The sequence below is a fragment of the Dromaius novaehollandiae genome, chromosome 12, assembly GCF_036370855.1.
Source record: "Dromaius novaehollandiae isolate bDroNov1 chromosome 12, bDroNov1.hap1, whole genome shotgun sequence".
Lineage (NCBI taxonomy): Eukaryota > Metazoa > Chordata > Aves > Casuariiformes > Dromaiidae > Dromaius > Dromaius novaehollandiae.
The window spans coordinates 2,739,859-3,303,530 of NC_088109.1; the positions used below are offsets into that span (position 1 = coordinate 2,739,859).

Here is a 563,672-nt window from a genome sequence, read left to right on the forward strand (position 1 = left end):
GCCAGCGCTCACTGAAGCCCTAGTCCCATTCAGTGCACGGACAATGGAAAACAATTTAGCTCTTGCAGCTACAGCAGAGTGATGCAGCTGATAAGAGAACTTCAAGGTTAAATAAACTGTTCTGTGGGCAGAAAATCGGGAAAGGATCTCCGTAGAGCCAAGGTGCAAGATGGGGAAGCACAGGCAATGGGGAATGGGCAAGCACTTCCCCGAACCCAGGGAGGCTTGCCCAAGGCCACTGCAAACAGAAGACTCAGAGAGCTGATCCACAAATAATACACTTATTTTGGGTTTGCTATTGTTCTTCATATATGTGGAAACACAGTTAGATTTTTGGCTAGAAAGTAATATAGTAAGTGCAAGCTAAATCAAATAATGCTGATGATAAAAGGAATTTTTTGTACCTTTATAGCATCATCCAGCCAAAAAGCTTGCTGTGCTTTAGTCTTATTATCTCAGTGATTTACTTGTAAAATAAGGAAGAAGCCAAAAGAAGAAAAAAAATAAGAATCAAACTTCCAAATGAGGGGATGTCTTCTCTGTAACATATTGCACAAGCTCTGTTACACAAAATGACATTCTCCCTGCAGGCAGGCAAACAAACTCTTTTAATGAAAGGGTACAAATGCAATGGCATTACATATTTTAACTATTTGCATGGCACATCTCCTACAACTTTTTATCATCCAGTTCTATGTTACTGCACGGGAAAGCAAGCTTATTATCCTCACATCACACACAAGCAAACTGAGGTCCTGAGGGAGTAAGCATATTGCTTATGGTCTACTATAAAGAATCTGGGAATGGATCTCAGGGTTTTGCTGCCCAGTTCCCACCTCTAACTGTTAGAGATATTCCTCCATTATAAACACTACTTATCTATGCTTAACAGACCCAGATCCTATAGGAAGGCAAAACCCAGTTTTAACTGCATTATAAATCATGTGACTTCAGCTGGACTGTAAAGATGAAAGACATACCGTGTAGCTGGTGCTTTTGCATTTCACTGTGGTTGCAAGTCATCGATAGGGACTGCGTGAGCATGCATTTTCGTATATCCCGTAATCCTGCTACTGCTGTTTCTCATTTAATAATTACTTGCTGTTTGTTCCTAAGAAAGAGTAAAACTCATAAGGGACATCCATCCCACAGGAAGCTGGGATGGAGTCTTGCAGTTTAGGCCTCTCTCTCTCTAGCAGAAATAATCTCCAGTGATGAAGAACCTGGGCCTGATAGTAGATCATCATTCAGATGACCTCTAGAGTCCCTGAGCCAGCTTCCTGTTTCCTTTGATTTTCTGATATCCTTATTTTTTCTTTCAGAGGCTCTAATGTAAGAATTTAGTCTTTGAGACTGTCAGTTTGCTAGGTTACTCTGGCACTACATTCCCTAATAAAATTGTCAGTACATTACATGAAGTGACTATACAGTAACTCTTGAAATAAATGAGTCAGAATGGTCACTGGCACTGTCCTCACAAGATGATGGGAGAACCAAGAGATTGCAACCTACTCACAGGAGATGTTGCAAATTGCCATAATTGTGTATAAATAGAAACAAACGCAGAGGCAACTGTCATCCAAGGTCCTGCTGACTCAGTGCCACCTCGTGTTTCTAAATGGAAGCACAGAAGCACAAGGAAGTTGATGAGCGAGGGACAGAAAGGCTTTCTAAGAAAGAACTTTCATCCATGATATTCTGGTTTCACTTAGAAGAGCCACGCAGGGAACCTGAGATGCCCTCTTCCCCCAGGGATGCTATGGCTCTCAGTCCTCCACACATTCATGAAGGAGAGCTGGCATCACTGGGGGCAGAAGAAGGCCCAAAGGGAGAGAAGTTAGTTGCCAAACGTGATACTGCCAGTCAGTGGAAAGCTCTGGAGCACGGTTTAGGTTTTTATGGGTGACCTACAAATTCTAACCTCTACTTCAGACTCCGCTGAGACAGAAATACGTGGGCAACATTAGTAAATGTCATCATACAGCCTTGCAGGATGCCATCCAAGGAGTGTAAACTTGTCCAGCTGCCTTCTTCCCTCATTTTCTTCCTTTTCTTCTTAGTGGCCAGCTGCCCAGCAGGGCCGTTATGCTGTCAGTCCTCAGAAGCCCTCGTGTGAGTGCCTGAATTCCTGTTTTGTCTACCTCCGCTGAGGTAGGAACGTGCTAACTCAAATGAGATAGATAGACAGAAGTATATCCATCTCTGCTCTTGTCTTCCCTGAGGAGAGGACGGCTTGTGTAGTCTTACAGTACTGCCGCTCTGAGAGCTGAATGCCTATAGGAGGGTGGTGGAGGGCACCTATGCAACTCAACAACACATGGTGCAAGCTCCGCACTGGATAGCATTGCTGGGAGGCCGTTAGCCCTGGCAGCCTCCTGCTACTCCTCAGACCTTCATAAGCACAGAGGAAGAAAAAGAAGCTGGATGTCAGCTTTCATTTCAGTTTCTCCAGTTCTTTTAAAAATTATGAATAGTTTGCACTCCAGCACTGAAATCGCTCCCTTAGGTTCATTTCACTGTTTCCGAAAAAAAGGATGTGACGACTTTGCTTGGAACTACTCAGTGCAGACAGGCACCAGCATGTTCTGCCAGTGCTGCACAGTCCCAGCCTGCACCATCCCATCACTGGGCCTGCCTTGACCTCCCAAACGCTCTGCCAGTGTCCTGCAGTCAATGATGTCCTAACCCAGAATTGCTCCTGCTGTTCCAGCCCTGCAGATCTCCACCCAGCCTTCCCATGCTTCTTCTCCTTCAAAATCTAAATACAAGCCTGTTGTGTACGAGTAAACAGCCTGCAGACTAATTATGTCAGGAACTAAGGCCACTCCTCATCATCTAATATTTTAATTTTACAAATATATAAATATAAGTTCTTGTTTCACTGGAAAAACAGGGCTACAGTCTATCATTCCAGCCTAGCCATACTGGAGAACATTCGCAGAAAACCTTACTTTTCCATTTAGTACACATCAAGTACACAGGACCAAATATCTCCCTCAAATAAGCTTGCTTAAGTCAAATAGGACTTACATCAGATATGAATTTGGCATGTTGCTTTAACTGAGCTTTATAGCAGAAACTCAGACACATTCTAAGGCATATTTCCACTGTACATCCGAAAACAGGAGGCCATGATCACGAGAGGAGTGAAATCAAGGTTCTGTGACCCTTTCATGACTATGTCTTTTGGATCAGCCCATGTATCTGCTATGCCCTTAACACATCCTCTTTTCAAGAGAATGGAGAACGTTAAGAATTGTCTGCAGAGGAGGATGAGGACACATCTTTGTCACTGTAAGGCAAGGAATCAGTGTCTTCACAAGAAATTTGAGAGAACACAGGATGAAAAACAGTCTACACGAGAAAAGTACCTCCTGATCACTGCTGTTTTTCACAGGCAGATACACTGTTAGAGCCCAGCTTGCTGAAACTCAGCACATCCTTAAGCTAAACTCCCAGAGACAAACCTTGGCTCTACTAAAGTCAGTAGGAGCTTTGCTATCAGTCCCAATGAAGCCAGAATTTCATGCCTCCCATGACGTTTCTATTCCTCACTGTTACTTACTCACTCACAAGGTGCATGGGATGGGAAGCTTTTCACTGAATAATGGTTGCAAATAACTTGAACCCATAAGAGCAGTCCTTTGTGACTGCAAAAGGAGCATTGAGACATCAACATAACCCTCTCTGATCTCTGTTTTTCTTCTAGTATTAACCTGAACTCAACAAACTTCAAATTGGTGAAATGGATCAGAACACTTCATAATTTCTTTTCTTATTTACTTTCTTTTAAATGTTTTTTTCTTAATCCAGAGGCTAAAAGTGAACCTTCCTGCCATGAAACACTGATTTCATATAGAACCTTCTGTCCATGAGAAGAGGGAAGCTCATTATAATCACTTGAAAAAATCTCTCTTATGAATTTTGATTACTTGTGATCACTTCATTTAGTCAATGCTAGTTAATTAATTTACCAAATATATATAGTTCAAAATTGCATTTTGTCAAACTTTATATTTTGTCACACTGCAAAACAAATTCCTCAGAGAGCATTCGGCGAAAGGGCTGGCAATGGAGTAAAAGCCTATTTCACTCTGGACCATGTGTCAGTGGGACCTCAGCTTGACTTAATCAAATATAATGGCTGCAGAATGGTCTATGTGCAACGAGCATGTAATCCTCACCTAGCTCTTCGTAGACAAGAATCTATACCACAAAAAGCCACTGTCAAAACTATTACTAATTGGCAGTCAAGGCAGAGAGCAGAGAGACTGACCAGACCTTTAAGACATTCCTATCAATTCTTCCCTACAGCGGATACCTGTAGTTCAGGAGCAAGTCACGTTGGAAGGAGAGGTGGTGACAGGGAAATGTCTCCTACTGCTGTCCATGATGCACCTCTTCTGTCACTAAATGAAGAACCTCATTCCCCAGAACCCTTCAAGCCAGGACCTTTCACCCAAAGTCAATCCATTTTTAAAGTTGAAAGCCCAACTTTGAGATGGAAACGAGAGTTTAAAATACTATCTCATTCTTTCAGCCTGTGCTACAAATGGCCAACACCTAGGGGGGAACATTAACTCCCAGGCCCAGTGAAAAGACATATAAATCACATAGGGAAACATCTTGGCCTAACGGCTACTAACCCATTGGAGATAAATCTAGGAAAAACCTTCCTGAGGTTTTGAAGATTTTATTTTTAAGAGAGAAGAGGGGAAAGCAGTTTATTTGGTGCTTTTTCTTCAAATTCAGCAGCAATTACCATAGACAATATTATACTAACTATACAGTGCTTGTTTCCCTACATCACTAAACCACAAATAAATTATCGTATCCCTTATGTTAAACCGAGAAGCTGTTAGAGAGTTCTGTCATTTCAGTAGTGACCTAGCACTGTCTGGGTTTGCATTCCCATACCCTCGGGGTGTGAGCCTGGCAAAGTTAAAGATAGAGGAAGCAGATAAACCGGAGAGAACAGGACACCTAAGACCACCTGGGGAGAACAGGCAGAAAAGCCTGTGTTCAGTATCATAAATTCCCCCTCAGAACTCAGAATATAACCCAGGATTCAGGAGTCTCACTACTTTCTGCTGTTAGAAAACATCTGTAAAACCCTCATGCATTCCCCTCTGTATCCTGATCTACAAGGAGGATACCAATGTACTTCTATCCCTTCCTCCCTTAACCCAGACCTCTAGGTCTATACAGTGTACCTAAATGTTCCCATGGTACTGATGAATCACCCAGGAATGGATCTGAAGTCACATGATGAAATTTCTGAAGCTTCAATTTTCTTTTCTGTTTGAAAGCTATGAAGATACACGCATGTGTGTGTGTGCACGTGCACACACACACACACACACACAGAACCATGGTACGGAAACAATTACTGATACTGAAATTGAAAAGTCAAGTATTCAGAAGACAGGAAATAACAAGTACAAAGTTAACATGAAGACCTAGCAAATCCAGCTTCTTTCTGCATATTTCTGGTGATCTGGTCCTTTCTTCTGCTATCACGTACTATTTGTCCATAACAGCCTGACACGCATATTGCATAAGACAGACCTACTTTTGGGAAGAACCCGAGGTTATAGCAAAAGAGGATGTTGTCTGTGGGGTCTCTACTCACTTACTGCAGAGGTGAGAAGGTTACAGTAAATGAGGCAGGGAACTGAAAGGGAGGAGGAGGGTTCTCAAGATTAACGCACTTGAGTGTCTAGAGGGGTGGATTTTCCTCCTGTTGATACAAATGTCCTGATGATAAGCAGGTCATTTAAACCACACTTACCATGGGAGGTCACTTGCTAATTAAGTATGCCCTATTTTCTTGATTCCCGATTTGAGGCCTGGACTGTGATTTACAGATATCCTGAACATACCTAGCCACAACTAAACGTAATGGGAGCTATGGTTTGAATGTGTGAAGTGCTCCACAATGCTAAGATAGTCTGAAAGTATACCTAAAAATTAGCCATAGGTGATTCAAACTGAGTACCCCAAAACTAGTGAAAACTTCCTACTGCAGTATCTCTGCCTCAGTTTCCCAAACAGCAATCTGAGACAATAGTATGGCCTCACCAACCAGAGATGCTGTGGTATTAAGTTAATTAATGTTTGTACAGCAGCTAGCAATTATAGTGATGTATGCCACAAAAAAGTCCATGAGAAAATTAATAATTTTCTCTCCAGAGTAGGATTTGAATGGTGTCCAGCAAATAATGCCTGAAGCTACATGCCAAACAATGAGAAGGAAATAAAATATTGACTAGTTGCTTATTCAGAGAGCTCCGTCTATTCTATGCACTGTCCTGAGACAGAGCTGCTGGGTAAAAAGTAGTATGGGAGATATATTTAAAGACTTTTTGGTATACCCAAGAGAAGACTCAAGCTTGGGTTTGCTAACTTTGCATTTGGCATTTCCTAGGTTTTGAAATGTCTGCTGCAATTTTTAAAATGTTCTTCCACTATGGTTTCTGTGCATGTTTGTAGGTGAGTATGTGTCTATGTACAGGAGAGTTGCTGTGTTATTCTGAGCAGAATTATAGTCAGAATTGGGCCTCTAATTCCTTTAGATTTCAGCTGTACTGGAAACTATTAACAGTAGTAAACTGTCAAAGCAATGGTGAGAGGCAAACAGATAACTCACTTTAAAACCACAGGTGGCTTCTGCAGTCAGGGGAAAATACTCCCCTCCCTCTGGACCCCTGGCAAGATTTGCTGACAAGGCAGATAAAAGCCTCAGACAGTTATCTGTGCTTCATTGCCTCCTTCCTCTCCCCAGCACAGCTACTTCTGTTTTCCATAGGTAGGGAGAACACCACCTACGCCACAGAGTCCGAAGTCTGAGCACAGGGGTTTCAACTAAGCAACTGCGTAATCTGAAGGACGAGAGGTTAAGGTCTCGGAAGGCAACACCGAGCAAACCTGAGCATCTCCGGGGAAAGTTATAGCAAGGCCTGCACTCCATTTCAGAGCTCCCAACTTTAACGAGCTCTGCCAGCCTTTGTGCTTCCACTCCACTGCCCCTTGGACATAGACAAAGGAGCACAGTTAAAGAAATTTAGCTGCTGCCTCTATGAGAGAAGCAGACAAACAAAAACTACAACCTCGAAACTGAGAGAGGAAGAAACAATTGGTTGTCAGCTTCTAATTAATAAATTCTCCTTGGATTGTTTCTAGTTCACCTGAGCCTGATCAATATCCATTGGGGAACCTTCCAATGGGGCCAACTTTTAATTTATCTCCCAATTTCCTCTCCAGAGCCTAGGCATCAGATCTAATTACCATGCCTGTTTACTGGTTTTGCTTTTCTTCCTCTCCTGAACACAGAGAGGATATTATGCTTCCTGATGGGGAAACAAAGATGTAACAACGCAAAGGAAGTGCTCAGTGCAAGTCAGATGCCACATGCAGAGTTACATTTCCAGCCTTCTTAAGTAAAGGTGAGGGTGCAGGGGCAGGGACAGACAAAATTATTCACTGGAGACACTACACCAAGCATGGGGAGATAAATGTGACCAGAAAGAAGGAAGATGTACACAGGTGTATGGAAGGACATACAGAGAGCTAGGACACAGAATTCAATCCATGAGACTGGTGCACTCCGAGACAAGAAAGCAAACAAGAATGAATCATATTAAATATGATTATATGATGAATCCACCAGTCCTTCCTCAGTGGCTTTGTCTTGAGCTTTTAAAAGTGCCTAAGCCACTGAAATTCAAGGGTATTTAAGTACCTAATGCCCTTAGTTTCTTTTGAAAATCCCAGCTATAAATCTTTACTACCCCTTATCTCCATGTGACATATAATGGGGACATTTTCACTGTGAATGCCAACAAAAGGACTAACCCATTGAAACATAATGAAGAAAATGAATAGCTGACCAGGTTCTCTTGTACTGGCAGTGATTATTAATGACGTGGCATACCCAAACGCCATATTGATTGGTGCTTTAGAAAGGCAGACAGATACTGGTTACAGGACTTGGATAAATCTGGGACACACCAATTTATAGCAGAGCTAAACAATAACACCTTTTTTTGTCTGGCGGAACTGAAGCCCTTATCAGAAGGCTGAAGCTGCCACAGACATCAGATTTACTGGAATGCTGCATCTTGCCTGTGTTATGTGGGGAAACCCCAGCCAGAGAAATCAGAAAAGAGGGATTATAGACTAGGTGGCAAGCAGCACAGGGAAATGAAGCAGAGCATCCACAGCACTACAGAGGGCCTTAGATGCCTTAGTGCTTTAGCCTTAGTAATGCTAAGGGCTTGCTATCTGCAGCGCTGTAACCTTTCACTTAAGCTCTTGAGATAGCGCTTTTCCAAAGCATCTGTAGCAGTATCTTCCCTTTCTTCTTCTCATGCTGCTGTTCCTGTACTTCTTCCCTTGTTCTCATGCTCTTACTCTTGTACTGCTGTTCTCATGGCCTTGCACCTGCCATGAGACTCCGGGACCCTGTTGCTGCTCTTCCTGGTAGGCCACTGGGGACAATTTTCCCTTTCCCTTTTCTCCCTCTGTTTTTCTTCTTAAGTACCTTCATTAGAGTCAATGTATGCCATCAACTATGGATCCTGCTAATACAACTCTGTGCATGTAAGCTTAACGCGACATCCTTTGTGCAGCAACAGCAGTGACTGAAGTGCGACTATCATCAAAGGTGGCTACTGTGTCAGCTAAGAGACCAGAAAAGCAAAGAGCAGCTACAAATAACACCTAAGTCACTAGTCAGTTGGAAAGAATAAAAGAGTGTAAATCAGAGTTGTACACGTATTCTTTCTTAACTCATGTGCAACCCTAATAATGTTTTCCTAGAGTAGCTAAAGTCCAAGGTACAAGAAAAAACACACTGCTGTCCTTCTGGACCTGGCAGTATGGAAACTCAAAGCCTCGGGAGAGTGTGGTGACTAAGGATGCAGCTGGTGAGGATCAGACACAGCAATAAACAGAGATTAAAGAGCAGGCAGACAAAAGCTTACCTGACAAACAGCAGACTAAAAAACTGGGAATATAAAAGACAAGAGGTTCATTTTCAGCTATGAGAGGTAGAGCTTTTTGAGAGGGGTGATATTTGGTGATGTGGCTAAACACAGGTGCTGCAGAATGCAACATGGTTGTCCCACGAATGACAAAATCCATATGAAAACTCAGGGAGAGAGATGTTGAGGAGACAGAGGAGGAGAGAAATAAGGAAAAAAAACCCCAGAGATTACTGAAAACAAAAGATCTCTTCTAAGTCTCACTGAATTTGATAGGAGTGGCTTTCATCTGAATGTAAATATGGACTGAAGATAGCATTACTCTTGACATGGAGTCTAGAGAACTAGCTTGGTCTCAGTACGAGTTACTGGCACCAAGAGTCTTGAACTGGAGAGAATAAGAACCTACAGTGCAATACAATCAAGAATCCTGGCCCATTTTCTTCCTCTTGGACTGTTTCTCTCACTGCTGATATTGTCTGCATTTTAAGTCCCCGTGGAAAAATACCTTAAATGTCTGAACATCAAGCAGAGCAAGACAGAGTCTAGGATAAAGGAGCCTTGGATAAAGCCTCCTACTTATCCACTTTGATTTGCAGTGTTTCCTACCCTGATCATACAACTTTTACTGCTCCATCTCTATGTGTATGAGTTACAGAAGATGTCAACGGTGCCACGCAGGAAAAATAAAAAGGAAACAGAAAGAGGCATGATTCTTTGGCTGGAAGAGAAATACAGTGTAGAAGCTCCTTGCAGAACTCCATGCATCACCAACAGCAGAAGAAGCCCTTCTCATACTCACTACTACTGTTGAGCTTACTGAAAAGTGCTTCTTTACATTTATGCATGAAAAAGAGGGTGAGAGAAAGAACCCAAAGGAGGGAGTTGGGAAGCTGGCAGAGAGGATCTAGAGGTACTGTTCTACCCAAACAATTCTTAATAGTAACAGCTGGGTTTGCTCAGCACTTTTATCTAAGTCACCTGAATAATTCATTTCAGTAAATATCATATTCAATTTCTATAGCACCTGTCAAGAATCTGAGAGAATTTCATAAGCACCAGTTAATTAAGACTCACAGCCCTCTCATGTGAGATAGGCAAGTACTACTATTCTTAATCTGCAAATAGGATTGGAGGATTTTCCAAAGCATTGCTGGGGATACTGCCAACTTTTTCCATCGATTTTAACAAAAAACCCATCCAGCTGACTGGGGGTCTTAAAAAGTGTAGTTTGCCCAAATGCATACAGCTAATCTATGGCATACAAAACAAGATAAAAAACTGAGACTGCCCTACTCTCCTACCTGCTTCTTCAGCTTCAGAATGATCTCTCTTCCTAATACGCATGTTAGGGCTGAGGAGGTAATGGTATTTGCCTCCCACAGGGAATTTCCAAATAATTCTTATTTCAAATTTGAACAGAAAGTTAAAATTCTGGGAAAAAGTATAAATGTTAAAATGCAGACATTTTATATCAAAACAGAATGATCTAACATGTCATTCAGCTAAGGCATTTTTAATTTTGAATCAACATTTCAAAACAAAAAAGTCATTTTATTTTGAAATGTCAGCCCCAAACAAAATATTTTGTTATGTTTCTCCCAGCTGGAAAGCCTTTTTGTGTGTGTGTGTGTCAGAACTGACATTTTCTCGTTGCAAATTTCAGTTTAGGTGAAACCACGTTGTCTGATGGGAAAACATTTCTGTGAAAAATGTTAATCAGCTCTGAAGCTACTATGTTTTCTGTCAAGAAAAGGAAGATGTAGAATGCTGACTTTAAAAACTCCAAGGAATGGAAGGGTTGTGCTCAAAGAGGGACTGGGAGGCCTTCTGAACCTGGCTGAAGTGCTGACTGAGAAGAACAAGTAAATTATCCTAACAATGAAGTTTTGAATGAAGCAAAATTAAGCAGCCAAGTATTTGAATGGAGAATTTAGACTGTCCTTTTTACTTAGCCATACATAAGTAACTTTTCTTACGCCCTGAAACCAAGGTGCCTTGTGTAACTAGATAACATAAGCATGGGAAGGGGTGCAGAAATTATTTCATGGCTCAGAGTGTCTTATCTGAGAGGCCATTTTGCTCACAGAGTACGAGCTACTTCAGGAAAATGTTCAACAATCCCATAATAGGCATTTATGAGAAAATTTGCACAAAGTAAATCTACCAGCTCCTCTTGATCTTGAACAAGTAGGGTAGCCTCATGTTTTGAAGCATGCAGGTTTATACCTCTTATGTATCATTTATATATAACATAGTTCTTATCCAATGGAATTTTGAGGTTTTAATAATCCAGGTTTACAGACTGTGTTACATACTGTGTTGTATACAATAATATCTAAGAGTAGCTTAATCATTCTCTCCAGCATTCACTACCTGGAAACATCTGTTCTGCTAAATTCCAGCTGCTGTTGGGCTGCTTATGCATTTGTTTGCTTAGATATCTTTAACGTTCCTCTTCATCTTCAATGGTCTTCATGACTCTGAATCGCTTTCTGCAGATTTGGGCTCTCTATTGATCACCCTGCAGCTCACCAAAAAACACACGGAACAACACTCTTCCTATTATGCAACCTAGCAGCACACTGCTTCTGAAAACCTCTTTCTATGTCAAAAATTAATAATGTATTTTATGTTGACCCCTCCGTTCTCTATGCCTTACTTTTTTGAATATACAAGTAAAATATGTTACCCGGTTTTCCTTTGCCTCCCTGTCTGCAGACAGGAAGACCACAATTTTGTTGATTAGTGAAGCACAGTTTCTCTTTGCTTGGGAAGTTGCTTTGTCTTTGTCAATCTGCTTTCCTCTGCAAAATTTATAATGCTGTTTTTATGTGTCATTTCAGACAATTTACTTGGTTCTCAACTAAGGCAGAACCCAAAAATACAGAGTTACACAGAGAATAATTCTGGACGCTCTTATCATGCAATTCACTGACTTTGTGTTCTCTCCCTATGTAAGTAGGACACAAGACAGGAATTGAATCCAGTTCCCACTACTGCCCACAACCAGAACAAATCTCCCTTTCATAAACTTCCTTTTAATAAGTACCACCTTAAATCTAGTTAGGTTGTTTGTTTCTGTTACTTACACAGCTATTCCCCAGCTCTTCTCTCATGATTAGAAATCTTTTAATTTCCAGCTTAAAAAAATCTATAGCCAGGTTACCCCATTTCTTCTGGTGTTTCCATAGGTCTTCTCCCTCAAGTGCTTACCACCATGTATTTAAAACAGGTTTTCTGTCTTCTTTACTATTATTAGTATCACAGAAACATCTAGAGATTCCAAATAAGATCAAGGATCCTCTGGGCTAGGAATAATCACTGTTCTGAAAGATTTACAAACTAAGCAGATAAGACAATGAGTGGCAGTTGAAGTGAAGCAGAAGAAGGTCAAATAAATCATGTAATAGATCAGTAGCAGTGCCAGGAATATCTGGTTTTCCAGCAGGTCCCCAGCATCCACTGCATATACACTGCAAGTGTATAGTCCAAATGTCAACAAATTCCTATCTGCATTTCCTTAACTTATCCACCACAAAACACACAAGCATATATGCATCTATACGTCACTGTCTTGTCTACACACACAAAACACTTGCTTTAGGCTTGCACAGACAAAAAGTGCCCTACCACTTTCAAGGATTACTTCAGCTTGATACAGAAAATTTCTGCACTTCCATACTTGTGCATTCCTCCACTGGAGACACATAAATACAGAATTCATCAAGTGGAAATGCATGCGATCAGGTAGAGACAAGCAGTTTCTGTTTGTCACACAACATCCAGATCCAGCCTGAGGCTGTGAAACCCTCTTGGGCACAGTCTTGGTTGCCTTCTGCCCTAAAGGACCGGGACAGGGGTGCGTTCTGTATGATGTTCATCTGCCACCCCTTCCATCTATACCACAGGAGATCCCCTCACTGCCTCCTTGGAAAGCATCGCACGATACCCAAATCATTCTAGCAAAACTGGCAAAGCACCTATGACTGAGCCCTTGATCCCTTACTGCTGCAAAAATACAACGAAGTGCATGGACACATATGTACACTATGTTACAACCTTAACTTACCTCCTTCTTGTGTGGTCTGCCTTGCTTGTTAAACTCATGGAAATGTATGTCTCCTGAACGGCCCTGGGTATTTCCTCTGCTGGTTCCTACTCTTAGTTCCCTCTCTTGCCCCTTTTAACTAGAGAGAGAGAAAAAAAAAAAAGCTTACAATTTTAAACTTAGGCCTATCTACTAGCAAAATGGTTGGCTCAACAGAAGGAACATACCTCCCTCTTCAGAGGCACAGATTGTATCTCCTCGTACAGATCACAACAGATAACCCTGCAGAAGGGTTTGCTTTCTAAGGCTCTCTTTTACTTGTCTAAAAATTTAATATAATTTGTGCTTATTGAGTGCTTGTCTCCAAAATCAATCATTTTCAAAATATTGATAAATACAGAATTAATTATTTTATAACTTTATCAATGTCTTCTGAATGATAAAAAGATTCTATTGGTTTTGGTCAGAAAAAAGGAAAACATACCATTTTAAAATTCTTATTCTTTTTAGTTTCTGAGTTTTTATTTAACAGCTATACTAAAATGGGAATATAGAGCTTGTAGCTGAGCCACCACTAAGGAACCCTGAGTTCACCTTTGACAATCTTATAAACGACTGTTTTGGACTTGAAAAATTTTGAAATCTTTTTAAAAAAGGCACACTCTGTGCTTACCAAGTTTAATCTCTCTTAATTTTTTGTCAATGTTCAAAATGTGGATAGGTCACACCTATCTGGGCTAGTCCTGACTGAGCAAATCCCTTTGGCACACATACAGGCTGAACAAAGACTGCAATAGCAAACTTGGTTTCTTAGTGAAAAATTTAAAAAAGCATTGCCCTGGTCTAATACCATTCATTATCTACTGGTCAGATGAAATCAAGAAGTCTCTTCAAAAGCACAAGAAAAGTACAAGAAAAGAAGCAATTTAAATAGGTGGTAGTATTTTATGGGAAAGAGTGTTCCAGCAGTGTCTGACCAAATAGTTCATGTTATAGCATTTTTGCTCCTTTCTTACGTTATGCATCTCCCAACCTCCAAATGGAATGGTAGGAAATGTCATTAAAAGATATACGCTAGAAAATTATTAAGAATGCACAGCTGAGCACTTGAAGCTTTCAGATTAAGTTTGAATTCTGTGTGTTAACGGTGACTCAAGTGCATAAAGCATGATATGGCCTTACTGCTTTTTTACAGCACATATGATAACACCATGTCATTTTTCTCTACAAGTCCTGGGTGCATACATAGAGTTTTGTGCTATACCACATAGTCTAGTCCACTGAAGTAATTGATTTGAAAAGTATGAGAAGTATATTGCCATCCTTACTCAGATCACATTCTATCCTATCCTGTGAGAAACCCCGAGAGGAATTGATACGATTATTCAGTGAGTAAGGTACTATTCATGGTGAGTAAAGGTGGCAGAATCAACTTGCTCCTGATTATGAGCCGCTTTTCCTCGCTTACACTGCTGTAAATTTAAATTAACTCCACTCCATCAATGGTGAATAATTGATATAAAATCAGAGTAAGAGGAGAATTAGCCCCTAAGTATGTCTAGAATGAATAAACAGTGAAAATTTGCTAGCATATATAACTCCCCCTTGAAGCTCTGCTGCAAGGTTACGTTTATAACTGATTGTTTCATTCTCAGAAGTGCTGTGCTGCTGCTTGAAAATAAAATATATACTGAGCATCTGCATGCTAAAAAACCTCATGCAAGGTGTCATATTTTCCTGTGAGGCATGAAAATCCCCCAAACCCCACTGAGCTTAGTTCAGTCTTTGGGCACATCCTAGCTAGCAAAAGCAAATAGGTCTTCTGGTAGCCTGTGAGGTATTTTACAGTGCCCCACAGTCTTGTGGCTGGATCTTGGTTTTCCACCACAGAAGACTGGACTACTAGAGGAGAGCAGTGATTTGAACATCAGATCCCCTTTCCTCTCAGTCTATTCACCAGACATCTGTAACAGCAAAAGAGCAATCGCTGACTGCCCTTTGCATGTTCCTAACTACCACCGAAGCCCTGTTAGGCTTCCATTACCCTTCCCATCTCCAGCTAGGAGGCTTCTGATACTTCCTCACTCCCCTTTACTTTATAGACTTCTTGGAGTAAGAATTATTCTTAATTATAGTTGTATAGCAATTCCTATAGTGGGGGTTGGATCTGGTCAATGCCTCTGGGTACTACTGCAGCGCTCTTATGATTTAATCTAGGGAGACCTTCTGCTCCCTTTTGGGTGGCATATTTTTTTAGTGCTCATGACTATATTCCCTGGATATAGTTTAATTCTAGCTCTGCACATAAAATTTGGGGGATGCTAAAATGGTGCTTTTTCCTCCTCAGTGGTGCTGGCCCATCCCCTGCCCTCACCTAAACCCCTGGCATTGCCTTCTCTGCCCCACCTTCTCCTCTCTCTCCTCCCATCCCCAAGCAGTGGGTCGGGGAGGGTGCCATCGCCTCTGGAACTTGCAGATTAAAAGGCAAAAAATTGACAGTAAACTGCCAATGGCTCATTTACTGTTGACGGTGAGTCAATCAAAATCCTTCTTTCCCACTGCTTCCTGGCTTTCCCATCTGTGTGAATTCATGACCCGATTTCTGATGTGTTCCACACTGTTACTTTTTTCCCTCAGAGTTTAATTGCTTCTGTTTCACATTTGGGTGCTGAAAAATTGACAGAAGCCGCACAATTCCCTCCAGCAATGGATCCTATTTATTATATTGCTGTAAACTACGTTTTGCAGTGATATGATTAGTAATAAAAGGGAGAAAATTAAACAGGAATTAGCATCTCTATATAAAATCTGGTTATCAACCAAGTTTTACTCTAAGGGTCACAAGAAATGTTAATGTTGTTAAAGCCCACCACACCGTAAGGGAGACATCCAGTCCTCACATACAGGACGTATCTGATAGCAGAATAATAGCGACTTGCTTAAAGCCAGCAGCAGCATTTACCCAAATAGGTGTCTGTCTCAGGACTGAGCATCCTCGGCCACAGCAAGCAGAGGAGGAGGGCGAGCAGGGGGACCAAAGCCCACCCCCAGAAAAGTCATCCTGCGCATTTCGTACGTTCTCACAGAGGGTATTTTTCCCCTTTCTCCACAGCATAAGTGCAAAGGTAACAATATATGCAAGGAAGCTGTGGGAAGGACTGAGGAAGAATTGTGAATCCATGGTACATGGGGAGATGCGCTCACCTGCTGCTCGGGTGCTACGGAGGAAGCAGGGCTGGGCTCCAGACTCCCGGGCAGCCACCCTGAGGACACGGCATTGACTGGAGATGGGCCATCCAGGTGCACTCAGCACCCGCCGGTTGAAATTCAGAGAGAAGATTGTGGTAGCAAAGTTGTGATTACCTAAGGCTGTGAATAGGCCTTGTGGGGATAGTTAATATCTTTTAAAAGACCAATCAGTATAGCTGGAGAAAAGAGAAAAGCTTTTGGGCACGCAAGCCTTTCTGAATATGACATTTCAATTCTCTTTCCTTTTCACAGGGTTTGAAATAGACCCATTTCGTCCTTGGCAGGAGAGTGCCCATGACATTTTTGTCAATATTTTTCTATCATTTTTGTTTTGAAAGCACATCTGAATTTTTATCTGTTGACTACTATATATTCAAAAAATAAAAACTGATGCTTGAAATTGTTATCAAATATTTTTGTTTCCTAAGCATATTCTCAGTGCATTAAAATATCTGACAAGCATTTTCATATTATTTTTGTAAGTATTTTGATACAAAACAGCTAACTGAAATGCCATGGAAACATTCAAAAGAAACAAGAACCTCAGAAAATTTGATGGCCTCTTTTTTGTGGAAAGGTCTATTTTTTTGTTCATACGCCATTTTGAGTGGGAGACCTTTGCACAAAACACTCTCGACCCCCTCTACTGAGATAAAGTTGTTGCACTAATGGTTGTCAGAGCTTGAGTTACCCCCTCCCACGGCCAACCCTGACTGACACTTCTAGTGCTTACAAGGTCGCTGTGAAATGCTGGGCTGCACTGCAGGGCTGGAGCAAAGCAAAACCTCTGATAGAAACTCAGGCCTGTCGGTACTCCAGCCTATTGAATGTCTTCAGACTTTCCTGATGTAGGTGGGGACTTTTATAAGAGGGGCAAATGGCCTTTTTTGCCATCAGAAAACTTATTTTGTCCTGAAGAAGACCATTATATGCAGCTGGATATTAGGCACTATGTCATGAGCTAGCAAGACTTGTTGCTCATTCAGTGTGGTGTAGGGACTTGGGCTGGAGCGAGGATGCCCTTATCGTGGCAAAATCAGACAAAAGTTCTTTGAAGTGGAAATAGGAGGGCTTGAAGCAGCGGTGAAGATCGTGGAGGCAGGGCTGTGCTGCGCACAGTCCGCATGACTGCCAGCTTTAGCCTAATTATACCATAGGGATGCTAGCAAATTCTGTACAGGCTTAGATACATCTCAGCAAGTGACCAGTGGAGTGGTCTGCCCCATCTTCTCAGAAGTTGCAATACAGTCAAAGAAAATAATGAAAAACCGTTTTCCAGAAAATAACAATCCTCTTCCCATGAGCAATTAATGTTCATCAGGAATCAATTAGCACGCAACTCCCTATCCTTTCTCTTCCCACAGCTAAGGAGAATCTCTTGGCTGCTTCCCCTTCTACCAAGTCACCATGAATCGGGAACTGTTCAGCAGCTCCTCTCCTTCCAGCACTGGAATGGCTGCTTTATCGCTCTGATCAGCTTAGTAAGAAACATCATTGCCCAGAATCCCTCTGCTAATGAACTGCAATGAAATGCTAATAGACTGCCCTAGCTCTCTCCAGCAGGCAGCTGTTCCCAGAGGGGAAGAAGTAGACTTTTTCTCCCACCCACGACACATCCCAGTGGGAAATCGGGATACTGTTAGCTCTCTGTCATCAGCCTTTTTTAGATTTCTCTTCTGTGCATACAATATTTGCTGTGTCCCAATGTTCGTGTATGATTGTATGATGTGCATGTGCCTGTAACATGCAGACACCATGACATGCCTAGGAGCTGCACGTTTTGATGGGGACATTTGAAAGCACATTTGCCTCGCCTAGAGCAGTTTTGTTCCTCCCTCTTTCAGCCACAGGGATCTTAACACATTGAAGCATATGACAGTCTCCTCACTTGATTGCCCAGTAATACTACATGTCTCCCCAACATCCAGAGTATAATTTAACTCACAAATGTAAAGGTGGACATTCTCATTTACCTTTGACTGATGACACCTGAGCTGCCTGTGAAGACTTTTTTTTCCTCCAGAAAAGAAGCAAAATTACCCATACTGACCTAATCAGAGATGGATGAGATAGGAATGGAAATGGGATGAAGTATTGCACTATTTGGTACAAAAACCAAAAACCACACAGATCCAACATAACTCTGTAAACATTGATACCTGTTTCATGAGTCAAAGGACTGTATATAAGGAACTGACAGTATCAGTCCAGTTCCTAGTAGACATATATTTCCATTAAATTTACATTAAATATTCTGTGAATGACAGTGAAGTCAGGTGCATTACAGGAACATGAGTCTGCTAGTACATCACCTGGTCTTTCATCCAAATACAGTGTTTCGTTTTTAAATCAAAGGTTCTGATTTCATTCTTCCCAGATGATGACTTGACCAGGGATGTCATTACAAATGGACCATTGAGGGTGAATTCTTGCTAAAGGTGACTCCTCTAGGACAGTTAGAAGATATGTTGCAGTAAACTGAGGAAAGCTTGCAGCGATATTACCCAAGCAATTCCAGCTCAAGGCATGAAGGCAGGACTTCAGTCTTCACTGCTTTCATCCTGGTGCCATCTCTACTGAGAAAAGGGTATTTTGTCTATCAGCTTTTGTGACAGGACTCGTGGAAATTGGATTGAAAACCAGCAATTCAGGCAGCTTATAGTTATAGTACAGCAAAGGAAAAAACAGAGGTTCAGAGGATTTAGAAATGAAGGGTAGGAAAGAAGGTCTAATGCTGACTTTCCTGAGTTATGGAATACTACTCCCTCTCCCCTTCTAAAAGCAAACTCCTTCAGCTAAGACAAAGGCAATTAAATGGTGGTACATCTGGTTGCATACAATTTTTTGCCCTTATGCATACTAATCTTAGAAGCTTCTCTAGAAACTTAGGTATGCTGGTGCAAATTTTTGTGTTATCATATTAACTCTCCTTTCTGATATATTCTGATGAACAGTTATATGGGCAGCACAGTGTTGACTTTTCAAAGACTACAGTGGCACTGGGCATAGTCTTCAGTGAGCTGTGAAAAGGTAATGTCACTTCCCAAAGGGTTAGTTTCAGATTGGTAGCATCTGGCATTTCTTAAGTTTCTACCATAATTCTAGAAAATTTTTTTAAATTCAAGGCTGAGATCCTGGAAGCTACTGATTCATCTGGAAACTCCACCCATATTTTCATGGCCCACCAGGGATGAATACTCTCAACTCTGAAAATAATGCAGTCTAATAGAAAAGAAACTTTCTTTGTGAAAAAAAGGAAGCTGTCAGTAAAATTGGTAAGTGTGTCAGAGATTCCCTCCCTGACTTCGGGCAACTAACTTAATCCACTCTGCTTCTGCTTCCCTAGCTGCAAAACGGAGATGAGACTTCTCACAAGACTGTCTTAAAGGTAAAATTTGTGGATGATTGTGATGTGCTCAATATAGGATGACTGAGTCATAGAAAAGTGACTGAGGACCCAGCGTAAGTAAGGTGACTAATTAATCTGACCCAGATTCTGCCAGGGCAAGACTTTCCCCTATACTGTGCTTGTTTTTTTCAGTCCTGTATAAAAAAGGGCAATGATAGCCTTTAAACATCTGATACCCCAGCATGTACTGGAAGTTGAGACTGCTTGTTAGAGACAAAGAGAAGAAACTTGGACTCCTGGGTTTTATTTTCAGCTCTGCCACTTACTCACTATTTGACTATGGACAGAGCACCCTCCCCATACTTCATTTCATTAAAAACAGATCAAGAGGGTATTGCAAGGTTATTATTTTTCTAATTACCCCAGAGTCCTTGCATGAAAGGCCTTTCAGGAAAGAGAAGATTTTTAAAGAAAATAGTAATCCATCACATAGTTGCCAAGAAATTGCAAAACTCTGCAGATTGAACCATGAATGAGCTGTGTCACTGAAGCTTATTTCTGCTTTTATGTGACAAACACCTGAGCAAATCAGCTGTGGGAGTACACATAATCAAAGGTTATTAGTTAATAAGTACTAATCTCCCACAAACACTCGTATATTAAAGCAGGCTCCTTCAAAACACAGTCTCCATTGCAAAAGGAATTTTGCTACACCAAAGTTTGTTTTTTCTTGCCCACTTCCCAGTAACTTTCAGTTAGTGTTGGAGTATGTGCTAGAAAATGTATACCAGGACTTTCCGTCAAATCAAAATTCCTTTTATGTCAAATGCTTCATCACAGTTCAGAAGGAATAGTGGGTTTTGATCCGCTTGGATGACATCACTCCTGTGGTTAGTATTATTCTCCAGCCCCAAAAGAGTTTGCTGTCATGCACCCACGACAGGCTGGGTGCATTTTCTCTACAACACAGGCTTTGGCAGAGAACCCAGCTTGAGAAGCTCTTGTACAAGTATGCCCCATGCTGTGAGTCTCTCATACCTGTCCCACACACCACACTTCATCATATCCTCATTTGTGGAACTGTGTGGTAAACTGGACCACATTAAAAATGAACCTCTTAAAATACACTGTAACCTGTGTCTTTTCTGTGGTATGTTTTACAGTGTGGACCTTTGAAAAACTGTACTGACAAAATTGAGGGGATGGTGAACTGCAGCGGACGGGAGCTGACAAAACCATCATGTTCTGGAGTCACATGCATGCAGGGTGTAGGAAAGAGCATGATGGCTTCTGCTCCTTCAGAGAAGTTGTGGACCTAATAACAGGGACAAAGAATGTACCCCACTTAACGTAAGATGCACAGAGGTCTACAGAGGAAGAGCACTGAACGTTATTTATGATTGACTGTAACTGCTGTTCTTCATCTGCGGGCCCACGCCAACACTGAGCTTCATTGAGGGCAGTTTCCTCCTTACTGCAGCCTTCAAAATGCCCATTTGGAGAACAGACTTTGAAGAAGAGGCCTCCAAGGAAAGCCTTCTGTGTACTCACCAGGCTGCTAAACGGACACCTCTACAGGAAAGGCTAAGCTCAAGCAAAGGCTTTAGCTCTGGCAGGTGGATTAGCTACTTTCTGCTCCAGGAGGTTAGCCAGGGAAGTGGATCCCTTTGTCCTGCATGGCTTTGACTTGAGCAATTGTAGCTACTCACACAATAAAAGTGTGTTTATTTAAGTGCTATCTGATTGCTCAGGATTTAATACTCTCTTCAGGTTGTCTGCTTGGAGGCATGTTACCAAGCGGTGCTGCATATTGAGTACAGGTCAGAACATCTCCCGGGGGAAAAGACAGAGAAGCATTTATGCTGCCCTAGCATAAAAGGGGAACTTGTACCCAAGAGAACTTGAACCCTGAATTCGGAACAAGGCAGGAAGCTGTGCAAATGAATCCATCCTGGAATACAGTGGTTCCAGGAATGAACAGCATTTATTTTTTCCAGCACTGAAAAGCAGTGGGAATTGGAGTAGAAAATTCTCAGCACTTGGGACAGTCCACTTAGGTGACAACTTCCCTCATACATGTGTCCTTTCCTTCCCTAGGTCCCAGCAACAACGACTCCATGAGCCAATCATTCATAATGTCCCCGCAGTCTGCGGCATGTTGTCAGTACGCCAAACTTGGTGACATACTTGCACGTTTGTGTGTGAGTGGCAAGGATGCAACTGTTAAAACCTTTAAGCTAGTTGCTTTGTTCGATATTGTGCTCCACCTTGTACTGGGCTGCCTTCAACTAGGAAAGCCACGCAAAGTCCTTTAGGATGTAAGACACTATACAGAAAAATGCTACAGTCACTACCCACCACACTTTCGTTCACTTCTAAGAAACTACAATACCAAAGACCTCTACTATCAAACCCAAGAAGAGCAAATGGGCAATTAAATGCCAAAGGGCTGTGAAGGCTCTGGGCAGACGTTATGAAATCTATGCTGAAATTTTCAAAGTAATTCGTGGAACAGCAATGCACGATGAAATCTCATTCCTTTGTGTCTCCGCTCACTCTTCTACTGATGCTGTGTGATTCTGGGATATTTAACATCTAGAGAGAGTATTTGTTCACCTTTGTTTGCTACTTTAAGAACTACTTGTATAAATAGGATTTTACAAATTACTACTGGAAGGGAAGGCTGAAGAAGCACTGAAACACCTGCCTTTCTTATGGTGTCTGTAGTCTCACTGAAGTTGACAGGACTACTCACATGCTTCAAGTCAAACACATGTTTAAGTACCTATTATATGAAGTCCCACCACAACTGAAGACTGTATAAGTGATGAAGTCACCTCTGGCCTCTGTGTCTCAGACTGAAACACTCGCCTGCCAACAAATTAGGGTATTTGGGGAATTAACTCATCTAGCATCAAACGGATTTCATTATCTTTCTATAAAATGAGGTGATGCTAGTGAGCAGTGATTCTGATGCCATTTACCAGCGTTAGTTTGTGCCCATGTGAAAATCTCCTTTCTTGTGGATTACAGTAAAGCAGAATTTGTCAGAATTGCAGAGAAGCTGGAGACCTCTGCTTTTGATTTCTGATCACAGCTCTACCTTCCTCCACCAAGAAAACAGAAAATGATTAGTCATGTAGTGCCTATTGATTTAGTAGTCTTCATTTTAAAAATTATGTTTCCCAGTATTGTTCTTTTTTTATTATTATTACTGAAGCAAATTGTAACACACTGAATTGGAAATTGGTTAACTCCTTCCTATCTCTGCTTTTATAGCTCATTTTCTCTCTGATTGAACAAAAGCCATAAACTGAGAACTGTATTCTCTAAACATAGGAAATAAAAGAAACGCTTCAAAAGAACATGTCAGGCTCAGGTTACTTATGCTTCTTTCATTCTCACCACCCACTGTAATTCCTCCCCCTCCTTCCCAAATCATTTATCATAACCTTTCTATGAGAGTATCTATTAACAGAAACATACAGTAGGTAAGTGCTTATAGCGAGGTGATTTGGATAAACTGCCACTTCTCTATTCCTGTGACAAGGAGTGAGACAATGGCCTGGCTTGTCCCCTGAATCAGAGAGGTACTAGCTCATCTCACAGCCTTGCTTCCCCTTCTCTACAGGGACCCTCTCGCTTTCCTCAGAGTAGCCGGATAAAGTGCAAAAGGAAGTCCCAGTCTGCCTTCCATAAATGTATAATGATTTCCAGTTATGCGTACCGTCGAAAAGGAGAGAACATCACTGAAACAGAATAGATAAAGTCTCTGGCCTACTTCTCTCCACCAAAAAAAAAAAGAAAAAAAAAAAAAAACAGGTGATATGAACACAGAAAGAGGACACAGAGGGACCTCCTATGTCATCAATCGTCAGCACTATGTCTTATAAATCCTCTTAAAATCCCTTGAATACCATGCTAGAAGCCCCCTTGAAAGACCTCTAGTGCCCCTTTCCTGAAGTATCAACAACAATCAGGTAGCTAAGAAGATGCGGATGGGAAAAAATTCAGAGCAATAGGATGGGTTATCTGGGCTTTGTAATGGGACAGCAGGACTTGGAAAAGTAAAAGGGATACAATCTTCATGGAATAAATATATGCTTGGGGCATAAAACATAGGGGAAGAAACAGAGACTTATTCATGGATTCTCAAGGCAAGAGGAGGCAAGTGCCAACCGATCTTGGACTGAAGTAGTGGAAGATGCTGCACAGAAAAAGAGAAGTGCTATCCTGCCAGAAGTGCACATAACAATTTTGGATAATTACTACAGAGTCAAAGTGAGTCGTTTCGGATGGAAAAGTGCTTCCAGCCCAGCTTTGGAAGAGTGGAAAGACTGTTGCTTTGATCAGAGATCTAGAACTGTGGGAATCCTAGAAGTAAACTCTAAGAACGCAAGATTTGGGAGAGGAAGAATAAGATGACGTTTTGGTTGTGTTTATGTGCTGAGCTTCCAATAAAACCAGACCTCAAGGATGAGGGAGCAGATACCCTCTTAATGAGCCCTGTACTAAAGAAGGAGATGAAACAGTCCACCAACAAGATATTAAATTACTGTCATTGTCAAGGATACTTGTTCAAAGCTTTGCTAAGCAATTTTTCTCCTTTTCTGTTTCAGTCTTTACCTAGAGACCTTCATTTAGCCTCTTTAATAGGCAAGGCTGGGATGGCTAGGCATATATCCCCTAACCAGTAAAGACAAATAGATCCATAGAATTGTTAGGTCTGAACTGCATCCACAGCAGGTATGCTCTAAAGATACATGCTTTAGCTCAGCCAGAAGTTACTTGCTTGAAACAGGAATTTCTGGGTGAAATTCTCTGGCCTATGCCATGCAACAAGCCAAACTCAATGATCTCACATACACTTCTGGCTTTAAAATCTATGAATCTATGAAAAAAGCCATCTGTTCTATGCTTTGCTTTTTCTGCAAGCCCATTATCTCTCCAGGCTATCTATATTCAGCTTTCAGCAGCCTCAGGCTCGAACAGTTCTAGCAATTATAATTCTACCACCATTTTGCACCTCCAAAGCTTTAGCAGGGAGTCCTCCAGAGACTGGAGTGAGACAAAATCCAGCTGCAATTCCAGTTCACCACTTAAATTGTAGGCTAGCTGATTGCAGTGGTATCTCTCATCAGTGTAAAACAATGGACAGAGCTGACTCCTGAGAACAAGCTGAGATCTGGAAACTTGTGTCACTAGTAGGTAGAAATGGCATCAGGAATCTGAGCAGTCTTAAGAGCAATCTCAAACTGTAGCTTCTTCCTTTTTTTAATTATATATTGTGCTTTAATTAAATAGGCTTCCAGTTCACAAGCACCTTAATTGCAATCCTGTTATCCATGCCCTGTATCTCCTCCTTGGCATCTCAAGCCTGATTCTTACATAAACCGGAGATGTTTCACTGCCTGCAATGGAACTACCTGAAATTTGCATGGGAAGGAAGGGAGAAATCAGGACTCTCTTTTCCTAGTCCCTATTTCACCCTCACAAACGTTCGTTTGTTATTATTTTTTAAGGTTCTAATTTAACCAAGCCATAGTTTCCACTACCTCTGGAATCAGTATTTTCTCTGTCTTCTGACAATTCTTTTTATTTTATTTTTACATGTGGTCTCCAAAAGGGTATAATTTACAGTTAATACCATGCAATCAAAGACAATGGCAGGATTCCTGTGAGCAGAGCAATCCTGGCTTCCTAATCATGGCTCTCATGCTCTACAGAAGAATTATGATCCTGCTCAAGGAACAGTGAATACCTGTTCCCACGAGCACATGCAGCTTAGTATTTTAAAGATGTATTGAAAGAGGAAAATCTATGCCTCTCTTTGCCCAGAAGGACATGTCTACTTAAGTCAATCTGCCACTTGTGAAAGGCACCATGAGAAAAGAAGATTCCCTAGCTGGGCATAGCATAGCCCATACTGTACTTCTGTGTGTCATTTGTGTGCAGAACGGATACCTTTGGATGTGGAAGGTCATTTTCAGGACCATTTGGTGACTTTCAGGAGCCATGTGGTGACTTAAGTGGGGCCCTGCCCTGCTAAGAACTGATGCGAGATCACTAAATTGATGTCTCATAGTCTGCTCAGCAATCATTATGCCCAGTAAAGTAGTAATACCAAGTATACTTCCTGCTCTGTTTCCACACTCAGGTGATCAGTAGCAAGTAACACCTCTGAATTATAGAAAAAAAAGAGGAGAAATAAGGTTAGGGCTACTTTGGTTTGAGGTGATTCTGGAGGACTCGAATAAAAGATCAGCACTGTCACCTTTGGTGGAAGTGACTGGAACCTAGAGGAATCTGCCTTAAGACCCAGATCAACAGAACACATTCATAACTTCAAACTCATGCATTAAGACATCCCTAAAACACACAGGTACGTTACCCCTTACTAATGGGGTATCTCAGTGCTGCTGCAGAAAGATGAGAGGGATGAGCTTTCAGTTTTGGTGAAAGCAATCTGAGTACATCATGGCATTAATGCACTTTGTTTTGCATTGTTCTTTCTTGAGCACTTTCTTTCCCTACTCATGGTGGCTTTGTTGGAGGACATTTACCTACATGAAATGAAAAGGACTAGAATGCTCACCTGTGCCAAGTAAAAAGCAATATGCACAGCAGCCAGAAATAAAGCAGTATGGGGGGGAAAGGTAGGAAGCAGTCAAATTCCTCATTTCTCACAAGGACAAAGCCATGTAATCTTCTGCTGTAGCAACAACTATTCTACTAGTTGTGGAGCACATCAGTGTTCTTATTCTTGCAGAGGATCAGACCAAATGAAACGTCAGGGCACAGCATTATGGTGGTTTGCTCCATGTGTAAGGGCTTACATACATGCTCAGTTAGCAAATGGCTATAGTAGTATAATAGGCTTCTCTATAATAGGCTTCTCAAGCTATTTGTCACCATCTCCACCAAAGGAGACAACATTTGTAGCAGAACTGATGGAACGACAGGTGGGAACTACTCAGCCCATTTCAGAGCAAAGCCAGTGGCTTTGTGCACCTTTTGCAGTTCTTGGGCTGAACTGTGGCACTTCGCACTGAAGCAGCAGTGGGATGCTCACAATGTTCCTTTCAGCCAGCTGTGCTGCAGCGGCTGTAATCCTTGGAAGAGGAATGATAAAGACCAGCTTGAGCAGCTTTAACGTCTAACTTTGCTCCAGTCATCTGCTAAGTCAACTTGTGTCAAAATGTGGTCCTAGAACTTTATTTGGAGTTTCTACTAACAAACTTCCTGAACTCTCTTGCTGTAACAATTTTTTTCGTGATGAAAACAAGGTTTTTGAATCCACATTTCCAGTTCTCCAAAACTAGAAAGGAGATGCCAAGCCTCTTCATCAGCCTCGTATTAGAAGCAGCAGCTTATTTATCAGGTCTCCCACTTTTAGCCAAATTTAACATGACCTAAAATCAAGCTGCTCCTTGGATTTTCCTTTGTATTTTCTAACAGGAATTTATAGAGAAAACAGAGTTCTACATATTAGAATACACCGTTCTCCTGCAACATCTCATCAAATGATTCTCAGGAAAAAAATCGCTGTCCCACCCTGGAAGTGGCTGCAAAGCAATGAAAAGCTGCTCGTTATTTTGCTCAGTCTTACTGCTCACATTCCAACCTCTGCCTCAAGAAGTACTTACATCACTAATTGCTGAGAACTGGGAGAGCACACGGTGAGAAACATCGCTCAGTACCTGCCCTGTTTCCTATATCCTTCCCTAGGATTTTGCTATACGCTACGGTCAGAGAAGAACCAGTGTCAAATGCATAAATAAGTGGCATTAGGTAACACAGGGGAGATGTAAATAAAATGCAGAGCACACAGAAAAGGTGCGGCAAAGCCGTTGCAAAGATTCAGAGCTATGGGCTTTGAGTTTAAGAGAGTGGAATAGCCTGTCTTTGAGAAGGACAATCCAGGGAGAGAGGGTAACGGTTAGCACACAGTGCATTCAAGAGGAACTGAAGGGGAACGAAGGCATGGCCAACAGTGTATCCATGTGCTGCAGACAGGTGATTACTATATAAATCACAGTTAAAGGAGACCTTCACTAGCTGGCACTAACCACAGTCCCTTACCTTTTTGGAGGATCAGCCGACCTGATCAGAGGCAAAGCCAGAACTTAGGCAGGACAAAAATGGGTGTACTAAGTAGAGAGACAGATGAGGCTGCCATAAGCACTGAACCCCAAGACCACAGGTCCCTGCAAAGGTAGGGGTATCTCCCCTCGCCAAAGTGGCTTGGGGACACAAGTTCTAAAAGCGATGCAGATTAGTTGATAGGATACCTGACCCGAAGGGGGGTGGCCACAAGGACATGATGAGCTGTTCATGAGGAGCCTGGCTAAACCACTTATCATGATGGTTTCATTGCTGGGAAGTCATGCGCTATTAGTGCTGAAAGATTTCCCAGCCCTAACAGCTAGGATTTTAAGAATCTATTTAACTTTGATAGTCTATAGCCCATCACTGGGAGTCTGCTTAAAGGTGTGATTGCTCTTCTTTGTATTGGAATTGCTGACAGATCCTTAACTATTATGGCGCTTACCAGCAGTAACCCATTTAAATAGAAAGAAGGAGGAGAGCGTAAATGGCTTGTGCTGTTTGAATTTGATTTACCCAGCAGCAGAAAAAAGTTCTATGTATAGATCCTTGCTACACTGTCCAGACCATGAGCCTGTTCTGCTCTTTGTATACCAATATACCATGAAGCTAGAAAATGCATTATCCTGGAGGAAGGATGGTAGGCTGAAGGGAATTTTGGTGCTGGTTGTTTTTGAACTGCAATATATGGCATTGTTATTCTGTTCAGTGATTTAAATGCACTGATAGAGTTGGTGACAGCTTAAATGGCTCCAGCCCCCCGCCTTCCCTCACCCCTCCTCCCTGCCTGCAGTTCGTCTCTCTTACAGATGGAAGGCTGACAAGTTCTGTTCAGCAACAATGGAGAGTGGGAGAGTAGGTGGAGAGACCTGTAATTGTTTAGGGTGGGGTTTTTCTAGTGTTGTTTTAAAATATGAGCAAATATGGAGACATTCCACCTTCTTTTCTTGTGCCGAAGCCAGGTCCACAGCAACCAGCTGTGAATCCCGTGAGAGGCTGACTGCATGGCCACACACCCTATACCCTGCCCTCCAAGCGGGAGGAATGAAGAGGAAGAGAGAGAAGGTGACAGAGTAGCCCTAAAGGCTGCTTTCATCACCCGGTACCTGCTCTGCGGTGACAGGCTTCTGACAGCACACAGCCATCGCCCTAAATCAATCATCTGCTTGCTTATTCCTTACTCCCCTCCCACCTCCCGCTCGCCCGCAGCAGTGCCCAGCACACGGTGTGACACAAGAGCTCTCCAGAGGCTGGCTCTCCCCTCCTGCGCTGCCGAGGGTTAGCCAGGCGTGCAGCTTCGTCTGCTCGTTCAGCGCCGTTCAAAGGGATGTGATGGGTCACCACCTGGACCCCGAGGAAGACTGAAAGGCAAAGCGGGCAACGCTAAGTGCAGGTGATGAAAATGATCATCACCTCTGAAGATGCTTACCATGAAGGCTGTCACTCACACACCAGACAGGCAGGAAGACAAGTCAAGGCTGGAAAAATACAGACACAGAACACACACACACTGCGCAGCACAGAACCCCACTGGGAAATAAGCATCAAAGCATCTTGCTATCACTTCCACCCCTACTAATAACATAAGCGACTGCAGGTACAACCTCAGCAACTCTGGAATGGTCTAAATATACCGAGTGATGGATGGTGCAGTACTACGCTCCTGATTTACATTTGTTAGAAGCAAACATCCACAACTCACTGAGAGTAAATATGCGATGCTGTCATCCCTAACTGGTGGGAATAAAAAATGTATTACCCTGCTCTTTATCATGTGTCCTGACTCTATCTACACTTTCTCTCTCTCATGCATGCTGATATAGATATAATGGAAGTGGAAAGGGTGTGGAAAGGATATCCATCAGAGAGAAAGGAAAAGTCAGTGACTTGGGTTAATCTAGTATCGTGAAAGGGTCAGTGGTAGGTCTGCTTACTTTGGATGTTTAGGCCTTGGCTCTTCCTGAGGTCACTGCTGTCCACTCCTAGCACTGGTTATGTACTCAACTTCTTCGTAGTAGACACAGGTGCTATGCTGTAGGAAAGTAAGACATCTTCTGTAAGACAGATGTAGGAGACCCACATGTCTGCCCTGGTAAGCAGTGGCAGATTTCCAAAGTCCACATTCATCACACCCAACTTCAGGCACTTAAATGAGGGATCTGAGATGGATACTTTATCATGCTAGATTCCCTGTATAGTAAGTGGAGAAATAAACACTTCTAGAGTATAAAGCAAATCTTTACTAGCCTCTTACTCTCCATGGACCATACAAGGAACCTAGGATATTTACAATCCTAGCTTAATCACCCCACGTAAGTGTCTAAAGTTAGGTGATCCTAATATTGATCCAACATCGAATACTGATTCAAGCCAATATTCTCTGATTTTACCCTGCAGGCTGTCATCTCCCCCTCGCTTTTGACAGGCAGATTCCCCTTTCTGGTTAGCCTACAGTGCCAAAGCCCACTGATCACTTGTTACATTTTCAAGCAAGCACTTCCATGTTCCTCAAGCTTAGAAGGAATTCCTCATTAACGTTCAAAAAGCCACATCATCATTCTCCGTCAAATTCCTTCTTTTTCAAAATCCAGGTTGCCAGGCAGGTCAGGTTGCTGGAAAGGCGTGACTGTTGTTGACTAGCTCTGCATGGGAAGAGCGGGTAGGTTAAGGGTGTGCGCCTTCAGGAGAGGGACAGCAGTGACTGCCAAAGGAAGGAGGAAGGGCTCAGAAGCTCAGCAGAACATCCATAGCAGTGGGAACAATTTTCACCAGAGGAAAATGTGGGGAGGCTCTGGGGTGTTGAAGGAAGGGAGCACACAGCTGACATTGGATGCTTTTGCAGTGCGGGCAGGTCATATAAATTCCTGCAGACTGAGGGTTTGGCACCTGGCAGGTGGAGCAGGGTTTGATTCTGGCCAACTCCTGCCAGCCATAGTTCTGGGGCAAGAAGAGCTGTATGGAGGAAACTCTGCCAAACCACCTTACTGAAAGCACTGAAATTAGTGACACTCCCAGCTGCTTGTTTAAAATGACAATGTTTTTATTACTGCTAAAATAGAATGGGAAAGAGAAGGAGTGTTGTGTAAAGTGTGTGCTGGCCTTTGTGCCTGCTGCTGGGGGTGTGATCAACAACACCAGCTGGCAGCTCTTCGGTTAAGAAAAAAAAATAATACAGTCCTGGAGAATGCAATGTGAACAAGAGCAAGCAGAGCACTCAATGCAGGAAAAACAGCTGGCGAGGGACCCAGGCTGTCAAGGCACAAATTACAGTCAAAGCCAATAAGAATTTCCTCCTAATTCGCAGGAAGTTCTTTCCATCACTCCAGCTTCCCCCCACACTCCTCCTTAGCCTCCCACCATCCTGCTCACTGTAGTGCAAAAGTGTAGGGCAAAACCTCTGGCACTGAAAATCTCGCGAGACGCTGCCCAGGCACACCGTGCCCTGGAATACAGCTGCGGGGGGAGGAGTGGGGAGGGGGCTCGGGCACGCGCTGCAGGCTTGCGGGTTTGGTGACTCATGCAAGGTTTGGGAACGAGCATCCTAGGAAAGCAGCTCGTAGATCAGAAAACTGTAGATGGTCCTGTCCTGCAGTTCCCACTACTGTGGCAGCCTCAGGCTCCTGTCCAGCTCTGTCAATATATTTTAACGCAGTCACAGCCGCCTGCCATTCTCGGCCTGTGATCCAGTGGAGCTCAGCCGATTCCACTCAGTCCTGCCCTGAAGCTCCCCATTTTCCAGTCCTGCCCCACACAGACGATGCAAACCCAGTTCTTCCCTGCAACATCCTCAGGTGCTCTACAGTAGATGTCATTTTATTTCAATCAAAGTCAGTCAGCTATGGCCAAACTATGTTGTTTGCAGTACACCTGTATTGATGCATTTGCAGCATATTTATCACCAGAGGAGATGAGCAATTTTTTCTCCCTTTGATTTGAGATACTAATTAAACCTATTTTTTAGAGAGAGTGAAGGCATTCAGAGCCTGACATCTTTCTCTCCTAAAAGTAATCTTTGTTTCCCAAAGCCAACAAGGTGAGACAGAAGCTGGCTGCAGAAGGAGATCACTAGCCTGGGAATGAATCCTTACTCTGACACTGACCTACTCTATGACTTTGAGCATCTCATTTTACCATGCATGACAAATACCAATTAAGTTGCTGCATACGCCACCAAGAACTTGTTAGCATATACTATGATGAGAAATGCAATGTGAGAACATACAAAAAATAAGCTGAGAGGTCAGATCTGGGCTTCAAGTGCCAACATATAGCTATAGGAATATCTTTAACTGAGACTTTAAAAGAAAAAAAGGTGAATTAAAAAAAAATAAATGAAGAAATAGTCATGCAGCCTTTAGCTCTAGATAATGGCAGCGTGAGAAGTGGGATAATTAAATGATTGATATGATTTCAGAAAGAAAACACACTTTCTCTGGGCATGCACAAGGTTATCTGTCATTTAATTAACCTGCATGCAGGAGAGGAATTCTCTGCCGTTATCTCTTGATCCCAGTCCTGTGATGTCTGCTGGGTGTTATTTTTCGTTTTTGTTTTTAGAGCTAGGGTTTTTTTTTTCCCTAGGCATCAGCAAGAGCTGAGGAGTTTGTTACAGAACAGAAGACAAATATCTTTTAAAGATTCTTTAGAATGGTAGTAACTGGGGAGTGTTTTGTATCAGCTGTTTTGGGTGGTATATATTGATGAAGTTGCTGCCTCAGTTCCCTTTCCTGTTGTGGGGAAACAGCTGTTGTTTTGCTAGTTCAGCATTGCCAGTAAGGGGGAAGAGAGAGCAGTGCACATTCCCTCTAACCTTCCCGAGATAAGTGAGCACAGCTTCCCTCACTGCCTCCTACCTATTAGCAGTAAGGCTTCCCTCATCACCAGCAATCTGCTTCAGCAATTGCTATGCTCCTTGCACTTTCCCGGGCATCTCCAGTGTTTTGCATTACCCATCCACCTCTGTGGTTTCAGCCTTCTGCCTATTCTTCAGCCTTCTGCCTATTCTTCAGCTTTCGCCTTCCTGTAGCCCTTCCTTTTGTCCAGCACTGCCCCTGAACAGAGATCCATGCTTCTCTCTGGAAACAAGCTCTGCTCTTCCCCTGCAGACTGCACATCTCCTTTCCAGGGGCTCCTCTATCAGCTTGTAGTTCTACTTGCTCCTCACCCCTCATCTGCAGGCAGAACTGTGCCTATCTACAAAGAGAGATATGGGAATCTCTGGAGAGGGAAGCAGCCAGCAGGCAGCTGAGGAAAGGACTCTGACACACAGGTCTGGGACACCGGCCAAGGCAGCAGCCTTCCAGTGAAGTATGTCAAAATTGGGAATAGTCCCAGCCAAACCAGCATGGCTTCTTTGCTGTCAGCCTTAGCAGAGATGCCAAAGAGCACCTGAGCCATGCAGGCTCAGCTCCCTTCGATCTCCCCTGAGCATGATGGAGGCTCAGCTGCAAGGTGGCACTGGGTGGCAGAAACCTGCCTCCATCGTATTTGCTCTGTTCAAAACTCTCACCAGCCCAATATTCACATGCAAGAAGGACAGGGAGCTCAGGAAGAGCTGCAAGTTTGGGAGATTCTGCTCCTGCCTTGCTTTCTTTGTCAGCATTTGTTTTTTTCTAAAAAACACCCCAAGCAGTGCATGCTACAAGCCTGCACTTCTATTGAAGGTGTCAAGTAGCAATATAAATCATGAGAGCGATGAGTCTATATATAGTAGGCAGGCATGTATAGGTGAAAAGGGAGAAAAGAAAGGGAGAAGATAGACAGATAGACGTGTGCTGTAGAAATGTTTCTTGGAAGCTTCTGATGGTACTCTTCTATCTTTGTCAGGAAAAATAGGAATATGTCTGAAACCTTGTATATAAAAGACTCCCTCTCCTGCTTAGAAATCATCTTTGTGCCCTCCCATTAATTCTTTACCTACAGACTCAATGGCGTAGTTTATTTTTTTACCACCTGACATGGGCACATCAGACCCCTAAGCAAGCCACAGAAACCAAAGTTTGCTTTAGCAAAGACTCACTCACAGTAAAGGGAACATACGGTGCGACTAGCAGGAGATCCGCTCAGAAGAAGTGATTCTGCCGATCTGGTCTGCATCCCAAGGGAGCTTTGGACTGAGAAGTGGCAGGGCAGAGGGTTGTTCAGCTCAAAGAATGGTTTGTGAACTTCTGTTCTTATTTTGAGAGTTATGCAATGTCTAACCTTGCTGATACTTGTTTTGTGCCAGTATAACAGCAGCTGTGGAATCCTACTGGCACTGGTCACCAAGGCTTTGAGAAATGGCAGTGCAAGAAGTAGTTTTGAATGTTTAAAAAATAAATGTTGATGCTACATAATATGCGCTCCTTCTGGCAACCTTTCCTTTCTTCGCCAAATGACCATTTTTGGCAGAGAATTAAAATCAGATGACTGAAATGGTTACCATCCCCAGCTGAAATCGGCACCATTTTACTTTAATATGCTAGGCTGCAAACCACAGTGGTTCAGGAGCTAATTCACAAGCAGATCGAGTATCCATATCTTGGAGGCAGTAATATCTGTCAGGGGAGTAGGGCAGAAAGCTAGGGGAAGTAACCACTTAAAGCTGTTTGATCTTAATCTAGCATCGCAGCTCTGTCATATCCTTTAGGAACCTCCTTGCTGAACCCCCTCCGGCCTGAGACAACCTCCCAGAGGCCAGAAGGTAGCTCTGATATCTCAACAGAGCAGGAGCTTGTGGAGCTACCAGGCAGTTTTCAGCTGTGAGTGGGGCAGCCCCACTATGCTGGATTTTGTATCCGCAAGAAGACGAGGCTTTTTTTCAGAAAGGCTTATGAACTTAAAAGCTGGATAACGGAAGGGAAGCAGCCATGCAGGGATTTTCCCAAAGGCATGTAGCAAACCAGTAGCAGAGGTGGAGTTAAAATTCAAGTCTCCTAAATCCCATTCCCATCCATTAGAACACACTGCCTGTAACCTAAGTGTAGCGCAAACATCCAATTGATAAGCTTTTTACAACAGCGTTGACAAAGTGGAAAATATTATCTCTTGGACATGCTGCTTTGTGGTCAGGAGAGGATTCGGTTGAAATTTTTTTTTAAACTACGAAGATTAGGCTGCCTCCCATGGAATAATAAAATAGAAAAAGAGAACAACTTCTATTTATGTGAGCTCTGTCCACACACCAGACAGAGCATTTGACCTCCTTGCCCCTCTCCTGGTCCACGAGAACAGCAGCACTTATGTGGGCGGCACGGTGAGACGCAGGCAACAAGCGTTGCCAGCAGCGAACAGTGAACATGTCGTGGCTGGCATTCATCACAGCTGTCAGCAGTGACTTGGTCCTCCTGGGATAGACTCCTGATGGAGAATGGAGCAAGCCTGAGGGGTGGTGACATTGTCATACCAGGCACAGTGTAAATATGACAGAAAGTCATATATGCCTATAACAGAAAGGTCCTTAAGGAGTCTTCCTCCATCCTGGCAATCCTGAAGAGAGGCTAGTGGTTCCCCTTTCTCTTTCCACTTTGAGAAAGGTGCAGGAAGACTGTCCAAAATCATGAAATGAGAGACCAAGGTCAAGGACTTTGCAGAGCCAAATGAGACCGTGTGATTATTTTGAAAACTCATCTCAGAATATAACTTAAGGACATTTTAGGAGTGATTTCTTCAGATAAAATCATTCCTGTCCTGGAGAACAGCCATCAAGAAAAGGATTTTCGAAGAAGTGTATAGGAGGTACACAGACACACTTCTCTGCAATGAGATCTTGGTTTCCAGTTCCCATGTTCCCAAAGCCTATTTATGCTCTTTAAAAGAACAATTAGTCAAAACTGGGAGCCTGCAGAAAGGAAGAAGAATTAGAGATACAATCAACTGTCTCTTCCGCAGTTCCTTGTATTTATAAGAATAATCAAAGTCCTGAATGCTAAAGGATGGGAGGATCCAGAAAAACAGAGCGTGTGAGCAGTCATCACCTGAGACTTAGCTGAGAAGGGGGGTTTTCAGCAGAGTTCCCTGAATAAGGGCATCGCATTAGACTGTTCAGGGGTGTTTGGGGGTGTACTGCACCCCAAAAACGGTACAACACCTGGTCCTCCCTTCTGTTGTGAGACCTCATTCAAGAACTGCAACTGTATGGCAGGTCAGAGACCTGTCCCAGAGATATACAACAGTGTTATGCTGAAAATGCAGAAGATGTGGATTCAATGGCAACAGCATATGAGGCTGAGCAAGTGGCCCATGTACTGTGTGCAACCTGACATTTGTGCAGTGCAGCTACGGGTTCTGGAGAAACTAAAAGCAGATCGGTTAAGCCTACTGAGGCCCAACGGGAACAGCCTGTTACAGACAAAGAAATCATCCGAGCATTTAGCAGCAGAACTACAAGCAAGATCTTTCAGGGGCCTTGTTCAGGTTGAGGCTTGCAATATAGAGTGCCACTGAGAGAAAAGGCCAGAGCCCAGCTGTTTCACAGCATATTTCTGAGTCACTGAAATGCTAAAGAAAGAAATAGCAAAGTGTTTTGCACAAATTTGGGATGAAGAGGTAGTAAACATTTCTCAGTTCTAGTCCTGCTCTTTCTCTTTTGTTCGATGGCTTGCCTATGACACAGAATTTTGTGCCATCAACAGCTGAAGGAGGCTGCAACCACCCTCCCAAGCACCAGCACTTCGTCACTCCAGCTTGCAGAGTCAGCAGTGTTAAGAAAGCAGCTACAGAAAAGCATGTGATAATGAAATGAAAGTTAATTTGCTGCAATGGGATATTTTATCAGAAAAAAGTAACTGAGCAAGTCCCTAGCTCTTGGACTACTAGCCACAATCCCTTGCATGTGAAAGCAGTGACAGTGTCAGCTTCCATATGCTATATTAAAGTGACACTTGCCATGCTAAACGCTGGTTAGAATTAAAATGGAAATGACATTGATGTGCATTACTCTGTCATTAATTTTGATGCCCTAAGTTCTCCATTGTCAGTGGGCTTTTGCAGGGGGAGCCTGAAGAGCCACGAGGTTATGGGGTTATCAGTTCTTTTAGCTATTGTTATTATAGAAGCAAAAGTGGTTCTGAACATAAGTATAACACAGTGAAGTACAGGCCTCAGTATTTGGGACAGAAGACAAGATCTTTGTACTGCCACTTGTTGGACATCAAGACCCGCGTTTTACAAAGCATTGGCATGACTGTGCAGTAAATCTTTGCCTGTGGAGGGGAAACTTGAACTGACATTATCATGCATTCATTCAAATATTTGATGCAGGTGCCTGCAGATCATATAACTAGTTTATGCTCTTACAGACTGTACCCTACCTGTGTACTGAAGTGATGTTCACAGTCAGAGCCTGGTTGATTAGAAAACAAGACCTATGAGATGAGATTCTCCCTAACCTGACTGGAGTGGTTGAGTGAAGTTCACCTTCTGGAGAATGTAAGCTCTCAACAGAGCATTGCTCCAAAACCTACAGGAGGGTTAACGCATTTCAAACACCCTGGGGTCTCTGAGGAATGTTACAGCAATGACACCACCCCTACTGACTAACTTTGTCAGTGTCCACCCACTTGTCGAAAGCTAATACCCAAAGGCAGGCCAGAGAAGATGCTTTCCTCTCTGACATCAGACGTCTACTTCTTTACTGAGTTCTGTTGACAAACCCTTTCCCAGGAGACCACCATAAAAGCCCTTTTTGGGAGCAGCAGATATTCGAAAAGCTCAATAATCCTCGAGTGAGGGAAGTTATATATCACCCACTATGGAACTGGAGTAGCCAGAACTCACCCTGGTTTAGATTAAGTGCTGTGCCTGACCTGTATCTAGAGTCAAGCATCCTCTGCCCTCCCACATCACCAAGTTCAGAATGGGGGGCAGAAAAGTATTTAAACTATTTCTGATTTTCCTGAAATCACCATCCCTTCCAACTCTTACACTTTCTTTTTCTTTTAAAAGGATCACAGGAAAACTGCAAGGCAGTTTGGGCTAAAACAAAAGTAAATTCAACCACTCCCCCATTCTTTTCCCCTTTCTCCAGTACAAAAGCTGCTTACATACAGCAAAAGGCAACAACAAGCCAAATGCACTGCTATTGCAGGGAGGAGAAATATAAAGGTAAGTGTTGAGTGCTGTGCCCTCCTTTCCAAGGCACCTTGCAGAGATGTCCCATCCCACGTAGAGAAGCCAGCTGGGATGGTTACCTTGCATCAGTGACCAGGTGCTAGCTCAGGCTCTGACAGCTCTCCTGCACTCCATCAGGAAGTGGTCAGATGGTTACAGTATCTGAGCCATCCTCCAATCTCCCTGCTTGCCCTTTTCAGCAGATAAGATCCAGGAAAATACCTAGACCCACGCTTCACTGTGCTTATGCCTGCACTCTCATGTCTTCAGTACAATGACTTAGGTGCTCAGGTGTAAGCACACACTTAAGCCATTTGCTACATCATGGTAGAATTCCAGAATTAAGTATAAAAATAATCTTCAGGAAATTTTCCATTAAAATTTCCAGGACCCACCTTAACTCTGTCCCAAGCCCCTGGTCTCTCTCTTTTCTACAGAAGTATTCCCACCCAGGCTCCAGGCATGATGGATAGCTTCCTGCTCCCTTATCTCATCCTACAACACGAAGGCATAACGAGCGGCTTGGAGGGGAGGGAAGAAGATGCCTATAGTGCCTGTAAAGTTGAAGATAACGTTTAAGCTTTGTTACACCGACGAGGCTGCGTTAAGCTCCCGCGACCTTGAGCAAGAGCTGCAGCTTGGGTTCCTCTCCTAAAGACTTTAATAAAGTGAAAAATTGTTTCAATACAAAACGTGATATTGGAACATTGTTCGTGCATATATTGAGCTTAAGTCAAATACTCTGTGTCCTCAAATCCGACTGATTAATAATTAGAACCAGAAATTCTGTCTTTACTCTAATGTGTTTAGGAAAACTGATGGATTTAATTTTTTTTATCAGCTAAAAGTAAGAAAATGTAATCTTTCTTAAAGTATCTAATACAACAATGCAGAATAATTAGTTTCTATGAAAACAGGCATAACGGGACAGAATAATAAATCGCTTTCTGTTTTGTATCTGTCTGTCTGATGGAGGAGAGATTTACTACACAGTATAGTGCCTGATGCTGTAGGAAGTATCAGGCAATAGAAGAAATCTGTAAGGGGATGAGGTGTTTCCAGCTGTGCATTATCAAGGACTGTTTCATCTCATGACAAAGCTTCAGGGATAGGTCCCAGGTACTACCAGGGAAAAAGCAGCCCCACTTAGGATTACAACTAGACAAACTGTTGGCCCCTAAAGCTCTGATTCTGCATCCTCCATGGCAGTACTTCCATTTACTTCAATAGAACATGTGCATTTAGGAAGAGTTGCACTTTATCCCTCTGTTCCACTCCTCTTGGTGCATTAGAAGCATTAATGGAACCAAGAGGGGCTATTCCATACCTGTTTCACTTGGGCGGTGTAATCCATTTTTTGCATCCAGATACACCAAGGAGAGATATATTGGCATAACCAAGGCCATGTGACAGGCAGCTGCCTGAGCTTGGACCAGAATCAAGTTCATTGCCAACAGACTTAACCCAGTGCCCCCCCTAATTGAATAACACAGATCTCAGGAGGAAGAGGGGGTTCTCCAGCTGCAACAGCTCTGATTTTCTAAGTTGTGGTTTTGCTTACTTTTTTTCAGCCTTCTCTGAAAGAAATCAGAATGAAAGTAAGGAGGTTAATGTCTTAACTTCTCTCCAGGTAGATTCATGAGGTGTCCAAAACAGGCAGGTGGCTGGGCATCATCATCCTTTGTTCACTGTCTGCTTCTAGAAGCAGCTCTCTGTGCTGGTTACATTCTGACTCAGCTCTGAGTGCATGCTTTAGTTTGACTCCCTTGAATGCAGGGGAACTCCTTCTGATTTACCTTGCCAAACCAAAAAAGAATCTGTCCCTGTGGGGTTAGGCAACACTCCTGCAAAGAAGAGCTTTTTTCTTAGATCCTGGCTTGTCCTCCCTTTTTGGGGAACTCTTCTGAGACTGAAAAGATGGTGGGAAAGACAGGGAACTGTACAAGAAAACGTACCATTGATTAGGTGCTGTTTGGAGGCATTCCCACAGAGCGGGTGACCTGAAATAAAGTCACATGAAGAAAGCTGAGCTGTTAGGTTCAAACATATAACCTTCCTGAGCCAATTTGACTCAATTCATATGGAAAGTCCATGGCTCCAATAATTCTTGCAGACTTCTCTGGAGCAAAAGTCAATGTACATTTATTTTTTGCTTGGTGATGGTAAAGAGTCTCCAGTTCTTTCTCCTTACATCGGTTGTCAAGCTGCTATACACAGTTAGCAGTGAACCTCAGGAATCTCCAAAACCAAAGAAGAACAGCAACAGCAATACTTTGCTTCTAGAGCACAAGTCTTTAGATTGTTTTAGGAGCAATATGCATGCAAGCATGGCTTTACCTAGAACTGATAGGCAACTTGCTCTGTAGCAGAACACCTGTTTAGCTGTACATAGTAGCAAGACACATTAATAGGACTAGAAAGAGGAAGAAAAGAGCCATATGACCAAAATCAAAGTATGACTTTAAGTAGACAAATATAAATATTCGCAGCACATTCAAGTCTCCACTGCTACAAAAAAGACTACAGCTGTTTTATTTCTTAGTGGTAAGACATCCCTCCAATAATAGATTGTCCTGACAGAACTGGATTGGTTCCTATTCGATACAGAACACAGGTTTCTATTCAATACCATTAGGAACATTAGGCAGGTTCCTAATCCTGTATTATCACCCCCCAATTGCACTGTCACATAGTTTTTTTCCTGCAGCCTTGCTGTGTTCCTGACCAAACCTCTCCAGTTTGCAAGGTCATCTAGGATTTACAGTTTAAAGTGATACAACCACTACAAACAGCACTAGTCACGTCAACAACAAAGTGTTTCCTTTGCAAATAGCCAGCACAGTAATCAAATCACCAGACCTCTGTCATATAACTACCATTGCTTAAAAACGCCACAAAAAGAAAGGAGCAGGGTCACCGTGCAACAGGCATACCACCTAGAAACAACCACCATCTCCAGGCTGGCATACAACACCCCCCTCTGCTGGATAAAGCCCAGACAGATGAATTGTGCGACTACAGCCCGGACGCCTGTGCTTCTGCCTCTCTGGGATTCTCGGTATACAGCGTCGTCGTAGCTCGAAGTACCGAAGTGAGCGGAGATTTACTTCTACCTGGTTTTATGATATTACACACGCCCAGTGTAAAATGTAGTGGTTGGAAACAGGTTTTTCACACTGTCTCTTTCACTCTGAAAGACCCTCAGCTTAGTTTTTCTTTCTCACTCCCCACGGGCCACGCTTCTGGCCTTGTCTCGGACTTGTTTACCCTTTCAGCTGTTCCCAGCTCTTGGGAGCTATTCATAAGCTGTCAAAATCAGTGTCACAGGAAAATTACCACATAACATATGTGACAAGTCACACCTACACTGCGCAAAAGGCAAAATTATGCAGTAATGTGTCAAATGGATCACATTCGTATATCACCCAACACGTATAGTTCATAAAAACTGACATCTCTTCAGAAGCCAAAGGAAACGCTAAGTTGCAGAGCAGGCAGGCTGAGGAGCTGCCAGGCCTGTCGCAGAGGCTAGCCTGTTCTCGAGCCCCAGACCAGTGCCTCCTTTCCTCCACAAAATCAATCTGCTTGGGTAAAAGTCTTGATACGGGTGAAGACAGCACTGCAACAAGCAAATACCAGAAAAATGGATTCTTCTATCCATAGGTTGTCCCAGGTTATAAACATCCCAGAGAACACATCCAGGCAGCCAAATCTGCAGGTTTTCCCTCCGTTTTTATATAACGCCCAGCTCTCCTGTCTCTGAGCAGTTCCCCCACTGAAGTGCAACTATTAGAAGAGTCAAACGCGCAGGCTCAGGAGGATGATTCAGGTATGAGCTGGGACTTCAGAGCTCCAGATCCAACTCTCCTCTCTTCCACTGGCTTTTTGTGTAATTTGGGACAAGCTATTTAGTCTCTCTGTGCCTCAGTTCTCCCTCTGTTAAATGAGGACAGCAAACTGTTCTGCCAAATGAAATACTGTGACAGTAAATACGTTAAACAATGCAATATGCAATATCCTACACTGATGGGTTATAGGTTAAATCTTAGCCCATAAGTGCTTTACGAAGCATCTAATGAAGTCAGTAAATAGATTTCCATGTATTTTAACAGGCAGCAGTTAAACTCCTGCCAGAGGACTGGTGGTGTCAAAATTGCCTTTATGGCCAAGGAATGGCTGCTGTTAAGACTTCTCCCTTGCAGGCTGCCTTCCCAAAATGTAACTTCAAATGTAACAAGGATCTCTGTCACTGACAGCTTTGAACCTAAACTAAGTAGTTATATCAAGAAAGCAAAATAAGAGACTGGAAGTGGCAAATAAAGGAAAGAGAACACTAGGCTGGGACAAGGGAGGTCTGAGTTCAGTTCTCAGCTCATTCACAGATTCCCTGCATGATCTTACACAAGACATTTAGTTTCTGTGTGCCCCAGCTACTCATCTGCAAACTGAGGATGAATAATCCTTCCTTTGCCCTTGCTTTCTATTTAAAGTATAAGCTCTTGGGGGCTGAGGCTTCCACTTATTGTTGACAACACTGCATCAGCCATGAAATGCTACTCTGATTTGCAGATAAACTGTATTATAGATGCAGAATATCTCTGCCGATTATAAGCAGTCGAGCCCGGGTCCAGGGTAGCCACATGCACTGAGCAAACCCAGTAAGCTCTACTGGACCCAGATGTCATGGTACTGCTGTTCACACTTCCTGGAAGGCTCAGTAGCTGAGGCACAGCATTGTATTAAGGAAGCAAAACTGTTTGAGCACCAGATTGTTCTTGTATATTTATACAGAGCTGCGCCCTACTAAATGAGATCCCCTTGATAAAGACGTACTTGAGAGGGCAGTGGAGCCATGCTGGAGCCAGCTCTGTGAAAAGTCAGCTCACATCTGGAAGCAAGAGTATTATTTAAGAGTTCCAAATGTCTGGAGTGTTTTATCCCTCTCTTGCTCCTGATGAGGGAGATGTGATTACACATATGCAGCATGCTAGCTCTCATCTCAACCAGGACAGCCAGGGAATGCCAAAGGAAGGATAACAATGATGAGAGAGAAACTCCCCCGCACAGGGTTAATCCCAGCCTGACGACAGTGTGGAGCCAGACATCACCCAAATGTTCTGTTCTCACTCTGCTTCTGTCTCTAAACACTCCTTTCCCGACTCCTCTCTTCTGCCAGGAAGAGGTACCAGAGCTCAAGGAAGATGTGTTTGAGACAGAAGACGCACAAAGAGCCACGTCTGCACACTGTATTTCTACATTCAAGATTTGGCCCATCTACTTCCTTAGATAGGATGAATGAAGAGAAAGCAACTGGAGCTTGAAAGATGTCCTGGGTGAACACAGAGCTGATCAGGAGTAACGTATGCATCAGGCCATTTCTATTCCTCTACCATGGGAGATACAAGAACAAAGAAATGGCTCCTGTGAGTGGGTTTAATTTTTTAACAAGTTACCCATGTAGTTCTTGTTCCAAATTTTAGGTGTTTATCTTTGCAATGTCTAATGCAAACACTGTAATTTTCCAGCAACCAGGTACACTGAAGGCAAAAGTACTAATAATGTGACATCATTATTTTTGTTCCATAGCAACATCCCCCCACACCCCTTACACAACAGGTTATAAGTCTGTAAAACTCTGCATTTTACGGCGCTGTAGAACTCCTCCAGCTGTTATAAATATATCGTTTTAAGCGCTTGCATTTAAAAAAATGAAACAGAAAAACACCACTGAAAAGTTCAATGCTTTTTCTTCTCTGCATTCAATTGCATTAACTTTTTGCCTGCTGGTCTCTCAGACCCACTGCTGGGCTGGCCGATTTCCACGGAAACCAGGGGAATATTCAGGATGTATGTAGGCTGTTTGTCGGCACAAAAGCATCTATTTTACCACGAGAGATGTCCAGTGGGGGTGAGCTTTTGCTAAAAGGATGCATCTGGCTTGTTTGCCAACGTGGCAGGTGCATGCTATCTAGTTGGATCCAGGACCATTAGCGATGGATTTGTAGAGATGGAATCCATCCTGGTGCAGCAAGATGGGACAATATAGTCACTCCATAGCTGCTTCCTAACTGCAGGTGTAGGGACTGGTGCTGGGGCTATTGGTTATAACTCCATCACACGCCCCATTAACTTCTCAGTGAAGCACTTTATCCCACTGGGAATCCTTAATTTAATCAACTGGTGGGGCATCTGCAGCTAACGCAAGTCTTTAGTGAAGCACCAGCTAAGGTCAGGAGAAGAGGCAGAGGCTATGCAAGTGCCCAAGTCCAGGTCCTCTCTAAGGACTGCACAAGCAGTAGAATGGTATGGAACTGGGGAGGTCCCTCCCTGGGCCAGTGTCCTCACTTGCCATTTGGCAGTCCCCATGTTTTCAGTGATGCTCACATTATGAGAGCTCTCTGCATTTCTTTTTTGGCTGTGCTGGTTCTGGCAGTGTATGTAAAATAGTGAATTAAATCTGCTCTATCTGAAACCAGTAAATGTATTGCCATCAATTTAAATTTGGGAAAAGTGCTTCAAGTCCAGCAGGCATCTATGAATTCTCTCTTCTGAGCCCAAACAGAGGAAAATCTCAGCCTGAGCTTGTGCAGTCAGCAGAAGCAGATGCTAAGTGTAGTCCTTAATCATCAGTGCCTCCCATAGTGGAAAAAAAAATAGTCCCTGGAAGAATACTTGCCATTGTGTCTACTTAAGTTGAAACACTCCAAGCAGGGATTGTCTCTTAGTCTGTACAATGAGGAACCTACTGGGAGTCCTGATCTCAGCCGAGACCTAAAGGTGCTGCTAGAACGTAGGAAAAACAATATTGAATAATCGTAGGTGACTTCTGCCTATCACCTCAGACATGCTCCAAGCTGAGAGCCCTCTTTTAGTGGGCTATGTATTTTGCAGGCACTCATGAGGCTTCTAATTTTTTCCTTCCTATATATGTTATTATTATTTATATTTTCCTTGCCAGTGCTTGAAGCCATCATGACAGTGCATTGGGTAATGACAGGATAATTGTTTGTTTTATTGATCATTATAAACCATTCTGCATCTCTGCGTGATTTATAACATTCAAAATACTCTCCTTTCCTCTCCATTCCCCTGCCGTGGGGGCAGCTAAGCAGATCAAAAGCCCACTGGCTATGAGCAATCCAATTAGCAGTGACAGAAAAGAAAAAAAAGTTTGGAAATGAGCAAGTCCTTACACCATTTCTTTGACGATTCCCTATTGACCCTTTCAAGCCACAAAGAATGTCAAAAACGTGAAGCGGTTAGAGAGACTTGTGAAGAAATGAAAATGTAAGGACAGGGAAGAACAGCAAGGAAGGAATGGTGCTGAAGGGCTTTTTTTATCCAAGTTCAGACTTTGCCATCAAGATGTTGTGCTAACATACCAGGATGCCAATGTTACACTGTGTCAGAAAAAAGGCAACTGCAGCTTGCTGGTACTTGGGTTTCAGTCTAGTGGCAGGCTAGTGCCCTACGGCGGGCAACGTCCTCGGGCAGGTACACCGGACGGAGCATAGATCCGCCTTGCAGCAGCCCACTGGGACACAGGCTCTGCGTCCCGTGACAGGGAAAAGGCCGAGGAGGCCATCCATTACAAGTGCAGCTTTATCCAGCCATTCACAGTCTGCCTGCTATACTGCGATACTTTTATTTGTGCATACAGCCAATGCTCTAAATGCTTTATCTGCAGTTTACCCAATGGGCACTTACCCAACCAGCAAATAAGGCCCCTAACTCCCTGCTTACACATTTTTACCCTGCCCCTCCAGAAAAAGCATCAGTCATCATTATAAAGACAGTACTGGCACCAAGAATTTTCATGCATTTATACCTGAAATTACAGCAATTTTCTCTTTTGAACCAGGATTCTCAGCGGCAAGATGTAAGTAGATGTCAGCATGTCATAAGCACCCTGCTATTCACACTCTGCTAAACAGTATGAGGTGTCCCAGTGGGATGAAGAAGGGGATCACAGTACAGAATAGGCATATAATCATTGGAATAGGAGGCGCTCGCCTGATACTCACTTAGAAATACCTGAAGAGACAGGGATTGGCTCAGTTATGTTCTTAAAAAATCCCAAGGATGTTCTGGGGCTGTTGAGGAAACCACTGAGAAATGAACTGGGAGCCAAAAGAAGCTTCTTATCTAGTTTAATCTTCATCTGTCTCTCTATGTGTTTATGAGGAGTTACTCACTAGAATACATCTACCCGTCCTCTCAGGAAAGGTTATGAGAGAACAGGTGAGGGAAGGGAGGTAAGTTGCCCCTTGGCCATCTTTTGCAGGTTGCAGAATCACCAGATAGAAATCCAATTATGCAGAAAAGTGAGGCAGGAGAGAGCTCCTGGGAAGAACTCTTTCTCCATTTGATGTTGCCATGTGAACGATGGGGTTGGGACCCTCTTGAGCTGGTTCCTCTGGGGGTATGTCTACAGCGCAATCAGGAATGTGATTGCAGCACATACAGGCACACTTCAGCCAGCTCAAATTTAGACAGCATACGTAGCAAAGGCAACGAAGAGATGGAAGCACAGCATGGCTTTATCCTATGCAGGATCTTTGTAATTTATGAAAGAGAAGAGCTTTCAGTGAAATGCCTGCATTGTGCCCTCATTTCTACTGCTGCCTTGTTATAGGTGGCTTGCTTATGCCTATGTACCACTGTCAAAATGCAAGGAAAGGATTCTGGATGGAACCTATATATTCACAACACAGACAGAAAAAAAAACATTATCATACTCATCTGGCATTCCAGGATGTGCCATCATGGCATGCCAATATATACATACTGGCTCATTCTGAGAGTAGCTTATAGCTCCCAATCACCCTTAAGTTCAGGATGAACATCTCAGATGAGTTTACTTGACAGCTCTTAGTGAAACCTTTATTCCCATTTAGTGCACATGAGTAAGATCAGTCTTGATTTATCTTGTTCTTTTACATTCAAAATCAGCTTTTCTCTTTCTCACGGTTTACTTTTTCTGCCACAAGACACAAGCATGACATAAAGAAGAAATCCAAACTAAGCGCCTGACAGAAGATTTTCTCTGAAATACAGAACTACTTTATAGCAATCAATAAAGCACCAAACTAAACCTGAGGCAGCAGTGGAAATTCCCTTAGCTAAAATCGAGCTTACCATCAGCTCAGATGCCATCACTGGAGGACTGCAAAATATACATGAGAGAAGAAGGCACTCAGTTATCATCACGCCAATCGCATCATTCTCTTGTTGTCTTTGAAAATTCCAACCTGTTAAGTATTTCCTGTCTACAATCTGTTTCCCTCTCATTGCCCATGAATTAAAGGAAGAGAAAGGACAACAAATGTTTTGGAAATTTTACAAAGCGGACATATTTTGCAAAATCTGCCTGTTGAGTAGACATAACACTTCCTAGCAAAGTGAGCTGATGCCACCAGACTGGAAGAAGCTTTTGAGGGAAAGGTCCCAAGCACAGAAGAATCTTCCGATTTATTCAGTTGGGCTACTTCACACAATACCAGAGTCAGAATGAAGTCTCCGGAAACAGGATGAATCAAGCCCTGTTGGTTTGAACTCAGTGGAAGGGAAATTCAGTCCCTTGAATGGTTTCATAATGCATCAGGGCACATCAGAAGCGAAGGAAACAGTCTGGCAGAATTGCATTAATTTTCATGAACCCAGCAGCCCTGGAAAATCATGAAAACTGCAACATAATGAAAGCCTGGAAGGGAAAAACCTGCCCTCTTCTTCACTGCTAGTGAATCTGAATGCGGATTCCATCAAAGCAGAGAGTCTGAGAAACCACAGTAGGAATAAAAATTAACCCTTTGGCTCATAAGACTGCAGGGTTGAGGAGTCACCGTTCTCCCAGTTACTAGTCTGCCAAACGAGATAAACTCCTGTATGAGGGCTGGCCATCTCTATGCAATTAAACCTTAGCACTCTGCATGACACAATGAACTGCTGCCAGCAGGAATTAAGGAAGACATTTTCTTCTACCTTCACAGTATTCAGCTTCTGCCCTCATTTCTCAGGGTCTGTCTCACCGATATTAACGGGAACAGGATGTGTGTGTTGGATGGATAATGTGCTAGATGGAGAGAGATGCTCCCAACAAAACAAAACAAAGCAAAACCAAACAAAACAACACACTGCTCCTTGCTCTGATGTGATGTGACAAAATCAAGCCCAAGTGCAAACTGCTGCAGGACTGAACAATCTAAAAGGACATGCCCATTTACACAATCTCATACATTTCATTCAAAAGTTGCATCCGTAAACACGGAAAGCAGGAACTGTCTGCATACTACTATTACGGTTACTGAACAGAAGAATAACTTACAATTCTGAAGACTACCTTAACATGTGGGGATTATATATTAACTACTTCATGCTACTGTACTGCGATGAAAAGTTATGTCACTAAATGCAATCACAGATTGCAATCTACAGGACCTGCAGAAGCAGCTTGGTTTCATTCCCGCCTTTGCTGGTTGTGAAGCAGCCAGCAATTAACTAACAGCAGTTGCTCTTCCGGGAGCTTTGCTGACATCATCTCCAATGCCAGGGAACAAACAAAGCTCTTTTTCCAGGATAAAAGCACAACATGCATTGAGGTTGTTGTTGTTAAACAAAAATAACCAAGCTAATTTCAGCTTCATTTAAAAGCATGGGAAATAATCATTGCTCAGTGAATGGGAAAAGGACAAAATCAGTACAGAGAGAAATCATTTGCAGGGTTGTGAGAGACTTTTACAGACGAGTACTGAAACTATTTTTAAAATTACTCAACAGTGCCTTTTAAAGATATCCTGCTCCCTAGTACAAGGTTTGGGGAATCTTTCAGTTTAAAGAATCTCTCTATATGAGTATTTTTTTCACTTTCTCCCCTTCATCTCTTACATGCAAAACATTCATACTTAAACATGATCATTATTTATAAAGTCTCCTTTAGTCAGGGGACTTACTCTCCTCAAGAAATTCTGGCGCCCTTGGAAGCCTGTTCAGAACGGCAGATCGTCACCGAGCCAGATGCTGTAAATTTACGTGGTAAGAAACATCCCTGACGTCCCTGGCATGGTAAGAGCTCTGCAGATGTGCAAGTGAGACAGAGAAATGAATAGCCTTGCTCTAGCTTGCCCAGTGCGCCAAGCAGGCAGAAGGGGATCGAAGCCACAGTCTCCTGAGCCACTGCCCAACGCCTTAACCGCAAAACCACTGCTTTTATGAGACCGTGAACTTAATCACGCTGGAACAAGCCCAAAACTAATTACTGGTTTCGGTGCAGTGTTTGTGCAGATACCAGTGCAGCCCTACAGATCGTTTTGACCAGAACGATGTGTGTCCTGCTGGCCACAGCCTACCTCATCCGTTTCCACCCGGGTCGTGGCGTTTCCCGCCTGCTGCTCTCCGGATCTGCTTTCCGAGGAGCGGCGTGCCGCGGCTTCCCGCTCTCCCCGCGTTTCGAACAGGCGCACCTCTCGCCAAGGGCACCTGCAGGCCGAACGCCTGGCACGGCAGAGCATCCCTCCGCGGAGGCCGCTGCCCCCTGCTCTCCCCGAAAGCCCTGGGAGCCCCCGGCCCGAGCTCTGCCCCTCTCCTCAGCGGGGATCGCCTCTCCGCGGCCCACCCCGGCCCCCGGGGCTGCCCTTCCTCGCTCCTGCGGCCCCGGCCCCTCTTCCCCCAGCACAGCGGCCAACTCGCCCTGCGCCCGCCGGCTCCCCGTCGCCGCAGGGCTCCCTGCGCCTCCCCGCCCTCCTCGGGCGGCTCCATGTTCTGCCGCTCCGCTCCGCTCCGCAGGACGCTGCGGCCCCACCAAGGGAAGGGCAGGCAGGGCCGGCCCTCGCCCCGCCGCTGCCTCCCACTGCCGCCGCCGCCGGGGGACGCTCTCGGCGCTGGCGGCCCTCGGAGGGGCCGTGGCGCCGGCGGCGCGGGTGCGGCCTCCCCGGGGCCGCCGTTCCCTCGGTGCTGCCTGTGGGGCGGCCGGGCCGCGCCCCGCCCCGGGGCCCCTCTCTCTGCGGACCCTTGCCCTGGCGGCCCCGGGGTGCTCCGTGGAGGAGCCCCCGGCCCGTGTCTCCCCCGGCCCCGCTGCCCCCCGGCAGGGCTGTGCTCGCAGCCTCGCTGCTTTTTGTGGGGTCCCCGAGCACCGCTCGCCTGTGAGGGCCCGCGGGGGCTGGGGCTGCTGCCCTGAGGTGACAGCCCCCCACACGCACCCAGTCCTGGCCCGGTGCTGCAGGCCGTCCCCGCAGGAGGCAGAGGTTTCCTGGTGCAGGGTCGCATGCCCGGACAAACCTGCTAGTTTTCAAATTCTGAGGGGCAAAACTGCCTGTCCTGTGCTGGCCTTCAAGGTGCTTCTGGCTCAGCCACTGGCATGGTCCCTCTGAGGGAGCCAAGGCCCTGGCAGCACCCGTCCCGGATCCCACGGCTGCATCCCAAGGTCCTGGCAGCACCCATCCTGGATCCCAAAGCACTCCCACGAGGCCCAGAGGCAGTAACCCAACATGGAGCCATTGGGAAGAGCCAAAAAACTGCCTTCGGTAAGGAGGTTGGGGGCTGCCAGTGGGGCGAGGGTGGAAAGGGGGGCTCTGTAGCATTTTGGAGGCAGCTGGTTTAGTGAAGGAGGGTGAGGATGCTGGAGGCTCCCTCCCAGCTCACGTCTTGCCCTTACGCTCAGAGCTCTGCGCAGTGACGGAAGTAAGGTCACCATCTTCAGCCCAGTATCGGGCGTCAGAAGTGGGGTGCAAGGGCTTGGGAAGCGGGGGGCAACTGCTCACGCCTCAGAAGCTGGGGAGCTGCCCTCCTCCCCATGCAAGAGCGGGTCCTCCCCGAACCCGTGCAGCTCCCCTGGAGCTGTTCCTCTCCGGGACTCGGGGAGAAACCCACCCCCGGCTGGGCCTTTCTCACCGGCAGATGAGCCTGGCAGCTGGGAAGCCGGGGCCCACACCGAGAGGTGCAGGTCTGCGGGGCGGCACAGCGGTGCCGGGTGGATGTGCGGCTGGAGTTGCCCCGTGTCTTGGAAATGGGCCTGTGTGTTGGCGTGCACGCAGCAGCCTGCAGAATGGATGGCTGAACACGTGTAAAATAAAGCGGTGTAGGTGAAGAATGAGTGGCATTAGGAAACGAGGGGGTGGATGGGAAGTCTGGGAGTGAGGAGAGATCCATGGAAAGGGACTGGGTGTGCAGTGTAAGCCCTAACTGCATGGAGTGGGTGTCGGGGGAAAATTGACCATGTGTTTATATAATCTTATGCAAATTGATGTAGATTTATGCAAATTTGTGGTAAGTAGATGCTACTGATGCTCTGGTTTCAAATATTGGTAGGTATACGCTAACACACATAATACAGACTTCAAACTCTCACGCAAGCTACTGTGACACAACCAGTGTATTATTTCACATAGACAACGCACCATCTTTTGAGTACGACAGAGAGCTCAAGCAGCCCCGACCGCTCGCAGTTCTAACATGGCTGTTAGAAATCTTTGATCTAGTGTTCTGGCCAAGTTCCAGCGAGTATAATTATACCTCATCTACCCACTCCAGCTCTCCCACTGGCTTTACCTGGTAAAATGTTTTTCTGTTTTCTTCTGGTATACAGGGTTAAATGTCTACAATTACCCCGAGACTAATACATGGGTTAGCTGTTCCCCATGTCTGGAACATGGGTAAGTACTTGAGCTGGGAAAGTTTCAGGGAGCATATGTTTTATGTGTCTCTCTTTACGATTCAAAGGAAAAGAGAAGGGTCAAGTAGATTCTAGCCATTTTAACTTGTGTAATAAATATCTCTTGCTTCAGCGTTGTCTTGTCGAGATGCCTGAAGTTGTATTTAGTTTGCAGGGGGTTTTATGTGCTGATCCTGGAAATGTTTGTTAAATTGATTTTGTAACTAAACATATAAAATAATGCCTGCATATATGGATGCATGGAAAGTGACTCTGTAACCAAATAATCAATGGATATTGTTAAATTGTTGAATTAAGGTTGAGATAGAATTAAGATAAGATAAAATCTCTGAAATTCTCATTCAGAGTGAGCGCTAACTACATGTCTTGAAACATGCAGTGGAATTGAGTCAAGTTTCCCTTCAGATTTGACACCAACAGGTATCAATATGCAGAGAGTATCAGGAGCTATGTTGGCAGAGGACCACAAAAGACCAGGTCAAGTGTTGTTACAGGTGACATCAGTACAGGACAGCCAGTTATGCACTGAAGAGAACTTCTGAGTTGTCTCCCTGGTTGAAACTGGAATAAATTGTAAACAATACTGAGTTGAGGGGATTGATTTGATTCAGAGTTTCAGACAAAATATTAAACAGCCTAGAAAGTGGAGTATATACCATATTTTATATACATAAGAGGATGTCTTTCTATGTGTATTAATTTAGTTACTTAATGAGTGACTAAAATCTTCTTTTCCCCAAAAGCACTTTTAAAAATTGCTACTAAATTTCCGGATATTCCTATATGCTCTCTAAGAGAAAATAAAAATGCAGTTAAGGGGTATGGCAATTTCCTCAGGACTAGAACACATAGGAGGATGGATGGTAGCTCTGTATGTGCTCCTGGTCTGCTTGGTGGTCTGAGCAAATCAGCTCTCCATGCTTGTTTCCCTTTCTGTAAAATGGGGATGATGTCTCTAACCTTTGTAAAGCATTTTACAAGTGCTTTACAGCACTTGAGAAGTGCTCTAGAAGTGTTAGATAAAGGTGTTCAGGTTCGTCATTTAAAGTTTTAAAAGGAATAAGAGTTTAGACATTAGAAACTAAAGTTGTACTGATAACTTCAGATACTGGGTCTAAAACTTCTTTTTGTTTTTCAAAATGACTTACAAGTAAAGCATTCTGACTATATCTGCAGTGCATGAATCAGAGTGACGTTTTTCAACAAAAAATTGGGAAATTAGTCTTAGCTTCTCTGAATTTCTTTGCTGTTTTAGGGAGACATTCTTTGGGAATGGGGAGCAATTGGGGAGCAATCTTAAATTACTTTTTTCTTCCTTATAGATTGCCTCTACATTTTTTCCATTGTATATGACATTCTTTTAATTCAGAGATTTGCACAATCAGCACCTTATTTAGTATTTTAGAGAATCACTTTCTGCAGCTTTTGAACTTTTATTCTCTAAAAATGAAGCCAGAGTCCACATATTCTGTCTGAACAACTCTCTTCTGTATGATGGAGTACAAATGCAGGAACCCAGAGAATGCTATAGATTACCACAGGAGAAAAAAGGCTAATTTTCCTGGTTTCACTAGTGGAAATTTCTTATTAGGTCTATAGTACTTTCTTGGCAACTGAGGCAGAATTTTGGATAAGTTATTTAATAAACAGTGATTTGTAGTGATACTTCTCATAATTTTATTATATGTCTGGAAATATTTAATATTTTTCCTAAATTGGCATAGCGTGGAGTCATTTAAACCTCAGCTTTTATTTTTTTTAAAGGGTGCTGATAGGCAGCTTGAATGCTGCTAAGATCATTTTGCCGTTTCTTCACTAGAATAATTTTCACAGTGATTCAAATATTCCTGCAAAAGTCAAATTCCTTCCTGAGATTTGTCTTGGATTACTGAAGTGATATGCCGTATATTAAAAGGATTTGCCTCCTGTTGTGATTAGCTTCCCATCTTGACCAACACAGCAGAATTTGAGCTTGGTACTCCAGAATTAATGACTGTGAGCTACTATTGTGTGAGCTTCAGGCTCTAACAAGCCCATATCCTCTATGGTTTGGCACAAAGGGGTCTTGTAACAAATGCTCACCCCTAGGTTACACCAGGACATTTCCTTCTTCCCCCATAGGTTTGTTCCTTAGACTTTCCCAGGTGGTTACTCATCGAATGGTGCTGTTCTGAGATGTCATCTTTGACATTTTAGTTTGTTGGAACAGAGAAATGGTTAGTTTCACCCGTTTGTCCTTTCAACAGTTTGATTTTAAGCACATGCATGTATTAAATGTGAATCTGTCCGTCTGTGTAGCAGACAGTGATACCACTTGAGATAATCCAGTGCTCGGTTGCACTTGGAGCTGAGATCCAGAGTCTCCAGGATTCTCATTCTTTGCCTTGTTCTGTTGCATTACTTTGGGCAATTCGCTACAGCTAAATCTTTCCTTAATATGGTTGTACATTCAGTGTGGGCCACAAAGAAAGGCAATCATCTCCATCAATCTTTGGAGATATCTGCTTTCTAAAGGCATATCCCTCAGTGGGGTAAAGCTAGAAAATGATCATCGTGTCTGCACGATGCTAAGCCTTCGCTTCGCATCTGGCTTGCATCCAAAGTTCATTGCAGAGAGCACAGTTTCATAGCGTGCCGGGGTGTGGGTTCTCGGCGCACGTTTCTGCTACAATGAACACATGCTGATTTCTCTGGGTCGTGCTCTTCCTTGTCCTAGTACAGTTCACTCCTTGCTCTCCCAGCCTCATTTTGCCTGTTTATAAAATACGGCATGTCCCTCCTCTGCTACTGGATACACTGGAAAGACCTAGATACAGAGGCTAATAACACTCTTTCTTTTACTTACCTCCCGGGGAGCTAGGAGAGTTAATGTCTGCACAGTGCCTTGGCAAGTGTAAAAGTGCATAGCTTCATTATATATTGATTTATGTGCAAGAAAACTACACAAAACAATAAAACATGCAATGCAATTAAAATGGACTGTGGGCAGAAGGAGAGAAACATCTTGAATCTAACCTAAAAACATGGAGCAAGTCATCTGAATGAACTACAGTTAGGTGGGCTTCCCACCAAATAAGGCACTGATGGGAAAAGGTCCTATATTTGGAAATAGCACAAGGCCCAGAGGGGGCTGTGTCTAGATCAGAATTCCCACATGGAGCCAGAGACATGAATTAAATTAGAACAGATATTAGAGCTCTGGGCCAGATTCATATCCCCTTTGCAGCAAAGTAAACTAGAGAAACACCAGCAAATCAACTGATGTAACAACAGCAGAAGTGAGAGGAGAATCAATCCACAGGTAATAAGGCCAGCACAAGTGCCTGCATAGGCATTCGTCTTGTGCTTTGTCCTAATTATGAGTAGATTAATGGCATGCTAAAATACAATGCAAATTTATGACCCGTTCCCATCTCCCCCTGCATTGTTTGTTCTACAGCTGACTCAACAGTACTCTTACTCCTTGGCCAGAAGGTCAACTTAGGTTTAAGTACTATGCCAAGACTGGCTTAGACTCAAAGACATGCTTCCTCATTGCACTTATAGTGTTGCTATTAGGATGAATGTTAAACTGAAGTCTCATCTGCTCTCGCGATGTCCTTTCCAGGTGGACATTTAAGATCCCCCACATACATTGAATATAGTAGAGGATAATCCTATATGTCTAGCTAGCAGTTCTTCTTTCATTACAAAAGGCTTAGATCAGCTGGTATTTGAAGTCAGCAGAATTGCTTCTATGTTTTCTTGCAAGAGCAATGTATTAAATAACTCTAAACTGTGGAAGTACTGACCCCGGAATGGGAAAGGAGCAATACGTAAATCCAAAGAGGCTATATGATATGTTGATCATTCAAGAAAATAAGGAAATAAGGAAAAACGCTATAGTGAAATTACTGTGTGCTAATGCTTGAATAATATTGACTGGATGTAATATACTTTTAACAGTGCATTGCCTATTGAGGAAAGAAAATGGGATGATGCATAAAGCAGATGATTCGCCACAAGATTTCCTGGGTTCTTTTCTCAGTATTGCCACTAATGGACTGTAGGCAAGTTCTTTCATCTCTCTGTGTCTCCATTTCATGACCTGTAAATAGCAATAGTAATAATTTGCTGTTTTTCAACCTGGCTGTGAAACTTGACCCATCACTGTTAACAGAATGTTTTGACATTCTCAGGTGGGAGGGGGGTGGGTTCAGCTGCATCTTCACTCTGAATCACTGATTGCCAGAAAGTGGAAGGAGGTCTCAGGAGAAAGATCACAGGATACTTCCCTTGTTTCTTTTATTTTTCCCCCTAAGTAACCAATTCTATTCTAGACTTTTTCTTCCACACTTGGCAAAAATCGCAATCACATCCTGGTTCCAGTGAAATCCTGTTGTCCGCCTTTCTTCCTCAACCTGTGCAGCTCTTTCCTCACTAGACATTTATCTAGTCTTCTGGAGGCATGCTGAAATCTTTTAGAGGATTTGCTTTGCTCTCTGCCCTCATTGCAGCAGCCTTTCTTGGGCAAAATTCTCACTGCCTTAAGCAAGAATTTTGCCTGAAAAGCTGAGTCAGGACTCCAGCACTGACCCTTCTGTGGGGAAATGGCACACACTCTGTATTAGGATTTAGTACCTTGGGACTTGGATCCATTTGTTTACTGCTGAATTTCTCAGCAGCTACAAACTTGCCTCCACCAGAGAAGATACAGGTTGGGTAGAAACTATGAAAATAACTTTTCTCCCAAGTATAATCTATATATTATCACACAGAGACTTCAGGTGATGACAGCAGAACAACTGTGTGATAAGGTTTTCTCGGTTTCTTTGCTCTGCTGGGTTGCAACTGTGAAATCAGTGAGCAAGTTGAAGGGTAAAACAGTCATACAGCCTTACTCTTTCTTGTCATGGGATATCAAATGTGCACCACAGTGTTTGGTACCCCTGAAGGAGTTCTAGCCACATCACCTACCTCAGCATATTTGCTTCTGGGTTTAAGGCTTGCTCAAAATATGCTGTTATTTTAGGCACAATGTAGGGAAGGTAGATATGGGCATGGCGTCCACACTCCCCTAGATCTAACACCTGAGATCTCACATGTCTGCTGGCCCCTGATCCAGCTGATAGGCTACAGAAAGGCAGCTTCTGCTGGCATGGGTATACCCCTCCTCGCTGCCAAAGCTGGAGTTCTGTAAACAGAGCCCTTCGCGGCATATGTTATATTGCCATTCAGGCAACACTGTTCCAACTGATTAATAACAAGCAGCTTGATAGGATTTGGGGAGGCACTGGAGTAATTAGTAAGATAAGGCCAGGTTTCTTTGTGCAGCACTTTCACGGATGACAAAAGCTTTCCCCCTGAAGAGTTTCACTGATAAATCTTTATATAATAATAATAATATTAATATTAACAATAATAAAAGCTTTCAGCTAAAATGTAAGTTAAATAATCCTTCAGGGAATAAGAGGAAAGAAAGCCTTGGTACTGATGGCCTCTGGCTTTTTGTCACAGGCTAGACCAGAAAAATGGAAGAGGAAGAAGAAATGTCAAAGCTGCTGCTAGGAGGAGATGGCCTGCTTTTCTCTCTCTGCTGATATCAAGGTTTGAGATTTAATCTAACAACATGTTCATCTAGGCATCGGCAGGGCTGACCATTCAGTGCTCACAGCTTGGGCTGTCATGCATCACCAGTGCATGGATGCTGATGTCCTAGCAAGGCAGTGAGGTGAACTGTCGTTCCAACGTGGGCCCATTGCTGCCTTTCCACAGTCGTTCCCATTTACACTGATCCATGGATCACAGAATCTGTGGGGCGAGCTGCAGCTTTCACATAACTGGCTGTTTAGCTGCTGACTGCAGTGGGATCATAAATACTGAGTATTTCTTATGCATCTTCTCAACAGGCATAGTTTCTGTTACCTGTAGTGAGAAATTATGAGTGTGGGTTTGACTCATACAGAATAAGTGACCAGGTATCAAAATTAAAAAATAAAAGAGTAAAAGGCTGCAAATGTTGCCAAAGTGACAGCTGTTCATTTACTAAAAATATCTTATAATATTGCTAGAGCTTTTAAAACAATCTAATTTATATGGAATATTCTTCACTAATTGAAGCTGTCTCTTTTTTATTAAATAGAAAGGTTACAAAAAAAGTATATTGACGTTTTGAGAGTGATTCCTCTTAGGAGCACATTGACTGTTATGAATAGCATTTTACATGATGCAAGCCCGTAAATGCCAACAGTGATATGAGGAAACCTGCAGATCTTTGTAATTGTAAATGCAATAGGCAAGGCTTTGGGCTATTGCTTCCCCTTTTTGGAGATCATTGTTGTAAAGCTCAAAGTGTTGTTTAGCCCTCGGTGTTCTCATTTATTTGCACAGCTTTTTCTAAAAGCAGAAGTTTGAAAAATGAAAGTCTTTCAAGAATAATCACTCTCTAAACACTTAATGCTGCTGTGACAGCACTGTCTATCACTCAAAATTTAACTTTGGAAATCCACATAACATAGAGAAAAAAACCTTTTTCCAATTAGCCGAGACCGGAGGCAGATTAGTTCTTGAATGCAGCATTGAGAGATGCCAGGGTGTATATTAATGGATGACAGGAGCTGGCTTCTGACCACACTTCTGACTGCATTGGGTGGTGCGTAAAATGGAAACAGCTCTCCCACCTAGAGATGCAGGACTAGCTGGTTAATGTGAAGCTGCCTTTGGGTGTATCTCATAGGTCTTAGTGATCTACAAACCTGTCAAGTACAAAATATGTCATCCTCATTCTTTTATATAGATGGAGAAGTTGAGCTGTGGAGAGGTTAATGGATTGCCCAAGGTCATACAGTTCTTTTGGCAGTCCTGAGAATAGCACCCATGATTTTCATCTCTAGTTTTATGGACACATGCACACATTCAAGTCCTAACTGCAAAATCTGTTGAACAAACTTTTTTCCTTTCTGTATCTTTGAGACCTGATTGGTACATAATTTCTTGATCACTGGTGTTGCAATATTGCCAGTCTTTAAAATATTTTATAATGTAATTCTCTTCATTCTTAAAGGAAAGAGATTTTTTCCCCAGTCGCCAAGATCTTGATGTTTAGATCCACGATGGAGCAAGGCTGGTAGCAATTCTTGCATCAAGAGTTTAACATTGCTTTTTTCAGATCTATAGTGCAGACTTCAATCACCTGAGCTACTGTTATGTGTTGTATGATCCTGACATTAAAGGATGCAGAATAAAGAAATAATCAGATGCATACTATCAGGAAATTCCACAACCCTGGATGACAGTAGATGAAGCAGGAGGAACATGTTCAGTTTCAGATCTGTGGTGCATTTCCTCCCCCTGCTCTCAGCCTCTTCCATCTCCTCTGCTCTCTGCTCTCACCTAGCTCCTTTTCTCCTGTTCTTTTCCACTCATTCCATCAACAAGTAAAATTTCATCAATTCCATCTCACTTTCTGGATTTGTTTCCCTTCCTTTTAGTCTGTAGTTACCCTATGCTTGCTTTCCCTCTGAACCTTCTTTTGATCCTACTCAACTCACCTTCTGCCATCTACTTGCCCCATAACCTGACTTCCTCCCTGTTCTCCCAGCTGGTTCTGAAGCTCTTCCTCCCACCCTCTTTGTACCTTTGTAGCTCCCATTCTAACTCTTCTCCCTCCTCTTACCTTCTACAGTACTGCTTTGTGGTGCCTCCAGCTCCAGGTCCCCTGTGCTGCTCCCCACCTGCCTGCTCTTGACACCTCTTTCTCCATCTCACCGTGTTTTTCCTCCTTCCACATAACTAGATGTTTTCTCCTGGAGACAGCAGAGGGCAGATTCCCAATCGCAGTGCAACTCCTTTGCCAGTTTTACAAAAAACGGGTGTTTTTCCACATAGTTGTAGTTTTGCATGTCTTGTCAGATTTTTGCCAAATTCAGCTGAAAAGCAAAAATCTGAAAGATATTCATTTCCTAGAAGTAGTGTAAAAATTGAGAATCGAGTAGACAGAGAGAGACCTAAACTGTTGTGGCCACTGAAAGTCTCCAGTGTGAGCTGAAATTTTTATTAGGCAACAGAGAATTCACATGCGTAAGGAGCCAAAAAGCTGTGAGCAGCATTTTTATTTTATAAGATATGGGATAATAAGGCATATCTGTTTGATAAAGCTTTCAGAATAATTCAGCCTGAGGCAGCCTGAAAATTCACCTAAATGGCTGGAATTTGACAAAGTTACAAGCAATGAAAAGACTGTCATATATGAGAAAAAGCTGAGCCATATTACCTGGAGGTGTTACTACCAGCAATATTTATTTATATTTTATTTAGACACACAATTTTCTTTCAGAAGTAGTAGATCTAAAGGTTAAAGGACATTAAATGACCAAAGTAATTTAATCTGATCATAAGAAAATAGAAGATGGATTGTATGAGAGGCAAAGGCTATAACCAAGCCAGAGCACAGTATAGGCAGGTTGAATGCCATTCTTGGGCAGTCTGGACCAAACCCCTCTAAAGTGCCATATTCTTGGGCCCTTCTCAATGAGCAGGCAGATATTACTTGGTTTCTTCAGGTAATGCTTTGCCTTGCTCTTCATATTTGTGTTTTCTGTTCTCGGAGTTTTGAGGGTTTTTTCCTAAATATTTTGTGGCAGAGGGACAAGAAGAATGAGATGTGGGCTGACCAAAGGACCAGGTTCTGGGAACTGTCTTATTCAGACTCAGCTCTGAAACTGGCTCACTGCATCCTGGGCTAATCACCTACCTTCTTTCCTCAGCCTCTTCAGTTTTCTAAGACAGAGATAGCAGTGCTGATCAATCTACTGCACAAAGATATTGCACCAGGCCTCACTCCCATTAAGTAGGATGATACAATGGCTTTGGCTTCTCCTGCTGATTTTGATAGGAAAGGTAGTTAGTTATATTTTGCACCTCTGCTTGCTTCCAAGAAGCTATCACTCTGCTGAGCAAAGTAAGATGAGCCTGCAGTCCCTGTACCTTCTGTGCTGCTCTTATTAGGACTACTACATTAGACTCCAGTTGACCAATCCGTATAAAATAGGGCACAACTGAAATGGTTCCAGGGAAAGGAAATGTGACAAAGAAGACGAGCAGTGAAACAGTGTCGATTCAGATTTCCTTACCTCTCAGTCTAATGTAGCTACTGGGCCAGATTCCAGAGCTCTCTGAAGTCTGTTGGTCTTAGGAATACAGCAACAAGGACTGAGTTTAAAGCTGGCTGTTAGAGGGAGAATACAAGCCATTAGGCCAGTGATATTTTGGAGGTGGAGGGGTTTGACTGAATTTATAACTGATTTTGTCCTAATGAAAGACAAGGGCAGCTTGCATGTAAATAACGTAAATGTCGCAAGTCTGGCTTGTAGAAAGTTGAAGAGATGATCTTACTCAGAGCAGGGACCAATTTGGTCTGTGTGCTCTACTTAATTTTCTGTAGGCAATGTCAGTAAGAATACCAAATCAAAGAGGATTTTTGGATGCGAATTTACTTACTGCAGACTGAGGTTACTGCAGACTGAACTTCTATATAGGGGACACACACAACTGCCGCATGAAACTGTACAAACGCAGTAACTTCTAGTTTTCACTAAGTTGTTTGCAGGTTGGTCTGGTGAGTGGACAGAGACATTCAAGTGTTTTTACTAATCTCTGAGGTAGGAGCAACCCACTTTCAAAGTGCTTATTTTACATATTTAGCAATATTTATACTGGCTTCTACTTTTGCAGTTTCTCACACCGCTCATCCAACATGCTTCCTTATTTCTTTTTGCTTCAAAGAACTATTTGAGATCTAACTGGAAAAGTAGTTTACAGGCAGAGTACAGTAGCAGGTATCAGGGTATATTCAGGTTTGTTCTGATTAGAACAAGGAACAGACTCCTCCCCAGTTTCAGGAAAGCACACAGAACTGACTATCCTCCTAGAGAATGTATTAGCCAAAAAGAGAAACTCTAATAAATACTAAAGAGATAAAGTATAGTCCACTATACTTTAGGTGAGGTCAGGACATCAACTGTTGTGCAATGTGGATCATATTAAACATTGAACATTTTATAGAAGATATTAAGCATGTCAAAACTGTCAGCTGATTACAAATACTGACTTCTTTTACCCAGGAAAACTGCTTTCTAAAACTACTATCTTCAGGTCATCCCTACATAAGTCCCAGTTAGAGCTAGAGGGTAGAGGTTTAGGTTTAGAAATAACTATTCCTGCTTTGAGTGCAGGCAGCACACTAGATGCTTTCTCGAGGTCTCTTCCAGACTTATTTTCCAAGACTCTGTGATATCAGTGTCTTTACAGTGGGATCTTTCTTCCTGAGTTTCTACAATAGTGGAGCAGGCATAGTAATATTTGTGTTTCCCAGGGGTATAACATGAAGCTAAGTGTGATATCATCAAGCCTCACATTCAAAAAATGTTAAAACTCTGAATTTCATCAGGTTGGCTTAAAAATGATAAATTGCTAATTCTCCAGGTTTGCCTTCTGGGTTCCAAATGTGTAAAGTTCATTTGGTTGCACAGGAATCCTGAGGACTAAACATTTCCTCTTTTTGCTAAAGGAATCTCCAAAAAATACTTCAGATATAACAAAAATTGCCATTGCTGCTTGTGCGTAAAGCAAATCTGTTGGGATGCCTGTAAGTGTGTTAGTAAAGAGACATAAGTCATTGCACCTGTCTACTACCAAGGGACTGTGAAATTTTTGGCACGTCAGACTCTATTAGACAGTTAATTGAATGGTCTGAATGCTGAGAGTCTGAGTGATAGCAGAGATGCTCTGAGCACTCACTTCCACCACTTGCAGCAGTCTTTCTCAGGCCAGTATTCCCCTGGTTTGGGAAACCAAAACTAGAGAGGTTTGAATCTCCAAAGCTGAAGAATGTTAACTATCACTGAAGTAATATCTCAGCAGTTCTTAATATGGGCAGGAGGGATGGTCCAAAACAGGGACATGAAGGTGGCACTCCAGTTGAGATCGTTTTCATGTTCTTCTTCTGTTCATGTGTGTTTTCTTCAGACTTCCAAATTACAGGCTGCAATCTACATCCTCCTGTAGGCACTACTGCTCTCCTCCACTGCTGACTGCCAAGCTTTGTCCCATAGCCAGCTCCCAGGGGGTTGCCTCCATCCAGCTGTTTTCAGTGCAGTCCCTTTTCCCGTATGAAGCCCTTGAAAGGCTAATACAATGACTGCCAAAGAGCAAATCATTTTCCAACAGTTCAGGAGAGAGTGACCAGTAATGAGAAAACCTGTTAATTACTGCATGAGTGGAATTTTGACAGAGAAGTAGGAGAGCAGGAAATCTGAGCTGATTTGCAGGGATGGGCCAACTCTTCTCTATGGGCTACATACAGTTCACAGAGCTCTAGCGCGTGATGCCTTCGTGCCTTGGAGGACAACACTGGTATGAACTTTTTACCTTAACCGCAGCCTGGCAGGTCCCTTCCAGGCACGGTGTTGCACACTGGGAATTGTGCTCTTTTCATAATCATCTTCCCTGCCCAGCTTGGAGCAGATCTCTCCATTCATCTCCAGCCTTGCTCACTAGGCAACTGCAATGGAGCAGTATATAAGCTAGTCTTTTCAGCCATTCAGAAATGTAAAATTGTGAAGGTACAGTTAATGGATGAAAGCACAGTAACTGAGAATACAAGGAAAGATATATCCATATTGGAGGGAAACTTTCTGTGAAGTTTATTGGTACAAAAAAGATCAATATGTGAGAGACAGGAACTGAGTAAAGGCTTCTTAAGGAGGGTGGCGATGGTAACTAAATAAACAAACTACCAGCATGCACAAGGATGAAGGTGTCATTGCCTTTTCATTATTGCTACTTGGTGACACCAGCTGGGATCAGGATCCCCTGAACTCAGCTCTGCAGGCTGTCCTTGCCCTGATGAGTTTACAAGCTGAGAAATAAGGTTCGTGCTGACTATGTTTAAAAAACGTAGACCTAATAAATCACCAGGTTCAAATAATTTGCATTCCAAAGTACTAAGGGCGGTTCCAAGTCGCTGGATGCGGGCACCAAGTTCTTCCTTTCTGCAGTTGTCGGTAATGCCCAGTCTGTCCGTGACATCTGCAATGTAGTTGCATTTCTTGAGTGGCACCAGAATTTCTTTTCCTTGTCATCAGGCCTTTTAACAGCATTCTGCTCGTTCTCCCTAACGGCTTCTAACTGTGCTAATAAGCATATTATGCGCAATGTGGCATGTCTGCCTTGGGATATTTTAGGGACATTCTAAACAAGGGGCAACGGACTGGCCAGTGTTAGTGTAATGTTTCACGTTGCTAGGAATTTCTTCACATTAACTGATATCTCATATTAACCCAGCTTTAAAAGAGTTATCAACTATGTAACCATCTCTCATTTAGTTCAGCTTCAATCTTTGACAAAACTTGCAAAGTCCCTCAACAGTTAGACCTAGCATAGTTCCACAGTTCACTTGCCAGTGACTGTAAGCGAGGCTGCATCTGCAAAATAACAGTGCTTTTTATGCCACATCAGAAATATGGTTAATTTCTAAGAATCCGCTAGTGAGTTCCTTCGAAAAGCTCAAAATATACCAGGGGAATGGGCTGGAGAGCAGTTGATGGGAGGTAACATGGGAAAACGTGCAATGAAGCACTTGAAAATCCCAAGATCACACAGCTGGCGGTGCGGAGTGAAGAAGTGGAGTGCTCTAGTACTCTCCAGGGCTTTGGGATCCTTGTTGGTAGTAACTAGAGCAGGGCAAAGAAAGAGGAAAACATATTTCTATAAATGTTCATCCAGTTGTAAACACTAATCTTAACCCTATATGCAACCTTTCGTACACACTTCTGTTAAATATTTGAGCGAGCTTGCGCACAGATGCAGGAAAGGGCAATTCCCCCGTGGTAAGAGGGTGTGTGCAAACACTTAGATGCCTCTTGAGCCCATGACAACAGATTTTCTCCTGGTGGTTTACGCTGGCATATTTTACCTTGCAGCTGGGGGCAGAGGATAGGAATGTGCACACAGCTCAGCTGACATGAAGGGATTTGTTCAATCTCCATAAATTTAATTTGGGCTACGGGTGTGCAGGCAGAGCCTTGCTCAGGAATGCCTGCCTCCTAAACAGCTCCATGCTTATACAAGCCACAGGCCCCTGTAGGATTTAGGAGCAGATCAGTCTCCCTGATACATCGGCATCTCTGTAGAGGCCGCCAGTTGGGATTGGGATGTAGTAGACCACCAGTTCGTTTCCAGCTGGCTACAGAATCCTCTCAGATGGAAATGACTTTCATACCAAAATTAACCTGGGCTGGTTTCAGACCAATATCTTAAAGGCATACAGATTTTCTGCTACCCTTGGAATCATCTGGTCCCCCAACAGGGAACTTTAATGCCAGTGCAGCATCTGCTGTAGAATATTTATATTCAGGGCTTCCTGTGTGAAGCTCTGGATGGATGGGATTACTGAATGTGTTGGGAAAGGGACAGTTTACTGCCTGGCTTTTATTTCCAGCTATTTTGTATTTCTGTGCAAGGAGCTTATATGCCATGTTGTAAACGGCTGGTTTTCTTGCATGATGTCTCTTTTTTTCTCATTCTCCTAATGGGCTTCTTGCTAAAACTGACGTTTCAGCAGCATTCCCCTTATTAGTTATGATGCCAGTAAATGGAGGTCTCAGTAGTGGGTGAAATTTAAATAGGGTTTGAAGAGCATTCAAATAATTCAGCGCTTTACTTTCATTTGGTGGTTCAGTTTGCACAGTGTATGATTTAGTTATTCACATTTTAGTTACTGTGTTGATGTTGTTTAGCAAAGACCTTCTTTTGCCTGGGACCTGACTACAGCTCTCAGCTAGTCTAATGTTGTTTACTGTAGCTAGCGTGAAACTAATGTTTTGTTCTCTGGGTTCCTGTTTGATGTTATAAGTCGAGTCACACTAGCTAGTGCAGGAATCATTTCCATTTTGCTTCATACTGCTCACATGAAAAACAGCTAGCAGTGGAAAAGGACCTATTTTTGAGCATAAATGTTAGGCATGCTTTGTTCTGTTGGGAGTCTGTAGTAGTATAGTGTCTTGGATAGGGCTTTACTTTTCATTCCAAAGAGCTATCCTAAACTGCAGTGACTGATTTAAAACAGGATATAAGAGACTACGCAATCCAAGTCAATGTTGTGAAAGAAGTCTGCAAAGTTAACACCTTTCCCTTGGACATCTTCAATCATCCTATGAAAAGTCCTGGCTGGGAAGAAGTTTTCGTAACTGAGGCTTATAAGAGCCACTGTAAATATCTCCCAGAGAAGAATAAGCTTGGCAGTAAATATTAGTCAGCATTGTCTGGAGGTGCTAGAATACTTAGGTTGTATTCCCAGATGTTGACAATAATTCTGTGCATTTATTTTTTCAGCTGTAAAATAGAAACATATATTATCATTATCGCAGGCCAGCATGGGAAAAGCTCCACTCAGATGCTGGTTTTGTCAAACTGAGTCAGCTCCCATCAGTTCCGCATCTGCCTCACGTGAATTCCAGCAAGAAACAATTCAAGGCTACTGCTCAATGGCACTGCAGTTTGTGAAACTAGAGTCCCTCACGTCAGCCCCTCTGGCAAAAAACACCCTCCCGCTCACATAATAACAGCCCCTGTAGCCCGCACCACTGTTATCCATCCAGCTCAAGGTCTCTACGATTGTGACTTTATTTGCTAGGCTAAGAAATTCACCTCTCAGTTAGGTAATGTTTGCACCAGCGTAAGCAAAGTGGACTTGGCTTGAGCTGACATTGGGGTTTGATCCGAGAACATACATAGCTAAGCAAGCTGACGCAGTAGCGATGTCAACTGGGAGCTGCAGCAGGCTCTGTTCCTCTGACTGGTAACCTGAGTAGGTGAGTAGGGTAGTTTCTCTTAGTGAGGGCATACCACCATGTCACTGTGTAATGCCGTCATATCACTTGGAGCTGTCATGGCTTTGTGACATGAAGTCGTCGTGTCATGGAGCAATGCTTGTTTATCATGATGGAGGAGTATCTCCGGAGAATGTCGAAGTATTTCCGTAAATACTTTGGGTCCTCCCATCAGGACTGAGACTCATCTGCTTATGGGTGTTAGATTATACCCTATGATGTACATAAGGGAAGTACAGAAAAAATAATCCAGCCCAAATGTTCTGGTCACTCAGTTTGGCATTCAGGCCCATGTATCTGTTTCTCTTATCTGAATGAAAGCTAGCAATAGAAAAATTAAATGCTGTGGGCCTGATTACTCTTTCATTTCTGTTCAGCAATGGGTAAAGCTTCTGTCTGCAAGACCAGAATCATACTCCTGAAATGCTAATAAAAGATACATGTTTTAACCTTTACATTAACACAAAGGATATCCCAAGCTATTAATAGGATGCATTTCATTTTAAGTGGAAATTTTGCCCAATAGCCTAATTAAGAACTAATTCATACTTGAGGAGAAAAGGAAGCAATTTGATTTACAGTATCTTATGTGATTAAATCACCAGGGAAGAGAAAGGAGGATTTGAAATGGAAGGGGAGGACTTTTCAACCTCACTGTGTGTGAAGAATAGAATCTCTTTCTTCTTACAACCCTTTTGCCCCTGTCTTCACAATTTAAAGAGGATTCACTGACTTTTATTTATTTGCCTAAACTACTGATTTTTCGTCTTGCAGGGTGGCTTCAAAATTCAATGTGAACTTTTTAAGGCACCTAATGATCCATTCTGTTATCCCCCAGGACAACGCTAGTTCCAGCGATTTCATGGGGAACTGATTCAGAAAATACCCTTTTTCTCTCTTGCGGCTTCCTAGGCCCTTGAATCATGTTGATGTCTGGATAACTCTTTTCTTTGCAACAGTATGGTGGAGTCAGTAGCCAGAGTCAGCAAACAAACCTGGGGTGAAGGTTGATTGAGGGAAAAGATTCACACTGTCTGTAGCCCAAACAGTGTATCTATGGAACAGCTCAATTTCTATGCCAAGATTAGGTCTTATTGTCAGGTAGCTTTAAAAGCAGTACAGATGCACAGGATTCCTTGCCCTTCTATCTGAACAGATAATGCTGTTTTTTTTTTAAAGCCTTCCTTATCGATTTTCATTTTGCAATAAACATAGCTACAAAATTAGATAGACTTGAGAAAGTATAAGCCCATACCAACGGAAGGTATCACAGGGCTTATAAAATACCGTGTTCACAGATATTGTTGAACTAATAATGAGACAATTCAAAATCTAATAAAACATTGCAAACTTTGTTTGTCCGTCTGCTTTGGTCACAACTTTAGCATGCATGAGTCTCCATGAATGAATCAGGCCACATGACCACAGTGATGTCTTTCTTCTGTGGATCTCAGTGTATAAACATTTTACTGACTGGAGAACTGTGGCACTATATAATCAAGGAATTTGCCTAAGGAAACATAGATAATTTCTGATATAATTAGAGCTAGAAATAAGGTCTCCTGATACTCTTGGCCTAACCATTAGACCTCTCTCATTAGAATCTCTCATAGCCTAATGTAACCTAATGTAGAGAAAATAATCATGGCAGCACTGCTACACCCTTTCTTCCTAAAACAGCACTGCCAGAGCCTGATCCCATTATGCACCTATCTGAAGTACCTCTTCCAGTTCCTCCTCTGCAGGATCAAAGACAGGATAGAACTTGAAATCTCTACTTCTTTTCTTTCCCTTTGCACAACACAAAAAGGGGAGCTCAGACCAGTTGTGCACTTTGAGAGCAAAAATATGTAAATCACACTGAAAACTCCACTCTGCTTTCCTGAATCTCAGCTAGCACAGGATATTGCTGTCCAGTTGCAGTAAAAAGGGTCTGGATTCTGTAAAAAAAAAACTGAAGCTTTCAGTAAAATAAGAATCTGGCAGACTTCAAGAACGCTACAAAGCAAGTGGCTATCTCTGCAGGGAAGTGTAAGGAGGCATTTTGGCAAGGTGGAAGATACCAAGAAAGAAAATAGATACCTATCTAGAGGAAAGTGGCAAATATATTCTCACTTGAATGTTTATTTGTTCCCAATTTTTCGTGGTTATGACCTTCACTTTCGTCACTAGCACTATTACTTAATTTTGCCTGTTTCCTACATGCAAGCACACTCATCCTTTTGATGCGCAGAATGTTTTAGGACATGATTGCTGGTGGCACGAGCACTGTAGAGGGAAGGCATGACTGGACTGTGCTTTTGTTCAGTGAGTATCATTTCCCGAGTGCTTCGGTTACAACGATAGGATAGTACTCAATGAAAGGTGAAATGTGTTTAGAGGGACAAGACAAGCGACTGGGATGGTTAAATACAGAATACATGGACCCCTTTGTGTTGATAACATGTATTTGGCTTTGTCTTTTCATGCCCCCATTACATCCACAGACAGGGAATGGCATGACCCACTGCTATTCTCACTGGTCTTTTTGCTACATTTGACACTTTAGCCGTGCCAAACGCTTCCTACATTAAGCCCCTGGGCATGCATGAATCATGAGCTACCTTGGCCATAATTCAGGGAGCTGTGGCATATGTCTGTCTTCTGGAGAAATGCCACAGCCGCCCACAGCTCATAGAAGAATTAACCTTGGGCGATGCTTGCAGTTGCACCAGAGACATGTACAATGTCTTCTCCACCTGTACTGAAGTCCAGTGTATGCTTGGGAGGCTATACCTCCTGGGAAACACCTCGTTGTGGGCTCCTTAGTTACATTATAAGGGGTGTCTGGGGAGTGATCTGACCAGCTTTCAGCGTTCCCCATGGATTATTAACTTGCAGCATCATGACAACACATTATCGCTGCCTGGTGAACTGCACACACTGTGATTCAACATCCTTTGGCTTGGAAGCTGGGTGCACCTTGCACACGTTCTTCCCTCTTTGCTTTGTCAACAGTTGCTGCAGCAGCTTGCTTTTGCTATAATGCTAACTGGGATGAACAGATTGGAGATATTTTTTGTCATTTTAGAAATGCCTGATCGTTAGTATTGAGAAGATCAAATGACACAAGGAGACAGAGACTCTTGCTTTAAAGGAGTATTTCAGATGTGGGGAGAGAGAAAAATGGAGATAGACTACTGGGAGGAGACAAAAAGGGAGGGAGAGTTTGGGTTGGTAGAGCCAGGAGACCAGGGAAAGAGCCAGAGGGTTTGAGGAAAGACAGCACTGTCACATCAGCTTTGGACTAAAAAGTTCAATAGAACAGATAAGAAAGAGGAAAAAAAGATGAGTGATGGAAGGGAGGATGCAGAAGATAGGATACAGTTTTAGAAAGAAAAGAAGAATAAAAAAGTGTCTTAAAACAGCAAGAATTCACAAAGTTTAGCTTATAGCATAAAATCAGGAGGATTATACAGCTTTCAATTCTCTAAAACAAGTAGCATGATAGATGTGGATCTTTCAAATACTAGGGGTGTAGGGGCCACCTTTATACGGCCAGAAAAAAGGTCATAGTCAAATGAGAAGACGCCAATGGTAGTGAAATACATATGGTAGGAAAGAAAGGAAGCTGGCTTGTATATAGGGAGCACCTGTGCGGGAACTGTGTTTGTAGCACTGTACAGAAGCGCCAGGACCTCTGGCTGGGAATGCAAAGGGTCTGGTTTGTAAACCCAGAAGCAGGCGAATATTCTGATTTAGGGCTGCTGCAGTTCTGCCTTGACGCTTACCACTTCCACCTCGAGGGGGAAAAACAAGTGCCAGAATGATTTAAAGACAGAATATCAACCCACACTGCTTCAGGCCTGCTTTCCACATTTTCTTGCTTTTATAGTTTTAGCTCTTGTTCCAAGAGAAGGACTTCTGTGTGTGTGTCTGTGTGTGTTTCCTTCCAAAATTCACATGCGAAATCAGTGACTCAAATTCTTAAGAAAGACATTTGTGGTGATTTTTAGAAACTCATGAAGCATAGTATCCCCCCCCCCCCCCCCCATCAAAAAGGCAGCACTTCATAGGGAACAATTTGCTTGTGTAACCTGATTTTTTATGTCTCCGTTCCTTCTGTCATTTGCATTATAGCCAAATAGAGAAGGAGAAAGACAGTCTAGAGTATAAGTCATTCCTTTAAGAATCAGAAGACCTTCGTTCAGTCCCCTGCTGTATTACAAATGTCTAGTTTGATGTTAGGAAGATCCCTTCATTTATCCCATGTCTCGGTTTCCTAACTGTAATGTAGGAACTACACTTGTTTCCTCAGAGGTGGTGGGAAGATAAATCTGTGGAAGATAAGACTGAGAGGTGCTCAAATGCTGTGATGTGGAGAGGAATGTTAGACAAATCTGCAAACAGAGGGCTTAACAGATCCCTTTCCATGGATTGTGTTCAGACCCCGTATCAGGCAAAAGAGTATCACATTTGCCACTCCAAGAGAGGCCCCACAGGTCCTGATTTTTGGTAGACCTTCAAACCCAAATGGAAGTTTAAGATCGAGACTGTAGCATGACAGTAAGAGAGTTTTACTTTATGGGCAGAGAAATACAAAACAATGCGAACGTTTTTATTTGAAAAATCCCCTAAGATATTTCTAAAATAGGTTTTCTGTAAAATCTGTTGCAGTCACAACTACAGGATGTTATGATGTGGCACAAAAGTTTTTATAGCTGCTCAAATGTAATGTAGAAATCCCAGGCTCAGGCCTATAAAACCCTTTTATGGAACCCCACTCCATTAGATATTGCCTATATATAATTCCTCCAAATCAGTAGCTATTTCTATATCATTTGGGCTTTTAAACCTGGTACAGAAATATTGATAATGCTGTTCTGGGTGCGGTAGTACCTATCTGATTCATGGATTATTATTTTTTTGCCCTGTAATTTGAAGCCTAATTAAAATAATCTTTTGGGGAAGGATTTTGAGACATGGATGGAGTTTAAATAATTACCACTCACATGTTCAGTTCCAGAGCAAAGCTCTTTTTTTTATAATGTGCTTTATTCTGTCTCCCAGCTATGTAGCAGTGCTCTTTGCTGTTTTAGAAACTGAAACTTACAGCGATGATCATTATTATTCATAGAATTTAAGATTATAAAGGACCATTAGATGATCTAATCCAACCTCCTGCTTAGCAGAGGCCAGAGCATTTCATCCAGTTACCTCTATATTGAGGGGGTAACTTATGTCTGACGAAATTGGATCTTCTGGAGAGGCATCTACTCTGGATTTGAGGAATTCAAAAGGCGAATAATCCCTGGATAGTTCTTCCAATAGTTAATCATCCTTACTGTTAAAAAAACCCCCTCAGTTCTGAACCTTGTTTCTAATTTTGAATTCTCTGCTTTAAATTCCAGCCATTGGTTCTTGTAATATGCCTTTTTCCACTAGATTAAGGAGCCCTTTAAAAACTGCTGTGTTCTCATGATAAAGGCACTTATGCGATCTAATCAAATCACCTCTAGGTCTTTTCAATTTAGTAACAAGAAAAAAAACTATGTATTTTGTAGAAGCGCCTAAAAGGCCCCAGTGGCTAAGCAGGGCCCCTTGAGGAACTGGCTGTTTTAGGGCTCAGTTTTTAGGAGACGGAAGTTCACTTGTCTTCTCTGTCACAGATTTCTGGTGCGTCCTTAGGCATGTTACTCAGTGCTGGGGGACCGACGTTAGGCACTGTGCTGGGCACGGTAGAAGCGCTTGCTAAGACAGCAATCCTAAGCATTTGTTTAACTCACCGAAAAAAATACCGTCTACATGTTAGATGTAGGCTGAGACTGCGCATCTCCTGTATTGAGCTCTAAGAAAAGTGCTGATTACTGCTGTGAAGTAACCATGTTTTAAATTAAGGCAATAGTGAGGCATGACTACATTAAGTAACTGAGTGCAGTGCTGTGTGACTCGATCTGCTGCTGACCTCAGCTGTTTCATCCTCACATCATGCAGAAATATTGTTTGGATCCCAAAGATAGAATAGCTGTTACAGTGCAGAGCTCATAACCCCGTCTGTTCATGATTAAGGGACTTGCTTAAATGATTAAATGACAGATGACTTTGGTTTGAGCTAAACTGACTGACTGAGTAATTGCTTCTGTAATTTTTTTGCCAGACCAGATCCATACCTTGAGCACAGGTACAGATGGAAAAGCTGGAGGAAAATATTTTCTTCAGCTGTCCCAGCTGCCTCCAAAGCAATTGGGGCACTGTACTCAATTCTGCATACCAGCCCATCAATCCTTTGGCAACTAGGCTAGGTCTTTACAGAGCTGTAAAGTTTATAGTCATGGAGAGGGCTTAGCATCCCCCTGCTGAAAGTCCTCCCCCCCCCACCCCAAGAAAGGCTTAGCCAACAGTCAAATCACTCAAATCCCAAGTACACTTCCAAAGTAGGTTTCCAGTCATGCTCAAGGCTTCTGTATATACTCCAGAATATGACCCAGAAAGATCTTGAGATCTGCCACTTTGAGACGGACCCTGTGTATTTCATAGACTGTCTAGAAAGCTTATGCATCAGTGTTAGAGGAATCAGTTCTAATTACAGAGTCAAACCAGGCCTTGGTGTTGGCATGTCATCATTTTGGACAAAGAACCTGTGTGTTTCTCAAAATTTATAGTCTATGAGCTGTGTAATGAAAGGCCAGCAAAGACCTGGAAACCTGCAGGTAGGTCCACTTGGAGATACATGGATAACATGGATCTTGGAATACCTTTTGTCTTGTTCCTGGATTGTTTCTTTTTTCCATCCATGCTGGTATCCTCAGGACACTTCTTTGTTTTTATTTGCAGGTTCTTATTCTCTCCTGCTTAGAAACTGCAAACATCTATGCTGCTCTTTCCTTTCCTCTTGAATGTTAAACACAGCACGGCTTCCCATGACTTGTAAGTGCCCCAGTTACTATGTTTCTGTTAACACTGGGTGCATTCTTTTCTCCACTTTCTGAAACAGGGATGTCTGGCTCCAGGGTACCCCCTACATCATCAGCTGAGGAGCTCTGGTTGAAGAATACTGGATAAAAAGAACAAACCCCCAAAGTGAGGATTTGTATTAGTTATTATCATTTGTTTACTCTTAATGACCTCTTCCCCTTGTTTCTCTCCCTTTAATGGTATGTCAGCCAACATTTTCTAACCTCTCACTCAGCAACTGGTTTGTCAAGAACGTAGGTACACATTTGCTCCAGTTACAGGTATATGTTTAGCCACAGAGGGCAAAACTGTGCTGCACTGTACTCAAGTGTAAACCTGGACTAACTCCATGGAAGTGCTTCAGGTTTATCTGATACGTTTGTATACTAAACTACCTTTAATGTACCAAGCCAGGTGCTTGTTCCAGTCTGCTTAAAGTTGAAGCCCCTGTGCTGGGCCAGCTGGATCACCTTCAGGGGAGGATACGGGCGGTGAGTTGTGCTACCCCTAGACACACTGGAATCACCCCTACTGGTGGTGCCAATCCAAAATGCGTGAGCAGCGTTGTTTCACGGTATATTGCTGAGAGTGGGAAAGAAGTAGCCTCCTGCTCGCTGTCTAATTCCTCAGAGTTGTTTGGTCTGCATGAAGGGGATATGTTTTGTGGGGATGGTGTGGATGACTCTTGCTTCTCACACAGGTACTGCATGAAAGCACAGTCGGGGGAATGCCAGGACCTCTTCTTCTAGGCCTCCTTTCCATACTTATTTGAAGGAATAAGGAAAGAAGCATGTCCCTGCAGCAATTATTGACTGCAAATGCTCACATTTTTCATGTGAAAGGATCCATCAGGGTAGAGTTAAACTCCTACCTTCTCTAGCGTTCACCTGCATTTGGAAATAAATCAGCCATAAGAACAGCTTCAGCAGCCTCCTCCTACGTGTTTTCTTTCCATTAAAAGAAGCAGGAGAATGGCCATGGTGCTGCCTGTTTTGCTGCAACTCTGTCATGATACTTCAGGTATCACGCTGAATTTTGCAGGGTCCAGTACGGATTACAGCGCTTTCATTGCAACCTTCAGCTGACTGGGGGAAGAGTCTGCTCACGCTTGCTCGGAGAAGCCACACCGATGTATTAGAAGTTGCTGAAGAGACTGTGGCTCCGAGCTGCCTGGTGGCCACTGCAGACCAGGGTTGTGGAGCTTGGCGGTACTTGGTGCTGCACATCGGGCAGAGTTGCACAGAGGCCACAGTTCAGTGCAGCCCCAGCTGCAGAAAGTGGAAGGGATGATGAAGCAATGCTGTCTTGCCTGTCAGTCTGAAGAGGATGCACAGTAGAAGATGATCTGCTTGCCTCCCGTTTAGGGCAACATTGATTTAGAAGGCTGTTGGTATTAGGTTTTCATAATGCATAGGGTTTTATGCAAGTCCTGGGTGTTCCTCTCTGCTGTGCACAGTTTGGAAAATAAACTTCCAACGTTTGTTCGATGTCTTAACATCCTATGTAGGAATGATAGTAAAAGGAGCCACCCTGATAAAGTCGTACACCTTGGTGTCCTGAGCAATGGGCTTTGGTTTTTGGACATCAGGATTAATCTAGTAGCATGCAGGGGTAAACCACCACTTCTCCTTCCAGGTTTCTTGGCTTATTCCATCATTTTGCCCCTTTACATTTAAGACTGCTTCCAAGTGGCTTGCTGCTAACCAGCCTGTCCCTTTATGGATGGCAGAGTTCACAGCAACAGGTATGCCACTGTCAAAAGCGTTTACATTTGCAAAGAAAACAACCACAACAGAACTAAAACAAAATATCCCTAGGGAAATTTCAGGCAAAGCTTTATTGTTAACAAACCTAGACAGCAACATTTGAAAGTAGTTACTAGATATCTAAGGGCCCGTTCCTGCTTTAAGATTACAAGGTCAAATTTTCCTTTGTGGTGTATTGATACCTGGATTAAAACAGAACAGTCTTAAGGATTTTGGAGAGCCCAGTCCCAAAGAAATGAATCGCTCCACACTTCTGAACTTGTTGGATTACTGTGCGTGCATTGTAGAGTTACTCTGTATGTATGCAGGGTATAAGCAAAATAGATTAGAGCATCCAGCACTGGGTCTACTGCATAGCATCCATGCAGTGCAGTTGCAGTTGCAGTTGCAGAACAGCCAGTTGCTGGGCGTTTGGGAAAGCAGCTGATAGCCATGACAACACACGAACAGTCTTGTCGCTGTGCTTTTCGTACAAAGGATCGGATTTCATAATACAGAAAATTCCATAGTATAAAGGATGTCTGGCAATTGCAGTGTTGCCGCATAGGTCTTGGGTACCCTTCTGGAAAAGGAGCCTGAAATATGGACCCTGTGGGCCCGTATCTTGGGTTAAATTTTGTGTGTTAGACAGGTACTAACCCATCTCTTCTAGGAACGGAAATACTGACATGGCAGACAACAGACTTTGGCCTTCAAAGCACTGGAAAGCCAAACTCTACACAGTGAAGAGCGTTTACTCTGCTCGCAGCTCTGCCAGCAATGGACAAACTGTGTATCGTGTTGTAGCTCTGTTTCCCGCGTATACACTGGAGATTACTCACTTACCATGGCCGAAGCATACTTTGAGGTTATAAATTGAAAAGTTCTGTATGACAGATCAGCGACTGTGGTTCGGACTGTAATGGCATTCGCTGACATAGCTTAAACTGTGTGCAGTAGGTTCAGTACCAGTCAAATGTAAAAATGTACAAATTGACGATGTAAAACCAGACCATGTCCCGAAGATTGTGCAAAGAATAGTTACAGTCTGCAGATAGTACAAGGGCTAGAGAGGGAGCAGAAAGTAGCAACAAGACTAAAGCATTTGTTAATATTTTATTGAAGCATTAGGTTATTATGCATATCTCTCTCTGTGTTCAACGCCTCAGGTCAGCATCTGATATTTTTCCAAGTCCAGTCTTCTGGATTATAGCATGGGGCTCACTGCTGACTTCCAAAATGACTTGGGAAAAGAATAGCGTTTCTGAAGCTCATTAAAAAGAGTGGCTTTGTGAATCAGCTCTAGCCTGGAGTCAGTGCATCAAATCCTTAATGTTTCCATTTATATAGCAGTGCTCGTCCCTGCATGGAATTCATAGAGTATGGTATGGATGTGACCACATGAATTTAGCCAGCACTCTCAGTGTTCGAGGGAGTCTGAGTGTGGGGCTGGCTCACGGAGAGTCAGTGCTCTGGCTCCCCGAGTGGAAGACGTCGATGTCTCCCACTAGCCAATTCAGTAAGTGCTGAACTCTTAAGATTCCAGAATGTTTCTTTTTCCCATCAGAACCAAAGGATGGAGGCGATTCCATCCATCAGCAGAACATTTCGCCTGCAAACTGGGGAACGGAGCACTTCAGAGAGGCAGCCTCTCCCCATAAAGATCCACTGCCCATTGAAATCCACCCCCCTTCCCAACCTGGAAGGCTTTTAAATCTGTGTGCTGGGAATCTGCTTGGGGAGCTGCCAGGGGCTCCAGTCCTGCCACCCCTGCCTGGTCGTTTTGGCAGGCAGCACCAAGAAGCCTCTGGGTCTTTGAAGTGTCCGTGTGCCAGGGCAGCATCCGTGAGGTTCTTGCTCCAGAGATGTGTCCAGCTACTGGTGATGTTGCCAACATTACACCTTTTCTGAAGTTAAAGAGGGCAAAACCGTCTTGGCTATGCATTGCTTGGCCCGTGATTATCCAGATTTAGGCTCTCGGGGGAGGAAATGGGATAATATGTGGGCAGCACTCCTTCCTACACCTTTTCTCCTGGATGGAGAGTTTGCCAGTTGTCCCAGTGACTTGCTGGGGATCGGTTTCAGTGAAGCTGAGCGGCTTGGGTTTCAGTTCAGAGAGAACAAAATTACACTGCAGTTAATCGAAAACTGGTGTTGCAAAATCCAGGCGTTCAAAAAGCTGGCTTAAAAATCACTAGGACCTCAGACTGCGTTGATGAATTTTGTTATTTTGAATTTTTAGGCTGCTGAAATGTTTCCCCAAATCATAGTGTGTAAAAAATTGCCGTTGCTGTTATTATTATTTAACATAATTGGAGATTCCCATACGATGACTGGTCTGCAGGAGATGGCCCTGAAGAAAACCAGTCTCTCCTGCAAGAACCGTGATGGTGCATCCGCAGGAGTTAGCAGCACCGTGCAAGGTGGGAAGGAGGCAACATGAGGTCCCTTCCCTGCGGCACGGAGCTCGCCGCCCCGGGACCCCGCGGAATCGCGTCCACCACGGCGCGGCCCGGGCCGGGGGTTGGCGGGGGGGGGGGTTCGGCCGTGGGCGCCCCGCCGGGACGGCGCGGCCGCGTATTGCCGCGGGGGAAACTTTGCCCCGGGGACAGGCGCCTCCCGAGCGGGTCTCCGCGGCCGCTGGAGCGGGCTCGGGCTCGGGCTCGGGCGCGGCGGGCACCGGGCGCCGAGCGGGCCGCGGCACCGGGGCCGCCGCCGCCGCCGCCGCCGCCGCCGCCGGGCCGCGGTCCCCCCGCGCCGGGGCCGGGGCAGGGGCAGGGGCAGGGGCCGGGGCCGGGGGCGGCGGGGCCGGGGGCCGGGGCGCGGGGCCGGCGAGCATGCGCGGCGGCGGCGCACGGGGCTGGAGCGGCGCCGGGGGGATGGAGGGAGGCGGGCGGGGCGGAGGGATGCGGGGAGGGGCGGAGGCTGGGCCGGGCCGGGCCGGGCGGCCGCCCGCCCGCCCGCCTATTTGAGGGAAAGTATCAGTTTGTCGGCGCTCAGTGCCGGCCGCCGCGCAGAGGCAGCGGGCGAGCGGCCGCCGGTCGGGGCGAGCAGCCGGCGCGGCGCTGCCCCCCTGCCGAGGACCGCCGCGCTCGTCGCACGAGTGGCGGCGGGGGGTGCCGCCCGCCCGCGCCCCTTCCCCGCCGCGTTTTTAATGGAAACATGGCGATGGCGGCTCCGACCGGCAGCGCGGCGCCCGTCGCCCCGGCCCTCTGCGGCCACCTCGCCCTGCTGCTGCTGCTCGCCGCCCCCGCCGCCCACGGCTACAGCTTCCCCCAGCAGCACACGTAAGTGCCGCCGCCCGCCGCGGGGCTCCCCGCGCCGCCGCGGCTCCCGGCGCCGGGCCCGGCCCGGTGGCGCATCGCCGGGTGGTGGCGGGGCCGCCCCGGGGCCTGCGGGGCCGCCGCTGCCCCCGGCCGCCGCGCCGCGCCGAGGGGAGCCACCGCGCCGGGGATGCGGCGGCGCCGCGGCCGCTCGCTCGCTCGCCCTCCTCGGGCTGCCGGCGGTGCGCGGGTCCGCGGTGGCTCCGCGGTGCTTTATTGAATCTATCCAGGATGTGCCGGAGCCTCGGATGTGGGATTTCTCTGCCCTCCCTCCTCCCCGCTCCCCTCGGTGCCGAGGAAAAGGCGAAGAGAGGAATGGACCGAAAGTTGCCGGGGCACGCAAACTTCACCCGGCAGTGCCGGTTCTTAAGGCAGCTATTTAAGCAAGAGGGGGAAAACGACAGGTTACTTTTTTTCCCTTTCAAGTACACAATATGGTACCTGCGGCTGGCTGTGCCCACTGGAGTTTTCCTGTAAACTAATAATAGACGGATAGAGCCACAGGCTCTCCAAGCCGGGCTTTTCCCCCCCGAACTGACAGAAATAGCTTTGAACCTATTGAAACAGAAAGCCAGAAAGCAAATTATTTGGGGGAGGGGGTGGGGGACTGGAGAGTCGGTGCGGCAAGGATGTAAATAGATTTTGGGAGACGATTAGTATTTTTGAAGTTAATGTTGGGGAATATTCGCTGGCAGGTTTGGGTTTTTTTATGCTGTGATAACCCTGAAGCCTTGTTCCCCTCCGCAAATCCGTGCTAAATCTTGCCGAGATGTATTTTAAGAGGCTGTCACCTACGTTATGAAATGCTGAGGTTTGTTGACACAAAACTGAAAAAAATCCAGACAATTCAGAGTATGGGCTGACACAGTGTCCTTACAGGCTGCCTTTCTGAAGGTGGGGAAAGATTTCAATGACATGGAGTTAATAATAGCAGTGTCGCCCTTAACTTTGTGCTGCCCCAGTGGATATGGGCTGCTTTATGTCACAATTTTCTTGTCATCTTTGATTTCCTCAAGAATAGAAACATGCTTATCTTTATATAGATATGAAGTATTTTTGAAATCTTTTTAGCTTTTTGATCTCTAAGTACATTTTTAGAGGCATATATTTGGCCTCCTGAAAAGAAGGAGGAGAAATAGCGTTGTTTACTTGGAAAAGCTGTGGTTTACCGTGTTAATATCCGGCTTCACTGAGGGCATGCTTGTTTGCACTCTTCATTTATTCAGAAATACCTCTGATGCGTAGAGATTCTTTCTGAATTCTTTTGGGTCTGGTATCTGTATTTTTAATATCTTTGACCTTTGCGAACTGATGGGATTTTTTTTTCTTGCTGTCAAGTAAATACAGAAATTCTTCAGCCTAGGACCGTGAGAAATGTCTACCTACAGGGGGAGGAAAAGAAAGGGAATGTACGAGTACTTGTCCAAGTAGCACATCCTTATGGCCTGATCTTCTAGCTTTACTCACAGGAATAATCTTTACTAATATGAGAATTCCTATAGGAGTAAATGGGATTATGAGTGTGGTGAAGAACTAATAGCACAGATTAAGTTTGGGATGTTTTTGATGTTTCAACAGCTTTTTTGGAGGCTGTAAGTTGTTGCTTTTTCCTCTTTGATTCTGAGCACAAAATCATATTATAGAATAAATCCTGTCTAGATACAAGTATAGAAATCAGAATTGTTTTCTTTCTGACTGTAGGAAGTTTTTAAAGAAGGCTTTTATACCAGGAGCATATTTTAAGAGACATGTAACTGATGAATTGACTTTCCCTTCACCCACACTGATTATTTTCCATATTGTTCTCATTAACAGTGCCAACTTCTTAGCCAAAGCAGTTTTATTCCAGATAACATACATTTCTTGCAAAGCGGTTTGTTATGATAGATTTTGTTAGCTCTTTGCTCTCCTGAGGTCTGTGGCGTTACCAGAATGGGCCTGATCCTGAACTGAGAGAGGCAGGATGCATAAAGCTGAGCCCAATGGCAAAGATGTGCTGTTTGTAATGTCTTAAAAATATGAAGGAATGGCCCTAAAAAGGACACAAATTTTGTGTGGATGCTTCTGGTGACAGAGGACAGGCAGTAAAGCTGGCTGGCTTTGCGTGTGAAGAGACGTGGAAGGGACACAAGACCTCAGCCTGGCCCCGTATCTTTTGGCTTGTTTTATTCCCATTATGACCTGTTTTGTGAACCCAGAAAAAAAGAAGAGTCATGAATGGGTATTTGATGATGATGCACAGCTGCTGGGCAGTAGGTTAATGCCTGTAACATGTGGGCTGCAATGCCCTGCGCAGCGTCCCCCGGGGCTTCGCCGAGTGTTTCTCAGGAAAAAAATATTTGATGGGCGTAGAAAGTGCGATGGTAGCTGGCACCCACACCTGAACAACATCCTTTCGTTGACTGTTCCCCTCTGAGCAGCTTCCTAGTTGCACCCTTCTTGCTTCCTAAAGATACTGGATAAACCTGAAATCCTTTTGGAGGGTTTGTTGGTCAGAAGCTGAGTTGAGCTGATGAAATGGGCTGCTAAATTCGTCTCGTTAGGAGCCAATTTTCTTCTACTTTGGACAACGCGTCCTTGTTATCAACAGGGAATAATACGGCGTTTTGATTAGAAACCTTGTTTATCTTTGGAGGTTTTTGCTGTGAGTCACTTAAGTCGTTTTTCACTATAGGACTCTCCAAAATGAGGCTGCTTTTTTAAGCAGCCCCAGACCTGTTTCGTTCTGACAGGCAGCAGACTGAATGATTAGGATATTTTGCTCGAGGAAGGGGAAGGGAAAAAAGAAAAAAGAAAAGAACAACCCCCCCTTTTTTTTTTTTTTTTTTTTTCCTTCCCCAGTGATATTAATTGTCAGCAGTGGCTGTATGTGTTGATTCTTGGTTCTGTCCCCGATAAATCACTGGTGCTCCACATTATCTCTCTTTCCTCCCGGGTAGCATGGTTTTAATCATCTTACGCTGAGCTAAGGAAGGCTTGGCTCAGCCAGTTGTCCAAAGGGGAATTTCTCGTTGCGATTTAATAAGCAAAATCCCAGACTGGAGTGAACCCATTTGGGCGGGCATGTTAGGTGGTGGCCATCGACTGACGAGGCTGTTTTTGGGAATGGTTGTGTATGAGAACATGCACCTGTGGTTGATGGGATTAATGGCTCTGGGGGAAAAAGACTGTTGGTCGCTGTTAATTTTTCTTGTAAATACTCTGCGGAAGGATTCCTGTGGCAGCATAGTGACAACCTCTGCTTGAATCTCTGCGAGATTAGGTATTAGATGATTGAAAGTGTGGTCCATCAGCGGAGCCCTGCACCTGTATTGCCGTTGCCTCCCGCTGATGGGAATTGCGGGCACGTGAGTGCCGGCAGCGCTGCCGCCTGGGAGCACAGCAGCCCCCCTCCTCACTTTGCAGAAAGGCTTTTTGTCACTTGGACTTGAAAGGGAATTGCCATCTGCTAGAGGGTGGCCAGCCATTTGCTTTGTGTGAGGAGGCAGGTGTGCGCAGGGTCGCTGCGTGTGCCGCGGTGAGGCCTGGCTCCCGCGCCGCTCCGCGATGCGTCTCCGGCCGGCGAGAGGAGAAGGGGCTGTGTCGGGTGGAGCACCGGCCTGGGGACCAGCGTCTGGTCCCGGCTCTCCGACGTGAGCTTTAGCAACCATCAGATGCAGACGGTCGTCTTTGGCAGCAGGCTTGAGGCGTTGCCAGTGCTCCCAGCAGAGATACTGGGTGGCGAAGGCTGCCGCCAAGAGCAGTTAGGCCTAATGGGGCCCATCGCCACTGAAGGGTGGGCTTGAGGTTGTCACTACCGAAATAACTGCTTCCTTTCAGTACGTTTTGATTTCTGCTTCAGTCATTTCACCCCCACATGAGGTTAATGATGCTGGCAGCGATGGCACATCAGCTGGGCTACCAGGGCTTTGAAATAAATAACTGTATTAGGACTGGACATTGTTAGGTTTGCGGGATACCGTGTAGAGGAAGCCTCTTCTCCTCTTCTACTGCTGTGCAGTTAGAAACTCTCCCGTAATTATGGCTTTGATGCTTGGCAGAGAAACTTGCCTGGGAAGGAGCAGAGGGGGAGTTGGGAGATGGCCCTGCTTGCGCTCAGCTACACTCCAGGGAGCAGAGAGACGGCTTGCTGGGAGGGGATCTGCCCCGTGAGTGACCGATGTACAACATCGCGCCTTCTCTGCGAGAGCTAAGCAGCCTCTGCAAGCGGTTGTACCCCGCGGAGGCACGGACACCCAGCGTCCCTGCCGCACGAGCTGCGTCCTGGTGCTCGGGGCCCCCAAACTGCCCAGAGGCAGCTGAACTGCAGCAGGCTTGGGACCAAATGCTTTTACAAGTGGTTTGTAGTATTTCTTTGGCATTTAAAACTTTTTCTCTTTTCCTCTTCCTGTTATCGTTCCTGAATGTTTCCTGCTCAGGTCTCCCATCAGGGCAGTTGTATATGAGCACCTGGTTGAAAGCAGGGAAGGGAGCATGACCGTAGGTTGAACATCTTCTGCAAGGGTCTGCAGAGCAGGGACAGGGACAGCTTCCGGGGGGGGCAGTGGACAGCTACAGCACAGTGTGTCAGGGTGCACATTGTCACTAACCTGGCATGACTATTAAGCTTATTCCTTGGCATCACTGGTTAATAAGGCCTGATAACTTATTTCAATAGTCTTCAAGGTTCTCCTGCATTTTCCCTGTTTCTGTTCTTCCCACTTTTGTGCTCAGTGCCTTATCACAATAACTTCTTCTCTGGGGCAGGAGAGCAGGAAACTTGTTTCCTCTATACTGCTAAGCATTACAGAGAGAGGGGTTTTGCTTTGAGAGAGATTTCTTGCCTATCTTTGTAACACATCAAGCCTATTCCGTGTCTGCAATGATCTCCTTCAGGACTGTGGCTGCAGGAGTTTGAGTGTTTCAACTGTATGCATTGAAAAATTGTTAATTTAAATTCTGTTAGGAGAGCCTGGGGGTTCCCACCAAAATCAGTAAGGCTTCTGCATGAAGACCTGAGTGAAAATGGGCTCATGCCTGGTGTTGAACAGGCCTAGTTGAGAAGTTTCATTCCAAATAAACTGTGTGTGTGTGTGTGGTATGTGCATGTGTGCAACAGCCCCTTAAAAGCTGAAGGTGGTTACACAGTCTAAATGGAAATGTAGGAGTTTATCCTTGGGCAAGCTTCCTGGTGTTTGGCTTCAAAAGCCAGCAGGAAAGCTCTTGAGGGCTTAAGTGCTGGGGCATCTGCACACCATAACATTGTACATGTGCAATAAACTGTGAAATTTAGACAATACTTTTTTCAGTTGATGAAATATTCAAGTGGGGTGAAATAAAAGAAAAAGTCATTACCAAGCAAAATACTTGAGTGAAATATTCAGCAAGAAAGGACACTATCTGAACATTTGGATATTTACTTTTCCAGGAGCCTCTTGAAAGCAAAGTGTGTTTCGTTAGCAAAATTATTATTTTTTCCTCTCTTGGGTGTTGGTAGCACTTTGTTTAAGAGCTGTTCCTGTAATCCAGTCTTTATTCTGAAGTTTATTATTGCATGGGGAATGCGGTTGCACAGACTGTTGTTACTGGAGAGTTGGTTTGTATCAACAAGCTGTTGGCACGGTTTTCTCTAGGCTCAATCATTTGATCTTTCAGAGCATGCACGTGAGTTTTCTTCAGCACGTTGACAGCAGTCCTACAAATCTGTCAGTTCTCTCACATCATCTTTTGGTCATAAATATCATTTGAGACTGGAAATTACATAAAAATAAAGGGTGTTTACCCAGAGCAAAGGATTGATTCTTTGGCTGTAAAGCAGAGTGTTTCTCACGTTGACTCATGCCCGAGTGATCAGTATGTTTAGCCAGATCAGCTTGTTACGGGTGAAGGGGCTGCAGGGCAGGAGACGCGAGGATCTGAATGGAAGTCAGGTCAGATGAAGGTTGCACGGTCTGTGGTTTCCGTATCTATTCATTAACTCTATGCAAAGTCGTTATTCCTGCCGGTGGTGAGGCTGCCATGCCGCCTTTTCAGAGGCTGCTTCTCAGTCGGGCTGTGATGGCACGAGAGCAGCTGTGTAGCACGTCTTCTCCCAGGATCACCCGAGACCCCCACTCAGGGGAGCCAGGATCAGGTCTCATCCTCTCACTGTCCCCACTTCTGGTTGAGGCTGGGAGCCCCAGCAGAGGTAGCTGCTGATAGCAAGCAGATTGTCAGATCGGGTGCTAAGCAGGGATATCAAACACTTAGTGCAATAGCTCTGATGATGATAAAGCCTTGGGCACAGTTGCCAAAGCAGGAGTTGAGTTTGTGTATATGTAATGAGCCAAGTGCCTTTGTGCAGGAACACCAGCGAAGCGAATGGAGTTAAACCCAAGAAGTAGGGGATGCAACATGATTTTTAGCTCTCATTTGTGTAAAGGTCTCTGAAATCCTTACAGTGAAAGGGGGAAGGTATTTCATGAAAATAACCCCCGCACACGCCAATGCCATGATCTTTCTTTCACTGCCCATTAAGGGTGGGAATGGAGCTGCTCTTCCCATGGACGAGGCTGCAGTTGCGTTTGCAACACCGGGTTACGAATCCGCTGAAGCCAGCGGGCTGCTTCTTGGATCCCCATGGGTACTGCTGGGGTCAGAGGCTGTTCTGCTGTGCCCTCCCTTGCTGACACCTGGGGAATTCATGAATCGATACTAATTGTGCCAACTAGTGAGTATGTGTATCACTGTAATAGAAAACTCCGAGTGATGGATTACAAAAGGCACGTTCATTTACCTGACAAAGGTTGTCTATCTTGAATTATTTATGAGGCTTTGCAGCGTGCTGGTAAATTTTGTAAAAGCAATGAAGTCCCGGTAATATGAGCCTCTTCACTGCAGCTTCCTGCTAGTAGAGTTTTTGCTAAGAAGGGTAGGAGGTGGGGGATGGAGGAGGAGGAGGAAAAAATGGGGAGAGACTGGAGGGACGGAGAGAGGCTGCTGTTTTCACGTGCAAGTGATGAGGTGTGCAGAGCAATGAAGTGCGAATTAGTTAGATCATGCTGTGCACTGGAGCAAAAATCTCTGTAGTGTTAGGAAGCAACTTGTGCTTGGGGGAAGGGTGAGGAGAAGGCTGGAGAGTACAGATGCAAGGACAGAGAAGGGTGCAAATCTAATGCCCGTAATACTGGCAGTCTCCTACCCATGTGATGATTATTTTCAGGGAGAGTTTCCTTAAGGTCAAAGTATATACTCATTTCCGTGAGGTTTACTCATCTGAGTGCCGTCAAATGGGGAGTCAAGGCTTGGGTTTGCTTTAGAAATGATTGGGTTTTTTCTGTGTGTGGCTTTTAGCGGCTGAAAGGCTTGCAAGCATGCCGTTCCTGAGTGGTTAGAGCAGGGATGCTGCTGTCTCCAGCAATATGCACTGGTCCAGCTGCCATGAAAGCTCATTCATCCATGAGCTGAAGGCATTTGGGGACACTAGTGTGGTCAGTGGCTTCCTTGCCCTCTGGAGGGGGCTGGTACCCCGTGAGCACAGCGTTTGGCCGTGGACCACAGGTGTCTGTTCACAGTGATGCTCTTTGAGCCTCCGGTTCCCCCGGTTAAGTCGGTGTTGTCCAGCAGTAAAAGTGAGGGCAGTAAAGGTCCGAGTCCTGTCCGAAGTGCGCTGGCTGCCTGTGGCCCCTGCTGTGACACCATTTCAGAGCTAAAAATCAGTGATGCGGCAGGCGCGGTGCAAGCTTGCAGTGCGGCTGCCCCCGTGTACCTGACTCGCAAATAGAGCCCCCGCCGCCTCCCGGCGTCTCGGCTTTCCAGGCACAAACAAAGTTAGCCCTTAAGCTGTTAAATTGGTGGAAAGAATTGGGAGAGAGTGTTGGATCTATCTCCATTGAAGTGACAAATGAGGAAATGATTCTCTTTATAAACACCAATGCCTTTCAGCACGTCGCGGAGCGGGGACCTGAAACTGATAGCAAGCTGCCAGTCCCTTTTGCTGTCGGGTTGCGTCCCTTCTCCAGTGGGCATCTAGTGCTCTTCAGTCCATGATGCCGTGGTATCTAGAGTCTGAATTTGCATTCATCTCCCAAACGAGAAGCCAGAACAAGGGGCATGTGCATAAACATTTTTAAGAGACCGTCTTGTGTAAGCCATTTATGGTCTAAGAGATGTATAAAGCTCTCACTGATTTCATTTCCTCTGAATCAGAGAGATTTGTCTATCTTAATTCTCAAATCTATTAAACTTTCTGTAATAATATCTTTTTACTGTGGCCAATGCTCGTTTTCTCCAGAGCAGTGCAGTGAGAGTGGTGAATGCTGTGCCTTGTTTGCATTTCTGACATACGGTGGGCTTCATAGTTAGAGATTTTGGCGGCTGTAACACGGTCACTGAGAGAGAGACAGACAGACTTAAGCCAAGCGAAGCACCTAATGTGCAGCTTTCTCAGGTGTTGAACATCCAGTCAAATTCTGGGCGACGAGTGGTTGAACATCCTTTTATTGCTCCATAGCAAACTCATAGACCCAGGATGAGCCAAAGTACCATTTCCTCATGTCTGAGGTAGTCTTTTAATTTAGAGGTCAGTACTAAGCATTCACTGTAGAGTCATGTTCTGGGCTTGGTGGGGAAAAAAACCAATGCAGGGCGTGCATTTCCATGGGGAGTATGAGCTCCTGTGCTTCCAGGACCTCTGCAGGGAGAAGGGAAGCCCATTGCTCATGTAAAAGTAAACCTGCTACAGCAGCTTGTGGGGAGCAGCAGGGGAAAAAAGGATGGAAGAAACAGTGGTTAATTATTCAAGATCTGCAAGCTGAAAGAGCTTCAGGATGGTGAGCCTCCAGCCACAGCTAAGCTTGCGCTGCAACTTCATGGGCCCTGTGTTTCGCCTCCTCCACTGCCTGCTCTGGGAAGGAGGGTGGGTTACACGAGTATGAAAAATTGGTACCCTGTCTGCAGGTGGCTCTTGGGTTTTTTTATTTATTCTGTTTGTTTGCCAGGAAATCTTACTAGTTCTCAATCAGTGGCCAAACTGATGGCATTATTTTGCCTTCCACAGAATGACAGCACTTTCAAGAGTGCAGAGCAAAACAGCATCGGCCCAAAATGAGCCTTCTGTGCTCCCTCTGTGCACAAGGACGCACATTTTCATGCGCCGCCTTGGCTCTGTGCTGTGGGACTGCTGGTGGCTGAGCCATTTGCCTGACCTCGGATTTATTACGATGCAGAAGAATTCACCGCTGTCGGCCTTGCATGCTGTACTCCGCTACAGTTATATTAAATTTAAAAGCTGAGAAACATCAAAGAATTTTGAAGATACCGGGCCAAATTCGTCCCTGATGTAATTGTGCCGAGAGATGTGGGATTATGCTAGGGATAACTTTAAGGCCTTTGTCTTTTAATTTTTAAATATGGTAGTGGCTGCAGTTACTTTTCGTTTGATTTTTATTATGGAGTGAAGAAAAGGAATAAATCTAACACACCTACTATTTGCTCTTGCCTTAGTCCCAGTTTCTAAATAACTACATTTAGTACCTGCCTGCTTGTTTGACCTGGCCACAAAAACGTTCTGTTGGCATTTTTGACATCAATACTGCCTTTTTGCCCATTACTTAAGGCTAAATTGAACCCTTCTATATCACTTGGGTTTTCTTGTTTGTTTTGATCTAGTTTTCCCTTTAGAGGAAGGGTCTATCCAGCTCCGTGTCTCACTCCTGCTACCTGCTTGGTGCTGGGGAAGCTGTGTTGTAAGATGTGACCCCTTCCATGTCCCTAGACACAGCAAGTGGAAGCTCGTAGCCTTAACTTCCCTTCCCTCGTGCTCCACACCCGGACACGTGGAGGACGAAGCAGCTCTAATACCTGTCTTTGGTCAGGTACAAAAGGGGTCTGAGAGCTGCATCTTGATGCAGGGTCTTATTTTACCGTTGTGTCTGCTGAGATAGCCAATGCCTTTTTCCCCCGCTCTGAGCCCTGCAGTATCTTTTATACAGTGCTGTTCTGACAGCCTTGCTTGTGCCTCGTTTCCTCTGGAAGATACAGCGTTATCGAGTCGGAGGTCAGACGGGGCCCTGAGGCCAGGAACCTGCATGGAGAATTGGCTGTAGCGATGCTGGTGTGTGGGAATCTTGTCTTTTTTTTTTTTCTTCCCTTTCTCTCCCCCTGCCTTCCTCTTTTGACACCCTTCCAAGTGGAGCCTTGCACTGAAAGCATTGCTGGTTCATGCAGTTTATGAATGTGATTATGTGTACTGAAAGCAGCCTTTTTTATTTTATAAGAGCGACTTAATAAATATCACTTATCTGGGGACTCTTAGGTAAGTGGGTGCATGGCCTTCTCATGGGGAAGCGGCTGCCAGAACCTGTCATGTTCCCCAGAGTCACAGCTGTGTGATGGAAGAGTAGGTTTGCCAGTTGTCCAAAAAATAGTGGGTTTTTTTTAATGGTAGCTTGTGTAATACTTCTTCTTAGTTAAATCTACCTAATTCCTATGTTTGTACCATTTCAAAGTTATTATTAGATGCTGTAAGGTAGCATTAGTATTCTTATATATGAAGTTTCTTCCAGAGAAAACCAAGAGGCTGCAGAAATTAAAGATTTAGTAGATGGTACCTCTTCCTTCAGAGGAGTACCAGTGTGGTGGTGGGGCGCTCAGAGGGGACCTGCTGTGGGCTGCAGAAGAGGTGCTCCAGTTTTTACATAACCTGAGGTCCCTGCTGTGTTGGGGCCATGTGTAATATGTGCACATGAAATCTCTGTACCTAACAGCCAGTGTCCACTTGGATGGATGAAGGATTCCCCTTCAAAGCCTGGAGTTTGAGATTGGGTAGGATCAGTGGTGGCCGTGAGGTGGTTCACTCTGCACTGGAGTGGACAATTTCCAATACTGGGTGAACTGTGGTTTGTTGAAGTATTTTGAAGTCGGCAAAGCGCATTACATAGGAATCCAGATCCAGTGATCCGAACGTGGGCTGTTCCAAGTCACTTATTTAGCATTGTGTCTAAATTTTCATATAAAGTTAACCTACTTTTCTTACTTGGCTTGGCTACAATATTCCTTACAATGTCATTCCTGCTCTTCATTTTTTTCTACTGCTATGATATTCAGGTTTAGTATTTACCTTCCAATAGTTTATGCGTAGCAGAGTGCTTGTGTTACTGGCTGTGGCCTGTAGTTAGTCTTGAACACAGATGCCTTTGCAGAGTCTAGAAAGGTTTTGGCTTTTGGTAGCATGCTTGCAAGTGAGGAAAATAGCTTGAAAATTGCTGTTTGTTAAAATTCTTTTGTGTTAATCTTGCCATGATGCCACAGCTTCTGTCAATATGTGGGTCAGCAAGATGCTTGTGACTGAGAGCGAGGGCAGATTCTGACTTTGGAAGAGTGTCAGTAAAGGCCTTGAGCTATGCCTTTGCTGTGGGAAAATCCCCTCCAGAGGAATTTGGCCCATTTTTTTCCAATGCCAGGCCTATCTTCCAGTTGTTCTTATCCCTAATTGATCTTCTGGCCTACTTTTTATCAACTACAAGTTAAAAGGTGACCAGCCTGTCAGTCTTGGCTAGCATCAGGAGCAAATCTTCAGGCAGTCTGTGCCTCAGGCTTGTTCCCTGCGATGGATAATTCTTTCACAGAGTCCCTTGGATTGTCGTTGTCCCCCAGCCCTTTGCAACATGAGCATCTTGTCCTGTTCTCTCCTCTCCACTCCTTAAGGCTTTTGTATGTGCGCTTTGTAATGGTGTTTGCATTACCCCATTGCTCATTTTGCTGATGAAACTAGGGCTTCAAGGTCTCTGGTATGTCAGCGGTGGAGCAGGAAATAGATGCCAGATCATGTAATTCCTGCTCGTCTGTTCCTTTGAATGAACCCGTGCTCTTTGTCTTGGAATGAGTGTTTCTCCCGCTATATGCTAACAAAACCTTAGATTCAACTGTGAAATGTAGCTAGGAGGATTTGGGCTCCAGGAAGAATGCCTTTGCCTTTCTTTAGTGTTGGAATAAAGAGAGCTGTCCCTGTGGGCCAAAAGGCTCCCCTGCAGGGCAATAGTCCGAACGTTAAAGTTTGGACAGTGCCGTTCTGTGTATGGTTTAGAGGAAGGTGAGGGAGCCAGCTGCCAAATGCTTGGTGTGCCTCAGCATTGGGATATTGGAAGTGAAATGGGTGCCCTCTGCAGTATATGCCCACATGCATTTGGCTACTTGCACTGTGTAAATTATGGCCAGGCACCTTTCCCAAGAAATGCTGCTCTTAAAATTACATTTTAGGCTGATGATGCACACTCATTTGGGACTGGATCTCTCCTGTGCTTGTTGCCTCCTCAAGGCAAACACTCGCTGTTGGAACTGGCTATTGGGGGAACCGTAGAGCAGCAGCTATTGACCATCCCTCAGACGTCTGTCCCTTTGCGTGGTATCTGAGACATCATCTGAACATTTCCCATTCCGCGAGTGTGTCTGAGAGAGGAATTCTAGAGACCATTAAGCTGGGTAATTTACATGCTTCTTGAGCCTGTGCCTAGGGAAATATATTTCACAGGTAATTTCAAATCTCTTGGCGTGTGGAAGAAGTCATTATTCTAAATAGAAAGGGGTTGATGATGTCATAAGACCCGTTGAGAAGACCACATTAAAGGCTTTCTTTTTCTTATCTTTAACAGAAAAGAGTCCTGGCTATTACATTCACAGGATTTTTGGATGCCCGATGGTTTTTGATTTTAATGTCAATGCTTATTTATAAAAGCAGATTATTATTTTGTAAATATCTTGTAATCTTAGGTTTCAGTGACGTGTGTGCATATTGTGTGCGAGGGCTGGAGAAGTACTGTGGAGTATCAGTACGTATGTGACTTTCCTGCTTTGGTGCTCGAATGCTGTCCTTGAAGTGTGGGCATCAAGCTTAGTGTCAGGAGGTTCTGAGTTGTACTTTGAGTAGCACGGCCAGGATTACGGCTGGATTTGGGAATACTGTTTCACTTCTGTAGCTCAGTTCTCCCTTCCTGAAAAAAGGGAAAAATTTTGTCAGGCATATTAGGAGGATGTGTCCGTTAATGTTGATTGGTCCCTTGGAAATTGTTTGATGGACTTCTGCAGTGTCTGTGCTGCATTTAACCAGGATATTGAAATAATGAGGGAAGGGAGTATGGACAGTAACTACGATTGTGCACCCCCAGCTCTGCTTCACTGCTGGTTTATTAGCTTGGGGCATTTGGTGAGGAAAGGGATGCAGCGGGGCCTAGGCTCCAGTCAAATTTCCTAGTGACTGTTCCCTCTTGAAGAGAAGACAGCTTGTTGCAGAGTGGCATATTTTGCAGTGGGGGGAACTCTACGGGTGCTCCGGCACAGCACCCTCATTCCTCAGTTCTCCAGGGCAGGAGGTGCATCCCTTCCGGCATGGAAAGCTGGCTGCTGCTGCAGGTGGGGAAGCTGATCCTGATGGACCAATGTCCTGAGCCTGTATGGCAAATCCTGTCGTGCCTTCTGCATACGTCCAGTGTGGTTCAGTGCTCCCAATTTCTATATGCTTGTGTTCTTTTTCAACTGAAAGACTGTGTGTCTTTTTGCCTCTCCCTGTGGAGGGAGCAGAGTTTTCCCCAGCTGGCTGGGGAGCAGGAGCGAGGAGGAGGCCTATGGCCTGTGAAAGCTGACAGTCTCATCCCTGTTACTGCAGTGCTCTGAATAATGCAGTGGCACTGGGACAAGACTTTCCTGCTTTCATCATCCCCACCTCAGCGTGTGTCTGGATGCCACCTTACAATAGCGAAGGTGCAGCAGACAGCTTTTAGATGTTTATCAGAAAGCAGTGAGGTAATGGCATAAAATGCAGTAAATTAATTTTTTTAAATGCTCTCCACCCCCACCCCTTTTTTGTTTCCTTGCTGAAAAGGAGCAATACAATGAACAGCTTCTGGAAATGAAGGCGACTGCATGTGAAATAGCAGGGTTCCGGGTGTTTGGCTGGTGAGAGATGCAATGAGTGAGCATCACTAAGTGCTTTATAATAACAATGATTACAACACTCTCTCTTAGGAGCTAGGAATCTCTCAGGTGGGTGAATAGGAGAGGAGTTGTTTAAGGTGGGGGGCTTAACTAGACAGACACCTAGTGACAGACGCTCAGAAGGCCCCTGAGGAATGTCAGGTACGATTCTGTGACTGAACATCCCAAGAGACTTGGGATTAACATGTTTAGAGCCTGAAGAATAATGGCAATAGAGGCCCCAAAATAGCTCTTGTAATAGAAGGTCCTTTGTGGCAGAGCTTAATGGTATCTTTACTTGGTAATGGAGAGAAGTTGTAGACACAAAGCCACCACAGATCCAGCTAGTCATTAGTGCTCTACCAGGCTCCTTAATACAGCTTGTATGTTAATGATCTGATTCACCATTGCATGCTTAGTCCAGGACTGATTAGCTGAAACCTACTGGGAAAGGTGGATGCCGAAAGTGGTCCTCCAGCATCCGGTGGTTAGTAAGGGTTACCCAGCCTGCCGCGTTCAGCCTTGCCATACTTGTGTTTCTCTGCAACTCTTCATACTAGAGTGACTCTTCCTGGCGGTGATCCAATCTTTGGGTCAAGTATTCCTGTGCAAGCAAGATCACTTTGGGAAGCTCTTTCTTGCCTGAGGCTGTGGCCCCTCCTCTATTTCCCAGTGGCCACTATAGCATAAGGACTCTCCCACATCCTCTAAACAGCACACCCTGAGAGGTGTACATACTTAAAACTGCACTCCAGCCATCAGGACAAGGCTCTTCAATATCAGGCTTTGCTTCGTATCTGGACCAGACTTCTTACGTAAATGACGCAAGCAAGGGTAGCTGTTCTGTATTGTATGATATCTTACTATTTACATTGCCAGGAGGTGGTTGTTGTGAAGTATTCAAAACATTTATAAAGCTGAAGTCTTGCAGGAGCCTGAATCGGCCATTATGCTGTGGCTGAGCAACAATACAGGAGCACAGGGCACCTCTTAATGTCTCGGCACAAAGCTATTTGCATATGCTTTAGATGACAGTGTTTTGGTGGCAAGACACAGAAAGATTACCCAAACTTTTTGGTTCTAGCTGTCTCTGATATAGTCAAATGACAGCTTTGCTAGTTCTCCAGGCTATGAAGAAAACTCTCCCATCCCCAGCTGAAGGTGCAAATCCTGTTAGGAATAGCTGTATGGTCTGTTGGGGTAGTTCAGCCCTCCATCTGGTGATGAGGATTTACTGGAATGACCAGGAAGATGCAACAATCTATCCTACTTCTGCCTCTCTCCCGAGAGAGTCATGAATTATACACAGAATAAACAAATAACCTGATATGTCTGTCATTATATCATAAAGGCCTTTAATAATTCATGCAGTTTGCAAAATCCTTACCAAGACCTACCCTCTGTAACCTTATCTTCACAGTGGGGGATGGCATCTCTTCAGCTTCTCCACTCAGATTGCATCTGTAAAACGGAGAAGGCGTCAGCAAGGAGGAAGGTGTTTAATCTTAAAACTTATCTGTATAATGGGCTGCAAAGCAGCATGCAAGAATTATCAGCTGCTGGGTCTCCGGAGATGCTGAACATGACAAGTGGCTGCGCTGGGTGAAATTTATCCAGGTAGTGTGCTTAATAAAACTGACACCTATTCACTTCTTTATTAATTCATTATGTTTCAAGTCCAAATTTGTGACAGGCTTTTTGATGAGGAGTACAGTTCTAATTCTGTGTGATAAGAGCGCAAACATGGGAGAACCCCATGGGCTTGTGTTGCTCCTGATGCGCATCAGCAAGTGTGTGATAAAAATCTGGTTTCAGTCTGTAAAACAAGAGCAGAAAATCATGGCTGCTTAAGAAGAGGGGAGAGTAAGGCTTGCAGTTAGTTTTGGCTCCAATCAAAGCAGGTAATTAGTTTGGATAGTAGATTGCTGGCATTAACAAAATACAGCTCTAGGAATGTGTAGCCATTGCCTTTAGCTTATTTTGCTTGTGTTGCAGTCCCGGAGAGCCTGGCTTGCTGTGCTTCCGCCACCATCAAAGGAGACATCAGAGTATGTGAGCTACCTGATAATGTTCCCGTTCCCAGGAGCCATTCCCATCCCCATAGTGGCAAGGGGCAGTTGATATGGATCTCTAGGAGTAGCTACTCCATCCCCACTGTAAGGCAACAAAATTTACTGCTGGAAAGAGTAGATTAGACTCTCTGCCTGGCTTTTTGCTGAACTTCGCTATGTACTGTCTGAAAATGGTGGACTAGTCAACTGTTTCATAAGGTGCCCAATTCTGCTTCCACTGACAGAAGTATGGCTTGGTGGCAATGCGCTGAGATCAGATTTGACTTTGTGAGGCTTAATTTATGCATGTTTTTAATGTACTTGGGGCTCCTCATATGGAGACCCTTAAGGTTCTACTATCCTTCATAGGATGGCGCATCATTGAGGGACGGCCTGCAGAGGAACGCGAGGCTATTAAGGATGGGAGGAACTGGATGACGGAGTCTATGGCTGAAAGTGCTTTCTGGGAAAGCTCTCTTCCCTGCGTCACTGTCTGCAGAAGATATTTGCTGTGACTGCTTTGCCATTTGTTCTTTTTATTGCCGTATCAATGAGAGGCATGTGCATGAGTTTGATCAAAAGAATACAGTGACTGCATGTGGGCCTTTTGCAGTACTGCTGGGCAAATGTACCAGCTAACACATTCAGTGACTTTCTCCTCTTTCTGTTGGCAAATCATCTACAAGCAGATTGTGATTTTTCTCAAACCTACTCTTATTCTTTAAATTATTCACTGAATTATCCTTTGGCCTCCAGCTCCTTTGCATATCAAATACTCAAAATCAGCTTTTTGTAAAGTTTGAAATTCAAGATATCTTGATTGGACACACAGCTCTCAAAGAATAGTTATCATGGTTCTTTGTCGTACGGGGAGGACGTCTCAAGTGGGGTCCTGCAGGGATCTGCCCTGGACCTAGTTCTGTTCAACGTTTTCATTAACAACTTAAGCATATCCCCTCTTCCATTGCTTATAAAATTTGCAGATGACACTGAGCCAGGATGGGTTGGACGTACTTTGGAAAGCATTATCAAAATTCGAAATGATCAGGAAAAATTGAACAGAGCGCCTGATATCAGCAATCAGCAAATGAAATGCAGTGAAAACAAACACAAAGTGCTACACTTAAGGAGAAATCAAATGTACAAATGCAGAATAGAGAAATATCTGTCTGGGTAGTAGAATGGCTTAAAAAATTGAAAATTGTAGTGGATCACAAACTATGAGTCAACAAAGTGCTGTTGTAGCAGAAGGGCACACGCGTTCTGCAGCGTGAAGTAGCTTCCTGGGCAAGACTGGGGAGCTGATTATTCCTCCTCGTGCTGGGTTTGACTTCTGCTGGCCTACCTGATCTAAGTTTTGGCATGAGCCTTAAGGACATAAACTTAGGAGAATCCAGAGGAAAAGCTGGAAAAACCTGAGTTTGTTTGGAGTAGAAAAGACTTGAAGTGCAAGAGATGCAGGAGAACAATGCTTTTCCAGGCCTTGGAGATCATGATAAAGAAGACCAAAGTAGTTGTTTTCTGTGTCTTGTGCAGGTGGGATAAGTGGAAAGAGAAGTGAGATTTAGGTTGAAGAAGAAATTTTGACTGCCTGACAAAACATGGAACAAACTGGAAAAAGGTACTCTAGGGATGTTGTGATCACCTTTAGTGGTGGTTTTGAGGAACAGGTTAGACCCAGTGCCTCATGTGGAAGGCTTAGGTGTTCAGGTGTCCCAGTGCAACCAGTTGTAGAAGAGGAATTCCTGAAGACCCTGCCAGCCCACATTTCTGTGACCGACTGAACGCCTCACTTTTATTCTGTTTCCCAATAGATGGGGTTCAGCCTTTGATGGCTAATGCTTCTGTTAGCCAAAACAGAAATCTTATTTGAAAATTATTTTTCCTACTGCTTTAAGCCTAGTTGGTGACGAGTTGGTGGTTGCTGTTAGTGTTCCCATAGGTACCTACAGGAATATCTGTACTCAAGAATTGTTAATGAAACGCATGTTCTCCTTACTGTCGGGCTACTTTCCCCTCACTTCTTGCACAGCTTTGTCGTGTGGATTCAAAAACTTTCCTACCCAGTTATCCCTCTTGTTTTGTAATACTGGCAGGGGGTATCAAACTGGGATCAGGATGGATCTGGCTGGGGGTTTGGTGCTTGCTTTTATTGTGAGACCTACCCTGCTGGAAAAATTGGAAGAAGGCAGGCAAAAGATAGGACGAAGAAACAGTACAAAAGGTTAGTGTTTGAGTCAAGGGGTTACACAGCAGCTTGGTGATAGAGCTGAATGTAGATGACACTATCCCAGCATCTTTCCCCTTCATGTTTCTTTAACATCTTCCTTGGGATATAGTTTAAATATTCCTTTGTCCTTTCCTTCACTCCTTTGATAACCTCAGAAATACTTTTTTTATTATTATTATAGGGGGGGACCAGATGGTAGAGGTGAATAATATCTTGACAAATACTAAGAAAAGACTAGTCCAGCAGGCAGTGTTTTCCCCACCCCTCCTTTATAAACACCTGTGCACATCCTTTACATTAAAAAGGAGTCATAAAATGATGGTGTGGGAGGTTTGGTAATGTCTAGAAGCACGGTCAGTAATTTATTTGGCTATTTTGTTTAGAAACTGGTACAGTCTGGAAGTTCTATTAAAAAAAAAAATAGCAACTTGTTTTTCCTTGACATGTAAATATTAGCTCATGTGGGGCTTTACAGCCTAGGTATATAAGAAATGAAGAATACTCAGAGGGGCATGAGTGCATACGTACACACATGTACACAGACACATGCAGTATCCTTATAGTTAAAGGATTAAGGATCTTGAAGGAATAAGCCAATTAAAAGAAGTTCCTGCACAGCAAAAATTAGGCAACACAGTAATTAATAACCTTATTAAATAGCAATATTTGGGCACTGAACCAAAGCATATGAATAAGAGTGAAGCATTCTTGGCTGAACATGCTGCATGAAGTGTAGACACTTGCACCAAACACTCTCTGCATAGGCTCTGGGGCAGTGTATCCACTTAGCAAGTAGTTTTTCCCCTTGTCCTTCCATGTTCATGTGAATTTTTCTCTTATTTCGGGGGCCAGCAAGGTGGCAAGAGAAGAGGAGTGAGTCTTCCTTTTTTTAACATCTTCTCTTTTCCACAGCCAAACAAGAAATTTCCTTAGGCAGCTTAAAAAAAAAAATAGCACCCACAAGTACTCAAGCATATAGGTAGCTAACTTTCTTCCCTTGAATTTCTTCTTCGCTGGGGTTTTGTAAGAGGTAACTTGCAGTGAGAGTAATGTTCATCGGTAGTTTGTGGGCTGCCCAGTGCCCTGCAGGAGAAGGCAGGGGTTGCCTGCACCTCCCCGGATGGTGTCCCGCGGAGGCAGCGGGTCGCTGGGGAGAAGCGGCAGAGCGTGCTAGCCGGCGTGGACTGCCCCGTAACGCAGCTGCTGCGGTTCTGGTCTCCAGCCTAGCTCGGGCACCTCTGCGTGAAACTGCCTTGCCCACTTCTAGGTTAGTAACCACGGTCTGTGACACGCCGTGGCCCGTGGCTGGCAGGTCCCCCGAGCTGGTGAGGAGCAGGGACCCCGGGCTGAGCTGCAGCGGCGCAGTCTCGCAGTGCCGGTTCAAGGCTGTCAGTACGTGGCTTGTTTTGGTGGATCGTCTGCGAATGCCTTGAGCTGCTGTACAGAGGAGCAGTATTCCAGAGTGCCATCTGCTGTGTGCAGAAGGGTGGGAGGATGTGGGCCAAGGACAGCCTGTCTCTTGTCTTCCAAGGCAATTCTCATTTTCTTCCAACGCCCCAGGGGCAGCTAGAGCAGTGGCTAAGCCTCACAGACCAGAGGCTGCTGTAGACACACATAAGTCTCTGGAACCGCTTGGCTTATCTAAAGCAGGAAACATGTCCTAAGCCTAAGTGAGTCTTTCCATGACTGTGGCAGTGGCCGGACAGAGGTGCCCCCTGAGCAGGAGTGGCCCAGGGGAGACCCTCCGCTTCCTGGGCGAGACTGCAGCAGTGGCTTGTCTCCTCGTGTGCTGCTCATCACAGTAAACATTTTTGAAGCTCTGAATCTATTTTATCTCATCTTTAACAAAAATCAAATATGCAAATTATCAAATCAATTAACATTTTTGTAGTTTTCTTTGGAGACACTATGATAAATGATGTTTTTTCAAAAAATGGCTTATGTCCCTTGTTGCATGTTGCACAGGATGTTATAAAATATACAAGGGAAGGAAACAAACACTTGTTTAACACAGTTTTTAACGTATATCCTGAATGTGTGTGCAGTCACGCTTGCGCGTACGACGGTTGTAAAGCAGCGTAGGTTGGAAGAGACCTCTGGAGGCCCCTACTCAGAGCAAGGTCAGCCGAGATGATGGGGTTGCTGGGATCGGCCGAGCATGTCACGGCTAAAGAGGGGCCGTGAGATAGCCGGGCTGCCTCGCGTGCGGTGCTTGTTGCTACGCAGGCACCGAAAGGGATCCTAAAGCCTCAAGTTCAAAGGTTTCCTCATTGCCTGTGTTAATTCATTACAGAGGACATTAAAGTGATGCTCAATTTAAGGCAGCGGCTGAGCGTGCTGCTCCTAAAGGGGGCTGGTGGCTCTCTGTGAGCAGTATTGCATCCACGCCAGCACCTGCATCAGCTGTTTTCTTTCTCCCTTATTTGTAAATGCCATTTCACAAGAGCAGTAGGGCACTCCAGGCTGCGTGTTTTGAGGAGTTACCGCTCCTCGAGCCTGTAACGCCACCTGAGGCGTGCGGTAATGGCCCGGGAATGCAGCGACTGTCATGTCTTACTGCTTACAGCTTCCGTATGAGACTCGCTTCAAAGTGAAATCTCTATGTACATAATGGACTATCAGTTTCTGTACCCTTTTCATCCTTGCTATAGTCTTCTTCCATAAAATGTTAAGTGCAGTGGCCATGGGAGAGAAGCAAGAGGCAGAAGGTCAACTGAGATGGAATAATAATGGGTTTTATCCTTTCTTCCCCCCCGCCTTCCTTTCTTTTCCTTGGCAAATGAGAGATGAAAACTCCAAATTCCAGGACGCGGCCTGCTCAGAGCATTTCCAGTCACTGACGTTACTAAAGCTGCAGTGATACAGTAATGGGTGAATAAGCTTAGGTCAGATGTACGCAGGGGCTTTTGCAATGGTATGATGTTGGTAAAGGATGTGCTAGTTAGAAAAAAGAATGTTTTCTGCTTCTGGCAAAAGCTACTGTATGGCCATACTACACCAGGGGACAAAAAAGGCTGCTTCTGCTATTGCTTATCTAATTTAGGAAATCTGGTATCAGCTATGCAGAAGTACCCCCTGCACACACTCTTTCGGTAGTTTGCAAACTTAAAACTTGTACTGCCAGACTTACCAGTACTCCTAGGGACTCGTCCCAGCCTTGGAGAAGTGCTGCTGGTCAGTAAGGTTGAGGGTCGGGTGACATCTAACCTGGGGCTGGCAGGCAGAGCTGTCCCACCGCAGTGAGTTGAGTTTTGCAATAAAAGCAAAATCCGCTGCTGCTTATGCTTGAAAAATACAATGGCTTTTCTCTAAAATAGTGTTTCTTCTTCGCGGGGGCGGGGAATAAATTTAAAAAAATAATTTCAAGCAGATCTACTATTTAAGTTTTAATTTAAAATCCAAGCCCTTTACGAAAGGGCACTGAGTGCTCAGTGTCTCTTTCTTGCGTGTATCCTGATTGCCTTTAAAAACAGAATAATAGTGATGCCTCTGTGTTCCCGTAAAACTAATCCTCTCTGAAGGCTTGGCCATACATTGAAAATAGGAGCAATTTTTAGAGTTAATGGATGCAAGTCGAGATGGACTATAATTTTCTTTTCCTGTTGTGATGTCGGTGTTGCTAGAGGGGGCTGATCCAGGCACTGCACAGGCAGATGCTTTAGGTAGCTGGAACCTAAGGAGAGGTGTTGGCTCCGTACAGTCTTTACAGGGTTCCTTGGACCTGCAGCTGAGTGTGGGCGTGTAATTCATAGCTCCCCTGTTCACTGGACAAACTGGAAAAAAATTGATTTCACTTTTGGGGGTTTAAAGCATATTTTAAAGCGCATGACTTCGGTATTTTAAAACAGTAATTATTTTTCTAAACAGAAATAATTTTATGAGTAAGCTTGGCCAACCTGAATAAACCTTTGATGGCAAATAAAATATGACTGAAGGGGTCACTTGTGACCCTTCAACTCTATGCTGACGGTCCCTAAGGCTTTGCTTTCCCTTTTTTCAGAAGAAAGGTGGGTTTGGTGGTTTCTTTACCCATCTGCTTCCCTGAATTTCCCCTCCTCGCCAGTAGAGCTCTCAGGGAAGAAGCAGCGTTGCCTCTGTGAGAAGGTTAAATCCCTGTGTTGGAAACGGAGTTTTTCAGCATAACTTATTCTGAAGATTTGGTGTGTGCAATTAAATCTCGTTTTCATCCCCAGCCTCATATGTTATTAACTGGCATGATTTTTGCCTGTGTAACACACGTCTGCCAGTCCCTTTCTCTGTCTGTCTCTTGTCTCCCCACTCCTCCCAAGTGATGCTCCAGCTCTCTCAGTGGGAAGTTGGTGGTGGTCTCGGGCACGTCTCTGCCTTTATATTTGTGCCCAGCATTCACCATTTTGGGGCCGTGCTGTATCATTCAGTCCGAGTCCTCCGTGGTCATGTTTCTTAGATGGGTTCCTCAGTTTCTTGACTACCGGGAGAGCTGCTCTGGTTTAGGGCAGGCGCTTGGGGACCGTACCTTCTCCATCTGGGGAACTTCTGCCTGCAGAAAGCAGGAAATCACTCTGCAGACCGAACCCAAGTGAAAACCCTACCTGTTCTCCTCCCTCCCTATTTCAACAGCCCTGTAATCCTCTTTGCCATGCTGTGGGCCCCGTAGCTTCCCTTAGCTCCTATTCTTGCTATTCCTGCCCCGCTGTCTCCAGCATAGTGTTTAGAGATGAATGGTGCTGGAAAATGTTCCGACTATGGTAATAACTGGGCTGGAGGCAATCTAGCAGTTCTTCCAGGCCAGATGGGAGATCTGACATTTGCATGGCCATGGGCCAGAGTCTGGCAATCTCATTAAAAGGAGAGTTACCAAGTTCTGCGGATTTAGAAGAGTTCTTATTGTTGTTTCAACTTGGTCTTATTGCTCTAAGTGAAAATCCGTGTGGTTGTTTATGTCGGAGAGTATTTTGTGCCCGCTGGAAAGGCTGGCAGTGAGATCCCTTGCTGTACAGGGACCAGGATGAAGGAGATGCCGTGTGCTACATGTGGCAATTCCTGGCCCTTTCTGCTGCCCTAGGAAACAGCTTTGGCCCCAGCAGACCTGGCAGAACTGGTGTTTGGCTCAAGTTGAGCTTAAGGTCCAGAGCAGCTGAGCCCTTGGGCACCTGTGGCCCTGTGCTAGGCTGCTGGCTGTGGCCAGGTCTCTCTTGGTGCCTTGCAGCAATACCTGACAGCGTGTCGCAATGTGCTGTGTTGCCATGGTAGGGCAGGCACCTCTGATCCTGCCGTGGCTGTTCGTTTGCTCCCTGCCAAGATGCCGCGCAGAAGCAATAAGCTGTTTCCCGCAGCAGAAGCCAGGCAGCACAGCGCCTCGGCCTTGGCTAAGCACTCTGGCCAAATATAAGCAGCAACAGTAGATAATTAGTTAAGAGAAAAAAATGCACTTTGCAATTTTTGTTATACCTTTTCTCTGTGGCACCTCGTGCATAGATTTTGAAGTCTTACAGTTTACACTGTGCCCCAGCTGTCAGTCGCAGAAGCCGTGTGTGCTTGGTGTTCTGCCCGCACCAGGCGCTGCAGGAACAGAGCAGTAAACTTAGCTGAGGGCACCGATTTCCTCCCTCTCCCTTCAGTTATCTTGCATATCTACTAAGTGTCAGGGCTCTGACTCTGTCTTTCTCTTTCCTTTCTCTCTTTCTCTCTCTCTCTCTGTCTCTCTTGCAGTATGCAGTACTGGGCCAGAAGGCTGGAGCAGGAGATTGATGGAGTGATGAGGATATTTGGTGGAGTCCAGCAGCTCAGAGGGGTAAGCTGTCTTTCCTTTGCCTGTGTTGCCTTCCTCGTGGCAATGAATGTTCCCATCTACAGAAATCCCCATCTACGGAAATACTTGTAATAAGTCACTTCCTCAGCTCTCTGTGCAGGATCATGGCTTCTTCTGCTCCTGGTTGCTAGTCAATTTGATGCATTTATGGAGTGTGTGAGAGTGCGTCTGTTTTGTATCTGTCTGTCCCTTTCTTTAGGGCTGCATGTCACTGCCATCTGAGCATGTACCTATGGATTTTTTTCCTATATGACACACTAAATGCATCTTAAATTCAACTAACCGTTCTTGCAGGGACTGAAGGTGGTTCAAAGCATAACATGACTAGTTGTTACAAGTTCTGAGGTTTTAAATGCAAATCGTACGTAAAACTGTCATTCTTGTTTGGCTTCTGTTTCGAAGTGCCACAAACAAAACCGTGTTACTGGTGCTGTCGGTGGCCTCTTGCTTCCTGGCTTTACCAAGAGGCCGAGGTACAACAGGCTATAGAGGCCACCTCTCCCTCTTTTCCTGGCAGCAATAACATTGTGTTGGGTCAGGGCAGCTGGAGAAAGGCTTTATGATGGTTTATTAGCTTTGTGGATCGAAGGATCTTTAAGACCCTCCCTGTTTTCTGCTTCCCAACACCGTTGCACTGACTAACTGCTTTGAAATGGAAGAATTTGAAATTAGGGTTGTGGTGTTTTAATTCTAAAGACGATGGGCTTCTGCAGCATGGTAAGTATGTTGCCCCAGCCTTAGAAAGAAGTATGGAGTGTATTTGTATTTTCACGTGGCAGTGGAATTTTCTTCTTAGATGTCAATGATTTATGGGTCTCTTATTTGTCTTACTTACACCAATGTAACTGTGTTGGCTTCAACAGAATTGTTCATGTTTTATGCTGTTGGTTGTAATCCATTGTTTAAAGACAGAAGCAGCACTATTTTCTTTTAAGTGCATTTTAAAACGAGTTTAATTGAAGAGTTGCAAAACTGTTCAAAGTTCAACCATTCATTCAAATCCATATTTGAGCTTCAGAATAATTAATCTGGGTTTTACTTACATTCATTCCAATTTAACTAAAATTGGTACGAACTTGATGTGCAGCATAAAAAGCATCCACACCAGTTTGGTTTTACCAAATATTTTTAATTGTATCTGTGTGTTTATGCAATGCAACTTTGCATGTCAGCAAGGTCTTAGACCCTTGGGTGTAAGTTTTCCAGGCAGTGCGTAGGGACAACAGACAGCTTACTCTTTAGAAGAGCACATTTAAAAAAAAAAAACCTACTGAACTTCCCACATGTCCTCTCTTACAATTTATTCTTATTAGCTTTGATTTTGGTCCTTTGCATGTTAAATAGGTATATCACGTCACTCTTTTTAATGCCATATTTAAATAGAAATTACACATCCAATTTGCCAGCGCTTGACTTCTATTGGCCAGTCAGTCAATTACAGGTAAGAGTGCTTCCCACTTTTTCTGCTTAATTCTTCTGGCAGCATACACTGCATCACTTCAATGGATTAATACACGATAAACTGACTACAGAAGGATTGTAGGTTTTGGAAGTCTGTTTGGGAATGTACTAGTGAAGGAAGGGAGGGATCTGTGCACTATTATTATATCTGGTGAATGCACAAAACACCTGAAGCCAGAGATAAGCTAGTGAAAAGTGCAGTATTCAGTTGTTAAAACATCAATAAAGACGAGCAGAGGCTGTCTGTGGATCACCACGGGAGGCACTTGGAATATGGAATTCAATCTCGATACTTAAACAGACTTTAAAGTGAATGACACTTCTCTTAAAGACCACATCACTTGCCAGTGCAAGCTAGCATGGCTTCACAGGTATGAAATCTCTGCTTACATAGAGTGCTTGATCCTGGACGGTTAAGAGCTGTATTTGCTGGGAGTCATCCTAGTTGCACACAGGCACATCTGGGTTGCAGTGTGGAAGCTGTTTAATCTCAAAGTAGGACTGTAACCCACTCTGAGACATGAATTTAGGAAAAAAGCAATTGCATATTCTGTTGCTACCAGGGTGGAAACTTTGAAGGTGGTGACTAACTCCTAAGGTTGGGATTCAGTCTGCGTTTCCTTTTCTGTAAAGGGTTCTGCCTCGGTATAATTTGGACTTTTTAGCTGATGTCATGCTGGTTTGTAACCAGGGTGAAGGCGCTAGAGTCCAGTGCCAGCTCCCAAAGTGTAGTGCCACCTGACCCATCAGGAGCAGGCACAGGGGAGAAGGGAAAGCCATCTTCACTTGAAACATCCATCTAGCATCCCCTGGGTGTTAAAGGCTTACTGCCAAGCAGGAATAGTTCCCTGTGGGACAGGAAGGATAAAGAAACATGGGGTAATTTGATCCTGGTGGTAGAGCCTGATTTTAGCCAGGTACGTGCTCATGTTTTCTTTTTGGGCTTGCTGTCTTAGCTTGAGACATGCTAAATGTCCCCAGAGTCCCTGGCGTAGCGGGGGCTTGTAGTAGGCGCTGTAGTGCAGCTCCTATGCGAATGATATTGGAGATGGGAAGAGTGCTCCAGTGTCGCAGACGACAAAAGCAGCCCTCCTGAACTGAGTGGAGTCTGCCGTTCACGCCATGGGTTGGACCGCTGCTGTCTTGCATGGGTTTACGAATAGAGTAAGTGCTGGGGATGGTGCTGTGCCAGAAATGGTTCTTCCCTTTTTCAATTCATGCCTGACTGTCACAGTGACATACCAGTAAATAACAATAAGAAAAATACCCTCCTCAGGTTTCTCAGGTATATTTATTAATTTTTTTTCTGGGGTTGCTGTGAAAGGATGTGGACCTGTTCTTTGGTTATTGACTGAAATCGCATAACAGTTGTGGCATATGAGGCATGAAATTTATTGTCAGAAATACGGTGTCCGGGAACATAATGGTGCTGAATATTTTATCTTGCTGGAGTGCTGCCCACCCAAGAATGATTTTTATTTTAACTCTTAAGTCATTTCCTAGAGTTGGGATGCTAAATGTCAGATGTCCCTGCTTCCCACCTCTCTTGCAGATTGAACATGTAGTCATCTCATATGCTTCCCCAGGGAAGACTCTCCAAGCTTACACCATTCGGATGCTTTTTTGCTGGAGGAGAGCATTTTTCTGTAGCATTCAGAGAGGAGGAGGAGAGGCTGTCAGGGATGCAAGGGGATACCATGCCTTTCAGCTCTGAGCTACCGCCTTACTTCTCTCTTGAAGTCCAGACCTTGAAAACATGTGTAAATGTCACAGTATGTCCTCCTGGCTGTGGTGGGGCTATTTGTATGTCCGAATGCTTGCAGGTTGGGGGCTGTAGGAGGAACTCTGCCTTTGTGAGTTGATTCTGGGCCCAGTGAAGTCAGCATTCGGCCCTCTGTGTGCTTGTGTGGCATGTTTGCTGGCTGGTTGTTCCAAGCACAGCTCTAAAAACAAATCCCAGCACTCTGAGAGATTGGGGCATGTTGCTTTTCCTCTCCATCCCCCTCATGGAATACCAGAAATGAAGAGTATAAATCCTTACTAATTTAACTCTGACTGGAACAACAATATGTGGAACCCCAAAAAACTCCCTGACTTGTATCTTTTTTCTTTTTTTTCCCCCGTTAGTGACTTTGGGATATTTCTCCATTGCCAAACTGGACTCTTCATCACTTTACAGAGCAAAAAATGTTTGTTGCTAACATTTCCTGCTACAGTTCTCTGAATTTCTGTTTCTTCCAAAGCTTTGGCAGGCGTTAAAGTTGTTGACTTTAGTCAAAAATGAATGAGTTTGTTGTTTTCCAGCCTAGACAGTTTCTTCATGTTGCAAAGCCCACCATGAGGAGGAAGCTGTGCTCAAGAGAGCAAGGGTTTGGTAAACCAGGAGGGGGTTTGGTAAACCGGGAGGGTGCAGATCAGGTGTTTGTCAGGCCGGTGTTGGGTGTGAGCCTCAGCATTGCTGCTGTTAGCCAACTTCTCTGATGCACCTGCTTGCAAATCTGTCCCCCAGGTCTGAGACAGGAACTCTGCCAACTCCTTCCCCTTTCGTATGCTGGTACAGCCATGTGCGGACCTACCAGGGTGTCTGGCTGTGGTGGCACGCCATCCAGGCAGCGGTCACGGCGGGGCCAGGCTGCAGCAGCACCATGCGTAGGGCTGCGGTTCGGGGCCTCGCTGAGCAGCTCATGCTATATGTTGCATTAAATCTCCTTTGCTAGATAGCTGGCCTGAGATTGGTCTCATCTTGTTCCTGAAGTGAACAGCTGGCTGCTCAGACCATGTCCTCCTACTCCAGCACCTTCTGTCTGTAGCCACCTGCTAATGGGCTTGTTTCTCTGCTGAAAATTACTGAAGAAACCAAAGCCTTCAGAACGAGATGGGGAAACTCCGAAGCTACACAAGTGCTGAACTCCTTTTCTGCACTGACTGGTTTTCTTTGGCTGTCTTTCCTGAGGCCTGTTCCAGTGATGGGCACAAAGACTTGCCCAGAGGTGTTGCATATCGCTTCCCTGGTAGTCAGGCAGAAAGGCTTTGGCAGGGGCAGGGTGGGGAGCAGAGCTGTGCTGATGCCGAGTCTCCCTCTGCTTCTAGAGGTTCAGACAAAGAGAGCTGACAGTCCACTTTCAAGTGTGGCAAGCTGGTTTTGCACCCTCCTTCCCACTATAGGATATCGAGGGAAGTGAGTGGTAATGTCTAGATCTGCTTCATCTGCTTGTGGTCTGGCCTGGTAGATAAGAGTATTGCTGGCCTTGCTTCCTCATGGTGATGAGGAAACACCCTGTCCATAAAGGCCCAGGTGGTGCCGAACCTGAGCCCTGGGTGAGGAGTGGTGAGCAGCTTGCTGGCAGAGCTGGGCAGCCGGCGAGCCTCCACATGAGCTGTGCTTCGGCCTCCTTAACATGTGCTACCGCACAGAAAGGTAGTCTGAGCCCAGGTGATGCAGAGCCTCACGCAGTGGCTCTTGGGATGCAGCCTGCTACACTCAAGGGCTTTACTGAACGTGTCGAGCAGGAGTGGTTGGACTCTGTCCTTGTAATCCACATCTTACTTTACTTCAGTGGATTTTCATTTCTCTACCTTTTATTCTTGCTTGTTATCTTGTGCTGTTTTCTCAGCTTTGTTTTGCCAATTTGGCCTCCCTGCCTGGCAGGAAGAGCTGCTGTCCCTTCATATGGTCTTTTCTGAAAGTCCAGGACAAATCCTGCTGCCCGGGGCCAAGGGCAGAGTGACTGGGATCTGTGTGGACATCCCCCCCTTTGTCTGCTTCATAACACCAGCTGCAGCCTGTCTGTCCCTTCTACTCAATGCTGCTTCTCTGATGCTCCACCGTATTTTCTAAGCATGGCCATCCTTGCGTTGAGGCAGCCATAGGCAAAAAACTGCATGGCCGAGCCATGCATGAACAAGAATGCGAAAAATGTGTATGTATAGATGTAGTTTGTGTATCTGTATGGGTATACTAGCAGAGTTTTGAACTTGGGTCTGAAGAGCTGAAGGGACATGGCATCCATCTAGAACATTACTGCCGTGGCTGGCTCTGCTCCTCTGATGGTGTCTCTGCAATACCGAGTGTTTCACACGGCTAGGTGAGTGCAGCCCGTATGAGATCACTCATGAAGAGCTAGAGGTTCTTTTTAATGACAACACTAGCAGATAAGATATGCTTTTATACAAAGTTGCCAAGGTTTTCTGTTTAGCTGTTTTGATCTTGGGTAACTACTGGCATAGAAACATAGACTAGATCTTCCAACTAGTCTTAGAATTACATAATGTTTGATTTGCTCAGTTTTGTTTTCTTTGGGTATTAGAAGCACTCTTCTGATCATTTGGTAAGGATGGAAGACTTCAAGAGTGTCCATGGTATTTTAAATGAACGGTGTTGGTTGGCAGAGATTCAGAGCTCCCCTGCGCTGAGCTCTACACAAACTCACTAAGGAGTGCTTGTAATTCCAGTGGGCTTTGTCTCGCCACATCAGACAGACAAGGCATTTCGAGAAGGGCAGTGATGCGGTCCTTAGATATGTGAGGCTAATGGCAGAGTTGGGAATAGGATGCTCATCTTCTGATGCTCAGTCTAGTACCAAAATCCACAGATTGGACTTGAAAGCTCTCAGTAACAGAGCGAACCCTGTCTTTCCCTTCTGAGGAGGCAGCCTCCAGCCTGAGCCCTCCGAAGTGGGAGGTAAGTGACTCCCAGTGACTGCACTGCATTAGCCAGAGCAGAGAGGAGGAGCTTGAGCCAAAAGCTTGGGCAACATGCACAGCCAGCTGCTTATACTACAGCAGTGCTGAATTTCCTGCTCCTTCCCAACTGCTGCAGAAGAGAAAGAGGGCCGAATTGCGTTTTCTGACAGCTAGTGCCTGCCTGGGGGGCTAGCCAGGAGTATGGACTATATATCCCAGTAAGGTGATGCCTAGCTCCACGCTCTTAGTTCTCAAGCTTATGCATTATCTATTTGATCCTTACTGTTCTTCTTCTCCCTGCTTTCCCTCCCCCTCTCCTACCAATATGCACACAGCCTGCTTCCGCACACCATCACTTTGCCCTCCTCTGCTCCTCATGTTTGATAAGAGGAAGTGTGTGATGCCAGATAAACACATTCCTGTTCCAAACTGCTTGGGTTTATTTTAATCTGCCTGGGCCGTTCAGCAGCCTCAGCACTCTGTTCAGCACTGAGTGCAAAGCCAACAATATATTATCAAGCAGGAGCATTTTAATGTCCTTATCCTTGCAGCAGCATCGTTGGAGAAGGGAGATCCTCCGTCGCCCTTTGGACGGGCCAGTGTCTCCCATTGTCAGTCCCCTCTACACCCATCGTCTTACTCTTCACCCTTCCTCTCCACTAGAGCCACATTACATCCGTACTGGAAGATGTCAGGGAAACATATGCTCCAGCTTTTAGTACATTTGCATAATTAGAGTAATGTGTATGAATAATTTATAGCTGCATGTGGCTGCTCAGTGTGTGACGTTAGCACCCTTTGCTAAATCCCTTCCAGTGGGTAGTGCCGATCTTGCACCAGAGCCCTTCTCCCTGTGCAACCTGCAGCCTGGGTTGCTTGGCAGATGCAGGAGCCCTTCTTTGAGAGATCAGGAACATATATACATACATATACATATACATACATGTATACACACACACACAAAATATTGTAGCAGAGAAAAACAGGCTTTTACAGTCGTGGGGGAAGAGCAGGCTGGAAGCCTGAGGCTAAAATGCCTGCCCTGTGTCACAGAGCCTGATCTCAGTCAATAAATAGTAGCGAACAATTGCCTGGCCACTGTCTCACTATTTGCCAGCTCTTCTTTAGTGTGTGAGTTAACAGGCTGGAAAGCTGTGAATCCCACGTAGGTTTTCTAAAGAAATGATCTAAGTGGTTGACTTGTGGTATTTATGTCCTCGTTAATTTTAGTTTAAGCTATATTTGGTCCTTGCCAAATGTTTGAGACCCTTGGCTGGAAAGCACTGTGTAAGCTGATACGAACTGAAGGTGTGCGCACATATGAGCTCATTAGTATTATTCATTGAGAAACTGAGGCAGGTGGTTAAGTTGACCAAGGCTGCGTAACAAATCTGAGATGCAGCCTGGGGTGTTCTCCAGCATGTACGCAGCTAGCATAGGCTGAGACCTGGGGATATGCGTTTAGAGGGGTAACGGGCATAGTAACAGTCCCTAAAGCTCTTGCTTTGAACCTTTTCACTTTACAGAATTACTCTGTAAAGATAATGCATTTGCAGCTACTTGGTGACTTAGCAAAATCGGAGGGGATTGCCATTGAGTTTTATGGAGTCATTTCTGATTTATATTGCTGTCAGTGACAAGTTAAACGAGCCCAGCATTCAACAGACTGATGTTCAGGTGCATATATCTCCTGAGTGCACTGCTCTGCACTTTGTGTCCAAAACCTGTAGCTGATGTACGAAACCAGTCAACAACCACGTATGTAGGAGTCTCGTGAATATTCAGCAGAACTGTTACAGTTGATGGTGTTGCGTTTACACAGCCATGTGAACCCCTGACAACGATGAGACCCTGGTTAATGTTTCTGGAAATCTCATTCAGCCCCAATGTCTTGCCCCTGCCTGAGGGAGATGGTCCTCGCATTAGTTCCAGGTTAAAACATTACCTTCCGACTGTGTTTAAAAACAAAACAAGATCCAAAGCAACCCTACCAGAATGCAAGATGAATAATTAGGTGGAGATCATTAAAGTTTGCCTCCTTAAAAACATACATAGATTATTCTTTAATGGAAAGTTGATTGTTTTATTATTCTCTCCAGATGGTCCTTTTCCTTTACGTTCTCAGGGGAATTGATACAGCCCAAGATCTATTATCCTTTGAGTGGAGCTGATGATCAGTGATAGAGTTGCATCTTTGGTTAAGAGTCAAAATAATAGAAAATATGTTCTATCATAGCTTCAGACTTTAGATATCGCATATAGGCTATAAGTAATTTCTCCTACAACTTGTGATCCTGCAGGCTGCAGAGTTTGCCATTTCCCTTCCTGGTAGGTTTGTCAATCCAAAACTTGGTATCAGACACTACTGAATCCTGCTTCTCTTTCAGCTGATCAGTCACTTTAAGATACTGGACTATGGAGGAGCCTGTTACTTACTGCCTGTGCTAATATGTGCAGTCCTTCTGGGAACTTCAAAGGAGGAAACTGGCTTCAGATACTCAGGGTTATTGTGTGGAGGAAGCAGTGAGATACTTCATTTCTCTATGGTTCTGTGTGTAGAAATGTAAGATGACATGGGAATAATACAAAGAATACAGGAGAGGTGACTTCTCAAAGCACTGTTTGTTTTTCTTCTAGTGTGGCTTAAGCCTGGTAAACTGCAGCTGCAAACTTGCATGTTAAGTGAGCATATTTACTGTCTCCCATTACGATGGAGCACCTCTGACATCTGATGTGAATAGCCTGAATGGGCCCCTTATTTCAAACACCCAGCCATGCTGACCTACTGGCCTGCAGTGATTCTGCTGATTTTAGAGATACTTATTTCCTCGAGTTAAAATATTACTTTGGGGGGGGGGGGGGGGAGAGAGAGAGAGTCTGACATCAGGTCAGCCTTCTCTTCCTTGTTGAAGTCAAGGTGATCTACTTAATCAGACAGCTTTTCTCAAAGGCTGAGATATATGGTATTGTTAAAGCTGTGGTTTGTTGTTGCCTTGCTGAAATAGAGGGCTCTGCTTTCAGGAGGAACTGCCTTTTGGGAGGAGACTAGATTTTGGTCACCTCCAATGAGGTGACCGAGGCAAACTTCAATGATGCTGCATACAGTGAGCTGGAGAAAAAGCCCCCTCCAGTCCTAGGGATTAGCCAGGCCCTTCCAGAGTCTGAGAAGTCATGTCCAAGCAGAGGGAATGAAGAGAGAAAGGAAGATGAGCAGGCTGAGGAGATGTAGCAGGACGATGATGCTAATAGTTATGGATTCTTTTCTCTCTTCTGTTGCTCTCTTGCGCTGATCAACACCAGCTGACGTAAGTGGAGCATCTCCTCTTTCTTTTGATATTTTGGAGGGTTTCTCTGTTTTGTTTTTGGGGATTTGTATTTGTGTCTGGTCCTTTTGATTCATTTATTCACTGGTCTTCAAGTTGTCTTGTCTCTTTTTTTCCTTTCCTAACCAACCTTTCACACCTGAAAGCACCCAAAGCCAAGGACAGGTTTACTGTGTGTCAGTTCAGCGCTTACCAAAACTAGTAGAGTCCTGCCTTTTGGGCACTTGCCATGGTATAAATATTAAACAGCAAATAAGAATGCTGAGAAAAATCCTGTCTGAATGAAATTTGAGCATTTGCCTGTGAAAAGAAGGAACGCTGTGTAGTAGAGGCATGGCCGTTTCTAATGAGGCAGTTCCCTAAATACCCGGGTGCCGTGTCTTGGACTGGTGGCAGGATCTGGATGATCATACATGGCGGAGAAGCTGCTCTGGGGATGCTTAAAAAGTTGTGTTAGTTCTTATCTCTTGGATGCCCAAGCAAAGCCTTTCCTTGTAGCTAGAAAAGAAGGAAGCAGATTTTCAGTTCCCTGCTGTGACTGTAAGGCCAGGTAAATAGAGAAGGAGGAGGCAGCAGGGGATTTATATGACTCGAACAAAGAAGATCGCAATGGTAAATGCTGGGTTACTCTTAAAAACAAGTAGATCATTGAAGATAGTATGGTTGGTGAAAAGAAAGAGAGAAAGCAGGATTTATTCCTGGTTCTTCTGAAGATTTATTACACTGCAAAACTCACTTCACTGCTCAACATGCTGGTTAGCTTTAATTGTGGGAGCTCTGTCTTTCTGTTTGTTTGGGTCCAGTGGTCTCAGGTGCAGCACTGGACCTAAGATGAGACCTGGGATCTTCAAAGGAGCTTTGGTTCCCTGATCCCTTTGGCCTTGTGAGTAGGGTGGGCCTTACCTTAGCCTTTGTCAGGAACATCAGCTGCTGCTTCTGTTTCCAGCTCTTAGCGATGGTGTATGACCTGCAGTTGCTCAAGACAAAATGTACAAACTGCAAAATGTCTTTTCTCCTGTGCCCCCTTTGCAGAGAGTTAGTGTACAGGAAGAGAAACATTTTCTTCCCTGTCTCTGCCTTTTGCAGAGAGAAAAGGATGGCTACTTTTCACACAACATTGTTTGACATCTGATGTATTCATAGCATCAGTACGGCATATGCCTGATTCTAAGGATAAATGATAGCTCCAGTATGTTCTTAAACTGTCAGTGTTTTGGTCTTCATTGAAAATGAAATCACATCATAATAATACTGTGCTTAAATCTAGTGCATTTCATGGCTGATTATTAAAATTACTTACAAGTTTGCTCTTATTCCCCAATACAGAAGAATAGAAAAACATTACGGTCCATACACAGGAAATAGGTAAATTGAGGCTCAGACTGGGGAAATCCTTTACTCTCTGAGAGTCTGGGGGGCTGGGAAGAGAACCTGTGAATCCTGACTCCAAGGCTTATGCTCCAAACATCTCCCAGTGGATCTTTATTAACACAACCGTTCAGTTTGTCACTTCTGGCTCATTACTACATTTGTCATTATGGAGTGATGGATCCTAGGAAATACAAGTGAGAAAGACAAACTCTCAGCTTTGAATTCTCCCTTAGGAAACCTATTTCTGGCATGTTTTGCAATTGTCATCTCCTTGTTTGTATTCATAGGGCTTATAAAACGTGGTGCTTTCTCTTTGAATCTGCCCGCAGCTTCCTCCCATGGCCAGGTGATACGCCTTGCCGTTGCTGTTGGTGAGTGAGAGTTTGGAGACCTGTGTTGCTGATGCTGGGCTCTGCAGCCTGAGCAGTAGATGATTGCTAGCTTTCCCTCCTCCTTAGATGTGTGCTAGCTCTCAAACGACATTTTGAGGTGCCTGAAGCATTCTGAGGAAGAAAATTAATTGGTTTTGACAAACCACAGCAGTCCCTTGGGTGCCTGGGAGTGCAACATTTATTGAAACCAGGCAGGAAATCAAAACGCTCGGGTGTTCATTCACCTCTAGTGCAGCTGTAAAAAATATCCTTAACCTTGCTCTGAATTTTCACCCAGGCGTTTGGATCGTCCACTAACTTTTTAATATAACCTTCTTTTTCTTTTAAAAGAAAACTTAGTGATCATGAAAGATGCCAGAATGACAGCCCAGGGACTCGATGGTCTCTGCTTACCCACAAAGCACAAGCAGCATCAGGGCAAACTTCCTTGCCATTGTACTTCCACCTTGACCTGCAATATCCCCAAGGAGGGCAGGGAATTGCAGTTCTCAGGCACTTTTAGGCTTTGCCTCTCTGCTAATGCAAAGGGATAAGGAATCAGACTTCTGCTATTGAAAAATGGTATTAAGAAAGGATTTTTCATCACAGCTGTAGATTTGACAACTTCACTGCAAACCTCAAACTGAAAGCACGGTGCTAGCAGAAACCATCTCCTGGCCCCACTCTTTCACAAGTCTGGCCTGTCTTCCTAACATATTGGTTACAATATGATTCATTTCTAAAACATATGCTGATATCCAATGCGAGTTACAACTATTCTTGTTGGCAAAAGATACCTATTTATGTAGAAGGTGTGCTACAGCGCATAGCCCCAGCTGTGACTGTGCCTATAGCGATGCGGGTGACCTCAAGCCAGTTTCTGCCTGAAAGGTGCCTGTTCATTCCACATAGACTTTACGGTGGGAGTGATTTCAGTTACTGCCAAGTTTGAATTAATGTTGGTTCACCTTTAAAAATGATCAGCAGTCTACTTCATTTTACTTTGAAGGCAAGTTCTGGAAATTAGAGTATCAACATTTAAATAAAAGACAGTTACTGCCCAGATTCTTAAAAAAGAAGGGGAAAAAAAAAAAAAAAGCTGTATTTTGTGACTGTGTTACACAGGGTGCCTGTCTATCAGCCTTGCATGCAATTTCTGGACCGTGCTGTTGACAGTGTCACATATGATTGGGCTGTGGAATCATTTCTACATATCTTTTTGTTGTTTGTGGACATCCCCAGGAATGTTGTTAGCAGGATACCATATGCTTTTAGCCTATAGGATCACAGTTATCCCAGATGTTCGCTCTATGGACAGGAAAGAGTAGTGGAGCCACTGCTATGGGCCTTGTATTGCAGAAAGGATTCACAGGGAAATGTGGAGTATAATGGAGTTACTCAATCCTTCCAGGTGCCTATTGCAACAGGATTTTTTTGAGGGGTTATTTTTTTATTTTAGCAGTATTCTTCCTGTTTGTTGCCACAAGATTTGTATGGGCATGGCAGGGGTGAGCACTCTGAATTTAGTAAAAAAATAATTTGTGGGAAGCTGTGTGCTATGAAGAAGGTTCTTATGTGTGTTCCTGGCAGGTGTAAATGCCAAATGGAGCAGTGTAAGGGGATACCAGCATAAGAAACCAGCTGTGCCCCAAGCCTGTTGTTTGTGTGGTTTGAAGCCCTGCAGGTCGCTTGATGCTCCTGTTAATTTTGGGGGTTACAGGGATGGGGAAGTGATGACAACTGAGGAAGCATTAGCTTCTGAAGTCTCAGTGTGATCCGATTCTGCACAACTATCGTCTGCAAAGATGGAGCAAGGGTGCGGGGTGCACGTGAAAGGGAGAGAGGGGGAGACCAGCCTTAGTAGGTCCTTGAGACAGAGCAGGTGATGTGACTGCGGCAGTGACTGGAGGAGCGCCCGCTCGCTCTGCGTCACGGTGAGACGATGGGAGCTCCTCGAGCAATTAATTAGTGCAGCTGAGAAGCCTGGGCTGGGCGCTGGAGGTCATCTACAGCTGCACCAACGCACTCTCGGACAGGCGCGCAGGAGAGATGCCGCCCTCGCAGGCAGGCAGGCCGCAGGCTTGGCTGCTGCGGAGGGGCTGGGCGTGCGCCTCCCGCGCCCCGCGGCCGCTTCCCCAGCCGTCCCTCTGGCAGCTCGTGGGCGTCAAAGCTCGCGCCGGTGGTTTCCGCCAAGAGGAGGTGGGAGCCGCGCTTCCCCGGCGCAGCCTGACGCAACGCTGGCTCCCTTGCTGCCCCCAGTCCTGCCCGGTGCCCGAGGGCAGCGTTTGAGGGGGCGGGGGATGCGATCTCTGATACTTGCTCCCGTTCTGGTGGCGCTGGGGAAAGGTTAGGCAGGTAGTCACTTGAGAGAGACAGCCTGCCTTGCTGTGCCTTTCTAGTTTCTGGTGGTTTTCTCCATCCTTCTTTGTAGCTCCTGTTTCAAAGAGACAGTCAACTTTTTTTTTTTTTTTTTTTTTTTAACTGAAAGACGAACAGTCTTTATTCAGGCTAAAACTTCAGCTCTTTTCCAGCCTGAGACCTAGCCAGGGGTTTGCTTCGGTGGTTGTTTATGAACAAGTTGCAGTATCTATTGCCTTCAAAGCCCAGTAAGGTGGGAGGCCCAGGAATGGGTCATCAGTGATCTTAACACAGCTTTGGCAGGTCTAGGTGCTGCAGGAGAGACACATATGTGGTCCTTGGCAGAGCGGCCCTTCCACACTGCAGGAGCACGCCATCCCACGTGTCCCGCGTGGGGTTGTATGGAGGGAGACGCGATAGGTACCGGCGTTCACAGGCAGGAGCATCAGTGTGGATGTTTCCACAGAGGAGCCTGGAGGAAGGTTTGCAGTAGAAGTGACTGATGGCTCAGATCACTGGGAGAGTCGATGCATGGAGTGGCAGCAGTGCTCTCCAGAACAGCTGTATGGGTTTCTTCTCTACCTTTTCTTTTCTAGTGATTCTGCTTCCTGGAATAGTGACAGTCTTCTCTGGATACCAGTGTCTAGAGGAAACTAGTCCAAGCTAAAATTGTAGATTAGCTGCTTTGAAGCTTGTGTTCCAGATGTCAGTACTGATAGATACTGTTGAGTGGTTTCTAGCTAGAAAAGACTTTGAGTAGTGTCATTTTTCATGGGAAAACTTTCCATATGCTCGTCCAAGAGGCTGTGCTGGGCAATTAAACGAAGTGCCGTGTATAGAGAGAGCATGAATTTAGAGCGGTTTTTCATTCATGCTCAAAGACAGACTATCTTCCGTGACATATCATACTGAGACCACTTTCTTTCACTGTAGGTAAGATTTTGGTCTGTGGTTTCAGTTACTCCTGCCAGAGCAGGGTTTACCACCCTGCAAATTGTCCCTAATCGACAGCACTCTTGTGTTCTTTGACTGCCTCATGAGCAGTGATAGACCATGCAGTGGAGAGGCAGGACAATCCTGGGCGGAGAGAATCCCGTCCTAAGGACAGGGGTACCCACTGAATGGCAGAGTAGGTAGCCTTGTAAGGCGCCAAAGCCCTTCAGCTATTGAGCTGTGAGATGTCCGGTAACAGAGAAGTAATGCTCTGGGAAAGGTTTAAGCATCACAGGCCTGAACTTCCTTTGGCACAGTGGAATTGTACCTTCTTTTCCTCTCTTGTTTGACAGACTAGAAAGTTCTCCTCACAAGGAGCATCAGACTGTGCAGGAATAACCAAAGCACACTACTACTTACATCTAGGGCAACAGGGGATAAAAAAAAAAGGAGGGGGGGGAGACATGCTAGACACTTGCAATTTCAGTGGGTCTCTTGCAGCTCTTGGCAAAGGCTGGGTGCAATGTTCACTATGGTGTGTGAGTTGGAGGGGCTTTCACAGAGTCCTCTGCAGAGAAGGAGGAATGTCTTCTGGTCACCCCCCTAGCTTCACTCAGCTTGGGCACCGAGGGGTGAGCTGCTGTTTGAGCCCAGGTCCCTGCTCGGCTCTGTGTGCCATCTGCCTCTGCGCCTCCGAGGAGCCGAGCCCTTTGTTCCAGATTTTCCTTGCTTGACTCCTCTGTGCCAACAGTTCTGAGGTTCCTGCTGTTTTGCATTAGAGCTGTGTGTCGAGAAATCCCAGCTCCTGGGGTCAAGTGCTAAGCATTTGCTTCTTTATCAGATATTTACTTAGGAGGATTTCATTATACTGAATCTATTGGCTTTGAATAAATTCGCATGTAGTAATTTTATTCTTTTTTTTTTTTTTTGGAGGGACTTCTATGCTAGAGAAAACTTTAAAAAGAGCATTTATAGCAAAAGCAATTACTCTTCCAGTAATTTTGTATGTATTTTACTGCAGATACTGTATTTCTATTTGACTACGAGCTTTCTCCCAAGTGCCACTGCTGTGCTGGAAGCAGTGGAAGTCAGGTGCTTGAATTCCTGATGCCCTACCATTTCCACAGTTGCACTGAATGCATTTGCCTATACGCTAATTCAAACAAACTCTGCATATCTGGATAAAAGTTAGAAGCCGATGGTATCAGAGTCATTTTGCAGTTGCTTCCCGTGAAGGGTTTTTTCTTTTATCTTATATTTTGGTGTGTCAAACCTCTTTGGGTGTTGGATTTCTCCAACCAGATGGTAGAGGGGGGTCTTAGTGACATTGCACAGTGCACCTCCAAAGCCTTGTCATTCAATTCACAAGCACCCAGGAACTGTACTTTGTGGTATGTATTAGCTGAAGTATTGGCAAAAGCAATTTACTGTATGATTTGGATTAACAAGCAAATTTATAAAAAATACACCTGCAAATAACTTGCAAATATGGGAGGAAAAAAGCTAAATTTGTGACATCACTTCAGCAGCTGGTTAGCTCTGGTAATATTGTGTGATGCTGTAAACAGGAACGTCTTCCTGGTGTCTCAGTTGCAGCCCTCCTTGCTCACAGGATCTCTGGCAGGCACTTGGCGAAGCGGCTTGGTAAAGCAGCAAGTGTCCAAGGCTAAGCAGGAAGAAAAGCTCAAGTAAGAATTTAAGCAATCTGATCTGATAATCTATAAAGTCTTCTCTCCACTAGTTTATTTTACATGCCACGCTTCAGAGGAAACATCAGGTAAGTCATTCAGCCTGTGTGTTGGACAGAGAAACATATTTCTGGTTTCTGTGATTTTAAAAAGCTATACTTTGGAGAAGAAGGTTTGATTTTTACCAAAATTATTGGTTGTATAGCTATAGTTATTGATAGTGATAATAAAACTGTTTGTGCTCCATTGAGATGTGATCCTAGGACTCCTAGATTTGGAAGAGTGCAAGCACGTGCATGGATACTTTTGAAAATGGACTAACATGGCAAAGTGAAACTGAGGTCAATGCACAAAAGAGAAGCACCTTCATATTAAAATCCAGAATAGTGGAATATTTTTTTTCCAACATAAAAACGTTGGAAAATATCTGCCAGGTCCCAACCCCCTCTCACTGAAGTCGCTGGGAGATGTTCCACAGACTTCATTGGCAGTTGGATAGGCCGCATGTGTGTACTGAACTGCATCTCTTTTGGACAGAAGTTGAACATATTAAGTCACTTCTATTTGTGATAACAGACTAGAAATCTGTGCTGTTCAGTTATCTAAAGAAACCACTTGCCTTTGGGAGAATCAACACATTCCACGTGATTTTTGGAGCAAAAACCTTTTTTCCCAGCGTGGCATTTGGCTCAGGGTTTCATGACAAAGTGAATGTTAATTTCTGGATCCGTAGGAAGGTCTGCTAAGTTTCAGTTAATCTGGGGCTAGACCAAGTACAAACCTGAGCTGATTTGCTAGCAAAAAGAAGGATGTTCTCCGAGGAAAAGCTTTCTGTGCTTCAGGTAGAAGGTGATGAGCCAGGACACCTGTGCTGTGTGCCTGTCACTGTCACGAGCCTGCTCTGTAAGCCTGGGAAGGCCGTTGTCCTCTGCATCTTCCTAGCGCAGAAATGCATTGATAGCTTTCCCTACCTCGGTGAGGATTTCTGAATTCACGTTTGATGAAAGTTAGTAGCACCCTCCACAGAAGTATCTAAGGACAAATTGTATGCGCTTTGTTGCTTTAAGAGGAAACTAAAGAAAAAGAAGTGCATTGTCACTGTCTTGTAATTTGTTTTTGAAGTTGGCACTCTATAGGCAGAAATTAGTGTGAACTGAAAGTAAAGAGAAATTTTGTGCAGATCCTTGCAAATGGACACTACGAGTTTTTGCACTACTTTGCTAGAACTCATAGAAAATTAGATGTTGGAAGATTTCCATTTTCAACTTTTTCATGTGCTAGTATAGCCCCCTTCGTAGACATCCAGCGGACTTCAGAAAATGACACGTGAACTCATTTGAAACTTTCCCCTGAAGCTTCTAAATGGGGGGTTAAGGCTCAGGGGCTGCTTCCAATCGTTGTCATCTGCCTCTATTTCATTTCTTTCTCATGAAAGAGCAAGCAGAAGTGAAACTGGTGTGGTAAAAGAAGGTGTCCTACTTTGTAAGAGACCCTAAGAGCAGGTGTTGAGGACAAACACTAGCCTAAGAAGGTCTCCAGGGGCTGGCTTTGATGGAAGTAATCTTGCTTGTAATACCATTCCTAATGTGGATCTCTGTGAGCTACATGTATTAATTTCTGCCTCCGTATTTGTTCTGGTACATCTCTAGGGCTGCTTGTCTGCGCTGCAGAATATTTACCATATTTCTTTCTTCCCTCTGTTTTGTTACAGCCTTATATGTATCTGTTGCAAGTCTGTCCTTTTCTAAATGTGTGTTGTTCCTCCTAATTTCTCCCTCATCCCTTATAACAGGTTTTCGAACGTTTTTTCCGTCAGAATGTCCTTCTCTCAAAATTGCACCTGTGACATGAAAAGATTTCAGAAGGCCATTACTTCTTGTGGCAGTTGCACTGGGAGCAGAGAGGGGAGGAGCAGAACAGCAGTGTTTCCCTCAGCAACTTCTGAATCTCAGATATTTCTGTTGCCCAAAAGATATCTAGGAATTAAACTGCTATAGCAAGTCTCAAGCTCGTCCCATTTGGTTCTGGAGTATCTCAGTGCCCCCTGCGGCTACTCCGGTGACTCCTTCCTGTTGGCTCTTCGTTTTCTCCTGTCCTGGACACTAGCTGTTGCCAAGTGGCATCTTGCCAGTTTGGGATATCTGGGGGTGTTTCAGGAAACTTGTTAGTCCTGCTTTTCTTTTTTTGCATCTCTTTTGCTGTACAGATGATACATAATGGGATAATGGGATAACAATCTACAGAGGAGACTATTAGATTTTGTTTTGACTATGCCTGCTTCATCACATATGTCATTGCTTTCTCCTACTGATTTCTTCTTTGCTCTGGATTTATGTAAACATATTTGGTGTCAAATATTGAGGCACCCTAAATCATGACAGAACTAGTCTTTTCTAGGAGAATTATTGCAATTCTTGTTCAACTTCACCACCACCCCCAACCTCCAAAATCCAGCTTCACCTCTTTTGCAGTCACCCCTCTTCTTATACCTGTAACTCCAATGTTTTTGATGGTAGATTACTTTCATGTGTCATCTCCAGACAGGCAGGAGAGCTGGCCATTTATCTAGAATTTCCAGAAAGCCTTTAGCTTCGTCAGAGCAATTGCAAGGCACTGAGTTACCTGAGAGGCAGGAGACTCTTTTCATCCCTGGCTTTTGTTTGCTCCAGCTCAACAGGAGGACATAGCATTTGGGACAGGCCTGTGTCACATCCACCATGGGTGGAAGCATCATTCTTGCATCTGTGCTTGTCCTGTCAGACTGTGACTCCTTTCCCCCCTCCACCCAGGCCACCTGCTTCTCTACACGAGTATCCTGCAAAACGTGAGGAGTTTGCTGGTTTGATCTTGGTGGGCTGGTTAGGGCAGCAGGGCTCGGGCTGGAGCTGCTCGGAAATTGAGTTGGATCAAACGGTAGCAGGGGGTACGTAGGGAGTGGTGAGAAGGGGAAGGAGAAAGTGTTCACCTAGCAGAGCTATGCTCGTGCAAAGGATACCTCCATTTCAGGAACTGGGGCATAAGACTTAAAAAAGATTTGGACTTCAGAATTTCCTCGGCAAAGCTTTGCTACCCTGCTTGCTTGCAGTATTCCTTAAGAGTCGATAGCAACTGGAATTTCTGCAGCCAGAGGGATTCAGCAGCTGGCGGCTCAACAAGATTGTCCCGAGGGTCCCAGGGGAGGCCCTGGAGATCACCGACTGTCAGCCGCAGCCGTTTCCTTCTGGAACTCGCTGCTTTCTGGGAGATCAGGGCTCTGTTGCCTGGCTGTTGTCTCCAGTAGGAAAAGAAAAGATCCAGCTGCCCAAACTCAATTACTTTGTCAGTGAGGATAAATAGGGATTGTAATCCAATTGTTATGGCAATTGAAATGCAGCTCGTTTAAAGCAAACCAGTTTTGGGACCAGTTTTTCCTAGGCTTTCAAGGTGTTCTGAAGAAAGCACACCCCAAGCTCAGACTATCCTGGGATAGCTGCTAGAGATCAGTAGGACCATCCCTCTTGCTGTGCCATGCTGGCATGCTCTGCATCTAGCGCCGGGGACTGCATTCTGGTGGCAGCTTAGCATAAATAATAAAAACCCTCATGGTACTACGGTTCCCAGTTATACAACATTGACTTAATCCAGTTGGTACAAGGCTGTAGTCAACAGCTATTAGCAGTGATTACCTGTACCAAAGCAGCGAGAAGTGCAAAGCTTGTGATAGATGCTGTGATGGAAACCAAAACTAGCATTTGAGAAGAGAACAGCCCAGTCACCCGCTTTCCCAGCTGCGTTTAGGGCAACGAAGGTGTTTTGAGGCAGGAGCCCTGCATGCGTCAAACCTGTGGGAGACGGTATTTCTAGTTATCAAGCTGCAGGACTGGAAAGCAGGATTTTGGAGCTGTATTCTTATCCCTCTGACCATCTTGGTGTGGAAGCTTTAAAAAACGTTTTTAAGGGATAATTTTACAAGCTATGAAACTGTTTCTGTAGAAATAGATGAATTCTTTTTCACTTAAAATATAAATTCATAGTCTTTGTTTTATACAGAAAATACAGCATATCTTCTCCAAGTTTATAGTATTTATGACTATGGATGATAGAATTTTCTGAGAGTCTATAAGCAAATCTGAACGAGATTACCTATTAATAATGAGGTTCTTTCAGGAATTTATAATCTTTGGCATTTTTTCTATGTTACAAGTGGTAATAATAACGAGATAACAAAGACAAACTTTCCATAGATGTAACCGAAAACTTGATACGGGCTGTATTTGAGGCAATCAGGTCAAACATTAGTTAAATTATTAAAGACTGTTGTATCTAATTACTAGGATATTACGGAGTTAAGTAAGCTGCACACTACCTACAAAGCGGGGTCTAATTTTACATCCGATCTCTTCTGCAGGAAATTTGTGTGCGATGCATTTGTTTTAATCGCTCGGTGGTTGATGCAGACACGAGGTGTGTGCCGTGACAACTTGTATGGTGGTAGACTATGCGTTTCCGTGGTCACTGCTCTTTAAAGGTTATTTGGTGCCCCGCTGTGCTGGAGCGGCGGTGCCAGGGGAGCCAAGGGCAGCGCCGGGAGCTCGGAACACACAGATGTGTCGAGACTCGAGGACTGATCTCTCCCTTGCCACCTCCACAGGGACCCGTGTTCCCCTCGCTCACTGCCAAGTCACAAAATCAATTACAAATTAAAGGCCAGATTCATGGGTTCACTTCAGCTGCTGTAGTGGTACAAAACAGCTGCAAATTCAGCTTTTATGCTCTTGTTACTTCCCCCAGCTTTTATGTGTTAGTCGCCTTGCCTTTAAAAGCATTTTTAAATGGTTTGAGATTGATGCTTAACTTCAAAGCACTAACAAATATTGCATTGCAAATTCGTCCGTAGGCTACTTGATTACTTTTTTTTTAGTAATATTAAAAACTAAGGAAATTCTTTGGGGGAAAAACTGTGCTAAGGTGAATAGTGCTTTGGAGCACACGTCAGTTAGGTTTTAGCAGAAGCATTACGATTCCAACGTGAAGCTCCGAACCCAGGATTTGCAAAATTAAGGCCGCACCTTGTGCTGTGTAGTCATGTTAGGCTGAGGAGTTCCCAGATAAAACAACAGAAATCTCAGTTCTGCCCTCTAACAAACTGGTACTGTTCAACCACTATAGTTAAAATTCATTGAATCATTTGAGAGTTTGCTTTTTTTAAACTATGGTTATTTCTTCATTATTCTTCATAACTGGGAGTTCCTCTTCTACCTTGTTCTTTTAATAATATTAAGCAAAAACGTAACAATCATGATTAAGATAAATTAGGATTTAAGAACCTAAATTAAATTACATATTTCAAAGCATAATCTATTTTAAAAATAACTCTCATTACATAACTACCTAACAGAATTTAATTTTTGGATTGCTTCATTGTGCATTTCAAATTGTAGGCATGGCTAGGATTTTTTTTAAGTTTTAATATTAAAACTTGGAATTTCCTGATTTCATCATGTATGTTTTTTTGAATAGTTACACAGTCCCTTTGAAATATTTGAATCAAAATAACTCATACATCTGCTTTCTTTTAGAATGCTTTTTGGGGAATAATGATAACTCCTTAGGATTTGTAGGGGTTTTTTTTGTATATATTTAAATTTGTAAGTACTCTACCCACTTAGCTCCATCTTAACATATATTTATTGTAAGGGAAAGCTTCTGGAAGGCACGACTCCACTCGGCTTTATAGCAGGTCCTTATGCAATTCACTTATGCTAACCAGAAATTTTTGGTGCGTGCATCTATACCGTAGGCAGGTAGGTTTGCGTTGTATAACCCCCATGACGACATGGAAAAGACACCAGCACACGCAGGCTAAAGCACTGCTTGCCTGGGTTTGGCTTGGAGCTTTACTGCAGAAGCATCCTAGCTGTGGTTTTCAGAAGCTCAGAAGAGGCCTCCTGTGTGTGTGCCTCCTCCTGATTTGACTTGTTGGCCGGTTTTGCACCTGACAAAAAAGAGGGAACTGGAGAAGAGGGCTGATATAATCCCCTTTACTGGAACAAATAATCTCGGTATTTTCCCCAAACAAGCAATATGCTCAATCAGCACAACAATAAAATGTGCATGTGCATATTCATCGCAACCTGTATATCCATACATTTGTATAATTAATCAGGATTTGGGGGAAAACACATTTGCATCTACGCAAGCGGTCTTCCAAAAATGAAGCAAGGAGAGTTTGTTCTAAGCAATCACAGCAGCTCTCTGTGCTCGGTCCAGCAGGTTGGCTCACGGCACCGTGAACTTCCATAGGCTGGATTAAGGAAAGAGATTTGGCTATTAATAAGTCGAAGAACCTGTATGCCCATACATGTGCCTGTACCTGCACAGGGTAGCTGTGTTTGGTCTTGGGGGTGTCGGGGGTGTTGGCATGCAGTGAGTGTATTGTGTTGATGATTGCTCCTTTGCTCTCGAGAAGATTAAGCTATTTTTAGTCTGAACTGTTGGTGCGAAGCCAGAAGCAGCCTTGCATCTTTTAGATTTATGAAAGTTGCTGGGCAGATCTCAAACACTTTCTCTAAGCTGCATTTATTTGTAACTTGGCTTCTTGTGAAGGGCTGGTTTTCCCTGTCTCCTTGGATAGGACCCTGGATATTGATAGAATCCCTCCACGGGTCCTGAGTTTCTCAAGTAATCTCATTCATTCAACATTTGGAAGTACCACGCTAAAAAAAAGTAATTTATTTTCTAATTATTCCCTGTCTTGCACAACCATGCATCGCTGAAGTGTCGCTATTTAAAATATTTATCTCTCTGCTGCGTGATCTGCTCGAAGGCCGTGGAGGGGCGAGGAAATAAAAAACACTCGTTCCCAGTGCAGGCACATTACTTTGGCTTGTCTTGGGCTGTTCTGACGTCTTCCTATAAATACATTTATTTTTCATTAGGATGTTTCTGGGTTTGTGGCATCCAGGAAAGCCAGAGCCATTATGCTATTCATCTGTTACAGGCAAAATGAAGATAAACAGGCGTAATGAGCTTCTGCCGAAGCTGTTGCTCTGTCTTCTCCTTGCCGCGGGTGCGTGCACGTGCGGTGCAGCCTCGTCTGTGCAAGCTGGGGCAGCGTGAGCTGCTTTGGGCACTCGTATTATTCACTTCTGAGGAGGGTTCAAACGCAGAAGCGCGCTGTAGTCCTAAGGTTTGCTCTTGCATTCGGAGAGCTCCGATTGCCTTGTAAAGGTTGCTGGGCTCAACCCCGGCCCTGTCACCCCGGGGAAGCGAAGGGGGCACACTGGAGGCCCGCGCTGAGGTCCTCACGCTGAGGTTCTCGCTCCGTGTTTCCCACTTACCTTCTTGTGCAGGCGTGGCCTCCCTGAAGCCTCCTGGCTCCCCGAGGCCCTTCGTGGCCCTGCCTGTGGCAGCGGCGTGGGGGCCACCTCGTGCTTGGCCAGGTTTGCGGGGGAGAGGGAGATCCGCTCTGCGGTCTGCGCCTGCTCCCTTCCCACGTCATGCCGCAGGCAGGTGGACGTGGGGCTGCACGTGCGGCTTCCCTCGGGGAGCTCACATTTCTAATTTATTAATCTTGCTCCCGTCCCTGGTTTCTCCTCCGCGTATGCTCCCCTACCTCCGTTCAGCCTTGTCTGCTCACTTCTCCAGCTGGCATGGATTTCTCAGGCAAGCTTGGGCAACGTATTCAGGCTGTGTCTCGGCTCCTTATCTTTAAAAGTGGGCGAATAGCAGTTCCCTCCATTCCTCTTCTGTGTGTTGCAAAGATAAATACACTGGAGACCAAAATATTTGGATGTAGAGTCTGTGAGGGCCACGTAGATGCTGATATGGTTGGCTGTGGGGCTTGGGGGAAGGCGCAGAAGAGGACCTGCTCACTGCTGGGACTTCTTGCGCAGGCCAAATAACCTGACCCCAGGGATGGACTCGGGAAAATGATCCCGAGGGCCTGTGGCGTGGTAGCAAGGCTCTAGTACAGTTCCAGTGTTGAGAGGTTGGTGGGTAGGGAGTTAAACCCAGCCAGAGACAGGAATATTGTTTGGAGATCAGGGAAAGCTTGGAAAGGACAGAAAGTAAGCTGCAAAGAGGCATGAAGGGGAGAATAAAAATGAAAGTGCAAATATACTCTTTCTTCTTCCTAGTCTTTCAATTATTTCTCATTTATTTGAGCCCTCCCTCCTGCGCCCATCCCCACCCTCACAAACTGACTTGTTCCTTGCGGCCGAGTTTTATGCTGAATTTTAAAATAACTTCTTTTTTTCCGTCTCTAAACTGCTAATCTCCCAGGCCGAGGAATTCTGGGACAAAGAGGAGTCCGCAGAGTGGAACTCTGTAAAATTAGCTTTTGCAGTATTAGTGTTTGCACAGTTATAGACTGAAGAATTGCATTGCCCCCGCCTGACTGGCAGCCTGCTTCCCTTCTCCGTGGATGCTGGAAGGCAGCGCAGAGCAAGCCACCCTCCTCCTCCTCCTCCTCCTCCTCCCTTGCATCCTTCCCTCCGAGTGTGAGGAGCAGAGGGGAGAGGCTCACGTCTGTTTAGCAAAGGGTTTAATTTGCATTGTCGCTGGCTCATCTGCTCTTACTGGATCACGTTCTCACTCTTAAATGCGGTATAAAAGCTAAGTCCTGATGCCTATGTCAAAATGCAGGGGTGATTAGCTGGGAAAAGAGGATGCAGGCAGGAATGTTTTTCAGGTGAAGGTACTGAGCTGAGACAGGTCATGCTGTTCATCACCTCCCTGTGCTGTAAGCTCCCTGTGTGATGTTGGGCAGGTTACTGGGACCTTCCTGTGCGGCATAGGGATGATGTGGGAGTGCAGAGCTGTGTGCGTTACCAGCTTGTGTACTGCTCGGATACTACAGCTGGGAGAGACTCGTGCGTATCCTCAAGAGATGAGCAGGCAGCAGAGCGACTTTGAGCGAGCGGCTGCAACCCAGAGGCTGCAGAGCCATTTAGAGCCCTCTGGGCACCAGAAAGAGTGGAGATGAGAAGCCATCTTCATCTCCCTTTTTTCACACTTCTAGCTGTGAACTGTGTATTGCCTCATGCACTAGGAACCCTCACAGTCTCCAAAAACATATCCCTTCTGGCTGTTAAAGGCCTAATGAGAGGGCATGTGGGTTTCTTCTTTGTATGCAGGCAGTGGACAGTGCCCTGAAGCCTAGCTTAGAGCTGCTTTTGATCATTCATGTGCTCTGCTATGTATGATCTTGGTGTAAGAACACTTCTCCTGAGCAGCTTCCAGCATTTTTCCACTCTGGTTTCACTTTCTGACACTTGCTCTTTCTGCAAATCTCCTATTCAAATCCCATCTCCATTGCCTGCGCTTCTTGCTCACTGCTTCTGCTGTTATTAACGTGCTCTGTGTGGCATCTAGGGAATTCTTTCATTGGAAAAGCAAAATGAAGTTGCGTTACAGCGTAACACATGTAGCTGGTACTTGCAGCCTGCTGAGCCTTGAGCAGAACCCAGTGCTAACGCTGCAAACCTCCCCTCTTGCCCCTCCCAGCCCAGCTCAGCTGATTGCCTGCTATTTTCCCTTGTGGTGGTGTTATTAATAATCGTATGCCAATCTCCTCTGACAATCACAATCATTTCCTGGGAGAGAGTGAATCCAAGTCAGCCACATCCAGCTACCCAGTGCAATGACGCTGTGTCTCCCAGCCTGATGAATGCTGCTTCTGCCTGTCGCATTTATGTGTGTGGAGCACTTGATGATGCTGGAAGCTGCATTAGAGTTTCTTGAGCTCTGTGGTTCTGCAGGGAGGAGAGTTGGCAGCCTAGAATTCAAGGGGACTGATTTTTGAGAATGACCATGAGAAATAATATATGGCTGTCTGTTCCCTTGGGTGCATCTGCCTAAAAAGGTTGGTTGTGTTGAAGGGGCTGTTCAGGGAGCTGGTGTCTTCAGTACAGTTCTGCATGGATAAAGTCTCTATCCCTCGTGCAGGGTTGTAGCAGGCTTGTGGAAGGTTATCCATGAATAGACTGGAGGACATACTTTGTGCTTCTCTCTGTCTCTGAGGCAATTTGTTCCCCCAAACACCCTCCTCCTGCAAAACAAGTCCCAGGGAGCCCTTGCTAGTGGGTTTCCTGTTAGAATGGGTGAAAGCTTGGGGTGAAATGGGGTGAAAGCTTTCTCCCAGAGCTCACCAGTTTGTCAGTTAGTCCCCTTTACTCTCAGCTTGGCTTTGTGGGCTCCCAGGCTACGTGTGCTGCCAGGTTTTTCTATTGGAGCAATTTCCCCTGTTGCAGTTCTTGACAGCACCACTTCTTCTCCAAGAAATATTGGGTTGCTAAACATCTAGTCTAGCAAACTACGTTGGCCTGGATGGATGGGGTGAGCCAGCTGGGTACACTCTGAAATAGAAACCACCCTTCCTTTCTCTTCTCCAGAGTGCCTTGCTCTTTAACCTCCCTAGCTCTGGCTCTTACTGAATTTCATGAAAATCCATGTTATTTTTGTATGGTGGGGTTAGCTTGGTTGGCTATGCAACATGTCAAGCTTGGGGTGAGCATGCATGTGTCCCATGTGCGGAGGGATTGCAGGCGCTTTGTTGAAGCAAGGTACCCTGGAAAGGCAGAGCTGTGAGTTGTGTCTCTGCTGCTCTGTCAGGAAATGAGGTCAAGAAACCCTCAGGAGCTCAATTAACCGCAGACAACCGGGAGGAATTAGGACACTGCTTGCATGAGTGTTGGGTTAAGGAAAGAGTCTGGCCTGCTTGGTTTGCTCCAGGCTTATAGTGTCTTCATTTATTTTGCTTTTATTTTTCATTATTTTGTTCTTGGATTAGGACTGGAAAGCCCAGATCCTAGCTCCCCACGTATTGGCCCTGCGACCATGAAATGCTCTCGTAGACAGAGGCAACGAGTAGCATGCAGTCTGCTTGCAAAAGGTGTGACCCATTGGCGAGTGTTTCCTTGGCCATCTGGTTCCTTTTATTTCCCTCATATTCTTGCTCTTCACTCAAGCAAACTCTGACATAATTTGTCGTCTTTGTATTTCCTTGTGGATCTTCCTATGAAATATTGTGAAGTGGATTCTGCTTTATGTTACAAGCCTTTCAAAATGAGATTGGAGACAGATACAGCATTTGACTGCAGTGGCTGTTAATTTTAATATGATGTGAATCTCAAGGTAGCTTTTCTTCTCCTTCTTGCATTGAACTTGCGCATTGCTGCTGCTACAGTCTGCGTGGGGTGTGGGGATGGCGTGTGAAACAACGGATTAACAAAGGACAGAGGGAAGAACTCTGTCAGTATTTTGTAAAACATGAGTCTATTTTCTTAAACACAGGTCTAGGTGTTGAGAGGTTTGTGATTTAGCAGCCTGAGAAAAGTTGGCAGGAGTGAAAAGGGCGGGAGGGGGTTGACAGAGGCCTTAGAAAACACCCCGTGCTAGGCAAAATCTGAGCATGCAGCGGAGAATACCAGTCCCTGCCCTGGGGAGCTGATGGTGTGAGCAGACGAGATGCTTCACGGGGTGAAGGATGGGGGAAGAGCACGTCAGCACCACAAGGTGTGCGATGGCCACAACTGGCAGGTTGGTGCTACAAAGTATGTTCCTTAACGGTTGGATGAGTTGGGCAGAGATCAGCGAAATGAAAGAGGAAAGGACAGAGAAAGGTGATTGGGTCCTGGGAAGGGGGCTCAGGAACTCTTCCTTGAGATGTTTGAGGTGGATTCACACCTCTGCCGTAAAATGAAATAAATCATTTCTGGTGGATGCTCTGAAGGACCACGTGCATCTAAAAAGCGTCAGCTGTAGGAGAGCCCCCAAGGCGGTATCAGAATTAGTTCACATTGGGGATCTGAGCAAGCTCTCAGTGTTTGCCCCACTCTGAGGAATGGCTTCTGGACTGAAGTTTACCCACATCTGGGATCAATGAACAAGAGTTTGGAGGTGGTTACAGCTGTTGAGCTGAAGGACCGCTCTCAGCGTGCCTTTCAGTGCAGGAGAAGGGACGTTGCCATTCTGTTCTGTTTGTCGGCTGTGAGCAGCAGACTGGAGAAGCAACTGCTTTTGATCATTTGTCATCTTTTCCGTTTGTGTGGACTACCTGATGGCATTTGCTGAGAACTCGCACCGTTTGTGCTAGTTAGACTAGAGTTATGCTGGCTGCTCTAGCAACTGCCAGTGATAAAAGCAGAGAGGCTGTGACATGGCTACAGCATATCTGCAATCGAGTATTTGTCAACAGTAAGGTGCTTGCTAATAACAGACATCAGACAAGAGGTGGTTCCAGTCTTCATGTGCAATTACTAGTTCCCTGAATCTGTGGGTAGACTAGACTCCAAGCATATCAAATCACCTCTGCAGAACTGTTTTTGGGGGTGTGGTTCCCATCAGCAGCTCCCTAATAGGTGACAGATTCAGAGCAGACCTACTGTCGCTGGGACAAATCCTCAGCATGGTGGTGATCCACAGTGCTGAAACCCTTGGGAGACATGTGCAGCACCTGGCTTTGCTGCTGTGACCACTGAGGCTTCTCATGGAAGAGAGATGGGTAAGAACAGGTCTCTCCAGTATCCAACCCTTGTACTTTGCACGCAAAATTCAGCTTTGCAGGAACTCACCTGTCCTGCCCCGGCACGGTGAGCGCTGCTGGCAGGGTCTCGATTTGGAGGTCTAGGGAGGGTTTGTCCCAGTTGATGGGAAAGGAGGGTGCTCTTCTGGAAGGTACCTTTTCCTGTCTCCTCCCTTCTGCTCACCGAGTCTTCCCAAAGGCTGAGGAGAGCAGAGCTGTGCTTTGACCTGGTTCCTTCTGTCAAGTGTAGCCATTTATTCTGCTAAAAATTCCCGTTCGCTGGCTCTGGGAGCTGAGCTCCCGCAGGGGCCGTGACTGTGACCATTTCCTGCCTTGCACAGCACTCGCACAGAGCTCCCCAGTCACACTGGGCTCTGCAAACGGCAGCAAGGCAGTTGTTCATAGGGGTTTTGTTTTTTTTCCTTCACTTTTGTCTCTCATCAGAGGCTGAGTTGCACGCTCGCACATGGCATATCAGGCCTCTTGCAGCACACTTCATTTAAAAAGCTAATTTGTAATTGCAAAGCAATACACATGCTCCAACAACCCCCACCTCTCCAAAGCAAACAGAGGAACGCCACAGAGAAATAAAATAAAATGGGATGAGAATTATTCATGCGTGCTCTACTCTGCTGCTTGTCTGCTTGGGGGAAAAGAAGGGGTAAAGTGAAGTTGCTAAAAAGTAAATATAATAAAAAGAAGAGCAGAAAAGCAGCCTCTAATGTGCTTAGTGTTGCAAGTTTGGAGGCAGGGATTAGCACTGCATATCTTCCTTTGTAGCACAGGGGGCTCTGAGTTGTTGTGGGATCACGGTTTTCGTTTTTAACGCTTACCCTTCTGCAGGCAGGTGTTGGCGGTGGGGCAGTGAGGCCAGCCCCCCTGGAGACCCACGGCACAAACGTAAAGGGGCCGAGCCGCAGCTCCGGCGCCTGGCCACGGGCTGGGCTACGACTGTGGCTGAGTTCCTCCCGTAGCCCCTGGTGCCCCCGCTGTGTTTTGAGGGGAGGGCAAATGCTTTATCCTGCCGCGATAGCCATGGATTAGACCGAATACGTCCCTCAAGGGACTCCCAAACGCTCTCTGCTTGCATCTGCTGGGGGCCCGTGCCTTTCGTGAGCACCTTTTGCGGGGCAGGGGGACCAGCTGCATCACAGTCTTAAAAAAGGCAGCTGATGCCCACGGCTGTCTCCTGCCTCCCCTTCCCTCGCTGCCTTCCCCTTGCTCGCCGGCTGCCTGGCGTTTGCTCCGCTGCGCCGTGTCCGTGCTGAGCCCCCCTGCCCGCTGCCGAGACGGGGAGGGAGAGGTGAACATGCTGTGAGGCTCTGCACCGCGGAGCTGCCAGCTCCGATTGTGTCTTCCCAGCTCCGCTCTGCCTCTAACAGTTCAGCGGGGGCATTTTCAAAGCCGTCTACTGCAGTTCCCAGCGTGGGCTGGAGGGGCGAGGGCTGGCGGGGGGGAAGCCGCGAGGAAGGAGGAAAGCGCTGTTGCTGGGGCGCGCTCGGGGTTTGGATCCGAGGTGGGGGCCCGTGCGTGCCAGGATCCTGTCACTGCCAATAGCTTTTACTGCGGCTTTTTTGCAGCATCAGAAAAGGAGGGTGGAACTAGGCCATGTAGCCTGTGGTACAAGCTCTGCTTGTTGGTATTGTTAATGGCTCTGCTCAGAATATGCTTATTTTTTCGGAACAAAAGCTAAAAAGCAACCCTTACAAATTAATCATTATTAATTCTTTACACTCGCTTAGCTGTGTGCGCAGCCATTCACGGCGCTAAATACTGATTCCCTTGCTTGAGTCACCGTGACCGTGGAAGGGCCGAGGGTGAGGCATGGCTTCGGGGTGCTCAGCTCGACCTCCCTCGCGTGGCAGCAGAGCCTGGTACCAGGAGCTCCTGCGCTTTGGATGCAGCGCGGCAGCTGTGGCGTAGCAGCTCTTTTCTCCCCTCTGCTCCTGCTTGGCCTGGCTCTTCTCTCCTGTAGGTTCACATAGAACAGCAGTAAACCATTTGAAGCTGAAAGGAGGTGCACGCGTGTAATGCTGGCGTGGGTAAGGTGAACCTGGGGAGGGACGGGACGCCTTTGCTTAGGCCAGCTGTCGTTGGTTCAGTGACTGCTTTATTATTAAGGTGCTAAGGCTGACTTAAGCTTAAGTTTGCTGTGATGCAACTTTGTATAAAGTTGACTCTAGAGAAGTCAGGGATTTCTTGAGATTACAAACCAGCACAGAAACTGTCCCTGTGCAACTAGTTGGTAATGACGAGTTCTTCGCAGCCAGCTTGCAAAGCCTTGAGGTCGGGGCAGCATTTGCTCCTTGGAACGTGCATCGCTGCTCTTTATCTTCTCCGAATGGGCCTTCTGCCTGGGTTTAAGATTGTTTGAAAGTGCCTTAAGTATATTCCACTAAATCCCACTGTTCTATTTACTGTACCTTAAAACTAAACCTTAGCACCAGATACAGGGGACATTGTGCAGCTTCGGAGAGCCATTAGTCCTTTTGCAAGGGAGGCCTAGGATGGAAACAGCAAGGGATGCAGACCGGGACTGGGGGCTACGGGCAGGGCAGGCACCGTCTCCTGCAGGGTGGAGATGCTTTGCCTGGTCCAGCCTGTGTGTGAGAGCAGGTCACTGAAGGGGATTACAGGTCTCAAGCGTCTCGTTGGGAATTTTACGGGAATCCAGCACCACCAGGCCCTCAACGTTGCGGCACAGGGAGGAAAGCAGGACCGGTGTGACAAGCATTGACGTAGCATCTTGACATGCTGAAGTGCATAGCAGTGAGCGCGTGCATTTTGCAAAGCACATGCATGTGGCAGGTTGGGTTATTTTATTTATTTATTTTTTCCCTGTGGTCATGTGTTGCCAGATTGGAATTGCAACAACTTGGTACTCTGCTGGAGCCCATAGCTGTGCAGGCTGCGGGTCGTGGACTGAAGGCGAAATACTCAGCTCTAACTTGGGAATTTAGTGTCTCAGCGGCAGGAACACCGAATTCACGAGGCCTTTCGAAAATACGTTCTCGGCCTTTCCATATTCTGACTTCTTCCACTCCAAATACTACCCATGTAATCTCCTGCACATTTCAAAGCTACTTGAAACAGCTTCTTGCTTTAGCGCTTGCCAGATTCCCCCCAGCTGCCAGGAAGAGAGTAAGCAGCCGCTGCCTGTTCTACTTGAGAAATTCAACTGCCAAGTGGTTATTTACAGCGGGCAGAGGAATGAAAATGTTAAATGAAATCAATTGCCAGCAATGTGAAAGAAGCAGGGGGGGAAAAAAACCCTTACGAAACCAGGATTACGCTGGCGCCAAGATGCAGCCAGCATAAAAGGATTGCAGGCAACAAACAGAAAAGTGACAACAGAAAGCCATGGCTGCGTTAACCCAGGCTTGTGCTGACTTTGATTTTATTTCTATTTAATCTGCCTGTTCTTGTCCGGTTTGGTCCCTTTCCTAGGTAGTGGGGGCGGAGATGGAAGAGTTTTGTGAAGGAAGCTGCCTTGTGTTAACACAGTTGTCTCAACTCATTTCAACATCAGGCGCTCTGCCTGGATTTAATCTGTAGTTAACTTAAAACTTAGGATTCATTTGATTTTTTTCCTTCTCTTATCTCCCTGACAAATGTTGTGTTTTACCTCCACAATTAGAGTACCTTTATTTCTGTTAATCTTCGTGGGGTGGAGGTGGCTGAAACGTTGCCTTCAAAGACCGCCGGCTGCTTCGGGTTTGGCTGGATCACAAGCCAGAACTCTTTTTTTTGTAATCCTCTCCTTTGCACACCAAAGCCTCGGGCTCCTCTGCTCAATCTCTGCCGAGACGGGTGCCTCTCCGCCTTGCGTTGGGCAGCGTCGCGTTGGGCAGCATGGCAATTAATCAGCCATTAGAGAAGACGACCTGCTGGCTTATAAACCAATTAGAAAGGAACTGGTTGCCTGTGTAACTAATTTACTGGGGTTACTAGTGAGTTAAACATCCATTGTGGAGAGAAGAGCTGGAATAAGTCTATATTACAGGGATTTAAGGAATATATTGAAGCCACAGGAGTGCCAGATCTTCCTCTAAAGCGGGAGTTTGATTTGCAGGCATGAGTTCCAGCTAAACTCCCCGTTTGCCTTGCGAGGGCAGTTTTCTAAAGGATGTATTTTTAGCTCTTCATGGTGAAGTGTTTTTAAAATCCCTTTTTTCTTTTAAATCTGTATGGCATTTCTGGGACGGAGGTGGAGAGGAAGAGGAGGGTATGCGCCCGGACTGCGCGTAGCAGAGGTGAAGCAGAGGCAACAGTAGCAACGCTCCGCGGTGTCCCCCAGCGCTCCTTGCCGGAGCCAGGGGCAAGTCCGTGCCGTGCAATGGAGAACGAAGCAGAGTTAATCCTGGCATAGGATATGGTATCATCTCGATTAATGCAGCGCCTTTTCAGCTTGTTTGCAGTATGGGGCTGCTATTTCTGCATGGCACCGCTTTTGCATTTGGGTCAGTGCTGCCCTGGATGTGCTGGTACGGCACGGGGTTGCCTGGTGTAGACGTGGCCCGTGTCAGAGCGCGGATCGCGTTGCCTGCGGTGTTTACTCCAGCCGCCGCCGGAACAAATGGAAAGCGGTTAGTTGGCCGGAGCAGGCTTTCAATTCTTGGCAGTTCTGCTAATGTGCTAATTTCAACTGCTCTCTGCTGACAACGCGCTCGGTCCCGATCTGGTGGTAGCTGAGGCAGGTGGAGAAGGGGGTGGCCTGAGCCTGCTGCTGGCGGGCACCGAGCGGGGCCTCGCCTCGCAAAGGGCAGCTTGTGGTTTTAGACCCGTGCTCCGTCCTTCCCGCTGGGGACCTGCGCGGGTGCGACGGTGCCCGCTCCGGCGTAAGGAAGGATGTGTTTTGGGGGAAGGGTTCTCAAGCCTGTCCATTTGTTGCCTGTTCAGCATTTTTTGCTTTTAGGAGAGATGTGATTGCATTTGGAGTACTAAAGTAATAAGATATGCGTTTAATTTAACGTAATGCACTGTGCGTGGCTACTTAGGAACATTGCAAGCTAAGTAAATAAATCACAGCTTTGCTTCAGGTTTAGCAATGATTTTTCTTGCGCTCCATCACAATTATTATTGGGCTATTGGGGCTATTAATTTGGCTAGGAATCTAGAACGCAGTGTTCGCTTACCTTACGCTTGCATTTAACAGCATAAACACACAAAATTTTTAAAGATCATTCTATACCAACTGAGGTAGTTGCTGCTAAACCTTTTTGGTGGTTTTAGTACGTTGGAATAATTTTAGAATAGATCTGTGGTAGGGAGACTTTGTCTCTTTATTTGTGTTTATAGCATCAAATGTTTGACAGGCAACGTGGTGCAGTGAGAAGGGCACTGGCCTGGGAGGTGGGAGCTCCAATTTCTGTCTTTGGCTCTGACATGTTTTTGGTGACTTGGAAAAAAGACACTTAACTTGTCTGTGCCTCTGTTTTCCTGGTTATCCTCATTTTACAATGTGTAAGTTTTATTTGCAACTTCCTAGAGAACAGTGTTAGCATTATTTCCAGTTAAAATGACTAGGAATGCAAGCCAGTCGTGCCCAGCGATGCTGATGAGACCTTGTACAGACAGGAATATGTGGTGGCAACACAAGCTGTGCCTGTGTTTCTGCGGTGATGAACTGCTGCACAGGTCAGAACATCAGCCTGTGAAGGTAAGCTGCTTTTGCTTATTGCTAAGGAAATTCTGCATTTTAGGGCAACTCCTGCAAGATGTCCCTTGCAGCGCTCTGCTAGCGCATCTGAGGCTGTGCTCCTGGATGCTGCAGGAGAGCTCAGCTAATGTCCGTGCCTGGAGCACACAGCTCCTCAGTCTTGCTCTGGCTCAGGCTTTGGACTGACCCTGGCCCCACTGACAACAGGCCACGCAGCTTTGTTGCATCCATGCCTCGAGTTTGGCGGAGTGGAGCGGCCTGGGCCTTTTCCCCTCCCTTGCTCTCTGAGTCAGTTGCCTGGCTTAGGTCAGAGACTCTTCATCCCCAGTTCAACGAGTACCGCCGGGCATATTGCGGCTCTGCGTCCTGAGCGAAAGCTGCAGCTCCTGATCCAGCCCCTCCTCCGTTCGCAACCCAGGGACCACGTAGACCTCAGTTGAAAGGCACCTCTGCTTTAGTCTGCTGAGCCAATCCTCAAATTGAGTTTGAAGTCATTAAGTGGAAAAGAAAATTTTTGTGACAAGTGATTTCCCTGAGCAGGTGACAAACTATAATGAAGCAGAGCGGTTTGGCTGGAAAGGTTTATGATAGCAGCTGTGTTCTCCTCTTCTCCTGCAAGCAATCTGGGCAGGAGAGGATTCGTGGAAAACTTTGTCCGCGTAGCTTCAAGATGTGTACGTCAGCTTTGGATAAGCTTTCCTGTTCTTTTCCCCAAAATGTTACTGATGTTCAAATGAAGGCAGGATGGGTGACTATTTAATTGCTATTTAAATTGTACTCTTCCTCCCAGCAAAGCAATTGGTCACGAAAAGCTTGTGAGCGGGAGGTGAGGGTGCTGAGTTATTTGGATGCAGTATTACTAGTTGTATTTATACAGTTTCTCCTCTTGTTTTGGTTGTGCCTGTAGCTGCAGGACAGATACAGCCAGCATGCATCTGTGACAAGAGGACAGATGCGTTGGGGTTCGCAAAAGTTGATACAGTTTAACAGATGGCTGTAGAAATTCAGCAGTGCTAACCAGGTTGCATCATAGCTGTGTGCAGAGCTCTTTCTGATACGGTGAGAAAATGCAAGCCTCGTTGCCCTTGGTCAAAGCTGAAGGAGAAGGGGTGAGATTGAGGGCACCAGGATGACTCTTGCAGAATGAGGCCAGATTTGGATAGAAAAACACCAAGAAACTGGTTTGGAAAAGCTGAAGATGCCCAGCATAGGAGCTCTGTTACTGACTGTCTTGCCTGAGTAGCGCGCAGGTGTCCTGGGGACAAGGATAATGCCTGGCTCTCTCTAATTCCACTTCTGTGCTCTATAGATATATAGGACTCTTCTGTCTTGGAGAGCTAATGATTTAAAATTAAGTCTCTGAAATAACAGGGGAAAAAAAGAGGAAAAATAGGCCTTAATAGGTCCTTAAAATAGGCAGTGTTTGTAGTACTCTGCTAACCAAGAGATTACTGAGCTGTTCCTCTGAGGCTGTTCCTCGTCAGAGATGAGGCATGGAACACTGCAGGCCAGCAGCTCCTCAGCTCCCCCCAACCCAATTTCTGGCCATGCAGCAGATGGGTGGGTTTTATTTCTTTTAACACAATGTCAACTGCTGGCTACGCAGCACTGTGGGTTTGTTTCGTTTGAAGGTTGTGCACTCTGGTGGAGCTGCTGCCTTTTGTGCCCCAGGACCGCATGTGTTCCTGAGGAGCAATCACTCTTTGCAGGTGGGCTCACCTGCTTCGGAGGAGCCTGATGCCTGAACTGACTGCTCTGGATGAACTGTTAATGACCAGCCCCTCACCCTCTGGGCTCCTGCTGTTACCTGCTTAATGGGATTTTTTCCATGAAAGGGTAGTGATGAATCACCCAGGCTAGACAGTGCTGTCTAAGGCCACCAGCCACTGACCTTCAGGACAGTCAGATTTATATCTCGGAGCGGGCGCTGAATTCCTGATGCATGGGGCAGTGCTGAGCTGGGAGTTGTTCAGTCGCTATCTGCTGCCCACCCTGCACTGGATTGAGTTATCCGGCTCTCCCTGTCTCCACTGCTGCTTCTCTGGGCTGGGATCTCCTGCTGCAGTGCACAAATTGTGGCTGATGAGCAGCTGTGAGGGCCCCAGTGCACTAATGGGCCTTAATTGCCCTGATCAGCCTCACGGGGCCCCACACCTGCACCATCTGCCCAAGGCCCAGGAGCTTCATTTCAGCTCAGGTCCCAGTGTGTGCTGCTCCCTGTTTCCAGCTCTGCGTCTTGCTGTGCTGACTTACTGGACCCCTTGAATGGATCTCAGACCCACATTGCAGGTGGCCTGTCTCTGGCTGTGTCTCCTGGATTTATCTTGGCTCTGTGTTGTATGTAGTCTTGCTGCCAGCCCTGTCTCCTGGATCAACCTTGGAACCTACATTGCAGGTAGCCTTCTCTGCAGCTCTGTTGCTGGCCCCATCTCTTGCTGCTGCTCCTGACTGGGCTGTCTGGGTGGACCCTGGCTCTGACTTGTTGTCTTGCCTTGCCTGGGGTTGTCCAAGGGACATGTCACCACCCAGCCCTGCTTGGACCCTGTGAGATCGTGCCTGGTTGGTGAGGGCTGTGCCAGGGTCACCTGCAGCTCCCAGCTCCTCATCCTCCATGCAGCAGCCCTGCTCTTGCTGCTCCTGACACCAGACATGGTGCTCTGGGTGTAACATCAGCCTAATTCAATGCTGCTGTTGAATCCTTAGCAACTGGCTGTTCTGTCTTTGTCGTCTTAAGCGTTCACCTTCACAGCCCTCCCTCCTTCCTGACCTGCTTTACAGCCTGGCCTGTAGCCAGGAGATCCTGCCGTCCACTTCTCCCCGAGATGGGGGGCTTCTGTGTGTTGATGTGGGATGCAGCGAGTCCTCCCAGGTGCTAGGCTCGGGCCCAGCTACAAGTATGAAACCATCTGTGGTGTTTCTGGGCTGCTGGATGTGGTGTGGTAAGGCACTCATGTCCTGGTTGGAAGGAGTCCCCTAGGCAGGGATGAGGACGTTACTAAGAGGGATGCAAAAGATTTAGCGTGGGCACTGGGAATGGAGCAGGAGGAATTCTTGGAGGCTGTAGGTGTGCGTAGCACTGCTCCGCGTGCAAGGGTTGAACATGGACTGGGGGAGGGATCAATAGGAGCAAGTGATGCCAGCTGGAGACACCAGGAGCTTTTTTAAAAAGAACTTGAAAGCAATGCAGAACCCAACGCACTTGCATATTCCAAGCATTGCACGTAAGCAAGACTCACTTTTACATTTTTCAGAGCAGATTAGTGATTTTCTAATTAGGGAAAGAGCCGAATATTGAGCACTGAAATGGATAAGCGACTTAAAAAGAACACAGCAAATTGCAAAGTGAAATCACTTAAATCAGCCTCGTCTCCTCCCCCCCTCATGCTTGGTATGCTGTTTATCTTGGCAAATGGGGGGAAAATAAATTCCCTGGAGGTGATGCATATGCACTGCTACCTGAATGCATCAGACTTATCTGTGCAGACAAGAGAAAGCCCCAAGATGCGGACTTTGGATCAACCTTTGGGAGCTGCAGAAATATGAGCGTGACTGGACCCAGGGTTGGGGCTTGGTCTATCAGTGATACTGAGCAGCAGCTGCCTGCTAAATTCTAGTCTAGATCTGGCTGTGGTTACGAGGCATCCCAATGGTTGAGGATTGTTTGGCCCTGTCACTGGTTTTTGAAGCTGGGCAGTTTTGTGAATAACCAGAATGTTGATTTGGTTTTGATTCCAAATGAATTTCAGGGGCAAAAATGATCCTTTGGCTAGAGTCAATGCCAGAGTGGTTGTAGGGTGTCTTTTCTAGGACCCAACTGCTGTGTCTCAGTGGAGGTCTCTTCTTTCATAGACTCTTTAAAAAAAAAAAAAAAAAAAAAAATTGGGATTTTGTTGGCTATGCAGAAAAGGTGCTGGGTATCCCCAGTTTTCACTTTTCATGTGCCAGGGTCACGTGGTTTCTGGTGCAGAAATGATATTTTAAGGCTTTGTGAGCACATGTGCATATCTGCATATGTGTTCGGTTGAATGATAGAAAGCTGCTAATGCTATGGTTTGTTATAGTTTATAGCTGGGTCCTGTCCGTGTGTATGCAACCATTTTCCTCTCCAGCTTCTCCTTTGATGGTGTCAGGTGCAGATTTTGGGACTCGGAACGTTGTCACTGTCCATGTGCTGATAGGAGAAAGCATACTCTTAAGCCTAAAGGCTAAGACAGCGCAGGTCTCGTGTCACTAGCCAGGCACGAAGGCCTTCACCTTTCTGTGCTTTAGATTCTACGTTCAGAAAATGGGGCACAGGAACATACGAATTGCCAAGACTGGATTGATCTGGCCTAGGTGGGTCTCCGGGCTTTGGAAAGAGCTAGTGTGAGGCACTCTGTAGAGGTACAGAAGGCAGCTGACCCTAGGGAACCTTTTGCCCTCTTACCTTTTCTTGAAGCCAAAGGTAAAAGTTAAGGAAACGTTACTAACTGTAAGCACGCTGGGGCAGGGAGTGTGTGTCTCACTGTGCACACAGGCGGCACTCGGCACGTTGCAGCCGCTGCTAGGCCATAAATAAATGTTAGTGGGCACTCTCTCACCCAAAGCACCTATCACTGCTGCTATCCATGTGGAAAAAGAGGGAAGTAAATAGGTTCTTGGGCTGTCTTAAAGGCACAGGAAATAGGATAGTATTAGTCTATTGGATTTGTTGAATAAAATAATAAAAAAAAAAAAAAACACCAAAACCCCAAGATCTAATTCTCTGCAGACACAGGGTAGTGGGCTGTGTTGTATTTTTGCATTTCAAGCACCAGAGTGTTCAAACTGAGCTGCCAAAAGTGGTGGGCTTGTTTGAATTAGCTATGGCTTGAACTGGGCACAGTATTTTTCTGACTTATTTCTGCTCTGGTAGAATCTATGCCTGCCTGCAGCATGCTTGGTGCTCTCTGCTTGCCCAGGGAGGTGCACTCTCTGCCCTGCAGTGCTTACAACACGAATTACATGCTGTGGAGCCAAAATGTTGCTTTGAAGTTTGTGTAAAAAAGCAACCGTGCATCTGGGATTGGATCAGTAGTGTCCTGGAGAAAGACATGTGGCCTGCTAGATTGAAGTTGCTGACCTAAATCCATCCCAGATCATTCCTCTCTTTTGGTTAAGACTTGCATCAAAAAGCCATGTGTCAGCATGACTCGATCTGTTGGCAGCTCCAAGGAGGCAGAGATCCCTTCTCCCAGAGGGTTGGGTAAAGAGACCTCCCACCCTGGCCTAACCCCTGAAGCCAGCTGAGATGCTCTGGTGATAAGGTGTTACAACCCAGGACAAATAGTGTTGTGGTGGCACAGGTGCTGCTTGTCCTCTTCTCTGGTCTATGAACATTGAAGGCTTTTTCTCAGTACGGCATTCTCTTTTTCTTTTCTGTTGTTTGTTTTGGGGTTTTTTTGTTTGGTTTTGTCCTGCGAGGGTGTAAGCTGTTGGGGAAAGAGTACATGCTTTTTTGCTTTTAAATGCTTGTAGCCCTTTATGCTGACCGTAAAGATAAGTAAGAAGGAGTGTCTGTTGCCTGACAGCTGTAGGGAAGAGGAAACTTCTTTCTGCTCTATAGATGAAGATCAGATGTTATGAAACGAGAGAAAGGAGGCCAGCAGTAGAATGATCCATTGGCAATGATGCCTTGGCATTTGGGGGATCCAGCACCAGTTCCCCATGTGGTAGTTTTATATGTTTGGCTGGAAGCAAACCACATAGATGAGAAGCTGAAGCATGCAGATGGCTTTAGAAACAATCAGCATTGCAGCAGGCTCTTACTGCACCTTTAAGCCATCTCAGAGAAGCATGGTTACACAACACGAGCTGTATTCAAGTTGGAAGATCTTTGCTGTACCTCTGGAGTTAGTTGCCTTGCTGCTGTGCATAGCACATACATCTTAAGATATAGATGATGAGGTCTTATGGGCACCTGTAAGGTAAGAGCCTCAATGGTGTAAATCCACTCTTGGTATTTGTTCCCATTTCCTCCCGAAAACCTGGCTTAAGAACTACTGAGATCTCAACTGCGTGGTTTGTGTTCATTGTTTGGGCTGTAATTCACACTGTTGTTACTGGGTAACTACTCTCTCAGCAAATCTGGCGAACAAGAGAGGATATTTTAGTTGCAGTTGTTTTTTATCTTTGGGAAAACAGATTTGCAGCCTTTGATATGTGCTGATGCTGGCGTGTGGCAAGTAAGATGATACTGACTGGCCCAATAAGCTGCTGAAGTCCTACACCTTGGACAGACGGCCTCCAGGACTACTGCTGTCTATTTTGCGCTGAAGATGATTGCTTCTCGCTCTGTATCACTGATGTTCCTTTAAGGAAAGGCAAAACTGTTCTGCAAGTTTCATCTTTGTTTTGCCTGTGGAGGAAATATGGCATCAGGGTGCATCTACTTTGGGTGCCCTTTAGAGTTTCCTTTCCACTTGAGATTCCCTGTGTCTTTTGAGGCCATGGATTTGGTGCCTTTCTGCTAAGTACAGCTTGCTGTGGCACGCTCTTGGTCATGCAGACTGTCCCTCCAGCGTGGGTGCTTGGGAGGGCTGCTGTAGAGGGACTCCAGGGAGGGTTTCTGGTGGGGCATTCAGTGTCTCCGCTGTGTTCCTGGGTGTCCCTTGTCTTCTCTACCACCTCAAACCTTAGGTTGGTCTTTAGAGCCTGTATCTGTGCTAGTCAGTAAAACAAGCCAGTACCCATCCTCCAGCTCTCAGGACAAGTGGCATGGCATGATGCACATCCATGCGGGTAACCTCTCCACCTCCCCAAAACAAAGCAACCTCATCTGTACTGTCTGTCTCCCAAAATGTGCCTGGGGGAGGGCTAGTGGGTCTGGGCCCCAACTGTGGCAGCACCTGGGCTGTCAGCTTAAGTGGGGGCAGCTGTGGTCCAGCCTGTGCTGGGGTCCTGCTCAGTTACTAGTGGAGAAGTAGCCAGCAAGGCTACAGTGGGGCTGAATCACTAGGGCAAGATGCATTTCTGCACATCATTTGGAGAAGATACCCTTGTGACTGGGTTCTGATCCAAGGTGTGCCCCAAATATCTGCAAGACCTTAAGCTGGGTGGATGACTGATGAAAGTTTTCTCTGGTAGCTGAGATACTGGCTTGCAAAGATCAGGAGAAATACAGAACAGAGGGGTCTTGCCATGTTTGTCAAATAGCAACAGACTTGCTTCTTGCTCCAATCAATGCCCAGCCAGGAAGTAAACTTGTTAAATGAATGTATTTATTGCAAATGAATTTGTACCAAATCTTGTATGTGCAGCAAAATCCTCTTAGATGAGCATCTGATAAAGGATTAAAACTATTAAATGATTTAAAAAAAATCCCCTCTGCCAAATGGTGAAATATGCAGATTATGCATTGCTTTGTTGTTTTGTTTTTCCCCTTGGCTTTGCTATTCCCACCCTCCTTGTCTTGCTTGAGGGGGCAGGGGGGATGAAGGAAGGGAGGGGAGCTTCCCTTGCAGCCTCCTTAGGCTTGCCCCTCCTCCTTACACCTAAGGAGGCTTGCAGGGACAGGGAGCAGCGGTAAACTGTTACCCCGCAGGCAGAGAGACAGTGACTTCCCAGCATTTGGAAGATAGTATGCAAAGCTATTGTTTTCCCAGATACTGTTTCCCTCTACTTGGTGAAAATCTTGTTTTGCTGAAGCTGCCAAGGCAGTGCAGAGCGCAGCAGTTCAAAATTATCTTGGGAGGCAAAAAGGCTGCCTTGTTAGGTCACATGCCTGGGGTAACTGTAGCTCTTGGGGAAGGTTTGGCAGGAAAAGGAGTATGCGTATTTTGGTGTAATCCTTTACCCTGTTTCACCAACATAGCTTAATTTGAGGGACTTGAAGAGAGCTGCAATGTAAGAGGGCAAGAATGAAAATGGCCCTAGGTATCAAGAGAGCTGCTCTTTTGGAAGTTGTGGGCAAACAGAAGTAGTAGGTGAAATCTTTAGATGTAGTGCCTTGAATCTGTGTGTTTCAGGAATTTGGGATATTCCCAGATAGAGAAAACATGAAGGCATGAATTTCCAAGGTCCTGAATAATAGGAGTTGATGTTGCTTTGCATCTTTGCAAGGGCTCTCCTGGCCAAGCGAAGGGCTAGGGGCAGAGTGCAGGCCAGTCGTGAGCCCGAAGACTGAAATAAGGAGTGAAACATTAGCCCTGCTGCTGTCAAAGGAGGTCTGCTACAGACCTGAGCAGAGTGAGGATTTCCCCCAAGCTGTCTAAGGCCTGGATCATGCTGCAGCGTTGAACCCCCCCAGGCAAAGGGCTGCTGCTAAAAGCACCTGTTTCTATGGTGTGCTGGGCATGGGCATTGCTCTGCTGAGGATGCTTTGGGGTCAGGTTGGATGAAATAACCGCTTCATTAGCGTAATCCTGATTAGGCAGCCAGGGACTGCATCTGAGTCCAAGTCATTAGGAGCTGTCAGCAGCCAAGCGTTCAAGTGGAAGGATGGGAGAGGAGGAAGGAAGAGCCAAAGGGGCTGTTGCTGTGGTGGTGTCAGCTCAGTATTTATGAGGGGAATAAGCCTGTGGTGTTTTATGGCCCATAAGATGTGGTTTTCTCTGGGTCTGTTTGATTCGATAGGATTATCTCAAAGGCTCGAATGGCACATCACTGATTTCTGCTCACTTTCATGGGGACATTCGGCAGCCCTAATCTATACCCCAGTTTCTTAAACGCCTGGAGGTAGGCAGCTGGTGCTGTGGGGCAGCCCATCCCAGGAGGGGCTCTTTGGAGCTGTGCTACCCTTGTGTAGTCTGACTCAAACTCCCTTGCTTTTCTGCTCTGTGCCCTTGATTTCGATTGATTTCGGGACATTGCTTGCTGTCTCCTAAAATCAAGAGCTAGTAGGATGATTCTGTGTCCTTGGTGTTTCAGAGGGAGCAGGACAAGGGCAGGAAAGGAAAGAGCTGGGAGAGGAATCTGGCAGCTCTGAGTGGTTGTTGGTAGGGACTTGAAATGGCAGGCTAACAAGGAGACCAAAAGGCCACTGTTTCTAGCTGGTATAGCTAGAATGAGTCATGGTCAGAGCCATGAAGAGATAAGGACTCGGTTTAGGGTTGTTGGATGCATGATGGTTTTCTAGCTGTCTTCTGGCATAGTCCTTTCTTTAAAAAAAAAGTCCTGACCCAGGATGGGTACCAAGCCCTTGGAAACCTGTCCTTGTGGGTGTGAGAGCCCTTTGGGTAAGGGCAGTGTGGGGTTAGCAGCAGTGTCAGGCAGGGGAGCCTCAAAGGAATTAAGGGCATTTCAGGTCTGCAGCAGGGACCAGCCACCCTGATTTTTAGCTGCCCCGTTAGTCACCCTATTTTAGCTGCTGGCAGAATCCAGAAGTGAAACTGTAAATTGGTTTTGTAGATATTGTTCTTATTTATAGGCTGGAGGTTGAGAGGTTGCAGAACAGATTTTTGCAAGAGGGCTACAGTCCTCTAGCCATACACAGAGAGGGGCTGTACGTGCCATGGAGGCAATGAGCAGGGCAGCAGCAAAAGGAGCGTGAGGAGGGGCAAGCTTTCCTTTATTGTGGCCCATTAGATGTTGGAGAAACTGGTATCTCAAGCAGCACTGGAACCGATGGCTGTGAGAAGAACTGCAGAATATCTAGTGTTACTTAGCACATGAGGATGAAAGCAAGGACAGCACAAAGATCTGGGTGCTCAAAGGGGCTAGATAGCATTGGGGCAGTGATCTTGTTAGAGGATCCTGGCTGGTATTTTGGTTCCTGCTTGCCACAAGGCAGTCGTCAGTGGGTTGCTTCGCATGTGTGGGGAGCAGTGACTTGGGAGCAGAGGAGCACCCTGACCGGGGGGCTGCCTGCAGGAGAGGCTGCCGTGAGCTGCCCGGGCTGGCAGCACCTCCAGGCGTCTAGTAAAGCTCAGTGACTCTGTTCCACTTGGCATCACATAGCTGATGAACTTAACAAGCTCAGGGGGTGCTAAAAGCACCGTCCTTGTTAGCCGGTCTTGGGAAGCAGGGCCGAGGGAGAGCTGGGGAAAAAGGAGCAGAGCGCTGGTGGCATGGTGGGAAGAAGGGAGTGGGTGGAAGGGAGCTGCTGGGGCAGGGCTGAACTGGGGGCTAGCTCACCGCACCAGCTCCTCTGCCCATGAGTTGCGACTGTGCCCCCATGCAATTCCAGGCCAGGGAGCCGTGTAGGACCGAGTAGGTAGGTAGGACCCTGGTAGGACCCAGTCCTGCAGCCCAGACTGCCCAGACCCTGGGGTTGACCAGTCTTCCCTGGGAAACTATGTTCCCTTTAATCTTCTGTTTCATTTTTCAGAAACCTTTTGAAGGCTTTTCACCTAGTTCATCTGAAACAGAGACACTTTATTCAGGGGAAGTGCTGGCACTTGGCTCCTGCTGGGCAAAAAGTGCTGGAGCCCAGCGCCTGCTAGTTCCTGCTCTCGCTGCGCCCTGATTAGTGGCTTATGCTGGAGCAGGCGAGCGCAGGAGGCACGGCCCCTTGGGGAGTGGGGGCTGGAGGGAGGGCAATGGGGAGATCTTGGCCCTCACCTTGAGGAGACTTGCTGTCTGCTTCACCGGTGCTGGCGGGGCACCCAGGCTGCCGTGCCGCTTGCCGGGTGGCATGTCCGCTTTGTGTGCACGCCCAGCCCATGCCCCGCTGGCTGCCCGTCCCCAGCTCTCTGCGACATTCCCCCCCAGCTCATGGACCAGTGCTTGCCTGTGCTGCCACCAGGCTCACTTGCTCCTCACTATCTCCTGAACAGGAGGATACCATGCGGATGGGATGCCTTGCGCAGGCCTGCTGCCCTTCCCGCTGTGTGTCAGAGCAGTCTTAGGACTGGGATCCCAGTGCTGATCCACTAGTCCTTCGCCTGCTGCTCAGCAGTTGCAGACTCACTCCAGACTGACTGGGGCACGTGGAGCAGCCGCCATAGGCTTGTCACTGTTACTCTGGGAGACTGGGCAGAAAGAGGACTAGGACAGGCCCTTTTTCTCCGGTTCTTCAGTTGTGCATGGTGGTCTGTGTGCTTCCTCCCAGAGACTGCCAGGAGTGTGGGCCCCTCTTTGCATGACCCATCTTCCACTGCTGGCTCTGCTGCTTGCCTTTCTTTAGCCCCTGTTCCTGCAGTGGAAGCATGAGCGCAAGCAGGGCAAGCTTCCCCTGCCCATCTGTCTGCATGGATGGAGAGGCTGGTTTCTTCCCGCTGACCAACTCTGATGATACTGCCCAGCACAGCCCAGCGGCGTTTCTCCTGGTCATGTTCAGAAGTTGCGACTTGGATCAGGCAGAGAAGACTGGACAGATTGGGAGTTAAATTGATACCTGCCAAACTCATTTCAAGAAGGCCTTAGAGGAGCCGTTAGCAATGTCCAACGAGTCCTAGCCATTTGGCGTTGGCTGAGGAAAGTCCAGGGCTTGCCACTGGAGCAGAGAAGCCTCACCTTGGGCCCACAGTCAAACACTCAAAGTGCTGAGCCTGAATTTCTCCTCTGAGGTCTGGAGGCCATAAAAACAACTGCCAGACTATTTCAGGGCTTGCAGTGTGAGCCCAGAGCTCAGATGGACACCTGGGAGCCTTCATCAAGTTCCTGCAAAAAGTGCAGTCCCCTGGGAGGGGAAATAATTACCTGTAAATTCACTTTGCTCCCATCCCCCGGGACTGTTTGCTAGCATTAGTACTGAAAATGGATGTATAGGAACTGTATGCTACCTCCCCCTTACTCCCATTTCAGTAATGAAAACACTCCCCTTCGCATCCATATCTCTCCATCCTGAAAAGTTTTAATCAAATAAACCTGGCACACGCGCTTCTGAAAGGAAGTTGCTTTGTGTCAGCCAGAATCTGTGCCAGTTCCATTTTCTTCTGATTTAATTTTCCAGAGATTAAGATCCTACTCATCTCCACTCTCAGAACTTGGCTGCTTCATTTTGTCTGTTGGTTTTACTCTAGTGGGTTTTCCTTTCTGTCAGTGGTTTGGTTTCGAAAACCCCGAAACCCCAGCTGTATTGATTCCCGGGGATCCAGCGGGCCGTGAAATCGATAGGGAGCTGTGCTTCCGAGTGCCTGGTGCAGTGTCACCCAACGCTTGTCCTCCGGGCCCGAAAAGCAGCTCACACGCTTCCTCCGTACAGCTTTGGCGTTGCCAGCACATGTTGCTGCTGAAGAGCGTTTCTCATGTCAGCATGTTATCGTAGCACCTTGCTTTTTCCCTGCCTTGCCTGGCTGTAGGCTCCCACTTGCTTTGCAGGCAGTTGTCCTTGTTTGTGCTGTGTCTGGTTCAGGGGCTACATCTCTCCTCAACAACAGTTAGTTTCACCCACTCATGCTAAAGTTGTGGCCAGCTGTGTGGACTTGAGAAGGTGGTTGAAGAGAGCTTAGGACAAGGATCATGACTTCCAAAGCCTGTATTTAATAGCTGATGTAAGTGCACTCATACCTCTTTCTGTGTGTCAAAACTTGCTTATACCCGTGTTCCTGTTGGCTTGGCAGACTGGTTGGTTTAGCTTGTACAAAGGACATCCACTGGTCTTCTGCCTGAAGTACTTCTGATTTCCTCTGGTATATCTGATGCAGGGAAGACCCCATGTTTGGGGGAGAACAGATGTCTTCAGCCAAGGAGATTCCTGTGTTTATGTGTAGATAGAGGGAATTGTCCCTAAAGCTGACCTCCATCCTGGCCTCTGAGGATGGCTGTTTGTGAGGAATCTGAAATATCAAAACATTTCTGGTGCTTTTTGCAATCTATGCAGATGTCTGGGGTCAGTGGTGACAAATTATGTAGATTCCTCCCCCTTTTCACTATCCTTTCTCATTTCCATTATCTGCCTTTTGTAGAGGCTGTAATTTATTGCATTTTGCAACCTTGTAATTTATGGCTTTTTTTATAATTCTTTCCAAGCTTTCAGAAGTAACAGCTCCATGTACCCCAGTGCATTTTATTGTCACACTTGAGTCTTTCCTACCTCCCCCTGCACTTCCACTCCTTTCTTGTAACTTGCCTGTTTACTTGCTAAATTATTATTGTGCACTCAATAAAAATTGCATTTAAAAAGTGATAACTGAAATGACATTTAACATGGAAAGCACTTAAGCATAATTACACTATATGCATTACATCATTTTGTGACAGTTAAAAAAAAAATCTGAACAGGGTTTTTTGTTGTTGGGGGCTGTAGTGAGTGAGTGCTAGCATCTCATCATTTCCAGAAATGTATGTATTTTCACTGGAAGGCTTTTGTCCTGTGGGTTTTCTTTCTCTCTCCTCTTCCCTGCTTGTACCATGGGTCTCCTGTACCTGGTGTGCTTTCCATTGCGTGGGGTGAAGAAGTTAACCCTCTCATTCCCAGGGGCTCAAACTGGCATATTGTGTCAGTACTGCTCTGAGTTTGGTATGATTTATTTCCAGCTGGAAATTTTTATAGGCTAGTTTATTTGGATCAATGGCTTGAACAGATTTATTGCAGAGCTATGCCATTGCTTGCATCAGCGTGTGAGGAGGTGTAGTAAGGGGGAAAAGGGAAGGATGTGACTGCCCTTTTGGCAGTAGCACAGTTGTTATCTTAGTCAGATTACGGAGACTGCAATAACTGGGTCTCTGTAGCTTTTGCTCCTGGTTGCGGCCTATGGTAACTTCTTCTGAGGGAAGCTGCTGCCAGCTGTAGCTGAGAGCTAAACAGTTAATGTCCTTGGTTTATGCCGTCCAATGACTCCTATAGAAATGGAGGAAATGTGCCAACCCCTTGTGACCCTGTGGCTCATATCATCACTGATATGACTACTTGATTATTGGGTTACCTGCAAATTGCAGCTCCTTGACCATCTGCTGTGTGAAGCTCCTCAGCTCAACCCCAGCATCTGTCCAGCTTCGCCCTGCAAACTGCGCTGAATTCCTGAGCAGATCAGCCCTGCTTCCCGGGCTCTGTTTCTTCTGCTGTGTGTCGTCCTGTCCTCCTCCTACCTACGTGCTGCATGTGAAATGCTTCAGTGGTGATCTTGACTGCCTGCCTGCCTTACGTTTCCCAGAGCGTGAGATGAGTCTGGAAAGACAGCCATATAGGCTTGCAAACCAGCTCTACAAGTCAGGTCCCCATCTTGTGTGGGGAAGGGTGATCTGGAGTACGCTTTGCTGGCGCTCAAGAAAGAAGCAGTGCGGTATGGATGGCACTGAGGAAGCAGGGCACAGCTGAGGAAGAGGGGCTTGGGTGGCTCAGCTGGGAAAGGACAAATGCTGAGTTCACCTCCAGAATACCCCTTATGACTTGGTGGCTCTGACCTGCTTCTTGGAGGTCCTGCGTAACCAACCAGGATAGTGTCCTCAGCAGGAACCATGGTTTCCTTCCTCTGGGAGCCCTTTGCAGTTGGGCTGCCCAGAACTTGGATCACCTCCCGAACTGCTCGGAAACAGGGGTGGGTCTCTTTCTGCACTATAGGGTGAAGAGACAACATGAGAGCCTTTAGGTGTAGGAGAGTATAGGAAGATGTGAAAAAGCATTTGAAATCTGGTGAAGAGATGATAGCCACAGAGCTTGACATTTCCAGGCTGCACATGGGGAATTTTTGGAGCAAAGTCAAAATACAGAGCATATCTTCTGTAATTCAGAGGAATAATCCTAAGGAAGCAATGTCCATGGGAGATTTGGATACCAGTCCATGAATTGGAAAAGTGGTGGGGATATAGGCGGGGGGCAGAAGTAATGAGAACACTAGTGTCCGTAAGCAAATATCCCCAGTGTCTCTAGAAATGCTTTGCTTCTCTGTGTTGTTCTTCTGTGACTTGCCCTTCAAGTTAATAAACTGTTAACCACGTCAAAATTTTATGGGTCACTTCATTTAAAATGTTTGCAGAACCATCCTGAGGTTGAGATAAAGGAGTTTCATGAACTCAGGCCTTTTTTTCCCCTTTTTCTTCAAATGCACACCTAACTAGAAACCATGCAGAGGCAGTAATAACTAATATAGCTGGGAAGGGAATCTCCTGGAGGGACTGTTCTATGGGTTTTCAAGGAGGAAGAGGCATCTTTGGTTTCTTGTCTGCTTTTTCATTATGATTTTTTCTGAGTCAGATGTTTAAAAAAAGAAAGAGAAATCTATGCATAAAATCCATGAGCTTGACAGTTGTCTGTCTCATCTGGTAACTATCTGGTGTTATCTTGGCTTAATTCATTAGTAAGACTATAAAAAGCATTCAAAAAGGACATCTCTGTTGAGAGCATTTAATTGTTGGAAACAAGAGTCAATTATGCGCTGTTGAGTAGGCCCCCTGCAAAACCACTTGCTTTTGAAATTCCTCAGCCTAATAGTGAGTGGAATTGGCAAAATAAGGCTGCAGGAGGGAACAACCTACACTGGTAGGAAATGTGAGAAATAGCCGTTTCGCTAGGAAACAGCCTATTGCCGACGTTTCGTGGCTGGATTGCAAGTACCTGGTTAGCTGGCAACATGGAGGTTCATAGTCTGCAGCCAGGTATGTGCCTGGTCCTCTCACCATGATGGAGGAGAATAACTCTACTGTGAATTGGGCAAGTGGCTAGGGAACACTAACACTTTTTAGCTCCACTGGTGGTTTTATGGTTTGGAGTCTTTTTTTTTTTTTTTTTTTCTTCCTTTTTTGTTTTCCCCAGTTCCCCTTTACTTATTTTGCAAGACTTCCCCCGTTTCTGGGGTAATGGGGCTCCCAGGGCAGGTCACTGCCGAGGATGCTGCTACGCTGTGCTTTTGAAGAGGAGAGGTGCTATGGAACAAGGCTGCATTATTTTATCGAGTTATGACATACGAGGGCCTTTTTGACATCGTGGCGCATTCGCTAGCCGTTTGTCTGTCCGGGTCCTCAGAATGAGGCCACCATCGCAGAGCTGGGCACTCATCCCTGGTGCCATGGGCCTTCAGCTTGCCCCACAGCTGACGCTCACGGGGAATGCGGCCTCTTGTCGGGGTTGCTGGCTTCTTAGTAGCCTGAGAACCTTCTCGGGGAACCGTACATGGATTTGTGACTGACAACTGTTGTCCATGTGTTTTAAGACCAATTGTTTCAATCAATGGGATGTTTTTGAGTTTCTCATTTCAGCAGGAATTAACTCAAGCCGTCCGGTAGCCTGTGTTAGTCAGATCAGACCTGTCAGTCGTACTGGTTCCTTCTGGCTTTATAACCTGTGACACTGGATGTATTGGGAACATCTAACTGATCACTTTAGGCAGAGGATTTTTTTTGATGAGAAGAGGGGTTTTGAGTTGGATGAGGGGACTTTTAAATGGTAGGAAAGGGAATAGCATTAAATGGAGGAGTGAATTGGAAAGTGTTTCCTGTTGCAATTTTTTTTGTTTAAAATTTGGTGATCTTCAGATGTGTATTGATCATCTGAGCATTGGGATGTTTGTGATCTGTGCAATCATCTGAGCTTTGCTTTGGACGTCATGAGCAAAAATCAGCACTGTTATTCATGAGTATAATTGCAAAGCTGCTTTTCTATTAAGCGATCAGCTAAACTCTGCTGCCGGAGTGGAGCCTGGAGTGGCCCAGCCTGTAGCGCGGAGAGGTTTCTGGAGTAATACAACTTTGGGACGCTGCAGAGTCCGCAGGAGTGAGTGCAATGCCCTAATTTACACGGCTCTCCGTTTTAGTTTAAAAGTCTTGTCTCAAAGAATTCATGACCAGGTGTCCGTTTAAGCAGCTGGAGCTTGCTTGGGTCTAAGCTTTTACGGCTGCTGTTTGGAGTAATGCTGATTAACATTCTGGGCAACGCAGTAGAGAGTGGGAAAGGGAAATGCTTATGATTTGTAAATGCCATTTTGCTCTTCTAGCCCTATCCCGCTGGGGAGAAGATTTCTTTTCTCTTGTTCCCGTTGTTTTTTTTCCCCCCTTCTCTGCTCGTGCCGTGGTGTAAAGCCCCCCGAGGCTGGTGGTTGGGCACGTAGCTCGCTGCAAGCGTATGCCTAAGTCCTTTCCTGTGCGCTTACCTTTGCAACGGTGGGTGAATCTGTGCGGATGCGAGGGAACGTGTGTGCGCAGGAGGAACGGACGTGTTGCTTTGCGCACAGGTGACTCTGCGTCTGCTGCGCGTGCGAGCCTCTGCCACGGGAGGAGGCACGTGGCAGGCTTGTCCGCGCTACGCGTTTCCCATTCCCTTGATGATAAGCTACAAGCAAATGGGGATGAAATCAGAAATTGGCAACATGCTGTCAGAAGGGATTAATTTCTGTCCCTGATTAACTTTATGCTGGAACAGCAGGAGACTAATACTTCACTGTACATAGTTCCTGATACAGTTCCAAAATGTTTTCTTGCATGGAGAGTAGATCCGAATCCATCCCCTGTCCTGTTTCTCCCTTTTTTATGTTATCTTAGAGCCAAGTGGCAGGACCCTGGCCCTGGATGCACAAGGAGAGGCCACGTCCACACTTCCCAACGCTGCTGGAAAGTAGCTGTGAAAATCTGTCGGTGTTTTGTGGGTCTGGCCTGAGACATAAGAGTTTTGCTTCTGCTTTTAGTGGCTTTAATGCACCAGTCTGTCTCTGGAGACTCCTGTTAGAATATTAATACCCGGCATTCATACACTACCTTTCTTCTAAGGCTTCTGTAACACTTTGCAAAATTAAAGACGTGCCCTTTCAAGAAGGGAGACCAGTGCCGTTGTCAGTAAGAACATTTGGACACGGGAAGATGATTTGACTAAGACGATGCAGACAAGTTGGTGGTGCTGTGTGTGTGCCAAAGTGGGAATAGGGACCAAGTCCCCTTTTTCAGCTGTGTCAAACAATTGCTCCCCACCTGTGTCTAAAGCTTAATTAAGATAGCAAACTGTTGTGGAGGGAGTACAGGTGTGGAGCTGAAATAGCGCTTTGTGCCGGCAGTGAAATGCACACGCAGAGCTTGTGTGGGGAGCTATTCCTGTACTAGCAGATGGATTCAGAGCTCAGCAGTGTGTGTGTGTGTGTGTCCATTCCTGTTCCTGCGCGGGAGGAGCAGGGCTGGGATAGCAGAGGCCGGGGTCCTGAAACACTTGGAGGAAGAACTAAAGAAAGAGAGGACGAGGCAAGCTGGGATGCAAATGTTTGAGCAGACTTATGTGAAGCTAGTTAATACGTCAGAGTATTCTGGGCAGCTTTGGGGAGTGCAGGCTCCCTCTGGCCTAGCTCCAGCTCGTGCTCCGTGTGTGAACTTCACTGTGCTGTGCTATTCCTTGGGTGCAACGGGGACCTGCGGGCTGAGTTCATCTGCATCTCTGGAGAGCCCCTGTGTGACCTTAGTACTGTATGTGGGCAGAGTTCATGGACTGTTGGAAGTGGCTCTAGGAATATAGGTTGTCCTGCTGTCTCCTGTTAGGCTGTTTGAGGAACAGAATATACCTGCTTCTGCAAACTCTGTATGCCAGTCCCAGCCCGGCAGAGAAACTCTGCTGGTGAAGAAAGCCTGCTGCTCATTCCCTGTCCAGAATTTGCATCATGGCTTCTAGTGAGCAAGTCACCTGTGGGAGTTGTATGGACCAGCTGTATCTAGCAAACAGTGATCTTTCTCCCTCACCTTTCTCCTGTCCTTGTGATGAGGACCACCCTTACAGGCACTCCAGCTAACTTGCTCTGGCTGATGCCTAGGAGAAGACAGGAAAGCCCTTGAGTCATTGCTGCACCATTTGGGGCTGATGGATGAGGATTTACCTGCCCCATCGTTACCCAAGTAAATGCTAATGGAGTAGCTAGCAGTTGGCTTGGGAGGGAGGGCGCTCTGCAAGGCTGGCAGGAGCTGGAAGAGGGCTGGTGCAGCAGAGGCAGCTGCCTGTGCCCCCCTCAGCCAAGCGGGTGAGCACCGGAGTGTTGGCACTTCTGGGGTCTCTGAAAGGTGGACGTGTCCGGTCCTTCCCACCACACCAGCAGGGAAAGGCCTGCCACGCTCCTGCATGGCACTGCATGGCATTGCGAGGCAGCTCTGTGCCTTGCGCCCTGCCAATGCCTTGGGTGTCCCTGCAGGACAGGAGCAACTTTGCTGGTTTGTCACAGCCGCAGGTAAATGAGCGGCTGATGGAGAAGGAGGCCGGTGCAGGGGGAGGGTGTTTTGTTGCTGTGCGAAGAGGTCCCCGCTGTATTTTCTCTGCAATTTGAAGGGTTCCTCAGCAGGCTGCCAGGGCTGTGCTGTGGCAGCTGCACCTGCGCGGCACCGGGATGCCGTGCGCTAGCAGGTCCTGCACGGAAATAGCCGCGAGTGGGGGGCTGCAGCAGCAAGCTGCGGTTAGCAGGCAGCTCTGACAGCTGCAGTTTTTCACTGGTATAATTGCATGTTTTGGGGGTTGTGAAGATGCAGGAGGTGGAGGAAGAGGAAGGGGTGAGGTGCAGCACAGATGGATGCAATTTAAGCCCCCTCCATCTCCAGTTTTGCTGCTGCACTTAGCTGCTAATCTACCTCTTGCTCTGTAACTCCGTGACAGACTGCAGGCAGCTTCCCGTCCCACCTCTTGTCAGCAGTCAGGTCAGGACCTGGCATGTCTGAGTTCCTCAGATCTGCTCTTGCAATTCCCATCTGAGTGCCCTTGTACGGTCTCTATGCCCTTCTATCAAAAAATGCTGCATGTTGAAGGCTCGGGGTCCTGCTCTGTTTTCCATCCACATTGCTAGCAGCCCGTGCACTCTCTTCCCCCAAAGTTCTGCTGTGGGCATCTGCTCAGAAGCATCCAGCCTTTATAGGTGCCTGGATATCTTGGGAACTGTTGTGAATTACAACCTGGTGAAGAGTCTACCAACTTCATTTTCTGCTTGCAGCCTTAATTTTAGTTTGAACCTGAGACACTAGAGTATGAAAAGCATTAATTTGTGGGGGAAGAACAAGTGGATTTGAGTGGGTTTTTCTTTTTTTTAGCTCCTAAGAGAGGAAACTAAAGTGGGAATCTAAGTCTTCAAATATATAATGGGGTACGGCAGCATGAGGCAGATGTGCCTGTTCTTCATTAATTCTGGATCTTTCCACCAAGAATATTATTCTAAATTGCAGCAGTGGATTTTCAGATTAGATATTACACAAAGTTTTCTAGTAGCATAGTGAAGTGCCAGAATATTTTATCTCCCTGAAGCTGTGGCATCTCTGCTGCTGGATGTCTTTAAGAACAGGTCAAAGAAACATGTCAAAAATGACATAAATAACTATGATAGTTATGTTAGAAATCACAAATATACTACTACCTTCAGTTTGCAGGACAGCCTATGTGAGGTCTTGTGATTCCTTCCAGCCCTGTTCTCTGTGATGCTGCAGAGGTTTCTAAACCTTCTAGTAGACTTTCTCTGTTCAGATGTTGGTTCTCTGCCTTCAGAAGATGCATCTGACAAACTGTCTATGGGTGCTTGCCAATCCTGCCCCCATGCCTCATCAACTCTTCTGCTGAAAATCTGGGGTGGTTTCCTCAGCTGGAGGATTTGGTGCTGCTGCTGGAGTCTTGCTGATGGGGCTGAGGAGGCAGGACTAAGCTGAGAACTTCAGCTGTTTGGACTTCACAGATACTCGCTTTTTTATTAAAAATCTCTGAGTATTCAGTGTATGTTTGTTCAAGTGTCAGTTCCTTGAGCTTCTTGGCTTAGGGAGCAGGAAACACTAACAGGAGATGGAATAACCGTCTAGAAATGCATGGGGGGAAAGATAGCTAGAAATCTGTTCTTTGTATCCTGCAGGGTAAGGTAGAACTTAGTGAGCCTATGCCACACCAGAGAAGACTTACACTGGACATTGGTAAGGAAAACTGTCTAGGAAAACACTGGAGGAGATCACCCGGGGAAGGCTCGGGCTCCCCATCAGCGGTGGGTAAGAGCGGGGGTCACAGGCTTGTGCTTTGAACAGCGTAAGTGAAGTAGATCACGCTTGAGCTGGAGGACTGAACTGGATGACTGGGTCTCTTCCAGCCTTGCTTTGAATAAGCCAGTCTATTTTCAGAAATGTTTCTAGTGCTTGAGATTAAGGAGAAAAGCTTGTAAACGTGATTCCCTGAAGATTAGAGAAAGCCCCAAAACCTACATCAGAAGGTAAATGAAGAGAATTGCAAACTTGAAATTTTTAAAATGGCAAGTTTTTTTTTTTTTTTTTTTTTTAAAGATCATTACTCTGCAGAAAGCAGGGGTAACTGTTGATATTGCTGATGTATGCTGGCCTAGATTTCAGTAGCTCTAGCTCTAATGACAGATTTAGTGTAATTCCATGTCAGCGGAGTTATCCTGAATTTACATCAGTGCAGCTGAGAGCTGAATTTGGCCAGTGGTAGCCATTGATAAGAATAAAAGGCAACGCGAGGTAAATATTACTCTTTCTTCTTGTAGTTAGAAGAAAAGCCTGCAAAATGTGGCTGAGAGTTTAAGGGTGTTAATGAGGCCTGCACAGCACAGCCTTTTTTCACAGCCCTTCCTACAAGCAGCAGCAGCTTTTCTGGCGCGGAAGGTAAAGCTGTTTTGGGAAAGAGGCCTGGTTATTTATTTTTAAAGCTAAAGTAACGCTTCTGAAGATCTGAGAGCCTTGAAGGCTGGGTCGCGCAGCTCAAAGCAACCTGGCCGGGATATGCCTGCAGGGAATAAAAAGGAGCTCTCTCCCAGCTGCAGCACTCCATTCCCTATCTCCAGGAGACCTTCCCATGGTGTCCCCTTCCTCCCAGCTCCAGCATTTGTCCTGGGGGGCCCAACGTGGTGCTTCAGTAGAGCATGTGCTTGTCTACCTAAAAGAGCACTTTCAACTTTTTTAGTTACACTGATGATCCTTGTGAATTTGGTTTTAATTCTTGCTCGTAGGTAAACCAGCAGGGAAGTGACTTCAGTTGAGCTGTCATAAATCCAGTGTGTAGCAGTATTGAAGAGCTCCATACGTTGTAAGGGTTTGCACTGCTTTACCAATGCACCTTTTGATCTGACCCATCCCTTGCTTTGGTACAGCAGAATATTATTCTGATAGAGATACTGGGGTAAACCTGGTACAGTCCTTAGTGCAGAGGCAGTGGTTCTGATAGAAATAGCATAAAGACAGAATATAGCAGTGTAGAACATCTTTAACAGCATCCCTCCTACGGTATCCGAGGTGCAATTTTAGCTGCACTGATCTGAAGTACAGCTGTTCTCTACAGACACGACTTTAATCATCCTGATTAAACTTTTCTGCATAGATCCTGAAGGAAAGCAGTTGAGATAGAAAAGAAAACACAGTATTTTTAAAAGCTAAAGCTTTTGTTATTATGTCCCTGATAACCAGGAGAATCAAGGATAACCAGCCAGAATCAAGGATCAGTTTGACTCCCCCCCCCCCCCATTTTACTGTACACATGTATATTTTTAGGGATCCCTGTGATCTGCAGATGTGTTTGGGTATTTGTCTGAGATGCTGTAGCTGTTTTCTCGCTCTTGTGCATTACAGTAGCAGGCTGTGGCAGGCTTGGCCCCGGGTCCGGCAGCAAGACCTGGGCCACCCTAGCTGTTGTGCCAGCGTAGAGGAGCGCCTGGGCAGAGCGCGCGTTGTGGTTGAGACCTTGCGTATTCACCTCTGCGGTGGTTTGTCTCTATAGCACTTCATCTGAAAGGAGAAGACTGCATTTGAAGCTGCGTGTTATTGAATTACCTTGCGGAAGATTCAGTCTTTGCAGACACTTGACCGGGTCTGTCACTCTAAGTGCTCCCTGTACGAGGGCTTGGGCTGCTGGAAACTACAAGCAGCCTTCCAGGCCAGAAGAGGTTTTACGTAAGGGCTGACCATGCATAGCCCTTTACTCCTGCCTAGTCGCTAAATTACGCATAGCAGCCTCAGGTCCACTTCTGAGTCCAAGTGTGCGAGTGCCGCAGAGGATGGAGATGCGGGTGCCCGGTGCAACGCAGGGCAGGACGTCTGGGGCAGCTGCCACCTCTCCGTCCCGGGAAGGACGGGCTGCCCTCCCCTCTCCGTCCCGAGTCCTCGGTGATACTGCTGCCTTTTGGCAGGCCCTTCTGTGAGGGAAGGAGACTTCAACCCTGTGATTTGTTTGCTTCAATTATAGCTGCCCATCCCTGAGGAGCAGCTTAACTGCGTGTTTCTGTGTCCTGCTTCTGCAGGAGAGCTGGGAGGAGCTGCCAGGATGGTGCTTTCTTGTTATTAGGTAGGCGGAAGGAAGGAACACAGCGGGGACGTGGCTTTGCGCACGGAGAGAGGGATGGGGTTAGTAAATGTCAAGCTCCGTGTTTATTTCCCGCTTTCTCTCTCAAGCGCGTCCCCGGGCTGCAGGAGCAGCGGTTCTCGCTGAGGACGAACCGGAGGTCGAGGCGAGGAGCAGGTTGGCTGCTCCCGAGGAGGCAGCCCGGTGTGTCCCCGGGCTCGGGGCAGCGCTCCCCGAGCCGTCCTCCGGGCTGGCAGGCTCTGCTAGAGCCGGCTCTGCAGGAATTGCCTTGGGGGGGGATTTGCAAAGCCCTGGCTGGGCGGCAGCACCGCTCTTCACCTGCTGCCGCTGCTTCTCCCTCTTGGTCTTGCCCACTGCGAACTCCCCAACAGGGAAAATCTGGATCTGCCACCTTCCTGGCTCCGGCTGCTTCTCCGGGAGGCCGTTTCCCTTGCCCCGTCCCTGCAGTGCCGCGTGAGCTGCTCCACACAACGGGCTGCACGCAGCACCGGTCGGCCCGGCGGCTGTTGGCGAGGCCGGTATCGCCCCTGTCACTGCCTGCTTGGTTATCCCCGACTCCGCACCGAGACTGACGGCCTGCTAGTGTCATGCAGACGCTACCGTGATTACAATCATTGCAAGAAATATAAGCACCAGACGATGAAATTTTAACAACAGTAGGTGCAGCAGGGACGGGGGGAGATGGGAATCGTGCCGTCTCAGGGCTCTACCTGCAGCCCTGAGCAGTCTCTCCTCCGGCAGGGTTTTGCGCTCTTCTTTCTCCTCGTTACCCGGCCGCGCTGCTCCTTGCTCAAGCGTGGAATATCTCTCGGTGCTCTTGCCAGTCGTCTCTGTTGCAGGTAACTCTCTTCTAGGCTGCCTTGTTGTCAGAGGTGGCCTGTTCTGTGCACCAGCGTGTGAGCACGTCCCTGCCGTGCCTGTTCTGCAGTCACCTCGACCTTGAGGAAATGGCAGGACCCCCATTACAGCACAGTCAGGTCATGTCTTCTAAATCCATGAGCCAGCCTCCATCTGAAGTCATGACATTGGCTTAGAAACCAAGGGATTTTGTTTTGAAAACAATAGATGATGGGGCTCTTTTATTTGATACCGTGTTATTTGATACCATGTTATTTAATCATCTGAATCCTGTGGAATGGCCTCTCCAAGCAGAGTGTGTTTGCTGGTGTGTGGGGGGGTTTTTGTTTTGTTTCTTTCTTTCTCTCTCCCCTCTCCTGTATTTACAGGATTCTAGGACCTGGGGTTTTGGGGGGCTACCAAGTACTAGAATATTTCTGATAAAACTTCTAAAATTAGTAATATTATATTCAGGGGCTGTAATGAGAGCATGAATGTGGAGCACTGATGAATTGCATGGGGTGTTTTAATGTGGCACAATAAAACAGGGGGATCGAGTGCAATGCATGACCCACGAAGGAGGTGAAGCTCCATTTTTGAGGCAAGCCTGCAGTGCCAGGGATACGGCAGGCTGCAGGAGTATGCCGAGGGCTGGTGAAATGCTCAGGCCTGCTCTGGCCTCAGCCATCCATGCACCACAGCTGAGAGGCTGAGGCTCTCTTATGGTGAGGCTCTCTTATGGTGAGGCTGCAGGGACCAAGTCTGATGCTGGAGCATGCGATTGAATGGGAGCAGTGCATGTGGGTGAGATGAGACTCCAAATGGCCCAGACCTCTTCTTGTCTGTTGGGGAAGACCAACAGACACATTTGTTGTACCAACTAATTCTCCTCTCGGAGGCTGTTCTTGGGTCACTGTATGGATCTGAGCAGCATAGGCCTGGTTGTGGGAGTTTAAATGTCACTCTGAACTGGTTCCCCCCACCCAACAGTGCCAGGAGGGCAAAAACTTTTAATTTTCGTAGTGTATGACCTCTGTAAGGCATGGCATGGTGTGGTCCCCCCTCTGCATGAAGGCTTGTCTCACCATCCCTCCCACTTCAGGGCACCCGTGCAGTGCGTGGGGCTGTTATACCTTTGGAGATGTAGTTTGGTCTTTGGTCTTCCTCACCTGAAGCACCCATACATTTAGGTGCGTTGTTCTGGAAACAGCTAGCCCACTCTTCTGCTGCGTGCAGTAGTTTGCCCTTTTGCAGGCGTGCTAGGCTTGCACTATGATTAAAGGTTGGTGTTTGGTCTGGAGATGTCCAGACCAGGTGTGTTGGACTCATACCGGCCAGGGGGAGTGGAAAAATATCTGGAAGGTGAGTATTATCCAGGCCAGAAGCCTCTGTGTGATGGTGCAGCAGAAGCCCACGCAGGTGCAGCAGTTTCTCCTGCCAGAGCAGTGGGGTGCCCACCCTGCCCCTTGGCCAGGGCTGAGGTCCGCAGCCCTGCCCAGCCCTGCGCGTTGCCAGGCGGCCAAGGGAAACGGCAGGACTGGGGCTGAATAACAATTTTTGCTTCACGTGGTGCTGAAAGGCGTGCGTGATAATGGTGCCGTAGAGGGGAACCCCCTGGGTTTTAGCTGTTTTCCTTAATATTTTATGATCAGACAAACTGAACCATGGGAAGGTGCTGTGGCTTCCACCTGATGTCTTGATGAGTCGGTGCAGGAGCCACTGCGGGAACGGGAGTACTCCCACCCCCTTTTCTCTCTGTTCTCGGGCACAGTCGCCTGGTGCTTGGTGCACGCACAGGGAATTGGTAGTGGCAAACGCTCTCCTAAACCTTGACAACTCACTGGATATAGAGGTGCTGAGGGAATTAATAGCAGGGATGAGCATCATTTATTGTGCATTAGGAGCAAGGCGAACAAGTGAATTTAGAGAACGCATGTTCTGAGGCAATATCAGATCTGCCTCTTTGATTATACAGTTGCTGCTGTGACTGTGTATTGATAATTGGTTGTGTCTGCTTTTTAGCAGGGCTACTTAGTGCTTTGCTAGTTTGTATCGTATACTCAGCTGTTTATAACTGCACTGTGCTTTGAAGGATTTGGGATGAAGTTTTTCAGGTTGCATGTTGTCTTTGTGTGGGGGGGGGGCTTTTTGGTTTTGGTTGTTCCCCTCCCGTCCCCCTTTTCTTTTTAATTTCAGCTCAGTAATTTCTGTTGTTTTGCCTGTGTTAGTATTTCCCCCCCACACTCTAGGCAGTTACCAGTTTGCTCTGCTTCTGCTGCTGGACTCCTCTTCCCACTTCCATGCCTCGATCCCCACAGTGCACAAGGCTAATGCAGGGGCTGAAGCCCTTTCCCTGTCTGCCATGTCGCACACACACACTTTAGATGTATATTTATATATATGCATCTATATGTGGAGCTTTGCAGGAAGAATCTGGCTTCACTCTTGGGTTCCTGCATTGCCACGTGCTCACTCTGCCTGCTGGGTGACATGTGCAGGCTTTAAGGGGATGGGGCATGTTCACAAAGGGATTTGCAAAATCTCCTGATGAAAAAGCAGTCTACCAAGAGCATGCCAACTGCATTTCCCCTTCTCCCCGAGACTGATGGCGTGGGCTTGAGTATCTCTACATGGACTCGGAAGCAGCAGTTTCCTGACCCCAGGCTGCTGCTGTTGCAAATTCAAAACCCGTGTTTCAGAGCACAGGGTCATAGGAGGATCGCAGTGATCCTCAATGTTCTTCTACTATGGGCAAATCTGAGTGCTTTGCCGTAGCTGAGAAACAGTAGAGATGTCTTTGACCAGAAAATTCTGCCCTTAATTCAGTTCAAGGAAAAACCCAGTATGGAATACGTCATCTTCAATGAGTTAAACCTGGCCAAGTTTTAAACAATCCGAAGCAAAATGTTACAATGGAAAGCATAACATTATCTTAATTGTGTGGAGCACTGCCATTCCCCTGCTTATCTAATATATTCTTGTGCATGTATGGTCACTATTAATTTGTGCTGAATCGTTCTAATTAACACAGATAAACCATTTAGCCAAGAAGGTCTGCAGAGCTCTGCAGCTGCAGAGAGAGCATGGAGGAACATCTCCTGGGTGGTTTTGGTTGGTGGGTTGTGTTTTGTTTTGTTTTTCTGGGTTTTTTTTGTTTGTTTATTTGTCATCTCCCCCTTTGTGGACAGTCACTGTTTCTGCCTGGAACCAATAGGAGCCAATTCTCTTTTTCATAATAGGAAAATACTAATGTCAGGATGCCCTCCTTATCCAAAGCTTTCTCCTTGAAGATTGTTCTTCTTTTGCTTTCCTAATTGCTGCTGCTCAGCTGGAGGTAGCGCGCACCTTCCAAACGCTTTATTTCGTTATGCTGGTACTTACCAAAGGGAAAAAAAAGCGTGAGAGAATATTGCTTTGTGTTGTCTTGCTCGCTTTAACCCTTTCTGTGCTGATGTGAGGTGTTTTTCTCTAGCATAGGATCCCTTGCAGTATATGCAAGGCAGTATATGCCTTTCAGTCTGAGGCCTGGGGTGCAATGGGGCTCAAAAATGCGAAACACCTAAAAATTACTCCTGCTGGAACCTGAGGTTGCCTCTAGAAAGGATCATCTTACCAGTCATTCTCTTTGGCATCACTGCCCTCGTGTAATGACCTCCGGTAATAAAAGACAGGAGGTGCCAAATTTGATGTGGAACATGGGTAGTTTGGGGACCAAAATGATTTGGGTGGAGCCCTTGAAATCGGGTTGGCTGAAAAATGTCGTGCTTGGAGTTGGTTCTTACTCTTCCTTGAAAACCAGCAGGTCTGGAGCCTGAGCGAGCAGGGGGCTTGGGGAGGGCAATGGAGCAAAGCTCTACCTGTTCTCTGGGGCTGAGGAGTCAGGCTAGTATTGCAGATGTTTGGCTTGCTGTGTCTCTGCTCTTTGCTTGTCTGCAGAGTTCTCACAGGTCAGTAACCAGGAGAGCTTACAGGAATGCTCTTTTCTCCTGAAGCTTCAGAAATGAGCTGTTCTGAGCATTTCATGTGCCACCCTGCCGATAGGAGTGGGGCGGGATGTCACTCCTGGCAGCCAGGGTAAAATTACTTGAATCTCTAGGGTTTTTCTGGAAAAATAGGTGCCTGGAGCGTAGCTAGAATTGAGGAGTGGTGTACCTGGATGAAAGGCTGACAAGAGGAGTGTTAGGAATTTGCTAGTGATACAGAAGAAAGGAGGAGCTGGCTCATCGGAAGGCTTGGGCAAAATAGGGACTGCAGCAAGAGTCTTAAAAAGCAAAGTTGGAGCCCAGAGATTAAGGCTGTAGGTCTGGAAGGACTGTGCAAAGCCAAAAGAGCACCCCTTGGCTTAGTCTCAGGATATACTCCTGTGGTTTCAGCCTCTGAAACCACTTTGTTCAACCACAAAAGGAAAGTGGAGGCTGTTGGGAGGAGGGGTGGATTCTCTGCTCAGACTCCTGAATTCATCGCCAGCTGCCTTCCATTGAGCAGAGTTGTTTCCTGCTTATGAATTTCTGGAAAAGAAAAAGGGTGGAATAAGTAGCCTGAGAGCATATCAGAAGGATGATGTTTTCTATGGTGTTTCCGTCCTGTTCCTGAGCTGCTCATATAGGAATGAAGTAAAGATCATGTTGGACTGCACTTCATAGTCTGCTTCACTGTTCCTAAATGGTGGCCCCAGCCATCGTCATTCCTTGCGTTGTGCTGGACTCGGTGTACATCAGACCGGTTAACTGTGTTCATTGCTCTCCTGATGCGCTAGGATACAGAGCGAGAGTTCTTATTCACGTCTCCTAAATAATCCTGCCGTGGTACGATGTGTCAGCCTGGCAGCTGTAGGGAGCAGAGCCCCATTTGTCCATTCATGTTGTACATGTAGTGCCAGCACAGTCTTTCTTCTCTTTAGCTCTTCCAGCACCCAACAGGACATGGAGGTTCTACAACATGGAGCTCTAGTTCTTGTGCTAGGTCAGGTCGCTGATCTGCCTGGTGGCTGTAGTCTTCCTTGGTGTTCAGAAGCATCTTGCAGGAAGTAGGTCCCAGCTGTGCAGTGGCCCCAGCCATGGCTGGGTGATGTGCTGCCGTCTGGATCCTGGGCTCCAGCCCTGCCTGCCCTTAAAGCGCTGGGTTTCACTGGCTTTATTTGTGCTGGCAGAACCAAGGGAAAAACATTCACGGTAATGATGTCAACCTGGTGAGTGTTTCTAGCCAAACCTGTCCTCAGTTGTTCCTTCATGCTGCCTGCGCTGGCCCAAATGCAGGGATTTCTGAGGTACACATCTGCGTTACAGAAACAGCTTGTTTATGGTGTGTGGTTTGGTGCTCCTCTGAGACCCAAGGCAGAGCAGGGCAGGGACATGCAGGTGTTTTGTGAGAAATAGTTTCTACACCAGGTAGTCCCTTCTGCTGTTGTAATGGTCAGGTCTGCAACAAACTGGCAGTCAAATAGGCAGACTGTTTTGCCTCTAATGAAGCTCCAGAGAAGGTTTCCTCTCCTCCCCCCTTTTATTTTTGTTTGTGGGTAGGATGAGATGATATGATTCAACTCCCAAGGAGCATGGAAGCTCATGCAGGGGCCAGACACACTTAGCATGGAAAGCTCTGTTAGGCATGGAAAGCCAGTTGTGTCCTCAGGAAGGTCTGGCTCTCCTTTTGGAGAGTTTTCTGCTGCCAGAGATCTTCATGCCTGTATTTCCAGGTGTTTGTTTACAAGTAACCCAAGGATTCAGGGAGAAGCAAGAGTCTGTGGTGTTTGCTGCATAGTTCCCTTCAATAACTTCATTAATAAAATTAAACACAGCATAAGGCTTTCTTCTAACCTCAGCTGACTGTATTTAAAAAAAAAAAAAAAAAAAAAAAAAGAAAGAAAAAGAAAAAAAAGTTCCTCCTGCTCCTTGTCTTGGTTGCACCTGAGTTTGCAGACAGGCTAAGTTAACAGGTCAAATAGATGCCCTGAGGAGGTGACTGAGGTATTGGCGATTCAGAAGTTTTGTGCTGACGCTGTCGATAGTCATTAACGCTTCACTCGTTATGGGAGCAGAAGCCTCTTGCTGTTGGGACAGATCTCTTTCGCTGGGCTGGTGCCGGTGCCGGTGCCAGCAGCACTTCCCTTGGGTTTGGCGCTGTCCTCTGAGCGATGTGGCTTGGAAGAGCAGGCTGTGGGTCACAGCTGCAAGCCTGGAGCACAAGCACAAGCTTAAACACAGAAAAGTACAGGAAGAAATGTGCTGGCTCTGCCTCCTCTGCCAGTTTGGCTCAGCAGAGGTGTGGGCGCATGGGCAGTGTGGTGGGCAGCTCGGCTTGCCAGTGAGGGAGGGATGCTTGTGGCCTGCAGGTGTGAGGAAGAAAGTATAAAACCAGTGGTATGGGCAGTGGATCATGTATTTTTTCAGTTGCAAAGCCTTTCTTCCCTTGTTTCCCCTCGTTTCCAAAGTTTATGTTGTTATCTAATCAATGTGGCTAAAATTCTTCTGTATTAGAGGGTCAGCCTTTCTGTGGAAGACTGTTTGCTGTATTTATCTGTTATACTGACTGTATCTTTCTCTTATTTCCCTTCATAGATCTACAATGAGAACAGAAACCTGTTTGAGGTCAAAGAGAATGTGCCCAGGAAATTAGTGGAGAAGGTTGCAGGCGACATCGAGAGTCTCTTGGCCAAGAAAGTCCGTGCTTTAAAGGTAAGGGGATGCTCCCATATGCTAATCCTTTGACAAGTATATTCAGTTTTAAGGAAAAAGATTGATGCTGGTGTAGCATTATGATTTTGCCTTCATAGTATTTTCTATGGCTGTGTGGCCTTTTCTGGGAACTGCATCTCCTGTGGTTGCACAGGTTCATAGGCATGTTTTCTGGAGTGTGTTTAGGGTGTGAGGTTAAGGAGTATCCTGTAAGGGTCTAGTGCAGGAATCTTCTAGATTCCTATCTCCTTCCACTACCATGTTAACACCTGAAGGTGCTGCCACAAGAATAGAAGTGACTGCAAAAGCCTGACTAGCAAATTCTACCCAGTCATTTAACTGGATGTGTGGGGAAAGGGAGCAAAGGTACTTCAGCTTCCCTACAATAGCTTATGAAAACATTTCAGACAAGTGGGTTTTTTCCTGTTAAGGAGAGCATGAACTGAAATGTTTGTGTGCTGGTGCCTGGCACTTGAATCCCGAGATTGACTGCGTATGTGAGTTGGCCTCATGGGCGCCCACGTACATTTCCAATCTACTGTCCTATTTTGTAACACTCCTTTTTAAATGAGTTCGTTTTATCTGGAGTGAAGCAAGGTAACCTGCTCGTGGTGCATGCTCCACAGAACCTGACGGCGTCTGTGATGAGACGGCAGCGGGGCTGTGCTCTGCTACAGTGTTTTCTACCCCTGGAGTAGAGACAAGTAATTGTCAGGCGGGAGAAATGGAAATATCCCCTCTGTTGCAGAGCGATACGGGATCCATGTAAGAGTTTCACTTCCAAGAGCTGTGATGTGCTCTCCAGTGCCTGATTGCACCCAACAGGATGAAGTACTGCAGTTCCACTCTAGCAGTACTGGCTGCGGCTTGATTAACTGGGGGTGCTTTTGCTGGGCGATGGACAAGGGGAAGGCTCAGAGCAGGTAGCATAGCTGCTGTGGTAGCACCCGTGTCGGCCAGGGGAGTCTGAAGCTCTAGTGGGACCTGAGTCAAGAGCGTTGAAGGCCTGCCTGCCTGACAGGATAGTAGGGGGCTGTCCACAGTGATTGACAAAGATGGTAGCTGTAGGGATCTGGGCGGAGAGGACTGTGCATTTGGCCCTTGTGTCTATAAGGTAAAGGTTAGGCCTATTTGGGGTTCATGCCAAACAGTATGAACAGAAGGAGCTGAGGTGGGACTAGATATGTGGGCACTGTCACCACTGTGTTTGGATTTGCAGATGTGAAGAACAGGGGGAGAAAAGGTGGGACCAAGGCCCAAGCACTGTGGGATCCCTCCATAACGAAATTCTGAAGGCACTGAAAAAGGCAGGAGGTGGCAAGATGATGCAGGACAATTGCAAAGCCAAGGGAAGTCCCCTCAGGAGGAGGGACATGGCTCAGGTGAGGGAGAGCAGGAGTGGAGCCCTTGTGGGATTTGGCCCAGGAGAGTACATTTTTGTCACTCTGAGCAGTTCGTTTGCAGCATGAGCAACAGTCTAGGATGGCACAGGAGAGAAGGAGTCGTGCAGCTATTGTAAGCCTGAGCTCAGAGAAAGAGGGGACAGCAGAACAAGACAAGTTGCCTGATGTGGGGTGGTTAGGTGGGTGGGTGAGCTCCCAGACTGTGGAAACCATTGCCTCCCAGACCGAGGGCAAAGCACACTCTTTGACTTTGCTTTTTCTGATGTGAGCTTACATTATCGTGTGTGTAGTTTGTGTGCATGTTTGTGCATGTACTGTCTATTAAAACTTCCAAAGACTATGTGCCCTGTCTGTAGATGTTAGAGGAAGGCGTGTGTGACAGAAGTTAGCCGCAAACTTGACGTGCATCTGAGTGGTTTCCACTGTGCTGTTTGATTTTCAGCAGATCAGTCACTGTGTTTTTCCTTACCCTTTTCTGACTCGAAAATAGTTTGTCTATCTCCTACTGCTAGGACAGAGGTAGGACTACTGCCTTGTGGCACAAATAGCCTTGTTTGTCTTCCAATTTGACTTCATTTTCCTTTGGGTTTTGGGGCGGGACTCATTCTTGCATTGTTAAGGGCTCGCCTGTTGCTGGACCCCACAGAGGAGCCATTCTGGCAGCACTTGTTACATAACTAGCACTTGTTGCTGTTTTGTTACAGTGGAAACAATGGTCCAGTGACCTGAATTGGTCCTTTTGAGAGGACTTCTTCAGAGTGCAGTCACTGGAAAGAGCAGTCTCTTACATCCAGTTTGCATTTAAATGCTTGCTGCCTCGGATTGGTGGTATTGATGACAAAATCTGGAAATGGGGAAGTTAATGGGAGGAGGAGAAACTGGATCTACTGAATTTCCTCCTTGTAGAGAACAGGATAACATTGTGCAAAGCTCTCTATAAGCAATGGGGCTCCCACAGCTTTTTCCACTCTGCAGCCTGTGTTTTCTTCTGTCTCAGCTCTCTCCTTGGTTGAATCATATCTCATGGAGTCATTTCCTCCCCTTCTCTTGTGACTCATGAGAGCGATGACTTCTTGAAATGTATTTTTCAGCATCTGAGTCAGGTGAGACTCCATGTATCAGTGAAGGCAGGTGAGGAGAGAGAAAAGGAGCCTCTCCTTAGAGCATGAATCGTTGCATTGCTTATATACTTACTTCACCGAAAAGAGACCTCTTTGCCTCCCTCTCTTCCTTTTCTGTAGGAGGTTGAAGGGATATCGCTTGTGCTTCAGTGAGGTTTTGTAGCAAGGTGCTAGATGGCCCCTGGGCATACATGATAGATGCACAATACAGGCATGGCATTCTGATTAGGTGGTGATTCAGTGTAGCCATCAAAGAGCCTGCTTTCTGCTGTTTCTAAGCAAAGATATTAACATGATTGAAGTTAAACTATGTGCAGAGCATTTATTAACAATAGGTAGTTTCCTTCCTTTTGTATTTCATTTCTAGAACCAAAAATCAAACACAAAGAAACCAAACGTGGTGATGCCTGTTCAGCTTCCGATGGCCATGGGCTGATGCTGTGCTGTGAGGTAGCAGTGGTCTGGCGCTAGCAGGACATTCTCATTTCCCATGTGCGTTTCAGAAGAGTACCACAGTCAGAGGTGTGTGGCACAGGGAGTAATTGCTTCCCAGAATAACGGTCATCTGCAAGGAGAGGGTTATTTGGATGCTATCCTTCCCTTTTTGCTCCAGACCATTGTATCTGATGTCAGTCTCCTCCTGGGACAGAAAAATTCCGAGCAAGATCTTTGTGATTCCCACCCGGGCCAGATGCTATTCCCTAGTGCCATCTATAGCTGGATCCCGGGGGACTTCTACCCCGAGTTCCACGCAGCAGCCTCTATTAGACATGAAATTGGATCAGCACTAGCTGCCCTCTTCCCCAGTGTGCTCCAGCATCCTTTCCCCATGGTGAAGACTTTACTGCTTTAAGGCTGCCCTCACAGTCTCCTTTAGGCTCTGTGGTTCCAGCTCCCTCATATTTCCAAGCATTAGCAGGAGAGAGAGCAAAGGGTCTTCAATCGCAAAAGTACAGCCATTGTTGTTTGAAATGAAAGTATCAGGCATTGCTGAAGGGGTTGACTAACTCTTGGAGGAGATGACATTATATTTACCCAGCCTATTACATCATGAGGAAGTTCTAGGGATCTCGCAGAGGGTGAGGAGTATGGAAACAGGTATGTTCCTGAGTGGGTACAAATTTAAGAGTGTCTTCATGTCTGTGCTAATGAACTTGCCCTGTTAGAGCCTAGAAAAACATCTTTCTTTACCCTTGGGAAAGGAAAGAGGTGGCAGGTTTCCAGAAGACTACTAGGGAGTTAATGTCTGTGTCATCCCTGCTGTGTTTTCCTTGTGCTGGGAATCACAGTTGGCTGGCTCATGGCTTGACATCATCTGAGACTAGAATTGAATAGGCTGCTTGTTTGCCAAGTATATTCTTTTGCCACTTTTTTTCTTCTACTTGACTTAAGTCTCCTGTCTCTTCTTTCATCTCTCAGTGTGTTCAAACCCTTCCTTGCTCAATGAGTGCCCAGAGAGACTTGTGCCACTAGGCTACATTTTCTTTCAGTTTGTTTAGGACACCAACCATTTTAGTGTTGTCTTCCTGGTGTTTTAGTTCCTGCCTTCAGCAGCTCTGAGTGTTTCCTGCCCCGCTGGAGTTTGCTGCTGGTGGAGCATTGAGTGGGCCAGGGAAAAGCTGTTGGGACTGGTGCTGTACGGGATGGCTGCCAGCTATGGAGTCTCAAGACTGAAGGATGGTTTTCTTCCTTCTCCTTTCTTTTCCTCTCTTGGTGTAACCTTTCTAGGATTGCGCGATTCACCAGTAGCGGCTAGACCTTCCCTTCCCTTACTCTTCAGCCTTGGTGGCAGTTTGGTGAGTGACAAGATGATTGAAGATGAGCTGATTCACTGTAGAACAGAAAAGAAGCATCAGAGAAAATAAGGGGTGCTAGAAGAAGCATCCCATGTCATCAAATCCAGTCCCTTGCGCTGCCCATGCCATAGGATGGAGATTGCGCCCAGAACACATGTTGATCTCTTCTTCCCTGCCACCTCCTACCATTCCTCTTCCCGCTGTCTCCTGCCCTCTGCAGGTTGCTCTTTGCCGTTCCTGGTTTGTACTCTGCCTACGCACAGGTCTGCTGCTGCCCTGGGCTGCTCCTCTTTCATGCTGCATCTAGTGTGCCGCTTCCATGGATGCCCCAGCTTTGTCTGCTGCTTGTGGCCACAAAGGTGACTTCCACGGTCCCTGCTCCTTTCCTTACCCGTGCTGGAAATGCCAAACTGAATGGATCAAAGGGAGAGGGCTGCTGGGGTGATAAAAGACTTCAGCAAGTGTCAGAGCAAGCGGCTGAGGCGTTGCTGACCTTATTTCTGCTGTGCAAGCCTAACATCTCAGAAAATTCTTCTATTGCCGTGACAGTCTCTCTCTAGTATAGGGCACAAAAAAAAAAAAAAAAAAAAATCAAGAGGAGGTCCTTGTTCCCGGCGCACCATCTAGTAGAGCTCCCCCCTCTCCTGCAGGTCTACAGATATCCCAGTGACAAAAGGGAGTTGTGACTGGAAGGAGGAGCAGGCTGAGAGATGGAAACCTTAGATCTTAGGTTATATTTTAGGCTTATTTCTACTTTTTGTACAGTTTTTGTGAGGGCTGCTTTAGATGATGACTGCTTCATCCTTCACATATTTAACCACGGGCAATTTGCTTTGCCTCCTGAGAATGGCACATCCCACAGTTTACTGTGTGGGTTATGCCCTAAACGGAGCTATTTATACACGGTGACCTGCCTAAAGATTGCTGTCTAAACTGATGTTCTCTAAAAAGAGTCCTCCTTATCCATAAAAAGTGGTATAAATATGTGCGTGCTCTGACATTACCTAACGTGGGATGCTGGGAGCAGATGTGGAGACAGGAACAGAAAGGCCCTGGGCAGCCGAGGCCCTGGCTCTCGGGTACTGCCCATCTCTGTGACCAGTCCTGGCAGCCGGGATCGTCTGCGTCGCTGGCTCACGGCTCCTGGCCACAAAGCTTGGCGGGAGGAGGCACTGCGGGCGCAAGGCTGGCCGGGCTCCCTTTGCCCCGCTGGCTTTTGATAATCTAGATGGCCTATCCGAAGTGTTTGTCCAGGTGTCAAGGTTGGCATGGTCATGCCTGTGTTTTTTCCAAAGAGCCTTTTTAGCTTTGCATGCTGTATACAAACTGGCAAAGTTTGTTGGCTTAAGGTAAAGCTTGTTACATTTCCTGTGGATCTCAGCTGTGTGCAATAAGCACCAAACATGACTTCTATAAGCCAACCCATAAACTCTTCCTAATTCATTTGTTTGCTTGCCCTCCCCTATCCCATTTTCAGTGTGTGCTCTTGCATCCTATCCCTCTCCAGCGCTGACTTGGAGAGATGAAGGATATTTGATCTGTAACAGGAACTGTGTGGCCAAGTTGGTGGTGTCCCAGTCCTGGCTGTTTTGATCACGGGCCATCATGCTGTAATCCCTTCTCTTATGCATCTTAACCCCAGCTAGATACAGTGGCACTCCTAGATTTTGCAGAGTCTGCGTAATCATCTGTGCTTGGGAGCATTGCCCGTGTGCAAGCCTAGCAATTAGAAATAACTCCTCATCCTCCTGGAGAGCAGAGACGCTCTCATCTGCTTGTGCGCACAGGTCTTTCTCACTGCTACAGGATGCTCACCAGGTCCAGCAGTTCTCCAGGCTGTATCAGCAGGTCCTAAAGACATGATTAGTTTATTTTTTGCATTATTTACTATACTACAAGAAGCATTTAGGGCCCTGATGAAGATTTTGGGTACCCATGCTAAGCATTGAGCAGGAATGCAGCAAGGTGGCATTTCACATCTTGATGAACTTGGAGTGGGTGGTGGGTGGGGTGGGTATATTTTACTCGTGTGTGCGCACAGTAGGTTCTTTGTGCCTTGCCTAACTCCGTGGCAATGGGAGAACTAATGCCACTTAGAAACTAAAATCTGATTAATTAAGAGAAAAGTTTGTGGGTCTTTCTTTTTCTGTAGTTGCTGAGCTTAACTGCGCATTTTGTCGTTATGTATTTACCTCCAGTGTGGCATAAGCATTTGCAGAAAAGGAAGGCTTTGGTAGTGGGGTTCAGTACTCCTGTTCCTTCAGATTGCAATGTATTTCACTGAATGCTTTCAGGTTTTTGTGTAGGAAGAGCAGGAAAACTTGCATGGGTTTCCTGGGGCGCTGAAGTCTGAGTGACCATTGCTGTAGTAGGTTGTGGCATTCCCGTCTTCCTTTGCATTGGCTCCTAGGGCTGTTGGAAGTGCTGGGAGTTGGTGCACAGATGATTGAGAGAGACGGGTGATCTGGTGATGAGTAAGGTTTGGGTTTTCTTACTGCCTTGAACAGATTTCTCAGTTTTGTCTCTGATTTCCACCCCCGCCCTGGGTTTTGTTTTCCTACTTACTGGTATTTTCTTTTGCTTATTCCTTCTGATGTGAAGGTGTAGTTAGTGGTTTGCTATGCTTTAAGATCCTCTGACAGAAGCGGAGGTGGGAGTTTGATGCATTATTACGAAGTACTTAACAGGACGGCTTCTCAGGGGTGATAGCTGGTCAGCAGGGGGGCTCGCAGGAGGCAGCAGCTCAGGCCAGTTGTGCTTTTAGTCCTGGTTGAATGCTCAGTGCATTACTGTTCAGCTGGGACTAGTTCCAAGCTCCATTTATGTCTGGCACAAGCATATATCAAGAGTGCAAAGGGGATTTAATTGGACAGGTTTATCCCTTTAACAATTCTGATAGCCCTGAGATTTCCCTTGCAGGTACTTGGTGAATGGGGTCTTTATCAGCTCTTCTGCTCCCTGATAGGGACGATAAAAGGTTTCATTTGTCTAAAGAAGTGCAAAAACTGGCGTGTGACAAAGCATTTCTCAGCCCTATTCAGAGAGGCTCCCCCACTCCCTCCTCTATGGGTGGAGGATGTTCTGACCCCTGCGCTGGTCCCTGGCCTGGAGTGATAGGAAATAGGCAGCTGGGGCAGGACAGCTTCTTGTCTCCTCCTTCATATTTGGGGTGTTGCTGTTCTCTGGTCTTGGAGGCATGTGGTCTTCAGGACAGTCCATGAAGGGTGTCAGCATTCAGCAAGAGCATGAACCTGCCTTAGTAGCAACCTTGGGGTCGCTTTGAATTTCTCCTCTGCTGCTGGAAGTGCAAGTTGCTGTTGCTGTCTTGCTGCCCTGCCAGCAGAGCTGCCAGAAGTTCTTCCAGGGACTAGCTGGCCCAGTCATCACTGGTTTTAACTAGAGAGGTCCCAGAACAGGAGAGAGGTTCTCCTCAGCTGCAGTCCATCAGTAGATTGGGTTGGTTGGCCACATGAGCTGCTGTGCTTGCAGCAATGGTGGGTTTTCCTGATGCAGTTCAATATGGTCCTAGGTTTTACATGACATGGGAGTTCCTGGTCATGCAAGAAGTCCACAGGCTGCTGCGCCCTGGCCTCCTGGGTCCCAGTTCAGTATCCTAACTACTTGACACATTACCTGTCTCACGTGGAGGGAATACACACAGTTCAGTTGAGCTCAGATGTTGCCTTTATTTTTGCTTTGTTGTCCTGTGCACGTGCTGCAATGGGCAGGATGGTGGCTTCCCTCTGCAGCGCTCTTGCGTTCATGGAGGAGGCACCACAACTGACACCAAGCTTGCGGATGCTAAAGTACAAAACATTTAAAGGTATAATCTCTTTGCTTGGTTAATTAATAGTGACAAATCCCTCGTCCTGCTTCTTTGCTAATTGCCAGTTGATGGCTTTTGTTTTAATTCTATTTTTAATTCACTCCTAATCCAATCCTGGCTGGCCATTTCCGTTTATTTATTTGTGTGTGTGCGTGCGTGTGTGTGTGCGTCTTCTCCTGCCTCACAATTGTTGTTGCCCTGGACCTGCTCCAGTAATCCAATTTGAATCCAATCTCCCAGGTCTGGAATTGTAATTTACAGATTGCAGAGGGGAGCTGAACAATGCCCACGCACCAGGATGGTAGTTTATTGTCTAATCTAATCAGGGACAATCAGATGTTTGTAACAAGTCTATCAAAACTGTATTGGGCCAGTTTGCCGAGCAATGTAACCAGCTTTCTTAATAGCGCTAACACGATTTAGGGCTTCCTGCACTTTCATGCAGATTGTGTTGAACGTTTCCCTTTCTTCTCCCATGAATGCTTGGCAGCAGCCCAGCCCTATTTGCTTTACAACTTTGTAAGCTGCTTGGTGCACTCTGTGCCTGCGGAGATTTGTGAGGGCGCAGGGACTCCTGCCGTGGTGGCCGCTGGCACCTGCGCGAGCTGGCGGGTGGCCTGCAGGAGTGGAGGCTGGAGGGCTCCCGGGACAAGCCCTCCCCAGCCGGTGCTGGGGAGCCCTGGCCGGGTGCCGTCTCAGTCGTGCAAATGCATCCTGAGTTGCAGATGAGGGGGATGAAGAGCAATGATCCTTACCTGGTAAAATAGTCAGTGAGTCTCCAGAACAGGTTGCTAGCCCCATGTGGACACTGTGACCCTTCAGGCTGTTAGGGCTTGACTGGCTGTTGGCAAAGAATGAGTGAAGAAGCTCTTGTCCTATTTTGCCCTTGGCAGATAAAGATATTGCTCCCCTTCTGGGTATTCACTTTTTTAAGCAATCTGGACTTTGTGGTCAGTTGCAGTTTGCTCTTTGGGGTTTTTCTGGGGGTCCTCTCCCAGTGCCTGGGGCAAAAGAGGAGGCAAAATGTGAGTTCTTCAGTGGGTTAAGGTCTCCTAGCATAGCCATCCCATCCAGGGCAAGCAGTTACGTTGTTTCCTTAAACTTCCTGTGCAAATAAATGCTGTCTCCTGACTCTGCCCTTCCCAAGAATCATCCCTCCCCTTCGTTACCCTGTCAGATAGCTGTCAGCCAGGAGGTGAACTTCCACTTCTTCTCATGCTCCAGGTCTGTAGTGGTTTGCTCAAAACCCTGGGCAAAGGCACCAGGTATATTTTAGGCTTATGGATTTCTTGGCAGCCCCTAAAGGCTCTTTTCTTGGGCATGTGCTGGGTGCTGGGGTCCTCCCTGAGGCAGGGATGTTGAGGTGTGCTCCTGGTCGCTGCCTCGTAGCTAGTGCTGAGCCGTCGTGATCTCAGGTGGTGCAGCAGTGCTGGGAGCCTCTCCTGTGTCTCAGGGCTTTTAGAAGCCCCCTGAGCAAAGCTCGCCCTCGCGCCTGCTGTCTGAGCACCGTGAGGCTGGTTTGCGTGCAAAGAGCTGTTTCTGCAGCTAGGAGGGAGACTAGAAGCTCTCTGCGATGGGAACTGACCTTTCACTGCAGGTGTAAGTGCTGTACGTGCCTTACCTTTCCGCACTCTGCAGGCCTTACAACCAGCTTCATACTGTCTGAGGTGGTGTGACAGAGGCCTGGAGGTGCAGACCTCTGTATTAACCCTGTGTTTAGCACAGCAAGACACCGCATCCCAGATCGGAGCATCCAGGAGCTGCTGCAGTGCAGTCACCCCTCAGCAGAGACTTCACACCACCCCTCGCGTGGAAATGGTGTCACCTCCCAAGTGAAGGAGTCGGGGTCCCTAGCGATCTCTCAGTCAAAGTGAACAGAGAGGTGGGTTGTGTCTGAAGGGCATTTTAATTTCCTTTTAAGGCGCTGTATAGGGTATTTGGCAGCAGTCTGTGTTGGTGTTTCTGGGTTTCTCCTGGTTCCTCCAGCCCAGGGAGAAGCACCCTAAAGGAGGTGAAGGTAACTAGCACCATTAGTGTTGGCAAGGGATTTTAGGCAGTTATAACTCTAGGCTGTCTTAAAGGTTGTGTATATCAGCTTGCTCCTTAGTTCTCACATTCCTGAGACCTGCTAGGACTGGCTCATTCTGTGCACTAGGGGGATGGGTGTGGGAATGGTTGGTGTGGGCATCTGTGTGTATTAGTGCTAATTAGTGCTAATTAGTGCTAATTAATGCGTTAACTTTTACATAAAAATTAATGTTTATATGATCACAGTAATATGGGGATTATTGCAAGTTATTGGAATTCAGCATTCCTGGTAAGTCGCTGCAACCCCAGTGCAGAATAAATGGATATTAGTGCACTGTGGTTTGAATTCAGCAGAGCCGGGGAGCAGCCTGCGTGCTTGTGAACCCGGGGCTGGCGTAGCGAAGGGGACGGGCAGGCCGGGGTGAGAGGAACACTGTTCCTGGCCAGGCCCACAGCATGTGTGCTCTGAACAGAGGCTTTCCAGTGAGGATGCATGGCATGCGGGACTGCAGCCTCAGCTAGCAGGTCTGAACATAAGGAAAAACTGTTTTCCTGTGAGGGTGATAGAGCACTGGCACAGGTTGCCCAGAGAGGTTGTGGCATCTCCATCCTTGGAGGTGCTCAAAAGCCGTCTGGACAGGGTCCTGGGCAACGTGCTCTAGGTGACCCTGCTGGAGCGGTGGGTTGGACTAGGTGATCTCCAGAGGTCCCTGCCAGCCTCAACTGTCCTGGGACTCTGATCTCACTCTGTGCACCCAGCACCAAGCAGGAGCAGGGCTGAGCTCTAACCAGCCAGGGGAAAGCTGGGAAGGTTGGAGGGGAGGAGAGGCCGCAGGGAAGCCCGCAGCGCTGGCCGATGCCAGGAGGTGGGGACTGACAAAGTGTGCTCGGTGTGTGGGACTTGGCTCATCTGCTCTGCCGGGGCATCGGGCTTGGTTCCAGGCAGCGACCTGCCCAGGAGTGACAAGCACAGGAGTCTAGGATGTGGGTAGGAAAAAAATAGCATCTTTACCTGCAGTGAGAGGCTATGGCAGGTGAACCTAAAGGAACATGAAGAGGACATCCTCCAAAGAAGAGGACAAATGAAACCTGCTGGTTCAATTGTATGTGTATATATATGTGTTTATATATATATGTGTGTGTATATATATATATGTATAATGGATAGTGACACAATAAACAGTGGGGTCTCTAGGGAACCTCCGAATTTAATCCTTTGTAAGGCAACTTTTGAACGCCATTGAGAAATGTTTGGAACAGTAGCAGAATAAAAGAAGCCATTTTACTGAAAAAAAGAAGAGGTTTCTCTGAATTTCCTTGATTAGGTTTAGCATGTGAAAATGCTTCTTCCATGGTAGTTTGGTAGCTGGAGTTACTTCTGCTCAGGCCTGTGGCTACCTGGGTAATCTGTGCATGATGGGAGAGGGCAGAGGAGGATCTTCTCCTTCCCGTTTCCCCAGGGCGGCCTGTAGTTTTATAGGGAAGATGTACCTCTAGGTATGTGGATCGAGTCTCCGACCCTGGGAATTCAGGTTGCCCTCTCTGTGCAGCCGTGCGTCCTTGCAGAGCTCTCTGAAGCCCAGGGTATTGGGCAGAAGAGGCTCCTGCCAGTCTTTTTTCCCCTCCCCTAAGTGTTTGAAATGCACCACATCACCCTGTGGGATGGAAAGCTTTTGTGTTGAATGGGGCTAACTTGTCTGGGAAGAAGAACTGTGAATCACTTTGAATTTGTGCTGAATGAGCATTTTTAAGGGCTTCATCCCATAGTTGAACCAAAATCAATTTTTGTGTAGCTCTGTTTATGGACAAGTAGCAGAGTTTTAAAGACTCTAATGATCGAGGGGGTGGAGGCTCCGTCCTGCAGGTTAATGGACTTGCATGAGGCTGTTGCATCTTCAAAGCTCTCCAGATCCTGCCTAGTTTTCCCAGAGAAAGTGAATTTGGCAAGCCTCACTTCTGCAGCCCACAAAGCACAAACCAGTTTTGGCACAGTTCATCTCAGTAGGTCTTGGCACAAAAGTCCTGTGACCCGAATAGCAGGGACAGCTGCGGGTGAAGAGCCGGAGGCAACCTCAGGCCTGCACGAAGATGGCTTGCGTAATAAGCACCTAGCTTGGCTCTGGGCAAATACTGCTGTGCTGCATTGCATATAAACTGGCCTGTTACCTTGCCCTATATGTCTTCTAGTGTGTCTAAAGGGACAGTCTAGCAGGGACCGCGCTTTGCGGACGTGGCAGCTCCAAAGGCGTGAGCCCAGAGGCATCCGCATGCAGCCCTACCCTGCAGCACAGCGCTCTTGTATCTCCCCAGAGCAGCTGATGCCCATTAAGTGTTTGAGTGACACTGCAACAATGTGTAAAATATCTATGATAGGTATCTAGCAAATCTTAATAAAAAAAAAAAAAAGAGCGACAAGAATGTAAATTGCGCATACAATTGTGATAAAGAGCCACAGATAACATTAAAGAGATGGTATCAATTTAATGCAAGTTTAGTGCCAAACTCTGTGATCTGCTCTTTAAAGAGCAGTTGCTGTTAGCCAGCGGATCTCAGCACAAGGCAGGAAGTATTTAAATTGTCTAAGCCGTGCAAACGCTCCCGAAAGCCAGAAGTCTGAATCAAGAAGCTGTCTACTTGCTGGGGATTAATGAAAACCTTTCCTGCTGCTATAATAAAAATAACATCCCTTAAAAAAATAAAGTGCCCCTGCCTACTGGCCTTTAGGTCTCTTAAAATGTAATTAAAAAGCGGCTTAATACAGCCTTGTTATGAGAAATCTCTGTCGGCGTGCAGACTCGCGTGTTCTGAAGTGAAAGCAGGATTACGCAGATGAGAGCAAACATATTGGCCCCCGTGCTCACCTCGCTGGTGGTCCTCAGAGCAGCCGGCCGACCTGGGAAGCGGGGAGCTCCGGGGGGGTTAGCTGGATGAGAGCCTGCTGCGTGGGTGGCTCTGCAGGCCCCGATCTGGGCTGCAGCAGCATCTGCGAGTGGATTTGAGTAAATTGATAACCCAGCCGAGACGCTGCAATTTAGTATCATCTCTGCTTGCCTGTGCCAGCAAGAGTCACCGTTTTCTGGGCTCAGGTATCTGCTTTGCATCACTCTCTTCTGTCCCTCCTGTGCTGCCTCGACTATGCCATATCCCTACAGGGAGCAAAGGAGCCCGGCAGCAAGGACCGTTGCAAGCACCCTGCCAAGCATGATGGAAGGGGTAACTCTGGTTTCCTCAGCACGGTGCCGGGGCTGCCAGTCGTAGATCTGTTTGCTTCTGCCTGAAATGTCTTCCCAGACCTTTAAGCATAATAAGAAGAATTCAAGTGAGTTTTCAGGAGTTGATTTTAAAGCCTTTTAATTGTTCTTTTTTTTTCTGCAAATACAAAAGAATTAAAAGCCTCTTAAGAAGCAGCTGCTGATCTCTTAGCAGTGCTGGAGCCCAAGTCTTGGGATGAACAGCTCTTCCGGACTGAGATTTTGCCGCCAGACTCGCGCAAGCACTAGCGAAGCTGTGAGACCGCTGCTGGTCGCCCGGCTTGCGGTGCGGAGCGGACGTCTAGCTCTGGCTGCCCTGCGTTTGCAGGTGGGTGCTGTTACTTCCAGGAGGAGTAGGCTGACGTTCCACCTTGCTCCCACGCAAGAGACAACTTTTGGGGTAGCTGTAGCAACAACAACTTTATTGAAGTTCCCTGGCGAGCAGCGTTTCATGTTGCATGCCAGTAGATGGCACAGTTTTTATGTGAGCTAATTACGCAGGCAGAAAGCTCCAGTCTGTACCATTCCTGTTGCTAATCACAGCCATGCCTCACTCTCCCATCTCTGCTGCCGCACCTGTCATTGAGGCAATCGGGTGGGATTACGGGACGGGACATTGAGCTTTGCAGCTCTGGGAGCAGTGGGAAACCGTGAGGGGCAGGGGGGAATGAGTATCAAGAACTGTGCTATTAGACGTGGAGGTGGATGAGCAAACTTCAAGCTGGTGGTAGTTTGGCTTTCCAGGTCCATTCCAACAAGTGATGGATTCCCTTGGAATATATATATATGTATCTGACTGCCCTGACTTTGCACGTGGGAAACTGAGACATAGAGCGATCACACTTGGGCTCTGATACAGCTGCGAACAGGAGCTGTGCTTCCTAATTAAGTTCTGGGCTTGTAGCTACAGTGCATCCTTCGTGCATGGTTATTAGGACAAAATCTCTCTGGAGTGGGGCAACTGCTCCAAGCTGCTTGTCAGTGCCCTGTTTGGGTTTGGCACTATCGTTCCCTGGCTCGTGGGATTTGAATATGAACTTCTTTGCAGAAAACATGAAATGTGACCTGCTAAAACAGCACGAGTTGGGTTAATCCTTAAATCTTCTCTCTGAATTGTGCAGTCTTCTATCTCCCTTAAACCAAAATAGTGCTCTGGCCCATTCAGTTTTTGCTTTTGTGGTTTGCAAAGGGTGGGAACTGAAGTTTGGATGGCTGCTCAAGTGCAACTAGACAGCTGCAAAATGTAAAGGGAGGCTAATCATTCCTCTGTGCCTCTCTTCTGGAGTGTTGTAGCTTGGCACTGGACCGTCAGAGCTGTGCTCTTCCTTGGTCCCCGTTCATTCTCTCCCACAAGAACTCTTTTCAAGCCCTGAGGTCATGGTGCAACCTAGCATCCCCTCCCTTTATGGATCAGTAGCTTATGTTACTCTGAACTGTATTCACGAAGAAGTCTCAGCAAGTTTGGGACCTGCTCTAGGTTTCTTTGCAATACCTCTGATCAGGAGAACTGCAAAAGCTTTTTGAAACCATGCGTGGATGTATCACATGGAGACCAGAGTCTCAGTGAGAAGATCAGTTTGTGTGCAGCCTTGGTGCTTCCTTGTATGTTGTAGGTAACCTCGTGCCATGCAAGGGTTTGCCTTTGCCAGCTCTCCCCCACAGTAGCTCTAGCAGTACGTGCTGGAAGATCTGCAGAGACCCCAAAGTTGGAAGCAATTTCTGTTTCTAGCTGCCCACCAAGGAGCTGCTAGTTTGTGCTTGCTAAGGAACATCCTTTCATTGCTGAAGTTGACTCCTGCAAAGGGATGGAAAGCATATATCCCAGATCTTGAGGGCCTGGAATGTGTGTTGAATGTAAACCAGTCAGCGTACGCGTACACGTTGCTGTAAATAGAGTTGTCACTCCAAAAGAAATGGGGTTTTCAGTGCTTGTCAGATCACTTTAAAACCATTTTTATTACTAGATTATATTCTAAGATAAACTTTATTCTGGCAAAGAAAGGAGGAAGGTTTAGGCGCTGACTGCAGATCTTGAAACATAGTTTTAAAAAAATAAAACATTATTAGACTTTGAGTCTTAGCTAAGGACAGACTTCCTGTCTCAGCTTTCCTCCATGGCATCTCCTGCCCAGCAGAGTTAAATGATGATTTGGGTACAACTAGACTCTTGCCCTAGCATGACGCCTCTTAAGATCAAGCAATGACATGCTACATAGACACTGTCACAGGAGGCCCAGCTCACAAGTTTGCCTCTTGCTTGTGGAAAGCGGCCCTCAGCAGGGCACCTTTCCCAGCTGGGAGATGCTGGGAACGCTCTGTTCTCCATGTGTTGCCCTAAGGAATTCCTGTCGAAACTGAGGATCGATTCTGGTGCATACTTGCTTCCTTTTTTCCCTTCCTCTCCCCCAAGAGCATTGCTCCTGAAACATTTTGCTTTTAGTTATAGCCTTTGTTTATACTCTCACTTTCTTAGTATTGCATCTGAGAGGAAAAGAAATCATGGGATAGATGCCAGCTCTTTTCTTAGCCCTTCTTTCAGATGCCAGTAGCATCACTTTTACTAACCCAGTCCCTTCTGTCTTTTCCTCCTAGTTTGATCTCGTGATAATTGTGTACCTTTGCTATGTATTAGTGAAAAAGTTAACAGGATGATGTTCGCGTCTGTCTCAGCTGTTCGTTTGATCGCGTGGAGGCCTGCAGTGTGCCAGGGAAAATAGCATTCTCCTCCTGCAAGGCTTTTGGCTTCACAGTCGCATTGTTTTGCAGCTAGCTCCTTTACCCTAGTTCAGACAGCCACAAAGCATGTTGCAAATCAGGCGCCGTAAGAAGCAGTTGCTTTGCAAACACCATAGTAATGCTGTAGTCCCCAGCGCTGTGCAGAGTGAGCATGGTGTGGAGATAAAAACAGAAGGGGAATCAGAGAGCAGGGAGGGATGTTTGTGCTCAGCAAACTTGCTGCTTCCAAACTAGCTTGTGGGTTTAGTCAGATCTTGTCTACCCGGCTGCAGGTTTTAAAACATTTGTGTGACGTTCAAAGAGGTCAAGTCACTTGGTGTCTGGATTGGCTAGAAGAAAGTCAGCTGGATTTAAGTGCTGGGCTTGCAAGGGCCCATGCTCACTGTAACCTCTAGCTTCTAAAGAAGCAGGCCTATTTTGCATACACATTAATGCAGATAGTCCCTACTGCCTTGATATTTGTGTTCTGGATGGCGTCACTGTGGCTCCCCCACCCCCAGACCTCCAGTCAAAGCCAGGACCTCAGCAAAGCCCCTCTTGGAGTAGCTGCTTTGCTCCCTCTGTGCTGAGCATCCCTAAAACCTGAGCTGTGATAGCATCCCTGCTAATTATATCACTGCAGATTTATTTCATGGTAATATTATTGCTGGCCTCAGGCATCACCGCCATCACTGGAAAACATCGAATGATCACGGCTCCTTAGCTGCCTCCATTAAACCTGAGAGGAGCGTCTGGGCCTGTTTATAAGTTTGCCTTTTGATGAGAGCCAAGGACTGATGAGTTGGTGGATGGGAGCTTTGCAGACTGTGCCCTGGAGGGAAGCTTGCCTAGTCGTAGCAGCCATAAGGTGCAGATGGCAGGATCGCTCGCTGAATGCATACGGAGCTTGGGAAGCGGGGAGCGAGGCGAGAGCGGCGCCCTTATCTCGCCAGGGCAGACCTTGCGCCCTCTCCCGTACCAGGAGCCAGCTCCTTCGGCTGCGGCGTGGCTCGTGCAGCTCACCGTGCAGGGATGTTCTCTGCGCTTGCTGCTCGAGAGGAGCTGCTCCCAGGGAAAAGGGTGTTTTGATTAAACAAGGCATCTCGTGAAGTTTTCCGCTGAAATGCTCGGAGGTAGGGCAGAAGAGAATGCAAAAATATCCGTGACATTTTTTCAAAAAAAAAAAAAAAGTGAGAAAAAGAACTTAAGCATTTTCTCTACATGTTTTTCCCTCTCTCCTAGAAATAAAATTCTGTGCGCAGTGTGCACAATATCAAGGTCTTGTGATATATGCAATATATCTTTGGCAGAGAGGGTGTCTCTAGGTCAGTGCTGTATCTCCAGGGCTGCTCTATTTCTGTGACCCAAACTTGTGCCTGCTTGGTGCTATAGGCTGGATCCACGTCAGCGCACAGTGGTAAAAATGGGTCTATAAAGTGAAACGATGTTGAACATCTGATACCCACACTGTGTGTTTTGGAGACTTTCGGCAGCATGTATTGAAATACTGCAGAATATGTCCAAGTGCTGTGCCGGCTCCTTGAGAGGGAGCAGTCATCGAAGTCTGAGGCACGGTTTGGCTTGCTGGGGTAGGGACAGTCTTGCCAGACCAACGCTCTGGTCTTCCCTTGGGAAGCCTGTGGTCCTTCCCGGGCAGCCACCTAAGGAAACGGCAGGCAGATCATGGCAGCAGGAAGATGATTTCAGGTACGAGATTTAGCTGATGCAGAGAACGTTAGGTGGTAACTTATCAAGGTCGCTGTCAAAATCTGTAAAAGTAGATCAGGTGTTATTGATTTTACTATGTCTGGCCGTGGAGGCCTTTTTGGTTGTGTTAAGAAGTGCTCCAGCATTGGAATGAGTGGGCCAAAAACTTGACTGAAATGGGGTCAATAAATTACATGTAGACAAAAGGCACTTACACTCAGACTGCATTGAGACGCCTGGTAATTTCAGCAAAACAGTGAGAGCAGAAATATGCTGATAATTATTTAAATTAGACTCCAAGCATTGAAATTTTTTTCTTCAAGTAACAGCACTTCAGCACTTGTCCAGATGAGTGCTAATTTACCCAAATGGAAAGGTTTATTAAACATGCCAGACAGTGCTTTAGTAATATTTAGGACAGCAATTTTGCTTTATTATATCTCTTAACAAAGACGACACAGGTTTCTTGATCCAGCACCGGAGCAGTCAGGGGATGTTGGGCAAGGTCCTTGTCAGCTCTGCCTGGCCTTGAATTAAGGTGATCTTCTCCACTTCACTTCTGCATCCTTGTCACATGCAGGGGCCTGATTCAGAGGGGCACTGAGCCCGGGAAACTTCAACTCTGCTAGAGGGATGGATGATCAACCAAGGAGTGGGAGTTGTTGCTACATTTTGGAAACACTCAAGCATGGAACTGATTTTGCTCAAGTAAAATGATCCCAGAGCACGTGCTGAGGAAGATGAGTCTCATCTCCTGCTGCTCCTTGCTCGCTTGAGAACGTGTTTGACAACTGGGTTGTTTCTTTGAGAAATATAGGTGCATGAGGAGGATCCCAGTTCCACGGCATTTGCCTTCCACCACCGATTCTGTCCCTCAAAGCCTCCTGGTCTCAGTGGCCGAGCCCTTGTTCCCATGTGTGTTGGCATACACGGGTGCATACAGATGGGTAGATAGGTACTGTGAAGGTGTTATGCACTCACAGCTTGTAGACAAGAATATATGTTTCCTGTGATATTGTTTTCTACTGAAGGCACAAGTAATTGGTGTGGAGCATTTGTGTGTTTAAAAAAAAGTCTGTGATATGGCATTGGTATTTTGTGTAAGTGTGATGTTGATATAGGTTTGCTTGGGCTCACTACTGGGTTTTTTTAGTCTTTATTTTCATGTTGTGCTTTCAGCATAAGGATTCTCAAACTGCTCTTGGGACAGTTGAATCTGAGCTGGAAGCTATTCAGTGTGTTTAGCTTTGTTTCACTACCAGGGCTCTGCCTTGAGATTGATCACGTTGTGGTACGTTTGCCTTGTTGTTCTCCTTAGGATTCTAAATATAGTTCTTTGTTTTACAGATTTGAGAAGGTGTTTCACAGAACACAATGGATCGTGCTTCTGTTTAAAACACCTGGTAGAAGTCTTCTGCTGGGTTTCTCAATGGGTGCAAAAGTTTAGATCTGTGGTTTCTTCTAGTTATGTAGGTGGAGAAGTAGGGCTGCTTAACTCCTGCGTGGACCTAGTTGGAAGTAGAGAAAATATGATTATCTTTTTCTGAGAATCTATTCACAAAGAGGATGATTGTATTGTGTGACTGCTTCTTGGAGATCCATCTGGGAAAAAACTTCTTTTAGGCTTTCAAATTCCTCTGGGTCCTCTAGGATCAAAACCATCACCTCCTTTGTCACGTGTGCGTGCTCACCAAAGACGTGAAGATAGAAATACCATACAGTTTATCAAAAGTCTAGCTTGTGCTGTTCATATCCTTAAGACCCTGTCCTGGGCAGAGAAGCAGGACCAGAATTTTCAGAAGGACTTCAGTTTGTTGCCATTGCAGTTTTAATAGGAGTTGAAGGCACAGGATATGATAGAAGTTCACTAGCTTTCTGCTGTAGGACAAGTACTGTTTACATGTATCATGTTCATTAATAATGATATTCCTTGGTGCTCTGATGGCTGATCACAAACTGTCATTCTTGCCAGTACGTAGTATAGGTATTTTCTTTACTGAATGCTTTCCCTCCTTGCTCCTCCCCTAAATACCTTCCCCCTCTCTTTTTTTCTTCTCTTTTCCCCAAGATTGTAATGTTAACTGTCCTACTAAAAATCTTGGAGTGTCTGGAGCTCTGTCTATTTGAAGAAGACTTGGCAAGAAGGAACCTACTGGAGTTTTATGTTGTAAATTCTTCCAGAGCTTGGATGCAGGGTTTTGCCTACTCTGCTAGGAAGATTTTGGCTGGATTCCAGGCACTTGTTCCATCTTCAGCACCCTTAGGTTAGTAAGCTGCGTCAGAGCTCCGAGCAGAGAGACTGGCTGCTCTGATAGGCAAGTGTAAAGTTCTTCCTCCGAGAGGAGGAATAGACAGCTAGATCTTCTCCAGACTAAGTGCAGAGCTCTCTAATCTCCGCAGCAAACAGGAGTCACTCCAGATAGGTAGAGTGCTGGTGTGTCCTGTTCTGTTGGACGTGCAGCGCAGCTGAGGGAAATGTGCCTTCACAGCTCCCCAGCGTGGGCGAGCCGGAGGCTAGGGCTTCTGGGTACCACTGCTGGTTCCTGTCTTCCTCCTGCTCCAGAAAGGGCAGGTGCAGTCTGCTGTTACTGCTCCTGAGAGGTGGGCAGTGTGCCCCCAAGGAATGGACCTGGAGCAGCATGACTCTTGTACAGGGTGGAGGTAGCTACTTGGCGCTTGCTACTTGCATGCGCTTGGCCACCAGCTCAGCTTTGGGCTTCCTGCTCCTCATCGTGCAGGAAGTCATGGTCCACCGTGCACTGAACGGCACTGTGGCACGAATGTTTCTCCCAGACCCTCGTCTCTGTGACAGCAGAGCTTGTTGTACCAACAGCAGTGCTGCCTTCACAAACTGTGGTGGTGTCACCCAGTTAGCGAGCCCTGCCCCGCGTACCAGCCAGCTGGAACATCCAGCCAGGCAGGTCTCCTCTTCTACTAGAGTCCACTTTCACCCAGGTTTGTAAAATATGGCTGCTGCAAACTGTTTCAGGGCCGCAAACAGCATAAAACCCAGCAATTACTATTGATTTCCCATCATGCAACCCTGTTGCTATTTACAGTCCTGGCAGTCTGCTGATAGGAATATGAAATTTTCCGAATAGGGAGTATAAACAGAAATCATTTTAAAGGAAACTCTTCCTCTGCATTATTGACAATACGTGTCTTTTAGCATCCGCCATCCCGTAGGGAAGCATGCTCTGACACCTCATTTCTGCCAGAGCCCCAGTGTGCTGTGCAATGGCAGCTGGTCTCATCCATTCGTAGCAACAGAGGTGCTGGGAAGCAGCTTGGAGGAGTCTCCCCTGCTCATCTGCCTTTAAACAGTGCAACAAGCGAGTGTGAGATTCAATTTTTCTGTACCAGCACCTCTTTCACCACCCTGATTGGAAGTGCTTAACCTCCTCTTCATTAATCAGTTTGAGTTTTATCTAAAATTTATCCTAGATGAAGGCCAGTGCAGATTAGACAGAGTTCTTCTTCTTCACTCTTGTGCTGAAAATGATGGTAGTTCATACGGAGTTTAGCAGGCTTGTGCGTTGCAGCCTAGACAGCAGTGACGTTGTATTTTCGGTAGCACTGTGCAGCCCAGCCAGGGAGGAGGTAGCTGTATTCTGTGTGTTCGCGTCCCAGCAGGCACTACAGGCAGGACAGACACGCCACGTTGTGCTGGTGAATCCCAGGCAGCACGTGAAGCCTCTGCGGCTCAACAGTGAAATGACTCAGAGTCGTGATACAAGTTACCGCTCAATCAGTTCTTGAGGGAAGTTGCTGCTGTTGCCCTCACTTTACGGATGGGGCGTGTAGGCCCTGGGAAGTGACAGGCTGTGATCATCTGGAAGGCCAACGCAGGCTGTTGAGAAGGTGAGCAAGAACTTGCGTGCTTACACTTTGTCGTATGAGCTCCTCATTGCAGTGGAAGTGTCCTTCCAGGAAGGAAGTTTTTAAAGGTGTCAAAACTATTAAGACCCCAGATCAGTATGCAAATGGGTCTGAGAGATCAAACATCTTCTGAAGAGCTCCTTTACTGTTGGATGTTTTTATGCGGGGATGAGTTGAAAACAAAGATGATGGGGGATAAAAGGTGGTGATCTCTGGCTATTTCTAGAGCTCTTGGCCCTTCTGGTCACCAGAAGTCACCTTTCTGCCAAGCTCCTCTATGACAAGGACTCCAGCAAATAGCTAGGCACTCTGGCTGAACCACCTCCTCCTCCCTGACTGTGGAATGAGCGTCCCGCTGGGGTAGCTGTGTCCTGGCTGGCTAGAGAACATCTTAAACATGTGATGGATCTTTTGTGGCAGGATTTCAAGCATAGCCTTTCCTTGGAAAGGGGTAATGACTGCAAGGCACTCACTTTTGAACTCCTCCATCTATTCAAAATCTGCGGGCCTTCTCCTAGATGAGGCTCCCTCCTGATGGCCGTGGAGGATGAGGCAAAAAGCTAGGAGACTGATTGGCTGCATTATTGCAGAAGGCTGCTGGCTAATTTACCTAATCCATAGCGTGAGGAGAAATGCGAAAGTGCCTGCTCTCATCATGCTGCAGCTGCAATTTGCATAGGAAGGGAAAGGGGGGAGCTTGCTGGAGAGAGAGAAACAGGCTCCTCTGCCATGTAGAGCAGTGGGCTCCCTTCCTGTTTTTTGGGATGTTTAAGAGATTACTTTTTTTTAATTCTGTTTTTTTTTTCTCCTGATTTTCTTTTTCTTTCTTCCCTCTCTCCCTGGTGAAGACAGATAGCGTAAGAATAAATTCCAGGGACACCACTGACTTCCTTGCAAGAAAGCCCACAATTTTTAGGCTCCTGAGAAGGTTAATTTCAGTGGCAATAACCAAACCTAGAGGAGTCTCTGTCTCTGAGGTTATAGACATTTTTTAAAGTAAATGTCCTGAGTCCTCAGTCTGTCACCTCCTCTGGACCTGGCCAGCTTTTGTAGCCAGAGTCTGACTCCCTCTTGCAAAGCACCTTGCTGTATTTCTTGGGGAGATTTGGGATTTGGTTGGGGTGTCTGTCTGATCATTAGCAGATCACAAGATGCCAGAGAAGCTTTTTAGAACCAGCACAAAACAAACTTTGCTGCACTGCTGGCAACATAGACAGTGAGCTGGGAGTTTTGTCCCCGCAGCCTTTTCCTCATGCCTTCTGCTTTCTGCTGTGACTAATGATTGGGACTGGAGTGATTTGGTGTCATGGAGCAGCTTCACAGGCAAGGCCTTCTGGTGTTCTGCACCTGAATGTCCTTTGCACAGTTGTTCCTCTGGTCTAGCTAATCCTTTGAGGCTTGTGGGTCATCTCGTTAGTAGGAGGAACTGATGATGGCACTACTAATGCACTTCTGCTCACTTACAAGAATGTTCACCAAGGCTGGTTTTGCTGTTTTTCTTTCTCTTTTTTTTTTAATCTTTGCCCACATTTACATGAAACTTTTGTTAGTGCTCAGAAATTTGTTCTTAAAATCATGGAGTAATATAGTAGGATTTGGGTCTAACTCCCTGCACAAAGCAGGGCCAGTTAGATCATGCTGCTTGACTCCTGTGTGTTGGGTTTTGAGTATCTCCCAGGGCACAGATCCCACGCCTTCTCTGGGCCCTGTTGCAGCGTTGACCACTCTTACCACAAAATTTCTTGTATCTATTATCTAATGAAAATTTCCCGTGTTGTATCTATTGCACTTCATCTTATCCCTGTGCGCCTTCAAGAAGAGTTTGGCTTCGGCATACTCTAGAAATTTCTTGGACTGCTTTCACCCTGCCATGTTGCCCTTCCAAAAGATATGAGCACAGTTAAAGCTCCTGTGAGTACCAAGGCCTATATATTCCTCTAGCTAGACTTTCTCTCAGCTCATCTTTTGCTTGGTGCTCCTTTTTCCTTCTTTGTTCTTTGGCTCCTTTACTCCATTAAACATGCAGATTTTTTTGAAACAATGCCCAGCAAAACCCTCTGCCCACGTATGTCTTTCTGGCATGTCCTGCATACATAGCCTGTGTTCTAGGTGATGCACCATGCTATTTCAACTCTGCTGCTCCAAAGAGACCTCCTCTTGGCCTCCTTTCACTCAGGAAAATACGCATCACACAAATCATCTTCAAGATGGATTTGCCCCCCTCTGTCATGACAAAAATCTTCTGGGCCCTGGGTTGCAACAGGGATCTGGATATCGCTATGGTCTTGGGCCAAACAAGTGAAGGGTGCTGCTCCCTAGTCCTGACCCTGTGGAGAGACCCTCCTGCCTGCCCTGGTGCTCCCTTTTTGCCAGGGCAGAAGGTGCAAGGGTGGTGTAGCACGCTCCTTGCCCGATGTTCACCCGATACGAGGTGGTGCATGGTGCGGTGCCTGGGACTTGATACCTTCCTTCAGATGGCAACCAGGACTTGAGCGTATGGTGTTCTTTCTGTCTGAGAGGAGCCAAAATGGGCTTTTACACTCTGACCTGAGAAAGAAGGGTTGTTGATTGTGCAGAACTTTGTAAGGCTGCGTGCTGTATGTAGGACACCCGCTCCTGACTTCCAGCCAAGCCGAATTGGAGGAGGGAGTCTTACAGGTAACTTTATTGCAGTCATTAGAATGCCACCTCTCTGATGCATTTTATAGGTCTCCTGTGGACTTCATATTCCAGAGCTAAAACAATGAATAATTTATTAAAGTTGTTTTTTTTCCCGGTGAGTTGCAGGAAACACCTTAGCCATTCAACCGGAGTGGCAGAGATCAGAGAGCACAACTCGTCATTTACAGTGTAGACTATATTAGGCAACTTCTGTCAAGACAGTATTTCTGAGGAAGCTGGTGGAAATGAGGGAGTCAGAACAGTAAAATTACACCATGCTGGACTGCGATCTCAGCAGAAGAACAGCCAAAATAATGTCATGAAACTAAACAGAGACATGAGGACTGCCAAGCTGTCACCAGTAATGTGTTCAGAGCTCAGCTGCAAACACGAGCAGAAGGAAAGAAGCTCCGTCGTGTAGCTCCTGAGCCTGGCCAGAGTGCGAGGCTGGGGCCTGGGAAAGGAAGGGGAAAGCAGTCTTGGGACTCTCTACCACAGACATAACGCATGAAATGGTATGATGGGAGCGCTCCACAGCTGCGAGGTTGTCTCAGCCTTCTCTTCAGAGCCTGGCAGCTACCTGATCTCAGAGCTAAGGAAAGCCTTTGCTTCTGAGGTGGGCAGATCTGGACAGAACAGAATTGTTTCTCTGTTGCTAATTTTTCCAAGTATAAGCAGGCCCAAAAGTGGGGTTGGATCTATTTGTGGGCAGAACATGTAGCTTGGAAGTCTCCTAAACCTGTGACTAGATCATTAAAGAAATAGTTTCTACCTGTAGCTTTCATCTTTGATTTATCTCTCTTTGCAAGACTTGATCGGTTGCAAGCCTCGTTTTGACTGTTTGGAGGAAACGGCAGATAGGTTTGATTTATGTCCCTTTTAAGGACTCCAGAAGTAGTTTAGCTGCTCAGCCATAGTGTGTGGGAAAAGAAGAGCTGGTGCAGGATGAGCCAGGATCATGCCTCATTCTCGCAAGCCCTCATGATTTTCTGTGTCGGCTGACCATGGGGAGGTTTCACTCTGTAGGTTTTGTTTAGAAAACAAAGAAAAGAACACCCAAGCCAGGACTACGAAAATAGTACCTCTAGGAGAGTGTATGTCTCGTGGAAATGGAGCATCCTCCAGAAGAGGAGATGCCAAAGTTTAACCTGCAACCTTCACTTGAAAGATTTCCAAGGAGTATTGGAACATCATGTTAGAGAAGTGAAAGAACCAAGCTAACTTACTTTTCAGGTAAATTAAATACCTGCTGTGTTTGCCTTTGTAGGCATCTGAAACTTCACACATGTAAGGGATTCACCTGGCCTTTCAGGCAGGGAATCTGCTGGAGTCTGGATGTTTTTTCCCAGTGGACTGTGGCACGGAGGTTTGTTTAACATTCCTTTACTGCTTTTCTAAATCCAGAGCTTTTGCTGCAGTGAACGAGGGCACTAAAAAAAAGATGGTTATAAAACTGAATTGTGCAGAATGGAGTGGAAGATACCAGGAGCAGCTGAACCTGGTCCATGATAGAAGGAGGAATTTCTTTCTGTTTCTTGATGTGTTTCCTCTGTGCACTCAGAGCTTGCAACTGAAGTGGGCTTTTTTGCTGCCTTTCCTTATTGTAATCTCCTGTCCTGTAAGCATTAACATTCAGTGATTCCCACCAGATAGCCCTTTCCCATCTATATTAGCTGCTTGAGCAAATTTCAAATTAAAATACTCTTTTCCCCCCCCCCCCTTATAACTTCATCCTTTCTGACGTTTCTGACATGCAGAGGAACTCTCGAGTTACAAACAGTGGTCTCGTGGGCGGTAGGCTCTTCACCTCCCTCTCTTGCATGTCAAGTCGTAGAGAAGCTGTACCTCGTAACAGGGCTGCATTCATTGCATCTCTTTCCAATTGAGTACTTTGCCTGGTCACATCTTTGTATTGGGGTTCTGCTATAGATGATCGAGGGACAATGAATGATTCATTATCGTACAGTGAAAGGGGTCAGTGGGTCACCTGCAGCCATATCTCATTATCATCAGGAACTTAGTCTACCAAGGTGTTTCTAACCATCTGCAATACATACTGCTCGTTTCTGTGGCATGCTGATAACCTCTGTTAATCATTTATAAAGGGGTAATTAATAGGATTCTATTATGAATTGTGACCCTGTGTTCTTTGTTTCTGGTCCTTCAGTTAAAGTGACAGCACTCTTGCTGAAATCAACAGTAATTTATTCCCGAGAATAAGGTTTTGAGGTGCTGTATCAAAGCACTGCGGAAATCTGAATGTGACATCTCTCTTTCCTCTGATCGCTGATTTTGTAATTTTATAAAAGAAAGCAATCAAGTTTGTCTCATTATATTGGTGCTCATTGTTCGATTCCATTATCCTTTCAGGCCTGTCTCTTAATGTTTGTTCCACTGTTTTAGTAAGGCTTGAAATTGGACTAATTCCCCAGATCACTCTTCTTCCAGTTTTAAAATTTAGATGAAACAGATTGAGCTCTGAAAACCGAAGAGGCAATAAGATAGAACCAGTGACATGCTGAAGCAGTCCATTTGCATGGTCCCGTTAGCCCCTGCCCCTAATGCAAAGGCACAGGGCATCTGGTATAATTAGAAGGCAACAAGCTTAGTGCAGGTTAAAGGAAACAGGTTTTGATACAGATTATAACTCGTAGAACTTGTTGCTCAAAGATGCTGTCAAAGCAAGAAATTTAGCAAGGTGCAAATAAGAGAAGATGATAGTTATGAATAAGAACAATATTTCTGATTCTGTAACTGATGTTTGTTTTGATAATCCTCACTGGCTGCAGTGATGACGTTGTAATCGGTAGGTTTACTCCGGTGGTGGAGGCTTTCAGGATCAACGTGGGTATCTGGAAATTGAGCCAAGGAGAAGATAAATGACAAAAGCTGTTCTGTTCCTAGCTTCAGGAAGATTTAAGCCAATAATGGGTGAGGTCAGGAAAATGATTTCCCTTCTCGCGGGTGAATCTTGTAAGATCTGCAGGCGCAGTCTTTCAGGCTGAGGGCGGGAGAATTAGGTCTGTTTTCAGAGCATTAGCAGGATGCGAAAGTTGGTGGGACTCTGGGCCACATCCACTGCAACCGTTCCTCTACTCTAATCAAAAGATGCATCAAATCTTTCCCGTTTGTGCTTTACAAGAACATCAGACTGAGACAATCTGAGCAGTAACTCTGTCTGGAGAACCTCCAAAGCAATAATATCTCCTACTTTGCTGGTCTATAGGACTGCCTTGTATCTGCAAAGTACAATTTGCAGGGAGGAGGAGTATCTTTTATTACACCTGCTTAAGGAGCTGAGCTAGACAGCTACTCTTTTTCAACTCTGTCTGCTATTGTAATATAAAATATATGTGTTTGAATAACTGATAGGAAGACGAACAGGAGAGGTATGAATAAACCCCCAGTCACTGCTCTATTGGGATTTTTAGGCATGAGAGGTGTGTGTGCATGTTTTTAGCACTTCTCTGCCTGCGCTTCATTATTGCTTTCCAAGCTGTCTCCTTTAAAAATAAAACAGCTTCTTAAACCGAGTAGTTTTTCATGCATTATACCCATTCTGTACATTAAAAGATCTTGACCCCTCCATTTCCATCTTTTGGGAGAAAAGTAGTAAGTTATGCCAATTTGGCAGTCAGTGTGTGGAAATGAGGGTGTCTGCGAATGCATATTCTCTTTGATTGCCTGCATTTAAGCCTGATTATGTTCAGACCACCCAAACATCACAAAGTGCTATGCAAAGTATAATAATTAGTCATCAGAGGCAGACGGAGAGAAGGAGAAGCAGCTCCTGAGTTTTTGGTAGAACCCAAAGAGTTTACATGTCAGCTTTTCAAAATGCCGGTCCGTTGGGAACATCATGAAGCCGAGTGCCTTGGTACTATTTCACAAGCACTGCAGCCTGGAGGTCTCTGAAAGAGATGGGACTTAAATGTGAAACATGTTCTGAGATTTATAGCAAGTCCACCCAGAAAGTCAGTAACGTTGCATGATTCACTTTCATGGTACCGAATACTGACGGTCCTTACTGATGTAAACAATCTGCGATTCCTGCTGGGTGCAATGGAAATAAAAACAGTTATTCTGCCTGCCTGGAAAGAAAATGAAATAATCTGCTCGACTAATGCTTGAGTGGCTGCTGAGTGATGTGTCCCAGAGACCTTGCTCTTGGCCTTTGCCAGGAAAGATATCTTGATCCATTTCCCCTCTAATAAGAGCGTGCAGTGTGCTCCGATCGCGGTCATCTGAGCAGCCAGAGCAACAATGCTCTGGCTTTCTTGGGCTGCCTCCAAGGCAGAGTCTGTGGACAGGCCGTGCCTAAATGGGCATTTCTCCGCATCCCTCTGGTGTGTCCCTCCACGGAGGTTATTTGGCGTGGTGCTTACCACCTGGGAGGCGATTTCTGCACACCTCAAATTATCGCTCCAGCTGCTGGCTCAGCTCTCCATGACCACAACAGCATCTAGATGTCAGATAAAAGAGCTTAGCGCGGTTTTCCCTTCACCTTATTTTCATTTTGGGTCATCACATAGCAGGGTTGGCAGTATGTGGCATCCATCGGGATAGAGACGAGGGCACCCTGTTCTTTCCCCCCGCCTCAGTCCTGCTCTGATTGGGAATGCCCTGTGGCATCACTGCGTGCTGCTGTACCTGCTTTCGGCATGGACGGGGCATTGCGCTTTTTCATTAGAGCTGTGTTCAGTCAGGAATGTGAGTGTGGGGATTGCTTTTAAATCACTGACTTGCATGTACTAAAGTGAGGAAAGGATTCATTTTCAGGCTGGCTGGCGTTTCCCCTCCTTAGTGCTGCAGTGATTGCACGTGCAGTTGCATCTGGGTCCGGGATCTCCCCGTGGGAGAAGGGAGGGACAGGGCGGCAGCCGTAACTCCGAGTCCCCTTCTTCCCCCGTCTTTGTGTGGCTGATGGTGATTTAAATTGTCAGCTTAATGCATTCATTTATTTAACTCCAAAATACGTCTTAAGAAAGAAGGCAGAGCAAACCCTTTCCCTGAAACAAGATGTTCAGCCTGCAGAAGTCTAGCCTTACTGTTTCCCTCACCCAAAAGGCCTTAACAGCTCGTTGATGCCTCCAGTGTCGTGTGTCTGTGCCCACGTTTCCCTCTGCACCAGCCAGAGGGATGCTGCTGTGCTGTCTTCCCCGCTGCTTGCTGCGATCGTGCCTCTGTTGCTCACAAAACAGCTAGAAATCGTGGGAGGATGGCTCTGGCTTCCTCATCCTGCTCCTGGCTCGGAGGCCTACCTTCCCCTTCTTTCTTGGTGTTTTTAAAAAATACTCCTTTTTTCTAAGCGGAAAGCACAGCTCCCATTCCACACCAGTTATCGCTGCAGATAGCCCATCGTGGCCATTTGTCTGGTCTTTGCCTAGGTGTGTCTCTGCCTCCTTACACTGTTCCTCCCTCTTTCCCTTGTTGCACCATGCTGGTGGGTCAAGTTCTTGCCTGTTCTCCGCTCTCTGCGCCATTGCAGGGCAAGAGCAAGTTCCTTGCCTGCTCCTTGAGTCCTGGAGGCACGTGGAGGCCCCAGTGACCTCTGACTGCATGGTTGTTGCATGGCCTCGTGTCTTTTGGGGGGGCATGTGGTCGAGAATGAGGGATAAGCTGCAGTTTTCCCCCCTCTCCGCTCAGCAGAACTGTGACTACTTTGTGCTAAAGGTATCGGTATCTTCCAGTGGCTTCCCTACATTTGACTGACCTGATGGCAACAGGGGAGAGCGGAAGAGGCACTGCATTAGCCATAAGGCAGCGTGATTTTTGGTTCTGTCTCTGACAGTGATCTGCTAGGCGGCTTTGGGTGAATCGGCTCACCTTTCTGTGCATCTTGTGAATCGGCTCACCTTTCTGTGCATCTTGTTTTTCTTGCTTTGTCTGGTTAGATTGTAAGGTCTCTGGGATAGGAACCCTCTCAGACATATATATTTGTGTATCTATCTGTATATACGTGTGTGTGTCTGTGTGTGCATGCACACTGCTTTGCACAGCAGATCTTTAGTCTAGAGATCTCTAGGTGCTAGCAAAGTGCAAATAACTACTGCAGTATTAATGCAACAGAAGAGCAGGATGAACATTGTTTGCTCGTCTCCAGGCAGCTGTGCCTGGAGGTTTACTTGTCCTGTAAGAAAGCCTGGTTGTTGCAGTTCTGGGGCTGTGCTCTCAATCTCTTAAGTAAATTATAAAGAAAAATAGTTGGTGCTATTTTTTCTCCTTGTGCTCTGCTAGTTCTGTTTAGAGCTGTTGTGCCAGATTTTCTTCCTTTCATCCTCTTGTTTTTCAGCATGTCTGCCTTTTTCCTTTCTCTTTATATTGAGATTTGTCCTTTCTTTTATTGAAATTAAAATGCCACCTCCCAGCCAATCTGAGACTGAAGCAAAGCTGAGACTAGAGAATAGTTTGTTTCTAATTGAGATTTGAAAAATATCCTTCAATAATGCTTTCAGCTATTATGCGTGGGAATATTTTGATTACACTTGCTATGGAAAACCCACATTCTGCCGTTGCAGTCTGAGAGGACAAATGAGAGCAGTACTTCCACCAAGAGGTATCAATCCTGAAAAGCAGATGGCTTAGGGTGAAAGCTGTGTTGGATGTGCATGTACGTTGCCGCGTTGTGTGCGGTGTTGACGGTCAAACGCCGTGCCCAGCTTTGCTCCAAGCCCGGGGGAGCAGCTCGGGGGAGGCTGTGGTGCCCATAGCTGCTTTCGGCCCGTTCTGTATCTCCAGGCTTCTGCGTGGAAGATGGCGAGATCACATGAACAGTGGTGGCAATGGCCCGGCAAGCCTGGCTCTGTCCGCGGGCGTCCTGGGACGTCTCCGTGCAGTGCTGCCTCCAAAGGGATTTGGGTGCCCCAGGATCGGCACTTGCTCGGGGGACCTTTGGCTGCGAGGACAGGCTCCTCTTCTGTTGCTGAGAGGTCTGAAACAGCCCTGCCTCGAAAGGAAGCTGCTCCACGCTGGCGGGAGAGCACAAGTCTCCCGAGTCTGGAAATGCCACGTGCCAACTAAGTCCCTTCTGCGTGCCTTATAAATGCCCATAGTTTAGGCCCTGTGGGTCCTGTGCTCACCCGCACAAGTTGACTAAGGCTTTTTCTGATGTGCTTTTACAGCATTTAGCACAAGTGAGCTCCAGCCCTGTTTGGATTCCCTGGGCACGACACAAACGGCCGTGGTGCCTTGGCACCGTTTCTGTAGTGCGCGTGCACAGCCGGTGCCCTGAAAGACGGGGCTGCAAGCTTTCAGCCTGGGTCAGTGGGGGTCTACAAAAGACAACTAAGAAGTGAATCTTTTAGTAGTAACCGTAAATTCCCTGCCCTGGAATGTACGCTGTGCTGAGAAATTGGTAGGAATCTGTAGGTCAAAACAGCTGGAAAATGCTGCTGTAGCACAAGTGTCTGGTAGGGGCAGGAATATTCTGGGAGTGTTCATGGCGTTAAGCGTGCTAGGTAATAGCAAAATACAGAAGGGCCTAGAAAGGCTAAGCAGCTAATGGCTAGCTCCGTATTATTAAATCTGCAGATTAGCTGTAAACAAATGAAGGCTGGTATCCTTTGACAGCTTGACTTGGGAGTGCCCGAATTCTGCGCATCGTTGAGCTTGGTAGTTAGCACGGCCCCGTGCAGCTGGCTGCGGGAGCAAGGAGGCGCGTGGTGACAGGCGTCTAATGGTGAGTCAGTTCTGCTGTTTGGGCAGCATTCAGATGGATCCCAACCTATGGAAAGAGCTAAATTCTGAGAGAAAATAGCCTCTGGCTGCTCACTGCCGTCAGGCGCTCTGCAAAGAGCAGAACAGGATGGAGACTGGTCAGGAGAAGTTAGCGTGCTTCATTTTGAGAGCAAGACCTGGCCTTGCCGTAGCACCCCGCATCATGATAGACAAGGGGTGACAACCGACCCTCTTGGTGCCTGTACGTCAGTGGTGTGGGAAGCCCGTCCCAAGTCCCTCTGGTGGCAGCGTGGACTGCTCTATGAAACTGGAGCTCCAAAGAGTTTAGGTTTTGCAACCTCCCTTGGCCACTCTTTAATTTGTTCTTATCTTTCCAGTCCTGGCTGACCCCCTGGACAGCAGTCATTTAATTTATTTGTGAAAGCAGAAGAATAACAACCAAGAGTCTGCCAAATGCAGCTCCAGAGGGAGCTGAGACTCAAATCTCAGTATCTGGAGTGAGGACTTGAAGTCCACTGAGTCATGCTGCCTCCTGGGCTCACTCGACCAAAAGGCAGGCCTGTTCTCATGTCTGAAACTGGTCCTTCCAGAGCCCACAGCTGAACCTGGGGTTTCTGATCCCTGGCTTTCTGCTTCTGAAACAAGTAGTTGTGCATGCCTTGCATCCTCCACCCTCCCGGCATCCTTGGCTCTGCTTCCCTCCAAACTCTGCCCGTGTGCTTGATCCAGTCACTGTGCCACAGAAGAGGAGGAGACGGAGGGCTTGCAAGCCCGAGGTCTGAGCAGGGCTGGAAGGGTTTTCCTTTGTAAAATTAAATATACTTCCTTGTATGGATTATGTTCTCTTATGAAAGAAAGTGTCCCTAACAAGAAGTTGCCTTTTTCTCTACATAATACTGGTCCAATGTGGTGCAACTCCAGGGTTCCCCAGCCTAAGCCATTTGCCCCCCCTTCAGTGACCTGCTCCCCGCACTGGGTTACAAGGCAGAGATGGAGTTGTGTGACCTGTGAGGACACCGCTGCCATGGGAGGCGATACGAGCGTCTGCGGTTTCCCTGCGTGTGCTTGGGGTTGCGACCATGTCCTTCCCCATCGCTCTGCCGGGCCTGGCGCGTCTCCAGTCTACCCCAGCGTGTGTGGCAGGCAGGCGGAGGGAAGTCTATTTGTCGGTTAAACATTTACTCAGCTGGGGAGCCACGAGTGAGTGAACCCATGATTTTGCCATTGTCTTTTTTTTGGATAAAAGGTCAAATTTACATTGAATAAATTTGTGTTGCACACTGTAAAAACAAATGTAACTGCTTGAGTGCTTGCAAGGGGCATTGCCTGCTAACAAGGAAGCTCAGAAGAGCACTCGCTTGTGTCTGGAGGCAGACGATTACTCTCAAGTATTGTTCTTTCTCGAGCCAGCTTTTGCATTAAGAGCAGCAGGGGCGGGAAGAGGCGCGGGGAGCGCTGGTGCCCAGCGCTGCTGCGTTCGGCTGGTCAGGGAGGCAGAGCCGAATGGGCGCAGTGCTGAGGACAGCCTCACGCGGAGGCTCTTTGCAGATCCGCTTCTCTGCCCTGCTTTGTCCCTGGGCAGCCTCTGCTCCCCCAGCAGGTCATCTCTTCGCAGCTTTCTCTCTGAAATCCTCCTGCCTGCTTTCGTGCATGGAGCTTCTTCCTGGTCGGGGGCAAAGCCACCGTGCCCTGGGCATTCGGGTCCCCCTGGAGAGCTTGGGGCGATGATGGAGAAGGGATGAGCTCGTTCCTCTTCCCGAGCGTCGTGCGGGCGGCGCTTCCCCCTCGGCAGGCATCACACCCCATCGCCCCCCTCAGAACGTCGGTTTTCCTTGCGCTGAGGCTGCCTCTGCCCACGCAGCGCCTGGCACGTGGGACCTGAATCGGTGCTGCGAGGCCCGGGGGGGGTTCGGCTCTGGCAAGCTGCTGTGCAGCGCTGGTGGAAGGACGGGGTGCCCTGTCCACGGGCTCACGTGGCTGCCCCGTGCCTCGAGTCTGAGCGTGGGAGCATTGGCAAAGCTGTCGGTTGCCCAGGGGCTTTCCTGGGTCGCCTTTTCGCCCCTTGCCTGTTGCCTGCGTCGGATGCTGCCTTGGGCACTGCTGTTTGCATGGGGAGAGAGGAGCCGACTGTGTCCTCGGCGTGCTGGGAACAGAGAGTCTGTGAGTCAGTCCGGGCAGGTAGTTACCTTTGGGTCTGGCCTTAGTCGAGAGCTAGCGAAGAGTTGCATACGTTCACGAGTTACCTCCGCTCACCTCCCCGAGGCGTTTGTTGTGCGTGTGCAAGCTGCGTGCGCTGAGGCCGTAGTTTTGTGAACGGCTAAGCTGGTGTGATGCTCACCAGTAAGTGCTGGCTGCGAGGCTCTGAGCCTTCCTTGGCATGGGGGGACCCTTCCCTGAGCTGCCTTCACTCACTAACCTGGCAGTGATACCCCTCAGTTTGGGTTGCTTGGGTAGTTTTCTTTCAGCCAAGCATACGGGGTCATCTCTCGGAGGAGTTAGCACGTGGAGGAAGCCAGCAGAAGGGGAAGGGAAAATGGGACCTTTCTTCTTCAGCAGTTTTTAAATGTACAGCTGTACGTGGCCAGCCAAGGAGGAACAAGAGCTTCATCATTTATTGAAACAAGGAGCCATTCACTAGTGAATCAAACACAGGCATCAGTTCCAACAACAATATGTTTACACCTCCAAGGAAGTGAAACGATGCTTCTTGTAATGAAGAACGGTCAGACCATCTCCTGGGTGAGGAAGAAAGGAAAACTATTCGGGGGAAGAAAGGTTAAATCTCTCTAGATTCCCTGAAGGATTTACAGGGAGAGATGGTCTATGAAGGTTGATGTGCTTCACCATGCAGGAGCTCGTGCTAGTGGGTGTGAGCTATGCGGAAAGCTGGAAAGGTGTCAGAAAAGGTTATGGTAAATAAGTTTAACAGAGAGAGAGAGGGAGAGAGAGAGAGGTTCTAGATTTTATTGTAGTAGATCAGGCATGGTTATCTTTCTTTCTTTCACCAGTACCTTTTAAAATGCCTGTAACTATTTTTTGTTTGACTTTTTTTTCTTTCCTGTTTTATCTTCATTTGGCTGTGTTAAATATGATTTCCAGGCAAATAGGTAAGAACAAGTCATCCCTCACCCAAAGCTGTGGCAAATCTCTAAACCAGAGCACTGGGGACGTGTTAGCGATGTGCCCCCATAGAAGCCACATAAGTGAGGCAGCGAGCGGGTCTTGCAGGGCCAGGAGGGACAGAGGTGTCTGCAGCGAGCAGGGAGGCTCTCTGATGTGCAGTGAGCTGCCAGAGGCGATTAGAGACTGGTGGTGGCCAGCTTGAAACCCAAAGGCCCTTGGGGACTTGGTTGCCATGCAGCTGATGCAGGAGCGGTGTCTGTGGAGACCTCCTTTCGGTGACAACACTTGCAATGAGGGGTGAAGTCTCCAGTTGTGTTCACCGAGTACAAGAACTGGGAATATGAACTGTATGTCTCCAAGAAAGTTGTAGCTGCTTTCTCCAGGCAGCACCTAGTTGAGCCACAATAACAGCATTGAGTGTAGCAAACTTATTGCACCCCAAAGATAATTTAAAGGGATAAGTGAAAGCAGACGTCCCCCCGTGTGTTCTGCGGTGCACGTGCTGCTCCCGAGTGGTGTGCAGCAGGGGCAGGTCCAAAGGGAAGATCTTCATGAAAGCAGTTTCCAGCAAGTGCTCTTTCCTTCTCAGAAAGCGTGCTTGTGCTGAGGATCTGGTTGGGGTTGAGGCCAGGTGCTTCTGACCTGCTGCAGAGTTCCCCCAGCAAAATTAGCTTGGGGAGCTCTGAAACAGAAGCCTAGCTTGTTGAATCTGCCCTCCTGTCTTACTCAGACGTGAACTACCCTTGGAAGGAAAACGGGCCTGTATTGATCACGTTTACCCTGCAGGAAAACAACTGGGGAGTTTCCCTAAGTTTCTGAGGCTTTTTGTAAAGCTGGTTAGTGTTAAGGGATGTGGCTCCTGGCTCTTCTTCCCCAGTCGTTGCTCAGTGATTTATGATTTTTGTGATGTGCTGTTCCCTAGATAATGCCCTTGCTGGAGTTCAGCACATTATTCATAAGGTTGATTGATGGTATGACAGTGTCTCCGAGCACTTTTGAACCTGAAGATGTTGCGAATGATCCTGTGTTGCTGACCGTTGACAGAGGAGGCTGTTCATGTACCAGGAGCTGCCGTTTCGCAGCAGTGGCTACGGTTCGCGAATTGGGAACCTCAGGAACGCACGTGACTCGGGGTTGGAGAGACCCCGTTTTGTTGTCATGTCCGCTCTGCTGCTCAGGAGCTTTCAGTATGGCACACAGCATCTTTGGGACCTTGTACTTGGCAAATAACCCCAGGGGAGGCCAGAGTTTTGTGGCAGGTCCCTCGTAACTAGGCAAATAGCTTTTTATTGCTCCTGTCTTAGTGTTTCCCACTGGGCGCTGGGAGCTCCTCACTGTCCTTGGCCGTGCACTCCAAAGTGCTCCATCGCCACGATCTTCCCGTTGGACCCGTCTCGAGTTTGGCTTACAGCGATGTTTGCTACCGTTCTCACTGAAGTAAAATCCTGGCTGTAGGTCTGGGGGCTTGGAGACATCTTTGCATACCTGCTGGGGCTCCCTGCATGGACTGGGTAAATCAGCTGCTTTACTTCTCAGGATGGGGAAGGAGTTTCCTTTATTTAGCCTTTTCCCAAGCACAGGCTCTCTTATAGCTCACTGGGTGCAACCCTTCCCTTTCCACAGCAGTCCCACAGTTCTCCCTCTGCTACAGTGTTGACTCTGGGCAGCTTTGCCTTCGTTCAGCTTAGCCAGTCCACCGTGCTTTCCTCCCGTACCGTGCAGCACAGGAAGGCAGGAGCTATTGCCCTGTTAGGAGAGGAGGAGCCAGATGCCGTCCTGCGTCCCGCCTGGCAGCGCTCCGCTTCTCTGAGCCTTGTTGAGCTGTGGGGCTGCGATTTGCAGCTGTTTTCTCCCCAGGATTACCTGTACCCTGGGACTACTTCTCCCTTTCTAGTGCCTTGCTCTGCTTGTTGCTTCAGAGCTGGAGGAGCCGTGAACGGCAGCTCCGTTAAGCAGGGAGCGTAGGAAGGCCAGAGCAGTCCGGTGAACGACGGCTTGGGTCCTGGCTCTGCTGCTGGCTTCCAGGCAAGCCTGGACGTGTTTCTAAACATACAGTGGGGCCCTGGAGGATAAAGCTCTCCCCTTTCCTGTGCTTTGAGGATAAAACCATAAATGGAAATACGTGGATAAGACAGTAAATTTCCAAGCTACGATATTGCTTAAGGTACATTGGTTTCCATAGTCTTATTTTGCCCTGCAATACTGTGATTTTGGAGTCACTCTATCGTTTGTCCTTCAAAGAGCACAGCAAGGAAGACAGTTTATTTCCCAATTCCAGCATTTATTCTGCTGGCACCGGTTTGCTCTTCTCCGTTTAGATAGCATTTTTGTGCTTCATCTATCAGACCTCTTGCTGCCCCGGACTCAATCAGGAATTCTAGGCTTGTGCCTGCTAATTGCGTGGTCATTTGGGGGCTGGGAGCTCTTCCAGCTTGATGGATTGCGCACGTGGAGGTTTTTCTCCGCCTGACTGACGCCCCACGAGCGTTACGGCCCTGCGTGCGCTCTGGCTGCAGGGGCAGAGGTAGGCACTCGCACGGCTAAGCCAGAAAGCAGAGAGAGGAGGGTGCGCACGTGCCCGTGTGTGCATGCGTGGATGTGCACGTTCGCTGGCATCGAGGCGCATTTAGGTCATCGTTGCGGGATCTCTGGCTATCGATCGCTCAGCTCTCCCCACGCAGCAGCCGCCTCCAAAGCGGTGCCGTTACTGAGTCTGCTGCAGTTAACACTTCCAGAGTCTTGCTGACATTTGGTGTCGTGGCAAGTGCTGGGCAGATGCACTCAGCAGGATTAACGCGAGCCAACTACAGGCAGGTCATTTCTTTCTCCACTTGCTTTGTGTTGAAGCAGCCACACCATGGGTAACACCAGGGTGCTGGGTCAGCAACGGCTCTGCGCTGACTTGTGCGTGATGCTGAAATGCCAGGACACGTATCCTGTGGGGCTCTGGGCTGCAGGTGGACCGCTCTGCAAACCCCTTGGCAGGGTGTGAGAAACGTCTGGTGGGAAGGTATTGGAGGAGCAGGTGTGTTCCAACAAAACTAGTTTATATCCACCAACAAAATGCTCACCGTGGTAGCAGAGGACTGGTGCTCACGTGGGCGTCTCCTCCCCATCCCCAGCAAACCGTCTGTCTTGTGGAGATGCCAGACCCATTTTGAGTGAAGGGTCTGAGGACGCGAGTGGAGCGTGCTGGTAAAGCTGTTAGACCCAGCTTTGCAGCAAAGGCACCCTACGGGGCTAGGGCTGGCCTGAAGAGCTCACCATCCACCAAGACAAGACTGCAGGGCATCAGGCAGAAGCGCAGGTGTCTTTCATTTTGCAGCAGATGAGAGAAGCAATGGCTTCTCCAAAGTTGCGCTGTGGTAGAGCTGGGGATTGAAGCAGCACAGTGTGTTAGTAGTCTGTGTCTGGGACAATGACAGCCTTTGGTAAGTGGATTTACGGCTTTAGTCTGAGCAACTCTCCTCCCTTTGCTTGTCACCTCCCTTCGTGCTGCATCCAGCCAAGTTCTGCAGCCTGCCGGTGGGCCTTGCTTTGCACAGCTGATGGCTTGGCTAGGGCTTTTGCACAGGATCCCTTGCTGCCTCTGAAGTCTTTGCAAGTAGCCTGCCTGGGGCAAAGCCCCCTTTTTGTTGAAGTGTAATGCCGTAGGCACCTTTGCAGCCTGGGAGCCAGGGTCCGTGGCTGGAGCGGGAATAGGTTAAAGACCCGTATTGCCTCTGCAACTGCCAAAAGCTGCCCTGGTGGTCTTCTAATAGACTTGTACGACTCGCTGGTGGTTACTCTGCCTCGACGTGCTTTGGAGAGAGCCTTATTGCATGTGTAAACAAATTTGGATCTGAAAGGAGAGCTTGCTGAAGTGACAGGTTTACCCTTCTGAGGCACTTTCATTTTGCAGGTTTGACTCGATGTGTCAGGCATCTCCTCGGATTGTAATGTGAAAGGGTATTATAGGAGATGCTGTACTCCTGGTGACATTTTTAATCTTTCATCTCTTCTAGCTAATGCGTTTCGCTGATCAGCCTTGCTAGCAATGCTGGGTCTGAGTTTCTCCCTCCTCTGCCTTTCATTCTACACGCGCTGCCACATGGCTTAACAATTGTGTTTTTCATGAATAATTTGTTCTTTCCACATCAGGCAGTCTCTGTGTCACTCTGCAGCCGTCAGCTTTGCAGAGGGAAACAGGGAAGTGAATGGAATAGCCAGCGACACCGGTTCTGTGCGAGAGTCTGTCCTATGCCTGCTTGCACTCAGAATAGAGGCTCACTCAGGTTTCTCCTTCAAAGCAGTGTCCTTTGATGCACACACACATGCTGTATGCAACTCCCTTTCTTGTTATGCTCTCCAGAGGAGTGACATTTTGGGGTTAGCAGGGGAATTGGATGTTGTGACCTTCCCCAGAAGAGTGCCTGGCAGCTCAGTTGTTCCTGATGATGCTGCTTCTCTTGGGGTGGTGTGTCAGAGCAGGACCAAGCCTTGCTCCACCAGGCACTGTCCTTGCTGCTTGAGCAAACAGCCCTTGCCGCAGCACGTTGTGGTCTGGGAGCTTGGCCTCAAGCTGTGCCCCAGCACCCAAGGCTGACAGAAGTTCCCTTTCAAGAGGGTCTTTTCAGTGCCCACGCTGATAGCAGGACCTGAGCTCTGGCATCCGAGCCCCCTCCAAGGTGGGCATGTTGCAGGGAGTGCTCAGCTGGGGCTCTCCCAGGAGCAGCTCTCCCTGGAGGGATTTCTACCAGTACCAGTGAGTGGAGCAAATTGGTGTGGTCCCATCAGCTGCTGTCTGTAGGGCTTTAGTGTGGGGATCAGCTGCTTCTCAAGGCAGCTAGAGGATCTGGATTGGTCCTTATATGCTTCAGTGGAGCAGATAACAGCTTTGATGAACTGTTATTTACCTTGGAAAATTCCTGTTAACGTTCTGCATTTCACAGAACCGCACAGAAATTTGGATGTCGGATTTGTCTCTTGCGGACCTCAGAGTGGCTCTGAGTCGCAGGAGAATTTGGTTCAAATGCCTGCATTGGCTGAGGAACACCCCAGGGCCACACTAGCGCGTGACATAGCAGGTCAGGCATGGGGGCTGGCAGAGCTGCGGAAGAGAAACCAAGGGCTCCTGGTCCTTGCCAGGGCTTTTGTTGTGGTGCCCAGGCGTTGTGCATGGTGGAGCTGAGGGCAGTAGCTCAGAGAGACATGTTGGCCAAGCCCTTCCTCAGGAGACCAGTGCAAGATTATTTCTCCCAATGTGTTTTTCTGACTTCTGTCCCATCTTGTTTCAAGTTTCATCACAGCTGGTCCTTACAGAGTCCTTGCTTCCAGAAATAATAGAATTAGTCTATTAAAGCTACCCCTTAAAGAAGGAGGATAGATGAATATTCACTTGATGTATTAAAGGTTGTAGGCAGTGTCCAGCTGCAGAACTTCTGCAACTGCTTCCTAGCTCCAGCACCACCTGCCACACCTTGAAAATGGGGAAAGTCAATGCCCGAAAGTCAATGAGAAGATTTCCAGTGATTCTTCTGGGCTTTGAATCAGGGCCTAGCTCATTTGTGTAGTGCACAGTGCTGGCCTAATCCAGTATAATCACTTTTTCACAGGTGGGGAAATTGAGGCGCGTAGTGACACTGAGTCAGGCTCAGGATTTGGCCGCAGCCACATGGAGACTTGGTGCCAAGGCTCTGCCTGTCCCAGATGTAAGAGGGATAGAGGGAAAAGTGCAGCGCCCAACTATGAGATAGAAAGGGCCATATTTTTGCAGTCCGGTGGGGTGAGGTTCATTTCTGCCCTACTAGAGCCTTTTAATGTTTGTGAACCGATGACTTTGACCTAGAAGTCTCGCTCCCATCTTTCGGATGACCCTTAGGTGCTTTGGGCCATGCAGCCAGTTCTGAAGCTCAAACCTAGACAAGCAGGATCAAATGCTTCTTGGATAACAGCCCATGGGCTGTCGCTTCTGTTGGCTTGTGATACTCAGTGCATGTTTTCAAATACCAAATGGAGTTGTTTGCAAATGCCGAGTAAAGCCCAAAATAGCCACAATTTGCTGGGTTTTATGTCTCTTGAATAGTATTCAGTCCACTCCAGTTACAATAGCAGTCTGCCTCCATGCTCCGCTGTAGCTTTGCGGAGGTACAATAGTGAGAGGGTGACAAGTGAGGCTGGGCGAGCAAATGTTATTATTCCAGCTTGCTGCACAAACAATGGATGCTGTTTGTTTTGCTGGCTTCTGCGGCATCTTATTTGTATCAGCTCTGCTTCTTTCACTCCATTTCTTGTTTTTCTTTTGTGGCGTTCCACTATTTGGAGATTGATTGTCCTGATGAATCCTGGTCCCTCTTGGTTGGTGCTCAGTAGCCGGAGGATTGGCGGTGGGACGCGAGTTGTCTCCAGTCGCCTTTCCCTTGCGTGTGGGTGGGCCGTGGGTGTTGTCTGTCTGCAAGCCTCCCTTCTGCTAACCCGCCGTGGCGTGTCCTCAATTCCGCAGGCGGCCCGGAAGCCCTTGCGGATCCGGAGGCTGCCTCCCCCCGCCGCCCCAAGCGCCTTCTCTTGCTTTGTGGTTTGCATGCGGGAAAGTTTGTCTGCTGTGGTTTACTTTCCCCGAGTCCACAAATGCAAAGATGATTAACAGTGACAGGAAGGTCACAACGCATGGGAAAGAGAGCGCAGGGAACATGCCCTTAACTCCGCCGTGCTGTCCCCATGCCCGTTGTCTCGCTGTCCAGCACAATCTTGTCAGGGCGCCAGGGACATCCTTCCTGCCCTCGAGGACGCCGGAGGTGGCAGCCGCTTCCCTTTCCCCGAGGGCTCTGGTTCACGGGAGGCAGTGCTTTACGATTCCTTGAGGTCCTTTACTCATTATTTCTGTTTTATTTCTCTTCCTGCTTCCGAGATGATCGCTCCTCGTGCCTGTGATGAGCTTGGGTGAACTTCCAGGGACAGATGGGTACCAATAATCCTCCTGGCACCTTCTCCTGACCATGGTATTTCACTGTCCCACTATCAGACCCTTAGGTCCCATGCTTTGCTTTCTTTTATTTTTTTATTTTTTTAAGAGAATCACTGTGTGTCCTGTGCTGCAGAAACAGGCGGACGTGGCGATGAGAATGCCCTCTCTGTATTGTATTGCTCACAGTAGTTGTTCTGGAAGAAATGGCATCGCTTGAGGTGGGGAAGGCAGCAGGGAGGAGGAGCAGAGCTGCTCACACGCCATCAAAGCCATGGGACTCGGCAGAGCAAAAAGGCTGCCAAGCCCCAAAGCCTGATGTGTGCGCGAGATGCGTGTGAGCGCTAAGGGCTAGGTCTGTCCTGCGCCTGAGATGGAGGGAGCACCCGTTGCAAAGCCGGGGTGCTCTGGCTCCCTTGTACAGCTCAGGAGGCGGGGAGGGACTGCTGGGTGCTGTCCTCCGTCTAACGCTGTCTGGAGCTTCAGACTACGAGTTGGACTGGAGCTGGTAAAATTTGTTAGCCTCTTAAAAAAAAAAAAAAAAAAAAAGTGCTGTCTCCTCAGATTTGCTGCTGTCTGATGGACTGCTGGTCCGAAGCAAGCAGTCACTGCCCAGTGGAGACCTCTCTCTGAGGCTTGCCGCAGTAATTGCAGGGCATGGTTCTCTGAATTCATATCCAAGCTTGGCATCTATATCTACTCTGAAAATAAGTCACTGTATATTTCATTAAACCAGCTGCTGCTGCTGCTTTTATTTGCTTATTTTGAAAGATGTTCTGTTCTGCTGAAAACCCAATTTGTTTTAGAAAAATGGTCTATTTCTGTTAGCTGTCCGTGCCCTGTGTGGTCTGTTCTGCCCCTTCCCTGCCTCCCGTGGCAAAGCCGGAACCGGCTGGGAGAGTCTCGGTGGGAAAGGCGCTGGTGTGGGGGCTGAGCACCGCCGTCTGCGCCCGCCGCAGGGGAGCAGGGTGGCCCCGTGGGTAGCGTGCCGGCCCGGGATGCACGTCTGCATCCTGGGGTCTGCCTGTGCACACCTCTGCGACCCTGAACAAATCACCCCCAAAGAGTTCGCTACCACGGTTCCCTATCTGGAAAGGAGAGGTGGTGCCCCACGGCGACCCACAGGGCCCTGGGCAGGTGCTGCGGTGGCAAGGGCCTCCCTAAGCATCGTGTAAGGACAAAAAGAGCAGCAAGTCTGGAGGACCCTGGGTTGCTGTGAGCACCTCTGGGTAGGTGGGCTGTGAAGATGTGCCTGTAATTTGGCTCAGATGAGTAGAGTGGGTTGGTTTCACCACTTTTCCTGCTGGAAAGGTGCCCAAAGTTGCCTGCCGAAGTGCTCAGCTTAGCCGGCTCTCTTTGACCACGCTTTTCATTCAGCACCGTCAGAACTGAGAGTCCCAAAACAATAGCAGTCAAAACCTGCTAACTTTCCAAATATAACCCTGCCCGTGTCACTGAGTTTTAAGTTGTAGGATTCTTATTTTAAGCTTCACACCACAGCTGTGAGTGTTAAAAACGTGCTTTCCTTTTAAAGTGAAAATTGAGATTCCCGTGTCGTCACAGGACTCCGGCAGTTCAGTCATTTGGAGAACTGTCAAATGCAACGGTTCAAGTGCAAGGTGTTGCTTTGCTGAGCAGAAGCCGGTTCTCTCTGCCCCAAAGAGGGCAAAGCGATGCCCTGCAGCTCGCACGGGACGGGGAGAAACCTCGTACGGCCCAGAACTCACGCACTGCTTGTGTGTATCTGTTAACATACGGCAATTAGGAAACTTGTTTCCAGCCTGCTGTTTGCAATGACAGATTTCTGAACAGCAGCCAGCACTTAACTGGAGGAGCTGTCGTGAAAGAGGAAATAATAGGAATCTCTTGCTTTTTTTACCGCTACCATTTCACACTGCTGGTTATAGTGAACGTGCTGCCCCGTAACGTCGCTGGAAACAGGCTGCGGGTGACTGGTGGGAGAGCCGGTTCCTGAGGTTGTGTTGGGACCTAGGGTTTCTGCCAGGCTGACAGATGACGACTCAGAAGAACGCAACAAGCTGGTTGCCCACCCTTCCAAGTCCCTCGTGTACCGGGATCCTACCTGACCCCACTTTTGGAGGATGATTCCCTATCCTCACAGCCAACAGCTTCCTGACCCGTTTCTATCTCCAAGGAGAGCAGCCATTTGGGAATTTTTGAGAGCAGTTAGTGATGTTGATGCCTTGGTTGTTTGATGCTTCCATCTAAGATGTTGAAGTGTGCCTAGTTCTCAGAGGGCCTGAAGTAAAGCTCTGCTGGACACCTGAACCCAGGAGTCTGAATCACTTGGTTGCCCAACAGTCACTAGAAAAATCTTTGTGGGTTTCCTGTATTTTTCCCGAATGACACACAGTGCTTTTGGGCTACTCCTGGCTGGTGGGCTTTAGGGTCACAGTCTAGGTCTGCCCCCAAATGCACCTACCTGCATGTCAGGATGAGATACAGGTATGCACCACTCTCCTGTGCCTGCACCCTCCTCTCTACGCTCTCCGTGGGTCCGTGGAGGGGGGATGCAGCCAGGGAGGTGGAAGGAGCTGTTGCTGTAAGCCAGCAGGTCTCCTGGGCCAGGCATGGTAGAGCTTGGGACTGCAGAAGGCACCTCGCACCAGACCTTCCCTGCCTTAGATGCAGCCTCCTGAACTGGGGTGGCTGCCACTAATCCTCCCTGGGGACACCGATGCTCCCTGGAGTTTTAGGGGAGAACGCCCCAATCTGAAGTCCCCATTCTTGGCCCTGCCTCCTCTTGCACCTGAGAACGTGGTGCAAGGGAAAAGAAGGATGTTTTCAGACCGTGTGGTCCGAAAGCTCCTGGGCCGGCTCCAGCTCCGACTCCTTTCCACACCTTTTCGGCGCACCTCAAGGTCATTGGGCTGTTGCTTTCCACAGATTGCGTTTTCTTTTCCCTCTCTCGCTGAGGTGTGCAGCCAAGGCCAGACACGGTGACTAAAGCGCTCGGCCTCTCGCTGCGATGGCAGAACAGCTCCAAGTGTTTGCTTCCTTCACGCGCTCAGGCTTGTCGTCCTCCGAGAAGCTGATTGAAGCTCCCAAACATGGTGGGTAGGGCAGCACGGTGAGCCCGTGTTAAACACCGCGTTCTCCAAAATCCGCTTGCTAATGAGCCCTTGCCCGACGGTATCTTCCCCTCCCTGCGTCCTGCTGCACGCTTGCGCAGTCTCTCCCCGGTGAAACGAAGCCTCGAGTCTGAGCACGCACCACGTGGTTTGCCCTCAGTTAAAGCACATTTGCCTGTTGGTATTTCAGCGATGGAAATGGCCACAGTCCAGGCTGTTTAAATTAGGAGCTACTGTATAGGAGCATGCTGTCACGCTGGATGCTGAGGGCTCTTTCAGGACGGTGCCAGGATTCAGGGATGCCAATTAAAGAGCATTCGTCTTTCTTCCTGCCTTGGTGCGTCTTGAAGCACAGGCTTTACCTGGCAGAATGGAAAGGGGGAGGAAGTCATGGTGGCCGCCCTCATTACCATTAACCATCAGTGTGGAATAACAGGTCAGCTAGACTAGTGAACTGTGGGTGACCCACCTAAGGAAAGGGAGATCTTGGCTGGGGTTTGGGGGAGAGGGTATTTATTGGGCGTTCAGAGGCATGGCCTCTTTTTCTTCAAGATCAGAGCTCTGCCATGGCTGGCACTGTACAAAGGTGGGATGAGATGTGGACTGTGCAGCTGTGCCACTCTGCTTGCTTTCTGTGGGTCCTTGAAGAGCTGCTCCCCTCCACGCCGCCTTCCAACGCTGCGCTGCAGTTGCAGGAGTCGGGGCAGCTCCTGCCCGTGCACAGCTTGTGGGACTCGACTCCAAATATCATTGCTGTCTTTTCTGTGTATTCATAACCTCTGTGTCCTCCGGAAAGGAAGAACCATGTGGCCAGTGGTTTGTAAAAGTGAAATATCAGCTGTCATTAATTGTTGTAGGCTCCACAACTGAAGTGTAAATGATACGGTGACATCTGTCTGAGCCAGCAGCCAGCTTCCACAAGGGGAAGGAGCAGCAGCACCAAGTTTGGGAAGGAGCCGCTGCCAGGCTAGACTCGTCCCCATCGCTGGGGAAGCCCAACAGCCCCCTGAACGCGGCAGCGAGAGGGTGTCAACAGCCCTGGGCTGTCCTGCTGCAACCCACGGTGAGACAACTGCTCAAGAAGCTCCTCCACAGTTCTCTGCAGCTATGGTAAAACAAATTAATAGTAACAATAATAATAAATGACAGCCAAGCCACGCTACAACATACAGCATAAATCCCAATGCCCTTGCTATGCTGAAACCGCTGGTGCTAAGGAGGTTGGGAGCAGTCCCTTAAAATGCAAATCATCATTAGTTATGCCGAGATGGTGTGGTTGTCACATTTAGCTGTAGCCTCTTATTCCTCGTTGTCTTCAATTGTATTGTAATCAACCCGCTGATTGTCCCCCTCCCCGCACGGGAAGGCACCGGGGTGAGGGAGCGGAGCTCAAGGAGCTTTGGAAAGTGATGCAGAACTTTGCAGAGAAATGGGTAGCATGTGTCGTTCTTGACATCCCATCAGGACAAATCGACTGCAACCAGATAGACAGATTCCCTCCAAAGCCCGACGTAGCTTTAGTCCTCAGCATTTTTGTTTGTTTTTCTACAAAGATTTCTCCCTCCCCCCGTCTTTTGTTGTTAATCCAGTTATCCTGTGCTTTATTTTTGTTACTGAGCAGTGCTCCAGTGTGGCACGCGCAGTATCGCTTGTTTAGGAGTCAGAGGCATGTTCTGGGGGAAGGATCCGGGTGAACAGGAGCGATGTTTCTGCATTGTTTTATCTTCATCCTGTACGAGTGAGACCCTGTTGAGGATGGTGCTAGAGAGCCGTCCTGACAGAGCGCTCCGAGTGCGGCCGTGCAACCTTCGCCTCCTGAGCTCGGGCACGGCTGCGCGTACGTCGTTGTGTGCAACGCTTCCCGCACGTTCACGGCGACAGAGCAGCTGAGCTTATTAAATAGTTTTGCCTGAAGCTGGAGGTCTTCGTGGGAGAGCAAGTCCCGTTCCCTTTCCAGAGAAGGTATTTGGTGGCAACTGGTTCCTGACCGAAGCCTTGTCTGTGTTACCCGTGCCTGGAGCCACCCAGAGAAGGGGGCACTCGGAGCTTTGCCGGTCGCTATCTGGACACAGACTGAGAGGCAGAACCCACCCCAAAGGTTTTGCAGAGGTGGTTCCCCAAGGAGTTTGCCGAGTGCTGTTCTTCCAAATAATTTTCCTATGGCCATTTGTGCTTTGAGTACGGTTTTATTGCGAGCATTAGTAGCACAAAGAGTGTGCGGTGGTTCTTTCTCTAGTTAACCACAAGCAGCTGTTCTGATTTGAAACTCAATTTCCTTCTCCTAGGCTAAAGTTAACCGTATTTCTTAATGGGATCCCTTTTCACAATGGAAATGATGCTGGGGGGGATCGGACCGGTCTGTGTTCAATCTCCTTGCAGCCTGTTTCTATCTGTGCCGCCCCAAGCTGCCAGACGGAGAGCACTGTGGGGGAGCAAGCAAGATCAGTTGTGTTGGTGGGGGGGTTGCTGAGAACTATCCTGAGTCCCACCAGCTTTTCAGCCAAAGCACACAACCACGGTGAGTGTTGCTGACTGTGTCCCTGCTGACCTGAGCTGCGTTCATGCTGTTGATGTCTGGTTGGAAGTTTTGGCCTCTGATGGCAATTCTCCCAGAACCCGGGCTGCAGCGTGTTAGAAGCCTCATCTACGACTTGCATTGTACCATCTTATTTTTGTTAAAAGTAACAAAAATTGAAGCCCAGTCCCTGTTGCACGATGTGAGTAGCATTTAAAGTTGATGATGATTGCAGTTCTTTTAGCCTCTTTTGTTGCACAGGGTGGTTTAGTATGTTTACCCACAGTATTTTTGGCATGTGGGTTTCACAATTTGTTTAGCAATGTCAATACCATCTGGAACATCATCTATTTAAAGTACATTAGAGAGATGAGGAACAACCTATCATATTTTTCCATAGGGTGCATCAAGATTGGAAATGAGAGTCATTCAGAAAGGTTTAATGCAAAAGAGATGTTTGCTATACTACAGCTTTTTTCTTATCGCAAGTTGTTAAGGCTCTGGTACCGTTCCTCCGGTTGTTTCCGTGATTGTTTTGTGTCTCTGTATAATATCTGCCTTCAAAAGCAATGAAAGCTGTCTTAAAGATATGATGAAGGGACAGCACCTTTCTCCTTTGAGTTATTCCCGTAAATTCAGTAGGATTGCTTGAAGGGCAAGTAGGAGTGAACACATGGGAAGGATATCAGAAAAGGTCCTGAATAAAGGATGCAGTGGGGTCTGTTCTTCCACCGCTCGTGGAGGTTAATAAACGGAGCATATTGGCTTGATCGCAGTTATGTGCCCTTCTGGGTTGCTCTGACCCAGACGGGCTCTCGAACGGCCTTGTTGGAGGCCACAGACCTGACAGGGGAAGCCACAAGCACCCATTGCCCTCATTTAAAGGCCAGCCCTGTATGAACAGCGAGGCCTGGCTCACAGAGCGCTCCAGCTGCTTAAATGGAAAGTGCTGCTCCTAGTCGTATCCCTTGCAGACCCCATTTGCTTTGAGCAGGACTAGAGTTTGCTCCTCAGAGGCATCTGTGCGGCTCAAGGGATGGGTGACCTTTTGTTATTTGGGATGGTAGAGCCCATCTTAGCCAGCGGTTCTTGGGATGTTGAGAGGGCCACAGCAATTCTGATTTCTCAGGTCTCAGAAACCCTGGAAGGACCCTCTGTGTCCAGCTCTGGAGTGCTTACCTGTGGTAATCTTTGAGGAGATACGAACACGGGTGGTTCTGGGAACCTGGAAGTCTGACTTTCTTCTTTGCTTAGTAGCTTGTGCAGGGACTGCATTTCTCAGAAACTCAGGTTAACATAGCAGCGCTTTCAATTAGATCTTGTTTTTTGATCTTTTTAATAGCACCCTGTAGGACAGACAGCCCTAGCTACAGTCTTGCCTAGACCGTGCAGCTCTCGAAAGGAGGAGAGAACGAGGCTCTCAGCTCTGCCTGCTCTGATGGGTATTTGGCATCATTGACAGTTCTGTGATGGCTGTAATTTCATACTGCGAACCTTTGGAGGGGTGTTGGGGAGGATTAATGCACACCCACTATTACTGACGGTGAATCATTCCAGAGCATGAACCATCCTTGCTGCACACTCATAACTCCTATTAACCTCAGGGGGATTTACAGGCTAATGGCAGACTTCTTAAGGTCACGTGCAGCTCAGATCCCAGTAGAGAGGAGCAAAAAATCCACATGATTTGGGGGACAGTAATGCAGGATTGCGCTTAGGCTCTCTAACTTCAAAAGATGGAGATTATTATTTGACACCTATGCTGTGTTAAACCTGCATGAATCCTAGCCAGAGGGTCCCTAAAGCACGCTGGCCCATTTGGAGCCCAGTTCCAGCTCAGCGAGGCGTTGTCCCTCCACTCTCCCCAGCATCTCTCCACTGCTTGCAGTTCATAAACCACTAAATTGCTAAAGGGCAATCTCCTGCTTGGCATCAAATGAAAGTAATTGAATTTCCCTTTCCCTTCGGTATTTAGCATTATTTTCAGGTCCTGTTGGCATTAACGAGGGACTCTGACCGCCGTTTGCATGAGGATATTTATAGGCCCCTATGCAGATGAGAAGCATTGCCTCCCCACATCATGTGCCTGGCTAAGACTAATAAATTTCGCGTTGTTACTTTGAACTGGGTCACCAGAAACTTCAAAAATATTCCTCAGATCATTTTGATACAGGTTACTTAACAAGGGAGATAAACTAGTACTTCAATACAATTGTAGGAGGAAATGGATTTGCAGAGCCTGAGGCTGTTCCAGCGCGGTAGAATCTGTTCTGATACATGCTCTTCAAAGCTTTGTATGTTTTTGCCAGCCTTAGCATTTTTAATCATTTTGCTGGCTGGCATTAGTCTGGTAATAGTATCAAAGCACTCCTGCAAACGGGTGAATGCTTTGCCACAACCGTTAGTACAGTCCTGCACTTGTCAACCTCTTCCTCCTTCAGAAGTTTGTACAGAAAAAACCTGAATGTTTTAAGTTGCAGGGGGCTTTGTCCTTTTGTTAAGGACAAGCTGTAATTAGTTCTTGCTATTGGATTTGGGGAAGTCAATTTGCTTATTAGAGAAACTTGTTCTTAACCTTTCCGTTGAGACCTAGCAGCTGCAGACTGTGCTGCCCAAGATGCCGTGGAAGTTGGGAAGAGGCACCAGGGTCCCGAGGAAGCTGTGGCTACACAAGGAGAAGGCTCCCAGCCTCTTCTTGAGCCAAGGGAAAGTTGACTGGCCTGCTACGGGGAAAAGCGTGTGTTGCTCTTGCACGTGCCAAAGGAAAATCTCTCCTGCATCACTGCATGCGGATAAATACCTGCCCTTAGGTGGCCAATTGAAATTTAGATCCAGGTAATAATTAAAATAATTGTGTTGAGCTTCAACAGAACTGTGACCCACAGAAATGCTGGCATGCCGGCTGCACATTCATCACCCCAGCAGCCTGAGGTTCTCCTCATTTATTCTAGTGCTGGCAGAATATGACAAATCTGTGTGACTCGAGGTTGAGCTCCTGTGTCCGTGAAAGCAGGAGGAACCAGGAGAAGGCACTGCTGCACCTACACTGAGGTGCCTTAGTCCTGCTGCACTGTGGGAGAAGGAGGAGGTCCATCTCCCGGCCTCATCCTCTCCTCCTCCTCGTCTTGATGGGCAGTAAGCTGGTTGTGGCGAACCGTGGTGCAGAAAACGGTCGCTTTGGGCGAATATGTCGAATCCAGTGAAGGAGACCCAGGGGCCTGTGGGGAAAAGCCTTGTCTTTAAATTCCAGCCCTCGGGCTTGTTAAATCTCCCAACTGTTGTCAGATTGGGGATACATACGCAGTGGTTTGTCATGCTGTCATGCTCTCCTGTGGCCAAAAAAGTGATCCTAATCATGCTGATCTAACCTCCCCAAAAATATTTGTTAAAATGTTGCCGTGCCTCGATTTTTTTTTTTTTAATATGGCTCACTGAGATGTGCAGATGAAACCCTCCAAATTCCAAATTTCAGCATTTTTACACATCTTAAAAAAATAGAAAAAAATGGTGAAATTTCAAAGTATGACCGTAAAGTTGTGATGAGGAATAAAATACAAAGCCCTGTCAGGAATGAATTATGCAGATGCAAATCCTACAATAGAAAAGACGTACGAACGCTCGGAGAAGAGGGGAGGGTTGTTTTTCCCGTGTTGTGAAAGAGGAACAAAAGTCTTGGAGGATTAGGTGATTCACCCAGGTCACACAGGGGGACAACAGCAGATCTAAGACTTAAATCCTCATCTCCCAAGTCCCATCATTTTAATTAGGAGACCCTCCCACCGGGATTTGTTACTCAGTGACAGGCGAAGAGCTGTGGCTCCTCGTGTGTTTTGGTTAAGGTGCAATAGTTTGTACCAACTTGTTTTACTCTATGGATTAGCTTTGGACACCGTGGTATTATTTAAGTTTGGGGCCTTCTTCCTGGGATGGGACAATAGATCATAGTTAGGTTTTGATTAATCACTTCTATGCATCTCCATGTGAAGATAGCATAGATTTCCCCACTGGGCTCCCAGTAAGTTATGCTGACTGTGTGAAGAGAATATTTTCCTATCAAGGAAGCTAAATAGTTCATCTGTGCTCTTGGCTGTCCTAATATGTTTGAGAAATCTTGAAAAAGCCCAAGAGAAATAATTCCGGATTATTGAAAGCAATTTGTCTTGTAAAAGATGAACATGCCTGCGTTTAACCATGTCTCTGTATTTTGGGTCTCTGATTCATTGCAATGTAAGTGTAAGATCTTTTATGTATCCTGCCAGCTGGGAGCTGCGTGCCGTCGTGGCAGGTTTCTCGCTGGCTGCCGTGCCGGAGGGCGAGCCGGCGCGGCAACGTGCACCTGAAGAGGAAGCAGAGGAAGATGGTCCTTCAGCCAGGCGCGTTTTCTGCTCTTGCAAGCCAGGGTTACAACGGGCTCTGGGACTTGGCGTCCTGCAGAGTCGCTGCTGTAGGTGTGACGAGCTCCCCAGGGGTTGAAAGGCTTCCTCCAAGCGTCCGCAGCCTGGGGCCGAGGGCAGGTCTGTGCCCGCTGCAGGGCTGTCCCACTCCCCATCCATGGGGGACCTCTGCTCCTTGCCCCCCGTGTCCCAGGTACGACAGACCTGACAGGGGTGAGCAAGCAGGAGAGTTGGCCCAGGTCATCCCCTCCTCGGAGAGGCTGGAAAGGGTTCCAACTAGTACGTGGTGGTTTGTACCAGCTGCACGGGGGCCCTGCAGCAACTCTGCGCCTTGCGTGCAGAGACCGAGGCACGGGCCTGGAGCCCCACACTCGACTGCTGCTCGCTGACCTTTTCTTCCAAGTTTGTCACACGCTTTTTGCTCAATCCCTGGGAAATGGGACACCTGAATGACACACCTGTCCTTGCCAGCTCCTTCATCCATAACCCAAGCAACTAATTAGGTTTCGTGCCTGGAGACGCATGGCAGAGAGAACAGTACAGGTTGTGTAAGTCCTGCTTCTGCATCGTGGTCTGAGATCCAGCATCTCAGTCCGGACACCTCTCTCCTTGTGGTGGCTGTGGCTTCTGGGGCAGGCTTTGCGGAGCCATGCCTGGCTTCTCGGCAGGGATGTGCCCTCGCAGGCTTACCAAATCGCAGCCACGCAGTGCTCCTGCGTCTGTGGTGAGCGGGGCACTCGCAGTCTGAGGACCACCAGCGTTTGACAGAGCATCTCAGAAGTTTCAGTGGGGAAGGTCCCTCTTTAAAATGAATCTGCAGCATGCTTGGAGAGTTAATAATCTGCTGTCGTAGGAAAAATAAATAAATAAAAAGGACTCGCTTTCTCTCCCCAGCAGACTTTAATGAAGGCTCCTACAGCGTGTGGCTTAATCGCTGTGAAATTATCGCTTCATCTGCGTGATACATCTCTGTGCCTGTATCAGATCCCTCGGAGCAGTTCGATTGTCATGTCAGCTCCGCCACGCTGCCAGGAGTGACTCTTCCGGCCCCCTCCTTACTCCCTGCTTGTGCTTAAGATAACATTGAGGGAATTTTTCAACAGACGTAAGATGGTAATCCATAAAGATGGATTTGCATTAGCCTAACAAAGGCCAAGACGTTGACAAATGAAGGCCTTGCCTACCCGAGCACTGGCTGCATTGGCGGGAGAGCAGATCTCCTCGTGTGGATGCGCCGGTCGGACGCTGAGAGCGGTGTATACTGGAAGGCTTAGCCGGCTGCCCCGGGCGCGAGCCCTCTCGTCCTGCTGCAGCACCTCCGCAGTAGAGGGTTGCGCTGGGGAAGCTGCTTTGCTTCCAGCAAACAGGGCTTCAGTCCCTTGGCTATACGCTCCCCGGTGCTTAGATATACCATGGGAACACAGCGTGCAGAGCTTATGGGGTGGCAGGTGGGCTTGGATACGGGATAGTTTCTGCCCTGCATCTGAATTACTTTGCAGTAGTCACTGTAGTGCTATTTTTTAATTCTTCTCGGCTGTGTGCAGCTGTATATCTCCTGTTCAGAATAATCCTATTTGTGTTGCAATAACAATAGAATTACTGCAGTAAGCATCAAAGCCTGTGTAGGTCATAAGCATTTTGTTTCATAATCTCAACGCGATGATGATGATGATGACCTTTTGCTGTCTGTATTTCCGTGTACCTGTGTCTCGTTCTTATTAAATATCCTTGCATTGAAATCTCTTGCTAATCTAATCTCCCCATGTGGCTGCTATATAATTATCTCATTTTGCAAAATATTGCATCTGTCATTCTCCCTCCCAACTTTTGGAGCAGAGGGAGGGTGAGGGAGAGAGGGGAGCAAAGAAGCTGCTGGAGGAGGGAGCAGTAATCGCACTTAAGTGACAATTTGTACAGTGTCGGTTTGTAACTGCCTCAGTGCTGCCAAGCCAGCCAAACATGTGTCATCTCCTAAAGACCATGCAAAGGATGAGGCCAGGAAGGGGAAGGAGGGAAGGAGACCTCGATGGGATATGTGTTTTAGAGCCCCTCCTCCCATGCTGTGAAAGTGGCTTGTGGCATTTCCCCTCAACTCTCTTCTGCTTTGCTTAGCCGCTGCACTGGCTCGTGATGCACCCTGTGCCAGCCTGGTCGTGAGCAAGCACGCCGTGTCCACCGCGTGACTGCTGTGTGCGTCCTTTGGTCATGTCTGCAAACTGGGCGAGTGGGCACTTTACTGGGAGCTCTGGTGGACTAGCAGCTCCCTGCAGTCCCCAAAAACACGGGGAGCAACTGGGTGATCTGGTTTGCTATCTGCTGTCTTCAGGCAGGAGGTACTAGGAAGGAGCTGCAAAGTTCGAGTATTGTTTCTTACATAAATATAGCTAGGTATTTGATAGACCAGTGCTTTTTGGGTTTCAGAGTTTGATGGTTTTGCTCCCAGTGTGACTGCTGGTGATGGGCAACACCAGCCCGGGCACCACATCCCACGGGGAGAGTGTCCTGGGTTTGTTATTCTGCAAGAGTTGTCTCTACTGAGTGATGCAGGGCTCTTCCACTCTCAAGCTGAGCTGCAGAGTAACTGATAACTTGAAATTTAAAAAGTGCACATATAGCCATTGTCTTAATCTATAATAGCACAAGGCTTTGGGGAATAAAGAGCTGCAGGGCTCCTTTTCTGAAAAAAAGTCCCTGAGGAAGGACCAGGGCACATCTGCTCTGGTAGATCCTTTCTGGAAATAGCAAGTTTAATTAATCATCCTGTTTTCTTTCTTAAAAACTATTTAAATTCTTTTTCCCCTCAAGGGGTAATGCATTGCTGCCTTTTAAATAAGTACTGCAGTTTTAAACTCCTGCCATACTTGTCTCTCGGAGCACATCTGTCTTCTGTCTTGGAACACATCTGTCTTGTGTCTTCCAACACATCTTGCTTCTGTGTTCTGGCACTATATGCAAATCTGTATTTAAGAAAGGAATCAAATGGATTCTTTCAGGCTGTGGAGGTGTCAAATGAAGAGTTAGGATTGGCCCCTTTTAATTCTGAGGCATCTTTGTCTGACAGTTCATAAATTAAAAATGTTTCTGAGGTGACTTTTTGCTCCTGTTTCATATGTATTTCATATAAAGACTTTCCAGGCATTTGAATCCTGGGAAGAATTATGCAAAACAAGGAGCTCTGGTTTTATGTTCTTATGAGATGCACTTGGCATGCTGCAAACCATGACGCTAAAATTAGTGACTGTGCACTTTAAAAATACTGAGCTCTTCATAGAGGCTTGTGAATTTTTTCTGTAGCTCAAGTGTTACCCTGAAAGCACATCAGATGCATCGATTTAGCACGCTGAGCTACGAATTTCAGTGAAGTTCGTGTACTGACCGTGACCTCATGCTGCACTGTAGTGGCAGCTAAGGGCAACTTTGATTTAATAGCTGTCTCTATAATGATGCCGTAATACCTTGAGTGCTGGCTATAGACATTTGAACCAGACTTTACGGATGTGTGGTGTGTGCCTGACATACAGGTTTAGGTAGAGGTATCTATAGCGTGTCTGACAGGTTAATCATCGTTGCACTGATAGGCCTCTGAGACTTTCCCAAACCAGTGGCTGTAAAGCAGGTCGGACTTCTGCAGCTGCCTGGTTTGCACTGTGGGTCCCCCCCAGCACGTGGGCCAGGACAGCTGGACCAATGCTAGGCCCTTTGGGGACATGCCACCTGGCACTGCCCCGGTCACCAGGGCTTCCCTGTCTCCCCACACCTATATTTAAGAGTGATAGGTAATGCTCTAGGCAGGTGAGGATGAATCTCACCAGCCAAGACTGATCGCCTCCCTGCCTCTGAATCCTTCTCTCTCCTTCCTGCCTTTCAGACTGCTTGCCCTACCTTCTTCAACACCTGTGAAGTTACTCTTGTTGCTGTTTTTCTTGCTCCTCTGATTGTTTCTGTTGTTTCTACCTCCTCCTTCCCCATCTGTAGCATGGTCACAACCACCAGTGATAAATGCTTTCCACCACCACCCTCTCTCACTGAGGTTTACCTTCCAATGCTATGTGCTTATCCATGCCCCACTTTACGTGCATTACCTGCCTCCAATGTACATATACCTCCCTGTGCCCTTCCCGCGCTTCTGCTGTGTCTCCAGAACATCACCCTCGGAATCACTCTCCTTCCAGACTGCTGCAAAGGTGTTTTTCTTTCTGCTATCTTAGCAAATTGACTTATCTACTTCCTTTGCTTTAAAATACAACCTCTCAAAGGCCACCTGCTACTTGCTTTCAGCTTTCCTCCTGCTCCCTCTTTTACTTTTGCTCTCCGCAAAGTGCTTTTTTCCTTCTTATGTGCCTACAATAGCCCCCCGCAAAATACAAGCAGAACTCGTAGATGGTTTTCATGAAGCGTGCTGTTGTGCAGGGTCTCACTGCCAGCTGCTTCTCTGCTGCGGTGCTAGCTGCCTGCACATGCACCTGGAGCAGAATACACCCTTGTACCTCTGTGAGATTTTAGTTAAAATATAGCCGCGTATGTATCGATGCGGTATAAGGAGTACAGAGGACAATTGAATTGCCCTGACTGGAGCATGCATCAGTGTCCCTGGCAATCCAGTAATTAGCTGGCATAGAAGAGTGAGCAGTGAAATGAGCCCAGCAGCTCGTTTGCAAGCACTGGGGGATGACTCCTACAGAGTACCTGCTTTCTGGCCTGGCATCTGGGTCTGCAGTGAGACCTGGTGGCTGCTTCCACTTAAAGTCACTGTAACCTTGGAGATCACTAGCAATGAGCAAATATAAGGATGACGAACCCTCGTGCAAGCGCTGAGAAGGCTCTACCTGCCTCTGAGCGGTGATGGGATGTTCAGTCCCCCTGCAGCTGTGTGGGTGCTCCGGAGGGGGTTAGTGGGTGACCCGCGCTATCCGGCCGGGGAGGCACGCACGGGTCCGTGGTTCAGGGTCCTTTCTCCAAGCCTGCTCCATTGTGCTCGGGGCTCTCAGTGCGCGAGGGGTTGTTTTGCAGGGGGCTCAGAACCAAGGCGTGTTGGCAGCACCCCAAAGTCTCAGCAATGGAGACTCTTGGTCTCTCCCTTCCTTTTTGTTTTGAATTTTCCATGTCACTGGCAACCTGCTAGGAGAGATGTCTGTGAAGGAGGTCTCTTTGCCTTGGACCCAGATGCAAGTCACGGGTCAGGGACACCAGGGAAATGAAGTCCCAACCTGCTGTGCAGAGCAAGTGCAAACAGTCAGGATCAGTATTAGGCCCTGTGCTGTTCAGTGTCTCCAGATTTAATCTGGGAAAGGAGGCTGAGAATGATGCACCAAAGTTGCTAAGTGATCCTGGGTTATCCTGGGGAGTGAAAATGAAAGTCAAGTGCAAAAAGTTGCAAAGGAAGTTGGGTGCTGAGTGACTGCCTGGTAAAATAACAGATGAAATCCAGCATCACTGAGTGCTGAGTGACGCATATGAGGAAAAATGGTCCTCATTTTCCATAAGCAGTGCTGGGCTCTGAACTAGTGACGAGTCGTATCTCAGAGTTATTATAAATAGTCTATGAAAATATCAATTCAGTACTCAGTAGCAGTCTGAAAAGCAAATTGATTGTGAGGAAAGGATTAGAGATCAAGCCAAGGACACCAGTATGGACCATTGCATAAATCTATAGTGTTGGCATCTGAAATACTGCATGCAGGTCTGATTCCCCATCACAAAAAGTATAGCGTGGAACCAGAGGAGGTACAGAGGAGGGTGACAAGGGTGATGAAAAGAAGATCAACGTCTGTATGAGGTGCAGCAAAATAAGCAATACTGTAAACCTGGAAAGGGATGGCTTGGGGAGGATGGGAGTGCGAAAAAAGTCTGGACAGTCAGGGATGGGTAGGGAAATGAGAGGTCAGGGGGAAATGACTTTCCATTGTTTCTCATAATCAGATGCTGAGGGTCTCAAATTAAATGATCAGAAGACGGGAGCAGGACAAGCAGACAGCTACTGCTTTAGAGCACGTAGGAGCAGAATGGTGGAACTCACTGCCAGAGGAGTTTAGAAGAGCTCCAAAAGCAGTTAGACAAATTCGTAAGAGGAGAGTACAGTCAAGACTATTAACACGCTGATGGCAGTTCCTTTGTGCTCAAGTCTCTGAGTCAAAGGGTGCTGGAGGTCAGGAAAATGTAACAGGTCACTGTGTGCCTGACTTGACCATATAATCTTCCCTAGACATCTCCAGTTGGCTGTTATTGGGAAGATGGTTCTGGACTGGACGAGCCTTTGATTGAACTTGGTTCATCTCTTTGGATGGCTTCAGCCTGATCTGCTGGGAGCATTTGCGCGTGTTGCACAAGCGTGAAGTGGAGCAGCAGGTTTTTGCAGCCTACCAGCAAGAGGGCAGGAGTAGCAGCCTGGGCTTCAGTCTGGTGTGGCTGGCTGGTTGGGTGGGTGGCTGGTGGCCCTAAACTCCCTGTCATGGGTGTGCCCTGATGGGAGTGAGGAGCATGGGTGAAAACCACAGGAAGGCCAAGGATACGGATGGAGCAGTGTTCCTGGGATGTATTTCTAGGCAGGAGGTGTCACTGGAGGAGTGATAGATTGAAATCAGAGCTGTGCTTTGCACCTGGGCCAGGGTGGCACACAACGTAGGACAAAAAGGCACTGGCTAAGTTTCAGAGCAAAAAGGTCACTCACGTTCCTATGTTTTCCTGCCTTCACGAAGGTGTGTCAGATTTTAGTGTTCACAAGAAGGAACTGGAAGGTCCCTAAGGGAGGTTGGAAGTGAAAAAGTCGTGTTGGTACCTTCCTGTTGTGGCTGTTGGTGTTACTTGACCCTGAAATCCTATTCAGTTTTAACTGTGAGCAGTCAGGTTTCAGGCCTGCTGTAGCACTATTCCCCGTGGAGATGTAGCACACTCCCCAGGAGAGCACGAATACCAAATCTGTGCAGGGAGGGAAAAAAGAAAAGGACATAAACAAGGAGCCCAACTTAAAATCTCTCCAAGTGTGCAGTGTTTTGTGACTAATACAAATGTAATTGCTGTCATGCTTTTAACATAATGCTTTTATCTCCCAGATAGGCTCCTTCTTCTGGTCATTAATCTCCAGGTTTTTTTTTTTTTTTAAGTGAGCAAGCATTCAGAAGATGCAGCCTTCACACTGAAATACTATTCAGATCTGTGCAAAGTACCCTGGCCAGCCTGGGAGCCCCTGAGCAACCTCAGGACTCTGGCTGTGGGCTGCCCACGTTTGTGGTCACAGCTTTGGCCTGTTATAGGTTTGATGAGACCCTTGGAAATCTCAGTGTTGGATAAGGCCACATGTATTCTTTATTTTTTTCTTTTGTTGTCATTACCTTTCCTCTTGATACCACCGTGTCCTGCTGGCCAGTAAAGCCACCTTAAAGAGTGCAGTCAGATACAAAACCTTTGCCAGCTCCCTCGTTGTGCCCAGGCTGTTTCCAGCCTCAGCTCAGCATCCCTCCTCCCATCTCATAACCTGGAGGAGCAGCACTCTGGGTACCATTTCTCTGTCTTCCCTGATTCTCATGGTTTCATAGATGCAGAAGCCAGAAGGGACAGTTACAGTCATCCAGCCTGACCTCCTGCGTAACACAGACCGGAGAATTTCACCCAGTAATTCCTGCCTCGAGCCTGTAACTTCTGTCTGAGCTAGAGAATGTCATTTAGATGGCCCTGGTGGTGGTGTGTCTGGGTTTTGGTTCATTCTGGTCTCCTGCAGAATGGCATGTTTGGGTTTTTCCTTTGGTTATTTTCAGTTTGGCTCTTCTGGCCTGCCATGAGCTGGGTCAAATAAACGTAGGTGCTGTTTGGCTGCTGATGCAGGAACCACATCTCTGAAGGGGAGACAGGAAAACTCTTACAGACCCGAAGCTTGGGCCAGGTTTGATGAAAGGTTCAGCCATTGCTAGTTTGCCGCTATCTGCTTTTTCAGTTCGGTTATATTTATTATTCATCCCCATCTCCACACAGAAGAGTGCGTAGACCTCAGACTATAGGACGAAAGGCTGTTCCCTGCCATGCAGCTGCCTGCTGCAGGCGCTCTGCGTTGGCATGGTCAGGTCAGGTGTGTGGCTTCTCCCTGAGGGTCTTGGGTTGGTTCTGCTCTTCCGAGCCTGGCAGTGCGGGGGCCAGCAAGGGAGGACGCTGCCGCGGGACTGCCGTGAGCTCTCTGCCGGCTGCAGTGCCTGCTAGCAGCAGGACTGAAGTCTGGCTGCCCACCGCGAGAACTGCCGTGGGCCGGCGTATCGCTTCGTTCAGGAGCGGTCTAAGGCAGGATTTGAACCAAGGGCTCCAGGCTGGGCAGAGGCGAAGTGCTAACGCCCTCCGTTCGAGCCGCCTGCCCTTCCTTTACCTTCGCGCTTGCAGCGTTTCATGTCCTCCCCCTGCTTGCAGAAGTGTCCTCCAGGCGAGACCCTCTGGGCTTCTGTTGCTGAAATCTCCCTGCTGCAAGAAACAGCAGCTCAGGCGGTGGCAGAACCAAAGCCAGCGGCGTGCGCTGGAGGAGAGGAGAGAAAGCACGTTTGCTTTCCAGGAAACAGTCTCATTTATTTACCGCAAAGGTCTCAAAATGTCACCGGGCTTCCGGAGAGGTTGTGCCGCACGCGGGGCGAGCTTCCCTGCGGCTCCGTGGCTGCTCAGCGGGAGCAGCCCTCGCACAATCGCAGGCTTTGCACCAGGGCTTGTTTAACGCGACACCAAGGAAGGCCATTTACCGCCCGCGCTGGCTTCTGCAGCGCGAGGATGCTCTGAGCCTGCTGCAAGTTCGAGCAGGGCTTCGACTGCAGGGTCTTTTGTACCCGCTGAGCCCAAAACGATCCGCAAGCCCCCTCGGTAACAAGGCGTATCGCGCCTGTGCTTGCCGCCTGCCGAGGCTGCAGCTGCCTGGGGCGGCGGCGAACAGTTGGGGACCGGCCCCGGGCGGGAGCTGCCACCGGGGGAGCGGGGCCCGGGGAAGGGCCCTCGGCTGCGGCAAACCTTCCCAACCCTTTCGCCGCTCTCTTGAACTCGTCTGGATTTCAAACGAGGGAACGGAGCCAACGCCAAGCGCTCGCCCCCTCCCACCTTTCCCCGCTCCCCCGTTGCCTGTGTGAATGAGATAAAGTCTTGGATGTTTCTCGCTGTCACGCAGAATCTCATCTCGCACGTCGCTGCCCGAGCGTCAGCAGCGCCCGCGGCTTGGCGGGGCCCCGCCGGGGAGCTCCAGACCAGGCGGACGCTCGCGTGGCAGGGCAGCAACGCGCCGCAACGCGCTTCGTGCCGTCTCGGCCTCGCTGGCCTCCCGGGTTGGCCTCCCTCTGCTCCGGGGAGCCGAAAAGGATTTCCCTTCCTGTGTCCTTTCTCCTTCTCCAAGCCGATTTCCCTGGCAGATCGAAGCGAGGGCAGCAAAGCGTTTGCAGGGAGGGAGAGGACTGTAGCAAACGCCACCCTCCCGCTCTCCTCGTCTCCTTCCCCGGTGCTAGACGGATGCAGGGGCAGACAAGGCCGTGCCGCTACCAAGGCCCGGGGCTTGCTCGACTGACGGGCACCAGTGACAGTTTTCCAGCACTGATGCAACGCTTCCGACCGCGCAGTCAGAGCAATCTTGACATTTTGGGGAAGGAGGGAAATTTGGCCCGGCGTTATGTATGGTTGGCAAAACCGTTGCTGACAAAACAAATAAAGGTGAGCAGCTCTCAATCAGCTGCTGCTTATTACTGGCTTCTAATTCTCACACGCTGTCAGCAAGCCACGTCTTAAATCTGCCTGGAGAATTTGTTGCGTGCATCATGTTGCTTCTGAGCTATGAAGATGTTTGGGTCTGGTTGCTATGGCATTCAACGCGTGGTGGATCGGGAGGGTGAAAGGCATCTCTTCGGCCTGCTGAGAGTCCTGCAGGGATGGATTGCGAACACCACCGCTAGCGTTTTGGTCTTTGGCAGCGCCTTGTTTCCTGTGCTGCCAATGTAACGTGTCCCTGGAGGACTGAGAGCCTTAGACCGCACTGCGGTGGCAGTTATGGGCACCGTACACCCCTACATGCCGCTGGGGGGTTGTGTGGGTACATGGGAGGTGGATCCTGGACATCAATTTTGAAGAGAAATAGCTCTTCCGAATCTTAGTCTTGGATTCAGCCAAGTGTACTGGCAGGTATGGGGGCCTACGGGCCTTTCCACGTGGTCTCAGCTCAGGACCAGGCTCTGCTCGCCTCTGCCAGGCCGTACAAAATCATGGCCTGTCCTGTGCGGACAAGGGAGCTGCTGGGAACCGCAAGAGACCAGCTCTTTTCTTCATCTCTTGCCATTGAGTTTAGTATTCAAATCTAACAATATTTGCAAGATGTTTTGTTGGTAAAGCACCAAGTACAAGTATTTGTTTTAGTCTTGTCAAAGAGCCAGTTTGAAACCGGGCATAGCTGGGCACACGTGGAGCCTGGAGGCTCTCTGTCCTTCCTTGGGGACAGGCTCCCCTGGCACAGACCCATCTAGGACGTCTTTGCCCATCCTGTCCAACGTGTCCACGGCAAAATGGGCCGGCGTGAGGCAGCCTGCCGCAGTGCTGCTTGTCAGGACACGAAGCTCTTACCTTGGCGCTTTTCCAGCGGGCACCAGGAGGAAGGCTTTTCAGACCGCTCTTCTTTTCCGTTTTGACTCTTTGATTGGGAGGTAGTTGATGGGAAGCAATCTAGAAAATGTAGCATTGGGAACACGCTGACTTTTGTTTTCAGTGAGAGCCTGAGAGACCGTTTTATTCTAATTCCCCAAAATGTGGCCTTTTGTATTTACGCTCTAAATTAATTCGGATAAAATGGGAGCATTGTTTAGCTTTATGCATGCCATTTAACTGATTCCCTCCATCACATATTCAAGCAGACAACATCCAGATCACTGTCAGAAGAGAGATTTGGTTTTAAAGCAGCTAAGAGCTGCCTCCACCAGAGTTTCTACGTCGTGTGTTGAAGTGTGCCGTATGGGGCACAGTTAGGATTAGCGTGGCTGTGGGCCCTTCCCGTCCAGCACATCCCTGTGTGGATGCTCTGAGACCACCAGTGCTCCCAGCCACCCCTTAATGTGCTGCGTGCATCATCCTGCAGATGATGCACTGTACCACTGGAGGTGACAAAGCAAGGACGGTGCTCTCCAGTGGTCTAACCATGCAGATCCCTGCCTTCGAGGGACCTGCACATGCGCTGTAGACCTGCCCTGTGGATTCGTGGTTTTGAACCTTGGTTTCCCCATCTACAAAGTAAGAATGCCCTTGTTTTCTGGTGCTGTGTTGTATTAAGAGTTGCCCCAGGGTGCTATAGACCCTCCTAGGTTGTTCCTTAGAGAGCTGCCTGCTGGGTTGGGAAGGTCAGGAGACTGTCCCCATAGTCTGTGCTTCCGCAGTGGCTTTGGTGCAGAGAAGGCTGGGTTGTCCGTGGCTCCCCACGTCGGCAGTTTGGCTCTTCCCAGCGGCCACTCCTGCCGTCTCGTTCCCCTCCTTGAGCTGCAACAAGTGCATGTTCCAAGGGGGTGATTGCATTAAATATTTTACTTGCTTTTCAGTCTACGGTGCCATATGGGCGCATACTATCAGTCAATTACAGATTCTTTTCATATCTAAATAAAATGATTTGTTAATTTGAGTGAGTGATCACTGTATGGCCAGGATGCCTTCCCTGCAATGGTGAACAGCTTGCGTGCTCTTGGAGATGTATAGTGAGCTGGTGCCAGTGGATACTTTCTGGGGTTGTTTTCAATTTAGCTGTGAATTGAATGAGAAGAAAAATGTTTCTCTTGGCAATTTGATAGGCGCTAGCTCTTCTGACAGATGTTGGAGTTTATTATCCCACCGGGACAATGTTTTGTAGTTCAGAATTGCTAATTATTTCAAAGGCTCGGTACTGAGCAAGGAGTAGGATGCATCTGTTGGCAGGTAGTGGAGCTCGTGTGCGCTGCTGTTCGAGTGCCGCCAGCACCTGTGGGCCCGGGGGGTTGTGCACATCCGTAGCCTGCTCTCCAAGGGCTCATGAGCGCGGTGCAGTCTCCGTCCAGGCGGCAGGCAGCTCCCCGTGGGCGCTCCTGCGGCTCGGCGGAGCTAGCACGGCTCAGCCCCTGGGCCCAGCCGAGGTTGCTTGGCCCTGGGAGAAAGGTAGCCTCAGGTTGCCTTGCTCCTTCCTCTGGACTAAGCCCCTTCATCCTTGGAGGTTTTCAAAACCAGACTGGGTAAAGGTCCTGAGTAACCTGGTCTGACCCTGGCTTGACCAGGAGGTTGGGCTGGAGATGTTTGGAGATGCCTTGCTATGGGAATTTTCCTGTGATGCTGAGTGAGGGGGCAGCACCGAGCTCCGTGTGCCAGCCCAGCCTCGCTGCAGAGAGCTGCCTGGCCCCGAAAGCCTCCTGCACCCTGACTCCCTGGCAGGGACTCCCCAACCCACCCACCGCGGCAGCCCCGGCACCTGCCCCTGCCCCCAGCCCTGCCGGCTTCTCAAAGCCTTAACGCTCCCATAACCGCTCACCCGTTTACCAGCAGCTGGTAAACGTCAGCGTGACGGACCCCGAGCGAGACCCATTTCCAGGGCCGGCGTCCCTTAACGGGGAGCCGCGGCGTGCGGGGCGGGGCGTTTGCTCTGCGAGCGGGGCCGCGCGGTCGCTGACGGAGCCGCTGAGGGCTGCGTTCGATGAGGTTTTTAATGGAAAGCTGCGCGAGGAGCTGGGAGAGCCGCAGCTTACCGCAGCCCCTTCCCCCGGCCCAGACGTCACCGGCTCGGGCTCCTCCCCGCGCCGGAGCCGCCTCTTTGCCCTTCTCTTGGAGGGTATCGGGGCCGTCTGCCCGCGCGGCTTCGGGGCCTGCCGCCGGCACGACCGAGGAGCAGCGCCCCTGCCTCCGGGCCGGGACAGGGAGGCGAGGGAGGAGCGCCCGTTTCTGCAGCCCTGCTCGCTGCAGCAGCTCCTCTCGCCTTTCTGGGCCCGTCCCGGCCTCCCTCGCGCTTTGCACGGGGCTCCTCGGCGCCCACCGCCCGCGCGCCCTTCCCGCGTCCGTGGAGGCAGGGAGGCGTTTTGCAGAGTGATGCACGGCGAGGGCGCGGAGCAAGGCAGCGAGCAGCTGCCCCGCGGCCCCCCGAGGCTGCTTTCGCAGCGCCGTGGGTGGGATTTGGGTCTCCGTAGCATCCCGCCGAGAGCACGGCTCTTCACGGGGGGCAGCGAGCAGGAAGAGGCTCCACAGGGCCTCCTCTTTTTTTTTTTTTGTGCTTAACACAACATGCCGTCCTGTTCTGGGTGTGGGCTTGGTGTATCAAGTGGGGTCTGGCTACTGTCTGCCTTTAACTCGCTATGGAGACTCAGGCAAATAACCTGTCCGTGCTTGGTTTCCTCGGGTAAACAAAGCTTACGATGGCTGATGCAAAACGCACAGAGCTGCCTTGGTGGAAAGGTGCTGTGTGCGGAAGCATCATCACTTGGGGCATCACCACTGGAAGCATCACCACTTCACTGTGTTGCAAGCCAGCAGTGCGGCTGTGCAAGGGAAGGAAGAGGTGCGGGATCCCCGCAGAAGGACGTGGCATCTCCTTAGCCACTGCCGCAATGTCCCTCCTTCCAAACCCAGCCACAGATTCAAGAGCACAACGTGGGATATGGAGGGAGATGTTTGACATGTAAAGACACGTCGTGTTCAAAGCCAGAGGTCCATGCATGCTCCCTGTTTGCTGCTAATTACAGGCGGGATTAGTCAGGGCCAGAGGTAAAGTCCCTACCCATGTTGTTAATGATGAGAATTAAACCAGAGCTGGCTCTGAAACCAAACCCCAGACCTCAGCGCTCCCGAACCTCGGGGAAGTCGGAATCCGAAACTTGGCTCCAAGCCTCCATCGTGTATCTAATTAAAGCTGAAATAATGGGAACAAGGGCATTCCTCTCCCTTCCCAGCACTGTTTGTGCCCTGCCCTTTGCTGGGTTTGGGGACCTGGCTTGGTACTTCTTGCTGCCTGCCAGCATCTGGCACTCTTGTGTCTGGGCCTCTGCAGGGGAGGGGAATGTTTTAGACTAAAATCCTTTGTGTTTATAAGTGAAACTAAGAAGAAATACAATCCTGCCTCTATTTTAGTCCATATAAGGTTTTGGGTAAGACTCTTTGCAAAAAAGTAACCTAAAAATGGGATCCAAACAGGCTGACAGAGCTTGAAATAAATTTGTCTCCCTGCCAGTTCTCTCCCGCTCTGGTCCCAGGAGCCTCACGTGTTTCTGCTGTGGGGTGCAAGCGCCCTGGTCCCCACGGCCAGGCAGGAGGCCGGCGCTCGCCCCAGGCCCAGGCAGCACCCGGAGCCCCGAGGTCCGGCTGCCGCTCCATGGGCACCCCGTCCTGCCCCAGCTCCTCTTGGTATTCCTGTCTTTCGTGGCTTTTCCTCCCTTCTCCCTCGCGTGTCCTCGCTCCCCTGCTCCGCCGTGAATTTGGTAGAGCTGTGGCGTGTCCTCAGCAGCACAAGCCATCCGGTGAGCGTTTGCTAGCGCGGTGCTGAGATGCATTCTCTCACTCGTGTGGTATCGTGGAAATCGAGATAACAGCGGAGCAGCGGCGTTTCCCCAGCTCCATGTAGCTGGCGCATTTTGACGTTCTGCATTTGTCTTGTGATTTCTGAAGAGGCAGAGGGGCCGCGTCTGGCATGCCGGTGTTGTGCATGGAAGGGCCATTGGACCTTGCCACTTACTGCTTTGTTTTAACTTCTATCAGGGCTGTAGAGAGGGGAAAGAGGGGAAGAAAAGGTAAGAGAAGTGATGGAAATCTCAGCTGGCAGTAGGAGGGATGGAGAAGCAGATTGTAGTGTAGAAGTCTTTGATTGACCACAGTACCATTTTGTGGCTCTTTCTCCCTCTCTGGATAAAGCTGCACCGTGACATCCATGCCATTAAATAGGCCATGTTCAAGAGAGAAAATTGCTGCTATTTTCCCCCTTTACTTTACTGCCATAAAAAATTGATCCTACATAGCATCCTTATTTCAAAGACTGCGAAAGAGAAAAAAAATTCTCATTTTGGTTTCTGACAGCTACATAAAGCGTTTTTTAAATAAAAGGGACATGAAACATGTAAAAGAATCTCAACCCTCCCCTTCCCCTGAAGTTTCTGCTCCAGAAAGATGCCCTTATTTTGAAAAGTGGGTGGGAAGAGAAAGCGAGAGTGCACCAGCCGCTACAGGGTGAAGAAGATTTGGCTTCTGTCTTCTCTTGTGGTCAGTGGTTGAAATTAAGACTTTGCAGGTAGCTGGACAGCAGCTAGAGCAGGGAAAACCCTTGCTTGTCTGGGCCGGGACGTGGTGGGCTTTCTTCGATAGCAGAGGGCTTTTAGGAGACGAAGGCAACAAACTTGCACAAAGGTGAGAAGACAGTAGGCTGGGGAGCTGGGATCCTTTGGGGCAGCCGAAGGATGCTGGGGGAGAGAAGCAGGGTCTGAGTCTATATGGAGTTGGGAAAGTGATGGGCAGAAGGAACCAGAGGATGTTTACAGGGGAAAGAAGTGGGGAGCCCAAAAAAAAGGATTAAAATGGGCAGCAGGTAATGGCAAATATCTGTGTAGAGGCAGGAAGCCAGCTTAATGTAAGGATTTGGGCAGCTTTGAATCAGTGATGAGGAAGAGATGAAAGAGATGATGGAGCCTGTGAGAACGACCAAGCAGCGGGGGATGAAGGGGAATGTGGATGTGGCTGAAAGGGGTTGTAGAGAGTAAGGTAAAGGGAAGTCGGTTCAGATCTCACTGGAGGAGTTAATTATCTTAATAAGAATCATCCTATTTAAACAAGATGCTCTTTTGAAAAGAAGATTAAACAGAGGGAGCACTGACAAACTGTAGAGCGGGGCTGCCAGGACTCCAGCAAGCAGCAAGCTGCTGCTTTCCTTGGCTCCACCTGCTCTCCCAGCTCCTCTGCCGCCTTCCTGATTAATGACCACTCTCCTGCGTCCGTCGGGCACGGGCACGACTGGGCCACCAGCAGGCCAGGCCCTGGGAGCCAGCGCCCTGTCCCCACGTGGGAGGTGGTGCCTCACTGCCGAGCCAGCAGTGATGTGGAGCTCCGTCTGCAGCGTTGGTGCAGGAGGGTGGACGTGGCCGGCCCCATGGTCTTGTGCTCCTGGCCTTGCTTGGCTGGCTGCCCCTCCAGGCCTGCAGTGAGTAGGGATGGTTCCCGAGGAGCACTTTGGTGAGAAACGAGGCCAGCACCCCACTGATGGTTGGCAGCACGGCGTCGGGCTGGGTGCCGTGCCGTGGCGCACTGCACCAACGGGCTCCGGTGGGATGGCACTAACGAAGGCCTGACACCAGGGCAGGGCTGGGCAGGGAAGGTGACAGCCTCACAAGCTGTTGAGCTGCGCTGTTGCAAGCATTATCACCAAAGAGAGAGCAGGGCTGCTGTTTGCTGCGTGCGCAGCCGCCTCACTCGGTGGGAACAGGCCATCGGTGGGGTTATCAGATGCACAGCTAGATCCTCCCCATATCTTCTCCCTGCTCACATTGACATCTGTTTGCCTTTCATGTCCAGCAGGCCTCTGAGTTATGAGGCTTTTTCCTCCAACGGGATCCTAGGAAGATGATGAACAGTTAGATGAGCTCTCCATAAATAGCGCTCTCATTTAAAAAAAAAACTCAGCTCCTGTGATAATGTTAGTAGGACTAGCCGTGTGTAAAAATATAGGCTTAAAACTCTGTGGTAGGCTTTGCCCTGGTAATATGTCTCTATTTTCTCAGACTTGATTTCTCTAGCTGGCCTGGCACCGAATACAATAAATTTTGCTCTTCTTTACACCTCAGCTGATGACTTATTCTTTGGAGACCTGTGTCCTTGGCTATCCAGAGACCCTTTAAAGCTAAATTTCATGCATGTCCACTCTGAATCCAATGAAGTCCTTACAGAAAGAACTAGGACGCATGGAGCTATTAAGGCTGAGGAATGTTACTGGTGCATTCCCCAGTCTCCAGATCTTCTTTTGTATTTTTGATTAATGGCCTGGGCAAAAAAGGGTTGTGCTAGTCAAATCTGTGAGGGAGCCACGGGCATTATGAAAGTAGAGCAGGATCAAACTGTCTCCAAGAAGGAGCCCCGTGACCTTGAGACAGTCTCACCATCTTTGAGACACAAAGAGAATGGGATAAAAGGATAACACAGTGCATGGGTGAGCACAAGAATTTCTTCTGCAAATTTGGGATTGACCAGCTAGAAACATGAGATGAGAAAGTCTGAGCTGCAACAGTCCATCACAGGATGACTGTGAACTGCTAATACGCTGCGCTCACAGAAGAGGTACACAGCATCTAGAGATGAGATGCCTCCTGCAGCAAATGGAGGTCACCATGGCATCACACAAGGCTGCCATGGTGAGACATGTCCGTGTCCCATTCTGGTCCCCCTGGAGTGGTACAGACACCTCCAGGGATACTGAGGGGACTGGAAGCCTGTTGTATAAGGAGAGCTTGGCGTGTTTAGCCCAGCAGAACGAGGAGCTGGGACTTGCGTTGGCCGGGAGGGGTGAGGTGTGTAGCCTGTGTCATGCCGCAGCAGAGACGGCCATGCAGGACGCATTACCATTAGTGAAGCACCATAATTCACAATGTAGCACAGTGTAAGCTGTAATCAGCAGCCGTTTGTGCTGGTGTGTGGGCCCGGGAACTGCAACAGCTCGGGAACAGGTACCTGTGCTCTCAGCCACCCCTGCAATGGTGTGACAGCCTCCAGGAAGGGGTGGCATGGGCACATGGACGGGTAACGGTGTTAGCTGTCCCCGCTTCATCTGGGACGTCTACCTGTGAACATGAGTCAGAAGCCAAAGGCTGAGAAGAGATACGGTTGTTCTCTGTAAACACTGCAAGGTGGTAAACGTGGAGAGGGAGGAGGGTTGTTGAATCTCAAGTGCAGCATCAACCCCAGAATAAATGAGAAATTTCCTATGAATCGCTTTAGTCTGGAAGCCTTGAGGTTTCTAACCACCAAGGCAGGCGATTCTGGAAAATCATCCTAACGGCAATAGCAGAGGCAATCAGCCGGCCTGTCTTTAGGTCGGTTCGCTAGCAGTTTCTGACGGGGTTTTTGTGAAGCGGGTGCCGGTAGTCAGTGGAGAGCTGAAGTGAGGGACCGCGGAGCATCTCCTGGGCCGCGGAGCTGGGGCAGCGACGGCAGTCTGCCTCTGCCCGTGCAGCTCGCTGCCGCCGCTGAGGCGCCGGAGTACAGTGTGTGTTTGTTTTGGTTTTGTTTTTTTTTTTTTAACTGCAATATAAACCCAATGTGTCTTTAAGGCCATGGATGTGTAGGGGGATTTGCTGATGGCTCATCTTTCTAGCAGGCTTTTTCAGCTGAATGTCAGTTTATTGCTTTTGGAAATTGTCTTGTGCCTACACAGAACCGGCTGCCTCAGCAGAGGGCTTTGCCAACAACGTGCTCTATAAAAGGGTTATTAGGATAACAAGAAAGAAAACAGAAACCTTTGCAGAATCATAACAGTATAGTGTATCCCTCCCCCTCCCCTCTCGCAGTTTATTACCCTCAAGTGCCTCCGAGTTGGACTTCAAACCGTTGCAGAGCTGGATTTGAGCAGCAAGGTTAAAGTACCCTAGACAGGAGCTAACTCTTCTGCAATTATCTGGTCAATAGCATAGCACCAATCTGGAGCTCGTCGTAAACATCATGAGGGAAATATGCACAGTTTGCAAATTAAAAAGCAATCGCCTTGTCTCAGCCCAAGTCAGAAGCCTTTGGATACAAGGATTGCATCGGTGGAGACTACCAGGGCATCGGGCAGGTCTTCTGACATCAGCTCTTCGTCAGAGAGTCCTGCTGCTGAATATTTTTGTTTTATCTTCTGTATTTTATACCAGCCTAGGGGGCGTATTTTATCAGACGTTTTCGTTTTCAAAAAAAAAACCTCATGGATTTGACCACTGAAATGAAAAAGGATAGAATAGGGTGATTAGAAGCAAAGGTAGTCCTCTGTGATACTTTGGAAATGACTCTGTATTTTCCTATAGTTTATTGAGAGGAAAATGTTAAGTGAAATGTTATGGTTGGGACACAACAGATTTGGCTTGTCAGTTGTTTTCCTAGCTTTTTGGTCAACCTGTAAAATGAAAAAACCTCACTGGTGATGCTGCTCTTATCTGCTTGTTGTGCCTTACAGCGTTTCCTGTAAGAGGGCGAGTTGTTATCTCTCATTTAAAAACTGCTGGGGCGTGCAGAGATTAAATGACTTGACAAAGGTCGCAGAAAGGCTGAACAGAGCAAAGAAGCGAGCTCAGGTCTTTGAGCCCCCAAACTAGCAACCAGTCTGCTGGGTCCAGCTGCCTTTTGCTGTTGCCCATTTTCCTCAAGGTTGGGAAACGTCATTGCTGGTGCTGGACTACACACTTAGGTGTTGAACTAAAATTGTTGGAAGTGAGCTGTGGAGGGTGGTACTGTCCGGAAGGGATTTGTACATGCTTGAACATACATTGCACTGTTGGACCCTGAGACAATTTGGGGCATTATCCCTGAATGTGTGAGCACCATAAAGAGCTCTCCTTTGAGTTCCCAGAGATCTGTAGACGAGTCTGCAACTCTGCTTCCATTTAAAACCCATCCTTTTGTCTGAAAGACAACGCGAGTCATGTATTCGGTTATCACTTTTCCCCTAGCTAGAGGGCAACCTGAGCTGTCTAAAACAGGCAGCCTCCCTTCCTGACAAAGACAGGATGCCATGTTACATAAACTTCTGCTTGTTCCCGGCTCCGTTGTTGCCAGCCCCGTTATTTGGGCTCTGCTCAGCGCCATTGCTCCCTGTCCCCATTTGCTGAACTCTATTTCTTTTTTTGGCTTCTGCCAAAGGTAACGTGCTGTGCGCTGCTGAGCCCTGAGTTGAGTGTCAATGGGGCCCAGTCCTGAAGGCAGCTCTGGTGGTGTCCCTCAGGCCTGGCCTGTGGCCCCTGCCCCAGCAGCATCTCGCTGGACCTGCTGCCGATGAGGGCTGGAGCGTGGTCACCTTCGGACCACATTTTCCCAGGCCTGCTTGAGCACTGGCCTTCTAAAATGGAAGGCGGCAGTATGTCCCTGTCCTCTGAGGACCCCGCCAAGGCCACCTGCTGTCACCTCACATATCCTGTTCCCATAGCAATGCTTTCTCTCTGCTGCTCGTGGCTAGCGTGCGCGAGGGAAACGCACACCAGGACTCGAACGTTGTCCTTGATGTTGCCTGGCTGTGACAGACAGCGAGCAGGGAGGGATGGCAGCGCCAGCCACTTTCCGACATCCTTCAAGGGCTCACCTCCAGGCCAGTTCTGGTGGTGGGAACTTCACCAGCTCTTGTGGAAACACCTGGCAGAACATTTTGAGATTAAATAACTTCAGCAGCCAGGTGCATGGATCGCTGTAGGTGGAAGGAAGCTGTGCAAGCCCATCCCCATGGGATGGGCTGCAAGGGGCTCATGGGGGCTCCTTGCTCCAGACCTCTGCTCCGACAGCTCTGGGCCTCTCTGAGCTGGGCACACAGTGGCAGGCACTGGGCATGTGGCGGAAATGCTGTGGAGGACGGATTCCAACATGTTCTCAGTGAGCTCTGCTGTATGAGGGTCTCTGGGAGTCGGCAAAAAAGTTTCCAGAGACAGCATCCATGCTAGGCACATTTCTCACTGCAAAGATCTTCTGGACTTAGGGAGAGTCCTCTTTAAAAAAAAAAAAAAAAAAAAAAAAAAGTAGAGAAATGGACTTAGTGCCTTTGGGTTGGGTGTATTTGGAGGTGTTTCTCTGTCAGAGCACTCTTGCTAGCCTGGGGTGGGTTGCTCAGGAATTGCATTGCTTGGTGTGTCTCCGTTGGGAGCAAGCCTCTGTTTCCCCAGGCGGCACGTCTCCATAAAAGACCTGTCCCAGGTCTGCGCAAGCCCTTGTCACCTCGGTCACTTTCCCTGTGCCAGCCCAGGCGGTGCGCAAGCATCGACAGTTCCACCAGGACAACAAGCAGCTAAGCTCCATTAAGCTGGGAATCGATAGGGGATTAATTTGTATTAAGAGAAACACATGCTGCAAAGGGAGGGTTTCCTCCTTCTCCCAAAGGTGGTCCAGGGAGGCAGGGCTCAGGGGGCGAGGGTGGGATGGGGTTAGGGGTGCCGCTCATTTGCATCACCCTGTAGTGCTCAGCCAGAAGTGGTCATCAGAAGCCAATGGCAGTAATGGCAGTGTCTAGAGAGAGCTCAGCTTCCTCAGTCCCAGGACTCCCCCTGTTCACTGGAGCACTGCCACACTGAGATGAGTGGGCTCTGGTTCATATTTTACCAAGTGGAGCTGGGCCCCCAAGGGTACTCTGCCTCAAACAGCTTTTTAGGTCTACTGGGCATTTTTTTCTGGGCTTTTAGGAAAATTTCTACCATCTGGTTTGTCTTTTTAAGCTATGGGCTAAATGTATTCTTGCCGATATCAGTACATTCCCATTGGATGTTTTTGTGATTTCTTGTGTTCCTCTTCAGTGGAGGAAGATGCCTTCGTTGAGCTTGCCCTGGTGTGTCCGGAGAGCAGTGCAGCCAAGTATGCAGGACAACTCATGGGTGCATCCTGCTCCTCCGGAGCAGAGTTTGCAGAAGGAGCTTTCTTACTTTTCCTCCTCCTCTCCTGAAATTGCACTTCATGGCCTGTAAAAATGAAGAGCAGAGCTCAGAGAGGCTATCACCCCAATGAGGCACCACTCAGGCCTGGTCAGAAGTCAGTGCTTGGTGTGAAGATGCCCAGCAGTGGTGGCTTCTAGAGAAAAGGATAGTTGCTCTCTGCCCTGGGTCAAAGGGATGGTGCTTGGAGTGTGCTGCACAGAATCGTGTTGGTTGGAGGAAGCAGATATCAGGCTGCAGGTTGTATGTCCAGTACATATCAGCCAAACTTCCTCCAATCCGATATTCCAGACTTCCTTGCAGCATTGATTCCTCCCTGGGTACAATTCAGGAGCGGGGCCTGATCCTGTTAGTTGAGCACAGCAGGGAGTTTGTGAGGTTCAGGCTCTAAGACTTCAACAGAAACTGCTACAGTTGGACCGCCCTAGACCACCTTCTCGTCTGTACAAAAACCGCCTGTTTAAAATACAGAGTGTCAAAATAGTCTGCGTGTAACCCTAGTCAGCACTGAACTGAGTCGATGGAGACTTGTAAAGTTATTTTTTCTTTTTAGGAGCCTGGTGTGCACTCTGCTAATTTCTAAAGCTGCTAAATGTGGCAGGCAGCATTAGCCGGCTAGGGAGTTCTCCTGGTGCTCCTTTGGTGATGCTTGGCTTCACCTCCACATGGATAAATCATACCATTTGCTCTTCTGGTGAGGCACATCTTCAGCTGTGTGTGATTTACTGCATGGGAGACTTTGGCTTGCCGCTGTGGCCTGTGAATCTCCATGTGTGAAATAAAGGGGAATCATAAGGGCCATGGACATCAGCAAGATCGTCCTCTCTTCCTGCCAAGGCGGGAGGTCATGGGATGGCTGCCAGCTAGTTCCACTGCTGGTTTGGTTGTCTGAGTGGTGGGGGAGCAGAGCTCTGCAGCCTCTTTGGGCCAAGACCTGTACAACATGAGCCTCTTCTGCCTGTGATCCTTCCCCTCTGGGTCACCTCCAACCTGTGTGCTCCCTGGCCTGCCTGCCGCAGGGGTGGACTGTGCAGGCAATCTTCTCACTTGCAGGGAACAGCGAGCAGGCTGTGAATCCAGGGCTTCCTTCGTTGCATCTGCCTGGGGTGCCATACCGTCCCTGTCCACCAGCGTTGCAGTCTGGTGTGTGGGAGTCTTTGGGTCTTGCAGGGAAGTGATGCGTGGCAGGTCCCACGCCCCTCCTGCAGCCGTCCATCGATGGAGAATTGCTCTGGGCGTTGCTGTCTCATCCGGGATCGTTCTCAGTCAACCTGGAATAGCCCAGCTTGCCTTTGGGGGTGGTGCAGCTTGCCTGGCTATCTGGATCAGCTGTCACTGCTCCAGGGAGTGACACATGGGGCCCCAAGCGCTGGGTGAGCTTGCACAGCGAGCTCTCATGTCCCAACAACCAAATTCCCACCTTGAAAGTGGAGCTGTTAGTGGCTGCAGGGTCCCCACATGGGAGCTTCAGCTTCACTTGCAGAAAGTATGTTAGCTCTGCGTAGTGCTGCTCTCCAAAGGTATTGAAGGAAAGGTCGTTATTCAGAGACACTTAATCACACGGGAGCAGAGTCACTTAGCCAAGGAGGGCAGGAGTGAGAGCCGTTCAGGAAGCTCTGAAACACCTTCACTGGGAACCAGCGTGGGAGAATTGTGGCCATGGGAAAATGTGTATGCCTGGCTCCAAAGTCTTCGGGAAGAACAAGCTGCACCTGATTTTCTGTGCCTGCCTCTTGTGACTGATAGATTTTGGACCTTTCAAGTGCTGGCACTGGGGACTCCTGTGTTATTGAAGTGCTCATCTGTGCAGCGTGACCTGGGATGCGAGGGGCTGAATGTGCCGTGAAACTGTCCCAGCTTAGAAGAGAGCTGGGAGACTCAGGCAAGGTGTGCCGGAGGCACGCTGCCTCCGGGTAGGAGACAGGGGCACCGCTGAACCAGCTGCTGATGGAGAGCAGCCAATAAGAGAATTCAGGAAAGAATATTTTTAAGGCTATTTGTTCAAACCTGTAGTGAATTTGGAAGGAAAAATATTATGATGGGTTCTTCTTTCCTACGCATATCATGCTGATATTGTGTGTGTAGAAGAGGTGTTGGAACAAGCTAGGTGCTGGTCCCAGCTCTTGTGTTGTCTTGTTTTACCCATGGTAAGCTGTGTCCCTGCCCAGTGCCTTGCTTTTGCCATGCAAAAAGCAAGGATATTGGCTGGCTGGGAGCAGGATGTCACCAAAAAGTGCATAAAGATGGGGTCTTGGACCAAAAAGATCATCTCAACCCTCATGCTGGCACACACTTTCTTGCTTTTAGAATGAGACATGTCCTCTCCTCCCTCTCCTGTCCCTCAGAAGAATGTTAGTCGAGTTTCCACAATAAAAATGTACCAGAAAAATGCATGGACATTTTTGGAGAGAGGGAATAAAAATGTTATTCATTTTTTTCTGAAAAACTGTTGACATTTTTCACCCATCTCTAATATCTGAGCTAACCTTTCAGCATAAGCTTGTTAGAGGAAAGCAGTTATACAGGATGCCTTAGCATTACAATTCCTTCTCTCCCTCTGTTTTTTCAGTTCATGCGTTTTCTTTGCTTCATGCTGTTATTTCCTTATTTTCCCTCTCCTGTCAGCCCCTTCCCCGAAGGTGTTTTGAGCAATTCGGTCTCAGGCAGTGTAGTCCCTTGCGTGTCCCGCCCAGAACACATCCCAGCTCCAGGAAATACCGTGGCGTGTCTGAGCGAGAGGGGGGAGCGGGCAATGTCTTCCCATATCCCCTCGTGTTCAGTCTTAAGCGGCAAAAGAGTCAGCTTCGATTAAATGTGCCGCAGAGCAGCGAGTTGGGGGGAACGTCTGCCTTCTGGATGCATGCAGAAGCCGCGAGCGAGCGCTTTGCCCGGTCTCTGCTCCAGCCCTGCCCCAGCCTTCCTCGGCGATGGGTTTCCAGGAGAGTTGTGCAGCCTGAAATGCATTAAGCCTGGGGAACATTTAGGAGAAGCATAGAGAGATGGCGAGGCTCAGTTTATCTAAGGCACGAGTTAATTCTGCTTGCCTGGGTTTGATGCTACATCAAGCAACAACTCAAATTCATGATACAAAACCACAGACCTACCACAGAGAAATTGCACACTTTTAAGCTCTCATCTTCCTCTAGCTTTGTATACGTTGTCTTCAGTGTCTCTTCATGCTGGGGAAATGCATGATTTTAGAAAGCAGCTAGGAATGTTTACAGCAAATAACATGAAAATCGGTAGCATGGGTGCCTGCAAGACTCGCTGCTGGAGGGGCCTGCAAGCCCCCCGGAGAAGGCAGCCTCTGCCAGCGCCGGGTTCGTGCGGCTTCCAGCTTGGTGCAGTCTCGGTTTATGACAGGTTACCCCGGGATAAATTATAACCCCCTAGTGTTCCAGTTTGTAAGGTAGCAATCAGATCAGATCAGGTTTATGATCCACCTAGCTTATTACCATCTTCATTAGTAGCTGATACCAGCTGTTTCGAGCGGAGGATTATTACTCTCCGAATGCATACTTAGCCAGCAGATTATTGAAATTTCTTTCTAATCCTAAGCAGTTACTTGGGAGGTAGAAATTCTTGAGTGATAGCATTTGTATTCGTCTGTACTTTGATCTTGGCAAGCATAACCGATGATGCTCCGATTAACCTGATTCTCGTTTCCTGGAGAAAGGATCGTGTCCTCCACGTCTTGAGGTGCTGAGTTCCTCAGGGGACTGTGTCTCTCATCATCAGATTTGAGCATTTAAATAATGCAGCTCTGAAATACCTGCTCTGCGTTATGTTTTATACCTCTCTGGCCTTTTAAAGTCATTTCTTTAAGTAAAACAAATCCTCTGGGTCCTTTCGTTCTGCCTTTCTATGAGTTCCCTCTGTGCCCAGGGTGGCTGCTGTTGCTCTTCTCTGCTCCACATCTGCCTCTTCCCTTTACTCGGTGTGAGCAGAGCTATGTGTAGCGTTACAGATGAGGGACCCACTGATTTATAGACCTGCTTTATAATATGACAGTGTTATTTACCGCCTGTTTCTTAGCACAAACTAGCATCTTTGGACCGTCACTTTCACTGAGGAGATGTTTGTGCTCCGGCATGCCTAGATCGTTTCCTTCAATGGTTACAGTTAATTTTGAGCTCCATCAGCAGATGTGACTAGCTCTTATTGTTGTTCCCCATAAGCAGCATCTTGTATGAGCTTGCCCTGAATTTCATCTGTTGATGTGCTGTTAAATTCCCTGCATTACCTGACTCCTTCTAAAGCTACCTGCATGTTTATTTAGTAGCATTCAAAAAATGTTTTTACTCCTTCATAAAGGATTACCATCTTCTCACTGTATATATATTCCCACTTACGTCCTTGGGACCTCCACCGTTGACTTCTGAGGCTTGTGAATGGGCAAGTGGACACCATATGAGAAGTCTAAATTAAAAGTAGCAGTAAATTTTCCCTATAGACAGCCTGCAGCCCTGCTGCACTATGCTGCTTGCACGTCCTTACAGCTGAAAGGTCTGTTGCAGGGAACGTGGCTGGAGCCCCACTTGCTTTTCGGGACATGAGGAGGACCCTGTGGCTGAGCGACGATGGTGTCATCCCATCGGCTGCCCCCAAGGGCCGGAGGGCAGGGCTTTAAACCAGCTAGCGGCAGCGTGCGAGGAGCTGAGCAAGTGCGCTTTTAGAGAGCCTTGGAAGAAAGGTGTCTTGTGTGAGTGAGAGCGCTGCGTGCAACACAGGCGGCATCATCCTCCCTCTTTCCTCTGCACCGGCTGGGCCTGGGCTGGAAGCAAGGCTGGCCCAGCTCCTGGCAGCGCATCGCCAGAAAGCTGCAGAGAAACGGCAGAGAGAGACAAGAAGGGTGGAAAAAGTAATCAGAGGATTAGAAAACAAGGGCCCATTTGACGATATTAGAATAATAGGTTTGTTTTGTCTGGAAAAGGCTGAGGTAAACCATGCTAACAGCCTTCAAATATGTAAAAGGTTCCTGTTGCTGCAGAGAAGAAAGTAATGAACCATTCTCCATGCACACTGGAGATAGGATAAAAAGTACTAGGCCTAAATTGCAGCGAGAGAGATTTCCCTTAGATATTAAGGAAAACTTTCCAGCTGTAAGACTAGTTAAGCACTGGAATAGATTGCCTGGGGAGACTGCGGGAACTCCATCGCTGGCAGTTTTTAAAAATACGTTAGGAAGATCCCCGTCAGGAAGGGGTTAAGGCTTGCTTGGGCCCGTAGGTGGACTCTCAAGGGCCATTTCAGCACTGGTATACTGGTTCTTCTGTAACAGGCCCATGGCTACCTTGCAGCACTAACTAAGCTGTCGCATCTCTGTGCTGTATCTCCTCCTTCTGCGTTCCTGCATCATGTTTTGAACTTTTGGTATTTTCCCCTGCGTTCATCCCCATTGCTGCAGCTTCTGTCTTCTGCATCTCGGCACGAGCCAACAGAGTGGTTTTATCTCTGCGTTCATGCTCTTGGGTGTCTGTCTGAAGAGTGCAGCTACAGGAATCGCGTGATGGGTTGAGCTTCTCAGCTTGCGCTTGGAAAAACAGGGACATGTTTCTGCCAAGGTTGTCAGGGACAAGGAGGAAAACTGGAAGGAATGGCCTAAGGGGATCCCAAAGGTTTGGAAACCCAGAGTCAAAACACAAGAACTAACAGTGCCTATTCTAGATCTCATGATATTGAAAGTTGGGTTTTTTTGGTCAGCTGAGAGGAGCGTGAAACACGGAAAGTCGGCAGCGCAGAAATGTTGCTGCCAGCATGAGCTTGTGCTTGCTGCGGTCACACTGATCGCAGCCCGACAGCGGCATGGGATGATGGCTCATGCGTTACGCTAGGTTTCCGTGTCACTGCCGTGCCGGTCGCATCAGTGTGCTGCCATCTAATCCTGGGACGTCTCTGAGGCCACTCTCTAGGGCCTGCCGGGGTAGCTGCAGCACCTTCTCAAGCACATACGCCAACCCTAGTGAGGGTGGGATGCATGCATCGGTTGAGTCGGCACCACCACGCTTTCTGTCTCGCTGCAAAATCCCTGAACGCTGGCGATGTCCTGAGCTAGAGATTTCCCTTGCTCCAGCATTTCAGGTGTTCGCGCGGCGAGTGCTGAGCGGCGTGGGCATCGCCAGCAGCCGGCTCGGAGAGGGAAGGGCGCAGTACGTGCTATGCTCCATTGGCGTCCTTACATTTTCCTTTTGCTTCCCAATTCACCCGCTGCAGGCTCAGGCAGGGCTCAGGCTGAGGCACATCTGCGATGGGCTTTTTTATATATTTTTCCTCCCCCCGTGCCTTGGAGAAATCGATTCCATTCCCCAAACAATGGCGGAGGCCTTGAGGAGATATCGATCAGTGGCAGCGCCCGAGAGGGGAGCGCTTGTGACACGGAGATGCTCTTTTGTCAGTAAAAGATAATTACCAGATCATGGGGACACTTGCTGAATAGGATGACATTAAATAGGCATCAGGGTGAAGGGCACCAGGGCCGCTGAATGAAGCCTTACAATAGCGCTTTCCTCCCCGGCGGCTGCGGCCAGCAGCAGCCCCTCCTCGCTGATTTTCTCTGCCCTTGCTATTTATTCGGAGCTGCACTCACTTCTCTGTTTTTGTCCCCTTCTTCCAATTTCATCTCTCCATCTTCTCCATGTGTTTCCCTGTCGTTCTGTCTCCCCTCTGCCTTCCCCATAGTAGCCCTGTAGCTCACGTGCACCCACCTCTTCCCAGCTCGGGGCCGCTGGACAAGGGGCAGCAGGGATTTACCCGGCTGCGAAACGAGGAGGGTGGAAGCTGCTCCCAGCAAAGGAGCTGGGGACGAGGAGCTTCCGTGTCCCTGCAGCTCGGGGGGAGAAAGCTGGAGCGGAGCCGAGGGTGGCATCCGTCTTTGGGGATGAGTGCGACCCTAGGAAAGGGGTACGCCTGCGGGGGTGTCGAGAGTGCGGATGTGTTTCACAGTAGGTCAGGAAGGGCTCTTCTCACGGACGTCTGAGCCAGTTACCTCCTGTGATTTCTCGCCTGGCCGTTCCGGGGGAGGCAGGGAGCTAACCGCTGCCTGCTGCCGGCACCAGGGTCGAGCCCCGAGCGCCGGCTGCGTTCGCATGAGGTGCTTGCCCAGATCGTGCTCCGTCGCTGGGGAGGACGCTTTGATGCGCAGCCGCTGCGCGTGCCCCCCGCATGAGCCGGAGCGTGCGCTTCGTCAGCTCGCCGGGAACATTTCCGTTGTCTTAATTACGGCTTTGACGGCAGAAGCGGTGTCAGCGTGCAGCTCTTCTGCCCGGCGCTGCTGGGCTGCGGTGGAGGCAGCCGAGGCACCGGCGTGAGGCGCCTGGCAGGCCCGTTAGCCCGACGGTGGTGGTGTTCTCCTAATTGCGTGGTAATGCACTACAAATGGGTTACGGTGCGTCTGGCAAGAGGAATGAGCTCCTCGTAAGACGAACCTCCCCAGGAGCACGTAGCGTGCAGAGCTGAGCGGAAGGAGCAGCTGCGCGTCCTGCTGCGGAGAGCCGGCTCGCGAGGTCCGATGCGGCCGGTCCCCACAATCTGCTATCACAGATTTAACGCCGGCAAGGTCTGCGCTCGTTTGTGCTGGAGACCGCGGAGAGCCGAGCTCGCTGTCTTCACGTCTGTGCAGGCCAGATGGTCCCAGGGCACCTCAGCCTTGAGCCCCCGCTGCAGGAGTTTTCCGCAGGTTTCCAAACCACGCTCTCCGGCGCTGCGGTTACCTCCGCAGCGGAAACGCTTCCAGCTGCTACCACGTGGCGTCTGAGATAACCGAGCGTTTTCCTTTGCTTGCAGTGTGAAAGCACTCTGATATCCAGGGACACGATCTAATAACTGTTACGGCGACCTCGAGTCCTCCCCTTGGCTTCAGCGGGCTTTGAACTCGCGCGGCTGGCAATGACCGCTGCGGCCCTTCCTCGCGGTGGGGTTTTGCACCTCCTGATCCCGCAGCCAAGGTTCGCCAGGGAGGGCAGAAACGAGAGCGAGGATTTGGGGCAGGGCAGCAGCCCCGTCATCCTGATGCGATTCAGCGCCTGCCATCGCCAGGCAAGAGCTGGCTTCACAGCCTGACCAGCCCGGTGCGCAACCAACGGAGTAGGAAACCTTATGCCTTTAAAAATAATAATATATATAAAAAAACCAGCCCATTACCATTATTGAATAAAATACCAACAATTTAAAAAACTCTTTTAAATATTGTTGCTGCATTTCCAGCTGTTAAAATCTTCTGTATTTAGTTATCATAATGACAAAATGCTGAGGCTGATTTGAGCAGCGGGGAGGTAGCGCCATTATTCAGGAGGGTTTTAAATGATCGGGTTTTCTTCGTCGCAGTGGTGCTCTCTTGCCTATTAAAAGTCTCTTTGTTGTCTTGGCACCTCTGGCCCGGGCGGCGGAGGTGGCATCTCGGCATTGGTCGAGGGCCCCGCAAGTGCTTAGCAACACCGCGGTCCCACGCTGCTCCGGCAGGATGCTCGAGAGCCGGGCTTTGCGGGCGTCTTGGAAAAGCAAAACAGAAAAGCTCTGCCGCTTCGACGGGGACTTTTGGCGCTGAAAAGTTTGCAGGGAGAAAGAAGATGGAGCGAGCTGCTGCCCCAGTGAGGTCCGGGGCCCTCTGGGAAGGGTGGCAGCAAAGCTGAGCCCTGGCAGCTCGTGGCACCGAAGCTCGCCGTGCTCGGCAGGAGGAGGTGGGGATGCCCGGCAGGGCGCCAGGACACGTAGCGCTGTGTCCGCAGTTCGACATGGGCCGTCCATGGTGAAGGGCCTGATTGCCGGGACCGCCGTGCAGAGGCGCCAAGCGAGGGGGAGGCTGGCGGGAACCACCACTCCTGGTGTCTCGTGTGACCGCCCTGCCGGTGGCATTCCCACCGCTCGCCTGCTGCGCTGGGCGAATCGCACTGCGAAGGACCTGAGATGTCCTTCCGTAGCTTGCTCCGTGCGTTGTGAACAAAATGATCTTTTGGCCCATCTGGGCCACGCAGCTGCGTGACGCCGAGAGGTGGCCCGGCAGCCTCCCCAGCGGCCGTGTGCGGGTGGCAGAGTCGGAGACCACGGTGGTCCCTGGAGGTGAGGGTGAGTGGTGAGCATGTGAGACCATGTCGAGCTTGCAGAGGTTTCTGGTTTTTTGAGTTTATGAAATACAGATTGCTGTTTATATTGCAGTGAGCACATAAATCCCAAAAGCTGGTTGGCTCGTTGTGCTGGGTGCTGCACAAGCAGCAACAGCTCCTTCCACACAGGAGTTAGAAAAAACTGTTACGGTTTTGAGACATCTCATTGATTTCCTTCCTTGTCTTTGCTATAGAAAAATGCTGGTTTAGTAACAGCTCCCAAATATGGCAAGGGCTGGCAGCGGTGTTAAAAGGTGTGTAATGACACTGTGGACCATCCTGAGCACCCAGGTGGAGGCAGGCCATTGGAGGGGGTTACAGGAAGGCGCTGGTGAGCACGGTGGGAAGGACCTGAGGAAGAGCACGGCTGGCTGCTAGCCAGAGTCGAGGTCAGCGGGGAGAAGATGCAGCATCCAAGTGGCACACACTGTTCAGGATTGTGTTGCTTCAGCCAGAAGAAGACATCAGACGCAGGCGATCCTGGCCTGCTTAGCGAGAATCTCACCGAGGACTTCTTGCATATCACCCTGGACTGGAAAATCGCTGTTCTTAAAGAGCAGGGTGACGCAAAGTGACAGGCTAAAGTATCTTCTGCCTTCCAGCCCACCCGCAGGATAGCCCTCGTGCCCCGCGTGTGCTCAGAGCCAACGGGACGCGGCAGGAGGAAAGCAGAGCAGCCCCAGAGCTGCATGGGAATAGCGAGGGATGGGCAGACCTGATCCCGGCGGACTCCGGCGTTCCAAGCTGGCTCTCCTGCAGGTGCCGGGAACCGAGGGGCCGAGAGCGGGCAGCAGCCCGAGCCTCGCAGCAGTCACGTTTTGGGTCCCCAGGCATGCGAAACCCTTGTCAACGCAAGCGACCGTTACCCGTCGCCTGCCCGCCGCTGCAGCATGCTCCCCGAAAGGTTACCTCCAAAGCGCGGCGCGTTGTGGGTAATGAGATGCAAATTGATAGCGAGACAATAAGGCTGTCGTGTGCGCCGCTGCGGCGGGGGCCAGTGCTTAAAAGTCAGCCTGATTGCCTCTCCAGCAATTTGCATAGCATTAACCAGCAAGATTTTCTTTTTAAACTTGAACTTCTTTTTTTTTCCAGAGGTCACCTCGAACTAATTACATCTGCGGCGGCGCTCGGCAAGAGAGAGCTCTGCGGCTGTGATTACAGGGTTTGGAGAGTGAGGAGGAGACTTGCGTGGCACGGGGAGGGGGGACGGCCCCGTGCACGTGAACCCGGGCGGCTTTTAATGTGCGCGCCGAGATAGTTTAATAACAGAGCCCTGGTAGTCGAGGCGCTGTTTGTGTGGGGACAGGAGCGCGGCGTTCGCTGGAGGAGACAACAGCGAGCAGGGTTCAAGCCGCGGCAGCAGCGCTTCCCGCGGCAGCCACGGGCGCGCCGGGCTGGCAGGAGACGGGGCGGCAGGTCGCTCCCCTCCCCGCGCCCCATCGCGCAGCTGGAAAGCCCAAGCCGTCGGGTGCTGGTGCCTTTTTCCTTGCAGCCTGGCCTCAGCGCAGGTTAGTTCAAGCTGGGACTTCAAGCGAGCGCAAAAGCGACTGAGGATCTCGCCAGCGCTGCTGTCCTCCAACTCACTCCTCTGACGACGTCGCTGCCGCGTGCGCTCTCCGTCCTGCACCGCGAGCGGCTGGAGCTCGGAGGACAGCCAGAGCTTCCCCTGAGCAACGCTCCTCGCCAAATCCCTCTTCAAGAAATCCAGCGCCCTCTCTGCGCTCGGCGGTCCTGGGTAGATGTTTGTCGGCCTTTCCAGATGGCATCTGTCCGCTGCGGGCTACGATATCTGGCGACCGCTTTTCCTCACCAGTCCTGCCGTGGTTCGAACGTCCCTGCAGGCCTGGGAGCCCCTGCTGCAGGCGGCACAGGGCAGGGGCTGCTTCGAAGAGCCAGCTGGACAGTTTTATGACCATTAATATCATTTGTAGTTATGCGGGCCATGACTACGATACAAATAATTAAATCTCATGCTTCACAGCATCAGCTGATCACTTGCTGCAGTCAGCAGTGAATTTCCTGTGCAGAGCGTGCGCGAGTGATTAACTCGATTAGCGCAGGGTTTCTCTGTGGTCTCCTTCCTCTGCACGTGTTCCTCGGTTTCCTTTCTCCCAGCTGGAGCTGGGAGGCCGAGCACCCAGTGGATCCGGTTCTCGCTGTTTCACGAAAGCCCGTCGAGAGACCTGGCCCCGGAGATCCTCCAGCAGGGACCAGCACGGGTGGCGGCAGGCCCCGCTCTCCACCAGCATCTGCCATCTGCCCCGATGCGTTGCGGACAGCCCGACCAGGTCCTGCGCCGTCCTGGGGACCTGACACCTTTCCAATTTCCCTCGTCCCCTCAGTGCTCCCTGCTGCTGCTTTGGGGGACTGGAGGTGCTCGGAGGAGCAGCCTGCCCAAAACACGCGTTACTGCAGAGAGGCAGCGTGTGTTCCCTGCCCAAGGGTCTTCGGGCCCTTTGCTCATTTGTCTCCCAGCTTCGGGTGGCCCTAGGATCCCGGATGCTTGGGATAGTTCCCTGTGGGCTGCATGAAGCGCTCATCTGCCCCACCAAGCTGGTGTCTGGCCACCTTCTCGCCTCGCAGCGTTCTCCAGCCTCCTCCTCCTCTGTCTCCCAGTGAGGCCACTTTGTCCCCGTCTTCCCTTAGGCCGAAGCCAGCTGGCTGCAAACAGAGCATCTCATTTCTCTGCGGTACGCTTGTCCCCTGGGTTTTAATGTATCAGCTGCACTTTAGGCCGAGGAGCAGCGCTTGCAAAGCTCTGCTGGGTTTGTGAGCATCTCCGGCATTCGTAGCGGCTTTTGCGGTCCCTGAGCAGCCCCTCGTTGGGGACAACATCCTAGCCGAGTCCCAAAGGCTGAAGAGAGGACGTGTGACAGCGCTGGGTTATCGAGCAACTCTTAGTAGGTCACTGTGGCACTGTCCTGCTTAGCCAGAGACCGCTGAGCTGCCGGTGTGATTGCTTTGTGCCTCGTCAAGGGAATTGGGGTAGGGAAATGAGCAGAGAATATTTTTATATTTTTCCCCCTTTTTTTCTTTCTCTTTCCTCTTTTTTTCTTTCCTAAAGATTGAGTATAATCAGAGCTAATCAGAAAATTATGAGCTGTCTGATTGCTGATTAGATTCCTAATGTTAATATAGTCAAGAAGCCTCTCTTAGCGTTGTATTTTAAGAGAAGTGTAAAAATAACGTCTTAGGAGGAGAGAATCAGAGCTACAGTAGCAGCAGGGAACCCAGAGCTGGCTCCGACAAAGGAAAGTGGGTTTTTCTCCGCTCGGGAGGAATTCAGGCCAGCACAGAGGGAAGAGGGACAGGAGCGATCCAAGCTTTAAGCAGGTGCGTCGTCTTGGAGAGGGCTGCAGAGCCTCGGAGGAAGAGCGTGAAACCAGCCCTTCCCATTTGTTAGTCGTCACACAGGACCAGAGCTCCGAATTTCTCTGCTTTGCTCTGGGAGCAGGCGTGGGGCTTGCTTTCTCTCTCTGTCCTTGCCAGCGAGCAACGTCTTCCCAGATAAATTAGTTCACGCGTCTTCCAGCGTCGTGACCCACCCTACGTACTGCTGCGGGCAATAGGGAACCTCGGGTAACGGGAAAGGGAGCGCAGGATGCGTCCGAAGAGCGTGAATGGGAACGGGGTGTCTGAACCCGACCCAGAGCAAGAGCCTGCCGTAGCTGGGATGTTTTGGAGAGCTTAAGCGCATGCTCAGGGATAGGTGTGCTGTGTAAGACCAAGCCACTTGGGTCTCATATGGGGACTGCGCTGGATTACAGCTTCTGCCAGCGCACGTTGAGAATTTCAGCTGCCGATCTTGTTTAGAAATAAAACCTGTGGTTGAATCTCCACCCAGAGCAGTGACCCAGTGTGTGAATTGCACGCTCCGGTGGGGTCACGGAAGATGACAGCGTTGGGCCAATTTTTATGTTCCGCCTACCCAAAGCCTTCAAAGAAATGTGAATGTTTGACGTAGTCTGCCAAGGGTTATTCTTCAGATTTCCCAGTTACGGTGTTTTCCGGGGTTGGCCCAGCCGTGCTCGTTTGTGCGCCCTGTGCCGGTGGTGTAGCACGTGCTGCCTCCCGTTAGCTCCTACCCGTCGCGAGCCAGACAGAGCACTCTTCGGCCTCCCTGGGTGAGTCTTGGCAGTGGCCCATCAGCTCTGCTCTGCTGCCCGTGTCATTTTGACTCCTGCAGTGTCCTGCCGCCTGTCTAGGGTTTCTGCCCAGGGCTGGGGAAGGGCTCGGTGCTGCTCACCACCGCTGTTACCGTCCCTCTCTTAGCTAGGTCCACAAAGACACGTCTTTCAAAGCCGGACACCTTTCTTTGAACTTTCTACTGGTGCTGGCTGCCTTGCGGATGACAGGGTTCCCATACAGTGGCCCAGCTCAAGGAGCAGCAAGAAATTGCTGATGGCTCCCTGGGCTGCTTTTGTGGCGCTTCCTAACTCGGGACGCGTCGGTGCTTTTTGTCTTTAGTTGCTTTGTTTCAAAATTTCCTGTGAAGAACCATTTACTGCTCAGCGGGTGGTTGAGCCCCTGCCTTGAGCCGTTGCGTGTGGCACACGAGCCTGGAGTCCTGGTGATGTTGGGTGACATCCTGGGGCCCTCCCGCGAGCTGCTCCCTGCCTTCCCGCACACCCTGCGCAGCCCTCGGCTTTTCCCACGGGACCTGGGTGCCGAGGCTCGCCGTTGGGAAGCTGCTCTGTGCCTTGCAGCAGCTCCTGGAGAAGCTGAGCGTGGCTACGCCATGCGGGCAGCACCGGCAGGCTGCAAGCTCGGGGTGGGAGCGTCGGATGCTCCCCTGGGACGGTGACGTGAACGCAGAGGGGATCTCCTGCCGGGGGGAGCTGGCTGAAATCCTTGTCTTCTTCCAAGCTGCTTGTGCTTAGCCGGACTGCCAGGAAAATCTTTAGGGCCTCCCAGAAGCAAAATTTGATGGGGATGCTGCATCCCAGGTGGCCTAGGGTTGAGGCGTTGTCCTCTTTCTCTAGTCAAATGCTGATGGCTAGTCAGCGGTGTCCCCAGCATGGAGCTGGTGACGTAAGTTAGCCTGTGAAATGGTCAGCTCAGCGCTCAGTAGCAGATAGGACAAATGCTGGGAAGGGAATGGAGAACGAAAGAAGGCGCCTTAAGGACACCCTCAGGGCCTGCCACGTCTGTGCTGTGTGCGGTTCTGGCCACCCACATCCCAAAGGACACTTAGAACCAGTAATATTCAGAAAAGTGCAGCAGGGAGGGCAATAAGGGCCTCTCAAAGGACTACCTAAACAGACTGGGACTCCTCAGCCTGGCAGAAGTCAGCTGCGAGGGGATATGACAGAGGTTAAATGCAAAACTGCCAGCTGATGAGTTGGGAGAGCATCACGTGGAAGTCCAACGTTGTCTTTGCCTCCCTCCGTATGCTCGTGGAAGGCAGTGACGCAACGTGTCGGGCAGCCCAGAGGACCAGCAGCACTGTAACTCGTGGCGCGCTCAGCGTGCCGCGTCCGGACCGCACTAGCTCGGCGACGGCTCCCGCCACGCACCCCGTCTCCGCTTGCAGAGCAAAGCGGTCTCATCGCCCGTGCTTCACAGTACGGCAAGCGCTGGTCGCTGCCTCGCTCGCTTTCCAGGCCAGCCAAGGTTTCTGCAGCCCCAGGCTCAGCGCTCTGCGTCAGGGCAGAGCAGGCAGCGCGGCTGCGTCGTGTCCGTGTCGGGTGCGGAGGAGCTGGCGCTCTGCTGCTCCTCGCCTTTCCATTCCCCCTTTATACCTCTCCTCGCCGGTCCCCGCCAGCACCTGTGCAGCACGCCGAGATAACTGCCCGGCTGAATGGCAGGTATTATGTTCTCTTACGCTAATGTTCTCATTAATAAGCTCCTCTCCGTTCGCCGTGTGTTTTACTTTGATTCATCCCAATGGCGGTGCTATATAATGGACTATATACTGTAATTGTCCCCCATTGTCACCACTTAATAACTTAGTATGATGTTATCGTGGTAATTCTTGCACTTTTTTCCCCGCTAACTTTGATGAATTATATTTTGTTCTTGCTGAATAAAAAAAAATCAGGGAATGGTAAAAAGAAGAAAAAGTTGGACAGAAATCTGCTTTAATTGCTGAGCAGGTGTATTAATATGAATGTCCGTCGCCTGCGTCTGGGCTTCTTCCATTTATAAGCCTCCTGGGACAGACCGCTGGGCCGTCTAGAGGAGGAGCTGCTATTAAATAGCATTCCTTTTTTTCAAGTATTTTGATGAGCAGGTAGCCACGAAGCAGCTGCATGCCTGGGGAGTTTGCTTTGCTTTGCTCGGTTTTTGCAAGCACAGAATCAAACCTAGCAGATGTGGTTTATACTGGTATATACTGGGCGTTTTGGCGTGCCGGACCTCGACCAGAACAGCCGTCGGCATGAACCGGCATTGGGCTGGTGGCGGTTACCAAATCCACGTCTGGCGGAGGGCAAGGAGAAACCAGAGCAGGTGAAAGCCTGGAGGCACTGAAAGTCGGCGCGCGGAAATTGATGCTCGCGCGGAGGTGCCCGGGGTGGGCAGCAGGCTCCAGCCTCCCCGAGGTGGAAGGCGCAGGCCTAAATGAGTTTTTCCCTGTAACACGTGTCCTGACCTTTTTTTAAAAATGAAATCTGCTTTATTAATTTTTTCTTTTTATCAAGTTTGCCGGTGAAACATTAAAGATATGACTGTGGAAAAGGTCAAGAAACGTGTAGTTGTTGAAATCTTGTTCTGGTTGATGGCTTTTCCCTTAGGGGATCGCTCCGACTCCTTCTCCTCCCCCACTTTGGTCTTTCAAAACAAAAAGTATCGAATTGCTCTGTTTTTTTTAGGCTTAACAGTTACACCGAAATACGCTCCTTAAGCAGGACAGAGGACGGACGCTGCAAAGCATCAAGTTCTCCAGCAGTGGTGCTGCCCCTGCTGCCCATGCGGAGCCGCAGGATCAGGCCACTATTGGCAAGACAAAACTCGCGGTGGAAATGATTTCTTCTGGCAGACGCAGGAAAGGGATGGTGGGATCAAGCACGAAGCACTGAGATGTCCCTGCCCCGCTGCCAGCCCAAAACTGGGCAGCACGAGGCCTCAGAAGCAGCCATGGGACCTTCAGCTGGGCAGGCACGAGCTGGAGGTCGGGGTGGCCAAAAATCCCGCGCCCCGACCAAGGGAGAGGCTCCTCTGAGGAGCTCATGTGTGCTGGTGGCACGTTCCAGGCAAAACGAATAAAGACGGGGCCTGAGAAATAGGTATACGCGGCGAGGCAGCGTACTTTGAGTGCGTTTCCCTTGGCTCAGGCGGCTCGGTATTAATTGTGAGGATGGAAGTCAATCAGAGTTGCCAAAGGAGAGGGAGGAGGATCTGAATTTTCATTACAGGCGGCTTTATTAGCACTGAACCCTTTTGAGCACCACGTCCGCAGGGCAGGAATTATGCCTAAATGGGCCGAGCTGAAGCTGCACCAGAAAGCGAGAGCATTATCTTTACAAAAGAAAGAAGAGAAAGCAGGAGAGGAGAAGGACAATAACGGAGTCAGAAGTTGGTCGTATATTGAAGCTCATTGGGAAAATTAGACGGGAGGAACGTCCAGAGCCTGTGGACGCCAGAAAACACAGCGGTTGAGGGTGAAGCCGAGCGGCCGCATCTCCCTGGAGCAAAGCTGAGGCGGGTTGGCCGGTGCTGGATGCGCGACCGGGCATCAGACCAGGTTGCATGCGTGGCGGCTCTTGGTCGCTGTTTGGCCAAAGCCACCGCCAGGAGCTTAAAATGCAGGTTCCAAGCCTGGGTGGAGAGGGGCAAAACTAAAGCAACATGTTTTTTATATACATGGATATTTTGCCAAAGAGTGACAAAGCCGAGGCCCATGTGTTAAGTGCTGGAGCGGTTTTTATAACACGTGCAGCTGCACTCGTGGTGCCGTCGGCAGAGGAGCTCCAGCCCAGGGCTTCCCGCGAGCGCTGCTGCCGCTGTGCTGTGCTCCCCTGTGAACCCTGCGTGCCGGTTCTGCGGCTGGTCAGCAGGGCTCCCTGCCAAACAGCAGCGTTTTCGGGAGCGTTAGTATCCTGGGGACTAGACGTTCTCCAGCAGGACTTCTCAGACCCACTCTTACATTTTCAAACCATGCGTGTATCGCCTTAGCCTGGCTCCATCCTCTGGGGTGGCTGGGGAAAACGGAGGTGCAGAATTACCATCCAGATGGCTGTTGAATTTTGCAGGACTTTGTATGAACTTCTGCAGTCTGTTTGAATGCACTTTTCACCCACCCTACTTATTTTTCGCTGTTTGCCATGTGTGAATTTTCCTAGCGTGACGGGAATGCCACCAGCTTGCCAGGGGCTAAGTCAAACGCCAGAGGCGTTGCTTACATTTCTGTTGTGTAAATTCATAATAATGGTCTTTCGAAAATGCAGCATATAATTCACTTGATAGATTGTCAGGCCATCTTTATCCGTAATTATTGTGAAATCATAGTGATGGGAGAGCCCCAAGAGGTCGCCCAGCCCAGCCCCGGTGCACGGCTCTGCCTTGCATCCTGCTGCTCGGTGCATTGTCCACTCTAGTTTTCAGCATCCAGAGCGATGGGTCTTCCTTGGGAGGCTTTACTCATGTTACTTTTCTCTTAGGTGTTAATGTGCACTATTCACTCTTCTGATAGTACATTTTTTTTGCTCAGTTTCATCCTGTTCTTCCTATTTGGCGTTCCCTGCTCCCTTGTGCAACACCAGCTCCTGCACCCAGGGCATGGCTGCGCTTGGTGCTGGCTGGGGTCTCCAGCAAAGCCCTGGACCTGGCTTGTAGGCTACGCCTGGGTGCCGTAATCGTCGTCCCGTCGGCAGGCAAGGAGGGTGAGAATCCAGGAGTGGTGGAGGTGGGTGTCCCGAAGGGAGCGAAATGCGTCCTGAGCCCCCGTCCCATCCCAGCAGCCAGCAAGTTTGTGCCGTGGAGTTGAGTGTTGACACCTCTGTGGGCCTCAGGAAGAGCTAGCTGGTGGCCCGCTGAGCTTGCGGAGGCGAGGGGTGGGCCGCGTGCGTGATGCCTGCCTGTCAGCACGGTGGGGAGCCATCGCGTGTGCGTAGCGGTGGTTGGGGGGTGATCCATTACTAGCTCATCCGTCCCGTTCTGCGAGCTCCAGGCTCACAGCAGCCGGTTGGGAAGCAGAGTTTGGGCGGTGATCTGTGTACCTGCCGGCCCCGGCACGCTCAGTGAGGGTCTGGGATGCGTGGTGGACTTGTCTCGCCCCGATTTGAGTCAATCCCGCGACGCTGGCCCTGTTCCACCCATGTCGTGGTTGGACTCGCTGCCCAGGGCAAGCTCTGCCCCCGGGGTCCCGCAGCCCTCTCGCCGCTGAAGGCAGCGCCCCAGAGTTACGGGTAGAGGGACGCGGTGGGGCCTGCGGCACCCTCCCTGTGCTGCCACGTGTCACCGTGGAGGAGACCGGCTCGGTGAGACCGAGTCCTCGCTGCCTGCGCGGCTGCAGCCGAGCTCTAGAAATAGCAGCTAATACCAGGAGCTGCTGACAGCTCTACCGCAGCGCCCCGTCCTGCTTCCTCGCGATGGGCAGCCTCTTGCAATGCTGGTTCCCGGGGGTGATTTTGGAACCGGGACGAGCAGGTTTGGCGCTGAGCAGCCAGCATTTTGGTGAGGCAGCCTGCATCCCCGCTGTCGACGGTCCGGGATCGGCAGAGCCCAGGTGCTCTGGATAGCCAGGCTCTTCCCAATGGTGTTGCAGCAATAAGAGTAGCACAAAGCATATTTATTTATTCTGCTCCCAAACCGAAGCAGGTGCAAAAGTCTGAATTTCGCTGCAGCAGCGGGGAGCTGGGGGTGGCATCGGTCAGTGCGGGTGCCTGCCGCTCCCTTCCTCGGGGCGCAGAGCAGACCCCCGGGCGCTGGCCAGCTCAGCCTCCGCCAGCTAGCTGGGGCAGTGATTGGAGCTGACTCCACCATCAGAGCAAGAAATGATTTCATGAATAAAGAGAAATGAGCACGGCGGAGCAATAATCATGATTATAGCTGTAGAGGCAAGTGACTGCCGGAGTTAGGGTTATATAATGGCTTTTGTTCTAACCCCCTGCTTCCACTCACTTAAAACTCTGAAACTTTCACCTTGTGTTTGCTGAGTCTCTGCCTGGGAGAGGAGTATTTTATTTTTATTCTTGTGAAAGTTGGAGCAAAACTAGTTCTGCCGTGGTGTTTTTTTACAGTAATGCTTTGACAGACTTTTTGCACTGCAGCTGCTTTTCTTCTAATATTTCTTAAACCAGCTGCGGCTGCAGGTTCGGTGCAGGCTTGCCGTCGGGAGCCAGTCCTCGCTGGGAAGGGCCTTGGTTTTTTTAAACGTTCTTATGAAAATTTGATGTGATTTGGCTGCATTCTCTCGCCATCAGAAAACCTCCCTCCGTGCGTGGGCCGTGCTCCCAGGAAACGTCCAGGGGCTGCGCTGCGAAGCCCGCAGTAGCCCCGGGTTTGCGTGGTGGCTAGATGGCTCCCAGGCCGCTCAAGAAGTTGGCGGTCCCCCTTGAAATACCCCAGTTTACAGTGGTCACTGGATGCCCCGACATGGGAATTGCCCTTCAGTCCAGCCTCAGCGAGATCTATGGTAAACAAAAACTAGCATTAAGTGAACGTTAATGGTTGCTGTCCCATGCGGGACTGTGTCCCGATGCAGAGAAACGTCCCCAGGCCAAAAGCTGCCGGAGATGCCACCAGTTGCATTCCCGCTGCGTGAGCCGAGCTGCACCCCAAGCTGGCGTGAGCACGTTTAGCGTTATTTTCTGGACTTTTCCATAGCTGCTGGGATCAAATTATTGCCTGGGAATTTCAGCCTTTATTAAAAACTGAAGGCCAAGCGTTATTGCTACTTTTAGCCTAATGATCTTTCAAGCTTTGAAAATATCTCAGAATATTCCCCAGCACAGTTTCAGCAGATGTGAGATGTCAGCAGGCCGACTGTAGCCACCAGCGGTTTGTTGACTGGGTTTCACGCACATCAGGCTGAATATTTCCAACTGTTGCCTCCATAAGCTGCTTCTGGGGCTCAAGGCCTGTCGCCTGAGGGCCGAGCTGCGACTGGCAGCCGGCTCGGGGCTCGGAGTGGTTTTGCAGAGCGACAGGTCCCCAGGACCGCGGTGTCGCTCTTCGGGTGTCCTTGAGCAAAGCTCAGCATCGCTGCTCCGGAGGCCCCGCGGCCACATTCCCAACGGCTGTGCCGGAGACCCGCGTCCGGGTTCAGGCGGAGCAGGAGCTGGTTGCTGTGGGCAGAAAGGTTGGGTTTGGGCAGTGGTTCTTCTTGACCGAAGTCACTGCTGTCCTACTAAAATTTCAGGCCGCCGTGACGTTTTTTGGGGCGTTCTGCAGGGATTTCTGCATGCTGCAAATCTGCCTTACAATAAAAAACTTAATAATGGAGCAGCTATCATTGCTCCGTGATTTACCGCACGGAAATCCCCGTGTGGTGCTGGATAATAAAAGAGGCGCTTTTTAAAGCTTGCGCGTCATAGGCACAGCAAGAGGTGATGCCTTAAAATAAACCGATGGGAAGTGGTTTCGGGTGCAAACTTCCGAACGGGCTCCTCTCGCATGAATGAAATGCTAAGAGCCGCAAGGGAGGGTTTCAAAGGTGCAAAAGGCCGGTGCCCACTGCAGGAGCCGGGGGCTGTGCTGGGATTTGTGCCATGGGAATTCCCCAGGGGCAACCGCGGCGGGTCCCGCGCCGGACCTTCGCTCTCCGAGATGTGCTGGGATCCCCCTGTGTTTTGCAGGAGTTTCTCTCCGACTCCTACTGCATTAAATACCAGTATTACGCGAAGGGCAAAGGAATTGCTTGCTGAACTTTGTCTTCTTAAAATGTAACTTATTTTTGTGAAATGAGAATTGTATTTTTTTCATTTGAAGCTATATCAGGCCAGACCCCTCCTCATGCCTGCCGAGACCCAGCCGGATGCATTTTTCCTTCTGCCCAAGTGGCAAGCTGTGTCGCTTGCTTTTTTTTTTTTTTTTAAGGAGCCGTTCCCCCGAGCCCTAAGTAAAATTGATTTTTAAGTGAAACTATCTCTTATAATTGCGGCTGAAATGCCTTGTGGTTATTGTAATGGATTTTGAACGGTGACAAGTCCTACTTGATGATCGTACCAGGAGCGCCGCAGATGATTTGAATGCGATTTGCTGGATTGAATGATTGGAGTTTATCTGAGCGTTTTGTCTGGAGGAGGAGGAGACGGGCGCCCGGAGCCGGCGGTGCGAGACGCCGGCGAGCGCCTTTGCCGGCCGTGCTGAGAGCGCGACGCCTCAGTGCTTCCCAGCCCGCATCCTGGCCCCACGGGAACGCCGGGATGGTTAGCCCCCTTCCCGTGCCGGCGAGGGCGCGGAGGGACGGTAATGCGTAACGTACGGCGCGTGCAACCTGAGCATCTCTTCATCCCCGCCCGGCGCCTGCCGGACGTACCCGCTTTTCCGAAACCACGCGGCCATTGGTGCTCGCTGACCACTGGCTTGGGCATCTCCGCAGGGAAATAAGCTGTGAGCCAGAGCAGCGCTTCAGTCTGCGGTGCCCGGGTGCTGCTGGGACGTGTCTGTCTGTCCCTCCCCGCGGGAGAAAACGCGCGGGAGCCAGATTGACGGGTGATTTGTCTCCATCCCCTGCTCTGTCCCCTGCGGGATGCTGCCGACATGCTCTAGCCCTCGAGCGCCTCCAGGGAGCTGCCTATAAATATTCCCGTTTAATCCCAAGAGAGGCTTTCCCCGTTTCCAGCCAGGAGTTCGTCTAGGCAATTGGATCTTAACGCAGTGGCTTAACACGCTGCAAGCCTGCTGCAGGTAATGCTTTAGATGCCTCTGTAAAGGACAGACCACCGTTTCTCTGTGCGGTTGATCTTGTGGTGCAAAGACAGCCTTCAGGTGGAAAGGTGGAAGCCCTAGGACGCCGCGTATCTGGAAATCCCTCCTGGGCTGGGACAGCGGACGGCACAAAGAGCAGGGCTGGGAGCCTGAGAGCACCTCTCGGTTTCACTCACAGCTCCACCACCGATGAGTGTTTCTCCTTCCAAACGTGTGCCGGGAACCTGCACGGTCACTGACATCGGGCACCAAAGGCTCCCGTTCCTCTAAGCAGAAATCCCAGAGCGCTTGGAGCCTGGTGTCACACCGCTCCCGGCGTTTGGCTCAGCAGCACCGTCTGGGGCTGGAGGAGTGAAGTTCCTCCTGGTGCCGAGCTCTTCAACCCAGGCCAGGGCCCCGGCACAGTTACCAGTGCCTGCGCCGGGGTGGGAAGCGGCATCTCCTCGCAGGGCCCCTGTGATGGTCCAGCCATGAGCTGTGTCCAGACATCTGTGTGGGCCAGTCCCACCTCCCTCTGCGTGCCCCCATCTAGCTCGCAAAGCTTTGCCATCGGTGGCCAGCTGGATGGTGTTACCCGTGCTCTGAACATCGTAAACTCTACAGATAAAAACATTTGTGAAATATGGAGGGTAAGAGAGCTGTAGAGAGCGCTCCGGTGTGATATATGCTCTACAACAGCATGAGGTATGGAGGGAGCATGATTTAAAACTGCTGGGCTTGGATTTATCACCTAGCGCTGCCTTTGCAAAGCATTTTGCGTCCTGCTACGTCATTTCAGGGCTCATGATGCTCTCGCTTGGCCCACGGGAGGATTAGGGAGGGCAGAGCAAAGGGGACCAGGGCTCCACGTCGTTGGGGGCTCTACGAGAAAGAGGGCCAGTTCTTCTTCAGGCAGAAGGGTACCTGATTTGTGGTCCTGAGTCCTCCTTTTGCTGATGAAACAAATGTGAGGATCATCCTGACAGCAGCTTGCCGGAGTCGCTCCATTGCTCTCTAGCCCCAAGGGTGACTTTGGAGGCCACCGAGATCCAAGGCAGTTGCTTCTGCAGATGAGAGGGTGCTCTCCCAGCTGGGCCCGGGCTGTGCAAGGGGCGAGCGTTGGGGCCAGAGGTAGTGGTGGCACTGGCGCCAGGCACGGCCTCTCCGCTTCCTATCAGCCCAGGCAAAACCGGCATTTGTCTAGGGTTTTTACAAACATTTAGGTCTCCTGGTATTTAGAGACACCACAGAGCTGGGTTGTGTGCTCAGGAATGTTTTCCGCAGCCCAAGCCATGTTTATTCCTCCTTGGCAGGGTGGTGATTTTCCGTCGGTTATCATCTCTCCTATCTGAGAGGCGTGCAGTGTTTGCCCTAATTTGGACCTGCTGGGCAACGTCCTCTAGTTTCTCACCTCAGCGTTTTTCAAAGCTGCCTGTCAGATTTGAGCTGTTTTGAGCACCATTTATAGCCCCGGGCAGCCGTGCTGCTAAACCTCTGCGTAGCTGTCTGGTACGTGGTTTGTACAGCGCTCGTGGATGGTGGATCAGCCCGAGAGCCCACAGGCAGCTCAAACTGCCACGTTTCCGTGCCAGCTCTGCCTAGTGTGTTCGCTGCCCCAACCCGGCCAAGCACTGCTGGCCAAAGATGGACCACACACCCCTGGGCAGGGACGGTGCGGAGAGCTGTGTTTTTATGGAGGAATGCAAACCTCCTGCTCAGCTTTTCCTCTGGCTGAATTAGGATCTCAAAGCAATCACCGAGCTTGGAGCAGAGAGTCTGTTCCCTGCTTTGCTCTCCATGAACTTAGAAGATGCCGAAAGGGGAAGGTATCATGGCTACAGATAGGAGGTCTCCTCCTTAGCTGGTACAATTGCCTCAGCATCAGAGTTTTTGCTGGGACACTGCGCCAGACGGGGTTGTTTTTCACACTGCTCTACAGCAATGCCCTCTGGCACTGATGTGTCTGCTACTCTTCTATAGCACTGTCTGCCTCTACAACAGGAGTCCAGCAACCACGCGGAAAAGATCACATCTCCTCACATCCCTCTGAGAGTAATGAAGGTCACGGGGAGCAGGATACAATGCCGTTCAATGTCATGTGCTACCAAGGTCCTGAAGCTAAGCCCTGAGCCTAGACTAACGTGACTATTGCCAGGATAGTCACATTCAGTCGACTGTGAGCCCAAGCTGTTGAGCAGAGCCAACATGGCTGTAGAGCAGCCACTCCGTAGGGATTGCACCCATAGTCCAGTTTCTGTACTGTGCTCCCCTAGGCTGGGGATTAACGGGGTTACTGGGGTAGAGCCAGCAGATCTGTCTGCACCACGGCTGCAGGGGCACTCTGGCTCACCCGGAGCATGTGCCAGGGTGAAACCCGGCCAGCTCCCTCCCGCCGTGCAGAAGCACAGGAGGTGAGCGGAGGCCTCCAATGCCCACCTAAGCAGGACGAGCAGGGCGAAATGTAGGTAGATGTGAGTGTCAAGGGTGAGGAGATGTGAGGGTCCTTGTTCGGGAGGACGAGGCCTGGAGAGGGAAGTCGGCAAGGTGAGCAGGCACCGTGCCCAGCTGAGATGAGCAGTAAAATTATTCAAGTTGTGTCTCCGGGGCTCGTCCCAGGAGATAGGATGCTGACCACGCTGGTGTCTCGTGGGCAGGAGGGCGTTGGCCACACTCACCGACTCCAGCCGCTGCCTGCAGTCTCCTCCCGCCAGGGATGAACTGAATCCGCACGGGAGCCGAGGGGAGAAACGGCCTCTCGCCACCCCTTTCCCTTCCAGCTCAGCCCTTGCCGCGCGATAGAGAGGTATCGACAAACAAGTTAGTGCTTTGAAAGAAACCCACCGCGGCGTTTTGCGAAGCCGCCAGGCTGATCGATACGCCGCCGTGGCTAAGCCTGCTGTCTACTGGATTTCGGCTGAAGGCTGCTGGGGTAATAAGAGCCCTGGGATCAACTGTCTCAGAGATTATTACAGGATGAGATGCTTCGCTGCTTTACAGTGTTTACTAAAGATTTATATTCCCTGTGTGTATATAAAGCAGGGTTGTCTTCTTTTGTCGCCGGCTGATAATTTTTTGGTGGTGTGGGGCCTGCGCGGGCTCCCCTGATGGTGGTGTTGGTCTCAGGCCAGTGCTGCTCCCATCTCCTCCTCCTCCTCCTCCTCCTCCTCCTCCGTGCGCTGTGCGGAGCCTCCAGGCGGGATGCTCCCGTACCCAGGAGCATCTCCCCGCGGTGATGCACGAACGCCTCTCGCACTGCCCAGGCCCCTTTCTCACGTGGCCAGCACACGCGGGGGCTTGCTGACGGCCAGAGCAGCGTCAGCAGTTGCTCACGGCTTTGGCCAGACCCCCGGAGAGGTTGTTAGGGGGGATTAGCGACCGCTCTGGCAAGCAGCGCCCAGGCCTCCGCAGGGGGCATTACTGGGGATTGTGCGTTGGGCTGGCAGCGGGCGAGAAAGGCACATTAGAGCTAAGCTCGTCCTCTGTGCCCGGTAATGCCCTCCCTGGGGGCTGGCAGTGTGCCAGAGCGGCCTGGAAGCGCTTCGGAGAGCCCGATTCCTGCGCTGGATGTCAGGCGCCCGTCCAGGTTCCTTACGGAGGCGCTTTCTGGTTTGCCGCAGCCAAACTACCGCTCCCATAAGCAGGAATCAGGCAAGTCCTTGTCGAGGCCGTGTTTGCTGAGAGCTCTCATTCAGCACGTGCTGGTGCCCCATCGGTGGAGGGGAGGCTTTGTGCTGTGCTCAGTCCTTTGTCGTGAAAAGGAAGAGCCACAAAGCCCTGTCACGGGCGGTTTTCCTGCCTGGACTTTGGATTGCTCGGCTTCATCTAGTTTATTTGGTTTTTACCTTCTTTTTTTAACCTTTTACCTGTGTTTTCCCACTTTCGGTGGAAGACACGTCTGATAAGATGCTGCGCAAGTCTCTCTGGCCCTGTGCTGAAGGGCCGTTTTAATCTTCAGCAAAGATCTCTTCTTCCAGCTGTTTGCTCAGGTGCTCGAGGTTAATATACTTCATGCCGTTCTGGAAGGCGCCGAGATGAGGGTGATAAAGGAAGAGCAGAAGGGAGTTAAACGGTGGCTTAGCAGGAACAGCTCTGAGAGGCTGAAGCAGTCAGAACAAACAGCCCTGGGCACGCTCAGCCCGCCGGGCTCTTCGGTGTCCACATTGTCACCAGGCCTGGTGCAGGCGGTGGAGGAGGTACACCCTTTGCTTGACTCTGAGTGCGTGATGGAGGAAGTTTGGCACACGGATGTGCAGGCTTCCCTGGGGACACGGCGCCAGCCAGCAGGACCTGCCTGGCCATGGAGGAGGCTAGTGGGAACCATGTTGCTGGTGGAGGTCCTCCACGAGTGGCTTCAGCTGACACAGCCATAGGCCTGCCTAGATAGGGAAATCACACCCTCAGCTCTGACCATCTCAGCACGTGTACTCCGTGTGCTGCCGTTCCTCTTGTCTTGCTGCCTTGACTCGGCTGAACCAGGTCCTCAGGCTGGACCACGGTCTGGAGCTTTGCCTTTGGTGCCAGGTCGCCTTCCTCACTGCTCTCCCCCTCTTTGCTTTGAGCGGACACGTTAGGTCCGTTGTCCCGTTCCCGCTGCTGTGCCTCTGGCTGCAGTGGCAGCGCTGCAGCCTGCCCCTGCTCACCACCCCGTGTCCCCCCTCCGGCTCCTTGGCCTTCCCTCTGCAGGTGCCAGGCTCCTGGAGCAGCACCTCCGGGTGCCCTCAGCAGAGACGTGGGGCGCTTTGCTGCCGTCAAGGCTTGGGGCCCAGGGAGATGGCTGCTCCTGCTGCTGCGCAGAGCTGGCTGGCCTCCCGCTGCAGCACATTTGCCGTAATCCTGCTTTATAAATGCAACCTTGGCCTTTGGTCTCCCTGTGCAGCTCTCCGGGCTCTGCTTGGCTGCCTCTGAAGTTAAATCCACTGATCTGAGTGAGTCGGGAACATCCAGGGCATATCTGTGTGCTGCGTGTGGGCTGTGAAGAGAGACTGAGCAAAGCGGTGGGCTGTTTTCCCTTGGGAAGGCTCTGCGCAAAGAATCGGAGCCGTGCCGGAGGGACCACGGTGCAGCGGGAGGGAAGGGGCAGCCACCGGCAGGGGAGTGAGCAGAGGGGAATGGCAAGTAGGGCAGCCGGGATGTGGGAGGGAGATGCGTGGGAAACGAGAGGGATGAAGGAGGAAAGAAGGGAGGGAAGCGTTGGGGTAACTGCAGTGAGCCGCGAGGAGAGGAGCGGGGCGGATGAACTCTTCTGCTTTGACCCTAGCCCCGGGGGCTCCGAAAGAGATGGAGGCAAGTGGCAGGTCCGAGCGTCCCAGCCGAGTGGTCCCCCTCCTCCTCCTCCTCCTCCTCCGCGCAGCCCACAGAGGCAAAGAGGGAGCAAAAGAGCAGCCTGTCTCGTTCTGCTCTTGCCCTTTCTCCCCGCCGTCGCCTTTCTTGTGACGCTTCCAGGAGGGAGGGCGAGCAGCGGGGCTGGGCGGCCGCACCGGGCAGCGTGTTTACCCCCACGTGCCGGTTCTGAGCCAGTGCTTTCTCTTAATCCCAGCCGAGCCGGTGCTCCGAGCAGAGCTCATGATGGATCTGCGCGGGCGAAGAGCGAGACGGAGAGGAGCAGCGCGCGGAATAAGAACGAGGCCGAGGTGCAATAAAGCCCGCACGGCGTCTCTCCCCCCGAGCTCCCCCTGCAGCCAGGAGCCATGGGGATCTCGGGAAACCAATCCACTGCAAATCTCCTGCTGGCCTTTTGTGACCTGCAGTGTCATTTCAATCCAGTGTTTTCAGGCTCTAAATCTCCTACGCTTAGCCCTTGGTGAATTCTTGGGAAAGAGCTGTGTTCCTTAAAGCGCTAAGCTCAGGGAAGTCCCTGCACATTAGTGTGCTGGAAATTTTTGCCCCTTCTTTCAGCCTAGCTGGGAGATTTTTCAAACCAATGCGTTATTTTTTGGTAATTCCTCTAATTAGGCTTTTGTTGCTTTTGAACCATGCAGCAGAGCTGTTCTCAGATGTCTGGCATCTGCCCTGGGGCTCCACGGACGCAGGAGAAGCACTGAAGGGGAGCAGGGGAACCGCTCCGGGGCAGACGGGCAAGTCAGCCTGGAAAGCGCTGGTCTCTTCCAAGACCGATGCTTGTGCAAGAGGGACCCCGAGCGTCCCAGGGACCTGTAAAAGCAAGGCCCAGCCCTGCTGCCAGCCGGGTGCTTCATGGGCACCTTTGCCCCAGGATGATGGGCCCGTTTCTGGAGCGTATTTCCCTTTGCCCAATTCTGGGCCTCCTGGTCCCTCTGCTCCGTGTCTGCAGGGCATGGCTGGAGTCAGATTCACAAAAAGCAGTGGGTCCAGAGCCCGCCTGGGAGTCTTCAGAGGCCGCCTCTCCTTGTTCGTACAAGCAGGAGGGACGAGTGCTGGGTGGACGTGAACAGGACCCTTACTGGTGGACGTGAACAGGACCCTTACTGGGATCTTCCAAGCCCAGCGCTGTCTGTAGCAGCCTCATTTGGCAGGTGGATGTTTGGGATACAGCTGTGGACTGGGAGACGCCACCTCACGCCGTGCCGCTGGGATGAGCTTCGGGCGAAGGCACCTGGCCCCGGGCTCTGGGGTCCCTCAGGGTGTCCTTCCCTCCTTGCTTCGTTATCGTGGTGGGGAGGCAGCTCCTTGCCCCGGTGCCGGCGGTGCTGAGCGAGGCCAGGGCAGTGCGGCTCCCCGGCACGGCTGCCTCCTGGGCTTCTGCCTCCCGGGCATCTCGCAGTCTCTGCACGCAGCACACCTTGAGATGGACTGATTGATCTGTAACACTTTAAAAATAATGGTTTAATCATTATTAAGGATTAGAAATAATCCTTGAGTTATATTGATCACGATAACATTATTCATGATGAACTCATTTGGCATTAACGTGGACGTCCTGTAGAGCAGCGTGTGGCTCTTGGCAGGCGAGTCACCTTCTCCGAGGGGAAGGGCGTAAGGGGGACGCGCTGGCGCGGCAGGTTCCCCGGGCACCTTCCTGCCCTGAGACTGCTTCAGGTCCTGCAGGGGAGTAAAGCTGTCCCAAATAGCCGTGCAGGGCTGAGCAGCGCCGGGGCGGGCTGTGGAGCTGGATGGGGCTCCAGGCCTGGACTGAGCCATGGCAGAGCAGCAGAAGGGACGCGCTGTTGGGGCAGCAGCATTGCCTAAGTCGGGGCTGGTGTGAACATGGAAATCGGGGTGAGAATAGAAATGCCAGAGCTGACGTGCTGGCAGAGGCTGGGGCGAAGCTGCAGGAGGCTGTGGGATGGGCACTGCTGGGGCTGTCCCAAGCCATCAGTCTTTGATCGAACCCGTCCTCCTTGCCGAGGCCTGGGGAGCGTGGGATTGCGTGGAAGGGAGCTATGGAGCAGATGGGGCTGTGTGGGTCAGGCTGAGGGCTTCCCATCCTGTGTCCTGGCTCTGATAGCAGTCAGTGGAGAAGCTGAGGGAAAGCCCGTAAAATCAGGACATCCTGTGAACTTCCTGAGCTGCTGGCAGCTGTTATCTAGGAGCTTCCTAAGATAGAGGTTGCATCCCCGCTTTCATGTTTAATAGGACTGTGTGGATTTGCCAAAGCCATTTGTACCTTACTGCAGTTCTCAATCTACGTAACATCTTGTGCCTCCTTCCTTTCTGCTTCAAACCTGCTATTTAGGAGTTTTATTTGAGGTCTTCTGCTTATTGTGCTATGAAAAGTAGCAAATAATCATGTCCTGTATTCCCTCTTTGTGCCAGCTGTGATTTCATAGCTCCCCAGCATATCCTTCTCCGTTTGTTTTTCCATGTTAGAGCTCTCATTTAGCTAGTCCTTGCTCCGAGGGCAGCAATGTTTTCACTTGACCTTGTTTTTTTCCTAGTCCAGCTATCAGCCATCCCTTCTGTGCCAATAGCTTGTCTCCGGACAAGGTTAAGCTTTCCTGGGGAGGCAGTTTGCGACGGGCAGTCCTCTCCCAGCCTGGAGCGGCTCTTCAGAGCAGGCTCTGCCCTCCAGCAGTTTTTACTGCTCTCACAGCAGGTTCTTGCAGAATGGTGAACCACAAACAGCTACAGCTTCTCGTAGCAGGTTGGTGCTTTCAGATCATCGCAGATGTATTTCCCAGTAATTTAATTGGATATTGTCCTGTTCTTGTACAAAAACAAAGCAAACTGCCCAGTGGGGCTTTCCATGCTATTTATCCACCTACACGTTCTGCCATGGTCCCCTACCTGCGGCCAGGAAGGTCCATCAGGGTGGACAACTCCAGCTCTGTGCTGTCACCCACCATGGGGACCCCTTGCATCCACCAGACCAGGTAGGGGCTGGGGGTCTGTAGGAGAGCAAGAAGCCTTCCTTTCTGCTGGAGACGTGATGTGACTGCTCCCAGATGAGTTTTTTTGGGTCTTCTCTAGTAGTTCTGCGTGTTTGCATGCTGAGAGAGAGGAGTTTCATCCTCCACCTTGCTACAGCTGGATTTTGTGCTGAGGTTGGGGGCTCTTTGGGAAGTGTGGGATGAGCGTAGTTAGAGCAACGTGGCCCTGTGTGTGGATGGAGGCATGACTCTGAGCCCGCTGTCATGGCCAGCGCTGCTGCTTGTCCTTCGCAGCAGGGAAAACCATTACGATGTTTGCAGACCATCAAAACTATAAACATTGCATTTTTAATGCTGGCTGTTACACAATCTAATAAATTTAATAGTGTAAGCTGGCTGTGGATAAACGTATGCTGGAAATGGGAAGATTTCTGGCCACAGGAGCAACAGGGCTGTAGAACAGCCTCCCAACAGGAGCAACAGGGCAAAGAAAACTGCAGAAGTTTGAGTAGCAGTTTGGTGATTCGTGGGAAGGTTTATAAATGCGGCTGTGACTGCTGGGGCTGGGTGGCTGCAGTGGCCTTTCCAGGGCTGTGCTCCCATGATAGATGTGTTTCAGCGGGGGAAAACTCCTGCAGCAGCGAGCTCGGCATTTCTGAGTCTTGAGACTTTACCACAACAGTTGTTGTTTTTCTGAAAACCCCCAGCGTGGGAGCTGCGCGACTCCGTCAGGATTAATGCGAGTCGTTTCCCTGCCCGCCACGCGGGCTGCCTCCAGCCTCTTGCCCGTTGGGTGCTCTTCCTCCCGCTGTGGCCTTGCAAACTCCCGGGGGCAGGAATCAGTTCCTTATGGCTTGTGTATGCAGCATCCAGCACGCTAACGCTTTCGTGGAGCTCCTTGGTAGCTGCATGGCCTGGGCAGTAGACCAGCGCTTAGTTAGCAATCCCCAAAAAGATGGCATGAGCCACGTGCCCTTGCTATGGCTGTGAAGGGGGTCTTGGGTGCGTTTTGGATCAGATGAGCCCAAGCTTTCCTCCATCACCATCATCTGCAGCCTACAGAAGTGCAGAGAGGAGTCAGAAGCCCAGGCTGATGGGACCCTGCTAGCGTCCTGCCCGCTGGTTGTTGCCTCCAGCGGTCAGCGAGAGCGTCGCAGCCCGGCAAGGGGGCCCTGGGAGGACATGCGTTGCTTCTCAGAGCAACAGCGGGAGCATTTCCTTGCCAGGGTGCCTGGCCCGCGGCGGCCGGGACTCGGCTCTTGTGCGCAGCATTAGCATTCGCAGGACTGCCTGCGCTCCAAGCACGGCTCCCGTTAACTGCAGCTCGGCACTTGGCGCTTTGTCACGTCACACCTGAGGGTTTCGGGTTGGATAGTCAGAAAATGAGGAACAGGGAATTAAGGAGAGATTGTGAGAAGTCTGTGTTAAGTGATTTGTCCAGCATCACAGAAATTCAGGGAAAGAGGAGGGGAGAAAATCCCGTTTTCCAGAGCAGTATTCGTTTGCTTCATGATCGTTCCTTCTCCCTCCGCAGTCCCCACCTCGGTCGCTGCGTACTTGTCGCTCGCAGCCCGCATGGGCACCCAGGAGCAGCCTGAGGAGCCGCAGGGCCCTCTGGACGGACGGGCACGGCGGCCCCGCGTGCTGCAGGGCTGGCAGAAACCAGGGCCGGGTTCGGAGGCGGTTGTCTCCGGAGGTGCGTGTCCAGCAGCAGTGGCAGAGCCGTGGTCGGGCCATGGACATGGGGCACCAAGCCGTGCCCGGCCAAGCACCCGGCAGAGCCCCACGCCCCGGCACACCACCCGGCTCCAGCAGTCACTTCTTGCACCGTTTGCAGCACTCCAGGCACTTCACACAAGGCAGTGAATAGTTAAAGATGTCCATAAATCTTACTGGGACCTGTAATAAACAAACATGCTCTTATCAAGTATAGAAAAATGCATATTTCATCACCACTGCCTTAAATGTGACTCAGAATAAATGCTCTTCTTTAATCAGCCGTCTCAATATATAAACAGAACTCAAAAGCTTCTGGGAATGAGATGCAGAATTTGGGCCACAGCTTTTATAATTGAGTCTGTTCAGGCCAGCTGGGCGCCGCGGAGGCAGGGGTATAGTAGTGTGCTGCGTATCGGCCCTGATCCCACCGCGCACGAGCCCCCACACAAAATTGCACTGAAAATTCACAATTACTTAGCTGTTCTTTTCAGCTGTGTGTTGTCTCTAATCCTTTTCTCTCAGCAACCAGAACGGTATTTTACTTCAACACTCAGTTGATAGCTTACTGATCTTTCCCCTTGGTTACTAGCCATTGAAAGAAAGTACTTTGATTTTGAAATCAAGATAAAAGGAAAGATTAAACGAGAAAGTTTCTACCAGTCTACACTGAGATTATATTGTGATGGAATATGCATTTCCTTACATCTGATAAGAATAAACTGTGTTTGCTTTGTCGGTAGGGTAAGATTTATGAGGTCTTTCGCTGCTTGTTGCCTTACTTTCAAGTACCTGCTCTTTGCAATGGTGCTCTCCATCACACAGCGCTTTCCATCCCGGCCCTGGTGCCTCCGTGCTGCTGGTGCGGGGTGCTGCCACGTGCGTCCCGTTTCGTTGCCGGAGTCGCCCTCTGGGTGCATCACGGGCTGAGCGTGGCCTTGAGCTTCATTTTGGGGATCCGGCTCTCCGGTTCCTTGGGGAGGACAGGGTTGGTACTTCTCATCTCCTCTCAGAAACCCTGCTTTCTGCGTCACCCAGAGCAGCGATCGCTAGCCGCTCTCATGCCGCGTGTGCCGCGTCTCCTTGGAGGAGCTGAGCCATTGGCATTCCTGTGGGCTTGCAGGAGCGCCGGAGGAATTGATGACCGCGGGGCATTAAGGTTCCTGTATCAGCTGTTGCCCTGTGCCCTGCTTCGACCGCTTGGCATTTTGCACAAGCAAACATGACGGTCTCGGCGTCCGTAGTTACAGCGTGGCCTTGGTGCGCGGCAGAGTCCCGGCTGGATTTCTGCCCTCTCGCAGCAGTCGCCGCAGCGGCACTTGCGGCTCTTCCCAGGGCTCCTGGCTGGGTCTCCTGAGCTCGCTGGCTTGGGCGTGTGCTGTGGCTATCGTGCGTCGTTGCTGAACCCTGGCCAGAAGTGCTATAAAACCCATGTGGGAGGCAGGAAAAGGTGGGGGAGAGGGGCCCTTCATAGCACACGCTGCCCCAGGCAGACTTTTGCTCTCCCTGCCAGTATCATTGGGTGTTTTTGGAGCTGTGGAGACCCCGGTTGAGGTGCAGCACGCCGTGTTGCAGCACGAAGGCTGGGTGTGCAATAGCAGAGGGAGTCCGAGGTGCGTCCGCGCTGCGCTCCCTGGGCAGGCAGTGCTTTGGGCTTGTCTTACTCCCCGCTGGCCCGGGAGGTCACCGAGCTGTCCATCAGGTAGCTATCACCAGCCTGCAGTGCAAAGGCTGGCACACATCCCCTTCGCTTGTCTTTGAATTGGGCAGAACGGGCAGGATCCTGCAAACTTCCGAGCTCCCAAGAGGAGACCGGGGCTGCGCTCTTCCGTGAGCGGGGCAGGAGTCTGGGAGGGCAAAATTAACGTTGGCTGATAAGCGACCGTGTTTGAAACATTGCCGATGAGGCATGCGGAGAGCCCTGGCAGAGGCGTTACAGCCAGCATGATTACCACGAGCACCGTCACACCCGATTTTGTGTGTTAACACAATGAATTATTAATGCCAGGAACTTCCCGCTTCCCGCGGCCTTGGGTCTGGCTTGGCTGCTGCTGTCGGGGAGCTCAGGGCCTTCATGGGGTTTGCATAGAGGTCTTCAAGTCACAGGCTGGCTTCTCTCTTGTAGGTCCTGGTTGTTCACAGGAGGGTGAGGACTTGGACCCGTTCCCCCATCCCAGTGCTACTTATCCTGGGGGCTCGTGGCTTGGGAAGACCGTCAGGGGGGCAGGCCCCAGCCCCTCCAGTGAAACCGCATGTCTGGTTAGCTGGGAGGTAGCCAGGGGAAGGATGGTGACGCTTGCTCCCACCCCAAATCCCAGCGACCAGTTCTCCTCGGACAGTGCTGTCCTGGCAGGTTTGAACAGGGCGGCCTGTGACTGGGGCGCATCCCGGGAGATGCCCCCCTCCTCTCCCTGCCCCCCTCCTCTCCCTGCGGATGCAGGTGGCAGAGACAATTTCAGGGATTTTCGGGGACAAGCCAACGACAGCATTGCCCAAGAAAAGACCATGCAAGGAACTGGAGACACAGGAGGGCCTGCGGTAAGACAGCTCTTCACTTGATGGGGCTCCCCACGAACCGTTAACTCGCTAAGGAGCCTTCCCGGGACGTGACTGCTTTGGTAGCCTCGTGGCTAATTAAGGCGGTACAGATTAGCCGCTTAGAGGCCAGGTTGGAGTTCAGATCTCTGCGGCGTGCATTCCCCAGAGACCTTGTCAAGCCGACAGCCGGTTGGGAGTTAGGGCCAGATTCTGCAAGGCTACCGGGATGAGTGCCATGCCTCAGCGAGCCTGCCGGGCTGCCGCGCTCGCTGCTGCCGGCCTTTGCTTGAGGGACAGGAGGGAACAGTCTACTGTGTTATTTTGCTCTGGCTTTCGTTCACTTAGCAACGCAGAAGCGATGCTGTTGGAAAGCCTGGAGCTCTTGACGCTTGTCCCCTTTGGCGCAATGAAAAGGTGCCTCCTGGTCGCTGCTTGTGGGTGAAGGTCTGGGCACAGCTTGGCCACTGGATAGCTTTGGAGAGGAAGGAGCCATCACTGGGGTGGGAACATGGCAGAAAGGGCACCAGCCCGCCCCGTGCTGCGCGGCGCCTCCAGAGCCAGCCCTCATCTCCAGCCCTCCGCACTGGATCAAGCCGTTTTGGTCTCCTTTGAAGACTCACGCATTTCACACCGGGCTTGCAGCAAGGCGAATGGCCAGGTGGGCGCCCGGAAGGGTTAATTGGGGCCGGGCAGAGGCCCCAGCCACTGGACCCTCGAGTTGAACGGGCATTTTGGAAGGGGCCAGACCTCCCTTCCGGAGAGCCACTCGCTGGTCCGGCCACGGCCAGGTGTATCCAGGCTGTGGGCGCAGAGGACCGCAGTTCAGTTCTTGCCCCACGAGCAAATGAGAGCCTGACCAGCTCCACCGCTAAACGCGGCTGCAGCTGAGCTGAGGTAGCCTAGACCTGGTGGAGTTCAAGCGGCAGCAGTCCCTTTGGAGACGCTTGCTTGCTCTGAGAAAGGCGGAGGCAAGCAAACAGAAATCCCAGCCCCACGTGCCTGGTAAATCCGTGCCCAGGCCTCGCTCCCCTGCGCATGGGTCGGTGGCAGAGTTGGTTCTTTCCCCCTACCTGCGCAGTCAGCGTGGCAAAGAGGAGAGGGCTTTTACCAGCCCCCGGAGGTGGGAAGGGGCTCGAGGGTGCCTGGGGGGGTCTCATTCCCTTGATGGGTTTAGCAAATCCACCGTGGTATCCAGGCAGCAGCCTGGCTGTGCACGACACACCTTGGAGATCGTGGCAGCCACCAGATATCCCAGCGTTCCCACTCGCGTTATGGACGCGCTGCTAATGCCGGGGTTCCCTGGTGCCCCGGTGCCGGGCAACGCGCCTGGCTGGGAAGAGACGGGGAGAAGCGGGCAGCGCCCATCTCGCGTGGGAGCACGGCGCGCTGCCTGGGCTCACCCTTGCTCTCTCGCTTCCTTTGCAGAGGCTGGCGAGCGCGGCGGAGAAGTTCCAGAAGGCTCACCACTGGCAGGACAACATCAGGGTAAGGCTCTGGGCGCCCGCCCGCGCGCTCGAATCCCTCCCAGCTGAATCCTCCCCCGGGAGCTGCCCAGAGCTTTTAACTCTCTGGGATGCTGCGGTTTGAGGTCGCTCCCTGGCACGGCGATAAGTCCCTTGTCCCTTCGCTGCTCCCCGTCCTTTGGCTGTTCCTTCCCTCCCCGTCCGCTCACTTTGCTCCCTCGCTGTGTGATTTTGAAGGCGAGCGTTGTCCGTGACGCGCCGCGCGTCTCGGAGTTGGCGGGACGCCCCGCTCCCGTCTGCCTGGCCCCACGGGCCACCGGCCCTAATGAAGGCGAATGAAGCAATTTTAAGCTCGTTTGCAGCGTCGCCGTTGTCTGCGCATGCCGTAATAAGAGCAGGCAGAAGACAGAAGGTGAAGGTCGAGCTCGTGGTTCAACACTTTGGGTTGGAGCTCCGGGGAGAGTTTTGCCTTCTGGCCGTCTTCGGAGGCAGGTCACCTGGGTGGCCCTCGGGAGAGCCGTGTTTGGCGCAGAGCGGGGCCTCGCGCCGGGTGACGGCAGCAGGCACGCGCTCCCGCGCCAGCGCTGTCCGGGGCACCTGACAGCAATTGCAATCGGTGTCGTTTCGGGGGGGGGGGAAAGGAGCAATCTCGGCTGGGAGAGGGAAGATGTTGTTTTAATGATTGCATTTGACTTTGTAATTATGGCAGTGATAACGCTCAGCAGGAATCTGAAGGATTCTGCCTGGAAATGCTCTCAAATTATGACAATAATACAAAAGGAAGGAAAGATTGTTTTCCTTCCAGTGCAAGTGGAGTCTACAGTACAAAACCCCTCCCGAGTGGCCCAGCCCTTCCTGGATGCCAGGGCAGCTCCTGCCCCCGCGTGGGGAACCCCCCAAGTCCTCCGGCAGTCCTGAGGGGGTCTGCCCAGAGAAAGCCCTGCTGCCTGCCAGAAGCGCTGTCTTTGGGGAGCTATTTCTGTCTGCAGATGTGATCTTCTCGGGGTGGATCTACAGTGTAGGTAGCTCAGTAAGCACAAATTTTCATGGTCCCCTCTGCTGAAGCCCCTCAGGGGCAACAGCTGTCTTACCCACTCTTCTCTGTCCTTGCTAGGTCATGTTCTCTTGGTGTCCAAGACGGGGGCATGCTTTGCAGGTTGAGCCCCACGTAAGAGGTGCTATACCTGTTGCTGCGGACGGCGTGTTGAGTAACAACATGCAAATCCATTGCCCTGCCTCATTCCTCCCGCACGTAGAATATTCCTCCTTTTGGAGAGTACCGTCTTTGTGGCAGGCCCTGTGCTTGCTAGCTGGTGGCCTTGTGCTGGAGGAAGAACTTGTGTTTCCTTTATTTTGCAAAGGGACAGGGGCTGATTTCTGAATATTGCTGTGGCCTGTCATAGCTTTGTGTCTCCGTATATCTCTGCTATGTCCGCCAAGGACGTGGACTTGGCCATCTTGCAGCGTTTGGCTGGCAAATGAGAGTGTGTGTTTAGAAGAAGTCTCCACTGGGGAGATGGGGCTTGCAAACGCAAACAGAGGTGGGAAGAGAAGTTGCAGAGGAGAAGAGATTAAGACTTGAAGCCAAATCCTGCTCTTACAGACCCTCCTGCCTTTTGTGTTGATGACAAAGAGGAGGATTTAGCGTGGAGGGGAAGACGAAAGAAAAGCACAAGAGAAGGCAAGGTGTCAAGAAAAGCTGTTCGGCTTTTATTTGCCATGCAGCCAGCTTGCGATGGACCCCTGTGGCCGGTTTTCTTCACACCAGGAGTTGTGTCCTGCAGACACTTGAAAATGCTGACTTTCCAGGGGCCTTTTGGGAGAGAGTCTCATTAGTCGGGTGGAACGCATTGGATTCGCATAGTTGCTGGGATCGTGCCAGGCCGGCTGGATGAGCAGAGTCCTTGGCACAGCCGTTCAGCAGAGCCACAGACAGCAGGGCACAGCGAGCAACCGGTGGCAGGACTGCGGGAGACCAGCTCGGAGAAATCAGCAGAGGATCAGGACAGCAGCGGGCAAGAAGGAAGGAAGATGAAAGGCAAACTGGACAGCATTAGGCAGCTGGAGGGGGCAGCCACATGCAATATTGTTCGCCTGGTCTTTATTAGCAGAAACATCTCCGCTCCCAAAAGGTGAGGTGTCCCCGCTGGCTGTCCTGTTCAGGAGACAAAGTCATCAGTGCGAATAGTGCCCAAGACCTTTCTGCAGGAAGGTGTTGCTGAATTACTGTCACTTCTTTTCTGAAGACCTGTGGAGGAGACATTAAGAGGATAACAAGGTGTGCGTAGCAGACGGATTGTGTGCACAGGCGGATGCAAAACACCGGTTGCCTCACCAAGGCCTGCAGTGACTTCTATTTTTGTTCTCGGTGCAGCTTTCTCTCTCGCTTGCCATGTCTCCAGGGAAAGCACCAGCCAAGGCTGAATTCTCTTCTTGCTAACTTCTGATCTCCATCCCAGCCGTCCCCCAACACCCTTGGCTGTGGGGGGCGGTGGGGACCTGCAGGGCGAGTGGACCCCCAGGGTCAGGGCCGCCCAGGCGAGCCTGCAGGCTGCGGACAGGAGCGGCTTCATGAGAGCCGCAGCCAAGTGCATCTACCCACAGGTTCTCACCTCCTTCCCTAGTGTCAGGGCCCAATTTGCAAGTCCTCAGGGGTCAGCAGTCCCACAGAGCTCAGTGGGACCAGGAGCTGTGGAAGAAAATCTCCCCTGGGCCTTTGGAAACATTAACAGTATTGTTTCACCTGGGTTTTAGCCCAGATTTCTTCCTATCTTACAGAGAAACATCTGACTTGAATTCGAGATGCTTCAGGTTTAGTCTCGGTGGATATGCTGTGCTTGCATTTGCCATTTGATGTGTTTCCTTTGGTGCCGTTTGACGAGCAGTCTGTTTTTGCACTGGCTCCTTGCTTATCGCCCAGAAGTAGAGCCCAGTGATGATGGCAGGAGCTGTGGTTCGGCATCAGAATCACAGAACGGTTGAGGTTGGCAGGGACCTCTGGAGATCATCTAGTCCAGCCCCCCTGCTCAAGCAGGGTCACCTAGAGCACGTTGCCCAGGAATCCAGTTCCCCACGTTTCGCGCTGTCTGCTGCTGCCTAGAGAGGGTGCAAGCTCCAATTCTGCAGGTCGGGTCCATCGCTCCAGGAGTCTGCTCCCTCACTTTCTTTGAAACAGTCACCCTTTCACTTCTTTCCAGGTCGTTTTCTCTTCACGTCCAGTTCTTCCACATGTCTAGATTTTGTTAGTTTACTGGCAGCGTGTGTTTTGGAGAGGACAGACCATTGTGGAGGGAGTCTGGTGGATGGGCCATGCCGGCTGGAGGTATTTCATGTTTCTCCTTTCAGCCCTTTCTGCCTAGTTGCAACAGAAGGAAATAATAATGAAACATCTGTAGCTCGTGGAGCCCAGCACCTGGCTCCTCTGCAGCTGGTCCAGGGAGCACCCAGCTACTGCGTGCACGCGGCATTGGAGCATCCCGCGAGCTGAGCGAAGATCATCTGGGGAGAAGCGTTGTTCCCAGAAGAGGCATCAGGGAAAACAGGTTTTTGTAATCTTTCGGCAGCGCTGCATCAGAGCGAGCTGGGGACGCGGGTGTACGACAGGGCGCCTGCTGCCTGCCCCGAGGCTAGCCGTGGGGAGAGCAACGCAGGGAAACGGTGCATCGAAGGGCAACAGGAGCCTGAACCACCCGCTCCGCGTGCAGGACCTGCTGCTCAGCAGTGTCCCCCAGAGCCACGCTGACCAGCCACGCCGCACCACTGCCTTTGCCTCCCTGCCCCGTCACTGCTGCACAGCACAGACCAGGGACCGTGGGAGAGGCTGATTTTTTTCTTAGCAGCAGCATAAGCTTGCTACTTGGTATGCACGGGGTCACTGGTTAATCAGGCACTGTCTTTGATTCGCTCCGGTGGAGATGCCCAGCTGGCAGCATGAGGCAGCTGGGGATGAGGCCTGAAGCTTGGTCCTTCCTCGCTGGCTCGGATCTGTTCATCCCTGGACCTCTCCTGCCCTCTAGGCTGTGTGCAGGTCCTTGCCGCAGTGCTTTCCTTCTGCTCTGTACCAGGCTGCAGAGCTCCAAAAGAGACGTCGTGATGCAGTGCTCACCTGTCTCATGCTCTGGTCGGGTTAGGCTGAACGTGCCTGATCCCCTGTGAGCTTGGCAGTGAAGAAGCCTGGACCTGGTGGAGGCTTGGTGGAGATGATGGGCTCAAGTCAAGGGCAAGCGTTAGGACGCAGAAACCAAACGAGCTGAAGGAAAAAATGCAGTGGCACGTCACTAGCAAAGGGAAGGGGAGGAATGGAGCTGCCGCGCACACGTGCCCTGGTGACTGTGCTCGACTAAGCAGGATGTTTGGGAGCGAGGAGGGCCCGGAGCTCCCATGCCTTGAGCACGCTGCGATGGCAGGCCGTCTCCTGGGCTGGCGAAGCGTGCAAGGCGGATTGCCCCCTTTCCGTATGGCGTCTTTTCCATCCCCTGGGGAGACGGTGGTAGAAGTGTGTTTTCCCCTTGCTTCTTCTGGAGGGCAGCCGTGATTTCTGGGATCCCAGGGCACTTCAGTGGCAGCCCTGAGCCCGGGCTCCTGCAGGAGCAGAGCTCCAAAGAGCTCAGGCAGGCTCTCGGGGGTGACGACACTGGGCTGCACCACCGCGTCCCGGCTGCCTTTCACCGTAAAGCTGCCGTAGCCGTAAGGCTACCGTTAATAGGGGGGAAGCAACAGCAGGCAGAGGTAAAGGGCGAATAATAAGGCTAAAACTTTTCTGCTTCTGCTAAGGGATGGCAGTGCTTAGGAACGAGATTACAAAACGCGAAAACCTTGGCACGCGTCGCCCCTGTCTCCCTGCCGTCCTGCCCCTGCCCTTGCGGCCAGCACAGCATTTCCAGCACCGCGCAGTGCAGCCGGGACGCAGGCAGGGCGGGCAGGGCTGGCGTGAGGTGCCTGCGTTTCGCAGGGGTCCTCACTGCTGCTTCCCTCCCCGAGGGACCGGCCAGGGCCACCGCACCAGGCAGTTGCCATCACAGGAGCGCGCCTGCTGCAGAGCCCCCTGCTCGGCCCCGAACAGCTTCCCCTCTGCACAGCCCCAGCTGCCTTTGGCTGAGAGGGGGATAACAGCCGCGACAAAACCCGAGCCAGGAAAGGCGCCAGCACCACGGAGCTCTTGGCTCATTTTGCCATTCATGGCACAGACCTTGCTGAAATCCACTTTCGTAGAAAAATATTTTTAATAGCACTGTTTGCAACCACTTAATCAAGGTAATTAGGAGCGAGTCACCCAGAAACAATGTGCAGTGATGCATCACTGCAGAGCTCGCCGCAGTTTTATCAGGACAGCCCAGGCCGGCGTGGGACACTTGATAGACGGGCCCGGCTCTCCACAGCGCACCTGAGGCATTAAGCATTAGCTCTCCTCCCACCGACAGCCCTTCCAGCGACGAGAGCGAGCGTGCAAGGTGCTGCCTGCGTCGGCCAGGAGCGTTGCCTAGGAAGAGCAGAGGCACGCAGCGATTGCATAAATGGTGCTCTCGGTGCCAGGGTTTAACCTCTTCTTGCTCTGTAAAACGGGAAGATGTCCCCGATTGCTTTTGTTCGTTAAATCTGTGTGATTGAAGTTGCACCGTAGTGGCTCCGCGCAGAGGTCCGCCCTGTCCCGCAGCGCCCCTTTGCCACGCTCCACCTCTAAAGGCAAAACGCTCCTCGGTGTGCGGCGCCGTGCCGGAGGGAGAGCCGCGCGCTCGAGCTGGGCCAGGGGCTCTGCTAGCCGCCTGCATGACCCTGGGACGGCCGGGCCCCGGCTGCAGAGCGGCGCAGCAGAGAGGCGGCAAAGGCAGCACCTCGGAGCAGCCCCTGCTCAAGCCGCTCTGCTGGGGGAGTGGGCCAAGCTGCAGCATTTGCTTTGCAAACCGTTGTGGTTGCAAACCTCCTGGGTGGAGCAGCACCACCTCGCTGCCACGTGTACTGTCACCTGTGGGATTTTGTGCTGTGGCTGTGTGAAAACAGGAGGATTTGCCAGGCTCTCTCTGGTGGAGCAGGACCATAAGGTAACACCGGAGCGCCCCAGGGCCAGGCAGGGCACGGACGGGGACGTGGGGCAGCCCCGACGGCAAGGACCACGGGGCCTCGAGGAGCCGCTGTGCCAGCAGCCGCCCACCACGCTCGCCATCGCCTCCGTGGCCACGGCGTGCTCCCATACCACGTCCTACAGGCTCTCGGCCGCGCTTCTTCGTCAAAATAGGAGCGCGGCTCGGTGCCCCTGCAGGGAGCAGAGCCTCCCGCCTTTCACTGCACAGCAGAGCCGTTCTGCAGGCTTGGAGACGCAGCCGAGAGGCTGCTGACGCTCCGAGCAGCGAGTCCGCGCCAGCCCCAGCTGCGATTTCCCTTCTCAGTTCAGGCGCCAGTGCTTATTTTCCCGTAATGCCCCCGGAGAGGGAGGGAGGAGGTCGGCGGCGCCGTTTCTGCCCCCCGGGTGTGTAGCCGGTGCACGCAGCAGTGCCGAGCCGCGCTGCATCTCCGGGCAGCCCCACGCGCCGGCTCCGCTCCTCTCCCTCCCTCCGCGTTTGTATTGCAGCTCTTCTTTTCTTCTCCTCTCCCCTTTTTTACCAAGCGACTTGTTAATTTTGGCCATAGCTCTCCCTTCCTCTCCCAGCGTGTCATTTTATAACCTCAAGCTGGAGTTTATGACAGATTGCACTGAGTGCGGTTATTTTTGTGTTTCCATCTGAATGCGCGACGGCAGATGCTGAGTGTTTGCAATGCATTAGTGCTAATGGCAGGACCATTAAACATTAGAGTCACTCACTGCAGATGGGTTGCTATGGAGGTTCAGGGGAAAATGAAACAAGAGCAGGAGTGAAAACGGCTGGTAGGCTGTTTGCAGCAATCAGTCAGGCCTGAGCGCTACGTGCAAAGTTTCTTTTCGCTAGCTGTTGCTGGGCTTTTTGGCTTCCCGAGTCGCGCGCCAGCGTTTCGCTCGTCCCTCGAGGGTTCAATTGCAGCAGCGTTCCCCGAGTGACCTGCACCGCCTGCTCGGGGCGGCATTGCGGAGCGCTTCCCCCTTGCCGAAACCGTCGTGCCCCTCGCTCCGCACTGCATCTGGCTTCTCCATCCTTCCCGAGCCGGGGGGGACGCTGCCGGGCAGGGGACACCGCTGCCCGAACGGCTCCGTGGCGCGTGGGCAGGAGCAGGTCCGCCCGCGCCAGCAGGCACGTCCGCCCTGGCAGCCGCGCTGTGGAAATGGCTCCCCGGGCGTTATCATCCCTGGCGTCGGCTCGCTCGGGCGTCCAGAGCTCGCTGCCTGAGCTATTTGTCCCTTTAAGGGACACTTAGATGCTGCAGAGAGCCGTTCCCGCATTTATGTGCACTTGGCAGGATTATATAAATTGCCTTTAAAAGTTGACTTCTTTATAAGCCATTTTCTGCTTCATAAAATGTTTATTACTGTTGTTTTTCTCCCAGTTCTTCTTCCTCACTGCATTTTTCATTGCTACACTGAAAAGGCTCCCCTCTCCCCTCACCTCCCGCTCCTCTGCCTCTCCCTCAGTGCATTTCCGCCGCAAAACGCTTCTGGGCCGCCGCCGCCGCCTGCCCCGGTCCCGAAGGTGGGTGGAAGCATCTCCTTGGAAATCCAGCGCCTCCCGCCCGCGTGCGCGGCGCCTTCCCGCACCCGACGCGGTCTGCGAGGACGGCTTTGCCGTAGCCGCACGCGCGCTGCCGTTTTACGACCGGCGTGTTTCCTGCGCGGCCTCTTCGGCAGCGCGTTGGCTGAGCCGCGCGGGCCGGTTTTGCGCTGTGATTTACCCCCGGTGATTTACCCAGGCTGCGAGCGAAATCCTGGGAGGAGAAGGGGCTTTGCCCCGTCCCGGGGCGTTTGCAGCGGCTGCCGGGCGGGCGCTGGGGCTGCTTCGGCATTGGAGAAGTCAGAGCCCATCAGCCCGTCTGCTCTAAAAAAGAAATCGCTATATTGAACAGCTAATGGTGAGAGTCGCTGGAAACGACCGGCTGAAGGAGCGGCTTGTCAGAAATGTCACTGTTGTGGGAAAGGCTGTTTTTTTCCCCAAGGCGGTTTTCTCCCCCGACGTGTGCGGCGAGCAGGCTGCATGTCCAGCCGGCAGCGGGGCGCCCGGATCCCACCGGCAGCCCCTTGCACCGGGGCTAAAAAGAAACGAAACGGGATTTATTCCACCTGCGAAATGGGGAGGCGCCTTATTTACGGCGTCGGGTGCCGTAGCACCGAGAGAGAGGGGCCACGGCGACGGAGACGGTGACACACGCGGCTCGTTTTGGAGGAGGAACCGCGAGGCGTCGCAGAAAGCGCCGTCCCCCCGTTCGACACCCCACAAGCGGAGGAGCCGCGCGGCTGCCTGGAGCCGCGGCAGAGCACGGCAGAGGCAGCCCCCCCCCCAGCCCCCCGGCGCTCCCCCATCAATAACCCCCGCGCGCAAGCGGGGACGCAAATACAACAGAGCCCAGATAATTTCAAGCTCCATTAGAAAAGAAACTCAGGGGAAAGCAGGATCGAGCGAGAGCCCCGGCGGCGCCTGGCGAGGCGGAGGGGGGAAATCCGCCGTGGCCTGGCAGCTCGGGCACTGGGCAGCCCCCGGCCCGGCGGCCTCGGCGTGGATGGCGGCGGTGCCCCGCGAGCGCCCGGCCCCGCGGCGAGTGTGCAGGTGTGCACGCCGCCCTCGCCTCGCCGCTTCGCAGAGCCGCTCGGCGCAAGGCTGGACTCGGCGCTCAAAGCGTCTTTAGAAGGGCAAACGCGAGTTCCTTATCCCCGTTTCGTTTTTCTCCTCCTTTAATTACAGATCCTACTTATCGGCTGAGAACAGAAAGATCGCCGCTGTAACCTTGCACTTGCCCTTGCAGAAGGTTTACCTAAAAACTTAGAAAATAAAATCAAATACTCTAATTTGCAGTCGTCTTGCCATTTCAAACCCAGTTTTCATTACAGCACAGAAAGTGCATTGAAGCTGTGTTTATAACCCCCTTTTAGATAACAAATCACATTTTCTTTTGGCTGGCGAGTGTGTAGAATTGATAATTTTTTTTCAGTTTAATGGGTTTGTGTGTTCAGGAATGATCTCCATCAACTGAGAGTCTTTATTGTGTTTGATATAATGTCAGCTTTCATTACACTCTGAGAATTACTGTGTTAAAGCACCAACCTTGCTGTAGAACCATTCTGGCCAAAAGTAGGACGAGAAAATCATTCACAAAAAACCGCATGTCTTTGCCATGCACCCTTAAAAGCAAGTGACATGTATCAAGGGGGCTCCTTTTACCCCCTTCTTTTTAAAGAGGCCCAGGAAACCCTTGGCAGTCCCATGCCGGTTTGGCCCGGAGGTGGCCAGCTTTGCTCCCGGCGTTGCTGGTGGAGGAGGCAGGCCGGGTGGACGGAGCCGCCAGGTCGCCGGCAGCGCCATGCCGTCACCGGCTGGCAGGCGGCTTGCGTGGCAGGGCCGCCCGGATAGTCCTCGTCCCTGGGGAGGCAGGAGGGCTGGCTGCAGGCCGAGGGGAGAATCGTCCGCCCCTGGCTTGAGCCAGTCTGGGACGAGGACGAGCGGAAGGGAGATGCTACGGAAAGAATAGTTGGCGAGGAGCGATGAGATAAAGCATCTTCCCTGCAAGATGAAAAAACTGTTGACGGGTCAGTTAAATATTTCCCCAGCTCTGTCGGAGAGGCAGAAGGAGGAAATTGCTTTTTTTAAAAAAAAAAAAAAGATGCCAAGGCAGATTATGATGGCTGTTTCCACCTGTCCTTGGTAATGCGTATGGTCCGTGCTGCAGGATGCAATACAAAGGGACTTGCAGGTAGAGGGCGGCAAGAGGAGAAGCACGTTCTTCACTGGTCCTGAGTTCATCAAACATCTCCCATCCACAGCGTCGTGGTGGCTCAGGCTACCCGGGAATATTTTCCTCTTCCTGGGGAACTTGAGATGGACTCATCATGACACATATGGAAAATGATAGCTCTCCCCTGTGAAAAATAAAGGGTTTAGCCTTTACCGGCCATTGCCACCGTTTTTCCCGGTGCCCAGAGTCAGAAATAACTGTGCAATTGCAGACAGTGCTGCGCGGCAGCAGCTGCCTGTTTGTAGGGGCCAGCACAGTGTTTCAGGGAGGATATTCATCTCTGCTTAAACTGCAGCGCCGCGTGGCACAGGGACACTCGTGAGCCCGAGAGAGTGGGTGTATTTTAATGTCGGGGCCAAACAGCAGCAGCAGCTTCTGTCTTTGCCATTTCCCCATCAGGGCTGGGGAAAAAACGCCTCGAAACAGCACGAGAGGGGCAGGGGGGAAGGCGGAAGCGGGGGTGCAGCAGCAAGCAGAGACAACCCAGGAACGTGGGTTTGGCTGGTCCTTGTGCAAACCGATCTGTAAAGCTCAGCGTGAGCTCTGGAGTCCTGCATAGACCTCGGGGAGGACAGGCCTGAACGTCTTGGATGGATGTTCTCCCAGCAGCCTTCTCCTGAAGCTGGAGGCAAATGGGCAGAGGGAGAGCTGAAGCCAGCATTGCGGTCCCGCTGGGTGGTAGCTTGCGTGCGCAGATGGCATTCAGATGGCTGTGTTTTGTAGCCCTTCAGGGACTTGGCTTGTCATCTGTGGGTTTATCCAGTCCCTTTGTGAACTTGTTTCTGGTTTTTGGCCTTTGCACCATGCCACGGCAGGGAGTTCCACAGGTTACAGAGGTGTCGTAGCAAAGACACTTCCTCCGGTTTGTTATACAGCCACTGCCCGAGAACGTTGCTGGTGTCCGCTGGCTCTTGTTGGGAAGAATCCCTGAATGATCCCCTCCTCTCTACCTTGCGTGCACGCTGGCACACATCTTGCCTGCTGACTCTTCTAGGACTGGAAGACCTTTGGGTGTGCATTCACCCAGTCAGAGACTGCCAGCCTCAGGTACCAGGTAAGACTGGATTTGGTGAAACTGGCTGGTGAGGGCCTGTCCCGAAACACGGCCATCAGATAACCCTGTCCCCCTCCTCCTGATTAGATTTGGAGCCAGCCGCTCTGCAGTAGAAACACCATGTGTCCCGTTACTTGTGTCCCTCAGCCTCCCAGCCCTGAGTAAGAAGCTCCTGGTGCTCTAGGCGATGTAGGAGTTACAGCTGAGCAGATAATAGCCGCTGTGTTTGCCCACTGCCACATCGGTGTCTGACTCGGAGCTGTGCAAAGCACTTTAGGCTATCTTGCATATGAAAGGTGCAGCTATAAGCAAATTCCGTTGCTATTTCTGTGTGTCTAATGGTTCAGGGACATGAAAAACTCCCTAAATATTTACTGGCCATTATAAATGCTGATGGTAGTGGAAAGATCTGCTCATGAGCAGACTAGATTACACTTTGCAGGCATGCCAGCTCCCATTTCCTCTCTTCGCCAGCTGAGTGATAGGGCAGGTTTGTCATTCGGTGTATGGCATGTCTGGTGCACCCAGCTAGGGCAGAGAGCTCAGTCCCAGGTTCAGGTTCAGGAAGGCCAAATTGCCCACTGATCTGAGCAGGCACAAGTCATGGTCACCTGGGTTATTCTCCTTTTTGCATGCAGGGGCTGGGGCCCCTCGCGTACAGCATGCTTTCCAGGTGAGATCTGCCCTGCTGTGACTCTAAGTCCAGCAACATTTCATGGATGGAAAACGGCCAGGTGCTGATTTGGGATCCATCTCTATCCTGTGGCATGGGCTGTCAACCCTACTACCATTCGAGTTCCTCCTAATTGCCTCGCAGGTAAACTGCTGCTGAATTTGGCGCTTTCAGAGCCAATTAAATCTTGAAAGAGATTTCATGGCCACAGGGGTCATCCATGCTGCTTTGAGAAATGAAATCCACAGCTGGAGGATTGAGATGGACCAAAATCGATGCAATGCAGCAGGAGCTACCTGCAAAATCTCGTTTAGGAGCTGCCGTGTCCCTAGGGCACATGATTAGCAGAATGACCCTTACAAGATGCTAGAGAGAAATTCTGTGGAGGACAACAGATCCACAGGAGAAGGATTAGCTAGCTTGTGTGATCTTATAGAAAAGCTATAGAGGGAGATACAGCCCAAGCCCACCGTGGGGCTCAGCATTAGCACAGGTGTCCAAAGGCATGAACCATGCTTATACTCCCTGCTGATGAAGTGACAGTGCTACTGGCTTCATTTTTTCTTAGCAAACTATAGGATGCCTGATTGCAACTCCACGTATGTCTGCATCAACCAGACATTAACTCCTCCGGGAGGGTGCCAGAAACTCTGCTGCTTGGCTGGAGAACCGGTTGAGCCCTTGACAGTGTGCTGCATTAGGAAGGAGCTAAAGAAACTCCACTGTTGCGCCAGAAATTCCTAATCCCTGTTCTTGCAGTGCCAGTCTTTCCTGCAAGCTGAGCCACGCAGCTCCTTTCAGTGCCGAGGAAGCTGCAATTCCTCTCCACCTCGTGGCCAAGCTTGTTGCATAGCCGCAGCCAGCCTGAGGATCTGCTGCAGATGTAACGCTTGCTAGAAGACCTGCGTTTCCTCCGCACTTGTAGGTCAGCTGGCAGGTCCCACAGACTGACCGTGAGACTGACGCAACTGGCCCTTGTCCCATGTGCCACATCTGGCATCCCATATATCCTCAGTCCTCTGAGAAGCCCATTCTGTTGGATGGGGCTACAGAAGGCCTGGAGGCTGTGGTGCTTGGCTGGTCTGTCTGCCTGAGGAGACCTGCTTGGTCTTCAGCTGCCTCCTACGGCTCCTCCTGGTCACAGGCTTGACCCGTTCTCCAGAGAAGTGTTCACACTGTAGGAGAGAAGGATCCCTTTGGCTCCATCACAGTCTCGTGAGCTTAATCTTGGAGTTCAGCCTTGCTTCCTAAGGCAGACTGCACCTCAAACAGCAGGCACATGTGGAGGAGAATAAACTAAGGATCTGCCCTGCTGTGGTCAATGGGGGATTTGGGACTGATTTTTGTGGGAATAGGACTGGGTCTGAAGCGTGACACCGTTTGCGGGAGCACCCTTCCAAGGACGCTGGGCTCTGGAGTTGACTGAGGTTGTCTCAGGCTATGGAGCCATGAACAGAAAGATGAGATTTCAAAGTTGTCACCATGGATTTGCAAGTGATGGTCTGGTATCAGTCATGGCCCCTCTATTGCTGTCGTGTCACGTGTATGTTGCAGCCGTACGGGCTTGGAGAATGAGCTGTCCCCAGCCCTGTGTCTGCGGTTTATGGGTACGGTGTGTGCTACCGGCATTTTCCAGAGCCTCCGCAAAGAGAAGCCTGGGGATGTTTGCCTGAGGGACACTGGTGCTCCCAGGGAGGGACCTGTGGGTGCCCTGTTGATGTTGCCCACCAGAAACCCTTGCTGAGCCCAACGAGGCAGGCACAGGGCCCTGCACAGACAGACAGCTTGCAGGCAAGCCGCAGCATCCTTTCGAGGAGGCTTTTCAGGGCTGTGCAAAGCCGTGCATGCCTGATGCATGTCAGCCGGCCAGTGTGACGTGATTTGATTGCCACCTTGTTGGACTGTTTCACTCAGAGGTTTCAGCCAGCTCCCCTCCATCCTGACATTGCAAGGCTTGATAGAGGATATCAGAGCAATGACCTTTCTAATGTTATTTTTAGTTTCTGTCATTGTTTTAGGGGAAAAAAGACCTATTTTAATGCTCTTGGAGGCTGGGGAGAAGAACGTGTGCTGTGTTGCAAGGAGGGGGGTCCTGTCACTGCTGAATTGCAGTGCGGTCTCCTTGGACAAGGACGGCTTTCCAATGCCTTTCCTTGTCCTTGGCTTGTTAGTGTTCGGACTTCCTTTCCCAATTAGCGGCCAGGGATTTCCCTCCACACATCTCTTGCTGAAACAGGATCCCCACTTGAGCAGCCAGAAAGGAATCAGGTTGCAGCTCTCAAGAAACTCACAGACTGGTTTTAATTAATTAGCTGTTAACTGGCATATTAGTGTAAAATCTCCAAAGGGCTGGAGTAAAGGACTGATCTGGAGGAAGAGGAGCACCAGGGCTGTTTGGGAAGACACAAGGGAGGCAAATAGCTTATGCAGTCTTGAAGAAAGTGCTGGGACCTGCCAGAGGTGCTCTGATGAGACTCTCTCTGCCCTGTTCTCCGTTGCTGAGCTCTAGGCTGAAACGTCACAGATTTGGGAGCTGGAAGATTCCCTTCTTCAGGCTCCTGGGCTCAGCAGGGCATTGGGTTGCTCCTCTCCTGCCAGATGTCATGCTGTTGTGCTATGGGGGAACAGATGGATTGCGCATTTCTGGCTCTGCTCAGTAACATCCCCGTGGAGCCGCCCTTGTCCCCAGGACCTCCCGTGCTCAGCAGAGATGGACAAAACGAGGCCAGGCACGTGGCGTCCCTGGAGTTTCATGGAGCCCGATCCAGGAAGTCCTGCCTGGGTGAAGCCCCGGCTGAGGGCTGTCAGGGTGGCACCGAAACACAAGGCAGCTGGTGCAGGCGCTGTGGTCACTTGCTTAGTGGCTGTGCTAGAGAAGGACTAGGTGATGGCGTCGTCTTTCCTGGCTTTTGCAGATGACTCTGTGATTGCACTTACCTCCCAAAGCAATTTTCATGTAACCTGCACTGAGGGTTTAGAAGACTAAAATAATCCCGTGCTTATCCCATAATGATATGGCACTTGCAATGCTATTACACAGATGCTGTTTGGCAATTACAGGGTAAGCAAATGGGCAGCGGTTAACACATTACTGAGGAGCAGTTACCCAGTGCCCATCTCTCCTTCACCAAATTAAAACCACCAAGTGCTTTTTCGTAGGATCATTTGTAAGGGAAGGGGGTAATGTTTGTGGGTAATGCTGAAATCCTTCAACATCTTCACCCGCTTGTTTTATTAGTATTTATTCTAAAAACTCTAGAAATAGCAGTGCTATTTATGCAGAGAGTGTGCTTGACTTTTGACATGGGCCAGAGGAGGAGGAGGAAGAGAGGATTCAAGTGAAGAGGATGAGCATGGTTTACAAAACAAGAAGTATTAGGGAGGGGAGGTTGTAGGGCTCCCTGTTTCCTCCCTGGAGACCCTCTAGTTTGTCTCCAGGTCGTTTTAGAGGGCACTGGATTTGGGCTTTCAGAATAAGGCTGGTTGTTTGGTGTACACATTGTATGGGCGTCATCATCGGATGGGCCATCCGGGAGAGTTCTGAGTGTGATGGGTATTAGGATATACCCTCCATGGGTGGAGGGAGATATGGGACGAGGTAGCGTATGGAGGAGACAGTGTGGGTTTTTCAGTCTGAGCGGCCCCTGTGTGGCTTTCCGTGTCGGAGCCGCCTAGGTGGCTTTGCAAGGGAGCCGGGAGCGGGAGCGCGAGGGAGGCCGGAGGGGTGAGCACCTCGCCGGGCTGAGCTGCAGGGTGGCTGCGGGGACGGGAGCCCTGGGAAGGAGAGCTGCTCCTCTCCAGGAGGGCAGAACGCAGACCCCCGCCTGCTGCCGGGCCCGGGGAAGCCGCTGGGCTTGCGCACGTGGGTTGTTCTTGTGGGCAGGAGTTTGGGGAGCACAAAGCGCCTGAGCGCTTGGCCGAGAAAGGCCCCGCCACCGCTCGCGGGGAGGGGAGAGGTGGCCTGGAGGTAGCCAGAGCTTCTGTGCTCGCTCTGTGCCACCGCGGCAGGCTGAGCCGGCCTGCCCTTGCCCACCGGAGGTGGCCTGGTGATGGGTGAAACGCTCCGACCCACACGTCAGGCATCTCCCGTGTGAGCTGCCACCGGCTGCCCCGGCCTCCCGGGGACGGGGCTGCGGCTCCTCTGCCCGGCTGGACGTGTGGCCCCGTCCCGCACGGCGAACACTGCAGCCTCGGGGCGGGAAGGGGCGAGCGAGGAGCCGCCGTTCATTACTATTCCCTACGTCAATGTGCAAATAGCGCCGGCGTTTGCAGAGCGGCGTGCGCATCCCGTGGGGCCGGCGGAGAGCGGAGCGCCGCGGTCGGGTGCCCCGCCGTGCCGGTCCCCCAGGGCCACCCGCGGCGGTGGAGAGCAGGGCCAGGCCCTGGCGCCACTCGGCCCCCTGCCCCGGCGTGTCACGTGCGGCGCTGCGCGGAGCCCAGCGGGGAGCGGGGCTGTGACCGAATGCGGCTGCTGCGGGCGCCTTGCGCGCTTGCAGAAGTGCTTCAAAAAGGCTCTGCGATCTCTATGGAAACGGCTGAGTCGGCCAGGGAGGAGGAGAGCGCGGCAGCAGCGGCGCGGCGGCCTGCCGAGGCACGGCAGGAGCGCTGGCACCGAGCGGGGCCTCCGGTACCTGCTCGGCTCTGCCCTCGGGCAGGCGGCCCCCCCTCGCCAGAGCGAGGGGCGGTGGCCCAACGCAGGGGGTCTCGGTGCACCTCCAGGTGGGCAAGGTGCCCCTTGTCCACGTGACCCTTGGGATGTCTTTTAGGATCCCCCGTCCTTTGAGGCGATCTCTGCTCCCTCCGCCCTGTCCCGTCGCTCTCGGACCGGTGAGACCCTGGTGGAGAACCACGTCCTCGCGTGGCCTGGTGGCAGCCACCGAAGGAGCACCCAGGGCAGCCCGGCTGGCGACCAGAGCGCCCGCGGCCTCTGCCACCAGCAGCGTGTCGCCCGGTGGCTGGCCACCGCCCTGCCAGGCCTCGGCGCGCGGCGGGGCTGCCCTCCCCGCCGGGGCTCCCGGGCCACCGACTGAAGGTCTCCAGGGCCGGGAGCCCACGGGGAGCCCTTCTGCCTCCAGGGCGAGGTCTGTCCCCGCGTGGCCTCCTGGCTGCTGGCCCAGCGAGGGCCGGGGCGGGCAGGCCGTGCCCCCCGCGCAACCCCGGCCTCCTCTGCGCCTCCGGGCGAGCGGGGCCACCGCGTGTCAGAGGAGACCTCCGCTTTTTGGAGGCGTCAAGGGGACATGAAACGAATAACAAAGCACCTTCTGGATGGCTGTTGTTAGTCACACTCACTTCTGATTAAAGATCATTAAACATGAAATTAGCTCGTTTGTGTTACGGGTCTCCCGGGGGTTCCTTTAATTATGAAGTGCAGATGGCCACGAACCTGGGGAAACGGCGGTGCTGGCAAGGGGCAGCGGCACGCGCGGGGCCGGGGGGCGCGGGGAGGCGCCCGGGAGGGGAGCCGCCCGGAAATTAATTTTTTCTCCCTTTTCTTGTTGTTGTAAACCCCTCAGCATTTCACAACAAATCACAGATAATTAATAAGTACATTCCCTTAATGACTAGGCTTTTTAATAGCAGAAATTGGAAGATGCTGCGTCGATTTTTTTATTTTTTTTCCTTGCCTCCCCCTCTCAGTGCTTCCCATCGCTGCAATTAGAGGCCGTGGGAGGAAGGTGCCGCTCGCGACCTCCATCCCGGCGGGCCGGCTCCCTCCTGACATGGCCAGTTGGCAATGCAAAATGGGACCGGCGGCCGGCGCATCCCCACGACCAGCTAAGCTCGAGGAGCCATGGGGTGGGAAAAGCTGGATGCCTGGCCGCGGGCAGCTCCCCTTGCTCCTTCTCCCGCTCGGCGCCCAAGCGATTTGCCCCGATCCCCGCAAGCCCGCGTGGGCTGTCAGCTCGCGTCTCAGCAGCCCAGCGGCGGGACGGGAAATCACTTTAGCCAAGCAGATTTTTGTCTAGAGGATAATGCCGGCGCAGGGCTGGCGTCTCCCTGCTGCCGCGGCGGCTCGCCGGGAGGTCACGCGGTGGCACGGCAAGGCTGGCAGCGGCACAAGGCGTTCAGCTTTCCCCACGTGCGCGGCGGCCGGGCCGGGGCAGCCGGCAGGGAGGAAGAGGATGGCAAGAGCGCCTTTAAGGTGTTGCTGGGATTTCTCGCTTTCCTCTTTAAAGAATCGCGGTAATGGTTTCCAAATACCCCAAATCAATGATGCCCGTTTCCTGGTGGAAGCCCCCAGGCTCCGGAGGCAGCCGGCCCGCGAAGGGGTGGTGAGAGGCCATGGACGAAGCTGGGGTCCCCAGCTGCACCCAGCATTAACTCTGCTCTCCCTTTGCTCTGCAGGAGGAAGACATCGAGTACTACGACTCCAAGGCCGACACTGAATACGTGAGTACCGTGCCCCGCTGCAGCGCGGCACAGTGAGGTCCTGCCGTGGGGGCCGAGCCCCTCTCCCAGGCTGCCCCAGGCACAGGGCCGGCGTGACGGCCAGGTGGACAAGTCACTCAGCTGCCTGCGAAAGCCTCTAAAATTAAAGCCGGCATCTGAAATTCAGATGAAGAGCAAACCTTTAATTAGAGCTTGAATCTAATTCTCTGCCCCCCTCCCAGCACAACCATCCTGTGATTTCTGGCAATCAGTGCTTTAAATACGCGCTCGACAGCTCAGTGCTCCCAAGGGCTCTGGCATTTGCTGGATCCTCTCTGAGATGATGGCACTCAGCTAGGGCTTCGCCGGCTCCGAGCACTTCACAGGCATTAGCGGCTGCCCTGCTTCACCCCGGAGGTGGCTGCGTTTTGGCGGCAGGTTGCCTGGGTGCGAAGTTTGTAGAGCACCTTGGGCCCCTTCAGGAGGAGAGCTGCCCTATGAATATGCATCGTGGGCTCGATTGTCCTCTCGGCTCAGGGCTGCTGGGGAGCCGGGTGCTTCGCGGCGCCTTTGGAGCGGGCACCTTGCTGTCTTCCCCTGGGGCCTGATCCTGATCTCTGTCTTTGGGTAGCGTCAGGAGCTGATGGGAGCGATCTCCGCTTGGGAGAAACCCGGGGACTTTAGCAGAAGTGGTCAAGGGAAGGAACCTCCAGCGCTGTGAATCAGTGGCTGTCGTGGTGGGCTGGACTCTGGTCCTCCGCTGGCGTTCCCGTTGGTGCTGCCGCATGAACACATTACAATCCTCAGGGAAATATTTAAAACGTTCAGTTAGGGCCCAAATCCTATTGCACGGCCAGAACAGCACCGGGTGGTGCAAGATTTGATCCCGCCAGCTCAAGAAGTTCCAAAATGGCTCAGCCTGGTCGGTGCCGAGCGATGCCCCCCGCATTCAGCTCGAGCTCTCCTGTCGTGGCAGCTTCGGAACAACAGGCACGGAGATGGGGGGCAGGTTTGAGCGGATTAGATCCATTTCTTCGAAGCAGAGCTACTGACAAATATGCTGGTGCCGTCTTGCCCACTGCTACTGCCCAGGACTCCTGAGACATCTCTCCTGCAGGAGACAGGCCCAAGCACTGTTGTGCCTCAGGACAGGAGAAGCCAGGCTGGCCCAGGAGAGCAGGGAGGGCTTGGCACTGCCTGTATTTTAGGCTGCACCGTGCTTCCCGTTAAAAGACTTCTCCTGTCACGCAAAGCACGGCATGCATCGTGTGCAGCACGTCTTGCTGGCGTGTCCTTGCTCTGATGCCTTTGCATCGGCAGTATGTTACGGCCCTTAATTTCTTGGTCACACACTCGCTTTGCAGCGTCCATCCCGTCCGTTCTTTGCACAGACCAGACAGCACCCACTTAGCGGGAACCTGCTCAGCTCTGGGTCTCCGCTTGGGTCCTCGGCCCTGCCCTGCAAGCGGAGCTGCCCGTTGCCCCGTGGGCTCTCCCGTGGCTCCCATCGCTATGGCGTTACAGCGTCCGTGCTCCCGCTGCCGTGGATGCATTTGTCTGCGTGCAGCCCCAAAGCGGGTGGCCACCCCCTAGGGCAGGGGGACGGAGGAGCTGCCCGCGGCGATCCGAGAGCACGACATGTTGTGCCCCCGTGAAAAGCTGGCGACGCCTGGCTGTTAGCTTTAGGATTAGCCGTTTCCGTAAGTAGCAGGAACATCCACGGTTGCATTAGATAGGATTAGAAAATACGAGGCATCTAGACCTGCCTGCTTCAGGGCATAAGCCAGCCTCGAGCTGGGGCTTAGGGAGAAGATTCCTGCGCTTCTTGTGACGGGCTCGACACATCAGTGCCTTTGCAGAAGGACAGGGTTTGGCTGAGGACGTGCTTGCAGCAAGTGGGGCCAGGAGCATCCCATGGGAGCTGGGCCCACATGCCCGCCTGGCCACCGGGCAGAGGGCTCGGGAGTGAGGCGCTGGCTTCACTCCTCCAGCACATCTTCCTTTGGGGACGGGGAAAAAAACTAGCAAAATTGTCTGCGTCCTATTGCGAGCGTCTGTGGGTTGCGGGAGGGAGGGCGTTCCCTATTAATGCCCTTGCTGCTTCCCAATGAAATCCCAGCTAATTTAATTCCAGCAAAAATAACAGATAGAAAAGATGGTGATGATGAAATAAAAAAAGGAGCAAGATGATACCAGAACATTTGAATTGAGCTAAATAGCAGCCTTACCATCTCTTCTTTATTTAGCTCCAATTTTTGTATTTAAATTGAGCAGGATATAGCTGAAATGAAGTTAGTGCTGATAGACAATGCCTATTCAATGTAGTTGTGACTTATTCACAAGCCTTATACCAGGTTTAACTGTGAGGAGAAAGAAATGAGTTTCCTATTCATTTTGCTTGCAGTTCAGCTCCACTATCTTCCTAAACATATTTTTAATTTCGTAGGTGTTTTTAACAAATGGGGCATCAGAAATTTTTCCTTGGCGACCCCAAGGCACTCGCAGTGTTTACAGAAGTCAAGTTTCCACCTCTTCCCACTAGCAAGGCACTCAAGGTTGATCCATGGAGAAGCGTTCAAAATCGGCAGACGTTCTCGGCTGGGTACCACGGGAAGAACGGCACAAAAATACAGTGATTTTCAGCCTTTGTTATTGTGTTTATGGCAGGGGGCGGTGTTTAAATCCTAACGGAGGCCAAACTCCTCCGGGATGTGTCGTTCCGCAGAGGAAAGCGGCTCAGCTCCATGGAGGCTGGTGGAGCTGTGCCTGGTGGCCCTGCCGAAGGAGCAGGGTACGGGCTTCATTTTCCACTGCGGATCAGGCCGAGCCCGTGGTTTCCCAGGGCGTAAAGTAGCTGTCAGGCATTTGCGGTTGCAGCCTCTCCCGCGGCGAGGAGCGGGGTGCTGTTTGCACGCGGTGATGGAGAGCTCCTGCTCCCGGAGGCGCCAGCTTTGCTCATGAGCTCTTCTGCCATGGCTTCAGGCTTCATCAGAGAAATCTTGAAATGAGCTGAAAATGGACTTTAGATTGGTTGGGACTACAGATCCTGCAACAGCTTTCTTCTCGACACTGAGCGGTATCAAGGCCAGAGGCAGTCTTTACTGGATCCATGCTAATATTCCTGAGTCGGTTTTTCATGGAAAAATGCAGATTTGCGCCCACTGAAAATATCCATGAGCTCAGGGTGAATTTGGCAGTTTCAGGTGTACAAAAGGCACAGAAAGGCAATTAGGAGAAGTCAGAGCATCTCATTTGATCATCCCCCAGACAGACTGTTTTCGCTTCTCATATGTAAAAATGTCGCTTGATGGTAAAGGCAAGCAGAGGACCGCAGGAGCGAAGGACATAGGATGGGTGGAAAACTTTCCTTGACCTAAGCGTAGCGGTAACCCCGTGAGCGAGGGTGCCCAGATGCCCAGCGATGGTGACGTGCCAGCACAAGGGACGCAGCAGCGGGGTGGTCAGTGCCACTGCAGCATGGGTGGGCTGCAGCTCGGTGGCCTGCAGGTGCCACCTCCAAGCTCTTCTCCAGGGGTGACGTGGCCAGAGGACCTACGCCCTCTGTAACGCATCTCTTAGGGTCCTTCCAGGCAGGTGGTGATCCCGTCTTAGATATCCACGCGCCCGAGCAGGCCAGCGCTTCCGCAGAGGTGAGGCCACGCTGGTCTGGGGCATCAGCAGCAGGCGTTTGCCCAGGCGCGGGGGGCCGAACCGGCGAGGTGCCAGCCCCGAGGCACGTGTCCCCAGCGTCCGCTTAGCCTCGTCCCTGCAAGGGGGATGCGCCGCCCCTCCGGAGAGCAGGGTCTGCCGGCTTGCCGCTCCCGCCGTTAGATGTGCAGAGCAGAGGCAGGAGGGAAAAAAAGCCCCTAAATGTCAGCAGCAGATGAAGGGTGTTGGGAAATTTAATCTTCCAACTTTCTCAACTAATGTGACATTTGGATTTCCTTCCGATAAGCTATCAGCCCGAGAACTTTCTTTCTTTTTCCTTTTTTCTTTTTTTCCCTTCTTCTCTCCTCTGGCTGGTAATTTAAAAATAAATGGGCTAGAAAGATCTCTAAACAGTACCTTTGGCAAAGATTAAAAAAAGAGAGGGGGGACAGGGGAGCAGGCTAGCAGGAGAGACTGATTGTTATTTATAACCTGTGCCGCTATAAAAGCAGGAACGTGGCTGCAGAACACACCATCTTTCTCCCCAGCATTAAATTGCTGCATTTCAGGAAAGGCTGAGAAATTTAAGAAAAAGGGTCCTTTTGCACAGGCCTCGAGCATCCCAGCCGCGTGCCGTGGAGCTCGCTGGGCGAAGGAAGGAGAAAAGCCTTCCTGAATCTGGACAGAAAACTGCTTGCAACGTTTTCTTGAACTGCCCCAAATGTTTTGGGGAGTCTGAGGAGCCAACGTGCTTCGTCTGGGCATTGCCAAAATCTTTCAGCCTGGACTGGCTCAGCCCGACACGAGGGCTTTCACAGGGGGAACGGGGAAACCTGATTCTCAGATCTCAAAATTGGCCCTTTCTTGCTAAAAATTGACACCTTTTTTTTGGTGTGACCTTGGGCAAATGACTCCAGTGCACGGGGACTCATTTTCCCCTACCTGCAAAGGCCAATAATGAAACCTTCCCACCTTCGGAAGAGCTGTGAGGCTTGCAGATGAATCGAGCCGCGCCTGCTATTTGTATTCATTATTAGTAGTAATCACCACGTGTTGGTATTAATATTGCGGTGGCTTTCCCAGACTTAGCGTGGATCACCGCCCCTGGGAAATTTAAAAGGATGCCTCGACCTCCCAGCGCAATGCGTTTTCGGGAGGAGGTGGGGGCTGGTGGGTAGCACTTGCGGGTGCTAAACGGAGGGCGCGCGGATCCCGTTCGGCGGCTCTCCACCGGTGCCGGGGGTATCTGGAAGACAGACGAGGGAGCTGCCACTCCCAAGCTTGCTCCTAGCTGCGGAAGCTCGCCCTCCGTCCATCCCGGAGAGCGGAGCGGCAGCGCATTTGTCATCCTCGGTGGTGACATTTAAACAGTCATCATTAGCTCTGATGACTAGTTCCCATGGAGATGAATGGAGGCGTTCGGGTCTCTCCCAGCCGACGCGGTGCTGCATCGGGTCGCGTTCACAGCTGGCTCTGCGGCCCCGGGGGCTCTGCAAGAAACGGGGGTGAAAACGCGAGAACTTGCAAACCCCGCCGCGACGGCTGGCGCTGCTCGAGAGCTGCCGGTCCGTGCTGGTGCCGCATGGCCGCGGGTTGCAAAACTTGCAGGTGATGCCACCGCGTTCACTGGGCGCCAGCGATGTAATGAAATAGCTTCTGTCAGAGGGCATGGCACAGGGAGCCTTGCTCCGTCCTCTTCCTCAGAGCTCGGTCTTCCGCACTTGCCTGCCTCCAGGACCTGCCTTACAACAGCAGATTTCGGGAGACTTGCAGAAAATTGCGGTGCCTGGCAGCACAGCTGTTAAAATACCGAAGCTGGCAAAAGCGCTCAGCTCGCGATGGCTTCTTGTTGATGCAATAAATCCATATAATATTAATATCTTACCCCATAATAGATTTCTAATGGATATATATATCTCAAATAATATATTCAGATATGTGTGTTGTGACATGTAGAACATAAAATATATATTTTGAAGTATCTTAGAAATTTAGTGATGAGAAAGGCTGCAAAATCTGGCTGGGGACCTAACAAGATGCTGCTTCACTTAAACAAATCCGGGAGAATTTGAATCGTTTTCTCCTGTGTTTGCTCTGGTGTAAATTTAGTGCAGAACATGGTCCTCTGGCCTTGCTGTTGTGGCTCCTCTTAGCCCAGTCGAGCTGCTGGCGTGAGGGAAGCGTGTTGCGGTCAACCACTCGTATAAAATTTCCCCGGGAGATTTTCAAGCGCCCCGGGCGGCAGAGCTGCCGGGTCTAACCGTGCTGCCCGCGGCCCTGGGGCACCGGCGGGTGGGTGTGAGGCTGTCACCCCACCTAGATGTGTGGTTTCCCCTCTTTGGTCCCACCACGGGGCTGAATTACAGGCAGTGACCGTGCTTGTCCTCCCTGCTTGTGCAGCACCTGGCACCGAGCTGCTCTCCTCCATGCATGGCCTTGGGACATCTTTGCATGGCTTCGTCTGAGCAGAAACGTCCCCTTTTCATGGGCCAAAGTTGGCCCTGGCTTAAACAGGAATAACTCCGTTGAGGTCAGATTTATGGAGAGGATAAACGTAGCTTGGATAGCATCAGCTCTTTCTGGGGGTCTGTTTGCCATATAGGTGTCAGTGATGCATGAAGTGTCCTATGTATAGGTAGCTGTATATTTGTCTCCGAGATCTATACATGTGCCTCTTTATAGCTGCACGAATGAAAGCAGCCAGACAGCACCGAACCTTGGAGAATACAAATTAGCCGCTCAGAAGTGGATGATATAACAGAGTAATGATGAACAGAGGATCGGTAATTATGTACGGTAGTTCCAGGTCGGGGGAAGGAGCGAATAAACACAGCAACGTGGGGGAAATACCGAGCGTGGGGTTTTCACGCCCGGGGGTGGCCGAGGCGGCGGGGGCCGAGTGGGGTGCCAGGCCAGGCTTGCAAAGCTGTGTGCGTGGCGGTGCGTCCCCAGGACTTTGCCGGGCTCCCAGATCAGTGTTGTAGCAGCAAAGCAGGGTTTCTGGTGCGGAGCCCTTCCAGCCAGCGACACGGCAGCCCCCCGCGAAGCTGGGCCGCGAGCCACTGCGGCTTTGCGGGGGTCCAGCCGCCGATGCCACGGCCACCTCGGGGTCTGCGCTGGTGAAACAGTGTAGCCTGGATTTCCATCCTGGTGACATAGCTCAGGGGAGCGAGAGATGTCTCCCAAGGCATGAGGGCGGCGGACAGCTTGCAAATGCAAAGTTGCGTGCAAAAGGGAAAACGCTCCATCTTTGGGAGGGAGGAGAGCAGGTATTAAATGAGCTTTATTGTTTATTTACCAGCACATCATTTTCCTTGAAATTTTTGGCTTTCCCCATTAGCAATTTAGATCTTTGATCCGCTGGGGTTTTTTTTTCAAGACAACTGTGGTTGATGGGAGAAGCGATAGCATGGGGATATCAAAGGCACCGAGCAAGCGAGGCTCCATGAAAGGGCTGGTCAGGTTTATGCAGGCATCTTTTCTTTGCAGGGCAATTTCCGAGTAATTTAAACCTCACTCTAACACTTGGGGACCTGCAGAGAGGAGAAGGCCGTGTTAAACGTCTGCTCTCCTCACCCTGCTCACTTGTGCTGCCAAAGCTGTCAGTCCCCCCCGCGTCCCGGCCCCCAGCGACACGCTGGGGGTCCACCGGGGCCAAGCGTGCCGGAGGGAGGAGAGGTGCTGCCGGCCTCGCGCTTGCGAGAGCACGACTTCTACCTCTCCGAGAGGCGCAGCCGGAGGAGCCCGGGTGCAGCACCGCCGCCGGCGATCCAGCACCGCGAGCCGGGAGGGGAGAGGCGGCGTGTGAGAGCGGGGGAGCGCGTTCCAGCGCCGGCAGTGGGGAATTTGCCATCTCTCCAGCATAATTAAATATTGTTTGCATTGCTTATTGACAGAGCGCTAAGCTGCACTCCGTTTTAATTTGTTCTTTGATAGTTGCCTTTTGCTGCTAATTGATTTTCAAGGCTTTTTTCGTTGGGTGTGCTTTCTTTTTTTTTTTTATTCTTGTCTGATTTAGTACCTGCCGTGCCACCGAAAACAGCACGGCGAGGTTAACCCTAGCTGAAGCATCAGCTCGTCCCCGCAGGTGCCGGCACCCCAGCCCACAACTGGGCCCCACGTGCCGCTGGGGCGGGTGGGGGCCTCACGGTCGGCCGACCTCACCGCCGGCAGAAGTAGGAATCGCCGAAAGCGCCCAGCGCGCAAGGGCCCCGGCGCCGGCCGTCGCTTGCTGACCCCCCGTGCGCTCTGCTCCCTTCCCAGGATGACCCTGACGGGGAAGAGATCGAGAGGGAGAAGTCGAACTCCTTGAAGCTGGAGTTCACAGACGATGCCAACTTCAAGACCAAGGTCAACTACTCGTACGCCGCCGTGCAGATCCCGACGGACATCTACAAAGGCTGTGAGTGCCCCTCTGCGGCCGGGCCAGCAGGCCCCTCTGGGGGTCCGGCGTGGGGGATCAGCCCCGGCTGCGTGCCAGAGGCAAAACGCCCAGCGGCTGGTGGGCTTCCAAGAAGCCGACGGATTCCCGTGTCGCCCGGGGCCTCTCGAGCCGTGCGAAGGTCCGGCGAAGCACCGGCTCCGGGCTCAGCTGGGGTCAAAAAGGCTGATGGAGCAGTAGGAGTTGTTAGGACCGGGGAGGAGTTGGGCAGAGCTAGGAGAGGTTCAGAGCTGGAGTCAGAGATGATCAGAGGGACCAAGCAGCTCCATGCAGGGAGCAGTTAGGGGGACCCCCAGCTCGTGGAAGGGGGCTGAGCCCCCCCAGCGGGGGGAAGCTCACTGGTTCCTCACTGGTTTTTGTGCCCAGGAGCTGAGGGCACCCAACACAGCCGCCGAAGGTGCGGGGTGGGCTCAGGATGGGTGCTGGGGTGGCTGCTGGGGGAGCGGGACCTGCCCTGGGGCCTTGGGCACCGGGCCGGCCACCCACGGGGAGGTGGCACAGCCCTGCTGGGCCCGTCTCCCGGCCGGGGCGCCGCTCGGTCTCCATTTCCCTCTAGCGGCTGCTCTGCGCCCACGGCAGCCAGCTGCCCAGCCGCGGGCCGCATCCTGCTGCCAGGGCCCGGCCCTGCCGCTTGCACGGCCACGCAGATCCCAGTGCCGCCGGCAGCGCGGCCGCCCTTGCCGAGGCTCCCGGGCAGCGCCGCAGCAGCGCTGGGAGCGGAGCTCTTCTCCCGTGATTCAGCGGTGTTTTCCATCCCGAACCACCACACGGAGCCGGTACTGGCGTAGCCGTACCCGGAGCCGCATCAGCGGAGCAATTTCCCCGTATCGGCGTCAGTGGATTAGAAATTGCAATTAGTTTTATTACCCAGCCAGCACTGGCCAAGCAGCTAATGAAGCGCATCATGAGAGCGGGGGGAGGGAGGCCGAGCGGGGGGGGGGCTGCGCCCGATGAAATATTCATTATTTCTCACCCCCTGCTCTTCAGACGACACAATCGCTGATGCCCTGCCAGAGCCACATAAATCACCATGCTCCGCCGCCGAGCGCAAGCAAATTGGAGATTCGCTGGCTCCGGGGACTCGCAGCCCCTTTGGAGAAGCGGCGGCCGGGCAGGGACGGGGCTGGCGCGCGGGGCCCGGGCACGGCGGCGTGGGGGGCATCGGCGGGGGCCCCCCAGCGGGACCCGGCCGCGCTGGGCCCCCTCGCCCGCCGAGCGCTGGAGGGGCACTATCGCTGCCTGGCACGCTAATTAAAACGCCGCGGAGACGCCCTCCGCCGTCACCCCTCGCTACCCACGCAAATTGCATCCTATATGTGTTTTATTTACTGTGCCGCTTTTAATTAAATCCGTAATCGCTCGCCGGTGGGGCTGGGCTTACCCTGCCGGGGACGAGCCGGGGATGAGGGGGCTGGATGCAGCTCCCGGCCCCGCGCGGGCCGAGCCCGGAGCTTCCGCTGCCCCGGGCCGCATCCTGGAGCGCGGCACTGGGCATATCGCAGGCCTGGCCCCGACCCACCGGGCAGGAGCCGGCACCACCATGGAGCTCGGCCCTCCAGCCTGTGGGCCCTGTGCTCGGCTATGGCTCGTTGCTGGGTGCACTGGGAAGGTATAGGGCTGTGTCAATGAGCATGGGATGATATAGGGTGTTTATACCCAAGGAGGATATAGGGGCTTGATTCTTGCGCAGGGAGGCTATAGGGACTCTGCTCATGCACAGGGAGGGGATAGGAGCTGAAGTCATGCCATGTGCATGCACAGGGACGATGTAGTGGCTGCAGTCATGCACAGGGAGGGTATAGGGCCAGGTGCACGCACAGGCGGGGGACGGGGGCTGCAGTTATGCACAAGGAGGGTATAGGAGCTGCAGTCATGCACAGGGAAGGTATAGGGCCATGTGCATGCACAGGGAGCATACAGGGGCTGCATTCGTGCACAGGGAGGGTATAGGGGCTGCAGTCATGCACAGGGAGGATATAGGGCTGTGTTTGTGTGCAAGGAGGGGACAGGGGCTGCCTTCATGCACAGGAGCTGTGTTGATGCACGAGGCCTAGCGTGGCTGCCCCTGCCCCACGGAAGGGGTCCAGGGGGCTCCCGCAGAGCCTCCCCCCCACTCCGTGGGGCCAGGCGTCCATGCTGCCAGCTGCCCCAGCCGGCCATCCCGCATGGCAGTTCTGCCCTCTGTCTGAGAGGGGGGAAAACCTCCTTCGACGACTGGTGCCCGGCCCCGAGAGCTCTGCTTCGGCGCAGGCTGCGGAGGGGAGAGGTGCTCATCTGCCGCAGGCCGGGCACCAGCGGGGCCATCTGGCCAGGAGATTAGCGAGGCTACGCGGCAGGGGTGGCACAGGGAGGCCATGGGGGCACCGCCGGGTCCCCGGCGCGGAGGACTGGTGGGATGGTTGAGGTGCTCCAAGGAGGGACCAGCATGGGGGGAAGCTTTGAAGTGCCAAATGCATCCCTCAGTCACCTGCTGGGTTTCCAGTACTACATACCACTGCATTTGCTCTGTAAAACCAGTAGGAAAGGGGCAGGTCCTGGGTGCTATTACGCCCAAAATATGGGGAGTGTCAGCCAGGGCCGGGGGGAGCAGCGCTGAGGCCCATGTGGTGGTGCCCATGGGCACATTGGGCTGCCTCGGCTCCGTGATCCGTTCTTGGGGGTGCTTCCCGCTGCATTGCTCCTTTTTCCATTCCCCCCCCCCCCAAAAAAAAAAACCCCAAGGCAAGAGGTTAAACCGCCTGGGGCCGCTGCCCCCCTCTTGCAGCCACCGTGATCCTCAATGAGCTGAACTGGACCCAGGCGCTCGAGGACGTCTTCGTGGAGAACCGCAAGGAAGACCCCTCCCTGCTCTGGCAGGTCTTCGGCAGCGCCACCGGCGTCACCCGCTACTACCCAGGTGTGTGACGCCGGGCGCGGGGCGAGCGCGGCCCCCTCCACCGGCACCGCGCCGCCCCGCTCACCGCCTCCCCTCCGCCCGCAGCCACGCCGTGGAGAGCGCCCAACAAGATCGACCTCTACGACGTGCGCCGCAGGCCGTGGTAAGGCCCCCATCTTCCCCTCCGCTCCCCCCGCCCGCATCCTTTGCAGCCCCTCCGAAATTCCCAGCCTGGGAGCAGCCAGCTCTGTCCAATTTTCATTTCACACATCGTTGGTGTTGGAAAATGGATACAATAACACAGGCAGGGGCATCCGAGCCGCAGCTTTCGCCTGCCGCTCCCCTCCCCTCTTCCCAGCGCTGGGAAGACGGAGGGAGATAGGCAGATAAACCCTTAGATACAGCTAAACCAGGTAGCGATCTCCCCCTCCCCCCCCCCCCCCCCCCCCCCCGGCTGCAATTGTGAATGCCGCGCTTATTCACTGCCAGCATTCCCGTAGCAACCCATTTAAACGGGAAAAACAAACAGCTCTCAAAAACCGGAGCCAGAAGGACAGGGAGATAAATACAAAGACAATGACAGACTGTGTTTAAGTGATAGCTGCAAGCAGCAATTTAGCTGCACACCGAGTTAAGCATGATTGAATCGCTTGCCATTAGCCCAGGTAGATGTGCTCGCTTGGCGGTGCTAATTACCGCGCTGCCTGCTCGCGCGGGGCTGGGGGCGCGGGGGGGCCGCGGCTGTGCTTCGCTCCCCGGACAGCGCCCACCCGTCACCCGGGCTCCAGCCTGGGCACTTCCCAGCCAGAGCATCTCCGTGGCCCCATCCTGGGGGATGCCGCCAGGCCCTGCCGCCCCCCGACCTGTGTGCCCGAGAGGCAGCGCGCCTGGCACCAGGCAGCCCCTCTCCTTGGCAGAAAATTGATGGTCCCGCCATTACGGTTAATTGTCTTTGATTGCTCCGCATTAATTATTAACTGCTCTCGATTGTAGCGTCTGCACGGGTTATTGGAGGAGAGGAGACCGGCAGGCCAGTCCTAAGGGGGCCACTAACGTGCATGTGGCAGCTGAGCCCTGCTAGCCCAGGTCCCCTCCTGCTAGCCCAGCTCCCCCTCCTGCTAGCCCGGGTCCCCTCCTGCTAGCCCGGGTCCCCCGGTGCAGTTGCAGCCTTGCAGGAGCCCTGGTGCCAGGGCAGCACGGTGGGGACAGGCGGCCACGGGGCCTGCAGGAGATCCCTGTCGCGCTCACTGCTGCCGGCTTGGCGTGAGGTTGCATCGCTCACCACCCCGGCCAGATTGGCTTTTGGGCCCCAGCCCTGGCCCCGGGTGCAGGTCACCAGGGAGGCGGGCGCCCGCGGGGCCTGCGTGGGTGCAGAGGGACCGGGGACAGGGGTGCCCTGCTCCAGCCCAGGAGAGGACCCCTCCTTGCCTCCCGGCGGGCCCCGGGTGCCTGTGGCCTCCGTGCAGGCAACAGAGCCGGTCTCTAGGTCCCGGATGGCACCACGTGGGTCGAAATCCTGCCGCCAGCCACTTCCCTGGGGAAGGGCAGAGCGTGCGGCCCCGGCAGAGCCGCCGGACTGCCCGCGCTAGCCGGCGCCACTCGCTTTTTTCCCCCTCCCTTGATAAATGGCCCTATTAAATAAAGCCTTTCCATGTGGAGCCCTGAGTATTAATCTGAGCGGGGCACCCGGAGATAAATGCGCTGCCACAACCCATTAAGAGCAGCATCTTAGTTCAGCTCCTCTCCGCCCGGCGCGGGGAGCGGGCCGGGCCGGTGAGCGCCGGGGTGCTGCCTCGCCGTCGGCCCCCGCGCCGCGCGCAGCCGGCCTGCCCGGCCCTCCGGCACGCGGGGCCGCTCCGGGGTGACCCGCCGGGTGCGAGGTGGGGACGGCGGCGGGAGGGAGCCAGGCCTGCCCCGGCGCTGGGGCAGCGCTCCGCATCGCGCCCGAGGAAAGTCTAATCGCTGCTAATTAGGGAACATCATAACTGGGATTAGCAATCAAAGGCTGTCCCTTCCCAAGTAATTCCCGGTAATGTTGAGTAATTGATAGTAATGAAGCACTAATTAATTCACGTCAGGCCCCATCCCGACCGAAGCTCCTCGGACTTCAGCCGCGGCAGGATCAGGCCCCACTGGGCATCGCGCGATGGTGGTGCGGGCACCCCTGCGAAACGAGCTCCCTCCTCCACGCGGGGGGAAAATCCTGCCAGCCCGCGGGCTCCCTGTTCTCTCTTGGAAGGGAGAGGAAGGTTTCCCTAATTGCTTTCAGCCTTTGCATATTCTTAGTAGTTTTTTTCTTCCTGGTAGCTAAAAATAACCTAATCAGGCCCGGCCTTCAAAGCCCCCAGGGGGGTAAATAGCATCTTAATGTGCGCGCGTGTGTCAGCGTAATCACTGCACAGCGACGGGCCCACGATGATGGACGCGGTTAGCATTGAGTATGCGTTAGGCTGAGATGGTGCCAAACATCAGGTTGCGCTCGCTCGGTGGGTCTTTCTGCCCCTCGGGTCTCCCGTGCCACTGGCGGCTCCTCTTCCACCGAGCCGTGGCCAGGAGCTGACCCAGGGCGCCGCTGACCACCCAGCTCTGCTCCCCGCAGGTACATCCAAGGGGCCTCCTCGCCCAAGGACATGGTCATCATCGTGGACGTGTGAGTACAGCCAGCCGCCGCCACCCCCCCCCGTCCCCGCAGTGGCCCCTGGCCCCTTCCTCTCCCCAGAGCCGGCAAGCCTCACCCCCCCGTTCCCCTCCCAGGAGCGGCAGTGTAAGCGGCCTCACCCTCAAACTGATGAAGACCTCGGTCTACGAGATGCTGGACACCCTTTCGGACGACGACTACGTCAACGTGGCTTCGGTGAGTGCCGGCGCGCGGGGCTGCTGCAGCCCCCCGTGGCCCACGGGGTCTCGTCCCGCACGGGCATGAGAAGACTCACGGTCGGGGCAGTTTTGCGGGGTGGTGCGCGAGAGCCGGGGCGGTGGCACGGCCGCTCCTGGGGCTGCAGGAGAAGTGGCACTGGCTGCCGCCGTGCAGGTCCAGCCGAGCCCCCGGCACGCTGCTCCGGGCGCGTCGGGCCGGCGCTGCACGGCAGATAAGACCATCGGCAAAGTCCTTCCTGGCCTTTGATCGGCGGTGCCGAGCGCTCTCCGGCAGTTATCCCCAGTGGATCTGGCGAGCGCCGTTTCCTTTGATGCCTTTTTTGCAAGAAATGCTCAAAAACGCAGCTGGCCGTTTGCGAGCGGCTCAAGGCCGACTCAAGGAGAAACGAAGCCCAGCGGCCGGCACGGCGCGGGGAGGCAGAGCCAGCGTGCCCGGGTGCTGGGCTGCAGCGAGCTGGTGGCGGCAGAGCAGCCCCGTCTAGCGCCCAGCTCCGGTTTGGGGCACGGGAACGGCGTGCCTTGGCCGGTGTCCCCAGGCCCCCGAGCCCCCAGGGGAGTCCCAGGAGGTGTGGGCATGTGCACCCCGCCGTGCCCTCGCCCGGGCGGCTCCTGCCTCTGATCGATGGCTGCCAGCAGAACACCTGGGGGAATAAATCGAGGGCTTGTTTTTGCCTCAGCCTGAATTTTGCAGCTAAATACTCCACATGCAGCACCCCAGCAAATGAAAGCACTGTGGGCTGAGCCAGCCTGATAAACAAGGCAGGAGGCCAGGTACTTAGGGCATGTTCAAGGAGGCTGATTACAGGATTTGATCCATCAGCCCTTAATTCCCTGCTCGTTTTCCATCCCATGGACCAGCGCGGAGGCAGAAGGACATGTCTTTTGTGGAGGGTCAGGGGCGGGAGGACGCTGCTGGATGCGTCCCCATTAAAACCAGCTAGAAATGTCGGAGCCGGTGGCCTGGATCCACAGCTGGTCTCCGAAACGGAGCGACCTGCTCTCCCGAAGAGCTGAGCTGCTGCGGGGATGCCTGGGACCCGCAGCCTTGGCACCTCAGCTGGGGTGGCATCACCAGGGAGCCCTGCATGGTGGCGGCACGGCCCCCGCCTCAGGCCCCTCTCCTGCCTCCTAGTTCAACGAGAAGGCGAAGCCGGTGTCGTGCTTCAAGCACCTGGTGCAAGCCAACATCCGTAACAAGAAGGTCTTCAAGGAGGACGTGCAGGGGATGGTGGCCAAGGGCACGACCGATTACAAGGCCGGCTTTGAGTACGCCTTCGACCAGCTGCAGAACGTGAGCTGGAGCCTGGGGTGGGGACGGGGGGAGGCCAGACCCGCGGGGCAGTCGGAGGGGCACCCGTGGGTGCTGGGGCACGGGTGCTCCAGCCTGGGGCCCTGCACACAGCAGGCTCGGGTTCATCCCTGTGAAACCAGCCGCGGCATTTGCTGGGCAGCGGCTCGGGGGGTGGCTCCGGGGCACAGACCACGGGGCAGAAATCTCTGCGGGGGACGTCCCCCTCCCATGCTGCGCGCTGCAGCTGGGGCCGTGCTGGAGCCGCTGCCTCCTCTGCGTTGTTAGAAGTTAGATGGTCAGAGAGGGCTGGATCCAGCGGGCCACCAGGCAAAACAAAGATGAATGACCCTATTAGCCGCAGAGCAGTAATAGCCACAACATAATTTCCAAGCAGACAGCGCCCCTCCCTCTCCCCGTTCCCCTGGGCCACCTTCACCCCGGAGAAACAGGCCGGGAGAGCAGCTCTGCGGCAGGCAGCCCTCCGCGGCCGTGCAGGCACCCTCGCGCTGGGGCCCGGCAGCCATGCGCAGAGGTGGACGGAGGCGGCAGGCGCCGCGGCGGGGCAGGGGGCCGAAGCGGGGCGTTGAGCCGGGCCTCAGCCGCCCTCTCCCTGCCCTGCAGTCCAACATCACGCGTGCCAACTGCAACAAGATGATCATGATGTTCACGGACGGCGGGGAGGACCGGGTGCAGGACGTCTTCGAGAAGTACAACTGGCCCAATAAGACCGTGAGTGCCCCGGCACTGCCTCCCCGCCGGCAGCCCCCGGAGCAGGGCTGCGCCGTGGGGCCAGCCCACGGGAGGGAGATGCTGCAGTCCTGGGGGGCTGCGCTGGGAAACAGAGACGTACAAGATATTTGGGGTCTCCTCCGGGGCCAGGGCAGCAGCTGGGAAGGTGCAATTTAAACGGGGGTTGTAGCCAGTGGTACAGCCCCGCAGCGGGAGCTGCCAGGCTGGTTACTCGCAGGCGTAGCCAGCATGCAGCCCCGGGAGCGGGAGCGGGACCAGCCACCCGCTGTCCTTGCCGGGAAAGGGAGCCGGCTGTCTGCAGCTTTATTGCCAGCTCCCGCCTCATTTGCCGTGAGCTATTTCGCCATCCTCTCTGCCCGCCTGCCTGCTCCTGCACCGAGCCGCTGCCCCCGTAATGGGGCGGCCAACGCGCCGCTGCCGTTTATAGCCGGCTCCGACCTTGACGTGCCGGGGAGGACGCGGGGGGGATCCTGGCCCAGGCAGGAGCTCCGGGGGGGTGCGGGGGGGCCGGAGGGGCGCCTCTTCCCCCGGCACAGCAGGCCCTCAGCGGCACCCCATCTCCCCGCAGGTGCGCGTGTTCACCTTCTCCGTGGGGCAGCACAACTACGACGTGACCCCTCTGCAGTGGATGGCCTGTGCCAACAAAGGTGAGGAGGTGGGCTGGCACCCCGGCCGGGCGAGAGGACCCCTCGGGGGCCCGGGCCTGGCCTCAGGCAGTGCAGGGGGGCTGGTGCCGGGCAGCAGGTGCCAGCATCGCGCAGGCAACCAGTCCTCTGCTCGGTGCCACCACTCGCAGGGCAGTAGCTGGGCATCTGGATGGCCAGACAGCAGGATGGACAGCTCGATACAGGAGCTGGATGGCCGAGTGGTGCACCCATGGCCGCCCTCGGCCCCCTGCACACACTCCCGCACGCAGCCCTTTGCTTTCCCCCCGCTGTCTCCGTAGCTCCGTTTCTCTTTCTTTTCCAAGGTTACTACTTTGAAATCCCCTCCATCGGCGCCATCCGCATCAACACGCAGGTAAGGCGGGCTGCTGCGCCAGCCCAGGGCAGCGCTCGGCCGTACCCAGCCCTCTGCAAAGCCACGAACCGCCCCGGGGCCCCGTGCCCCGGCAGTGGCCAGGCTGTCGGCAGCCATCAGGGTGCGAGCCAGGGCCCCACTGAGCTTGGCCACCGGGGCCGGAGCTTCCCGCCGCGCCGAGGAGCAGCCGCGAGCCCCCTCAGCCAGGCCTCGCGCTGTTGAAATAAGTAATTCGTCTGCTGCCGCTCCCCACGGACCGCTCGTCTGTTCAGTGACTAATTAGGAAACATGAGGCTTTAATGAGCAGAGCGCGGGGCCGGCGGCTCCGCCGGGTGAGCAGTGCAGCCGTGCAGGCCAGACAGCGAGCGCGCGGGGCAGGGCCGTCCCGCTGGAGCCAGGCGGTTTCCGCTCGCCGCGTCCCCTCTTTCTGCCCGACACCTTGGATACGGGAGCGTTTTCCGCCCCCTTTTCCTGTGGGCAAAGCAGGGGGCGGCCAGCTGTAGCGCTAGGCCATGGCGTAGCAGCGTTGGAGGCCTCGCTGCCCCAGGGACCCCTGTGCGCAGCCCGCTGCCGGCGCGGGTCCCTCCGGGCCTGGCACGTCCTCCTCCCGCCGTGTGGTGCCTTCCCAACAGGGAACAGCTTGCGAGCAGCTCCTGTTTTCATCCTGACAGACCCATTTTGGTTTCCTGTTGGAGTAATTACCCGTCGGTTTTGATAGCTGTCAAGCCAGCCGCCCCCTCCCTTAATTCAGCTGGCAACTGGGGACCAGCTCCAAGCAACTTAGTATTAATAATCATCGTCGTCACTTATTTATTAACCGGCGGCACTGCTGGATCCCTTCTGCCTCCGCTGCGCGTGTCTGAGTCACGGGGCCTGGCACCGCCACCGCTCTTCCCCCCACCACGGAGCCGGGCGCCCGCGGCGGCCTCCTTTCTGCCTCGGCCGCTCCGGAAGGAGCCGCTCCTGAGCTGGCATGGCAGCCCTGCGTCCCGGGCGTGGGGGCGGCGCGGCCGTGCCCTCACGCCTTTGCCCGGCCCCGTGTCTCCGCAGGAGTACCTGGACGTGCTGGGCAGACCCATGGTCCTGGCCGGGAACCGGGCCAAGCAGGTCCAGTGGACCAACGTCTATCAGGACGCCCTGGTGAGGACGCGCGGGCCCGACGCGGCCTCCTCACTAGGCCCCCGCTGCTGCGGCCTGGGGATGGGCTGAGTGCCGACGTTTCCTTGGGGGTGGTGGGACCCTCCTCCCCGTGCCAGCATCTGGGTGGCGGCACCTGCCGCGGGCTGCCGCAGCTGCCGCCGGCCTTGTCGTGCGCCCCGCGGTGCCGGGCCTCAGCTGAGCGCTGCCCCTCTGTGTCCGCACAGGGCCTGGGCCTCGTGGTGACGGGCACGCTGCCGGTGTTCAACCTCACAGAGGACAGCAGCGACAGGAAGGTAGGAGACGGTGGCCTGCCACCGCCCACAGCACCTGGCCTGGCCTCACCCGCCCCGAGCGGCAGAGAGGGGCTCTGGGCGATGCGGCGCGGCCGTGCCCCAGGGCTCAGCGCCATCCCCAGCACCCGAAACAGCCTGGGCTATTGCAGCTGCCTGTCCGGGGTGTCGGGCAGCCGCAGGTCCTCGCGCAGCTGCAGCGTAGCTGCTGGCCAAGCCCGGGGCCCACGTGGCCTGGGAGACCCACGCGTGCCCCTCCACCATGTCCCTGGGTATCGGACGTGGCCCACGCGTGCCCTGGGCGAGCCCCTAACACTGCCGCTTTCCTTCGCCTCTCCAGAACCAGCTCATCCTGGGTGTGATGGGGATCGACGTGGCTCTCAACGACATCAAGAAGCTGACACCACGATACAATGTGCGTGGCGGGCTGGGGGGGCCTTTCCCGCCTTGGTCCCTGCTGCCGCGGCCCCTGAGCGGCAAGAGCCCCCGGCTGCAGTGCATGGGGCCCGAGCCATGCGTGGGGGCACACGCGCTGCTGGGCACGCGCCGGGGAGCCCCACGAGTGCACGGCAGCCCCCAAGACACAGCTCCGCTCCCCCGGCCCAGCTGGGGGGCTGCAAAAGATGGGACGGGGGCCGTGGGCTGCGCCCACTGCAGCAGAGGCAGGCAGGGACACCCCGAGCTGCTCCCTGGGGGCCCCTACCCAGCCCAGCACTGGCAGAGCTGCTTTTAGCCATATTTAACCTATATTCAGGTTTCTTTGCCCCTTGAGCTTTGCGTAGCAGGGCTCCATGGAGGGCGATTTGGGATGACCTCTTTGGAGACGGATGGAAAAGCCTGAGCCCCGAGAGGGGCCCCGGGGCGATCTTTCCCTGCGGAGAAGGGGGCCAAGCCGGCGGTGCTGTCATGTGCCTGCCCCACGCCAGGCCTGCCCGTGGCACGGCACATCTGCGCCGCAGGCGCTGAGCTCCCCTTTCCTCCCGCAGTTAGGGGCAAATGGGTACGTCTTCGCCATCGACCTGAACGGATACGTCCTGCTGCACCCCAACCTGCAACCCCAGGTGAGAAAGGGGCTGGTGGCCATGCCACGTCCTCCTCCGGCGCAGCGGCTTCACTCCCGCTTAACTGTTTCTCGCTGCTCACCCCAAAGCCATCACCAGCTGGCAGCGCTGGTCACGGGGCGGCATGTACCAGGCGCTAATTGCCCCATCCCTGGGCCCTGGCAGGTAGATCCCTGCTCCCTTCCTGATGGGTGCACGCGGGGATCGGCCAGGCCCGCTACGAAATCCGCCTTCCCGGGGAGGTTAGGCAAAATGGGGCGGTGCGTGCTCGCTTGCCTGGGGGAGCGGGTGCGCGGGAGGGGGAGCCGGCGCTTGCCGAGGAGCTAATCGCAGGAATTCATCATCGGGAGGCGAGCCGGCAACGAGGCAGTGAGGAACGGCAGCAATCAGGGCAAATATGTTTCATTGGCAGAAACGTCCCACTTAGCTCGTCACCGTTATTAATAGGCTGCCCATCAGCAGCGGAGACAGACAGAGGCGATGGGGGAGTTTATTTGCTTATTCCTGCCCGGTTTCCCAGCTTATTCCCGCTGTTTAGGCAGGCTTCCCAAGCAGGGCGGTTCGGGGTGTGCGGGGGCCGGGGCTGGATGTGAGGCTCCCCACAATGAGTTTGTCTGGGCTCAGCAGCAAAGGCGGGAGGCCTCAGTCCTGCCCTGTCTCTGCCCTTCTCCCTGCAGATCATCAACTTCCGCGAGCCGGTGACACTGGACTTTCTCGACGCCGAGCTGGAGGACGAGAACAAGGAGGAGGTGGGCAGGGGCCCTGGCAGCGGTTTCTGGGGCTTGAACGAGGTGGCCCCCGCCGGCCCCTGCCCATGCTGAGCCCCCCCGGGGCCGAGCAGAGCGCTGGCCTCAGCCACACGCAGGACGCGAGCCTCAGGCCCTGCGCAGCCAAACGCCAGCGTCCCTCCCTTTGTGGCCCCAGAGCATCCCTGTGGCCACTCACCCCTCACCCCGTGGGCTCACCCCACTGATGCTGGCGCCGGCAGGCAGCCACGGGAAACGGTGCTGGGCTCTGCGACCAGCTGCGCTGGGGTGTGCGGAGCCGTCCATCAGCCCTCAGTCGCCTCCTTTGTGTCCCCTAGATCCGGAGAAGCATGATTGATGGGAACGACGGGCAGAGATTCATCAAGACCCTCATCAAGTCCCTCGATGAGGTAGAATTACCAGGTCCCCCGTGGAGTGGGAGGAAAGGAGGGGGGGGGTGGTCCACCCACCTCGTGTCCGAAGACCTTGGGGTGCTGAGAGCGTGACTGGCACACCGGGTCCCCAGTGCCAGGCAGCGAGGAGAGCGGGGCCCTGTCTGCACCCAGCCATGCTCAGGACTGGGGCACCGCACCCGAGCCAGGCGTCCCCCTGCCACCAGGGTCGGGGTCCTAGCCCGTCACCCCGGCACAGGGCCCTGGGCTGCTCCTCGGGTCCCGTGAAGCCCTGCCTCACACGCTCTTTCTGACCTGCAGCAATACATCGACGAGGTGTTCAGGACCTACACGTGGGCTCCTATCAAAAGCACCAACTACAGGTGAGCGGCGCTGCCCACGCTCTGCCCGCGCGTGTGTTCACACGAGCATCAGCAGGGATGTGCACCGAGCAGAGGCACGCGGGGAGAGCAGGGCTCCCGAACCAGCCCAGGCGCCTGGTCTTGTGGCTCAACCTCCAGAGGTCTCCAAGGCTACCATGAATGTGCCCCACAAGCCAGAGGGTTACAAATGTGGCATCTAGATTTTTGCACAGCTAGTGATTTTCTAGAGGGCTTGGGCCCTCCCAAAGCTGCTGCCCTCAGCTAGTTGGCACTAAAAGAGCAGGCCATGTTCCCCAGGACTCTGGGCAGATGCCAAGGTTGCTGCAGGTGAATGCAAGGTAGAGCCTGGGCAGGACTGCAGCAGGGCTGGCGTGCAAGCACTGCCCGGGGACACCATTGCCAGCTGCACACAAGCCTGGTGGGAAAGGGGAACCTGAGCCCTTGGCTTTGCCATTTCTGCCTGTCACATGGCGAAAGGGCTGAGCGTCCCGTGGGAGCAGCATGAGGTTGGGCATGGAGCGGCTGAGCTGCAATGCAACAAGCTGCGTCCCTGCAGCAAGGGGGCAATATGAACCTTGTCCGAGCAAGAAACGGCTCTGGCTGCTTTGGAGGACAAGGAGAACAAAGCTCCCTTCCACATTTATCACCCAGTTCCCACCAGCAGATGTGTAACCCCCGCATCAGCATGTCCATGCTATCCAACAGGTGCTGCCTTCATTCTTCAAGGCGCCATGTGTTCCTCCCAGTGTCCCCACCATCCGATAGCCTCCTTGCAGCTCAGAGAGAGGTGGCAAAGGTCAGCGCTACCTCCGAGAGCTGCCAGGCCCTTCCTGCCCTCTCCACGTGTCCCCTGCCCAGCTCAGGTCCTCTCCTGCCTGCATGGCAGCCAGCACAGTGACTCCTGTCTGGAGCTGAGCCCCACAGCAACATTGTCGAGTGAGGATGATGGCACAGGGGTGACGCAGTGACAGGCCCTGACGCTGTGGGAGAGGGCTGAAATAACGTCCCCAGCTGGTCTGCAAGAGCACCGGGCGCCTCGTCGCTGTGGTGGGGGGCTGCGGACTGGTCTCTAGTATGCTGGGCAAGATGCACTGGGTGCTGCCTTGAGGCCCTGCCTGCTCACAGCTATTCCCTAGGGATTTCCCAGGGCTCCTCTGATGGTGCTCCAGGGATCCTTGGGGAGAAGGGAGGAATGAGGGCCTTTGAGCCTCTCTTGCCTTGGAGGGGGCTTGCAGCCAGCCCACAGGTCCCGAAGTCACCTGGAAGGCATCAAGCCAGCCCAGCATGGACGAGGAGCGCAGCAACTGTCCAGGGCGGGCGCTCAGCGTGCAGAGTTGTCAGCACGTCTAAACTGAAGACCAGGACAAATAACCTCTGCCATGCTTGCCAAGGTGCCACCACCTCTGCCATGCTTGCCAGGGTGCCACCACCTCTGCCGTGCTTGCCAGGGAGTCACCACCTCTGCCGTGCTTGCCGGAGAGCGCGTGGACCCCGCGAGCCAGTGCTCACTTATCTCAGGGGAAGCACGCAGGCACGAAGGCCACCACTGAACACCAGCAGCTCGCAGGGGTCTGGCCTTGCTCTCAGCAGTCAGAAACATGTATTTAGCGTGAAAGTGAGCCCCACTGTCGCCGAGGTGGTGTGCTGCCAGCCCCGAAGGGCCGAGGGCGCTGGCTCCCGGCAAGCTCTGACGCAGCCTGTCTCCCTCCTCCCTCCGCAGCCTGGGGCTGGTTCTGCCGCCCTACAGCACCTACTACATCCAGGCCAACCTCAGCGACCAGATCCTCCAAGTGAAGTGTAAGTAGCCCCTTCCTTGTCCTCTTGCCCTTTCTCACATCCTTCCACCCTGAACCCCCCCAGCTGGCACTGAGAAATGACTGTCGGGGAGAAAAAGTAAAGCAAAAACTTGTGCTGTGAGAAGGAGACAGGAGTAACTGTTGTCAGAGGACAAAAGAGGACCTGGTTAGAGGTGAACACACACAGCGTAAAGGAAGTGGTGACCTGTGTTGCTGGGGTGCCCCCCCAGGGTGCCAGGGTTTAATCGGTTCCCTTGGCATCCAAAAGCCCCAAGCCCCAGGCTAGACCCAGGTGTTTCCAGACGAGCCGAGCTGAGCGAGCAAGGCTGGAGGAGCCCGGCTGGAGCGCTGCGTAGCTGCTTTCTGGGGACTAGCCGATAATGCTGTAGCAGCCAGTTAATTTGAAAGCCTGTGAAAGTTTGCATGGGTCTTTTTATTTCCTTTTTTATTATTATTATGAATCTTTTTTTTGTTGTTGTTTTGAGCCACTATTATTTTTATGATTTGAGTTTTGGTTGGTTTCTGGTTTTTATTTCAGTTCTGATTAATCTGTGTACTTGTGTGTTAGCCTGGCCCCCTCCTTCTCTCTCTCTGTCCCTCCGTCTCCCTTCCCGAAGCCTTTTCTCCCGCCACAGGACACGCCGCTCCCGAGGGCCCTGTCCCGCAGGGGGTGAGCCGGACCCTTTCTCCTCTCCCCCCGGCGCCCCGGCTCGCTCTCCTTGGTGGCCCGTGCCTGGGGCAGCTCCTCCTTCCCCGGGCTCCCGGTGGCTGGTCCCCGGGCTCCCGCCGGCCGTCCCCGACGCCCGCCCAGCCCCGGCGGCGGCGGCAGCCCCGGGGCGCCTGCAGGGAGCCCCAGCCCCAAGGCCGACGCTCCCCTCGGCCGGGCGCCCGCAGCCGGCGCGGAGCCGCTGTGCCCCTCCTGCCCTCCCGCTCGCCGCCTGCCCTCTCTCCCCCTCCGTCTCTTTTAACCTCGACTTTTTGCATGCCCTGCTAACTCAGTGAGAACATTGCTATATCAAGACTGTTGCAAGTGTTTGCTACTGACTCTCATTTTCCTTTTGAGTATTGAATATATATATATATTTCTCTAGTTATATCTTTACATTTTTTTTACTACTTCACTGTGGCCTTTTATTTCTTTACTGTTTTTTTCCTTTTCTTTCTTCTTTTTCATGTCGTTTTTTGCAAGAGGTTTCCTTTTGGTATGATTATGATACACAATATTTTTATTCAAACAGCGATTGAATAAAATATTGTTTGTACCCCCTTCCCCCTTTCCACCCAACCCCCTTTTTTTTTGTTTGTTGTTTTTTTGTTTGTTGTTTTTCTTGCTTTCTCTCTATGGTGGATTCACACAGTACCAAACATCAAAATGAAGGGCAAGTATTTTCAGTCTTAGACCACTAACCTTCACCACCCCGTCCCCCGCCCCGTGTCCAGTCCCTCCACCCAGCCCTGCCTCCACGACTCTCCCCACCTCTCCCCAGCCTGCTTGCCCATTTCCCTGCCCGTTTGCCACGCCGAACCTGCAAACCGCCACCAAACTCTCCCTCCCTCCTCCTCCTCCTCCTCCTCCTCCACTCCTCCAGTTCACCCTTTATTTGAAAGCAACATGTCTTGTTATGTTCATGAGAGCTTTATCACGATTACTCCCCCACTCCCTTCCTGCACATTGCTCAGAAATCCAATTTGATATCGTTAAAGAGTCAATCTCATACGAAACTGTTCTGTTTTGGATCGACGAGGTTTTTCGTAGCTAGTTTGATTATCCTGCTCTGCCTTCGCCAAACCCTTTTCTTGCTCTTCTCTCCCCTCTCGCTCCTGCCCTGCGACTCTCGCCCGCCCTCCCATCCTCGCTCCTGTGCTTCCTTCCTCCTAAGACAACTCAACCTGAAAGGGATAGGGCTGTGCAGGGACGGGGCGCAGGGGGGGCGCGGGGGGCTCCTGGGGTGCCAGGCCGTGGGTCCAGCCGGCCTCACCGTCCGTCCGTCCGTCCGTCCGTCCCGCTGCGGCGCGCGGGAGCTGCCGCCCTGGCAGGGCTTTCCGGCCCCGCAAAGCAAGCGCAAAAAGCCCTGGATTAACACCCCCCCCCCCCCCCCCCCCGGCGATGCTTGTTTGGCTGTGGCGGCTGGAAGGAGGTCCCCAACCGAAATGCCGGCACCGCCGGGGGTGAGGCCCCCCGTGCGCGCGGACAGGGGCCGCGGCTCCCCCAGCCCCAGGGAGGGCTCTGCCCCGACCCGCAGGGCCCAGGGCTCTCGGCCGGGCACCGGCAGCCCGGCGGGGCGATGGCCGGCCCCGCGTCCCCGCGAGCGAGGCGCTGCCGCTAGGGACGGCCGAGGTCTAACCCCAACCCCATGGAGGCAGGTGTGGGGAGCTGAGGCCTGCGCTCAGCCCTCTGGCCGGCAGGCACTGGTAACCCCCGGGCCCTTCAGTGGGGCGTCACCGGGGCAGGATTTGGCCCCGCGGCCCTGCGATATGCAGCCAGCGTCCGGAGCAGGAGGCGTCGCGGTGAACCGAGAGCCCCTCCGCAGCCCCCCGGCCAGCCCGCAGCACCGCGTGGGGCCAGACCGCGTGGGGCTGCCCCCCGGCACACCGGGGATGGCACGGCACGCACGGGAGGGGGCAGAGGCGGCCCGGCTGGCCGGCGGGAGCCACCGCACGCGCTAAGGAGGGTCAAGTGGCGACTTTTCACCCTCAGCCCTGTTCTATCAGCCTTGAGTTGCCTCTTCCCAGTGCCCCTGTAATGGCGATGCTGATGGACTAAGTACGAGTGTTTTGTACTCCTCTCCTCCTCCTCCTCTCATCGGCTTGTACCCAGCCCCTGCCTACAGTCCCTCGGAGAACAACGGTCCAACCTCCGGCTGCGCCGCCCCGCCGAGGGCCGTGCAACGCACTGGGGGCCGGCGGGAGGGCAAGGGCTGGGGGCCGCCCGGGCGCCGCGGGCCACAGCCAGCGCCGGCGGGCTCTCGGCAGCGCCGCGGCTGCCGCCCTGGGCCCCAGCAACGGCTCAGCTGCCCCGGCGAGGCGCCTGCCAGCGCCGGCCATGCCCGGCTGCCGCCGGGGCTGCCCCGCGGCCCGGCGCTCCCACTCCCAGCCTGTCCCGCCGGCCCCGAGCACGGGAGCGAGGGAGGGCGGGAGGGAGGGCGAGGGTGGCGCAGCGGGAGCCCGCAGTACGTTGCACGTCACTCTGATGCACGGGCGAGCCTCTGGTTGGACTGTCTTCATAAAGGTCCCCGGTTTGGCCATGTTGATGCCTGACAAACGTTTTTTTTTTATTACAACAAATCGTTGTAGTGACTCTCCTTCGCCTACGAGCATAGCATGTGGTGCCTTTTCGTTGTTGATTCTCCTAATGAGAGAGAGACGCCCACACGACCTACCGAGCACGCATATATATAAATGCGCACGCATATATGTATGTGTGTGTGTGTGTATGCGTGTATACGTGTGTGCGTAGCTACACAGCCCGCATCCATGCATACACAACCGAGACGCTGCATTGAGACCGCAAACGAGCAAATTTGACCAAATTGACAAATCCTCCCGATGCTGGCAACATATTGGCTATAACTCTCCTCCCCGTGCGGTGCGAGTTAGCAGCAGATTGCCTCTCCTTTCTCTCTTGTTACCACCACCAGTAAATTGTCAGACTGCCTTTTTCCGCTTCCTCTCTCTCTCTGTCTCCGTCTCTCTCGTGTTCGCACCCCGAGCGCCCTCGCCTCGTTTGAAACCCCTGCCGGATAACGTTGCCTTTCTGTTGCAGATTTTGAATACCTGCTGCCAAACAGCTTTGAGTCGGAGGGACATGTGTTCATTGCTCCCAGGTAGCTTTGCGTGTGAGCTTGCTGAGGTGTGCATCCACCCGCCGTCCCCGCCACTCCGGCCCCGGGGCTCGCTCGCCTCCCGGCCCCATCTCCACCCCGCTGCCTCATCGCCCGCGCCCCGGCGCCCACGCCACCCACCTCATCGTGCCTGTCTCCCCCTGTCGCTGTGTGTGTCGTGCGCCCGCGTGCCGCTCGGCGACGGGCGCTGCTGCCCGGGTGCCAGGGCCGGCCCGCGCCGGGGGCGGCAGCACTCGTCCGTTTGTGCCCGGTTGCATACAGCACGGTATATATGTACACTGTATAGCCCCGCCTATACATGTGCATATATAGGTATAGTTTCTGAAAATCCCCGCGGAGCAGCAGACCACACCAGCAGCCATATCAGGATTGCGGTGGCATCATACAGTCACGCCGGCGAAGGCAGGCGGGGGCGCGCTGGGGGGGTGACACGCAGGGCCGCCAGCGCCTGCCGGGCCGAGCCTCGGGGGCCAGCGAGGGGCTCCGCGACCCGGCGCGCCCAGCCCCTCACCTCCCCGGCCCCTCGCTGCGCGGGTGCCCCTTTGGGGAGGAGCAATGCCAAGGGACGGCGGCGGGCGGTGGGCTGGTGACGTGGCACAGGGAGCCCCGCGGGCTCTGCCAGGCCCAAACTGGGTGGAGGAGGACGTGAAGAAGACACGACCAAGCGTGATCAGCCTTAATTAACATTACCAGCCAGTCGCAGGTATACGTATACGTGGTTATAGCAGCTAAATGACCTGTTAGTAGATAATTCACCATTGTGACTTCTGGAGCGCCCGGGAGGTTTGTCCCACAGTGTCATAACTGACTTTTCATCGTGGCACCTCCCTGGTCTACAGGTGATGCCTAAGGGCAGCGTGAGCGAGAGCTGAGAAGCGTGGAAGCTAGAGCAATATTAACTAGAAACATAAAAATCATATGATTAAAAAAGTGACCCATGAATGTGATAAAATAGATACAAAGGTGATGCTGAACAGCAAGGTCGGAGGAGCATGTCTGGCCCCTCGCTCCCCGCTCGGGGTGCTGCTCGACGCTCTGGGTGGACTCCTGGGGTTTTCACCAGGGAGGTGTCGGGCTGCCATGCCGCGTCACATGCGCTCCTGGCTTCTGCCATCAAAACAGCAGCGCTTGGAGCAAAAAGGGGACTCTGAGGATGCCCTCTGAGCATTTGCATTTGACGCTTGCCGCTGGGCCCAGTCCAGCCAGCGTCAGCTCCGTGAAAAGTTGGGGAGGGAGGCGAGCGCTGGGGCCTGTGCCAGGGTGCCCGGGCGCCCGCTCCGACTGTATGATCCGCCATCGATTCCAGTATGTCCACTGGCCACTGGTAATTTTCAGAAACCGTATATCCCATGTTTCCTCTCTGTGGGCGTGTGAGCACATGTATCCATACGCATTTGTGTAGACACAGAGGTGGCCGAAGCCGCGGGCAGGCCGCTGCCCGCTGGGGAGCGGGAGGAGGCGGGAGGGCACGGTGCCTCCAGCGTGCCGGGGGGAGGAGGCCGCCACGGCACCCTGGCTGCCTCGGCTCGCTCGTTCGCAAGCTCCTCTCCGCCGTCTTGTTTCTCTTGCCGTTTTCTCTCCTCTGAACGAGACTTTTCCTGGAGTCGCGCGAGTCCAGGCACTGGAGCTTGGCGGAGGAGGCCAGAGCCGAGGCGTGGTGGGAGAGCCGGGCGAGCGGGCGGCCCTCGACGCAGCGCTGGCGGCCGGCGCGGAGAGGCCGCGGTGGTAGCGGGGGCGCCGGGGAGGCTCGGGGGTGCTCTCCGGAGAGCCCCTGGCCGTGCTCTGCCGTGCAGCCTGGGTCACGCCGGAGGCAGCCCGGGCCATAGGCACCCTCGGGTGCCGGGGGCGCCGGGGCCGAGCGACGCCCTGGGGCGAGTGCCGCAGCCTCGGAGGCGAGGCCAGCAGGAGGGGTGCGGATACGTCCACTGAGTGTCCTTGTGCGTCCGCAGCGCCATGCTGCAGGGACCTGGGGCTCAGCCGCCCCACGGCGCCGTGGGGAGCCCCAGAGCTGAGCAATGCCAGCCGCGGGTGCCGGGCGCCCACGGGGGCGGATGGGGGACCACGGCAGTGCTCCCGCCCCGGGCAGCAGCAAAGGCAGCCCCGAGGGAGGTGAGTACGGCCAGGATGAGGACAGGGCCCCGGGCGAGGAGCATGGTGGCCACTGATACCCCTGGGGCGCCCCGTGCTCTGGGGGCTGCTGCGGGGGCCATGGCTGGGGCCCGAGCCGCCCCCGCTCCAGAGGAGAGGCCCAGCGTGCCGGAGGAGCTGCGACGCCCCGGCGGCCGGGACGGCAGGGCAGCGGGGCGCCCCGCGCCAAGCCAAGGGCACCTGGGGCAGCACCGCGGCCGTGCTCAGCCCGCCACCGGCAGCACCCGAGGTCGGCGAGCGGCTGCGCCTCCATCCCGGCCGCCTCGGCTCCAGCAGCAGGGCGGACGCTCCCTCCACAGTCTCGTGGCGCGCAGCGGCCACGCGGGCACCTTGCAGCGTGGCGTTTGACGGCACGAGCGCGTCAGGCCTGAGTGAGCGAGTCCCGGGCCGGCTTTTCCCGAGGCCGGGCGAGGGCCGTGGCCGAGCGGAGCGGGAGCGGCGGCAGGCGCGGCGCAGGCGTGAGGGCACCGCTCGTGCTGGCGAGCGAACTGACCGTGCCTTTTCCATCCTTGCAAACTACCAATCTTGTCACCCTCCTCCCAGAGAGTATTGCAAAGACCTCGACTTGTCGGATAACAACACCGAGTTCCTGGAAAACTTTATTGCCCTCATGGAAAAGGTGACCCCAGACTCCAAGCAGTGTGAGTAGCCAGGGCCGGCTGGCGGCGGCACAGGGAAGGGGACGGTTTTGGGAGGGGAGCCCCCCCGGCAGGCATGGCCATCGCAGCGGCCTCACACGCTCGGGCCACTCCGTGCCAGCCTGCCGGGGCGGGAGGTGCGGGCAGGGGTGAGGAGCCCGGGCAGGGCAAGGAGGCCTGGCTCTCACCTCCTCCTCCTCTTCCTCCTCCTCTTGCTCCCAAGGCGACAATTTCCTCCTGCACAACCTCATCCTGGACACGGGCATCACGCAGCAGCTGGTGGAGCGGGTCTGGAAGGACCAGGACCTCAACACGTAGGCACTGGGGCCTCAGCCCTGCCCGGGGCGGCGGGGAGAGCCTGGGCAGGTTGGGTGATGGGCTAGAGGGAAGGGGCATGGGGGGCTCAGGGGGCCGGGACAGGCTCCAGGGGAAGGGGATGGAGGGGAGGGCGCTGGCTAGGGCAGCCAAGCCCCGCTGATGCCCCACGCTCACGTCTTCCTCTCCCCGCAGGTACAGCCTCCTGGCCGTCTTCGCAGCCACCGACGGGGGCATCACCCGCGTCTTCCCTAACAAGTAGGTGCCCCCGGGGGGGGTCTGCGCGTGCCCGGCCTTGGAGGACGAGGCGCGCCAGTGCAACAGGAGAGGCAGCTTGCCCCGCGCCGGGCCATCTCCTGCAGGGCCGGGCCCACGTAAGACCCCGTGGCCGCTCCCTTCCAGGGCTGCGGACGACTGGGAGGAGGAGCCGGAGCCCTTCAATGCCAGCTTCTACCGCAGGAGCCTAGATAACAAGGGCTACATCTTCAAACCGCCCTACCGGGATGGTGAGCACTGGGGGCAGCTGGGGGGAGGCGGCGCTCGCCACGGGAGGAGGGGGCTGTGCCCGCGTTTCCCCCGGGATGCCAGTCTGGGTCAGGGCGGCCAGGCAACGGGGCCTGGGTCCGGTGCTGGTGGGGGGTCTGGCGGGGCTGGTCTCACAGTCTGGACCGCTGGGAGCACGGTGAGGTGCATGTGCCCCATCCCAGCCCCGGCGCAGCGTCCGGGCAGAGGCAAGCCCGCAGGATGCTCGGCAGGAGCATTTCCCAGCCCCTGGATGCTGAGGCTTCCCGTCCAGCCGGCCAGGTGCCCCGCGGCTGCTCCTGCCCCGCTCGCCTTCTCAGGGCTGCGCCTTGCCCCCGCAGCCGGCTACCGAGGGCTGGACCTGGAAAACAACACCATCGGGATCCTGGTGAGCACCGCCGTGGAGCTCAGCATCGGGGGCAAGACGCTGAAGCCAGCAGGTGGGCAGGGGCAGCCCCGGCCCCGCAGCACCCTCCGCGCCAGCCGTGCGAGCAGAGGAGGCCTGACGCCGGCCCCGCTGGCCCTGGCACCCTCTCTTACTCCTGCAGTGGTTGGAGTGAAACTGGACCTGGAGGCCTGGGCAGAGAAGTTCAAAGTGCTGGCGAGCAACCGGACAGACCGGGACCAGCTGGGCACGCGCAGGGTACGGCCCCGGGGCTTCCGCATCGCTCCCGGCCGGCACGGCTCTGGGGACAGGGAGGGCGACGATGCTCGCTCAGCCGGGACGCAGGCGGCGCAGCGCTCACTGGCCATGGTGCCCGTGGCCTGGCCAGGCTTGTACCTCCAGCACAGCTGTGGCCCATCACCCTGTTCGGGGCACCAGCCCCCATCCTGCCCCTGACCTGGGGACCTTCCCTCCGCCACGTCCTGGCCCCCTTCCCCACACTGCCCCCCGGAGCATGTCCCCTCCTGCCAGAGCAGCAGGGGACGGTGAGGCCGCGCTAACCTGCCCTTCTGCCTTCGCTTCGCCTGACAGTGTGACCCCTCGACAAGCTGCGAGATGGACTGTGAGGCCAACAACAAGGTGGGTCGGGGAGCAGGGTTTGGGGGAGCTCACCCCAGCATGGCTGCTGAAGCGCCTCGGGCTGGCAGCCCTTGCATGTCCCGAGCGGGTGGCCTGACGCTGCCCTCTTTCCCCAGGACCTCATCTGTGTCCTCATCGATGATGGAGGCTTCCTGGTGCTCTCCAACCAGGAGGATCACTGGTACCAGGTGAGGGGAACCCTGCTGCAGGCCGGACCACAAATGTGGCTCTGCCATGGATGGGAAAGAGCTGTGAGGTCCTGGGCTTCAAACCCCATTCAGTCTCACCTTCTCCTCGCTCCTCTGGGCTAACATTTGGCTGGGCAAGGGCAACCAAAAATACTCCTGTCCTGGCTGTTTGAACAGCCATTAGCAGGGAGCTGAGACCTCTGAACTTGTGTCACATGTGACATTGGGCAGCCCTGCTTGAGTCCCCACCATGGGAGACCAGCCCATCTTGCAGCCTCATGACTCCTGCTGGGTGCAGACTCCGTTTGTGTGTCCCCCTCCCAGGTGGGCAAGTTCTTCAGCGAGGTGGATGCCAACCTGATGTCTGCCCTCTACAACAACTCCTTCTACACCCGCAAGGAATCCTATGACTTCCAGTCCGTGTGCGCCCCCGAGGCCCAGAGCAACACGGGCGCTGCCCCCCGCGGCGTCTTCGTGGTGAGTGCCCACCGGCTTCCTCACAGCGAACCGCAGCCCCCTCGAAGCACGGCCAGACGCAGCGGGAGGATCCGGCAAGCTGCTGGGAGCTCTGCACGGTGGCACGGGGCAGGGCGCCCGTAGGGGAGCTGCATCCATGCATCCATGTTCCCCAGCGTGCCTCACCGTCGTCACTCCAGCCGTGGGGAACTGCCGCGTGCCCCAGCAGCGTGCGCGGGGGAGCCACGGCATGCCCCCAGCGGTGTGCACGGGGCAGCCGCAAGGTGCCACCAGTTGGGTGCCATCCCAGAGTGGTGCCGGGTCAGGAGCACACGGGTCCTCGTGGCCGCTGGCACGGGCGCTCGCGCCTCTGCCGCTGCGTGCGCCGTGCCTGCCCCAGCCTGCCAGCGGGGCCGGGCTCTGGGGCCGTGGTTGTCGGTGGGGACACGCTGGCTCATTGCCTCGCTCTCCTTCGCTCCTAGCCCACCATGGCAGACTTCCTCAACCTCGCCTGGTGGACCTCGGCCGCAGCCTGGTGAGTCCCATCAGTGCTTCGTCCCCTCTCCGAGGTCCAGGGCGAGCAGTGCCCGCCCGTCCTGTGGGGTGATTTCTGCTCGGTTGGACGCCATCACGGGGGGACCTCCAGGCCCCTGTCTCTGGCCAGGCGCCCTGGAAAGTGGTGCAGCTGTGTGGCCAGGGTTACGGTCCTCCCTGCTCAGTAGCCTCGGCTGAGCAGCTCCCGGCCGGGCCCTGCCATGCCCGCGGCAGGCAGCATGTCCGAGGGGTCATGTCGGCTCACGCGGCCGCTCTCTCCTTCCCGAGGTCTCTGTTCCAGCAGTTCCTGTACGGCCTCACCTACAGCAGCTGGTTTCAGACAGGTGAGTCCTGGGCTGGCTGGGGAAGGCGGGGGGGATGGGGAGGTCCTGCAGCCAGGAGGTTCTGCAGCCCCCAGGGGCTGGCCGGCCTCGTGGCCCACCGCGCGTGTGCCCCGGCACAGAGGACGTCACGGCAGACAGCATGGAGTCCAGGGAGACCAGCTGCATCATGAAGCAGACGCAGTACTACTTCAGCACCGTCAATGCCACCTACAACGCCATGATCGACTGTGGGAACTGCTCGAGGTGGGTTTGCCCGAGCCGTGCACGTTGAGTGATGGCACGCCGGTGTGAAACACCTTGGAGCCCTGGCAGCGCCTGTCCGTCCATGGACACAGAGCGCTGTACCGGGCGGCAGAGGATAGAGCAGGGGGGCTGCACATCCCATGGTGTCCCCATGGGCTGTGGAGTGACAGTGACGTCCCCAGGGCTCCCCCAGGCAGGCCCTGACCCTGAAAGCGTCTCGGGTGCATCGCCCAAGCGAGGTGTCTGCATGCGGGGCTGGTGAGCGCCGGGGAGGCAGGGCAAGATGAAGCTGTTGCACCCTCGCAGGCTCTTCCACGCGCAGAGGCTGGCCAACACCAACCTGCTCTTCGTGGTGGCCGACAAGCCGATGTGCAGCCAGTGCGAGTCTGTCAAGCTGCTTCAGGCAGAGATACGAGGTATCCTTTGACGGCCGGGACACGCTGGACGGCCGGTGGGCTCCGGATGCCCGTGGAGGTGGCAGCCAGCCCCGGGCGACGCTGGGCCAATGTCTGCTGCGGTTCAGGTGCCCCCGGGAGGGACGGGGGCTGCAGAGCTGGGGAGGGCATGGGCTTCGGGGCAGGGGGAGCTGCTTCTCGGCAGGAGCCCAGGTGGGTGCCAGCCCTGGCCCCCACTACCCTCCTGCTGTTTCCTTGACCCATGAAGCTCCCCCACGAGATCCAAATCAGTGTGAGCTGGTGGACAGGCCCCGCTACCGGAAAGGTCCCCACATCTGCTTTGATTACAATGCAACAGTACGTAGGGGCTGGGGGGCAGCATGGGGGGCCTGGGGGCAGCGGTGCTGTGGGGGGGCCCCAGGGCAGCAGGACCATGGGGGGCAGTGCCATGGGGGGCCCCGGGGCAGTGGGGCCATGGGGCGCCCTCCCGGGGGGGGTCAGCGCCATGGGGCTGCGGGGAAGCAGTGCTGTGGGGGCCCTGGGGTGCAGTGGCATGGGCGAGTGGGCACAGCAAGGGCCGGCACAGGGTGCTGGGAGCCCCTGCCCCGTGGCAGTGCTGCTGTCGTGCCCCACGGCCCCTCTCCCTCTTGCCTCCCCAGGAAGATACCTCAGACTGCGGCCGAGGGGCTTCGTTCGCCCCCTCCCTGGGGGTCCTACTGTCTCTGCAGCTGCTTCTCCTCTACTTGAGCGCCAGCCGGCACCCGCTGCCCTCGGCCTCCTGCCTTTAAGCGCCCGCACGGCCGCCCCATCCACGTTTCTTTTGTTTCCGACGCCATCTCCATCCCCCTTCCAGGCGTGGTGGGAAGGGCAGCGGCATCTTCTCCTCGGCCCCTCGCCGGGGTCCGTGACCCTCCTCCCCGGCGCGGGGAGCTGGGAGCTGCTCGCTCTGGGGTCGGGATCGGGGTCGGTGCTGGCCCCACAGCTGCCACGTTCCCCGGCTCGGCCCTGGGACCCCGCGCTCCCCGCGCCGGCGGCCCCATCCAAAGACGAGCGGCCCCCCGGCGCTGGGGTTGCGGCCAGTGTTTCCCCCCGCCGCGGCCCCTGGACTTGGGCTTCACGGGCGCCGCCGCCACCCTCGCCGTCTCGCCACGCACGGGCGGCCACTCGCCGCGCTGGGGAGAGGAGCGCCGGCTGCCGCCTCCGCCGCGCGCCACGGCCTCTCGAGCGCCGCCGGAGCCGATGCCAGGCTCCGGCACCGGGCTCCATCCGCTTCCCGTGCCAGCAGCGCCGCCAGGGCTCCATCCTGCCGCCGCTCACCTTAGTCCAAACTGCTCACGTTTTTTTAGCCTGAGGATTTTAAACCAGATCTTTCTACATCTAGTTTCCGACATTTTAGCCTGGAGAATTACGGTATTTATTGTCAGCAACAAGGACACAAAAAAAAAAAAAAAAGGAAAAAAAAAAGAAAACAGAACTTGACGTGACTGTGCTGGTCAGTATGGTTTCTTTCAGTGGCTACGGCGGCCCCGGGGCTGCCCGCGCGCCGCGGCGGAGGGCGGCCGGTCGCGGCGGCTCCGCGGGGTTTGGGGCTCGGCCCAGGCCGGGGCCCGGACAGGGCAGAGCTGAACGTCGCCTTTGCCAGGACCGGCCCTAGCCCTCGGTTCCCGCGCTCACGTTGTCTGCTCTCATCCGTTCTTGGGCACAGATATGGGGGTGAAAAGGAGAAAAAAAAACGATATTTTTTTTTCTTTCTTTTCTGTTCTGCAGATCACTGTGAAATCCTTCCTGTCCGCCCTGCCCCATCCCCGCTCCCGCCCCCGGCAGCCCCGCCAAAGAAGCCGCCGTGCCGCCTTGGAGGGGGGGCACAAGGGGTTTGGGGGGGGCGCGGAGCGGGGCCACGGGGGTCTCCCGGCCCCCCGCCCCGCTTGGCGCCGGGGGTAATTACTGGTCATTCTGCTTGTAGCTTTTTCGGTGTGTGTTTGGTTACTGTCTCTGGGAACTGTGTTTGAACAGATGGCTGGCTCTGTGTTACCGGGAGTGTGCGTACTTCTATAGTCTAGTTAGGTGCTCTTCGAGACTACCGCCACCTATACATAACTATAAATATATACATATATAGTCTATTTTAAGTTAAAGACCAATGAAACGGAGGGACCGCGCAGCCCCCGGGCAGCGCGGCCTGCCCGGTCCCCACCTGGAAAGCTTCTCTCTGCTCATTCAAAGGCTTTGGGTTTTTAATTGGTTTTCTTTAATTTATTTTTAATTTGTTTTTTTTTTGTACAGAAGAGTTGGAAAACTTCAAAAAAAAAAAACCAACAAAAAGACGATTTGTAAGATATCGTGCGTGTGACTCCTTGTAAAATATTTTCAAATGGTTTATTACAGAGACTCAGTTATTAAATAATGTTCATATTTTCACTTCACAGGCGGCGGCTGTGTCATTTCCCCGTGGCGCCCGGGACGCCGGGGCCCCCTTCGCGGCTGTCCGCGGCCTTGCGTCTGTCCCCCGTGTCCGTGGGCCCGTGACTGCCCCCCTCCCCGTCCCCGGGCCCCCGTGTGCCCCCCCCGCCGTGTCCAGCCCCCCCGTGTCCGTAACCCCTCGTGTCCGTGTCCTCCCCGTGTGCCAAGCCCCAGCCCCCATGACCACGGCCCCCCCGTGCCCCCCGGCCCCCCGTGTCCGTGTCCCCCCGCGGCCCCGCTGCCACGTGTCGCCCCGCCGCCCCCGCGGCCCTGGGACGCCGCCCCGGACTACACCTCCCGGCGGCCCCCGCGCGCCGCCCGCGTCGGCCGCCGGCCCGCCCCGCCGCGCGGCACGCCGGGAGGGGTAGTCCCGCCGCTCGCCACCCGCCGCGCCCCGCCGGCTGGAGGACTGCGTGTCCCGGCGTGCAGCGCGGCGGCCGCGCCCCGCCCGCCGCCGCGCATGCGCGGGGCCGCTGTTTGTCCGCGCCCGGCCTGGCCTAGCGGCGCCGAGCGGGGCCTTGCCACGGACAGGGCCCGGCCGGCGGCGGCAGCGGGGCCGGAGGGGGCAGCGGGGCTGCGGGGGGCGCTGGGCCCGGCTGGGGGGCACGGGAGCCGGCGGGGGGGACAGGGCCGGGTAGGGCCGGGGCAGGCCCGGCGGGGCCGGGCCGGAGCCCCTCGGTGCTCCGCGCCTGCCCCGCTGCGGGCCGGGCCGGGCCGCGTTCGGCGCCGTCGTCCCGCAGGGGCTGGAGGGGCGGCCGGGGCCTCCCGGGCGGCCCCGCCGCGGGCCGCGTCCCCGCTTGGCTCCCCGCGGGGCCCGTGCGCTGCGGGTCCCGCGGAGGTAGGGACGAAAGATGAACCGGTACCTGCCCGTCGCCCGGCAGCACTTCCTGGCCGCGCTGGCCAGCACCAGCGTGGTGGTGAAGTCCATCTGCGCCGCTGTGGTCCTGCTCTACCTGCTCTCCTTCGCGGTGGACACGGTGTATGGGCTGGGGGTGACGCCCGGCTACCTCTTCCCCCCCAACTTCTGGATCTGGACGTTGGTGACGCACAGCCTGGCGGAGAAGCACGCGTGGGACGTGGCGGTGAGCCTGGCCACGGTGGTGGTGGCCGGCAGGCTGCTGGAGCCCCTCTGGGGCGCCCTGGAGCTGCTCATCTTCTTTGCGGTGGTGAACATCTCAGTGGGGCTCCTGGGCGCCTTCGCCTACTTCCTCACCTACGTGGCGTCGTTCCATCTCTCGTACTTGTTTGATGTCCGCATCCACGGCATGTTGGGCTTCCTCGGTGGAGTCTTGGTGGCCCTCAAGCAGACCATGGGTGACAGCACTGTCCTGAAGGTGCCCCAAGTGAGAATGAAAGTCATCCCCATGCTCTTGCTCCTTCTCCTGGCTGTTCTGCGGCTCACCACCCTCATCGAGAGCAATGTACTGGCCTCTTACGGCTTCGGGGTCCTTTCCAGCTGGGTCTATCTCCGTTTTTACCAGCGGCACAGTAGAGGCCGTGGAGATATGTCAGACCACTTCGCCTTTGCCACTTTCTTCCCAGAGATCCTGCAGCCAGTGGTGGGTCTGGTGGCCAATTTGGTGCACAGCATCTTGGTGAAGGTAAAAGTCTGCCGGAAAACAGTGAAACGCTACGACGTGGGTGCCCCCTCATCCATCACCATCAGCCTGCCGGGAACAGATCCCCAGGATGCTGAGAGGAGAAGGTATTGCTTATCCTCCTTGCCTGCTTGGAGGGGATATGTGTGTGGGCCAGGAGGATTGATTTTAAAGATCTCCTTCTCCTAACTTCGGGAGATCTGGGTGCAAGGTGCTAAGGGGAGGCCTTCTCCGTGGGTTCCTCAGCTGTCAGATGGGTCCACTCTGGGCTGCCCTGCTCTTTCGAAAGCAGAACTGCCTTGCACAGTGGTAAAAGGCTTCCTGGCTCGTGGGTCGCTGCGGCGGATAAACGGGGAAGTTTCTGGGGAAGGGGATAGGGAAGGCTTTCAGGTCAGAGCGACTCCCTGAAGGTAGGAAGGAGAATGGCGAGGGCCCTAGGGGAAGCAGTGAACGGCCTTCCTGTTCCCCTGTGGTGGAGACCAGGGCCTGCCTGGGCCTGGCATCGTTCTGGAGCTGAGGGAGCAAAGGGGACCTCTGGGGAGGCGCTTGGTTCCTGCTCGCTTGCCTCGTGGTGCCCATGAACATGCCCACGTTTATTTTGAGGAGCCTGATGGTCCCTCTGGGCACCGACAGAGCAGCACGTAGCCAACTCCGTGCGCTTGTGCGGCCCTGGTTGCCGTCTTCTGTCTGTGCTGCCTGCTTTCCCCACACCCTCATGTCGGTGTGACAGGGAAATTAGCTGAGTCAGTTCTACGTCTTGGTTCCCTTGTACGTGGAAAGGCAGCCGTTGCCTTTCTAAGACCGAAATGTTCAGGCGAGGCATTGACTCTCTGTTCTGTCCTGACCAGTTTTGTGCCTTTCTTCTTCCCCAATTTCTTGGAGTGACCCTTGCACAACCTGACGGTGTTTGAGCACATCACGTACCAAGGGAACTTTGTATGTATAGTCTTGGAGCAGCAATGTTTCCTTGCAGTCAGGTTAGCCCCTGTGGGGGGGAGGCGGGCGCTGAGGAAACCCCAGCTCCCGCCGGAGGCAGCCAGCCGGGGCTGCTGACACTGCTGGGCTTGTTTAACCACATCTGCTGCCTCAGCTTGGGTGTTCAAAGTGACATGGAGGTGGGCAATGGCAGAGAGGAGCTGCTGGTGGCGCTTAGCCGTGCACGGGGCCATCCCCTGGGGAGACCGGCAAGCGCTGGCCTCCCGCGTAGCCGCAGAGACGGGGAGCGCCTTGTCCCCTTCCCCTGCGTTTGGAAGGGAAGGATCCCGCCCGGGGCAGGCGCGAGCTGTCCATGCGTGTCAGCCTGTCCGTGTGTCCCATGGCCCCACGTCAGGGGCCCCATCGCACGGCCGTGAACGGCTGGCAAAGCGCGAGGTGCTGAGTTGCCCCCTCTGAGGCAGGGGTCTCTTCTGGAGCAGCCCGTATACACCCTGGGTGCGAACGCCTTGCCCACCCCCGGGTTTCAGGATGAGAGAGGAGGACGGTGGGTGGCTGGAGGCTCTGTGGGGCCTAGCAGACCGCCGCCTGGTGCGGACAGCCCTTCTGGACCAGCCGCCTGCAGAGGGAGGGATCGTGGCGGAGGGGAGAGGTCTGGCTCCCTCGCCTTCGGTCCAGGCCACCGCGACAGCGCCGCGTGCATGCTCGGGTGGTGAGGGCAGGGCTGGGGTTAGCAGTGTGCACACGGGTGCTTTTCCTCGGGCGAAAAGGCGGGCTGCGTGGCTGCTCCTCTGCGGAGCCGCAAAAGCTTGTGCCCCGCGTGAGCCAGCGAGGCAGAGCGATGGTCACAGAGAGCTCGGCGATGGCTGAAGCTGCCTCAGGGCTGGTGGTGATGCCTCCCGCTCGCTTGCAGACCGCGGCTCCTGTTCCCTTCCGCCTCGGGTCCCCCAGCCGGCACGCAGCCTCCCCGCCGGAGCAGCTGCCCCCTGGGAAGTCGGCGAATCGCCTCTTTTCCCAGCGAGGAAGGTTGGCGCGCGGTTCAGCCGTCAGTGGTGACGCTCAAGAGCTGCGAGGCGCCTGGTGGTCCCGTTGCAACTGGAAGCGGTGCCAGAGAGCGCTGCAGCACGGCTCACCGCAGCAAGCAGGGCCCGAGGGCCCAAGCAGCGCTGAGCACCTGCCAGGCCTTCGGCTCATGTTTAACTCACTGCTGGCTTCAGAAGCCTTCGGGAGGCTCTGGATGTCTCTGCCAGCCTCGAGGGGTCAGAGCGCAGGCTGGGGGGGGTGAGGGAGCTGTGGGGGAGCTGCGTGCCCCAGCCTGCCGCTGGTGGGCGGCTGGGCTGGGCAGTTTGGGGCGCTTAGCTCTGTGCCTGCACCCGCCCTGCGGGGCAGAGCGGCTCACGCTGGCCTGGCAGGGCAGGGGGCTGCCCCTGCACGCCTGCCCTGCCCCGCGAGGCACAGGGCTTAGCCCTGCCCGTGTCCTTGCTCTGCAGGCAGCTGGCCCTGAAGGCCCTGAACGAGCGACTTAAGCGGGTGGAGGACCAGTCGGCGTGGCCTAGCATGGAGGATGACGAGGAGGAGGCAGCGAAGGCAGAGAGCCCGCGGCTCCCCGACGCCGGTGCAGCAGGGAAAGGAAGCAGCCAGGAGTCCAGCCTGATCACTTTTGAGGATGCCTCATCCCAGCTGTGACCTGCAAACACACCACCGCCCTTCCCCGCCCCGTCTCTGTGTCGGAGAGCTGCTAACTCCCCTCGTGTCTTCTCACAGCACTGTCTGCTCCCCAGGACGCTGCCCGCGGGGAGCAGGGACTCCTCCCGCGGCAGAGGCAGGGGGCTACCTCATTCCCATGCTTCACCGCCGCGCGTGGCTCGCGCTGGGCGTCGGGCGGCCGCTGGCAGCAGCTGCCGCCGCCGCCTTGGAGAGGACTCGCTGCTGCGCGGCTCGGGCTCTCGCTGCCGCCCTTCCTGCGCGTGGGGGTTTCCTGAGGCAGCTCCCCGCAGTCCAGGCCCGCGGGCGTCCCGCGCGCCACGGCAGCTGCCCAGAGGTGGGGGTCTCTGCTGGCAGCGGGGGCTTTCTTTCTGGGAGGGAGACATTGGGCCGATTGAGCCTCAGAGTTGTCCCATGCTCGACAGATAGGCTCCCTTTTCTGAGGCCTCCGCGCTTGACCACAGAGTAACCTCACGGCGCCCACAGGAGCAAAATCAGCAAGTGAGAGCACTTTCTTGCTTCTTTTTTTGAAACAGTGGTTGTCCAGAGTACCCCAAACTTTTCTTTCTCCTTTCTGAAGTTACTTTTGTTCCTTACCTGAGGAATGGGAGGGCTTGTGGGTTTCTTTCCAAATCCCTTTCCTGTGTTGACCCTCCCCTGCGCTCTGGCCGGAGCTTGCCGTGATCAGCACTGGGTTAGAGGTTTGCTGGGCTGGAGATGGAGGCGCCGGTTCAGAGGGAAGGCGATTGCTCAGCACCTCCTGCTGCTGCGGGGCCTGGCATGAGCCCCTGCTCGGGGCCAGGGCGCTCTGCTCTCAGCTTCGCAGTTAGTGCATGGAACAGGAATCAACCCCAGACTTTTCCTAGAGGTCGGAGAGGGACTTCATTTTGTGGTGTTGGTTTTCTTTTCTCCTTCCTCTTCCGTTGCAGTGATTCATGTCTCTGGAAGCCAACCCCTCTGGAAGGAGCCAGTGCCCTCAGCTGCTGCTCGACTAATCCGTTTGTCAGATTATACTAGAAGCTGGAATTAGTTTTTAAGTGGGGCGCTCGCTGCCTCTTCTGGCACCAGGTTTTATTTCCTGCGGGTAGAATATGGGCTCCCCCTTCTGTTTTCCTTTCTCTGTGTTGATGGACTCTTTCTGATGGAGGGGATGCTCCCTGGAAAAGCTTCCCTGAAGAGCCAGCCCCAGCTGGCTGTGTTATTTCCAGCTCCTGATCCCCTGGGCAGTTCCCAGTCTGGGATGTGGGTCGATGGTGTCGTGATTATTTTTTTAAAGGACCACACAAGAAGGTTTTGTCAACCAGGAAAAACAGAGAAATTTCAGTATCAATAAACAGGTCTTTCAAAGAGAGCTTCGTGGCTGGTCCGTGAGTCAGCAGCCCCCGGGGCCTGAGCCGCCTTCGGGGCAGCCCTTGGGGAGGAGAGCTGAGCCTGGGCTTCTGCCTCCGGGGGCAGCTGCCTTCCCCACCCAAGGGCTGCTCTGCCAGCAGGGCCGCGCGGAGCTCCGGGGAAGCTGAGGGACTGTAGCAAATCACATGGGTGCTGATTTTAGTTGCTTGTTTTGGGGTGGGGGGCCAGCCCCTGGGCAGCGGAGGCTGTGCTGTTGGCCTGGCTCCCGGGATTTAGACACAGGCTGGTTGGAAGGGGCGAGGTGGAGGGGTACCAAAAGATGTGTTCACTGGAGGACACAGCCATGGGCTTTGCTGACCCCCAACCACGTGCCTGGAAAGCCAGACAGGATGGGGAACTGCCCTGGCCAGGTGGTCTTGCACGGTCCCTGCAGTTTAGGGCAACCCACGTTGCTCAGAAAGAAATTCAGAGTCCCCGTCCCCTCTCCACTTTCACTGTTCAGGACTTTGAGGGCAGCCCAGGAGCCCGTGCCCTGCGCTGAAAGCTGATGCCGGCTCAGCCTCGCACCAGAGCAACCACCCATGGGACCAGCACCTTTGCTCCCTGGTTAAACGCATCCCCCACACAGGTGAGAAACCTGTTGCCTCCCCCAGGGCAATCAGCAGACCTGCCATGCTGTAGCTGCCTGAAATCTTTATTGAATAAAAGCTCTGGATACAGAGGAATTTCCCAGATGGGGAGCTGTTCCCAGCTCTCCGGCCCTGCAGAGAGCACGATTTGCATCAAGGCGGGAGCCCTGGGGCCGTTCCAGCGCAGCATGGTGGGCCGGGGAGGCAGCACTTGATCCCGCCAGCCGGTCAAGCCTTGCGGGGCCCCGGCTGCCCGCGACGTGCCTGGTCCGGAGAGGCTGCCATGCCAGAGGAGGGCCCCGTCATGCCGCCCGCGGGTGCCCAGCAGGCGAGCCGAGGCAGGATGAGGTCGCTTTCCGCCTTCCAAGCGGTCGCTTCGCAGCCCAGCTCGATGACGCGTCCTCCGGGTGAGCGCCGAGCGCCATGAGCAGCGCCCTGGGGAGCCAGCCAGGGCCAGCCCGCTCGCTGAGCTAGGCTGAAGGAGCCCGGGGCACCGGCCCGCTGCAAGGGGAGCTCTGCCATGGCACGGGGCGGCACAACCAGCCAAGGGGGCTGGCAGGGCGCGCTCTCCCCTTGCAGGGAGCCCCAAGGCTCCTCCGGCCCCTGCCGTGCACGTGCCAGACACAGGGACAAAACAGGCCTCAGCAGATCACTGGTTTGCAGCTCGGCTCAATAACTCACCCCTGCTGCTGCTGCTGTGGCCAGGCCTAGGCCTCCCTGCTCTGCTGCCAGGTGCCCCGGCAGGCAGCGGGGATGTGTGCGTGGAGATCGGTGCCTGCATTCACCGCTATCGGGTAGGGCCAACCACGACCGGCTCCTGCGCATGCTGGTCCAGCTGGGCTGGGCTCAGGTGCCCCCAGCCCCACAGAGCCCCCAGGGCCCCCACGCAGCTCGCCGTGGATGCTGCAGCCCCGCTTCGGCCCTCTTCCCCCAGCAGAGCCCTGCCCCATGCTTTTGTCGATGGAGATGCTGTCTGGTGCGGGAGAGGCAGTGGGGCACGTGCCTGCTGCGGCCATCATCCCTCCACCCCCGGCTGCGCAGCAAGCGGGCTGCCGGGAGACACCAGCCCTCAGCCCCGGGCAAGCAGGGACTCCCCCAGGGATGTAACAGCTCCTGGCCTGCCCGCTCCAAAGCGGACCTGCTGCATAAGGGGAGGAGAAAGGGGAAGGAGTCCTGAGTGATAAGTGTCATGAGCCCTCTGGTTCCCAGCAGCAGGGCAGCAAGCAGTCCTCTGCCAAGCAGCAAGCTGTTGCAGGGACCAGCAGTTACCTGTGCTGGCAAGCTGTTCACCACTGCGGCGGGCACAGGCCAGGCAGCTCGTGCCTGCCGCGGGGGTCACGCACACTGTAGCTGCTCCCTGACGCCAGGGCTGACACTACAGATACTCTAACAACAGATGAGTAGGTAGGAATCTAGTTCTGAGGAGAGCACTGCGACTGCAAGTCAGAACCCCCATGGGAGGCTTCCCGGGTCCAGCAGCCCGCAGAGCCCTGGCCCCGCGGGATCGCACAAGGGAAGCTCGGATCCACACCGGGGCCTCAGTGCTGGCTCCGCTTGCGGTACAGGTAAGCGTTGCTCACCTGGTTCATGATAACCAGGCTGGTGAGAATGGGACACAGCATCAAGAGGTACCAGGAGACGCCGGTCACCGAGGTGGTGAACCACAAGGAGCACATGCCCAGCATCAGGCTGGCACAGCCCAGAAGGTACCCCACCAGCCCCGAGGTCGCGTGGTACAGCTTCAGCTTGGCCAGCGTCCAGTTCTTCACCAGCTTGGGGTAGAGCAGGAGCACCCCCCCCGCGCACTGCATGCCGGCGTACAGCACGGCCAGCAGCCCCGTGAGGCCGTGCCAGGTGACGAAGTGCGCCTTGCCGTTCAGGTGCTTGTTGTAGCTGATGATGCCCAGCCCCAGGAGGGCGCAGAGGAGCGCGAGCAGCTGGAGGGCCCAGTGCACCCGCACCTTGACCTTGCGGGAGAAGGCGCGCAGCGGGGAGCTCTCGGGGGAGAACACCAGCAGCGCCTCCGTCAGCAGGAAGGAGAACTGTGGGCAGAGGGCAGCAGCGTCGGCCCCGGCCGCCCCGACCCCGCGCCGCCCCGCGCCCCGGCCGCCACCGCGGGGACCCCCGGGGGGGGGGGGGGGGCGGCCCCGGTGCGGCGGGACTTACCGCGAGCGCCATGAGCAGCGGGTGCCAGGAGAAGAGGCCTGCAAGGGAAGGCAGAGCGGTGAGGCCCCGCGCGGCCCGGCCCCGCGCGGCCCGGCCCCGCCGCCCCCCACACTCACTGGAGCCGGGCCGCGCCGGCAGCGCCACGGCGGCGGGGAAGCCGAGCGCCGCGGCGTGGGCGGCGGCGCCCGAGGCGGTCCGCAGCGCCCGGTACAGGCGGGACTCGGCCTCCGCCGGCAGGGCCATGGCGGGCGGCGGCCGGCACCGCCGCCCCCCCCCCCGGCGCCCGCGGGGGCGCCCTCTCGTTGGTCGAGGCGCCTGTCCGTCCGCCCGGAACCCGCCTCCACCCCGCAGCGCCGACGCCGAGTGGGGGGCGGCGCCGTCGCTCAGCGCGAAGTCCCACCCCCGCGCGCGTGACGTAGGCGCGCTCGGCTATCCCGTGTTCTGCCCGCACGCGGAAGCGCTACGGGAGCCGCCTGGGGCCGGCGGCGCATGCGCGCTGCGGCCGCCGCTCCGCTCTGCGCTACTGCGCTGCGCTCGCCGCTGCAGCGGGGCGGCCCGGCCCGGCGTGGCGCGGCGCCGCCATGGGCGGCAGGATCGAGTGCGTCTTCTTCAGCGAGTTCCACCCCACGCTGGGGCCCAAGATCACCTACCAGGTGGGGCCGGGCCCGCGGCGGGCCGGGGGGCGCGGCCGCGGCGGGGAGGGCGGCGCGCCGGGACGTGCCGCGGTGCCAGCGAGGCGCTTCCCGCGGGGCCGCGGTGTGTGTGGTGCCGCAGGTGCCGGAGGACTTCATCTCCCGGGAGCTCTTCGACACCATCCAGGTGTACGTCATCACGAAGCCCGAGCTGCAGAACAAGCTCATCACTGTGTGAGTGTCGTCGCGGCGCGTCCCCTCCCGGTGGGGCCGATACTCACGCGGAGGGTCCGAGCGTCCCGTTGTGGGGGCGGCTGGCGCTGCCTGTGGCGCTCTGTCAGCCTCAAACCCGGGAAACTCAAACTAGCGCTGAGAGCCGCGCTGGTTCCAGAAGGGATGCAGGTTTCCCCTCTGATGATTGGCTTTCCCTTGTGGTTCTTCAGAAAGTCTGTTTTGCACTCTGAGAACAGGCCGAGCATTTGGGGAAGATGCTTCAATTTTCCTGCAGAACACAGAGGATCTCTGTTTCCAAAGCAAACTGGGAGCTTGCCCTTCATGGGGCTCTCATCTTCTGCCTCCCCAAAGAGCTAGGTGCAGGTTCTGCCCGTCTCTCCAACAGGACTGCCATGGAGAAGAAGCTCATCGGCTGTCCCGTCTGTATCGAGCACAAGAAGTACAGCCGAAACGCTCTGCTCTTCAACCTGGGCTTTGTGTGTGACGCCAGAGCCAAGGCCTGTGCGCTGGAGCCCATAGTGAAGAAGCTGGCTGGCTACCTCACCACCCTGGAGGTAAGCGAGGCCCAAAGCAAACGCACTGCTCTGAGCTGGAGGGGAACCAAGGAGCACTTGAAGCGAGGAAACTGCTCTCAGGCTTCCTGCCTGCTTGCTGCTCTGAAGGCAGCTTTGGTTCCTGGCAGATCCTTGCTCTGTTGATGTCATGGGACCTCTGCTGTCACTGCAGTGTCCCTTCATTCTACTAGCCAGTAGGCTAGATTTGCTGCTTGCTGTTTGAGGAGAGATTCTCTATGGCTGGCAGCGAAGACGAGCCAAGGAAGGGATTCAAGAGATATGTGTGGTTCCTATAGCTGGTAATCGCACCGGGAGGAGCTGACACGACTTTCTGCTTTCTTTAGCTGGAAAGTGGCTTCATCTCCAATGAGGAGAGTAAACAGAAGCTGGTTCCAATCATGACCATCCTGCTGGAGGAGCTGAATGCCAAAGGAAAGTGCACCTTGCCCATAGGTACCGCAGCTGCAGTGGGTCTGCAGGGCAGCCGCAGCAGCAGCAGCAAGGGCTTTGCCTTCTGCTGGCTGGAGCCTTGTGGAGAGGGTTGGGGGAGCCGAACCTCGCCTGGTGCTGGCAGCTTTGGTTCCTGGTGCCCACAGTCTGTTCTGAGGCTGATGGTAGCGAGCTCCCGAGGGAGCAGAGGTTTCTGTGGGAACTGAGCGCTCCCTGTTCTCTGGCCAGATGAATCGAACACCATCCACCTGAAGGTGATCGAGCAGCGCCCAGACCCTCCCATTGTGCAGGAGTACGATGTCCCAGTCTTCACCCAAGACAAGGACGATTTTTTCAATTCCCAGTGGGATCTCACAACGCAGCAGGTCTGTGTCCTTGCCTGGGGGGAGTACGCTTTTAACAGGCTCCGTTCCCTGCCTGCCCAGAGGCAGAGGGGGCTGCCAGGCCGTCCTGGAGATCACCACATTAACTAGCACAGTTTAGTGTTCACCTCCCAAACCATTCACACAGGTGAACACTGCTGGGGATGAATCCTGCTCTTCACAGGGTGCTCCCAGGTGCTGGGGAGTTTCTTGAGCTCGGGGGTGATGCCTTGGGCGGCTGTGCTGTCATTTCCTTCTGCCCTGCTAGCTCTTGCCTTCTCGCCTCCTAGATTCTGCCATACATTGATGGATTTCGGCACGTCCAGAAAATTTCTGCAGAAGCCGACGTGGAGTTGAACTTGGTGCGCATCGCTGTGCAAAACCTGCTGTGAGTGTGGGGAAGGGGAGTGGCAGCCTGACGTCCCGTGTGGCTCCTGAGCTGTGTGGGTCGGTTGGCAGAAAAACCCCGGCCCGGCATCACTCCTTGCCCGGAGGCTGGGTCCAGCCTTATGCCCTGGCCTGCCTGCCCCTGCTCAAGAGCTCGTTTTCATGCCTCTTCTTCCTCTGCGGGAAATGTGGCCAGCGCTGAAGAAGGGTGGGTGTTGCAGAGAGGGCCCCTGCGACTTTCCCGTTTCCCTCTGTGTCTGCAGGTACTATGGAGTCGTCACGCTTGTCTCCATCCTCCAGGTGGGTCAGGCTCGAACGAGGACGGGGCGCGCGCGGGGCCGCGAGCGGGCGTCAGGCTGCGTGGGAAGGCCGCTCTCCCGCGGCTTGGCTGCGTGGGCCAGCAGGGGCAGAGGCCTCGCTGTGCCGCAGCCCTGGCACTCTACGCCACAGAGAACGCAGCTGAGAGGGGTTCCTGGCGCTGAGCTGAGCTCAGAAGGGGAAGCCGCGCGTTTTATCCCCGTTTACCCGTGGAGCGTTGCGGGAACGGCGCTGCAGATGGCGTTCCCCAGGCAGCTGGGCCCTTGGGGTAACCACGTAGTGCGGGACGGGGTTCAGTGCCGGGCAGATTTGGCTCTTCGATCTGTGGCTAAGCAGAGTTGACTTTCCCTTGCCCTCCAGTACTCCAACGTGTACTGCACCACACCGAAGGTCCAGGACCTGGTGGATGACAAGTGTCTCCAAGAAGAGTGTCTGTCCTACGTCACTAAGCAAGGTACGGCGAGCCCGCACCAGGTTGCGCGTGGGGGCCTGTGGCTCTGGCAGGCCCGACGTGGAGGGGGTGGTGCTCCAGCACAGCGCTGCCTGCCCCCGCTCCCTGCCTCCCTGTGCAGGGTCTCCAGAAAGCAGCGCAGGGCCTAGAAACCCCGTCGTCGGCCACGCTGCGGTGAGAAGGGGGCTCGCTGGTGGCTAGTAACCGCAGCCGCGTCTGACCCCCGCAGGGCACAAACGAGCCAGCCTCAGGGACGTCTTCCAGCTGTACTGCGGTCTGAGCCCTGGCACAACTGTGCGAGACCTCATCTCCCGCTACACCCTGCAGCTCCAGAGAGTGGATGAAAGGTCTGAGCCAGCATCTTCTTACCCGGTCCCAGAGGGCAGTGCGGACACTGTTGGTGGGCGGGCAAGCGCGGGTTAATGCTAGGGTTCACGGAGAGGGAGTGCCAAACCCCTGCACCCTCCTCTGCTTTTACAGCTGGGGAAACTGAGGCAGGAGGGTGCAGTGGTGTCGCATGGTGGAAGCAGAAGGGAGTGGGGTGAGCTGGGATGGGACAATGTTTGAGGTGTCAACAGTGAGGTCCCAGCTGTGAGCATTCTCTGCTCTTGTCCCTCAGGAGGCTCATCCAGTTTGGCTTGATGAAGGGCCTTATCCGACGGCTCCAGAAATACCCCGTCAAGATAGCCCGGGATGAGCGGAGTCACCCGGCCCGGCTGTACACAGGCTGCCACAGTTACGATGAGATCTGCTGTAAGACAGGTGAGCAGCTTGGCCCCACGCAGCTCGCGGGGTGTGATCACGGGGGAGCAAAGGGGGCCTGCTGTGTGCTGGGGGCTGCGTTCTGGCCTCAGGGTCTCCCCCGCCCCTTTGTGAGTCTTAAAACTGTGGAGAGACCCAGCTCAGAGCTGGAGGGTGGATGGGGTCCATGCCGCGCTGTCAGAGCCAGGGCTGCACGCCGGGAGCATGGGGAGCAGGGTCGGTGGGTCCCCGCGGGGCGGCACGCGCCCCGCTCACGCTGCGCTGCCTCTGCCCCCCCAGGCATGAGTTACAAGGAGCTGGACGAGCGCCTGGAGAACGACCCCAACATCATCGTCTGCTGGAAGTGACGGCCGCCCCCGGGGCGCCCTGCGGCACCGGAGCCGGGGTGGGCTCCGCTCCGCCGCCCTCCCCCTCGGGTCCCGTCCCCCGGGGCGGCCCCGCAGCCTGCAGCCGCTCCCCCGCGCCGCCAGGGAGCAGCAGAGCGCCTCGCCCGCTCCCTCCCCCCCCCCGCGCGCCCCGTTGCCACAGCGACGCTGCCGCCTGCCGCAGCCATGGCCGCCGCGGGGCCCGAGCTGCTGCTGCTGCCCGCCGAGGCCGAGGCGCTGGTGCAGGCGCTGCAGGGCACCGAGCTGCGCGACACCGGCGGGCAGGGGTCCGGGGCACCCCGGAACGGGGGGGGAGTTGGGGGTGGCGGGCGTTTGGAGTGGGGGGGCGATGGAAGGAGGGTCTCTAGTTGTGGGGGGCCCCTGGGGGTCTGTGTGGGGAGGGAGGGGAGAGGCCCTGCTTGTGGGGGGCCCCTGGGGGTCTGAGGGGGAGATGGAGAGGAAGATCTGCGTTTGGGGGACGAACCCCAGCAGTGGCTGGGGGCAGGTAGACCAGCAGGCAAAGGGCGGTGGGGTTGGAGCTACCTCGGTGGAGTCACTGCCTTGGGGTGCGGAGTTAGGGGGCAGGGTGGGGTTTGGGGGTGGCAGGTAGCCTTGGGCCACTTGGGGATTGGGGGTGCACTTTGCAGAGGGAGGCGGAGGTGCTCTGGCTGGGGGTAGGTTTCCCCAGGTGTGGGACCTCCCCTGGGTTTGCCTGTTGGTCTCAGTGCCCTCCGAGCAGAGGGCAGTGGAGCCCCAAAGCAGCAGCCAGCCAGGGGTCTCTGGCACTGACGCCTTTGCCGGCTGCTCCGTAGATGGCTTCGGCAGCATGAGTCCGTGGAGAAGCTCAACATGCACGCCATCCTGAGCGCCGCCGCGGGCCGGGAGCAGCTCCTCACAGAGCTGCTTGTCAGCTACGCCAAGGTGAGCCCTGGCTTCCCGTCTCCTTGGGACGGCACCCTGTGATGATCCGGGGGCCAAGCCGGGCCTGCTGCCGAACTCTGGCAAGCCTGATCCCTGCTATCTAACGCCCGGTCCAGTACTCCAGCCCAGTTCCCTTTGACAAGGAGGTGTTTGCTGGGGAGGACCCTGCTTTTTCCTGTGCGTAGCTACGCATGAGCCAGGCTTTTCCCACCTGAGAAATGTGTCCTGGCTACTTGTGGTTTGCCCTTCCCAGCCTCTACTGGCATTGCTGTCTTGATACTCTTCCCCGGGCTTCTTTGTCTTTGATAGTCATGAATCTTAAGGTCAGGAGGGATGTTGTAGTGTGACCTGCGTTAAACGAGGCCCGGGGTGGGTGCACCAGTGACCCCTGCGCCAGCCCTTGCTCCCAAGCTGGGATTGTCTTCTGCACAACGTTGTGCAATCGTGTAATAAACTGCCGATGGTGAAGAATCTGATCTATATCTCTGGCAAAGTTATCAACTGCTAGTTTGCCATTGTAGTTTTAAAAAACATTAAAAGACAAGCTGTGGTATTTCTACTTGTTGGCCTCCGGTTCCTCTCTGGATTTTATTTTGTTGTCCTAACTCTCCCCCCTACCCCCAAGTTACAGTTTTCTGCCCTATATCCAGGCTGTCTCAGTCCCAAAATGTCCCGGGATGCACCAGCAGGTGCTGGTGGCCTGGTTCTGCCCAGCTGCTCAGTGACTCCTTTGCCCGCCTTGTTTGTAAGCCTAGAAGCTATTTCTGCCATCTGGTCTCTGAGGCCAATGGCTGGTGGTGAAAAGCTGTTGACTTCTGAGCTAGATGGATACAAAGACTGTGTGCTTGCAGGCTGCCTTTCTCCCTGACGTCACTCGGAAGTCTGTGCCAGTTGAACACTGGCAATAAAACTGCGTCCTTTTCCAAGTGCGACTGTTGCATTGGGAAATGGATAGTAGATGTGCTGCCTGGGCCCTGCCTGATGTACCTGCTGGGCTTCTCCTGCTCTTGTGATAGCCGTGGGAGCAAGCTGCCACTTCCCTTGCCACCATAGCAACATGTGCTATGAAGGAAAGGCTCAGAAATTGGTGGTGTAGCAAACCAAACTGTTTGGTGCTACATCCTGTGTCCCAGGACTGAAACAGCCATGAGGTGCTGGGTGTCAGCCTGGCCCATGCATCTGTCCTGCTCTGAAAGGCTTCACTGCCCCGTCCCTTCCCTGTCTAGATTCCTGTTCTCATTGGGGAGCTGATCTCTGTGGAGATCTGGAAGCACAAGATCTTTCCTGTGCTGTGCCGGCTGGAAGACTTCAAACCAACAAGCACCTTTCCCATCTATGTGGTGGTGAGTAGGGGAGGCCGTGGGAACAAGCTGCTGTTACAGAGCAGTGTGGGGTTGCCACTGGGATAAAAAGCCTGTTCGTTGGGAGCAGCTGAAGAGCCAGGGCAGGCAGGAGGCACTGGGCCCTGCGAGGACGGCAGGCAGAGTGGTTAGCCAGCCTGTCTGTGGTGAGGTGGCCTCCATCATTCATAGCTTCCCTGAGAATCCCTCACACCGTCATGCTCCGAACATTTCTCCCAGGTCTGAAATGGAGTTCTTTAGCAGCACATAGGAAACTACCATTAGGAAAAGACATGGAGTGATATCACTTTCCCCTGAAACTGCAGGAGAGTTGGGCAAGCTGCAAAATTCATTCACTAGCCTGGAATTTGGGCAGGCACCACTATGCTTCAATAACTCCGTGGGCTGAGGAGCTGCTGTGGACACTGTGACGCGGTGGGAAGCACCTGCTTTCCCAAAGCCAAGAGTGACAGGCTCGTGTCCCTGGTGGTTCTGCACCTGTTGGTTAGCAGTCCCCGCAGGCTTGTGTTCCTTTTGGCTGGTACAGTCTAACACAGTCTCTAGGATTTTGATGGGCCCTGTCATGTCCTTACTTTACAGCCAGGAGCAGCTCTTCTATTGCAGTGTCCCTGGGAAAACACAGCCTGCACTAGGAGAAGTGCCTCCGATCCAGTCTAATCCTAGACCCTCCTCCCGACAGGATGCAAAGCCCTTTGGGAGGAAGGCCAAGCCCTCTTTCCCACTGATGCACTGCAGCTGCTCTGCAACCCCTGCATCAAAGCACTTACCTCCCGACAAGTTCTTCTGTGCCCCCTGCCCCTGACACAGGGCAGTGGGAGACACTGGCCGTTACGCTGTGTCTCCCCTGCCTGGGGAAAGGCGCAGAGCAGGATCCTGCAGGCAGGCTGTGCTGTGAGTCAGTGCGTCCCTAAACAGCAGTAATCCTGGCTCAGGGCCCTGCTGGGGGCTGTTGTCACCCCCTCCAGAGGGACAGGGAGCCCAGGCCCAGCAGAGTTCGGATGCAGGCAGGGCTGGCACCCCGGACCCTCTGCGTAATTGTGGACAGGAGCTGCAGGCCCTCTGCTCCTGCTGGATGCAGCTAAAGCCTCACTCGGAGGCAGAGCTGTACTTCTGGCTTGCAGCTCCTATTTGCCTTGGCGCTACTCTGGCTCCCAAACAGCAATAACCCTGCTGGCACTTGCCCTTTTTGAGCACCGTTTTTCTCTGGTGCCTCCAACATGAGCATGCACTGGGATTACATGCCTTGGGGTTAAAAAAAAAAAAAAAAAAAAAACTGTGACTTTTCTCTTCCTGAGCAAGCTTCTGAGCGCAGCAGTCCCTTGGGCCATTCTTGGCGAGGGAGTGATCCCAGGAACTCGATTGCCCCATGGAGGGATGCAGCCCTTGAGCTAAGACAAATCTGCTCTAAGCTGGGAAACGTCACCCTGTTCTCAGTCTAGGGTAACATCTTCCTGGGGAAAGGTAGTTTCTTCACTGGGCAGCTGTTTGTCTGCAGCTTTGCCTCGAGGCAGTTATCTCATGGTGCCTAGCCTCAGGGGAGCACTGTTCACACTGCCCTGGTCCCAGTGGGGCTGGGTGCAGAGCGGCAGCTCAGAGCACTGTCCCGGCTCAGTGCGCTCACACTGCAGTGCAGAGCAGAGCCCTGGAGAGCCTGGTCCCCATGCAATAGGCTCCAGTTGCATCCTTGGAGCAGTGCTTGGGCCGTAGCGAACACTGCCTGCCAGGGAGCGTGGCTTCTGAAGACTATGGTTCTGTATTAGCATTATAGTATTATAGTGTTGTTATGATATGAATATGAACTGTATTAAATAGAGTTTTGCAAGTTACTTTGGCTGTATTCGGCTCTTGGACCAGGCTTTTGGGCATAATTATATAACTATATAAGCAGCTTCGTAGAAGAACCCTGCTCCCAGTCCCATTGCCTCCGTCCTCGGATGCGGTGACTGCTGCACTCCATTACCTCACGCTTGCCGTTTTGCTCCCTCAGCTGCATCATGAAGCTTCCATCATTAATCTCTTGGAGACGGTGTTTTTTTACAAGGTAAGAGGCATGTTTAGTTTTCTTTAGTCTAGAGCCCCTGGAGGTGGAAGGTTGTAGCTGTGATTTTAGGCGACTGTGGGGTGCCACCATCTCGCCCCAAAAATTTGACTTTGAGACTATGTCATGTGGGCAGAGAACCAGCTCCAGGCCCAGCAGCGTTCTCAGCCTCTTTTTGCCACTGTAGAAAAGACAAAGATGAGAGAGGGGAAATGTGCTTTTAAGATAACCCAGGCAACCTTCACCTCCTGTGAGTTCAGCCCAAGAGCTGGGCTTGTTCTGTGTGGCTCTGGAGGCCATCCTGTGAGGGAATGGCCCTCTGAAACCCTTGCTGTTGTGAAGGAGATCTGTGAGTCGGCCGGGGACAGCATTCTGGATCTGATTGATTATTGCCACCGAAAACTGACCCTGCTCGCAGCTCGGAGTGCGAACGGACAGATAGTGACCCCGGAGGAGCTCCATCCCACGGCTCTGGCCAGTCTGTCGTCCATGCAGGTGAGGAAAAAATACTGTAGCTTGTTGGGACGTGTGTGTGATGGAGGAGGTGGACAGCCTGAAGCGGCTGCGGTTACGGTCGCGGAGGGGCCTTCCTATAGAGAGTCCCTTAGCCGCAACGTTGACGCCTCTTACCCGTCTCCAAGGGAGTCTGGTGATAGAGACTGTCTGTGCCAGCAGCTCAGCATGGAGCTGCTGCTCTTCCCTCCATCCCGCAACAGCGCTTCAGCCCTGACTTGTGACAGTGCCAACTTGAGGCTTCACTTCATACAGTGCAAATTTTGAGCTGACGCTCTGAGCTGGGGGAGCCCTAGAGAGTCAAAACTGAGGCAAAGTATTCAGTGCAGTCATTTGGCATTTGCTGTTGCTCTTGAAAGCTGTATGGTTACATCTCTGTATAGCTGCCTGTCTTGTGAGACCGCCTTAGCTCAGGCAGCCGCTGAAGCACACCGGGGTTAACCATGGGAGTGCTCTCTCTTTAGATCTGGGTATGATGTGATTGGGTATCAGCCTAACGCATTTCCCACGAACTTCCAAAACTCTCCAAGAAATACCTCATCTGCGTACTGGTGTGGGCCAGCTGCGAACGCAGAGCTGTTCCCATCGGGTGTTTCAGGGCTGCTCTTGCACATGTCTTTCTGGTGTGGGGCTCTCTGTGCTGCTGGGACTTTGCTTGTCAGCGCCTCAAGTTTTATCCTTAAACCGTGTCATGAGGACTGTTTGAAAGAGTGGATTTAAAGCGATAGCCTGCAAACTTGGCAGTACCTCTCTGCATTGCGTCCATCCTTTGGCTTGCCGCCCAAGCATGTGCTTCTCTTCCAGAAAAGAGAAGGAAGTGGAGGGCTTTTGAGCACAATAGGGATGTTTTCCAGGAAATGTTTTCCCAGCTGAGGGTCTCTGTTAGTGCTTTGACTAACTAAAGGAAGAATGATCTTTCTTTGCTAATACGTTTCTGAAAAGTGCTTGTCTCTGAGGAATCTGGTTTCCTCTGATTCATTCCAGCCTCTGCTGACTCTTTGTACGATAACCCTGTGCTAAACAACTGTTCATGCCCTCTCCAGTGTTGTGGAGTCTGTTGTCCTTTATGTCTGCGTACTGTGGCAGGATCCCCGATGCTATCGCTCGGAGGCAGACGAGACAAAAGCTAGCATTAAGGCAGCAGAGATAAGGTTTGGATACCAGCAGGAGCTGTGGGAAACCAAGCTCCTTTGGGCATCGTCACGAGCACCGATGTCTCAGTGTGGGAGTTCGGAAAGGGAGGTGGTGACGTGTGGGAGGGGAAGAGTCCCAAAGGCTCTCTTGGAAACGTGTGGGGCAGTTGGCACAGGGAGAGGTGTTTCACCACAGGAAATTGGAAGGGAACCGTCGCAGTGGAGCTCTAGAGGAACACAAGCAGGGTGAGATGGGAATTGCTGAGGTCAGTGCTCCGCACATGGAGATGCGAGCTGGCGTGCATTCGACTGGAGAAGAGAGGCTCTATTTGGGCCAGAAAGAATGAATTGGTACCTCTCAGCCAGACATCGTGATGGCCTCGAAAGAGGCTGAGTCAGAGGACGTTCAGGCTGTTAGCCTGAGCGCACGGAGGAGGGACGTGGTATCTGCGCTGACTGGAAAAGGAGGGAGGCCGCGTAGATAGAGAGCTCAGTGTGGCTGTGGGCTGGGATAGCCACAGGGAGATTTTTTGGACGTAAGCAAGCTGGAGGGCAGAGGCAGGTCGAGGAGAGGCGGATGTAATTCTGCAGCTGCTCCAGGGCCAAGTTTCTCCCCACCTTCCTCTGTCGATTGCCTCATGGCCCTTGTCCCTGCAGAGACATATAAGGCCAAGGAGATCTCAGAAGGGGAGGGCGGAGCAGCCCCCCCCTTCTTTTGGGGGGGGTGGATGTGAGGACCGCTGTTCTGGGTCTGTGTGCTCAGGGCGCTGTTCTGGGTGGGGGTCAGGGCTGGGTGTATGCCTGCGCAGTGGCACTGCTGCCACGTGTGGTCTGTTGAGATTTGGGAGATGAGGGACGAGCAGCAGTGGGCAGCAAGCGCTTCTGCCACTGCCCCGGCAAACAGGCAGTGCTGCCACAGTTGACGTGGGACCGCAGTCTGCTTCACAGGATTTTCTCACCAGTCTGTGGCTACTGCTGCGCAGCCGGTGGGCCGTCTCCTTGTAGCGTTTCAGAAACGGAGCCTGAAATCCAGAGTCTGTGCTTACCTCTCCGCAGGAGCTGCAGAAGCAGGCGGAGATGATGGAGTTTGAGATTTCCCTGAAGGCCCTGTCTGTGCTGCGGTTCATCACCGACCAGGTGGGCAGGTAGGTGCCCAGGAGCGCCAGAGGACACGCGCCAACCTCAGTCTGAGACCCCTCTGGGGCTGCAGCCGGCAGCCCCACACTAGGCCCAGACCTCTTTCAGCAGCTGGCTGTATCAGTGGTCACAATGGTGTTGCGCCTCGGGAGGCGAATGCAGCCCTCCACCCTGCTCTGTGGTACTTGTGGGAACCCAGAGCTGTTCTGACTGTTACTGTGTTTTTCCTGCCTCTCTTGGGAAGCAAACGACATAAACACTCCCAGTTGCTTCGGGGAGTGTTTGTATCTGTTCTGGCATTTGTCTGAGAGCGCTGTTTCACCCCTCCTGTTTTATCTCCAGTTTGCCCCTGAGTGCGCTGACACGGATGCTGAACTCCCACAACCTGCCCTGCCTCCTTGTCGAGCTGGTGGAGCATTGCCCGTGGAGCTGCCGCAAAGCAGGTAGAGATCGTGTCTCACAGGGTAATACCTGGAGCGCTGTGGTGTCTTGCTGGGGCCTGCATCTACAGATGGCTCTTCTGTAGGAGCCCTTGCAGAAAGCTGCTCTCCCTCTAACCTTCTTTCCAGCCTCTTCCTCTTGCTCCCTTCTGGTGCTCCCTGCCTGGAGCATGTCAGCAGCTGCAGCACAGCTGGGCTGAGGGGACTAGCTGCAATCCCAGAAGCTGATCCCTGTACAGGGCTTTGTCTCATCCAAACTGATCATGGCTAGGACAGGAGCAGGAGCCCAGCACGCCTACCAGCCCCCACCTGTTCCTCTAAAGAGTTGCATCCTGGACACAGAAAGACAAGGGCGGTTTAAAAACACCAGTTTATCACCTCCCTCTCCCTGGAAGGAGACAGCCAGACTTGACTTCCAAAGAGACGCAACAGTCTCAAGCCCAGTGAAACATGAGCTTGGAGGCTGATGGGCAGAGTTAGGCTATCTGTCTGCACTAGTGCTCAGTGACTCATGGCTGAGCATGACCGCGGTGGTAGCGCCTACGTAGGCAGTTTCAACTTGTCTGTACCTTTCTGGAACAGTGAAAAGCTTTGGAGCCCAGACATGGGCTCTTCCAAGCAGCAAAACGGTTGCCCTGAAGCTGCTGGTTATTGAGCTTCACTCCTGCCAAGGGCCTCTGATCAGGCTTTACGTTCCCTGCCCTCTCACGGCAGCCCTGTCCCATCGCCTGCACCATCAGCCCTGCATCCTGCGCCTCCGCAGCCAGGCCTGTCCCCAGGCAGTCGCTGTGCCCTGCCCCAGTCTCCTCGCTGCACCCCTTGGAGCAGCTATGCAGTGGGGGGGCACCATCCCCTTTCTTGGGCCTGCCCATGGAGCATGTTCCCAAGTGCAGGCAGGGCCCACAGGGACCCCTCAGGCATGGGGCCCGACCTGGGGCTGTCTCAGGCACAGCAGGCCGGGGAGCATGAGGATACATTATCCTGCAGCGCTGCCTTTCCCAGCCAAGTTCATCTGGATGGGGAATCGGGGCACGCATGCGCTGCCATGCCAGGGTGCCCTGCAATGGCTCAGGCCTTCCTGGCACTTGCAGGCCCCCGGGTGGGAGAGAGCAGCTGTCTGTGCTGGGGACAGTGCGCGTGGGTGTTCCACACAGTGCATGGGGCAGTGCTGTGGGGTCTGGGCCCTGCCGGGAACCGAGTTGCAGAGTGGGGCAGCTGGCCAGCTGTGCAGCCTGGAGCGTGGGAACTGGCGTGCCCTGCTGCAGCCCTTGCAAGGGGAAAGGGCCTCGCCAGGGGGTTCACAGTACGGGCAAGGAAGGAAGAGCTGCTGGGAAGCACGCAGCTCTGCATCTACTGAGAGGAGCCCAGCTGGATGTGGGAACTCTCCTTCCTCCAGCCAGGAAATGCATCCCTTCTCTTCCCCTGTGTGCTTGGGGTGTCAGAGGGACCTTTGATCCAGGGCCCTGAGGGAGGGACTGGAAAGAAACGAGAGCGCAAAGGCATTTCCACGCTGTGCAGATACAGGGCTGCATCCTCCTCCATCCCCCGGAGCAGCACTGTAGTTCTTGGAGCTTGTTTCATCACTTTGGTTATGTTCGTGCTACATCTGGCTTTCATTGACTGCAGAACCTCATGAAGAACAAGTATTGGCCATGCTGGTATCCCAAAACAGCCCTGCCTCTGCATCTAATGCACGTCCAGCAGCCCCTCTGCTGCCGCGGCCTGGGCTCCCCGCTGTCTGCTAGTGCCCCGTCCTTCTTGGCCAGGAACAGAAAGCGATATCACAGAGATTTTTTTTCAGTTCATTTTACAGCCTCATTGCTTTAATACATATTCTTTATGCTTTTTGTGCTCTCTAAGATAGAGTGTCTCAGTATCAAGAAGGCTACTGTGCTCAGCAAAGGGATGGGGAAACTGGGGCAAGCAGAGACAGAGAGGCTTACCTGTGCCAGAGTAAGGAATTGAGCCTAGACCAGCATCCCCACCTCTGAGCGAGCTTTCCTCTGGCAGCTCTGTCTCTCTCTGGAGCAGCGTGTTGTTCTGTCCCTCAGGCGAGCTCAAGAAGTTTGAGAACGGAGCGTGGCATGTGGTGCCCCCTGAAGACCAGGTGAAGATGACCAAACTCGATGGGCAGGTGTGGCTTGCCCTCTACAACCTGCTGCTCAGCCCTGAGTGCCAGCGCAAATATCACTTTGATGGCTTCAATAAGAGCCAGCTCCTCAAGGTAGGCCCCGACAGCCACGTGGGCCACAGGTGCCTTGCCAGCACTAGGCACCTCTGGGCATCTCTCCCCATCACAAGCTGATGGGTCCTCACTGTGTTGCTGGACCCCAGGTGGGCTCTATAGGGGCCAGTAATGAGAGCAGTAGGATCTGACCCCCTGCCAGCAGCGGCAAAGCTTGTGTCTGCCTGTGCACGCCTTGGGACCCCCATGTGTGGCTCCACCAGTGCCCCACAGATCACTGCTCTTGCGATGCTGGACCCCCTGCACACCCAGATGCCTCTTTCTCCCCTGACGCCGGTAATCCAGCTCTGGCTCCCTTATCTCAAACACTCTCAGTTCACTCTTCTCTTCCCCTCCCTGGCTGCAGCTCCGTGTGTTCCTGACAGATGTCCTCCTTGACCAGCTACCCAACCTGGTGGAGATGCAGAGATTTCTGAGCCACCTAGCAGTGACAGAGCCGGCTCCCCCCAAAAAGGATCTCATTCTGGAGCAGGTATCCCATTTCATTTGGTCCTTCATCTCCCCAGCTGCTCTGGTTCGAGGCTAGTAGCTCCCAACCCCCTTTTCCTACCACCAAGGGCCAAGCACTCATTTCACTCATACCCCTCACTGCCGGCTCCTGTTGGCTCCCCCTTCCCTCCCAAACTTCTACCCCCTGGACAGCGCTCTTCCTGCTACAGCTGTGACCAAGCGGGGAGAAAGGCAGACACAGCTAGTGGCAGAAATGCTGGGTTATAAACAGCTGTCGAGACTGCACTAAATCTTTGGGGTAGTGGCTGCATGGACTGGAGACAACTGCTCACTTTGACAATTAACTCTTTGTTAAGCATTTGTTGTTGTTTCCCTGCTAAATTCTGGAGTTCCCTGGGAAGGGTCCCTTTTACTGCCCTGCCCTGGGGCTGCTTGGCACGCTGCACGCGGAAGAATGCCAAGAAAGCGGTCTGATGGTAGAAGCTGCAGCCAAACTGGTCCCCGCTGATGTCTGGGGCTCAGGAGTTGGGCCCTGAGGGCTTTCAAACAACACAGGGTCCTTGGTGGTTTCTGGGTTTTGTTTGTTTTTTGTTATGTTTTTTTAATCTATGCAGTGGTAACTTCTGGAGAAAAGTGTTTTTATCACTTTGTCATGAGTTGAGGGGGGAGAAATTGTGTGTATGTGTCAAGAAAAGGGCAGATCTATAGAGAGGCATCTGCAAAGAGCGGGGACAGTGGAGGCTCTTCTCGGGAGCTGGAGCTGCGGGGAGGCTCTCGCGCTTGCTCCCCGGAGGGTGGGGGGAGGTCCAGCAGCTGCCCTGGCTGTGCGGAGGGAGAGCGTTTTGCCCTCGGCTCGGCTGGAGGGGTGGCTCAGGAGGAGGTGGTGTGCCCAGGCGGGGAGCTGGCAGCGGCTGGCCTGGCGGCGCGGCCTGGTGCCCGGGAGCTGCAGCTGGGGGAAGGCTGCAGACTGCGAAGCCAAGCGGTTGGCGCTGAGGATTGTAGCAGCAGCAGACTGGAGGTGGTTGTGGATTTGGTCCATGTGCCCCGGCTCAGCTTCCAACAAGTCAGTGGGACAGGGCAGGCGGCTGCCACACCAGGGACCTCGTCCAGCCCTTGACCGGGCTGCTGCCCTTCTTCCATCTCTTTCCTTTTGCGCTTGTGTTGCTCCTGCCTCCACCAAGGACCGGGGCTCGGCCCCGCAGGCAGGCAGGGGGAGCCAGCTGGAAGCACACATGGGCTCCATGCGCTGCCCAGCAAGCAGTGAACTCACTCGTTGTCGCTGAGCCAAGGCAAGAAAAGGCCTTTTTCCATTCAACGACTTAGAGAGCAGCCCTCCTCCCCTTCGAGGCTTGGCTATTTTTACTCTACTAGAGATGCCAGCGCTGTTTGAAGCAGCATCTTTCCCTCCAGAGCCTGAGCTCCATGCGCTGCTCTTGGCTGGTGCTTTCCCTTTCATACTGACCGGCCCTTCTCCGGGTGTTTGTGCTCAGGGAAGTGATCAGTGGAAAAATCTGCTCAGGCAAAAGGCTCTGGAGCACTGGGTTCAAGCTGCTGCCTGAGCCCCAGCTCACCAGAGCAGTGAGATCACAGGGCTTTCTGTTCGGGATCCCAGGCCTCATGAATGAACTCTTGCTCCCAACCGGATCCCGAAGGCTTTGGCTTGTTTCACCTGACTGCTCAGTGCCTCTGCTTGGCAAGTGGGTCTGCCAGAAGGCTTCTGCCTCCCTTTTTCTGGGCTGGGGACTCTGAGAGAGCACTGCAGATGTGCAGTGCTGTCCCCAGATTGCCCCTGTATCGCAGCATGTTAGATCTGACGGTGACCACCGCCTGTTCACTGCTCTGGCTCTCCCGCCAGGTTCCTGTCATCTGGGACCACGTTCTCAAGAAGAACGCGGGGAAGTGGGAGGCCATCGCCAAGCACCAGGTGAAGCGTATGTTCAGCCCTACCGAGGAGGAGCTGAAGCTCCAGGCACGCAGGTAAGGCCGTGGCCCATCTCAGCCCGTTCTGCTGCCTGCACGCAGGAGGCTCAGGGCAGCCAGCATCCCAGTTAGCGGGGGCTGGAGCTCAGCACTGGGGGAACAGATGCCAGCCGGGGGGAGAGCTGCGAGCGGAGCAGGGTTAGTCCGTCTCCTCGGTGGCAGGGTGCAGCCAGGACTGCTTGTTGTTTGGTGACAGTCCCCATGCTCGGCCTCACCCCCTTTCTGCCCGATGCAGGTGGGCCCAGACGTACAGCCTGGACATGATGGAGGCTCTCATCCCCGACAAGCCCAGGTGCAGGGTGTGCGGCGCGGAGGCGGCTAAGCGGTGCTCTCGCTGCCGGAACGAGTGGTACTGCACACGGTAAGGGGTCCTGCTGTCCCCAGTGCCTCCCTGCTCCCCGGGGCACTGCAGAGTGGAGCAGGGGGGCTGTGAAAGGGCCAAGGGAAGCCAGCTGGTTGTCAGACTCCCATCTGCTGCCTGGAGCCTCACCTCCCCTTGGGAGCTGTGCAGGCATTTGCATCCTGAGAGGCTGAAAACCACAGCACTCCTCAGGGAACTCTGCAGGGGTTTTCCTCGGGTCCCAAGAGGTGCCACCAGGGAAGGGCTGGCAGCCCCGCTCAGCGCTGCTGGGTCTCCGCTTGCCATGTACCTCTCTGAGTCTTAGGGCAGGGCTGTTGTGCCGAGACGGTGGTGGTGGGGATGCTGGCAAGCGTTGTACTGCTGCTGCAAGGTGCCAAGCTGACTGACTGGGTGTCTGCCAGCCCACAACAAGAGCAGCAGCAGACCCCCCCACCCCCGGCTGTGTGGTGACGCTGTCTCCATCCCCTGGGCCTTGGGGGCCATGAGCAGGGCACATGGTGTGCAAGTCAGTGCCCAAGGCTCCCTGGGGGTGGGCAGTGGGCTGGGACATGGCAGCTCTGTCTGTGGCACTACATTAAATGTTCTCTAGTCCTGAACCATCTGGCAACGTCTGGCCACTAAACTCTCTTAGCCCCCAGGACTGGGGGCTGTATCCAAAAAGCCTGCTGGGCTAGTGCTATAGCCGTGACAAATGCTGTGCAGTGCCCAGGGACCCTCTCGGAGAGCAGAGAGTGGCTGGGGCCAGCAGCAGGGCCATGTTTCTGGCACCCAGAGGGGTGTCAGTGGCAGGGTTTGCTCCTTGTCGCTGCTTAGCTTGCTTGGGTGGACGAGGCCCTGCGGTCCTGTTTGAGTTGCGGGCACCCCGGTTCGAGGCAGAGCCGGGCCAGCCCTGAGCGGCGGCGCTCCCCTCCGCAGGGAGTGCCAGGTCCAGCACTGGCAGAAGCACAAGGCAGCCTGCAACCTGCTGGCCGAGGCACCGAAGCCAGCGGCCGACCCGAACGCGTAGCTGCGATTGGAGTCCAGCCTGGGCCTCGGAGAGGTAGAGATTTCCCCTGCAAGCAGCGCAGCTACCTGAGGAGAAGCGAGCAAAGGTCCCCGGTTACAGCAGGGCGGGTGCTGCCCTCGGCCCTGGGGTGCACCAGGCTTCTGGGGCAGTGGCAGGGGGGCGCTGGGAGGCACAATCGTATCTGCAGTCAGGGTGCCGGGAGCTGGGGAGCATCCAGAAGGGTGACACAGGGCCGTTCTCGCAGCCACCCTCCTGGCCTTGCACCTGCTTTAGCGAGACATGGGCTGACCCCAGTCCTGCCCGTATCTGCCACCACCAGCGTAGGGTGCTCCAGCCCGGCTTGTCCAGCTGAAGCCCCTCACTAACTCCTTGGGATGTTGCCTGCTCCGCACAGGAAGGCAGATCTCAACCTTGGAGCATTATCTGGTGAAAGAAATAGCAAACTTGCTGCTGCTTCAGTCACCTGGTGCCCTATGCGAGGCAGGTCTGTGCTTCCCCAGCAGCGCTGCTCTCTGCCCCACAGCGCAGCAAGCGGCTGCTGCAGGCGCCTTGCCAAGGCCCCATCCTCTCAACCGCAACTCCAAGCGCCCCGGAAAGACTTGGCAAGCTTGAAGGGGCCCTGCTGCTGCCGCCCTGCCCAGGCTCAGCCTCTCCTGTCGCTGCCACGCTGCTTTTCCCGGGAGCAGCAGGAGCGTTTGTGCACCCCGCGGGCCTTCAGCTCCCTCCTGCACCTCCCGGCACGCGCAGGCTGAAGAAGATAAACCGCTTCCTCCGCTGCCTCGTGCGTGTGGGGTGCTTTGTGTGTCAGTTCTTACCCCGGACAGACAAAAAAAGAAATCCCAGAGAACCCAAAACCCAGCGAATGACAGTGTGGTTACCGAAACAGCCAAGCCCTCTCTGACCAGGCTCTGTGCTTGTCCCTGCCCTGCGCTCACAGGAGTTTGCGGGTGGGGACAGGGCCCCTCACCATCTCCTATCTGTCAGCACTGTCACGGGAGCAGCGGCGGGGAGGGAGGCAGAGGATGTGGTTAGCACGAGGACCTCGCTACGACAGAGCAGATGAGCTTCTCAGGGTTTTGTCATCTGCCAGCTCGCAGGCCCCGAGGAAGATGCTCCCTCTCTGCTTTCACCACCAGCGGCATGAACGGTTGGGTACCAGGCAAGGGCACCAACAGTCAGCGCTCCTGCAGCCGGCTGCACGGCTCCGGGGCACCCGGGGGAGGCAGGAGCTGGCACTGCCCGGGGCAGGGACACACAGCTCCTTTTCCGAGGGGGGGCTGAGAGAGCCCAAGCACTGGCAGGGCCCCGTCTCCGCTTCTGAGAAAGCAGTGACGTCTCAGAGCCGCCGGCGAGGCTCGGAGGCACTGCCGGGCCTGCAGCGCGGGCAGGAAACCACCTTGGAGCCAGCGAGGCCGCTCCACGCTCCCTGAGAGCGAGCCGCGTTTGCACGTGGGGACAGGAAGCCTTTGGGCAGCCACAGTGGCTCCGAGCCTCGGGCCAGTCACTCCCAGCAGCCTGGCCAGAGCAGCGTGGCGGGACGAGCAGGGAAAAAAAACCCAACCCCAACACATGAAAGAGCCCACGGAGCTCAGGGGGGCCGGGGGCTTTGGCCAGCGTGCTGCAACCAGCTGCCCCGGCAGCACCCGGGACCCGCGCGTGGAGCCATGGAGGAGCTTCCATGGACACCTCCAAGAAGGAGGCATGGCTTGGCAAGCCGGAGGTCGCTGTCCCGCTAACAACGCGGAAAGGGTTACAGCCGCGCTCCCGGCCACAGGCGAAAGCGTCTCCCACGGCAGCATTCTTGCAAAGGCTGCTAGCAGGAGCCAGCCTCTCCTCCCGCGAGGGCCTGCCGCTGCCCGCTGCCCCTCGCCAGCCCGCCTGCCCAGCCCGGGCCGGGCACGCTGCAGCGACCCAGCTGACAGCATCCAGGTGCCCGGGGGAGGCAGGCGGAGGACGTGCGAGGATGGGTGCTCCCAGCAGCGCAGCCCACGTGCTGCAAGACCGCTGCAAGGTCTCGGTGCAAGACGGCCATGCAGCCAGCATGCCAAGCCGAGCAAGGATGCGGCCCCAGGGCCCCAGGCTCCAGCACTCGGCTAATTCTCCTCTGACGTGAGAAGGCAGTTTGCAAGCGCTGCTCCCCGGCACCCGTATCCTCACCTCGCTTTGCCGCGGGGAAACTGAGGCACAGAGCGAGGCTGCCTCGGCCCCGGCTGTCCAGGAGCCGCCCTGGGCCCGGGAAACCCGGCTTGCAGGCTGAGCAGCAAAGAGGGGGGGGCCGGGCCACCCCCTCGGGGGCCTCCCCGCCCGGGGCACAGCTCCGCCAGCCGCACGCCCCCCCCCCCCGCCGGGGTGCCCCCCTCGCCGGCTGCCGGTGGCTCGGAGCCCGCGGGGCCCCCACCAGCCCGGCCCCTCTCCCCGGGGCCGGGGCCGCCTCGGGCGGCGGCAGCAGCACGGCCGCGGGGGGGCTGCCCTTGCCGGGGGGGGCCGGGGGCTCGGGCCCGGGGCCTCCCTCCCTGCCGCCGGGCGGGCAGCGGGGCGCCGCGCCCCCGCCCTGCCTCAGTTTCCCCGCACGGCGCCCGGACGGGGCGGCCCCCGGGCCGGTCCCCGCCCCAGCCGGTCCCCGCCCCGGCCCCGGCCGCGGCCCCGGCCCGGCGCGGCCCCCGCCCCCGCTCCCGCTCCCGCGCCGCCGCCGCCGCCGCGCAGCGCCCGGGGCCGGCGGGCCATGGCCGGGCCGGGCGGCGCGGAGCTCATCGAGCTGCGGGAGCTGGAGCCGGAGGCGCGGCCGGGCCGGGGCCGCCTGGAGCGGGCCAACGCGCTGCGCATCAGCCCGGCCCGCCGCCCCGCCGCCGCCGCCGCCGCCGCCGGGCGGGCCCCCGCCGCGACCCGCGACCCGCGGCTCACGGCGGCGCCGGGCGCCGGGCACCGCTTCCAGCCGCGCCGCCGCGGGCTGCACACCTGGTGCGACCTGTGCGGGGACTTCATCTGGGGCGTCCGCAGGAAGAGCCTCCAGTGCCTCCGTGAGTACCGGCACCGGCGCCGGCTCGGGGCCCCGGCGCTGCGGGCGGCCGGGCTGGCCCGAGGCAGCCGCGGGGCTCGGGGTGGCACGCAGCCGGGGCCGGGGGCGGCACTGCCGGGCTGCTAGCGGCGTCCCGGCCCCCGAAACCCGTCCGCCGCCAGCCCCGCCGGGCTCCCCCGGCCAGCGCGGGCTCCCCCGGCCCAGCGCGGGCAGCCAGAGCGGCCGCCCCGGTCCTGCCGGCCCCGCTGACCCCCTCGCCCTCCTGTGCCATCCCCAGACTGCAGCTTCACCTGCCACTACCGGTGCCGGGCCCTGGTGCGGCTGGACTGCAGTGGCCCCCGGGGCCCCGGGAGCGAGGCCGACGATGGCCCCGAGCAGGCGGTGGAGAAGGACACCAACGTGGTAGGGGGCTGGCGGGGGGCAGCTCCAGGCCCCCGCGGTCGGGGCTGGGGGCTGGGGAGTGGGCAGGGGTGCGGCCGTGCTGCGGGCTGCCCGTGCCGGGCCAGGCTGGGCCACACTGTGCCGGGCCGTATCAGGCTGTGCCATGCCACGCTGGGCCGTGCTGGGCCGTGCTGGGCCATGCTGGGTTCTGCTGTGCCATGCCGGGCTGTGCCGTGCTCATGCTTTGCTATGCTGGGGCCATGCAGGGCTGTGCCGCACTGTGCTGCGCCATGCTGGACCGTGCTGGCCGTGCTGGGCCATGCTGGGTTCTGCTGGGCCATGCTGGGCTGTGCCGTGCTCATGCTTTGCTATGCTGGGGCCATGCAGGGCTATGCTGCACCGTGCTGGGCTGTGCCGGGCCATACTGGGCTGTGCCAGGCCATACCAGGTGTGCTGGGCCATACCGGATGTGCCGTGCCATACTGGGCTGTGACATGCCTTGCTGGGTGTGCTGTGCTATACTGGGCTGTGCTGGGTGTGCTGTGCTCATGCTTTGCCATGCTGAGGCCATGACGGGCTGCACTGGACCATGCTGGGCTGCACTGTGTCGAGCTATATGGGCTGTGCTGGGCCATGCTGGGCTGTGCTGTGCCATACTGGGCTGTGCCGGGCCATACTGGGCTGTGCCGGGCCATGCTGGGTGTGCCATGCTCATGCTTTGCCATGCTGGGGCCGTGCCAGGCTGCACTGTGCCAAACTATATGTGCTGTGCCATGCCATACTGGGCTGTGCTGGGCCATACTGGATGTGCCATGCCATACTGGGCTGTGCCGTGCCTTGCTGGGTGTGCTGTGCTGTACTAGGCTGTGCCGGGCCATGCTGGGGCTGTGCTGGGCTGCACTGGGCCATGCTGGGCTGCACTGTGCCAAGCTATATGGGCTGTGCTGGGCGATACTGGGCTGTGCTGGGCCATACTGGGCTGTGCCTGGCCATGCCGAGTGTACTGTGTTCATGCTTTGCCATGCTGGGGCCATGCCGGGCTGTGCTGGACCGTGCTGGGCTGCACCATGCTGGGCCATGCTGGGCTGCACCATGCCATACTGGGTGTGCTGTGCCATACTGGGCTGTGCCGGGCCATGCCGGGCCATGCCGGGCTGCACCGTGCCAAGCCAGACGGGCCGGGCCGGGCCGGGCGGTGCTGCGCCGCGGCGGGGCCGGGCGGGGCGGGGCGGGGCCGGGGGTCTGGGCGGGGGCGGGGGCCGGGCCGGGCCGGGCCGGGTGAAATCACCGCCGGAAGCGGGGCCGCGCCGCGCCGCCCTCGGCCCGCGTCAGCCCAACGGCTGCGACGGGGCGGGGCGGGCTGAGCCGCGCCGGGACAGCGGGCGCCGCGCGCGGGGGACCGGCACCGGGACCGGGACCGTGCTGAGCCGGGACGGGAGAGGGACTGGGCTGAGCCGATCCGAGCCGGGAGAGGGACTGGAACCGGGACCGGGCTGAGCTGAGCGGGACTTGGACCGAGCCGATCCGGGACGGGACAAGGACCGGGCTGAGCCGAGCCGGGAGAGGGACCGGGACTGGGCTCAGCCGAGCCGGGACGGGACAAGGACCGAGTCGGGACAGGGACCGGCACCGGGCTGAGCCGAGCCGGGCCGGGGACTGAGCCGGGACAGGACAGCGGCTGAGCCGAGCCGAGCTGGGACGGGGACTGAGACCGAGCCGAGCCGGGCCAGGGAGCGGCAGCGGGCTGAGCCGCGCCGAGTCGGAGCCGGGAGCGGGACTGAGCCGAGCGGGGGCCGGGGCCGGGCCGGGCCGGGGCTGCGCCGGGCCGGGCCGGGCCGGGCTGGTGCAGGCGGCGGCGGCAGCGCGGGGCCGGGCGGCGGCGGGCGGGCTGGCGCGGGGCCGCGTGTGCCCGTGTGCCCGCGCGCACGGCGGCGCCCCGCGGCGGGGCCGCGGCGGGGCCGGGGCGGCGGGCGACGGGCCGGGGCCGGGGCCGGAGCCGGGCCCGGGGGCGGCGGCGTGCGGGGCGGCGGCGGGGGCGCTGGGGCTGCGGTGGGGCGGCGCGGCGGGCTCGGCCGGCAGCACGGCCAGCAGCGGCTACTGCAGCCAGGAGGACTCCGACTCCGAGCCCGAGCTCTTCTACACGGCGCGCACCTCGCTCCGCCGCCGCCCGCGCCGCCGCCAGGTCCGTCCGCGGGGACGTCATCGGGGCGGGTGACGTCACCCGGGATGCCACGGGGGGGGCCGGGGCGGGGTGACGTCACCCGGGATGCCACGGGGGGGGCCCGGGGCGGGTGCTGGGAGGGGAAGGGGTGGCTCTGCTGTGGAGCAGGGGCTCTCCTGGCTGGGGGGGAGCTGGGGGGTGAGGGCTGACCCCGGGGGTGCTCCCCCCATGGGGGTTACGAGCAGCTCCGTGGGGCAGGCGAGGCACTGTGGGGTGGGGGGGGTGGGGGCTCTGCCACCCGGCATGGCTGTCCCCCCCCTCCCAGCATCGATGGCCCTGGGTTGGAGCTGGTCCCGGGGTGGGGGGCAAGGTTGGGTGCAGCAGGTGACCCCCCCTGCGCCCCACAGAGCCCCCGGGGCCCCGGCACCCCGCGTGGGTACTTGCTGGTGGGTGCCGTGACTGCTGCCTTCCCCCGCGTGGGGCACCCGGGGGGCTGCAGCGGGGCTGGGGCACCGGGTGGGCAGCGTGGGGCCGTGTGCTGGACCTGTCCCCGTGCCCCACGGCCCCGGTGGGTCTGCGGGGGGAAGGACTGGGGCAGCCTCCCGGTGCCGCTGGCTCCCTGCAGCCCACCCGGCCCCGGGGCCGAGGGAGGGCCGTGGGCAGCCTCAGCCTTGGGGTCGGGGCCGGAAGCGGCTCGCGCTGCCCCAGCACAGCGAGCACCGCCGGCATTCCCGGCCCCCCCGCCGCGGCACGGCCCAGCGCCAAGCCGGGCTGACGCAACCCCACGCAACCGAGTTTGGGGCGGCAGCGGAGCGGCGTGTGCACGGCCGCGTGCGAGGGGGCAGCGTGCCCGCACCCCGCGTGTGTGCCCCCCGTGCGGGGGGCAGCGTGCGCAGTCCGTGGGGCGCGCTGGGCGCCCGCGTAGCTCCCCCACCCCGCGAATCATCAGGCAGCGGGTGCGAGTCCCAGGGATGGGTGCGACTGGGTGTGATCCGATGGGGCGGGACGACGGGGCCGGCGTGGGGACGCCCGAGAGGTGCCCTGGGGGTGCTGGCGGTCACCCCAGGCCGCTCTCCCGCAGGATGAGCCGAGCGAGTGGGAGAGGCCGGAGCTGGACCAGGCGCAGGTGGAGCAGAAGATCAAGGAGTACAACAGCCAGATCAACAGCAACCTCTTCATGAGCCTGGTACGGCGGGGCGGGGGGCCAGGGCCACTCCCCCCCCCCGGCGTCCCCCGCTGACCCCCGCGGGCTTCTCTCCCCGTCCCAGAACAAGGACGGCTCCTACACGGGCTTCATCAAGGTGCAGCTGAAGCTGGTGCGGCCCGTCTCCGTGCCGGCCACCAAGCGGCCGCCAACCATGCAGGACGCCCGGAAGGGGCCGCGCGCCCAGGCCGTGAAGCGCCGCACCTCCTTCTACCTGCCCAAGGACACCGTCAAGCACCTGCACATCGTCTCGCACACGCGGGCCACCGAGGTCATCGACGCCCTGCTCCGCAAGTTCATGGTGGTCGACAACCCCCGCAAGTTCGCCCTCTTCGAGCGCTGCGAGAAGGACGAGCAAGGTACCGGCGTGCGCCCGGGGAGGGGGGCGGCCGCGCCGCGGCCCCTGCCAGCCCCGTGACGCCCGCCCGCCATTGCAGTGTGCCTGCGCAAGCTGGCCGACCACGAGCAGCCCCTGCGGCTGCGGCTGCTGGCCGGCCCCGGCGAGAAGGCGCTCAGCTTCGTCCTGAAGGAGAACGAGACCGGCGAGGTGAACGTGAGTGCGGCGGGGGGAGCCGGGGGGGGGAGAGGGGGGCGCCGCCGGGACGCCCCGGTGACGGCCGCCATGCCCGCAGTGGGACGCCTTCAGCCTGCCGGAGCTGCAGAACTTCCTGCGCATCCTGCAGCGCGAGGAGGAGGAGCACGTGCGGCAGGTCCTCCACAAGTACGCCCGCTGCCGCCAGAAGATGCAGGAGGCGCTGGCCGCCCGCACGCCGGGCTGAGCTGCCCTGGCGGCGCCGCCGGACCGACGTCCAGCCGCAGCAACCGACGTCCAGCCACAGCGACCAACGTTCAGCTGCGGCGGCTGCCCCGGGCGGCCGCTGCTCGCCAGAGGAGGCCCTGCCCGCCGAGGGGGCCGCCGTGGCCGCACGAGCCAGGGCCAGGGCCTGGCAGCGGGGACCGTGGCCCCTCCTGGTCGCCGAGGGGCCCCCGCAGGCCGGGGCCCGGTGCCACTGGGGGCCGGTGCCCGAGGGGACGGGCGCGTGGGGTGTGCGCGGGCGCGGGGCTTGACGCCCACCAATAAAGGCGTCTGGGAGACGAGGCCTGGCCTGTGCCGTGTGCTTGGTGGGGCACTGCGGGGTGGGGTGGGGGGGGCTCCCCCGGGCGGCTGTGACCCTGCCGCCGCCGGGCCCGGGCCTCGAACCCGTGGCGCCACAAGGGGAGGGGCTGCCACCGCCCCTGTCACGTGATAGCGGCGCCTCGCTCCGCCCGCTCCTTGGTCACGTGCCGGGTCCGGCGGCGCGCGGGCGCCGGAAGTGTCGCAGCGGGGCGGTGGCGGCCGCGGTGCATGCAGGGAAGCGGCCGGGCGGCGGGTCGGTGTCGCCGGGCGGCTCGCGGCCGCCCCTGCCCGCGCCGCGCCGCCATGGGCGCCAGCGGCTCCAAGTCGCGGGGGCTCTGGCCGTTCGCCTCCTCGGCGACGGGTGGCGGCGGCGAGGGCCCCGGCGGGCAGCAGGCCCTGGCCCGGGCACGGGCCGCGCGCGCCGCCACCCCCTTCGTCTTCACGCGCCGCGGGTGAGCGCGGGGGCCGGCCCGAGGCGGGAGGGGGGGCGGTTACCGTGGTAACCGGGGCGGGGGGGCGGTTGCCGTGGTAACCGGGGACGCCGGGCTGGGCCGCGGCGTGCTCGGCCTCTGCGGGCCCGGGCAGCCGTTGGGCCGCGACCGGGGAGCCGTTGGGCCGCGACCGGCCGGGCGCTCGCTGTAGCCGCGGGGCCGGTAAGCGCGGCGCTCAGGCCTCTGCGCAGCGCGGCTTCCCGGAGAGCTGCCCCCGCCGCGGCTCGCCCTTGCCCGGGGACGGCCGTGCGTGCCAGACAGCGGCGGCCTCCTCGGTTGCTTGACTCGCGCCCCGATTTAAGAGCAGCGCGCAGAGAAGCGCTCCCCGCGGCTCGGCGCTGAGCGGCTGCCCTGCCGCTGCCCACTGGGGCTGTCCCGGCACCCGGCACGTGGGGTTACAGGCCCACGAGGCTCCCGGCCTGCTTGAGCCAAGGCTTAGCTGGGAAGCAGGAGCGTGACTGGCCTCGTCCCAGGGCCTAGAGGGGAACAGGAGGGCAAGTCCATGGCTGTTTTGCTGTGCGCTGAGCTGCTGATTCCCCGAAGGGACCACCGAGGCTCTCGGTCTGAAGAGCCTTCCCGTTCGCTGTGGGAAGAGCTGAGCCGCTCCCGTGGCAGCTGCCAGACTTGCTGTTTTAATGTGAGTATGTGATTCGTGAAGTGGCGGTGGCCTTTGAAGCCTCTGAGCGCTGGGAGCCAGGCTGCCACCCCCACGTGGCACGTGATCCGTCGTCCTGTAACGTGGAACGGCCTCTCGTCATCTGCCGAGCTCTAGAGCCCCTTTTCCAGTGAATACCCAATGCAGCCCTTGCATGGCTGGTGATGCTGCCAGCCTGCTCCAGTTCCCTTTCTGCCCATGCTTTGCATGCGGAAAGCTACTCGCGATCCCTGGTCTCTTACGTACGCCTGTCCCTCCTTTCTGCAGCTCCATGTATTACGATGAGGATGGGGACCTTGCCCACGAGTTCTACGAGGAGACAATCGTAACCAAGAATGGGAGGAAGCGTGCCAAGCTGAAGAGGATCCACAAGAACCTGATACCTCAGGTAGCGTGTGGCAAGGGCAGAAGGGCGCTAAGATATTGCAGTGACAGCTAAAGTCCCTGGGGCCCCTTGGAAACCTAGGGGCATCTTGTTGCAGGGCAAGCACAAGCTTCCCGTTCCTCCCACAGCCCTGCCTCAGGCCCCGGGCTCCTTTGGGTGCTGGCTCAGGCCCGTGTCGCCTTGTGATGTTGTGGCAGGAGGGGAAGAGACAGCGAGTCCCCTTTTCTATGGAGAAGAAGCTCTGGCCCCACAGGGCTGTGAGGTGGCATGGCTGGGCACAGCGTGGCCGCGTGCAGGTGCCAGGCAGCCCTGCACCCGTGTGGCCGTGGCGTCCCCTCACCGAATGCATTCCCCGAGTGTGCCCTGCTCCTGCCCGTCCCTGCTGCGGTCTGCGGGCTGGCGGCGTGTGGGGTAAGGCGTGCTGCTGATGGGCTGGCAGTGCCCAGGCGCCGCTTGCTCAGCTGGCATTGTACCAGCCACGGAAGGTCGGGCTGTGGCTTTGGGAGCACCTGGTGCGAGTGCTTGCATCCCCCTGCAGCTCAGTAGTGAGAGAACGCCTGGCGTTGACGTGAGGCTTTTTGTTTGAGGAGCTTTTTTGCTCCTCAGTGGTGCTCGGGCATTTAGTCTCCTCTGAAAATAATCTCCACTAAGAAAAAAGAGTGTAGCTAGGTAGGGGTGAGGGCACTGACTGAGGATCTCGGTGCAGAAGGCTGGCTTGAGTGTGGGGCAAGCTTCTGGGGGCAGAAATGGAGAAGGGATCAGACCAGGGCTCCAGAGACCCCCCTGCAGGAGTCCTTCCTAAGTAAGCAGAAACACTTGGCTCTAGTGTAAGCCTGCGCTGAGCTGCTGGTCAGCTGCCTGCCCAGCTGGTGCCCTCAGAGGACTAAGCAGCCCTCCCAACAGGATCCCTCTGCCTGCTAGACAGGCAACTATGGAGCGGCAGCATTCGGCACTGCTCCTCGGGCTGGCTTTCGCACGGAGAGGCAGCCTTGGGTTGTAGCATGGTCTCCTGGTACCCCAATGTGGGTTAAACTCACCTTGTTAGGAAGCTCGGCTGAGCTGGAGAGAACGGGCACCAGCACGAGATGGCTCTGCACCAGGCCAGGCTTTTGGGGGGCTTTAATCTCGGTCCTGCCCAGCACGCACGCTTCAGCTTCCTTTGGGCTTTGCCAGAGTGGAAGTTGCAAGACAGTTCCAGGACCTGTGCTGGGGCAGAGGGCGTCTCCGCAGAAAACCTTTGCTGCTGTCGTGTGTGGTCCTGAGACATGAGTAAGGCAGTGGTACCTGCGAGGCGGCAGCAGCACGTGGGAGCCAGTGCTGTGTGGCTGCGGCCCGCTGTGGGGTCCCCCCTTGGGGCGTTGCAAGTCGGGATATGCTGTGACTCCTTCGGGTTTCGGTCATTGCGCTGTAGCGGAACAGTTTCCCAGAGCAGGTGCTTTCTGCAGCGCTGCAATAAGTCTTTTCCTGCATGTGTCTGTCTGCAGACAGCCTTAAAACGGGCTCTGCCCTCGTTGTCTGGGGCCTTGCCCACTCCGTCCGAGCTGCTGAGCTCTGAGGGTGCTCCCAGGGCCCTGGTGGAGGCCCAGCCCAGAGCACCACGGCGAGCAGCCCCTGCCTCCAGCTTCTCAGGAGTCTGGTGGGAATTGCCATGACGTGGCTGGCAAGCGCAGAGCCGCTCGGCTCCCTTTCTGCAAGCAGATCCTCCAGGTGCTGTAACAGGAGAACGCCTGCCCTGGAGCATGGGAAAGGCGCCTGTAGCTGGCGTGGACGGAGCGTGCATTCAGTAATGTCCCCCTTGGAGAGAAAGCTGCTTTTCTTGTGTGCCAGCTGCCCTCGTTCCTTTCTCTCAGAGAGCTCTTTTCATTCCTTTAAATTCTGTGAATGAAAGGTGCCGGATGAAAAGCCCAGAGAGCCAATATCTGCCAGTCACGCATCAGCTGGTGCACGGGCAGTGCCTGGCGGAGCAGCTCCCTCCTTTCTCGCGCTGTTGAACTCCAGACCCGTCATGTGCGGCAGCCAGCAGCGCCTCCGGCGGCTCTCCAGGGGCCGGTTCGAAGGGCAGAGCGCTTCCACGTCGTGCGCTGCCTCTCAGATGCACCTAGTCGTCATAGCGGCTTTATGGACTCCTGTTCCCAGGCCAGTTCCTCGAGGACACAAAGCCCGCTGTTGTGCTGCTCTCTGCTTGGGGTGACTCACAGAGCTTGGCGCCTTTGTGTGCAGCGCTTGTGCTTAGCCTGCCTTGAGAGCGCTTGTTCTGTCCTGTGCCACCCTCTGCTCACCACTCCGCTTGCCTCTTGTTTCAGGGCATAGTGAAGCTAGAGCACCCTCGTATTCACGTGGATTTCCCTGTGATCATCTGCGAGGTGTGAGTCGCGAGGGGGACGCAAGCCGCTGCTGCCTGCAGGCGAGACGCCCCGCCTGACTGCTGCGAGTGTCGCCGCGCGAGGCTTCGTTGCGTTCCCGTAGAACGAGGACTTTGAGCACGGACACGTGACCGTGGACTTTGACTCTCCCCTTGCCCGGAGATGCGACGGTACGGAACAGACTCGGCTTGGTTGTGTTTGCCTAGCGCCCTTCGCAGGAGAGGGGCGACCTTGTACGACAAATGCTTAAAAGTATCCTCGCTTGAGTGAGAAGACTAAAATACCTTTTGTAGCCTCTAGCCAACGTTTGGATGGGTAACTGGAACTGCAGATGATCTACTGTGTTTGAGCTGTTAAAGGGAGAGCGAGCCTGCACTTCTCACCAGACAAAATCCCCTGCTTCTCAGGTATGCAGCCCAGGGAGAGCCAGGCCAGCTAACTTGCTGCCTGGGGGCCCGGAAATCCCTCGGCCTCTGTGGTTAAATGGCCGGTGTTGCGACGTGTCACTTGATGAGGACATTAAGCGAGGCTCCCCCGGGTGGGTCTGTCGGTGGAGGGTGAACGGGGCAGGCTCGGGGGGAGCCAGTGTCAAAGCACATCTAGTCGGGTGCTGTGCTCCTCTTGGGAAGGGGACAGAGACCGGATGTCACTATCTTGCGCCTCAGTCCGTTCCCCGTGCACGCTCCCCGTTTACACCGCCTGCCGGGTCTGCGGGGGTTGGCGTCGCTGCTGCCGGTGGTCCCCGCTGGAACGCCGTTTGCCTGCTGCTTGCATTGCAGCCACCGCTCCGGGGCGGACACGGAGATCTCTGCCGTCCGTGGCGGCTGCTGGCAGCAGCGAGGTTCCCAGCTCTCCCGACAGCCTGGTGGCCCACGCGGAGGCAGCTTATCCATCTGGATTCCCCAAGTAGGACTTGCCTCCCCCGTTAGAGCCTGTCTGCATTAGGGGAGCAGGCAGGCTGCTGCCGAGCGCTAATCCTCGCTCGCTGGAGCCTGCAGCACTGGGCAAGGCATCTCACGGGCTTGGGGACGCTGGCTCCACATAATGTCCTCATGCTCCACTCCAGCGTTGACATTATTCCCAGTGGGGTTGGCCTTGAGAGAGCCAAGCAGGAAAGAAATCATCTCTTCCCTCCCCGTCCCTCTAAAACAATCGATCAGCTGGCCTGCCCTGGCTTGGAAATCTCCCTGGCGATATGAACTAGAGTTCCTCCATTGCCCCGCGTCTCAGCTGGGGGCCGGAGGGGAAATGCAATGCACTTTAAAGGGAGGCTTTCGGCTCCGTTTTGGAAGGTTCTGCTCTCTCCTCCTCCTTCCTCCCGCTTGAGAAAGTCGGGGTTGCCTTGGCCGCACTGGAGAACCCCATCGCCTCTCGCGCGTGGGCCCTGGTCCTAGGGCGCCGCGCCGGCTGCTGCAGGGCCGGGGAAGGCCTGACCTGTACTACCCCCCGCCAACGCTAGGAGCCACTGCCGCCCCGCTCCGGCTGCGCTGAGACCGGGCCGCTCGCTTCACGCCAGCAGCCCTGATCTGTCAGCCGTGGGGCAAAGCTGGGCAAAGCTTTAAACTGGGTCAGAGCTTGCTCCTGCAGCAGCCGCCTTGGCGTCCCTCTTCTTTCGTTCCAGAACTTCTTTACTTTCTAAGCACTTCAGACGTTTGCTACCTCGATTTTTAATTTAAGCTGCTGGCGCTTGGGTGCCAGCCATATCAGTGTCTATGTTGGATGTATCCATCCCTGTGCCCACCAGGAGCTGCCTGGGCTCGGGGCCACATTCCTAGGTTTGGGGAGATAACGGCGGCCCGGCCGTTGCTGTCCCCCCGCTGCCACCTCTTCCCTCTGTGCCCCCCACCCGCTGTTCCCATTGACACAAGTATGCACGAAGGGTGAAGCGGATGTGCTGGCTCCCGTCTGGCAGGGAAACAGGCCTGCTGGGCAGGGCTCCAGCGGGGAGATCTACACTGTGATGCTGGGCAATTCTTTTGACATCTTTTGTTCTTCTACTTGCCTGAAAAAGTCTGTCTTAAAACAATCCCCACTGAAGTGTTTCTTATTCACACCACCTGCTCTCGAGTTTGGCTCAGACCAGGGCTCACAGATCTCCTTGAAAACAGCATCTCAGGCTCTGGAGGAGTGCAAGAGCTTGTGCGTGTTGTCCCTTCTCCCCACGAAGAGGAGAGAAAGCTGTGACCAGCCTGCCAATTCCTTCTTGCCCCCTGCTTTCCGTGGGCACGGGAAGCAGCTCCTCATCTCTGTGCTCTGTGGCTTCGCACCAATGTTTAGTATGGGGTGGGGAGGAGGCTGAGCAGGGAAGGGGCTGAATCGGCAGAGGGATCTTGGCTAGACGGAGGCCTGCTTCGCGAGGAGCTGGGAGCAGCTCCCGCCCACCCGTGGCTGATTTCGTTCTCCTTGGCATGCTGTCGTGCCCGCTGCACCCTTCCCCCGGGGCGCTGAGCATGCTTCCCTAAAAACATGTCTTCTCCCACCCTCTTTTCACTGGAGAGGCAGCAAACCTCCGCAGGCTACCAACCATCTGTCTCGCCCTACTTCTTCCCAGGCCCGTCGGGGCCGAGCCGTGCAGCCAGCCTGCTGGGATTGCCCCGTCCAAGCCCCTCTCCCTCAGCCCCCTCCGCCTCCGCCAGGCCTCCCACGCGGGAGCAGGGACGGGGAGGTTCCTCGGGAGCTTCTGAAGGGATCTTTAAAATGTGAAGGTCACTGTAAATAGTATCTGTGTCCACTATATTGTTGGAGCAGGCAAAACAAAGTTTCCTTTCAGTTTTTTTTTACGACTTCTGTGCAACTTTGTGCTTTCCCGTGTGGATGTGTAGCTGAACTGTACTCACCAACACTAGACTTGCTCCTCTAGCGTGTGGATAGGAACCCTGGATTTGAGAAACGTACACTATTTATGGTCCTTCCTCTGCCTCCAAGTGCATCTGTCTACTTTTGTTAAATTTCAATAAAATTATTTGTAGATCCCACAAGTCCAAGAGCTGTGTTATTGGGGAGGAAGGGTCAGGTAGAGGCTGTGCCTGTGCAGGGAGGAAGGAAGTGTTAGATATCCTAGAGGAGCTGAATGTTGCCGGGCACGGATATGCTGGTGACAGCCCCATCCCAGCTGGAAACCTTGACCTGCCCTGACCGGTCTCTTTTTCTCATTACCCTGCTGATGCTCAGCTATTCTGCAGGACTTCGTTAAGTACGGTCGGGTCAAGGCTGATGAATGCGGATCTGTTTGTAGCCAGCGCGTCAAGTCCCTGTTTTTTCAGGAGAGCGATGTTCGTGCCCCACGTGATCCGTGGTGGTGAGGGGAGGTGATCAGCCCAGCCCGGAGGTAGAAGCACCATCCTTTGAACTGAGCCGTTTTACCCTGGCGCTGCTGCTTCGGGCTGCTCGGCGAGCTAGAGGACAGAGAGGAGGACTCGAAGGGTGGTATTGGTACCAGTAGCCCGGAGCCAAGCTGCGACCGTCGGCCATGCTTTGGCCTTGCCCTGGTGACCCGGCTGCGGAGGAGCGCCTGCCCACAGCAGAGAGCGCCTGCCCACAGCAGAAAGACATCGGGCCCGTGAGCGGTTACAGCGACTTCCAGGTGTCCAAATTTCGCTGGGGCCAGACAGCGGCAGTCCCCAATTTCTGAAAGCGCTGGGTCACAGACCCCTAACCTTGTTGCACTCACAGCCCCAAAGCCTTGCAGGAACCACTCAGTCAGGCCTATGACTCCACTTGCAAGTGCTGTGACATCCTTTCGAGGCTGCAACACCTTATCTGACAACTAACCCTTGACTAAGGGCATGCCTTAGACGTGAGCTGGTGGCTGAGAGGTAGTAACAGGAGCAAGGGGGTGGATTCCTTACTGACCTAGTCATTCAGCGGGGAGTAACGTGGAGGGAGTTTTGAAAATGCTCTGACAGCGTCGATGGCAGCAGTCCAGCAGGCCTCACTCACTGTCCTTTCTCTTAAGTTTCCACTCGAGTGGCCTATAACTTTCTTCTTCACAGAGTTAAGAGTGGAGCCTGGACAATTTTGCCCTCCCTCGTGGACTGTAAGGTGCTTTGGTGAAACAGCTCTCACGTGCCGGGCGCTGGGGCTGGCCTCTGGAGGAGGGGTTGTGGAGCCCGTGCTCTAACTTCTTGTCTGTGTGCTTTGCAAAACCACAAAATCTCTCACGCTTATGGCTGCAATAAAATCAATGTTGAAATACAGCGGTGAGCAATCGGTGCTGCTGACTTCGCAGCCTGCTGGAGCTGAGCTGCTGTGTAACGATTTCACACGAGTTCTGAGCGGTTTAAACTGCAACTCCTCCGAAAACATCCTTGAGAACCACGCCGCGTTTTGTTTTGTGGTGGGGGCGAGGTAGGAATGCAACTGCGGTTGGAGATCGTCATGCTATGGATGGGTGGTAATGTGTTTAGCTGTGTAATTCGATAAATCTGCATCGCCTGTCTCCTGTGCTTTGCCCTTGCTGGCTTTGGGAGAGCTCGCGTTAGCATGTGCTACGCATTTGTCCGCCTCTGATTTTCGCCTTTGCGGGCAGGAGCTGCAGGGTTTGCGGGGGGCTCCTCTGGCGCGGGCCTGGCCACGTTGCGCGCGCCGGCCCTGTGAAGGGGCGGCCGGTGCAGGCAGAGGAAGGTGCGTGTTTTCCCAAGCTCTTGCCGTGGGTGGGATGGAGAGCGTCGTTAGAGTGTTGTTGTGAGCGCGGGTCTGAAGGCAGGCAGGGAGACTTTTCCTGCTGGAATGTAAAAGTGGACGGGACGTTAACAGCGGCGTCTGAGCTCTTTTACGCCGTGGTTTGAGATTTCGGATTCGTGGTGGCCGGGGTTACGCGCGCTGACACAGAGGCTGTGAGAGGCGCTTCAGCCTCTGCGCTGGTTTTTTAGCTGTAACACCGGTTGCTCAGAGTGCGTGTGAGTGTTCTTCATTTCTGGCTGACAAGTTTAAGCTCTTGCCAGGAGGACGCTGTGTTTATTAACTGATAGAATTAATTCAATTTTCCAAGCGGGGCTAAAAAGCCTCTTCTGGACGTGTAATGAACTGTACAGCAGGGGAATTTAGCTGCCTGGGCTTGGCTGGACGGATTTAGGGAGGACCTCACAGAGTTGACTCAAACTGACCTCTTCCCATCCCTCTGCCAGAGCCCCACGGGGGGTGGCAAATACGCATGTCCGCTCCTTAATCACTGCCCCTGACATATCAGTGGCTCAGTAATAGCGAGGGCCTATTAATTAAGTTCCTCCGAACCGCTGTGATCCTATTCCAGGATGCGGCCAGTTCTCCAAGTTTTGCTGGACGCTGAGGCAAACATGATATCACTTTCTGTTCTGCATCCTGCCCCCCCTGCCCCCGCAGACCCCGGCGGCGCTGCAAATGTTTTCCTGCTACCACACACACCTCTCATCATTTCCTTCACGCAAGCCCGCTGCTCCTGGCTGGAAACCGAACTGCCGACAAAAGCTTGAACGAGGGCGACCGGGGCGGTGAGAAATGCTCCTCTGCGCCTCATCCCTCCTCTAGAGCCGGCTTTGCTCTCGGCATCCCCGACCCGGGGCGGCGGGAGATGCCGACGATGGAGATCTCCGGTGGCAGGGGGGCTCCGGCCCCCGCCCGAGCTCTTCTTTCACCTCGCTGCTAGTAGAAACTTGTCCGGCGCAACCGGACGTGACTAACACCACCTTATCTGCTGTAGGTCACCAAGTCAAACAGCTTACTGTGTGCAAGGGGCTGCCCGTGCGCGCGGCTCACCTCTGCCCGCGAGAAGCTGCAGCCTGCTTCGCCCTCGCAGCCCGCCGCGCCTCCGCCTCCCGCGTCCCCCGTTGGCGGGACGGAGCCAGGCTGGGCTCGCAGGCCTGGGCTCTCGGGGACCCCGTGGTGAGGGCTCCTCCGTGGCCCGCTCACCTTGGCGCCCAGGGACAGCTGGGAGAAGCTGTTTGCATTGAAGCCTCTTCCCTTCGCTGCAGGCAGGGACTTCCTGCCCTCCCGCCATGGCTCCTGCGAAAGGGGAAGGCGCCCGGGGCGGCCCGCGGGTCCTCTCCCGCTCCCCGTGACTCCGGCAGCCTGCTGGGCTTCGGCCCCGCTCCGGGGCACAGCTGTGGCCCCTGACCTGCTGGCTCCGAAGCAGCGGCTCGCGGCTCTCCGGCTCCAAACACGGAGGCAGTTACAGCCCCGGCCTTTAACGCACGAGGCTGTGGATGATGGAAAATTTTAGGCATTTCTTCTGCCTGCAACCGGAGTTGCCTGTTTACAGTCCCGGGCAGCAGGCGCTGGAGGGGAAGGGCAGCGCCGGCCGGGGGCTGACATTTCTTGGCTCTTCTCGATCTCCCGTGAGATTTTTGGCGACCGTCAGAGCCTGGCTGCAGAAAGCAGCTCTGTTCAACGCCCGAACTGCCGCCGACCTTCCCTGCGCCTTTCCCCCGGGGGAGAGCGCGGGGAGCCGACCCGCGGGCTGGGACAGGGCTGCTGGGAAGGGCGGGATGGATCGACCCCCGCAGTGGGCTGTCCTGCACCTCGGCTTGAGGGGAAAATCCATCCCGCAGCCCGTGGCTGCTCGTTGCGGAAACCACCTGGGCCTCTCCCCCTCCTTCCCCGGGGCCGTGGGCGATCGGGGGCCGCCTCGCACCCGCCCGGCTACCCGCCTCACCCAGAAACGTCTGTGCTGAGGGAGCCCCAAATGCGCTGGCGGGGCGAGCGCAGCACCGAGCTCCAGCGCCGCATCCCCGACCAGGCGAGGGGGTTTCGGGGGACGGGCCGCGTGCCGCCACCGCCCCGCGCGGCCGACGGGACCGGGCCGCGGCTCTGCTCGCGCCCGGAGCCTGGCGAGGAGCGAGGAGGCCCAGACAATGAGCCGCTTTGTCCCGGCCTCCCTGTCTTCCGCGGTATTTTCACTCTCTGGTGAGAGCTTTGCTTTGAAAGCTGAAATTTGACCGGCTCCCGCTAACTCAAGCCATCTGCGTGCGCCCGCGTGCCTCCTCTCCATCTCCTCGCTCCGCCGCAGGAGCCGGCAGTGGTCGTGGCCGCGGCAGCGGTGCCGGCAGCGAGCGCCTCGGGGCCGCGGCTGCCCGAGAGGCACCGATGGCTCAGCAGCCCCCCCGTGCCGCGGCCTGGCCCCCGCACGGGCCGAGGTTTGGGAGGACGGTGCTAGCTGGGGTAGCAGCCCCTGGAAACCCACCCCGATGGCCTCTGAGGCTCGGCAGTGCACTGCGGCTCGGGGAGGCCCCTGGCAATGACGTGACGGCCTTCGTCCCCGGTGAGGAAGAGCGGCGCATCCTGAGGGCTCCCGCGGGCGCCGGACCCGGAGGAAGCAGCTCGGGGGCCGCGAAGGGCCCCGCTGTGCATAGGAAACATCTGAGCTCACGTCACGTAGCAGAAAGCCGGCATCGGACCAGCACCAGCCGGCGACTGCGGACCTGGGAAGGGCCGGGGCGCTGCTCGCCCTGCCGGCACCGCGGCAGCCCTGCTCGCACCCGCGGCTCGCAGCACGGCTGTCTGCTCCGCCACGTCAGGGCGGGCGAGGGATGGAGGATTTCACCTCTGCTGCCCCTTCTTTGCTCCTCTCCATCCTCTGCTTCTCCCCAGGCAGCTGGGGAGAGGGGCCAGCCCCGGGCGCAGCACCGCGCGGGGCCGTGCCGCTGGCAGCGCTGAGCACAGTGGCTCCCGCCCGGTCCCCCGGGGACCCGGGAGCGCTTCCGGAGATTCAGCCCCTTTTCCTTCCCTTAAGGCCCTGCCAGTCACACCCTCGGGATCCGGCTGGAGCATTTCCTCCGCCTCTGCGGCGTTCGCGCCCCTTGGACGCTCACCGCCTTTCTGGCTCGCGCCAGGGGCCCGGCTGGCCCTGGCTGACCGCTGGGCCTGGGGGCGGCTCGCCGGGTGGGACAGCCCGGCACGACCGCCCTGCACGGAGAAGCGGGGCCGGTGCTTGACGTGCCCACTGGGCGCCCCAGCCCCAGCCGGGAGGGCATCGAGGCCATCTGGCCCCCGGCGCTGCCCCGGCCTCCGGCCTCCCCCCGGCCATGCGCTCACTTCCTTCCTCGCCCCCCTCATCCCGCCCGCGGGGCCCTCTCGCGCCGGCGGAGGGGCTCGGGACCGCCGGTTGTCCCCCGCCTGCCCCGCCGCAGCCTGCGGTGTCACGACGATGGCGGGTCTCGGCGGTGCCGACCTCTCCTTTCCCGGTGTGCCGGGCCCGCGTCCCCGCTGGCACCTGCCCTGTCGCGGTGCCCCGCAGAGGAGGTGACGCTCGGCGCCGTGGCCGGCCCTGCCTCGAAACAGCTGCTCCCTGCGCCGCTGACTTCATCCCCGGGTGACTCACGGCGCCGTTTTCCCTGCCCCGGGGAGCACAGCGGCCCGGGACAGAGGGTGCCGCGGGCACGGGGCGCCGTGCCAGCAGGGCGACTCCCCAGCTGCGGGTGCGGGCTCAGCGCCGGCCTCCCGTCCTGCCTCTCCGCTGCTCGTCCCGGTGCCCGTGCAGCGAGGCCGCTCGCAGGCCGGCGGCACGAGCCCGGGGCAGCGGGGCCTGGCAGGGGCGCGGGGAGGCACGCGCTGGCGCGAGGGCCCTTTGCTGCCGTGCCCCGCGGCGACAAACTGACTCAGCTCCTCCTGGAAGCGGCACAAAAGAGAGGAGGAAAATTACCGTGCCCGGGCCCCGCGCACAGACCTGCCTTTCTTCCACCGGTGACCGGGACAGTCGGGGCGGCCCTGACAGCGCTGCCAAGCGCTGGCGCTGCCAAGGTCGCCTCGGCCACGCTCTGGCCCTCGCGTGCCCGCCCGGGCCCGGCAGCTGGGCCGGGGCAGCCCTCCGTCCCCCCCGAGCCCGAGGCTCCGCCGGACGAGGGCAGGCCGGGCAGGGGCGGCAGGCCCCACGGCAGCGGCAGGCCCCACGGCAGCGGCAGGCCCCGCGGCAGCACCAGGCCCCACGGCGCAGGGCTGGGCGCCTCGGCGGGCCGGCGGTTGCTGGGCAGGGACCGCGGCGCTTCCCCTGGCCCCCGCCAGCAGGAAATGAGGCCGGTTCCGGGAGAAAGGCCCCCGTGCCGTGGGGGGGGCCGTGGGGGGGCTGTGCCGAGGGCCAGCAAGCCACCGCGCCGGGGACACCGCGGGCACGTGCCGGCCCAGCGCCGCCGCCGGGAGGGGCGAGCCGAGGCACAAAAAGGGCGCCCCGACGCCGGCACCGCCCCGCCAGCACCGCCGGGGGGGAGTCCCGCTCGGTTGGGCCCCCGGCCCGCGCCGACTCCGCCAGGCAGGTGAGCGAGGCCCTGGGCTCGCGATGCCGAACAAAGCCCCGTCGGGCCGCGCCGCGCCCCCTCCCCCAGCCCCCCCCGGCGTCACCCCACTGCAGCCCCCGGCCCCGTTGCTGGGGAGCGGGCTGGCGGCCCCCCGGCATGGCGGGAGGGGGCCGCGCTGGGGCCGCCGGCATTGTTCGCCTGGCAGGCGTTTCGCCACGGTGCCGCCGGGCGCGGGGGGGGGGGGTCGCCGCCGTCGGCATGCCAACCGCCCGGCACGCCGGCCCCCCGCCCGCCGCCCGCCCGCGGGGTCCCGCCGGCCGTGGGAACGGCCCGGCCCCCCGCCCCGGGGGCAGCCCCCCCGCCCCGGAGCCCTGCCGCAGGGGCAAGGCCCCCCCCAGGCGCAGTGCCCCCCCCCAGGGCAGGACCCCCCCTCCACTGCTCCCCATACCCCCTGCAGGGGCAGTACCCCCCCCCCACCGGGACAGCCCCCCCCCCCAGCCCCGCGCACCCCCCGCGCCTCGGCGGCCCCTGGCGGCCGGGCCGGGAGCTGCCTGCGGCGCGACGGCGCCCCCTGGCGGGAGCGGCCCGCGGGGCGGCGCGCTGCCCCGCCCCCTTCCGCCGCGCCGGGCGAGGGCGGCCGGGCCGTACCAAGTGCGGGGCGGGGGGCGGGGGGGCGGCGCGGCCCGGGAGGCGCCGCTGCCGCGAGAGCGGGCCGCCGCCCCCAGCCCCAGTCCCGGCGGCCCCACAGCGGGCAGCGCCGCCGCGCCGGGCAGGGCAGCGCCGCCGGCCGGGCCGGGCCGGGGGCGGCGTCGGCTGCGGCGCCCCCGCGGCGTCGGGGCGGTGGTGCGCGCCGGGCCGGTTTAAAGCCGGGCGGCGGGGGCAGGGCGGCGCCGGTGGGTGCCCGCGGCGGGGCATGGCCTGAGCGGCGGCGAGCGCGGCCCGCGCCAGCGCCGGCACCGACGGGGGGCGGCGCCGTCGCGGGGGGGCGGGCGGGCGCCCACGTGGGTGTCCCGGGCCGGGCGGCCGCGCCGCGCCCGGCGCTTTGTGCGCGGCGCCGGCGGCGGCTCCCGGACAAAGGTGGGGCCGCGGCGGGAGCGGGGGTCGCGGCGGCGCTGAGCGGCTCCGTGTCCCCGCAGGCCGCGCTCGGCGGCGGCGCCCGGCAGGATGCGGGCGGGCTGCGCGCTGGCGCTGCCCTGGCTGGCGCTGCTCGCCGCGGCGCGGCAGCCCCCGGAGCAGCCGTCGGCGGCGCCGCTCTTCACGCGCCGGCCCTTCCTGGTGGCCTGGAACGTGCCCACGCAGGACTGCAAGCCGCGCTTCCAGGTGCCGCTGGACTTCAGCCTCTTCGACCTGCACGCCTCCCCCAACGAGGGCTTCGTGGACCAGAACCTGACCATCTTCTACAAGGAGCGCCTGGGGCTCTTCCCCTACTACACCAGCCAGCGCGTGGCCGTCAACGGCGGCGTGCCCCAGAACAGCAGCCTGGCCGCCCACCTCGGCTGCCTCCGCGAGGGCATCGGCAAGTACATCCGCTCGCCCGCCAAGGAGGGGCTGGCCACCATCGACTGGGAGGAGTGGCGGCCCATCTGGATCCGCAACTGGAAGCCCAAGGACATCTACCGCAACGTCTCGCAGCAGCTGGTGAGGCTGCGCCAGCCCTCCTGGTCGCTGGAGCAGGTGAACAAGCAGGCCGTCTTCGAGTTCGAGTCCTCGGCCCGGCAGTTCATGATCAGCACGCTGCGCTACGCCAAGAGCTTCCGGCCCAAGCAGCTCTGGGGGTACTACCTCTTCCCCGACTGCTACAACCACGACTACAGCAAGAACAAGGAGAGCTACACGGGGCAGTGCCCTGATGTGGAGAAGACCCGCAACGACCAGCTGTGGTGGCTCTGGAAGGAGAGCCTGGCTCTCTACCCCTCCATCTACCTGGACCAGGTCTTGGCCTCCACACCCAACAGCCGCAAGTTTGTGCGGGCCCGGGTCATGGAGGCCATGCGCATCTCCCGCAAGTACCACGAGGACTACTCCCTGCCGGTCTTCGTCTACACCAGGCCCACCTACATCCGCAAGCTGGACGTGCTCAGCCAGGTAAGGGTGCCCTGTCCCCGCTGCCCTGGCACCAGCACACCCTCACCGTGCCTGACGCTCGGCCCTGCGCCCCCGCTGTGGAGGGGGTACTGTGCCGGTGCAGGCAGGGGCTGGTGGGGCTGCCCCGCTCCCTCTGCAGATGGCGGTGCCGGGCCGGGGGCCGCCGGTGCCAGCCAAGTGAGCTCCAGCGGGACCCCGAGGCTGGCGTGAGTGTGCCATCGAAAGGGCACGGTGCCCTGTGGCCGGAAACCGCAGCCGCATGGACGGGCTCCGCGAGCAACCAGGACTTCCTCTTCCCGTGCTTGGGGCACCTCTTCCTGAGACCTGGCCGTGGGGCCGGGATGCCCAGGCTCTCGCCCCACGTGGCTTCTCCGCTGCCGGCATCCCGTCCTGCCAGCCGGAGCACGGGGACAGCTCTGACCCGCAGCGCCCAGCTCTGGAGGCTGGCATCGGCCCTCGCAGTGACACGCGGCAGCGCTGCCAGCTCCCTGGCCGGGCGGGCAGCGGGCCTGGGGTCTGTGGGAGGGCAGCGTGCCACGCTGGCGCGGGCCGTTGTTCTGGCTTGCTCGCGGCGAGGGCCGTCGCCTCCGTGCCGTGACCGCAGGTGGCGCGGGCCAGCACAGAGCCCCGGGGGCTGCCGGGAGCTGGTGGCACCGTGGGGGCTCGGCTGCGCCCCGCTCTGGGCCTGCGCGGGGCCGGGGCCGGGGCCGGGGCCGGGCTGGCAGGGAGGAGCCCTCTGGGCATGGAGCCGTGGTGCCGGGGGCTCACGGGCTGCCCGGATGGGTGGAGGGCCTTCCCCACGGGAGCAGCTCCGTGCCCGGCTCCGCCGCCTCCCTGGGCGTGGGGGTGCTGGCGCCAGGGCTCGGCCCCTCCGGGGGCGCAGGCCCGTGTCCTGGCAGGAGCGGATGCAGGTGTGGCACGGAAAGCTTCTTCCCGGGCACGGCCACCTGGAGCGGGACCAGTGGCAGCCAATGGACCGGGTGCCCCGGGATGGAGGGCTGCGGGAGCTGCCCCACGGGGCGCACCGGGCCGCGCGGTGCCAGCTGACCTGCGGCCCTGACCTGCCTCTGTGCCCGCAGCCGGACCTCATCTCCACCATCGGGGAGAGCGCCGCGCTGGGTGCCGCCGGGGCCATCTTCTGGGGCGATGCCGACTACACCAAAAACTGGGTAGGTTTGGGGTCGAGGTGCCCGGGGGGGCTGCGGGGATGGACGAGGCGGCGGGCGGAGGTGACGCCCGCCCCCCGGGAGGCAACCGGTGGCTTGGAGCGACGCCAGGCTGAGGTGGTGCCCCCCACACCCTCTCTCCCCGCAGAACTCGTGCCAGACCATCAAGAACTACCTGGAGGGGGACCTGGGCCGCTACCTGGTGAACGTCACCACGGCGGCGCAGCTGTGCAGCACGGCGCTGTGCCAGGGCCGGGGGCGCTGCCTGCGCCAGGACAGCACCGCCAACGTCTTCCTGCACCTCAACCCCGCCAGCTTCCAGCTGCGCCGCCGCGACGCCGCCCACCCCCAGCGCCCCCTCATGTGGGCCGAGGGCCGGCTCTCCGCCGCCGACACCCGCTTCCTACGGACCCACTTCCGCTGCCAGTGCTACCAGGGCTGGCACGGCGGCGCCTGCCAGCTGCAGGCGAGCCCCCGCGGCGCCGCCCCGGCCCCCCGCGCCCACCTGGGACTCCTGGCGCTGCTCCTCCTGGCCCGCTGGCGCTGAGCCCCGCCGCCCGCGCGCCCTCCCGTTTCGCGGCGAGGCCTCTCGCCCGCTCGGCAGCTGGTGGGGGGGTGCGTGGCCGGGGGGGGGTGTGTGGGGGGGCACCCCCGGTTCCCCGCCGTGGGGGCGCGGTGGGGCCCTCCCCTGTTGTAAGGGGAGGGATGGGGGGCACGGCGGGCGGGGGGGGGGGGGGGGATTGTGGTGCTGGGCCCCTGTGCCCTGCCGACACCAAAGTGCTTTACCTCAATTAAAGCTGGAAGGATGTGAGCGGCGCCTGCGGTGCGTGGGGCAGCGCGCCCCGACGGCGGGGGGGGACCGGGAGGGGACGCGCCGGGCCACCCACGTGGCTGCCGCCCTGGCCACGCCCCCGGCGGGAAGACCACGCCCTGGCCACGCCCCCCGCGGCCCGGCCACGCCCCCGGGGTGGAGCCAGCCCCGCTGCGCCCGGTGAGTCGCGGCGTCTCTAGGGGAGCGGGGCCGGGCGACAGCGCGGGGGTGGGCGGGGAGCCTGGGGGGCTGGGGGAGCCCTGGGGGGGCCATAGGGGCCGGGGGAGCCCCGTGGCAGCGGGGGCTGCAGGGCGCCTGGGGGCGGAGGGAGGCCGGCAGCCCCAGAGGCTGCAGGAGGCTGTGTGGGGCAGTCGGGGGGCCGGGGCGGCCCTGCGGCACCGGAGGCCACAGGCAGCAGTCGGAGAGGCCGCCGGGAGGGACGCTCCCCGCCGCCCGCCCCATGCCAGCCCTGTCCGTGGGGCACCCCGGCACCGTCCCTGCCCCGCGGCACTGCTCGGTGCTGGCAGGATGGGGTGCGGGCAGGCGGGTGCTGGCGGGGGGCCAGCCCAGCCCTGCCCTGCTGCTGCCAGCCGGTGCTGAGAGCTGCCCCAGGCAGGGTCCTGCTGCGGCCCCGCACCCGGCCTGCTGGCTCTCCCCCAGCACTGCCCCGTTTCGCCATGCACAGGTTCACGTTGTGAGTTTTATCTGTGCGATGTCCTGCCAACTCGCGCCTGGGGCTGTGAGCGTCCTCCAGAGCTTGTCCTGCTCCTGCCAGCTAGGGCTGGTGCTGTGAGTGTCCTCCAGGCCATGTCCTGCTCCAGCCAACTAATGTCTGGTGCTGTGACTGTCCTCCAGGACTTGTGCTGCTCCAGCCAGCTAATGTCTGGTGCTGTGACTGTCCTCCAGGACTTGTGCTGCTCCAGCCAACTAGTGCCTGGGGCTGTGACTGTCCTTCAGGACTTGTGCTGCTCCTGCCAAACTAGTGCCTGGGGCTGTGAGCATCCTCCAGGCTGTGTCCTGCTTCTGCCAGCCAGGGCTGGTGCTGTGAGCATCCTCCAAGGCTTGTCCTGCTCCTGCCAGCTAGTGCTGGTGTTGTGAGTGTCCTCCAGACCTTGTCCTGCTCCTGCCAACTAGTGCCTGGTGCTGTGAGTGTCCTCCAGGTCTTGTCCTGCTCCTGCCAGCTAGTGCCTGGTGCTGTGAGTGTCCTCCAGGTCTTGTCCTGCTCCTGCCAGCTAGTGCCTGGTGCTGTGAGTGTCCTCCAAGCCATGTCCTGCTCCTGCCAGCTAGTGCCTGCTGCTGTGAGTGTCCTCCAGACCTTGTCCTGCTCCTGCCAACTAGTGCCTGGTGCAGTGAGCATCCTTGAGGTCTTGTCCTGCTCCAGCCAGCTAGTGCCTGGTGCTGTGAGTGTCCTCCAAGCCATGTCCTGCTCCTGCCAGCTAGTGCCTGGTGCTGTGAGTGTCCTTGAGGCTTTGTCCTGCTCCTGCCAACTAGTGCCTGGTGCTGTGAGTGTCCTTGAGGCTTTGTCCTGCTCCTGCCAACTAGTGCCTGGTGCAGTGAGCATCCTTGAGGTCTTGTCCTGCTCCAGCCAGCTAGTGCCTGGTGCTGTGAGTGTCCTCCAAGCCATGTCCTGCTCCTGCCAACTAGTGCCTGGTGCTGTGAGTGTCCTCCAAGCCATGTCCTGCTCCTGCCAGCTAGTGCCTGGTGCTGTGAGTGTCCTTGAGGCTTTGTCCTGCTCCTGCCAACTAGTGCCTGGTGCTGTGAGTGTCCTTGAGGCTTTGTCCTGCTCCTGCCAACTAGTGCCTGGTGCTGTGAGCGTCCTTGAGGTCTTGTCCTGCTCCTGCCAACTAGTGCCTGGTGCTGTGAGTGTCCTCCAAGCCATGTCCTGCTCCTGCCAGCTAGTGCCTGGTGCTGTGAGCGTCCTCCAGGCCTTGTCTTGCTCCAGCCAGCTAGTGCCTGGTGCTGTGAGTGTCCTCCAAGCCATGTCCTGCTCCTGCCAGCTAGTGCCTGGTGCTGTGAGCGTCCTTGAGGTCTTGTCCTGCTCCAGCCAGCTAGTGCCTGGTGCTGTGAGTGTCCTCCAGGCCTTGTCTTGCTCCAGCCAGCTAGTGCTGGTGTTGTGAGTGTCCTCCAAGCCATGTCCTGCTCCTGCCAGCTAGTGCCTGGTGCTGTGAGCGTCCTCCAGGCCTTGTCCTGCTCCTGCCAGCTAGTGCCTGGTGCTGTGAGTGTCCTCCAGGCCTTGTCTTGCTCCAGCCAGCTAGTGCCTGGTGCTGTGAGCGTCCTTGAGGTCTTGTCCTGCTCCAGCCAGCTAGTGCCTGGTGCTGTGAGCGTCCTTGAGGTCTTGTCCTGCTCCTGCCAGCTAGTGCCTGGTGCTGTGAGTGTCCTTGAGGCTTTGTCCTGCTCCTGCCAGCTAGTGCCTGGTGCTGTGAGTGTCCTTGAGGTCTTGTCCTGCTCCTGCCAACTAGTGCCTGGTGCTGTGAGCGTCCTTGAGGTCTTGTCCTGCTCCAGCCAGCTAGTGCCTGGTGCTGTGAGTGTCCTCCAAGCCATGTCCTGCTCCTGCCAACTAGTGCCTGGTGCTGTGAGTGTCCTTGAGGCTTTGTCCTGCTCCTGCCAGCTAGTGCCTGGTGCTGTGAGTGTCCTCCAAGCCATGTCCTGCTCCTGCCAGCTAGTGCCTGGTGCTGTGAGCGTCCTTGAGGCTTTGTCCTGCTGCAGCCAGCTAGTGCTGGTGCCGTCAGTGTCCTCCAGACCTTGTCCTGCTCCAGCCAACTAATGTCTGGTGCTGTGAGCATCCTCCAGGCCTTGTCGTGCTCCAGCCAACTCGCTCCTGGTGCTGTGAGTGTCCTCCAGGCCTTGTCCTGCTCAGGCCAGCTGGTGCCTGGTGCTGTCAGCATTCCCAGGCAGTGCCTTCCTCATGCAGTGCACATCCGTCACTGTGACCTTGCCCTCCCCCTTCACAGTGGTGTCAGTTTGTCTTTCCAGCCCAGCACAAAGCAGCTCTGCTGTCCCTGGCTCCCCCTCCCTGATGTGTTGACTTTGTGCTGGCCTCTCCAGGCCTTTTCCCTCTGCAATCAGTCATTAACCTGGAGGCACCAGTCGGCAGCTGTCACCTGCCCCAGGGCTGCCATGCCAGTTTCTGACTGCTGATAACCTTGGGGACTTCACGTGGGGCAGTGGGAGTGCCTGGCTCCCGGTGTGACAGGCACCATCAGCACTCACCTGGGCTTGTAGGGGCATAAAAGGCCCCTGGCGTGGTGAGGCTGGCATGGGTCTAGCCCAGGGCTCGCCTGTCTGCAAGCAGGGCCGGACTCGTCCAGCTCCTCCGTCACGTCCTCGCTCCCTGGCACCATGGCAGCTGCATGGTACAGCTGGGCCTTGCTGCTGATCCTGCCCGCTGTGGCCTGGGCCGGGGGGGCCGGCCCCGTCCTCGCCAACCGGCCCTTCGTCACCATCTGGAACGCTCCCACCAAGGCCTGCGCCAGCAAGTACAACGTCACCCTCAACCTGGGGGTCTTCGACATCGTGGCCAACGCTGAGCAGGTCTTCATTGGCGATGACGTCTCGCTCTTCTACAGTCAGGCCCTGGGCCTCTATCCCTACTACACGGCTGCGGGGGTGCCCGTGGACGGCGGGCTGCCCCAGAACGCCAGCCTCCAGGCCCACCTCCATCAGGCCTCCGGGGACATCGAGGCCGCCCTGCCCAACGTCTCCTACAACGGCCTGGCTGTCATCGACTGGGAGAAGTGGCGCCCGCTGTGGGCCCGTGACTGGGATGCCATGAACATCTACCGGGAGAAGTCAGAGGCCATGGTGCGGAAGGAGCACCCACTCTGGCCCTCTGCCCTGGTCAATGAGGTGGCAAAGTTCGAGTACGAGCAAAGTGCCCGGGCCTTCATGGAGCAGACGCTGAAGCTGGGTGAAATCCTTCGGCCCAATGGCTACTGGGGCTTTTACGGCTTTCCTGACTGCTATAACAACAACTTTGACAGCTGGGACTACTCGGGGGAGTGCCCCCTGATCGAGCAAGTGAGGAACAAGGAGCTGTTCTGGCTGTGGGAGAACAGCCGCGCGCTCTACCCCAGCATCTACCTGCCCAAGGAACTCAATGGCACAAACAAGGTGCTGAGCTATGTCCGGAACCGGGTGGCCGAGGCCTTCGCCGTCCAGTATGATGTCGTCGATGTCAGCATCCCTGTCCTGCCCTATGCCCAAATCTCCTTTGAAAACACTGTTGACTTCCTTTCCGAGGTGAGGCTTGCTGGGCTGGGAGGGAGCTGCGGGAGGCTCTGAGGAGTTCTTTGATCAGCACCAGAAGAAAGGGTCTGTGATGGTGGGGTGCTGGTGAGAGAGGGTCCTCAAATCTCCTGGAGAGACGAGGCAGGGGGGTCACGGGCTGCGGGGGGAATGGTTGCTGGTTGCGTTCAGCTCTTTCCACATTGCCAGCCTGCATCTGCCCTTTGCGAGTCAATCCTGGCTTGGCTCTGGCACAAAACTTATCCTCCGGCCGATGGCAGGGATCTGGCACAGCTTCCATGCTGTGGACGACAGCACAGCTCCCGCGCTGTGCAGGGGCTGTGAATGGTGGTGGTGATGCCGCTATGCCGGTGCTGGCGGTGGGGAGGGTCCGTGCACGGGCTGACCTCTCCTCTCCCCCGGCGGGCAGGAGGACCTGGTGAACACCATCGGAGAGAGCGCAGCCCAGGGCGCTGCCGGCGTTGTGCTGTGGGGAAGCCTCAACTACAGCAGCTCCCAGGTGAGCACGGGCATGGCGGCAGAGCTGGGCATGGCCGCGCTGCCGGGTGGGCAGGGGCTGTCACTGGGAAGTCCTGGCTGCCAGGCAGAGCCGTGATACCCCTCTGTGCCCCGTCGCAGGAGATGTGCTTGAAGCTGAAGAACTACCTGGATGGGGACCTGGGTCGCTACATCGTGAACGTGACAGCCAGCGCCGAGCTGTGCAGCCAGACCCTGTGCTCCGGCCAGGGCCGCTGTGTGCGCAAGAACGCTCAGCAAGGCTTCCTGCACCTCGACCCCTTCCAGTTCTTCATCGAGAGGCACCCCAGCAAGCCCCAGTTCGTGGTGCGCAGCCTGGCCTCCGACAGCGACAGCTCCCAGCTAGCCGAGGAGTTCAGCTGCCAGTGCTACGACAGCTGGCAGGGAACGCGCTGCGACACCAAAAGCTCCTCCAAGTGAGGCCCGCTGCGCGCTCCCCTGCATCCCCCACGCCCGCTCCCCGGACCCACGCTACTGCCAGATCCCTGGATCTCCAGCCCACCCCAGGCGGGTACGGGAACACCGCCTCCACGCACCGGCACCCTCTCTGCAGGGACGTGAGCCTTGGAAGTCCAGTCACAGGGCTGCTAATAAAACTGCTCTGCATCCACGAGCATCTCTGCATCTCTCGTCCGTGGCCTGGTGTGCGCTGCTCTCGCCAGCCAGGCACGGTCCAGCTGCTTGGGGGCTTCACAGCTGGGGCTGGGTGCTCAGGGTGGCGGCACGTTTGGGGGAAAGGGAGCGAGCCGGTTGGTGCCTGCGAGGCCTGGGCCAGGCAGGAGGGCTGGAGCGGCCGGCCAGCGAGGGGGCTGGTGGGGGTGAAGGCAAACCCAGGACAGGAGCATCTCAGTCCCAGCACGTGCCAGTTACTGGTGTCCCCTGCGTGCCATGGGCAGGGTGGTCTCCGCAGCTTTGCGGAGGGGAGCAACCATGATGCTGGCCCACCCCCAGCCATGCCTGGTAACTCGTCCCAACGCCAGCTGGCAGCACCCTGTGCCTTGGTGCAGCCTTGGTGCAGGGTGGCCAAGCACAATGTCTGCACAGCCCACCCCAGCACAGGGTGCCGTGCTCCCCACTCCTCCCCACGGCCCTAACTTCAGGAGCTGGCCACCACGGCTCCCAGCTCGAGCATGTTCTCCTTGGCTCTGCCTCACTGGTGAAGCCACATCTGCCCATGCCTCAGTTTCCCCCTCCTGTAGACCCCACATAGGACAGGGTGCTGATCCCAGGATTTGGGGGCAGGATGCCAGGGTCCCCCAGTGATACCCAGGGCCGTACCCTGCTATGTGGAAGTGCCTTGGGCTTGCGCAAATGGCCTGGCGGCAGGGCCTTCCCCTCCAGTCCCTCCGAGAGCACTCGGTTCCCCTCCGTCGACCTCTCGGCACGCTCCGCTCCCCTCCGTTCCCCTCCGCGCACGCTCCGTCCCCTGCAGCAGGCTCCGGGCGTGCTGGTCTCGACCGTTCCCCTCCGTGCTCGCCCTGCTCCCCTCCTGTACTGCGCTCTCGTCCCCACCACTGCCCTGCATGCGTGCTGTCAGGAAAAAAGGGGGGAAATGATGGAACAAATGGATAAAATGGGGAAAATGAGGGGGAATAGATGGAGAAAAGGCAGGGGTGACTGGAACAGAATGAGAAGAGGGGGGATGATAGATGGAAGAAGAGAAGGAGGAAATGAGGAGAAGACAGTACAAATTTAGAAAAAGAGGGAAATTTATGGGAAAAGACATCGCAAAGGGGATAACAGTGGGAGAGCATGAGAAAGGGGGACCATGGTGGAGTGTGGCTGGGGAGCAGGGGGCAATAGCAGTGGGAAGACCTGCCAAGCAGCTGTGGCCGGGAGAGCGTGGGCTTCCTGGCCCTCCACCCCCAGCCCCTCGCTGGCAGGAGATGGAGGGGCTGGAGGGCCATGGTGCAAAAGGCAAACATGCGGGTCGGGACCGTGGCTGCCAGGCAAACAGGCGTGTTTCTGTTCCAGCTTGGCGTGTTCTTGCGTGGTGGCAGGACTTCCCCGAGCGCCTTCTCACGAAGGGCTGGCAGCTGGTGAGTGGCTGGGCCACGTGTCTCTGGCCTTGCCAGCCCCAGGAGCAGGGGCAGAGAGGTGGCAAAGGGGAAGTGTTTGCTGCGGGTGAAGCCAGGGGACTTTGGGACTTCCCTTGGATGGCAAGAGCGGTGCAAATCTCCGGTGACAAGGCAGCTGTGCCTGTACAAGTGACACCTTTGGTCTGGGCACCCAGAGCTGGGTTGGGTAGCTCTCCCCAGATGCTGCCAGGACTGTGCATGGGGGAGGCTGGCTGGGGACCCCGTCCTGAGACCGAGCCATGGGGCATGGTGGCTTTCCTGCCCCTTGCAGCTCTCTGTGGAGAACAACCGGATTTGTGCTCCGCTCCGGGTCTGTGGGCTCGGAGCTACTGCTGTTGTGCCAGCAGGTCCCTCTGCCCTGGCTGTGATGTCTCCGGGCCCAGGAAGGGCAGGGGGATGATGAGCATTTGCTCTCCCTGACCCACATCCTGAGCAGTCCCTTGGCCCTGCGGGAGACACCTGTGCTGCTCCACCGGAACGGAGCAGCTGCGCCCTGCGGGACATCGCCCGGCGTTGCAGGAGGCTTGGGGCACGTCTCCACCACCTTGCAGGGCATCACAGGCGGCTTGTGGGGTGCAACAGCCTGCCCTCATCCAGCGACTGCCTTGACTGCTCGTGTTCCTGAGGAGCTGCTGCTGCCCCGGGCCACGGAGAGGTAACCCTGCTCCTGCTGCTGCCCCCTCGGATCCCCTCCCGCAGCCCCAGAGCTGAGCAGAGGCAGCCTTGGTGCGGAGCGCTGTGGAACCGCACCACGGAAACCACGTCCGTGCTATTCGTACGCCAGCATGCCCCTCCCCATCTGCCAGCATTCCCCCGGAGAAATCAAAAGCCAAAGCGCGTGCAGAGGCTGGGGGACTTGCTTTAATCATCCATCCCATGCAATAAAACAATGAAGCCTGATTAAACTCATGTTGAGCTTTTCCTTGCAGGCTGCACAGCGCTCAGCCACTGTTTGCCAGCAAACGCACAGGATTGCGAACCGCGAGCCCTTATGAAATGGTTTGGTCTCTGGCCATGTGTCCTATGCGAAGGCTTTCAAGCAAACTTTTCTAGTACCGTGGGGAGAGGAATGTCAAATCACGTCATCTTTGCTCCTCCAGGTTAACTGAAGATGTCAGGCGCAGGGATGACACGATCTGAGGTTCACGCAGGCAGCTGGAAAATTAGCGTCGTTTCGGGCTTCTCCCGGCAGCAGTGCAGCCCAAGGGGCACCGAAGCCAGAGCACCCGCTTTCCTTGCACACCCATCTAGAGCTGCTGGCTGGGCAGCACCCGGCGAGCCGGGCTAAGCGGTGGGGGAGCACTGCCCTCTAGGGTCACGGCGTAAAACTAGGGGCTTTGCAAATGGATTGTTTTACTTGGTTAAATCACTGTCCTGCAAAGCTTTCCCCATTTACTACTTTAAATTGTAAGATGGCGAGGTCTGCTGCTGCCAGCAGGGCTGGTAGCACTGCCCATTAGCATTGCGCGTTATAAAACGCTCTTCCCGCTCCTCCAGCCCTTCCTAGAGCTCTCATATCACGTGTCTTCCTCGAGTGGATTTTTAAGGGACGGTTTAGCTACCCTGATCCAACTATCCTGAAGCCCCAGGGCATCTCCTTTCGCCATGCTGGTCCAGGGGTGACACCCACCCGCCATACTTAGTAAGGAATACCAAAAAAAATCAACGTGTCATTCATCTACTAGGCAGGAGACACCCATTGAAATCGCTTGTCTCCGGGCAGGAGGGTCGCCCCAAGCGAAGGCTGCGATGGGGTGCCACCAGGGCGCCCAGCGGCTGCTCTTTGCCACCCTGATTTGCTGCGTGTTTTTGCTTTTGTCTCCGCGCTTCCAACTTCAGCCGCCTCAAGCCAAGGAAATACCGACAGGCTTTACTCTGAGAAAACCCATTTAAAAGAAGCTGAAGCAGCTAAATGCCTCCGTGCAGTAGTCATACCAAAAAACCACACAAATCCAAAACATGTTTGCTCTGCAGCTTTCCATAATATTTGGCCCAAAACGGTATGTCCACATAGCAAGCGGCGTGCTATGAGCAGGGCAGATCCAGCTGAGGGCTGGCTCCACACTGCCTGCTGCTGGCATAAGAAAAATTGCAATTTTAACTATTTTACAGCACAGTGGTGAGCACAAGCGATGTCACCGCATGAAAACTAAGTCTTGTGGAAGATATTCTGTTTCACAGGGGAACTAACAACAAGTGAAGTTCTGAAATGCAGCTTGGTCTCCAGCCGGTCATCATGCACTTAGCTGCATCACAGACAGGCCCTGAAGCCTAACAGAAAAACCTACTTGGTAGAAAGGAAAGCTGTAGTTTGCAACTTAGCTGTGCAGCAGCATGACAACAGTAACAGCATTAAGGACTTGTGTAAGAGCTACAGAAGTAACTCGGTGAGATACAAGAAGGCTGTAGGACGGAGGTGTTTTACAAGGACAGAAACGAGGGAAGATGGCTACTGGTATTACATAGCTCATCACTGGTGCAGTTTAGTAGATTCTCTCCTTACATTACTGGCCAGCTAAGAGAGAGATGCCTTTCGAGGACCCACGACATTTTTACTGAAAGTCAAGAGAAACTTGCCTCTGTTTGAAGCTTTATGCTGTTGGAGCTGTTTCCTCCACCAGCAGGTTCTCGGTCTTCAGCAGCAGCTCTCCAAGACTAAGAAGCAGCTCTCCAAAAGCTGGAAGATGCTCAAAGCAGGACAAGGTGGACAATGCATTTTTGGTAGGCGTGTGCACCGTCAAATTTGCCTGCAATAACTTGGGATACACTATGGGAGCGCATGGTCCACTTAATATAACCGGTGGTGGAACCTAAAGCTTTACACTGCATTGCTTGCAAAAATTATGTAGTACCTCTGTGACACTATCAATAACACGTAAATGTGCACTTTCTTGCCTGTTAAAAATTAGCTGTAGAATTTTCTTCAGAAATTTGCTTAAAATTAGGCACCTGTTCAAATTCTTATAGGTTCAGGTTTTTTTCCTCTCTCTTTTTTTTTTTCTCCTGTGTATCTTTCCATCTCTAATTTTAAATCCCCTACTTAGCTGTTTCAGCATTCTCACAGTTTAGATCCTGACCTTCCTTTGACTTCCAAGTTATCCTAAGTGCTCCCTGAAGACCAGTCAGCCGCATGGGAAACTATAGGTAGGTGAAGACATTTGGTGAAGATGGGCACCTGCAAAGTATGAGCACACCACTGACCTTTAAAAAAAAATTGGTCCACAATCCTGCGAATACTTGTGCCAATAAATCTCTCTGTCTCTTGATTTTGGCCGAACAACTCCCACACGCCAAGAGACATAGCAGCCAATGGACAGAGCAGCATTTACACGTCGAGGCCTCCATGCAGTCGAGCATACTTTCAGATTGCAAATCCAGGGGACGTGGGACTGTTCTTGTGCACAAGCAACAGGGCCCATGCACCTTTACATTGACCCAAAGATATACCACTTTTCTAAGGGAGGGCTATGAATGGCATCAAGGACTGGCCTGCACAGTTTGGGCCTGTGGTGTGAGTTACGTACAATAACGTTACAAGATCTGCTGCATCGTTTCGATGCAGGTAACTCAGGAGCAGTGGGAAGAATCGCACTCCAGCCCCGTCGTTGTCAATGCACATGGTCGGCCAGAAGAATAAAAGTAACCATCTCAGTGAATTACTTGCATGATTAAAGCAAAATATGGTCAAGTGTTTGCAGGAGCAAAGGCCCAAATTACCTGTGAACGGAGCTTTGCTTTTGATGGAGGGTGATGGCTTACCTTCTTCAGGCTGTGCTGCATAATACGAGCCAGGCAGGGAACGCAGCTAATAATTATGCTGACAGGACTGGAGAAATGACATTGTGTGGTGGCTTATTGTGAGGATGCCTTTCCTGAAAGTCTTTTTCACTAGTAAATTACTGTATTGCATTGTCAAATACCAGTAATAATATGAATTAACTGTTAACATGCTTAGACCTCTGCTGAAAAACTAGCTCAAAATATTACTTTAAGGATTCTGATTTCTTAGGACATGTCTTTGTTACGTTAAATTAATGAACAATATCGTGTTCTTTCTTTGGAAGGTTACCAAAGCTTCACAACCCACTTTATGCATAAAAAGGTAGGAAGAAAAGAGGCACCCTCCAGACAAAGGATTTGAAAATGGATGTTTTTAAGCAAACCCTAAAACAGCAAAGGACTTTGCGTTATCGACGGAAGGACAAGAAACTCCAAAACCTTGCAGGTAAAGTAAAATATTGTTTCCAAGAAACTCTTGTGTATGGGCATGTGTACGTGAGCGTTCATCACAGCCATCCCAAATGTCTCAGACAGGGACAGATCAGTGGGTGCCTGCTGTGACCGAAGCACTGTGCTACCCGCAGCCCGCTAGCAACATTTAGGAAGATGTTGCAAAAATGTAAGTGTTGCTCCTGTTCTGAAAGAGTTTATTAATAACTTGCATTTCTTACATCCTGAAAATTGTGTACAAAACTAGAAGTAGAGGCCAGGAATAGTAATCATCTTGACCACAGTAGGAGTGTAGCTCAGTTCTTGACAGAAGGTAATAGCCTGCCATTTAATATGGCCTTAGTACATTATGGACTAAGTTCCTCCCAAAGGACTTTATTAGGCTTGTTAACTGACCTTAAAATATTAAATAAAAGGGAGAGAAATTCACTGTGCAGTGCAAACAGATATGTTAATCCTCTTTCCAGTTTTTCCGAGCTTCTCTCTTCACTTGCGCCTCAAGGCAGTTTACACTTAAGGAGATCTTGATGTTTCACAAATGCCAAGAGAAATTAAATGGATGAGAGTTTAAAAGTAGCAATAAATTGCATTACTCATCTGAATAACTTCAGGTGCCGTTAGTCTTAAGAGGAGGCACTAAGCATTGCGCCTAGCTTCTCATCGCCCGACATAAACCACCAAGCCCAAGAGTGAGCTTTGCAGGCGGCCTTTCCTGCCAACCTGAAAAGCGTGAGCTAGGCTTTGCTGAGCAACTCAGAGCGTTTTCGGCACCGAGGTAAATTCCCGGGGCACGCGTAACCGGGGAGAGCTCGTGGATGGGTATTACCACGTCAATGCTGCGCGCTGCCCGCACGCGGTGTCTGCCCCGCCGTTACGCCAGGGGACGAACACCCACCTCCCGGCTGAAATAACCGGGTGCTGTAAGTCCCCCCCACGCTCCTACAGGCACCGGTAACAACCATTTGACTTCCTCAGATCTACCCAAGGCATCTGGTCTGTTCATTACTTTTTATTACATTCAATGAGGCTCTAATAAGGTAATAATGGAGATGTGATTCGGTCTTCAAATTCCCCCATCGCAGTTTTCGGAAATGCGTATTGGCTGACTCCCGAGCTGTTTGCCAAGCTGGTACTTCCCCCCCCCTCCCAATTAGTCATGATTGGATTTTGGCCCAGAATGAATTATCTGATCTAATCGTTATACAGATAGCTTGGTAAATACCTGTATTTGATTACAGGAAACAATATTATCTTTCTTTTTTCTTTTTAATGGAGAATGTGATTCAACTCAATGTTCGCAGGAATTCTTGCACTCATATCTCCCACTGAAAAAATAATATTTGCTATATATCAAATAATAGAGAAAATTAGAAGCAAAGTTCACCGCTCAATTCATGGAAAGCAAGCGGCTATGATTCTCAAGTCCTCTTTATGCCGGAAGGACAGCACATGCGTGCGTTTGGAGCTTTTTGCCATTTAACGTGCTTCAAGTGTTGAGCTTCTGAGCAGCTATTGAGTACCTGGGGTCGGTTTTGGACTTCCGTAGCGCACAGACATTTACCTTCTTCCCCTGACCGAGCTAAGCGCTGAAACGGGCACCAGGAGGCAGGAAGGAGACGTCTCCCCTTGGCTTGCAGCACTCTCTGATGCTGGGGTTGTGCTGCAAGAAACTGGCGTCGGTGCTGGCTTGCGGCTTGTCTAAATTAAAAGCCAGGCTGGAAACACAGGCCAGCTTTGTTTGGTTGTTGAAATAATGCAAGCTTGGGAACCAACACAGGTCGTCGCCTTCAAATATTAGTTTTAAATGGGTGTAACAGGTTTATTCATCCTAAAGTAAAGTTGTTCCTCAGTCCTTGCTTCTTACAGTACATTTAAAGGTACTGAGATACTGGATATCGCACAGTTTAGCTTGTTCTCCTCCTGACTGGGAGGATTAGACGTTAGTAAGGGGTTGTACACAGTCCCGCCAGGTAACTGCTGGATGCTTGCTGGGTTTTCCCGTGCATTTTCTGTGCTCAGGCCAAAGGAGCAACGTGAAGTGCCCCCAGGACTCCCTCCTCTACACAGTCAGAGAACTGGTGTAAAACTGTTTTCTAGTCTTTTTCCACATGCTGCTTCAAGACGTATGGGCAGTAGGTTTCTAAACTAAAAATCGGCCATTTAAAACTACCCTAGTTTTTCTTTTCAACAAATGAGTATTTTCCTTCTAGATAGCTTAAGCCATATTATCTCCAAAATGTACTCAAGTACTTCATGTAGGTAACTACCCCAAACAACAACAGTTGAATGGATGTCTGTTCCGAAACTAGAAAACCTGTGTGAGGACCTAGAATGAAGACATGAACAGTGAGAAGCCTTTAATGCTTTGATATGACTAGGTCATAAAAACAGCTTAGCTGAAGAGCAAGGCTTAGATTAAGCCTTGCATAAAACAGAAGGAAAGAAGCCCTTCAAAACAGGTTTTTCAGATAAAGCTGGAAAACAGAAGCCTATTAATTAGCTAACAAGAAAAGTTCTCTTCTGCTTCATTCCTTATTAAAAATGTCAAAATGAATGAAGATTGAGAAATTGCCAATATTGTTGTTAGTCAGAAGCCACGACACTGTTTTCAGTTGTGTCTTTACATTAACTCATGTCTGCAGCTAGATGGACAAGAGGGTAATCTGTGAGCGTGGGCTCACACGTCTCCCTTCCGAGATCCTGACTTGCCCTGTGCGGTTTTCTCAAGTGCCTCTAATAACCACATGCATCACGTTAGTCTTGCCAGCCTTGGACACCGCATAGGCTAGAGCTGCCCCAGAGAGGTGACGAAGGATATCAGGTCACTTCGGCACAGAGCTACTGACCATGACCAAGGAGAATGAAATCTTAGTTCCTGCAGGTGCCTCCTTAATGCAAACTGCTGATACAGCAGGTTAGAGTGGGGTAATCTCATGGGGCAAATCAGAACGAGAGTCCGCCAGAAACTGGCAAGTGTTTTAACCGCCATTAGTCAAAGATATAGAGGGGAGTAGGACTTATTATGTTTCAATGGAAAATGCCTACATTAAAGGCAGCTGGACTAACGAGGACAGTGTAATTTAGGGAATGCAATCTAATTGTCATGGAGACTGAGATTTATCCTGCTGATCCTCCTGCCAACGGTGGGAATCAGCTTATGGTACAGAACTCCTCCACTTCTGCTGGAGATATTGATTTAAGAGCTAACGATAACAAGATCCTTCAGACTCAGTTTCTTGATATTGAGAAAGATTGCACATTGTCTCGATTTGGCTAGATGAGCAGGAATTTTTATGCAATTGTCTGTCTTACAGAATTAACTGTGTGTTTTGAGAACTCACCACTTGTTCTGATACCTGATCAGGTATCATTCACTGTTGCATTTCACTTCCTACAGAGCTTTCAACAAAAGTCATGACTAAAATCAAAAGATAGGAAGCAGGTTGTGTCAGACCACTTGCCCTGGAGTCCCTGCAGCTGGGAACTGAGCTACCATTTGTCCTGCAGCCTTTGGCTGCTTAGAACAGGGCACAGGAGCGCAAAGCTCTTCTGGAAGAAACAAATCCTTCCCAAATGGAGTCGGTAATTGTGCGGCTTGAAATTAAATTGTCAGGATGTGGATGTTTAAAACGCCTTTTATTCTCATTGACCATCTGCAGTGGAGGCTAGTGACACTCTTGTGCATAGGTGCCCATCTCAGGTTGCTTTGCGTGAGGTTCAAGGTGAGCTACAAGCATGCTACAGCTAAAGGAACACAGACGAGTGCGGAGTCCTCCTTTCTCTTCTCTCTCTTCTCTTCTCTTCTCTTCTCTTCTCTTCTCTTCATTTTTTTTTAAGATACTGGCAATCAACGCCAGCTTGGTGGCTTTAGAAGAGTGTGAACAGCTATGTTCTCTTGGCTGAGATTTCTGAAAGAGTGAGCAATGGCAGGCTGAACATCAACTGACACAGCGCCAGGGATAAGAAGTGGACAGCAATGCATTCGCACTACTGGCCTGATGTAAGGCTGCGTTAAGTGATTATGAAACTCTCAATGCACAAAAGAGCGAGTCGAATCCAACACAAGTTTGATCCAACAGCATGACAAGCAGAGAGGAGGCAGGACTCCATCTGGGAGCTTAGTGGGGATGGTCTTTCCATCTAAAGCTGAAACGTGGATACGTATAAACATGCATCTAGGAAGCTGTTTTGGTTGTTTTATTTAGCTGCAGTTACAGAAAGGTCACCTAGCTATTCACCAGCTACCAATCTGATGTATCAAAAACTACCAGTGAGCCGCTAACTGTGTGGTTAAGAGAGCTTAGAGATGGACATTTTAGAGAAACAAGGGAGCAGTAAGAGCAGGCAAGAAGATCACCTCCAAAGCTGCTTGCTTGCGACAGCAGCTTGATATGCTGCCTAGAGCAACGGAGGCTATGCCGTTGGCCTTGAGTAAAGCGTACCCTCATACAGGCCAATACCATCAAGGCCATGCACAAGCCTTCGTTGTGTTCCTGTTGATTAATACATCAGATAAAACTTGCACCCTCTCTTTGAGATGCAATGTATAAGCTAACCTTTGGATAGTGGTTCAAAACCGAAATGGCACTATCTACCTAAGTAGTTTCAGAGGTGAGGTTTCAGTACAACCCTGTACCTCCTCCCCAAACATGGCTCAGTTTGAGTTTCATCTTTTGTTCCCTCAGAGCAGTATTGACTTGAGTGAATGATCTTCTAGCTCTTGTTATCCAGACGAAAGTGGCTTTTCTTTATGGTCTCTTTGTGTTTGGGTTCTGTGTTTGAAAACCACCCCCTTCTAATCTTTCCTCTCGCTCAGGCATTTCTGGGCAAGATCTAAAATGTGCTGTGGGTACCACAGACTCTGCCGTTCTCTTGGATGTGGCTGCATGCGGATCCTGTTTCAGAGTATGAGCAAGGAAACTAGCAGTTATTTCCCTGAGTCAACAGACAACAATTTCAGAAATTACTCTGAAATATTTAAAGCCTGAAACATGATTTGCTGGCTCCTGACAAGTGTTTAAACATCCAGCATAAACACTGGACCCAGCTTTAGGTTATATAAACAGAAATGCCTCTGCGTTTGGAAGCTTGTCCTACTTTTCTCAGTCATTTTTAAACCTTCCAGCAATGGGTCTGGGCATTAGCAAGAGTAAGGCCTTGTGAACTGACTCTACTGGAGCTGTTTTTGCCCTGGGTAAAACACCGTGAGAGATAATCCTCCTCCCATGGCATGTTAAGCATACAGCCAACCCATGCTTCAAAATGCCTGTGCTCCTCAAGTCCTCCGAGGAGTCTCTGCGTTGAGTTTTAAAGCAAGCTCTGGATGCTATAGCAAAGCGTACATTCACATAAACTGTCCTACATTTGATTGACTGCCTTCTCGGGGAAATAAAATGATTTGACAGATTACTAATCATAATTTCCAGTGAAGAAGCCAATAGCTGTAACCCCTTGCATTGCTGGACAGAGTTCTGGGTTATCCTTGGCCAGTTCTTTTGCCCTGCACCTCTGCTACCCTATCAGAATTCATTAGATGGAGCAGTTTGGGAAATTTCTGTCATGAAAATAGATGCTGCGTTGAAAACCACGTGTTCCCACTGGAAAACACGCGTTGCCTTTTATTTAATATACCAACGCTTGTTTAGTTTGCTTTGCTGATTCACTTAAAGAATTTGTTGAATCAATAATTACTTTGAGGTAGAATGAATTTGGTGTGAAGGTTCAGGGTTGTGAATTTGGTGTTGCCTGGCTCAGCAGTGAATGCAATACAGCCTTACCTCTACGCAATTCCCAAGACATTTAACAGAATAAAAGGGTCAAGGCTGAGAGATTAAACCCTCCGACTAAAGCTGTGGGACCTTACTGTAACCCAGCTAAAATACTGTCGCAAATATCTCATTGGACTTACCCATCTTTAAGTTAGTGTCACCCAGAGATAGAGACCCTTGGCTGACACTACTCTGAAGTAGAAGAAATGTAACTTGCAAAAACAGCAGTCGATAGCCCCACCGACTTCCCAGGCGTTTGGAGGAAATTCAGGTTGAAGCTTGACATGGCTAAGTTGTTCTGGTAGGACTGATTAGATGTTTTCACTTGTTGAGAGGCTACAGATAAGTTACATTTCGTGGCCTTTTTTTTAGTCTCAGGGTAGAAATACAAGTTGGGCAGTAGATTTTGGAGGCTGCAAAAGCACATTTAGGGATTTAAAGATTTTCCATGGTCATAAGTGTGGAAACATTTGGGATTTAGCCATTTTTAACAGGGGCACAGGACTAAGTCAAACATTTTCGTAACGAATAACCCTGCTTGCACAGCTTATCTGAAAACAAGCTCGGTCCAAATATCACAGGCAGAAATCTTGTAAGTGCTTGTCTTGAACTCTCCCCCTTCTCTCCTGCACAGTCTTCCTAAACAGAAATAAATGACCTGATTTTTGTTCTTGAATCTGTCCATAACTACACTTGCTTAATTAACTAATCCTTCCTTGAGTCATACTTGCGCAGGCAATAGGCTAGGCCAAAGCTAATGGTTGACTGAGATTTTGGGTTTAATCCAAGTTTCTAGAGATTCTCTTAATTAAAAACTCTATTGGCTATCACTGATTTAATACGCCGCACTGAAGTGCTCTGTGAATTACTATCCTAGAGCACAGCTTTGGTGCGAGCGCGACTGTCTGCACAAGCCAAGCTGTCTGGGACGAGAGCTGACAAGCCTCGTCGTCACGAGACAATAGGAGGAGCGTCGCATGGGCTGAACGCAGAGGTCGGTTTACCCACCTTAAAGAAAACCGTGGAGGAGGAGCAACAGAGTTAACTACAAGACAAAAACCACTGAAAGAATCTGCCGAGGACCCTGTGTGACCTGCAGCAGGGCACCGGCCTTCAGCCTTTGCTGACTGTTGGCCTCCTCCACAACTGCTGCTCAGGACCTTCTCCTCTGCCGAAAGAGTAGTTGAACTTTCTTGCTCAATTACTGAGCTACTGCTCACTGGCCGGGTGGGAGAGGGGGTCACTTTGAAACCTCCTACCGACATGAAGCCCACGAGGAATTTTTGCGGTTGTGTGTTTCTGCTGGGGTTTTGTCATTTCCAAGGCCAAGAGCGGAAGGAGGAGCTTGCAGGACTGCTGCTCCAGTGCCCAGCTCTCTTAACTCCATTGCTGGCTCTGTCTACTGCCTGCGCTGTTTCACCCTAGCAGCCCAAAATGCCACTTTTTTTCCTTTTCTTTAAGGGAAAAGATTTCACGAAGCCCAGAAACCACAATTATAAGATGTTTCAAGGAGAGAGCAGACGAGGCTGAGGGCTTCGCCCCGCTCCCAAGGGCCTGCAACTGCAGGACATTTGCTATGTAGAAACTCCCAAGCCAACAACTTCCAGAAGCGGGCAATGCTCCAACCCAGGAGGAGCCTTGTACCGAAAACAGGGCTACCTAAATCGAGTTTTGAGCTTTATTATCCATGCCAGAGACAGGAGTGGTAAATGCTGTGCCCTCGAAGGGCATTAGCTACCTGGTGGTTACACGCACGCGCCATGTCTGCACCGTGCCCCAGGCTGTTCACAGTGGAGCTACAAAGCTTCAGAATGCAGAAAAAGCCACAGTTATGTAAAGTGACTTAAGCTTCTTACAAAGATAAAGCAAATGAGGTATTAATACTTCAGATTAAATCATAGGGAGTTAAGAAGGATTATGAACTGTCCAGAAGATAGACACAGTAGAAGACTCTACTTACCCCACTAAGATTTGCATTAAGGCACATCAAGAAGCTGTTCTGTGCCCCAGGGGCTTCACAAGGAACTGGGTTTGACTTTGGCAGCTCCCCCAAAAGAAGAGAGGGTCATTCCTTAACTTTACGGCAATGGTGGAACTTCTTTCCCCCTTGGTCACCTCCAGTTTCCAAACAGCGCATTTCCAAAGGGGTTTCTATATGGGTTACCGCTTTCTTTGATACAGTCTAAAACTGGATGAATATATGGTTTCCCAACAACTTTAATAATCTTCCTAGATAATGTCAAAACCTTAGTACCATTTTTGAAGTCTGGGGCCAGGCTGTTCTCTTGCATCCGTCTCTAATCAGTCAGGCTGCCAAACCTCTCATTTAATCTATGGCCTTCGTCGCATGTGGCTGCGAGAGCGAAGGGATGTGGAGCTTCCAGTGGTCATGCGGGGATCCCCAAAGCCGTTTCAACTCCAGCAAGGCTCAAGCAAGAAATACGTTGACACTATTGCCACAGACATCCATGAATGGCAAATAAACCCCTCTAAGGCCAGCCAAGGTCAAGCCACGGCGATTTTGCCCCCTTTTGCCTGTCTTAACCATTTCAGTCTTTTAGCAGCTCAATCCTCAGGTCTGAGTCACATTACACAAAATTCAAGGAAGTGATATTGTGCAATGTGGTGACCTCGGCTTCCAAGTTTCCTCATTACAGGAGGCATCATTATCTGGAGATAAGCATGTAATACTCTATGTCTAGAGAAAAACCCCTTTCTTTCATGTGACTATCTTCTGTGACTATTTAACATTTAAGAAGCTGTACTTTGTTAGCTAAAGTTTTAGAAGGTCAGATCATTCCCAGACAAAAACAGCACGGCAATAATATTTTGATTACCCGTTGTAGTCTGAAATCTGTCACCTAGTCTGAAATAGTAAACTAAGGGACTTGATCTCGCTTTGAGGGAGTCTGGGCTGGAGAAGAACGGTGTATGGGTAGATAAAACACCTCCTGCTGAGGTAGAGACAAACTGCATGCCGAGTTTAAGAGAAAAATAAGGAAGAATTTCAACAGTTAAGGGGGAATTATTCTGATTTTTTGCTGTGGAACAAAATGCCTGATGCTCCCTTAGCTTTCCTACATGTTAGATTTTGCCCCTCTTCAGCTGACAGCCTTGCTTGCCCCCTCCCCGAGGGAGAGAAGACCGCTTTCGGTGCACAGCGTTACCTCTCCGGGTCCTTCATTCTTCCGTCCCCGGGGACACACCGCATGTTTACAGAACGGTGAGATAACATGGCTCTAAAGCTTTGGTGCACGCAGATTTATTTCATACTGGGCTCACATGCACCAATTAATAAAATCAAAGTGCTGTCAGCAAAACCAGGCCATATGTCTTGAAATCAGCCTGCCCTTGTTCAACCAGGGTAGCTTATACACTTATATATCACCATGAGGGTAGTTTAGGGGGATGGGGGGTTGCCATGGCCAAGCCTGAGTGGCTGGGTTGTCCAAGGTGCTTCTGCTGCTCCCCACAGCAGTTTAGCACCTGAGCCGAGTTAAGCACAGAGCTCACCTTCCTGGTGTGTGGCAGGGCCCTGGGTGCACTAATCGCCATTAATTGCCCTGATTTGCTTCACCTGGGACCCCCAGACTAAAAAAATGGGCTCCTGGGGGGTGGTCTTGCTGCTGGGCTGCTCCTGACGAGGTTCCTGGGGACCCTGGCTTGTTGTCCCACCTGGGCTGGGGGCTGTCTGTGGGACATGTCACCACCTGGCCCTGTGTGGGGCCGTGCCTGGTGGGTGAAGGCTGTCATGTACATCAGGGCAGCGAGAGCGGGGCTGAGACCCCACACAGCCTTCGCCCACCAGGCATGGTGGTACCCGCAGAAGCAGGTACTCTTGACCTACTTTTTGGAAAAAGGGACCAAATTTAAAAAAGAAAAGAAGCTGCATGACTGTCGCTGGCATCCTGTGCTTCCTTCTGGAGATCATCGAGCCCCTTCTCCCACCAGGCTGGTGGCCGCTTTCTGACCCCGGTCTGCAAAGCAGTTGTGGTCACTCCACCTCCCTCTTTAAATACAGCTTTTCCTTTCTTTTTTTCCCTTTTATGTATTTATTTATTTTTTTAATTCGGTCCCTCTTTCAAAACTCCCGGAGCAGAAACGGAACAAGCGGCTAAAGGGGCAGCAGGGCACTAGCGGCGCCGGCGCGGGGGGAAGGCGGGAGGGCCGGTGGCGGCGGCAGCCCGCCCGTCGGGGCGGCGGCTCGCTGCTCTCCCCCGCCCGGGCGCGGAGCGGAGCGGGGCGGTGCGGTGCGGTGCTCCCGGAGCCGCGCCGGGGTAAGTCTCGGGTGTTTTCCTCGCTTTTCCAAGAATAACTTGCTGGCCCGAAGAAGCTCGGTCAGGCGGGTTAGCAGTAGCTTCCCCTGGCCGGGTCGCGGCCGTCGGCACCGGGGAGGTGCCCCCCGCCCCGCCCCGCCCCGCCCCGCGGAGCGCCCGCCCCCGCGGCGGGGGCCGCCGCCGCCTCAGCCCCGCGCAGCGCCCGGGAGCCGCCGCCGAGGCAGCGGCCGCAGATGTGGCGCGGCCGGAGCGGCTGCGCGCAGCGCCGGCGGGGCGCAGGTAGGAGCCGCGGGAGGCGCCGCTTCCCCCCGCCGCGCCGGGCCCGGGGGCACCCGGCCGCCGCGGGGTCCCGGGGCTTCGCCGCGCTCGTGGGGCGGAGGAGCGGGCTTAGGAGAGGGCTTGGTTATTTTTTCCTTTTTTTCCCCATTTGCGTTTAGTTCTTGGGTAGCTGGGAAGGAAACGGTGACCGGTGTCTGGGGCTTGGGAGAGGGAAAATCGAAATCGCGGCTCGTCCTGGGAGCAGCTCCCGGGAGGGGAAGCTCCGTGGGGGGCCGTTGGGTAGGGGGGAGCAGCGCCGCACCGGTGGGCGTTTGTTTCCTGAGATCCCCTGGAAAACGACTGCTTTAGGTCCTTTTCCTTAACTGCCTGTGGGCAGGAATATATACACCATGGTCTGGCGGGCACTGATGCTTTGCATTGGCGGTGGAAGATTGTAAAAATCAGTGTTTTGGCAAACGCTAATCCAACTAGTTATGTATTGTTCCTTAGTCCTGATTGCAACATCACAAAACGACGTAATTTTGTTTCTTTTTTTAAATCTCCAGCTGTTACGTTTGGTTACCAACCCCTTGGAGACGGTCCTGGCCAAGGGCTGCCTGGGAGGACTTAGGGGCCTGGCGCGCGTCAGGCCCCGTTAGGGTAATGCAGGCTGACAGCTCTTGCAGAAGTGCCGCTCACTGAAACTTTTGAAAACACCGAGTCATTTTGAACTTGCTCTTGGTTATGTTTAGGGCTTTTTTTTTCTCCTCCTTTCCAGCGAAGCGGTGCTGTATAGGCTGACAGTATTATTTCCATAGTAGAGCAGCGCAGGGGCCGCACTGGGTTGCGGGAAAGTGTCGGTGGCGGGGTGTCCCGACGGCCTGGGGGGAGGCAGGGCTGCCGAGCCGCCTTCGGCCTCGCCGAGGCAGCGCGTCCTGCTGCTTGGGGGAAGAAGGAGCCGCGTTGTCCCACCACGGGGCTGACGGGCTCCCGTGGCGTGGGACGGGGAGGCGGACGCACAACGCATCTCGTGTAGGTCTGCTAGTGGGGCTGGAGAGCCGGCCCGCCCTGGCACCCGTGGCTCCTCGCGCGGGAGGAGCTGGGTGTCAGCAGCAGCGGTGGGTGGAGGCCGCTGTGGCCGCGGGTGGGCGGCGCGGAGCTGCCCTGGCTCCTGCCCGGTGACTCAGGGCTGCGCTCGGGCCAGCCCTCGCCCCACACGGCCGCTCACCCTGGCCATAAAAGTGTCCGATGGTTTCCAAACCCTCTCGACTAAAGCGATCCCGATTCAGCCCCTGAAATGCTGCGATGGACCAACTCGTGCCCCTCTGGCTGAACCGAAAATCCTTTAATAATCCTGACTATGGAACTGGATAAACACCGATTTGTTGGGCTTCTGGCGCCAATTCAAAATGCCGCAGAGCAGTTTCCAGTAAGTTTGCCTAATGGAGCCTTACTCACTGTTAGGCACTCCCATAATTACAGCTGCAATTAAAAGTAATAGCCATTTGCATAAGGTCCCAATCCCCTTAAACAGGCGCATCATCTAATGGGACCATTGGTGTGGGGATAGTTATGCAGGAGGAAGGCCTGAAGCCGAGAACGTTTCCGAAAGATTTTGTTTCGGGACTTTATTGAGGTCAGTGGGAGAAAAGGTCCGATTTGATCAAATGGAATTAGGACATTGTGCTAGGAAGAAGGACTAGTTACAGATATAACCCTTACCAGGGATAGGATGTTGTTGAATTAAAATGGTCTAATTTTTTTCAGACTTCTCACAATGCTTTTGTTACATGTATCATCCATCTAATTAAAAAATAGCTTGGTTACAGCAGTGTTTTTCTTGGCTTGATTGTATCAATGTTCCTTCTACTCTGATGAATAAGAGATCTAGTAAATCCAGCTCGTGTTTGTTATCCGATTGCTGACAAAGCAGTAAGGATGGGCACTAAGGTGCTTCCTGAAATGGCATGTTCTGGGGGGCTTAAACTGTGCCCACAACACAGTGCCCACATACTGCTGTTGGAGATTAACATAAACATTAAACCCTGGAAGATGTTGTGAAGTTGAGGAGCATTTCTGCTTTCTCCTGAAACACATGACCTGATGTAGTACTCCCGATTTCTTGCTCTTTTATGGTATTTTTATCTAGCTTTTTTTTATATTTGGGGAATGTAGTGGAGTTGTGTTTGCCTGTCCTGTGTGGGGCAGTGTCTTGGGAAGGGTCACACGGCAAGTGTGGAAGAAAGGGTCAAAACTCAAAGTCATTGAAGAAACTAGCCTCAGATCTAAAGAGTGGTATGTTTCCTGTTTTTTTTCCCCCCTTTTTTATTCCTATTTTTGGTCAAATAATTTTGTCAGCCTTTTGTCACAGGAATAATGCCTGCGGTCTCGAATAATTAACTTGGAATTTGCTGGCCTTTTTTCTTGGGCTCTTCAGCAGCTAAAGCGGTGCCAGTCAAGCTGATTCCTGGGTTTTGCTCCATTTTTATAAGGCACTCGAACAGAGTAGGGGCATGGCAAAGCTTATAGCTCAACAGACTCGTGCGCTCCTTCACCCAGATTGTAATTTTGGAAGGTTGGGATTTATCTGGAGCGGGATCAGATTGTGCGTGGGGCTTCTCTCGGATGGCGCTGGTGGCTTGGCTTGTGCTGTGCGGGTAACAGCAACCCGGCTCGCTTGGTACCTGCCGAAAGCTGGGCCCGTGTATTTTAATCACATGGTAATATGAACGCTAATCGTAAAAGGTCCTTAAGGTATAATCAGGTAAAGCATTAACCTTTTTAGGGGCACTGCGTAAACAAGCATGGCTGTTGGCTCTGTAAATGTGTGCCGGAGCAAAGCGGCGTTCCTGGGTGGAGGGATCTGAATCGATGCGCTGGGATTAATCCTGCAGCGTTCAGGACTGCAGCTTTTCAGCTAATATATGGCAGCTACGACCGTGCCGGCCACTGGTTCATTGTAGGGCTGGTAATGCCCTGGCAGACGTGTTATTTCTGCCTCCCTCGGAAAAGCCATCTTTCACAATGCTGGTTTGTTTATGTTGGTTTCAAAGAGCGATTTCTGCAGATAACACACTTCTAGTTGTGTTAACCTGCAGTGCGACTGCATTGGCTTGAGCTGGTGCCGCGTGTGTGTGTTAGACACGCGAAGGAGACTGTTCTCCTTAAGCAGCAAGAGCTCCTCGTCCCCGGGTTACGTACAGTTTGCCAGTGGGTAGCTTAAATTGAGTGATGCAAGGGACAAAATATTTGTGGCGATGTATTTATAGTCCAGAGCATCCATATGACCACACGCACACACCCCCTTTGACATAAACTAGTTGAGGGACACGACAGGCAGGGGTTATTTTAATCCATCTGACACTCCTGCTGACAATTATCACTGCCAGAGCAGCGTTTGCATTTGGGGCTGGCTTTTTCTTCCCCTTCAGCTTTCTTTTCTGATGGCCTGTCCCTGGAGCGCTGACTGATGTCGGTCGATAACAAGCAGCGCTCGTAGTTCCCAGGAGCCCCGTGATGCGCCCTGGAGGTGGGAGCTCCGCACCACTTGCCTGCTGCATGAAGAGGGAGCGGGGCGAATAGAAGAGCTTTGTAGTTTTTCTATTATGGGTGTGAAACCGGCTTGCCCAAAACAACGGGGAGTTTTCCGGGGTTCATGACCTCGTTCAATTAAAAAGTTTCAAGTGGCTGGCGAGGCCGAGCAGCTGGGCACCGCTTGCCATGGAGGAAGCAAGTGCTCCTGGTACAGCTGAAGATGTTGCTGTTTTTTCATAGGAGGTGGCTCTAGCTGCTTTTTATCTGAAAAATGCTCTGTTTGGAGTTAGAATATGTAGAAACTTTAAAAACTTATACCAGTAGTTCTGCGAGTTCTTGGTTTAGTGCAAGCATGGGAAGGGTAGCTCTTCTCTTTTGGTAGCCCGCTTTCATTAGAAAATTAGGTGGTTTTAATATTTTGGAGACCCCCTGTCCTTCCTCAGATAGGGTTCAAATTGGTCGGGGACTTCAAAAGTCCTTGGAAGCTTGTGGGGGGAGTAAGAGGGGATGCAGACCAAGCCGGTGGAGCAATTCCCGAAGGAAAAGCCTAAGCGGCCAAGCTTGACTAGCTATGTCCCGCTGGAAGTGGGAAGTGTGTGAGGGCTGGTTTTTGTTTGTGTTTTGGTTTTGTGCAATCGTTATATCCTGTGTGTGCGCTTAGCTGAATGCTGACACGGTGTGAGCAATCTCAAGTCCATCGATGATTATATGCTGGTGGGAAATTGCTGGGTGGCCAACGTTGGAAGATGAAACACAGTCTTCTAACATCATCTGTGTTAGGAGTGGGCATCTAACCCTGTTGTTTGCTTTGCGGGCAAAAAACTCCGCTTGTGTTGCAAGGAGCATTTCTCCAGGTTTCTGGAGTGTTAATGTATCTTTTTCTAGAGCTCCTTCTCCCCTTGCAAATAATACGCCGTAACAAAATAACGTGGCTGCTCTTGGAGCATCTGTTCCCTGCTTGCCAGAGTATTCTCACTGCTGCTACGTATGCTGTTTGGCTTTCTGTTTATATTTAAACTGAAATGTTTCAATGTGTATTTATATATTCTGATGCCACATAAGCTGTGCCTGCTGGAGTGTGACCCTCTTCACACCTCAGTTGCTTTTTGTAATTTATTTTCTCTACAGAGACTTGTCCTGAAGCAAGTTCTTTCTAGAAATAGAGAGACTAAGGTTTTTATTTAAAAAATAAAAGGGTTTTTTTTGCTAATATTGTGCTAGTAACTCTCCTTTGAGTGTTTCCCCTTGCAGCATTTTTTATTTATAGTACTTTTGTTGTTTAGCCTGTCTGTACTTAATAAACTAGATTACTTTGGCTGTCGTAATTTTATTATCCTTATTAAAGTTCCTCATCTGCATATTGATCCTGTTAGTCTCAGGATGCTGATAAGCCATCTAGCTGTACTTAAAACACACATGAGAAATCTGCCCTGGAGGGTATGAAGACAAAGATCCATTAGTGATTTGGATCTCAGTTTGTCTCCTAATTTTTTCCCTTTAGTGCTAGGATTTAAGCTACACAACAGCATTGTGGGATTTTGCTTTTAATTCTGCCACTGAAATACATGCTCAAGTCTTGCTCTAGTTCTCTTGTATTTTTATTTAGATGAATATACTCCTTTATGATAAAACTGCAGGCTATTTCCAGAATCAGCTGGTATCACATATGCCGTGAGGTTTTTTCTCTCTGTGTTATGTCATTTTTCTTTCCCTAAAGGGATTAACTCTTAATTTTCAGCCCCCTGCCTTCCTGTCTCTGCTTTCTATGGGACACATGAAACCTGACATAACTGGAGGTGCACGTAGAGGACTTCAGACCCACTTGCTGCCTCATTAATGCATTATTCTTGCTTCTGTTGCCACGGGCTTGTTCTTTAAGGACCTACTTATCCCATGTGACAATAGATGCTAGATTACTGTTTTGGACCTTTAACACCCATTCCCTTTTTTTAGCTTGTTATAGCTCTCGAGCAAGCCTGAGATAGTGTGATAACTGAGATAGTTGTCTATCTCAGACAGTTGTCTCTCTCTGAGATAGGTGTCTAATTTCTGACTCAAATTCTCCTGATCTGGGTCTGTTTTGGATGCTGTCAGAGTGGCTTGTTGTATGCAGAAGCCTGTCTGTCTCATGTCATCCTAAACCTCCCTTTTGTTCCTGCTCTCCTTGATCCGTCTGTGCCATCACCGCTCCTTCTAACACCTTACTGGTTTTGCTTTCCTGGCGTTTCCTCCTCCTCCCACAACCTGACCTTGCCTTGCTCTCTCTGCCCATGGCACGCTTCATCCAGGCCAATGTCACCCTTGCTGTTCCTCTCTTTCTCTCTTTGACTTTGCCACCAGTAGTAATTCCATATATCAAGCCCCTGATGGTGCTTTCTAAGTTCTCCTTGGCTCCTGTCCTTCAAAGCACTGCCAGCTCCTAGGTGATTGGAGCCCAAAGCCTTTAGGGTGTTTTTAGCCCTTTGCTTTGCTTCACACGTTTAGACCATACACAAATCCTGTGTATTCTTTATTGCCAATATCCTTCTCTTTCTTTTCCAGTAATAATGTAATATGTTCTTATCGTTGTGGTCAAAAGTGTTCTCCCCCCGCCACGGCTGTCCTGACGAATTCTACTTCTGAAGCCAGCTGATAACTTTTTGGTTTTAAAGATAGCATTAAGTAATTTTGTTCCGCCCTGGAAGGCAGCTGCCCTCGTTTTGCTGTTTTTGTGTGTTTCTCAGACCAGGTTTGTGTGTTACAAACAAATGACACTTGTCGCACCTGAGCTGAAGGAAAGGACAAAGGCTGCATGTGTATGATAAATGTTAAAATATAAAATGAGCTGCGAGTGGGCATAATTCATATGCCTTTTAGCCTGGAGGCAGGTTCTCTGTCTGCTTTAAAATTGCAAATCCTTTCCTTGTGTTCCTTTTAGCTTCCTTGGAAGAGCAAACTGACTCTGGGAATTGGGAAGAATTTTCCACTATGCTTATGTGGCGGCAGAGGAATAGATTTTTAAGACGATGGGGTTACTTTTGGATTGCTTAGTAGGACGTTGTGCCACTTGAACCTTCGTTGGAAATGATGACAAACATCCAAGGAATGCAAGTATTTTGTTTCTCAAGTCCTCTGGGTTCTTCAAGCCTCGGTGCTCCTGGGCTGCATCTGGGATTCCCGGTAGCTGATTCAGCCGGCGTGGAAACGCTCGCTGCCGTATCACAGTTCCAAGGAAGACCGAGTTTCTGAGTACACCTGCAGCCGGCCAAAGGTTGTGCAACTCGCTACGTGCTGTTGCTGTAGTAACACCGTCGGGTCCTGCCGGAGCAATGTGTAGGAATGACGGCCCTCGGTAGACTTCCCACCTTGGAAATGCAACGTTTTCAGTTACCCTCCAGCCCCGCGGAAGCACGTGGGCGATTTGTGCCGGTGCCAGGTATTCTGATGGCCTCTGCCCGCGTTTCCCGGGAAGCATGCGCCCCCCTGTGTAATTAGCTTGAAGTCCGCAGCGAGCTAGGAAGCTGCACTCGGACAACACGGATAATGAGTGCATCTTCCTTTTGTCTTGCATAGCAACAGTAAGATTTAAAATGTTTAATGTTATGATGCTGGAAATTGTTTTAAGCAATAGCTGGAAGCACTGCTCGAGGATCTAGCCTGCTTTTCAAGGCAATGGCTTCCATGGTCTCTTGGAGGTGAAGGCAGAAGGTGGCTGCTTGGGTTGCGGGTGTAAGGGATTAGCTGTTGCCCTTCAGATTTAAAGGACGCATTCATGCAGAGGAGCCTAAATCTGTGCATTGGTGCTAGATTGTAAGGGCTTAACACTGGAAACCTCCTTGCATTGAGAATAACGGCATCTCATTGATGTGGTTTATCTCCCAATGTTAGGGGTGTCTCATGTTTAAAATCAAGTGATTACTTCCTCTGAAATGTGATAACACATTTAGAAATAAATCGTTTATCACTGTTCTTTGTTATTTTTAAGTGAACCATATTTTAATGTGGCAAGGTGTATTCTTTAGCTGATGAAATTGTGTGTGTGAATCTCAGTGGATTCTCATGCAATCTGTGCTGACGGCTTTCTGTTGATAGCATGTAATTCTCACCCTAAATTATCTTAGGTTTTTTTATTTTAGGTTTTTGTATGCATATGAAACTGCTGTGTTCTGTAGAGAGCTACTGAAGTCGTTATTGGTACAATTCTTATGATAAAAACCCTCTCATGGGGAGGGGGGAAAACCTTTGTGCAGCAAGCGCTCATTTCCTGATCATAGTCATCCTGGTTTTGAAAGCACCTCACCATCCTGGAAGCAAGTCACACACAAGTACTGCTCTAAGGGACACATCACTGTTTTGCATGCGTGATGATGATCTACTAAGAGGTTTCGGCAGATGACGAGGAAAATATAATGAATGCAAATTAGTGTGGGAATTAGTCTTCTCTTCAGCCAAAGCAGCATGGTCTGAGGTTTCTGGGTGCTGGAGCCCTGTCAGATCTTCACTCGTATCAGCTGTGCTGATGAGCATTAGCGTAGGTAGGGATTTATTTTCTCACTGATTTACTCCATACCAGTGTCTTCTGTTTGGATGAGTTTTCAGTCTATGCTCTCTTGGCCTGCATGTTATCTGGAGGCTTTTGAGGTGCCTTGTCTACACTGAGGACTATTATTTTGTTTCAGCTTGAGGAATCTGTAGTATGTGTGTTTATACAGCTTTGTTAGGATCTAGCATCTTGTTTAAATCTATTGCCCAGTTGGCACTGAAGAGATTTCTTGCTCTTAGCTCATTCTCATGCAAAGTGTGACCACGTACTACCATTTTTCTGAATCACTTTTGTAGATTGATCTGTAGCCAGGAAGTCTAATAATAAAATAAACTCTTCTAAAATAACTCCTGAAGATGAGTGATGTGGAGAGTGGATTTATTTATTTATTTATTTTCATCCTGAATACTTAATGGCTTTGCTCATCTTTGACGTAGCAGGTCTACTTCACGAGAACAGGAACTTCCTTGCCTCTAGGCAATGACAGAAAACAGAATACAGAATGCATGGTACCAGCAGTACACTCATTTTCTGCTCAAAAGAGACGAAATGCCATAGACATGCAAAGTATCTCTGCTCATCAAATTGGAGATGTGGTCCAAAATTGCTTGTGATTTCAGCTGGTTTGGAACAAAGTCCCAGATGGAAGGATGCATGGAGATGGTGTGGGGAACCTGCTGAACTTGTAATATGGGATGCTTGAGATTTTTGAGTGCTTAGTGGGCTATTTCTCATTTTTGCTCAGTTGACTCCTGGGATATTAGACTGAGTGGGAAACAGGAGGGCACTTCTGGTTGAAGAAGAAACCATAGGCGGTCTTGAGGAGACAAGAAATCTTCATTTAAGAAGTTGATGTGATGGAAAGTCCTGAGAAACTGCACTTTGAAGGTAGGAATCAATCTCTCATTTTGCTAATATGGCATTACATCTCTCTTCCCCTCTTGCTTGGTTAAAGCTCTTCATGGGAGGCATTTGCTCTAATCTCTGTGGGGAAATTGTGAGTTTAAAAAAAAATAAGTTTTTAACTAATGAGAGCTCTCACCTGCAGGGTGACTGTTCCTAGGGCACCAGCTTTGTCCTAGTCCAAGGGCTCAGGAATGGCCCAGAGGGAGAAGAGCCACCCTTTAGGGTTGCTAACATGACTTCCTTTATCACCTAGGCTTCCCTGGCAACTGAAGAGCAAAACTCAGCTAGGTCTTGCCTTACGACAGGTGACAACATCCCCGAGCAGATTGGCTTTGTGTTTATAGACAGCTCATTAAAACCGCCTCTTCCACAGAGGCAAAAACCTGCCAGGCCTTCATCAGTACTTGGGGAATATGGGAATTACCTCTGGGAGGGAGCTGTCTATCTCCTCTTGATGTGTTAAAAGATGTGACTGAATAGGACGAGCCTCCCCAGTTTTGGTCAGTTTAGTGGAAATCTAGTGGAGCTGCAAGTTTGGATGCTGGGATTACCCACAGGCAGCAGCACTTCACCGCGTGAGAGCACCGTACCAAATGTGGGGGCATCACGGGAGCAGCATGGCAGGCTCGGGCGGGTGGGAAAAGTCTCCCCTGTTGCACCTGAAACCCAGTTTTGAAGCTTGGGAGCATTGCTTGCAAACAGAGTGGGCATATCTGTGTGTTGGGTCACCATCGCTTCCAACTGGCTGGTGGTGTTGTGATTGAGGGCTTGTATGTGATGTAGCAGCTGCTGCCTGTCCTCAGGTGACACTTCCAGCTGTGTCGTTTTGGCCAGTGAAGGACGGCCACGAGTCGTCTGAAGGTACACTTGATGTGATTTTTTCCATTAAAATAGAAAATCAGTTACAACCTCAGTAGAAACTATCCTGTAGGTTTTATACGCACTGGGACGTGGGGGCAGCAGGCAGGACGTGCTGGTGGGATGTCAAAGCTGGGTGCACGAGATCTCCGTGTGCTTGGAGATGGTGCTGGTGTGCGTCTGTATCCCTCAAACAACGTTCCTACTTAATGATCGTTGCAGATCCCGCATTTCTCTGTACCTCCTTAAAACTTTCCTGAAACTAGGCTGGTGTTTTGTGACTGACAAATGTTCTGGAGTTGCTGTGAAGCGACGGGGGGATGCAGCCCTACCTATGCGCCCACCCAGGAGCTGGAGTCTTGATTGCTCCTTCACTCCCCTCTTGGCCACCATTGCAACCTGTAGAAAATAGACATGTATTTTGAGGTGGAACTGTTTAAACTAATTCCTGCTTCACTTGTTGCTTGTGACTGGGTGTAGCAGAGGCTGGCTGGATGCAGGTTTGTGGTATTTACTGCCAGCTGTGTGTATAGAGGTCAGCAGCCGCTGGGCTTCTCAAATTGGCTAGTAAATAAGTGGCACTGCAGGGGTAGAAGTTTTACCTCATGATACTAGGCAAAAAAAAAAAAAAAAAGCTTTAGAGAAACGGAAGCATTAGTTTAAGGATAGTGTTTAATATCAGGGAGGAAACGGGAATACTTAATCCTTCTGAGACTGAGTGGGGATTGCTGTCTCCCCCTCCCCCAGTAAAATGTAACATTGATTTTCCTCATTTGGTTGAGAAAATAAGTTGGGATTAATAGACTCCGTGGCACATAGGGGTCAAGCTCCAATAGGAAGTGATATATATATCTTTAATTTCCCTGTAGCTTTCCGTAACCTCTGTTTGCACCCTGGGTAGAGAGCTGAGAGCCGCTGTGTTTTAACAGCAGCCTTCTGGGATGCTTTGCATGGGCTCGGTGCCTCCTGGCACGCGGCTTGTGGGCGGGCAGGTGCATGCCTGTATATGCAAAATGTTTGTGTGTGTGTCTATATATACATAAACCAAGAGCTTAGCGGGCTTGTTTTGTAAGTGCTGGCTGTTTACAGTGCTCCTCTTCTCGGAAAGCATCGCCACTGCCCCAAACTGCGCTCGTCCAACATAGGTGATCGGAGGGAAAAATGGGTGTTTTGGTGTTTTTGTGTCTTAGAAGTTGCATGATGTTTTTGTGCGCCGTATTTCAGGAATTTTACAGAATGAGCTGCTCGTGTTTCACCGAGAGCAGGGACGGGATAGCGCCATAATCGTGGCTGCAAGCGCTAAGCTGGGACGTTGCATGGGCAGCGTGGCGATTCCCGTGCAGACACCCCGCGCGCCTAACCCACAGGCCGTGACCTCCAGCCGTATCCTTCAGTCCTTTTGCAGATATGTTTGCGCAGAGCTGACTCTTCCGTGCCGCGGCGGGGTTTGCAGACTGGCTTTTCGTGACCCGCGTGTGCCGCGCTCGCTGCAGCGAGGGCGTGGGCACTGGGAGGACGGGAAGGTCGTCCTTCCTCCGCCGCTCGCTCGGCTGCTGGAGCGAAGGTGGGCAGCAGCGGCGGAGGCAGCGACGGTGGCTCTCTGTAGGTGTTTTACAGGCCGGCAGGCTCTGAAGTGACACCTTTACAGGGAAACGGGACACCTTCCAGAGCGACTCGCAGATCCTGTGCGACTCGTGGTATATAGTTACCACGTGATACAGATTATTTACAGAGAGAGGCTTCTGTGCAAGCATGCCGAGGCCTCCGCCTCCTCTTTTCTCCCTGCCCGTCTCCAAGAAATGACTCCTGCTTTCTGTGTGCATTAAGCCATTTGAGTTCATTGTCCTGCAGTTAGTTTGAAAGCAAAGCCTGGTTCGCTGGGCCAAGCACGTTCTCCTTCTGCGCAGCAGGTCAGGTCCGAGACTGCCTTTCCCCTCGGCCGGGAGGTGCCACGCTTGCCGTGTCAGCGATTTCCCTGGTCCCATCTGTTCCGTTTCTTGTGGACGCCGAAAATTGCTCCCCCGAGCCAGCTAAAGGCTTCCTCGCTGATGGGGCAGCAGTCCTTCCTGAAACGAGAGGCTCATTTCCGATTTTGCTGCAACAGAGCTGCATCTCCAGCAGGTCGCCCACGGGAACTTGCTTTTTAAGCCGTAGTATTAGGACAGCTGTTGACATGTCGGCTGTGCAGAAGTTTGTCTGGGATCTAATGAGCAGCGCTTGCTTTGCCTTTTCCTAGGGATTCGGTGTATTGTCTTCACTTTGTGCTCAGTCACGCATCCCGTTATGCACTTAGCTTATACATAACTGTCTGCTTAAAACGTTTGACCAGCAGCAACAGCAGCTGGTCATCAGTGAAGGAGAAATCTTCACCTCACAAAACCACTCCATGAAAATAAAAGCTAGGAGGCCAAGTAGGTGCTCCCGCACCTCTGATGCTGCTGGAAACACCTGTACAAGCCCTCACTTAGCCTTTGCACGGGTGCTGCTGATTTAAATCTGTTCAAGTAAGAAGAGTTGGTTTATGGTGTGCTTAATGTGCGGGGGCATGACTTGGAAATGTGCTAACTCATACTGCAGGCCTTAGAAAAATGCTAGGTATTTTCTTAACTGTAGCATGTCAGTGTTTTTGGAGGTAAGATAGGAACGAGAGTGGACTTTGAATTCCTGTGTGACTATGTGGATCTGCAGAAAGAAGTACAAACTTCATTATTTCTGGAGATGGGAGAGAAATGGTATTTTGCTTTCTGCTTAATACATGTAAAACAGGCCTAAGTTTCTTTTTTTCCTAAAAAGTTGGTATTATTTCTGTTAACCTGTTATTTCTGTTAATATTATGTTACATCTGTTGCGGACTTGCCTGGTTTTGCTGGAGGAGCTGTTAGGCGGTTACGTATATGCACGAGAGAGAGACTTCCAGGATGAGCCCTGAGCACGTATTAAACTTCTCCTACCCACAGCCGTGGGGTGAGACTCCTCCAGTAACTGCTGGAAGTGAACACAAACTTCACAGACAAAATCGAGGAGCTTTGAAGCCTTCCAGAAACCCCTCCCCCTCCCAGGTGCTGCCTTTCTAGTTTTCTGACCCTGTAACATAATCCTTCCCCCGCCTCCCCCATGCCTATTATATATAGCCCCATGGCTATTAAGTCGAACCAAAATCAAGAAAAAAAGTTAGCATGAAAATATAGTGCAGGGCCCTACACCTGGAAATACCTGTAATCACTCCTGAAGAGAGAGAAAAACTGCAAAGAAGGAAGGGCAGGTGGAAGAAACATGCTTCGGAAAAAAGAAAAGAAGTGCTAACTCTTAGGGGCGGCTTTCCTAATGCCTTAGTACAGACTTTCTGTTTATAAGAGCCAGCTCTTAGCTAGCAGTTAAGTACAAAAACCAAAACCAGCCCTCAGATGCCCAAGCCCTGACTCGTTTAAACACCCCCCACCCCCAAAGCCCAACTCCATACCAGGCCCCATCCTGTTTAGGCCAGTGTCGTCGTGTCCGAGTACCCGTGAGTTAGCAGTAATGGAGATGCATCTACCGCGTTACCATCATTCTTAGTGCACTGCATTTTATCAACTTCTGTGTAAGAATACATAGCTGGGGATGAATGCCATAGTAAAATATTCAGCTTTTTAGGACTTTGCTCAGCTCAGTCAGTTTTAGAGTGGATGCACAAAATCTTTCAGCTGCAAAGGAGACAAAATTGAGCGTGGCAGCAGGATGCTGTAGCTGAACACAACACCTCTCCTGCTGGAGCAGAGACTCTTTCCAAAGCAAGTTGCATATAGGCTTTTTCATTGTGGCTAGACAAGATGGTAGAAAGCGGTGGATATATTGTTCACTTGGGCTTTTCTGCATTGAGGTGAACTTTTGTCTTCAGGGCAGAAGAGACTGGAAGGGGAAGATGTTCTGAATGCCGTGGTGTTTACTCCCAGGTGAATGCGCACGGTATTTTTAGTGCTTTAGAGATGACCCTTGCGCGGTATTGCGCTGGTGGCAGAAAATGAAACAGTTTGGCTTGTGCCTGTGAAACGCAAGAGCTGCAAAACACGCACGTGCGCCTTGACTGGAGCAGGCGGCGTGCGGCTGCAAGGCGACTCCCTGCTTATTGCGGCCTGGAGCAACAACCCCGCGTTCGCCTCCCTGCTGCCCGTGTCCGAGCTTCCCTCCCGCGGGCGCTGGAGGCTGCGCCGCGCCGGGGCTCCGCAGCGAGGCGTCCGGGCGCCGCCGGGCCGGGCCGGGGCTCGGAGCTGCCTCGGGGCGGCGCCGGCCTCGCCCCCGCCCCGCGCCGCCGCCGCTGCCGCCGCAGTGGGAGCCGGGGCGGCGGCGAGGATGGCGGCGGCGGGGGCGGCGCGGGAGCTCACGCAGAACCCGCTGCAGAAGACGTGGGAGCCCTACGACAACGGGCTGCCGGCGGGGCACAGCGCCCAGCGCGGCGGTGAGGGGCGCGGGGGGGGGGGGGGGCGGAGAGCGCGGAGCCGGGGCTGCCGCGGGAAGCGCCGGGTGCGGCCGGTCCGCGTCCCCCCCCCCGGCCCCGCTCTGCCCCCTGCGAAAGCCCCCGCGGCGGGGAGCGGGGGAAGGGGGAAGGGCGCGGAGGCTGCGGCGGGGGGGCCGCGGCGGTCGCCTGGGGAGCTGGTGCGTTTGGCCGCGCTGCTTGCAAGCCGCGGTGCTTCCCGGTAGCTTTTTCTCGGAGAGAGGCCTGGAAACGTGACTTCTGTTCGTTTTTTTCCTCCGGCGCGGCGCTCCGTGGGGCCGTTGCCGCGGCGCTTAGCGGCTTTCCCCCCCGCGAGCCGCAGCCGGCCGAGTCAGCGGCTTGAGAGGCTGCGGCGGCTGCAGTCCTTCGCCTGGCAGCGGGGATTCGGGGTTTTTCCCCCGAAATAAGCGCAGCCCCGCGCGAGTTGCGGCCGCCCGCGAGACAAAAGGGCTTTTGTGGCGCAGAGCGGGTCGTTGTCATGCGGACGAGCCCGTCCCCGCCGCGTCGGGTCCCCGCGGCCGGGCCTCGGCGTCCCCCGCGGGGCCGGGCGGGCGTTGCGGGGGGAGACGCGCTGCCGCGGCGGGCCAGAAGCCTGGAGAAATGGGAAAAGTTGTGGAAATGCATGCGGCTGCTTTTGTAAACGCGCTGGAGGAGAGCGCTCAGCTTCAGCTGTAGCGTTGGCATCTTTTTCCCCAAAGAAAATAACGCTCGTGTGTTTTTATAGCTATAGATACCACATCTTATCACAAACCGAATGAATAACAGAACCACGAATAAAAACATATATCGGTCACGTGCGATCTGGTGACGTGGAGTTTTCTTAACAAACTTACTTAGCTTCCGTTGACTGTAAACTATTGAAGAGTCAAATTGGACTTTTTTTTTATTTTAGATGTCTGCTTTCTCTATAGGATTCCGTAATTTTTGAGTGCCAAGGCCCATTGCAATTGAGAAACATTTCTGCTAGAAAACCAGATCGGGACGTGTAATTTTTTTTCTTTTAAATCTCTCTGCTCCTGCATGGGTTTGCACTTGCCATGTATATCCATAACGTGTCCACCGGCGTTTGTGGTACGCGTTTAGTAGCGACTGCAAGCATCCCGGAGAGCGTGGGAGCTTATCTGCCTCGATGAAAGCCTGCATCTTGTTTCAGCACACTGAGAACTTGCTGTGATTTCCCGGCGGGAGTGGGCTGCCGAGTCCTGTATTCCCAGATTTTCCTGTAATATGTTGCCCTGTGGCCTGAGGGGGCCGAGTGGCTTGTAGGCCCCGTCGACCAAATCCAGCTCTCCGCTGCTACGGCTAGCTACGTTACGGGATGCTGTTCAAACATACAAGGGCAAATCTGCGGGTGACTTCTTGTCTTCAAGAGCAGCTTCCCCGGTGGAAGAAGTGAAGCTGGTAGCTCTGGTGTCTCCCTGATTTCTTGCACCGCTTCATGCCCGTTCGTGCCTTGCTGGCCCTTTTCTTGAGCAAATTATTAAAAGCAACCTACTTTTTTTTTTTTTTAAGCAGGATGAGCTCTTTCCGGCTGCTTTGCTTGGGTCCCTTAGTTCCTCGCCCGCACTACCAGCATTTACCTGCGCTGCTTTTGTCCCTCCAGACTGCGGGCGAGCAGGATGGTGCACGTTGTTCCAACACAGCAGCTCCGCGTTCGAAGGCACCTACCTGCGCTAGCTGGCATTTCTGTGACTTTGTAGAAGTTATAACCTCCGTAATTAGCTCGGGAAGAAGAAATCCAGTTAGCTGTGTCGCTAAGGGCTTTGAGGAGGAGCAAGGGAGAGTTGGGAGCGCAGGTAGCCCACTGCGAAGGCAGCACTTTTTAAACCTGGCGAGACGAGTAAAATAAAGGTGACTCTTCGAAATGACACACCAAAGCAAGAATTGTAGAGGATGGAGATGTATATTTTTGTTAATAGCTGCTGCTTAGCTTGTGTGGTCTTGTGTGAGGGCTTTTGTCCTAGGTGGGTTGCGCTGAAGCTGCTCTTGGTTCTGCCGTCAGCTTGCTTCAAGTCCTGTGAGCCAAACAGTGCGCTGCAAACATTAACGTTAATGATAAATAGCAAAATGCGCCTCAGTGAAAGCTGTTTTGAGAGGCTAGGAGAAGCTGTTTATTGATTTAGAGCGGAAGTGAGAGATAAACACTAAACTTCCTGCAATTAAACTTTGCTTCCCCCCGCCCCGCTGCAGATAACAGACCTTTTTTTCCCCAAAGCTGGAATTTGATAGTTCTAATGATTTTCTTTGCTCTCTATCCTCTGAGGGGCTGCGGTGAAGATCGGTAGCGCTTTTTCTGAAGACTGGCCAGAGGGCAAATACGAATTTTGCATCGCCTGTACATGGGTGTTATTGGAAACCAATGAATTGGAAGAGAGAGAGGCGAGAAATAAAATAAGAGGGACCTCCTCGGGTGTGGGAGAAGGGAGGAAGAGCGTGAGGATGAGGAGCCTCCCACTGCCTGGTGACGGGAAGAGGAAGGATTGATTGCCGTAGCTGATCAACAGGAAAAAAATGAATTAGGCGTGGTTAAATTGGATGCGTGATGTGGGAAAACATGTAGGGCTAACCTTATTTGGAAGGGTGGTTGTATCTGCTTGTAGTTAAAAGATATTTGCGTATGACCCTCTAAATTCTCAAAGGCTGTTGAAACATCAAGAACATTTCCATAAACTGCAGATGGCTAACCATAGCAACTCAATACAAAAAACATCTGACCGTAAAGGTTGACGCAAAAATTTAACACAAATAAGGAAAAAAGAAAATCTTATTATAGATGGAAAGGATTGGACAGCTCATGATTTTTTAGGCAGTAGGTGAATTTGCAGAGAATCAACTTTGTCTCCAATTTCACAAGATCATGTGAATTTAGAGGGCTGTTGAAATTCTGTTCAGCTGATGTAGGTTGTTCAGTGTCCCAGTTTGGTTTCAAAACCTTCTTCTTTATCTTGCATTAGTTCACAGCAGAAGCTAGGAGGCAAGAAATGAGTACGTAGTTGCTTTTTCCCTTGGCTGTTGAGTATTTAACTTTAGAAGGGAAAGGAGTCTTAATTTTACTCTGAGATACAACCTGCTGTTGCAGTTGTTGAGCAGTAGATACAAAAATTTTAGCTAGAATAACGACTTTGCTTAAGTTGCAGTATTTGCTTTTAATGTGGTTCTTGTTGCTTGGCCATTTCCATTAATTGATTGCTGTTTTGTGCGTGCTCTTTTTGATGGGGTGGAGGGGATGCAACGTTCATTCCCCTTGGGTATTGCTCTTTATAAACTTGTGTTCTTCTGTGCATGTATTACCAATGTCTATATATAAAAAGAAAGAGGAGTGAGTAAAGTAGTAGAGCACCTTTATCAAATGGTGGCATGTGACCCTCTGCGTTTGACCGTGCTGTTCTGGACGTGCAAAATCCCTGTTGGTGGCACATCCGCAGCTTGGGGCTGTCGGGAACCCTTTGGGGTCATATATCTGAAGCAGAATTTAAGAAATCGGTTTGGTTTCTGGAGGTAGACTGTGGAGAGGCGGTCGTGGAGGTTGGCGAGGCGGTCCGGGCACGAGGGCTTGCCAGAGAGCTGCCTTGGTGCGGGGACTTGCCGTTACAAAACCATCCTTGTGTTGCAGGCTGCTTGTATATAATAAGTGAGGATTAAGTGCTGTATAAAGGGAAATCGAGCAGAACTCTTAATCTCATATAATTCTTAATCTCTGTAATTCAAAGTTGTAAACTGGCAACTCTTCTAGCTCCTTTTCTGCTTGCTTCTCGGTGGATGTGCTGGTAGCGAAGGGATGTGGACCGCAGGCGCTGAGGAGACTCCACAGTTCTTGTGTCCGTGAAACGGGATGAGGTTTCAGCACTGATCATGAGAAAAAGGGATGGGGATAGCTAAATTTGCAGAAATAAGTGGCCTAATTACTCTGTGCCATCGGGAAAAGACTAAACTACTGGAATAAGGTAGTTTATTTAGTTTGTTCCAATCTAGGAATATATTTTTTAATGTAACATCTTTTTTTTCTTTTTTTTTTCTTCTTTTATTGGTTTACATCCTCAGGGCAAAATTGCTTACATTTCTTCAAAGGAAGTTGGAGGTCTGGAGACACTGACATTTTAAATACTGTCATTTAAATGAGTGCTTCCCCCCCCCCCCCCGCCCTTTGCAGTGAGTGTTTGCAGCGTTTTGTTAAGAAAGCTTCAGTTCAGAAAGATTTTTTTCCCCACTTTTTAGTACTGGAAAGTCCCCAAACTTTCCATTTTGTTTTAGACTTGACTTTTTTTTTTTTTTTAACTCAGCTAATGAGCAAAATTAAGCCTTGATAATTATATGGGAGCTGTAAGGAAGAAAACAAAATCCTTTATTTGCTCTGCTGAGTCTTGCCAGTGTTGTTTAAAACACTACACCGAGATGCAGAACTACAGTAATTGCTCTGTGTGCTTTTGTTTGCATTGCTGTCACTTAGCCGTTAACATCTGCCGTTCGGGCCAGCGCCGTACGCCCTCGACTCTTCCCTAGCTCCCAACGCTTGGGCACGAAGTGCCACCTGCCTGATTGGCATTAGACAGCAGCCGCGGTTGACCGTCCAAAATAAGACAATACCCCAAATTTTCTGGTACCCTGAATTCTAGATGGTAAACTGGAGTTTTAGACTGCAAACTAGGACAAAAGTGCTCTCAGACTAGTGCAGCGCTAGTGTTGTATGCCTAATATTTCAGTTTGCTGTGTAATGGTGTATGCGGGGCCATGGTATTATGTCAAAGCAGGGTATTTAAGATCACGGGAATCCGCAGCATTCCTCCTTTTGGTGTGCGGAATATCTTCTCTCTTCATGCTGTCGCTGAGGCGAAGCGCTCTTTCAGCCAGCCCGGCACCTAGTCAGAACGGCACCTGCAATTTGGTTGGGATCGGTAAATAATTCCCGGGGTTTCTAACATACATTTGCAGGCTAAAGAGCTGTGCACGGAGCCATCGGAGTGACAGGTTCGGCTTGCCTGTTCGGCTGTGTGCGAAGGGGGTTTTGCTTGGTTTTGTGCTTTATTTGCAGGAGTTTGGATAAAAATACATGTTAGATGCCAGGCTTAGGCGCTTGTCTGCTTGGCGATGGGAGGAAACGGCCCTCTTGCACGTTGCCGTTGTGGCATCGGTCTGCTGTGCTGTCTACCGAGGACAATCTAGGACAAGCCTGTGTCGGCAACAGGACGCTGGCCTAGAGACAGGCCACCAACATCATCCGTGGGGCGACTCTTAAGGGGGTTACAGGTTTCTGAGCAGCGGCCCTCGCTTTTGCAAAATGCGGTTTTGCTCTGGTACAGCAGCTCAGGCTTGCTGTTACGTTACCAAAGGACAAATGTGCCCTAAATTTACGTGGCTCACCCAGGAAAAAAAAATTTTTTTTGCAGCAATGTAGGTACTATGTCAGGTGACAAATTGTGTTGAGGGTGAGCAGAAAAGCCCGTTCCGGTTAGCACAGGTCCCTGGGAGAGCCAGTGGGCCCCAGGCGATGCCGCAGCCTTTCCGTGTGGATCCTGCTTTATCACTGTTTCTGCAGCTCTGATTTCTGGAGTCGGAGTTCTCCTGCCTGAAGGCAGAACAGGAAAACGTTATCCTCCTTGCTTTTGGGCCTCTGTGCAAAAGAGCTGCTTCTCGGGGCTTTGGGGAGACTTGCTAGGTTGGATGGGTCTCTTTTGGTTTGCATTAATTTCCCTTTAGCTTCATTACAGACAATATTAGAATCTTTTTAATGGGGTTGAGATTGGGTACAGCTTTTGCCTGCTCAGAAAAAGTGGTGTATTTTACATGGATATATATATATATATATGTATATATATATATAGCAGTGTTTTCTTTTTAATACATCTGTTCTTGCTAATCTGCTCTTTCTTTTTTGGTGGGATTTCTATGCGAGGTAGTGGTGTGAGATTTGCCTGAGCAACTTGTTGGGATGGGACGTTGTTTTGGCCCACCATTGGGAACGTCGGGACACGGCAGTGCTTTGTGCACCGGTTGAGTTACGATTTCCAGCCTAACGCTGAGGCTTCGTCTTTTGGAGCCGATTGACTCCTTTTCCTTCACGAGATTGAGGAAATCGATGTGAATGTGGGTTGTCGTGTATGTAATAGTTAATATATAATATAGTTATAGTTAATATATAATTAATCCCCTTAGAAATGTGGGGTTGGGGAAGCTGCTGCTATCTCTGGGCCGCTTTAATATCTTCTTTCTTTCTAGGCAGTTCCTTGTAGCTGTGATAGATTCACACAAGGTATCTGTCGTTTTGTACCACTAAAAATGTTATAAAGCCTTGTCATTTGAAAGGAATGCCTGCAAGGTTTTCAGACGATAGATATAAATCCTCTAACCTGATAAGAGGCTATTTGTAATTAAAATCTCTGCCTTTGATTTGATTGTGTTTCTCTACATATATCTCTGCATCGGATGATTGTAGCCGATTGCCTAGAATATTTGTGCTTTATTGCTTTTTCTAACCAAGAGCAATCGAAATGAGCTCTATTTCAAGAGCGATACTTGTGTTAATAATAGGGAAGGAGAAATACTAGATAGCACGTTCCTCCTCATACTCTCAAGTATTAAGCTGCACCGGTCGCCTTTGTTTCGCTCAAAACCCAGAAAAGGTTGAACAGTGTTGAAGTCTCGTCTCAAAAATCGTCCCTTAAAAATTATCTAAATTCTTGGCGCTTAAGAAATTATCTAAAAATCGTGTACACCTTGCAGTTTCCTTTCAATGCAGGCACTGAACCGAGGTACATGGAGGCGGAATACATCAGCATCCTTTTTTTTTCTTTTTTGGTGTTGTTTTTGTATGTCTTAAACATGGATGCAAACACATAGGTTTCTTGTCTTCTGCCTGCGTATAGCTTACCGGGTCCAGAGTTGCACTGCTACCACTGACTTGCCCTTCTACAATTCGACACAGCGTAAAAATCACAGTTAGGTCCACTGGAAAAACCGCCCCGGCAAGGGGGTAAATCGCGGTGCATGGTCTGCTCGAGCCGTCCCCTCCGCAGGGAGCGCGCGGACTGTAGTTCCCCGCTGCGATACAGCCTTTGCTTGCGGTGGTGCTGAGTACTGGTGTCTTCCCTTGCAGTATGCATGACCAACTGCCCCACGCTGATCGTCATGGTGGGGCTCCCAGCGAGAGGGAAGACCTACATCTCCAAGAAGCTCACGCGCTACCTGAACTGGATCGGCGTGCCTACGAAAGGTGACGGGTTTGCTCCGTTTCCACCCGAGGGGCGGATGTTTGGCTGAATGTTCACAGATGTATTTTCTAGTAGCTGTAAGAAGTCAAAGTGAAATGAGTTCTGGCCTCTATTTAAATTGCCATTGACCTCCAGAGTATAGTTTTTGGAATTAGTATTTTTTTTAAGCTCCAGGAAACATGTTTCACATGTTTTGCTTAGGTGAGACGTTATAGAGGGTACTTGATATTGTTTGAATATGAAAATTTGCAGGATATTGATTATCACTTCCAGTAGGTTTTGACTATTTTCACACAGGGTCACCCTTCTGATGAGCAACAGCCGATCCTTGGGGACTTTAATTTTATCCAGTAGACTGACATGGAATAACTATCCAAATAGTTGAGGCGGTATCCAGTCCAATTAGAACGTATGTGCTATAACTAGGCATGTATGTTAGATGTAAGCATTATGCATAGATGCCGTTTTGTTGAAGGTGTTACTACTTGAACTTTGAAAAGCAGAAATCCAGCACTGGACAAAAACCAAGACATTTTCCACATCTGAGCCATGCTTGATTGAATATATCCTGAATACAGTAAAATAAGCAGGGGTTTATGCTTGAAATATAGGAGAAATTCCATAGGCTGCTCTAAAAGGCGTGTCAGAAAATATGTGTGTTTGTGCTTAATAAAAAGTAGTTAGAACACTTCCGTATAATGTTTACACACGTATGCACATCAAGTTGGTGTATGAGCTTTTGTTACAGGTTGCTGGTTTGACTCATCTTTGTTAGAAAAGATGATAGAGGATTTTCTTGGAAAGCCATTTTTCCTGCATTTGATGCGAACAGTTTGTTGCAGTGATGCAATTTTGTTGAAGCTGAAGCTGAAGTCAATTTAAGATACTCTGTTGACTGATTGGATAGATGACACATTGCCTAATGCTTCCACTTATTTGGGATTGAGTGAATGAGTGATATATGATAAATATCCATTATTTCCAACATCTGTTACCCCTTGGCTCTTAATGTCTTAAAATTAGTGTGTGCTTAATATGGTAAGTGTTCTTATTCTCTGAGGCAGATGGTTAAAATTATTAGGTTACATAAAACGGAGAAAAGATAAATGCCATCTTTTAATGTATCATCCATTAAGCACATTGGAGAGTTCAAGAACGTGGAGGTAAGGCCCGGGCTGGATGTTGTTTCAGGTATTTAAACCATCAGGTTTATATTTTCTTTTGTTTCATCCAAAATTCCCTGTTGTTTAGAGTTTGAAGTGGTTAAAAAATACAAGAGGCTCCTGTCTGGGCTTTTTGGAGGAAACGAGGTCAATTAGATGCCTGAATACAATTGTATTTCAATGTGGTGTTTAGACACTAAGCTTTTTTGGAGTAGTTTTGTCTGTGTGGTAGTGGGGAAGCCAGTTAGCTTCATGAAACTTCTCCCCCGAGGTAGATGCTAATCCTACGGGAGGACGATGGTCCCACTCGATAGCACTTCTTCCTTTGCCCTGCCTAACGCTTCCATTCTTGTAGTAACTTATTTTTTATGGCATTTTTGATTTTTTCAAAAGTCATCACTGGCTCTCTGAATCTCTTGTACCTTCCATTTTTCTTCTAAGCGGCCACATTTTCGTGTAGGTGGTATGGCCTGCGCTCGTTGAACTAGCCACGGTGTAAACTGGGTTATCCTATGATTGAGGTCATGCAGCTGACCACAAAGAATTACATCAACAGCGCTGAATTCAAGCAAAACCCAACTTTTTGGGGGTTAAAATACCGTTTGTTTCCTCATCTTCCTCCCCCATCCCAGCACCAGTCAATGTATTTTGTCAGGAAAACTTGTGCTTGAGCCCTTTGGTCCTATGTTTCTTTTGGTCTTCGTTACACCTCGGTGATTACATCCAGTATTTCTTTTCCTCTTTGTACAAATGAGGTCTGGCAAGTAGTGATGCCTCGCAAAACAGGATACTTCAGTTTGATCTAATGCGCTGCAAAGTTCATCAGGGAAAGCCTGTAGGTCACAAAGGAAGTTAAACATTAATCGCACTTTGGAGACCTACTTTCAGAGCCGTCGAGTGCAGCTAATTAGGGTACAGCGTCACTGCCTGCTGCGTGGCAAAACAGCTGCCTTGCCCTAACTCCGTATCTGATATCGTGACAGACTGGCTGGCATAAACCTTTGCCCAGCTATAGAGTAGTTTTTCCTTGACAGGTCATAGTTAACAGGTCATAATAAGATTATGTTCAATGCTTATACTGTGTTTTTTTTTTTCTTTCCAACTTGAGCATTTTCTTAAATAAAGCGAACAGGGGGTGGTGAAACAATATATTCTGATTCGTAAGGAACAGAAATATTTGAGCAGGGTTCTTAAAAATACTGTTTTCCCAAAATGGATTTTAAGTGTTGCTTAGCAAAAGTAAGACTGGCTAGTCCTGTTTGACACTCTGCCTTGCTTGAATGAGAGTTTAAAGCCTTGGGAGGTGCTGTCGTAGCATTATTTCACTGTACATATGCACAGAAGAAAAAACTAGATTATTAAAAGTCCTTTGCCGACACTACTGAAATAGATTTCCAGCCACCCCAGCAAAGCAGCAAAAGCATTTCCTATTTTATTCAGGCAAACTGGCAGGCAGAGGCGTAGCCATATGGTCAAATGACTCCACTGAAACCGCCTACGTCCCCCATGGCCTTATGCTGTTTGCACGATTTATCGTTACAGTGTCCTCGTATTAAAAAAGACACGAAGGTGCGTGCTCTGGTGGCTTGACACACACTAAATTATTTTATCCTTGGAGCTGGTTTCAAAAGCTGTCGTGACGTTTATCCTGTTTATGTGTGTGCTTTGCAAGACTTGCACATCCTCACTGACACCGATTTCTCCTTGACAGAATTCAACGTTGGTCAGTACCGTCGCAATTTGGTGAAAAAGTATAAATCGTTTGAATTCTTCCTGCCTGACAATGAAGAAGGCTTGAAAATCAGGAGGTAAGTTTTGACTGCGTTTGGCTACGCGATGCTCATTGCAGTAACGTGGTGCCCTGCGTGATTTGCTCTTAGGCGCTGCTGTAAGTTTGCTTTCCGCGTGCTCGTGAAAACCCTTAAGAGACTGCAGTGGGAAATGACAAGGAAAAGAAATTTTAGAGGAGGTGGAAAAGCGATTTGTCCAGACAGCTTAAAATTTGGAGTATTTTGCTATTAATTGCTTCATGTCAAGCACCAAAAATATGGAGAAGGTAAATATTTGCACTTGATTCCTGTTGACCTTTTGGTAGGCTGCGGATGCTGTTTTTCCCACTCACAGGTATTGCAGGAGATTTTCCCTCAAAACAGGAGAGCGGTTGTATTTTTCCTTCCTTTTTTGTAAGGCTCCGGCCAGCGGACTTGACCTTTCTCCTGCTCCTCGAACGCCATTTCAGAGCTTTTGCGGGGGTCACAAAAAAGAGAAACCCCCCATCACTGCATTTCTTCCAGTCTCTCCTGCTGGGGCTCCTCACCTGAAGCCCTTTGCCTGTGTTTCTTGTTGTGCCCTTTTGCTTGGAGGTAGAGGACGATCTCTAATGTGCCCCGGTGACGCCTGCCCGGCGGAAGGCTGGGGAGCACGGTGTGAAATGGGCCGTGTGAGCTGATCGGCCTCGTTAGCAATGCGGAAAGGAGGGTTGTGTTTGTTTAGTGCCGACTTGGCTGATGGGTCTCGGTCCCTGACATCTATTAACCACGCTAATGTGGAAACTCTGTCAGGACCGAAAAGCCGTCGTTTTTCTTGGAAGATGAAGCTGTGCGTGCAGAATGTGTTTTGCGAAGGGAGTGAGTGCGTTTCAGCCTGCCGGCCCGAGCGGGAGAGCGGCGCCCGGAAAGGCCGCTGAGACGGGCAGCTCTTTGCGGTGGTGCTCCAGAAAAGCCCTCGGCTCAGTAGAAATAAGTGGGCTTTTGTTCTGTCGATGGGTAAATTGGGCACCTCAGACAGCGTCATTGTCTGTTACGGGTTGGGTTTACAGTGGCCCTTAAGATATTACCGACGCTGGGGAGATAGGAAAGTTGCAACCACATTTATTTTTGTCCACATGTAACAGAAGTGGAAAGTGTGCCCGAGGTTTTTCCTTCGGTCCATCCCCAGCACCGACGGTGTCGGGCCGGTGGCTACCATGGGATGCTCCGTTACCTCTAACGAACCAGTCTTGTTACTCTCTAACTTTGCTTTACTCTCGGTTTCAACACTTTTTTTGTTGGCTTCCTCGTATTTAATGGGGGCACTGATTAGCGATGTGTATTTTTGAGAGAGATCGTCTCGCTAACGTTTTCTGGGCACGTTGATCGCAGTACGTAAATGCATTAATAAAGTGACTTTGGCTAGCGTTTGAGTTTTATTCTCTTTTGTTTCTAAGACAGTGTGCCTTAACCGCGCTGAATGATGTCCGGCAGTACCTCAGCGAAGAAAACGGGCATGTGGCTGTAAGTTTGTTTTTGGAGACAAATTCGTGACGTGTTTCTCTACAAAACAGTGTGTCTGCACTGGATAATACACAGTCTTAGTCATTCCAGTATGTCTTAGTATATCTTAAGTACATCAGATTTTTTTTTCCTGCTGTAACTCCACACTAGCTCTGCCTGGTCGCTGCAGTGAAGGGAGCATTTAACTTTATGGTGGCAATTATATATAGCGTAATCCTCTTTGGAATTTGGGGGGTTGACTGGGGAGAGGGTGACACGAAGGAAAATGGAAAAATGTCCCCTTCCTGCGCACATCTCATAACGTATGCATCTGTTGCTCTGGTTGCACTTGTATTTCTATTTGGTAGTCCAGTGTCCCATCCTAAGTACTGCCTGGCAGTAGCGCTGTCGACTCTCCCGAAATCTTGGAAGAGAGAAGGAAGAACTCGGAGTAATTTGCTGCGTATCTGAGTATTTAATGACAGGATGCAAAGCATCAGCTGTCCAACTAATGAAACTTTACGTTGCCTGTTGACATCATTAATATTTTATGCATAACATTTTTGAGACTACTGATGTGCAGCTTTTATGCGGTGTTTAGTGAACTCATTGGGAAAACCATTAGCTGTAGTTGTGAGTTCTACTAAGGGCTTTGAGGCAAGCTTTTAACTTTGGTAAAACGCTAGTGTGTACTATTCTTAACCTTAAGCTCTTAGAAAAATGGCTGCATATTTCCTTGTAATTCAGAGGTATGATTTGCAGGTTTTGCAGGTCTTCTGCCTTTAATAATTTTACTCTCACATTTTGAGCAGCACATTGGTTGCAACACCTTTTTTATGTAGTATAAATTCATTACAAAACTGTCTGTTGGTATTTAGGGCAGATACGGGCCAGGAGAAAGACAGTGTCGTGTATTACATGTTAGGCTTAAATTCTGGCTGCTTCTTCCAAATGCAGTATTCTGCTAACAGTGCTTTCAAAACACTCTGTTTTAGCGTTTAGGAAAAAAAAAGTATATAAAATGGAGTAGTCTTGTTCTTCTGTCTTTTGTTTTTCCGTTGAGAGCTTGAAAGTGTAAAGGTTCCCTTCCTAAATCAGATGGAAATATATTATGCGAATAAGTTCAACATAAATGGAAGTCAGTTGTATATCTGGTTGTTACTGAAGATGCTCAATATTTGCTGTGCCATGTGCCAAGGATATATGTAGCTGTTTCATTGAATATGAAAATAAACGCTATTTTTGCTGAAGTTAGGAGCACAAGCTGATTATTGTTCCTGTCGTGTAAATCGTAGTAAGGGCTGCTCTTTATTTTGTTGTTTGCTTCTCAGTTTCTCTGAGTGCGCTCATGGTGCTGTTAAGGTATTTCTATTTAAGTTAAAAATAATAATAATAAAAAATTGTCTCCTGTATGCTGTGCATGTGCCATTTTCCTCCTGCAAATGTGGATTTACAAGAGAGCGGGTAGGCACCTGCTGGCTGCTCTGCGCCAGGTCCTGGGCTCTGCTGTTAAGCCACGGAGGTGCTGAATTGAGGCACCTTTCAGGAGTTGCAACCTTTATGCTTAAGGCTGTGTGGCTGCAAATTCAAAGTCATCTTTCTGTTTATCAGGATAAGAGGCTGCCATAGAAACATAACCTAACATCTCTTTGGGAGCTTCTTGGATCAGGGTGAGATACCTCAGCAGAACATGACCTTGAGCCAGATAGTAAACTTATTTTCATGCTTGTTTAGATATTTTTCTGGCAATAGCAGTCTCCTGACCTAGTAAAAGGCAGTGGAATAGAGGGAAGGGGAAGGGTTTCCCTCAAAGTGAGGGACTTTGAAGCCTTATTTTTGTTGTTGCTAGCACAGTGCTTCTCACAGGGTTTTTTAATGATGCTTTTTTAATTCCCCCCTCTCTCTTTCTGCTAGGTCTTTGATGCCACAAACACAACTCGAGAACGTAGAGAAACCATTTACAAATTTGGCGAAGAAAATGGATACAAGGTAAGTCAAAAGCAAAGGTTTTCTGAGCTAATACTTGGAAAAGCAGCACAGTGATGGTTCTGCCCCTTAGCCCTGTCTGGTTTTGGAGGAACGCACTAGCACAGGCCACATCCTTGTGTCAATATGATGAGTCAATAGATAGTTTTGTGCTTCAAAGCATTGTTTACATGATGAACGGAGTCACTGCACCTTCCTTTCTCTTGCATTTAAAGTTTGTACGGTCTGGAGTTGATCTCTTATGCCGTGGCTTCACTTGGATCATCCCGAACCTGTAATTCTAAGTGTGCTGTTAGCCATATCTATTTAAAATGCAGTTCTCGGTGCAGTTCAGGTCTTTCCTGCCAAAACACATAGGGAAATTTATGTTAGTTCTGTACACACCGAGGATTTTATGTGCCTTTCTGCCTCATGTCCGGGATTGTTTTGCATTTAGCAAAAATTAGTAGTCTTCCATTTGCTCTGCTCTTGCTTCTCTACACCTTGGAGGGAGCAAACACAAGCCTCTTCTTAGGGAGGCTGCTCCATTAGTCGAAGGGGTCCTACATTATTTATTCCAGAAGCAGTAGTTACTGTTTGCATGGCTGCATTTGCGTCCTCCCCATTTATTTCTCTCTCCCCTCCATCCTAAGTATTTCTCGCCTCAAAACTGTTCCGCTTTTAAGCATCGTTGGGGAAAATAGCGTAGAGCATAATGCTTTGGCGAATGGTGAGCCGTCAACTTCTAGTGGGAGCACGTGGAGGAAAAGGACGCTTTCTGAGTACGTGGAGGAGAGTTTAAGGCATGGCTCTGCTCCAAAGGGGTTAACAGAAAAACAGGCGTGTGCTTGTGTGTTCGTCTCCAGAGGCATTTTCATGCATCTTCTTTCTTCCTTCCTTCTGTCCGCATGACTTCCTGTTTGGATCGAAGACTTTTTTTGTTGAGTCAGTGTGTGTAGACCCAGAGGTCATAGCTGCAAACATTGTGGTGAGTACTGGAAAGTTTGCTTTAACTGCTTTAAGTCCGAAGGCTTTTATGTCAGGAGCTTAAAGTAGCTCAGTGTTTTTAAAACTACATTAGAAGAACTTCCAATAGGAAAAAACATTAGCTCCCATTAATGGAACATTTTTCCGTTTCATTTATTTCCCCATCCGTGTATATGCTAATGCAGAGGTTAAATTCTCTGAAGAACAGGTGTTTTTGCTGTATGTGTATTTTTGTTAACTTTCAGAAAGTGTGTTCTTTCAGTTGTGTGTTCTGTTTTTTTAATCATAATTCCTGTTTCTTTAAACTTATCTTTTTAAAAAAAAAAAAAAGGAAAAGAAACTCATGTACTCCCCTGTTTTTGTTTTAAATAGCAAGTGAAACTGGGTAGTCCCGACTATGTTGATTGTAGCAATGATGAAGCAACGGAAGATTTCATGAAGAGAATAGAGTGCTACAAGAACTCGTACGAGACTCTAGATGAAACTCTCGACAAGTAAGTGGTGGAATGATACTGTGGTCACACCTGCATTATCTTAAGATGTTTCCTTAGGGGATGGAGCATCCCTTTGGAGACTGGGGTTTTCAAATCATGTTTTTTTGATGGCTTGAGCTTTCTTAGCTCTGGCAAATTAGAGAGAGTAGATTATGGAGGCATAGCCTGGAAGCTTGGTTGCTTGAGGAAGATTGGCTAATAAGTCCACTCTGGGACAGTACTCTTTGCTGTTTTCCAACTTGGAGGATGGTGTGGTTCTTCTGGAGTAGGGCCTGCATTTAAAAATGGTTCCAGACTAGCTGTAGGGGCTGGTTGTTATTTTTTTATTAGTATGTAGAGCAGACCTGAGTGATTTGGAAACATAACTTCAATTTGTTGGTGTGGCTGAGGTGTACGACTGATATGTTCAAAATTCAAAATGTGATTTCCAAATTTATTTATTTGCCTGGGCAAATAATCCTGCAAACTCAGGGCTGTGAGAAATGATCACAGTTGGATGATTTGCCCTTCTCCCAAACCATTCAACTGGTTTTCATCCACATTCAACACTTGAAAGTAAGGTAGAGATGAATCATGTTCTTCTTGGTGCAATCTGGGTCTTGCAGTATGGGAACTTGAGCTGCACTCATGCCAAGGATGTCCCTCTCCTGGCTGGTCGCAGGACCAGGGCTATAGCGAAGGCTGAGGTGCATTTTAATGTAATTGAGTGTAAGCAATGTGAAGCTGGTTCAGTCAGATCAACTCATGCGTGTGCTCTCTCTGATGGACCTAGCGGTTGTGCCTGTGTCATCAGTAATGATTAACTCCAGAGAATGGCATCAGAGACAAAGTGGTGATGCTTGCTTCTCATCACCTTTATTTGTTCTTGTTATAAATTTTCTTATTTTCTTATGGTGTGACATCTGAAATGCATCTGTAGAAACCAGCTGTGCTTTATTTTAGGCTTATTAGTTTTGACTTTTTTCCTACTTTAGACTGGATGCTACTCAAAAATCAATAACTCAGATAGGAAAGGATGAGGAGGAAAAAGTGAAATTATAATCTGTGTGATGCTGGGAGAAGGTAGTGGTGGGGTAAATTATAGTACTGCTGGTAAATAGTTGTTAGTAGGGTGCTTGAAAAAATGTCTTGCTTAGGGGTAATCCTTCCGATGCTGCAGTTTTCCTGGAAGGGTTCACTGAGACGGGTAAATAGTGGCGGTGCCTTTTGGCCCTGGTGCACGATGGGACACGCACGTGCTGTGGGAAGTGTGTTTGTAACCCGGAGAACGATATCTTGGTTTTATGATGGGCGAGAGGGTAGGAGGATCCTGGTACACGCTAATAAAAACCATGTGGAGTCTTACATATGTTTTTGTTTGCTCGTGAAAGGGACCTTTCTTACATCAAAATTATGGATGTTGGAAGGAGTTACCTTGTGAACAGAGTCATGGATCACATCCAGAGCCGGATTGTCTACTACCTCATGAACATCCACGTGACTCCTCGGTCGATCTACCTCTGCCGGCACGGGGAGAGCGAGCTCAACCTGAAGGGGAGGATAGGAGGAGATCCTGGGCTGTCCGTCAGGGGGAAAGAAGTACGTGCCTCCCGCGCTGCCGTGCCTTTGGGTTCGGTGTGCGTCTGTGCATATCCGTGCACGCTGCGCTGTGCAATTGCAGCTTTCTTCCCCTACCCTCTTTTCCTCTTAACGCATTAGGAAGGGTTTCTTAGCCGTGTTTGTGGGCTGGGTGCAGCTGGGTGGGCATGCCGCGTGTGGGGCAGTTCGCTCGGTGCTCTTTTATCTGTCTTTCGTCTGTTCCTTGAAATTTCTGTTTATCCTAGAGCACAAAGCGGATGCGAAGGAGGCTTTGTTTTTTACTGTCTGGTTTTTAATCCTGATGTGTTGGATAATTGGGAGGGTTCACAAATTAAAGGTGAAAGGAAAATTCCCGGGGATGAAGATAGGACCTGCAGTAGATTTGTGTCTTCCTTGTACTCCTTCCCCTCCATTCCCCTTGGCTTAACAGAAAGTGTTGCATTTCTAGCAAAAGCCTTGACAGAGCCTTTTTCAAAAGCTGTAATGAGTTTAGGGAGGCCCAGAGCCTGCGGCTTCCAAGCTGAGCCCAGTAGGTTGGCTCTGAGCCCTCATTCAGTGCCCTTTCTTTTTTTCTTTCAGTTTGCCAAGAGCTTGGCACAGTTTATTAATGAACAAAATATCAAGGATCTGAAGGTTTGGACCAGTCAGATGAAAAGGACAATTCAGACTGCCGAAGCCTTGGGAGTGCCTTACGAGCAGTGGAAGGTTTTGAACGAGATAGATGCAGTAAGTTCTTCTTTTCCCAATGTCTAACAAGCTGCTGTGTTTGCTGGGGAAGAAGGAGGCCCTTCGTTTTGCAATACAAGGCTTTCATGGGTTGGAAGGTCATTAAAGCGGTAGTTCTAGAGGCTGGAAGATTTGTGATTAATTCCTCTTAACGAGGCTATGTATTTTCTGAAAGCCGCCATAACAGTTCAGATTGGGATTGTCTTTCCCATTAAAACACTTTCCAGTCGTGATGCTGAGTAATTTTTGGTAGATGGGGGGTTAAAAAAGCAAAACCCATTGCTGGCTTTTGGCACTTTCCTGCTGCACTGCTAAGGTTTGTAAGCAGCTGCAATAGATAAAATGTAACTTCGCTCATAGAGTGATGGCGCTTGCCCATATATGTAAGCTCACTCATATAGTGATTTAATGCTCCCTTCTGGCCAAGTCTGGGTCCAACTGAATGCCCAGTTAATTTTGTGTGAAGATTTTGGTTTGGGGCATCAAAGAGCAATAAAATACATTTTATAAAGGGCATTTATATTTGATTTTATTATAAGAGTAATAACTGCTTTTTGCGCTGTTGGAAATATGTGCTTTTTAATTATTTTTATTACGTATAGGGAGTGTGTGAAGAAATGACATATGAAGAAATACAGGAAAATTATCCGCTTGAGTTTGCACTGAGAGACCAAGACAAATACAGATACAGATACCCCAAGGGAGAGGTATGCTGCTTTTTTTCCTCTCTTAAGGTGAAGGACTTTCATATCTTCTTAAATACATGCATGCTAGCTGTCAGAAAGAAAAAATACGTTCCTGAGTAAATAAAAAGGTTGTTCCTCTCTTCAAGTGAAAGCATGTAGGAACACACAAGTATTTAGCCCAGACCATTTAACTTTGATTCAGGGCTTGAAAAATAACAATAAATGTAAAAAAAATTTTAAAAAACAAACAAAAAACACAGTTGAGAGATTTGATCTTGTTAGCATCATCTTTATGCTGGTCCCTCAGCAGGAGAAATGATGGCCAGGCTTCAACTTACTGCACGTGCAAACATACAGTCCTGCCTGATTTCCACCCACCGTATAGACTTACTTTTCCCCTTTTCGTGTGCTGTGTGTTTCTCTGCCCGCCAGTCCTATGAAGATCTCGTCCAGAGGCTGGAGCCCGTCATCATGGAGCTCGAAAGGCAGGAGAACGTGCTTGTCATCTGTCACCAAGCTGTCATGCGCTGTTTGCTCGCGTATTTTCTCGACAAGCCTGCAGGTGAATTGTCTCCGATATGGTAGAAAGAGTCTATTCTTTCGTGCTGAGATATCTTGAAAGTTTACTTACTGAGGTCCCAAACACCAAATTCTGACAATTTGCGTTATCATCAGAGTGTGTCTGTGCGAGGAAAGGAAGCAAAGACACTTTCTCATATTTGACCCACTCATGTTGCTTGATAGGTGCTTTTTATTGAGCTCCTTATTTGAAGTGCCGCAGTGTTGGTTTTTCTCCTCTGTTTTAATTGCATGCTAGGAAGGAAAATAGATACACTGTCAGTTAGGAAGAAGCTTTTAAACTGTTGGCCTGTAGTGCTAGAGAAAAGTTAAGATGTTCTTGTAATCTGTACTTCATATGTAATTTGTTGTTCAATTTTTCAGAACAACTGCCTTACCTCAAGTGCCCGCTGCATACTGTCCTAAAGCTCACCCCGGTGGCTTACGGTGAGTAGTATTTCAAGCAGCTTTCAATACACCATTAGTGGATACTGTTGTCCATGTCATCGGTAAAGTTTGAAGTATTTTAATTAAAACACATTTAAAATTTATCTTGCTATACAGCAGAATTGAGCTATGAGGTTTGACTTCGTACGTACGCCCGTACAGCTTTGTTGAACTCGGTGAATCCTTTGGTTTTTATTTGCTTTGCGTTATGCCAGAGACTACGTGTGTGTTAGTGGAGGCCTGAAGCTGCCGGCGGTTGTGGCTGCTGAGGGACAAGCTGCTCGCGTGCTCGGTTCTTATATTAATGCATTAATTTTTCTGGCAAACTCAGCCACTTAAATGGCTCTGCTACAGTAAAGTTTCAGTTTTTATTGATATATTTGAGGGCATTGCTCGTTAGAAGACTGGCAAATTAGGTAGGTTTAACATCTTATCAAGGGTGTTCCCGTTACCCTTGAGTAACTTTGTTCTGTTTTCCTCAAGGATTTGTCCTTGGACCTTCGCCCTAGCAGGAAGGCTTATCTCGCGCTGTTGCCATTGGCACGCGGCCGTCAGCAGCGGTTGTCTGTGCCGGGCTCGGGGGGCTCGGAGGCTTCCCGCGCGCGGGGCCGGGCTGCGAGGCGCGCGTCCTGGAGGAGGTACCGGTTTTAGGCCGATGGCGCGTGCGGCTTTGCGTGCCTGCTGGTGGTTTTCCTAAAGCGATGGCTTGACCGTGCGCGCCGATACCTAATCACGCTGCAGAAAATCACTCAGAGGCGGGCAGAGTGCCAGCAGTGGTGGTGGGTTGGGAGTCACGGAAAACGCCGAGCAGTGCTCGGTTATCAGCTTTGAAAAACAGCCCTCGCGAACCGTGGTTTGCTTTTTGTTACGCTGCAGATAAGACGAGCAAAACAGCTCTTCGGTTGTGAAATCTGCCTGAGGAAACGGTTGTGACTTGTCTTGCAGGGGGGTCTGGGGGCACTGACAGCCGCCTGTGCTTTGGGACGCCTGGTGCTCCTGGGCTTGCGTGGCACGTTGTGGCCTTGCTGACGCAGATTTAACACCGTCTTTCAGGAAAAAAAAGGTTAATTTTTGGGGGAACTGGATTCTCTGTTTGCCGCTCTTGGACTGTTTTATAGAGAAGTTTGGGGTTATTTCTTTTAAGGGAAAAGCGAGGTAACTTGGCATATGAGTTGCAAGGGCGCTTTAATGTTTTCAGTGTTGCACTCTCACACCAAACGAGGAAGGAAAAGTAGTGGCGTGAGATACTACCCTTGAGCTTTTGGCTTCAGTGAAAGAAGTGCTGCGCTTTCCTTATTAAAACGTGAGGTGCGTATGTCCAATCAGGAGGGATGCTTCAGTCCACCTACTTTTTGGAACGTGACCGTCTGGAGAAAAAAAGAAAAAAAAAATAGGGCTTTGTAAAACCGTGAGGTGCTCATACTTCTGTAAAACTATCTCAGGCTCATCGGTGAGTTGCATCCAGCGAGGGAGGATGTGTGCTCAGACGTGGTACGTTGAGTCCCTGCTGGCTCGTCCCACGCTGGGACCCCCTCCCGTGGGGGCTTGCTCTGCAGTGGGGCACCTCTGTCACGGCCCAGCGGTGGGTAAATGAGACCTTTACCCAGCGATCCCGTGGGGCGTAACGTGGTCATAGGGGATGCCGAGGGGCGGGCGGTCTCTCTGGGAACACCTGAGAAGGACAAACAGTGTCTTGCTGTCGGTATGACCTTGCCCCTCCGTAGTTAAAAGTGAGTTATGAATATGCCCAGCGGCGATTAACCGTGGAGTAGCTGATGTGCCTTTATTTTACACTTAAACTATATTTGTTTACATTTTGTGTTTAAAGCTTAGCATAGGATACCTTTTTTCAGGAGCTGGACTCGGCCAGTAGTAAGGACTGGGAAATCTCTGCGGCAGCAGGCCAGGTGTGACGGCAGTCCTTGGCAGTGGCCAGGGTCGGGGATGGGAGCTTGCTTTTGCTTGCTCTCAGGGATCGCAACGTATCTATGGACCGAAAGGTTACAAAGATGTTCCTCTAGCAAGAGAAATGTACTTCTTCCTGTTAAAATCTGTTTCCTTGCGGGATCCCTCTGCGTGGTGGCCCTCCTGCAGTGTTTGCTCACCACAGCACATGGGGTTCCTCAGAAGAGACTTCTCCAAGGAAGCAGGTGGTTGCCTTATTACTTTATATGGGGGTTTTTTGGGAAGTACAGTGGCTTCTAAGGAAAGGCTAAAATCACCTTTTCCCCATATGTAGTAATTCTATGAAATGTGTTATCCTAGGAAGGAAGTGAACAGGAAAATCTGAAAACCTAATCTGTGGACTAATGAACTCTACTAGGTAGGGTATGTCAGAGGAATTTGGCTATTCATGGATGTTGTGTAGTTTATAAAAAAATCATGTTAATGATGTAAAAAGCATGTTAAGATCTGACTGTGTTTGGCAATTTAATGTGGTTAAAAATGGTGGTTGAAAATGTTGAAAGGAATACTAACTAGATCATATTTGTCTCTTTTGACTGGATTTTTTTTTTTTTTTGTATTTTGGCTAAGAGGAGCAGTCCCTTTCCAGAAGTCAGCTTTAAAGTCCCGTTTAGCTGGTGGAGTTCAAACTCCTTGTTTTGTGTGCGTAGAGGATCGGGGTTACTAGCAGCTCCTCATCATTCTCAAGTTTTAAAAAATGAGAGCAATATTTAAGTTCTGTATTGCAATGAAATTCTGATGAGACTAGGACATTTAAAAGCAAAGCTACAAGTAGGAACTTTCTCACGGGATGTTGTTCATGTATGTTTAAAAAAATGCATATTTGTGTTTCATTTTTCAAACCAGTATTAAAGCTAAGGTGAGAATATGGGAGGGATTATCAGGTTGGGAACAATATTCATTCTCTTGGAGTTGATGTGAATCTTTTTCAGGCTAAAGCTCTTCAGAATTTAGGAAATCCGGGTATAAATCACAAGAGGAAAGGGATTAACCTTCACCAATTTAAACTTAGGTTACATCTTTACAATGACTTCGTGTTTTCTCTCCACAGGATGTAAAGTGGAATCAATATTCCTGAATGTGGAAGCTGTAAACACACACAGAGATAAACCTGAGGTAAGAATATCTTTCCCATTGGAGAACTCCGTGTCATGTACCATCTGAGTTCATTCCTGTTGTCTTCGTGTTTAGAAATGATTTTTACAACTCTGCCGAACATACTTAATTTTACATATCAAGCTTTAGCACCAGCTTGTTGTTGAGAAAGCAAATCTTTTTACTGAGCAAATATGCCTTACCTATATGCTCTAGCGGGAGTTGTTTTGTATCTTCCAAAAATATACAGTGTGTGTATATATATACTGGGGTGTATATATCTATATCTATATCTATATATACACACACACATTCACACAAATAGAGTATGAGGGTACAGCATCAATCTGAAAACTCTACAATTCTTCCAGTCTTTGTCAGCCAGCGTAAGTAAATCGAGTCAGAAATACATTGTTCGTGCCACACTTATTTTGGGGAGTGTAAATAATGAAAGCATCAGCTTTTTTGTCACTGCAGTCATTGCTGTTTGCTTAGAAAAGCAGCACGGAGGGTGCTGCCTGCGTCCCAAGGAAGGCTAGGTCTCGGGATGCAGCAAAGTGACCAGGAAAAGGGAATTGAGTGTGTTTCTATAATGTAAGTGGTGATGTGGTGTCAGACAAAAGTTATGCATTACCAAAGTTATGCAAAATGTGCAGTGACTGAAACTTCTGGCTCCCTCGCAGCTGCCCATGCTGGTGCTACTGGGTACGGCATTGACTCCTTGCTGCGGTTGCCCAAGGAGTTAAACGTGAGCAATGTCACCGGTGAATTAAAAGTCAGTTTGGTAGCGTGAGGAAAAAGGGCTCTTTGTGGTGCCTGTCAGAACAACAGTTTAGGGGGAAAAGGAATATAAAGAAAAATGAGGTTGTATGTGTATATGCAATTAGGCCCATGACATAAAATACCTTCCTGACATGAGGTTGTGCATTTGTGGCAGTTGTGCATAAATGGGATCTGCAATGAGTTTTATTTCAATGGCTTGGGTGTCCTGAGTTCTGAAAATACTGACTTTTGATCATTTTTAGCCAAGACATTTTCCATCAAATAGCTGTGCTGTTATTTCCAGGCCCTTCCCCTTCTCCCCTTCCCCTTTGTGCTTTACCGCTCTCACGTCTGAGCGTGGTCTGTTAGGCTTAGGCAGCCCCGTGTTTCCACGGTGCCTGAGAGGTGCTGGATAAGTTTGGTGAAAATAAATTCAGATGTCTGGAAGCAGGTGTTGCGATACCCATGATGAAGTGTTAAGTAATTCAGATCGATTGAGCATTTTCTAGTTTGTGTGGTAAAACACCAGGGCTGAATTTACACCTTGCTAAGATTTTGGGGGAATTGCTGTTAGAAATACCAGTCAGCTAACCGAAGACGTGAATTTTGAGGGTTAAGCTCTACCTCAGCCGCCAAACGTGCCTTGCAGACGTTGGCTGTCCTGCTGGCACTGGCGCTGGGTGGCTGTTTCAGGGGCACGGAAGGGATCGTGCAGAGGGTTGCACTGCCGTGGACACAAAGCTGTTTGTTTAGAAAAGATTGATTTCAATGAATTAAAGAAAGAAAGAGCAGGGAGTCTTTCATCAAAACCCCCCAAAACCCTTCCTGCCCTCCCCAAGAAACCCAAAGCAGGAAGGTATGGGCTGTGCTGCCTTATCAGGTAAAGCTGGATGAAGGACTGCATTGATTCTGTGCTGCTCAGCAGACCGTAAATATTTCAAAAGCTTTCATTTCTTATGAAAATGTTAATTACTACTGTAAAATTAAGTTTTCAAATACTCCTGAAGCCAAAGCATTTAATTAAACGTAGCTGTGCGGGTAATAACGCTGCTGAACAACGGCGCTGTCGGATTCGGGTCTGCCCAGCGTGCTGGTCTGTGCCCACACAAGTGACTTGTGGTCCCTGGCAGATGAAGTGTGTCAGAGCAGCGCAGTCCTTGTCCGCTGTAGCTGAAAAGATGCATTTTCACGTTGCAGAAATGCAGGCGAAGTACTAGATTATTAGTTTATAGTACATGTAAGCTTCCTTATATAACGATGATTTGGCTGAAATGGATTTAACAGAAAGTGCTTGTCAGCGTTGTAGCGGTTTAAGTTCCTGTCCTTTTGCATCGAAGGCATGTAGTCTTTTTAGTAAAAATAATTCAGTGGAATTACTTTAGCTGTAGTTTGGGTCCTCTCTTTGGGCCAGAAAAGCAGGAGCAGGGTAAAATGTCTGCTTTGCACCTCCGTCTCGGTCAGTGAATGACAGATAGGGAGGCTGCTCGTAGCAAGAAACCAACCCCAACCCCCTTTTTCCTTGCTGGGGGGAGAGGGAGAGGTTGTGGAAAGCTGAGGTTGCTTCCCCCGGGGTGTGACAAATAGACTGACGAAGCCCGTCAGCATGAAGCTTGAAGAATGGATTACGAGAATTGGCAGTGTTTTGGCCTAAATCAGGCCAGATCTTAGCTCAGGATCTTAAACGTGAGTTCTCATGGTTTGTATTCTTGGTCATAGACCCATTTAGCAGTCGCTTGAGGTTTAAATGAGGTGATACGGTGATAGGCCTGATGATGGGCCATGATGTGATACTGTGGTAGGCGTGAGGCCCGAGACTTGTTCGGCACGGCTGCGGTCCAGACTCTGCTTCCTAGCCTGAGGATTTGGCTGTGCTCTACTTTTGGCTTTGTTTGGAGCAATTTGCTGCATTGAACGTGATCATTTTTTTCCTACAACCTCTGCAAAATCAGGCGAGATGTAGTCAGTGTGATCAGTCGTGAACTGGTAAGGTGTCTGGGAAGAGATTTTTTTGTTGTTGTTTTTAATTTTCTCAAGTGTAGGATTTGTACTTTCATATTACCTGAAATACAAACAAGTTGAAAATCTTCCCTTGGGAAATCAGTGTATGGCATAGTTCAGGAAAGCACTGAAAGTCCTTGGAACTCAAGTGCTCATCTGGAATAGAAGTGCATGTACTGAAGTGTATGTGTAAGTGGATTCCTGCTTGGGCCTCTGAAAGACTTCCTCCTAAATATGAATGAACTGACTTTTTGGTAATATTACCAGCGTGGGATCAGCGATTACTGTAAAGATGTTTTCCTGCTGTCTAGTCCAGGGACACCAAGTGGTTCTCAGTCTGCTGCATAGTCTGGGGAGGGGGAGAAATCTCTGCTTTTAAATAAATGCAGCTGTGTACTAGTGAAGGAGTCTGGGATTTTTGTTGCTCTTACTGCTGCATGATAAATATTCTCCTCTGTATTTTTATTATTACACAGAATGTAGACATTTCCAGACCTCCTGAGGACGCTCTTGTAACAGTCCCTGCTCATCAGTGAATCCTGTGTCCTGATCAACTCTCGAACGGGGGGTGCTGTTTTCATCCTACTACTTCAAAATAAATTGAAAAACTAATCATTCCAATCACTTTGCAATAAAAAAACCAACCCAAACCGAACAACTCAAACCCCAAACCGAATATTTGTATAGCGCATGGCTTGAAAAAATTCTCAAAGCACAATAAAGCTGTATGGCGTTGCTTAATGTACGTGGGTGAGTTGCTAAACATTAATTGGCTGTCGCTGGAATGCTGTTTTTCTCGATTGCTGTAACCTAACGATCGTGCAGCGTTGATTGGAAAAGTGTTGTAACAGCCAGCCGTCATCTGATGTTAGCTGCAGTGTGTTTATCCATGCAAGCCACCGAGTGGGACATCCTGTGTAGGACAAGGAAAAGCCTGCAGTTCGTTTTCTGGGCGCCAGTGTTACCTATTTCAGCGCCCCTGGGAGTGATTGGACTGCTCTGTAGCGTAAAATAACAATTCGTAGTTGCAGTAACGTTTTAGTCTTGCCGAGCCGTAGCGCTAGCTCTAGATGTGCTAATTAACGCTGTGCTGTTTGGAAGAGGGTGGCGAGTTCCCGCAGAGCAGTTTTGCAAGGTGTGGAAATGTGTGTAAATATCTGTAATGTAAAACTCGTCTTGACAGCTGTTTTGCATTAAGTAGCCCTTAGCGTTGGCCAACCAGCTTGCTGGCCCTGGAGGAGAAGAAGAGTCTCCCTGGCTTGAGCGAGACCGTTTGCTTCCCGGGGAGCGTGGACTTCCCTGAAACATGGTCCCCTCGGTGGCCAGTGGCAGCCAGGCCTGGTTTATCTGCTAAACCCAGGCTTGGAGGGGAGCTGAGAAGCGTTTGCTTTTCCAAGGGTTTGCCTCGCGCTCTGCGGTCTGGTGTGCAGCTGCGGGGCTGCTGTCGAGTGCCGTTTCTCATACAGATGTGGATGATCGTCAAGTGTTTGCAGCTCTGCTTTGTATGTTTGGCACCCAGATGTTTTCTAGGCTGCAATAAGAGGTGATGACTGTCTCAGAAAATGGGAGCAGAGTTGCACTGATCATTTTGTGGGTTGATACTCCTTGAAAGGGATGGAAATGGGAGGCTTTGCCCTCCCCGCAGTAGGTGCATGATCTCAGAAGAGCTGCTGGGAAGTGAATCCTGAAGTTTATTTCAACAAAATCTTTTTCGTGATGGAGAGCCCGCAGTTTGTGCGAGGTGCGGTGTCATGCCCCGGTCCCTTCCTCGGCGGTGTTATGGGTGGGCAAAATGAGACGGTCCTGAAGCAGTTGAGGCAGCCTCATTCGTGTACCATCGAATCTGGGAAAGGCAGTAAACAACTGGTTTCTTGGGCTGTTTGCTGTGGGGGTCTTTTCATCTTAAAAGTAAGCATGAATGGCAGGTCGTGTAAAGCTTTTATCTGTCAGGGAAGCTTCTCAGATGGCCCGCTTTCCTAAAATTGGGATTTTTTGAAAAAAGCCTTAACCATTTGCCCCTCTAAAATTACACTGCAGCTTGCAGAGGTTTATAGCATTCAGGGAATGCTATGTAATAATGTAATGCCTAAATATCTACATCCCTCATACCTAAATATCTAAATAACCTGCTGGCCAGAGAGACTCCCGCTGTATACCGCTCGATATCAAATTAAAGCGTTGTCCTAGGCTTGGAATAGGAGAACCTGAATTATTCTCCTCTCTCTTTTGTGAACTCGGTATGACTTGTATGTCACTTTTTCAAGCTGTAGATGCCCCAGCCTCTTCGAATGTGCTGTAGGAGGAAAAACACTAGAGGAACTTGCTTGCACAGTTAATTAGGGAGTCCAGCTGCTTCTCTCAGTTGGGCAGCATCCCTGCGAGGTGTGCAGGGACGTTGGCCATAGGTGCCGAGAGCCGTATTAAGATGGCTTTGAATGCTTTCATCAGTGTGGTTCCTGACCGAGGAAATACTGTGCAATTTGAGACTAAATTTTCAATGAGGCTAAAATCTTTTAAAGGCTTGTTTTGCGGAAAAAGCCTTGCCAGCCGCTGCCCGCCTGCTTTCCTGGGGCTGTGCCTGCGTTTAGCACTGGCGCGTCTTGTTCTCCCTGCCGCGCATCGCGCTCGCCGTGCAGATGTTTGTAATGGAGGGGACGTTTAAAGGCGGCTTTGCACTTTAAGTGGGCTCCCATTATGGCAGCGGAGTGGATTGCTTAATAGTCCTTTCTAGCCCGTTTTCTTAATGGAAAAAAGGCTTGATGCTGGGTGGGAAGCAGTGGCGACAGCTTGCCGCGCAGATGGCCAGGGCGAAGCTGGCTGATAAGAGCAGCACTTTCCTTACGTCAGGCTGCTTGTGCCTCTGCTCCGCACTTGTTCTTTAGATGTGGCTGCCCCTTAACCAACTGTATCTTTTAGGGCTTCCTTTGTGGCTCCTTACATTTTAGAGCCTCCTTTCCTAGAGGAGTCTCTACTCCAGACCTTCCAGCTTTGTTGTCGAGATTGCACGTAGTTAATAAAAGTAAGAGTAAAATGCGAGATTTGGGCATGTTACGAAATGCATAGTGCTTTGTTTTGGTGGGAGGCCGCGTTCGGTAGAAAATAACGTACAAAGCAGAGATGAGTGTGATGAAGACGGGAAGAGCAGTGGCGTAAGAGCGTCCGTGAGCATCCCTATTCTGCGTTTGTATGCGGAGGCTCTTTCTGGGGTGAAACGGGCCCTTCTGCGAGGGAGGGTGAGGTGGTTCCCGGCCCGGCAGCGAGGGAGCGTCCCCGGCAGCAGCCCCGGAGCCCCTTCCCAGAGGGCAGGGGGACGGAGGCGCGGGCAGCCGGGTGGCCGCGGGACGAGGACGAAACCTCCGCGGTGAGCGGCTGGGCTGGTGCGGGACCGCGTGCTGCCGCCGGCCAAGGCTGAGCGTGGCAGCGTGCCCTGGCAAGGCGTAGCGGGCGGCAAGGAGGCTGCACCGAAATTGCCTCCTGTATCATACCTCGTCAAATCGAGTTTTTGGTCCGTTTACAAATATTTCTGCTTTTCTGGTCTAAGAAAACTTGGCTTTTAATTTAAAATGAGACGTGCCTGATGGCTCTGGTTGACTTGATGCTCCAAAGAATTTGTTTGCCTCGGTCGCATGTGCTGTGGAGAGCCCAAATGCATGGGTAGAAATACTGTTCCGAAAAAATACTTTTTTTGTTTGTTTTCATTCCCGCTCCTGTCTTTTCTGAACTCTCTGGAACGTGTTGGCGTTGATGCATCGCAGGAGTAATTGGGTTTTCCTGGAGTGGTAATTTTGTTCGGGTGTGTAGAGTTTGGGCTTGTTGAGCAGCTGCAGGGACCCCTTTTGCTTCCAAAGATTCCTCCAAGTAGGAAAGCATTTACCATTAAAAGGGCTGTTAATCCCTTTCTAAGCCTCGCTCCATCTGGTATTGCAGTTAGGTATCTTGAATGCGTGTCTAAGATGACCCAGGAGCCCTAGGCAGAGTTTCGTTTTTTCAGTGTAATGGTTCAATATGCTTCTCTTCTACCTCCTTTTCCCCGTTGTGTTTACTCAGACTGAAGGACTTCTTGATCTTAGTTTTCTCGACTGCATATTTTTCCTCCTGGGTCTGTCTCAGTTGCCAGAATGCTGCTTTCATCTGATACAGCTTAAGACAAGGAAAGGTCTCTTCTGCCTTGTGTTGACCACATTGTTTATGTTTAGTTTCATGGTTATAGCTGTCTAGTTCTTGCTGCTTGTGGATTAATTTCTGGTAGTTCTGGACTCCTGGGGTACATCCTGCTTCATTTTATTGCCTTTGAAGCAACAGCAGATGCTCTGCTAAAAGATTTCCGCCAATATTCTTGGCTCGCCAAATTCTCCAGGAGTGGAGACACTCGGGTGGTCAGTCCCAAGGAATTACTGGATATGTTAACTGTGCTCCAAATACTGCATCAGGTGTTAAGAAAAATATAGACAAATGAAACAAATGCCAGCATGTTTTTTTTTGTTTTTTGTTTTTTCCTCTCCCCATGGTGGTCATGCAGAATTTGGCTTGTTTTGCCAGGTTCTCAGACAGATGGTGACACTGTTTCTGTATCCTGGGTTGCAAAAGGGGTGCTGCCCGTACAAGCTCCGTTCTGACACAGGACTTGCTCAATCTTTTTTTTTTTTTTCCCCCCCTCCAAAGCGAGAGGTTGGAGTGGGCTGGGAGATGTATGTGCTGGTGGGTGAGGAGACTGGCCAGCTTGGCCCTGCAGTGTTCGTGTAGGTGTCCTCAAAATCTTCTGCCCTGTGGGTTCAGGGCGGGAAGCAGGCTGATTTGCCCAAGGGCTTAAAAGCTGATTTGAAAGAAAAGGACAGATATCAACATAGGAGAATCGGTGAGGCCAAAAACGATGTAGGCACATTTCAACCCCCAAATCAAATCTAGTAGTGCTTCTTATCTCCTGTATTGATAAGAAATGGCTGAAAATCCTGGAAATACGGGGATTGGGGAGGAGATTGACTTGCTTTTTGGGCTGATGCATTTTGCCTGATGGAGTGGCATCGCAGTCTGATCCTGCCTCTCTGTGTGCTGGTGAGATTCTCCTTCTCCTTGAGCTGGATTTGCACTGAGAGACTTGCCTTGAAAGTAAAAGCTGATAAATGCGGTTGCAGAGCCACTGAAACCAGTTATCTGATGCCAATGTGACATCTGCCGACAGGCCCACGCATCCTGAAATTAATTTAAACTTTATTGCATTATCAGATCTTTAGGAAGTCCTTCTAATGAATTAAGTGCTGGCAAACAAGACCAGAATTAACTTTCTAGTTGCTATTAAATAGTTTTTTCCTGGAGTGTGCTCTAAACTAAGCAGAAATGGGTTTCCAAATTTGGTCAGTTATTTTTGTTGTCTGGTTTATGACTTTTGCCGTGTGCTTTTTTCCTCTTATGCTCTATGTGTGTCTGAACCACTAGAAGAGATAGTATTCTAAAAAAAAAAAAAAAGAAAAAAAGACTTAAAACATATAGCAATGCTGCCTGCATATAGCGTGCAGAGGCACCGAATGTCCTACCAAACCCAGGGAGATACGTGTCTTTGGTGATGCTTTTTTCTGGCAGCTCGGGCTCTGTGGGGAACATGGTGGCTGGGGTGAAGGTCGAGCGTGGCTTCTGAGTTGTTTACAAGCTGGGACCTTTCGTTTTGTTCTTCAGAACATTTTGAAGAGCTAAGCGTTAAAACCTGCTCAGTTTTGCCTGTCTCGTAGTTGTGTGTTAAGCAAAACGCCCGCGAGACCCTCACTTTAAGATCTTTCTGTCTTTTGCAGAATGTGGGCGTGGATCGGTCCAGAGAAGAAGCGTTGCGGACGGTGCCCAACCACCTATAGCTCCGGCTCGCGGCGGCAGCGACCCTTCCCCATCATGAGAGCGTTAGGGAACAGCTCAGGTCCGCGGGGACGGAGGAGGCAGCCCCGAGAGTCAGCCACGCTGCAAGCACGGCGCCTCCTCTTCACTTTGAGACATTTCGAATGTGGCTCTGCTTCCTCGGAGCAAACCCGTCGTTCTGGAGAACTTCCAGGGCCGCAAGGTATCCGTGAGGACTAAGAATATTCCTGGGAAGCAGAGTAAAGTTGGTTTTAAATTTTCATACATAAATTTGTGCAGTTTCAGTGGTTTTTAGTGTTCATCTGTGGATACTGCAAGACAGTTAATTACCCGTGTCAATTTTACTGTCAGGTTTTAGCTAGACTTTACTTTCTTTTTTAAGTGTTTTTCTAAGAGTCCTTTTACTTTTACTGTGAATAACTGCCTAGAATTAGATGGAGGGTTTTTTTGATGGCATATTTAATATATGTGAAATTCTGCATTTTGGGCATTGGAGGCTCCATGTTGTGAAACTACTTCAGACTGCAAAGCTGCTGCTCAGCTGTGTTATCTTCTGCATTTTGAGTTGAGCTTAGCTTTGCCAACCGAAACCGAAATCTTTTGGAAATGGGGAGATTTTCCCCTCTGCCATCCGAAAGCTTCTGCTGTTTTAGCAAGGTTTCGACGTCTTCCGGAGGCTGGCTGCATTTCGGACCACAGTGGAAAGACGGTGTTAAGTAATCCGCCTGGGGGGACGCGGGTGTAAGGATAGACAGCAGACTGGTATAATAAATCTAAACAGAGAGAAAAGCCCTTTCTGGGGCTGTTACGGTGCGGGACAAGCAGCTTCCCTGAGATTTTCAGGGAAATGACTCGGCCTGCCAAAGGCTAGAGATACTGCTCGTCTCAGTGCTGTGATTTTTAGGCAATTTTTGGAAAGAATTTTAACATAAACTGTATGTTTTTCTTTATAGCCCCATTCAGTACATAGGTAAGGAAAGAGTCGAGAAGGGTTTAGTGGAGTTTAACCCTTCCAACGACTCATGCAAGAAAAAAGCTGAGTAAATTCTGACGTTATTTTTTTACGTGGCACACCTACCTTTTGGGTTTGTTGGTTTGTTTTTAAGCGACCTTCCGCCTCCCCAATTCCTTGCTGCCCTTTTATACTTCTCTGAGCAACTCCAATGCTAAAAATGGAATTTGCTGCATCTGTCGAGGCCAAGACCGGGTGACTGTCCCGAGTCGACGGATATTGTGCGCGTGCGTTACGAGACGCTGCCGCGAGCTGGCCACGTGCTCGCTGGCTCTTAGCTCCTGAAACGCGGAGAGCTGCCGTTGGAATGTGCTTTTATTTGTTTAAAATCTTCTCCATTAATCGAACTTTCGCCACGTATACCGTTGATTTATTTGCTCAATTCCTGCGCGATGTGCCGGGCCCTCCTACCGTCGTTTTGCGGGCAAGGGCTAAACGCGTTTTATTTGTGCAGGGTTTGTAAAATAACGTGCTGCTGTTGTGATTTGTTCTCCTAAGCTCGTTTCAGCAATATATCCGGCTCCGGAAGTAAGCCATACAGCTAGACTCCATTTCCGAAAAGGAAAGCGTAGGATGCTAAGTGGGCAGAAACACTCGCTTCGAGCCGTACTGTCTTTTTGTATGTGACCTCTGTGTTCGGTAATGTGCATTTAAGATCTGTATTAACTTTGCTATGTTCGTGGTTGCTGTCTAAGGAGAGGGAGCACAGCGCTGCTCCGAGTAGCTCATTTATTGATGCCCAGCACCCGGGGCCGCACAAGCCTTGCCGCGTTTGGGGCAAAACCGTGCAAATAGTTGTCCCTGTTGGATTCCCCACGTTTCACATGGGAGAGGGCAGCTGTGCTGCAGCCAGCCCTGCGCCATCCTACCTGGGTGAGGAGTTCACAGCTTTTAAATGGAAAAATCAGAGTTCAGCCTTAGGGAAAGCACATCCCGACTCCTGTATTTTCTCGCCGAGCTTAGCCCAGCGGCTGGCTCTGCGCCTCCTGAGCCTGGTGGCGGCAGGGAAGGTCTCCCGTGGGCACAGCTGAGCCCAGGGACCGCGTTTCTTGCCAGGCGAGCATGAAGCATCCTCGTCCTCGAATGTCTTTGTGGCTGGCAAGGCTGCCTTGCGGTGCGTCTCCCCCCTCTCCCCTTCGTTGTTTTACCTCTCCAGACTTTCAGAGGTGCTGTAAAATTCTTTAAGGCTAAGTGTTTTATGTATAGTAGGGATTTTTATCGCCAGCTTTTGAATATACTGTGATGAGTGTTTTACGAAGTGGGTGTTCAGTAAAAAAGAATTGTATACAAGTGTAAATAAACTGTATGTTGATACTTGAAGAGAAGAAAAAAAAAAAGTTGTCTGTTCTGCTTTAGGAACTTACCTAAATCGTTGACTGCATCTGATCCTTTCTAGCTGGCGAGAGCAAAACGTCAGCGGACGAAGAATGTAAATTTAGAGTGAGCGGTCAGGTCTCCCCGGTGCCGAGCTGCTGGGAACGCACGGCAAAAGCTGCATGTTACCTCCGTGGTCTAGAAGCTGCATCCATCCTGCCAGGCTGCCCCGAGCTCCCGGGCGAAGTGCCCTGGCGCTGCCGGGGGAGGCAAACCCCTCTTCGTGGCCTTGCAGCTCGAGCCCTTTCTCTTTGACTGTATTATTTTGACTGTTAATGCACTTGCTAGCTCAGATGCGGTCTTCTGATGGGATTAACCTCTCTTTTCGTGCCTAGTCGGCCTTCATCTTAATCTTTTAGACAATTGTAACCTGTGACCTGTGATCCAAGTAATAAAGATCGACTGCTGGAACGTGCGCGGGTCCCTGCGTCTTTCCTCGTTCGTTTGCGTTAGCGGACGCGCGGATGAGCCGTCCCTGCAGCGCGACAGCTCACTGCAGCTTTCCGAGCGCTGAGAATTGCAGCTGGCGGAGAAGAGCTTGCAGGGAAACGAGTGCAAGGATTAAATTAAATTTACTCCCTCAGTTGCTGTGCCCTGACAGGCGATCATTAACCTCCCCATCACTTAAGCAGCAGAAACTCGGTAACCGAAGGAAAAGCTGTGCGGATCTTTCGGATTAGCACCCGTCAAGATTTGCACAAAAGGGCAAAGAAAGGTAAGACTTTTGCATTTTCATTTAAGCTCCCCATTGGTGTTTTAAGGTGTTTAAGAGCTGATTCACACTCTTAAAGCCACTGTGTTGTAACGTTGCCTGCCAAATGCTGCTATTTTTTTTTTTTGAGTGCTGAAAACCACTAGGAAACGGCTGGTCTCGCAGGCCCTGTTTGCTGGTATTGGCTAGGTGGAGTGTGCTTAAGCTGATGCTACAGGTGTCCTGCCTCTCTCGCCATTCAGAAGGGTAAGAGCAAAATTAATTCGCTTTGCGATTTGAAGTCGTAGCTCTCAAATTTTAGTATCTTGTTCATTATCTTGTTCTCACAGATAGTATTCACGTGGGTAGCTTATGTCTTTTATGACCTAGTCAGAGTGTTGGGGATTTTTGTGGGTTTTTCTTTTTTTGGTCAAGTCTTGTTTCAAATATATATTAGCATATCCTTACTTTTTAGCTCTACGGTGTAGCTATGTGTTTGTGTGAGGCTCTTTTGTTTAAGGAAAGCTTTAAGGCTGCTTGCTGGACCTTATCAAGGATTATTTCTTCAATGCATTCATCCCAGCGCGCTTTGAGGACGTCGTGGTCGTCTGACGAATGTGTTCCCCGGCCGGCAGGTGGCCCTCGGGCACCGTCCCCGCAGCCCCGGGACGCGCTGCGCTGCTCGTGCTGGGCGCTGAGGAGCAGCTGCGCCTGGCGGGGCTGCCTGCCTGCTGCGGGCCACGTGAGCATCGCTGAGACAGAAAGGCACTTCTGCTTTGGTGCGAGCATCCAGCACTCGTGTGCGAGTGTTGAGTAACTGTCCATCTCCGGTAAAAATCAAACTCTGCTCTATCCAAAATTGCTACCTGTAGTCTCACTGTTCTAATCTGCTGTACGGTTTTGTGATATCCAAGTCTTACCGGAGTTATTTGGATTATAACAACAAGGTAGGGCTGTTCATTAGAGGAAAAACAAAGAAATCACTATGTGTGGTTCTTTTTTTGTTGTTTTTTTTGTTTTTTTTTTGTTTTGCGTCTACAGCAAGTTTTATGGAGAAGGAAGGGCGATGGATAGCTTTCTCCTGCTTTTACAGCAGAAGTAAGGCAGAAGCTACCCCCAAGCATAGCTGTGCCAGACAAACTGATGGGCACCAGCTGGTTTTGTCTGCCTGCTCCCCGGGTGACACGTTGGAGCCTTTGCAATGCGGTTAGCAGGTGGAGGAAGCTGGTGAGCGAAGGGCCTGTAGTACAGCGCCTGTCTTCAGGCTCTCTTTTACTAGGTGGTTGCAAGCACAAGAGTTTGACTGAGCTTTGCAGTACTTACAATTTAGTTTGTGCGCAGAAATAGCTTAAAAAAAAAAAAAAAAAAAGGAAATTCAGAAGCAGGTGTAACAAAGCCAGATTTTGCTTTAAACTCTTTTCACAGCAAGCAGGAGGAGCTGTGTTAAAACCAAGCAAATAAAGCTGGGTAAGAAGGGTGCTGCGCTTGGCCCTTAAGCACGGTGGTCCTATGGCAGCAGCCAAGGTGAGTGGTCCTGATGCGCTACACAGCGACTGAACTGAGGGGTTTTTTTTCCTTTGGGTAAGGCGCTGTGATCATATTGCTTATTTCTATTAAAAGGAGGTGGACTTTAACAGTGGAAGCTTATTTTCCCAAGCTGCTGCTGCTGGATACTTAGGCCAAAATCTCGTATGCCTATACTTCCTTGGAGTAAATCAGTGCAGCCTGGCCCCCGGGGGGGCGGAAGGGGAGAGCTGGCATAGCAGACTGGGCACTTGCAGAAACCTTCCAGCGATGCTGCACAAGTCAGACGTGACTGCAGCTAGTGTAGCCTACACATTTTTTTCTTAAAAGAGCTCTTTTTTGTAGGAGGGAAAAAGTTTGCTGCTTAATTTTTCCTACATTTGTAATGCTGTAGGCTTGAGGTTTTATTAATTGTAAGAGCTAATGGTGTAGCCCCAAGGGTAGTCCTGACTTTGTTTTGCACTGGCTGCTTTGGTGAGAGGGACTTTGGATTTAGAAAAAAGCAGTAAGAGCAGTGCTGAGCTAACTCTTTCCAACAGCTAGTGTCTCAGGCCTAGGACTACTTATGCTGTGAATCTCTTTTGCCTGATTCTTCATTTTGGTTCATATTATTCTTCTTTTCCTAAACTATGAGGACTTACAAACTATTATTTTTTGCTCTCGTTTAAAGACAACATTCATTTAATTGAATGTTTCTAGAAAAAATATCGTAAAGCCAAGAATGAAAGTTTAATGTAACTTTCTTTTAATTGAAGACAAATAAAAGAACCAAGGGCTCAAACACTTTTTAAAAAGACATCATCTGTTCCCCAATGTCTTCTCTCGAGCAAAATATACAGCATATTTATATAACATAACTACATTCAAGTAACCAAACAGAATTTACATTTTCCCACATAGAGAAAATAATGCACATGATTCACATACCTTAAACCCAACCATGCATAAAAGACCACTGCCAGTAAATCAGCAGTTACACATAATTAATCACACTATGGTGTATTATTCTGAAATACCGACAACCTCGTTGGACTGCATAACACTTAACACGTGAAGTTCTCCGTTTTAACTTTTAACCCCGCTTTAAAGTCCGACTCGAGCAGAGACTATTTGTCTAAGATCTGTTCAAATTTGGGGTTAATAAAAGAGAATCCATCAAATGCCGACTGATCCATGGACTCAATCAGGTTTTTGTCACTGTAAGATAATCTTGGCTTCTCGTTCAGAAATTCTCTGTCAAAGTTGTTGTAATCACTTGCTGATTTCTGTGTTAAATGAAAAATAAGGAAGAGAGTTTGAGGCAGTGGCTGCAAACTTTCTTTTTTCCTTCCAAAACAAACTGCTAAATATAATAGCTTAGTGAATGGTAGCTTGAACCCCTATTTAAAAGAAATAACTTCTCTATCTCTATGCCTGTTGTAACAACAGTATAAAATTATAACTTGGCAATTACTTATTGTTAGCTGAAAACAAATAACATTGACTAGCTTTGGAAAAGAACCACCTGGATTTGTGATAAAGTTTCATTGAATTACCCAAAGATTCTGTGTGGAGAGAAGCAGTTCATTTACATTGAAGCCCAACACTTCTTGGTATTAACCAGTATTTTTTAAACTCTGGAAAGCATTTTAAGTTGTGTGCTTGTTCAGAAAAAAAGCCTGATGCGTTATGATGCGTATTGGTGTCTGGATAAAAGGTAACATTAGTGTACGTTTCATGAGAATTTGCATTAGTAAAGAAGACCAAGTTTTCCATTCCAGACCTCCAGAGCTCACTCTTGCAGGGTCCTTACGTTTCCAGAGCGCGTGGGAACATACTACGTGAACCTCCTGTTCTTGGATGGAGCAACTCTCCTGCGTCAGGTACGTGAGCCCATTTTAGAGAGACTGTGTTACCTCCAGGCACTTTATCTGGACCAGTACGGGATGGAGGAAACCTGTTTTGGATTTCTAACTAACTGAAGATGAGGCGAAGCAGCAGCCGCCCACGTTGACGCAGAATAGTAGTGTGTGCTCTGTTCTTTACATGCTTTTCAGGTAACATTAGTCGCGTGCACTTACAAATAGTTCTTGTATGTTCAGTAGTAGTTTAGAGAATGCATCTTTTTGCCCTGGTGGAGACTAGGCCAAGTTTGAAAAAGCAAAGCATAGATTTAATGCTTATGCAGAGAATGCTTGCAGACAAATACCAGCTGAGTAGCTCAAAGGTGTTGGTCCTTCTCCAGTGTGGCAATACAGGAGGAAAAAATCCAAGAAACTATCAACAGCGCTAACTTCTTGAGGCATACAAAATGTTGCATTTCCCCAATGATTTAAAAATTTAAGAAGGATGGATATCAGCTATTAATTGATTTGCCTGAAGACAATATTAGTGAAGAGGTTCCTTTGGGTGGTATAGGAAGACAGTCTTAATACTAAAACAGGAAGATTTTTGGGGCAGTCAGAGGATTATAGTGCAACTGGACTCTCTAAGAGCAGTGGGGTTTGAGATAGACGTGTGTCTGGTTTATAAATATGAGAAAGAACTACAACAGGACAGTTTGGGTAACGAACAGTTAAAAGAATCACCTCCCTCCCCACCCCTCCAAGACTGACATTTGCAATACTGCTGCAGGAACAAAGAATAATACACGTACCACTTTCGGCCTGAAAGGAGGGTCTACCTCCCTTTTCTCTAGTGCTGCCCAGTTGATGGTTTTGAAGAACGAATGGTCTCTGATGTTCCCAGTGACCCCCAGTCGTCTTGTTGGATCCCTTTCAAATAGCTGCAAAACAAGATACTCAGTAAAGCTTCTGCACCTACTCAAAAGGTCAGTGGCACTAGAAGAAATGATGAGTACGCTGCAAAACAGAACAAAAAAAGTTGCTAGCAGTAGCCCGACCATTAGTATTCAATTCAGTTGGCTTTCCACTTTTAAAACTTGGCTTCCTGATAAACAGCGTCTTTTACAAGCCTAGCCATTTTTGCCAGAGTCCGTCCCTAGGACAAATACAGTACTGCGATCCCATGAGTGATCACCGGTCCTACCTTTTCTAATATGTCTTTTGATTCCTTGGTAATCCAGCGTGGGTAATGAGGTGTGTCCACTCGGATCGACTCAAACAACTCATCTTCATCATCCCCGTGGAAAGGAGATTGTCCAATAAGCATCTCGTACAGCAAGACCCCGAATGACCACCAGTCCACGGAGAACGTGTACCTCAAGCCTTGCAGGATCTTTTTCCGCAGCAGGAGAGGAGCAGAGCAAGAAAGGCAGGTAATCAGTAAAAGGCAGCTTCCCCATGATGGATGTATGTTAGCCTTTTCAAAAACCTGTTAACACTGTATGTCCTACATGCCAGAAAAAAGTTATTTTAGGAGGAAATAACTAGGATTTTTAGGGGGAAAAAATAATCTAGCATGGTTGACAACACTGATGTACAGCTGTAGTTTTGTTCTTGGCTACTGTTCGTGCAGGTGTGGACAACTCAAACTCTTTGCTCTCATTGACAGATTTTATCCGTTAACTTTAAATACCCTGCACATGGAAATCATCTTTCTCTAGTTTCTTTACAGGATGATAAAGGAAGGAAAGGGCAGGGGGGAAGTAGCGATGAAAGCAAGTTAGTAGCAAACAGACTTTGATGCCATTTAGAACCTGACTTATTTGGACTGTTTTGCAAGTCACATTTTTTAAAAACAACTCTGAGCACAAGGACTTTAATTCATTGAGATTCTCCTTACAAGCTGCTTGCTTTTGTGTTTTGGCTGCTGGCAGCAACACATGCCTGTTCTTTATCTGCAGTACTAATACAGTCATTGTGAGGGAGCCCCTCGTGTACGCTAAGTGTAAAGGCAGAAGGGAAGATTAATTTTTGAAACACTGAAACTTTTATCATTTCAAAAACACGTTTTTAAAGCCTGCCATAAATACTGCAGACACAGCATACTTACAAATATTAAGTACCTTCTACAGAGAACAGAGATTTAATGTTTTTACATGCTAATTATGCTTCTTTAAATCTATGACCTATTAGTCTACAAAGGAAGATAAGCAACAGCTGCTGCTTCTAACATCAGCGTATTAAACCTGCCCCCCAGCGCATGCGGCAGTGTCTACTGACCTCAGGAGCAATGTAGTCTGGGGTGCCGCAGAAAGTGCTTGCCTTGTTCTCGCCGACCACATTTTCTTTGCACATTCCAAAATCAGCTATTTTGATGTGGCCTTCTTTATCGAGCATCACATTGTCCAGTTTTAGGTCTCTACAAAAAGTGCAAAAAAAAAAAAAAGAAAGAAAAACAACCAAGTAAATGATTTTTATTTTCAGATGCATGCAGTTTCTCATTAAAATGAACCTACTGCACCATACGGAGAGGCTCTTCAAGAAAACAGTCGTCAATCAACACAATATAGACAAAATTACTACTTTGTATTTTGTGAGGGTAAGGACAAGGAGAGAATTCTCTCTCTCTCTCTCTCTCTCTCCTGCCTGAGTAACCACAGATGCCGGGGTGTAGTGGGCGACCTTATAACCCGCAACATTTGCTTGCAAATCTAACAGGGCGCCCAGTGCCGCTGTTGCCTCTGCAACAAGGCATGGGTTAACGTTTGCTTCGCTGCCTAATGTAAATCAAAGGCAGCGTTGCTGGCGTCCAAGTGCTTTTGGCAGGAGAGCGAATGTTCCAAGCCTGCCCGGCTTCAGTGTTTGCTCCTAGTTACAGCACTGGGGAGCTCTGGGCTTGCAGTCGCAGCGAATGGGTCTGTGAAGCGCCCTATCCATGCCTTTTTTCAGAATAATACTCCTCCATCAAGTAAGAGCGTTTTAATGGCATTTTCCAAAAGCCACATTCCCTCCCTTTCACTGCCATGCGTTTTTTTTTTTGTCCATCTGGCTGCAGAAGCACATACCAAGGAGAGCAGGCTGAAGAGAAACTCAGCAGCCTGTCTGCTTACCAAGAAAAACTTGAATAGAGCAGACGGTTTTACATGGGAACAGTACAGTCTTTTCTCCTTGGTAACTTAAGCTTCCAGTATCAGCCAGGCAGAGTGCCAAGTAGGTGAGGAGCTGCTCGGACCAAGACTCCCCGGGCTAACGCAGCACACCATCACTCCTTCCTCTCCCTCTCCCTTTGGACATCAGCTGCTGTTCACTTGAGCAAACTGAATATATTTCTGAGATGGGCAAATGCATTGTAACTTGTTCGAATGACGGCTAGAACAAGTTCTAAAATACATTTCCATTATGCTGATACCTGCAAAGCCATTGCTCCGTTTCTTTTATACAGTGACGTTTGTATGAATCCGAGGGATTCGTTTATGTGCAAAGTCTACCTACAACCACACCAGTCAGTTTGTGTGATTACACCGGCAAACTTCCATTATTCTGGTTGCCAAGGGGGAAAAAAAAAAAGATACAGATTCATCTCAAGCATGTTAATGCCCTTGGAATAACATCAAATCTCTAACAGAAAGCTGTTACTTCTTATGATAATTAGCAATTCTGAGATGCACCCAGTGTTATGAGAATTCATCAGTCCCGCACTGGAACTAATAGGTACTCACCTATAAATAATGCCTTTGCTGTGAAGAAACTGTAACCCACATAAAATTTCAGCTCCATAAAACCTGAAAAAAAAAGACCAACACATCTTTTAAACTGGCTTGCTCAGTTAAAACACAGTCTGTGCAGCTGGTCAAAAGACCTGCCATAAGTTTGTCTTTATGGAGTGAGAAGTAGCGTGCATTTCTTTAAATACTGGGAAAGAGAAATCCCCTATTTGATAGTACACCTGTATTTGTACAGCTTGTCGCACTGGATGTTACAGTCTGCAAGTTGATCTCTTTACCACACATCTGTGGTATCTAATGCCAAACATTCAGCGGGTCAGCAGCTGCCTTAATGCTTTGTTCCACTTCCATTCGAGAACACCGTCCCTCTTCTACTCTTTCATAGTTTATGCATGTGTTTGCAGAGAGCTATATGCATATGCCTTTTTGAAAGACAGCTATCAGGAGCTCAGTACTCACACGATTGCTTTAGCAGGGACGGGGCATTAATAGCTGAGTTAGAAACAGGCCTCAACTATCTTCTGCACCTGCCCAGTTGTAGTAGGCAGCCTAAAAGTAGCCTTGCTTCAGGGGCATTCTCCTCAAAAAGGAGGTGACGATCCAGAGCGTACGAGGGAAGGCACTAAAGGAATGCTTTCCCCTCCGCCTGAATACAAAAACAAATACAGAACTATTTCTATTTCTATATAGCACATGGACCTGAATGTTGACCCAAAACTTCAAAAAAATACATGCTGAGAATGCAAGGAGATGCTGAAGGAAGGTAAGGTGGAGGGGCTTTGTCCAAATTTTTGCTGGGGACAGTGGGAATGGAGCTAGTCCTGACCTGTAACACCGGCTACTGTCCAGTCACATCGCTGGTGCTTGGGAGTGGGTCCAGTATCCTACACTTAAAGATCTTGCCTATTCAATTATTTTAATTAAAACCCTCATATGGGTGAGGGGGGAGTAGAAAATACTATCATAAAACTAGCAAAATATTACAGATATAATAACAATAATACACTCTAAGTCTTGAGCTCCAGTGATTTCTAAAGTCATAGCTAACTGTGGCAAAATTACGCCTGCTAAAAATCAAGTACTTTCCTACTGAATAGACACCTTGCTCTTTGGCCTTCCCAGCCCCTTACTAGTATCTTGCGGGAAGTGCAGGTGCCGGCACTTCTGCACTATCATGTCAAATTAACAACAATAGTAAATAATATAGGGATTTTTTTTCCCATTCTGGTTTCTTAGGAGTTTAATTATTTCATCAATAATGAAATATTCAGCAATAATCAATAACGAAATATCCTAAAGGGCACTGAAGCGGTACCTTGTGCTTTTCATTGCTTGTCATGTTGTGGCTTACCAGGCATCCCTAGATACTTAGACTGCTAAGTATATTAAGGTATACTGCTAAGTAAATTAAGAAAACCTAACCCCATGCATCATTAAGTGAGCTTCTTCACTGTATCAAGCCCATGCCTAGAAATACATTTAGAATCATCAGCCCCTGAAACTCGAGGGGAAGACTGCTGGGAAGGGCCACAGAATTGGTAGCAGGAAAACCACAAAGATGATGTTTGTTCAGGCAGGTGGGGACGGAAGGGTTTTGGACTTACGTTGCTCTGTAGAGATCAAAACGCCCCTTGTCCTGTATGTGGAACATGAGGTCTCCCCCATTCAGGAACTCCATAACAAAGAACAGATGATCCTGTTTGCAAATCAGCAGAATGAAAAAATTACTGGTGTTATTGCAACCACAGCATGGAATGTATAAAGTGGTGATATGGCTATCAGGGACCAAGCAGTCACCTTCCTCCAGAGATATTTCTCCGTTACGTATACATCTAAGAGGGTATGAAATTGCAACACACTTGAGTATCCTGGTCTTGTATTGTAAAGCTAAATATCTCATCTTGTATTGTAAAGCTAAATATCTCATCTTGTATTCTGTGGCCTTCTAGACTTAATATAAATACACGTTTAAGTAAACTTACTGACTCCTACATGTGACAATCTGTACCCTCACCAAGAATAAATCTAAGGTCAAGGATTTAAATTCAGTTGCCTCTTACTCTAGATTGCATAGATGTTGTTTGGATCTTGTTCTGTTCTTACCAACTTATATCGGGGCAGCACTCATATTTACTTCCCACAAGGCCTGTGAACTATTTCAGAGTGCAAGAAAAGGAAATTTACTACTTTGATCACTGAGTTGTTTTCACTTGACTGCTGGTAACAGCATCCATTGAAGGGCTAAAGCTGTTGTGGTGTCCTTCATTTTTTTTTCCTTACCTTTGTCTGAAACGTGCAGTAAAGGTGCGTGAGAAATGGGTTTTCCCATGCAAGCGCCAGGACCCGCTTTTCCACCATGGTGCATTCCACGTCGTCGTCGATTAGCACCACGTCCTTCTTCAGTGCTTTGACAGCAAAGAATTCATTCTTCCCTTTCAGCTCAGCAAGCAGAACCTGCCAAATATAAATGAATAAACGACAAGATTAGAGCATGCGTATGAGAGACTGATTTTGTTGCTGATGGCAGCAGTAGGAGGAGGGTGAAGGTGTCTATAGCAGATGCCATGGCAACAAAAAAATTATTTAAGTGGGAAAGGTGGGAGAGGTTTGAGAAGGTGACGGTGCTGGGTGTAGAGATGAAGGGACAGAGAGGGGATGAGGACCACATAACGCAGGCACGGCAGTCTTCCTGTCCATGTCTTGCGAGTTTGTAAAGCCTGTTCCCTTCCTTAGGGGACAAAGTCCGTGGAGGCCATGCCACCCTTGGGCACGCACAAAGTGCGCACAGACTGAGGCAGACAGGGCAAGGCCGCGCTGCTCTCCCGCGTCTGCCCTGCCATCGGACCGGAGCCTTTCGTGCCCACTTCTGTACGGAGCATCCCTTCGCATGGTGGTGCGGAAAGGGCGATTCCTCTCACTGCTCATTAAATAATTAAAAGCTGTTGCATGTTACGTATCACTGCCGAGTTCAGACAAGATTCAGGTGAAGTATTTCTAATGCCTTTGGCAAGGATGGCTCTAGTCTGTTCTCTTAAAGGTTATCTGCCCAACCGGCTGTAACTGAGAGACCTTTCTGGTTAATGAAAATAGCCCGTAACATTGCACAGATCAGGCAAAGCAGCCGCCTTAAGCTCTGTAAGTTTGTTACATACCTTCCCGAAACTTCCTTTCCCTAGCACTTTATGGAAGACAAAGCTGTCTATGTTGAATTTTCTCCTGCTTGCAATTCGCGACGCTGTCCTGGCTGTGCCTCCCTCCCAGAGCTTGTCGTACTCGCTGTTATCTGCTAATGGAAACAGAAAGTTTAAAGTTCAATATATGCCAAAACGTTGCATGACTCAGATCCTCTGTTAGGAGTTGTGCACTTGGGACATGCTGTTTCAGGGCACCTGCTGCTGGGACACTGGCAAATCTAAACAGGAGAACAAATCAGGTGTTTTATAACAAAGTTTGAATTATTCAAGCATACTTGATACTTTTGAATTTGAATCTGTGATTCTTTACAATGCTGGGTTTAAGCAATACTTACAACAGGAATTATAAAATCAAAAGCCCTAACTTTTCCCAGTGACTAAGATAGAGAGCATAGTTTGGAGAAGAAGATACTTCACTAGACCAGCTTTTAAACAAATCACTTATCTCCTGTTAATCAGAGAAGGCTAGTCCCTCAGCCTAAGCAGAGAGGCCATGAAAAATCTGATTTATGCCTGCTGCTGGCCCATGATTCCAGCTGAGAAGCGTGAATACGCTGGTTAATCCTGATTATATCCTAAAATTATTAATTTTTTTTTTGATCCCAGCTGTCTAGCATCTGCTGGGTCATCAACACGACCCTCTGATCGTGGTTGTGCTGCCTGGTGGCTGCAGTAACCCAGGGAGGAATCTCAATGGCTGCGTCCTTAGTATTCAGCCAAACTGCCTTTGCAAAACTACCTTTTTGTCCTGTTCTGGCAAGCCAGACAAGGTAGGATATGTAGTATCAAAAGTAATTTTCTTACTGGGCATTTACACAGAACTAGTTCAATATATGGATGAATGTCCATATCACCCCAAAAAGACCTGTTATCTCATTCTGAGCATAGAGATTTCCATCTGGTATAAAGTGACTTTTACAGTACCCCCCCCCTTTTTTTTTGCATAAATTATCATAGGCTAGCAGTTATTAAAATAAGGCTTATACAATGCTACAATTCTTTAGCAATAACAAAAAAATGCAAAACCTAATACTGAACGGAAATAATTAGGATTCCGGGCAGTACTGAAACTACTTTGGCTATTAAATCTCAAGTAGTATTTTGGCTAGTTAAATTCTAACATTGATAGCATTTGTCATGGCACAGGAGTGTCTAATATTTTGTGAACAAATCAAGGTAGTTAATAAGGTGCACGGCAGATTTCAGATGGCGTGTTGTACTCGGAGTAGCGAGGTTTTCTCCAGCTCCATCATGGGAAGCCGTGTGCTGCAATGAGGAAAGCAAGCGTTTGCAGAAAGGTGACTGTGCTCATGGAGCAAACAACTCTAGGTATTTGTCTAAAGTTATGTAAGCATTGTGTGTGGCCAGGAGACTCTGAAAAAGAAATACATACTTACATTTTTAAAGAGCCCTTATTGTTTAAAAAAAAGCCTAACATAAGGCAAGAATGAGTAACTGCTTAAATTGTCAGTTTGTGTAGTCTGGTAGGTAAACAGCTAAAAGAAAATAAGGCAGCTTTTCTCACCTGTTGTATCTCCTCCTTGACCTCTAGGTTTCTTATCAAAATCTTGATAAATACCAACACTTTCTACAGTTCCAGAATCAGATCTTCGGGTAGATTTCTGAGGAGGAGGGAAGCACTTGAAATTATATTTGCGCTATTAGTTTAGAAATATTCATTACAACAACACTAGCTGTTAAATATAACATGATGGCAGTATAAACTTTTCTTTTTAATTATCAACTCAGATCACATATCTTCTTTTGTCCAGAAGTTTGGTTCACAGACTATTTAAGCCACACTCTACAGCTTCAGATCACCCAATTGCTTTACTTTCTACTCTTCAGGAAAGTACATTATTAGATTTTTCTCAACGGTCTGTGTAGTGTGAGTCATTGAAAATTATTAAAGGTATAATGGTTTGAACCCATAATGAGAAGAATTTACACTGTGGGAAAACTTCCCTTTCGGGCATGTGTTTATTTCTTGGCCCAGGAGATGGGAACCACAGTCATACTAGACACACTGAAGTCACACATTCTTGCTCTTCAGCACATGCAAACAACTTTTATTTATGAAAGATCCCCAGTATCAAGTTTCGGTAATAAAAAGATTGGAAACAGTGAGGGCTGTTGCACCAGCTCTTTCACCACACAGAAAAGCTCAAAAGTATTTGGTGAAAGCTTAGGAAAACTAAGCTTAGAGGAAATACTATCAGCCTGTGTGATGCATTTTCCTGTTGTTTTATTTCAGAGCTTGTGACTTTTATTTCAGAGCTTCCGACTCTTTATTTGCAAGCCAGAAGTCCGCAGCAGTCTGTGCATGAGAGACCAGCCACGCTGCGGCAGGAGACAAATAATGTAACCCATGGGGCCAGTGTGAATTCCAGTGGGGTTTCCTATGTGTATATCTCAGGTTAATAAAAAATCAAAAATATCTGGTATATTTCTCCCAATTTTTTTTAATTTTGGTGTTCAAGGTGAATTCAAAGTTGAAGCATGGAAAAACAGACTCTACTTTTTTGCTACCACTGTTTAAACACTATTCAAGAAGAGGGGAGAGAATAACCTTGGCCTCATAAAGGACCTAAGTTGTATTTCAGGACAACTTGTCTGTTCCTTTTAAGAATTGTTAGGTGGGATTTTTTCCCCCAATTTCAGCTTTAGGCTATCAACATTTTTATTAATCCTTTTATGAGTCAAATTAAAAAGAGAAAGCCGTTTGCATTTCCTCAGTTTCAAACTTCCATTCCCAACAAAAGCGATATGGAAGAGATTAAGCAAAAAACCAAACATGCTCCAAGAGCAACTATTTACACGACGAGCAGCAGGACAGCATACCTGGCTAACTTGATTTAAAGCTTCGGCTAGCAGCTTCTGGTTTATCCCACATAAGTTTGCCACCTTCTTCTGGCATTTATGATGCACGTTCATTCCACATTCTTAAAAAAAAAAAAAAAATTACGGACAGTTATACAAACATCATGAAAATACTATCTAGTATTACAACACAACCCACCTATTTTTCTGTGTAGTTCAGAAACCTTGTTATAGGCCTAGATAGGACATGAACATATTATTAAAATCGCAATTTTAATCTTTAACTTTGAATACACTTTTAGACACTGCCTTGCGTGAGACTCGCCAAATCTCAGTGATTCCCGTGCAAAGGGGTCGTTTTGATTACGCTCCGGGAAAAGAGCGAGGGGGACACGCACCGCCCCAAGCACGTTTCCTGACCGCGTGAGAAGCTATTGCAAAAGCTTTTCAAACAAGGCATGGACGAGCTGAGTGCTGCATCGCGTGGGTATATAAATGCGTGGGACCCGTCGGCGCGGGAGGGGTCCCGGCTGCCCTCCTGCCCTACCTTCACATTTGAGCCCCTGCTTGACGAGGCCCCAGAGCAGGCTGCCGCAGTGGTCGCAGAAGGTCGGGCTCATGTAGTTGTAAACTTTGAAGCGATGCGGCATGTCGATGTTGAAGCGCTCCTTCTGAAACTGGGAGCAGCGACAGGGTTGAGCCACTTAGCCCGAGCGGGACCAGCTTCTTAGAAAATAGCTAGAATATTATAAACCCACAATTTTTGTTTTTCCCCCCTCTGTGAGTCCGCCAGTCTTAACATCCTGCATCTAAGCCAGCGATATACATCCAAGCCTACCTAGACACCTAGCGAACACCACAAAGCACTTGCCCACATCTCCTTACGCCTCACCATTTAAATGTCTCCTAGCAGTGAACATGAGGCTACTTGCATAAAGTGCTCAGCTTTAAAAAAATATCTGAGGCTTTTTTTGTGAGATCCTGAAAATAGTGAAATCACACTTTCAAGTGGTGATGCTGTACTACACTGGTGAAAGATAGAAGAATGCCTACAGAATATGCCCAGAAGCACAGGAAAATATGTCATTTTACCCTCCCATCACAATACACCATTAGGTATATCAATACACCATGCCACAAAACACACCCAAACGGGAGAGGAAAAAAAAAAAATCAGCATTTTTGGACTTTTGAAGCCTGCCAAAATCCTTCTTGCTCCATACACAGGTCCCTCATCTAGAGGGAAAGAAACAACCTATCATTACTACCCAGCTCCTTGCAAGGGTTTTAACTGTTCTTTTATTTTCTTTTTTTTTTTTTTTTTTTTTGTTTGAAAGTTTCTTCCAGCATGCATTATATATAATCTTCAAGAGAAGACAGCAACGTGGTTGTGCAGCCAAGTACCTCCCAGACGCACTTGGCTGTTTCTGTGCAAGGTGGTGTTCGCTCGAGGGTGTTCCGTTATGTAATTAAGCGCTCTATACTATAAACATCTTGTTTCACCTCTTACCATTGTGTCCCTGCTGTTGGCTGCAGTACCGGTACACCTCCCAATGATTTTATCAATACATTTCTTATGAATAGCAGCATTGCATTCTTCAAGACATGCAGAAGAAAAAAAGGATTCCTTCAGATAATAAATACATGGCATGAGGTATTTGCATTTCAAAGAGTACAATGTGAAAAATGCATTCCTTTCCATCATCCTAGACACACCAAAACCTTTTTTTTTCCTGTCACGATGATCACCTTTTTAAAACAGCTTCCTCACATTTCTTATTATCTTTATTTCTATTTCTAAACTAAACCTGCCTCCACTAGGCAATGCCACTAGTACTTGATGACAGGAAGACAATATTATGTTTTTGAGTTTTACCCTTTGATATCCACCCTACTGTACTGGGTAATGCACAGAGATGGATCCTAAGTCAAAAGTGCTGTTTAGTTCAGCTGTAACCCCAACAATAACTGCAATCCTTTTTAGAACAGCTTTCACAACTGTTCAATGTTTTGTTAACAAAACCTGCTGTGCTAAAAGAGTGCAACTTCTCAACTGCATTATGTGCTTACAAGAAGAAACACTAAGTCGAAATTTTCATACTAAAAAATTCAGATAAGACAGAGTTGATCACAACTGGAGCCCCTTGGCTGGTCATGCAAAACTTATGTTTAATATTCACTTTGTGTGTGTGTGTGTGTGTGTGATGTGTGTGTGTGTGATTTGTGTGTGTGTATATATATCTACACACACATATATACATAAATAAAATGGTGACCATGCACTGTGCCATACATATTTACAGAAGTTTTTTTCCAATAGTAACTATTGTAACTATAGATTAGTGCAGAAAAATCAACTTACGCCTACATTTGTAGCCTTGCTTGTTGAGTCCCCTGGGGGGGGGAGAAGAAAAAAAAAAGATAAAGAAGGAACTCATGAAAGCACATGTTTGTTAGACTGAAATTTTTTTTGAAGTTGTTTTTACCATGTCAGCCAATCAAGCCTTTATCTGTTGGAATATTTATTCTAATTAATAAACTGGGCTAAGTTCTGCTATACAGAATCGTCTGTCTGAGGAAGGCAAGGTTCAAAGAAAAGGTAGTATGTTTTGTTACACCAACAGATTACGAGGACAAAACAGAAAAGAGAAGGTTTCAATCACATAGGAAGTCCTTCTTCTGACATGACTTGCTACGAAAATGGCCAAAAGGGATGCAGCTTCTTGCCCTCCATGGGTCTTTACTCTGATGGTCCTATCAGCCACTTCCCATCTCAAAGTCTGAGCGTTACTTTCTCAGATCCACGCAAAGGAAAGCAATAATCAACCACGCTCTTCCGTGAAAGCGCTGTTGTTGATTACATGCCAGATCTCACTTTTGGCTCTAATTTTTCCAATTATTTCAGTGGCAAAAATGTTCAAGTTCTTTTAATGTGAAAGACACAACCATAGCTCTTGGGCAAGACAATACCACTAGTAAATATATTTTTTCCATCTCGCACCACAAATGAAATTGTATGTTTTGTTTTATCTCAAAGTACCCGAAGCAAATTTTACAGTTATTTAGCCTTTGGGTGTGGGGGAAGCTTCGCGTTTCCTTCTTACCATACAAAATCCTTGCAGACAGAGCAAAACGTAGGTTGTCCAAAGAAGGTAGCAATGAATTCATGATTTTTGATGTAGTGGATTTTGGCTTGCTTGATAGCCCCTCTCCTGTTCATAGTTACTGTCCCCTCTTCTTCCCTCATTGACTGTTTGCAATCTGGGGGGATGGTGGGGAGAAAAGACAACATACTTTTAACACTGAAGTTATTAACAAGATTAACATTTGCTTTCCAAAAATGCTCAGTTTGCCTTTGTTTCAAACTTGTATTTTTATTTACTTTACATCTGTATACTGCAGACTTTCAGTCCAATAAGGCATGCACGGGTTCCTAGAGCCGCCCTGCCTTCGTGTTTGCAAGCACTTCACACCACTTATTCCTAGGAAGCCTTCAGCAGAGGAGCCGAGAGGAACGAGCGGGAAACGGAGTACTGCCCTGCTACAGGAATCACAACTGCAGCTGTTTCTTGACAAATTATATGCTCCTATATGTTATATGATTTAGGTATAAGAGAAATAACGTTCTACTGGAAGCACGAAGGTCTTCAGCAGCAGCAGCCTTTCCACGCTGCCGCTGCATGGGCCCTCCTGAAGCAGAACTACAAACATGAAGTGATGCAGGACCCCCTGAGCCATCGCTGGACCACGCCACTGTTTCCTTTTGACAGAAAGGCGATAAAGACCAATCTTCCAATCTCCAGGGTCATAAAATAGTGAGGATGAATGAGATTTTCAATGAGGCATTCCCATTAGGTCATAACAACTCTTGATGCCCGTCAAGGCGCCTCAGCCCTACTCCCCTCCCCTCCCTGCCCGCAGGGCATCCCCTTGGATTTGCATATAACCAACCAAGGAAACAACAAAATTCTTGGGATCTGCATCCCGTTGGCATATACAGCTCTTTCGTTACGGGGTGTAACTATTTCCACCCATTTTCCAAGGAAGCGTGCGAGAGGCTCAGAAACGAGCCTCTTGCATTGCCGTCTTTCAGCCACAACTCACACTATATAGTCTTACTTTTAAATTTTGGAAACAACAGGAGGAAAAGGTCATAACGGAGATGCACTCTTCAAGGTGCAAGTGTTAAAAGCGACTGGGATTACTGGCAATTTGACCTTAGGATGTTTTTCTTCTGGACAGAGAGCAGCTGTTGAAGGACAGTCGTTCAATGTCACTGGGCTTTGCTTTTCATGCACATGGGAACGGCTTGGTTTCCTTCACCAAGTCACCTTAACTGCAGCGCTCGAGCTTGCTGCAAAGTCATCCAGGGCCTCTGTTTCTCGTTGCTGGCTGTGCTCCTCCGATGAGCCGGCTGCCAGCACCGCTGTGCTAACAGGCTGCCCCGCTCGGGAAGCAGAGGCCAAAGTCAGCTGGGAGGTTAAGGAAAGATGAGGCAATTTACTGTAAAAAAAGGTCCGAAAGGTCCCTGGCTTCTACCACTAGATAGCAATGCACTTTTCTGAGAAACCAGCCACTGGTTCGGAAAGAAACGATGCTTCATCCCGTTTTTCTCCTGAGCAAGAGTTCACGAAACCACCAAATCCAGGCACCACGTAGGTCCCTAAGCCGCCTCTCCCCCTCCAGGAAGGGGCTGCTGCTGTTCAGACTGGGCTCACCGCACGCAACCGCCCGCCGACGGCCACGTTTCGGCCTGTAGCTGCCTGCAGACAACACCGTCCTGTGCAGCCCCGCCGCGCCGACGTCCAGCCCCCGCCCCGCTGCGCCAGGGCCCCCGGGAAACCCGGCACCGCATCGCCCCTGCAAGGAAAACCGCCTTGGCGGGAGCGGCTGCTGTTTCGCGTGGGCTGCTGGGCGCAAAGGGGGTCTGCAGCGGCGCGACTGAATCACTAACAGCAAAATAGAGAATGATTTGTTGTTTTTTCACACATATTCTCAGGGGATTCCCTGCGGAGGAGCAGCTTAAGGGACAAAATCCCTCCCTAAGGTTTGTGGGAAACTCCGTGGTTAAGGGTGAGACTAGCAGGATTCACCAGGTGACGAGGCTATGGCTTCTCCTCACACTGTAGCAACCTAATATTGCCGATATCGCGTGCAAAATTCCCAGAGAAAGCTGCTAACCAATACAGGGGAAACTGTGGTGTCTCTTCTCTATTTGGAAACCTGACATTGAACTTCATAACAACATATCTGCCTGGCATCTGTTTTTAGAGGGTAGTTAAACAGGGCTGCATCATTTGCAATCTCAACAAGAAAAAAAAAAATCCATTTCCCTTAAGCATATGTTGACCGTGAGGACTCCCTGCGCACGGCAGAACTTCAAACCCCGCTGTGAGAACACGCCACGACCTGCCTTAGTCCATAGCTTTGCCCAAACCAACCAATATATTAAAGCACGGTTGAAAACGTTTTCTCCTGCGTGCTCAGGAGGAGCAGAGAGGTCTGGACGGCAGCTGCGGGTCAAGCACATTAAGCCACATTGCATGACAGTGTGGTTCTCCAGAAGGGCTGTATCCGTGCATTGCATACGGGACTTTATTTCAGTGCCAGCCCTTCGCAGTATTTAATATCCCTACGACCAGTAACATGTCGTGCAACTGATAGTCCAGAAAACATTTGCTACCCAAAACAATATTGCTACAACTGTGCCGCACTCTAATGAACCCCAAGGTGACATGTCTAATTGTCTCAGTTTATCCCCCATAAGTTCAAGGACAAGAGAAAACCCCCAAAATAACACTATCAGAGATTAAAAAAAAAAAAAAAAAAAAGGAAAAAATATTTACCATCTTCAGAGTTCATCTTTCATTTCATTTTTGTGGTGGTGTTTATAAGCCGAGCAGAGGAACGATAACTGGGACTTCGCTTCAAATTGGGACAGGCAAAGCCTCCCTGAGCTAAAAGGCTGCTCAAATTGAAAGAGGCTTGCCTCAAATTTTACAGTACCTTATAAAATTTACTAACATTCCTGTGCAGCATAACTGCAAACCTTCTACTGCCTTGCAGTTGGCTTTGTTTGAAAGCTAATTGTGCCCTCCGGGTCAAGAAAATATTAATCTAAGAGCACAGTCGTTAAAAGGGAAAGTTTTATTTCCCACAAAGGAGACTTTGCTGGTACAAATCGCTTAGGAAGAAAACTGCTTTTTAATTTGGTCCTGGAGAGGGTCACCGTGCAGGCATTTATGCATACATAGGTCGCCTGTATATAAAACATTCACAAAATACAACAGTTTCCCCAAAGTCTACATTTCTGTGAGTTAATTTTGCTACGGCAAATCATTTTGGTTTTTGCAATCATCACGGTTTCATTTACAGGCAGAGTACGAGGAGGCGACATCTCTCTCTAAGTCCAAAAAAAAAAAATCCCCAAACTCCTCCTCCGTTCTCGGTCGCGTTGCTTGTACCCTGCTGACACCGAAGCTGCAATACCGCGATGTGAAGTTGCACGAGCCGATTCCCTCTGCTCTGAACGCTCGCTTTTCCTAACGCAAGCAAAGCAACCCAAACCCGCACACCTACATGGGAAGATGGTTTCCATTAAACTGGTGCACTCGCATTTCTACATGCAGATTGACGCAGATGCTAGGTACTGCTGAATTAATATCAAATCTGTCAAATTTTTAGAAAGAGTATTTTCTTGGCTAAACGATTAAATCACACCAACGTCCCCATTCACAACCATAAGGCCCCGTTCTGGCTTTTCAGCCCTTGTTATATTTTACTGATAACGTGAAAACCCTCCCCCAGCATACCTCATCCACAGAGAAACTTGCTTCAAATCTTAATTTAGACCCGTGCAAGATGCAGACTGTGTGAGCAGAGCATCTGCAAATCTGTTATTTACCCCATTATTTTTCGCAGATGCCTCTGAGAAGTCTCAGCTCTCCTGCTTGCTCCACACTCATCGCTACGAGCACAGAGCAAACCCGCGCATTTATAGCATATATGCACCCCTCCGTGGCATATCCCCTCTCCCAGAAACCAGATACTTTATCAAAGTTCACATGCAAATTATTTGCCTTCTGATGCATCTGATAATGTTTTAAGGAAAGAATTCACTAACCCTTTCTCCAGGAAGCTGAAGACAGCAAAATGGCAATTCTGAGCTCAAAAACGAGACCAAAAGCGTATTTCAAAAGCCTCCAGAGCTGCTAACACAGAGCAAGGCAGCCAGCAGTGCAGCGAGCTCTCCCTGTGATGCTGCGCTTTCTCGCTCGAGAAGGTCATTAACTTCATTTGAATAAACAAGATCAAGCAAAGCATTAAGCGTATTGCAACTCAAAGCTATTAGAATTAAAGCTGCTTTACAGAAGTATCACCTATTTTCAATACTAAAATAAGAGGAGATGCAGCAGAAAGAATACTGTATTATAAAATGAAAACGGGGGTCACCACAGTATTCCCTTGCTTTATTTCCATTTTCTCATGCCAGAAGAAAAACTTACAGATTTCCAGCGCAAACTTATTTTCAGCTCATACAGTGGAAGGCAGAAAAGACTGGGAAGACTTTTCCCACCTACCTCCAAATTAACTGACCAAGCCTCAGTCTGCAAAAAGGATATACAAATGAAAGGTCTCAGTGTAGCCCATCGTGGAGCACATTTTAATACCAGTTTACTCCAAGAAAATTACACGCCAGCAGTAAATGTGACAGTGGAGCAGTAACATGCTTAGGTCTCTGATACAGCTGCCTATGGGTTGAAGTAAAAAAACCCAACCAAACAAACAAAAAAACCCCAAATCCCTCTTTTCTCTAAGGATGGCAGGATGTTTGCCACTTAGAAGGAGGCGTTGGGAATCAAAAGGATTTAGTCTGCAAAACCAGCCAAAGAAAGAACTGGGCACCTTTGCAAAGAGCTTGGAGATTTTCAAATGAAAGGTACCATCTATAAATCAAAGATCTTGGTAGTAGCGATACTTTCAAATAAACTGGGGAACAACTCAAATACTGGCTTCAGAAAAAAAGCTTTTTTGCATCTTTTTTAGAAACACAGCTAACGTACAGCTCTTCATTGAAAAGCATGTCGGAGAGAGAACAAAATACTCTGTGCACAGGAAGGAATCTGAACCGTCTCGAAGCTTTCAGCTGCTAACTAAGGGCTTTAGCAATGTAGGGAAGGGAAGTTAATACAAACATTCTTGTAACGCAATAACAAACTTCTCTGCTCCAGCACTGGTAAGTGATAACTATAACAAGGGGAAACACCTACAGTAGTGATCGTGAGCCAAAATCATTGTAACATTTGCCCATTTAGCAATACCCAGATAGTGACATAAGGAAAATTATAATTTTTAGGAAGGTTAATATGTTAAAAATAATAATTGCACTGTATTTCATGTGAACATTGCAAGAATCAGACTGAGTGTTTTTCCTTCAAAACCTGCAAGCATAAATGTGTTTTAAAAGGGAGACTCCACTGACTCTGCAGGCTGGTTACCAAAAAGGTCCATAAAACAAAAAAACCTTCCACCTTGCAATAACTTTCTATTTACTTAACAAGAACGTTAACATGTGAATCTTAGCTTGCCAACAAACACCCGACTGTACGATTTAATGATCCACTCAGTATTTAGACTTAGCCACTATCATCTGCAGTCCTTAACTACGGTCTAACAATAAAGACGATGATAAAAAAAAATTGCAAGAACATTACATCTATTTTTAATTTGTTCTGATAAATAATTAAGTACAATTATCGTTGTATTTATTGCACACAAATGTATTACCTTCATAGTAACAGCTAATAGCTATTTACAGATGGTTTTCACTTACATCATCTCTACTGTTTTTCATGGCAATGCAGAGAGAAGGAAACATGCTTCAGCCTTGTTAAATGAGCAATAGAAAATAATGAAGTTAATTTTGTGCTTTTTGGCTGAGAAACATTTAAGCCTCTGGACAGCCAGATTTCTGTGTATTTTTAAATAGATATATTCTCATAATACTACTGCCACCTAAAGCTGCCTTGCCCTGTGAAAGCCACGAAGACCACGGAGATGAAGGTTTTCTAACGCGAAGGTTCACAACAGTTTGAACCCAGAATATTTTGAAACCAGAATATTACTGATGTGTAAACGGAGCGCTTTTGAACTTCAGAGAAATGCTCTTGTTTAGGGGCTCTTCAAAGTCATACTTTTTGGCTTGTTCGTTTTAAAGAGTTACCTTTTCATAAAAGACACCAAAATAATCAGTGTATTTGCTGCTGCGTTGCCACCACAAGGATAAAATGTCAACTCCGAAATGTCACCTACTGCACATCACATTATCTTTAGTAGCTTTTCCAAAAACTGCTATGCAGATGGCACATATGGTACAAAAAATGTTCACAATTAATTTGTTTTATAAGAGCAGAAGTATGCTCCCTGTATACGTCAGAAAAAAATTCTTTTAAACTTACATGCTTTTTCCTTCCCCTGATTATTTAAAAACACACAGTATGAAATGACAGAAGACTGATAGGCTAAAATGGCAGCAAATCCACTTAATACCCAAGAAATACAAGTTTCGTGACTTTTGGGATGGGAAAGTTTTCAGCACTAACTGAGCAAGTCATAGTGTTTATATCGTTGCCTTTAGGAAAGAATACCCCAGATACGCACATCCCCATCAAAATATTTATTCTTGCTCCCGTACCTAAAGCTCCCACACTCATGATTAACTACATCCATCTTACCTCCTAGCTTCTTTTTCAAATAGCGTGCCCAGATTTCTAACATATACAGGATGTTCACTTTTTAAATTGAAAGGGCAGGATGTTGACTTAATTTGCATTTGCATTGATTTGCACTTAATCATTCACTCGCTGCTACAATCAGCTTCGGTGATTAGCAAATATCCCAGGAAACCCAGAACCCTTTTCCCAATCCACAAAACAGTTTCCCATGTAAGCTAGAGCAACAAGATATTTAACTTCTTTGCATCTAGGAAGGACCTGATTATATTTTTCTATCACATCAAAACATGAGGACAGAGAGATTAAAGACCCTAAAGGGGCTAAATGCAAGAGCAATATAGGCATAAAAGCAGTTAAAAACACAGCACCCATGACTGCCTCAAAAAACCCCAGAACTAAACCAAAAAAACCCCAACCCTCCCCCAAAAGAAAACAAAATGTCAAAAATACCCCACAGTCCTACAAAACAAATCAATAAAACCAGAAAATTCTACTCGGTACATTAGGTGGGTTTTTCTAAGCTACATCTTGTGTTCTACAAATGAAATAGGGAAAAAAGTTACGTTCGTACATAACTGACTGAAAAAAAATGAAGAGTTGACATTACCTGCATCTTCTAAAAAGTACTGCACAGCCATCAGCACCTTCCCCTGAGGTTGCAGGTCAAGCTATGGAAAGAAAAAAATATCAACAGTGAAGCCTGTGGCTGACTGAAATGCTCAGGCATTTATTTAAACAGCTCTTTCTAGGGAAACAAATATATTATTCAAGCACTACTGGATTACGACTCTGCTCCATGGCACTGCTGCAGCTAAACCAGGTGCTTTTCTTCCTTCGCCTGCGTTGCTGGTGTGCCGCGTTGCTTTGACGCCTACCCGACAGCTCAGCGCAGGCATAGCTCATGTCATCTTTGTGTGCCCTCTTCTGCAAGTCAGTTTGGTGGCTTCTTTTTCCACTTCTAACAATTGCAGTTTGCACAGGAACCCAGTTTTAGAACATCTGTACAGTGCTTTATACACGTACTGAAAAGCACAAGCCATAGAGGTATCAAATGGTGTTGCCTGTCATCAGAAAAATAACGGTATCAACAAATTTTATGGTGCTTATCCCCCCAATCTGTGATAGACAGTTTTTGTGGCAAATCCTACAGGCCAGCGTAATTGCAGAGCTCCCTGCTGCAAAGGGTAATTAATGCCTTTAAGCCAGGAGCGGGAGCCAGCTCCTGGGCTCACAAAGTAACCACTAATCCTTAAACTGCCATCTTCAAAAAAAGTAAGAAGATGTTACGCATGAGAGAGTCTGATTCAGTCTTCACTTTGGAAGAGAGCAAAATATCAATGGATTAATACCAAATAAGTAAATATAGCTTTTAGATATATATAGATACAGAACATATAAATACATATATAAATAAACCCAATTAGAAGCACCCATTAAGGTATCCCACCAATCCCACTACTCTAGCGGGCTAGGGGCTAAGTTTTTATCTTTAAGGCATTCTGTCTGACAACCATCAAAACATTTGCTTAACACGGTTTACAGACAGCTAAGTCTTCTGCTAGAGCTACTACTGGTTGGCAGTCTCTGCACACACAAAAATAACCGTATAGGCAGAACCTGGTACTAGTAGGCGCTCCGCTAGCATTAGCACCTACTAAGGTATCCACACTTCTCTCTCCACCTGTATTTATGAGTCTTTACTTTAATTTTCCGACTTGCTTAACTTGAGTTGAGAAAGACCAGATGAAGCCTTAGAGGTTTCTCTTCTTCTGCAAACAGAAGAAAGAGGTGCCACCGTACATGAGCGGCATTTCAGACTAGCACAGCGGAACAACTGATTACCAGCCATCCCCTGCCAACCAGAAAAAGTTCTGCTGTGCAACATAGATTTTGCTGATTTTCCTTTGCACTAACCATACTCTGAATACAGAGATGGGCAGTTCCTGTATTACCAAATACATGCATTTTCTGTGCAGCTGCCTACAGCACAGCTTCGAGGGCAACTGGATAATTGGCAAGACTACTTACTGCTTTCCCCAGGGCATCTATCCACCAAGCCAGAGAGTTCTCACCCAGCTTACAGGAAATCCCAATACTCCTCTCTGCATCTTATTTCTCCATTTGCAGAAATGTTGAATATTTAGGACACTAAGGGTCACTTCCAAATTTTACATAAAAGTTCTGTGGGACACAAGTGACTCATCACGTTCTCAACCCCCTTTTTGCCCAACCAAGAAATCATATTTATTTAAACCTATTCAGTTGGGCCTGAGAGCAGAGAAAGAAGCTGGAGAAGAGGATTTTATAAAGACGGTATCATTGAAATCTCAATTCATCACAGCACATCTACTGAATGAAAGCAACCATATGCTCAATATTTCAGATTTCTGGACTCAGAGTTTTGAGTCACTCTATCTCCTTCTCTGTCTCCTTCTCCTCTTTCTAGACATATAAAATATAAAAAAAATTTTTTTGTTTCCAATCTTCATTTTTATTTGAGGTTTACAGTTCTAATTGAAAGTCATTCACATACAACTATTTCAAAGTTGTACTTTGGGTTTATGTAGTTTGACAACTAACAACAGCTACCGGCATTTAGAGTAAATGAACATTTCTCAATTTAAAACCACATTAAACTCTGACTTCTCCTCTGTTACACTTCTGAGCTTGACTCACAGACTTGTACCCAGTATGACACAGGTGCAAATGACAGATGCCATCCAGTGAGATGCCATTCCCCTTCACTTCATGCACACAAAAAACTGTCTGTCATGGGACACAAGGGCAAGAAAAGATACTGGGAAAACAGAAACAGGGATCAAAGGAGCCCTATTATTGCAGCATCAAGCCCAGTATTTTTTTTTTGTAAATACAAATAAACAAAACAAAAATCTTAAAGAGAAATGCTTCTTTTTTCTTCATCTCTGGATTAATTACAATGATCAGATCCTATTTAAACATCTGCTAATTGCTGTAACAACTATTAAGCTTTTCAAAGTAGGCCCTTAGTGTGATACACCATTACTTCCCACACTAAAGCCATAGCTTTTATCAGCAATTTCTTGAACTCTGACAGTAAATTATCTGCTTCAATAAAGTTGCTAAAATAATTGTCTTACAAGCCCTGTTATGCATGTTAAAAGAAATTGAGCGCTCAATTTAAAAAGCATAATGTATCTGTCCAGCTTGAAAGAAGCATAACCAGGTCAGCGAATTTAAGGAATGAATCTTCTCCCTCACCCAGAACTCCGCTTTGCCGTTGCCCTTCTTGCACCGCTCTGCCAGGACGGATACACCCACAGTCACTTCCGATAGCGGCTCTTCTGCTGCTTTCATGAGGACAATCTGAATCACCCGCCCTTCGTAAATATGGGCATCAAAAGTTGATTTCCATTCTGGGTACATGGTGGGTTTCTTCTGAACCAGCGTTTTCCCTCTCTCTGAGAGCCGCATGCAAAAGAGAAACCGTAAAATCAAATTATGCAGAAGTAGTAGTTAAATTTGCCAAAATAAAATGAAAAAGACAATCCTTGTAGTAATATCAGAAGCAAAGAACTTACTACTTTTTGTGCTGTGGTTGGTAATAATGGTAAGGACCAAACCAAGTTTCAACATTGAGTTCAACCATTCTGGACTTGGAGGGAAAAGCCTGCCCTGACATCCAGCCCATGCAAAGGCAGGGAAAGCGTTAACAGGCAGCCTGAGGGCTGCAGGGACAAACCCCATTTTGGAGCTCCGAAGCTCATTCAGTGAGTTGCATCTTGACAGGGAGTATCTGCATGGCTGCTTTTTGGCATCAATCTCCACGACACATTGTCTGATCACAGCGAATACCTACTGCTAGAAGATAAATTAAGCTATGTCTTATGCTGACCTAGTTTAAATTGAAACTGGTGGCTGAGAGATGAAAAGCTCCACATTTCATTAATCCAACTCTAAGTTATCATGACATCTCACTTCTATTCATAAGCCAGCCGCTCTCATTAGCACTGTACTTTCTCTGCCATGTTTGCTACTTTTTAAAGGATATTACAAGGTCTTATTTTTCCTCTCTAGCACATGCAGACCTTTCACAGTCAAAGAATAAGGAAAGGACCTCAAAAAAAAAAAAATCTTGTTGAACAGCCATTCTTTGCAAGTGTTTTTCTAACTTTTACTCAGCCTCTTGTAAGAGTGTCTCGACAAATTCCTTTGAGCCTTTCAGTGCTTTGCTATTCTTCTTAGACAATTTTTTTCCCCTAATCCACAACTTTAGTCTCTCTTCTTATCTGTTAAGTGAATTTCTTCTTCTCTCTACCTTAGGAATAGAAAATAGGTGATCATTGTGCTCTTTGTAACAAGCTTTAGTGTATTTCTAGACCTGGGTTTCTTCTTAGCACATCCAAAATGACACCGCCTCCTAATCAACCACATCCAGTTTTTCACTGTGTCTCTAGTGTACGATGTCCCCTCCCCAGTGTTTCTCTGGGATGTTGCTTCCTAGCCAACTATTACCCATTTGCACTCAGGTAACTGAAAATCATTGGGCACATTATGCACAATTTCTACTATTTATCAAGATCATTTGTAAAAGTACTAAGTGCTTCCCCAGCTTTGAATGATCCATTTTCCCCTCTAAGCATGTAATCTGCTCCTATGCTGTCAAGGCAGTAGCAAACCTGATTAAAGAGCTGTTCCCTGCCCCAAGAAGATACACAGTGTGTGACCTGTCTCTTAAAATCAGCAGGGGAATTTGTGTTGACTCCAATGAAGGAAGAATGAGATGCTGATTATCTAAGTATCTTCTTGGAAGTGGAATGCAAAGCTGCGTTCATTCAGTAATAACTTGTTTGATGCCCTCCGCTCGCGGTGCTGAGCTGTCCAAACAGTGAAGAACAGCATCCTTGCACTTCTTTATTAAGGAGCGCCTGCCAACAGCAACATTATAAATTACAGCTTTGACAAGCAGGCGCTTGCCAAAAAGTGTTCTGAAATGCTCACAAGCAGCCACCTGAGGACCTCCTCCATTTCACAGCAAACTGTAGTGTTTCTCCTCTGCTCTGCCAAAAGCTTCTAACCTCCAATTTGGAGAACCTGGCAGGCAGGGAAACTTCCTGTCTGTCCAAATCTACTTCCAGAATTTGCACTTGGTATTCTTAACTGTGGAAAACTTTGGATATATTACAGTGAAAATATACACGGAAAGCTCAAACAAAAGACAATTCAGAGATTATTACGACTGACAATAAATGAGGGGGGGAATCATATCCAGGCTGCACAGCCAGGCTTTTTCACTAGCCTACTTTTCTGGATTGCTAAAACCAGGCCCTTTCATCAACAAGGCACACTTTAGGAGGCATCTTTTGGAAAATGAAAAATCGCAGCTACTTGTAGAACCTTCGACAGTGATGCAAGGTTTGCAGAAGCAGCAGCAGCTCATGGAGGAGCTGATAATACTCCTTGTAAGGTTGTCAGAGTGGGAGAGAACTACTCCCACACATTCACAGGACTCTCTCTGTTCCCATGTCCCAGTAACAACTATTTTGATTCATTACTATAAGCATGTTTCCCCTATGTAGAGCTGAAGGAAGTCATCTGAATTACTGGCAACAGTCTGCAGCCTGGCCATGCTGCTTCAGTAACTAAAATGGTACTCATCGAGACTCATCGCGGATCACACTACCTGCCTGCAAGTTAACACACAAGCATCAGCAAAGAGCAGCCTTTAAGAAGAATACTGTTCTTCTCCCTCCTGCATTCAGGCCTCCATTGTCTGCTAATCCCATTGCCTTCAAAATGCTTTGCATGTTTGCAAATTGGCTTAATCCCTAATTATTAGGCAAATGATTTTCTTCTTCCTATACAATAAGCTTTTTCTCATTCATGATTGGACATGCAAATCCAACAAAAGTTATTCCAGATCCTGTCAAACTGATAATGGGAGCAAGTTTCTTTTCCTAGGTGCCACAATCAGTCACTGCTCTGAGATCGACAACACAACACTCTTCTCCTCCATTTTTCCATACTTCAAATATACCTGCAAGCAGAGAGGGGAAAAGTTGGGATAATTCTACTGTCAACAGGAGATGAAAGCTGGAAAAAAATGAAGTGGATGTATTTAGATCACTTCCACCTCTCCACACACATTCTGGCAGCTACAACACTTCAAAACCCTTTTCTTCAGCGGTTCTCCCAAGAGACCAGGAAATTAATTCTCTGGAACTTAACACAATTGTTTGATGGCTACATTTTCTGGAAAAGCACATTTCCTGTGCCTCATGCTTCCAGTCTCAGGGCAGACTTTACCTCAGAAATAAGGGAATGGCCATTCATGCTGTGAGCAAGACAAAAATTCGCCCCATTCCCACATTCGTTGGTGTTTTGTGAAGCTCTGGAGACAGAATGCGGGATTAGACGGGCCTGGTCTAATCCAGTAGTTCCTAGGCTCATCCTGCTCAGCTGCAGTGATGTATTCTAGCTGAACATCAGCAACTGTGATAAATGTCTGGAGCAGTTTTCGGGAAGCAGCGTTCTTTGAAGGCTGAGCGGCCTCCAGAACAGCCACGTGGGCACCTGGAGCGCAGCCATTCCATGCAAAGAACCCCACAAAAATGCCACAGTTACAGCAAAGATCTACGTTTCTCATTAATAATTATCCTCTAAGTCAATAAAGATCATATATTATCCTATGTTTGAGAACTGAGCACGCTCGAGCATTCTCAAACCTGCCGCAGAGGGCACCCCACCGCGGTGCTCCCCCAAGGGCTTCTGCAAACGCCCTCTGTCCCCTGCACAGCTGGAGAACAGTGCTTGCCAATTTGCAAACCTCTGTCATGCAAAACTCACTCCTCACCCTAACGACCCATGCAAAAGGCACATTCCAACTGCTTCCCCGTGTATTTGGGGAATAGTTGGGTATGGGGGGTTAAGCAGGAGGTTAAAGAACTTAGACTTCGTCCTATCAAGCAGTGAGCACCGTGGCCACAGGACAGGAAAGGAGCCTCATTTCAAGGTGGGATTACAGAAAAAAAGTCATCATTATTTCTCCCATTCTGAAAGAAAAGCTCATGCTGAGGTGTTTGTCATGGCAGGAACAGCAGGACTCATCACCATTCACAGACTAAGAGCGATTGCAGCACTTTTCAACAGCTTAGTCACATCCAGCAAAGCCTCACCATTTGTAACCTCACCTGTGGTCAATGCCTCCTTCATCTTGATAGCACAGAAAGGCTGGAGCTGTTCCCCTTGGTTCTGCACTGGTCCCAGTTCAAAGCAGTTGAAGGATATCCGTAAGAAGGGGGCCATTGCTACGACAGCGCTGATGCACACCTGAGTGGCAAGAGGTAAAACACAAATCCTACAATAAAAATCTGGTCTGAGACATGTAGGAAGACAATACACAGTTCTCGCTCATCACTGCCTACACAATCCACCCTCTTAAATTTGCAGGTCTTGCATGTAATTTTGAGACTGTTAGCTTAAAGTAAAAATGGCATGTACTACAACCAAGAACACTACGTGTACAATCAAGGACCGCGTCTAAGACACCCCTTTAACTGTATCCTGTTAACTGTAAGTTGTGGTTGCGCCTTCGACTTAAACATTAGTCCATTTTTAATTGAGACACCATTCATTAAAAAAGATACCACAAATACATAAACCTTCTTACCAAACAAGCAGTTCACAAATTATGAGAGAGACTGCAACTCAAGTGGACAGACTACATACGCCTTAATGCATTGCTGACCCTTTAATTTCTTAAATGTATTTTTTTTAAACAACAAAACATTATTAGTCACTTGTATGACCAAAGAGAACGGGTGTAATTAAGTATCATTTGATATGTCAGAAGTATATAACAACAGGGCTTTTCTTTTTGAGGCAAAAATTTTCCAAAGGGTAAGAGAAAGCAGCTGCTTGTTAGCAAGGGAATGCTGCGACAATCTGCCACAGAACGAGCGATACAGGGAAAAACAGATTAGGAGAAAACAAGTTAGCAAGGTCATAGGAAGAGATGACAGAAAAAGAATGAAAGCTTGCTAGCTGGCCTTTTTACTGTAGATTGCTCAGAAACCTCAGCCTAGCAGCCCTGCACATCTGTGCATTTTCGGTTATAAAGCACCATTAACACTGAAAGCAATTAGCATTCCTCTTGGATCCCTCAAGGCTCAGCACAGTTATTTAGATAAAAGCTTGTGAAATCCAAGTTTTTGCAACAAGACAAAGCTTCTGACACCATTATTTGCAAAATGTACACTCTCCCTATGCAGAGACCATTCTTAATAAATGGAAAAATGTTATGATTCCCTAAAATTTAATGTGTTAGTTTTTATTAACTGATTGTTTCCCCCCTTTCTTTTCTCTAGAGCAAGACGAAGTTATAAAGCAGGTTTAGGATTACTTGGCACCATTGTTCATCTCACTGAACAGCTAAAAACCCTCTCTGGTAATTCAAATTCCCACAGCCTGCTGTCCAGACAAAAAATAAGGTAATAACCTTCCCCACTAATCCACCAGTTAACGGAGCCTGGAGCTCCATTTCATGGGTTTAGGGATTGCGATGACCTCGCAAGGAAAGAAAAACATACAATTTTTGTACAAATCAACAAAAACCATCTGATACCTCAATGACCTACTTTGACGAAAGCAACATAAACACAACGCTCATCAAGAGCTGTAATGAGGAACACATTTCAACTGCTCAAGTGACTTTGTGCTCACCACGCTCACAGGGGACGAGCTAGATAATTCGCCAATGCTGGATCACGTAGAGTTACCGCTCAGTACGGATGTAAAGAAAGCCAGATTTCATCATCTTTTCTCTCTGGGGAAATGGGTTGAAGACCCAGTTAGGCCATAGGTAGAAGCAAGCTGGGAAGGCCAGCATCTAGCTCCCACCGGAAAGCTCGTTTGATGGGATCACAGGAGAGTTGAGGCTGGGAGGGACAGCCCAGCTAGCAAGCACAATTTCCAGTAAATCGGGGACTACCCTAACAAAAAATCTGGAAAGCACTGACAAGGCTAAACTCACATTTGCACCAATTTCACCCAGACTGTCTGACTCAAGCCAGCATTAGTCCTGAGGGAGAATACAAGGCTTGCCATTCGACAATGACTTTGCCTCCAGATAGAGCTAAAATAAAAATAGGTACAAAAAGCATGCATTTGCAATAATCCCACAGTGTTCCTTACTTCCGACGGCCGAGTACAAAGCTGCTTTGAAGGCCTCGTTTCCAGCTCTGCTTCTCAAAACACTGCTCTTTGTTTCTGAGTAGGGCGATTTGTTTTAGTTTTCTTAGTACTGTGCTTTGCTGCAATCGCAAACTCTGGCACCGAAAAGCAGTGCTAAACACAAGCAATTAGAGGGGTTAGGAAAAAAACAGCAAAATCCCAGAATTTCTCACTATGGTTAAACGAGCTCAGTCAGTTCAAGGTCACTGTCAAAATGAGAAGATACCTTTTTGCTTTTCCGTGTAACAAATAATCTCCAGGCCTTACTTCCACAGAACAAACCACCCCTTCCTGCCAGCTTTCTCTACTCTTATACGTGATGCTTTTTTTCAGAAAGGCTGAGATTTTAAGGGGCTTGGTGCAAATCCTCGCTACACTTGCTAGACCTTACTGGGATGCAAGGAGGTGAGCAAGGCGGGTTTGGGTTCGCTCCGCAGGTGTGCTTCCCAAGCCTTGGCTCCGCTAGGATATCACCGTGACAGAGCTGACACGTATTGCCCGTACTGCTGTAAGCAACAAAAACCTACCCCACTAAAACTGTTTTTGGCAGCGGAAACTGCAGACGCAGAGATTCACTTGAATTCAACAGAGCTGCTCAAAATCCCTGCTGAATGCAGTCATCCAAAGTTGTGTCACATCGGAAATGCAAAAGCATCCAGTGCAATAGAGACGCTCACTTTGCATTTTAGACAACAGAAATCCCTCTCTACCTCCTTGGCTTTACTTCAGAAGGGACAGCACAAGGACTGACTCTAGTTTTAAGAGCTTCATGTGTCAAGAACTGAAAGCGCTATAAAACACCAGCTACAAAATGCACAGTTTACAATCTACTCACACGATCTGCATCGCTGCTATGAAATATTAAAGCCAAACTGCTTTCCCTAAAGGGTTTGAGTTTATCCAAACCAAATGGTGGAAAAATTGAGATGCAAACTCCAATAATACTGCAAATCTAAGTTACAAGTTCAGTAACTCAAACAGCTTTAGAGTCATGTGCAATCTGAGACAAACAGCTAGGGGAAAAATCTTTTAGCACCGTTACCCTGTATGAAGCACACGGTGATGGCCACACTGGTTTGTAACGCAGATGCTCGTGGATGCTGCCCAGCCCAACATTTGTTTCACCACGAACCCCTGAAGTGCCCTATTGCAAGTGAAAGCTAAATCTGACAGTATATGGAAAAGATTCTGAAAAATCCACAATAACTTCCATCAAGTTTTGAATCTGGGAGCTTTTGTCTGTATTTAATGAGGAGAAAATCAACCATGTTACCAACGGCTATAATAAGCATGAAGAGGGAAGGAAAAACTGAAAAAGCATCACACAATCACCGTCAGCATCTGCTCGGTGAACATGTTTTCAGTTTTTACATGGGTTTTTTTTTGCAGTGCATACTTCTATGGAAATCCTCAAAATAAATTCAAAAACTCAAATATTCCAAGCAGAATGCTCACAAGATTTCATCTCAAGTGAATTTTGTGCTGGCAGAAAAAAGTCGCAAGGGACAACAGGTAAATTCTGCAGTTTCACACAGCAGCGATCTGTGGCTCATGTAGCGATGGAAGGAGCCGCTCATTTGGGCTCCTCTGTTACTATAGCTCTGCTTCGTTATGGACAGCAAAAGCCTCTGATTTCCTTGTCGCAGTCTGAAAAGCAACCGAGCGCCTGCATTTTACAGACAAGCATAAAGCTGCACACACGGAAAGGGTCACGTCTTCTCCATGCTGTCCCACAGAAACCCTCGAGACCACATGAAACATTTGCTTTCCGCCAACGAAACGGGCTGCTGTTCCCTCGGCTGTGCTACGGGGAGCACCGATCCCGGCGGGCGGCATGACGCATAGCCGACCTGTTGGGGTTTATCCCCTGAAAACACGCAGCAAGAACTTCTTCTTACTAAAGATGCAAATGCAGGAGTTGCTCCCAACTTGCAAATATCTTTTTCATACAAGGGTTTCCCGTCTTCCATTCTGGCGATGGACAAGGGGGTTCGAGAATGGCAGTAACCTGTCCTCCACCTTCCCATGCTGCCGCGGCACTTTGGCGGACACGGACAAGGACCTCCCTCCTCTTCGGGCACTTCCTACAAAGGTGCTCACGCTACGCGTGGTGACGACACGTGCAAGCCTGCAAGCAGAGCTGCTGGCCCTGGCCTCTATTAGATATTCTGCGGGAAGGAGCCAATCTAGAAGTGAAAAAGGGGCTGAAGATATTTGCTGTGCTCGAGGACACCAAGACGACCTGCTGCAGCATTCTTCATCAGCCGGACTTCCCTGGGCACTACAGGCTATCGCACTCCTGCTGTCCCACCAAAGGCTGGAGAAGGTGCTCACGACCAGCACTGAACCACTGTACAAAACGATGCTGAAAGCTCAAAGGTGCCAGCAATCACAAAAAGCGTTAGCTGCACATACTGCTCTGAAGGTTTAAAAATCCATGGGGGAATTGAAAAGGGTTTTCCAAGACCGAAGACTCAACTCACATGTTGCATGTAGGTCCCTGCAGGAAAAGAAGAATTTCTTCCTACGGATTCCCCAAATATTCTCTTCTGCTCCTGCACCAGCTTCACCCTCTCCTTTATCTGGGTTCAGCCATTTGTCATCAACAGTCTAATTTCACCATCACAGATGAAGTGACATGAGCGACGTGAGGTGGAGATGTCAATACGATTCACAGCCACATCCCCACGTTTTCCCAGCTTCGAACCCCGCCGCAAGTCCAGGGAAACTACCGGAGCTCACAGATGTTACAGAGGGGTCTGTGGACACACGTCGAAAGCGTGAGGTCCAGCTCCAAGAGGTCTGGCCCTGTTGACTCACTTGCACTGAGCAACAGGACCGCAGCTATAAATTTAATGAAATCTGTGTATGTGCTGGAAAAGACTGAAGAGCTAAGGGCTGGGCCTATAAAATACATGGACCAAAGTATTCGATGTTTTCAACAGCGCTGCAGAAGTTTGCCCACAGGGATTTTCCTAATTGCTGCTGTTCCTGCCTAGATTAGAATCACTTTTTTTTTTTTCATTATTATTACTAAAGCGTAGTCACATTTTTAGCCTTTCATTTTGAGCTCATACAGAGCACTTCTCCCCCCAAGCTGCTTTTGACAGCAAGTTTTGGTTTTGTGTTTCTCCACATCTGCCAAGGCACCAGGCCACAGCACGTTTCAGGGTGAAGCGATGGTGATAGGAGAAAGCCTTGAGGAATTCATGTTTTCTGTAAATACTCTGAATTGCTCCTCAGCTCACAAAATTGTTTCCAGTTTTCCAAACCAGGTTCTTCATAAAAGCTTTTGTGCTGGGGGTGTGGGGGAGATGGAGGGAAACCAGGATGAGAAGTGTGTTTGAATTTCAAAGTACCACAGGGCTATATATTTTTCCTAGTTAACGAGACACTTGCACAATTACATCACTGGAAAAATAGACTTCCACACAGCTTTCGCAGCACATGTTACTACCTTCTTGAATTTAACATATCTTCTCTAGATTTCTCTTCATTACCTCTTTTGCCTACTTTCCTAAACCCTTCTGCCTGTTCCCAACTTGTTAACCACAGATTGCTTCTGCTTGAATAAAACCTAATAAGTATTGAAATCATAATTAAATTTTGTACTAATTATGCATAATAGGCTACTCCCCCGATTACAGTTACAGCACTGAAACATGGTACTCTTACAGCATGCAAGACTCTAACAGAAGCATTATCCAAACTGCAAAAAGACTCTGAAAGCCAAATTATACTTTATGAGAAATTTGCTCCATCTAGATAAGACGTCGTTCTGCAACTTTCTTTTGCTTTGAAACATATTTCAGCCCATAGGCAACTGAGCACCTGGGCTTCCTACCTCAGATCTTAAAAGTGCATCCCAGGTTATAAACCTAAAAACAACCTAAAGCCATGAAACGAACGCTCTTCCCCTCTCCTTTGCATGGGTGGTATATACTCATTTCCATTTAAATTATATTCTTAAAATACAACCAACCTCCAAAAAGAAAGAAAATACAGCTCTGTTATTTTAGCTATAAGACATCAGGCCAGTATTTATCAAATAATATAACACAGTAGGTTTTTTCTTTTCTTTTTTCTTTTAAGAAAATTTGTTTTCTCCAATTACACTGAAAAACACACCTCTCGGCTTGCATCTGCTGGAGATGCTACTTCTATTAGCTTGGTGCTCAAGAGGAAGCAAATAAACAAAACCAGCCAAACCAAAAAAATCCCCTGACCTTAAGCTGCAAATATTAATTTGTCACCAAAGCACTGTTAAAAATGTGTAAAATTAAGTCGTAGTGAAGCGTGGACCACTCCAAGGACAGCAGTGGGGAGCGCACGGTGGGGCTTGCTGTTGGCCCTCGCAACTCTTCCTGGTACATGCGCCTAAACTCATGATAACACCGAGAAACGGAAACATCTGTCTGCCAGACACAGCTGCTTGGTATCACTTTATTATTCACACAGCAAAGCGAATGATGTTCCAGGAGATCTGTGAGCACACTGAGCCATAAGGCCTTCCCCTTGAAACATCTTAAAACAAAAACAAAAACAGTTAAAATGATTAACATCTTCATGTTTCTATTTACAGAAATATTCCATTTTATCTGAACTCATCACGCTTACTTTTAGGCTTGATCCTGCTGGTTTATAGTAGCTGGCAACATCATGTTGAAAAGCAAAGACATTGGTTTATATTAATTTTGAAACTCTGGAAGTATAAGAGTAGGTGAGACAAGGATATCAGGGCAGGATCACTAAGGTGCAACTTTCTCCTGCCAACAGTTTTATTTACTGCAGTTATTAATTTGATGGATTCATCTGTCTATGGAATCCAAGAGCGATAATTAGAAACACTAAGTTTCCCAGCATCTGTTTTGATTAAAAAAAAAAACCTTATGGAGAAGATTTTACCAACAAAATAAAAATTAATTTTAAAATCGGAACTGCTGGATTATACCTATGAAACCAAAACATATCCATTAGGAAATATTTTTAAAATACAATTACATTCACGAAATCAAGCATGGAAAGAATGTCTTTAAAACTGCACATGAGGACATGAATTTTCTGCCTATCACCTACAATTTCTGCAGTAGTATTTCAAAAACAGGGCATCTTCATAAAAAAAATTAATTACCCAAGTGAGAAAAGACAAGAAATATAGCACCACATTTTATTCACTGTTAATTTTATTGCCAAATGTATATGGAGTTTTTCCTACTTGATAATTTAAAAAATGAGAATTGCCTACACTAAGTTGTAGTGGAAAGGATATATCTTAAGTTTTTGCTTTTTATTGTTTTTTTAAATAAATGCATGTAGAACAGTTCACAGGGTCCTTTAAAACTAGCTCGAAAAGAAGCATAGTTACCATTTTCCCTCTTCCCACCCAGTATTTTCTTTCAGATACTTCTGCTCTTGCTGGTTGAGCACAAGACCAGAAACAGAGGATGATGTAATAACTCTTGTTATTTGTGCTGCAATAGCCCAGAGAAAATCCATCGACATGTAAGTCATGAAAGAAGAGATGATCCTTTTTTTTATCCTGTTTTCCTACCTATTTCTTTGTTGGCCAGAAGCAATTCGGAGAGTTTCCGTGCCTGTTTCCTATGTCCGACAGGTCCCCAAAATTGCCCAAATCTATGGCTACCTTATAAATTGTTGATGCTTGCCCAACATTTTCAAGGTCAGAAAAATTACTGATGCTTTTCCTGCGATTTTTAGAAGAAACTATTCAAAATATGAGCATCAGAAACCTTGTTCTAAACAGACAGGCCAATGCTTTAAATCTTGGGAGAACCAACTGCTGAAAAGCTTCAGCAGAAGGCACTTCGCAAGCAAGTAAAAAAAGATCTAAAGCAGACTAGCAGACCCTTTTTTTTTTTCCTTAAGATATGCAGCCCAATTTATTTGGGCATATGATTAAACCCGTAACAACAGTTGTCTTTTCCTACAGTGCTTGCTTCATGTGCATCGAGCAAGACAAATCTGGATTTTACAGTAAAAGATCAGTGAGTTGAGGAAATTTTGGACTCTTTGGAATAGCAGGATAGGCTGTTGCACAACATATGTTCCAAGAGTTTAAAAAAAAAAAAACAACTGAAAAAGCATTTACACTAAATGCCCTTTTTTTAGGGAATGGAAAGGGAACATTTGGAGTGCCAAAGCTGGCTTTTTTGATATTCCACAACTATTACTTGAGGAGTGGTGGGGGAGGGAATATATATATATATGTATATACATATATATGTATAAAATCCCTAAGTTCTCCTTCCTCTTTGAATGCACAGGACTAAACAGGAGATGAAAAGTGCTGTAGACTATTTTTCACCTTTACCAAAAATCACGTCTGAAACAAAAGCGCAAGAGAGCTCTCACCATTGAAAACCGGCAAGAGAAGAAAAGCTGCCTGAAGTTCAGTGACTTTGCTCACGACTTCCGATAGCGCAAGCTGATACCAGATAAGCAGCAACTGCAACAACATGGAAAGGTTAATACGACGTTAACGAAGCTCTAGGCGAGCCAACAATTCATTAAGAATAAATGGCATTCTGAAATACGAGGCTCTCCAGATGCATTTGGGAGGCGAACCATGCTCTCACTCGGCACGCACGACTTCAGACTGTTTTGTAACCTTCTTTTTTTGATGAGAAATGGGGAATAAATTGAGGGCTTTTTGGCCACTACAAAACACAGCCCCATGCACGTGAGAGGGGAACTATACCGGAGGAAAGGCACGAAGCTACCCCTCTTCTTCCCTGCCTTAATACTCTGGATCCAAGCTACCACCCACCTGGGCTGTGGCCCTCCGCGGTCCTGGACACCTCCAGCGGCTTTGAGCTCCGGCGAGCTCTTGTCTCGCGCTTCCTCTCCAGGGTTCAAGAAATAAGACTGTATTTAGTCAGCACAACTAAATTGCAAAACTGCATCACGCTCATCACGCGAACGCTGGTTCTCCAAAGCAAGCGCGTAGTTCTGCAAGAGGGCTGATCGACTTTTCTGAAACAGCCAGTAAACTGTGGGAAAGCTGAGCAGAATCCATTCCCTTTCCCGTTCAGCTTGCAGCACCAGCGCTGTTGGCCTCCCAAGCATAGCAATTACACAAAAAGCTATTAGCTCACTGTCTATATACATAATTAGGGATCTTCATGTCAGAGGGCCTCCAGGCTTGTGCTCCAGTGATTTCGGAAGAACTCATTTTGCTGCTGTCCCACCTCTGTGAAAAGCCTCAGAACTACGCTATTCACGAAGAAAAAAACAGCACTGGCAAGTAATAAAGCTATTATGGTTAAAAATATTATATGGAGCTTTTGAGCCCATTCTCTTCAGTAGGCTATTCAAAATACTATAGTAAGCATAAGTAAGTAGGTCTGCTGTGTATTCTCCTATTCTGCTCTTTGTAGAAAGTGAGATAACATGGAGCAGTTCATTTATTCGAGATGTCTCAATTTGAATAATTCCTCAGTTCTTCCACTGCGAATGGTCCCTTGCCAGCCGCCCACCTCCACCTGCCCAGCCGCGGCCCCGCATGCAGGGGCACGAGCAGCAAACGCTCCTGCGAATTTGCAAAAACCGGCCTCAGCCCGACAGGGCGGTGGGCTTTCGGAGGCTGCTCTGTTTTAAGACAGGGCATTAAACTGTGTTCACTCCTTAGCCCAGCAAAGCAAGAGCCAGGCAAGAAAGAGCGCGGGTGAAAGCAGGGATCCATATCCAGGCATTCGCCGTGAGCATCCATCAGCTCCATCCTCACTCACACCACGCGTTTTGCTCTAGGAGTCAGTAAAACGTCCTAGATGTTTTTTTTCCTGATACACAAGTGCATACATAGAGCTTTGGATTTTCTTCATGGGTCATAAATTTGCTAGAGATTGCGATAGATTTCCCAGGGAGAATAACACAAAACGCCTACAACTCCAGCTAAACTTGTACAACCCAACAGACATCTCCCTCTTTCTCCCCAAAACACTGGACATTTTTTTTTAACTTTCCATTGAAGAGGAAAAGCTCTGTCTTTCTCCTTCACATTGAAACAGCCAAATACCATAGAGACAGCATGTCAATTACCTTTAAAAAAAAAAAGTGGAAATTTGTCTAATTTCAAACATATCAGGTTAACATTTCTGCATGAGCAATGAAGAAGCAAAAATAAAAAGAGAGAAACTGGCCGTTCAAAGGATTTTTTTTTTAAAAAAGGAAAAGCCATCTAAAATATTCCAATTAGAAATAATTTTACTTTGTACTTTCAAAAACAAACAAAAAAAACCCCAGTAGATTGTGCAGTGTAAGTGCCTCTCGCAGAGTGCATGCCAGAAATGTATACTGCCGCCAACACTATGATCTAACCCTCCAAGTATCTGGAAAGCTACAATATTCATTAGCTGCAAGAACTGTATCATCATTCATACCCGCTGGAAGTCTCCGACTCAGATAACCCCGGCAGATGAAACCCATATTCACCACTTGGATGCATGATTTTAATCAAGGCTTTTAAAGCAAAAGGACGCGGGATTTGGGAACCAAAAATTGTGTTTGCGAGCCGGATACCGAGTTGTAGGAACAGATCCAACAGATCCCTCCTCATTGCATCCGGCATTACCGGGGGGTGGTTTGTCTTTTTGAGAAGCGACGTTTTCCCGAGGGCCGCGAGCATATTTGGGCTGTTTCAATCAGACAGCAAGATGGGCCAATTCTGCCTTGCTGAGCGCTGTGCTCCTTCCCCTTGCTCTTTTCTGGTACTTAAAGGCTGCCTGGGGTAGGAATCCTTCTTTTACCACCTTTTTCTATATTGTCTGCAATGCAAAGGCCAAAAAATCCCCACCTCAGAAATATAATCAATAAATGAAGACTTTTTCAATGGTTTAATAACCGAAAAGAAGCCACAGAAGGACACCAGGAATTGCTGACTGGGAAAGCACCTCTCACCTTTGCAATAAAAAGGCGAAGTAAGTGCAACTAAATGACAACGATGGATGTATATGATGGTGCTAAATAATGAATGGCTACAGGGACTGAAAAGGAGGGACTGGAAAGGAGTGAACGTAACTGAAATTTATTTCTAATAAATAAAGCTCAGGCTGAGATTTCCAAAGCCAGCTAGGAAAACAGAGCAACAAATGCTTTTTACACCCTGCCTGCCCCCGAATCATTTTCTGGGGGAAATGGACATTTAAATCTCTGCAGCAGCCCTTTCACTCCTGGCCAAAATACATACACAAAATTGAGAAGAAATGGACACAGCTCATTAATAGTAAGTTCAATTAAAACAAAAAAGGAAGTTAACAGAGATTTGGTTTATTTAAAGGAAGCACTGAGTTCACAGTGCAATTTGTAAGATAAACTCAGGGTAAGATGTACTATTTAATACTGCTTTTAATTCTTTGCTCTTTAATCCACCAGAGAGGAAGTTAATAGTTACTCTTTATTTTTGACCTTTTCTTGGATTCTGTGGTTTAAACATACAAACCCCACACTGCGATGGCGGGGATGCTGCCATTATTTAAATACTCTGATATGTGTCTGCTAATAGCCACATTAAATGATCTCCCACTAAATAAATAAAAAAGCATCATTTTAATACCCTTACTGGGAAGAAAACCCTTGAATATTGACATATCTGAGGCAGAACACAATAAAAAGGGAAGAAAAAGCTAAAGAAAAAATCCTGGCGCTTCAGATAAGCCAGAACCTTGGCTCAAGAGACAACCACTGCAATACATGCTCAACTATTTTGAGTTTTGAGAGAGTAAGAAATCTTGAGGCCTGAGTCAAGAATTCCCTCTGGCCACTTTCTGGAAATGCTGTTCCTACTACTGGAAAGCCAAAGACCCAGGCTTTTGGCAAGTGGGCACAGAGCAAATTATCGGATACTATGGTCTTTCGTAGCCTCTTCCAGCTTGCGCTCCAGTGCTTACTCTACTTAAAACTGGGGAATCATTTAAAAATGAGATGTTTGGCTTGTGCATGGAAAACACTACATATGTGTGCACACATGCACATATATATTCATATATACATACACACACAGAGAAATATTAAACACCGGGTACCCAAGAACATCCCTCGACAGCACTGCAAGTCAGGATCTGTTTTGTCACTTCATTCGGTCCCTGCACTAAGGCACTGAAAAAGACGACACAAACTTCAGTATTTGTATAAAAACTATTTGCAGAAAGGAAAGACAAATGCAACTCACTTGCAAGAGCATCTGCAGATTATCCAGAAAAGTAAATGAACAGAAACTCTCTGACTGCAGTTCTGCTCCCATGTCCCAATTAGTCCTCAGAAGCAACAGAGTATTTAATGATTTTGCTACAAACAAGCTTTCCCAGCACATTATGTCCTATCATTTCATCCTTCACTGAATGGATAAATGAATTAAAAGCTTGGTTACTTTCCATGAAACTTCCAAGTATTTCTTTTTGCTGTAAATGTGATAAAACTGTTCCTTTGTGATAATTGTGACAGGCATCTTTTATGTTTCTTACTAAATCACAAGCTCAGATACTGTCTGCTGCATCATGTCTAGGAAGCGTACCATTAAGATGTGTCATTTTTGTTAGACCTTTAAGTTAAAAGGGATGAGGTACGGCCGCTACCGACCCAGAAAAAACGAGAGGAAAACCAACCAGCTGTCAGCCCCGACGCGGCTAAGGCCGTCGGCTGCATCCTTCCACCAGCTCAGCCCTAGAGCCCTGAAGGCTGCGAGGGAAAATGATGTTTCTGCATTTTCTGTGCTTTTCATTTTCAGAACTTGAACAATAAAGTGTCTAGTGTCAGCGCCCCGATCCCGGGTCACGTTGCGCTCTGCCTTTTCAACCAATTTCACTGATTATGTAAGGATTTTTCACCTCTTTGCTTGTGCTATTCATAGTTAAAACATCGAAGGCTTAACCCATTTGTTCTCTTACATCTCAGCCCAGACTCATCCAGTTGAGCAAAAAAGCTCTTTTTCCTTGCTTTGGTGGCAGTTTTGTTTGAATACCCTCACGAGCATCCCTTCACCCTCCCCATCACGCACACAGCGCTCTTCCCAAACGTCGCAGCGCAACTGTACTCTTCGAGGGGACAGGAGGGGTAACGGGAAGCAAGCAAGTAAGGGTCGGAAGCACACAGGAATCCAATTGGTCTTAATTAGCATGGTGTAATCTGAGTAGAGCTGCGCTCAGTGGTCTGCCCAGCTCGGTTGACCCCGGGTCTCCCCTCCGTACGCGCGCCTAGCTCTCTCCCCACCGCCCTGGCTCCTTCTGCCCTCGGAGGCTCTCCCGCCGCTCACGAGAGGCCACACCGCAGCACAGCCTTCCCCAGGCTCCTCTCTGCCGTAAGGTCTGCAGCGCGCCGCGGTCCCCAGGCCGCAGGATGCCGGCTTTCCCCCCGGGTCCCGAGGTTTGCTTGCGCTAGGCCACGTTAAGTGCATAAATACCGTCCTAATGCTGCTTCTCCGTGTTAGCAATTACGCCCGTGCCCACAGACATGCGAGGGAGCCAGCGCTGGGAGGGGACTCGCACGGCTCAACCCGCCGCTTGTGCAAAGCTGGTTCGTGCCATGACTAATCCGAGGATCCCCCGTACTGCGTAAACCAAAGAGAAACAAACCTTGCTCCGACGAAACCGAACTCTGTGGGAAAGAGCGGCGGAAAGCTGCAGTTGCCAGCTTTTTATGCACAACCCCACTCCGCGCCTGTGGGAACATCCCCCAAAATAAATATTTACTCTGACCTGCAACGCGGCGAGGTTGACAAGTGTATGTGCTCGCGTTGTAAAAAGCTTTAACGAGGAAAGCTTTTTTGCACAGACGATATTTATGCTCGTGTAACAACTCCTTGTCCAAGACGCAGTTTTCCAATGAGAGCATGAGCAATTAAGAGTTTTCTCAGCTGCTCTAAAATTAAATTCAACTCTAAAATAAAGCCGTGAAACATATTTCTGACAGAAAATACCAGAATTATAAACACCGGAGCTTAACATTCATCTGATGAAACGTGACGGGGGAAGAAGCCCCTCGCACGGTTCTCTTGTTGCTATAGGTGCCCTGCGCTCGTCTGACGCGTCCCGACAAATACTGGTTATCGGTAAGACATGCAGAGGTGTATCACATGCACAAGGGTCAGCTTTTCTGAGGAAGACGGCTCGCTTCCACACTAACACTTTGTTCTACTGAAGGCCGAGAGTTTTATGCAAATATTTCGCTAATTTTTTTAGTGTTTTGGTCTATAGTGCGGTAGAAAAAAAACTGCAAACAATGCCTGCATCTGTCCTTCCCTTCATTCTAGGGCAAAAGGATACACAGAAAATAAAACAGATTTTTTCAAGAAAGAAATAGGACAAAATGATGACTATAGAGTCTTTCCTGTCTTTGCAAATAGTCTTAATGCATTTTTCCAGCAATTGCATTCCTTTGCAATGGAAGAAAGATAGACAGAAAACACCTAACTAACATAAGCAAATTGAAAGAAATTGAAAATGGCTCCTTTAAAAAAAATAAAAAAATCCAGCCAGATTCTTAGAGGCCACACAAATGCAATGGGTTAATCAAATATGTATACTGACCTTTTTCAAAATGCATAACAGATTAACCAAAGGGATCAGTGCCAAATAGATAAACATAATTAGACCTCTATAAATTGGGTCATTAAGGGTTGCAAGAGTTTTAAACCTTAGTTATTCCAGACTTTGTTAAAATTTCCCAAGGTCGTTACCTCTGAAGGACTCAAACACCCCAAGTAATAGACAGCACAAGCATACAGCACTGGTCTGTAGCAAGGATGCACAGTTCAGGTACTGCCCAAGAAAGGGTGCTTCACCCAACTTCAAAGTGGATTTGAGAGGTTCTAGAGTGTTATTCTGAGCCTTTGAACAAAGCAGGGGAATAAAAGCATTTTAAGCATCTTGCACTGCTGCAGGATGCAAAGGCAGCTCCGGGGAGTCAGACACCCAGTTCTAGGGTAGAAACGTTTCTGCAGTCCCTGTTTATACCTTCCAACACCGTGTTGAAAGTTTAGGACAAGCGAATACAATAAAGGTCTTGCCTACAGAAGAGAAAACGCTGTTTTAGTTTCGTTTTTCTTCATAATGAATATTTTGGGGGTCTTGGCAAAATACACCTTCGACATGCTACGCAGGAATCAGCTCCTGCTCCCCCTACAAGCAACCTCAGGAAAGTGTTCCCCTTCCTGACACACCAACATGAAGAGGGAGGCCGGACCAGGGAAGCAGGTACTTATTCATTTTCTTTAAATCTGCTTCCAGGGACAGGAATCATCCTCTATGACTATGAAAATATTCCTGGAAAATAGGGAGATTCTCCAAGTACAGGGCAGAAGCAAGGTAAAAGAGACAGTTACGTTTCTTCTCCCTTTAGATCCTCAAAGGAGCTAAACAAGAAAGACACAAAGAAATAGTCACAAAGCCAACATGATGCTTTCAGAGATGCCAGAAGGGCCAGCTGCAGCTTCCTAGCTCTTTGCCACAACGAGTTCCTGGATCCACATTCAGAATCCTTCATCCCGCTTCCTACGGAAAGAGGAATCAGCAGTCTTTCAGCAATTTCGGGAAGCTCCATTACGCAGACGGGTTAGTTAATCTGCGCCCGGGATCAGAGGGGAGGGAGGAGTATCGGCGTTCCTCCCGGGATTAGTCATTCTTGGGGAAACTCCCACCTTCCTTCCTTACTCATGAGCCAGGGACGAGAGAGCACTGACGAAGCACAGGTTACAACCGTGGGGACAGGTAATCGCTAACTAGATGTACTTACTAAAACAACAAAAAAAGCAAAAAAGCTTCTGGATGCACAGGCCCTTTTTCAGATCTGAAACAAAATCAGCAAACTTTGAGCTAAGAAAGAGTTGAAAACAACTGTTCTGAATTTCCTAGTGGCATCTCAAGCGGTTTGGAGAATGTCTACTCACCTTTGAGCTACATATAAAATTATAAACAAGAATAATAGACCTGTTTTGCAAAAGCTGTTCCTTTCAAGGGCCCTGGAACAAGTCTGTTCCAAATGACCTGAAAAGCAGAAGTGACTTTGTGATTATGGCAAAAATTTTTCTACCAAGTAAAGAGCTCTTAGCTATTTAGAGCTCAATATGCCAACTCCATACCTTAAGGATTATTTAAAACTCTGCAGCAGCCAACACAAATACCAAAAATTACTGTAATTATTTTTAAGATGGTATCATACTAAATGTACATGCCCTGCCCTCTTCAATGCCTTTCATAGATTTTAAGAGCGAGTCCATGAAAAGCACTTTGTATTACTATTGCTGGGAACTACTGAGGCTCTATATGTTTCCTAAGAAAGATCATGAAAAGTGTCCTATGAAGCCTAGCGCAATTGAAACGAGCTGTATGTGGCTTGGTGGGTGGCTGGATGCTGGAACCAAAAAGATTTATCTGAATATCTGAAAAGCACATAAACGTAACTGCATGTTATTTTTGGATGCCAAGAATACATGCCAGGCTTGATGTAGATGCTAATAGCACCTTAATTGACAAGTCCCTAATTTATACCACGCACAATGTTACGTAAAAGCTATTTCCTCTATAAAGCTGCTATCCCTCAAAGCCCCCAGCCTCCTCTACCAAAACCTTCGCAATCAATAATCCTAAGTAAAAATAGCTAAATCTAATAACTGGTGGAGTATGGAAGTACCAAGTGGAAAAGAGAACTTTAAATTTAAGTAAATTTTAAAAAATTATTTTCCTGTCATCACACTTCATATAGCCCCTTTCATTTCTTGGTTTAACCACCCCATTTGGCAAAACAGAGAGACAAATACTCCCGCTCAAGCAGGCCAGTGCGGTACATGGGAACACGCAGTTTATTAGAAAACAGAACAGAGAAGAACAGCATCATGAGTGGACTGATATGATACTGAAAATATTTACCTGATAATTCCTAGCTCCAAGACCTAGGCCACTAAGTAGTCTGGAAAAAAAAAAAATTCCTTGTGCTACAACTCAGCAATCAAACACTCAACAATTTAAGGTAATAAACAACTGATGTGTAAGTGATCTGACCTTAAGATATCACTATCTTCACTTCTGCTCCTCAGAGGTGGTGACATCCCTTTCAGGACCAGCATTAGCAGCTTCCCCGCAGCTCCTAAAGACATATATGCCCTCTTAGGAAGAGGTATATGCCAAAACATAGGTCCGATCTGTTATACCACCAGTAGAATAAGAGAAGGTCAGGAGAGCTACTGCCATCCCATATACTTTGTTATTGGGCTAGCTCCACAGTGCTCTAACGCAGGCGCCGTAGGCACCAAAACCATGCCGATGCTAACACCCTTAGCAGCCTGCTGCCCCCAGGCAACTACCAACACTGCAGCCTTCAAGCCCAGCAGCTACAGAAATAGAGGAGGTAGATGGTCTGTTTTGTTCTTCATCTTTGTCCAAAGGCACAAGTGGAGAAGCTCATCTTTACCCATCATCGCTCATCCTCCTGGCTGCAAAGGGCTGTTCATCGGATGCCACCCGTCCCAGCCTTGCTGTCCAGGGTCTTCTCTCCAGCTCCAAAACCTCCACCTGTTGCTTCTAGAAGCTTTTCCAGGTAGCAAAGAATCAAACCAACAGATCCCTTTTGCTGTGGACCAAAGACTTCTAGAAAGACTTGACACGTCCGGAGCTTGAAGCTGATTTAACGAGCTTCAGCTGACCTTAGCTTTATGCTGAACACATTTTATATGTAGCCCATAAGGACTAGACTTTTTAAATAAAAGATTCAAAGATTCGCAGCATTCCCATGCAAAAGTATGCCATTTGCTAAGGCAAGAGTAGGATTATATTTTTGGGGGCCCAGCATTTTGATATCTCACAAGGCTGGGCCCAGGAAAAACATAGAAAAGCATATTTCTGGAAAAAACATTGTTAGAATCAAACTCAGTAACATGCAGGGTTTTGTGGAGAATGTCAGGAACATCAAGGACAGAGCTAAAACCATTCCAGTTACTGTTGTAGTCTCTTGGTCATGCAAGAATTTGGCACAGACCAGCTAATTTCAGCAGCAGCTCCTTCAGCTGTTCATTTTCTTCCATAAATCCTCCATTTCAAGATATCCCCCCCCCCCTTTTTATTTTGCACCGTCTTTGAGGTGTGGTAGCAAGGGAGATACGCTTTTTTTCCCCAGAAGAAGCAACAACAAAAAAAGTAGCAAACCAGGTATGACATCATTTTTGAATCTTCCCCTCGGAGCTGATCATTACTTGGGCTACGATACTTCATTAGACGAATTGCTGGCTCATTTCCAAGTGATAGTTCCCCTTTTGCCAGGAAACGGAGGGATGCTGCTTTCTGAGAAAACACTGAGCAACTTTTCTGGTAGCTAACTGACACTTGATCGTGCCCATTTCACAAGTACTACTTGAATATCACGTAATATTTCAGTGTGGCACCAAATAGGCAGAAATCTATCTGAATACATACAATTTAACCTATACAAGCACATACTTCTTTCAGACTGCTTCTCTCCCCTTAAAAATACATTTCTGAATGATGAGACAGTAAAAAGATATTACAAATGCAGAAGTCGTTAATAGAGCATCCACATGTTCTGAACACACACACATATATATATATAATTACAAATTAAGTTAAAACATCTCCTGCCCAACTAATTAATTCAAAATAGTAATAATAGCCTATGACTGCTCAAATATTATAGGTATGACTGCTAGGAAACCCCATCAAAGTTGCTTAGTGCCTCTGATTAGTAAACTTGTTTTCAGTTACTTGCAACTATGTCTAATTTTAATCGCCACGCTGAAGTTTCAGACTGGTGATTTGCCTCAAGGGGACAAGGGTGTTTTTAAAGTTTCAGCCAAAACATCTCAGCTGTTTCTGAGGACAGGACTAAGAAACCATCTGGGATGTGCTCTGGAGAGGCAGGTATACGTAAAAACAAAATAGCAGACTGGGTATTGGAAAAGAGATGAGAATCTTTTACTTTTCCTATAGCAGTTGCCCACCTTTAAAATGCAGATAATTCCATCTCCTAATGGCATTGGGAAACTTCTTTACAAAAGAAGTAATGAAATGCTGGGCTTTTCCCAGCATTTTATGAACTCATTTTTCTAGGGAGCGGTGGGAGAGGTGAGCGATACACATACAGTGTCTGGTATCAGACACAGTTTTGGCCCGGGGGGACTTTCCTACCTGCCGCAAAATGAAAGGACCTGTTTCTATCAAAGGACAGAAGGACACAATCTCTATCATATTGCATTCCTTGATCCCCGTGACTTTGCCAGGCAATCATTTTCCTTTATACCTTTATATAGTGGAAACCTGGAGGCTTGCCACTTCAAACAGCTGCATAATAAGTGAAATTGTCCGTCTGCCAAGAGCGTTCGCCCATCATACCTGTCCTTCCTACCTGGCAAGGATTTCAGGATTTCGTTCCATCTTCTCCAACTCTTGGGTATAACTACACCTAGGCAACACGGAAACAGTCACGTCATCATGAGGTTATCTTTGCTTTTTCCTTGGATACACAAGGCAGCGAGTGGGAAACGCGCTAACCCAACAAGTCGCAGGGTCCGTCCTTCTCGGGAAGCCCAGCCCGACAACCTGCCCTGCCTAAACTAGTCCCCGTCTGCAGCGCAGCCCAGCTACAAGACTGCAACTCTACTCATGTGATTCCAGCAACAACTCGATACGCAGTTTGAAGGCTCGCCGTTTACCTCTCTTCTACTGTTTTTCCTTTGATAGCATCTTCCCAGACATATATGCTTTGTTTTTGACCACCTACAACTGTTAAGACACAGGCCGTAGCAAATTTAAGTTGCAGTGAGCCCTTTAGGTGCAAGGAAATAACAGCTGACACCTTGGTGAAACTGAAAAGAATCCATATAAATGAGGCCCACGGCTTCAAAACTTTTCCTGCTTTTCCAGACAAACTGGGCAGAGCTGAAGGTGGTGAGCTGCCCGCGCTGTAGTGGGAGCAGCGACGAAACTGGACTGCGGGATCCTCATTCCTCGAGCGCTCACGCTGAAGCCGAGACCAATGATTTCAAACAGTACATATGTTTCTCGTCAAAGTGACATGAGCTTCTTGCAACTGCTCTAACTTTATTGTGCCAAATATCCCGAACTAAAAGAATAAGTGGAATAAGAACAACAGAAAACAATTTGGAGGGTGGACAAAATAGGAACCTTTACGTTTCATATGTAACAGCATCAGGAATTTTTTGATCAGCCACAGAAAAAGTGCCACTTCTGAGGCAGAACGCAAAATTATTAAAACTCTGCCTTAGATCAGGACATTAGGAACATATTAGAGGGGCCAGCCAAAATGTGAGCCAGGATGCGATACAGACAATGGCGTCATATTTTTGCTGTTTTAGATCAACGCGATCTGCGGGATACAAGATTGAATGGTACCCAAGAATCTGCACAAGCGTTCGGAAGTGCTTTTCCGAACTGAAAACTGCAAAGCAAACCTCACTGCTATAAACCAAATACAACACGCAGCACTGCCGGCCTGGGAAATATATCTGTAAGCACTTACTATAAGGATATGTATCATTTGAGAAACTAAATAGCATCTTTATGCTTGTAACCATGAACAGAGAACTGAAATATTAAATATGTATCTTTCAATCCATTGCAAAATTGCTGATTCTTCTTCACGGTGCCCCATAAATCTTGGGTTCCCCAGTGTGAAATGAGTTCCTGATGCCCAAGGCATCAGCTCAGGGCTGCAGAGAAGAGCTAGGAGGCAGCAATAGATATTAGATGCCCTCGCAAAAGGAAGTAACATACGTCCTGGTTATGCTTGCACTACTCTAACAGAGACCTTTTTCTATCTGATTGCATAAAAATTTATGTTATCCTCTGAGGATGATGGGGATTTGAATGTTTCCACAGGCACTGGAAAAAATACCCTTGTAACAACAACATCAACAAGTTCAAAGGGCATGGTAAAGTTTCAGCTATCCAACTCTGGAGTCATAACAAAGGCTTTATCATCTAAAAAAGATTAAGCGGTTGCTATTGTAGAGTGCTTCTGTGAGCGAGAGATAAACAAGAACATGTTAAAGGCCCCAAATCCATGGGCTGAATAAAGCCCAATCTGTTACATTTTCCAGGACGACATTCTGCTCTGTGAGCTCTGCTAGAAAAGGCATGTTGAGTCTAGCCAGTTTTTCCTTCAGTGGGAAAACCTCAGCCCTGGGTATCAAAGGCAAGAAGAGACAAAGAACGTATCAAAGACCCTTTCAAGCACAGAAAAGTCCAGCTACGAAGGACCGTGAGAGAACCAAAGCTTAAGCTGGGGTGTTATAGGAATACACTGCTTTATTGGTGCATCCTTACACTTTGCACAGTTGTAATATCAGTTCCATTCATTTATTTCAATAAATAAATTTCAGCTGTGACCAATGCAAAATAAGGAACCTTACACACTTGCAGAATTGTTCAATTGCAATGAAGTTGCTCAGAATTGTATTCTGTGCATCCATATCTCCATTGACTTCGCAGAGCATCCTGAAAAGGGAAAAAACCTTGATATATCGGCAGCTTCAGCATGTTGGCTCCCCCCCCAAAAATCCCTATGCTTTTAGGCTGCCAGAGAGATTTAATTTGGGGCAAAAGATAACATTTTACCCCATCAGGTTTACTCTCCAGAGTTTTATCATCCATTCCTGAATAAATTAGATACTAAAATTAAAGACAAATCTTCAAAGATTGTAAACTTGGATTTTTTCCAGTTAGGACACCTGGGCAACCAGCAGTTCCTATGCAACAAATTAACAAGATAACAAAATAACAAGATAACATAATTAATGACCGATCTCAGAAATTGCTTAAATTGCAGTATACTGCTTCCTGCTAGTATTTCCATTGGAAGTGGTTATTTGTTTTAATAATGGACTCTTTGTGGAAATGCTAAGTTTCTTAAGAATACAACATGTGCAGGAGAGAAATAAAGCACGGGCACAGTGTGTGCCGGTATCCTATACCCAGGCTGAGTTACCATCAGTCTCAAGGAGGGTGGGAAAAAATGGAAAAAAAAAGCCAAAGTAACTCAGTAAAGTTTCTTAAAATCGTTTTTGGACTGTTTGCTATTTAGGTATCCTATGTGTCACAGAAACCAAAGATCAAAAAAAGAGAGAGAGAGAGAGCGAGAGCATGCGCACACGCGCTGGGCAACAGGAAAACAAAGCTGTTCTGAGTTTCTTGATTTAAGGTTTCAGTGCAAATCTTTGTATGAAAAGTCACGTAAAGCAGAAGTATTGAACTAAAGCTCTGGAGCTGGCTCTTCAGCAAAGCACAGGAATAAAAGCAGTATAAGTATAAGTATAAGAAGTATAAGAAAACTGCACAGGAATAAAAAAAAGGGAAATGAAAGAAGAGTTTGAAACAATTCTGTGAAATGGTATCTTGAAGATCGGTGTGCACGTCACATATGTCTATTGGTGTGCACATACGTCCCCTGAAAAGCAGATCTGCAGTATCAAATTTGAGAGTCCAGAGCTCTGCAGACTAACCCCTTATTAAAACGGCATCAAAACTGTGTTTTGCTCTTTTTAGTCCTCTTTTTGCTCTTTAATCTTAATAGCAAAGGGTTTTTTTTCTTTTGACATGCCACCCTTACCAGGTGCAATGCTCCTGGTCAAAGCAATTGCAACGGAAGGAACAAAAACATTATCACTTCGCCAAGAGGAAAGACCCATGGAAACCAAACGGGCTGTCTGGCCAAAACCAGGGACGCTTCATTCCCGAAGCGGAGAAGCTTGCAGCATGGAGCACGAGCACAAGTTTGTTATGTCTATGCCCATGATGGTACTGTTATGTCAGCTAAAATATGCCCATATTGAGCATGGCAAGCACCTCTATGCTATCGGAAAAACAGGTTTAACTGTTTTCAATGTGTTTTACTCAAATATTGTTGAAAGACTGGTGAATCCAAGTCCAACTACTCAAGTTATTGTCTAGCCCTGTCCTGGTATGCTGGGCTTATGGTATTCCAGTACGGGTAGGCAACAGATAAATTTGGTTGTCTTTGCAACAGAAAATGGCTTTGAGGCAAAGTGTTAGTAAATAAAATAGCATTTTGCTTTGCCCACTGGCTTCCTTCTAAAACTACCAGTACTGGGTGTTACTGACAGGATAAAATCCATCCAGGACCCTCTCTCAGGCCCCCCATCTCCCACGTGCGCCGCTGCGTGCCCCCCGCCCTGCCGCAACGCCGGGGAAGTAACACGCTGGCCATATTCCCAATACCAGTTTGGCCCTTTCTGCTGACGTAGAAAGAATGCAATCTTTTGATTTGCAGAGCAGGAACACACAACCAAACACTTCAAACTGTTTCAAAGCCAGAGCTTACATTTTTTTTTTTTTTTAGTAGTTAACAGCACCTGAAAACACACAGCCTGCCCAGATTGCTAATGTTGTGCTCCTAAAGGCTAGTTCAGGGCTTACTTGGACAACTTCAGTACATAAATGATTTGGGAGCCAGCTTAGAAATGCATTTATCTACTGTCAAAGTCAACTAGCCTCTAGATCCTAGGACGCACTTAAAGGGAACGGAAGCAACCAGCTTACTCCTTCCTCCTACATTGCTTGTTAGGATCATCACTCACTCATAGCTGTTCTTGTCACTCAGGTATAAAAAAAAATGAATGTTTTCACCACCAGTATATTTACGAATGCCATCTGCATCGGATGTCACATTTTGCTATACATTTGCAAAGAAGAAAACAATTCTAGTGTTTGAGCTTGTGGGAAGACGCAACTATGGACACATGGTGCAAAGGATCTTACCCTTTAGCCTACTCCCTGCATCTCCAGCCACCCAACCCAGGTGGCTAACACAGATTACAAGGGTGCTAACTCCATACGGCAAGGGAACATTTGGAAAAGACTAAGAAAAAACACTGCCACAGACGAAGCCCGCTCAAGAGACCAGGCTAACACATCACCGGCATCTCAAACTTGCAACTCTTTGATCTACATACAACTCATGGCTCCAACCTGGGGCTCCACCAGAGCAGGGACTGCCCACAACCACGTATTCTTCTCCCCCTCTCCAAAGGGCAAGGCTTCTCCTCACCGATACCTAGAACTTGCCTTCCAGTTTCTCAGTTTACCAGACCAAGGATTCCGAAGTTGCGAGAGGAGAAATGCTGCTGAGTTGAGAGCAAAGACTTGCAAGCTCAACCAACCAAAAGCTTGGGCAGCTATGAAGATGATGTGAAGCTGCTGGTTTGTGGTGGCAGCTCCCAGCAGAGAGAAGCAGTCAGGCTATCGGAGCAGGGCTCCAAGCGACACCGAGCAAGTGTCTAACTGGAATCTGCAGAAGGACGAAATAAAAAAAGGAAAAAAAAAAAATCCCCAAACAACCTTTTCCTGCTTCTTCCCTGAAATCACAGAAAACCTCTCTCAGTTACTGCTCTCATTTTCTTCCTCTTACCAGCACACCTGCATGGGTATACAAGATGCGAATTCTTGATGTAAAGTGCAACTGCAAGGAAAAAAGTCTCTTGGAAACTTTATAATACATCATGAAGTAGCAAAAAGTCCCAAAGAACGCACCAGAAAACCCCCACAGGCTCAAGACTGTTAGTCTTTCCCTGAGATTTTGGCAGAAATGTTTACCTCATCCTTGTTCCAGCCCCGATACGGTACTGCGCATTGCTAACGACACAGAAATCACCCAGGTTTCCAACAGAGAGGCCCCGGCTGTGCAAGGCTGCAGGCAGAAAGGATCCAAGTGGGCTTTGCAGAATGAGACCCTGGTCAGAAGAGCCTAAGTACGCTCCTCTTCATCTGCTCGCTGCAACCGGAGCTCCGGTTAAGTGCTAGCGGACCACGGGAAAAACGACAAAAGCACAGAGAAACAGGCATGTTTTTAAGTTGGGACCTACTTTAACTTTTGCTCGTGAGGCAATAGGATGCTATTAGAAACTAAAAACTGAAGGCAACAGAATAAGGACACATTTTCCCATCCTCTGTCTGCCTGGGACACCTACCTACAGCAAACATTTTTGATTACATGAATCCGACATCCTTATTCGTGCTTTTAAGAAGATAAAACTCTCAAATATGGCTCTTTGCTCTGCAGAACGTGGATGCCGATACTACTGCCTCCGCACAGTGTCCGGGGACGGTCAAGCGTATAGCCCAGCCTGGGAGCTCTTAATTCAAACCAGAGCCGTAGAGCTGCCACGCTTTGCTTAAAGCAAGCAAACAAAACACCCCTCTGCTAAGCTCACTCGAAAATTTTATTTTTTAGTATTTGGATCAACTTACTCACTGGAAAGTGGCACCAAGTAGTAAGGAAATCAGACTTATGCCAAAAAAAGACCAGAAATGTAATACAAGTAGAAATTTTTTATCTAGACTAGCAATAACACACAAAGCCTCCATTGGTTTGCCGATAGCATGAAGTCTTGGAGAAAATAAAAAAAATCAAGAATCCAAGAACGCCGCTATCATTCATATACATGTCTGTGTATCAAAACCTTTTAAAAGAATTTAGAGGCTTTTCCTGAACTTCCATGGAGGCATATGCCATTTCTTTCGCAGTACACAGCGATCTAATAACTGGGTAACTGACAGGCCAAAGCTAGGGGATTGAAAATAAATGAACGTTTTTTTCCCCCCACTGACTGACTTACATTACAGATGTCACAGATATTATAGCAGTTATAAAGCCTGGTAGGAAAAGGGAAAAAACCATTTTTTATCTGAATGTGTCTCTTTCACAAAAGCAAATACATGCTATGTCATGCCTTTCAGAGTATTTTTAGCTTTAAAAAAAAAAAAGATTTCCATTTTAGGTCAACCAAAGAGTACTGCTGATAAGCAGCGTCAGCGTTAGTATTAAGCACACGCAGCTCAGCTCCTCGCTGCTCTGCCGTTAACTTCTCCTAATTTCTTTTACGGGGCCAGAAGGGGTAGAAAGATCCCTCCTGGGATACTTTTCGCCTTAGAGTCCTAAAGGATTTTACAGTTTTCATCCGTCAACAGAGGTGAAGTTTGCTCTAACAGCAGCAGAGTTTGCACCCATGGAAAGGACAAAACGGTTCATAAGTAGTTGCAACGACGGTGTTTGCACAAGCTTTTGTGTTTAACTGCAGCAGTGTAAAAAGCAGCTTCAAGGGGAACGCCACATGCACTTAGACAAGGCTTAGCTAGGACAAGCTAACTCAATCTGGGCAAGGCAAAGCTGTTGAAGTGTATTTATAACAATTATCTTATCCAATTTACTAGATATATTTTGGTCTAGCTTCATCAAGTACTTGTATAATCTCATTTTGTGCAGGAAGTGACAGGGATTAATTGGTAAATTAGCAGTAATCAAATATTACAGAAGAGGCACTGCCAGTTCCTCCCTAGAAAAAGAATTCATAAAAAGAAAAGAGTTCTCCAGCTTTTTAAGCAGAATTAAGTATTTACCCACTATGTAAAGCAAAGGAAAGTGCTGGAAGGCACTATCATCATTTTAATAACTTGGAAAGAAAAAAAAAATAAATTTAGTTATTCCTAAATTAAGTCAAAATATGCTCCTTCATCCAAGCACAATTCTCAACCCAACCTTTGGTTTCAGCTTTGACATACATACTTCATCCGGAATCTTTTTCAAATAGATTTAACCTAATTTATAATGCATGTAGAAATGTAGTGATTTTTACATTAAAATACATATTTATATTGGCTAAATATGTATTTTTCCTATGCTTTACTTTATATTCACTAAATGCATTAATGCATACTTTAGTCAAGCAGCACTCGGACGCTAGTATGGTATTTTAATAACGTATACTTGAAACTCAGCTGTGGATAAGCTATACGCTAACTCCAGGCAAGAAATGTGCGTGAAAACGCTTCTCAATCACAACTCAGCACTTCAGGGAAACGGGTACCGGGGTTATGGTACATACTAAATTCCTGAGAGTCAGTACTGGACCCTTGTCATGATTTGCTTATTAAATTGAGAAAGGATCACCGTCACTGTTGGCTGGCAGCACTTTCAAAACCTAACACAGGAACCCTTGCCAAAAAAAAAAAAAAAGTTAATTTAATCACAATAATATTTTTTGAATGTACCAAGCACTCTGGCGACAAAGGCAATGTGCAGCAGTACGTGCAATGCCTCGGAGGACCCAGACAAACCCAAATACCTGCGGCAAAGGCAGCCCGGCCGAGCCCGCGGCACCGTCACCCGCGCTTGGGGCAGCGAGAGCGCTCGACGCAGCCCAGTTCAGGACTTTCTTCTGCCTCGAGCTCAGCGAAAAGCGGTGATAAACGCTACTACTTACCCCGCTCAAAATCAAAACACAGATCTGTGAAGCCGAACATGCCACCGCAAAGAGTTAGGCGCTCCCGCTCCAGAGCCTGGCACCAGGGCTCACCCAAGGCGAAGCGCTAAGGATGGACGGCGCGGGCTCACGGCTGTTCACCGCTAGGAGAGTCAAGAAAATCGGCAACAGAACAAAGCACAAAAAGTAGAGGAAACTGAAACTAAAAGCGGATTTGGGTCACAAGGAGTCCACATTTGATTTGTCCTTTCCCTCAGCCGGGAGACGCAATTGGTGAAGAGAATACAGCAGCAGGAGACACGAAAGCCATAAAGCTCTGGCCTCCCTTGGCTTCTCGTCCCATTCCTTAAATCCCTATCGATACAAACCTCCAAGCAAACAAACATTTCTCTTTGCCTCAACTGCCACCCACTGGAAAAGGAAAGTAACATTAATTCCAAATTGCAACATTCAAAATAGGTCAGAAAACCAATCTGGCAGATACCAGCATGGATTACATCAAAGCTCTGTGATTGCCTTGGAAAACCCAGCGGCGCTGCTGGAAATAAGAGAACTTGCAAATTAAATTCCGGCAGAAACCGGAGAACAACAACAAGTGGAAGCTCAACGTCCTCAGGAGCTCAACGTCCTCCACCGCCCGGCCCTCGGGTTGCGTTACAAAGGTTTCGGAGATGGTGTTCATGGTTCACAGGGCTGGTGGCACCCCGTGATGAGCGCGGTGCAGCGAGGATGCCACCTTGATCGCTCCGGCTGCGCTGCGCCAGCCCCGTCCCTGCTTTCCCACCCTCGCTCAGGGGCTGCTCTCGCAGGACCTCGGTCACGGGAGGATGCTGGGACCTCCTTTGGCAGCCGAGAGAACGGGAGAAGACAGGTCCAAGTGCCGACAGCTCACCATTCAGACCAAAGCAACGCTGGACAAATTTAAAGGTGAAAGTTTGGCTCGACTCTTAAATTATCTGGAACGGTTCACCTGCATACTGAGAGGCTCCTGCTCCCAAAGCACTGCTCCTTAGGGAAGCCAAGATAAGCTCGTCAAACGGCAATTACGAGTGTCAGCTCCAGTCATCGAGGAACACAAGCAAACATGCTATGAGAGAGTTCTCACAGCTTTCAGACAGACAGACCTGCTCTGGGTATTTGGCAACGGGCATCCCTCGGCACCGTGGCATTCCTAAGCCCTTAGTGAGAATATCTGAGCTCACTGAAGGCAACAGTCCTTGGTCAACGGGCACATAACAAAACAGCTACACTCTTAGGGAGCAACTCAAAGTTCAACATGGACACAGCACTAATGGACCAGCACACCGGATGGGAAAAAATGTAATCATTATCATCACACAGTGATTGTAAGAAATGATACATTAAAAAAAGTATTTTTTCAAAAAAGATGTCTTGCAGCCTCTGAAAAGATATCTATCACTACCGAAAGTATATATAATCAAACCTACCCCTGCACACGCGGAGATACTTGTATGACTCCGAGGGTTTCAGATCCTATTGCAAGGTTTTTCTCTTTGATCTATAAAGGGAACAGAGCTCCTCATCAAAAACAAAGATCCTGAGAGTGCTCTACTTGATATAAAACATAACTATCTGTGCTGCTTCTTACAGGCCAGCACATTAAACAGTTTTTAAAGTAAGGAGCGATAAATTGTACTTTTGCAAGAGCTTTCCAGTAAATCGTTCTGACACGTGGATGGGCTCTTCAGCAAGCACAGCATTGAATTCTCCACTCCAACAGGCACTAACAAAATCAGTGGGGTACAAAATATTCCTCGTTTTGGTCACTTAGCTGGGCCAGCAAAATGCAAAGTCAGCCACAGTCATATATATATATCTCGAGAATATATAGTCAAATATATCTCGAGACTCTTGAGACAAAATGTTCAGAGCAGTCGGTGTCACAGTACTGACATGACGGTCTTTCAAAGTTATTGCCCAATGTCCATCTCCACCTTAACTTTCTCCTGAGAACACAAGTCAAAAGCATGCAATGGGCCTTACTTGCTACCATCTGGACCATATTTCCCAAATTCTTACCAAGTTTGCACAGAGAGCTTTTTGGGAAGGAGGGATTGTTTCTTTTAAGGAGCAGTGCAAGATTCCTCCTTCATTCAAGCAATATCCAACGCACCCTCTTCCTAGAAAGCATAGTTGAGACATGCCAAACAACGTACAACATGCTAGCAACAGCTTATCTAAACCGCCTTTGGCCTCGCAGCCTATTGTCTCAGAAAAAGGTGACCTGCAGAAGCCAAGCTTAACCTTGAGTGTGGCAGCCAGGCATTTTTGATCATCTTGTTGAGTATCTATCTAGATCTTCGAGCATCTAAATCTAGCTTTAAAAAAAAAGGCTGTAAGTTAAAAAAAAACTAAACCATGAGAAAGACAAATCTGATCTCACAACCAAAACTACTTCTTCCCTGAAGCTATGCCTATACTGAACGTGGACACACCAGATGCACTGGAGTAAATTTGATGTCATTGGCAGGATGAGGAACAAAGCAGTACTAAAACTTTGGTTTAACAAGTCCCTTGGACAGAAAAATACATGGCAAAGCTTAAAATGCACTTCCCCAAGAAACCAGGGAATACGCTGAAAAGTAAAACTCAACATACACATAAAAGGCTTTTTGTAGATTTCCAATAAGTAGGTGTTGATGAAAAAAAAAGAGGTTTTCAATAGCTCCAAAGGTAACCTGACACTTGAAGAGTGCTAAAAAAAATGCTCTATCGTAATTTTCTCTATTTGTCATCTCATCGTTATAAAACTGTCACACAGCAAACAACCAGGCTGAACCAACCCTGGCCCAGGTTTTCAGCTCCAAATTAGTAACACGCATGATTTCACAGCTTAGGGATGGGGAACAAACTGGGGCAGAGGTTTAGACCTACTGCATATGTTTTAAGATACACTGTATTTAGTACAGGTGGCCAGGATTAAAGCAAGGCCCTGAATATTTAAATCATTTCTGAGACTACAGAAGACTAAACATATTGCAAACTAAAGCTGCTCATTCACAAACACACATGACATTTCAAAGGTTTTCAGCCATCCAGGAGATGAGAAACAGGATACTGTTTTGGACATCTCGGACAACTCTTCTGAGCCCAGTGAAGCAGAAAGGACTTCTGACCACTTCTTCTAAAAAGAGGGGCACCCCTCCTAAGCGGTTTGGGAAGAGCTGTTTTAGTTGGGTCTCTGCCATAGGTACGTATGACGTCCAGCACAATGATATCTTGACCTAGTACCCGGACTCCTTGAAGCTATCCCAACTCCACTCTCGCCACTAAAGGGTAAAAGTGACAGCACCTGGTTACTTTTCAACCGGCTAAGACCATATTCTGCACACAGCTCTAAGAAAAGGACTAGAAATAACAGGATAGGAATTTATGTTGCATATCTGTTTTGGTCTCAAAAGGCAGCACCCTGGAATTCAAAACAATCCTGTTCGGGGGCATACAGAGACGTGCTACTTTGTTGTATTTTATTTTATTTTTTAAGATATATCTGATATTTGCCTCATCAAAGGGCAGGAGATAGCAAGCACACATCCTCCCCCCTCGGAAGTTAGGCAAGTAATGATACGTGGCTTAAAAGCTTAAACCATGGCATGTTTATGAAGTTTTCTGTCACAGTCATTCCAAGAATTTATGGATCAGAGTTATTAGTATATAAACACCAACTGAATGCTTTCAAGTATCCTTAAATAAACTTTTCTAGACAGGGCACTACACTCACTAGAAAAGAGATTTCCTGCAAGAAAACATAAATTTCAATAATGGGATACCATAATAAGTGTTCTGCAGTTTCACACACCTTCTCTCTTAGTTTAAGAAGTATTTTTAAGGCATTTACTGTATTGTCTGCCTCTTCAGTTTGCAGCTATTGATCTGTAACTCCTCCTTTTAGTCAGAAAATATCAAATCCATCAATCGGGAAAGAGCAACAGCTAATTTAATAGGTTCAAAGTGTAACTCACTTCATTGACGGGGGGAACCCTTCTGTCACTGAAAGGTAGCTAAAATGCTCCAGTTAAATACATTTGGAGAGGTAATGCCTCTCCAAGAAAATGCCAAAACACTGTCCCTTACAGTTAGAAATACAGCCTTTTTACTGAGAACATGACGGAAACCATTTCAGCGTTATTTTACCAAGCCTGTAAAGACAACGCTCTCCGAGGCCCGGCTCTGCTAAGCCCTCCTTCGCCAAGCATGGCCACAGAGGCAAAACCAGCACATTTTCTGCGCTGAACAGGCACAGGCAGTTTCCCCCTTCCCATATACCTGCCCCATGTCTTTCGGCTTTGCGTGGAGCTCCACAGGACCAAATCGCTTCCTCGCATCATGCCGGTCAAGGAAGCTTCAGAGGAAGCCAAGAGGTTTTCTCATGGAGCAAGGGAGACGGTTAAACAGAAATGGGTTTAGCATTTATTAGGCACCTTTTGGGCTGGACCTGACATCTAGGATGGAGCAGCGCACTTAACGTGGGACAACAACCAGGGCAAAACCCCGCTGCCCTTCTCCGCAGCGAAGGCTAACAGCAGCATCGGCTCTCCGGGATGCCAGCCAGCCGCCGGGCTCCGCGGGCAGATCCCTTCTCGTCATCTCTTACGTGCAGCTCCGACTCGTCTCCAACGAGCGTTTCAATCCCTTGCCTGCTCCTTTTTCTTCCCTCTGTTCTTTCCATGGCGAATTAAATATCTACTTCATGTATTCAATGAAGGGGATGGAGGACTACAGACACATAACGAATGCGGCATGCAGAGACACACCTCAGTTAGCTTTAGGGAACTTAAATACCTCGGTCAGTGAACCTAAAACCGGCACGCGCTTTCCTGGCGTTAGCCAGCACTGAGGTATTTCTGTCGCACAGGCTTCGGCTTACGACACTGCAACCTCACCGCAGATGCTACTAGCTGGCCTGCAGATAACTGACATATCGACCCACACGTGCTGCAATCACGACTTCACAGCGAACCGCGGCGAGGGAGGCTCCTCTCTCCGAGGCAGCAGCCGGCAGCGAGTCCCCGGGCAGAGGAGCCAAGCGCAGAGCCCGGCGTCGGACACCAAAGCCCCGCACGCGGAAACAAGGACGGATGGTTAATTTTAACCGCTAGGCCCTCCGAGTACTCAATTTGAGATTAACTTTAATTCTGATGACTGTAGCTTTCAGACACGAAAATAGACTCCGAGGCCCGAAACCATGCATGGTTTTCCCAGGAAATCAGTTATTGTCATAACAGATGTCACCTTTCCAGGTTTTAATATTTCCCTAATCTATATACTCATCAAATAGCCAAGTTTTCTTTGAAAGATCTGTCTAAAGTTTTCTTTTTATAAAAGGAGAAACTATACAACTTCATAAATTTTCTAGTTTAGAAATAGCTTCTAGTTCAAAAATAATTCCTCCCTTACAGAGGATCTTTTCGACTGTGCTGTGTGGTCAAAAAGCCAAATTTATTATATTGCTATATATGCTCTTTCACTTTCCCATTCAATAATAAATTATGACCCTGCTCTATGACTGTGTCCAAGGAAAAGACGGCTTATAATGTATGAAATACAAAATGGGGGAGGGGAAAGAGGTTTGAGAATGAGTTACTGCTCAGAAGAATATGAGCATCTTCCTGGTCAACTATCTCATGAGGATTCAGACAGACTTACCTTAACGACGTGCTCAATAACTGCGCACACACCCTGGCAATGTAACAGATTACAGTTTTCTATACTTTTGTGTCAGCCACTGAGTGGCAGCAATTCCCTCATATCCAAATCCGAATTACTAGATTTAGGATGAAATGTTGAAAGTACTGCTAACTCTCAATTCTGTTACGTTTAGCTTCATACGCAACCACAAAAAACGACGCCTAATAAAATATCTAGTAATGGGTTTCAAATTTAAGGTTGTCACAGTTTCAGAAGTTACGCACTTTATTCTGATGATCAGACCTCAGCTTCTTCAGAAGTTTACTAGATTCAGTTTTATAAAGAGGCAACTGTGAGAGCGACAGGAAAATTTTGTAATCAAACAACCCAGGTCAAAAAAAAAAAAAATTACAAAAATGCTAGCACTTAATCATTTCTTCAACTAGAGCACAGAGCTGTATTTTTCTAAAAACAGATTTTTACCTTTTAAACATGACACCCAAAGCAAGGGAATAAAACTTAAAAAAAAAACCAAAACAAAACAAAACCCACCCTCTGAGCTATTCATTGCAACATATTGTGTTTGTCTCTTCCCTCAACATTTGCAGGTTCCCCACAGTAGTGGAGGTAACTGAAAATCTATCAGTCAGAAGACTAAATATCAGCTCTATTTTTTTTTAAAACCAACCATTTTCAGGAACTAAATTAAACAGGAAATGCTGCATATACACTTCTTTAGATGTTTATGAATTATTACTTAACCACTTAGGAAGCATTTCACGGTCTCTCATTCAGAAAGCTTCACTCGTTTTATCGGGGCACCTCTCCCGGCTGATCAGCGTGCGTGACACCGCTTCACCCGGCGCGCAGGGCCCAGGCCAGGGTACCGCTGGCTCGTTACAGGGCCTGACAACCGCACAAGGCCAAGGCCCAGATACGATCTGAAAGCAACCAGACAAGCAACAAGAGGATGCAGAGTTTTGACAGAGGACTTCTGGAGAGTTGCTAAGTGTTATTATACTCTGGGCTTTCAACCAGTCTTTGAGACGAGGATAAGATCTAACAGGAGTGATTACCGCACACCTGTCCCGTCTAGAGTTTCCTTTCCACCCTCTGAAGCATCCGACACCAACCGCTGCCGGGAGACTGGCTACGGAGCAGATTATCCTCACGTTTAAATCCACGCGTCCTGGTTAACGCTACCCACTCTGCGCTAGCTGGACAACCCCTAAGCGAATGGGCACGACAGCCGAGCCCACAAGCAAACAAGCGTCGGACGTAACCGCAGGATGCCCCAAGCCACCGAGCTAACGTTTCACCCGGGTGCGAAGGGCGTTCTCCGGCGGCGGAAGGAAAACGGGGCTTCACGAGATGCACGCCCGGCGTGCCCACCGGAGGTGCTCGCCTTCTCGCTCTTCTATACGCGACTACTTTTTTACAGCCCGACCGCGGTAATGCAGCTGGAGCGCCGATCGCTTTTAACAGTCCGCGCTCTGCCTGCTTCAAACTCGCTGCTGTACAAGACGCAGAAATAGCGTATTGATACAGTTAGGTGGAAGAAAAAAGTTGCTGCACTCAGACTCCACGTTTCTGGGAAGAGCGAGCTCCCTGCTCCTGCTGAGGGACCAGACCATACGGATCTCATTACCTCCCCGGCGCCGCTGGCGCGGCAGCCTTTCCCCCACGCGCCCCTCGCCGCCCCCCGAGGGCCTCTCGCCCGCCGCGGCGTTTCCGCGCTCCGGGCGGCTTCACGCACGACCGCGGCCGCGCCGCTCCCCGCTCCCCGCCCGGAACTCGGCCCGGCCGCGGCACCGGCCGCCGCTCCGGGCCAAAGTCCGCCGCGGGGAGCGGGCGAGCCGGCCCCGGCGGGCCCCGGCGAGCGGTCGCCCCCGGCCGCGGCGCGGAGCCCGACGCGGAGGCGCGTCCGCCGGCGGAGCCCCGCGCCCGGCCGTCCCCGCCCCGCGGCGGCTCGGCGTCTCCGCTCGCGCCGGCGGGGCCGCAGGCAGAGCCCGGCGCTTCCTCATCCACCCGCCGCCAGGCGGGGCAGGAACTGCCGAGCCGGGGAGCTGCCCGCGCCGCCGCAGGTACCGGCGCCCACTCACCGCTTCCCGCCGAGCCGCGACGGCGCGGGGCTGCGGCCGGCGCCGAGGTCCGGGCGCTGTCCCGGGAGGGAGCGAGCGAGGCACTGAGGGAAGCAGGGACGCGGGGAGGGAGGGAGGCAGCGAGCGCCCGCCGCCGCCGCCGCCCGGCCCGGCCCGGCCCCGCGCTCCGCCCCCGGGCGCAGCCGCGGCCCCGCGCTCACCTGCCGCCGCCGCCGCCGCCCCCGCGCCCGGCTCCGCCCCGCGGCCGCCCGGGGAGGCGCCGGGGCCGCCCGGGCCGCTCCGCTCCGCGCCGGCTCCTGCCCGCTGCTGCGCCCCCCCGCCGCGCCGGGGCGGCCCCGCGGAGAGACCCCTGAGCGGGCCCGGGGCCTCGTGTGAGGCGGGTGCGGGCCGCGGGCCGCCCCGGGCGTTAGACAGCAAACGTTGGGGGCTCCAAAAGCCGTGGGCGCCGCTTTAGTAGCAGGGCCAAACCCCGGGTAGGCCCCGACGCGCTGCCGTCGCCCCGCGACCTCGCCGGGGAGGTGCCCCTCGCCCAGGGGCCGCCGCGGGCGCCGGGGTCCCGCAGGGCCGCTCCCGAGCTCGTGCCCTGCTCCGGACAGCGGGGCTTGGCCCTGCTTCGGGCACCCGCGTCACCAGCGTTCGAATGAGGTGTTTTAGAGGCAGGAACGCGTGTTGAGCCCAAAACGCAGGTAGCAGAGAAACCACCACCAAACCTCTACAGGCATGCGAGGAATGCCTTTGCCATCATTTTTTCCCCTCATACAGGTAATCTTAGTAATAAGTCAAGTGTAATTACCGTCACATTCTCATCTCAAATGGTCTCGTTCTTCCCTAGCCAAAGACAGTGATGAAACTCCCAAAGTTTTCTCTTTGAGCGCCAGCTCTGCTGCGGTAGCCGTGGGGATAGGGCTGTTTGGCCAGACTGGTGCCCAGTTGGGGGAGCGTTGCTGGGGGCCGTGACCCTGCCCTCGGACTGCCGCAGCTTCGTCTCGAAGAAGTCAGGTCCCACCAGTTTGGTGGCCAGCTTCTTCCTGACGCGTTGCCCTAGCACCTCTCTGGAGCTTCCCCAAATGTTCCTGAGATGTCCTGGAGGTGCCTTAGATGTTCTGTCTGACGTCAGAACTGAAAGGCTGTAAAATACATGTAAATCAGCCTTGTTAATAGTTAGTTATATGGAGAGTTTAAAATAATTTGTTTTAAAACCAAATTGCCAACAACTGAGAGCTCTAGGAGATACAATGATATTCATGGCTGGGGGGAAAGCAACAGAATGGAGGAATCTTTGGTCGCTTCCTTTTTACTCCTCCGAAAACTTGTGCTGTAGAGTACTTTGTACAGATACATGTTCTGATGCCTGCTGTACTGTGTTTTTTTTAACTGAGCAAAAAAAATCTTGCTTTGGCACAGAATATTGTCTAATAGACTATAATGCTGAAAATAAATTGCACAAGGACCCGCATTTAAATTTATGTTCGCTGCTGTAACGCGGAAATCTGATGCAGTTTGCAAAATGGAACTTCATATGCATGAGCAATTCATGAATGTCATGTTATAAAAGCAAAACTAAAACCAGTCTGGGAGAGAAAAAGCAGAAACTAACTGCAGCCAAACAGTTTTCCTCATTTCAATACTTCCAGTGAAGTTCAGCAAAACAGAAAGTGCTTTATAATGTATTACATTTAATTTTGTGTTCTTTGGGTTTTTAATGGTGTGGAAGTGGCCAGAGAGAGCCCGTTCTGGTTTGTGACCTTACTGCATAATGTCGCACCAAGCCACTTGTTGACTGCTGTTGCGTTTCGACTCTTTGGAGTATCACTTGAATGCACGTCTTCCTGAAACAGATAGCCGTTTGCACTCCGGACTCTGGAAACTGCAAGGCCTGGACAGGTCTGAGCCTTACGTCTTTGTTCAGTGAGTCAGTGGGGAATTAGGGCTTCAATTAGGACTAGGTAAAAATGTACAAATTCGGTTCATAGGATATAAAATGGAGAGTCGTCTTTACAAATTCAGTGATGTGGCTTTATCAACTTGAGGTGTTTCCTGGTATTGACACTCTGCTGGCAACCGATTATTTTCTGTAATTTTGCTTTAAAGCTCTGCAAAATATATGCTAATGCTTTTACAGGTAGAAATCGTCTTTCATCAGAATAGATCTTAGTGCAGCTCCGAAGGCTTTGTTAGCACGTTTTGCAGGCAGGGGAGTCAAGAAGGGATGAAAACCAGTTACTGCTGAACAGCATTTAGCAGTGTTCCCTGTCATCTTCTGGGGAAATGGTAAAGCATGCTGGATTTCACTGAGATTTTTCTTTTTAAGTTGTCTTGAGTACTATGCTTTTTATTATTACATTGCCTTTCTCAGGTAGCTGACTAGCCAGTGTGATCCCTTCCAAACCCATGCTAAGGCACTGACTGCATCGGTAGAAAAAATGTGGGGAGAGAAGTGCTGTCTGATGAGCTGCGAGTGCCTCCTGCAGCTGGATTTTCGCTTGAATTCTCCCATCAAAAATGCTTGCTCTGCCTGTGGCTGCTCGACTTGCGGCACACGGCATGGTGGTGTTAAAGGGGGATATGACTGGGAGCCATTTTGTGAGTGTATATTAAAAAGAATAGCGAGCAATTAAACTTTCTGCAGCAAAATGTAAGTGAAAAATTGATAGTGGAGGGTAAAAATTAGTTCCCTGAAGATTTCAGAGCTAGACTGGTTTGAAACAATTTTCCCAAACTGTGTCATTGCCTTTTGTGAGTTAAACCACTGTATCTGCAGTACCTGTTACACTGAACAAGTGAGCCTGATTTTGATGCTAATGGCAGATACTTGCTTTATGCAACGATGATTATTTATGCAGCAGTATCATTTCAGAACAGAAAACAAGTACGGCAGTTATTGCCAACTTCTATTTCGCAGAGCCCCGCTGCGTAACAGGACTTCATTGGTCTCTTTCCCAAGCCTAACCACCAAATGCCTGCTCTCGTTTCCTCTTTTCTGGTAGTCGTGGGGGTGTGAAAAGGCAGGTCTGGTAGTGATCTAAAAGTGATGGGGGTTTCCACCCAGCACCTTCTGCACGAGTCTGTGGTCTACTCTGTAGATGCTCTTTCTGAAGTATTTTGATCGTTACATATTGTCATTTACTTATTTATTTTTAAGGTTGAGGTCAAAAGGTTCTTTGTTTTCTGCATAATGCTTTTCCTCTGGTTTTTCATGCTTTTCGTCTTCAAGGACGTGAGCTTTTTGTGGGTTAGCAATGACAAAAGGACAATGACAAAACTGAATTTGGTCGTGCGAAGCTTTGGCTGCCCTATGCGTTTGGACTGATGTCCAAGTGAAACAGAAATGGGCTGGCCTTTCCTGAAGTCTTGAAACTGTGGAGGTTCTTTCCATGGTAATATAAATTAATCACTCTTGCTTATCTTTGCAGGTTATTGTAGTTTTGCTATTGACTACGGGAGGGTTTCTTCTTTGTATTAGTCAGCATGCCGTTCGTTGTCATCTGCAGCTGAGTTGGTCTTTCCTTCTTTTTAAGGGTTTGCTCCTGTGCGTGTTGCACTTGAGCGAGCTACTGCGCCTGCACCGAGCTGTAACTGGGTCAGGAAGACCAGCGCAGGTGGGACGATACGTTCGGGCACGACGTCTAGGAGGAGCTATAATCTCTGCAGTTATATTTATTTTGTTCCAGAACTTGCAGTTGCATAATGTTCGGTGCACAGTAGAATTTGAATAAAATGATGGATTTTTTTGTTTTGTTTTGCTTTTCCCTGGAGGATGAGCTGTGCAAGTCAGTTGAGGGTCTAGTGCAGATTCTGATGTCAGATGCAAGCATGCAAATTGCTCCATATTTGTATAAGCAACTTATTGCAGAGCAGTTTTGGTTATCAGATGTGAGTCTAAGTATTTCAGATTAAAACTGAGATATGCTTTATGTCTCAACTGCTTTGCAGTTTTGCATATCTGAAGGAACTGGTGTATGTAATTCACTTACAAATGAGGCAAGAAAATAGTTTCCTAACACTTTTAAACCAGGTTTGCTGAGACACCAACCTGGACCATTGCTAATTCTTATGGTGTTTGATGTTTTTAAAGTCTTGATCCCTTGGGAAAGTAATTACACAAACAGCTCAGATTTATTAAAAAAAGGGGGGGGGGGAGGAGCAAAGTGCCCGTTCCACGTGTTTGTATAGAATATTTTCAGATGTGATCGAGGAATTTCCTAAAGATTGAAAATCTGGGCTATAAATAAGAAGAATCCCCAAATCTTTTAAGGTCTTATTAATACCCCTCCTCCCCGCCTTCTTTGGTGGGGGTGTGGTGCTGACCAAGACATTTTGAGCATATTGGACTGTAGTAGTAACCTTATGTTTAATCCATTTTGGGGAAAGAATTTACATTAAAAAAGACTGTACGGTATTTACTGTGCACACACCCTTACATTGGGTTTCAGCATGCCAGCTGCCAGTGGTGATTTTGAGCAATGTAAGTGTGCTACTTCCCCTTAAGACAGCTTTACTTTGCAAAGAGAGTGTGTGATGGGGGAACAAGGAAGTTCATGCATTGATGCAATTTTCTTGCTGACCACAGTGCTATTCCTAGCTGGTTGTGACTGCTGAAGGAAGAGCCGTGCTGCAAAGGAGCACAAGCTTCCATTTCTGATTTCGTGCTTTCTTTTTAAGCTCCCTTTTGAAATAACTCTGTTTTGATTTTGTGGTGCTCAGGTAAGCTTCAGGAAACTGAAATCCTGTTTGTTCACCGAGCAGAGACAACACAAAGAGAGTAAACATATGGCGCCAATTCACGTTTCTGTGAATTTGTTCTGTATGTAGCAGCTTCATAAGTAGGTTTTTCCCCAAATTCCTTTTTGGCTTGCAGCGGAGGTTATCAGTACTCAGTCATTAATCAATGAGAACAAGCTGGAGACCATCAAGTCAATGAATGTAGGCTGTCACATAACTTCAGCTGGTAGTGCTTTATGCTGTTGCTGCTCACCTGAGAGGAATTAGAGTCTCTGCAACTCCCGTGCAATCAGCTGAGATGTTTAATTCTGCTAAACATGGCTTTCACTGAAAGGTGCTTTTGTTGGGAGCGCCAGCAGTCAAGAAGTTCTAGCAAAGGACAGTATCTGATGCAATGCTAAGTCCTCAGGGTGTTGTATGTGGGTATTACACCCCTAGAGCTACTGAGCAGGGCACGTGAGGCAAGGTAGTAAGAGCTGGAGCACCTGGACCTCCCTGCCCTGGGACAAGGGTCCAGTGCTATTTTTCAGGTAACTAAACTTTGGGGGATCTCTTTTTATTCTTTCCTTAGTTGATGTAAACAGTTATTTATCTAAAAATCTAAACAGCAAAGGCATTAGTAATTTTTTTTTTTTTTGGTTGGCTTAAAATGCTTTAGCTGTGCTATCAGAACATACAAATACTAATGCAGATCATTCCCAAGCTGTGGCTGGAAGAAGGCTTCGTCTGCAGAAAGAAAAACACATCTCATGGTGACCTGGTGCGTAGGGCATTGAAGAGGCTGCGGGGGTGCCTGAACCCTGATTTCATTGACCGTTGTGTAATATTAACAAAGAGTTTGATCAGTCCAAATAAACAGCTTGCTTTTGCCAGTCAATGTTCCTAACTAACATTTAATTCTCAAGTATTAATTATTTTCTCCTTAGGCTGCAGGCTTGGGTATTTTTCCTTGTTGAGTTTATGATGAGTGATGTTGTGTGTTGTTTTTACATATTCCAGGCCGTCTCACTTCATCCTTTCGCTCGCGTGTACTCAGGCATATGCTATTTAGAGGGTTATTTTGTTACAATAGCTGTTCAGTAGGATTTATTTTTATTGGTACGGTAGCTGTTGTTATCAAAAGCTGAATGTAGTATTGGCGAAACGAGACAGCAAGTGCAATAAGGGCTAGTAAACCTGTAAAACGAAAGCAAACATCAGTAACGAAACTACCTGTTGTGTGTGTTTGCCCAGGAGGGTGGAAGGGAAGGTGGAAGCAGCCCGCCCTGCGTGTGCCACCGGTTTGTTGTCCCAAATGGAGAAAATCCAGCGTAGGGGATGGCTTTACGATACCTGGGGTTGCGGTGCAGGTGGTGAGTTGTGTAGCTCCAGAGGGATGTCAGCGTGCTCCTCCTTCCCACGTAGCATGATGGTGAGAGAGATGGTTTTGGGGGACAGAGTAGTGGTTCTGCACTGAGCTTCCCAGGTAACAGGCAAGCCAAACTCCTATTACTTGTTTACCGCTATTGGTAGCGAGGTGAAGGGCAGGATTTGACATTGCAGTTTAAAACCTGATAAAGGAATAAAGACACAGGCAGAAAATTTAGTTTTTAGGAAGCGGCTACAAGTTGATTCTTTTCCTAAGGACTTAACTGCATATCAGAATAAACTGAGGTTGGTAGCAAAACTGAAGATGAGAGCTCCTCTGCAGCAGAGCTGCTTCGCCAGCGTGTTTGTGCGGAGACGTGTCGCTGTGGTGCTGGCTCTAGTGCTCCGGACAATACAGCTCGTTTCCCGAGAAACTTCTGCTGTGTATCTGACCCCTTTACGACTGCGTTGGTGTAATTCGGCGGTCTCCGTTATGTCTCTTGTTGAAACAGTTGGTTTGGGTGGTTGCACTCCGTGCATTCGAGGGAGGCTGCAGATCAGCTGCTTTTTAATGCAACGTGGTGCCTCGTGCCAGCGGAGCTCTGGTGCGAAGCCTCGCGCTTGCACCCTTCAGAAGGACTTGTGAAGTCGCACCCGTGTTTCTGGTGCTGATCTGACCTCATACCTCTTCAAAGGTAAATTCCACTTCAAGTGCACTTAGTTATAAATGTTCCCAAGTCACTGCTAGTCTGGACTCCCTTTTGCTTGTGGAAACATTTTATGCATTTTTTTTTAATTAAATATTTTTTGATCATAATACATGAATGTATTTTGGTAATTTTCTAGTAGATATACGCTCCTAGACCACTACAATTTGTTTTTCCAGTCTGACGTCCAGTCATTCTCATGATAAAAGGGGCCTGGGTTTTTTCATCTCAGAAAGGGAGATGGAAGAACAGCTCAGATGTTCAAATGTTGACTAGTGTGGTTTTTCTCATGTTGTCAATGCAGCAAACTTTACTGTATTGCTAAGGACAAATGTGTTCAGAGGCAAGACTTCTTACACTACTTTTGACTGAAGGAAAGCACATTTGGCATATGGATTTGGAACTGTAGGGGAGACTTTATTAGCTGGTTGTAGGGAGGATGCCAGTGATATGAGTCCTTTGGAGGAGGAAAAGGCGATAGATCTCTTATATTTATCCAAACACGCTGGTTTTGAGTAGGCCTGGTGTGGAAAAGAGAAGGTTGTTCCAGGTCTAGTTCAGTATGGGTTTTTTTCCCCCATCAACGTTTTAGGGAAAAATGCAGGTTCAGAACTCCTTCAGAGCAATTTAAGGGCTTCAGAAACAGTGTTTAGGTTTGTTCTCTGTGTTAATTATTTTGTATCTTCGTCCTCAAGGACAGATGCTTTAAAGCACTAGACATGATTCAAGTTGACCAGTATCTTCATATGGCCTCATTCTGTGTTTAAATGTAGATGAATGCACTCTGCAGTGGAAGCAGTATCACTATTTGGATGTTTTGTGAAACGGAACAAATCAGATTAGTGGTGTTCCTGCATCAAACCCCTGCATTGACAGCTGTCCTCTAGAGAAGTGGAGATCAAAATCCAGATGTACTGCTCTAGTTTGTCTGCATCCGGGGGGATGGGACAGGGACTGAATTGCAAAGAGCTACTGTACATCCCTTCAGTAATTTCCTTTTCAGGTTGCGTGGGGTTGCACTTCCTAAGCAGGCAAATATTGCTTAGTCTAGAATGCTATAGTGGGTCTTTTTCTCACTGTGGGTTCATCAGAAAGCATAATTATTTAAGAACATATATTTGTGTTCACACATCACTTTACAGCTTGTTTATAGTAGGCCTAGAAGTAAATGTTTTGAAAAGTTGCTTAAAGGTAGTTGCGGTGAGGTTCCCACTTCACTTGGCCTTCTGAGGATCATCAGGTAAACACCACGTTTTGGAGCACTTCCCTGAACTTGGCATGCCCTCAAAACCACTGCGTTTGGCTTTTTACTGGGAAAATAGTTACAGCCTCAATGTAAGCGGAAAGAAACAGGGTGTTTTTTTTGTTTTTTTTGGTTTTTTTTTTGTTTTTTTTAGCTGTTGCAGTTGAATTCTCCTGGATAAAAATCTATATTCTCCTTGTGAGATTTCGTTTGTTTTATTATCTAGAGAAATAAGAGGGTAAATATGGACACAGGTGTTTTATGTCTTTCTTTTTGGGATGTGAACTTCTCTTGCATTTCTTAGTTGCAATAAATTGTAGGCTTGGTTTTTCTGCTTTACAAAAGCAGGAGGGAAGTGCTTGTCTTAAAGTCATCCAATGACCATACAAAAGATTTTAAAAAAAAAAAAAAGTTTAATCTGTGTGTGACTTAAAGCATGGGAGGACACAGCTAAAAAGCAATTGCTTTCCACTTGAGGTATAATGGCATTCCTAGACTGCACTTCATTTATGTCTGTAAAAAGTACCACGTCTTAAATGCTTTTTCAGGTGCCTAGGGAGTGTCAGTGCTGCTATCATCTCAATTCCTTAGGAGCTTTGCAAAAATCACTAAAGTTCTTTGTGTCTTTAGATACTTATACTACATACATGCATGTGCTATTCTGGTTTTTAATTTTAGGAATGAACAGGACTGACAATTTTTGGTGGTGCTAATGATTTCATGCTGGAAAAGGGCTGTAGGGACATATTCAATTTTAGATGTGTTGTTTTTTTGTTTTTTTTGTTTTTTTTGTTTTTTTTTTCCTCCTCCTTTGCTGGTGGTCACTCCTGGGCTTCTTTAGAAAGCAAGGTTCCTCCACCAGCAATTCAGAGCACCTGACCTAGGTTCCTGTTCTGAACTGCCCCATGGAGGGCCTTGTCTCTTCCCAATAACTAGAAGCAGAATATGTTGCGTAAAGCAAATGGTGAGAATACCTTCTTAAGTCTTTCTGGAGAGGAGGAAAAAAACCCCAACATCTAACTATATGAAGAGAAAATTGAGTTTTTTGATAAGAAAAATGCATAAAATCCATTTCATGTGACTTGATTGGGAATAGCCAGAAAGTGTGAGCAGCGCTGAAGAGCTATTTCTGGGTACACAAGTACTTCATACATGAAACTTCCACCAGTGGAGGTGAGATGACTTTTGCCTTGTGTAGGTGCAGATCTCTGTTGTGGAGACTTGAACATCTTGAGCGTGGCTTAGCTGGTTGGGTGCTTTTGTGAAGTACAAGAAAAACTGCTAAATATCTGCCCACTGTCAACATGGTTTCTTAGCACAAGGTGAACAGACTTTGCAGCTCACTGCTGCCGAAACGAGGAGTCAGATCCTCCCCTCAGGTCCTTGTTCCCGTCTTCCTGCCTACTTGTTCTTGCTTTGAGGCTTGCTGGAGTACTCCGTGCACAGATCGAACTCATTAAAATGTCAGCAAACTATCCCAGCAAAAAAATGTGGTCAACTCTCTGCCTCGTTATTGAATCGTGTGGGCTCGATGAAGGATTTCTGTGGCTTAGAGATGTAGGAGGAAGGCAGCAAAACTTCTCCCTTTTGTCAGCTGGGAGCTATTATGTTGCTTCTGGCAGGTAAGAAACTGCCTAACTTAAAATGATTTCATTAAATTAGATTGCAGTCACACGTGGGCTTGAAGTGGTTCAATTTGCATTTAGTATGTGTCTCTTTAGACCATGTGCAACCAAGTATGGCATATAAGTGTACTGTATGTAAGTATTTACTAAGGTGCGGTCATGCATGTGGTCGCATATACTACAGTGGGACCATTTGCTTCCTTGAAGTTAAGGGTATTTGTAAGTGTATGTCTAGGTGAGGGTCTGCAAGCGGATCAAAGGGCTGGGTGCCCTATTCCACTGATGCAGCTGTAGGCACCAAGCTTCAAGTAGTAAATGTTTTCAGGATCAGGCTTGCTCTTTTCATGAACTGAGTTTTGACTCTAGATGTGTGAAAATAGGAGGAAGAAAGAACTTACAAATGCTCTTCTCATTCAGAAATTTAAGTCTGGAATTAAAAAACCCTAATTTAGAAAATGAGGGTCACATCTACCTTGTATCTCACGTGTTGAAAAGATTTCATTCCTTGAGCCCTAAATCATGTGCCGAGGTTTGCAGGTGGCTTTAACAGATGCTCCTGTCTGATAAAAGGTTTAGCACTTGACTAACTCGTAGCAGTAGTGGCTCTAGGTGAGGGCCGATGGATGTTACCAGGATGCTGTGGTGGGGGGCTCCTTTGGCTCTTTTTCAGGTTGTATTACTCCATGGTAAGAAAATTTTTTTTCTCAACTGGATGCCTTTCCAGAGAAATGAATTCTGTGTGAGAAGAACTTTTATTACCTTCATCGCTTTGTTAATCCGTAAGCCACAATTAGTCAAGATCTGTGTTTACAGCCAAGGTGGGAGGCCTGTTTTGACCTAGCTGGACTAATCCATGCTAGGTGCTCTCCAACACAATTGAGTGAATTTATTTTTAATCAGTAAATACAAATTGTCACAGTTTCTCTTGCCTCCATACCGAAAATGAAATGTCAGGATACTCAGAGGAAATGTTTTGTATACTTCAGGGCTTTTAAACATAAATATATTGGTTATGCAATTTGCTCTTGCAAATGGCTTAATATTGTGATGCTTGAATTATAAAATTTTATCATAAAGTTGTGATTTATAGTTCTTAATCATTCTTTAGATCCTCAGAAAAGGTGTACAAATAATTATTAATTTACAAAAGAACCTAACAAAGTTAGAAACCTGTGAGTATAGTCATCATGAACTAAGAATGTAAGAATATGACTGATTCTTCTGAAACGATAAGCACCTAAAAGGAGTTCAAGTTTTAGAAAATGTATAGTTTCCAAGTTGAAATGCCTTAGTAAGAAAGAAATTAAATACTTGCAGTGAACAAATGTGTAGGCACAACAGAAACTTGATGGTGTAGTAGGTGGTAAAGATTAATTTATGATGGGTTATAATGGATTTCCCCGGGAGTATGTATTCCACCCACTTCAGCGCACATTAATTCAGAAGTTTCATAGTATGCAGCAAATACCAAGAGAAAAAATCTGCAGTTTATTATGAAGCATCGGACTAAGTATATGACTAAGCCACTAGCTGTAACTAGCTTGTATAGTCTTGGTGTATATTGTGGTCTATATGTTGTAATTCTGTTGCTCACCTCTTGTCTGATAGCGTTCATTTAAGTGTTTAGTTGTCCGGAAGACCTGGCTTGTGTAGGTTTTGATTTGGAGTATGGAGTCTACTCATAAGGGGAAGTGCTACACATCCTTCCAGAGACTGCCAAATCAAATTTATTATACTTAATATGTTGATGTGCTTGAGTGACATTTTGAAAGTCACTTTTTCTGTTTCTGTCTATTTTTACATAGTGGGAAGAAGTTTTGGAAGTGTCCTATGTGTTTGCAATGTTGGAGGAGCAGGGAGAGAGTGATGGTTGGTTAGGGCCACTTTAAACAAATGCTCAATTTTTAGTGGACTTTTAGCTCAGTATTCCAGGTGGATATTGAGAATATTTGGTACACTTTTTACCTGTGTTTACCTGGTAGAAACTAAGGAGTGAAAAACATGTAAAATATGTTTGCAGGTTGCTAAAATTTTGCAGGGGCTTATTACTTATCTCTTCAGGATATTACATCTACTATGTGGAAACAGAGTTTTGGATAACCAAGCTTTTATGGTCAATAGGGCACAATTTGTCAATTTACCTAAGTTGATAGCAACTGACTTAGGATTTCAGCACAGAGTTTGTCAACAGAAATGCACTGTGAAATTGGTTTTTCAGAAATAATTAAAAGGTTCCCTTTCATGGTGGTAATAGTGCATTAGCTGCAATGGCATAAGAGAGTGGCATAGAAGGAAAATCGGTTTGTTCCATTACACTGAGCTAAATTGAAGGGAAAGTGATAGCAGTATCTGCTAGGATGACCTAATTCATTTCATTATATAAAACAAAGAAAGAAATGGTTTAAGAGTAAACTTACAGAGAGAACTCTTCTGATTGTGATCCCCCTGACAAAATTTAAGTACTAATGAATTTAGGAAGGTTGGCTGGAGTGTTTTCCTGCTCAGGGCATTGTGACCGATTGCCCTCTGGTCTATTAACTGTCTTTGCAGACTGAGAGACACTTTGGGCATTAGAAATAATTATCATTTGAATTTATTTATTTTTTTAAATACCTGTAACATTCAGATTTTGGCAAATACATCATGTGGATTTTAGTTGCAGCAATTGAAAAACCTCAGTAAATTGGGTCCTTCCAGGTAGTGATTTGTTGCCAGGAAAAGTACTTTATTTATTTATTTTTATTGCTTCACTCTACACCATGGAATTATAATTTTACATCTTAAGTTGTGCCATGATTGACCAAGAGTTGTTCCAAAGGGTTTTTTTCTCACGCTTTGACGTGAGTACAGAGCTGGTGTTCAGAGCCTGAAAACATTACGTGGGCTACGAGTCTTAGCTCAGGTTTCAGTAATAGACATATTTTTCCAAGAAGCTACGCAGATTGCTGATATGTGACTGAAATATGTGATGTAGATGTTAATACAAAATCTAATAAGCTGCATTAAAACTACAATATACTGTTATTGTGAAGAGAAAAGCTCATGTATATTGCTAAATCCATACTTTGTGAAGAGGCTTCAAATTATGAAGTACTTATTACACTATGGCACAGTGGCATCCTAATTTAATTGTGAAAGAGCGCTAATAGTGGGGTCATTTTCATATGTGTATATTTTAATCTGTACATCATCTCCCCAGTTTCAGGCTTTACTCTGCAAGCTGCTAAAAATTTTAGCTGGGATCCAAAAAAGCAAGTAAGCTACTTACCGAAGGTTCAAGAAAGCTGTGAATTGTGCACCGGTCTGTTTTGCTTTACAATATTAGTTAACTTGTGTAGCCAGACAGTGTAGTAGGTAATCAGTTGTCATCATTTTAGGCATAAGTTGGTGGAAGGAAATCCCTGCTCCTTGGGTTGTCCCACGCAACAGCTGCAGGAGGTTGGGCTCACCTTTTCTTCACTCTCCAGCTAAATGCACTGCTCGCACAGCAATAAGCAAGTGGTCCGGTCTGGTAAAGGTGGTCACTGTTTTTAAGCACTTATTAGTGAACCTATACATATCTGAGGGGGAGGTTGCTTTGTAGGCGCGATGGGAAAGCAACATGGATGTGAGTGTATCGGTGCTACAGCGAAGAGAGGAATGGCTTGTACTACTCAGTTATTGCTGTTATCTCCTGGGACTGGTTGTGGTTAGCTAATATACCCACACTAAGGTCTCAACCCTCTCTTTAACAGAATATTTTCACCTCGGGATAAGACCAATATATCTAGATTTGTACTTCAAGCCATTCTGCCTTGAAGAGTTAGAAAAGTTGAAGGGGCTGAGTTTGGTAGGATTATTAAGACTACTAGGAAGCAGCTGAGGAAGTGTTCATGTGCTGATTTCTTATAACTTCATGTCGTGATTGTTTAGTAGAAATTTGGAGCACTTCAGAAGGTATTTGAGAGAAGTAGTATACTGTTCTTTATTTGGGGTTCTGATTCATGTCTCGTTTAACACTGCAAATGAGGAAACACTGGTTGCACTGCTCTTGTGGCTGATTTGGGAGTATGTATCTTCTGCGAGCCCAATAAGATGCAGTGTGTTTGGGTGGAGAAGGTGTCTGGAAACCAGAAGAGCTGTTATGTGATCCCTTTGTTTCCCTAAGATGAAAATAATACCAGTTGCTCATTGTTTTAAGTGCATTACTGTCTCTAGAGGAAATCTTTCCTTACTGTTATATATTAATAGATTAAGTTCAGCTGCAGGGTAAGTAGAATGAAGTGCAAAGATAACAGAGAAACCACACCTGTGTCTGCAGTGGTTGAATTTGCTCAAGTGTTACTGATTTGGAGCTACTGCTGTTCTGAAGGGTTCATCCGCAGAGCACGCTGGTTGCAGAGCGTGCTATGTCTGCTTGCCAGTCAACTTGCATTTCAGAATAGCTTCCTGCATATTAAGGACCTTGGCTTGTATACCATGAAAAAATGTGGGGTTTTTCAGAGTAATATTTAAAGGATTGTAATTTGTTTTTATTGGCGAAAACTGTTAAGGGTAGAGGGCAAGTGTGGCATGTGCACTCAGTTCTCTGCACTCTCTCTAGTGGCCTTGGTCTCTGCTTCTTACTGGTTTGTCGTTTATAAACTTAGTAGTTTAAAAATCTGCTCTGGACCACTGCTTTGTCCAAAACAAGTCATGATGAAGTTCAGCCAGTGTCAAGTGGGGTCCTGGAATAACAGGATTTCAAGGCTGTAATTCTGGGAGCCACGGCATGCAGCAGAGGGTCAGAAAAGCACACCTATAAGGAAAGGATTTTAATATTGGGTCAGTATCTAAATGAAGTTCTAGATGACATTGCTTTGCAATGGGAAACACTGGATGAAGTGCTTGATCAGGCTTACCTTTCAGGATCTTTGTTCCTCAGGGTTCCCTCAGGTCCTCCATTGAGGAAAGCACTGCAAAGAGCAGTGAGCATGGACGTAGCCGTATCCGAGTGGTGGATGTGGAGCAACTACGAGTCTAGGTTAAAGTTACTCTAGATTAACAGCTACAATTGTGTTGTGCTAGTCCGATCAGACACGCACAAGGCACGTGTAGGGAACTTCAGGTTGCAAATCAGCCATGTATGCGGTCCCGTGGGGACACGGGCGATTGCAGGTCCTGGTGCAGGCAGACAACCCGCTCTAGACAAAAGGCCATGCGTTGGTGACCTTTTCTTGTTGTTTATTTGCATAAAAAGCGAAACGGCTAAAATGAGATGCTCTGAACAGAATTGTGTAAGACAATGGTATGCGAGCGTGTATGAACAGCATTAAAGTGCTTTTAGTACTTTTTTTATCCACAAGGAAGTTTGAAGTCAAATGGAAATATAGTACAGAGTTCACTTCTGTGGGTCCTGAAGCTGGTTTTCTCTGTCCAGGTCTGATTATCGAAGGTGTCAAGTTTCATCGCTTGGCTCGAATCTCGCTGCGAATTGCCGATTGCAAAATGGGACTGACTTCCCTCGTGAAGCAGAAGCTGCTCATCTGTGTGTCTCAAGCAATGACTAAGGCTTACAGTTCTGTCCTACCCCTTTAGGGAAAACTGTCTTGTGTAGTTGTTGTGTAGATAGCTATAGGCAGGGAAAAGATCAGCTTTGACTTTGAGAGCAGCAATGTAATGGAAGGAATTGTATTTATGTCCCTCTTTATGAAGGTAATTAGACATCTTGAAATAAATCATACTTGCGGGGTGGATACCTTGATGAATCAGGGTATTGAATCTCAAATATTGAAATTCTTTTGCATCCATAGCATTGTGCTTCCTTTCCTTGCCCTATGCCCTTTCTAAGCTTCCTTTTTATTTCAGCCTTTTGTTAGGGATTTTCCTCACACAGGGAGTTTTTGTTCCCGTCTTGGCAGAGATGTAGCCGAGCAGAGATTGCCAGTTCTCGCCTGAGCCTTGCCTTCTGATGCTGATTGTCGCTGTGCGAGTTTCACTTGTCAAATAAGGTTTTGGGGAATGGAATGAAAAACTTATTTTCCTTTAGCAAGTCCACAACAGTAATTTAAACATTACTCTTTTCCTTTTGATGGTGCACAGCAAAAAGTGAAGGGAGTTCATCCGCCGTCCTTGCGATTGAGGCCTGTTTTGCGTGTCTGTGTGTTTCGTGCCTTTGCTGGCGATCAGCTGCTGTTCCATAAGACGCTTTCCTGAATTTTTCAAGTAAACCCCAAACCATGCAAAAAAGGAGCAAGTGATTGTTTAACAAGGAATGCTACTGTTTTTCTAAATCCTATTATGTTCTTTGCAAAGTACGCTTGGTTTCCTAACTACTCACGTGCACCCTTCTACGTTCTGTTTACGCTTTATTATAAAGGAGGAGAAATAGGTTTGAAAGGGCAGAGGAAAACATTGGGGATGTTGCATTCTAACCTGGGGAACATTGGCAGAGGTGTGGGAGGGTATTTTTGCATCATGTGGTTCTTTCCTATGGTATCTGCTGCCACAGTCATTGCCAAATGTCTGCCAAACCTCAGCTTGAAACAGCCGCAGCATCACAGCTGGTGACTTTGCTGTTCCACTCATGAAGAACCAAAACTGGAAGAAAAAAAGATTAAAACTATGGAAACATGAAAAGCAGGCGTTTATTTGTTTGCTTTGTGAACCCTTTGTGTTCAGGTGATAGCTTTATGCTTCTTTAATGCAGCATGGCAGGTAAAAACTTCTTTTCAGTGATGACTGATATGTGATCACCTGAATTTGACACACAGGTTTTCCGGAGAAAAAGGCTCTGTTACTGTTGTTGAGTATGGCTGTGCCTGAAGCAATCCTTTCTGCCCAACCTTGTATAAATTCAGAAAAGTCCTAATTTGAAAAGACAGAAGAGAGGGGGAAGGAAAGAGGAGGATGTTTGGCTGCATGCCATAGATAATGGCACTGAGTGGGCATGTTAGTATTATTAGCTGCTTAATTTGGGATATAAGTTTATTTAGAAGGGGTTTGGATAAATGAAAAGGGGGACAGGGGAGGTGGCGTAATGGGTGAGGGGGACAGGGGAGGAGGGAAGTTGGTAGCAAGAGGCGGGTGAGGAGAGGTTTGGAATAAATAAACCCCCAGAATAGGGCAGAGAACTCCCTTAGACTGTCCTTAGGGTCCTTCTGTAACTGCTTGTGCTGGCTGGAGTTTTGGGATGCTTTTTCCTAGCAAGAAAGCTATTTCCTTCAGGGAGAAAATTATGTAGTCCTGAATGTCTTGCAGTAAAATCATGGACTATAACTAATGCAGATTGTTGGGTCGCTTTCATTGGGAGTCTATTAGAAAGAACTAGATGGTACCTGCTTTTTGTTTCTTTGCATTGCTTGTGATCTGTCCATTTATTTACTTCAGGCTCGTTAGTAGCAAAAGCACCAGCTCCAGGGTTCTTAAAGAATAAATTGGGTGTTAGTGGTGGTTATTTCTCACTTTCATTTAAAGGACAAAGGTTCAGAATAGCAAGAGCTTCCTTAAATGCTTTACAAATATCTGGAGCAAGTCACTAAAAATCTCATATCTTCTCAATTATACACTTTTGGAAGGACTCTTGACATCTTGTCATTTTTGTAGTCCTTCATTTGCCACAGTCTACCAGAAAAGTCTGATTAGACCAGTGATTAAAAAAACCCCACAAACAGTGTTTCCATCTCATTTCTATGTCCTACTGAAGCAGAAGTCGATAGGGAAAATGCTTATTCTTTCCTTCCAGCATTTAGGATTGGTGGTAATGCTTCATGAACTTCAGTCATACTAAAAATCAAGAACTGTATTTCCTTTTCCTGCCTGTCCAAATCATCTTGAAAGCTTTATACTGCTTTCTGTTTCTGTGTGTTGACACACTTGTCTTTACACAAAGGATTAATGTGTTTGATTAGGAATACTTGGTTTGAGCAAAACAAACTCAGTAGCACTGAAAATTATTTTTGATTGGTGCCAGTAAAACCTGGTAGCAAAATCTCATGACCGAGCGGTGTTTTCCTGATGTGTAGAACTACTGCCCTGTATGGTGCTTTGCAGTGGGTTACCAGAGATCGGGCCCTAGATTTAAAGAGCAAGGGGGCTGAAGCTTGCTTTGCAGGGGCAACGGAGGGGTTTTGGTGAAGCTGGTGACAACTGCATCCTTTGATTTTTTTTTTTTTTTTTTTTATAATTATTTTATTTATTTATTTATTTATTTATTTATTTTTGGTGGTGCAGACTAGCTGCCTTCAGAAAGCATGATGGATGTGGAGAGGTTGAGTGCTGAGCCAAAAGGATGATGTGCCAAGCTGAAGGGCGACAAAAAGCACCGGGGTTTAGCATGGGTTGTAGTTAGTCTAACCTGTAGAGGATATGCATCTTTGTCTGAAGCCTTTTGTCTAAAGCAAAGACTGATAAATTCAGCGGTAACTAGGGCAATGCAGAGTAGACTCCTCTGATGCTTTCATAGTTGGGAATAGTATGAAGTGCAATGCAAGTTATATGGCCACAACATATAACAACTAACTGTGTGGTGTTACTGTCCTGACTTTATTCCCTTGTGGTTTCACCAGTGGCTCCTTCTGTCTCCAACCTCAATACTTGCACAATGCTGTTATTTGTTAGGCAGGCCACGTGCTGTCCCGCACACCACCGGTGAAATGTAGCCATTCACGTCTTACTCAGTGTGCATTTGAGACCTTTTAGAGTGAAAGTCAATATATCTTAAGCAGTTAAATTACTGTTTTCTGAATTTAAGTTTTTCTTTACCATGTACTTTGGAGAAATGTTAGAGTGCTATAACCTGAACAAGCAAATAACATGATAACATATGTACTAGGCAAAAGGTCCTAGCTCTATTTTTTTCATAAGTGCACTCAGTTTTAATATCAAATAAATAGGTATTGAATAGTATTTCTTTCACTATGTATTTCAATAGCCAAGTGACTGGATTTAGAGGATACGATGTCAGTTTACAACTATAGATATAGTCTGTAACTTTGGAGAAGATTTAATTTTCCAGAAGAGGGTATTAGGCAGTGTTCCTTTAATCAATTTCTGCAACAAGAAATGATCTGAAATACCTCGAGTGGAGACAACGGAGGAAATTCCCCGTCAGAATACCTGCTGTGCAGCTTCCTAACTTCCTGGTTTGTCTGACAGTGATTCAGGCTGCTCGATGATGCTGACTCGGGTGTAACCTTTTTTTTTGTGTTCCTGTTTTCATGGGGATACTATTATTGGTGGGCTGGTTCATCTGGTAATGGATTTCCATACTGTGACTCAGGTGTAACGCAAGCAATGTGACAGTTGTAGGAAAAAGGCTGTTAGTATCATGTATGTCAGCATCTATTATTATTTTGTTTGCACCTTCAGCTGTGAATTTCAGAAGATTTCACAAGTGTTAAGCAAGTCTTCAAGCCTCCTTACACCTGAGAAATAGTCGCTCTACGTTAAATGGAGGATGTATTTATCTGAGAAGTATTCAGACACCTTATCTGGGTGAAGAAACAAAACATGCAACCTGCTGTCTGTAGTGTCTGGGCAATTGCAGCCGGACCTGCACGCAGCCCCGGACCTGCAGCGTGTCCCTTCCCCTCGGCCGCTGGCTTTGTGCAGGGCGGTGCAGCCACGCGCATGGAGGACGCGTCCTTGGACCAGAAAAAAGCAGCCACAGCCCCGTCACCTCTGTGATACAAACAACTTAAGTCACTGAAAGGCTTCTCCTTTATGCCCCCATCTCCCTTCCACCCTGCAATAAAATGCTGCTTTTTCTGTCCCTGCTCCTGGCTGGCTGCAGCTGCTGTTGACACCCCGAGTCATTCTCACTGTTGGCCAAAAAAGTGGCATCCAGGTAGAAGTGTTTCCCCCACCTCATATCAGAAACCTCATTTAGTGCTGCACTGAAGGATTCCTGACCAGCTCTGCTGCGTACCTTGTTTTCTGTTCAGGTCTACTTGGTTTTCTTAAGGTTTTGTATGAAATTACTTACGCAGGTTTAAATAGGGTCAGCAAGTCAGGGTCTTTCTTGGCCTTCCCTGGCTCTAACTTGCCCACTATTCCCTAATTCAGGAGGAGGCAGGCACCAAAGGGAGTCCCCAATGCCTCGCTAAATTATTCCCTCCTGTTTTCATTTGTTTTGCTTAATGAGTTAACTTATTTTCCTTTGCGCCTCAGCAGAGAGGAGGTCTCGCCTCGCGGTTTGCGTCCTTTTGCTTCTCTCTCCGCTCGGAGCGGCCGTCGGGGAGAAGCCGCGGACGGTGCCCGGCGGGTCCTGGCGAGCGGGGCCGCCCCGCAGCCGCCTGCGCCGCGCTGCTCTCCTGGAGCCGTGTCAAGCGGGCCAGGGCTGCTGTGTAATTTGAATGCTAAAACTGAGATCTGCCCAAGTGTTTGCAAGCAAGAGCCAGGAGGTAGGAGAACAGAAAACCAAACCAAACCAGCCTTTTAAGCAGTGTCAAGAGGCTTTATAAAATTTGCCACAAGCAAAAATCCAGCTTCTTCATTTTACAAGATGTTTGGCTTTTCTGCGAAGTCAGAGGTTGGAGTATTCTGCCTTTCGCTTTTCTGGGAAACAGAGGAGGAGGCTTTGCGTGTGATGGCTTCAGAAAGTTAGAACCAGGCATTTCACTGTCCTGGCCAAACCTGGCATCGAAAATGTGTTTGTACAGCTGTCACCTTTGTCCCTGGAGCTATTCTGCTCTGTGGTCAGTGGGTGTTCCTCGTGCGTCCGTCAGAGGACGGCCCGGGAAGGGACACACCTTGTGGGAAAAGACTCTCCAAGTCTGTGCCCTTTTGACACTGTCGAGCAGAGCAACGTCCAGAAAACCTTTCTGAGACGCTTCTTTGCTCGATGGAAGCTATTTTCCCCCAGAGAGCATCTAAGATTGAAATATGTAGATTAAAAAAAGTAAAGTATGTGGAAGATACTCGATTAAAATGAAAAAAAATCGCTTTCATCTAGGTAGGTGAATGCTGAAAATGGATTCAAAATGAGATGTTTTATCTCCAGACCGTTGCGCACACTCGCAAATTCAGGCCAGCCACCCTCCACCTAGACTGTTTTATGAAGGTAAATGCCTGAAGCTGGATTCTTAAGCCTTCCTTATAAGTAATCTTGGCTTCCTCCATCAGCTGTAAAAACCCAAACTGGTGATGTTAAGTGGTTTGGCTGCTGAGCAATAAAATCAGAACTAATCCCCAGAATGAAAAAGGTTGGGCCCATTTATATTCTTATTCTTTCTCTGTTTCCCCTTTAAGTGACTTGTCAGAAAAGTCATTTAGGTTACTAATTAGGTACCTTTCTAGTGTTTTATCATCCTATCTGACTATCTTTTTGCACAACAGAGGTAAACACAGCTCTCTCTATCTTGGGGATTTCTGCAAAGATACTCTTTAAAGAAAGATAGCAATGCCCAGGAAAATAATTCGGATGCTTTTGGATGATCTTTAGTTAAATCATCCACTTCATCAGTCTACAGTCCTGGTCTGAAACTGTCCTGCAGTAACACTGTATGTGGAAGTAGTAACATGGTAAACAGAGGGGGGAAAATGGCTTATTCCTAAGTGTCTTTAAAACTACTGCTGCAAGTGACACATTTTTTTCTTCAGTTTGACTTTCATATTTTTCTAGGCCGCCTTTTCTTCTCTCCTCTCCCCACCCTGCGCTCAGATGCTCTTTATCCACTTGCACACAAATGGAAGAAGCGGAGGTCATCGGGAGAGGATGCCGGATGCTTATCCTCGAGATGGTTCGGGGCAGCTGAACGGTGGAACCGCTGATCTCGCCAGGAGTTTTATTCCTGGTGCGTGAGGTTTTACAAGAGTTAAGATCTCTGTTTCCGACTAACGAAGAAGAAAATGAGTGTTATGAGGGGATTAAATGGAATCACTCTCTTTTACCTGTTCTTTTTGCACGTGTGCCAGCTGTGATTTATTGGAAATGTCATCTTGGTGTACCCTTTCCAAAGAGCCGCGGGAACCCCAGATTAATGCAGTCTGTGCTGTGGAAAAAAATGAAGTTCTTGATAAGCTTTATGGAAAGGCTTAAAAGCTGGGGTTGAGGCGTTTTGCTAGGTGGGTTTTTTGTTCTGTTTTGGGTTTTTTTGCCCTTTGATTCTGCTAAAGCCTGGCTTGCTAAATCATTCCCTGTAAAACTTGTGAGAAATTACCCTTTTAAGTTTAGGTTTGGAACTTTTTTTTTCTTTTTCACCAGGTGCTTACCCAGCTTCCATGTATTTGAAGTAAAACTGAAGTTTCACTTTCTTTTTGAAGAGAGCAAGGAGACCTTCTCTGCTATCTGAGCTGGGTGACTGTCAGCACTTAGAAATAAGGGATACGAATGGGCACTGCTCCTCCGCTGCGACTTCTGCGTTGGGCTGTGTCTGGGGGGCGAAGAGAGCAGTTTTGTCAGCTGCTTTTTTCACCCCTTGCTTAGAGTCAAGGGTCGTACAGATTAATCATATAATCATTAGCTCTGCTCAAAGCAAGCAGCGCAGGAGGTATTGTCAGGCAGATATTGCTGGGTAAATAATTGCAGGGAAACCTTGAGCTAATAAAGTGTCTCTGCCGGTGAGCAGCGCTGCATCGCTGGCGAAAGCCGGCTGGGGAGTGCTCGAGCTCCTATTTTTAGCCCTGGGAGGGAGGGTGTGTCCGTCATCGGGCACTGGTGACGAAGCCTTCGGGAGCGCTTTGCGGGGCTATAAATACCGAGCGCGCTATTTTGGTGGCACTACCTGGGCAATGGGTCTGAGGGAGAGAGGAGGAGAAGTGCCGTGCCAGCCTGACGTCCGCTCTGCGGTTGCCGGCGTCCCTTGTGCGCCCTGGTACCGAGCCGCGTTTATGGGCAGCTGAATCCCACAGGGGCAAGCAAGGTCGTGCTGATTTTTCAAGCCCTTATTTCTAAGGGAAGTGCTAGCCACCAGGACTTCAGCACAATCTGGGGACACACTGTGTCCAAAGATTTTTTTTTTAATTATTATTTTCAAATAAAACAGCCCTGCAATGAGGAACAGTATCGTACTTTGCACTGTAGATTTTGTGCATGGTCTTAGTTACTAATTACAAAATACTAATTGCTCTTTGTAAACAAGTTTTTTCTTTTTTAGATGCCATTGGAGTGTCCCAACAGGTATAAAATTGTTGGGCAAGCATTATGGATTAGACTAAAGCTATTTAACTTAATGTGCAGTGATAATGCTATAGCGATGGTGGGTAACTTGTGATCCTTCAGTTTTTTTATTCAGTTGGAATAGCTACATGAAAAAGAATTAAGATAGACATATCTCTTGCTTGCTGTCTTTTATTTTTGGTATGAGCCCCCCTGTTTTAAATTTAGCCTATCTGTATTCATATTCTTAACCTAAACTGACCTCCTCTTTTTAGCAGACTGACTGCATATGCAGGCGGGGAACCGAGCAGAAGGCAGGGTCAGGAGAGCTGGACTGCAGGGCTGTCTTGCCTTGGCATCCTCGTCAGAGATGTACGGTCTTGTTAGAGGGTGAAGGCTGCAAGGCTGTTCTGCAACTAGCAGGATAAACCTGCCTAATGTTGCCAGGGAGCAAAGGCAAGCGGTGTGTTTCTAGGTGCTGAGCTGGAGCTCTGTTCTGATGCTCTCAGCCCTGTGAGGGACTTCCAAAAGCCCCCAACGTGGATCCATGGGAGCACCTTCTAAATTCAAGGCATTTGTACCTATCTGTGGCTTTGAATGCCTTTGACAGCTTATGGATCCTGAAATGGGAGAAGGTTCATGTTTTTGCCTTGGTCGTGGTGCTGCGTTGGGCTCCGTTGGGCACTGTTGTATAGCAAGAGCTATAGCAGCTGCGAGATGGGAGAATCCTCCAGAGTCTCTAAGGCCGGGGTTAGGTCTGTGTGGCCTTCTGGGAACTAACATGAGGATCCAACAATTGCTCTGAAAGGAATGCAAATGATGGGACACTCGAGGGAAGGGTTGAGCGACTGGTGGGAATGGCATCATAGCAAGTGCAGCTGCAAAAACATGAGGCTATTTCTCCCTAAAGGGTTTTTTTTGGGGGGTGGGGGAGAGCAAGGAGGAAGGTGTTTCCTTTCACAGCAAATCTTGGGGTGTATAAATGGAAAAGAGCAGGACAAGGGAGCCTTACCCTGCCCACCAGTATTTCGGAAGGCAGTTTGTTGAAGCCTGTGAGTCATCCTGTGTTATCAGGCACTCTTTTTTTTTTTGTCTTCATTTGCATTTTGACAGCTTAACTTTGGGTGGGAGAATTTTTCTCTCCGGCTCCCACCCTTTCTCGTGCTCCACGGTAGCTGGAACAAAGCATTTAAAAATCTCGATGTTCTAATATGTGAAAGAAAGGCTTCCTCTGTCATCTCTGCTAAAAGCTCGTACTTCCTGCTCCCCCGAAAAGGTATTTCTATGTTATCATTACCTTTAAGATCCTTGGTGTCCTCTTCTCCAGGACCATGCATTTGTTTGGAGATACCTGCTGTGGCACAGAAGCTTGGTGCAGTTTGCCATTGTAACACAACTGCTTTCAGTCTTACCCTATTCATAATTTAACAGCAAAGCACTGTGTCAGGCATGCACAGTATACGGGGTGGGAATTAGTTCTGCCTGGGGAAAAAAAAGTTTCAGAGAAGTAGAGGGCCTTAATTCAGGATCGTAAGCTCTCCTTTCTGTCATTTTGGCCCTAAATGCTTTGGGGTAACAAAGTGAAAGCAGTTTTTTGGTTCTGTTCTCCACAGAATCTCTTCCTAGAGAAGGCAAGATAATGAAAAACACAAGCATGTTTTCAAATTATAGTTTTCTGAGGTAAAGTGCCAGTGTCACTAACCACACTCAACAGCGTTATTAGCTGGAGCAACAGAGAAAAAGCAAAATAAAAGGGAGGCGTCATGCCTTTTGCCCCTCAGACCACAGAATTATTGAAATGGTTAGTTTGAGGCATTTTAAAGCTAGGAATTAAGAAATTATTGGAGTGTTGGTAACTTTCCATAACACCAAAGTCAAAAGGGATGGTTTGTCAGTGAGTAAGATGGAGTCTATCATTTTCAGAGGTCTAGTCACAGAACATGGGGATGAGCTGGTGGTTTTTGTCCTAGTCTCTTCTGAGAATCTGGTCTGTTTTGCAAAACCAGACATCCAGTAAGTTTAGTACTTTCTACTCGGATCAGGCTGTGACTTGGACAGCAGAGATCATCAGGTTTAATATTTAACGAGGTACTTTGTGCGTGCTGTGCCGATACTCATTACTCCTTGAAATCAGGGCTCCACCACTTAGTATCACAAACCATGTGAGGTTAAGGTAGGAGATCTCAGTTGGAAGGTTTTTCCCATTGGGAACCTTTCTCTCTCTTTTGGGTGATCTAAGGTGATGTACCTCTAGAATCCATTCCAATTCCCAGAGTCGTATATGTACTAAAATAAGTGGTTTATCCTCCATGTTATCGTGGAGAAGCCAGGGGGTGAGACACCATCTAATGCTCATCCCTTAGGACATCTGTTCTGGCACAGCTGAAGGATCTGCCCACTGCAGCACAGGGACAGAACAGATGACCCAGATCTAGCTTCTTAAATTGGCTTTGCTGCCAATGTGTCATGAAACTGTGGAGCGTTTACTAGGGATTCTCTGTATTATTTTGGTTTCCATTTTTTCACAGAAGACTCTCACGGTATCTTAATTCAGTTGCTGGAAATTATCTCCAGAGCTGCTGGAAAACATCTAGATTTCATAGCACCTGTTCCCAGCACAGCATCCCGCACTATCGGACTGTGAACCTGAATGGTCCTTTATTTAGAAAGCCAAGCTGTGAGATTACTCTTTGGCGAAGGATGTTGCATCTGTCAGAAAGATACACATTAAAATACGCTAGAAGCAAAGAACTGGTGATACTTTAGACAAGGTATAAATTAAGAAGTAATAAATCATTTGGAATCTGTGACGTTACAGAAAACATGAATATATGAACATTTTTCATACTATGATGATGAGTGGGGTCAACGTATGAGCTAAAATGATACACTCGTACACAAGATGTGCTCTGACAAATTGGAGCTTTGGCATGTGTGGTTTTTTGGTTGGTTTTCAAATGATTACTCCTTGAAAGTTGGGTGAATAATTAGGCAAATTAGGTCACTCACAAGGGTGAATTTCTGAAAGAGCTCCCTGTCTGCAGGGAGTACCTTTCCGTGCCTTGGAGCATTTGATACGTTGCAGCCAGACTGCCGTACCGGGCAGGAACAGTTCCAGCTCTTGAAGGCAAGGTGTTTGTTTTATCCTGATGGAGAGAGCAAATTCACAGGGACCGGATTAGCCTTGTGTCTTGAAGCACTCTTTGGAAAAGTACCTTGGAAAAGCTAACAAAGGCTAACTCCTCATCCTTTGAAGATCCTTCTGTAGGAAGGGAAGTGAAAGGCTGCTCCTCAAGGTGGCCGAAAGGGGCTGAATTTAATTCTCCTCCGAGGCTGCTCTAAAGGATCTCTTTCACTTGACTTGGAACGGGGCTCTGTAGGCTGGAACAAGTCAGTGTACTGATATTTTCTACTGACTGTGCTTCCCAGCTAGTCTCTCCCCACTGATCTGGCCGAGCGCAGAGCCCTGAAACCTCACGTTAGCAGGAGAAGTTCTAATTTGAAGATGCGGATTAAGCTGTCCCCTTTCCAAAGGTATGAGTTAGGTGTGCATCTGCTGAAGCTGTTAGTGTGGTAGCGTTGAGCCAGATGTACCGAGTACAGAGCTTGGCCTACAGTTTCTGCTTAATGTTTTACTTTGGAGCGAACTATTGTTTCCTGTTAAGCCTGGATGATTAATGCTCTTATTCCTGGTATGATCTCGTTATCTCAGCGCAACTTTGTGTAGGCAGGCCTCCTTCAGCAGAAGATAAGGAGGTAGAATACAACATACTCCTAGGTGCACGAGCAAAACACCTTTTGTTTTCGGGATATTCCAGAGCCAGGGCATCTTCCTCTCGGAGGGAGCTTTCTATTTCAGGAGCGCTGTGAAGAGGCTTAATGGCTTTTTGCTTGTTCTCTATTGTACAGTCATAGAGCTCTGCACTTCCTATCTTTTCCCCTGGTGTTAGAGAACAGCTTTGTGCTGTTTGCGGAGGTACTAATCAGTGGGTTACATTAGTGCAGAGTTTCTTTATATATAGTGAGAACATTTCACGATGCATATTCTGTTTCACCACGCATCGCACAGTGTCTGTCTGCTTAAACTGCAATTAAGGACTGCAAAGTCTGTTAGATCAACTGCTCGGGGAATAAAGTTTCCTTTGTTAGGAAGCAAAGAGAGAACTTTGTGAGTGCCGCGTTCAAAGTGAGGACTTCAATTAAAAAAAAAAAAAGGAAAAAAAAAAAGTAAACTTGAAGTACGGCTGAGTAGCTGCCTGGCAGAATAGCTGTTCTCAATCGTTTGGAACGGCATCAGCCCCTGTTGGGGTGTTGTCTTAGATCTCCAGCACTGTAGCAGTGTTCAGCATCTAATTTAGTCGATGGACATATGCAAATTGATACTGATCTTTTTAAAACTGCAGTGTAATCTTTTCTAGGATCACTGTTCCCAGCTAGACTGACCAGAATTATCTACTGTTCATTTTATGGCTGTAGTATTGTCTCTCTCTGTGTGTATATATAAAGCATCCAGCTGTGTTTTTCAGAGGATCAGTGCTTATTGCATAGCCGTTCCACCGCACAAAATGCTATTGGAAGAAATTCCTTGCATGTGCTTTGTGGTAGAGTCTTCATTTTTAACTTTTTCTTTACAAACTTTATACTTAATTATGATAATGAGAAATAACTTAGCAGCAGTACTTGGCTCATGACTCTCGGTGAGACTGTCGGCCACTTTGTGAGGGGTAGGGGAATGGAAAATGTGCTTCCATTTTCTTGCATCTGCCTTGTGTTAATGCTGACAGTCCAACTACTCATACCTCATTGGTTTCTTTAAAAAAAATCAAGTTTTCTTTGAGATATGGTGAGAATTGGCACAAAAGATTCTTGGCACTGCTTGAGGAGCATTTGCTGCAAGGGTTTGATTAAAGGCGTGGAGATGAAGAATGGTGTTACCATTAAACCTTTAAAATATCACAAAAAATTGTAAATTAAAGACTTTCTCACGGTGCCGTAATCTTGCTTATAACATGGTGTGGAGCACATCTCAGACGCTGAGTTTATTAGAAACCAGATACTCCCTTGTCTAAAGAATATGGGACTCCAGACACTATATTGCATGTCTGATTATATTTTAACCTTAAAATTGCAAGTCTGACTCCCTGTAATAGGTGCTTGTAATTAAAGTTTTAAACTGAAGCTCGAATTTTGAAGGACAATTCTTATATTTGGGAAATTTTTGTATTTGGATATAGACTAGATTAGTTTCTCAAGCTAGGCCCTGAAGTATGGTCTTCTATAAGACCATACAGCAGTTCAGTTTTGAGTCGTATCAGCCTCTGGTGTTTCTTTGCTCATCCCTCTTGGCTACAAGAAGAGCAGAATTCACATAAGCAACCTTCATGAAACAAAAGCTTCCTTATGCCAGTTGGCTTTAAGTTATGTAGCACCTGATTTTATATCTTTATAAAGAAGTATTTGTATTTTTTTAAAAGGCTTGTGGTGTTGACAGTCACTAGTAGTTGTACTAGTGAGGTTTTAAGAAGTTTCCACTTTAATTTTGACTGCAGTAACTGGGTGTTCCTGAGGTGCTGCACATGCAAAGTACCTTGAGCTTAGCTAAGCTGTTGTCAGCTTGAACACTTTTGGCTATCTTTTCTAACAATTTTAAAGCCAGTATTAATGGGAGTGCCAGCTGGGAGAAAACTTGTAACTCAATTTTCTGACTAAAGTCTACGTAAGTAATCTCTTTGTATATGCATGCGCCTGTACACGCACACACACTCTTATAAAAACTTTCTCCTACTTGTTCCAGCGGACATTTTCATTGTTGCTTTTTAAAATCCTTCATAAATTATTATTTTCCTCATTAATCTCGTCAGTTAAAATAGACTTATGTTCTGTGAGCTGTATTATATATTTTTTTTCCTTGTAGAGTCACACACCTAACTTTGCTATCTTTACTTGTTTAGGGCAGCCACAGAATAGGAAAGGTAGCATCAAAAAAGAAAGAATTCTGGACAGATTTCAGCTTTGGTATCACTACATTAACTTGCCTTTATTTGCCCTCTATATTTGATGGCTCAGTTCTGACCTTGTATAGAAACTGTACTTAATTTTAACTGCTAACATCTTTAATGGATTCTTTTTTTGAAATGTGAAGAAATATGATACTAGACAAAAAAGAAGAAAATATACTATTAAAAGCGCAGATGAATAAGTAGTAGTATGATTGGAAGTATGTTAATTTGTGATATGAAACAGGAACTGTCCCTAGGTACATTCAAATTGCTCTTCATTACTGATTTTTATTACTTCATTACTTGTCTTATTTACTTCATTACTTATTTCTCTTACTTTAAAAAGCATCTTGAATTAGTTATGAAACCTGTTCTTTAAGAACAGGCTTTGTATTCAGCATTCAACTGTCTCAAAATATTTCTCCTGGCAATTGTGCCAATTGTTTTGCAGGATAAAGACTTCGAGAACTACGTGTTCCTTACGGTATCTAAGCCTCTGTCATACTGAACAGTCCCAGGTAATATATTAAATAGCTGAATATGGACAATGCTGTATTTAAATGCAGATTAACTGGCGAGAAAGTATGTTTTTACTGCAGAGTTGAGAGCAAATGATTAATGGAGTTGGAAGATTTGCCAGAGTGGAGCTCTGCCAGCTGCCCTTCTCGTTCTTACTCTAGGTTAACGTTTTCACTTTCTCCATTTTATTGGCATGCATGAAACACCTAAGCATGGTGCAATCACACCCCTCCTGCTATACTAGGATTGTTGCTACCACAAATTACAGGGTCGTGACTGACCAAGAAGGGCAGGGCTTGGTCTCTTGTACCTTTTTATGGCATTGCAAATAGCTATGCAGCCATCCTGGAGTAACAGTGCAAGAATACAAATTACAGACTAACCCAGTCTGCTGGTGTCTCAGTGCAAGAGCTTGTTGGCTTCGTCCTTCTAGCGTGACAAAAGGCGTTTGGAGGTAAAGGGATTGTTGAAGTGTCAGATGGGCCTTATCTAGGCATAAGGTGTATTTTCTTATAAAACTTTACTCAGGAGTGATGAGTAGGTATTGTTGAAGTGGCCAGTGAAATGAACTACCTGAGAGTAAATCATCAGTACTGCATTGGTGTACCATCACTCAGAGAGCAGAAAGTTTCTCTTCCAACTGGAAGGGCAGGATGAGTACGGGCAAGTGGACGGTAATCAGTGGTACTGATATTTGGTCAGGAGAAAAATCCTTCTCCAGAGAGTGCCAGCAAGGCTGAATCTGTGCTTTTGATCCAGGAACCGCAATAGCATCATGCTTTATTAGGGTCCTTCTGTAGCCCTTACAGCTCTGGGAAGGAGAGAGAGGATCACACACGTTTGTGGAAGTTCACTTAGTCTTCGGGTCTGCTTGGCAAGGGTAAGTGGTGAGAAAGCCTGACCCATGAAACAGTAGGTAAATCACCAAACCTAAAGGAAGTAGCTTTCTTGGATGCTGTTAGAAGTCACAGTCCTCTAATATTTGACGTAGTAAAGTTTGTACATCTCTCTGTATAATCATTAGCAGTATACAGTACATTGCATAGGAAGGCCAAATTTCACTCTGTTGCCTTAAAGTTAATTGGAATGAGAAGATGCTTTTTTTTCCATCCCCCCATGTAAAAACAGAAGGCCTGATTTTCTTCAAGCCCTGGGGAAAATCAGAAGTCCACCCATGAAAGTCAGGTGGAACAACTAGTGCTGGTTTGACCCTCGCCCCGTCAGTGATGGAAAGATTCAGCTGAAAGATGTTGTAGCACTGGTAGGAATGACGCACGTTTTAAAGTTTAAAGCTTGGGCATGGCAACCCTGACACTTGAAGAAAAGAGCTGCTTTAGAAAAAACAAATGTGCATCGAGTGACCTTCTGCTTTGAACCTTCTGATGAGGTCCGTCTCCTGTCGTAAGACTGCAAGCTGTTATGATGTGCTGTTGATTTTTAGGATTACTGCAACACAGAGTTTTAACACATTAAAACTTTCTGTTACACAGGTAAAAGTTCTGTGAGAAAACTTCTGTCCTCCCAAGCTGGGAAGACAACTTTCTGGTTTCAAGAACAGGAAGGCAGATAGGCATTTTCTGAGAACTGGAGTGTGGACTTTGTAGTATTACTTCTGGTTTCGTTTTGCTGTGTTAGAGAAACGCAGCTGAGATCTCTTCAGTCGCGTATGCAGATCTTCCTGGGCTTTAATGGACTTGGACGTACAGAACAGTAGGATTTGGCCCCATTCTCACGTAAGCTGAAACCTAGGAGTTTTACAAAGCAGGAGCTGTGCTTTCAAGTATCCGTTCATGAAACTTTACCCAGAACAATTTAAAAAGGAATTGGCATTAAGTAGAAGATGCTGTTAGAAGCTTCTGAGAATTGGAGGAGGAGAGAAGACAGTAGATAACTTACGTACAATATTCTTAAATCTTCTATTCAGAAGTATAAAACTTCTGTTCAAAAGTATAAAAATGGATCTATTAACTTTTAAAGCTGTGCATAATCATTTAGATGAGAAGGTTTACTGCAGCTTAGGTTTTCTTTTGCCTAGGCAGAGCTTCTACAGGCTTAAAAAAAAAAAAGTTGTAGGTGTTGCTGAGAAGCACATTTGAATTCTGACGTGCTCCATGCTGTTGTCTTGCTTGTTGTATCAGCTTGCTTTCCGTTTTTTTTTTTTTAAGAAAACAAAAACAAAAAGCAAAAAACAGCTTCATAGTGTTTATCCTTTTTGTAAGAAAATGAGCCAAAGCCAGTGCCAGTATCAGTATCTCCAAATATGTGAGTGGATCAGCCTCCAGCTACTCTGAGCCTCCAACCTGGTTATACCTACAGCTCATTCTGAGATGGTTGCTGCAGTGGTAGCCTGGAACTGTTCTGATTTCCTGAAGTAACACAAAGATATTGATTCATGATTCTCACCTCAACAACGTATGTTTCATTTGTTTTGGTTGGGTGGGAGCAATAATCACCTATAGAAATGTAGCCAAGCAGAGCTAGGGTTGAGAGATGCAGTGATTTATGGCCTTACTAAAACAGAACCAGCTGAGGAAGTGTGGCCTTCAGTAGCATCAGATGTATTGCCTTGACGGCAGCGTCATTACCTTTTAGATCTCTCATGCTCTAGTTCCTCTGTAAAACATCGGTGTGAAGTGTCAGCAGTCCTCTTAATCCATTCTGTTTATGATTAATAAAAGATAGGGTATAACACTTTAGCGAGCAACACTTTAGCACCAGTCGTTACTGTGGGAAACTCTTAGCTGAGTTATTTCTGCGAACACTTATCTTTCTTTAAAACACAGGTTTTATGCCTTGTTCCTATTTTCAAGTGCTGGTTTTCATAAAAGTCTTTGCAGGGCTAAACAAATGCTAGTTTAAACTCTAACTTCTGTATTTATTCAGAACTAAAGATTTGTGGCAAGCCTAGCATTTTTAGTAGCAAGTATACATCTTTCCTTAAAATCAACAGATTCCACTTGGCTGCTGTATGAGAACTGAGCTGGCCCGAGCTGAGCTGGGTGAGGTGTAGCCTCTGCACATGTCCTGTCTTTGATCACTTCTGTTCAGGTGTTTTTGAATGTTTACAGTTATTGCAGGACTTTAATACCTAGTTGCATTTCTGTTGGCTGCCTGTGCATTTATAGTGGCATGCATTCCTGTATGACTTTTCAGGATTGGGAGTGGCTTGCTTGGACCTTGGCTGCATCATCCAGAGATGGAAATCTCCAGTGTGAAACAGCTGATGTCTTGAAGTGTCTGGTGAATGAAACACGAAGGCTTCTGACGCAGTTACGGTGTTACACCAGTTGTTTCGTCTGTCTACTTCCAGCTCTGCCTACGTGAAGGAGGCCTTCTTGTGAGATGCTGAGATACTGAAGAGAAAAATGTCAGATACAGAACTATACTTTTCTCTTAAAAAAAAACCAACCCCCCCCAAAAAAAACTACAACAACAAAACAAATACAAAAAGCGTGTTTGTATACAACTTACTACAGGGTCTACCTGTACTTCATGGTTATTTATATGAACTTCATGTAAATAATTGTAAAGGAAAAGGCATAATTTTTTTGTCTTCACTACCTTCAATTTAGCACTGTAAGTTAAATCACTAAATATAAAGTAGCTTGTTATATCAGTGGCAGCCTCGGGGGGACCTGGGTAGTATTAATGATATGTGATAAGAGAATAATGCTGCAGTCCTTATCAAGCAAGTGTTCAAGGTCTGTTTTAGAGACGATTAGGCTAGAAGATACCGCATGCCAATGGAAAAATTAAGAAGAGCCTAATAACTAGTCATTTGAGTAACTCTTTACAGAGTGACATGCTTAAATCAAGGTGTCTGGAATAACTGTTAATACGCACCGTTGTTTTCTATCTCCTCTTGCATTTTCTGCTTAAATTATAGTAAAAATAGCTTTTTTTCCCCTGCTAAAATGTTTGTAGCACAGCAATGTTTAGCAACTGCTCTATTTCTTTTGGCAGTTGGAGTTGCTAACTATCTCTGTTAGTGTGACACTTTCAGAGCCTTTTGGATAAGGTTTTAGCACATACACGAAACTATTAATGCACAATAGTTTGTTTAGTGTCTTCTACAGCCTCGATCTGGCAATTGATTCTCTTCTGATCACTGAAGCTGGTGCATGGTTGAATGCTGCAGGGTATCTGGAAGCGACCGTCTACTCATCTGCCCCTGCTCCGTGCATCTCGCAGACCTGGAGAAGGGAAGGTCAGGACGCATTGTTGGTATCTGCCTGAAGATCATGTTTTTCTCCAGTGTATCTGTGGGAATGTTCAGGTTTGTTGCTGTTTTTCTGGATCTAAGTATTTCCTGTATTTTCTTTGAAAGACTGATTATTTTTTGAGTTTTTTTTGTAAAGATTGGATCCTGCTGATAGTGGGTTTCTACTGTTATTTTCTGCAAAGGAAATAGTTGAAGCCAAAATATCCATGAGATAGTTATCTAGAAAGAAGCGCACAAAACTGCTGAAGAGGTGGAGGAAACTGGTTGTGCTCTTTAGGCGAGGCCGTCTGTCTCGGCAGTTTCAGTTCCTGGCAGGGGCAGCAAGGCACGGCATCCACGGCTGAGATGGTGCCTGCAAGGCAGAGCAGCCTCTGTGCGCTGTCCGACTCGGGAAGTTTGGGCCCAAATAAGCAGTTAGATTAGCGATTGCAGTCAGGACCCTGATCGTTCCCAAATTGGCCCTGTTTCCTTTGAAAAAAGAGGAAGAAAAAAAGAGCTGGTATGGTGTTTTGTGGCGGGTCTCTGTTCTCAAGCCTCGCAAGTGGAATATGTCTGTAAAAACAAATTCAAGCTGTGTCATTCAGCCCAATCTCCAGAGAGAAACAGGAAGTGATTGGGGCTCATTTAGGCTCCATCCGTCACTGGCGTCATTGCTATCGCTTCCCATGTCTTTATTAAAGAGATCTGCCCGGGAGATAAATCCGGAGAAGGAGCTTGCGCGACCGTGCAGGATGGGGGGAAGCCTTTACAAAAGGAAGTCTGCTGGCCTCGATTCCTGAGTCTCCGCTTCCAGACTAACGGCCTTTGTGCAACTTTTAGACTGTAAAATACCTGGTGTCACCTGCGCTGGGCTTGCTGTGACGCACGGGATTATTGTTGTTCTTGTAACAGTCATGCTTTAAGAAACCTCAGAAATAAATGTTTTCTCATCTGTCATAAAAACCTTTTAGGATAGCTATCAAAACTCCTAATCCTTCCATGAATCAGTGAGGCAAGTACTGTGGTTTCCATTTAAGAAAAAAAAAATGCTTAGGCAGTTTGCCCAAAAGTAATGGGGAGGAACAGCAGATCCAGTGTTAGACTACACCTACCAGAGGGCTTTTTTGCTAGGCCCTACAAAGGTTCCTTTAAAACAAGTGTTTCTACATCTTTTAAAGTCAGTAAAACCTAAAGCAATACCAAATTTACTTAGCATACTTGTACTTTTTATTTAAGTCAGTTTTTTTCTCCTTTCTAACTTGAAGGCTGTGGGATGGTTTCCAAACAGTCTGATGAAGGGTCAGGAGCCTTATAAAGAACAAACAAGAGACTGAATTTTGCTTTTGCTTACACTGGGTTCATGCCAGAATAACTCAGCTGAAGTTAGTGGAGTTACTTACTCCTGTGCAAAACCAGAGTAATAGAATAAACTGACTTTGTGCTTTGCTGCAAGGAGGACAAAGATAAGAAATTTGTTCCTCAGGTGACTATTGTTTTATTAGGCTAAGTAACGATATACTGCTTTTACCTGCGAGTTTTGCTTTCTCTCTTCAACAGTAATTATCTTTCTGAATTTGTGCTTGTGTTCCTTGTGAGCAGCCGGACCCCAGAGTTTGTGGAAATGCCCTAGGAAAGGGGTTGATGTGGCTAAGATCCTGCCACATTGTGGGGGAAAAAAAGACAGTCCTCAACGGGCAGAATGGATAAATCCATTCAATCACGTAGTCTTTAGCAATCGCTTGCTTACTCTTTGCTCATGTCCATTTTCTTTGTTGACAGCATGATCGCGAACGGAGGAGGCTGTCTCTCAGCAAGGGTATCCTCCTTGAGACGCTTCATCTAGGATTTTAAGCAGCATGGTGCAGGTATTTCCAGCTTGTGCTTGGTTCTTAGGTTTCCCCTCTTTTATTTTATAATGAGCCCTTAAAACAGGATCCCAGCTGACTGCCTGGCTGACTGTGGCTTCTGCCACCTCATTTCTACAGTTAAATCTGGGTGTGAGCAAACCACCATTAAGTTGTGTAGTCATGAAGCAGATAAAATCCTTACTGTAGGGAAGATATTTTGGTCTTATCCTATCTTATCCTGCAGTTTCTAACCATTTTGAAGCACCTCACCAAGGGAATTAGGAGCATAAAATAGGTTAGAAGGGAGATCAAGCCCACCCTCCTGCTTGAAGCAGGGTCAGCCTCAAGTATCTGGGATGTAGGGAATACTCCATTGCTTTTTTACATTAGTTAGGTGTGAAGGAAAAAGCATACATAGACTCGGATACTTTGTTAGAACAAATGATATCCTCTTTACCCTGTTTCACCATAATACGTTTCACCTTGCATTCAACCTTGGTCACATTTTTTGACAAAGAACGTCAAATATGATGCTTAATTTCATCTCTCCAAATTGCTTAACTTTTTCATGTGATCAGTGAGAAAAACTCTCTTTTTGGGAGGACCACTGGACTGAAGACTTCTACTTTATTCTGTTTTCTGTGTTCTCAGAACAGCACCCTGGTTTGAGGAAAATATCTGCTTTAATTATTAGGTAGGTAGTAATATTTCGGAATAAAACAAACTTCAAATTTAACTACATAAGTAACAGAAATTGTGGAAAACTTTAAAACTAACACTGTGATATACTGTACGCTTTAACAACACCCCTTGTCACTTTTCCAGTCCACAACCGAAAATAAAACTCGGTCAGCCCTGAATTAAAAAATACATACCATGTTTTCAACAGTAGTAAGGAATCCAAGCTGACAATGTACACAATGTAGAAGTTCATAGTTTTGTTTTTTAATTAACTAATTTATTTTTTTAAAACAATTTCAGTACAACTGTTCTGGAATTAACTTTCCAATAATTGTACAATTTAAGACTGTTATGTTCAGATCATTGATGGAATAAGAAGCAGAGCTGCAGAGAGAGATTTCTCATTTCAAAGTTTTCTCTTATTTAGAGATGCACAGATTAAAAAGTTCAAACTTGCTTAATGTCCAGGTTATCCTAGCACATAAAACTGGCAGCCCTCCCAAAGACATCCTCAATCAGCAGCATCAACAAGAAACACCAAAAAGAGCAGTTTTTCCTGGAGAGGTGGCCTCAGAAGAGTCACTAAAACTCTACTTACAGATGGGGCTGCTGAAGTGTAAAAATAAATAATTATAATAATAAAAAGGGCCATGAGACTTGCCTAATACCATACAAGAGATAAGGCAGATAAATAAATACAGCATGTACAAAACTGACCCCTTTAGTTTGAGGTCACTTATATTGGCCTCTGTCAGGTCCCAGGAGGACTTGACAAAACTTGGAGGTCTGCTTTTCAAGTGTGCCACCCACCAGTAAAGGTTAACCTTAATGAATAACCATGTATCGATCTATTACATTCTCTTTTCAAGATTGGAAGGGAGCAGGAGGAACAAGATCTTGTTGATTTCCAGTAGCTCTTCTCCCCTCTCAATATTTGGTTCAAGATGTTTACTGCATGTCAAATCTCGCTGTCACGCATTTCCATTTGCTGATTCTGCAACCTTCCCTGAGAAAGGAAAAAGCAACGCATGTACCAGCAGCATCAGTCGCAACTGCAGGCTGAGCCTATTTATTAAAAGTGGATGTGAGCATACTTCAGAGAGAGAGGCCCTTAACTTTGGCCACATTCAGGCTGATTAATTAAAGATAACTGTCTTTACCTGCCCTCCTCCCTAAAATGTTTCGTATCTAAAGCTGGAACACGTCGGTAGGCAGCAGGAGCAAGGCCGTCTATGATGAGAACAGATGCAGCCCACAAAAAATATTTAAATAATATGGTTTTAATTTTGCATGGGGGTAGGCTACATATTTGGACTGTGTCCTGGAAGCTAAGAGAAGATCTCCAGGCTCCTGCCCACGGTTGTTTTTTAGCACAAACCCCTTTACTGTTCTCCCCATAACATGGCAGGGGGAAGTAGTACTTTCTGAGCGGGGGGCTGAGACCGAACCCCCAGCAGCATCCCAAAGCAGCAATGCCAGGTGAGGGGTCTGCTAAGTCTCAAGGGGTGCTTTTTTGCCACATCTACAATGTGGCTATTTCTGTACGTGTTGCCGAAGATGGGAAGAGCAGAGAGGGAGAGAAAGGGAAGGCTGTGTTCAGGGTTTTCAAGAACTTGCTGGAATAACAAATGTAAGAGCTTAAAACATTTTCACAGACATGAAAACAACCCTGAGAGAAGCAGGATAACAGAAGACAAAGAGGAGACTTCTGAAAGGATTTCTGACTGCTCTGACCTCGGGTCAAACCCAGACGCTGACAGCATCAGCAGGGCCATGCAAGCAGACATCCAGGAGGAGCTCTGTGTACCATCTTCAAAGCACATGGTGTTTTATGGAGGTATAAAAGGGACTTTAATCCTAGTGACATTGCCAAGAATCTCTAAACTCTGATAATTTTATTGGGAGTAGATTCTCATTCACAGTTCCTAAAGTCCTTGGTTTCTAAAATGTTCTAATTTAAGTCACTGGCTTACCATTGTTTTCGATGGGCTGGCAAATAAGGGATGGCAAAAAGACATTTAAAAAATGCATATTGCTCAGGCAAGCTGTTTCACAGCACTTAAGGAAGTCTCATATCCCTCCCTGATTTAGAAAGCATAAGTTTCATTTTTATCTAAGTGCAGTCAAATATCTAGCAGTCTTGTTCTCTCTCTCTCTCTCTCTCTTTTTTTTTTTTTTAATTTAAGTCTTAACAAGAAAAGATTTTTTTTTTTTTTTTTTTTTTTTTTTTTTTTTTGTCTCAGTAGCTCTCTTTAAAAAAAACTAGCAACCAGTGTTGTTCTATATGGAAGCAGAAGTTTTGTGGAGTAGATGGAGTAACTCCGGAACAGTGCAACATAATCAGCTGTGCTGAGCATTTGAAGGTTCTCCGTGTGGTTCAGATGCAGCCTCAGGCCTTTTAGTCCAGGGGTGTGTGTATAGCCTGCTAAGCAGGACTGGAAGAACGCAATATTTATTCGTTTCCCATGACCACGTGAAGCCATTACCTGTTCATTTCAATGGTATGTTCCATGGCTGGAGCAACTCCAAACAGCCGCTGAAGAAATCTTGGAATAACGTAGTCTGCTGTTTGCCTGGAGGTCATCCAGTGCGTTCTGTCCTCTGATCACAAACTCAGTTCTCAAGTAAAAGGCGTCTTAATCATTCATGCTGGCAAGCCAAATAAGCTACCAATATTAGCCACCTTTTTACGATATGAGAGTGTCTACTTATTATATTGTATTATTGTAATAAGAAAAGTCACATGGCTAAATGACATAGTTCTTCGAAAGATTCCAGAGAACAGTTGGAAAGTTGGAGAGAAACCTCACTAGTCTGTTACCCACCAGCAGCAGATGTGGGTGAGTAGGACTGCAATTGAAAAACCATGTTTTTCGCCACTATGTGGTTATTAAAGGTTTTAGAAAACCTGTTATCCTTCTGAACTGCTGCTGTCTAGACTATTCCCACCGTAACTGGGTAAAGCAGTCTATTGCAGGCATCTCAAGTATTTGCAGTTGATTAGTGGCTGGAACCAGTGTGTCAAGGTGCCTTTCAAAGGTAATGGAAGTTTTGGATGTAAAAAGAGCTTTATGGATCATGATATTGTGTTGGAAGATTAAAGAAATTTAAAGGCTTCCATCCATGATCCCTAAATCCATGAAAACCATGCACTGAAATGTTTTAAGGAGTTAATGAATTATAAGAAATGTAGCTTGTTTGTTAAACGCAAGTGCATGCTTGCTCATGGATGCATGTACTCAAGCTGATGCTACAGAATGACAATTATAAATGCATAGTAAAGCTACAAATCTCACTTGTATCTCGCTTCTGGAGGGGGATGGGGTGGAAAGCCAGACTGAAAGATGAGAAGGCTAAAATTTCATAATGGAAATGAAAGCTAAAAAGGTGGGAAGCTATGAACAACTTAACAAAAATAAGTAGTTGCTCTGGTGCTGAGCTCGTGTTTTGGTGCCCCGTTCAGCAGACACTGGCAGCCAATCAAATATTTCTTCCTTCTCCAGCACCAGTAATTCTAACATGCCTTTTCGGGAAAGAAGTTTTTCTTTTTTCTTTGAACATATGGAATTGTCTTGAGCTAACTGACTGCTTTATGGACATTTCCAAAAAGGGCAAGTCTTATATGGAAAAAGGCCAAGAATGCAACTTCATTTCCTCTTCCAAAATTTAATCTAAAAAAAATATATTTGCTGGGTTTTGTACAGATCTAATTTGGAGCGCACATGTATGACATATGTAAAATCATCAAATAGTTACCTGGTGTGCTCATCAGAACAGTGGGAACAAAATAAAGTGAAATGACAGCTTTAAGGTATGTATGGGTAACTGTACTGATCGGTATGAATTTGCTTCCAGAACCATTTGGTTCCAATTCTGTAATACTGGTCCATGTTAAGAGAAGTAGCCAGAGAACTGGCTTTAAAATGAAGGCCTAGATTATATTAAGATTCATATTGCCTTTGTGTACAGTGTATATTATAAGCATTTGGAACCTTAAATACAGTCAGACGCTAGTGTATATTTTAAATATTGTGTTAAAATGTTCTTCACATATTTTCATATGCAACTGTGTAGGCATCACAGCATAATACATCATACTGCTGCTGAGCCCAACGCATTTCTCTGCAGAATACTGATATTTTCTCTTTTGGAAAATGATAAACACTGAGTTCTGGTTAAGTGACCTGTGTGATATTGTAAGGATACCATAAAAATGTCACTTGTGATTTGTGAGTTGAGCAGTTAATGTAGAAAGTTGCACGTAAACAGTCAGCAGTCGGTGTGCTCCATAATGCTAGCGGAGGAAGAGGCTTGCAGTGGGACACCTCTGCAAGCAAGACTTCTGTTCCTGACTGCCATTTTCAGGTCATCTATGTCACAGCTTACATGATGGAAAACATTTGGTTTGCTCAGCTGTGCACATCACATAAGCATGAAATTGTTTGGGACTGATTTTGCTTGAAAATGAGGCGTAACTTTATTGCTATCTATGGAGTTTGTAGGGTAAATACAACAGTTTCTGACCCTGTGTGTTTTTTCTTTTTTCTTTCTTTTTTTCCTCTCTTTTGTTTTTGTTGTTTGTTTTTTAGGTGGTTAAATACAGTTTTTAAAAAACAACATATTTCAACTCTATGATACTAACAGCAAAATTAGGTTGCTCTGGTCCCACTGTAAAAATGTTATTCTGCTTATTACCTAAGAGCTGAAGGTAGACCAAGGGCTTGCAGAGGAAAGCTCTAGCGGAAGTAGCTGCTTAAAATGTTGTAACTGTGATTTCTGTTCCTCATCAAAACTTGGCCAGCTCAGTTCAAAGCTTTGGGTTGAAATCCGTTTCTATTTGTATGCTAGACTTTTCACAACAGCAGCTGAGGCATAGGCATATTTCCTATTCTGCTGCCCCTGTTTATAACCTCTGGCAAAGGGCTAGTGTGAATGTCTTGGGACAAATCTTTCTTGTATCACCTTAGCTAAAGTCACTTTAGGGAAGTGACCTCAGAGAGGAACTTCCCAGGGTCCATCAGTGATTCTTTTTGTCAAAGAGAATCTACTGACTTTCCAGCTTAATTTTCATAGCAGGTGACTCCCTGCATCCTAGACTTCCATAAAATTCTCAGTCTTTATTCAGTATCTCCAGTGTTATTCAAAATTACATGAAGAAAGTAAAAACAAACAAACTTCCTTTTTGCAATGGGTCTTTTTAGGAACAGGCATTTCCAAAATTCTTTTTGGCAGAGTTCTGAATCCTTTGTTTTACTTTAACGTAATGCAAAGTCACAGCAAACTTTACAGAACAGCAGGCCCAGATATCTGAAACAGTCATTCATCAAAAGCCCTTAGTGGGACAGTTACAGCCCCACATCCTCCTATGGCAAAACCACGATTATAGGGAACAGTGCTTGAGCGCTGCTGCTGAGATTAGACAGTGCAAAGTACCGTTGTTCCACCATTCACAAAGTCACCTGTTATGAGCCTTAGTAATAAGATAGGTGGGATTCCTTCAACTCATGTGTTCCGCATTAGTACTATCTTTACATGGTTTGCAATTTATTTCAGAATCTGTCTTAATTATGTCTATTTAAATTAGATAACACCTCCACATTTGTTATGTGGTTTTCATGTTCTTTACAGAGCAGACAAGTGCAGTTTAAATGCTCCTTTGATATCAAATGCAGTGCATATCCAATACGTTCTCTTCACTGTCAAGTTCTGTCAACGCTGCTTTTTCCGAGTGACTCTAAAGAAAGAAAATGTCACTCCAGTCTTCAAAAAGGGCAAGGAGGACTCGGGGAACTACAGGCCGGTCAAGCTCAGTTTGATCCTTGGAAAGGTGATGGAGCAGCTAATCCTGGATACCATTTCCAAGCACAGGAAGGACAAGAAGGTGATCTGGAGTAGTCAGCATGGGTTCTTGAAGGGGAAATCATGCTTAAGCAACCTGATAGCCTTCTAGGATGGAATGACTGCCTGGGCAGGTGAAGAGAGAGCAGTGAGTGTTGTCTGCCTTGACTTCAAGAAGGCTTTTGACACTGTTTCCCATAACATCCTCAGCAGGTTGAGGGAGGTGATCCTCCCCCTCTGCTCAGCCCTGGGAGGCCATGTCCAGAGTACTCTCTCCAATTCTGGGCTTCTCAGTATAGGAGAGATACAGAGCTACTGGAGGGAGTCAAATGAAGGGCCACTAAGATGATTAAGGGACTAGAGCATCTCTCTTATGAGGAAAGCCTGAACATAAGGAAAAACTTCTTTACTGTCTGAGCACTGGCACAGGTTGTCCAGAGAGGTTGTGGAGTGTCATCCTTGGACATGTTCAAAAGCTATTTGGACATGGTCCTGGGCAGCCTGCTTTAGGTGACTAGATGACCTTTAGAGGTCCTTTCCATCCTCAACCATTCTCTGATTCTATTTCCTTCCCAAAATCCTTGTTGCTTCTTGAAGGCCATGCCAGACAGGCCCCCAGTGCCACCACTCCCTCCCTTCTGTTCTTCAGTAGTTCTTCCTTCCTACCTCTACATCCACATCTCGCTCAAGGATCTGATTTTCAGCTGGTATACACCTTACTGTTACTCATATGTATGTAAATCAAGTGAAAGTTAGGTCAAAGATCATACTCTGACAAATCAGATAGCTCTCCTTTATACTAATGTCCTATGCAAGGCTGCAGAGCCCTAAGGTGCTGGAGAAGATGGTCAGCAGTAAGCGATCCAGCCCAGAACCTTGCTGTGCCATATAGAGAACCAGTCGGCCTAGTGATGTTTAGGTGGGTTTCCTTTACAGGAAATGCTTCATGGAGAGCCTGAGCTCTGGATCAGTGTTTTTTGTTTTTGGGTTTCTTTAAGTTTGTAAACTACTTTACAAAGTTGTATATAAGAAGGCGATAGCTACTTGTTGGGGACGGAGATATCACTATGTATGGAAGAATCTGTCAGGCACATCATGGAGAAAATGTATGCGTTACTCCTTTGTGCCTTAAAATACACCAAGGAAAAATTTAGACTTCAGATGCATAGCAGCGAAGACCATATGGCCACATCCACACTTGAAAAGACATTTGACTTAGCTAAATTAATTTCTCAGCAAGTTTGTCCTTGTTGACTTGGAGGATTTGGGGATTACATCAGGAATGTAGACAAGGCTGTCATGTTCTCCAGCTCTTTTAGCATGAGTAAGTATGAGCACAGGTGGGTAAATAAACACTTTGCACTTCATTTCCCACTGAGCACCCATCACGATTTCACTCCCACTACTGGAAATAAACATTAGTGGTCATGGAAGACTCTCCTCTATGTTCCATAGTTAAATGGAGGCTTAGCCACATCTCAAAACCGGTCTCATTTTCTTTGTGGCAGGGACACCAGCTCTTTAAGTGCTTTGGCACTTTTTCTAGCCCCAAAGTGAAATATGTCTAATCCTTGCTTGTGAATGTGGATCTTTCCTCAGAGCTGCACTGCTCTGCACCTCTGGTGATAATTGGCTTTTTTCTTTTCCTCTTCCTTATTTAAAAAAAAAAAAAAAAAAAAAAAAAAAAAAAGCTCTGAAGGATAGAGAAGAACAGGTTGTCATCTTGTGGAAGTAGATGCCTGGATGAACAGAGAGGCCTCTACAGAGTACTGAAAGGTAGCAAATGGTGCAGAGTAATACTGTCTGTATTCGCAGAAAGAGTACAGTAAAATCCAGACGAGCACAATAGGGAACAGTATTGATTAAAAAAAAAATAGCAACAACAGGAAAGATGTGAGATTCTGGGTGATCCCAGGTGTTTTTTGTTGTTGTTGTTGTTTGTTTTTAGAGTATGGATGCTGGTTTAGGGGGTTGGTTTTAAAATAAAGTACAACTTATAGTAGGATCATACTTTACAGTAAATCTTGTGTGTTCTGAGTACAAATTTTCATTTTAAACAAGCACAGTTTGTTTACAGTAAGAGAGATTAATTCAATGAATTAAAAGCCCAGCACAGATAATGTCCATGCTGTGCCAGAATCAGTAAAACAAAAAGAATAGTGAGGTCTGTTTGCTTATGACTCGGGCACAGTGTCTTCAAATTGACCTTTGAATGTGCTTCAACTCGGGTGAAAGAAGCTAACTTTTGTTATGGTCCCCTCATTTTCATAAAGGTTCTGGAAAGTAAGATTAGAAATGTTTTCCTCTGAAAAGCTTCTCCTCCTGGCTTGGCGTTACCCAGCATTACTCCACTTAGCTAGTGAGGTTCGGGTGAGTGGAGGAAGGGAAGAGATGTTGAGATTTTATGCTGAGATTTTAGAGGAGGCTGAATTTCATATTAGTTTCACAGTTTATTTGTTTTTTAATTGCTGTCCAATGAAAATCTCCTTTTCCATGGGAGCCTGAGAGCTCCCTTAAGATGAAAGGAAGTGGAATGCATCTGAGAGAGCAGCCAAATGTTGATGTTTTCTTTTCTTGCAGATGGAACAAGCAGTTGCATCTTTTTAAAAGGCGGTGTTGCTTTCCGTTTAGCCCTGTCAGCTGTACAACTTTTTCCATCCTTTGTGGATATATCACATTTGATGATCTGCCAAAAACTGTTGTTTAATTAAGTTCTTTTAAGAACAAATCACTCATCTATGAAATCAGGACTGTGTGCAGCTTGGGTTTCCCTTGATGCTTTCAAGCCAGTTTTGCTCATCACCTTGGCATATTGGATTAGATTCCCTTTGTGCTGCTTAGTGACCCAAGGGAGATGTGACAGCCTTGTCTGCCTAGTAAAATGCTCATGTTTCATTGCATATAGAAACGTTTATCACTGCTTCAGGATGCACCTATGGTGATGTTTTTCCTTAAGATAGATGCTTGGCTGCACGGGCTTGAGGTGTGTGTAGTGTTTTGCATTTGTTTCTGCAATCTGAAATGGGAAACAGGGAGGAGCTTGCACAAGTCGGTCGGTCAGGAATTGGCAAAATCCAGCTCATGCTGACAAGAATTACAAAACTGATAGTATTGGGCTGCATAGATGCATCTCTAATAAGTATTACTGTGTGGCATACTATATGCTAATCTTAATATTTCTTACCCACTAAAACATACTGGCCTGCGTGGAGTACTGGACTGTCGCAGGTGAACGGCTCTGGTGCCTGAGCTAGCGTGTTTATATGACGAAGCTCCTGCGAGTGAGATGCTGAAACTTGTTAGTCTCTGAATTGCTTCCCTGGTAGAGTGAGGGCACAGGAACCTGCCCTTGAATTTTAAGTTAAAATTGTTACCCTTTAGGGTAATTATCTCAGCCTGCCTCCAGAAGATGATGCCGTATTATAAATGCAGCATGTCTGTTGCCATCCAGACCACATACGGTGTGAACAGCATGATTATTTTCATCTCTGTGGCAGGTTAAATTTGAAGCACTTTCCGGATGAGGAGGGTGGGGAAAAAGTAGGCACCTCCTGCAGAGTGAGGGTCTAATCTGCTCAGCAGCTATATCATTCGATGAGTCTAACTGTATGTTTGGATGTGCTTATCATTCTGGAGTTTAAGTGCAGGAACCTTACAGCAGCAAGGAGGTACTTGGACCGTTTAGTGTCGTGTCTTGCTTAATTTCACAGACGAGCACGTTTCTTAATTCAGCCCCTCTCCTTGTTTTGCAGTGACCGTCTTAGTTGCAAAGAGACGTTTCTTATTATCTGTCACTAAATGTGCTGAATCCAAGCCATGCAGGCAGCAGCTGTGTCTCGGTGTGTGTTAGCCAGCGAGCCCTTGCTGGAGTGAGCCATCGTTCCTGACGCCTGTAGCTCCAGTGGTGCAAAACTGTCACTGGGATGTCGCTCCCAGTTCATAAAGGAGTTTGACAAATTGCGTTGGATGGGGAACCAACAGAATACAGCTACGCTTCTGTGTTATTGATTATACTTATTGGCTTGAATTGCTCAGGAGTTGCTCATGGTCAAGTAATTGAAGCTTCCTGAAGATGTCCCCAGGTACCCCCAAAGGAGGATGGTATTGACTGGGTAGGTTTTCTGGGTATTGACTGTTGTAGCCAGTTGCTCGGTCAGCAGTGATCTGCCCAGCGAATCGAGGCGGAGGAAAGCACTTGTGAACGGATGACCTGCTGCCTTTGCTCTGGTGGTTACCGGTTTGCCATTTCATCCGAAGATATAAGCTCTGTTAGTACTAAAATAGGTTTACAAAGCATTCCCTACTTTATACTGTAAATGATGGACAGAAACAATGACACCATGTGGCATCAGTTAGCGCAGAGCTCAATGAGGAGGGTAGAAAAAGCAGCAAATGTAACTCTTTCCACTTCTTGCCAGTCCTTCTCATCTGCTCTGCTTTGAGTTTTTGTTGTTGTTTTCCAGAAATGTATTTTCTTTTGCACTTTGCAGGCATCATTTCTTGGTAATGTTTTCTTCTTTGTGTCCGTTGACAGTAATTTCAGTAGAGTAAAACAATTGAATGTGTCTGTTGTTAAAACTTAAAACTTTGTTTATGGAGGTGGTAATTTCTAGTAGTTAATGTATGACATTTGGTAGGAGTTTGCCTCTGCACCGTGACAAGTTATCACTTCTTATCAGAAACTTGTCCTGTTCTGCTTCATGTCTGCACTACATCCAATTCAGCAAAAAAGAGAGACAAAAACACCCTTGTGACATATATTGGACAGAACACTTTTCTCAGAGGCAAAAGATCTAAGCTGTTTAAGTGTTGCAAAATGGTTTGCAGTTTTTAATAGAATATGTATTACATCTGCTTTATTTTTTCCCAGGTTTCTCACAACATCAGAAAAGATTGCTTATGAGTTATGATTTTTTTCAGAAAGTTCCTCGCTATTTATTCGTGTCCATGTTTCTAATTCTCCACAGGTTGCAGGCTTAGGAGGGCAAGACCATTTCGTCCTATTGTTGTGGTCATTTGTTCCAAATTTTTTATTTTCTAGTCCTCCTCATTGTTTTCCAGAAATAATTTTTACTTTTGCACAATCTAATGTCTCTTAATATTGCGTGTATGTGATGACATTCAGACTGGCTGATCTGAGAACTACCCAGAGATTCAGCTAATTGGTTTGTAGCAGCAGTTATTTTTACAAGGTCGTCTTTGCTCCTACTTGCCCTTTCTTTTATGAGGAAGATGTCAAAAGCTATTTATG

The 563,672-nt window shown here is 49.8% G+C and overlaps 10 protein-coding genes and 2 long non-coding RNA genes across 27 annotated transcripts; 10 read left to right on the top strand and 2 right to left on the bottom strand.

Annotated features, from left to right (window-relative positions):
* Nucleotides 1-77,973: 77,973 nt before the first annotated feature.
* Nucleotides 77,974-330,586, top strand: CACNA2D2 (calcium voltage-gated channel auxiliary subunit alpha2delta 2). Its single transcript, XM_064518655.1, has 38 exons — nucleotides 77,974-78,326; nucleotides 102,261-102,342; nucleotides 167,169-167,285; nucleotides 276,825-276,884; nucleotides 294,781-294,825; nucleotides 302,716-302,854; nucleotides 305,658-305,789; nucleotides 305,874-305,931; nucleotides 308,368-308,418; nucleotides 308,523-308,622; nucleotides 309,778-309,936; nucleotides 310,558-310,665; nucleotides 311,255-311,333; nucleotides 311,657-311,706; nucleotides 312,757-312,846; nucleotides 313,071-313,139; nucleotides 313,477-313,551; nucleotides 314,123-314,197; nucleotides 314,875-314,946; nucleotides 315,282-315,353; nucleotides 315,657-315,718; nucleotides 317,439-317,515; nucleotides 321,278-321,338; nucleotides 324,048-324,145; nucleotides 324,366-324,456; nucleotides 324,653-324,715; nucleotides 324,860-324,963; nucleotides 325,321-325,419; nucleotides 325,528-325,622; nucleotides 325,956-326,003; nucleotides 326,120-326,191; nucleotides 326,516-326,668; nucleotides 327,130-327,182; nucleotides 327,470-327,525; nucleotides 327,645-327,768; nucleotides 328,075-328,184; nucleotides 328,432-328,520; nucleotides 328,823-330,586. Exons 1-38 carry the CDS (start codon nucleotides 78,202-78,204, stop codon nucleotides 328,949-328,951), a joined length of 3,342 nt encoding a protein of 1,113 aa, XP_064374725.1. The 5' UTR covers nucleotides 77,974-78,201; the 3' UTR covers nucleotides 328,952-330,586.
* A 482-nt stretch (nucleotides 330,587-331,068) lies between these two features.
* TMEM115 (transmembrane protein 115) lies at nucleotides 331,069-336,209 on the top strand. The gene is made up of 2 exons (XM_026105370.2): nucleotides 331,069-332,328; nucleotides 334,645-336,209. The coding sequence occupies exons 1-2, from the start codon at nucleotides 331,475-331,477 to the stop codon at nucleotides 334,838-334,840; spliced, it is 1,050 nt and encodes a 349-aa protein (XP_025961155.2). The 5' UTR covers nucleotides 331,069-331,474; the 3' UTR covers nucleotides 334,841-336,209.
* Nucleotides 336,210-336,884: 675 nt separating this feature from the next.
* On the bottom strand, nucleotides 336,885-339,307 carry LOC112986187 (transmembrane reductase CYB561D2). The gene is made up of 3 exons (XM_064518658.1): nucleotides 339,120-339,307; nucleotides 339,004-339,041; nucleotides 336,885-338,879 (listed from the first exon to the last, which is right to left on the bottom strand). The coding sequence occupies exons 1-3, from the start codon at nucleotides 339,244-339,246 to the stop codon at nucleotides 338,376-338,378; spliced, it is 669 nt and encodes a 222-aa protein (XP_064374728.1). The 5' UTR covers nucleotides 339,247-339,307; the 3' UTR covers nucleotides 336,885-338,375.
* Nucleotides 339,308-339,434: 127 nt separating this feature from the next.
* On the top strand, nucleotides 339,435-357,887 carry NPRL2 (NPR2 like, GATOR1 complex subunit). 4 transcript variants are annotated; one of them, XM_026105366.2, is made up of 13 exons: nucleotides 343,435-343,538; nucleotides 344,331-344,439; nucleotides 345,666-345,782; nucleotides 347,788-347,841; nucleotides 348,181-348,333; nucleotides 350,541-350,629; nucleotides 350,964-351,064; nucleotides 353,113-353,285; nucleotides 353,653-353,778; nucleotides 355,612-355,733; nucleotides 355,972-356,097; nucleotides 357,013-357,136; nucleotides 357,607-357,887. In XM_026105366.2, the coding sequence occupies exons 2-12, from the start codon at nucleotides 344,368-344,370 to the stop codon at nucleotides 357,101-357,103; spliced, it is 1,224 nt and encodes a 407-aa protein (XP_025961151.2). In that variant the 5' UTR covers nucleotides 343,435-343,538; nucleotides 344,331-344,367; the 3' UTR covers nucleotides 357,104-357,136; nucleotides 357,607-357,887. The 4 variants fall into 4 exon arrangements, with proteins under 4 accessions (XP_064374727.1, XP_025961151.2, XP_025961152.2 ...); XM_026105367.2 differs by having other exon boundaries at nucleotides 357,627-357,887; XM_064518657.1 differs by lacking the exons at nucleotides 345,666-345,782; nucleotides 347,788-347,841; nucleotides 348,181-348,333; ... (6 more) ...; nucleotides 357,013-357,136; nucleotides 357,607-357,887 and adding exons at nucleotides 339,435-339,656; nucleotides 339,778-339,869; nucleotides 340,255-340,423; ... (5 more) ...; nucleotides 342,621-342,738; nucleotides 343,011-343,153 and having other exon boundaries at nucleotides 343,433-343,538; nucleotides 344,331-344,998.
* Nucleotides 357,888-359,754: 1,867 nt separating this feature from the next.
* Nucleotides 359,755-364,963, top strand: RASSF1 (Ras association domain family member 1). Its single transcript, XM_064518659.1, has 6 exons — nucleotides 359,755-360,120; nucleotides 360,397-360,521; nucleotides 363,743-363,847; nucleotides 363,930-364,224; nucleotides 364,303-364,418; nucleotides 364,498-364,963. Exons 1-6 carry the CDS (start codon nucleotides 359,826-359,828, stop codon nucleotides 364,642-364,644), a joined length of 1,083 nt encoding a protein of 360 aa, XP_064374729.1. The 5' UTR covers nucleotides 359,755-359,825; the 3' UTR covers nucleotides 364,645-364,963.
* A 179-nt stretch (nucleotides 364,964-365,142) lies between these two features.
* Nucleotides 365,143-371,854, top strand: TUSC2 (tumor suppressor 2, mitochondrial calcium regulator). The gene is made up of 3 exons (XM_064518663.1): nucleotides 365,143-365,434; nucleotides 366,396-366,516; nucleotides 368,817-371,854. Exons 1-3 carry the CDS (start codon nucleotides 365,211-365,213, stop codon nucleotides 368,880-368,882), a joined length of 411 nt encoding a protein of 136 aa, XP_064374733.1. The 5' UTR covers nucleotides 365,143-365,210; the 3' UTR covers nucleotides 368,883-371,854.
* Nucleotides 371,855-379,215: 7,361 nt separating this feature from the next.
* On the top strand, nucleotides 379,216-381,968 carry HYAL2 (hyaluronidase 2). The gene is made up of 3 exons (XM_064518660.1): nucleotides 379,216-380,164; nucleotides 381,244-381,333; nucleotides 381,479-381,968. The coding sequence occupies exons 1-3, from the start codon at nucleotides 379,244-379,246 to the stop codon at nucleotides 381,875-381,877; spliced, it is 1,410 nt and encodes a 469-aa protein (XP_064374730.1). The 5' UTR covers nucleotides 379,216-379,243; the 3' UTR covers nucleotides 381,878-381,968.
* Nucleotides 381,969-382,059: 91 nt separating this feature from the next.
* On the top strand, nucleotides 382,060-387,512 carry HYAL1 (hyaluronidase 1). 2 transcript variants are annotated; one of them, XM_064518661.1, is made up of 4 exons: nucleotides 382,060-382,321; nucleotides 385,187-386,380; nucleotides 386,796-386,885; nucleotides 387,005-387,512. In XM_064518661.1, exons 2-4 carry the CDS (start codon nucleotides 385,481-385,483, stop codon nucleotides 387,320-387,322), a joined length of 1,308 nt encoding a protein of 435 aa, XP_064374731.1. In that variant the 5' UTR covers nucleotides 382,060-382,321; nucleotides 385,187-385,480; the 3' UTR covers nucleotides 387,323-387,512. The 2 variants fall into 2 exon arrangements, with proteins under 2 accessions (XP_064374731.1, XP_064374732.1); XM_064518662.1 differs by having other exon boundaries at nucleotides 385,434-386,380.
* Nucleotides 387,513-403,073: 15,561 nt separating this feature from the next.
* LOC112986208 (6-phosphofructo-2-kinase/fructose-2,6-bisphosphatase 4) lies at nucleotides 403,074-451,326 on the top strand. Of its 9 annotated transcripts, none has more exons than XM_064518672.1 (15): nucleotides 403,145-403,255; nucleotides 409,965-410,462; nucleotides 424,895-425,011; nucleotides 427,884-427,980; nucleotides 429,378-429,444; nucleotides 431,338-431,412; nucleotides 432,320-432,376; nucleotides 432,748-432,869; nucleotides 434,240-434,447; nucleotides 435,027-435,173; nucleotides 435,776-435,880; nucleotides 436,292-436,421; nucleotides 436,802-436,864; nucleotides 439,881-439,945; nucleotides 448,468-451,326. In XM_064518672.1, exons 2-15 carry the CDS (start codon nucleotides 410,366-410,368, stop codon nucleotides 448,525-448,527), a joined length of 1,410 nt encoding a protein of 469 aa, XP_064374742.1. In that variant the 5' UTR covers nucleotides 403,145-403,255; nucleotides 409,965-410,365; the 3' UTR covers nucleotides 448,528-451,326. The 9 variants fall into 9 exon arrangements, with proteins under 9 accessions (XP_064374746.1, XP_064374742.1, XP_064374743.1 ...); XM_064518671.1 differs by lacking the exon at nucleotides 403,145-403,255 and adding an exon at nucleotides 403,413-403,534; XM_064518674.1 differs by lacking the exons at nucleotides 403,145-403,255; nucleotides 409,965-410,462 and adding exons at nucleotides 403,435-403,534; nucleotides 412,315-412,457.
* Nucleotides 451,327-453,848: 2,522 nt separating this feature from the next.
* Nucleotides 453,849-516,814, bottom strand: PRKCD (protein kinase C delta). 4 transcript variants are annotated; one of them, XM_064518665.1, is made up of 19 exons: nucleotides 516,636-516,814; nucleotides 515,296-515,474; nucleotides 481,592-481,730; nucleotides 477,663-477,862; nucleotides 475,030-475,090; nucleotides 467,793-467,949; nucleotides 467,051-467,082; nucleotides 466,199-466,284; nucleotides 465,236-465,365; nucleotides 464,710-464,810; nucleotides 463,394-463,490; nucleotides 461,827-461,960; nucleotides 460,955-461,128; nucleotides 460,279-460,370; nucleotides 458,669-458,731; nucleotides 457,230-457,368; nucleotides 456,154-456,342; nucleotides 455,762-455,890; nucleotides 453,849-454,391 (listed from the first exon to the last, which is right to left on the bottom strand). In XM_064518665.1, the coding sequence occupies exons 3-19, from the start codon at nucleotides 481,704-481,706 to the stop codon at nucleotides 454,233-454,235; spliced, it is 2,058 nt and encodes a 685-aa protein (XP_064374735.1). In that variant the 5' UTR covers nucleotides 481,707-481,730; nucleotides 515,296-515,474; nucleotides 516,636-516,814; the 3' UTR covers nucleotides 453,849-454,232. The 4 variants fall into 4 exon arrangements, with proteins under 4 accessions (XP_064374735.1, XP_064374736.1, XP_064374734.1 ...); XM_064518666.1 differs by lacking the exon at nucleotides 515,296-515,474 and having other exon boundaries at nucleotides 461,827-461,957; XM_064518664.1 differs by lacking the exon at nucleotides 515,296-515,474.
* LOC112986191 (uncharacterized) lies at nucleotides 516,511-554,720 on the top strand. The gene is made up of 5 exons (XR_010391188.1): nucleotides 516,511-516,617; nucleotides 545,787-545,853; nucleotides 549,008-550,130; nucleotides 551,835-551,920; nucleotides 554,239-554,720. It is a non-coding gene; the product is annotated as an uncharacterized LOC112986191 (long non-coding RNA).
* On the top strand, nucleotides 537,202-538,128 carry LOC135329580 (uncharacterized). Its single transcript, XR_010391140.1, has 2 exons — nucleotides 537,202-537,299; nucleotides 537,861-538,128. It is a non-coding gene; the product is annotated as an uncharacterized LOC135329580 (long non-coding RNA).
* Nucleotides 554,721-563,672: the final 8,952 nt, after the last annotated feature.

What these genes read in the sequence shown, in the direction of transcription:
- CACNA2D2 (XM_064518655.1), top strand. Translation starts at nt 78,202, where the DNA reads ATGGCGATGGCGGCTCCGACCGGCAGCGCGGCGCCCGTCGCCCCGGCC. An exon ending in ATCAAAAGCACCAACTACAG is followed by an intron (nt 315,719 to 317,438) that starts GTGAGCGGCGCT and finishes CTCCCTCCGCAG; the next exon opens with CCTGGGGCTGGTTCTGCCGC. An exon ending in GACTGTGGGAACTGCTCGAG is followed by an intron (nt 327,769 to 328,074) that starts GTGGGTTTGCCC and finishes GCACCCTCGCAG; the next exon opens with GCTCTTCCACGCGCAGAGGC.
- TMEM115 (XM_026105370.2), top strand. Translation starts at nt 331,475, where the DNA reads ATGAACCGGTACCTGCCCGTCGCCCGGCAGCACTTCCTGGCCGCGCTG. An exon ending in CAGGATGCTGAGAGGAGAAG is followed by an intron (nt 332,329 to 334,644) that starts GTATTGCTTATC and finishes CTTGCTCTGCAG; the next exon opens with GCAGCTGGCCCTGAAGGCCC.
- LOC112986187 (XM_064518658.1), bottom strand. Translation starts at nt 339,246, where the DNA reads ATGGCCCTGCCGGCGGAGGCCGAGTCCCGCCTGTACCGGGCGCTGCGG. An exon ending in GCCGGCGCGGCCCGGCTCCA is followed by an intron (nt 339,042 to 339,119) that starts GTGAGTGTGGGG and finishes CTTCCCTTGCAG; the next exon opens with GCCTCTTCTCCTGGCACCCG. An exon ending in CGCTGCTCATGGCGCTCGCG is followed by an intron (nt 338,880 to 339,003) that starts GTAAGTCCCGCC and finishes CTCTGCCCACAG; the next exon opens with TTCTCCTTCCTGCTGACGGA.
- NPRL2 (XM_064518656.1), top strand. Translation starts at nt 344,368, where the DNA reads ATGCACGCCATCCTGAGCGCCGCCGCGGGCCGGGAGCAGCTCCTCACA. An exon ending in TGCTTGTCAGCTACGCCAAG is followed by an intron (nt 344,440 to 345,665) that starts GTGAGCCCTGGC and finishes TTCCCTGTCTAG; the next exon opens with ATTCCTGTTCTCATTGGGGA. An exon ending in ATCACCGACCAGGTGGGCAG is followed by an intron (nt 350,630 to 350,963) that starts GTAGGTGCCCAG and finishes TTTTATCTCCAG; the next exon opens with TTTGCCCCTGAGTGCGCTGA.
- RASSF1 (XM_064518659.1), top strand. Translation starts at nt 359,826, where the DNA reads ATGGCCGGGCCGGGCGGCGCGGAGCTCATCGAGCTGCGGGAGCTGGAG. An exon ending in GCAACCTCTTCATGAGCCTG is followed by an intron (nt 363,848 to 363,929) that starts GTACGGCGGGGC and finishes TCCCCGTCCCAG; the next exon opens with AACAAGGACGGCTCCTACAC. An exon ending in ACGAGACCGGCGAGGTGAAC is followed by an intron (nt 364,419 to 364,497) that starts GTGAGTGCGGCG and finishes CCATGCCCGCAG; the next exon opens with TGGGACGCCTTCAGCCTGCC.
- TUSC2 (XM_064518663.1), top strand. Translation starts at nt 365,211, where the DNA reads ATGCAGGGAAGCGGCCGGGCGGCGGGTCGGTGTCGCCGGGCGGCTCGC. An exon ending in TTCGTCTTCACGCGCCGCGG is followed by an intron (nt 365,435 to 366,395) that starts GTGAGCGCGGGG and finishes TCCTTTCTGCAG; the next exon opens with CTCCATGTATTACGATGAGG. An exon ending in ACAAGAACCTGATACCTCAG is followed by an intron (nt 366,517 to 368,816) that starts GTAGCGTGTGGC and finishes CTCTTGTTTCAG; the next exon opens with GGCATAGTGAAGCTAGAGCA.
- HYAL2 (XM_064518660.1), top strand. Translation starts at nt 379,244, where the DNA reads ATGCGGGCGGGCTGCGCGCTGGCGCTGCCCTGGCTGGCGCTGCTCGCC. An exon ending in AGCTGGACGTGCTCAGCCAG is followed by an intron (nt 380,165 to 381,243) that starts GTAAGGGTGCCC and finishes CTGTGCCCGCAG; the next exon opens with CCGGACCTCATCTCCACCAT. An exon ending in CCGACTACACCAAAAACTGG is followed by an intron (nt 381,334 to 381,478) that starts GTAGGTTTGGGG and finishes CTCTCCCCGCAG; the next exon opens with AACTCGTGCCAGACCATCAA.
- HYAL1 (XM_064518661.1), top strand. Translation starts at nt 385,481, where the DNA reads ATGGCAGCTGCATGGTACAGCTGGGCCTTGCTGCTGATCCTGCCCGCT. An exon ending in CTGTTGACTTCCTTTCCGAG is followed by an intron (nt 386,381 to 386,795) that starts GTGAGGCTTGCT and finishes CCCGGCGGGCAG; the next exon opens with GAGGACCTGGTGAACACCAT. An exon ending in TCAACTACAGCAGCTCCCAG is followed by an intron (nt 386,886 to 387,004) that starts GTGAGCACGGGC and finishes GCCCCGTCGCAG; the next exon opens with GAGATGTGCTTGAAGCTGAA.
- LOC112986208 (XM_064518669.1), top strand. Translation starts at nt 417,663, where the DNA reads ATGGCGGCGGCGGGGGCGGCGCGGGAGCTCACGCAGAACCCGCTGCAG. An exon ending in GCGAAGAAAATGGATACAAG is followed by an intron (nt 431,413 to 432,319) that starts GTAAGTCAAAAG and finishes TTTGGATCGAAG; the next exon opens with ACTTTTTTTGTTGAGTCAGT. An exon ending in GCTCACCCCGGTGGCTTACG is followed by an intron (nt 436,865 to 439,880) that starts GTGAGTAGTATT and finishes TTCTCTCCACAG; the next exon opens with GATGTAAAGTGGAATCAATA.
- PRKCD (XM_064518664.1), bottom strand. Translation starts at nt 481,706, where the DNA reads ATGGCCCCCTTCTTACGGATATCCTTCAACTGCTTTGAACTGGGACCA. An exon ending in GTCTGCAAGGATTTTGTATG is followed by an intron (nt 467,083 to 467,792) that starts GTAAGAAGGAAA and finishes TCCCCCCCCCAG; the next exon opens with GGGACTCAACAAGCAAGGCT. An exon ending in ACTGCACGTTTCAGACAAAG is followed by an intron (nt 460,371 to 460,954) that starts GTAAGGAAAAAA and finishes ATTTGCAAACAG; the next exon opens with GATCATCTGTTCTTTGTTAT.